General features: G+C 39.7%; 12 protein-coding genes and 2 long non-coding RNA genes across 26 annotated transcripts in view; 9 read left to right on the top strand and 5 right to left on the bottom strand.

Annotated features, from left to right (window-relative positions):
- Window positions 1-6,434: 6,434 nt before the first annotated feature.
- Window positions 6,435-10,612, top strand: c12h12orf43 (chromosome 12 C12orf43 homolog). Its single transcript, XM_039771696.1, has 6 exons — window positions 6,435-6,613; window positions 7,773-7,818; window positions 9,458-9,556; window positions 9,839-9,903; window positions 10,019-10,109; window positions 10,189-10,612. Exons 1-6 carry the CDS (start codon window positions 6,475-6,477, stop codon window positions 10,541-10,543), a joined length of 795 nt encoding a protein of 264 aa, XP_039627630.1. The 5' UTR covers window positions 6,435-6,474; the 3' UTR covers window positions 10,544-10,612.
- On the bottom strand, window positions 10,567-34,669 carry hnf1a (HNF1 homeobox a). 2 transcript variants are annotated; one of them, XM_039771693.1, is made up of 13 exons: window positions 34,563-34,669; window positions 25,218-25,277; window positions 24,805-25,051; window positions 24,520-24,675; window positions 14,629-14,828; window positions 14,360-14,543; window positions 13,807-14,027; window positions 13,574-13,725; window positions 12,295-12,451; window positions 11,929-12,183; window positions 11,551-11,669; window positions 11,291-11,417; window positions 10,567-11,212 (listed from the first exon to the last, which is right to left on the bottom strand). In XM_039771693.1, exons 5-13 carry the CDS (start codon window positions 14,786-14,788, stop codon window positions 11,100-11,102), a joined length of 1,488 nt encoding a protein of 495 aa, XP_039627627.1. In that variant the 5' UTR covers window positions 14,789-14,828; window positions 24,520-24,675; window positions 24,805-25,051; window positions 25,218-25,277; window positions 34,563-34,669; the 3' UTR covers window positions 10,567-11,099. The 2 variants fall into 2 exon arrangements, with proteins under 2 accessions (XP_039627627.1, XP_039627625.1); XM_039771691.1 differs by lacking the exons at window positions 24,520-24,675; window positions 24,805-25,051; window positions 25,218-25,277; window positions 34,563-34,669 and adding an exon at window positions 19,216-19,700.
- A 228-nt stretch (window positions 34,670-34,897) lies between these two features.
- On the top strand, window positions 34,898-91,698 carry sppl3 (signal peptide peptidase 3). Its single transcript, XM_039771695.1, has 11 exons — window positions 34,898-35,379; window positions 76,939-77,016; window positions 81,587-81,678; window positions 81,842-81,961; window positions 82,178-82,256; window positions 82,488-82,600; window positions 88,384-88,490; window positions 88,765-88,928; window positions 89,030-89,220; window positions 89,425-89,534; window positions 89,630-91,698. Exons 1-11 carry the CDS (start codon window positions 35,357-35,359, stop codon window positions 89,699-89,701), a joined length of 1,149 nt encoding a protein of 382 aa, XP_039627629.1. The 5' UTR covers window positions 34,898-35,356; the 3' UTR covers window positions 89,702-91,698.
- A 1,319-nt stretch (window positions 91,699-93,017) lies between these two features.
- On the bottom strand, window positions 93,018-99,251 carry acads (acyl-CoA dehydrogenase short chain). Its single transcript, XM_039771694.1, has 10 exons — window positions 99,130-99,251; window positions 97,992-98,155; window positions 97,618-97,767; window positions 97,407-97,518; window positions 96,953-97,104; window positions 95,314-95,484; window positions 94,958-95,095; window positions 94,786-94,881; window positions 93,548-93,604; window positions 93,018-93,463 (listed from the first exon to the last, which is right to left on the bottom strand). Exons 1-10 carry the CDS (start codon window positions 99,158-99,160, stop codon window positions 93,311-93,313), a joined length of 1,224 nt encoding a protein of 407 aa, XP_039627628.1. The 5' UTR covers window positions 99,161-99,251; the 3' UTR covers window positions 93,018-93,310.
- Window positions 99,252-100,371: 1,120 nt separating this feature from the next.
- On the bottom strand, window positions 100,372-111,683 carry rab36 (RAB36, member RAS oncogene family). The gene is made up of 11 exons (XM_039771935.1): window positions 111,327-111,683; window positions 111,111-111,215; window positions 108,005-108,096; window positions 107,360-107,425; window positions 107,153-107,254; window positions 106,768-106,832; window positions 106,626-106,677; window positions 105,535-105,616; window positions 104,906-104,996; window positions 102,010-102,129; window positions 100,372-101,752 (listed from the first exon to the last, which is right to left on the bottom strand). Exons 2-11 carry the CDS (start codon window positions 111,177-111,179, stop codon window positions 101,685-101,687), a joined length of 807 nt encoding a protein of 268 aa, XP_039627869.1. The 5' UTR covers window positions 111,180-111,215; window positions 111,327-111,683; the 3' UTR covers window positions 100,372-101,684.
- Window positions 111,684-116,741: 5,058 nt separating this feature from the next.
- On the top strand, window positions 116,742-249,909 carry rsph14 (radial spoke head 14 homolog). The gene is made up of 6 exons (XM_039771690.1): window positions 116,742-117,184; window positions 122,056-122,158; window positions 122,814-122,932; window positions 238,334-238,559; window positions 246,968-247,104; window positions 249,481-249,909. The coding sequence occupies exons 1-6, from the start codon at window positions 116,986-116,988 to the stop codon at window positions 249,717-249,719; spliced, it is 1,023 nt and encodes a 340-aa protein (XP_039627624.1). The 5' UTR covers window positions 116,742-116,985; the 3' UTR covers window positions 249,720-249,909.
- Window positions 139,519-222,977, bottom strand: gnaz (guanine nucleotide binding protein (G protein), alpha z polypeptide). Its single transcript, XM_039771689.1, has 3 exons — window positions 222,615-222,977; window positions 200,218-201,531; window positions 139,519-140,005 (listed from the first exon to the last, which is right to left on the bottom strand). The coding sequence occupies exons 2-3, from the start codon at window positions 200,938-200,940 to the stop codon at window positions 139,661-139,663; spliced, it is 1,068 nt and encodes a 355-aa protein (XP_039627623.1). The 5' UTR covers window positions 200,941-201,531; window positions 222,615-222,977; the 3' UTR covers window positions 139,519-139,660.
- Window positions 223,110-225,593, top strand: LOC120540702. The gene is made up of 3 exons (XR_005635840.1): window positions 223,110-223,179; window positions 223,312-223,489; window positions 225,467-225,593. It is a non-coding gene; the product is annotated as an uncharacterized LOC120540702 (long non-coding RNA).
- A 3,095-nt stretch (window positions 249,910-253,004) lies between the features above and the next one.
- Window positions 253,005-323,091, top strand: depdc5 (DEP domain containing 5, GATOR1 subcomplex subunit). Of its 6 annotated transcripts, none has more exons than XM_039771684.1 (45): window positions 253,008-253,264; window positions 259,761-259,846; window positions 261,243-261,368; window positions 265,709-265,796; window positions 268,947-268,993; window positions 269,079-269,164; window positions 269,378-269,461; window positions 270,673-270,722; window positions 273,785-273,841; window positions 274,852-274,921; window positions 275,141-275,219; window positions 276,725-276,786; window positions 276,876-276,945; window positions 278,159-278,231; window positions 278,547-278,650; window positions 279,065-279,139; window positions 279,234-279,368; window positions 279,707-279,768; window positions 280,180-280,253; window positions 280,371-280,440; window positions 286,157-286,193; window positions 286,484-286,604; window positions 286,820-287,037; window positions 288,077-288,277; window positions 288,663-288,798; window positions 289,020-289,114; window positions 289,191-289,250; window positions 294,875-295,031; window positions 295,410-295,570; window positions 297,337-297,457; window positions 297,661-297,828; window positions 299,247-299,466; window positions 301,027-301,160; window positions 301,366-301,465; window positions 301,818-301,880; window positions 302,290-302,465; window positions 304,937-305,020; window positions 305,161-305,293; window positions 307,128-307,236; window positions 307,487-307,714; window positions 310,897-311,066; window positions 313,443-313,614; window positions 314,266-314,326; window positions 314,847-314,929; window positions 321,689-323,091. In XM_039771684.1, exons 3-45 carry the CDS (start codon window positions 261,311-261,313, stop codon window positions 321,982-321,984), a joined length of 4,848 nt encoding a protein of 1,615 aa, XP_039627618.1. In that variant the 5' UTR covers window positions 253,008-253,264; window positions 259,761-259,846; window positions 261,243-261,310; the 3' UTR covers window positions 321,985-323,091. The 6 variants fall into 6 exon arrangements, with proteins under 6 accessions (XP_039627622.1, XP_039627618.1, XP_039627620.1 ...); XM_039771686.1 differs by having other exon boundaries at window positions 294,848-295,031; window positions 307,487-307,654; XM_039771682.1 differs by having other exon boundaries at window positions 253,009-253,264; window positions 294,848-295,031.
- Window positions 323,092-332,709: 9,618 nt separating this feature from the next.
- Window positions 332,710-336,352, top strand: LOC120540696 (14-3-3 protein eta). Its single transcript, XM_039771679.1, has 2 exons — window positions 332,710-333,055; window positions 335,162-336,352. Exons 1-2 carry the CDS (start codon window positions 332,969-332,971, stop codon window positions 335,816-335,818), a joined length of 744 nt encoding a protein of 247 aa, XP_039627613.1. The 5' UTR covers window positions 332,710-332,968; the 3' UTR covers window positions 335,819-336,352.
- Window positions 336,353-361,788: 25,436 nt separating this feature from the next.
- LOC120540820 (sodium/glucose cotransporter 1-like) lies at window positions 361,789-390,338 on the top strand. The gene is made up of 15 exons (XM_039771895.1): window positions 361,789-362,150; window positions 364,348-364,419; window positions 365,651-365,755; window positions 366,605-366,664; window positions 367,125-367,229; window positions 367,980-368,085; window positions 370,164-370,244; window positions 370,366-370,586; window positions 372,916-373,051; window positions 373,359-373,466; window positions 373,953-374,103; window positions 374,461-374,629; window positions 384,590-384,805; window positions 386,272-386,371; window positions 388,076-390,338. Exons 1-15 carry the CDS (start codon window positions 361,908-361,910, stop codon window positions 388,288-388,290), a joined length of 2,088 nt encoding a protein of 695 aa, XP_039627829.1. The 5' UTR covers window positions 361,789-361,907; the 3' UTR covers window positions 388,291-390,338.
- A 3,535-nt stretch (window positions 390,339-393,873) lies between these two features.
- LOC120541137 (sodium/glucose cotransporter 1-like) lies at window positions 393,874-415,176 on the top strand. Of its 3 annotated transcripts, none has more exons than XM_039772486.1 (17): window positions 393,874-393,902; window positions 394,374-394,729; window positions 396,912-398,065; window positions 399,993-400,064; window positions 400,461-400,565; window positions 401,652-401,711; window positions 403,225-403,329; window positions 404,531-404,636; window positions 405,632-405,712; window positions 405,837-406,057; window positions 406,503-406,638; window positions 406,891-406,998; window positions 408,190-408,340; window positions 410,282-410,450; window positions 410,821-411,036; window positions 413,262-413,373; window positions 414,700-415,176. In XM_039772486.1, the coding sequence occupies exons 3-17, from the start codon at window positions 397,919-397,921 to the stop codon at window positions 414,912-414,914; spliced, it is 2,004 nt and encodes a 667-aa protein (XP_039628420.1). In that variant the 5' UTR covers window positions 393,874-393,902; window positions 394,374-394,729; window positions 396,912-397,918; the 3' UTR covers window positions 414,915-415,176. The 3 variants fall into 3 exon arrangements, with proteins under 3 accessions (XP_039628420.1, XP_039628421.1, XP_039628422.1); XM_039772487.1 differs by lacking the exon at window positions 393,874-393,902 and having other exon boundaries at window positions 394,333-394,729; window positions 396,912-397,160; window positions 397,903-398,065; XM_039772488.1 differs by lacking the exon at window positions 393,874-393,902 and having other exon boundaries at window positions 394,701-394,729; window positions 397,905-398,065.
- Window positions 415,177-430,845: 15,669 nt separating this feature from the next.
- Window positions 430,846-434,565, bottom strand: LOC120540792. Of its 3 annotated transcripts, XR_005635868.1 has the most exons (6): window positions 434,460-434,565; window positions 432,058-432,229; window positions 431,587-431,638; window positions 431,441-431,494; window positions 430,989-431,049; window positions 430,846-430,898 (listed from the first exon to the last, which is right to left on the bottom strand). It is a non-coding gene; the product is annotated as an uncharacterized LOC120540792 (long non-coding RNA). The 3 variants fall into 3 exon arrangements; XR_005635866.1 differs by lacking the exon at window positions 432,058-432,229; XR_005635867.1 differs by lacking the exon at window positions 434,460-434,565 and having other exon boundaries at window positions 432,058-432,870.
- Window positions 434,566-461,841: 27,276 nt separating this feature from the next.
- The window catches only part of wu:fi75a02, a 21,776-nt gene continuing 10,602 nt past the window's right edge, over window positions 461,842-473,015 (top strand). The window contains exons 1-4 of one of the 3 annotated variants that reach the window (XM_039771674.1): window positions 461,842-461,992; window positions 463,378-463,797; window positions 468,438-468,510; window positions 468,959-472,667. In XM_039771674.1, the coding sequence (XP_039627608.1) occupies window positions 463,393-463,797; window positions 468,438-468,510; window positions 468,959-472,667 (4,187 nt within the window). In that variant the 5' untranslated portion in view covers window positions 461,842-461,992; window positions 463,378-463,392. Of the gene's footprint in view, window positions 461,993-463,377; window positions 463,903-468,437; window positions 468,511-468,958; window positions 472,668-473,015 lie in introns of those variants that run through there. The other 2 variants (XM_039771673.1, XM_039771675.1) reach the window with 2 other exon arrangements.

The following is a 473,015-nucleotide window of genomic DNA, read 5'->3' as shown; positions in this document are numbered from 1 at the left end:
ATCCGTACTCTGCTTTGAGGTATCTGTGTTTGTTGGGTCAGTGCCATCGTGTGCCGAGAACGACTAAATTGCAACACCTGTGCCTTTTGAAGTGGGAGGTAGATGTTTGGTAGACATTCGTGCTCTTGGAGCAAGTGCAGCAAAGTTCGGTGCAATATATTAATATATATATATATATATATTCAGTATATAGAAACATTCCATTGTTGTTACTTGTCCAGGTTAGCATTTTCTTTTTCCCTAGTGAATTGTGGTGTTAACACTGGCGGACTTCATGCTTGAATTATACTCATGTCAAAATAACTAACTATTAAAATATCCAGAATGACTGAAGGATGTTTATGGTTCTTGTGGCCAGACTTGTGTGGCTAAAAACTAAGAATAAAGTGTTTGTACCCCTTCAAAAGAAATACCTGGGTGGGCAGGCTCCTTTAGTAAACCGATTAAGGGCTGCAAGTTGAGGCTGCCCATCGTGCGGTGGTTCTGATGTTTAGCAGGCAGGGTGTGATGCACAGGAGCAAAGACATTCAGCCCCCAACTTTGAATATTTTACCATGCCCAAATATTTATTTGGTTTGGAACGTTTCCCCATCTATTGCCAATTGGCATTCTTCTCACTCTTGGTAACTCCTTATCCAGAAAGAAAACACTCGTATGCCATATCCAGAATGAACAACTGTCCATGTGTTTCGTCTGGGGGCTAGCAGCACTGGGTGAATGAATGGAGGATGTACTGTAAGATGGCAGCATTATGCAGGTAAAACTGCTGCAGCACTACTGGGGACATGGAAGTCACTGTTGAATGAGTACAGCCCTTCGACCCACTGCTTGCGTTCCTCCTGCGAGGTTTCCTTTAGTTGATGTTCCCTGGGCTGCTTTGTTCTGAGTGGATTTCAGGATTGTCATTTGGGATTTCCAGGGGATTATCAGACCAATCCCAGTCAAAACATAAAGTGCATTAACTTACATAAAGTTGGGTGTAACTAATGTGTTTTTGTAGGATGAATACAGGGTGGACTTGAAAGGTTTTCTCCCCCTCCCAATGTGTGTCTGAACAAAGTATATGTATATATTTTTTAACGGAATTTTTTTCTTTTTTCAAAAAATGACGTAGCATTAAATATCTATCATCTCTTTACAGCAGGTGATGTCTTATGTATTTTGTAAAATTCCTGCTGTCATGAAGTCCTAAAAATGAAGTTTTAGGTGTTTGTACAAAATGTTATTTTGTGACAAGAACTGTAATAAAGAGAAGTTTGATTTTTCACAGCTTGCTTGCGCTTTCGTCCATGTCAGTAATGGTTTTATGTTCTGATTGCAAATTAGAGGTTTGCCCGTAAATCACAGAAAGGTGCTCGATTGTGTGTGGTTTGTTTTTTGGCTTTTTTTTTTTTTTTTTTTTTCCTTAAAAAATATGCAGGCAAGGAATGAATAGTATTAAGTGTTTAAAAGGCATTCATAGCTGCAATTTACCAAGTGGACGCTACAAAAAAAAAAAAAAGGCCACTTCTGCATTGTCATAGAATATTTCTGAAAGAACACACACTACATTCCCAGTAACCCTGCGCATTTCTTTTAAAAGCTACTTTTATAAATCAATACACTCAGTTTAGATAAAAACAATTTTAGGAATTGGTCATCTACTGGACTCTTTATGTCGCAAGGTTTTATTAGCTTTTTGCTTTACTACAGTAAACATCAGTTGTGGAGATTTTAATTAGATGAAGCTTATACAAATAGAACATAAAATACCCTGGACAGACTAAATGGTTTCCAGCTGTTTGTGAAACTCCGTCAGCCATACAGCAAAAAGACAATGGTGATTAATTATAGGGTGCTCCAGATCGAATTATGCAATTTTCATTATGCTATAACATTATTACATAGAAAATCACCTGGAAAATCCTGGACCATCGAGAAGTGTGTGAACTGAAGACATGAAGAATCATCTTTGTGTCAAACTGGAATCGTCCCCACATAAATCAAAGTCGTCCAGACGATCTGGATCTGCAGAATTTGATCTGGACCACCCTGTATTTCTCCACATTGATCTTCTTTGAACCATTTAACACAATAGTACGTCTAATCGTTTTTGAGTGTGTCTGCATCACTTACGGTCAACACGTTACATTTGTCCATCTTGCAGCATATTCTGAATCTAGTAGTCCTGGTCTTGATTGACCTGAGCTGTTTGCAGGAAAAAAGGAGAATGAACAGAATGAGTTAGGTGTGACAGATTTGATTTTTTTGCTGGAAGGTTTCAGGCAATGAGAGCATAACTATATGGGAGTAACGAGTATATCTGGTAAGTCCATATATATTTTCTATTCGATGAGGTGAAGTTGTGTGTTTCTTCTTTTTAATACAGTCTTGTTAAGTATAACGCAGTATGGTAGCAGAGTGTTGTATGTTGGACATGCAAATTAAGAATTTCATTGTATTCTGCTCACATGACAACACAACAACCTACTACTAAACTTGTTACTCCATTTTGCAAAAAAAAATGTTAACCTAGGCCATGAGCAGTTACTGGGACATTGACACAGCCTTGTTCAGCCATTTCAAAGATGTGTTTGTTCCACTTAGTGATCTGGAGAATACTAAATGGAGCCTAGCTTTGTTCATTAGTGGGAATGTAAAGTGGTGCAACTGTGGCCCCATTTTGTGGCGGCTGGAGGACATGTGAGCACCATCAAAAGAAAGAGATCCAAAATCAAAACTGTGAAAATTGTGCAGGGCCTGTCTTCAGCTTTTATAGAATTGTATTTAGATGTCGTTTTATTCAGTCTTGCAAACTCATACGTAAGACGTGTATAGTTTACTGCATTGTTCTGATAAAGCCTTCATATGTTTCTACAGCAGCTAAGAAATAAAAATGGTTTACAGTGCGGAGTTGGTGCTGGGCCACTGCTCTTTTTTTATTATGCACCAATGATCTAGACAGCAATATAACCAACAAGATGGTGAAGTTGGCAGATGATACCAAACTAGGTAGAAGGGGAATAATATTGAATCAGCTAAATTGTTACAGAGGGACTTGGACAGATTTGTGGCAAATGAAATTTACCATAAGATAAATAATTTATAAATATAAAATCCTAAGCCTAAAAGTGCAACGGTGGTGTTTTTAGGTCAAGCTTTAAATTGGGCTTATTTTAAACTCTACATATATATATTTGGTAGCATTATTTTCAGAAATTTTCAAACATAAATGTGATGATGTTAGATGTTCAGATTCTCATTCCATTTTTAAATAATAAATTAAAAAATAGCAAGAACTTGCGTCTTTAGATTTAACCACGCCCGGGGCCAGCAAACAAACACCGAGAGTAGGGCAGATGCTGCACGGGCTTTTAAATGTTCAATGTGCCGCCCGAGATGCAGATTATGAGGCAAGCCAGCAGCTGACTGAGCAAAGAGGAGCTGAAAAAAAAAACTGTTTCCCATTGTATCACCGGGGGTGTCAGAGGAGCAACTGCATGTCCCTGGGGTGCGTTCAGCCCCCCTCTTCAAAACGTGAGCGGCAGTGATGTGAAGTGAGCAGGGGGGGAAACCCCTTAGTTTAATGTATAATCTCACATTTACAGGAACGTTGCATTGCCATCAGAAGGAAAGACCCATGGTGTCTGATTTACACACATGCAAGTTGCACCATACACTCATTTTACTGGGACATCGTAAAAGTAAAATTCAGGGTCAATACGAAGAGTGCCCGAGAGCTGGCTGAATCTTGGCTCTCTAATGAAAATGCCATTAACAGACACTTTGACTAGAACACAGCATATGCAGGCTTAAAAAGAAGATGGACAACCCTGTTAGGCTGCATGGCCTGTTAATGTCACAATTTTTCTAATGCTCTAATTTTCTCTATTAATGGCAGGGTATTTATTTGTAGGGAGCTGGTGTCTACCCTGATAACATTAAGTGAAAGCTTGAAAGCAACTCTGGATGGCCTGCCATTGCACTTACAGGGCACACCCTCACACATGGAGGCCCTATTTAGAGCGCCTTAATTTTGGTAGCTGACACATCACACACAGACCAAAGGTGAACGTGCAAACTCCAAAGCGACGACCAGCCGGCTCTCAGAGCTGCGAGGCAGAAGTGCTACCTGACTTGCTATTCACACAATGGAACTTATGTAATCCCCAAAATGTGCCTTTGTGCATTTCAGTTTGAATGTAAAATGTGTCTCAATAAACCAGAGCCTCGACCCAATGGATAAGTCGGGCACAATGAAAGAAATGTGCAATCAAAATTCTACACAATTTAGATAATTTTGTAAATGAAATGTCATAGGTAATCGCCCAAGTATACAAAATACCTTCAAATATGTAATTTAAATCCCTTACTGTTTAATGACATGCTGGCTTTCCACCAGTAGGCCTCAGGGCACATCGAATTCTTCTGCTGTCCCTGCCGCTAATGCTCCCGCTCTCCCTACTGTTGCCAGGGCCACAGTGGCAAATCTTTACGATCTGTAGTTGGCCAAACTTTGCAGGCTGTCACTGCCCTCGCCTACACACCCCCTCTTCAGCTGCCAAGCATTCCACATCTTTCTTTCTTCCACCTAAACATATCCTGTGTTCACTCATTCCTCTCTTTTTTTGAGTCTGAGGAACTTGTCCATGCTTTTATTACAGCCAAGACCAACTACTGTAACTCCCTTCAGCTGGTGACTCTTCCAATCTGTTATGACAGCTCCACTTGGTTCAAAACTCTTCTGCTAGAGTCCTTACACAAACCCACCTTAACAAGCACTTCGCATTCATCCTGCTCTGCCTTCACTGTGCCTTAGAGGACTGAATATACAATTCTGTTGTAATCTCCATCACTTACGCTGCTGTCCGCTACGGACCCTGACATTCTGAGCCTTCTTTCAGTTTACCTCTCTGTGCAGGTGCCACGGAGGATTTGCGTTTGTATCACAAATTTTGTTCAAGGTTTCATTTCATATCTTGTATCTTGTTGATAGGAATGACCTGTGAATGCTTTAAAATCACTTCAGGTCACTGGTATGAGAAAACCCCTGGTCAACTTGTCTTGATATCTAGTTATGCAAGACATTGAGCTTTATGGGGTTGCTCATATTTTTTGGCCCTCTAAACCCCAAAAACCCTTATTTTTAGGCCTGGACCATATTTGGTGCAGGAAATAACACCTTTATAATAAAAGGAAACCTATAGGTGTCTTCTTCACAAATGACCAGAAGAACTTCTTGTGCCTACCAATGAGCCAATCACAGGGGGTTCACCCCTGAATGGGATATGAGGGGTCAAACTTAATCCTTTGCACAAATCTCCAGTAAAGGGGAGATCACTAAAATAGGCACGTGGAGTGTTGTTTTCTGCTATTTCATGGTTGCTGATCACGATTATGGTAACATTTTTGATATGTGATTCTTTACCCGTGGTCCTAATCTACTAAGGTCTTCTCACTGAGGTTTAAAAATGACATGTTTCAAACATAAGCATGCGCACTATAGTTTTAGACTATTGCAAGGTCACTAATTATGAATAAAACATTATTTTTGATCCTTAACTAGGGATCTAGCCCTTTATGGACCTGTGTGAAAAATTACACATTTCAATTACTATTATGAATATTTTAGATTGAAGGACACATTTTAATATCTCAAATATTTGACATAATTATACTTTATTATATACAGTACTTGTACCTCACGAAGTATAAACTATGACATTTTTTAAGACCATCCCAAATTACTGCGGTTTACGGTAATTCAGATATTTTTACTCTAGTTTATGGTCTCTTGATCTAATTCTAACCTTTGCGTTTCTTGCATTTATAATGTGCATTAATCGTATCCGATGTAAATGCACCGTTGTTCATTTTTAATTTCTATGAGGTGCTTTCAGTATGGGAATGGCGCTATATAATAAATCAGTTATTATTATTAAATAACTTACAAATCACTACTATTGAATAGTGCGCCGCGTTTACAACAAAAGCACTTGCCAGTAGGGAGCAGCACTGTCCTTCATTTTTGTATTTAATTTGGGGAAGACGTAATCTGTCATGGGCTGGCCTTTCATCAATAGAGAAATGCAGGCTGGGATCTGCATTCCTGCAATTATAAATTGAGGTATAGTGTGCAAAAATACAGAGCTGAAAGATCGATTGCTTAATAAAGCGGCACGTTTCAATAATATCTGTATTTTACAAAAAATCTTCGAAGACAGTAGTCAATTCCACCAAAACGCTCAAGGGGTGAAAATTCCAGTGTACAGGGACAGTTACGAGAACTCGGAATATGACCTCTCCATTCGAACTTCTAAAGAAGACTAAATCATTGATCCGCGACTCCAAATCCAAGCGTACATTACGGGAAAGTTGTTGAACGACAACTTCTTGTATGCTGTTGAAGTATACATCCGGGTTGTCACTCCGGTTACGCTATGCTCACGCCAAACTACGTTTCCCAGAAGGCGTCGCGCTCGTGAGTGAGGAGTCATGGCGGCGTCTCGTGTGTCGAAGTGCACTGAAAGCGACGATCCCCGTAGCGGCTCCAGTAGCAGTTCAAGTAGTGAGGATGAGTTGGAACGGTTACGGGAGGCAACATGGAGTTTTAAAACCAGTGATTCTTCTGCAGGTACAGACGTAGGACCTGGTTACCTTAATGTTTTGCACTATTTATATGACATTTAATACACCTCGGCAGTAAATGCGTAAACGAATGAAGTCTGACTTGCAGTTTGGTTCGAAAACTCAAAACGTGAGCTCAGTTCTAGAAAAACAGTAACCTTGGAGCTTGCATGCCGTTAGTCAAATCTAAATTTGCTGGAAGACTGCGAGTAGGAAGTCTAGGCATGGATGGTTACTAGAGACGTGAAGATACCCCCATACCGCTTTAACTGGCAGAGATCACAGCGAAAAGTTGCGTCAAATACCTGCAATATTAAAATGTGTTTTAATTTTAACGTTTAAAGTGTACATATTCTCGCATGTATTAGTCATTTTTCACCCTAATAGAGGACCAGATCCCTTGTAAACGATCAAAATAATACGATATTCGTAATCAGTGACCTTGTATTAGTCTAAAACGATACTCCACATGCTTAAGTGCCTTGAGCATGGGAAAGGCGCTATATAAATAAAATGTATTATTATTATGTTTGAAACTTGTCATTTTAACCTTCTTTGAGTGTCCCTTAGAAGAATAGGAGCACCATTACAGAATCAAATAAAAATTCTATCATACGCCTTGTCAGCAACTATTAAAATAACATAAAATTACTCTCCACCAGCCTATATTGCTGATCCTGATTTTTTCTTTTTTTAAATCTTGTAAAAAGGAGTAGCTTTGACTCCTCGTATCCCATTATGGGGCAAACCTCAGGAGTCGGTTGATGTGGCATGTCCACCTTTACATTCTTTTGATCATTTTTGCTGTAAACACCTATTGATTTACTCTTTATCATAAGGGTGTAATTTCCTGTGCAACTTATGCAAAAATGACCTAAACATGAAGGTTTTTTCTATTCTATGGGGACCAAAATAGGGGAGAACCCCAAAAAAGCTTGACGCCTTGCATAAATGAACATCAAAACATGTCGAACAATGCATCATATGTATTTGTGGTTTTCTCATACCGGTTAGTCAGGAGACACGAGAAAAAATAAAAAAAAATGGAAGTGATTTTAATGCATTAATAAGTTATCCTTAGGAACACAATCACGGTACATAATGTTCCCAGCACCATATTTATGTGCCAGAAGTCTCACTTGTTACAATCTGACATCTCTCTTCAGGGAAGAATTCAGATGATGGGGCGTCTTCAGCAGGGCGCAGCTGTGGGTGAGTTTGATTCTACATTTCCCTCTCTCCACAGTATTCATTTCTCTGTTGTTTTACCGGTATGTCTGTATTTGATCAAATTCTTTCTTCCATATTTCCGTACATTTTCTGATTACACTTAATGCCACCTTAATGTAGGACCCTGGCCTGGACAGGGTTCCAGTGCTTCCTCTGGTACCGAGGAATATACTGTGCAATAAACTAGTTGTGTAGAATGATCTCGCTTAGGTCATGCATATCTTAAGATGATAAATCACATTTTACACGGATACACAGTCCACAAACAAAAGCCAAGCCACTTTATACTTCATGGGGAACAGGCACTTTCATAAGACATCCACACTTGGATGCAGTGCGTGCAGCACTGAAGTGGCCCATTTATTAAGAATTTGAAAGGAAATTGCTGCTGCAGCACCACCCTGCCACAGACCAAGGGCTTTGGCTGTTGTTGTTTTAGAGCATTGGAAGAGGAAGCACAATATTGTGAGTGTAAAGCAGCCCCCCAAATGCAGTACAGTATTATGAACACAGTCGGCGTGAATTGTCCAAATCACTTTTCTGCTATCCACCATCATATTCTTTATCATCTTCAATTTGATCTCTCTGATGAATGGCAGCTTTCAGTGATTATTTAAACTTGTTTTCTACCAGTCTCTACTCTCTTCAAAGAACTCACTTCGCTTCTCTGCTAGGTGGACAGCTTCCAGTCAAGCACTTAACCAGTAAAAAGCCCGGAGCGGTGTATTAAGTGTTTTTCATGCACAACAGGTTGGATTAATTAAACCGCAAAAAAGACCGGTGACCAATATGTGATCTTGAATTACATTGTGGAGAAAAGGGCAGTACATGAAGTCCATTGTTGGTACTTGTTACATTTTTCTAGTGGTCTCGGTCTGCTTTCTTAATGCCACTCGTGTTAAAACAACAGGTCAGTTTTAAGTTGTTTTTTTTTTATAATTGGCCTTACTGCTTTATGTTTATTGTGGCAGTTTTAATGTCTTCACAGGCACTGTATAGTAATAGCATTAGTATTAATGTTGTCACTTGTAGAGTATGGAGAAATATTCACAGGTCTGACCAACACGTGGCGTGATAAACAAGGATGTACGAAAAGAACTTCATTTTTATAAACAGAAGACCCAAAATGTCCACCCTGCTCCCCTGTCTCTGTATGTCCTACAGCTGGTTAACATGTGTATCACTCTGGTGGTCTCCAGAGTGGTCTCAATTTGTCCTTCTCTTGTTTACACCCCTCTGTCCATGTGGCTTTTCCTTCCACATTCCCAAAGATGTGAGTGTTAAGCTGTTTGGCAATTCTAAAATTATCCCCGTGTGTGTTGTGTATAGGCAAGTGGGCAGCTGCGATGGACTGGCACCACGTCCAGGGCTGTTTCCTACCTTGTACCCAGATACTACCAGGTCAGGCACCGACCTCTACGACTGTGAACTGGATTAAGTTGCTTTAAGTTTAAAGAAACAAGGGTGGGTTCACCCTCATGTTCAGTGTTTTTGTCTCTCTGCTTGCTGTCCATTCACGTGTTTGTGTGTGTGTGTGTTTGAGGTTCTCACTATTCACCTCCACCCTTATGGTTTGTTTCAAGATAATTCATGTTTCTCCCCTTCATTTTTCTTACCAAAGTAAAAGAAAAGAAGCTGAGGAGAACACTGTCAACGAGCTGCAGACAACTCCAGAATTCCGCTGTCATGTTGCCAAGAAGCTGGGTGCCATGTTAGACAGGTAGGCTCTTTTCATATGTTGGATTTTGTGCCAACTAGGCAACTGACACAAAACAATCATTTTGATTATAAGCTCAATTCCATACACCTAATTTCTCTACAGTGACATCCAGTAAAAGTGCTCAAAGTGCTTTTGTTTACCATTTATTCCACGTGTCTGCATTGTTGACTTGTGGAGGTGAGGGCAATGAGGTGGCAGCTTACCAGACACCTCTCTCCACGCCTAACTGAGTATCCTCTATGCCTACTAATGCAGTCTTTGCTTTGCTCTCCTCCATTCCAGTTGTATTGTTGTGACCAGCAATGCTGTGAAACAGACTCCTCTTCAAAGACCTGCCAGTGATGAAGGTTAGCCCAAGAAAAATTTTATGCCCTTGCTTTTAAAATGTAACATCTGGTACTCTCCACCCTGGCCATTCAGTGCAGGCAGATGTTTAATAAATGTCTTTTTTTATGGATTCAGGCTTCCGCTTGTTTTCCACCTCCGTTTCAGAAGATATCAAGGTTGCAAGTCATCCGCAGGAGGCCAGGCGCCGACCTGCTGTCAGCTCCAGGTGTGGTTGATGTTATCTGTTGTCTCTGGCACCATTGGAAGAGTCACTTAGTCCTGACAGTATGCTTTTTACCCCATAGTGATTCCGAAGGTGAATTAGAGAGCAGGCTGATAGAGGCAGCAGTCTCCGGACAGGACATTCTTAAGCACAGTGTCATCGAAAGGCAGAGGGCAACAACTAATGGAGGAGATGCTACAGCATCAGAAAGCAAGAAAAAGAAAAAAAAGAAGAAGAAAAAGAAACAGAGACAGGAGGAAATTGGGGCAGGGATTCACATGTGTGGCAAAGAAGATGAATGGGCCACTATGGAAAACTGCTACTACAGCGCAGACACATTTCACCAGAGAGATGTTACGAGTGACAGGCAGAATCCAAAGATGAAAAGCAAGAAGAAAAAGCTGAAAACGGTGCAGCAGGAGCATGTGGACTTGTGATGGGGACTCGGGCAGCTTGAATATAAATGTGTACAGGAAATTTAATAAAGAGGATATTTTGTACACCTCTGTGAAGCTCACCATTACACCTCCATTGTCGTGGTGTACCATTTCCTGCACCGGTCTTTCAGTCACTTTGTTGAGGTTTGGCATTTAGGAAACTGTGCTGTGGGAAAAGGGAAGTGTAAAAGTGAGCCCTGGCTCCACTGAGCAGCTCTGGTGTGGCCTGTAGCAGGTAAACACAAAGCAGACTGTCTGTCCAGAGATGCCATACAATTGGTTTTATTTACAGCTGTGGCCCATGGGAGCTGAGTTTTCCAGACGCACACCTCATCTCCCTGTGGGCTAGATAGACTGCCCAAGAGAAAAGGGCCTTGTCCTATTGGATGTTTAGTGTCCAATGATGTGGGGGGTTCAGGACCAGGATTCACCCTGGCCAGAGAAAAAAATGAGTTCCAGCAGCAGCTTCCTTAATCACCAGGGATCCGTGAGCCCTTGAGGAGTAGCACTGGCAGTGTGTTCCCAGCTGTGGTCAGTCCATACTGTTTAGACATGGCTACTGGGTGGGTGAAGCGATCTGTGTGGGGATGAAGGCACTAGGCGAGAGGAGATGCGGGTGGCTGTCGATGCTCTGTGAGGTCAGGTACATCACTAGGCTGCTGGATGGGGCTGTGAACAAGTAGAAACACTGCATCAGAAAGACCTTGACTGGCTTTTGGGCAGCAACGCAGTGAGGCACTAGATTACCTGACACTGATGAGCCACTGTCTAGGTGCTGTAGGGAGTCTGAACTGGACAACTGTCCCACTGGGGTCGGGGAATCTGGTGGCTGGATCGACATGGCAGTCTGGCTGTCAGAATCTGAAGGGAGAACCTGCAGAGCAGAAGAGTTACAAAGGGCACACAACCAACTGACTGCCACAACAGTTGTCTTAGACAGAGGTTGACCAGTAGGGCCAGGAAATGACACCCATTAGATGGTGAAATCTCATTTCACTTATCCTTACCTGTTTGACAGCAGTGAGGTTTGTGAAGGCACCAAGTTGTCCAGTCTCTGTGATGACCATTGTCTGTGTAAACAAGCTATTAGGGATATCTTGTGACAGCTCCGATTTGTGATTGTATACTGGAATGGCAAGGGGAGTCAAATTAGTCAAAAGTAAACTGATGCATAGCTCCATTCCTAAAACCTTGGGCTGGGCATAAGCACTTGATATATATATCAAGTTTGATTGGCAGTTGGACGACACAGTCACCATCCTGAAGTGGGGTGGATGGCTATTCTCTGGAATCATTTGAGGTTCACGCTATACCTAGGCCCTGCACCCACCATCCTTCCCAGTTCCAAGTCCTTTAACTCATTTCACATTTCTCGTGTGACTTACCATGAGCAGGCTTCAGGGGATGCACTGGAATACCACCAAACAGAACCGCACCCTTGCCCACCTCGGACCCTCCATGCGCAGGCTGAAGAGATGTCATGAAGGAGCCCTGTGTCATGTTACTCTGAAAAGGTGGTATGACTTGCTGCTGGTGTGCAGAGGTCAGGTGTTGCTGGAATGGCACTGGCTGTAAGGTTGTAAGGCTGCTGGCCACTGTGTTGATGACTGGCACATTCTGGGCCTGTGAAGATGCAAGACCTAGAAGAGAACAAAGATGCCAAGGAACAGAATTCACGGGTGATGAGTGCATCATGTATGTAAACCCCCCCACCCCCCAAATTCAGTATAACAAGGGACAAAACATGTTACCTATGACCAGAGAGGAGTCTCCAGGGCTGATTGTCATGATACTGGGCAAGGATGCCATGATGAGCCCGGGGGTCTGCGTCTGGGGCTGAGCAGTAGGTGAAGACAGGCCATGCAGGGCTGTCAGCGTGCTGACAGGAGGTAGTGAACCCAGAGTGACCTGACAGGACCCAAAAGTAAGAATAACATGGAGATATTAGTGTGGCTACAGGGCTGTCCCATATTCAGATCTGCAGTGGGCATATTCAACCAAATTCAGGCCACAGTCAGCTTCTGGGTCATTGTGGCTTATGCCTACAATAGTCTTCCTCAAACTCTCACTGACTAGTCGCATTCTAAGCAGCCGGGACAGATTAAACTACTGGGGATAACCACAGAAAAAGAGCAGCATTACTTGGATGTGTCAGTATATTGTTGTCCATCTTTGTGATGTGGTGAGAGGTCAGCCAATCACAGGTGACCCTATGGCTACAGCAATTGACAGACCCTAAGCAACCTCCTTATTTTCATTACTGGTTGGTAGATGACCAACGTGTTTATGACTAGTAGGTCCACTGAGATTAGTATTGCCTTGACTGGTCAGCTGATAAATTGTTTATGTCAATTAACTGGCCTGGTGTGGCTGTCAAACCTGAAAGTAAATAAAAACCCAAGTCAAATCTCATTATGAAACTAAGCCATGCTAGACAAGGTCAGTCTGTGGTTTATAGTGACTGGTCAGTAGGAAACCGCTGTCTTCACTAGTCAACCAGCAACAACCTCTCAGTCACAGAAGCCACTCACCAGGACAAATATAGTTTCTTGATTATAGTGAGTGGTCAATAGGACACCACATCTTAAGCTCAATTACGCAATCATCTTCCAGGTCCAAGTGACTATTCACTGGGCAAAAACCTCTGAGGGCCAATGAGTAATTAGCAAACTATAGGACCACAGCACTTGTCCAATAGGACAAGGATATTCTCCTGATAGCAATGACTATCTATTAAAGCTGGACATACTCTCAAGGTTGCACCAAATGGTCAGTAAGACTTGGTCAGACCCTGAATCACAGGTTTGTGAATAGAACGTAGGTGGCCTTTTGCATTAGACAGACTGGACAGATAGCCTTTACGGTTAGACAGATTGGTCAGCAACATACGTCAGTCTGTGCAGTGTATTGATTGGTCAATAAGATGCATTTAGTGCTAACATATGCACCTATAATGTATTTTGCAGTCTCACTGCGGTGTTAGCTAGGAAATCAATACAAATTGATTGGGCTTATGTGGATGACTCTTACCTCTTTGCTATCACTGACCATCAGAGTGTGGCTGGGTTGGAGGCCAGTGGGTGATGGGGACTGCACGATGACCTGAGTGGACTGGAGGCCACTCATATGGGCAGAGGTGGAGGTCAAGATGCTGCTACTGGACTGTTGGCTGTATCGGCCTCCTGTATGCAAAGCAGTAGACAGACAGGAAATGAGGAAAAACACAAAGGAGCTCCACTGGGTCCCCTCCCTGGCGTACTCACCGTGTGGGGGGCTGGCCTGCAGGTTGTGGCCACTGTGACCTGTCACCTGTGGGGTATTGTGGGCCGGCTGACCACTGTATGAGTCCATTGCAAGTTTGTGTCGGAATGCCTCCTCCTTCCGACGATTGGCAAACCAGTTGTAGACCCGCACCTCAGTAACCAGGTTTGAACCGAGCCCTTGTACCTGAGACGGGGAGACGCCACGCTGGATACACTCCGCCCTGCACAAAACAACAAGCAGCTGTACATGTGACAGTGTCGGCCACTGTGGAGTTGTACTACTACACATTACTGGGGTCAGAAACAAAACTGTCACTGCACATCCCACCTCTTTACTCTCATTTACCTCCTACACTACACCCCTTTACCCTCATTTTCCTCTTGTGCTGTGCCCCTTTTTATTTAGACCACTACTTTGTTATTTTGCTCAGTCCTTAACTTCTGCCTCCTCATTCTCTTACTCCTACCTAACTTATCACATCCTTCATTTTAACACGCTTTTTACTCTTGTCCCCTTCTTCTGCCCCGACATACATCTGACTTTGCCACACACCTGTTACAATCTTCCACCAGAACTTCTCGCTCTTCTTTGCTTGGGTTCTTCTGCCGCTCATAGGCTTGAAAGAGGATCTGCTGGGAGGCGGGACCCCACTTAAATCGGTTTCTTCTAGCCTTCTTGCTGGTCATATCGTCATTAGGCTCTTCCCCCAGGATTCCTCGGCTGGCATTGGTGAATTCTGAAAAAGGGACACAAAGCCAATATGAACACGGTGAGCCTGCACGCCATTGCTTGAAAGACAAGAAGCATAGGGGTGGACTTACGCTGGGTGATCTCTCCCTGTTTCCGCACATACCACGTGTACAGTGCTGCCCTCTTCTGATTTTTCATGGGAGTGCCCTTGTTCAGATGCTGTGATAAGTGAGACTGGTTCAAGCCTGTGGCATCAACCACCTCCCGCTGAGGGAGGTTGTGTTGCTGCATGTAGCTCTTGATCACTTTGGCAACATGCCATGGGTCCTCCCTGTCACGAGACACAACACTACTAAAAAGAGCAAGATGGACACAATAAAGTCTTTAATTTACAAAGTCAGCAATAGAAAAGGTGACTGTGCCCTGACCATCACCCCACAATGACACACTGGACTCCATTAGTCCATAGTAACTTGAGAAATGGTGACCCCTGTTCGATTAAGACAAAGACACAGCTGGCAAGTATATACAGGGAAACAATGGAAATCCATTAATCTAGGGAGACACATCAGGGACTACTGAAACATGAGACATGCCAAACTTCTGATCGACAATGACAATACACAGGGTATGGTGTCTAATTATATACCGGTAAACAGGACAAGAGACACTAGAATCCATTAATCTAGGGGTAAACACTCAAGTGTACCAGTCTACACTGAAACATCAACCAGGAACTGAAACCTCTAATCTGTTAGGACACATGGGACTAGAGGGACTGTCTTCAGCAAGAAATCACTCTAGCGAGGACTGCAAGGCTGCTTTGTAATTTTGCACCAGCAGGTGTGACAGACATCAGAAGCTGCTTGCGCAAGGTGGGAAGAGAAGTTCCGTTTGGCTCAGTTGGATAAGCCAATGCTTACTGACATGGAGGCCCCAGATTCATGGCCAGCCTATGATGTGAGGACACAAAATGAAGATGGACAAGACTCTGAGTGATAGGGACATTAGACTAAAACATTAGACACGGGCATGTTTAATCTATTAGGACAAAGTGCATGGCATGTAATTATATACTGGGAATCAGGACAAAGGACACAGTTGAGTTTAGAGGCACACACTGGAATGTAGTAAATTACGAGATATGGAGATGTGTAATCTATTAGAATAACAGTTGAGTTTAGAGGCACACACTGGAATGTAGTAAATTACGAGACATGGAGATGTGTAATCTATTAGAATAAAGGGCATCACCATGAAGTTACATATTGGGAAACAGAAGACACTCTAGTCTAGCACAACATGAGACCTGGAGATCTCTGCTCTGTTAGGACAAAGAGCATGGAGTCTGTGTGTATACTGGGAAAGAATATTTGGTGGAATCTACTAGTCTAAGGGAGCCATTTGAGTCCCTCAGTAGAGGGAACCACTAGGCACGACGACCCCTAACCTATCAGAACAAAGACCACTGAGGTCCAATACTTAGGACACAGAATCTACCAGGACAATTGAACAATCCATAGTCCATGATCCTGGAGGGACAATGAACTTGCAATCTGTTTTCCTCCATGGTCATGGAGTTCAACCTCTCACAAATGACAGTGCATGCTGATCTACTGGTGCACACTGGGACCCCTAAGCATAATGCCAACTCTGTTACTCTTCTCTTTTTCTACCCAGTGCTGTGATGTTTCCTAATTGCGGGACAAGGGATCTACAGGATGATGACAGATCTTCCAAGCACAGTGGAGTCCAAAGTGCAATAACGCAGGTGAGCTCTGACTCAGGGGCTCATTTTGGTCTTTGAGAGGGGGTGGGGGATTTCCAAGCATGGCGTCTGTCCAGTGTTTGTTGCAGATAACCAAGTCAATTGAACAAAGTCCAAGGCTAGAGGAGCCATAAATAGGTAAGTGACACACAAGTGGGGGTGGGACAGCAGTAAGATGCTGCCTGGGAAGAATAGTTTGGGGGGGATGGGGGGAGGGGAGATAGTTAAAATCTTATCAAATGCCTGTCTCTTTTACACATCAAAAAACAAATGAAGCCCAGAACAACCCAATGCAGAGTCTGAGTAGCTATGTGTCAAAAAGACAGGAGAGAGAGGAGAAGGAGGGAGACATCTTGAGAGTAGTCTATCCTTGAATGCCTATTAATTAATAACTGCAGCAGACACCTGCAGCTCCATGACCATAGAGATCAGGGAAAATGATCTGAGAATGCCTGCTGTCTATTACAAATTTACAGAAAAAGCCTCTCTAATAGCCACCTACTGGGTAATTAGTAACCTGGTGGAGAGATACTGTCTGTCCCTCAAATAAGACAGGATCAGGAACCACAGTCAGAAAGCAGACAAGAAGGCAATGGCAGAGAGCAGAACTCGGTGGGTACCACTGGTGTGGACGGAGAGAAGAGATGGGATACTGGGATATGCACAGGAGAGAGATTTTCTTAAAGGGGCTCTCACAGGACAGAGAAAGACTACAGGGGCACGGGGACATGAGCAGTACAGAGGAGAGTAAGGACAAAGGGACACAGGCAGGGCAGGAGAGAGGGCACCGTAGGACTATGGATAGGACAAATGGGACACTAGGTAGGGGTAGAAGAGAGATGGGAGTGAAGTGACACCGACAGGAAACGAACAAGTTTCAGTGTTGCTAGGGTTTGGACCAGAGGAAGAGTGGGGACTAAAAAGACATGCATGGGAAAAAAACATATGGACAAAAGACAGAAGGAATTGAAAGAACCCGAATGTGACACAAAGGAGTGCAGGGAGATGATGGCATGGGCAGGAAAGAGGGGACAAAGAGGACAGTGGGGGTGCTGGTGTGTAAACCATAAAGAGAGAGAACGTGATAGAACTGAAAAGATACAGGAATATGGGCTGAAGAGACAGGAGACAGTTCAAGGACTGGAGTATGAGCAGGTAGGAGGGGACTACAAGGACATGAGGGGGACACAAAGAGGAGAGTGGAGGGGCACAGAGCAAAAAAGAGAAAAGAAGGGACATGGACAGAACAGAGAGCAGACGGTAGACAGAATAAATAATAAACTAGAGCTGTACTGGCCAGCCACACAGAGGGATGGGCAGAGGATACAGACACAGCCACTCTTCTGGATTAGTGGAAGATGAGCAGCGGACTGGAAGTGTCCCAGTGGGTGCCCGAAGTGCATGGGTGGCGAAGGTAAATATTTCAGTAATCCTAACCTCCTTTCTCCAGCAGGTGTTGCTCATCACTTCTATCTGTTCCATGGCCTTATGGCCCCACATGGATTAGAGCCTACAAGACCTGTTCAGTGATCGCCAGAAAGAATACACTGCAAAACTATGCCAATGTCTTGTGCCACTAGTCTGGAATCTCAACCTGCTCTTTAACCACTGCACTAACGACTGGTACCAGTCTGAAGGCTCTGACAACTAATAAGCAGCCACCAGTCTCCTCCATTTCTACGTGATTCTAAGTGCTGATATGGCTGCACTTGCAGTTCTTGCCATGGCTGACTGTGTCCATATGTCTGATGCCAGCAGAATTTCCAAGTGCTCTTAGGCTGAAAATCAACTACACGCCAGTAAAACTGGGCAACTGTGCCATCTCTGGGGGTCTAAGCTCCTCCTACACTGCCTGCTGCAGTGGACAGCCGCTGAGGCAGGAGTTTCTAAATGTTGCATTCTGCTAGCAAAACCTTGGGACAAATTTACTACCAATCTGAAGTCTCTATTCTGCCTCTTAAATGATGCCCAGTCTGGAAGTTTTACCTGCTGTTCAGCTGCGAGTAGATATGTCCACTTTGAAGGTTCTAATTGCCTATACTCCAGGTGGTCAAAGACAGTTCAGAAGTTCAACTCTGCCCACTGTTTATATGCCCTGTACCCAGTCAACCTATTCCTCTACTACCAACTGCACCAGCTGATTATACTCCACCTGAGTGCCTAACTGCTACTCAGATCATGGATGTATGGCCAACAGAGTCCAGCCTAAAAGTGCATTGCCACATCCACCACACGACGAACCACCTCAGAATCCCAATTTAGGACCCGAGGGCAGCCGTGCAACAGAATGCTGCCATTTTAATATCCCTCTGATGACAGCCACACCAAAAAACGTAGCCTATTACTGTATTGACATAATGCAAGTTACACCAGGTAGTTGTGCCCATTCTGGAAGTCCTAGCTACTCCAATCAAGTTGATGGAAAAATTATTTTTTTTTATGATAGTTGCACCAGGTGAGTGTGCCCATGACTTCAGTAGTTGTGTCCCACTTTGTGATGAACTCCTTTGCTGTTGCCAGTTTGGAAAATCTACTCAATGCTGCATTGCCGCTTGTACTGTGCCCCCACCAAGAGGATCAAATTAGATGCCAGTTAAACAACCCTGGAGGTCTTTACTTTTTCAAGATACCAGTTACAACTGTGCCCCATTTTGCAATTTAAATTTACACATCAGATGCCACTCCTACCAATTAACTGAGCTCACTTTGAAGGTTCTAACTGCTCCTCTGGTGCCAGTCATACCAAGTAAATGTGCCCATGCTAGAAGCTCTGATTACTCCCATAACATTAGTTTTACCTGGTAGTTGTGCCCATTACCTACTAGTCCTGTGACATCAGTTACACTGAGCAGCCCATGCCCCATTTTTCAAGTTCCACCCACTCCTAAGCTGACAGTTGCACCCAGTAGCTGTGTGCAGGATGACTTTTGCCACTTAAGCGAGTGCTTACTGTAAGAGGTGATCCACCAGGGCCCGCTGCTGGGCAGCCTCTTCTGGGCACAAGGCCTCAAGCTCCTTGAATATAGGGGGTTCAAACTCCTCCCCATCCTCAGAGCTCTCCTCCTCCCCCATGCGTGGCTCCACTCCGTCCCCCTCCTCGCTTTCTCCCGGCTTGGCTCGGAATGCTTCGATCTCTCCCAGCGCCTCTAGTATGGTGTGCTTCTTGAGGCCCGAGCTGAGCAGCGCTCGGAGCAGTTCCTGTTGCAGGCACGTAAGCCTGGTCACCATGGCGGGGTCAGCCTATCTCCTCCACTTGCTGCCGCCTGGTAAATCCCATCGGAACAGAGGAACGTCTCCCCTGCCGCTCCCTCTCTGGGGCGCCGTGCGATAGGAGAGCAAGCAACTGCCTTGGCTGAAACAAAAAAAAAAGGCAGGCTTCGGCAGCCCCGAGTTCGAGATGGCTGTTTGTGTTGGAGCAGAGCGCATTAGCAAAGGTTCATTTGTATCTACGAGTTGCCAAGTGAACTTTGTACTCCTGCAGCTGAGCGCTGGACAAAGTCCAGAGAGGCAATGACAGTCAGCACACAGTAAACAGAGTGGCCACATGGTGTAAACAAGCCAGGTGTCGCCTGAACTGGAAGGGGACGAGGAAGGTGGGAGCAAAACTGGGTATGACACCCTGGGTGATGATCGAGGCAAGCAGATACACAACTAGAGTGAAAGATGGGCTGAATAACCTGGAAGGTGGATGGTGCGTGACGGGGGGAGGCACACAGGGGCACGAGTGGAGCACAATATAGTGGAAGGTGACAAAGCCGATGGGAACACAAATACAACAGTCGGAAGAAGGATTAGGACAGAAAAGATGGTAAGATGATGGGGCAGATAACAATATAACTAGGCTCCAGGCAGCTGGCAGCACAAATGGTGATCATGACTACAATAAATTGGAAGAAGATGAGGAAGATGACAACACAACTGGAGCAGAAAAGTGACAATGAAAGATAGGAACACAACTAAAGTGGAATAAATCAGAAGATAACTCGGGCAAATGGTAAGATAACTGGGAGCATGGCTAGGGCAGTACAGATTGGAAGGTGCTTGAGGCAGAAGGGAGTATGATTAAGGATAATGACCAGGCCACACGGCAGGGTAAATGGGTCTGGAAGGTGAATGGATTTTTAAAAAAGGCACAAATAAGGCAGAATATATTGTAAGGTAGTTGAGGTATATATGAGCATGACCAGGACCAAACAGACCAGAAGGCAGATGGTTGCACAACTTGGACAGTTTAGAGCAGGAGTAGGGATTGTATGTGACTAGGGCAGAGCACATCAAGATCAGAACTGACTGAAATATGTCTAGGGCAGGTGGGAGCACAATTAGTGAAGAATGACCAGGCCACATTGCAAAGGCAAGGTGAGTGGAATGGGGACGACTGAAATGGAAGGTGACTGGGATCTCTTGCACTTTGCAGTGGCAGGGTAAATTAACTGGAATGTGATGGGGGCAATAGAGAGCACCATTTAGGCAGAATATGCTAGAAGGTTGCTGGGTTTAGGGGTGACTGAAATTGGAGGGGGCAACATGACAAGTGGAGACTGGCACTCTTGGTTAGCAGACACTGAACCTGGAGGATATCAGGGGTAGAATGAATTGGTAGCACAACTTTCTTTGGGGCACATAAAATGGGCAAAGTGAACTTGGGGTTGAAAGAGTGGCTGGGACAGGGTCAGTCTGACCTGCAGGTGTCGCAGAGGTTGGATGTCAGTGCCTGATGATCTGAAGGGGCAGATTACAGAGGCAAATGGGGGTAGTAGCAAGAGGAAGTGGCAAGAAACTGAGAGTTGAACAAATAATTAGAGAAAAGGTGGAAGGGTACAGGTAGTTCTAAGCAAGAAGATAGACCCACTGTGTAGAGTGACCATCAGGTAGGTTTATTTGAGCAGTGCAAAACAGAGTAGGGTCAGTTCAAACATTCAGAATAACAACGGCCAAACAGCCCATTCTCCCTATCAAATGCACTTTACTGATGTTAGGATACAAATCCCAAAAATTCAGGCGAAGTGTGTGTGTTTCAGCACTTCTTTTTCTTAAATACTGACTACAGCTACAGTGATGGGCCTGGACATAATGACCAGACTCCTCTGGATCCTCTGGCAGGGAGGTGGGCCAGTGGTACCCCTTCTGTGAATTTTAGGCTATGCTTCATCCGTGGTTCCATCCATGCAGTTTATAAACCTTCCTTTTACATTCCGGCTTGTGAGGCTGAAACCACTGTAATAACAGCACAGAGTGGGAGGCAGCAACCGAACCCAGGATGGGATGCCAGTCCACTATTCACACTGGGCAAGTTTAAATTCTCCGATTAACATGACATGGATTGTCTTTGAGATGTTTGAATAAATGTGGAGAAATCCCCCACAGGCACTGAAAAAATGTAAACTCCACATTGATTAGACTTTGAACTTTCATTCTAACAGTATAGAGTATTGTTTTATAACCCTTATGTCTTGTCTAGTCAAAACACAAGGAATTGGGTGGTTGTGATTCTTGAAACGGGTGAGGTAGTGTAGGGTTCACAGAGTAAACACAGACCTTTTCCCGTGTCCTTTAGTGACTGATAGTACCTTAGCCTAGAATTGCCTCTCATTTTCCCCAGTCTAATCAGTGCTGAGGCAAGAGTGTGGTCAGGTTACCTATGCATTTCCTCTGAGTGCCACAAAGTAGATAAGAGCACCACAGTAAAGTAGTTTTGTGCCACTGACTTCATGCCAAGCCCTAGTGTTCAGAAGTCCAGAGTCCCTGGTTAGGTTAGGTTCACCAGGCTCTATTCCACATAAAGCTTTTCAAAGTGTTTGAGATCTCAGCAGTATATAACAGTGCCATGGCTCACACACAGGGGTCTCCAAGATCTGCTGCTGTCCTGTCGCATTTGGTAGCCCAAAACGAAAAATCCTTTCTTGCAGCAATGTGTGAATGAATATCCACTTCATTCTGTACATCTCCACTTTTCATTTTCCAGGAGCTGTCTCATGCTTACATGTAAATAAGCTTTGAAAAGTTGGCGATGGTGTATTTACAAAATCACCACATTGTATGAGACCGTAACTCAGTTCTACTTTTTTTTGGTTCATTGCCACCTTTTCTCATTACTCTAAGAAAGCGGGAGAATGTGATAGGAGGCACAATCCAACAGCTCACTGGCATGACTACACCAAGTGTCAGTAGAGGAGCAAGAGGTGATGAACATTTTATTTTATACTAGCCACTTAAACCTGAAAACAGGCAATCATTTAAATGTTAAAATATTTGACATCTCTTGATCTATATGTACCTTCAGCACTTTTACTATGTAGTCTGGTATATCTGAATTTCTCTTGACCAGTGCGCCCTCTGTTAAGTGCTTTCCCATAAAGCTAGCCTTTGATCTCTGTTGTTTTGTGCCATCTTGTTCACCTCCTGTCTGCGTTTTGTTCTTCCTATCAGTGGAGTAGACTCTCAGCTACACCTTTACTCAAACCTGTTTGCCAAACACTTGCACTTACTCTTTTGAGCACGTCACCAAAGCCAACCTTCCCACTTGGATTACTCCAAGGGACTGGACACACGCCCAGATATTAACATTTTAGTATTTATTACTAGCTTTGTACTCCCATGCTGTAAAAAGCCCAAGGTCCTAGAAACTATTGAAATCGTCAGAAAAAAAACTGCAATGTAGAGATGTCAGGTAATTGAAAGGAACTACTCTGGCCATCTCTCTCCTAGGAGGTTTCATTTTGCTGACGTGCTGGCCTCACTTGTGTATCATCGGAGGTGGAGCTCTTACCCCGACTCCACTTCTCACTTCCAGGCAAGACAGACACACACACACACACTTCCACATGTAGACATTTATATATAAGATAGTAGATAGGTAGTGCCTTCCACAGTGAACAGTTCAAAAAAGGAATGACACAATGTTATGAATACAACCAGAACAAAGGGGATACCTTAAATACAGAATAATAATTGTACACCGGAAAGTCTAGCGGTCAACTTTAAAATGCAAAAATGAAACGGAAGTACTTCAGGTTTGCATTTGAGTAAAAAAAGGAAAAAAGTGAAAAGTGAGCCAAGGATACCACCCATCTTATAGAGTGTTACCACAAATAAATGCCCCTTGAAGATGAACTAGGCTTAAATATAATGATGTCAATGCACCATTACAAAAGCCTCTCTGAGACTACAGCGGGGTCTCCATCTAGACCGAAAGGACAAGATGAAGCAGATACCTCTCCTGTCATTGGGGCACTGCTATAAAACATTCTTCCAACAGCTGTAGAGGGGTCTTATCCAATGTAAATGGTGCATGCTATGAAAACAATCCCCACACACCTTAGCCACTTTACAGAAAGTCTTCCAGAAATAGAATGAGAGGCAGCATCTGTTGAGGAAGGTTTCATTGTGAATACAAGAACCAACCGCAAAATCTGCAGGAGTATATTGCAAGAAAAAGCAAAAAAAAAAGAAGCTAACGATTGGACACTGGTCAAAAAAACAGCTTAGATAGAGGCGTCTCAAAATGAGAAAACCCCAGTCAATTATAGAGCTTCCCAACTGTGAAAAATCCCCCTTAGTACATGCCAATGGCCTCTGTTTACCACAACACTGTACCATATCTCCTGGAATAAATGCGCCCCAACCTTAACACATCTATTTTAAAACAATAAAACAACATGTCTGAATAAAATCAGATTTTTGAAATTTATTTCTCCTTCTGACAGCTATAAAAGCATATTTTAAGACCATCTTTTTAACTTTAAAAGCAATGCATTGGCATACTTTGTAGTTTACTTTCACACGGTACACTTGACATGCTAAACCCCTCCATCTGTATATTAAGTCGACAGAGCACAGTCAGTTTGGGCATTTTAATCACCCTGACATTTGAAACATACAGTATATTGTCATGGCTTAATTAAAACCAGTTAAGTATAATAAATGCGATTTCACCAAAAATGATATTTGATGCATCTTCCTATGATTAACAGACTTTGAAATGGAAGACATAACCTTCCAGTGGGGTGAAAAAGTAGGAAACCTAACTTCAATCAAACCTACTGGCTAAGGCATTGGACTGTAAAGCAGCAGGCTGCCAGTTCAGTCCCCACTCACCCAGTGTGGTCACACAGTAGAAATACCCAGCCTGTAAAGTATTTTATTGTATATGCTGTGCTTTATAATGGATAGTGTGGTCTAGAGACTGTAAATCACAAAGCTGCTGATTCTGTCCCCAGCACTGACTCCGTGTGTGATACAATGTCTAGCATACCTGGAGGAGAAGAAGAGGGTTTCATCAGGGGCTTCTTGACATAAACTTTTTATCTTAGTACACTGAAGTATTGATTTGTGTCTGTTTTTTTAATGGTACACCCATCCATGGTTGGATCCTTCCTTGCATTGGGCAGAGGCTCTGTCTTCCATGGCCCTAAACAGGATTAAATGGGTTAGGAAATTGATGGATGGAAGCTTTACTGATCAGCATTTCTTGCTTAGTGTGTTTAACAATGAATGCTATCCTAAAATCCATTATAGGCAGGTGCTTTGTTTCATTTACCTGCACTTTCTCATCTCCAAATTGCCACTATCCTTCCACAGTTTCTAGGAAGTCTTCTATGTGTGGGACATCCTGGCAGGTGGCTCATATTTAAACCATACCTGAGGTATAGGGCTGGCCTGGGCATCCTCCTATGGCCTCTCGTTCATTTGATATTTAAACACCTTACAGACAGACAGCTGAGGCAGCTCATTTTGTCTGCCTTCCCTTGTAGCAGTAGAACCCTCTTGTGATTTGCTGGTATCACCTAGTTGCTCCAAAAGCACAGTAGATGTATTAATATTGTTACATATACAGTGAAATTCTCACTTGCATGTCTCGCAAACACCTCTCTGTCACAAAGATAAACAAGAACCTTTTAAAATAAAATAAAGAACTTTGTTTTATTTAATAGAAAACATAAATCAACTTACCTGATCTTCTCCTTAGCCCTGTTTCTGTGCTCTCGTTACCTGAAACATTGTTGAAAAACCCTGAGGTAAAAAAAAAATATATATTTGTTCTGTGCAACAGGTTAAAGTTAGGCGTATGCTACTTTTGCAGTGTTATTTAACAAATGCCACACATTTTGCCTGGTGAAACTGTAACATATAAAGTAGTGATGTGGACCACACACACATACTTTTCATGGCAAAACTGTAATGATTTTGGAATGAATCATAACGACTGCAGCTGTGTCACAACAATGACACAAGGGGTTGGTTGAGTTCTGATTGGCTGAGATGCTTTTGGGAGAAATATTTATTTAAATTTGTATGCCCAGAGGATTGTAATTACTGTGACACATTGCATATTGATTAGTAAATGCAAGTATAAATTTCATTGTACTCTGTACACATGACAACAATGACCCCATAAACCTATCTGCTCATTACTTATTTTACACATTTTAAGTCTGGCAGCCCTTAACGCCCGACAGCACAAATTAGAAAATACAGCAATAACACCCCCTAGTGGTAAAAACAGGGTTTCTTCTTCCTAATCACATTCTTTCAACTGTTCCTCTTTTATGCGACTAGTTGATGGACCATATCGCATTTTCAATTGTGTGACAACCTTCCAGCACAGTTGTTCTTGCCCCTTCAACTGATAGTCAATGGCATGTTGCCTAACGGAGCCAGTGCTGAACGAAGGGTTAACAGATATGGCACAATCTTGGCCCCTTATTTTCTTTTTTCCATTAGGTCATGGTACATAAAACAGGAGGCATCAGACAGACAAGTGTTTCTACTGCTTGTGAGGTCTAAAGCCCTGGTATTCTATATTCCTAGTCACTGCATTGTATGAATTTATTTCTGGGAGTGCAATTATTGTTAGTTAGCTCTCACGCACACAGAAAATGCCCCTACGACTAAAGACAAAAAAAGTCGTGGTCTAATTGAACTGAGACTCTGAGTAAGTCTTGATTTCATATGACAGGCTTTACAGGGAGTCTCCTGCCCTCTAACTCAATGTAAGCTATGATGGAAAATCGTTGGAAAAGTTGTGTAATGTGACATGGCATTTAGGCAGGACAACCACTGAATGTCACACACGACTCCATACAGGGATTTGATCCTGTATCCTTGCTATTTCCATTCCATTTATATAACCACTGCACTATCCTACCTTTGAATACATATTTTAACATATTTAAAGAGATGCCCACAATTGGATAACAAGGTTGAAAAATGTATTGGTCCTCCAGAATTCTTGCACTTCCCTCAGTATAATATGGTCCCAACATTCACACAGCTCCATCAAGCCAGTTGGAAAATAGCCCAGCGGTCGACCTGACATGATTTTTCTCGGCCTCCAGCAGAGCAACCTGCCAGTAAGATGAAGAGCAGTGGAATAAAAACAGGATGCTTGCCACTTCAGAAAGTAATTGGTTGCTTCCCTAACACCAGAGCCAAGATACTCGAAACTAAAAATGATGGATTTTGTTTTGTCAAGTATCCTCACTTCAGCTTTCTGTGAGCAAACATTTCTACTGCAGGGATTACCAGCTTAGCTCCTGTCCTTGTGGCTCATGGCTCTCAGACTCTTATCCTCAAAAAGCTAGTGCAAAAAAATCATAAGCACCAATCTGGGCTTTCTGAAGATAGCGATTTCAGAACTAAGGCCCTAAACATCCGACACACTGGCTACTATCCTCAAAAGCCACTGCAGGATTTCACCCTCCAGTCCATGGGAGCCCTGTGAGTTTAAGGTCAAGTCATCATAATTAAGCCATGAAGGTATTCGGTTTTCACATACAGTAGTGATGGTCTTCCATGCTAGGTGGTCTTTGGGCTTCAACTGCACCAGAGAAAACTAAAATCTTACTGAATATGTCTACTTCAAAGCAGTACTATGCTTGTTCGGGAGGAGGTCCTCTTCAATTCACTTCGAACATTTGTGGAATGTTCTTTTCTGACCCCGGATTAGTACAATTCCCCATAGGTAACACTAAAAGGAGCATGTATGTCCAGACAACTGAGCTCTAAAGATCATTGCAGTGCACAAGCCTTACGCACCACTTCAAGGTCGCCATCCTGGGGGTTTTTAGATAGCCAAACTACTTTAAAATTCATCCTAATATAAAAGACCAGGATTTTTACATTACTTCAAAAATAAACTACATTGCATAAAAACGTGTGAGTGGACAATCAGCGGGTCTAGCTGGCACTCGTATTCAACACTCCTCCGAAGTGTACTTCAAGATCGCCACCACACACAAGAATGGCTGCTTACTAAGCAAAAACCCATCCTCAAGACATAAAATGCCTAGCATTGTGTCAATTAGTGTGACTGTTGAACACAGATTATGAATTTAGCAGCGGAACACGCAATATCCATGACAGAAAAATGCTGGCTGTCTGTGGTTGTTTAAAGCTGATGTTACATTATGTGACTTCTAGTCGTGGGGTATGTCAGACCTGCTAACCGGAGTTACTGATGTCGCTGCTGGTCCATGTCAATTTAAATGACTGAAAATTGCTGGCCAAGTCACACTTACTGATTGAGTGCTAAACTCCTAACACAGTCCTGCTCGCCCTGTTTCCTGACAGCAGAGCTAAAGCTATGCAAAGGGTTAACAGCTACAGAGAGTTCAGATGTGATCTCGGCCCCTTTTTCCATTCTGTTGCGGTGTGCAACACACTAGACATCAGACAGATGAGCTTATCTTCTGTATGTGAGGTCCAAAATGCCAGCGTTCCTTATTTGTTGTTGCTGCAATAGATGCATTTGTATTTCAGGATGGGCATTCACTGGTTGTCAGCTCTCATACACACAGTGCTGACTATGAATAAAGACAAAATGAAACCTGTTTGATTTTATTGCGGTGAGTCACTGGGTTTGTCACATTAGGTGACAGGTTCCAACTCCTAGGATTATATAAAAGAAGGCTACTAATAAAAATCGCTGAAAAAGTTGCCTAAGTTGACATAACTTTAAGTCGCTTTGTGATGTATGGTGTCAGAAATAAAATCAGTCATTATGCCAAAATCACAGGAAGGCAAAGTGTGATGTACAAAAACAAAAGGTAGGGAGAAAATCTAACATGCAAGGGTCCAAAATCAAGACCAGCTATAACTAATTAGGTTTTCACAATGGCAACATGATGGAAGTCTATGTTACTGTAGATTATACTGTATATTGTTTTTCACACTCTCATTGTTGTTCCCGGGCTTGCTTTGTATTTTAAGCCAGGGAATATATGACTAATATGAATGTACAGCTTAGCAGTTTCCGGCCCAACTAGCCTTGGAGATGGGTATGAAAAAATGTGCTTACAGATGCTATGGGCTGAAACAGAGGTCATCCACAGGGTTTATACTTCCTTGCCCAATATGGCCCTGAAAGGCATTACGTAAAAAGCTTGGACGCGTCAAACAGAGAGACACACTTAAATTGTGGCAGCATACCAGCTACAAATGGACAAGTTCATTTAACTGCCCTCCTAGTTGGGAGGGCTGATTGTGTACACTGTACCGACATTAGACATGCAGCACATTTCCTCTGAAGCAAACACTGGCAGAGTTGAAATTACTGCACACTCTCTCTCATGACCACATCAAACAGACAGGCTGGGCCTTCTTAGTTAGATGATGCACAAAAACATGAATTTACAGGCTGCTCTGCCCGTGATGATAATTTAATTATTGCATGCTGTCATTAAGATCATACTGTTAATGTAGCAAAAATGGAGTACTGCGTATTTAATGCACCATTCTCATGTTTTGTGTTTTATATAAAATTGCTTTCTTTTATTGGAGAAACCGTGAGTAAAAATTCAGACGACCATGTGACGTACTGCAGATTAATCAAAGTAAAATGCACAATGCACTGCACTGCAAGGCCACACTTCCTGTTAAAATACCCTCATCTTCATTAGGTGACGACCTGTTAGAAATTATAGTGGAATGTTTTGTTGGCTGGGTGATATATTTTTATTGTGCTTTTACATAGGCCTACAGTTTGGCATTAATTGATTATATTAACAATCTTTTTATTGACTGATTCTAGGGATGAACTAATATTGAAAGGTCAGTGCACACGAGCATAATGGCACAATGTAAGTTTCATTCCAGCTTTGATTTCTGTCCTGCAAAAATGTATTTACTCTCTTTTCTGAAAGACTAGACTTTACAGACTACAAATAAGCATAGACTTCTCCAAAATCTTTACCGTATAAAGACTGAGAGCTATACTTACGTCTCTGCTTCTTGTAGCAAAGAGAAAAGAAACGAAACTAACATAAGTCAGCACAGAGCTGGAGCAGGGAAGCAAAATGGTCAGCCCTTGCAGGCCCTTCACAGTGCCCTGTGAACCTGAAAGCCAGTATGTCATTCACAAATGTAATAGAATGTGGAAATAGGAAAGCAGTTGGCATAATTAAAATATACCAAACGTTTGAGGAGAAAGGGCAAATGTGCTCTCCTACTTTTTCAATCTGCATTCACTTAATGCATCCAGAATAATATCAAGTGGAGATCCGAAGATCCACCAAGTGCAATTTCCAACAACACTGTGAGGAAACTACACCCAGGCATCTACTGCATTCTCTCTCTCTCAGCATATTTTCTAACATTTGTGTGACATGCACTCTTACCCAGCTTCCATCTGTGCCACTGTGTCCTTCTTAAAGTTCTTAGGTTAAAGTAACAGCCAGAGCAAATTTGTCTAATTTCCTTATACTTTAGTAGTGACTCCTCTTAATCTTTTGTTACTTAATATGAAAATATTCATTGTCACTAATGATTCTGCATAGCTCACATTTTGGGAGTTTGTCTAGTAAGTTTTCTCTGAAAAGTTTTTAAGCAGGGTTATGTCCTTATAACATGGTGACCAAAGCTGCACACAGCTCTCCAGATGTAACCCTTCAAGTGTATTATACGGTCTATTTAAAACCTCCCTTGACTTACTGAACACATCATCCTACTAGCCTTTTTAATCCCTTGTTTATACTGTCTGGTTGTGGACAGCAGGGCACAGGCCTATTCTCAACTGTAATTTCTGCATTCAAACCTCCTATTAACATAAAGAATCTCATATCGAACTAGGTGAAAACTACAATTAAAGATACATAACATAAAATACCAGTATCAAACTTCCTTAGTCCAGTCCAGGTCTGGGGTGGGGGTGGCACTGGGCACAGGAAATAATTAAAAAATGAACAACAGGATCACTAAAGACTGAAGGTAAAGATCTCAGTAACATTCACTTAAATACTCATAATGCAAACCCAGGTCAGCACTAAACACCTTGTAATCGAAGATAGTCATGAAGAAGGAAACGGGAACGTTTGTTTAATGTAGAGCCAATTTGTATGGATATCACCATTAATATATATTCAAATAGATTATGTAAAATGAGTATGTTCTTAAAGTAACAATTACAAAAACTATGTAAGTATTAAGATGATTACAAATTCCTTCTACTTGCTCAATGTTACATACAGTAATTTCGTTTTGTGTTATAGTCACACAGTGATTAAATATGATCACCCAGCTCCTCAGGATTTAAAACCTACAACCTAACTGAATGTATTTTCTAAAAAAGTGCATGTCGCCATAATGAGAGAAAGGAAATGAGGTGTGCCTGTCTTGCTCTGACAATGTCTGCGACAAATCTGCAATTAAATACTACCAAATGTAATAAATACAATGACAAATTAGTGTATATATGCATCCATTTTCCTAATTTGCTTATTCAGGGCCGGCTGTCACAGGACAGCTGGATAGCAGGAGCAACACCTGGAAAAGGATGAACACAAGCACTAGGGCCAATTTAGCACCACTAATCCACCTAACCTGCACATCTTTGGTCTGTGGGAGGAAACCCAACACCCAGATGAAACCCACACAGACATGGGAAGAATATGCAAACTCCTAGCAGGATAGACCTGGGACATGAACTCTGGCCTCCTTGTTGTGAGGCAGCTGCACTACCACTGCTCCAGCATGCCTCCCTGCATTTATACATAAATATGTTTTATCATTTCACCAAAGAAGGTCTGATACTTGTATCAGACTGCTTCCCTTGCTATTATTGTTTCCAACAATATTATTACCCCTAAACGGTGGTTTTCATTACTAACTAAAAGCACATCTACTTTGCAATTCATGATGTATTGTGTATGGCATCTCGCCCAGGGTTGTGTTAAGTTTTGTGCCCGATTTTGCACAAATTTGCTACGACTCTCATGGCCTTTAATCAGATAAGTGGTAACAGAAAGTGAATAAACAGATGCCGTTTGGCTCAATTTATATTCTACAATTATAATTAAATATTGTCACTGCTGTTACAAAGAGAATAAGAAATAGTAACATCTCCAAAGTACCAATTCTATACAAGTGATAACAAATAAGGCATAAACTTTATAGACTATAAAACAAATGTTAAAAGAAATACCTTAAAAACTGATGGACAGATAGCACACTCACAGGCAGAGTCACTCACTTGTGACCAAGGTGTTGGGACTGTAAACAACAATTTTACAGGTTCAGTCCCACCAAATGACTATGTTACTACAACTAAGGCGTTTAACCTGACAGTGTTGTAATTATACTGTACAGTATACCCTGTAAACAGTATTATTAAAAAGTACAGTTCACTTATTAAAGTTGGCCTTATGGAACAGAGGTAGCCACAGTTGTAATAAAGTTCAGTTTTGGGAAGAAGGTAGATAATGAATAAATGAAAAAATGCATGCATGAATGAATGAATGGACAAACAAACAAACACATACAAAGCTAAGCTGCATTATAGAAGACAAGAGCAAACTCATTCAGAGTGGTGCATAATATATTATTTATGTTTGAGAGAGTACCATATGAAAAGTTGGGTATCAAACAAAAAGAAGTGAGAGTCCAGCTTATTGTGTAGATGGGTGAAGAATTGGCTAAACTTGGGAGTCAGAGGGTTATGATGCAAGGAAGCATATCAGAATTAAGTGATGTTACGAGCGATGTCCTTCATGGGTCAGTACTGGGGCTGCTGCTGTTTTAAATAGATATAATTTATCTGAAAAGGAATATAATCAACAAACTGGTTAAGTTTACAGATGGATTGACAGAAAATATATATAATCTGTTAAATCATTACAGAGGGACTTGGACAGCAAGTAACTGCAACTGACAAGTCAGATTTGATCTTTCTTTTAAATCATACTGATGTGTGTTCAGGGCATAGTGTGTGTATGTGTATTTTATTTATTTTTTATTAATAGGTTTCTGTAAAAAGCCAAATTTCTTTCTTGAGACAAATAAAGTTCCTATCTATATAACTATACAGGCTTAGGCAGATTTGTACCAGATTAAATTTAATGTCAGTAAATGTATGGTAATAAAAGTAGGAAGTAAAAATGTTAAGTCTGAATACAAATTGTGAGGTTTAAAATTTGCAAGTGAAGCTTATGAGATAGATTGGGGAGTCACAGAAGATTTGTCACTATATCCAGACAGTATACAAAAGTCATCAAGAAGGCTAAAAGAATGTCAGGTTACAGTATATGTATTGAGTATACGTCAATGGAGGCTATACTTAAGCATTATAATGCACTAGCTGTGCTACCCTTCAAAGACTGTTTCAAATTAAGTAATCAACGTAGACCTCATGTTTTATAGTATACTTGATACATGGGTTATCCAACTGGGGCTTTGGTTTCCCGTTGTTTTCACTCATCCTCTGCCCACCATACGTAGTTATCAGTCTTTAGCATTACAGCTACAAACCACATTCACTTGGCCTGAGCAGGTGTAAAAAAGTCATTACTATGCTGCTGTTGCTGTAGTATAACATCAGACAAAAAAAAGACTACATTTTCTTATTTTTAGGTTTTTACTTGTTATTCTTATTATCAATTTTGATTTTTTGCCCCTTCTTTTATGTTTTGCCAATTTTAAAATTCCTCTTCCTTACCCTAGCAACTGGAAGGACACAAAGATACATAAACATACACAGACACTTGTTCTTTTATTACAGTAGACTAGTGAAGTTGCACCTGGACATACTATGTGCAGTTTTAGTCTTCTGTGTACAGAAAAGACATATCAGAACTAGAAAAAGTCCAGTAAAGAGCAACTAGGCTGATCCCAGGACTGGAAGGGAAGAGTTTTGAGCAGAGATTTAAAAGGGTTGAACCAGGCCATTTTTGTTTTTCTTGTATGTGTTTTTATTTATTCATATTACAATGTTTAACTTGTATTCATTTTTATTACCATATGCACCAATAATTTATGTGCAATATATTTACATTTCACTTATTTACATTTTTAACAGACAACATAATGGCTGCTGTCACGCAGTAAGGAGACTGGGGTTCACAACCTGGGTACTCCCTGCGTGAGTGCCATGTGCTCCCACAGCCACAATACATGCTGGTTAGCTGGACTGGCATTACTAAATCGTCCCTAGTGAATGTGCGGTGTATGTTCCTGTCTGGTGCTCTGTGCTAGCTGGGATGGGCTCCAGCACGCCCTACGACCCTATTTAGGTTTAAGCTGGCTTAGAAAATGGTATGGTTTTAAAATTTCACAAAATTACAAAAATTATTTGTGTTTATATAGTTTTCTCTGTTGATCTTTCAAAACAGACATTCCACTAAAATAATGGTGATATATTTTACCCTGTTGGGACTATGGGAAGGATGAGTTGGAGGTCCACATGAATTTTTTTTGCCTTGGGACCCCAGAGTCTCCAGAATCGCTCGAGTGCCGTTGGAAATTTGTTAAGAGTAAATTTCACACAAACGTTAGGAGCCGTAGATACATTGAATAAGTTCCTGTGATAGACAGTGGGACTTTAGGGACCTTTAAAACTCGATCTGATGATATTTTACAGAAATTAAGTGCCATGGATTGGCAAGCTTTGTTGGTCGGAGTAGCTTGTTCTCGTTAAGATGTTTCTAATGTTCTAATCATTGTATATACGTCGATCATTATGAACCTAATGAAGATAATTTTACATACTGATATTTTCATGCGGTGTGTCTGAAGCTTTGATTCTTATGTCTCTCCTGCTGCGTGCATCTAAATAAATACTAAAGTTACCTAATCTTTTCCCAAGAGTTCAGAAAAGCGCGTTCTCAGAAAGGAAATCGTGTAATTTAACTACGCAAAATAAGGGCAACAAACAACTTTGAAGAGGCTGTCAGTCTACGCAGCTGAACGCTGAAGTAATGGAAGTCAGGGACGTTTTGAAAATGCCCAGCTCTACAGTAAACGACTTCAAACAGTATGCACATTTCAAGACACGGTTAGAACAAAAAGCCATTTCGGAAGTAAACTCACGCTTGTGGGCGATTATGAGTCTTGCGACTTCGAGGTTCTGCCAGGTTCGAAGAACGCCGAACCATACAAACCGTAAAAAGGTTGCAAGACAGTCGTAAAACTCAAATAACCATTTGATAAAACATATCGAATACATGTGGTTGATTTTTTTTTTCTTCCATTTTCTCGTTTTCAACGTGGTCACCGCTCTAAAGCACTCGGACTTTACCACTACCGACTAACTAAGAGGTGGGTCGCGGGAGCGCGCACGTTATCTGACTGCGTGCCTCACGTTCGGGTTCTTCCGATCGGCGCGGCGCGCACACACGCAGACGCTCCTAGCACCTCGCACGCACCAATACCAACAGCATAGTCCCCCACTGGATAGCGCGCCGCCTACAGCAGCACCACTTCACCGGCCATTGAAAACAAAGCTGCGCGGCTTTGCGGGATCCCGTACAAAACAACGATTAAACGGAGAAGAAAACACAGGAAAGACATGGATTTAAATCGACTGTAAGACGCCGAGAGTCCCGAGCTTCTCGTCGCGGATACTGCGACACGACGGGAGCCGAAGGGACGCAGAGAAAAAAAACAACAACAACAACAGCAGCAGACACAAGGGCTTTTTCCTCTTTTCTTCATTTTTTGTTTTTGCGAGCAGCAGCGCCATGTTGTTGTCGAAAAACTGGAATTAAATAACAGAATCTCGGTTAAAACGGGTTTATTTCCAAAGATACGTAAGAAAACCCCCTCCCTCCCTCCCTTGTACTCACACCCTGCCTGCAGCCGTAGAGCTCGTCTCCCTCGGTGACATGGCGGAGCAAACTTATTCCTGGTAAGCTCGTTTTTTATTATCATTTTAATTTACAGTCGCGGCTACTTTTCATCAATAAAAATCTCGCTCGGTACGACAGGAAAGTGCTTCTTGACTGAACTGGTCGGCCGGCCAGTTTGAGAGGAGAGTGCCAGGGCCCAGCGAAAGGTTGCATTGCTAAGGCTCGAATGTGAAGGTGAATGGGTTCACAACTTCGATGAAACGAAAGGCAGGCTGGAACTCGTATATGCAGTGCAATGGAAATGCCAAGGCGTGCTGACTGTGTCGCCCGGCCATGTATGTGGAAGGTTTGTCGTGGTAGCAGCGAAAAGATGGTGGCTTTGATAGTAGGTGGACAGGCTGCCGAAGGAAGGCCTCCACATCCCCGGCATTATGTTGGAGTTGAATGGCCGAGCAGAGGCGCCCCCTGCGACTATCCGAGGGAAAGGGTGACCCTGCATGGTGGCAGTTAGCAGGCTGCGACCAGTGTGATGAGAATGGTTAACGATTCTCATAGGGCCACCAGTTAGCGCTTACTGGACACATTTCAACCAGCCACGGCTTTATTTCCTGTAGTTTGATTGAACTCCCCTCAGTTTACTTATCGCCCCCAAGCGTGTTTCGTGTAGTATAAGGTTGTGTACCATATTATGTCATGAGTTCCTTTCTCTGTTTTGTCGTGCTTTCCAAACTTATTGAAACATTTGTTCCTAAAAATGCAAATTACTGCTTTTGTCAATGTACAAATTTTGTTATATTCTTAGGTGTGTTTTTTTAAATGTATATGATTATTCATTTTATTCCCATTATAGTTGTTTTGGCACGAAGGAAACATGCTTAAAATTTTCCACATGTTCCACTTCTAAGCAAATGTGTTACTGAAATTATTAATAATTCCAGCCGCATACTTTATTAAAACCCATCAACTTCCAGTGTCTGGGTTTAATGTTGTGTTAGAAAAGTAAATGGGGGTCTGTTAAACTAGTGCATCAAAACAGTATTGTTTGATGAAAGAAGGTTTAATCTTGTGGGCCTCTAAGCTGGCACAGTAGAAGAAAGTCCGAGTCAGCGCAAGATACCCTAATTTGAGGTGTTGATAAATTTAATGACTTGCCTCATGAAGTAGAAGTATAAAATAAATAATATTTGAAATATTAAAATGTGTGCTTCAATTTAAGTGAAGTATAAATATTCTCAGTTATAATAGAACTTTGTCAATTTTCACTGTCTGATAGAAGGCTAGATCCCTAGTAAAATGTCAAAACAACATATTCGTAACCAATAAATTAGAAGTGGTCTGAAACAATACCCCACATGTTTATATTTGAACCTTGCCATTTGCAACCTGAAAGTCGCCCTTAGAGGGCTATAGATGTGGGGAGCATGAGCTGATGCCACATTGCTGCACCCACTACACGACGAACCACCTGAATTGGGAACCAAATGTAGCGTGCAACACCTCAACACCACAATGGAACAGTGTGAGGTTTTTTATGGTGGCTGGAATGCCAATCCTGCCACCAAACTGAGCTCCAAGGGTCTGATATGGTATGCACACTGCCAAGTCCTTCTGATCATTTTTGTTAAAAGACATCTATTGGTTTGGTCTGTATCATAATGGTGTGATTTCCTCTGCAAAACATGGTCATAAATGGCCAATAAATTAAGCTTTTTTTGGTCAAGAGGACCAACATGTTTGAGAGAACCCCGAAAAACTCAAAAGCTTGCATAACTACATGTCAAGACCTGTGAAATTTTATATCATATGTGGGGGTGTTCTCATACTGGTGAGTCAGTGGTAGACAAAAAGCCAAAGTAATTTCAAAGTGTTCATAAATAATTCTTATCAACACAATTTAGTGTTAGTATCCAAAAAAATACAGCTAAAGCAGCACAAGAATGATTTGAAGTTAATCTTTTCAAGCTGAACTGGTCAATTTGAATCTTGTGTAATACTGTTGGAGTAGGCCTTTGGTGAACTTGATGCTTGTTGGTCACTTTTTTGGGTGATGAAGCACAATTACGTTAATGATAGTAGTCAAAACATATCCTGAAAGATTCATGGCGGCAAAGACATCTCTAGGAATATTGATGGATATTTCTTGGTGATTATCAACCTTTTATCTCTAATTCATTTGAAATGATGGAATTAGTTTCTTGTAAACATTATGAATCCAATTAAATAAGCTTTCTCTAGTTGTTATACAATTTAGTGTAATCAATATTTTTATTGCTGTAGTGCTTTCTCTGTGCAGAAATTTTTTTTTTCTAACTCTTGTGTAACCTTTTCTTCTTAATCGGTTGCCATTAGTATTGTCCTACTATTATTCAGTGTGGCATTGGACTTTAAACCATGAGGTTGTGGGATTTGCACCTACTATTGACATAGTGTGACCATAATCAAGTCACTTCACCTGCCTGTGCTACTATTGGAAGAGCAAATGTAACCGATTGCGTCTCTCGGATGTTGTATGTTACCTTGGGTAAAGGTATCAACCAAATAATGAATAATAAATTACAAAAAGTTATTTTAAATTATACAACCTTATTCCCTTCTATTTATTTACATTCTTGTATCATGTTTCTTGTACAGTTATTTTTATCTAGGCTAAAAGCAATATTTGTAGTTAGCCCCAGGCCTTTGTTTAAAATTAGCTTAAATTGCCATTTAGATAGGTTCCAAAGGCAGTGTTAGTCACATTAAGGTGTTGCTGATCAACCAGTTGATGCTATAGCAGAAACTAAACTTGTGATTCAAGTATGCATTAAAATAACGTTTCAACTTTGATTTCTAAAACTGGATAAAATGTACTTTATGGTGGGCTTTTCATTATCATTAGTGTGGGTGTAGTGTTGCCTTCAGTTTCAAAATTTAAGTACCTTCTCATTAAATGATGTTTGTGAATTGAAATGATGCAGTATTTGTACACATTCTGAAATGTATTGATATCCTGGTTTACTGCTTGTCTAGTGCTTTTTGCTGCAGGAATATACTTGGACTCTCCTTGATTTAAGGTTTTTTTTTATAATTTGAAGAAGCATGACATTTGCCACCTCTAAACTTTTGTGTTTCAGTTTTATATTAATCTGCCATTTTTGTGCAGTTGTGCAATAACCCTGGTTTCCTCCTAACCTACTTCCATGTCATTTAGTTTATCTGAACTTGTTGCCTTCTATGTGCAAATTAGTGCCCTTGGTATTCTGAGTATTAGTGGAAGGCAGATTCCAGCAGGCAATGAATATTAATCAACCCCCACAATCTGGAGAATGAATCTTCATTTTAAATGGGTTCATATGTCTCTTTGTCTCAAGTCTCTCTGAGTCTGTTTACGTTGTGTGCTGCAAGGATATAATGATTTTTGTAGGCAGTATATTTTGGTTCATTTGCTTTTCCAAAAGTTATTAAAATGTTTTTGTATAATGTATTGAATGATTCCCATAAGTATGTTTCAAAATTGCTTGTCTGTCAGCTTACTATTTTAAAGCCGTGTTAAACTTTTTTTTGTCATTTTATTAACTGAATGCTACAGCCTTTTGTTCTTTTGCACATAGGCTTACAAATTACGTGCCAAGTTAGGTTACGTTCTGATTCACTCCTTAAATACGCTTGTTAAAACTTGATTTTTGTACTCTCACAGTTTGGCACAGGATAGTTGGTAGTTAGCTAGCTTATAATTGGAAAATTATTTAGGCCTGTAGCACTGTTAAGTCCGTATGGCTTTTTTTTTCTTTTTGAAGAGTTTGAATTGTATGATTGTTAAATATTTGTTACATTGTTCGTAGGCATGCAACCAGGGTGACCATCGGAAGAAAAGCAGATTGAAAATGAAGTAAAGGCATATTGTGTTTTTTAATCTTTATTTTTATTGTTTTATATGCTCACTTTGTTTGCTTGTTATGTACTGTGTTGGGAGCCAGCATTTTTGCATTGGTACCATCCCAGTGTGCAGTTATCTTAACCTTACAATAGGTGATGTTTGTGCTTTTTGAAATGGGTGAATTTGTTTTTTTTAATGGAGAATGATAAATCTAGTTTGAATACTTCTCACTCACAGCATTTCTTCGTGCATTAGTTGATTGCAAGGACCTTTGAGCCTCCACCAGTGGCCCCTTTAAGATATTCATTTTTAGTCTTGTCACAATGTGTTGCTTTTTATTTTAATTAGGCTAAACTATAGTAATTAGAGTGGGGAAAAAGTTATTTTTATTGCTAAGTGGTGTTAGGTCTTGTGTAAAAACTTGAACCAGTAAAAAATACCATATATTGATTTATCAGCCCTGCTTACTTGTTCTCACGCATGTCAAAGGTACAATTCCACTTTCTGCCTGCCTCTGTTTATTTATCCTTTAAATACTCCTTGTTTGTCTGGACTGGCAGCATGATGTCAATTCATCTGGCATGCTCAAAAATCCTTTAGCCTTGTGCCGCCCAACCTTTATGCAGCACCTAATTGTAGATGGAGATGCAACAATTATGGTCCTGCTAGTATAAACTGTAATTTCATCTTCACAATCAATGCCTGAACTTGCATTTTTCTGCTAGGTACACCTTTTGTGTACTTATCCCATTCATTACTTTCTAGATCTTTTAGACCTTAATCAGAAAGTAGAGTGGTAAATAGTGAGTGTAGCATAAAGTAGGGGACAACATAGGAACTTCATATATAACTGTTATTTTTAAAATATGAATTAGCTCAATCTGGTAAACTAGTTATATTCTAGGCTTTTTAAAATTCTTCTTTAGTTTTTGCTTTGGTTTCGTGTAGTCTTTTGAAGGTGTCTTTTCAATTCTTCCTCATGTACCTAATTTTTATGTGCTGCCGTTCTTGGTAGGACAAAGATTCTGCTTGCACAGAAATATAATTTATGCTTGGAAAGAATTATTAAGCCATTTGGAGACAAATTTAGATTGATGTTCTTGAGTGGTAAATAACATTTAATTGAGAATTGTGCACAATCTTTATTATTATACCATCTTTTTTTTTGCAAATTTTAAAATTATTTTTTTTCCCTCATTAAATTTTTTTTTCTGGATTTCCTCTTTAGTTAATCTTTAGATAAAATTTATCACCTTCATTTGATGTTGCTGTGATATCACATTTTTAGAAGAAATATTGATAAGATTAAAAAAAAAATGCTGTTTGCATACAAAGTCGGTCTCTGGGCTTTGGATGCTCTGTGTTTACACAGTCAATGAACAGTTACTTAACAAGTACACAGTGGCCATACATGTGGAAAAGTGGTTTAAATTTATGTTGTAAATTTCAAGGTAGGCAGCACAATGGCGCAGTGGTAACGCTGCTGCCTCGCGGTTAGGAGATTCAGGTTTGCTTCCTGGGTCTTCCCTGCGTGGCGTTTGCATGTTCTCCCCGTGTCTGCGTGGGTTTCCTCCGGGTGCTCTGGTTTCCTCCCACAGTCCAAAGAAATGCAGGTTAGGTGCATTGGCGATCCTAAATTGTCCCTAGTGTGTGCTTGGTGTGTGAGAGTGTTTGTGTGTGCCCTGCGGTGGGCTGGCGCACTGCCTGGGGTTTGTTTCCTGCCTTGCACCCTGTGTTGGCTAGAATTGGCTCGAGTAGAGCCACGTGACCCTGTAGTTAAGATATAGTGGGTATGATGATGTAAATTGGGATGTATGTAAATTTCAAGACCATGAAAATGAAATGTAAAGAACATTCCAAAAAGGTTAGACAAAAAAATAATACATAAATTGGGAAAAGAATACAAAGCAATATTGACGTGTTTGGATAGGCCACAAGGCACTGTTGGTCCATTTCTCAGGAATTGGAGGCTATGTTAGACCCCACAGATCCTGTGTAGAAAAGGTCTTCACTTAAGTCTCCGTGCAAAGAAGCCATGAAGACAGCCATAAGGAGGCAAGCAGTCATTCTGAATGAGCTACAGAATACAATAGCTGAGACTGGAATAAAGGGGTTTCTAGTTAACCATATTTGGAGGTCTGCTTACTACTGGCTTGTATGAGAGGGTGGCACATAATAAGCCATTATTTGCCAAGAGCCACATCAAAGTATGTCTTGGGGGATTGCCAAGAAGCACACTGATGTATAATGTTAATGTAACACTGTCCATGCTTCAAAAACCACCTTATGGTATACTGTACATCTTATTTTAATAGAAGCAGTGATAGATGGTAGAAAATGCAAGCTAATACTACAAAAGAGTCAGTTGAAGTGTGGAACATGAAGAAAAACTTGGAGCTTTCAGCAAAAGTTAATATTCCAGCAGGCAAATCTTGAACACAAAGCCAAAGTAATTTTGTGGTGGCTTAAGAACAAAAATTGAATATTGTATAGTTTCCTACTGAAAGCCTCGATTCCATATTCCAATTGAGAATATATGGTCATCCAACTTACTTGAAGATCCTTGTGCCAATGTATCTGAAACAATGGGTCAAAATGACAGTGTGCAGACCTGGTGCAATTCTTTTAAGTTATTGCTACATTCTCTGGCTCTGTCAAATATTAATATGGAGCTGATTGCCAATAAAATGGCATATTTTTTCAAACATAAAGAAATGTTGCTTAAAAGTTTTGAGTTTGTGCTTGTAAAATATTATACAACACCACATTTCAGTGTAGGTTTTGTTATTCCATAAAAATAGAAAATTAGTCAAGCATATAAGTATTGTTTTATGTGAAATATCCATGTTCTTGAAGGACCTATTAATATGTAAGAATTGGAACTATCACGATCAAGTGTTTTAATTAGGAAATCTTCATACTTTATAGACTTGCTTTCATAACTTTTTGGAAATGTGTTACACCATTTGCTAATATACTGATAGAATGTGTGAAAGACACGTGCATGGACTGACTGGTGGGAAAGAGAGGATGTTATGGAGAGATGAACTGAGCAGACATGACTAAATGGTAAGAAATTCAGGTGTTTTTGTCATTTATCATTATTTAACCTTTCCATATTTCCTGTACTGTGAATGTGTTTGGCTTACATAGGAGTAAAATAGGTAATAATTAGCCAGACTGTCTCTGTTTACAGTTAATCGGGAACAAGAAAACAGAACTTGAGATACCCATGTCTTTATTTATGCAAGGGTTAAGTTCCTGGAAAATATATAAGAATTTCAGAAGCTTAAAAAAGTTTTCCTATTTGTTCATCAAGAAGCATGAAGCTAAGTTTGATATGGTGCGTTTTTGGACAGAATCACATCTGGGGAGGCCTCCGAGATTAGTGTGCAACCATGCAGATAAGATGACAATTTTGTCTAAAATTGAAATTATATGAGGGAACAAAGGAGAGCCATTTTCTCAAGTTTCAGGATTTCCTAATTGTTCTTAAAGATAACAGACTGACTTTAGTTAAGAGACAAACATAAACCAACAGTGATGCATGCCTAAATGTCCTTTATGCCAGTTGCTGAAAACCTATAGGGCACCTGAACAATTCTTTTGGATACAAGCCCTTTAATGAATGCAGATTTAGTAATCTTAATTTTTTTTTTGTTACATTCTGTAGTTTTATTATCTCTTGTATATTCACTCCTAATTGACCTTTTCAAGTACAGCTGTCAAAGGTTATCCCAGCAGTACTGAAAATATGGGGTGTTATGTATGTAGGTGTTTGTATTCATGGATATACAGGTGCCGGTCATAAAATTAGAATATCATGACAAAGTTGATTTATTTCATTAATTCCATTCAAAAAGTGAAACTTGTATATTAGATTCATTCATTACACACGGACTGATGTATTTCAAATGTTTATTTCTTTTAATTTTGATGATTATAACTGACAACTAATGAAAGTCCCAAATTCAGTATCTTGGAAAATTATATCAATTAAGACAAATGCAAAAAAAGGATTTTTAGAAATGTTGGACAACTGAAAGGTATGAACATGAAAAGTATGAGCATGTACAGCACTCAATATTTAGTTGGGGCTCCTTTGGCCTGGATTACTGCAGCAATGCGGCATGGCATGGAGTCGATCAGTCTGTGGCACTGCTCAGGTGTTATGAGAGCCCATGTTGCTCTGATAGTGGCCTTCAGCTCTTCTGAATTGTTGGGTCTGGCGTATTGCATCTTCCTCTTCACAATACCCATAGATTTTCTATGGGGTTAAGGTCAGGCAAGTTTGCTGGCCAATCAAGAACAGGGATACCATGGTCCTTAAACCAGGTACTGGTGGCTTTGGCACTGTGTGCAGGTGCCAGGTCCTGTTTGAAAATGAAATCTGCATCTTCATAAAGTTCGTTAGAAGCATGAAGTGCTCTAAAACTTCCTGGTAGACGGCTGCGTTGACCTTGGACCTTAGGAAACACTATGGACCAACACCAGCAGATGACATGGCACCCCAAACCATCACTGACTGTGGAAACTTTACACTGGACCTCACGCAACATGGATTCTGTGCCTCTCCTCTCTTCTTCCAGACTCTGGGACCTTGATTTCCAAAGGAAATGCAAAATTTACTTTCATCAGAGAACATAACTTTGGACCACTCAGCAGCAGTTTTGTCTTTAGCCCAGGCGAGACGCTTCTGATGCTAACTCTTGTTCAAGAGTGGCTTGACACAAGGAATGCGACAGCTGAAACCCATGTCTTGCATACGTCTGTGCGTGGTGGTTCTTGAAGCACTGACTCCAGCTGCAGTCCACTCTTTGTGAATCTCCCCCACAGTTTTAAATGGGTTTTGTTTCACAATCCTCTCCAGGGTGCGGTTATCCCTATTGCTTGTAAACTTTTTCTACCACATCTTGTCCTTCCCTTCGCCTCTCTATTAATGTGCTTGGACACAGAGCTCTGTGAACAGCCAGCCTCTTTAGCAATGACCTTTTGTGTCTTGCCCTCCTTGTGCAAGGTGTCAATGGTCGTCTTTTGGACAACTGTCAAGTCAGCAGTCTTCCCCATGATTGTGTAGCCTACAGAACTCGACTGAGAGACCATTTAAAGGCTTTTGCAGGTGTTTTGAGTTAATTAGCTGATTAGATTGTGGCACCAGGTGTCTTCAATATTGAACCTTTTCACAATATTCTAATTTTCCAAGATACTGAATTTGGGACTTTCATTAGTTGTCAGTTATAATCATCAAAATTAAAAGAAATAAACATTTGAAATACATCAGTCTGTGTGTAATGAATGAATCTAATATACAAGTTTCACTTTTTGAATGGAATTACTGAAATAAATCAACTTTGTCATGATATTCTAATTTTATGACCGGCACCTGTAGGTCATTTTTCATTCATCTTGGGTGCATAATTAATCTAATTGATCATTTTTAGCAATATACCATTTACTTAGAACACTGACATTTTAATTTCCTCTTTTTATTTTCAAACCAACAGTCTCCTGTGCCTAAAATTTATAACTCAGAGGTGTTATGGCAATAAATGTAAAGTAAAAAAATGCACATTATGTGACATTAGGTGTTGTCATGTATTTATTTATTTTTTATTATTATTCAGCACAATTTGAGTTTAAGTAAACAGATTTAGTAAATGTAATGGCAAAAAAAAAATCGGTTTGATGCTTGAGGTAAGCTTACAGTTAGGTCCATAAATATTTGGACAGAGACAACTTTTTTCTAATTTTGGTTCTGTACATTACCACAATGAATTTTAAATTATACAACTCGGATGCAGTTGAAGTGCAGACTTTCAGCTTCAACTCAGTGGGGTGAAAAAAACGATTGCATAAAAATGTGAGGCAACTAAAACATTTTTTAACACAATCCCTTCATTTCAGAGGCTCAAAAGTAATTGGACAATTGACTTAAAGGCTATTTCATGGGTAGGTGTGGGCAAGTCCGTCGTTATGTCATTATCATTTAAGCAGATAAAAGGCCTGGAGCTGATTTGAGGTGTGGTGCTTGCATGTGGAAGATTTTGCTGTGAACAGACAACATGCGGTCAAAGGAGCCATCCTTAAGCTGAAAAAACCCATCCGAGAAATTGCTACAATATTACAAGTGGCAAAATCTACAGTTTGGTACATCCTGAGAAAGAAAGCAAGCACTGGTGAACTCAGCAATGCAAAAAAAACCTGGACATCCACAGAAGATAACAGTGGTGGATGATCGCAGAATCATTTCCATGGTGAAGAGAAACCCCTTCACAACAGCCAACCAAGTGAACAACAGTCTCCAAGGGGTAGGCGTATCGATATCCAAGTCTACCTTAAAGAGAAGACTGCATTAAAGTAAATACAGAGGGTGCACAACCTCTACCAGAATGATGGCAAGAAAAAAGTATGGAGAAGGCGTGGAACAGCTCATTATCCAAAGCGTACCACATCATCTTTAAAACACGGTGGAGGCAGTGTGATGGCTTGGGCGTTTAAAAATTTTAAAAATAACGTAACATGATTCTCAATGTAATTGTTTTGTCACTGTTATGAGAGTTGCTGTCATCAAGGATTTGATTATCATTATTTCTTTCAATCAGGTTCGTATTTGGAGGATGTGTTGTGTTCAAGTTACATTCCGTTTTTGTCAACCGTTGTAAAGATAACGGGTTTCATTCATCGAAGTGTTCACTACCCAAATCGGTACTTGTGAATCTAAGATGTTTAACAGGCATTCCCGGTATTAAGTTATGGATCTGCCTGCAAATATTTAGCGGCAGCGTCTCTATTAACTTGTGGATTTGCCTGCGAGTAATTTGCGGCAGCGTCTCTATTAACCTGTGCGTCTGCCTGCAAGAATTTAGCGATTGCCTCTCTATGAACTTGTGGATTTCCCTGCAAGTATTTAGCAGCAGCGTCTCTATTAACCTGTGGATCTGCGTGCGAGTATTTAGCGGCAGTGTGTCTATTAACTTGTGGATTTTTCTGTGAGTATTTGGTGGCAGCGTCACGAAGTTGTTTCCGTCTGGCTGCATCAGAAAATGTACCACAACGTCTGACACGCCTCCTTTTTACTGTTTTCTCACAGTTTTAATTGCTGCTGTCATAATCGGTTTGAGTTTCATGGTTTGTTTCAATTACGTTAGTATTTGCAGGACTTGTGTTGAAGTGACATTCGGCATCTGTCAAGCGTTATAAGCATACAACCGGTTTCATCAATAACTTCACATCCAGCTTTTGAGAGTTGAAACCTTCATAAACATCAAAGTGTCCACTACTCAAATCATCACCTGTGAATCTAAGATGTTTTAAGAGGCATTGGCAGTTGTCCAAAGGTGTAAAATATTTGGCCATTTCAGTACACTTGAAAGCGACAACCGAACAATTCAGCGGCAGCCATCAACTCGCATGCAGAACCATAGGAAATGGGCTTAAGCAATTCATTCTTCTAGTGCTCCTGTGTAGTATAATTATCTCCTGTACCGTCATCAGTCCACACCTTGAACCTGTCGCAGTCATTCAATAAATAAGATACAGTGTTTCTCCGGATATCAAGAGTGAGCCTGATATGGTCGTGCAATATGTAACACAGAGAATGGAAAAGGCAGGTGGCATCTCTGGGCATGAAAACCACTTGGTAAGTTACAGTTCTTTAATTGATGGTGATCACCTTGATAGACATGTTAATGGGGGTACGGTTGGAATGGTAAAGGAAATGGATACCTGAACCGTAAACTAAGTCTAAAATACCTACACAATAACTATAATCGTAATAAACGAACAATAAAACAGCGGAGAAGACGTGGATTAAATAAAAAAGGCTGCAGTTACCAGCAGGGTGATATGAATACAGTGGTGAAGCAAGGAAGGGAATGAAAAGACTGGAGCGTCGGATGGCCTTATATGGGCAGGCAGCCAATTACTTTGGAGGCATGGGGATGATGGACGCAATATAGGCAGGCAGCCAACTACGTGGGAGGCGTGGGGATGGGGGACGCAACACCACCTCACATGGTGACCGAGCTGCAGGCTATGGACGTATATATGTACATAAGTAGGATTCAGTTATGACCTTTGCATGTAGAATTTCTAAATGAAACCTGCTTAACTTTTGTAAGTAACCTGTAAGGAATGAGCCTGCCAAATTTCAGCCTTCTACCTACACGGAAAGTTGGAGAATTAGTGACGAGTGAGTCAGTCAGTGAGGGCTTTGCCTTTTATTAGTATAGCTGTGACACAGGACAGAAGCAGCTGAATGAATTCTGAGGTGTTCAGAGACATATTGTCTGCTCAAATCCAGCTAAATGCAGTCGAATTGATTGAGCGGTGGGCGTTTCATGATACAGATGGACAATGACCCAAAACATACAGCCAAAGCAATCCAGGAGTTTATTAAAGCAAAGAAGTGGAAAATTCTTGAATGGCCCAGTCAGTCACCTAATCTTAACCCAGTTGAGCATGCATTTCACTTGTTGAAGACTAAACTTCGGACAGAAAGGCCCACAAACAAACAGCAACTGAAAGCCACTGCAGCAAAGGCCTGGCAGAGCATTAAAAAGGAGGAAACCCAGCATCTGGTGATGTCCAGGAGTTCAAGACTTAAGGCTTTCATTACCAGCAAAGGGTTTTCAACCAAGTATTAGAAATGAACATTTTATTTCCAGTTACTTAATTTGTCCAATTACTTTTGAGCCCCTGAAATAAAGGGATTGTGTTAAAAAAATGCTTTAGTTGCCTCACATTTTTATGCAATCTTTTTGTTCAACCCACTGAATTAAAGCTGAAAGTCTGCACTTCAACTGCATCTGAGTTGTTTCATTTAAAATTCATTGTGGTAATGTACAGAACCAAAATTAGAAAAAGTTGTCTCTGTCCAAATATTTATGGACCTGTGTGTCATATTACATGACTTTTCCTGTAATTTTTCAGTCATAGCTTTTATTTACATAATCTTTCTGAATTGGAGGCAGTCAGTAGTGCACACTCTTGAAGCCAATCACCTCATGTTACATGCAAGGGGCAAGCATGACATGACTGCACTGGAATATCAGTGCTTAGTCAGTAACTGTGACATGGGGTTCAATGGATAGTAATATATTTTGACATAGAGCAGTGACTGTGTATGTCTGCAAATCTTACATACCCCACAGGAAGAGGTTGCATAATGTGATATCAGCTTTAGCAAAATGTATGTGATACAGAGGAGTTAAAAAATTTATCTGAAGAAAATATCAAGTAAAGCATTTCATGGGTCAAGTCCTCCAGTTGACTGCTTCTGAACATTTGTTTTTTTCCCCCTCAGAGAGCTGTCCCTGGACTCTGTAATTTAATTGGGTGTGGGGAATAGCTTCCAGTTGCTGAATTTTCCTTTATTAAGTTAGTGTTAGTGGGATCAGCTTTCTTACTATTACACATCAAAGCATGGATAAGCAGCAGTGTGTTGTATAGTTTTGTAAAATTGTTGCAAATATGTGGTATGATCACTTTTTCTGGAAATATGTTTCATGTAAATTTCTTCATTTCATAATTCGATTTCTTTTGTTAGGTCTTCCATAAATATTTAACCATAGTCCCCTCTGTTTGAGTTTCTGCATATGGGCAGAGCTGTTTTACATGGCACCAGTGATCAGTTCAGAGAAACATAATGTATGCCAAATATAAATCTGTTTGCACAAAATTGAGTGTATGGGAATGCTGATTTGTCACCCTCATGATGTTTGACTTTGCAGTATAGTATTTTAAGCTAATGCATAAAACCTTCCTTGGTTGTGTCCATCATGATGATGTTTGGACTGTAATCACACTATAAACACTGAAGCAAATGCACACAGTAATAAAGACTTAATAGGATGGAGGTGTCTTGAGCTGCCCTGTCATACAAGTGGATGCCCATCTATTAAATTTAATGTTGTCATGTTATTGACTGTCTAGCCTAACATAGCTTTCTGTAGCTTGCCATGTGACTTGGTGTGGGAAGTTCAACTTCTGTTGTACATATCTTTATTCCATTGATCTGTAGGACCATTGCTTGCACTAGTCTTAAAAGTACACTTTTGGATACTAGTAGCATGGTTGGTCCTTGGCGGAAAAACATCAATATGTGTAAGTCGCACAAAGAACAAATTCCATCATGGAAATGAAGTTTGAATCTTTGAGGAGAAAGCTGACGTATACATTTGGTACCGAAAATCCTGACATGCAAATACCATTCTGTTTTAAAATTTGAGTTTTTCTGTAACTTTCTTTTACCAGTGTACTGCATAACCAACAGTCAATGGTTGCTTAGTATATAAAAAGGTGCTTTATAATTATCAATATTGGTGACTCATTTGTCTTAGTGATTGTCTGTTTGATTGGTTAACTGTTTATTCCTTTATATTGACTCTTGTTCAGGGGTGCGGAAATCCAACACCCGACTTGTCCGACACGGGTAAATTGACCGTCGGACAAGCGTGTTTTTCTGGTTTCAGTTGTCCGCAGACAAGTGCAACTTTCTGGAGAAAAAAGAATTATATGTGCTGTGCAGGCCGCATTTTACCACTTCTTTCAAATTTTAAACATTTGGGTACGTACTTCATGTGGAAACAGTCTACTTAGGCATGTTCTTCATGTCTCAAATTGTTATTCAATATTGTTTACATAATGATGGCTGATTTTTCAAAGGGGAATCACTCTTGTGGTCTTACATAAGTATTTTACCCTACTATTTACACGCTTGGAGATGCGGTCATTTTTTTTCATGCCAACATTACGATGTAATTTGATGATTTTTCATTATAATCGATAACTTTTATATATTATTGATAAAATTCATTTTTTCCACATAAAAATGCGGTCGTTTCACCTACAATGCAATTGTTTTCTCCACATAAAGCTTGTTAGGCAGTTAATCTTTCCTGAAATTTGCGATTTCGTGCAGGTTGTGATATATTGAGGAATTAAGAAATTTATTGCGTGACATCAATTTTGATGAGCTGTCTATAGATCGTTTTTGATTAGAGAATTTTTCATATAAAACAAGTTGGTTTCGCACTGTCAGTTTATTAAAAATAAAGAAGAAAACATTCTAACGGTTTCCAAATGTTATGAAATATCAATAAAAATCTTCACTTAGACGCGATTATTTTTTCTAGACAACATCGGTAATATTTACTCCTTTGGAAATGTACCATCTTACGGAATTTCAAATACGTCATTAGGAATTACCTGCGTAACCCATAATACACTGCAGTAAGCACGTTGTTCTCGCTATATGCATGTTGCTGAAACTGAAACAAGTAGCATCGCAGATGAGAAATGGCTTTTTCCTGGTTAAAACTGGGACAACAGGCCCTGAAAAACCTACGGGAGCGTATTAAGACCACGGTGAAAAAATATGGACACAGTGAAAACAAAAAAAAATGTAAATGTCAAGATTAAAAGTCGACATTTCCAGTTTAGGCCTATTCTCGTAGTTTATTTTATCAGTAGAATTTCGCAAACTAAATGTCATCTTAAAATGAATGTTTCATTTACTAGATTTTATCAAACCCCGTCATAAAGTAATGTAGCACATTAAATGCTTTATATTAAGTGTTTCCCGACCCAGCTTTTTAATCTCTGCGCGCTTCTTAAACTGACTTCCTCTTGCATTGAGGAAGCGCCGGCAGCAATTGCCGCACATTGACTTCATGATATTCCTACTCAATGAACATTCAGAATACTAAGATAAATACTTTATCTTTTTCACGATGAAATGCATTAAAGCATGTATTAGACATGGGTGGCTGGGGGCACGGTGGCGTGGCTGTAGTGCTGCTCCCTTGCATTAAGGGGTCCTCAGGTCTATGCTCAGTGACCTACATTCAGTGTAGAGAACTTTATGGCAGGTGTGACGAGGCTACAAAAAACTGGATATTTGAATGGGTATCGCACAGGTTTAACTCAAATATTATGTAAATGTTGGGTTCGTTATCTGGAGGTCGGAGACATGAACGCAGAATTCAAGGGATGTTTTTCTGAGCAGGCTTTCTTTATTGCATGTTTGCTGTGTCTATCTTACGTACTAAACTCCCAGTTTCTATCCTTTTTCTTTCTGCACATAACCAATCACCACACGATAAACGTCTTTGTGAAATTAAAACTAGTTATAAACCTAGATCTCAGAGTTTTCAGAACTTTAAAAAAATTTGTTATACATGTTTAATTATGCCACCCATTCAGAGGTCTAAGCTTATAACTAGTTTTAATTTCACAAATACGTTTATCGTGTGGTGATTGGTTATGTGCAGAAAGAAAAAGGATAGGAACTGGGGGTTTAGTATGTCAGATAAAGACATGAGTCTAAAAGTAAGAAAAAAGTTGGTTCAATTGAAAAAGCGTTTTATAAAGCTGAACGCTCGGAGGTTGAGCGTTACGCTATGCTGTTCAATACTGCTTCTTTAGAAGAGTTTGACCCACGACCAGCTGTGGAATTCTGGCTGTCACCTGGCAACCGGCACATCACTCAAAAAACCTGAAAAGTCATCAGCATCCACTTCTTCAGGACCATCAGTCCAGGAACCATGCAGTTAAGCTCAAGCAGAAATGAACAGCATTCAGCCCATGCTGTCTGAGATAGTAAAGATTCTTGGGGGAGAAGATGTTGCAAGACAAAAGCTGAAGAACATGGCAGAAAATGAATCAGGACAGTTTTCTGTTATGTAACTGTAATATTTGAAAAAAGAACTAGTGTAGCTATAATGAAGGCATTGTTTATTAGCCAGTTAAAATAAGGGAATCTTTTATATAATGTTCTAGAGCAAGGTGGCAAAATACTACTCCCTGAAAGAACTTTTTTCAGTTTTAAAATGGAAGGCAGTTTTGGTAACGATAAAAGAGATCAGAAAAAATAAACTATTTTTCACTGTTATTATTTGTTTATGGGAAAGTGAATTTAACTGGCGGACAAGTGTATTTTCTAAGTTTACTTGTCTGTGGACAAGTAGAAACAAATTTGATTTCCACACCCCTGTTGTTTATCTCTTTTTTTGTGTGAGCTACTAGCACATGTGATTGTTTTTTGTTTGTTCAGATCATTCTTTTTATACTTTGTATTGCCTGCCTGGTGTATTAAAAATGTATTTAAGTGTGACATTAATTGGAAGCTCAAACTTGACAGTGTGGTGGTTAAGTTTTTGCCGGTTGTGGGTTTAAATCCCGCTGCTGACACTGTGACCATGAGAAAGTTGCTTGTCATGACTGTGCTCCAATTGAAAAACCAGAAGAAATGTTGCCAATTGTATCATGAATGTCGTAAGCAGCCTTAGATAAAGGTGTCAGCCAAATAAGTAAATGTAAATTAATGTGTATGCATGAATCAACCATGTGATGTACAGTAATGTCAACATGACAACAGTATAAAGGTAGTACCTTTCTAAAATGTCTCTTAGTTGAATTTCTGCACTGTTGCAGCTGCACCAGTAAAATTCTAAAGGGCATTTTCGTGAAGTGGAAAAGGCCACAGTATAAATGTGATGTGGCAGCCCACAAAAACTTGAAAGAATAGGACAGCATTGTGCTGAAGCACATAGCATGTTAAAACTGTCAGGCCTCAGCTGAAACTATTACATTTCCTTAGTTCCAGACTGACCCAGGAACCAATTATTTGTCAAGAGCTAAACAACATAGATGCTCAAGCTTGTGATGACCATGTGTCGTGCCAAGTGTCAGCTAGCTAGCTTGTAAATCTTGCCACCTTTGGATACTGTAGCGGCAAAAATACACTCTCTTGAGTGATTGATAATGCATCACTTACTGGGAATTCATTGTACCAGTCTGGGTTTACTGGATGCCTGGGCAACACCAAGTATCTTTGTGTGTAATGCCAACTGTAGTGTGGTGGAGGATAAATAAAGATCTGGAATGATTTTCATGGCTTGGGTTAGGCACAGTAGTTCTTGTAATGTCAAAACTTAACAGTAGAACATAGTTGCTTCCAGCTTTGTGACAGTTGGGGGATTACCCTTTTCTTTTTGTAGAATGGCAGTCTCCTTATTTAAACAAAAAAAGAGATCCATGCAGAAATGGTTTCTAGAGAGCTGAGTGGAAGAACCCAAGTGGCTTGCAGAGTCCCAAAAACTATTTTTGATTAACTGGATTGTGGTTTACAAAACACACCTCCCTGATGAGGCCTGATCTTGTCAATAATATTGACTGAATGGAGTTAAATCTCCACAGTAATATTCCATTACATACTGAAAAACGTCTTCAAAGAACGTTGGGTGCCTTTATAGCTGGGAAAGTGGGGGCCACCTGAATATTAATAACCTTGATTTTAGAAGATAAGTATATGTCCAGATACTTTTGCACATATAGTGTATAATTACACTGCAGCATTTTTAGAATCCTGAATAACAGCTGTGAATTGATACATAATTATTCACATTATTGACTCATTAGAAGTTTGCACAGTGCTGCTTAATGACCTTGTAATTTTAAGAAGAGAGCATGTAGTATATTTCACACTTAAACTAGTTTAATGTATGCAAAGTGGTAGTTAAACACTGCTCTTTATACTGCTATAATCTAAAAGTGAGTAATGTTGACCTCATTATACAAATATATGAAAGCAACCAGCTTGCTTCTCTCTTGTTATTGTAGCTCTTACCATGGGCATTACTAACCACATCTCAAAGATGAGAGTTTTTCAGTTGATGGATTTCTCTAAATTACCCTTGTAGTATTATCCTGCTGAGGAATGACACCGTGTCCCGAACTAGTCTCCGACATACACCTAGTGTTGACTTATTTGGCCATACCCACTCACAAGATTCGATAGTAATTAGTACGGGTGTGATTCTTTTTTGACTGCTTCTCCATTGATGCTTACAACTCCATAATCAGAATTTTATATGAGCTTATAATGCAGCATTTCAGATAGTTTGAAGAAAATGATAAATAGAACAAGTAATAATATGTATCCTAAAAGTGAAATTGGAGCAGCAGACTACAGGAATAACAAGTAAACAAAATGTGTTTGTATGCGTGTGCTGAGTTGTCAGATCTTTTTTTGAGCTTCACTTAAATGATTATGCTTTTTATCATTTTGATTGATTAACTTCTCTTTATTATTAAAATGTACAGAAAGTTCCTTTCAAAAACATAGTGTTTTTCTTTTTGTTTTATCCTGCTCTTAAGCACTTTAAAACTGAAACTGTACTCTGGGCAGTTTTTCAAAACACTTCACCTGTATGCTAAAAGTATTGTTTTGCATCTGATTCCATCCCATCCACTGTTAAACCCAAGATCTCTGACAGTTTAATGCTTAGACCTCATTAAAGTAAATGGAAAATGGCAGTCACAATTTTGCTTTTCCTTTTATTGCAATGCTTTAAAACCCCAATTTCCAAGTGCCTTGTTAGCCAACATGCCGTGTTCCACAATTGCATGGCTGCTAACTTGACACACAATGCCTAAACAACTAATGATTACATAAAAATATTAAGGCCTACTTTAATAAAGTATTGCTGTGTCTCTAAAGGAGAAAAAAAAGTAGACAGATTGCAAGGACCCTAACTTGATACTGTGACTACCCCATAAGTGATACAGGAGCCGCTTTTCCACAGGTGCTAACTGGCTTTTTATTCTGAATGCCACAATATAAACAGTACCCTGCTGCTGCTGCCCATTGGACACCTCTAAAGTTATACAAGTCCGCCTTCAACCTGTCTGCCCTTCTATTTTGCTCACTATTCTCGCCCCGTCAATCTTAACTAACTAACCCATATTCCGCTTGATCTTAAACCACTCTGTCATTGCATGTTTGGCAACGAGACACGTCACAATACATTTGCACAGCAAGACTGCAGCTGAGTGTTTTAAGTGGGCCTCATACAACAGTGTTTGAAGTGCTTTTTGATTTGCAGTGGCTGCTTTAATGGCTTACTGTCCCAAGCAACTTTCAATGCTAGACTAATTTATTTTGTCAGTACTAGACAAACTTTATTTTTTTGCTGCTTTGACTGCCCCAGTATATGTGTGTGTATAATAGTGTATATTAGTGCTGGGAGGTATACCATTTCATACCGAAAACCATTTATTTCTGTTATGATACGGATTTTTCTTATACAGCAGTACCGGTTTAAATAGCCTAAACAATGTTCTGAACGTGGCGCAGCGAGAAACTGTTCAAGGGGGACCTTTTTCACTGCTACACTGCTAAACACGCATGCAACAGAGTACATATGTTAGTGGAGCTATTACGTGGTAAAAATGGACAGAGAACTTTCCGAAGCTGTAGGAGACAATAAAGTTGAACATGATGACACAGAAGAACTTTTGCTGAAAAAAGGAGCCGTGTCTGTTGTCTCGAGATATTTTGGCTTTAAAAGGTTGGATGTGGACCAAACAACTATTTACTGCTAATGCTGTTGAGCTAAAGTTGTCACCAGAGGCGGCATCACGAGCAATTTGCTGCACCACCTTAGCCGCAAACATGCTTTGGAGTACCATGAATGTATGGAAATACAAGATTGGCACCCTCCACGTCCTCAGGTAAAACTGAAAAAGCTAGAGGACAATCAAGTCAGACATTACTTGTAGACGCATTTGCTAGAGGACTGCCTATGACAAAAAACGCCATTACAATCCATATAGCTAACGTGTCAGTGGACAGACATTGTTTACTTTAACAAAGTGTGGTTGGTTTACAAAAAAACATTTACTGTGTATTCCTTTTCCAAGACATATTCAGTGCAATACAACTTTTGACAAGCACCTCTGGATATTTTACTAAGTCTAAATGCCTCTTTGGATGGTTTAAAATATGTTGTCAAAATTATAGTTTAAGTTGTTTGCAAAATTTGTTCAATAAAAAGGTTCTATATTTTAACTGCAGCTGTCATGCAGTGTGATTACTTATCTTCATTAGTGCCACCCCCTTGAAAACTATCACTTTATGTGGCCATGCAAACCTGTATTAATACTTGCGTGCACATTAAAATGTTTTTTTGTACAATGTACAATTCTCATGACAATGGAATAGGTTATTCTTAGCCAGTCTACTGCAGTAATTGCAGTGGAAAATGTGGTTAACATCCACTCATGCATGGGGAAAAAAGTACTGTCGAATACCATGAAACTGGTATAATTTTGAAAAATACCGTGATTATAGAATTTTGATCATACCTCCCAGCACTAGTGTATAGAATTTGTTTTGTGTTAACACTAGCCTAGTTTCAATTTGTATATTTCTTCTAAATTTTATAAATTTTTAACAGTACAAGATTACGGATCGAAATGTTACATTCAAATCAGATTGAAGCTACCATTTTTACAGGTGTTTCAGATATTATCAATGTCCATTTGACCCCAGTGGATGTGACTGCTGCACAACTCCTTAGCTGCTCAAACTGTAAAGATTTGTGTCTTTTATATACATTATTTTTTTATGACACATTTGTTTCTTTTTAAGGTAATGTGTAAGAATTATCAGACCTTGCTAAATGACATCTCTCAGTCCTGTATTTTCAGCTTTGTTTAGAGGTCTGCAGTTTGATGCAATTTATTTTGCAATGGAGAGCTGTGGTTAATGCTTAAGATTTTGTTTCATTTGTTGTCATGATTTGTGTATTTTTAGATTGTAGCCTGCTGTAGGTTTTGCTGTCTAAAAAACATTAAGAGTTTTTAAAAGTTGCATTGTGCATGTTTTACTCTTAAGGTACAAGCCAAGAACGTTTTACTCTTGTTATATTTAAGTTTGTGCACACCAAGTTTACAAGTATTAACAATTTTGTCCTTTGAACTAGCAGTTTTAAATCTGAAACATCCATCATTAATTTAGTCTTTCTTAGCCATTTTTTATTGGATTAGTTTAGATGCTCAAACTTTGCCAAGGCCCTGAAAATGTTGTACCATCAGGTCCGGGCCTATACTGATTTAAAATCATTGCAATGAGCATGATCCTTAGATCTTGGTTACTACTAAGATTAGTCACACTGCATGATTTTGTATAATAATAGACTAGTTGATCCAAACACTTAACTACAGCAGTCTATAGACACACGTGATTAACTGCCACATGGTATCTCTAGGTCAGGGGATTTCAGCCTTTTTTGTTGGCATAGCACCTTTTAGGAAGGAAAAAAGTATTTTTTGAATATTATATGAATATGAATGAATATTATTATTTTGAAGTATCTCAATTTTCTTTCAGTCTTAAAATTGTCAAGTACTAAACTCTTACTAAGCAAAACAAGAAGTGAGATTTCATAACTATTCCTGGCAATTTTCCATTTGGGGATTTTAACAAGCGATTACTGACAGTTTCTTGTGTAGGATTTTTTTTTTTTTTTTTGTCTTTTAGCTTTTCTTATGCACATCCAGTGCTTTTTTTAGTGCATCTTTCTGACATTGTGTGTATTGACGGATGTATGGTGAGCACTATTGCAGTTCTTAAAGCATCTTGGGACTACACAAGTTTCTATCCATCTGTGCTATTGATGTTCTGTTATACTGTTAGTTAATATCAAGGCCAGATGTAAAAGTTTTTATTCTCTGTTCCATCAGGAATCATATAAGGTATTTTTTTGATGATGGAAAACTAAAATGCTTGATTTTTATATGTTGATGAAAATAAATGCTGTTACTAAGTACAATGAAATGTTACAAATGTCATGTGTTAATTGAATAAGTATTGCAATCTTTTGTAAATTATATATGTTAAAAAAAAAAATTAAATACTCAGTAAAAAGAATATTTAAAAAAAAAAACTTCAGGCTAGTAACACACTTAAAAAAAAAAAAAAAGGCTTTGAATAAATGCAAAAAATGCACATTGCATTTTTGTGTAAATAAAACTGATGCAAGAAAGACTAGCATGCCAACATACTCTTCTGTGAGACCAAAGTGTGTTTTTTTTGGGTTTCAAATGAGCACTTACATACTAAATGCATACTCTGAAGCACAGCTGGAAGTATATCCTCACACGGAAGAGTAGGACCACTGACACAGAGTAAAACTGACCCATAGGTAAAAAAAAAAATAATTGCAGACCCGGTCAGAGTTTAGTGATTATAAAAAAAGTTTTAACGTCAAACACAGGTTTCAAGTTTTGCATTTATTAATACTTGAATAATTTAGAAATATGGTAGCTCCTATTTCTTTGTTTTAACTTGTGTGTAAATTCCTCAGCTGTTTAAAAAATTGGTTGGGTTATCCCCTTTATTTAGTTTTGTGTGGTAGCAGATCTTGCACGTGTCTTATGGTTTTCCTTACCCATTTGTTGCCAAACCCAAGTATTTCCAGATGCCATTCTTGCTGCCCTCTTTGTAAGTTAAGCATGCTGATGAAGGCTCCAGTACGACCGAATCTGCCATCTTAACACCTATGACCGTCTGGAAATTGGACTGTAAATCAGGCCATGCTGATTGTTGCCCTAAAAGGCTCAATAGGCTGTATGTACACAGTAGTGCAGACTTGCATCAATTGAAATCTCAGCCAGCTTAGTCATTTCCTTTGTCCGTATTGCAGTTGTGATTTTTGTTTAGTGGCGATCATATCAGAGAAAATGATGTTTAAGTTTCAACATACAGATACTTCTACATTGTTGTGTACTTCTATTTCAAGCTTCCAGTAAGTAAAACAAGGTACTTAGTTTTCGTACATTTCCCTCTGATGCAGAAACACGATCTAAATGGATTGCTGCTCTCCAGAGAGAGAAGCTTTACAGTTAGTCCCCATTCCCAAGTTTGTAGCCGGCAATTTCAAAAAAGAAAATTTTTGCAAGCCAGGTTTCGAGACAGGGATGTGATTTTTGAAGAAGAGAGCAGTCCTGCATTATTTGAGCCGATTAATTTTTCCATTCTGCTTTCAAGACTGGGGGTTTGGGAGAGGAGAAAGCAACCCACGGAGGATGACACACCGGGCGAGGAGGAGGAACCTGCAGTTGTTGACCTAGTGCTTGATGGAAACCTGTCACTTAGAGAGGGGATCTACCAGCTGAGGAAACAAATTGACACCCTTACAATGAAGCAGCAGTATGTACTGTCCAAGAACTGTGCAGTTTGTTTTGTATTTGACAGTATTTAAGCAGTTGCATTTTTTGAGAAAAGGAAAAGGCTCATTTTTTCTCACTGGGCAGAGGGTAATTTGTTTTATTGATGAAATTAGAAGCTATCAAACCAAAATTATTAGGGTTCTAATTCAAATGAGATTCCAATACAAACCAAGTGAGATATGAAGATTAAAATATGTAAGTTATATGGTAGCATCCCATGTGACACGAAGCTTAGCAGAAAGATACAAGATTTTGAAATCAGTTTTGAACTTTCCAACCATTTGACATCTGTGAATCGATTTGAATCTAGTATTTTCTAATAAAAAAAAAAAAATACTGCCAGCCATTTTGGCATATTAGTATTATGAAATGTAAATATAACAAATACAGGTTTGATGTATTCTGAAGCCATTACATTCAGGTCCTTACATTTTTGAACAGTGACACAGTTTTCATATTTATATGTATGCCACCACAATGATTTCAAAATAAAGCAATCATTGTGTAAATTTTGTTTTAATTTAAGGGGTTTACCACAAATATTGGATTTGCCATTGATGACAGACATTTTCTGCACAGTCACCCCCACATATCCAGTGGCTCGAAAATAAATATAGACATTTGACTGACGACCAGTCCATAGACAGGTGGGAGAAATTCCCTCATTATTTCATTAATTATGAAGCAGGTCGAAGGTCTGAAATTGATCCCAAGTGTGGAATTTGCATTTGAGCAGTCTATGCAAGTAAAAACAGTTCATCATTAGGTTGAGAAAACAAAATAAACCCATTAGAGAGAGAGAGCAGAAACGTGAGGAGTGCTCAAATCAACCATTTGGTACATTCTTTAAAAGAAGAACACACTGGTGTAACTAAGATTTATTTGCTTTTGTGTCTCGTGCTTCTTATCTGATCACAACAGAGACCTCTATTCGGGATTTTTCAGTAATCATTGAAAGAATAAATTGCATACATGGCTACTTCTCAAGCAGAGAGAATTTTTCTCTGCAAATAAGTTTATAATTTAGAGCGAGTGCCTATGGTGTTGTGTATATTTGGGAGCGTAATTCTAAATTAAGGTTGTTAGATGGTACTCTGTATATACTGTGTTTGTACTGTTCTGATGGTGTAGTGTCATGGGGAAGTGTATAGTATACATTTCTTTAATGTTTAACATCCACAGAAGTTACAGGGCTCTTTTAATTTGCATCCTAATACAGATGAGGCACCGCTATATTTTCATAACATTTAAAAAGTACTTGGCAGTAAAAAGATTAAACATGTTGCTTTGGGCATTTTGGTGATATTTAATTTAATGAAATGCTAATTTATAGGTTGTGGTAATGTCTTTCCTAGGATGTTGTGATCTCTTGTAAAAAAAATGCAAAAAGCAAATATATACCATACTTGTTTTTCCACTTTTATAATAGCACAAAGATGAGGGAAAGAAATACAGACGTTTCTGTTGCTCTTGGTGTGTTATTTATTTGAGTGCTAGAGCAGTATGAGTTAATGTTGTCTAATGTTCTGTGGGGATTTTCAGTAGGAAAAAGAGATTTTCTAAAATTTAATATCCCACATTAACTTTTCAAGACATTTAACCTAATGCAGCTTAAATAAGGATTTGAATGTATGTTGCATATCAGTCTACATTATGTAGTAGTTGTCATCCGTATATAATCAGCTTTCAGTGTATGTGTTATTCTTACTTATAGTGCATATATACATTTATACAATTTTTTCCATTCACTTTTTGTTACATTAGCCATAGCAGATTTTTGACACTTTTTTGATACTTTTTGATTGTAGTTGTAACTACATTTAAATGTTATGCTAGCTCTTTTTGTTGGTTTTATGTTTAAAGTAGACATGTATAGGTGAAGAATTTAATCTCCACACTTTTACATTTACTTTTGGATAAATTAATGCATGTTTAGCTATGTTTTGGTGCAATAATCTGTTTTGCCTCTGAGAATTTATATCTAAAAAAAAGAGTTGATGTAATTTCCAACACCACAGATGAAAGTAACTTAGTTAAATGATTACCAAAATCCTCAACCCTGTTGTAAGGCTCAGCTTGCAGCTTTTTAATATATGAAAACTCACTTTTGTGGCTGTCATTGACTGACTGTCCCCCTCATAATTTGAATGGGAATGATTGATTGTACTGGTTGATCTGACAGCTGCCTGTGGGGTTTATAAACATGTTGCCCTCATAGTTCAGTTGTCAGTTATTGAATGTGAACTTTTTTATTCTTTGAGATTCTCCTAAATAAATGGTTTTCTTTGCATCCCTTTTCCCCAAATATAACAAAAAATAAACTGAATTTGACATTCTTACAATTAACATTTGTAGTCTCTTGAGGTTTTTTGTGTGTCTGAATGTAATTTAAATACGGATGTGGTTGCTTCATAAATGTTTTAACAGTGTTATTAAATGTGGTATACTTTATATATATATATATATATATATATATATATATATATATATATATATATATAAAAAGTTTTGCAATACCCACATTGCTTGAGGTACTGAGCCACGGTGTTATTTAGTGCAACATTGTTTTCAGCCTTCTCTTTTCTGGTATATGTATAGATGTGTGTGTCTGCATGAGAGAGACGTACTGTAGATAATGTGATAATTTGTTCATGTTTTGGCCTTTGAAAATATTAGGCACACTCTCAAAGCAGTTATCACAGCATCTTTACAAAAAAAAGAAAAAATTATTAGCTAGTTAGACAAATTATTCATCTTTAATCGCAGACTAAAAAAAAAAGCAAACAACAAGGAACAAAACAGTACATTTATTTAATGTGGTATAGGTTAAATACAAAAGAACAGCAGCAATCTCAAAGCTCACATCTTTAAAGGAATAAATTATTTGTGGTATGTTTATTACATTATTACACAATGTGTTCTTTTGGATTACTGGAATTAATTTTACTTTTTCAGTGAATTGCTAGATCTGTTGCCCAGAGTTGAAAACTTGTAGACAGTATAGTTGGTATAGATACATCTCAATAAATTAGAATATCATCGGAAATGTCAGTAATTCAGTTAAAAAAGTGAAACTCATAGATTATGTAGATTCATTACACACAGTGTGATGTAAATCTATGAGTTTTACTTGTTGAATTGAATTGCTGAAATAAATTTAACTTTTCGATGATGATCTAATTTATTGAGATGCACCTGTATACTTGCAATGTGAAGCCAGTGCGCAGACTGCACCTCAAAGCACAGACGCAGTGAGCAATCGGAACGCATTTGTTCTTGTAGCCCGTTTGATCAGCACGTTGATATTCTCCTAGTCAAAAAGTTACATTTTTTTGGTCAATGTTACATAGCTGATTATGTTACAGTAGAGGATTTAGACACTGCTGATGGAAGAAGAGTTGTTCCTGCTATTATTGACTTTAAGAGGAAGAAAAGGTTAAGGTGGAGAGCCCTATTGATCAAAAGCCATGAAGGAAGGCCAAATATTATAATCTTGTGTGTGGGGGAACCTACATGATGAGCATATGCATTTCAAATGTTTTCCTTGCATTTTGATAACTTGTCAGATCCAGCCTCTCCTTGAAATTCACCATTTCGCCATGTAGTTGGAATTACTTCTCTGCACAGCAGTTGCAGCAAAAACACCACATGTGGTTCCATGTCTACAAATTTGACATCATTTTTGCCACTCTGCCATCATACAAATCGCAGACACACCAACAATAAACTAGGTTAAAGCAGGTCTTAAAACATGTTGTCCTAGATTGAGCATGGTCATAATAAAAATGTGCTTAGTGTTCTTGACTAGTGATGTCTTGTTTTTCATTCTGTTTTTTAAAGACTTGTTGCTGTCTTATTTTATTGAATGAAGTTCATACAATATGTATTTTTAATGCATTAAAATCATACAGGCACATTTAAGACATACTATGAATTGAAACTGAAAATCGGTAGGATCACAGAAGAACTGAAGATTTTTACTGCAGTAATATTCTCAAAAGCTGGATAAATCTTAAAGATTACCAGAAATGTACCACATCCTCCTTTTTCTCTGTGGCTTTGCCATGGTTGCCTCGGTCCATTAGTATCTTCAATTGTGAATGACTGTGTTGGTGAAGCAGCTGGTACATGACAGCCTTTGGTCATAATGAACTCGACAATCTCCACTTTTTCTTGCATGGAAAATGCAGGTAATTATCAAAAAGGGAACACTTGTCTGGAAAGGGGGGGATAAAATATGTAGAAAATATTGTGTTATGGTTATTATCTTGAATATAAATGGTGTAATACTCAGTTGCTCATTACATTGGATTGGAAGAAATCTAAGTAACTTTGAGAAATAACCAGATGTCACTAAAACTTCAAAATTGTGCACCTCAAACATAAGTTAGTTTTTTTTTTTTAAACAGTAGCAGTTTTGCAATAGTTAGAAAGAAATGCATTATCATCTAAAGAGATTTTTTTTTCCATTTTACTGATTTTATTTAAGAGAGAATTCAAATGTGTATAAATTTGAGATGCCAAAAAAATCAAACCCATAATTCTGTAATTTTAAAGTTCGGCAAAGAAGTTTCCTCAATCAGAATGTGTTAAGAACCCCTCAGACAGAGGATATTATTGTCAGGTTGTTGGACTTAAGTCCACTGTACCTAAGAATGCACTCTTGCAGTTGAAGTGGTGCAATGAGCACAAAAATAGAGGAAAAAATGTATTTTTTGTTTTCAGTTGAGTAACCATTCACCTGTTTCTTAGCATCTCAACGTGTGCTGCTGACCAAAAGACATCTGCTGGCTAATGAACTGTGTAGGTATTCATGTTAGAATTATTTTTATTTTTCCATTGTTCTCTGTGCCGATTTTGATTTCTAAGGAGTTTTTATGACATTGTCCTTGATAACTACTCTATGGTCTCAGGAATGCACCAAAACAAAAGCCTTAAAATCAAACAAAATTTTCTGTTTACCTGTTATGCTCTTTGTATAATAAATTAGAAGATGGAGTTATGTCTGTAATATGCAGACGGACAGTTATAGTTTTATTATATCTTGGAAGAAAAAATATAAATAAGTAAATAAATAAGACACTTAAATGTTAAAAAATATATACAGTTCTTCAAGGACAAAATCTGTGCTCTATGCCTGCATTCCTTAAAGACTGTTATACAAAAATGAATTTAAATTGAACTAAAAATTTACCTTCATTGAATTCTATTAGAATGTCTTCACCCTCAAATGATTTAAAAAAAAAAAAAATTGTACAAAAATGGGTCCCTGTTGTGTATTTCGCAATTAAAATGTTTTATAATAGAGAACATTCTTGAAGCTTTATTATTTTCCTTGTGTTGAGAAGCTGTAAATTTCCTTTTTTTAAATCTGGGAAAGGTCCTTCTGAAGAACAGTGACATCCTTTCATTACAGAATGCACAAGGTGCTGCTCTGAAACTTTTTGTTGCTTACATATTCAAAATTTGCACTTCTGTATACTTCCTACTTCCGTTTGTCACATAACATCTGATTATTATCTTGCGCCTCAGTGCCATAGCAAAGTTCTTCCAGTGCAGGTTACACACACACACCCACACACCTTTTTAGTGTGCGGGATTTAGAAATAACCTAAATGCAACTGACTTTAATGTGCACTTCTTTACAAGCAGACCTCCAGCTTCCTTAGCTTTTAAGTCATTAAGGTTCGCAATCCTAGAATCTAGGGTTTCTTCTGAATCTGGGTTATGCTCTGGCTTTTCTCAACCCAGAACTGATAAAGTATAACTGAGTAGAAGCAGTGACTGTAGTTGGTGCAGGCAGCAAAGAACTAAACTACATGTCCATTAGTGTTTTTGAGTAAATGAGCCTATCTTAGTACTAGCAAGGGCAAATTGAACCAACTGTGACTTGTGATGCAATCCACACTTAATTCATTGGTTGTTTTTGCTCAACAAGGAAACCTGTTTCTCATGGAAACCCACACAAATAGACAGAGTATGCAGACCTCATGATGAAAGCACACTCCAGCAGTGATTAAATGCAAGTTTGAGTAGATTAAAGCTAAAACATGAGGCTCTTCCACAGTGTTAACTGTTTAGTATATTTAAATCTTTGTTGATTTCTTTTTCTGTAGTTTTATTCCTAACTCTCAAACACCAATTCCCACCTGGATGCAAATTTCTTAACAGTTCTTTCTGGGTCTCTTCATTTGCTCTAGGGCATACTACTTGAGGGCAGATTATTGACCTCTCATTCACTATATTTTTAATACTGTAAATCTTTGCTAAGACTTATAAGTTAGAAATTGCTTTCAGGTTGTCATGTTTCCTCTGATATTTCTTTGGAAACCTTGCATGTATTTAACGTGTGGCTTTTTAAAATTCCTGTTGTGACTCCTAAGAGTTTTTATGAAAAGTGTTATTCATATGGAGCCATATATTTGAGATAATTTGAATGACTAGGCTTGAGTGTCATCACCCCCAAAGTCACCAAAAGCAAAAATTGAAACGTGGCCTTGTAGGACAATACGGTATTTACTCCTGTACCACGCGCACATTTTTTCCCGAAAATGAGCATTAGAAAATCAGGTGCGCGTCATACACGAGGAAATGGTGCGTCATACACGAGGAATACGGTAGAGTTTGGTGCTGTCATTCAGCATGGATAGCAGCAAGCGTTTACGCTCCTTCACGGCGGGAGAGAAACTAAAAGTGATTTTGGAAGCAGAGAAGATAGGAAATCGGGCAGCAGGTCGCATGTATGATGTTCCAGAGTCTTGTGTTCGAGATTGGCGAAAGAAGAAAGAAAAACTTTCGTCTTGCAACATAAACAGACAGGCATTTCGCGGAAAACGTGCCCAGTTCCCAGAAGTTGAAGTTGCACTCACTGATTACATTCAAGGCAGGCGTCAGCTTGGATATGCAGTGTCCGCGGAAATGATTCAGGTGAAAGCTCGTGATATAGCGAAAGAACGTGGAATACCAATCACTCAGTTCAAAGCAAGCCGCGGATGGGTAACGCGCTTCATGAGAAGGAATGGCTTATCAATAAGACGCCGCACGAGCATTTCGCAGCGTCTACCAGACGCATATGAAGAAAAGCTACTAGCTTTCCAAAAGTACGTTATTCAGTTGAGGCAGCAGAAAATGTATTTAATGGGGCAAATCGGTAATGCTGATCAAACACCAGTTTATTTTGAGAACCCTTCAAACACTACTGTTAATGCAGTCGGAGACAAGAGTGTCCCGCACGCACGGGAGGCAGAGAGAAGCAGCGGTGTACCGTGATGTTGACAATTCTTGCAGATGGAAAGAAACTACCTCCGTACGTAATATTTAAAAGGAAGACCTTGCCGAAAAATGAGAAGTTTCCTCCTGGGATCATTGTCAGAGCTCAACAAAAGGGTTGGATGGATAATGATCTCGTAATCGATTGGCTGAAATGTGTGTGGCAACGTCGCCCGGGCAGTCTCCTGAAAATGCCAAACATGTTAGTCATGGACAGCTTTCATGGCCATTTAACTAAAGGTGTTAAAGAAAAACTGAAAGATGGGAAAACAGATCAAGTGGTAATTCCTGGAGGCATGACTTCGCTCCTCCAACCTCTAGATGTCTGCATTAATCGACCGTTTAAGGCTCATGTATCTAGAATGTACACCGATTGGGCTGCAACAGCGGTACGAAACAACGCCAACTGGCAAAATGAAAGCCCCAACATTGGCGCAGATGTGTGGCTGGATCATCGCTGCTTGGAAGCTTATTCCAGAGGAATTGATTGTAAAAAGTGCAGCATATCCAACAGCATCGATGGAAGCGAAGACGACACCTTATGGGTAAGCGAAGACGACACCGTATGGGACATCAGTAGCAGTGGCGAATCCAGCAGCGAATCGGAAGATGATGATTAAACTGGATTCTGGTGAGCACAATAATTTTCCACTTGCCGTTACAGTCCTTTACCGATTGTCTCTATACAGTTCTTTCTTTTCTCATTTCACAGGGCTATTTGTGATTCCCACCTGTCGCAGCATGGTGTGACAAACACTGAACGTTCTGCAGTAGGGATACTGCTTACAGTTAGTACAATATACTGTATCATGTGCAGAAAGAATTAAATGAGACATAATTATTCTCCATTACAGTTATTTACGTCTGTGTCTTACTTCAACCTCACTCGCTTCCTATACAATCACAATGCGTGTCATACACGGGGCAAAAGATTTTTTCCCAATTTTCTTTGTAAAAATTAGCGTGCGCGTCTTACACGAGGGCGCGTGGTACAGGAGTAAATACGGTAGTTAAAAGCATTCCTGCTCTGCTCATCTCCAGGCTGTAATTGCAGCCACTTGTAGCTTATCATCATATGTTATTTATTGCTTTTTTTTTTTTTTTAACGCACTGTGTTTTAAAATACCTATTCCAGTATTATGAAGTCAAGAAACCGGTCAGTTTGTCTGTCTGGTTTGGTGGGGTAATACCTAAATTTAATCTTGTTAGCTCCTGAAAAACATTATGGCATCTGGTTGAGCAACTTAACAGCATTTTTCCAAACTGAGAAAAACCCCTTCATCGGTGGTGATGCAGAAGCAGTCTTCTGGTTTAGTTGGGAATATTTGATGAGCCCATTTGACAAGTAATTTACTATTTTTTATACATGTTTTGAGCTTTCCCTCAGTAACAGTACTATAAAACTCAAACAGATACAGAATTACAAAGGAATTCTGTATATTTAGTTTACTAAAGAAATTATTTTAATAAAATCTCTACTGTGAAGTTCAAATTCATTTATGATTTCCCCATCTTGCAACTTGGCTGTTAGAGAGTTTGGTTGTTATAACCATACTAAGAGCTCCACTGTTAATCATGTTCATAGGCCTGGATGTGGATGTTTCATGTCTGTTGGTTGTGTCAACTTTCAATAAACATTGTATTTTGTAAGGTCTGATCTCTCAGTCTTGGGGCGGCTTTTGTTGAAGGCCTCGTTAAGAAGGTTTCATTATGGTATTTATTGATTTTAATGTTAAGGTAGAGAACTAGTGTTCTATGTATTGAGCCTATCTAGTACCAGTTATTTCATTGTCATTCTGTTTGCACCTGTTGTTAGCTTACAGGCCCTGCTCTTTGAATTGTGAATCGTTTCCTGTCTGGCTGCCTTTTCAAGGTTATACAGTGAACCCTCGTTTATCACGGTTAATCCGTTCCAGACTCTACCGTGATAGATGAATTTTCACGAAGTAGGATTCTTTATTTATAAATCAAATATTTTCGCAGTTAAGAGTATAGAAAACCTGTTTACGACCTTCTAAATACGTTTTTTAACATTATTAGAGCCCTCTAGACATGAAATAACACCCTTTAGTCACCATTACACTCGTATTACCCAATATATTAGGCAAAATAAGAGAAAATAAGACATATTAGACGTTACAAATATATTACTAGGCGCACTCGCCTTTTAAGGCGACCGACTTTTATCCTCAATTTTTGTGCACTCCATGTGTACATCAGGCATGTAAGTGTAGAGAATGAGAACATCAAAGTGCCCATTCATGACATCTCTCGAAAACCTAAGTTTTTTTTTTTTTTTATCCCCTCAAGTGCCTGTCCAAAGTCGTACAATATTAGCCCGAATCTGTACCGCTAAAGACGGAGTTTCAGGCACTAAATAAGCTATAGATGAGAATAAGCAAGCACCATTTCCCCTGATATTTACTACGCGGTGAGGCATTTGTACTCTATCAACATTAATTATTTCCAGAGACATAATTTTGTCTATTTTTCCAGCGCATCACACACAAAAGCAAGGGAACGATGACAGCACCAGAACTCTGCTCACATCGCGTCGCACTCAAGCCGCAAGTAGTAAGTCTGTAATAAGCGGAATACCGCTACGCTTTGCACTCACGGGACGGAAGGACAATCCCGACTGCTTTTTTATGGTAGATTATTGTACTGTACATTTAATTGCACACAACCACTAACCTATGAAGGTACAACCTCAGTAGGAGAGTCTTCAGAGGTGGTGCAGTATCTTCAGCAGGTGTGTTGTTGTCTTCAGTGAAGGAGTACTAAGAGTAGGCAGTGGGTGTCTGGGTGCGCGGATGAAGAACTTCTTGATAGGCAGTTGCTGGCACTGTCTTTTCATATGCGTGAGAAGGCTTTTGTAGGGTATTGCCATTTTCACCTTCTCCTGGATAGTAAGCATCTTCCTCCGGAAGCTTAGTTTTATTGTCAGAAGGCTTAGAAAAAGCAGCATGTTTAGGAGCCATCGTAGGGCTTAGATAAGTTCTCAGAAAGTGCATGCGTAGTGACGTAAGCGTGTATGAGAAAAATATCGCGATCGAGTGAAGCCGCGAAAGTCGAAGCGTGATATAGCGAGGGATCACTGTACCTGGATTTCTCTCTCCCTCTCTCCCACTAATTGTATTGAAAAATGAAATTCAGCCATTCAGTTTTTTTTGGGTTGATGCGGACATCCTCATTATTAAATCATATGGTTAATTATTTAAATGTATCCTCCTTTTAGGCACACGGTTATGAGCCTACAAAGTTCGTAAGAGTTATGTAGGTGTGTAAAAAAACAGACTAATGCATTGATTTACAGCATGGAAGTTGTGTATTGATTAATTTCCCTTTTTAAAATCAAGACATACTGTTTAGCTTACATGTTCGTGTGTCTCCAACTGTAATTCCAAATTACAATCAAATGTATTTCATAAACAATAGGATATGTTTGTAATGCAATGCTAGCTTACTTTTGATATTTTTGACATTATTATTTCCATGGAAATGTCAAAAAGGTCCTGAAATTCAAACAATAATGATAAAGGAAGGAGGCATATACAGGTATTCGTTTAGGAGCCTCCCTGCTGCCATGCAATGACTAGGGGGAATTCCCAACCTACACTCTGTTATACATCCACATTCATATCGTAGTAGTAGTTAACTCCTGGGTTCACTCAATGTGGTGGTGTTGTCCCCATTGGTAATGGTATTCATCACTGGTAGTGTTAATTACTTACTTCTTATGGACATATTCTGTTTGTATGCTATGGGAGACCAGCCCAACTCCATTCCATTTGTTTGAACAAAGTTAAGGTATCAAGAAATTGGTGAAACTCTGCCATCATGACGTGTATACATAAAACAGTTCTGCAGATTTCATGTGGTGGTTCCGTTTGTGTCTGGTAATCCCAACTTAATATTGATTAAGATGAAGAGAACATGTCCATTCAGGCCCTGGGTGATTTTGAGCCTGAGAAGTGGCTTGTGAACATTTTTGCTCTTTTTATTAAAAGTGAATTTGGCTGTTCTTTGAAATGTGGAGTTGCAAGTTTCAAACTTCTGTTTTTTATATTTATGTCAGGCTGTGGTATCTATCAAAGCCAAGGTAATAGCACAGAGTTTTAAATATCCTATCTCTTGCCCTAAATGTACCATCAGCACCGTACCTTAACTATCTTGACTCTCTCTTAACTGAGGTTCTTTCTTTTGAGCGTGTTTCTGTAAAGCCTGATTCTCAGACCATGTCATTGTTTTCAAGGCAACTTTCTCACCTCCTGCGCCTAGTTTTTCTTCTCAGGACCTTTTAATGTCTTTGTACATGTCTATGTTTGGAGCCTGAAGACCATAACTGCACACAGGACTTCAGATGAGGCCTAATTAGTGCATTATAAAGTTTGAGCGTAAACTCCTTGGACTTGTACTCCACACATCGTGCTATATAACTTAACATTGTATTTGCCTTCTTAATGGCCTCTGAACACTGTCTGAGAGTTGATAGCACAGAGTCCACTTAGGGTTGGTTTATACTTCACGCTCAGAACACGCAGTGTGCTAAAAGGCTTAATGTGACGTCAGAGTCTCTGTTTACTATCTACATGTGACAGAAAGCCTCTATGCAGATCCTACGGGGATCGACGTGTGTGCTTCGCTGTTTGATGAATGGTTCGAAGTGCTGAAGCAAAATGCTGACATACAGATGGATTCTTGGTGCTTTTATATTCAATTTTTATATTCTGAGCCAATTCTACACCCATCTTAAAACATCACCCTGAACTCCCACTTATTTTAGTTTGATGCCCAGTCTCTCATGTGGTACCTTATCAAATGCTTTCTGAAAGTCAAGATAAGTAATATCATATGCTGTACTTTGATCGTATCCTTTTGTTGCTTCCTCAAAGAATTCAAGCATGTTAGGAAAACGTGACATCCTTCTGTACCCATGCTGACTGTTCAGAAAAACTCCTGTACGTGCCATGTGCACCTCAATCCTATGCTTAATAATTTCTTCCCTTAATTTTCCTGTGATGTATGTTAAGCTTACTGGCCTATAGTTGTTTCGGTCTGCCCAGTCACCCTTTTTGTAAAACAGGATAATATTTGATTTGTTTAATTTCAGCCTGTTTAATCTGAACAGTACTTCTCCCTCTGATTTCTAAATCACTCAGGACCTCCTTTAGTAGTCCTATTTACTGTTGGGAGGTTATCCACTTACTCACTTGCGAAGACCTCAAAAATGCAAGTTCAGGGCGTCCGCTATTTCACTGTCTTAATTCACCTTTACCATTCCTAAAGCACTTCACCTCATCCTTGACATTTAACATTATCAGCGGCATAATTCCTGATGAACTTTTTTCCTTCATGCATTTTTGTGACAATCTCATAATTTTGAAAAAGAGAGAAGCTTCAAATGCACTCTTTCCCATGTGGTTTATTCAGTGATTCCTTATTGGTGTACTTTTAATTCAGTTCCATTATATCCTTATCTGTGCCATAGTGTTGCTGCGTGAAGTAGTTCTTCAGCCTACTCGGTGCTTTCTCCAATGAAGTGCCTCCTGTCTTGGTGCATAGGGATATGATTTACCTGGTGGGCATAGATAACCCTCCACTGTATGAAATCTTTCTGTGTTTAAGCATCTTCTTCTTTTTTTCACCTTTGGAATTCAGTGAAAAGATTTTTCCTGTATTTTTAATTTACCCTGGTGTGTTTTTTTTTTTTTTGTTGCTGCTGCCAAACAAAAATAGGGGTAAAATGTGAGAATAAATTAGGTTACAAGTAAGCAACAATAATCATGTTTTTACAACTTTTAATCCATGTATGTTGAAATGTTATATCTTCAAGTTTAGAAAGCAGTGGAATGGAAGATGTTTTGTTTAGTACAAATAATTTTATTTCTTCATTAGAAAATCCTTACAAATAGTCCACCAACTTTGATATTTATAAAAAGGGGATTTTAAAAATGAGAAAATTACGCTCTTGATATCACATAAATTCAGTAGTGTGACAAGTGTGAAAGCTTTTTTTAGTAGGCTGAATGGTTTGGCTTGCTTTGTTAACTTAATGAGAAACTAAAGGAATGAGGAAGAATAACTCTTTGTTTTTGTCAATCTTGTTTATTTTTTTTTCTCTATAGTCTATGCAATTCCCGTTTTCCAAGATTATGTATTTTAAGGGCATGTGCAATATGTTTATTTCTTCTTATGTTCTTATTTTATTAATATACACAATTATTTAATTTGGTTAGAATGGTCCTTATTAAAGGAAACATCACAGTAGAACTACCCACAGTTAACATTTGAAATTGGCCTAACAGAAGCACCTAATCGGGATTCATTCTAAAAATTGTGTGTATGTATATATCTGCGTATGTGTGAGTTTGTGTATATCACTTCGCTCGCCAACACCCGTGTTTGTTTATCTGAATACACTTGAGTTTTTTTTTTTCTTTGAATTTTTGCTATTTCATTAGTTTCATTTTTATTTCAGAACTTCTGTAAAAACAATATTTGGAATCTTGTGAGTCCCAATATACTGAATCTTTTTAATGAGGTCAGTGAGACATGTGTTTAATGACTTTGTACCATAATTCAGAATAGGTTTCTCTGTTTAGAATTTCAACACAGAAAAAACGACCTACATCATCAGCAGTTAATAATTTTTTTTTTTTTTACAAAGTAACCAATCAAAGCATGTGCAGTAAACTCCATTTTTGAAATTCTCAAGATTATTTGTCACATGCAGTTATACAGGACAACACGCAGTTAGATGCATCCTGATCCGCTTATCAAAAGCTATGCAAAGTTAGAATAATATTAGATTAACAAAAATTAATAGATTGAAAGATAACAGTATAGTAGAACATAACTACTAAGTAAAATTATGTGAATAAAGTAGAATTAAGTGTTATGGTGCATTAGTTAAGTGTTTATTGTGCAAAGTCAAAGTTAGACAGGAGCATAGTTAAATGAGGCGGTTTGTTTGCGCTACTGTGGTCTTTACTTTCTTTTTTTTTTTATACTTTCTAATTTTCCTACTTTCATATCCTTTAACTTTCTCCACTTGTGTATCGCGCCGTCTTTACATTTAAAAAATTTTTTTTTTTGAGCCTTTCGAATTTCACTGCTTTCATAATCTCTAACCTGCACTTCATATGTTTAGCGCCAACATTTGTGAACGTCTTTATGAAGTTCTTTTGTCTTTTACTCTGTCTTTTAATTCTGAGCCGGATTGTACATGCTTTTTTTTTTTCAATTCCATTTGTTCCAGGCTGATAATTACTTTCCTTATTTTTTTGAATTTGCACCTAGATTATTCTTTTTCTTTTTTCCTCATTTTTCTCCCCAACGCTTTTGAGTCTGTTTTCTCCGCTCTTCTTTCTTCTTCACTTAGTCGTCAACGTTTCATTTATAACGTACTGTCCTTAAACGCTTTATATGCACTGAGAGCCCTGGATCTGTGTGCGCTCAAATCCTTTAGACGACTGAATGTTTTGCTGCCTCTTGGCTTATTTGATATTGATTATAAGTATGGCATGTCTTGCAAGAATCTCATGTTCCATGTCATCGTGAGACGGTCCTGGGTCAATCTCTTAGCACAAAGTCTCATGTTTAAGGTCACCGCGAGACGCTGTGTGGTCAATCTCTTTCATCTCGCAGTTTCTTTTAAATGTCTTCCGTTAACTTAACGTTAAGATCACGTCTCGATGCCCTTCTGTTTCTCTCCAGGATATTTTTATGATAGAGATATTGGAATCAAGAGCTAAAGATGGGTAGTAATATGAAACTTCTGTGAAATTTTTAATTCTGTCTTTAGACATTGTTTTTGTATGTACTGCATTTTCTGTTCATATTTTTTAAGAATAGTTTGTAGTTAAATGTAGCTTCTAACCAAACTGACTGCATCAAGGCGTTTTCTCCTTTATAAATCTATAATCTGTTTGGGGTGGAGAATACCTAACCACTGGAGCTTGGCATTAGGCCAGCACATTTGTACAGCGTGCCCTGGAAACCAGTGCAAAGGCAAAACTAATTGCATGTGTAAAAGAACCTTTTGGCAACTGAAATCTTTGACTCTCATAATTCCTCGTTTTTCTCCCATTCCACTCTGTTAGCTGTTGACAGAACAGTTTTTGGTCTTGTTCCACCCCAAACCAAATCTGTATTTTGCTAGTCTATACTGGAAAAAACCAAGATATGGAAACATAATTATGCTGTGTTGTGGAGGGTACAATTTTGATTTATATATACTCTTTAACAGTTTGAATGTATAAATGTTTTAGTAATATATCTCACTTTTGTGTGTACACTGTCACAAGTGGGCCATATTTGTGTTACATTTTGCAAAGTGACCATAATAATTACTCACATCTGTACATTCCCAGCAGTTTGTTTAGAGCATACTTACAATTTAAATATATGTATTCTTTTAGAAGTACTTATTATTTTAAAATATACAGTGCTACTTTACTGTTCTTGGGATGCATGGTTAGCTAGCTTGGGATCGTTTTTAGGTGTAGTTTGTATTTTGCCTTTGTGTTTGTTATGCTGAATGTTGTCTTCTGAAGAGTGTGTGAGTGTGTGTGTGTGTATAGTCCTGGCTGGTGTAGTTTGTATTTTGTCTTTGTGTGTGTTATGTTGAATGTTGTCTCCAAATGTGTATGTACAGTTGTGCTTAAAAGTTTGTGAACCCTTTAGAATTTTCTGTATTTCCGGATTAATATGACCTAAAACATCATCAGATTTTCACTCAAGTCCTAAAAGTAAATAAAGAGAAACCAGTTAAACAAATGAGAGAAAAATATTATACTTGGTCATTTATTTATTAATGAAAATGACCGAATATTACATATTTGTGAGTGGCAAAAGTATGTGAACCTTTGCTTTCAGTATCTGGTGTGACACACACCCCTTGGCAGCAATAACTGCAAATAAACGTTTCCGGTAACTTTTGATCATTCCTGCACACTGGTTTGGAGGAATTTTAGCCAATTTCTCCGTGCAGAACAGCTTCAACTCTGGGATGTTGGTGGCTTTCCTCGCATTAAATGCTCACTTCAGGTCCTTCCACAACATTTCGATTGGATTAAGGTCAGGACTTTGACTTGGCCATTCCAAAACATTAACTGTATTCTTCTTTAACCATTCTTTGGTAGAATGACTTGTGTGCTTAGGGTCATTGTCTTGCTGCATGACTCACCTTCTCTTGAGATTCAGGTCATGTACAGATGTCCTGACATTTTCCTTTAGAATTCTCTGATATAATTCAGAATTTATTGTTCCATCAATGAAGGTAAGCCGTCCAGGCCCAGATGCAGCAGAACAGGCTCAAACCATGATACTACCACCACCATGTTTCACAAATGGGATAAGGTTCTTAAGCTGGAATGCAGTGCTTTCCTTTCTCCAAACATAGAACTTTTTATAAATGAAAAGTTCTATTTTGGTCTCATCCATCCACAAAACATTCTTCCAATAGCCTTCTGGTTTGTCCACGTGATCTTTAGCAAACTGCAGACGAGCAGCAATGTTTTTTTTTTTTGAAGAGCAGTGGCTTTCTCCTTGCAAACCTGCCATGCACACCATTGTTGTTCAGTGTTCTCCTGAAGGTGAACTCATGAACATGAACATTAACCAATGTGAGCGAGGCCTTCAGTTGCTTAGAGGTTACCCTGTGGTCCTTTATGACCTCGCCGACTATTGCACACTTTGCTCTTGGAGTGATCTTTGTTGGTCAACCACTCCTGGGGAGGGTAACAATGGTCTTGAATTTCCTCCTTTTGTACACAATCTGTCTGACTGTGGATTGGTGGAGTCCAAACTCTTTAGAGATGGTTTTGTAACCTTTTCCAGCCTGATGAGCATCAACAACTCTTTTTGTGAGGTCCTCAGAAATCTCCTTTGTTCATGCCATTATGCACTTCCACAAATGTGTTGTGAAGAGCAGACTTTGATAGATCTGTGTTCTTTAAATAACACAGGGTGCCCACTCACACCTGATTGGCATCCCACTGATTGAAAACACCTGACACCTCACCTTCAAACTAACTGCTAATCCTAGAGGTTCACATACTTTTGCCACTCACAAATAAGTAATATTCGATCATTTTCCTCAATAAATAAATGACCAAGTATAATATATTTGTCTCATTTGTTTAACTGGTTTCTCTTTATCTACTTTTAGGACTTGAGTGAAAATCTGGTGATGTTTTAGGTCATATTTATGCAGAAATCTAGAAAATTCTAATGGGTTCACAAACTTTCAAGCACAACTAATTATGGCTGTTGCTATGTCAGTTAAACACCATGCATCCCCCATCCTTGTGTTCATTCCTGATGCTTATTGCTATCAGACACTGCCTCCATACTGACCCTAAAAGGAGAAATACTACACATTAGCAAAGGCATCAAAGTGAGTAGATGGGTTAATGAATAGGGCAATGAGTCATTATTACTGTGCCTAAACTTGTTTATCTTGTTTCTATAGGGCCTACTCCCTAGTGGACTCCAGTCAGGTCTCCACGTTCCTCATCTCTATTCTTCTTATTGTTTATGGCAGCTTCAGGTAAGAACACCACCAGTGGTTGACTTAGTAATATTTGTACTTTTCAGAGGAGGTAAAGGTCTTGGCAAAGCCTAATCGGTTTTATTTCATGAATTTAATTAGGTCTGTAGGATAATTTCTGACATTTTGAGTAATACTAAGTAAGGCGTGGCTTTTTTTTGTGCAGAGCGACCTTACTTATAGGATCTTCTGAATGATCTTCAGCTTTGTTTATACGATGTATAGTATGGATCATGTACTTATTAATATCACTGGGCTTGTCAGATATTTCTTAAAAACTTAAATTCTGTATGCTCTATTATTTATACATCTATTTTGAGGCAAGCATTAATTCAGTCTTTTATATCAGATTTTTTCCTTATAGTATCATTCAAAAAACAAGAACCCATCTTGGATGGGGTGCCAGAGCGTTTTCCATCATATTCATAAGCACACCCAAACTTAGAGTTGTCATTCACCATAACAGCATATCTTTGTGGTGTTAGCGTGAGCAAAATAGGAGTACCTATGGAAAACCCTGCACAGACATAAATGGGAGTGTGCAAACAAATGGTGACTAATCTGGGATTAAAAACTAGTGTCCTCTAGCTGTGAGACAGCAGTGCTACCTACTTGTACTGTTTGCTCCAGTTATATTATTAGTTGTCAGACTACAGCATTAATTGGCCCAATATGCTACAAGCTATAGTTTGTGCCTGGAGCCAGTGTCAAACTTGAATGCCACATTATGGACAGGAAGCACCTACAGTTTTTTTTTTTTTTTTCCCCCACTTGAATATGTTTATGATACTAATGCAGCAACAATTTGTAAGTTGTTTATGAACACAGATACATTACCCTTAATTGAAATCAGAAGATTTTTCATCTTAATATGCAATTGGCAAGCTATCAGTGGCCAACCATTTTTTAATTTATGACATAAAATATCAACCAAGCACTTGTTTTAACTTAAATGTTTCAATTTACTATGTGTATTTTATATGTCAGTTGAGCAGTTTAAGGAAGAAATCTTCTTTCAATTTAATTTCGTCAGCTTTTCTGACTAGGAGCAGACTATTAAAATTAAATTCTTCAGGCCCTGTCCACTATAGAGATGTTACGTGTTTTTCTTCAAATGTGTGCTGCTGGATAAAGTGACAAGCCTGGTCTGTAGCTCACGAAGTAGAAGCTTTTGTTTTTGGAGCCCTTTTATATTGTACATTGAAACTTCCTTTGTGCCCAATGCTGTCAGGATTGTTTTCCGCCACCTACAACCATAAATTGGATTCATTGAGTTTAGAAATTATATTTTTGAGTTTATGTTGGAGGAGATTTATGTACTTGTGCCATTTTTTTTTCATTAATTTGGATGAGCATATCGAATGTTGCTAACCACCATTCTTAATATAATTTAGGCAAACCACTGATATGTAACTGTGTATCAGGCTCATTGCCAATATTTAATCTTTGCTTCACTGTCACTTAAAACTGTTAATCAATCTCAGTGCCTGCAAGACAGTAATCTAAGAAGGCAGTTTATTAGTACTTTAAAACTGTTATTCAACAAACACTAGATCATGGTACATTGTCCGTTTTTAACTGGTAGCAACCCTGCTTAAAACCTCTGAGCTTTTAGTTTTGTCATAGTCAATCTTAAAAATCTCCTGGATTAATTGTGATATTGTGCCTGACATAACAGCAGTAAAGATATACTTAAAATTAAACCACAGCTCTAATGTCTGCCCTCAAAAAGTTGTTTTTTACAAAAATATTGAGAAGTTCTCATATTAATGTATCTCTTTTGATGTGTAATTTTGGTATTAATGGCATTGCTACTTGTTTCCAGATTTTGTTTTGCTCTCAGTGTTATACTGCTGAGTATGCAACAGTGCTGCCACAAGGGAGTGGGTCACTTGCTGTCAGCTTTCTTTAGCTTTACCCACCTCATGACCCCACGTAAAACTGCTATTTCATAAACTAATTACATGTTCTCAACAGAAAATACATTATCATGTTGATTCCTTTGAGATGCACACATTTCTATAGAACAGAATTTGTGTTTTGCCTTTGAGTGTTAGTGGCAGCACAATGAGGAAGGTGATCTGTGTGGGCTGTAAGCAGGAGATTTGGGTACATTCAGAAAAGGTATCAGGATTATAAGATTACTGAAAAAATGGATGACTGAATGCTTGGAATCACAATACAGTTAGACTCTTCATGGGTGATTCCTCAAAACTCTCCAAATCTATATTTATCACTATATAATCCTCATGGCAAACCCCTTTTACCAACTGATCTAAAAGAAGCAATTATAATCTACTGTTAAAAAAAAGACTATTAGAACTTCCCACACAAATCTAGTACCATGCAGTTCTGTTATACATTCATATTAAATCTTATTTCTGGTAGACAACAAAACAAAAAAAAATAATCAGAAAAAAATTTAACTACACTTGCAAAATAGTATCATATGAGTATATTACTAGCACCATTTTTAAACTGTCAAATCTAAAAATGTGATGGTGCTAATATTTTTTTTTTCTTTTATTGCTCATAATTTTCATTATGAAATATGTCTCTTTGTACCACAATTCAAAATCCAGTTTTGTTTTTTTTTGGTTTTTTTTTTTTAAATTGCCAAAGTTTTTTTTTTTTTTATGCCTTTCGCCTGCTGTTTTTTGCCTGACACTTGACTAGCATTACACCATTACACATTATTGAGGAGCTATTGTGGTCACACAACCACCAGGGTCTAATAGTTAAATATCAATGCCAGGGCTACTTTCAGAAAAGTATGTTCCAGTCTCCCTGTTTCAGGCAAGAGGTCTAACCAGAGGTTTCACTGGGATCATTTCTGAGTAAGGGTCTGTTTAGAATGAGTTAAACTTTCTCTTACAAAACAGCTTATACTGCATTTCTGGGGAGGAGAAGGGCATGAAATATAAATGGATTGGATCCAGACCTCCATATTGGAGGCGCATAGAAGTAGCCTTGGCCATAAGTTTGTTAGCACTTGTCATGGTGGTGGACATTTGATAAGGGAAGCTGACAAGCTGAAGATGATTTTCCTTGATAGTAGTATCTCCAGATTTGACTGATAGGTCTAAGGTTGGACACGTGTGACTTTGCCTATGCTTTACTTAGGAAGAGTAGGGAAATGTAGACCTCAGTGTTGTATATTATAATGAGGTGGAATGAGTACTTGGAAGAATGGTTGAACCTGGTGGATATGCCCTCATTACAGCAGGTAGCACTGAATACATCATGTGGGGTTTGGTCCATCTCTGGGACTGATCCTGCTGTAGACTGTTTAAAAAGCTCCTTAGTAGCTACAAATGTGGATGTGATACAGCTGGAAGTGTTAAATGCTTGTAGCAGTGTGTTTTTGCATGGGAGGCATGTACAGTACCTCTGCCCTGACAGACTAGTAATTGGTTTTCCAAAACTGGTGGCAAGAGGGTATACAAGGAATCGCGTATACCCTGAGAAAGCTTGTGCTAGTGTACTTGAACAGAGACTTCATCTAATAGTCATTCCTCACATCTTTACAAATTTATCTATGAAGAACAGTAAAGAGTTCCATTCTTCCCATGCAAGAGCTCTGTCTTTGTATGCATACTTGAGATATACAAAGTAATTTCCTGATCTTTTAAATATGTGATTTGTAGACTTGGAAGAAGCTTATGACCTTATACCCTATGGTATATTAAGAGGTCCCTCTAGAATACCAAGTTCCAAAAACACTCTTGAGTTATACTTCCATTCATTTTTGCTGTTGGACTCTACCAGGGGTGCATTTTTCCTATTCTTTTTGGGGTGTTGTCTTAGAATTTCTTGCTCTGGACATGGATAGCCACTAAAGGAATAAGATTGTTGGTACAAGTTCCTACAGAAAATTGACTTAAATCAGAGTATCTCAAAATCCCCTATGGGGACCCCAGAGGAAGCTGTTCAGGATAGAGTGGAGAAATAAAGATCCACCACTTTTATCTATCTTTATATCTGGACTTTTGATTTGCTGTTCCAAAGCTCTTAAACTGTACTTCACCCAGTCAAATTCACTTAACAATTTTAGGGCATTTTCTCATTTCCGTGTCAAATGGATAATTTCAAGTCTTTTTCATTTCAAGACAGTGAAATTAATTATGTACTTATTTTATGGCTAGAGCCACATCTAAAAAAAATGTCATTGTATTGTGAATGTGTAGGTTTTAATCACAGGAGTTAGGCCTTACCCTCGCCTTACAAAATTGTGCCTTAGAACTTTATCTTGATAGTAGTATCTCCAGATTTAACAGACAGTTCTAGGGTAGGACAGTTGTGACTTTGGCCAAACTTCACTTAGCAAGTGTAGGAAAATGTATATCTTAGTGTTAGATAGCATAATGAGATGGAATGAGTACTTCAAATGTAGTGCACCATCTGATAAAAGGTAAAGAAAACTGACATTCACTTGCTCTCATTTGTAACAAAAAAAGTGTACAACAAACATGCTTGTTACACAACTGTCTGGTAATTGAATAACAATAATGAGCAGATTTGTATAACTGGCAGCTCAGTCATGACCCTAATTTTACACTCTACACCACAGATCCTTAAACATGGACTTTGAAAACCAAGACAAAGATAAAGATGGAACTACCACATCATCAGGAGCATTCAACACAAACAATGCCAATAACAGTAAGTACTTGCACTGGTTTCTGTTGTTGGTATCCTTTCGTATCGTGTTGAAAGCTTATTTAATGTCATCATCATTATTTTTGTTAAAATTGTGTGGAAACTTTACCATGATATGTGAACTTGTCATTAAACTGTTTTTTTTTTTTTAAACTTCTTCATTCAGGTATTCAAACCATTGACTCAACCCAGGCTCTTTTTCTTCCAATTGGAGCCTCAGTTTCATTGCTTGTCATGTTCTTCTTTTTTGACTCTGTTCAGGTGGTCTTCACCATATGTACAGCAGGTAAGATGCGTTTAGAACCGAAAAGTAAATTGTACTGGAATAACAGCTATTAAGTGCAAGATAAAATAATTGCTCCAGATGATAAGGTGGAGTGAAATTGTTAAGGGCTGAAGAGTAAGGTGTGCAAGTAGATTTCTCAAATTCATTATTTTTAATACTCATTATGCGTTGGATCTTAGTGATACTTTTTTGTAAGCTAGTATTTCTTTTCTACAGTCCTTGCCACAATAGCCTTTGCCTTCCTACTTCTGCCGATGTGCCAGTACCTAACTAGACCCTGCTCTCCTCAAAACAAGTAAGAGTTTCTATGGTTATGCATGTGTTCTATTTGATTTTGCAAATCATGGACCTTTATATTCTGTTCCTTATTATCTGCCAAGACTCCTGAGGAAGCTTTCTTGGTCCAGTTTGAAACTCAATTGTCCTATCTCAGCAGTTAAGCCAAATGTACAAGTGAGCTTACACTTACGAAGCTAAATGTAAAACATTTTGCAGTAAATTGATTTATTTTTGGTTTGGTTTACAGGATCTCTTTTGGTTGCTGTGGTCGATTTACGGCTGCAGAACTCCTTTCTTTCTCACTGTCAGTTTTGCTGGTTCTTATCTGGGTATTGACTGGTCATTGGCTTCTCATGGATGGTAAGAGTGGACAGTTTACTTTTGTATAATGCCAAACACAAAAATGTGTATCAACCAGTTTTGATTTTATAATGAAATGGGTACAGCCAACGAAGAACATTGTTTAAATTAATTTGATTGTTAAACATGTATTTGTTTTTTTTTGTTTATCTATTTTTTTTATTTAGCCAAAAAAATGAGACCTGTCAATTTGTTTGTGTAAAAAAGAGAGCGCATAAAGAACTGAACTGGTGTAAATCAGTGATGAGGATTTCTTGGCATTAAAGGCATTTTTATTGTTCACGCAGAAAATGATTTAGGCTTTTTCTTCTAGTATGCATTAGTGCAGAGTTTCATGTTTGTTGCTGTAAGAAATGATGATGATTATTATTATACTGGCCTATTAATAAAAACACCAATTGAACCAGACAGTAATATACTTCTTTATAACATTTATGAAGGTTTTCACTGCCAGCCAAAATGTACTGTCTTGCTTGTGTGACCACTCTTCTATAGCTTACTTGACATCTTTGTCATTATCATGAAGTACTACTTTTGACTTTCATAGCCATGGAAATAGTGAAAGGTACTTTTGTGTTTCAAGCAGGGTTGTCTTTATTGGATTAAAAAGAAACTAAATGCAAGCAGACTTTTTTCTGCATGCATTATTTTAAATTCAAGGTGTTAAATGTTGTGTCATCAATATGTACACCTGTAACTGTGAACTGAAACATAAAATAACCAAGCTAGAAAAACAGAGAATCAAAAAAGCCAGCTGTAAAGTCCACATTCTCCAACCTTACGTGCCATTTCTGTTACTTAAGGTCAGTCAGTATTGGTTTGAATTATCCTAATCTGGCATTTGGAAAGTACATGTGTATCTCAATAAATTGGAATATTATCTAAAAGTTAATTTATTTCAGTAATTCAGTTCAATAACTGAAACTCGTATAGATTCATTACACACATAGTGATATATTTCAAGCATTTATTTCTCTTCATTTTGCTGATTATGGCTTTACAGGTAATGAAAACTCAAAATTCAGTATCTCAGAAAATTATATTACATAAGACCAATTAAAAAAAATATTTTTAATACACAAATGTTGGCCTAATGAAAAGTATGCCTATGTACGCACTCAGTACTTGGTCAGTGCTCCTTTTGCATGAGTTACTGCATCAGTGTGGCGTGGCATGGAGACAATCAGCCTGTGACACTGCTGAGGTGTTGTGGAAGCCCAGGATGCTTTGATAGCAGCCTTCAGTTTGTCTGCATTGTTGTCTAGTGTGTCTCATCTTTCTCTAGACAATACTCAATATTAGGTCAGGCAAGTTTGCTGGCCAGTCAAGCACAGTGATACCATGGTTATTAAACTAGGTATTGGTACTTTTGGCAGCTTGTCAGCAGAGGGAAGCATGAAGTGCTGTAAAATTTCCTGGTAGACGTTTGTGCTAACTTTGAGTTTGATAAAACACAGTAGACCAACACCAACAGATGACATGGCTCCCCAAGTCATCACTGAATGTGGACAGCTTCACTCCTTAGCCCAGGTAAGATGCTTCTGACGTCTCTGTTTCAGGAGTGGCCTGACACAAGGAATGCAACAGTTGTAGCCCATGTCCCGGATATGTCTATGTGTGGTGGCTCTTGACGCTTTCAGTTCAGCCGCAGTCCACTCCTTGTCAGTCTCTACCAGATTTCTTGAATGGGCTGTGCTTCACAGTCCTCTCAAGGCTGTAGTTATCCCTGTTGCACCTTTTTCAAGCCACATTTTTTCTTTCCAGTCAACTTTCCATTAATATGCTTGGATATATCACTCAGTGAACAGCCAGCCTGTTTAGCAATGACCTTTTGTGGCTTACTCTCCTTGTGGAAGGCATCAATGACTGTATTCTGGAAAACTGATTGTGTGACCTACTGAACCAGACTGAGACCATTTAAAGGCTCAGGACACCTTTCCAGGTGTTTTGGGTTGATTAGCTGAGTGGAGTGTGACACCATGAGTCTACAATATTGAACTTTATCCCAATATTCAAATTTTCTGAAATATGGAATTTTGGGTTTTCATTAGCAATAAGACAATCAGCAAAATGAAAAAAAAAAGAAATAAATGCTTGAAATACAGTATATCATTTTGTTCGTAATGAATCTATATAATGTGAGTTTCACTTTGAATTGCATTACTGAAATAAATTAACTTTTCAATGATAGTCTAATGTATTAAGATTCATCTGTATGTACTTCTCAGGTCAAGAAACTGTTGTGAACCTATGACATGCCGATCTACACATTATGGAAACATTTTTTTTAGGAAGGTTTGGCAAAGAACAGTCACAGTGAGTGTAGGAAAAACTTCTCTTGCCTTGCAACCTACACATCGCGAGAAAGCTTTACTAGCAGGGAACAGAATAAACATCTTTTCTTGGGTTAAATGGTCAACAGTGTCACGTAATTAAGTATTTGATGATTTGGCCTTTCCTAAATACTGTTTTCTTTTTTCTTTTCAAACCTTCCCTTTAGACATGATTAATCACTTTTAAATATTTCTGCCCAATAGTAAGTTATTGACTGCTTACTTGAGCATTTTTCACTCTACACTTCATTATTTTCCTTCTCAAGAGTGAAGTGCTTTTCTGTTTTTTTGTACTGCATGTGTGCTTCGCTAAACAAAACTAAAAACCTTAATCTTACTAATGATAATAGTAATACCTAGTCATATAGTCAGAATCATAGGCCCTTTTGCAGCGAGTGGTTCAATTATTGTGCTCAGGCCACTTCAGATTTATTTCAGAATGAGTCAATTTTGTTGATTCCTATGTTTGTTTGTGATGGATAATGTAATGTTAATTTCTAAAATTTATCAAGGCATAGATAGCATTTTTAATCAGTTTGTTACAGTACACTTTGAAATCCTCAAATACTAACCATAAAAGGAAATCATATATAGCACACTGTCATGTTGACATAGCATTCACTATCCTTGTTATAAACCGTCTCTAGGATAGTTTAAGCTAGAGTCTTAAATTAATTGGTTTTAAGTCTGGTTTTAGCACACAGAATCACATCACCAGTAACAGTAAGTGTTAGTGATATGGACAAAGTCATGGAGACAGTTAGTAATAAAGATCCTTTGCTGCATCCTAGCTGTATTCCTCAGTGAGAAAAAGAGATTACCTAATAAAAACTGAATTAATTTAATGAGGTTCAAGAGGTGATATACTTTACATATATGTAGTAGGTCAGTTTGGTCACCCCTTAAATGTTAGTATAACACATCATCACGCCATCTAAAGAAACCTTAACCAATATTGGAAAGGGTTTTAAAATGGTTTTATAATGTTTTTCAGTTTGGGGTGGATAAAACTATAGCAGAATATTTTGGAAATATGCACTCCTACAAATCTCAAGCATAATTTGGCAATAACGGCAACAAATATGGTAATCTTTTACAATTATCACACAAGAAAACTCAAGCATGTTGTCACAAAAACCTAAGGAACACATCTGTGCATCTCCTGATCAATTATGCTGGACACATTATAACTCTGCAGACAGGTGCAAGTTGTTTTCAAATTATATTCAGGGTGTGTATCCAAAAGACTTTTCCTTATGGTAACAAATTGCTATGTATATAGACAAACTGAGTATCTGAAAGATTTTTGCTTATTAAAACTAGTTGCTATGTATGTAGTCTCTTAAGTGGGTATGGCGTGAATCCAAGAATGTGTATAAGGAAAAGCACCTCATGTCCACTGTAAAGTATGGTGGAGGATATGTGGTTCTGTATGGCTGGTTTTGTTCCAAAGGCCCTGGGAACCTTGTTAGGGTGCATGGCATCATGATCTCCTTGAAATACCAGGACATTTTAAATCAAATTTTGGATGACTCTGTTGGAACGCTGAAGATAGGTCGTCACTGGGTCTTCGGGCACGATATTGACCCCAAACACATGGCAAAATCTACACAAAAATGGCTCAGCAGACACAAAATCAAGCACCTTCCATGGCCATCTCAGTCCCCAGACCTCAACCCCATTGAAAACCTGCAGGGTGAGCTGAAGAGGAGAGGACCCAGGACTCTGGACGATCTAGAAAGATTGTGCAAAGTGGAATGGTCAAAAATCCATGTCTCTGTATTGTCCAACCTTGTGAAATGTTATAGATGAAGATTAAGTCCTGTCTTGTTGACAAAAGGGGGTTGTACAAAATATTAACAGCAGGGGTGCCAATAATTGTGGCACACATGATTTCATTTAAAAAACGTATTTCTTAATGTGGGATTTATTTTCCCAATGAATAAATGTACTAAAGTTAAAGGTTGGATTTTTCTCTTTTTTGTGTTGTGAGCCTATATGTTTTGGGGGAAAAAAAGAATTTATTAGAATCCTAAGAACATATCTTAACCAGGGGTGCCAATAATTGTGGAGGGTGCTGTATATATATATATATGTGTGTGTGTGTGTGTGTGTATATGTGTGTGTATATGTGTGTGTGTGTATATATATATATATATATATATATATATATATATATATATATATATATATATATATATATATATATATATATATATATATATATATAATATAAAAATGTGTGTGTAGAGAGAGAGAGAGAGAGAGAGGTTATAGGAGCACGCACTGATACAGCTCATTGCCACACCCACCATTTGACAAATCAATTTAGAATCCCCAGATTAGGACCCAAGTGCAGCCATGCAGTGAGTGACACCTCAGCACCACACTAGTTCAGATGGAATGGAACGGAACAGTGTGAGGTTTTTTATGGTGGCTGGAGTGCCAATTCTGCTACCAACCCCCAGGTTTTTCTTTGCAGGTCGGAGGGCCTAATCTATATAAAATGTATTGGATGCAGTCAGGTTCACAAGTATTTGGACAATGACACATTTTTCATAATTTTGTCTCTTTATGCCACCACAATGGATTTGAAATAAAGCAATCAAGCAATCCTTCCTAAACAGCTCATACAATGTTTTTGGTAAACCCTTTAATTGAAAGCTGAAAGTCATCACTTAAGTCACATAATGATTGCTTTATTTCAAAACCATTGTGGTGGCTTACAGAGCCAAAATTATGAAAATTGTGTAACTGTCCAAATACTTAGATCAACCTGACTATATGTATTTATGTATGTATTATTTTTTTAAATCTCTGGACTTTCTATTTTTCCTCATTATGTAAAAATGGTACATATTCACATTAAAACAGTTTTCAGGAAAAGCAGTTGAATCCATGTTCTTTATCCCCGTTCAGCAGATTATGTTTTTGTGATGTTCATTAAAAATTAGGTAGCATAAATATAATTCAATCCTAGACCTAAATATAGGCCAGTAAGCAGCTCTAGTAGGGATCTTCTCTAATACAGTTAGTATACCAAGCAAGTCCAGCAAGATAAGAATATTAATGGATTAGATCTGTGGGCTGGCAATTCTTTCTAGTGCACACTAAAGGAGCACTGTGTGAATGGCAGGTGGACAGCAATGTTTCATCATTTTGAAAAGCCTTTTACTTAAGATAACCACATGTGAGGTTGTGAATAAAGAAACCAAGTGCTTTAGTTAACTATTTAACTGTCTGGTGCTTGTTTAAACAGAAGAGTTGTACATTTTTTCTCACTTATCAAATAACGATTAAAAAATAGTTGCTATAGTCTTAACGGATATGTCCGTATATTGTATATGGTACTTATATTTTTTGTTGAACTGTCATTTAATCAAACACTTGGTTCACAATAGCATTTGTCAAATTTTTCACTGAATTCTCTCATTTTCTTTTTGTCTCCAGCACTAGCCATGGGGCTGTGTGTGGCCATGATTGCCTTTGTCCGTTTGCCCAGCCTTAAAGTGTCCTGCTTGCTGTTGTCTGGCCTCCTGATATATGATGTTTTCTGGGTAAGTCTATTGTGGTACATTCCTATTCCTGTCGGAAGCTAAAGAAAAAAGGGCAAAAAAGAAGGGATTTAATAAGCCTGTCCCTATCTGCATTGCAAAGCAAGACCTTGTTAGTATTAAGGATGTAAACTAGTGGGTTGGTGTGAAATATTGCTAAAATATTAGAATTTCTGATAGGAGAATTTTTTTTTTTTTTTTTAATTTCTTCATCATTATCCAATTATATGTGCACAGGGAGGAATTCCAAGACTAACTTGCACATCTCCCGTTGCAGGTCTTCTTTTCTGCTTACATTTTCAACAGTAATGTGATGGTGAAAGTTGCCACACAGCCAGCTGACAATCCTCTAGATGTACTGTCACGCAAGCTGCACCTTGGCCCCAGTGTGGGTAGAGATGTACCCAGACTGTCCTTGCCAGGAAAACTGGTCTTCCCAAGGTAAGGTATCTGGTAAGGTTAAGGTATGCTGATAACTAAAATGGTTTGATCAATACAACCAGATTCAGGTGTAACATATGGTATCCTCTTGTCTCTTGCAGCTCTACCGGCAGCCACTTTTCTATGTTGGGAATAGGTGACATTGTAATGCCAGGTTTATTACTCTGCTTTGTCTTGCGTTATGACAACTACAAAAAACAAGCCAATGGGGAGGCATCCAGTACAGCCAACATCTCTGGGCGGATGCAGAAGGTTTCCTATTTTCACTGCACGCTTATTGGGTACTTTGTAGGTAAGTATAGGTATTTTTTGTTATTGTTAGAAAAACAAATTAATCTAAGATGTAACAAAGACCAATATGGAGAGGCTGTCCCCAATATTTCTTTGCTTCAGCTAGTCTCATAGCAAAGAAAAGACAAATTTTAAATGAGCTTTAGTCCTGCTGCCCCTCATGTAGATAAGCTTATATTTTCTCTCCCTAATTTTTCTTTTTAAGGATTACTGACTGCCACTGTCGCCTCTAGAATACATCGTGCTGCACAGCCTGCACTTCTGTACCTTGTTCCCTTCACATTACTGCCACTGCTGACCATGGCATACCTGAAGGTATTCTTTTTGTACAAGTTATCCTTGTAACTAGTGTGTATGGTCTTATGTTCTTGGCAGATGTGTGACAGGTATTATTACCTCCATCCTAATAGGGGGATCTGCGACGCATGTGGTCAGAGCCATTCCACTCCAAGGCAAGCAGCTCCCGGTTCCTGGAGGTATGATGGGACACAACCCCAAAACCAGCCAGCGATGGACTGGCACTAATAAGCTGCTGAGTGCCCAAGGTTTTGTGTCTTGTGGTTTTGTTTTCTCATCTCGCCCAAATGGATGCTGTCTGGCATTAATCAATAGGATTGCTTTACAACACCAAGAAGGAAGAAGGTACTGTGGGCAACTATTGCGTTTCCTTGTTGTGGAACTCTGTGCAGTTCAAAATCAATCCATCAGTTATCATGTCCTCAGGACTTGGAGTCAAAAATATACCGGGGGGCTTGTAACTGCACATTTTTTTAAGGAGAAAATAAAAAGACATAAGCTGAACATTTAATATGTGCACAAGGCTGCTGCACTGATGACAGTACCTGCAGAACTCTTGAGGGCAAAAAGGGACCAGAAACTCGTCTTGGAACTTCAGCACAGAAAGACAAGGCAGCCATATTTCTCTTCCTCCCTCTTTCCAATATTTTGATTTATTCTCCTATTTTTTGTGTGTCAATGTTTTATTTTGTTGTGTGTTTTTTTTTTTTTTTTTTTGCCTCCACATTTTGAGTGATCTGTCTTGGCAGTATATATTTGCTGTATTGGATTCCCTTTGCCACCTAATCTTGTGTTAAAATCAAAGAGATGAGGATGTATGCGTGTGTGCTTGGAACCACAGGGATGTGTGAAAAGTATATATAAATATGTATGTGTGTGTGTGTATAAATGTGTATGTGTGTGTGTATATGTACAGGCTAAAAAAAAAATACACACCTATACATACCACTCTGAAAAAAATCATACTGTGTACAAGGCATTAACTGCTGTAAATTCACGCATGTATAGCTATTAAATACAGCTTCATTGTATACAGCTTGTTCGCTGTCAGGCAGTCCCTGTTCACAAAAGTATCACACATTATTTTATATAAAAGACCGCAAAATGCATTCTTTGTATCATGGTGGGGGTAGGGTGGGAGTAATAGTATAAAGTCTGGCAGTAGTCCATGTCCAGGATGCAAATGGTTGCCATTTCTAAGTTATTGAATTGGACTATGCCTCTGTTTCTTTGTTGTTTTAAACATTTTACTGCCCGTAATTTGCTGAGCACAATCAAAGGCTCTGTATAAATTTAGTTTTCATGCTTGCAGCAGTTTGGTTACTATACTGTCAGCAGCCTGGGGTACAAGGGTGCTTTTGTAGGATGTTTGAAGCCACCTACACAACTTTTGCATCAAAACAATTATGCAGACATTTGAACTTTTTTTTTTTTTGCAACCACGTTCATATAAAATTTTTACTTTGTTATGGTTGAATTTTCCTTTTTATATATTTGTAAATTCTGACATGGCTGTTGACTGGCAGTGCACTGTCCAGTCATGACATCACTTGAGACTTTTGTAGTTAACAGCTTGAAGACCTCATCTGTCTTCAGCCTGCTTTCAGATATATAATCCATACTTGCTGTTTATTTTCTTATTAAAACAGGCATTATTTTGTTTTACTTAAATCTACCCAGGTCTGTGGGCACTGAGCTTGGTTAGGGTGGCATGACCTTGGTGGGTGGTATCAAGTTGTATTTGGCATTCCAGTGTCTAGTGGCACATTGGTTTGGATAGTTTAAACCATCTTCCCCTGAAACATTCTGTCTTTGCATGATCTCCAGCAGGCTACAGAATAACAGTGTTCATATGAGGCCTAGTCAAAGGTTTCAGTGCACAATGTACCCCACACCCTTCCCCCCGGGTCCTGTCTCTCCCCCAGCCCCTTTCAATTTGTGTTTATTTTTATGGAAGAGTGGTTTCTTTTGTCCCATTAACTGTATGGTTTTGTGCTGTAGATTAGAGGTTCCATTTTCTACATACCGACTCGAAAAGAGTTGCTCTATTCAGCAATGAAATGAGTGGACTCTGTAAACCATTGTGTAGTGAACATGGAATCCAAAGCTGAATTAAAAGAAAATCATCATTAACCTCATCAGTGAGGATTCCTTTGTAAATAAAGATTAAATCTAACTGTAACTCTTTGCCTTCTGTTTGATTATTTTTATTTGCAGTTGCATCCCATCTTTTTTTTTTTTATATAGATCAGACTTGTGATGGAAGTCTGTGGATGAATAACAGCAGACAGCAGTTGGAAAATTAACGTTTGGGAGTTAACTCAGTCTTTTGCTGTTGGCTGCTTTTAACTTATAAACATTTTCCTTCCTGTTTTAAAATGTTTATATGTAAATATTTTCTAAGCTACATTTTGGACATGTCCATTAGGCAAATGTTTCTTGTGTAAACATGACTAAGTAAAGCAACCTTGAACATACCTAAATCCCAGGGAATCGAAGTGCAAGTATATTTTACTCCACTGAAAATCAAAGGCCAAGGTTGGAATATGGCATCTCAGTCCTCAGTTTTCTTCTGTGGGCTCCTTAGTACTTTAACAGCCGCTTCTTTACTGGTACAAGTTCACTGGTGTAATTGGTATCACTTAGCATGCTGCCTACTTTATTCTTAACCAGCAGTCAATACATTTTTAAATACTGAGAGTCTTAAAGTAAACCAGTAGATGTGGATAATAATGTCTTTACCCTAACAAGTGTAAAAACAGTAATGTGTTTGAATTTCATAAAAATTCCTGCATTAAAATTGACTCTGTAGACTAACACCTAATGTAGGCTGTCTGATTAAAATGAAAGAGAGCTAACGGTGAGGATTGACCTTAAATGACAGAAAACCTGCAGCAGTCTAGGACATGTTAAGCTCTGAAACCTAAATTCCTGTGATGTGCAATGTTTACTGTCTGGGTGGAAACAAGAAAAACAAAGGGTGGGAGAGGTGTTTGTCAGACAGTTTTACTGAATGTGATTGACACTTGAATACATACATTCTAGCAAGGAACCCCGGAAACTCACAACGCATAATTTTATTGCAGGGGTTAGGATTGAGAAAAAGCTTTTAAAGCATGGGATTTCATGTCCACTGTTCAGCCCTCTATTCTAAAGCACCCTTTCAATGCTCTAATATAAAGTTGTGCTAATATTTTTACATACTCGTGGCAGAATTTGTAACATGTTATCCATTTTTGGAACTGTGATTGTGCAAACCTTTGAACAGGATCATATGTTCTTTATTGCTATGGTTTACTTAATGATTGTGCTATTCTGTGATGCATAATATTTTAAATCCAATAAAATAGAAATGTTTTCTAAAAAAAAAAAATATATATACCTTAGAAATCCTACTAGCATTATGTACATTTGAGCACCCTGTAGGCACCAAAACCAGACATTTTGTGGTACCTCACCCATCCATGTGTTACTAAAATAAAGAGGGATCTTTAATTTTAATAGAGTGGTCCAAAAAGTTTATTTTTAACAAATGCTGCCCTACAGCAAAATGTTTGCTTTGCAATTGGAAAAATAACAGCCCAAAATGGTAACTTTTCAGTAAATGCATGATTGGGAAGCTCATTCACAAAATACCCGTTTCAGTAAATGAACATATTTAGATACTGGCCATCTTCTGTGCAATCAGGCACTTTCCAAAAAATCATTTAATACAAACATGCATCAGATGTGTGCAGGATCTTCCTGTGCAGTATTTGCCAAATGTCACACAATATCCACACCGTCTCCAAGCCTTATCCTCTGTATTCTTTCAGGATCTGGCTAGAAATGACCAATCGCTGGATTTCACTCGTGCCTTCATAGATCTCGGTAATACGTGCATCTCTGTAATGTCTTTCAGCTGGCATATCCGTCACGTAACCCATTCCTCCCAAAATCTGAATGGACTGAGGAAAAAAAAAAAAAACTGGAACATTGTTACCAGGCCTGTAAAAACTAAGGGGGTTTGATGGCCCTGGTCTCTTGCTTACCTGATGAGAAATTAATGTTGCTGCCTCTGAAGCTGAGAGTTTTGCCATTGCTGCCTCCTACGAGGAAAATGATTGAATCTGGTTAACTGTACAGCTGCAAAAAGCAATGAAAAATATTTACCTTATACAGTCAACCTGCCCCATTCAGTAGCAAAAATAGTAAAGTGAATAGTTCGCCATACAGTGGTGAACAAACCAGCACTTGATATTAAAATTGTACAACTGCCTGTTGACAAACATGTTGTATAAACACACTAATACTTATGCATACAAGTTTTATCCTATTATTTAGCTACTGTAACTTTAAATCCAGCCCATTAGCACCTTATGGTGCCGTATCATTACCATAATTTTTTTTTTACTGCTTAAATGTGAAAAGTGCGCACACAAGCCCCTGCAAACAAACAGAATTGCCAATAATAAAATCTTACAGTATCCTAGAGCCAGAAATACAAGGGGCAGATGACCCAAAAGTCATAGGCTGTAGTTAATAGTATGCTGTGAGGTATGGTCTGCCTACAGTCTTGTTAATTAGTGTACCAAGTGGCAATCCGCAGAGTTGGAGTGTGAATTTCTGACATTAACATTTTGTGCATGTGACTTCTGATAAAAGCTGGGGGGGGGGTCACATAAGGAACAATGATTATGTTTTTGCAAATTGATAGATTTGTTAAACAGCTTGTCCCCGTGAACAAATAGTTATCAGCAACATTACACTGATCTACTGTGCCATCTGTGGGAAAGCATTAGCAGGAAAATAACATAGCATTTTATACCTGCATACACACACACACACACACACGTCAGGCAAAGAGTTTTTGACTAAAAACAATGTGGTTGCTGCTTTTCACCCCCCTAATTTGGCAAATCTCACTCGCTGTGACTTTTTTGTTCCCAAAAATAAGTATAGCAGGAGGCTCAAAACCGAGTACAAAAAGGAGTTTGTTTCCAGGAATGGAAGAAGTGCTGAGACAAGTGAATTGCATCTCAAGGGGAGTATTTTGACAGTGAGTAAAATGAAATTGCTTTACGTTGTCTGATGCTTTATTTTTTATTAATATTCCAAGAATTTTTATACGCCCCCCCCAATATGACCAAGAGATACAGGGAGACTTAAACAGTAAAACTTCTATCAGCCAGTCAATTGTGTTGCATTTATTTTCCTGCTTAACTTTAGGCATCAGTGTTTGTATTGTAATATAATCCAAATAGCAGATAGAAAAGCATAGCCACTTTACTTTTGTGAAAGGTGATTTGTTGTCTTTTAGCATGGCAGCTCTCCAGGTTAGAAGACGTGCACTTTCCAGGGCCAGGGCCATGTCAGCAATCTTAAACTGCAAGAAAATGTGAAATCAGTTAGCTGTAATGGATACTGAGCAAGTTTAGAAAAGTGGAGGCTAAGCGCTTTACCTGTATAGCTTGCATCTTAGAAATTGGTGCCCCAAATGCAGTCCTCTTCTCTGCATAATCAACAGCACAGTCCAGTGCAGCCTGACCGATACCCAGTGCCTGTGCTGCAATGCCAATGCGCCCACAGTCCAGAGTTTGCTGTTTAGAAACGATTGGCAGTTTATAACCATTAGTGATCACACCCATTCAAGGATAAAACAAATGTATACCACCAAGCTGACAGAACCCAATGTCCAGGCTCACGTGCATTATTTCACTTCTGGCTAAAGAGTGGCTACAACAAGAGTGTTTAACATCCATCCTTAGGCTATTGAGGTCAAGTTCCAATAAACTGGGTATTTCAGCCCGAGTATTACCATGGCAATCTTGAAGCCCATGCCAAGCTCTCCAAGCAAGTTGCTCTTGGGTACACGGCAGTCCTCAAAGATCAAGTTTGCAGTAGATGAAGCACGAATGCCGAGCTTATCTTCCTTCTTGCCCAGAGAGAGACCAGGGGTGGGTATGGGAACAACGAAGGCACTGATACCCTAGGTTAAGCAGAAAGATTTGCAAAGTGGACAAAAAAAAAACAGTAATAATTTGAAAGAATGTCCTCTGCCTACCCCACTAAGAGCTTAGAGCTGGGTTGTGTGTGTCCAGTGGGAAAGCAGAGCAGCACATTGGCTTGAGCACTGCCCGTGTCTAATGATCTGAAGAGAAGCTATGAGTATATTTAGAAATGGAGAACTAGCACATTTCTAAATCAACCAGTTTAGTGGAGCCAAGAGGTGCTATGAAACCAAGTTAATGTGATTTTTCTCCATCTTTTACAGCAAAAGGTTTGTAATGCTTAGATTCATTCTTAAACTGTGATGGTATGATGCCCAGATTGCCCAACACTAGCATCACCTGCTTGGACTCCAACAGCAATTATCACAACACAGAATGGCTAGGCAGTTAGGACACATGACAGATGTTAGTACAAATCGAAGTGCATTGTGCTTTTCATTTTGAACAGCTGTCCATAGCAACTAAGTGCAGTACAGTTTCTTTATTAAACAAATAACCAAATAAAAATAAGTGGGAAGAAACATTGTAAACAAGAATAAAAAAAAAAACCACAAAGAATTGGATACTAATTTCACTGTTCTCTTAGCCTGGGTGCCTCTCGGAGTCTTCTCCAACCCCACTGTCCCGTCGGGCCCAAGCCTGGCTCCACTGGCCCACCACCTTCACACAAGCAGTTATAGGATGGCCTTCCTGAAGCCTTTTGGTTGCTCCTATGCCCAGGATTGTCAGCAAAAGCAACCATACCCCCATGCACGCTATACCTCTCGCTCTCTGCCAAACCTCCTGCCCATTGCAACCGCTTGCTTACCCAATCACATTTGCTGTTTTTGATCAACTCCCTCATTGTCCTTTCATGCTCCTGTCTATCCTACTAAGGCTCCTTTTATACTTTAGCGAGTGCAGATACCTTGATTACAACCCACAGAGTCTCAAGGAGGAAACTGGCACGATTAGTCAATAACACGTTGTAGCTACACAACCACATGCATCCCCACCCAGTGTGTCTGAGCCACATTGTTTTAAATAAAACCAAACGCCCACCACCGCAGACCCCCTAACGTGCTTCACCACAGATGTGGAACAGCATTGGTTGCTGTTCATCTTTTAATTGTGGCGCCAAAATAAACAGACTACAATTTTCTGGTAAGACTGGTAGATGGGTAAACAGTGGCATTTGGCATAGATGTAAAAGTGGCACCTTCAGCATTAGACAATGTGTTAAGAGTCTTCCTCAGCCCAAGTAACACCAACCCTGCCTTTCATTTTATCATGTTGCCTCCTTTCACAGTGCCTCCTGTGCAGTTTCAACATTTTCACTTTTTTTGTTAAATATGGTTCAGAACTGGTTTGGGGAAAAAGTAAACTGAGCAATGCTGACTAACTGACCCTGCCGATTCCACTTCTTTTAACCAGTGTAGGTATGGGCTGCCAGTTCCAAGTGGTTACCTTGTGTTTGAGAGTCTTGTCAGTAGTGGCAAAGACAACCGCGGCAGAGGCATCCCAGGCATTTGTGATCCAGGCCTTTGTTCCATTTAGAACCCAGTGATCCCCCTCTAGGCGTGCGACTGTGGAAGCTGCTCCTGCATCACTGCCATTCCCTGAAAATGAGAAAAACCAGAAGCGAGTTATCATGAAATTGAAAAAGTCATGAGCAGAGAAAACGGCAACCAACAGAATTCTCTCCCAAGTTACAAGTTACACAAGTGCAAGATGCAAGTTACGCTCAGGTGTTGGGGGGTTAACCGTGGCACTGGATACATGACTTACAAAGCACATTTATGAAGGTAATGGATTTACTACCACCCTCCTTTAATTTGTGTCCATGCTCACGGTTGGATTTAAAACCCATTCTCAAGGAGTCATAGGACAAAGTCGTTATCCTTAGGATTGCATATCTTACCTGGTTCACTGAGTGCAAAGCAGCCCACCTTCTGTCCTGTAGTGAAAGGAGTGATCCATTTGTGCTTCTGTTCTTCCGTGCCAAACTTCAGGACTGGACCCAGGTACAGCGACTGACTCGACAGGGGAATCAGCAGTTAATGTACGGCCTGTCTACCCGTCAGCCAAACCCAACCGCATATTCTTAGACAAGAGACAGCACCATTGCTCACATTGTTAACACTTGTGATGACTCCAGTGGATGCACAACCTCTGCTGATCTCCTCCAGTCCAATAGCATAAGCCAGATAGTCCAGGCCGGCACCTCCAAACTGCTCTGGCACCTCCACAGCCATCAGCCCCATGGCTCCAAGTTTTTGAACCTATTTTTGGTAGAATACTTATGTGAATACACATTGATGTGGGAGTATAACATAATGATGTGGACAGCAAATGTGCAGAGTGCAGGTCTACACATTTTGAGATATTAACCCTACAAAGGGAACAAATAAATACTATACAAGCTATGAAGCGGGAAGTCTGTCTGATGGATGAATGTCAGGACAAGTGAAGGAACTGAAGCACTTGAGTCACGGAGTCTGTGTACCTGTTCGGCGGGAAACCGGTGCTCCTTATCCAGCTGCGAAGCTATGGGGGCAAGCTCCTTCTCTGCAAAGTCTCGGCACGTCTGACGCAGCATTTGGTGAGTTTCGGGCAGTTCAGCCATCTGGTAGACTGAGTGCAAACATCTCAGAGACCTTAGGGTTAGGGCTGGAAGGAGACAAAGTAGACTGTATAAATGTTAGGGATGCAATCCTGGGGGGTGGGTTGGGGATACTAGTGACTTTCTGGCACTGTGGTTATGACCTATTGGTTTTAAATCAGACAGGTTTTTTTTACTATTCATTTATCACTTGCTGGTATTATGTTGCGAGTGTTCTTTGCTCTGAAAGGCTAAGTGGAGGCTAAGACACTGCCGGTTTGATTCCCGTTACTGCCAAAGGGGATCTACTGTGTTGGGCCCTTGAGCAAGGCCCTTAACCCGTAATTGCGCCAGGGGCGCTGTACAATGTCGGACCTTGCACTCTGATCCCAAGTGGTATGCAAAAAAATTACATTCCTAATATTAAAATTGCATAAGGCAAATAAACATAAAAAAAAAAAAACGGTGAAAGGCACTATATAGAAATGCTCATTGTTGGTCGGCACTGTGCATCAACTGCATGTTAAGCTTCAAGTCTAATGTGCCTACACGGAGGAGAGCAAAGGTAAAAACTCAGTCGACATGTGGTTATTTAAAAGTGTACTTGCTTTATAAAAGAAAACGAGTAAATTCGATTGTTAAAAAAAAAAGGAGCGTGTCGGTCCTGACATGCATGGGGAATAACAAACATTGCAAAACTCGGTTAAAGGGCAACATCGGTCTAACATGAGATCAGAAAGAAAGATTTTTTTTTTTTTAAAAAAAAAAACGATTCTTTGCCCCGTCGTCCTATGCTTACATGGGATTACAAACGTGCCTTCTTAGTGCTACTCTGCTCCTTAGCTGGTGCGAGATGTTCAGACCCCTGACCCGCATCACTGATCAACAGTTTATCAACTCGCGCTCCAAATTTAATTCTGCACCAAATGGAATCCGTGATAGCAAGCGCGCAGGAGACTTTGGTCGGACCAAAAAATACTCTTTTAATGAATTAGCACAAAATGTACACTAAAACGTATTCAAGCTCAGATGGGACTCTGACCTTTTCTGGCTCTGCATAAAATAGCAGCCATCGTTTTTCCACTGGACTGGAGCGTCTGGGTCTAACCTCCGAGTAGTAACACCACTGCGTGTATAGGGTTCCGAGCGGAAGTTAGTAAGGAAGGAGGCGGTGCTTTATTTCTGTGGCAATGGCCGGCCGCGTCCCTCCCATCTCATTATTATAGAGTAATTAGATGTGCTTTTGTACACGGCATTTCCTCTTTTAGATGCCTAAAGTATCGATTTCGTATTGCTCTTAACATAGACTGGGTGGTAATATAAATGATCGTGTCAAGCAATGCTGGTAGACGTTTTGAACGTACACACAATGGAACCTGAAACAGACGTTGCTAGAAAACACGAAGAGGTTTGTTTACCGAAGATTATTTATGCCAACATTAAATACAATCTATATGTTAACTGTGTTATAATGCAATACATATACACGTGGTTTATTTCATTTTGGCACGGCTTTATCTAGTCATAATCAAGCGCATGTTCACTACAATATCATTCAGTTGATTGATTACTTTTCAGTACGGCACGCAATTTTCGCGTCTGTTTAAAATGCATTTGAAAAAATACATTGCACTTTAAATTATGTGCACAGATCACTTGTTTAAATGAAAAATACTAATGTATTGCATTTTACTTAGAGGATATATCGAGAGTCCCGGCCAAAACTCAGTGTAATCAAGTGACCAATCAGCATCAAAAGGGCGGGGCTAGGGGCGCTCCACTTCTAAACAGTTCTGTTATGGCCGCACGCATATATTTCATCTGTGTGGAATTAAAAAAACAAATGGTTAGAAGTTTTGTCTCACTGAAAACGTATACGTGTATGATAAGCTGTCTAAATAATGTGTTATCATAGCATATAGTTCCTTTTTTCTGAAGGTCCTGACAGATATGTAAATAAGTTTAGCAATACAGTATATCAAATCATTACAGAGTAAATGTGAATGGTTCTTTGCAATTTATTGGGCATCATATGGTCAGTGTTTTTCATGATATAAGCATGGTGCCACTATAAAATTTACATTGATTTATCACATTGTTCATTTTGTTTGATTGAATACATTAACTACTGTTAATTGCACAGCTACCAGATCTCACTACGCCAGTAAAGCATGTCTTTAATAGTTTAAACCACCACAGGCCTTGACTGGCGAGATCTTCACGGAGCTGTTGCAGCACTATGGATGTGTGCTATGAAGAAGATCATGAAAACATACACAGCAGGCAGAAAGACAAGTTTCTTTATTAAAATATACCATGGATCATGTAGGGTTTAGAGATCATAAAAAATAAAACACAGCAACAAGGCCTATGTCAGCTAGAGCTGCTGATTACAATGGAGACAGAACTGGACCTGATCCTTTGTATTGCTGTATTAATAAAGCAGCACGGCTGTTTCAGCCCCCAAAATGTGAGTTTGTCCCATTTCAGTTTTATAGGGCAGTGTCTAGTACAGCTCCCACTGTGTTACTTGAGAATGGTTGCTTGTAGATCATTTTAAACTCTGCATCTGAAAGAGGCAACGAGGTGAACGTCTCAGAGAAGCACTTGGGATCAGTGGCTGAACAGGCGCACATAAGCTAGGACAGACTGACGTGTAAGCACTGGCTGGTGAGGCCCCCTCTGAATGACAAGAATTGGAGGGCAAAAAACACACCGTACAAATGGGGAGTTAGCAAGTGGGATTAGATAAGAATCGGAAGATACTAGTGTTGAACCGCCAGAGCAAATGGCATCACGTTAATCACAAAAAGAGTAAAGGGGAATGAAAATAAAAACTTTAGAAACGAGTAAGTGACTTATGATAAGAATTAGGAAACCCTAATATCTAACCAAAGGACCGCATGGTACCCTCTGAATGATCTACTGGTGAGGAGACAGACGATCAGCACTGTAAGTTAGTAAATAAACTGGAATCTAAGTTGAGGGTACTGGTATCCAAAGACTGGGTCACACAATATCTTCAGAATTACACGTAATAGGGAGCGGACATAAGAAATATAAGGGAATGAGAATGTCCAGTGAACGATACTGCTAACCAGCTGCGGGTTCATGCGGCATTCTCAGATTGACATCTAATGGGGAAAAAGAGTCCACAAAAGTGTGTCGTTGGGGAACTAATTAAACTGGGATGTAATGGTATCAAACCACTAGCCAATAATATTGACTCCTCTCTGAATGTCAAAGTCACTGATCCGACCACCTCTTGTGAATGATGTACTGGGAGGAGGACTAAAGAAACTCTCCAACGGTAGTCTGAGTAATGCAAATGGGTTCTGAGCGCCGTGGGCTCCTTGCAGCAGCACCTGTCAGTGAGGGGACTCATCTCAAGGGTACACCCGGAGGCAGTGAATGTCGTAGCTGGGCTGTGAAGTGGGACGCTTCTCTCGGAGCCATGACGCCACTGCTGAAGAATACGAGCCGAGTATCTCAAGAGGAGTGGCTGACCCATGATGGAGGCGGTGGTTATGGCTGTCCATCGTCCACGCGTGCCTAAGGAGGCACATACAGGCAGAGTTTGTCTTCTGTACCAACAAGCTAGCAGCAACCCAGACCGGGCTCGGCTGTTCTCTTTGACTGTGGCGCTTCTGCATTTTCATCAATTCCTGGAGGTTCAAAATGAAATAAAAAGGGATAATCTGACTGGAAGGAAGCTGGATGTGTGTTTGTCCAACATGCAAATCTATACTATTGAGCCCCTCCCTGCCATATTTTGGAAGACCATAGAGTATCTTTTTTTTTTTTTTCTTCAAAATTCAGTTGGTGCCCACATCCTGGGCAGCACCAGGTACTTTCTAAAACTGGTAACTGTCTTCAAGTTAACCAGCAGAGCAATGGCAAGTCACCTCTCCCTCCCACTTACTTATCACTTTGGCCTCCCCAATCCTGGCAGTGGACAGACTAGAGTTTTCCAGTTCTCGAAGCATTGATTCTTCGAATGCTAAAGCCGCCATCCTGAAGAAGAACTCCTGCACATTTTGCCCTGGAGAGAGGAAAAATGAACAGATCCATGACCAGGTAGGAAGAAGTGGACCTTAATAACCATACCTGATGAAGATGTCTCCATCCTCTCTGTCTAACTGGGATGTTGGCTCTCAATAAGCTTTACTCTGAGTCCCTTTATTCCAGGTTATGTCTGTCTAGTAATTTTAAATAATAATTTTAAATAGTAATTTTAAATATCTCCTACTCATACAGACCACCTTATTGTCCACCATTCATGGCAATGTCCCATTCACACCTGTCTCGAGTGGATTTTTAATTTAGACACCGGCCTCCCAAATACCTCCATTTGGAAAGGTTCAGATGATTGTCTATTTATGTTGAACCCCCAATTTAGAAGCACCCCTCCAGTAGCCCAACATCATAAAGTCACCCCCATCATCTCTGCCACGGCTGAACCTCTGATTTAGATGCTGATGCCCATCACCCCTATTCAGACTTCCCCTTTTATAGTCCCTTTATCTCAATTTATATTGGTCCCCTAGATACTTTCCCTTAATATCCCCCACTCAGACAGCTCCCTTTAACAGCCACAGTTCCGACTGTGAAGGCAGACCCCTAATTTACACTGATTCTGCCCATATACACTAGACCCCCTGCAAAGTCGTGGTTTAGAATTCACAAATTTTTCCTTAGAACCTAACTAATAATTGTTATCGGAAACCGCAAATGTCCTCTGCAATTTTTATGGCTTTTTTTCGTGGCAATACTGTACTGTAGAGAGAACAGGAAGCAGCTGTTGAGAAACCCGCAACTTGGGATGGTAAAAGTAGCCAATAGAATTTGAAACTGCATCTCCCAGCAGTCCCTGCAGTGGCTCTGATTGGTCTTCTGCTGAGGGTGCTGCGGCTGTTGAGATCAAAGGATGTCAGTGCAGCTTTCAAAAAGGGGGCCGGTGACCAAAAGCAAAAAAAAATAATTTTTATAATTTATCTTTCAAGTTGGACGGCACGGTGGCGCAGTGGTAGCGCTGCTGCCTCGCAGTTAGGTGACCCGGGTTCGCTTCCTGGGTCCTCCCTGTGTGGAGTTTGCATGTTCTCCCCGTGTCTGCTTGGGTTTCCTCCCACAGTCCAAAGACTTGCAGGTTAGGTGGATTGGTGATCCTAAATTGGACCTAGTGTGTGCTTGGTGTGTTTGTGTGTGTCCTGCGGTGGGTTGGCACCCTGCCCAGGATTGGTTCCTGCCTTGTGCCCTGTGTTGGCTGGGATTGGCTCCAGCAGACCCCCATCACCCTGTGTTCGGATTCAGCAGGTTGGAAAATGGATGGATGGATGTTTCAAGTTCCTGTCTGTCTGCCTGCCTTCTGCTGGGTTACCTGTACTTATTCATTTTGTCCTGGATCATTTCGCGGTTGGCGTCTGGATTGTCTGCCCTCTGCCAGTGTACATGAGGACTGTAAGTGGATTCATGGCCATCCTGCAAAGAAAGGAGTGCTCCTGAACCCGTCCACCCGTCTTCACCATTTCAGGAACTACCGGTAGGGCTATCTGTAAATTGCTATTCCCATGGACAATCTATTTTTATCATTACATTTCATCCATTGCCGTTTTTCATGAACTTTTTCATGATTTACTGTGTGCGTTTTGTTTGTGCTTTGTTGTATTTAATGTGTAATTGCCGTAAGGGGAACAGGAATGGTATTGTTGTTTTCTTATTTCATTTGTTTTCGTTACATTCTTTATTTGCTGTTTGATTACCGGTTTGCTTTGTTTTTGTCTCTGTTTGTGAGTGCGTTCCTGGAATCTCTACCATAAAAATAAATAAATCACCGTCTTCTTGATTGCGGCTTCTCACGCGACGCTGCGCTTACTTAAAAGCCTGAACAGCACCTGTCCTTTTTCGCTGATTGCTTTGTTTCTCTCTCCTCCTGTTGGGGGTTGTGCTCCCCTATGATGTTTGTCTATTGTTTAATCGATAACTAACTGCATGCTGAGCTCCTTTTACTTCTAAAAGAGACATGTTTGTTTGTAGTGTTTGAATAAAGTTCCTGTCTCTACAATCTCATGGGTTTCTGTGCAATTCTGTGACCCAAGCTGCACTAAAACTAGCCTCCCAGCATCAGCGCTTACCACTGTGTGCTTGCGTGCAGCCAGTTCAACCGCAGTTGGCTCAGTGATTTACTGAGTTTCGTCCTTGGCATCAGTTGCACTTTATACATATTGTTCTAGTAGTTTTTAAAATAGTTTTTACAGTTCATTAGCAGTGTGTAAAATGATCAGTGTCGCAGTAATTGTAATGCTCTTTGCATAAAAAAAAATGTCTTCCATTAAAATATCACTTTTTCTTTGTTAATTGTGACATTTACTTAAAGTGCAGCAAAAAAAGTATTTGGCGTTCTATGATGCATTAACCCCCAAGTATGTGGCAGTTTAAGGGTTAAAGCCCCAAGATGTCGCCGAAACGCCCTGCACCATCGAAGGCTTCTGGCAATGAAAACGCTTTTGCATGAATTACAGTACATATAGCGGTAACATCGGTATTTTACATTCTAGCACTGTAGGAGATATAGCAGTACAGTATACAGGTTTACCTTTACATTCTTTATTTTTTAGTAATGTATTAAGCTGACTTTGAAATTAAAGTGTTTTGGTGGCATATTTAGGGTTTAAACTATGAAAATAGGCATTTTTTTAATCATATCCAAAATTTGCAGTTTTTCACAATTCGCGGGTACTCTAGGAACGTAACCCCGGCAAATTTTGGGGGTGTACTGTACTCGGCTCTTGCCAACACCCCTGTTGCCTGCTTCCACTGACCTGTTTTAGCAGAGACTGACCAATATTCGGCCTGCATTTCCGAGGCTATTCTGATGGCATCATTTTCAGTTCTTTCACATTCAGCTGGAGACTAAAAGGAAAGGAGAAGGTGGTCAGAGACCAGAAGTCAAACTAGGAGGCAGCAAACTCAGAGATGTCACACATGTCGTGTTGCCTGAGGATGAAGATGAAAGCAGAGGATAGGTTGATATTCGTGTCACATTCAGAGCATATTAAAAATGTTTTAGATTACACAACTCACATGCCTTGTTACACACGTCAGAGGCATAAAAGACCATTTTGAATAAGATTTAACATTTCTAGGTGATTATGTATGTTACCAAACTTGTGGACACCTGCTAATGGTAAATTCTGTCTGGGGATCACACAGAGCAGTTCAAAGAGTGCTCCACTAGAGGGCGCCTAAGCTTCATAAATCGAGAGGGCTTTTGAATTCAGTCAAGAACTTTGACTGCCTGTGAGAAACCACACAACAACCTGACTGAATCCTTTGATTTTGAATGATTTGTTATACTTGACCTCTTTTAAAAATGCACAAAAACTGCATTCTTCATGTGATTAATTACACTTCGAATCAACACTGAAAGAATTAAGCCAACACACCGTACCAAGAGATCTCTTTTGGTGCCCACCAGGAAGATAATTGGGGAAGAGGTTTCATTCTCCTTCAGAGCATCTTGTAGCCACTGCCTGAAATAAAGACAAGGGTTCAAGCAAATCAACGGGTCAATTAGAATACAGAGGTTAATAAAACCTGTGAGGGAGGCTTAAGGCCCAAGTGGACTTCAGTAATAGGAAAAATGTAACCAGGACGTACACTCATTTTCTCCTATCCTCAGAATTAATTCAAGAATCACAATCAATGAACCTAACCTTCAGGCACAAAGGGAATCAAACAAAATGAGAGGAAATAAATAGAACAGGAGCTTGTCAGGCCACCCTCCTTAACATGAGCAGCTAGTGGTATCACAGCCATGGTGGCAAGTCTTTGAAATCAATATAATATAATATAATAAGTGTAGTGGTACGTGTCTGTAGATCCTGTGCTGGACAGGCACCTGTCCAATGCTGTCAGACAGATTTTAGCTTGCATAGACTCCGCATGTTCTTCCTTTGTCTGTGTGGTTCCTCTCTGCCTAGTCTGGTTTGCCTCCCAAAGACCTGTGTGTGTGTGTCAATTTTAAATTGGTCCAGTGTGGCGATGTGTGCCTGATGATGGACTGTTGCCCTGTCTGAGATCCTTTTCCACCTTGTACCAAATGTTGTTAAGACAGCATCCAGCATTCATGATCCTAAATTGGACTAAGCAGGGTCTATAATATAATATAATAATACTGGTAATTTGTTCATGAATCATTTGAACTTGCTTACTCCAGACCACAGTCATACAAAGCTATAGACTATCCTGCTAGCATCACTTGCATACCAAGAAGAAACCCCTTAGGGATGCCAATCTCGGAGAGGGCACACTCATTCACCCCAGTTCAATCGCTACTCACAATATCCCAGTTGTTCCCAGTGTGGAATTTGCATGTAATGTAGCTTAGTAGCTCAGCAGATGATCTTGGTGCCCAACAGTACTTAGGACCCTAGTTCAAACTCTTTATAGAGTCTATACCTTCTTCTGGAGCTGGTGAGCAATTCCTTTAGGTATTCCAGTTTCTCTCCCCATTCCCATAATCCCACCACAGACACTCACCTGGTGTGCTCCAATGTCTTGATGTCGGCCAAGTCAAACACTGTAACGATGACTGAAAGAGATCAACAATTGATACCTAGTGAGTCTTGCCACCCACACCAGGTGAGCAACCATTAGACGCTCAGTGTGGCACCATACTGACCTTGTGCTCCTCGATAATAGGCAGATGCGATGCATTTGAACTTCTCCTGCCCTGCAGTGTCCCATCTGAAAGAGACAACAAGATATGAGAATAGGGAAGATGGGTGAGCGTGTGTTCACAACACATTTCCCCACTTTGCCTCACCACATATCTCTGCATTCTACAGGAAAGGAGATCTTCTAAAGGCTCCATTCAAAACTGACCTGACATACTATTACATGAATAAGGGTGCCTTTGAGCGAATCACCCAACCCCATGGATTTGTAGGCAGGAGGTCCTTTTGCACCATCTCCAGTATGCCATACACACATGGCTTCAGGACCTCCTAACCTGATTTATCTCCGTCTTGAAAGGTGACCTCCCACCACTCCTCAAGTTGACTTACATTTGGAGGGTGTGCGGTACTCCAGCTATTTCAAACCTCTCAATTTCAAAATCCACTCCGATTGTGGCCTTGTAGTCTCGATCAAAAACATCTTTACAAAACCTGGAGGATTTATTTAAAAAAACAAAAAACAAAAAGCAGGTTAGGAGTGACTACCAGATGGCGAACATTCTGAGTGGTGGCCGTCCTGACGGTGTTTCCCCTTACCTGTTAATGAGACATGTTTTGCCGACATAAAGATCGCCGACGACAACCACTTTTGAAATATTGAGCCTGAATCAGAAAAAAAAACCAAACAATGTGAGAAGTTTTGTGTTTCAAAGGCCGACCCTCCCCAGAGAGGCAGGACTTGAGAGTCGGTGACCAGCGGCTCCTCTCACACATCACGTGGAGGTGCCTAATAATGTTAGTGTGTCCTGAATAGGACCCTCTGTCTTGTCCTAATGTGAAACTGCAAACATCTCATGACCACCGTCTGACTGATTATTGAGCTCCAAACCTGAACTGCCATCCCACCACCTCCCCATCACCACCATCCTAGTGGGCCATAGTAGACTGTTTTTTTATTTCATCCAAGGCCTCAAAAGAGCCTTTTCTGAACCTCTAGTTAATTGTATAAATTATTAAACAAAATGATACAACATCTTTCCTGGAAACTCTACACCAACAAAATCACCAAAAGAAACACATACAGTACACGATGGTCTGGAAGTAGAGAAAGGAACACAATCATTCTAATGGAGTGAGGGGTCCAATCATGGAAGGATGTGGCCTCTGGCCAAGAGTTCACTTGGTATAAAAGCCCTAACTATGGCACTCTCCTTGGCGTAAAGTCACAAAAGCTGCACTTACCCTCCACTCCTGGTGTGCCGATTTTGACACGCTCCCTTCACTTTGCCGTGGAAGTCTTCTTTGAACTGTAAGCAAGACTCGGGCGTGTACCACTGTAAACACAAAGAGAGCGAACAAAATGGTCACACACTCACCGTCATGTCTTCTCTTTATTAAAACTCCTCTTTTGTTTATTGGTCTGGTCCTCCACGCTGAAGCTCAATAACAAGGGTCCAGCCTCAAAATGAACTCACAGAGCAATTCCTTGTTTGCTTCAACAGGTATGACTAGTAGCAGGAGACTCCGGAGTAGTGATAATATTGTCACGTGCACAGAGTACACTGCCGGTCTACTAAACATGAACACGCTACCACTCTCCAGCAAGAGCACAAAGCAACTAATTAGCCATTCCTGTGATTATAGAAGTCCTTAAGTGACTTGCAGTCCCCTGCAGGTGTAAAGGCCATCACTGTGTCACTTTCCAGGCCCATCCTACTGACGGCCCAGCAGCAGGTGGGAAGATTAAGCAGGAGGGAATCGCACAGGAAAAAGTTTAGTTGTCTGGTGAGGGAGAAAAAAAAACAACAACAACGTCCAGGCACAAAAAAAAAAGGATCTCATGGGAGTCACACCACAACCACTCTCATCATAAGACCACCTCGGAGTTCAAGCAAATCAGCTGCTGCTCCATTGGGAAGGAGGAAGGATAATCTGCACTGATCAAAGTCGTAACTGGATGGTACCGGCTGGCAGCATGGGCTAAACCTCCACCCCAATCCCCTTCACAACATAGAGCGCAATGATCTGGAGGTCAACGTGTGTTCAAGGTATGAAACTGCAAACTATACTGTGTACAGTAGATGAGCAAACGTCAGTACATCTGGATATGAACAGCATCTCTCTGAAAGCGTATTGCACGTCTGTTTGATTCTGGGATATAATCTGTTGGTATTTGTGCAGGTTTTATCTCAAAGTCAACAAGCATACTGGTAAATCTGAACTGGCCCACTATACACATGGCTTTGATTGTGGATCCATTACCATACACCAGCATACCCCAATGGCAGCCCAGAACTGGACCAAATGGCTTAGACAGGCACTATACAAGAGAGAGAGATAGATAATCCCAGACATTGATAACAATATGCACATCAGATCATATCCAAATTTACAAACAGAGGGACATTGTTCTGTTCTTCTGGTTCATTTAGGTGTCTCGATATCAAATTCAGATGGAATCCATTGGACTTGGTATTTTGTTCCAGACCCCCATGACACTTTATACAAAGGAAGGCTTCAGCTTTCTCTTGTGAATGCATTTTCCCTCGTTCTTCCTGCCATTCTTCACTAGGTGTGTGATTTGGTACCCAGCTTTGTGGCAAGTGTTACACCATAATATATTGGGTTTGAGATTTGACATGTTTCACCGGACATAATCAATTATCCATCCATTCATCCATTTTCTGGACTCGCATTGTACTTTTCAGAATCGTGGCACAGCACCCAAAACAAGGAAGGAACTGACCCTAAATGGGATTCAAGTAAAGTTGTTAACTTCTTTCTAATGGTTTCTGGGTAGTATGCCTAAGTAGTGTATAGCTCCAGCACCATACAATTTCAAGGACCTGAGCTGAAATGCAGGATTTGCCTGTGGCTTTTCTCCAGGTACACTCTTAAAAATAAAGTCACCCAAGCAGTTCTTCAGAGTGATAACAAAGTTTTGATTTCCAAAGGCCATCCCATACCATCCAAATGGAGGACCCAGAAGGAACCTTTATTTATTTAGCATGTGTAGATGATAAGAGATTTGAGAAATACCAGTGGGTTCTTGATTTTAAAAAGATTCTTGCTGCATACAATAACACAGGCTTAGTTCCTCCTTTCTTGCTGTGTTTGCATAATGCAAGGTAGCCTACCATACACTAAAGATTTCTGTTTTATCTACATATTAAGAATCTTTTCAATCCCCAACAAACCAACTACATATGCAAAGAGCCCCTCCAAGAATGAAATGCCTATTTGTTGCATTTAGGGCCATTTTTAAGAGTGTGCTAATGTTTTACCTTCACACCACAAAGACTTGTCTTTCCCGTAGCGATTAGCATGAAAAAATGTAGGTCTGATTGTGGATAACTGTGCCCTGCGTCCTACCCAGGGTGAGTTCCTGCTTTACACTTAATGCAGTCCAGTTAGGCTCCTTCTCCCACCAGCCCAGTATTAAACTAAGGAGTTAAGAAAATGGATGAATGAATCAAACAATGCATTTATTTATAGATTTATTGAGCATTATATATATATATATATATATATACTGTATACACATTTATTGAGTCACATTTGTGCTTCAATTAAAGGCGGGGAGGACTGTGAAAGAAATGTATAGCAAACAAGTGTTTTCCAGAATTTCATGCAGATGAATCATTAAATGCTGCCAACAATGACGCTTCCTATATAGACATATGGCAGGATCAGATCAAATCCAAGCAGAGATGACCAAAGCCTAAAAATGGGCACATGTACACGAGTGTACCAAGTGATGCACTGGTGCCTCGTCCTGGGCTTAGTGCAGCTCCGCTTGACCACGAGTAATGGACGGGTGTTTACTGGTGCGCTGATTAAAGACGCCAAGTCGTTTAACAGATTAAACATCAATATGAATTCCATAAGTGTGTTTGTTACGCTAACCACTAAGAAAGGCGTTAAATCCAGAAGTGATTAAAGAGTGAAGCCCCCACGCTAATGCTGTGGAGCAAAAGAACTTTGTGCGAAACTGACAATCAATTGTGTCAAAGGATGAAAGCAGACAGCAGATGAAAATGTTAAAGTTAAAAGAAATGATAGACGCAAACATTTAACAGTACGTGGTGACTTTTTCCCCCAACCTTCCTGCATTTCCAGTTTGACTCGCCTAATCTGTCTGACGGGTCGATTTCGCCGATCGGTTTTCTGCTCTGCTTATTTCTAATGTTTTTTTTTTCAATTCATTATAGCGCGGATCAACTTGTTTCAAACGACTTCTGGCGTTTTCACCCTGGCTCTTGGTGAAAGGTGTTAACTAAATCAGAAAACATGTAACTACTTTTTTTTTTTTTTTCATTTTTCACGACTCATCTTTTATATTTCATACCTTTGGAAGTTTGGAGATGACCCTGTTTCTGCTCACAGGTACTGATATGTGTAGTTTGCCGCTGTCCATCTTCCAGTTCGTCCTCTCCCTCCGGCGCTTCTAAAACTGCAAGGGAAGCGAAAACACCGTAAGAAAAAAAAAACAAAAAAAACAAAACGAAGGCCCCGCGCCCTCAGCGTTACAGTCAGACAGCGTAATAGGAAAAGGACTACAAACCTGAATTCTGAAAATCCAAATGTCCGCTGCCGGTCCGATCCACTCACCGCGCGCAACAGTTTCTCTCGGGCTTGGTTCAGATCCAGGGAGCCTAGGATCGCTGATATGCTGTGCCTCAGTTGCCATGGCAGCCGGCGTCCGCTCGACCAAGCGTCACGGGGCGTGGCTTGTGTGTAGAAGAAAGGGAGCACCCTGCGCGAGCGGCTCCCTTGCCCCTGACACAGCCTTGTTACTCGCATCTGCATGCCCCTCACGCTCGTCACTGTGTGAAGCTGCATACCTGTCCTTCTCATTGCGATGGGGGATATGCTTGAACGTCGTCTTGCGCAGCTCTGCATTTCCGCCTCCGCTCACCAATGACAGATACGCCTGTCGCTCTCCATCTCTAGGTAAAGAAGTGACAGTCCTTCAAGAACAGATATACAGAAGTCTGTCTCCCTGACTACCATAAAAAATTGTGTGCCTTTTATTTGCAGACCACAAGAGATAAGCATGTGTGTTTTTTGCAATTCTATATGTCTCTTCCTCTCACCATCATGAAGTGATGCTTGGATCAGGTGCTTGCATTTCATTCCTATTGACCATTATTGGGACAAGGTGAAAAAGGCTGTTGGCAGGAAGACTATACAGCAATCTACACATTGCAGTCATTTCGGCTTGGTACAAAATTCCTGAACAACTCATTGAGCATCTTAAAGAATCTATGACAAAAAGAATTTGTGGCGTTCAGATGGCCAAAGGCTGTGCAACACAAAGATGACCAAAATAAGGCGACATCTCCTTTAATTGCCCGTTTACTAAATAAAAGCATCCAAAGGTAGACGAGGGTGCAGTCCTTGGGTGTTTAGCTAGTGGCTACAAAACCCACAAAAACCTCTAAACGACTGAAAAATAAGTCAAATGTTTATTACATATACTATAAAGTTGCACTTTGTCAGCAAAATGGGGCAAAGTATGCAAGCAGTGGACTACTGAGCCATGGAACAAAATCATTGAGTCGGACGTGTCGTCATCCACTACCTTGTTCTCAGCAAGCAAATGAGTACCAGTGTGGAACACACAAGAATCGATCCATCTTGGAGGGCCGCATTGGCTGCAGGGTTACATTCGAGCCACTTTCTTAATTAGTGACCGGACACTGCTGCTAATTTTACATAATCTTCTCTTGCCTTCATTTTAATTGACTTGCCTAACAGTCTTTTTGTTTCTCTTTTTTTCCATTAATCAGCTGTCAAAAAATATACGAGATACAAATCAAGCAAAAGAAGACCAGTTATGACATGAGCTTGAGGGCCACCATTTTCACACCAACCAGCTGTTAATGACATTTAATTCTAATTGTTTGTGCTCTCATTATGTCACTCCATTCATTTCTAAAAATGATTGCCTGAGATCAGCATCCAAGTGCTTTGTGGAAGACAGCTGATCAATTTTTCTCTGAGTTTAACTTTTTTCTTTTCTGATATTTTACTGAGACAGATATTGTTTGTAAGCCTCATCATCTATTGGCTTGAATTACGTCTACTTACTGTTTGGCTACTGGTTAAAGAAAAAAATGAAACCATTACAATGTAAGTCAACTAACACATATTGCAATAGCATTAGTAATCGTCTAAAAATGAAGAATGTGCCCAGGATGAAAACCTGCAGCCGTCCAGCATCAGAGTTGGACACCTCTTATCTAACGTAACCCTAACATAGCATTCGCAATTCAACTAAGTCCAGTTCAGCTTTGCAGGGGCCAGTACCTGAGACTATAGACCCGAGTTATTGTCTCTCCCAGTTAAAGAGTTCCAGTAGCCCCTTTATGGTATGAGGTGCATGGCTTACATTCACTGACTTCCTTAAAAGGAAAAGGACAGTAAATGCATACAAATGTGGACAGATCACCTTCATGACAGTGATGATAGTAGATGACAATGTTCCCATGAACATGAATGAATAAACAATGAATGGTTTAAGATGCTCAACAATGCTGTAAGTCACCTTGGAAAAAAGGCAAATAATAAGTAAATAATATCAATGGTAACTGCTAGTCATTCTCAGATTTGGTGCCAGGGGTCCAGTAGGCTGCAGGTTTTCATGCCAAACAACTTCTGCTTTTAATTGGACTTCTACCTTAATTAAGCAAGCTATTATTTCCCAGTTTTTGTGTTTTGGTCCGAAACCACAAATTACAAAACTGGATTTTGACTATTTTTACGACAATCTAGCAAGCATTTCTGTACGTTGCATGGGGATAATCGTTTCATTGTCTTGGAATTTAAGAGTGCCATCATCATTATGATTTTCATTTCACATACTCAGGCAGTCAATTCCCAATAAGCTACATATTATCAATCGGTGTCATTTGTCCCAGTGTCTGCTCTGCTTGTCTTGCCTTCATTATTAGGAAACAATTCAGGGTGCAAACTGCACAGAAAAAGAAGAACTAGTAGTAAAAAGACAGTTAAGCACTTAAAGGTGAGCATGGCCCCCACATTCTAACGCGGGCCCCTAGGCCAGGGTCTCTTGCGGGCCCTTCACCAAGGGTTAAGGAAAACGTGATACCCAATAGGAATCTGAAACTTCTTTTGATATTGCTTTTAGTTTTCAAAATATTTTATGCTGAAGTTGACACTCAACGCTGTAGGATCAATTCTTGCTTTCTGTTCATACGTTTTGTTTGTGCATAATATCTACTCATCCCGCGCCAGGCCCCCTGGCTAGAGCCCTGTCAGCCCCTTTCCCTTGTGGGGGCCATGAAGGTGTGGCAAAAATACGAGGACATCAGTTTCTTACGAATATAATTCTGAATGTAACAAGTGAGAAATCTGCAAATTAAACAGTAAGATCAGCCAGAGGTAAGATTGTGAAATGGTTGGGCAGCCACAGAGAGCCCACAGGACTGAACTTGAGAACCACTGCTGTTGACTGGGCACATGGCTGCCCCGGTCATAAATGTCGGAGAAAACAGCTGAACCCTTACAGGAGATTCAGCCCGTCACATAATAAATGTTCTCACGGCAGATTGCCGTCACATCGAGAGTGCTCTGTCTTCTCCCTCCAACACTGCAATACAAAGACATCGTCTTTCTCTCGCTCCCTTTTTTGATGGTTCATCAGTAATAGTCATATTTTACTACAGGCAGAGTATTATTCTACGTTTTCACACATTTGGGCGTCAACGCATCCTTGCTTGTTTCTCCATTCAGGAAAATGAAATACTTAACATTTTCCCCTTCTTCGTTGCCCTTTACGTATCAGATTATCCAGGTTTTCTTTATATTGTCTCGAAGCTTAACTCTTACACGTTACTTTTTTTATGTTTTACAGTTTAAAGACGTCGTGGAATAAAAATATGCGCGCGAATACTTCGTGTGGAACCTTTACAAGCATAAAGCCACGCCCCTTCGCAGATTACCATATACACGCCCAGTATTATATATTAATTTAAGTAACGCCCGTCTGCTAAAATCAAACATGCACACTCTAGAAACTTCGCACCTCGAATTATTCTAGAAAACATGCAAGTAGATGTTATGTCACTGCACCAAACAAAGTAGATTTAAGTGCGTTTGTGACTCAAGTCAAGTCAGGTTGGGGAGCATGCACCGGTACTGTGTGTTGCCGCACTCACTACACAACGAAACAGCTCGGGATCTCGGGAAATGACTCTCTATCTGTCTCAGCTAGGTGTTACGTGGGCGACCCCTTGGCCTGGTCCAGCCACTCGGGTCCCCAACAATGAGGATCTTACGATCCTGATCACCTTTGGGGAAACGCGCCACATGGCCGTAGTGCCGTGACTGACATTCCCTCAGAATACAGGTCATGTGCCTCAATCGGGACTCCATGAGCAACACAAAGTCAAACCAGCGGTACCTAAGGATTTTCTGGAGAGACACAGTACCAAAGGAGTCCATTCTGCGTCTCAGGTCACTGGATAGCGTCCGTGCCTCATAACCATATAGCAAGACAGGAAGCACCAGGACTCTAAAGACTTGGACCTTCGTCCTTTTGCATAGATATCAGGAGAGCCACACACCCCTTTTCCAACGATCTCATGATCCCCCCATGCTCTCCCAATCCTCTGAAGTCTACTGACTTCATAGGAAGAGTCACCAGAGACTTGAATGTCACAGCCAAGGTAAGTAAACCTCTCAACGAGGTCGACACTCTCTCCGTAGACAGACACACTGCTGAAGGCCTGGATCTTGGTTTTTATCCAGGACACTCGCAAGCCCAGACACTCAGACTCCTCACTCAGTCTCTCGAGCACCCTGATCAGAGCCTTCATTGACTCCGCAAAGTCATGATCCGTGAATCTTTCTTTACCAACAGATGCCCCACAGCCGCTGGACCCCTCGACCTTGCCCAACACCCAGTCCATACAAGCATTGAACAGAGTAGGAGCAGAACACACCGCTGACGAACCCCAGAATCAACTGGGAAAAATGCAGAGGTCCTGCCTCCACTCTGCACAGCACTCACAGTACCAGTGTACAGGCCAGCCATGATATCCAGCAACCTCGAGGGGATCCCGCGAACCCTCAGGATGTCCCACAGGGCAGCTCGATCAACTGAGTCGAACGCTTTGCGAAAATCGACAAAGGCTGCAAAGAAACTACCGATATTCGTGTTTGCGGTCCATGAGAACCCTCAGTGCCAGGATGGGGTTGATGGTAGACTTCTTAGGCGTAAAACCAGGCTGTTCCGGTCGCTGGTAGGTCAGCAAGTGATCACGGATCCTATTGAGGACGACCCTAGCAAGGACCTTGCCCAGCACCGAGAGCAGTGTTATCCCCCTGTAGTTGCTGCAATCCAGGCGATCACCCTTCCCTTTTCAGATAGGGACAAGTCCCGTTTTCCAGTCAGTTGGGATGATGCCAGTCTCCCAAATGGAAGCAAAGATTGCTTGCAATGCCAGGAGGACAGCCTTACCACCAGCGTGGAGAAATTCACCCCGGATACCACAGACCCTTGCAGCCTTTCCCCACCTCAGCTGGTTCACCACCTGTGCAATCTCGGTGAGATTGGGTGGTTTACAGCTGATTGGAGGATCAGCCTCAAGAACCGAGAGATATCCAACGTCCTAGCTGGAGGATGAGCTTTGAACAACTGCTCAAAGTAGCCAGCCCAGTGGGTCACAACTGCAGTGTCATTAATAAGCACCGTTCCATCAGCCGCCCTGACTGCGACTCTTCGAGGAACGGATTCAGATGTGCGTAATGCTTTTACGTTTGTGACTGTAGCCTTATTATTTTCCGTCCAGTTTACTCTTTCTTCTCAATTTACATAGTTTATATTTTCTGCTACAGATCGTCACGCTTCTCGTTCTTCCGACACATCAAAAGAAAAGTAACTGACATATCTGAATAAGCGCTGTTAACCGCAGCCACTGGACACGTCCAAGACGCATGCGCCAGACAAAGGTGGCATTGTGGTTGCCTAGTAACTAGGGCACGCGCAGCTGAAGCCTTTACCTCCGTGCTGCGGGAGTTTTAAACTCGACAGCGATTGTATTCCAACTAATTTTTTAAAAAAATTGTTGTTTGTAATCTTTAAAATAACACAGGGTTAATACCACATCTTTTAAACAGTTTCTTGCACAGAACTAACTTCGGACACGACTGCCGGGCAGCTCCGCATTTCTCTTCGGCAGGCGACTTCGAGGCCCATGGCACATACGCGCATTTCGAACAAGATGCCTCCTCACATCGAGCCGGCCAGGGCACCGATAGCTTTCGGGAGGCGGGCCATCCCAAAACTCAACGAAGAGCTGGCCAGTGAGGACTTGGTAACCAGGCAGTGTGCCCTGACTTCTCTGTGCGACCTGGTGCACGACCCGGAGAGGGCATACGAGACCATTGAGACAGGTAAGGAGAGCCCGAGGGGGAAACTATAGAGAATGCTGACCACTGTCCACAACTTGTAACTAAAGGTTAAAAATAGCAAGTACTGTTTCTTATAAGGTATCAAAAACAAGCAAGACGCGGATGCATTTTTAAAACAGTACACATTCATTGTGTGACCCCATGTTCCCCTTAGATACTGGTAAAATGGCGTAGAAGAACTGAACAGCTATAGGACCCGAGTTCATTTCCAGAGCACGTCAATGGCCCAGTAGGTTCACCTTGTATTTGAGTGGCTACTCAATGCATACAACTTCCATGTATGGCGTTCTGTTTAGGTTAATTGGTGGCTTTAAACTTGGTGGCTTCAATGAATGAACAAATGAATGTGCTTTCTGATTATCTCTCATCCCATGAACAGTCAAAGCTTTTGGGATAAGATCAGGCACCCTACAACCCTGAAGCGAAGTTAACAGGATCAAAAAATGGTTCCTCCATAGATCCCTAGATGTGTCATGTGAACTAATGAACTTCAAAGTATAAGACTACTGTTGCATTTACAGTTTTTAAGTCCGAGCAAGTGAGTTCACCAGCATACATTGGCAGAGTCCGACATTTAGTGTTGGGGGCAGACAAACCATAAAACGTAGTTGCATGTTTGCAGCCACTACTGTACTGCTACATACTTACATCATATCACATGCCAAACATCATACATTGTTTTTAATATAAAGTTACCATATGAAGTGTCATTTACATTAAAAGGTTAAGATTGCAAACAAGTACACAAAATTTAAATGAAAGAAAAATGTGCTTACTTTGGCTTGTCTTCTTCTTCTTCTTTCGGCTGTTCCCGTTAGGGGTCGCCACAGCGGATCATCTTCCATATCTTTCTGTCCTCTACATCTTGATCTTTTACCCCCATCACCTGCATGTCCTCTGTAACCACATCCATAAACCTTCCCTTAGGCCTTTCTCTATTCCTCTTTATTTTCAGCTCTGTCCTTAGCATCCTTCTCCCAATATACCCAGCATCTCTCCTCTGCACATGTCCAAACCAATGCAATCTTGCCTCTCTGACTTTGTCTCCCAACCGTCTAACCTGAGCTGACCCTCTAATGTCTTCATTTCTAATCCTATCCATCCTCGTCACACCCAGTGCAAATCTTAGCATCTTTAACTCTGCCACCTCCAGCTCTGTCTCCTGCTTTCTGGTCAGTGCCACCATCTCCAACCCATATAACATAGCTGGTCTCATTACCATCCTGTAGACCTTCCCTTTCACTCTTGCTGATACCCATCTGTCACAAATCACTCCTGACACTTTTCTCCACCCATTCCACCCTGCCTGCACTCTCTTTTTCACCTCTCTTCCATAATCCCAATTACTCTGTACTGTTGATCCCAAGTATTTAAACTCATCTGCCTTCGGTCTACTCCTTGCATCCTCACCATTCCACTGACCTCCCTCTCATTTATACACATGTATTCTTTCTTGTTCCTACTGACCTTCATCCCTCTCCTCTCTAGAGCATATCTCCACCTCTCCAGGGTCTCCTCATCCTGCTCCCTACTATCGCTAAAGATCACAATGTCATCAGCAAACATCATAGTCCATGGGGACTCCTGTCTAATCTCGTCTGTCAACCTGCCCATCACCATTGCAAATAAGAAAGGGCTCAGAGCTGATCCCTGATGGAATTTCACCTCCATCTTAATGCATCTTTCACTGCTACCGCAGACCTCACCACTGTCACACTTCCCTCGTACATATCCTGTACAACTCTTACATACTTCTCTGCCACTCCTGACTTCTTCATACAACACCACAGCTCCTCTCTTGGCACCCTGTCATATGCTTTCTCCAGGTCCACAAAGACACAATAGAACTCCTTCTGGCCTTCTCTAAACTTCTCCATCAACACACTCAGAGGAAACATCACATCTGTGGCTTGTACTTGTGGCAAAAAAGCACTTGCTAAGAAAATGCACTCATGGAATAACATTCTGATGCATTCAGAGGCTAAGTTAACAGATTTTAAAGTTGAGGCGTTTTCAATTTTCTTCTGCAAGGAGACACATGTCACGTTTTTGTTTTTTAAATATGTTGTCACAGTGGTATGTCTGACATGTGATAGAGATTCATTCACCCAGACTGCCATGCTGCTGTTTCTACAGGCAGGCATAAATGCCACGCTTGTGCACACTACCATTTCAATCATTTTTGTTGACTACTAAGGAGTGGCTGGTGGATGTTTAAGAAAGTTAAATGGTCAAAAGAAAATATAAAGGCTGAAATAAATTCTTTCTCACTAGCTAAATCTGAAACACTAAACTAACCTGTAATAGAGAATTTCTCTGTCTCTTTAATGGCTAGGTAACATGCAAGAGAACGAGTTACATAGGACAGGATGGATAGAGTTTTCTATGACATATTCATTTTCAGGGCCGCTTGCAAGGGCAGGAACATGAGGCAGCTGGAACCTATTCCTATTTTATATGAACACATTTGAATAAGATAAATCATGCTTTTGTCTCTTGTGTTTGAAATACAAAACTTTATTTTATTAATTTAACACGTACAGAGTTTTTTCATCTAGTTTCCTCCAACATTTTATTTTATTTTTTTACAAAAGCTAATAGCTCCAAATGAACAGTCACAAGTGCAAATGATAATTTGTCAAATTTGGAGCAGCTAATAATACATTTCGGTTGCACCCCTCTGACAGCCTTTTGTAAAATATTAAAGCAACAGCCTTAATTCTGGCTATCACAAGATACCGCATACATCTGTGCCGGTAAGCATTCGTGACAAATTGTGCCCAAATATCTCGGAGATGCAATTAAGCACACCAAAGAGATATTTCTGAATCCTCAGACTTTGTGCAGAATTAATTAGACAAGAAACCCAGTTAAGCAAGTAATTCAGTTCAAAGAAGGAATAAGCATCTGGTACAGAGCCAGGACAAATTGAAACCAGCAGCCGGCGTCGTCATCATGATTTTCATTTTGGTTTTCTTTCAAATTGTCTTGGAGACCACGCTCTTTGTTGGTCTGACCAGGTCTCCCCAGTAACTTCTCTCCTTGATGAATACCCAGATGCTTTTCATACATGTAGGTATAATCCAGTGGACTGTACTTTGTATACCTTCCAAATGAGATATCCAGGGAGCATCCAGGTTATATGCCTAAGTTACCTCAATCAGCTCCTTTTGATCCTGACAAACAATGGTTCTAATCAAAGGTCTTCCTGCATTGCCAATCTCCTCTCTGCACAAGAATCTAATTTCTCCTGCTAATGCCTGCAATTTCATCTTTTTCAGTCCATATCCAGAGTGCGTAACCTTAGTTAAAGATGGAGATTTAGAGTACCAAACAGTTTCTGCACCAGTTCATTGGTTAATGTCATGAACTCCTCTGTCTAACTGGTGAATTGGACCCCAAGGTACTTGGACCCTAATGTCTTGAACGCCTCCGCTGGTTGCAACTCCTCACTCCTTACCTGTTTGTAACAAGCCACTTCTTTCTGGAAGAGAATCATGGCCTATGATCTGGAGGTGGTCTTTCTCATCCTAAGTGTTTTAAATTGTGCATTCAGAATCATGGTCTGATGAGACCAACATCATCTACAGACAGTAGTAATTAATCCTTTTGTCCCCAAACCAGATGCTGTCCAGTGTTGTGCTGTGTCTTTGTATGCTATCTATGAAATTCACATTCATGGCAGAGTCCAAACATAACTCTTGCTCAACAAAAATCAAAAAACAGGAACTGAGTAACATACAGCAGTAGTTTGAAGCACCTTCCACAAGATAACAAGGGGCACAAGATCATAAAAGTCCATAAAGCTTATGTGGACTGGATTGGAAGACCTCATCAACCTCTCTATTATTTATGCAAGAACAAAGAGTTGCACCACTATTCCATGGCAAGAATGAAACCCACATTGCTCCCCATGAATCTGAGGTTGAATTACGATTGGAGTCTCCATTCCAATATCGAGACCTGGGCTTTTTTGGGTAACCTAAATGGTATGATCTCTGGGTGATTGAAACATACACTTCTCTGTTTTTACAAAATTGGAAACACCACTTGAATCTACCAATACAGAGGTACTGTCCCTGCATTCTATGCAACACTGAAGAGGCACGTTATCTAAAAAAAACTTTGTAAGATCCAGTGGGTTCAGATATGGATCCAACCCACACAATACATCAAGAGTTCCTGCTGCTTCCAAGCCATATTCCGTGTCCAATGAACCAGTTTCCATTGCCAACGTCTCGAATGTGTTCATCTGTTCTACTCATGCCTCTGAGCTGACTCTTCTTGCACCTAAACCTCACCTTTTTTCTTATAAAGCTGCACAGTGGCTCTGCGCTACATCAGGGTCAAAATCCAAGGATTAGGTAAGCAAAAGAATTTGCAATCTTATTTTATTGATGGTCTGACCTGGCGGAAGGACTGTGCAAGCTAGGAGAGGTATTGGGGCACCCAGTTTAGCAGATATAACTGAAATAACAGAAAAGGTGCACATGGCACAAACTAAAGGTGGCTGTTATCTGCCTTGTATCTGTTAGAAAAAGTTGTCGCATGGGTCAATATGAGTCGCCACCTTCCTGAGAGAGCCTGCTTTTATGGTATCTGCAGCAGAAGGTGTGGAGTCTACTTTGAGCATGGCAAGGCATCTTCCTTGGGCGCATTCTCAGAGTGGTATCGTTTACTTCAGCAAAGCTAAGAAGATGATCCACAGGCATACATGTCTGACACTGGGAATTACCAGCTTCTTGTTTCATTCACTATCAATAACTCCATGTGTGAACTTGAATGATTTTGAATAATATATGACCTATATGACTTCAGAATAAACTCCATTTTTATATTTACAAAAATTTCAGGATGTCTGGAAAACTTGAAACGTCTCCTGAGAGATGAAGACAGCGTTGTTCGCCGCAAAACCACAGAGGTGCTTTACGAGCTGTCGGTGCACAATGTTGGCAGGTATGTATGACGAGTGAAGTTCCAAGTTCTTATCTGTCCTTTTTTAATATTCGGTTTAAACTTTCATCAAATTATAGTTGTACCATAGTTGCCTTCCTGTCTCCACAAACCACAACCATCTAGCAAATCAGCCTTCAGTCTTCGTAGTCAGTTGAGCCTTTTCCAACTGCTACCTTCCGATTACAAGTTCTCTGACCAAGGGAAAGGTAAGGGCACATCATCATTTCCAGATACATCCTTGGAAGTAGTTTTGGAGTCTTGGATTACGTCATAATCTCGAGTGTCGTACTTGTAATGCTCCATTAGACAATACCAGGTGTCCTGCAATTTTCTTGCACTTTAACCTGGTGAGCAGCAGACTGGCTCTTCACCCCAGTAGCCTCACAAGGTTATAAGGTTGCAGCATACCATCCCTTGGTGACTGAGGAACTAGAAGTACCTACTTGTTTCCAGGTCTGGAAAGAACCTGACACCTGATATTGGTTCTCCTGTCAGTCATGGCAGTGTTGATGCCTATATACCCCTAACAATCAGAAATGTACATGGAAGGCTTAACTGCTAAACCACCTTTAATATCAATTCAAAGGATATCAAAACAAGTATTTAATATTATTAGAATTATTTTAGCCCATTTTTCTTTTTCCTTTCCCTGTAGAGATGCCTTTCTGCAAAATGAAGTCATCCTTTCTCTGGCAGAGTTACTTGATGAACCAGTAGCTATCTGTCGTGTGAATATGCATAAGACATTGGAAATGCTGTCTGAATTTACACCAGGTAAGTCATCAATGTCAGTGTGAGGAGCTGAGAATTGCAAGTCGTGTTGTAAATATCTCCTTTGTCTTCATTTGTGATATCTGGTCCACTGCTGATATGTCAGCTGTAATATGGCTCAAAAAAGGCAAATGAGCCTTTACTTTTGTGTTTTTTTTAATTACTCATTGTTGCACTAGTCTGGATGGTGGCAGTGCAAGTTGAAAATGTGTTTTTGTGATGTAGGTTATTTAAGCTTGGCACAGATTGTAGATAATTTTCAGACAGGCCACTAATGTTAGTGGCCTTTTAACGGTGTGGAAGGCCTGCTGTTCTCCGTGTTATTTATCTGCACTGTAATAGTTGTATCATGGGAAATCCCCCAAAACCTCCACAGCCAGAATAATTATATCACACGGTGAAAGTTAACATAAGCTTTGTAGTTCTACTTTAAAAAAACACATGAAAATACAAAGTAGAGAATATGTAGTGTCATAGTACACAATAATTAAACAAAATGTTGCTTTTATTTAATTTTGACCTTGCCTGTCCAGTACAGTGGCCTCCCCATTTTCTCACCTTCTAGTACATCACTAAAATACTCTCCTTCACACTCTGCTTGGTTGCCTAGCCTCTGTTATCCATGACTGTGCTCCTGAGGGATTCTTGTAAGCTGCAACCCAGAAGGCATCACTTTTTTGGTAGCCTCTTAGATTTTTCATTCAGAAGAACCACTCATAGGAATTAGGCATGTGGCCAACCTCTAGTCACAATGAGTGTGTTTACAAGCAGACTCTTAACCAGGATAAGGTGAATAACTTGGTTAAGGCAGAAACCCGGTTTCCTAAAAATCAGTGTTTTTCCTATGCAAAAAATCTTCTGCAGTTACTCTTTGGCAAAATCTTCCAATGTCATTAAACTACGCAAACAATAGTTAAATTTCATCAATGGCCATCGTGAATCCAAAAACAAGCTCAAAGCCTGTACTAATTTTCTTGCATTTTATAAATGTTTAGTCCTTCATTTTCTCTGAAGTAATTCATGTTAATCCCCTTTTCTATATCCTTGATCTGAGCCCCTGAAGATTTTACCTATGAACCATGATTTCTGTGTCACCCTATCACACTGTTTCAGTGTATGTGTAGCAATTAACTGGTGTGTGTGTCCTGCGGTGGGTTGGCACCCTGCCCAGGATTGGTTCCTGCCTTGTGCCCTGTGTTGGCTGGGATTGGCTCCGGCAGACCCCCGTGACCCTGTATTCGGATTCAGCGGGTTAGAAAATGGATGGATGGATGGAAAACTAACCTGACACTTGATTCATATTTTCTGTTTTTGGATTGCATGCTGAACACTTTTTTCTGTTTGGCAAGATTGAGCTGTGCAAAGGAGTGGCGCACTGGCATGTGTGCTTCCTGCCTTACACCCAGTGCTGTTGGGATAATAATGCAGGTATTTCTCTTTCAATAAAATAAGTAGAGTGGTACCTCGGTATACGTCCTTAATCCGTTCCAAATCCTTTGACTTACCAAACAGGACGTATACCAAACAAATTTTTCCCATAAGAAATAAAGGGAAAATGATTAATCCATTCCCATGAAAATAAATCCTATTGTTATTGACATAATATACATTGATGGGGTTGTATAAAATAATTTAAACACTGCTTAATACTAAACTACATAAATACAAAAGCAATTAAATGAAAATTTAACCTCACTTTACTTTTTAATAACGTCTTTGATTTTCATAATCGTAGATACCGTCGTTCTCGGCATACGGTTTACAACAGCCAAGTCCCGGATACGCATGCCACCTTCATACTTTTCAACAATCAATTCAAATTTATGTGAAAAAACACAAAATCACGTGAAAATTCACAGAGTTGTAGCGTGTACTGATGCTCGTGGGCAGTCGTGGCTTTGTCTCGAGAGAGTTAAACAAGGGTAGCGCACGGTGTTCTAGCACACGGGTCATATTCCAAACAAAGGTCATATACCAAGCAAAATATTTTGCGTCCAAACAGGACGTATACCAAGTTGGACTTATTCCAAAGCGGACGTATATCAAGGTACCACTGTATTGTGACAGCCAGAGATTCTGCCGACTACGCCACTGAGAAAAGACCGACACAATGAGGCACAAGTAAAATAAATAAACTTTTTATTTTCTTCACCTGTGGCGCAGGTCTTCCCCATGTCCCACAGGCACAACACAGTCCCAAAAGACACACCAAACAAAACACCACCACAAAAACACTTCCTTTCCTCCACTCCTCTCGGCAGCTTCGTCTCCCTCCTCCTAACTCTGCCTCCTTGAGTGGTGGCTACAGGCTCCTCTTACAGCCCACCCAGAAGTGCTTCAGGTGGTAATTAGGCTAATTAGGCTGCACTTCCGAATGTGGCTGCATCACAGCCCAGACGGGCTCATTAAGTCATTCAGCTCCCCCTGGCAGTGGCCACGGAGCCCAAAAGGCATGAGCTCTGGTGTTCCACGATTGTGGCCCCATGATACTGCCCAGGGGGGCTGCCACCAAGTGTTCCAGGGAACATAATGAACCTCCCCTGGCAGCTTCCCTGGGTTCAGTGCCAAAGGGGTGTCCTAGCCGGGCATGGGCCTCAGCCATCCGTCACAGTATTGCATTAGGTTACTCATTACTTTAAAAAGTAATGGGACTACTTAACGCATATTACTTTTTACATATTACTCTACAGCTCTCAAGATTGTGCTGCTGAGCTTAGTATTGTACATTTAGCTCATCAACATAAATGGAGTGACTTCCAAAATACTGAGACAGATTATCTCAACTAGAGAAGGAATAATGCGATTGCCCGTGCATTTGCCTCATGAAATTGATCTTGTGGAAGCTTCCACCTGTTAGTGTTGTAAGCATGTGCAAAGCTACCACATGCACAGACAAACAGAGCACAATGGACATGCACCGGTCAGGTTAAGGGTTTACATGGCCAAATAACTGGGTTACTCGTTGATAAATCTATTTCCATTAACCTGGTCTCTCTAACTAAAATATGGGATAACATAAAATTTTAGAAACCAGGTATCTGTGAACAACCAAGTTATTAAAGTGCATGTAAAAGCACTGACTGGTATGTAAAGGTGCTCTGTTCTGCAGGCTACTTTTTGGCTTTTCCTTTGTTCTATGCCACCCAGGAAAATTCTCCTTCCCTGCAACCCTCTATAACTGAAAAAGAAACGTGGCTGGTATCAAAATAGAGTCATGCACTGTGAGTGGCGGACTCCTTTTTATATATGTATTCATTTTTTGTATTCTTACATTTAGCGTCCTGACTGAAAACCGTTCAGGCTTATAGAGCAATGCTGTGCCTTACAAATCAAGTAAATGTTGTTGAACCAAAATTGCTTAGGGCAAAAGAAGTTGACTTTGCAATTTGCTGGTATTCTAGTGTAGCAGTCTTTAGTTTTTTTATGACAAGTTCATTATGAAAATGTTACTTAATGACACTTGTTCAACCACAACTTGTGCTTTGTACTGCTTTTGTTGGAGGGGGACATTGTATGCAGACAATTTTGCTTTGTAAGGCACCTGTAGGAAAGGTGACATTACATTCCTGACTTGCAGTATGTGCTCAAGCCTCACTTCACCTTCAATGTGCCAGTTCAATTCGATTTTATACCACACTGAGTTCAACTGAGCAGGCTAATGACAGTGAATGAAGTTTTCCATTGTGGGGTTTGTTTTTTGGACAGCCGGTTTGAAGATCTATGCAAAGTAACAAGAGAAATGCAATTAAACATTCAATTAATGTTTGTAAAAATGAAATATATCCTGTGTGACGTATTCTGAATCAGTTGAATCTCATGATCTGTGAAAGAGGAAACTGAATGATACGAGTCATTCAATAAGAAGCACATGTAAAACAAATGTCATTCAAAGTCATTGTGATGATATGAGTTGTTAGGTCAGTTTTGTTTTCATTTTCAGCTTTTAGCAGCACCCCAGACAATTTGAGTGAAAAAAGCTTTTCTGATTTTCTGGTGCTGTCATTCACAGCAGTTGACATGTCTGAGTTTAGTGTGTTTTGTTAAACCTTTAACTGTTAGCTAGTCAGCTGCTACATGACAGTGTTTTTTAAGATATAGGTAGAAATAAAGTCATTTTGTAGTAGCTGGTTATCTGCTATTAACAAGCTGGTGAACCTAATAAAATAACTACTGGATGTATATGAAAAGTAGTCATTGTTCATGTACCAGTAGTCATTTTTTCCTGCACTTCATAGGCAGCATTTGAATCAGTCAAGAACATATCAATTTCCAGTTTACATGAGATGGCCAGAGGAAAAATATTTAACTTTGTGCAACAGCATAAATTACCTAACCATTTTGTTTAATGATTGAATTGCTGACTCGCTGAAAGACCTTGAGGAAGGTTCCTGATTGATGTCCTTCAGAGGAGATATGCAAACACGATTCTGCAGAGCATGGTTTAACTCCAGTCTGTACGCACGATTTCTGGCGGTATTGTGTCAGGATTATTTTTATAGAACGAGTCACGCTAGCTGCTGGTTTTACATACCCAATCCTGTTATATGTGCACACTAACTCAAATACATCGTGTATTTATTTTATATGTACAGTGTATAGTGTTATAGCAAACTGTGAGCGAGAGAGAAAGGGGGCTGGGTTCCATGACAGCAGAATTTTTGTGAACAAAAATACTTTGAGAGCGCGGTCACTTGAAACTGATAGTGACTATTATACTTTAGTTAGCTAAAGGGCCCAAAGCCTTTCTAAGTACAAGTCACACACTACTTCCTTGGAAAAAAAAAATACCCAAGGCTGAGATTTTTTACTCTTCTTACTCTTGTGGAGAGATTACAGTAGTTCAGGATCTTTATTTTCTGTGTTGCCCTTTAGTGTTCATGAATGGTCCATAATAACAGTACAATCCATCCATCCATCCATCCATTTTCTAACCCGCTGAATCCGAACACAGGGTCACGGGGGTCTGCTGGAGCCAATCCCAGCCAACACAGGGCACAAGGCAGGATCCAATCCCAGGCAGGGTGCCAACCCACCGCAGAACAGTACAATCCTTTACTCTGAAAATAACCCTTCTGCATATTGCATGTCTCTTTCATCAGCTAGGCTGGACTCCTCGTGGTACCCACAGAAAACTCACTTGTAGGTTTGTACGTAGTAGACGAACGCTCAGGGCTTTTGTTGGGGGTCATACCTATGGTAGTAGGACGTTTGCATTGGAGCTGAAGCTTAGCCCAACCTGACAGCAGATGAGAGAGCGTGAAGATTTGGGTGTCAATAGTCCAGCAGGTGATTTCTTACCTTTGAGCCCTTAGGTAGATAGATAGATACTTTATTAATCCCAAGGGGGAATTCACAACAACAAACTGCATTCTTTGTAGGTCCTGACATTTTTCACCAGCGCAGCCAGTTCGTCGATCTTATTTGGTAGTGAGTTCACATTTCCCAGGATCACAGAAGGCACCGAAAGGCTTATATTGCCACTTTCTCGCTAGCCTCTTAGCTTTTTGCTTAGCGCCGGCTCTGCTGCCATGACACGACCTTCTTACATCGTTGAGTAAACAGGGAACCATAGGGAATATGGTATGTGTAAGTCCAATGTTTTGGGTGCCATTAGACGCATAGGGTTGCCAATCAGTGTTTACAAAGTCGATTTTTTAGCTCCTATCCTCGCTGACTGAGCCAAGACAGATTTCTGTGAGGTTACATTGTACTAGCAGGAATGTATTCCTTTTATGATTAATACACTGTATCAAATGGAAAGAGAAACTATGGGGCTTGTCTTGCATACCAAGAAAGGCCTGCTCTACCAGTTCTACAACCTGTTTTTTTTAAATGCTGAAAGAATTCCCTTTGGCTGAGGTGAGGGTTAATGTTAAATTTATAGTCAAAAATTATGTAGCTATCAGGCCTGAAAGCTGAAGGGAATGTCTCGCTTGTATTGCTAAAGTAAAAGAGAGTAATGCCAACTACCTAATAACCTTAATTCACTATATTGCTGTTCTGAAGTTACATCAGGTGAGAATGATGTCCCATTTGCACTCTCGTCTGTCCCAATGGAGAAGTAGGACGACAGCCGTCCAGTTACAATCAGCAAAGACAGGTAGCCAATGAAGTGATCAACCCATGAATGGGAGTTATCAGCCCGTTGTCGGAGGATTTATTAACAATCCAAGGAGAGCAGATGGTAGAAAGAATCACCATTCATTTGTGGTGGTTTTCATGTTGTCCTTCTGGAAAGTTTCCAATGGATAAGAAAGCATTCTTGCATTCATCATTGCCTACATCCCTTCACTCTCACATCTATTCCAAAGTCACCACAATCTAACCTTGTTTGTGTTTCACTTTTTATACAGAGTGAAATGTGTGGCCCTCCAGTCATTTTCATGAGCATGATGGCTTTGCAGCAATAATCATTTGCGTACCTGTCCTACTGATCTCTCATGTACAGACACACAGGCTCTCGCATATGCATGAAATCATGTTTATCATATGTCGCATTTTATAGCCCAGTATATTTGGTGTAATGTTTCATTTGCAGTATTAAAAGTGCACACATGGGGGCGTCAGTTGCTCAGTTTGGACTCTTCCTGGGCCACTCCGCTCATAAATGTGATCTGAGGCCGCACAAAGACCTGTGTCGGATTTCTGTCAGTTAATAAATAATAATAAGAATAATTCATTATCTTTATATAGCGCTTTTCTCAGTCCGGCAGTTTCTGGGACTTGGGTGGGTGATTTATTTTTTCCAACTTCGCAAAGATTCTGATTTGTGAAGATAGTTAAAATGGATTGATTTTGAGATTTTTTTTTGTTGTTAGTTGCATCAACACATTCCAATTTTTATACCTCTATTTTTTTAGATTTTGTATTTTCTGAAATGTTGGAGGTTGATGCACTCTAATTGTCCGTATTTCTTATTCAGTTACCTATATCTGCAGAGAACACAGCATTTTTATGTCAGCGTGGTATTAATCATTTATATAATAATGTGAAAATTTTGCCATTTATCCACACGAAAATAAACCCTCTAAAAATCAAACAAAAAATTCTACAGATCCTTGCAAGTGAATAAAGAGAATATGAATGGTTTCCTAGATATTTGCCCCTCTTTTTTATTTAAAGCCTACAAGCTGCTGTGTTAAAATAGGGTGCTGTCATAAACTGAATGATGGGCGCACTAGACAGGGGGGACACTGAGAAGCTTATTGCACCTCTGAAGGATTACAGTCATAGGTTGACATCAGAGAAGGCGTCCATATGGCCTAAGTGAGCTTCATGTGGGAACATCAAAAGTCACCTCATATCTTGACTAGAATTTGTCAGAGGCCATGTGGGAGCTCTGAGGCCAATAGGAAGAAACTCTGTGCTCTCAAACGACCGACATTTGCCATTCTATAGCTAAGCGACGTATTCAGGGAAAGCATAACACCGCATTATTTAGTGACAGCATTATGTTATGAGGATCTTTCTGTGCCTCAAGACTTGGAAGTAAGGTACAAAGAAATCATCCAGGAAAATGTCCTGTCGTCTACGAAGCTGAATGTTGGAGTTCGTCAACAGTCCTATTTAATGGGAGCCCATACAATATTTAAGTAGAGTGGAGAGCGAGAGAGTACAGATTTTTAACTCAAATGGGCTGAATATTTTTGGAATAAATCATTTTATTTTTTTGTTCATGTAAATAATTAAATGGTTTAGAAGAATGTTGTTTTCAGTTGAACGGTAAAGAATATTTAAAGATCAGTAGCAGCAAATCCCTTCATATTATATAATAAACTCAAAGTCATGGGGAGGGGGGATAACAAAATAATATATTATGGCTCTTTCTCATCATGCATTCTTTTATTGTTTCTTTTTATACTCAACAATTTAAATCAGAAGAGTTAATGTGCACTGCTTCATTCAGACTTTCATATTTTACTGAATCTGAAATACAAAATAGAGCAATTTCCTTTCCATTCTATAGCCTGAAATAAATTTCAGTAAAGAAACAACCGGTATTTTATATATTGCCTTTCTGAGCGTGTTACGTCATTTTTAAAATTGTTTCTTAGCAGATTAAATGAGTTGCTGGAGTTGCTATGGGGCGACTGAACTGGATGCCTAGTACTGTAGTGTCCATTCCCATCACCTCACTCGAATGACATATTTTTGTATTGCTAAGCTCTGTTGAAGATAATCCTGTGAAAAACTCAGTTCCATTAATCGTTAGTTCAGTGTCGTTATATTTTACAGGACACTTACAAATATTACTTGCTAGTCTACATAATGATTCTGTGACCAGATATTTGAATTTATTGTGTTAGTGTTAGGCAGCACAGTGGCGCGGTGGGTAGCGCTGTTGCCTCGCAGTTAGAAGCCCCGGGTTCGCTGCGTGGAGTTTGCATGTTTTCCCCGTGTCTGCGTGGGTTTCCTCCCACAGTCCAAAGACATGCAGGTTAGGTGCATTGGCAGTCCTAAATTGTCCCTAGTGTGTGTGTGTCCTGCGGTGGGCTGGCGTCCTGCCTGGGATTTGTTCCTACCTTGTGCCCAGTGCCGACTGGGATTGGCTCCAGCAGACCCCCGTGACCCTGTAGCTGGGATATAGTGGGTTGGATAATGGATGGATGGATGGGTGTTAGTGTTAATTTAATACATTTGTACTTGCTTGTGGGGGATGAGCACACCAGGAGTATTTTACATCATCTGAGAATTACTTTGAACATATCTGCTGTTCAGCCCGGTAAGAGTTACATTTTGTCATTTGAAGAATTTCTTCCTGACTATTTTGGGAGTAAAGCTTAAAAACTCATCATCAACCTCTTTTTTTGCCCACTTGCATTGGATCTTTTATATGCATTGAGAAAAGTACATCCGTGGTTGTTCATATCTTTTGATTCTGCTGCATGTTTGTTTTTCAGTATGGCCTATGAGATTTCTCAATAGAGTCTACTTCTGAAGTGCACGACTGATAAATAAATGCTCAATTTATTTGATAACTTTTTGGCAAGCACAAGTGAAAGTGAAAAGAAGTTGTTATTTTGTGAAGTACATTAGTGTTAATTACAGTTCTTTGGTTGAAAGAAACTTTAACTTCATGTGAGCTGAATGATCCCTATTTGTGATATGTGTTCATGGTGCTCTTTACATGGTTCATTTCTTGACCAGGATGAAGGCACCTCATGTTTTAATTTTTCAGCCCCTATTATAAACTCAACCTCAAGTTTACATTTTTCACTAGCAGCCATCTATCCCGTAGCTTCTCCTTGTTGTTCCTTTGCTGGCTAATCTAATTCACTCGTAGACTGGTGCACTGGGTTCATACTGGTTGACGTCTCCATTTTGTGTGCCTTTAATGTGAAGGTTAAACAAATAATTAAAATGCATCGCAGTTTGTGCTAGTGCCACCATCACCTTGATAGTTATTGTATGTAACTGAAATATGAATGTAAACTACTGTGGCAGAGCGACGGGCACTAAGCAAACTCCTGTCAATCATGAAGAATCCACTGCATCCACTTAACAGGATCATCTCCAGGCAGAGGAGTAGCTTCAGTGACAGACTTTTGTCACTGTCCTGTTCCACTGACAGACTGAGGAGATCGTTCCTCCCCCACACTATGCGACTCTTCAATTCCACCCGGGGGAGTAAATGCGAACATTAATTTTATTTTAATTCTTTTCATTTTTATCACTCTTTAATTTAATATTTTTTTTTGTATCAGTATACTGCTGCTGGATTATGTGAATTTCCCCTTGGGATTAATAAAGTATCTATCTATCTATCTATCTATCTATCTATCTATCTATCTATCTATCTATCTATCTATCTATCTATCTATCTATCTATCTATCTATCTATCTATCTATCTATCTATCTATCTATCAAAGATGGGACAAAGATAGTCAGTTTTTATTTATATAAGTTATCTTTAGTTTTAATTTTTATGATTTTAAGCGGTGAATTATGAAAATTTGTGAAATTCCGCAAATTTAACTTAGGGGAGATTTTGCTTTGATTTAGGGAGGGGTTCACTGGTCCCCCAAAATCCCGATATTTTGCACTTCTTCATTTAGTTTCCATACATTTAAATGAACACAAAGATGTGCCATGTTTCCAGAGGATTTCTTTTCACTGTGTGAGATCCATCAGCCCTACATTTCAGATCGCTAATTGTGTGTATATCAGCATTCTGCCTTTTCATGATTACATTGTTTCTAAATGGGCTTATTACAGTAAAGTTTCAGATATGCTTTACTGTTAAATAGTTTGGATCTTCCCAAGATGTTGTATTTCTCTGGCTGTAGTTAGGACAAACACTACCATTTTCTTTTTATAACATTTTCTTTTTCTTCCTACCACGTAAACAAACCTGGACTCACTCAGTGCTTCAGATAAATTCTAAAGTGTTCTGCATCAAGTCCGTGTAGTCATTATTTTGTTGAACCCACTCGTCCCGGCTTCCTCCACTGAGAGTATCTCATCGGCCACAAACATTACGCCACACATAAATTGCCAGTCCTGCCAGGTACGCACAAGCCCAACCACAACCACCTTCTGGTCAGCCTGACTTCATGTCTTTGGACTGTAGTCAGGGTACTGGAATTCACATAAGATGCCCCCATCAACACAACACAAGAAGAGCAACCTGAAACATTATATATATATGGAATCGTTCCTGGAAGCCACAAATTAAAAGGCAATTGCTGTTCCATCATTTATCAGTTATTTTCTTTATAACCTAAACTTCTCCAACCCCTTTCATCCACTTCAGGGTCACATTTGGGCTGAAGTGTATTTTGTCTGACATGGAAAGGAAACTAAAGAAAATGTAGATGTACATTTGTAATGTTATAAAATAAAATGTATTCTTGAATTTGCAATAATCCTTAATGCTGTAAGTGCACTGTTTGAGGTCATTCCAGTTATGATATTACTGCTTAATGAACTGACTGACTCCTGTTTTAACTTTGCACTACACTGCTAACACGCCATCTTACTTTACTCAGCTGGAACAATGCTAATATATACAAGCTTTCACGTCAAGTTGTCTTTTATAAATCCCAATGTTTGTGTAGGAAGTTCAAGCCTCTTTGTGTGCGTATTCAAGCTTTATAAATGAGATCCCATCGATCTGATGTGGTTTGCATTAGTTGTTGTACCTTGTCCCTAATCGTAATAAAATCAATAAAACAAATTTCAAAATAAGTCTGTCAACAGTGCATGGAATGAAGAATTGGCTGAAAGGAATTGGTCAACCTACTTTAGTTAGCTGTAACATGGAGCCCTGAAACAGCTAGGATGTTGGCCTCAGACTTATAGCACCTTTCTTTCTCACTTCTTGGGTGTTTCTCATTTCTGTAAAGGGAATCTAATTAACACCTTGTCAGGGAAATGCTTAATAAACTAGCAAGGTATCAGATTGCCTGCAACATCATGGCAGCAGCAACAGCAGATGGGGTGCCTGTCTTGTGTCAGAATTAGTAACTTTATTGAGGCCAAGAGTACTAAATGTGTGGTGTTTTGGCACCATCACGTCATTATTGCTCAAACTTTTTTTTGAGTTTAGACTCTGACCAACACTCTTTTTTTAGGTTGACATCCCAGGTGGTGTGGTGGTTGGTGCTTCTGTCTCATGAACCCAGTTTTGAATCTTGTCCTTTGTTACTGCCTCTGTCAAGTATAAACTTTCTTTCCGTATCTTAATCGGTTTTACTTCAGGCAGTCTGGAATTCCCTCCCTCATCTCAAAGATGTTCACGTTAGGTTAACTGGAGATTCTAAACTGGTGTAAGTGAATGAGTGAGCATGGCAGTGCTGGACTGGTGGCTCCTCACTTTCTTCTATTGCTCCAGTTGAAGTATATATATATATATAAAGGAATGGGAGGAGCAGCCTGCCTGGAGCTGGTATGGATAAATATGTCTCACTAAAAGGCAGTGCTTTTAAAATGTAGTTCGCTAAAGACTGTATAGAGAACTGGTCACAAAGAGACACTAGAAGAAGGTGTTTCGAAAACCAAATAGCTGTTTAGATGGACAAATACATTTAAGTGTCACTTTTGAGAAGCACATAATAATGTCAGTGGTCAAGAACTGGTGCCTCCTGTTAGAAGATACACACTTTGTGGATCAGTCATTCACCCTTTGGAATTATATGAGTAGATTTAAAAACTCCTTCCAGAACCATCTACAGACTGCGGAAGGATGGAAAAAAGCTAACGGGCAAAGAAATGCTAGCCAGATGAGCAAACATAGTACTGGAAGGGAAGTTTATGAAAAGAGTTGTTCTCTTTGAGATGTTTTGCACCACCCTTGGTGGACAAATGTTTAACAAAACATAAAGATGTTGACTTTGTAGGCTCATTTTTCTGATTTGCTTAGGTTGTTGTACTGATTCAGCCCAATACTCCCCCTTTATAAGTGTATTGTCATACCTCTCTCTACTCATTTAAGAAGTTAAATATATATGGTGTATTAACCTCACTCAATGAGCCTGCCACTGTTTGTTTCAGCTGCTCCTTCAGTTGAGCTACTTCCTGATAGAGAATTGACTTAGTAAGTTGTTGAAAATATGGCACCAGTGTCGACTTTTGCAGCTGATGAGGATTTGAAGTCTGAATTGCTCATTCCTTCTCATCCTGTAAAATGGATTGAGATCTGTTGATAGTGATTGAGGTGGTCATTGCATTAAGATTAAATGGCTGATACCTGGATAGAACCATTCCAAGGTTTTCTTAGCCTTTTTGCATTGAATTTTCCTTCTTAAAAAAACCCATTCACAATTTGGTAATAACATTCAGCTGTTCCTTGGCATTTACACATTGTTGATTCAATGTGTGCCATTACAATGCACTTCACACTATTATATCACGACCGACACCTTTCATAATTGACACCTCACTTGGGGTCCCAAGACATATGATTTTCAACATATCCTAGTCTTTCCATCATAATCAGAATGAACTAGGCTTCATAAAACCATTTTTTCCAGTCCTCCATTGCGCACTGTCTCCGCTCACCTCAACCACATCACCTTGATCGAGCAGGAATTTTACTCTACGTCATTGTCTGTTGCACACCATCATTGGTAAGGTATGATGAGCTGTGAATTGTGATGTGCGTTGTTCAGCACCACTCAGCCTTTATTGAACCCTTTGGCTATAATCTATTTCTGATACCAGTGGTTAATTCTGATTGACCAGGTTCTTTTTGCATGGTAGTGACCCATTCTCATTGCACCTGTGACAGCTCCATCAGGATTGCTGTTTTGACACATTCATGCAGGTGCTTCTGGCATCTATTATCATGGGGGTTCAAAGCCATTTAAATATTTAGTCATGCACTTTTCTCCTCTTTAATTTTTCAGAAATTACCATGATCATCTGGTACCCACCTACCATGCTGTCACTAAATAATAAGTTAATTACATGAAGAGTAAATTGTAAGAAGTAGTCACACTGTACATTACATCTTCTGTGTAATTTAGTGATGGATCTTTCATCTTGATATTTGGAAAGTAACATGAGAGCTTGGACATTGGGACCACAAGGTCGGTCGGTCTATCTATCTATCTATCTATCTATCTATCTATCTATCTATCTATCTATCTATCTATCTATCTATCTATCTATCTATCACTGATCATATAGTAACTTTCACATCTATCTTTCATATAGTGCCTTATTGCTTTCCGTCGTGGCCCCCCCATTCCCCACAACCTATCGTCTATCAGAGAGGAGTGAAAGCTTTCGACCTCAGGTTTTTGATGGGTCTCGATGTTTTAGTGGCCCCTGATTCCAAAAACATCGATATCCAGATGATGGGTGTGTGTGTGTGTCTGTGTGTTTCTTGAGGATGGTCTAGTGCTGAAACATGGACAGTTCCTCTAGAGGAACCCAGAAATATCGTAATTCTGCAATTATTTATGAATTCTTCTCGTCTGGTGCTATCATAATGACCTATTTTATGATCAGAAAGATCACCATAAGAACGTTTAATAATTACTGAAATGTTAGAGAATAGTTTGGGTAACTTAATTCCTAGGTGCAGGGGTGCCTGAATTTTCTATCTATCTATCTATCTATCTATCTATCTATCTATCTATCTATCTATCTATCTATCTATCTATCTATCTATCCATCTATCCATCCATCTATCCATCTATCCATCTATCTATCTATCTATCTAGCCTTTCATATATTTCTAGAAGTGAATATATTTGGTCAGCTGCTGTAGGAGATTCTTTTCAGAAGTGCCTATTTGTATTGGGAGCATTTTAGATTTGTCAAGCATAGCCAGAAACCCTGTCCAGATATGTGTGAGATAAAATTAGATCTTTTATTAATGTGTTTTTGTGTAATCTGGAAAGCACTTTCATTATTTCATTCAGCTGACTGCCCAAATGGTAGTAATCGTACAGAGCGACTGAAAACTGTTGGAGCATCAGAACCCTTACTTACACAGGATTAACATATTTAAAACTTCTGCTGACTTTTGGAAATAGGACAGAAAATTGTGCTGAAATCTTTTTCGAATTGCAGATTAACACATGACTAATTCTCCAGGAATGTTATTTGCAGAATGCAGTGTTGGCTTGGGGAGCTCAATTAAAAGTGTTAATTAAACACGTCAGCATATTGTTAAGTTTGTGAGACTCCATTCCTCCTGCGAGTGAATCTTTCTCTGGACTAAGGAAAGTGCTATTATTCCACATTTCACTTGTGATATTCCTTCCATTTTAGAAGAAAAGTGTATTTTTTAACTATCCTTACAATTACAATATTTTTCAATTCTGCTACATTTTAAAATAAGCCTAGTGGTCTTTGGATTTGAGGATAACCATGAGACATCAATCCAGTGTTGGAATGATTACAGTGATTACCACCTATACAGCCTGACCTGTGCTTCTCAACTTTGTAGTTGTAGGCTTTTTGGAACATTATTATCATGTGAATATTGTACAGTTATAAGAGACATGCATTACAAGTGGCAGACTGCTGTATGGCATACCTGTATATTGATTTTAATTAGAAGAATCCTTTGGCTAGAACAGTTCATTGTCCTAGAGGTTGTAACTGACTGACATTATTGTACTTTTAATTGATAGGCTGTTGATATGATTAATTGTGTACATTTGTTGGTGTTTAAATAGAATTGACATAAAGTGATGAATTGCATCATAGTAAAAAAATATATGCAACAAACTGCTGTGCATTTAACAGTGGTGGAACTCGAGCCGTCCATGATTAAATCTAAATAATCCAGTTTGTGGTAGCGAGGTTATTACCCTATTGCTCCCACATTCAACACAAAGTAGAAATTAAACCTAAATTTGATGGGCTGCTAGACAATCACAGTGCACAGTCGCACACATCCATAATCATAATAATGGAATTGCTTTAAATATCATCTGACTACTCCCATATGAACTCACTGTGACTCTGTTGTGCACTTTAAGCCTCTTTTGCATTTCCTTTCTACTTACTGTCTGAACTCACCGATTTCACATTTTTTATTTATTTATCCCTGTTTGCCTAAAAGCGTTTTGCTTATTGGAAAGAGTTTGAATTTAAAATAATGACTTTTACACCAAAGACCTTCGCATAAATTGATTTATTTTTTAATATTCTTGACATGGACACTTTGAAGCCCTTAATCATATTTGTGAGGGGGGACCGTTCACTTAAAGAGTGTGCTTTATAGTTTTCATTTTATCTAATATATTATTTACACATTACTTTATAGCCATCACAATTTCCACTCAGATAACATTTAAAATTTGGAATTTAAAAGAAATAGGATTTTTGCCTTTCATAAATATAATTATATCTTTGTCTTTTCTCTCATCAAACCTGAGGCATTCTGTTGATAAACTATTATTTGAACAGAAAAACCATAATGTTACATGCCATACACTGTTTATTTTGCTTTTCCTTCTTTTTATTATCACTCACTTCAAAACTTTCCTTGTCTAAAAGTTGGTTTTTTTTTGTTTTTTTTTTTGTTTTTTTTTTTCCACAAAACATTTACACCACAGTTGCAGAAGGCGCTTGCTGTATTAGGATGTTGCACACCTTTAGGGAAGTGGGATATTAAAAATGTTCAAAAGTTCATGCACTTTTTTCTGATCTCACTTTTATATATACTGTATATATAATATATTATATATAATATATTATATATATTAATTAATGTTTATATATATATATTTTATATATATATATATATATATATATATATATATATATATATATATATATATATATATATATATATATATATATATAAACAAAAACAAGCCACTGGGTTTATATACAAGTACAGCTTTTATCCCCATATGCAGCTGTGCAGTTACTGCCACTCTAAGTGTGGATTATTACATATAAAACATTTCTTAAAATAATAGTAAAAGTAATATTCTGGTCCACTGCACAAAATATCTTAATTACTGAAAATTTAAAAATGGCTGTATTCTGGCAGTTTCATAGAAATCTCACTGTGATTGACATCCATTAATGGTAGTTAGGCTTGAGAAGCAGCGGCCATTGATGAGGCGTCCCCTTGCCTCACAGATCTTTAGCCACACCACATGTCTGAGAGCGGTTTCCCTTTTTTTTTTTTTGTTTTGTTTAATTTCCGCTGTCCTCTACACTGATCATTGCATATGTGGTAGCACTTGTTGGCTGGTGTCTGTGCAAACTGGCACACAAAACCCGTGATATATTTCTTGGAGGGAGCTGCATTCGTCATTCTAGCACAGCCCAATGTACTTCAGGTTATTCTGGATTATAACATCGGTGACCGCATCGAACACAAACTGAATGTTGCTAGTGTCCGTGGCACAGGTGAAGTGGGAGTAAATCTCCTTGGTCTCCTTGTTGCGATTTAGGTCCTCAAATTGTCTTTGAATGTAGACGGCCGCCTCCTCATAAGTGTTCTGACCCTTGTACTCAGGAAAGCAGACCGTCAATGGAATCCGTTTAATTTTTTCCGCCAGTAAGTCCTTCTTGTTCAAGAAGAGAATGAGAGAGGTATTGATGAACCAGTTGTTGTTGCAGATGGAGTCAAACAGCCGCAGGCTCTCTGCCATTCGACTCTGTAGAATGAAGCACAAAGAAAATAATGTCAGATCATTTTGAGCATTATGACACAACGAGAACTGGGGACACCACCTTGGTTCATGGCCTGCCTTTAATGCAGCGGTGTCAAGATCAGATCCTGAGGGGTTTCAGTAGCTGCTGTTGTTTGTTCCAGCCAGGCAGAACTATCTAACTTCTACAAATGGTGTTTTTGTTTCAAATGTACCCTCCCAGAGATAAATTAATTTATTTCAGGGCTGAAAATCTCAGAACTGACTGTAATATAAAGGACCCCCACCCCAAGTACACTGCCATCCTTTCCAGGGCTGCTTCCTTGGCTCTGGGTGTCTGTGCCCATATTATTTGCTTAATTGGGTTTAATAAATAAATGCCATGCGCTAAACTTAAAATTCACAGTACAGTGTTTTGTTTTTTTTTTCAAAAATAAATGGGGATATTTTACCATACCTCTGTTTTGCTTTAGGATACTGTTTAACACAGAAAAGTACTCGATAAAATAAACCCTTTTGCATTTGTTTGCAGTAACAGTAAACGCAAGTTAACTGATTTAATCAGACTGTAACCAACTATTCAGTGCAAGGACTGAACTGATATTATAATGGATTTCAATCCATCACCTTTGTTACCAGGGAGCTACATTGCCTGATGCAGAACCGGCTTTATTTCATCTGGTGCCTTTTCAACCCATGACACTTTATAAGTCCAGTAATACCATCTAACCTTTTTAACTTGCACATTCAATTAAACATGATAAGGATGAGGGTGGCACGGTGTAGCGCTGCTACCTCGCAGTAAGGAGACCCGGGTTCACTTCCCGGGTCCTCCCTGCGTGGAGTTTGCATGTTCTCCCCGTGTCTGCGTGGGTTTCCTCCCACAGTCCAAAGACATGCAGGTTAGGTGGATTGGCGATTCTGAATTGTCCCGTGTGTGTGCTTGGTGTGTGGGTGTGGGTGTGTATGCCTGCCGGGGATTGGTTCCTGCCTGGTGCCCTGTGTTGGCTGGGATTGGCTCCAGCAGACCCCCGTGACCCTGTGTTCGGGTTCAGCGGGTTGGAAAATGGATGGATGATAAGGATGCAATGCCCATCCCAGCAGTACTTGGACAATTTGAAGAAAATAATCCTGGCCAGTGTGCCAGTCCATTTTGGTCTAGGAATATACTTCTTTATATATTTTAAAATGTGGGCACCAATAGATGCAGTGAATCACTAGAATTTGCACAATAAGGCATTAGTGGTGATTAAAGAATCACCTTTTCCTTTACATGACCTACCATGCCTGCCTTCAAACTAATGCGCTTCAAATATTGGCATAGCCTGAATGTAGTAGCAGCTTACTTGCGTTTAAAAATATTTAAAATTAAAATGTAGCTTTGTGAGTTCTGTACATCAAATGCTGTAACTGAGGCAAATTAAAGTCATTTTATCTTTCAGATTGTATTTTTAGACTAACAAAGAATCAGGTTTATTTTTAGATATTCATCTCTAAACATTCAACTATATTTCTATTATTTTGGACCCTTGAGCTACCAAAAATATATATTGAAATGTTACGTTAATGGCAGACTATAATTACTGATGTGTTAAAGCAATAATTATGTTATAGATGTGTGTTTTCCAATGACAAACACTGGTCCTGTGTGAAAAGCACACTCCTGATTCCTGTTCTTTAGACCCACCCTGCACTTGCTATCTTCTGGATGCCATCTGATAATGTATTAACCTTCACATAATAAAGAGACTAACTTTGCCCACAGTATTCCATTATACGCCATAAGCAGATACTTTGTGGTTTTGTTCTACGTATACTGTGAGTTAAAATCTTTTATAATCTATTTAGCTTCTGGACAATGACAAGTTGGCCGTAGGTCTTTAAATCTTTTCCCTATGGCATGATTTCTTGTTCTAACACATCCACTATGTAATGATATGTAATTGTATAAATGAAATTAATAACTCTAAATAAATAAATATAAATCCTCTAGTTATACCCATGTGTAGAAAGGTGATTTGTTTGTATTTACTAAGGAGCAATGGTGACATACTGTATTAGTCGCCCTATTGCTCTCTGTATAGAGTTTGTACGTTCTCATCGTGTCTGTAGGAAATGTAAGAGGTCTTTATTTCACCTTATAGCTGAGACACCCAAAATATGAAGAGATGTAAACAATTTATGACTGAGGTTCAGAAACTGGCAAAAGTCTACATGAAATATGTTTACTTTCTTTTACTTTTTAGCAAACAACAAAAAATATGAAATTATGATAGCTTAATTGAGTTTTTTTTTAATCCTATAGAAAAAGGCACATGCCTTATGGAGTCTATCTCATGGCTTAGATAGATGTTTTTTCCACTTATAGAGAAAGTCACATAACTTATGAATTGTGATCTTTCAATTCATGTGGTCAAATTCTTCTGCTGGTTATTAAGTTCCTAGGGGCTACACTGTTAGGGTGGCATCAATTTACTCACAGCTCATCTGCACCAGCTTCTCCCCCCTTAAACACAATTTCTGTGTTTGATTGCATGGATGTGAGATGGTGCTGTTCGCTTTCATACTGGATTTATGAAGAAACTTTATAACAGCTGGACTTCTCTTTCACAAAGGTTATGTTCATTTACTGCTTGTTTTTATATACATTTTTATTTCTTTGTTCAGTAGCTCTTCTCCTTCTCTGCCTTGGTCACCACTCCTGGATGTGGGTGGTACTGCAGTTTTCTCTTTGAGGTTTTTACATACAATGTCCTTGGTTGCTTGCAAAGTTATGCCTGCTGGGCAGCTGGTGATCAGTCAGCTTCTGCCGTTAGCAAGATGAATGTGTAACGTCTCACTCTTGCTTGAGCACTTGTTTCCCTTAGCACAGTTTAGACTCCTGACCCCTTGTGTCCAACTCCAATACAGACGTGTCTTCCACTATACCAGTTTGATTTGAAATGGATTGCTCCAACCCTGGTTGCGACTGCACCATAGCCAGTGGAATACCTACTGTAGAAACCACAAGCTAAGGCCAGGTTCAGAGCAATGAGCTTGATAGAGTCAGCCAAGTGTTTTTGAAGAAAGGAATACATGTCTTGCCATTGGTTTCTTGGGTGCACTTACACCCATCCTTTTTGGTGGACTATTGGAGCAAAGCTTTGACCGTCAGGGTTGCCAGTGACTGAGTTGTAGTTCTTTGTCTCTGAGATGGTATCTCTCAGAGACATGTCTGGAGGGTCACTTGGCTTGTGGTTGATCATTTTATTGTTATTATTTTGACTGCCCAAAAGTATGTAAATTGTGACAATTTGAATGGTTTACAGTTTATAAGATAGTTTAAAAAATAATACTTGGCTCTGTATGTTAACTGCATATGTATGTAGAATTTACTGGGACTGTTTAAGTGCATTGGAAAATGAATTTGTGTATTTGAAGAAAATTGCAATTTTATTCTTTTTAGAAAAGGCTCCGTTTGCATTGTTTTCCAGTTTGCCCTGTGTGACCTTTAGATTGCATTGTGTTTTTAATAGCTGAACTCCTTTTTTAATGATCTAATTGTTTAAATAATTAAAAAGCTGCATCATGAATGATTTAAAGGCACAGTTATGTGTTCATCGCTTAGGAAGCTGTATAGAGTGGAGAAGCCCAATGTAAATTTCCAGAAGGAGGCTGACTTAACATTTCCGTGAGTTTAGATCTTTTTACTCTTTAACTGAATCTTTAAGCTGTAAGAGAAGTCAAAGGATGAGTGCATATACTGTAGACTAAACTCATAACCACCATGAATACCATACATGTAAAGAGTGCCTCTGCCTAGGTTGACCAGAGTCAATATGAAATGAATGGTCAACTGTAAAATGAAAAACATATAAAGTGCATGTTTGCCTGAGCAAAACCTGCTACAGTAGTATAAGGTACAAATAAAGAAGCCATTCAGGATGGCGATTGGGCAGTCGTTGGGTAATTTTTACACACAGCTCTATTAATTTACACCATTCTATAATTAGGGATAAACCTGACTTGGGATTGTGGGAGGAGGCTGGAGTGAAAATAGAGTGAAAACAGAAAATACATACGTCTGAGGCTTGAATTTGGGGTCAGTTGCTGTATAGAAGTGAACCTCTATGACAGTTTTTAGTGGGTAAAAAACTGGAAATTAAGTAACAGGTTTGCAACTTACAAAATTAATAGTTTTGCATTCTAAAGTTTGTTACCATATTTTTGTGTAAATTTTACATATTTGTTCATCCATCTTTGAATCTGCTAATTTCAGTTCGAGGTTGCAGTGGTACCATAACCAACCAGCCTTCAGCAGGGTACCAGGCCATCACAGAAATGACTCATACACTCAATTCAACTTCCAAGGTTCCAATTTAGTTTTATAACAAACCAAAACATGCACATTTTTGGGATGTGGGAAGAATACCATACCACCTGGTGACACGCCTGTACAAACACAAACACGGGGGAATGTGCAAATTCCACTCAGTGTAGTAGTTTTTCCCAGGATTCAGCTCTGGTACTGTGGAGTTGTGAAGCAGCAGTGATTTAGTAAATTACTGTCTGTGTCAAAGAGGACATCATAATGTTGTAGATTCTTTCAAATTTTGCCTTTTTATTATTTTTTATGTTCCTACCACATTGACACATATGTAGCATTGCCACATTACATCCGTTGAATCTTGGCAGATTGGTCCCTTCTGTTTAAACACATTCCTGTAACACTTCAACGAGATGGCTTGCCATTGCTAAAACTGGCCATGTACAAATAAGTGTAAGTGTTTGGTTAATTATGTCCTAGAGTGAACAGATTTAAATCCCATGGTCTGTACCTGTTTTGGTTCCTAATCTTTCTGGGGTTGACTCAGGCTACCTGTGATTATATACTGGAACAAGGGATCTCAGAAAATGGATGAATGGCATTTAGTAGTTTGTAAAGCAGCAGGTGGAATAAACCTGCTTGAGCCTTGAAATGTGGGTACATAATGAAAATGGGTCCCATAAACTGGTTTGCAAAGTGGTACTACAAAACTGATGGTGGGGCAGGGTGTAATGTGGCGCCATTTTCTGTTCCCACAACGTGGACGTCCGGACAGGTAGAGGACAAAACCACTTTGGTGTGAGAAAGATGAGTCAGGAAAACAAGGAGAGGTCTCTGGCAACTGGTCTGAATCAAATGGTTAGTCTTTGCTTCTGTGATTTAAGCCAGTGGTAATCCCATCTATTTTTTTTTTTTGTACTTAAAATACAATACCTAATGGTTGGCATGTTGGGAAACTGGTGAAAGGTCTAGTTATATTCGCCACCCCACTAGGTTCTAGCATTAATTAGAAGAGAAAGCAATGGACAATGACAGGCTGACCAAAATTGGACTTAAAGCAGGTGCCTGGCCCATGAATATAGCATCTTGAGTCATGGTTGCAGAGACTAGTAAACACCACAAAATGCTTCTATGTGGTGTTCATGTAGTTTTAAGGGGTTAATCCTGACGTTGAAATTGAGCCCCAGATGTTATTTAGAATATCCATCTTTCTCAGGACAATCTGACATGAGGACGACATCTTTCATATAGAAAGGATGGTAGACCATACACTGTAGACAAAAGAAAAAGGATAACTGAGAGTGGAGGAAATTTGTATACAGAATAGGAGAATGCATTGTAGTGTGGCCAAACGTAGGCTTGCATGTTTTAAGTATCCCCGAACAAGATGTGGCCATATTGACATTATGTCTGTTTATGTGTGTGTTTCTGTGGCTTGTGTAGGTCATGAACAGATGAACAGATCACAACCAAATCTGGCTGTCTTCTTACAATCCTAGGTCTCTAGGGTGCTATTGATTTTGTAAATGAATGTCTAATTTTCAGCTTACAGAAAAAAATTATACCTCAAGTGACCCTAATAGTTGCTTTTTTAAAGAATGTTTCAAATAAAAGACTATGAATTTCAGTAAAACATTTCTTGGTGGTTTCTAACTGTTTCTGGGGTGCCATCACTTGATTCTTTTTTCCCCTGGAGAAATGTTTGTTAGTCTGTTACCCTGGAAGTTGATTGATCAGTGAAATGTTTGAAGTGGTTGGGAATAAAAACATTTACATCATTTTTAGAGATTATCAACTGTTTATGAATGATCAAAAACATCATCAACTCGCCTTTAAGAAGAACTGACATATTAATTCAGTGTTACCTGAAAAATATTTTAAGCCATGTCCTCTTAACAGATGTTTGTAACATGTTTATGTCTGTTGTGCTGACTTTCTTAATTTTAAATTTATAACATAAAGTATACAAGAACGATCAGACCCTTGGAAAAGCTAATTGACCCCCTGGATGAGATTTTGTATGTTGTTCCTAAACAGTCAGGAGCTACCTGAAATGAGAATAATGCCCACAAACCAAGCCAGGCAGACATAATATGAATGGAAAGTGAAAATCTATATAAATAATTCACTAAGGCAAGACACCCATGGAAAGCACGCCGGAAGGGGAGTGGATTCACTAAGCCGCCGACAAGTAAGACGCGCATGGCGCATGCAGGAAGGAGCCGCGCCCACCAACTCTAAGACCATTGGATACGACGACAACTCGCAGAACCACGCCCACCAACTCGGACGTGATGACACAGCAAAAACGGCATCATTTATGTTCATCTGTCGTAGAGTCCACATGCAGCTCTGAGCCACGTTGACTGTTCATAGAGGCATGTTTCTCGCGGAAGTGAATCGCTATATGCAGCGTGTAAAATGTTTTGTGAGGGGTATCCCATGGGATCCTTAAAACAATCCTTTAAAACTGAGGTTAAAATACAATGAAGGAAGCAGTCTTTAAAAACCAATAAGCCCTGTGCCTCTGTTTCATTACCGTCTCACCTGCTTCACCAATGCAGGCCCTGCAACAGTCGAGACGCTCTCTCAGCAGCTGACCTTCTCTGTGCCTGACTGCTTCACACAGAGGCACCACATGACCAGGCGGTGTGTATGCTTCGAGAACGAGGGTGGACGCGGCAGGACTATCTTAGAAGAGGCATGCTTGTCACGGATGTAAATCGCTGTATGCGGGGTGTACAACAGTTTGTTTGTCGTGGATGTTAATCGTTGTATGCAGCGTGTAAAACAGTTTCTGAGGGGTTTCCCATGGTCTTAGACTCGGTGGCCGGGTCTCTGTCAGTTGTTCTTGCGACCGGGCACATGACCAGGCAGTGTGTATGCTTCGAGTGCAAGGGTGGACGTGACAGGACCATCTAAGAAAAATCATGTCGCGGATGTGAATCGCTGTATGCAGTGTGTAAAACAGTTTGTTTGTCGCCGATGTGAATCGCTGTATGCGGCGTGTAGAACAGTTTCTGAGGGGTATCCCATGGTCTTACAGTTGGTGGGCGGGTCTCTGTTAGTTGCTCTTGCGAGCAGGCACATGACCAGGCAGTGTGTGTGCTTCGAGAGCGTAGGTGGACGTGACAGCACCATCTAAGAAGATTCATATTTGTCGCGGCTTTAAGCACAAAGATAAAAGCTGAATATGTCCACAGAAATATGTTTTTCCCCGTTGATTTGATGTTCCTCACAATTTCAGCAGGTGTACTTGCCCTTTTATATTTACCTTTAAGTTGTTTTTTTGTTTCAGATTTGGGGGGGAGGGAGATGTTTCTGTTAATGGTTTCATAAATGTGTTGGACCAAAAAAATGCTGATTCTGCCGTGTCTCTAAAGTATGTTTATTGACATCTAAGATATTAAGACAGCGAAAGGTCTGGCCAATTTAATGTGAGATACGAATTTACAAAATACATTCCTGTGTGTATTAAATATGGCTTCCAACTTAATCAATTATTGCTATACTTTGAGCTGTGTTTATTTTAATTAATGTACAGTAAGCCACATGAATATGGGAACTATTACTCAGTCTTGGCCTTTGTAAAATCACCAAGTAGCATGAAATGAAACATTAACAAGAAACAAGGCCTTAAAAACACATCCGATATGTCAGAGGCCCTTAACTCAAAAGTGGGAAGTGGCGTTTCAACTGGAGTCCGTGCCCAGGCTTCATCAAAGTGAAGTGTGTGTCGTGAAGGTAGACATTTATCTGAGGTCTGTGTTTTCTAGAAGATATGCAAGTCTCTGGAAAAAGGATATGACACTAGAAGTGTGTTGTGTTTGTCTACTGATTTTTTGACATTGTATTTTGATTGTTTTCCATTTCTTTTATTCACAATATTTATAATTATTGCATTGCATATAGATGTTGTGCTTACTAGCAAACTATTAAACTGAAAAACAGAGGCTTAAGAAATCTTGGTGTTTGATTTGGGTGAGTGGACCAGAAAGAGAAAAGAGAGCCTGGAACACTTGAAATCAAGCTGCACGCTCATCAGTTCAGAAATGGATTCACAAATCATCTCAATGTGTACAGCATACAAGCCAGATAGTAATAAGCTTGGGCTTCATGTGCTAAATTGAAAACAATTATTATAGTGGCAGAGTTAGAAGAATGTAATTGCAGCCTAGTAAGATTATTGTAATAATAAAGTAAGAGTAATAAGTAGCAATTGTGTATACAGTACATGTTTCTACTTGGATTTAGATATTTATAATGTTGTATCACCTCTGTTTATATTATTGGATGCTGCTTTTGCTTTTCACTTTCAGCTCTCTTGCTGATATTGCTTGTGTACAAGGTCAGCTTACACTTTTTGATAATATTCTGCCTCACATCACCAACAATTTATTTCTTATATAGTCCAGACTAACACAAGGAATGCCTCAGAGGACTTTAACTGTCCCTGCTTTTTGACAGCCCCCCAGCCTTGACCCTCTAAGAAGAAAGGGAAAAATAATCCCAAAAAACACCTTATAGGGAAAAAGGAAAGAATTTTGGGAAGGGCAATTAAGAGAAAGAGAGAGAGGGGGAGAGAGACCCCCATCCAGGCAGGTCGGGCAAGCAATGGGTGTTATAAAAATGGGGTAAACACTATGCATAAAATAAATGACAAGTAATTCTCTTCACAGAGCTAAATGGGAAATCTATCATTACCACCACAGAAATACAATCTAATAGTATAAAATGTGTTGTTCTTTCCACAGTGCTCCTTACCAAAAGCAAAGCAAGGAAAACAAAGAACAGTTCTTTACTTGTATTGACGTTTCAATCTCTATTTCTATCTTGGGTCTTGGTTTTTATTGTTTTAGCTGTTAAGATATTTCAAAAATGAAAATAAAAATGAATAACACATAGAAAATGACTGAAAACTAAGCAGACTAATCCCAAACACATTACCAACAGCTGACTGAATTTATTTTTTTTCTGCCACAGGTAATAAATATGGGCAGTGCTTAAGGTATGATATCAGTGAAGACCAATTCAAAATAGACATCATGTGCTGAAAGTGAATGTTTTGGAGGACATTCTTATTGTTTCTCACTGTGTTTGGCTGTGCAAATACAAAAAGTTGTTGGGGAGATATCAGTGTGCTTGCCTGTTCGTGTGCTCATTCGGCAGCAGATGGTTGTGGACTATTGCAGTCTCTGTGCAGACACCACAGCACCAGCTGGCCCACCAGATCTCGATGTGCAAATAGTCAACGGGATGTGATCCCAGCAGGTAGAGGTAGGTGTGGGTACTGCTGGCGGGTTGAAGGGCTCACTGCAGGGCTCACTCAATAAGTCCATGGTGAGGATCGAACCTGTAACCACCAAATGCTTCAGCCAGGTTGCTTTTTAAGGCAAGAGACATACTGTATGCTCATTAATGAGAAGAATGGACAACCAAAGGAAAATAGGATGACAACTAGGCATAATCAGTGTCATTGAACAGACCTACAAAGTACATTTTGAAAATGTGACAAGGCATTGAATAGAAGCAGGGGGTTTTATACTTATTTTTGATCTTTTCATTTCTAGCGCTGCAGCACACAGCTCTCTGGCTTAAATGTATTCATGGATTTCGTGGAAAACATTTCCAGCTTGTTTCAAGAGAAATATAATAAATATTTATGTAGCAATTGCTGTCTATCTCAGGTGTAATAATTTTCTATTGCAGGCTTGAAGCTTTTTTAAAAAATAAAGAAGCAATTCTCAGTAGCTGCGGCTGATGGATGAGCCCAATATTCGGGAGTCATTACAGCCTAAGGAATGAGTGTGTAAACTTCAGTATCAGTGGTGAAATTGCTTTGGGGAATGTATGTTTTTTTATTGGGGTGGCATGTAGAAAGTAGAAGGAGTTGCAGATGTAGGAAGGTGTCTCGAGAGCTGCGTCCCTTTCTGATTTTTTTAAGAAGGCACACCATCATTGACGAGAATGTGTATACAAAGTTTTTGAGGAATTGTACGCTATGTGCGATTAAATCATAGCAGGCGAAGCAAAGTTTAAAAGGGCTGAGATGAGTTTGATCAGACAGGTGACAGAGTTTTACTGAGGGAGTAAAAGGAGTGTAGAGATGAGCAGAATGGAGGGACGTGTAGGTAAGTCACATGGTGAAGAGCAGCAGGCTGTGGGGTTTTGGACATCTGGAGCAAACATAATAGCTTAAGAGGTATCCTGTGATGGAGGTGTGGGAGATTAGGCTGACACAGGAGTAATGCGTCTCGCCCCTGAAGAGGGTGTCAAAGGTGACGATGCAAGTGTAGAGTCTGAGAAAACCCTGATGATGAACAATAAAATGATGATGGTTATGATAATAGTGGGTTATTACTACCGATAGCAGGGCCTCCAATTATGCTGATGGTTTTATATTATATTGCAAGTGACCAAGGTTTGTTTTATGACGCTTATTTTTGCACTCCTTTCCATTTCGCAGTTCTAATATTAATCTGTTATAAATATACAGCTCTTCACCAGGTTGTCCCTTACTTAGTTCCACCTACACGGAGATATTTTTTCACCCTTTCTAGAACAGCAGAGCCTTTCTCATCGCCTTTTCCCGTTTCCTACATTCCTCCACTAGCCCCATGTCTACGTCGCTTCTTATTTTAGGCACTTGCCTCATGTAGATACTTGATTTTTTTCAACAAAGATGAGTAATTTGGCTTGTAGTAATCTGGGGGTTCTGCATATGCTTTTGGTAGTGTCACACCATCTGCTCTACCCTGGCTACTGTGGTGCTGGCCAAGAAATCCAATGATATTTGAATTATAATTGTCAACCTCAAAGTAGTTAAGTACTGAATATGGAAACTAGTCTAACAGACAGCGGTTTTAAATTTGTCTACCTGTCTGTCTACTTTTTCTGTTATGAGGATCATGGGTGAATTCATTTACTGTATATATACAATAAATAAATATTTGACTTTATATGAGACAACTCTACAATAAAGGTGTGGGTGCGTACATGTATGTGCCCTGCGTTGTACTGGAGCTCTGTGCATGGCAGTCTTTGTCAGTACTGCTGGGATCAGCTCTACCCTCATGACTCTCAGTTGGATTATGTGTTTGGGTTTGAGAACGTGTGTATCAATGTGGATGTAGTCAGCTATGCTCATTCCAACTGCTGTAGTTTTTAAAGTTTTGTTTTTTTTAATTTATTCAAAAATAAATACAACAGCTGATATAACAACAAAATCAACACTCCCCAACTTTCCCAATCCCATCCAAACATTCTGACCAGAGGGAAAAGAGACAATTACACATTCACATGGTTACATTTACGGAAAAGAAATGATTCATCTTTAAGCCCTCTGAGGAAAAGCTAAAGATATAGTTGTTCCTATTTTGCTATGACAAATACCCTGTGCGATGTGTTAATCAGGGCGGCACGGTGGCACAGTGGTAGCGCTGCTGCCTCGCAGTTAGGGGACCCAGGTTCGCTTCCCGGGTCCTCCCTGCGTGGAGTTTGCATGTTTTCCCCGTGTCTGCGTGGGTTTCCTCCCACAGTCCAAAGACATGCCGGTTAGGTGGATTGGCGGTCCTACATTGGCCCTAGTGTGTGTTTGTGTGTGTCCTGCGGTGGGTTGGCACCCGGCCTGGGATTTTTTCCTGTGTTGGCTGGGATTGGCTCCAGCAGACCCCCGTGACCCTGTAGTTAGGATATAGTGGGTTGGAAAATGGATGGATGTGTTAATCAGCAGTACACCATAACTACAAAAGAGGATGAACTTCTAGATGGCTGTTTGCTTTTATGGAGGAAGCGGCTTGCATTCTGTTTCTGCTTTGTTCTGAAAAGATAAGCTTTCACATTTTTTAGAAATTACCAAGGTGCTTGTGGGGCAATCAAGAGTCCCAGATTTGAAAGATAGATACACTGTAACAACTTTCACAATTCTCAACATGATTCTGAGCTACACCCCATGATCAATTCACGTAAAGTCATGCCACTTTTGTTTCACGCATCTTCCAAAGTCAGCTTCTCAGTGAATGTTACCGCCACCGTATATGTCAGCCCACTATCGTACAGTGTCTGTTCTAGTCTTTTATTTAAAGTAATTGATGAACTTGCTTAGACAGTGCTAAGACCTTGGTGGATGCCATCATGGCAGGAGAGGATGAGTATGAAGTAAGGCTCCTTGATCCCTTAAAACTGGCTGAAATTTCAGCACAAAAACTGACAGTTTGCACTTGCTATTGCAGCTTCTATATTGGCAAAATGGACATGTGAACAGAGAGGCAACTTTACGATTTGAGCCCAAATGAGTCTTAAACCCACAGATAAAGTATTATAGGTAATAAATAATGAGTACATTTTGTTGCTTACATATGTGCCCTATTTTGATGTACGGTATTTATTCTATGCGCAGCTTACATTTATGCACATGTAGAAAAGTATTTAGCTTGAAATATGTTGAACTGTCAGCCTTCAGAGACGCAATTTTAAGCCAGATAAAGGTAAAAGTCAAGCACAACATCTTTCATATAATCAACAGCTCGCTAGAATGTTCTGGCTAAAGAGAGCAAAGCAAGGCAAAAAAGGGGCACACAGAGCATCTGCATTGGACTAATTCTGGGAACTATATTTTAACAAGATGACATGAAGAAGAAGAGCCATTACAAACCGCTGCAGTCTGAATGGAATCTACTTATAAGACCTCATAAACTGAGTCAAAACTACATGGTAGCTCTTGGTTTATTATTGCCGTCTCAAAGCGTCAGGTCCTTGGATTCACATTCTCCCCGTGTCCACATGGGATTACTCTGGGTGATCTAGTTTCTTCCACATCCTGAGCACATCCGTACTAAGAGCAACTCTAAATTGGAGTGAGCCCAGCATCCTGACCAGAGTTTGCTCCTGCCTTGTGATCTGCACTGCCTGCTCACTGTGTTCTTGTAATGGAAAACGCTGGCTCAGAAACTGGATGGACTGATAGATAATTCAAATGAAATTCTTGCCTGCTAATGTAATGAAACTTTTTAGCGTATGGCTGACTTGGAACTGTTGAAATTTGGACCACTGTCTGCATACTATATTTCTGCACATGCATGATATTTCTCTATTACTAGGGGGCTTCGCCTCCTGCTCGCTTCATTCGCCCCATCCCGTGTTTGGTTTACTGGATATACATATGCATTATTTTCACTTTTATTTTAAAACATTTTGTAAACACGATACTTGTCCTTTATTTCTGGCCCCGGGTGTGGTTAAATTTCTCTCTCGTGGGATGTATAATGCTGCTCGTGTAGTGGGGGGGGGCTGAACGCACACTAAGGATATGCCATCAGATCATCTGCTTTGTTTCTGCTGCTGGTGAGCTGCCTCTTCTGCTTGTCGCATGTCGTCGTTTTAAGAGCTGGGAGCACATGATGCGTGTCTGCCAAAAGCAATCCAACAACTGCTAGGTTAGATATCTATGGACTTGTTTTAAATGATGGCTCACTGCCTTGTCTCGTGTGACGTTGTAAAAACAATACAGTACTTGTCCTTTATTTCCGGCTTCGGGCGTGGTTATGTCTTTCTCGCAGGACGTATAATGCTGCTCGCGTTGTGAAGGGGGGCAGCGTCAATCATTTTAAAGCCTGTACAGCCGCTGTCATTTTTGCCACTTCGTGACTCTGCTGCTCGCGTTGTGATCGCTTCTCCATGATCATAAATATACACCTGACTGAATTGTGTTTTATTTGAAATTAAACTTGTAATTGCTTTAACTGTTGCGGGTCCACAGATTCTCATAGTGTATGGTCCATTATTGTGTAAATCTACATTTTGTGCATTGAATGATGCGAAGGTGAAAAGACTTTGTTTTCTGCTCTTTGCCTTTTATTTCTGACCTCGCTTTGTCTTTGTCCTGCTATTTTTTCAATTGCGCCTGGTCCTGATGATTAATTTTCTTTTGTTTGCACTAATGCGATCTTTACTATCTGTTTTTTGATACTGTAGCGACTGATGTATTAAGGTGTCACAAAAGTTTTACTTAAACAATCGCCGACATTGTAACCCCAAACACAACTTTCTAGCACCCTCTCCAACCTTTCATCCCCCAGGTTTTGCACCCCCTTACCGCATCAATCAATACCCCGCTATCAGTCTTCCGTGCTGTACTCCACCCTCCCTCAATCGGACCTAACAGTCACTTCAAACAAAAAAGGCTTCAACCTGGCTGGGACGCTACAATACTTTCGAATTTTACTGCTTTCATATTCTTTACCTTTCTCTGCATGTGTATCATGCCATTGTTTGTTTGAGCCTTTCGAATTCCACTGCTTTCATAAACTCTTATCTGCCCTTTTTTCACTCCAACGCTTTTGGGTCTCTCTTCTCCGCGCTGCTCTTTCTTCTTTGCTTAGTCGTTGACGTTTCATCTAGAACGTATTGTCCTTATACGCTTTATATGTGCTGAGAGCACAGGATCTGTGTGTGCTACGTGCCTTTTACATGACTGAGTGTTTGCTGGCAGTGCTCTCTCATTTGATATTGTTTGCGTCTTGCGAGTCTCTTCCAAGAACTTTCAAGAAGATCACGTCTCGTCGCCCTGCTTTTCCTTTCCAGGATTTTTTTTTATAATACTGAGATGTTGCAAAACTGGGTTTGGTGTTTGTGTTCCATTTCCTTTTTCAAAATATATTTTTTGTTATTGTATAGTGGTTAATATACATTGAATTAAACAGAATACTGTACTTAGATAAATACTGCAGAATGTTAAAACTCTGACAAATTTGTGCAGTAGTTAATCTAGTGGCCCATCTGGGATAAAGGCATTTTTATGTAGTACTTTTACGTCATTGTTCTCTTTCACATTTTTGGTTTCCCTATTAGAAGGATGAACTACTAGAATTTTATCCTTTTTTAGAGAAGTATGACTCATACCTTTTATTGTTTTTCAGTCTTTTTAACAGAAACAGTCAACAAGTATCTTTCTACTCTCCTCTCAGTCTTCTGCGCAGAGTTGCATTGGCTGCCCGTACCCGACTCCTTTTTTCTGTTTATATTTTTATCTTGACTTCCTCCTCACATTACATTTGCCACCTGCAAATAATCTGCCTGAAGACATATGTGATTTCTGTAGTGAGCGCCCAGTCTCAGAGAGCTGACACATTTTCATTAAATTCTGCATGTATCAATTTGCCTAATGATGCTGCTGCACCAAGTGCTCTCTGTCATGCGGTGAAACACAGTAAAGATCCTGACGTTTGCTATGTGCTGTTTAGAATGATCTATCACTCCATCTCTATTTTATATAGCTCCTGTCACAGATACACTAAATGAAGGCTCGTTAGAAATAAAACGTGCAGCAATATGATACGTCCACATCATAAACACATAGAAATTATTAGACACAAGTAAAAATCTGCAAAAGTTAAAAAGGAACTGAATGGACATTGGGCTAAGTAAGAAAAAGTTAATAGGCAAATCATTCAGCAAGTCTCCCATTGCCATGCATTAGCGACTGATGCAATTCACCTTGGAATATAAATGTGTATAAATAAATAAACGGGTAAAGCCAGAAAATGGGTAAACCTAGCTCACATTATCCAAAAGCTAAACCTAAGATTACCCGGGCAAAGTTAAAAAGTCATATTCTATTCCAGCTTTACCCAGGCCTCTTGGGTAATGCCAGGTTTACCCACTTTTCAGGCTTTACCTATAACATATACAATAAAGCAAGAAATACTGTACTTTGTAAGTGAAAGTAGGAATTGTTCATTGTAAGCACAAAAATGGTTATCTTGTGTACTTTATCTTGATGTGATGAAGGGACCTTGGCATGCCCCCAATACAGGAAACGCTTTGTTTTGAACTTCAGCCTTCATTTCTCTAAATTAAAGAAAACCTCATCATCATTCTCTGCAGTTAACCTTCACCAGAGAGAATTCATGTTTCTTCCCCCGCCTTTCATGGGTTATAATATGCAGTCATTTGCAAAAGATCTATTTTATTCCTGGTTTCCCATTTGGACTACTAATATGTTGTCAATTTTCTGTTTTATAAAGTTCCTGATGTGAAAGATGCTATATCATCTGAATATTGTCTGATTCTTTTACCTGGATAATGTGGTAGTTTAAACAGAACTGAAAAGCACAAGTTAATAATCTTCCTGTCATTATAATATACATTCTTTCTTGTTTGGTGCATTTTCTTGGTGACATTTGCTTAAAATGAAGAATAACAGCCATTTTCTGAACCTGCTTTCCTCAAAATAGTTTCATATGGAGTGGCATATCCTGCCAGTAACAGGTGTACAGTACAAAGACCCCTGGAGACCATGCACTCAAATCAAATCACACAGTGTGATTAACTTGACACCATTTCAATGCTTGTGAAGAGTATTCTCAAATATGGTTAAATCTGGCACATTCCACACAGAAGGCACCTTTAGGGCAATTAAAACAGGGTCCAAGCAATGTGGGATTGGCAACACTAACCAATGTCTCACTTTACCGCCATCTGTCAATTTATTAGCTTGTTTCTTTTTTTATCTTTGATTAAATTTATTAAAATCTTGTAACATTCCATGTAATCAAGACCACCTTAACAAAGCTAAATTCAATTCAACCCCACCCAGTGCTTGCCTGGTTGTTTTCCCTTATACTTCAGTTTTCTTCTTCTATCCCTAAACATTGGATGTGTCAACTTAACTGAAAAGTCTAAACTGGCCCTTTGTGTTTATGGCTGTAGGTGGTGCACAAGAAGGCCGTCTGAAGGACTGCAGTCCTGTTCATGGTTGACACCTGTCTTGGGCCTCATGCTGCTGGGATAAGCACCATCCACAATGCAGTTTGTTATTAGTATATGGTGGACATGACAGCTTACACTTGTTATAATGGGTGGAATTGGTTCAAGAAGCCTAACGTGAAAAATGAAAGGACCAAATAGTTTATTACGCACTACCTGTCGATCTTGCAGTTTCTCCCAGTGTTTGCCTGGAATTTCTTTCAGCTATTCCTGCTTTCCTCTCACATTCCACAGACACGCAGGTTAGGTTGATGGACTCTAAACGTCCTTGCAAAGAGTCGGAGTATGGGGGTGGGGGTGCTGCATACAAGTGATTGAGTAGCCCCCTGTTCAGGGTTGGTTCCTGCCCGCCACTCATTTCTGCTGGGATAGGCTCCAGTTCCCTGAATTACGACTGAGCGAAATGGAAGGCTTGATGTTTCCTCTAGGTTATCAATTCAAGTTCAAAATGTAGTTTGTATTGTAGCGCCCAGCCAGGCCCTTGATGTGCTGCTATTAGTGTGTTTAAGATTCTACCTTTGGAACGTTTACTTGATATAATAAAATCCATTCATTTATTATACAAAGCCTGGGAAAACCTATGTCAGATGCAATATTTACATTAAATTAAAAATATCAACATCGCTCATTTTATAAAGCACAGGCACTATTTAATCACACAGAAAATTTCACTGCTCATAAAGCAGGGGAGCGCAGTAGTTGTGCAGTGAACTCTCACTTTTGCTTTTAAAACCTCCCTTTTCTCGGCTATTTTTATTTCCTTAAAATGTTTCCCACCTTAGAATGTATGCATGGCGATTGAGGCAAAGCCAAATCATCTGTTTGGCTCAGCAGGTTCAGGGACTTTGTGATCCCTGTGGATGGTGGGATGCTGGGTGCTTAATTAACACAGCCCCCCTGGCTTCTTTCACTCTGCCTGGAACAGCTTGACATGTAGTTACCCATATCCACAGTGCCTGTCAATAAACCAGACCTGGCCCATTTACAAGAGATGAAATGACCTTCTTGCTTCAAGGCAAGGACGGATTATGGTGGAAGTTGGACTGATACAAATGTTATCTGCTCTGACACTAGTATAAAAATGCCCTTAAGCAAACTTCATTAAGCTGTATTTTACTGGAGACCTCGGTGGATGTGTTACCTCACTCAGAACAGCAGGTCCACCAGCCTCTTTGCATTATTTTATTTAGCTGGCACACGATACATTTGATGGACCATAGCTCCAGGGGACTGCGGTTCAGTTCTCTTCCACATTTCTTTTACATCTAGTTTAGGTTAATTGGCGTATCTGAATGGGCCCAGTTAAGGAGAGTATGAGTGTGTGTAAGTTGTCCCTGCGCTGGACTTCAGTCCTGTCCAGTGCTGGTTAATGCCTTATGAAAATGTGTCATGGATAGACTTTCTCTCCCAGTGACCGTGCTAATGGATTAAACAGGTTCAGTTTGTGGAGGGATGACTGGGTTTTTTATAAACCTTGAATTGAATAAATAAAGCTGACCGCGGTGGGCTGGCGCCCTGCCCGGGGTATGTTCCTGACTTGTACCCTGTGCTGACTGGGATTGGCTCCAGCAGACCCCCGTGACCCTGTAGTTGGGCTATAGCAGCTTGGATAAAAGATGGATGGAAATAAAGCTGATAACAGTTGTTACTTTAAGCCAGCTGTTCAAAGATGATTCCTGCCTTCCACCTGATGCTTCTCAGAGACTTTGCTTTGAACGAGGCTTGGCATCTTAACCTTTGAACTTGTGACAACTAGTGTGCGATTGCACCCACAGTAATTTTCGGCAATGAGTGGGTTAAATTGAAAAATGTGGTGCAACTGGCAGAGCAGCCCCCTTGTCTATTTTGGATTATATGGTTGGTGTAGTCATCCAAAGGCAATCTGTAGGTGGTATGTGAGAACAAAAGATTTACACATTGGTTTAGAGTGTATCTGAATGAATGTTCTTTTCTTTTAACATCCACCCATAATACACCTGCTTATTGAAATGGATACCATGCTGCCAGATTGTGAGAAAAAGAGGCTTTTTTTTGTACTGATATTTAGTTTTTTTCATGCAGTATTTTCATGGCTTTGTTCATTTTTAGGGTCAGAAGGTAGTATTTATTCTCCTTTAGGCTGATTAACATCAAGACATTATACATTGATATGAGATATTAACTCAACTGGCACATGATATTCCTAAAAGCTGTTAAATGCATTCTGTGTTAGCTCAGTTTATGAGATTGAACCTTTCTGATGAGAACTCATTAATATAAACTAAATTGGGCTCCAGTTGGAGTTTGGCAGCCACTGAACTCTAGAAATTACAGACATGATACTCTTCCTCATTCGCTGGTGGTCTTTGGTTCATTCAAAATAAATTCTCAAGCGTGGTCCCTACAGCATGTCTCTAGTCCTGTCTGGGTGGTTCTTCAGGAATTCAGGATTTTTCCCACATCCTGTATGTTAGGTTAACTGGAAAGTGGAAAGTCTCAGGTGATAATATGATTGTCAATTTGTGAATTTTTCTTCACTTCATCTGGGAGCAGTTTTTTAACATGAGAGGCTTTACTCATCCAAATAAAGAGTATAGTATTTGTGTTTAAAGAATATAACCTTTGGAAAATAGACAGCTTTCTTGTATTCTTGTTTCATTTGTAAATCACTTTTAGACCATGTGCTCTATAAATATTAAACAAAAACATACTGTGTTACATACATACACAGTGTTTCATTTTTTAAATTATTGTTGCAGATTCTAACCTTAGTCTGTGCATTAGAAGATGACATTTGAGACACAAAAACTGTCCTGTGCAGCACACCTACCTTTGAAATTGTACACATTTAGATTAGAAGAGGTCGAGCTCCTACAGTATATCTGCTGGCAAGCTAAGCAACTGCATCATTGAAGATGGCTTGGGTGAAGACAGAAAATCTATATCATTCAACTCATTATGCCTCCACCGCAAAGACAATGCATTCATTATAATAATTACAATTAATTACATTTTTTAATCCTCTTAGGCAAACAGAAATCTGTGTATGGCACCGGCAACTGTACGTGACTCAGTATAAGCAAAAGCTTGAATTTCTCAAGTTCCTCCTCCTTAGGATTTCCAGTGCTTAGAGCTGAAGCATTTTAAAAAAAGATTTGGCTACTTACTGACGCAAAAGACTCTCTTCTGTTTGTATTACTTTGAAGAAGCTGTGCTATTCATCACGATGGTCCTTATTTTTTTTTCTTTATGCCTAATCTGCTTTCAGAGTCTTGATTATGTTTGCATTATTTATTGGCAGAACCCACCAGACACCGCTAGACCCAGAATGAAATGCCAATCCAGCTTAGGCCACCGTTTACCCCAGTGAGCATTTCAGAAGTACTCGTATAAATGCTCAAAACAAAGTATTCACCTTCAACTTAAGATCTTGTAAGATTGCTCGGTACTGGCTAAAACTTTAAAATTCATCATTTGTCACTTGAGCCTTCCATCAAGCTGCCAGCGGCAGATGAGTCACCTAAAATGTATCCATTGCTGAAGCGATGAGGAAAGCACACGGTGATATTCCACCTAATCGACAGATACCTTGGTTTAATATTACATAGAAAGGGAGCCTTTGGTGGCAATTACCAATACATTACTTCTGTCTGTCTGTGTGTCTGTCTTTGTGTGTGTTTGTCTTTGTGTGTGTGTGTCTGTCTGTCTGTGTGCATGTGTGGGTGTGTGTTAGTCTGTCTGTCTGTGTGTGTGTGTGTCTGTCTGTCTGTGTGTGTGTGCGTGTGTGTGTGTGTGTTTGTCTGTGTCTTTGTGTGTGTGTCTGTTTGTCTGTGTGTGTGTTTGTCTGTCTGTCTGTGTCTTTGTGTGTGTGTTTGTCTGTCTGTCTCTGTGTGTGTGTTCTAGGTTTTACATGGGTGTAGTCACAGACCAGCAACTAAATGTAACTCTCCACATGTTAAGCAGGTGATTTGCCAGGCCTCCTGTTTCCCAATTGGCCTTCAGCTTTTCAGAACTGATAATTAACAGCTTCAAAACTCTTGCTTACTTAGGTTTCCATAGAGAATGCAAATAACTCTTTCATCGCAGGAAGCAGGCGGCTAAATGTCAACAGGTTAGAGAGAGATAACGCAGTTCTTTTATGTGATTTACAAAATACACAAAGGTTTAAGCAAGTGCCAGGAGAAATCTGGGATTGCTTTTGAGACGAGAGTCTCCCAGAGATGGAGGGAGAGCTCCATTTTTATTATTGCATGATTACCTTATTCCGTTTCAGAAAGGCATTGGTTGCTTACAGTAAAGGAACAACATGTCGGTTAGATGTTAGTTACTCTGTACCTGTATTTGTTATGCTTGTGAATTTTGGTGTTTGGTGTTTTAGACGTGGATCTAAAACTCATTCTATTCTGAACACCTTGTACTGTTCAGGCTGTAGCAACGATTGGGATATTGATTAGAACGTACAAGCAGGAATTTATATGTGCTGATAATTACTTGTATGGTTATAACCTGTATGGTTATAGTAATAGTATTGTCACATGTACACTGGAGTTCTGACTTGTATGGCTGACTGTGCCATGATAAACAATAATGTCAGTCAGTCATTATCCAACCCGTTATATCTTACCTACAGGGTCACGGGGGTCTGCTGGAGCCAATCTCAGCGCGCAAGGCAGGAAACAAACACCGGGCAGGATGCACACACACACACTAGGGACAATTTAGGATCGCCAATACACCTAACCTGCATTTCTTTGGACTGTGGGAGGAAACCCACGCAGACACGGGGAGAACATGCAAACTCCACGCAGGGAGGACCCGGGAAGCGAACCCGGGTCTCCTAACTGCGAGGCAGCAGCGCTACCACTGCGCCACCGTGCCACACTAAACAATAATGTATTAAGATAAATTAATTTTGCTAACAGGAACACAAATCAGCTTACCTGACGTACTCTTTAGGCCTGTTTCCTATTGCTGTGTTGTTTAGTTACCCTATCTATCTATCTATCTATTGTTTAAACTGTGTATTATGTGCATTGATAATAAACACTTGGGACAAAGATTGTGACTCCCAGCCTTATCCCATCTGTGTGGTCATTCTCACCATATGATTGGGTGGTCTCTGGGAGCTCTGGATTCATCCCACTGAAATGTACAGGTTAGTCTAAATGGTAATTCTGCATTTACCCAGGATGATCGAGTGTGTGTCTGTCACATGTCCTGAAACCTTTCCATTGTTCTTTGCCCTTTGTCTGTGGGTTGCTGTCTCAGTCAGAGTATCTGTTTGGATGTTGGTCTATTACAGGGCCCACTCAAGCACAAAACCATGATCATGCACAAACAAGCCAATTTAGAATCACCAGTAAGCCTAACAAGGAATACGGAAGGAACAGCAGAGTGACTGGAGAAATGAACAAAGAATGCAGACATTACAGATAATGAATCATGCATGGGATTCAAACCCATGGCACTGGATGCATGAGGTGGCAGTGCTAACCACTGTGCCACCATGCTAGATTTCTTTCATTGTGTCTCTGTTTAAAGTATATGTGGGTGTGTTAACTTCACTGTCTGCTCCATGGTTGGAAGAAACAATTTAATAACTGGCCATATTGTGTTCTCGGCATTGTGACCCCTAATGGTCAACTATTGCATTCTGTCATTATGCTGTAGTCAGTCTCTCTGGGACTCTGCTCATCTGTAACAGATGTAGGGTTTTTCTGCATTTGTTCATGTGAGCATTAATTCTAATTACTTCTTATTGTGTGCTTGCATGCTGTGTCAGTGGCGGGTTAAACTGGGGCATGCTGTTACAAATGGGAGAAGAGTAGGCAGTAGACAGCCTCGTCTTTGTGTCCACAACAAGGCAAAGTGAGTAAAATTTAAAAAGATGACAAAATACATCTGGACTTAACATGTTAGGAAGTAACATATTCATCAAGGCCCAAAGCTATGGAGAGCACCTCGGTTTTAGAGCCCAAGGGTCTCTTAGTATTGTTAGAAGCACATAGAAGCAGAACTGGGCACTGTGGAGTGCCATGTGTAATTCTGATTAGAGATTAACAAGGAGATAAGCCTGGCTGCTTTCATTTTCCACTCGAGTCACGTTCATTTCCAGTTGAACCCCTGTCAAGTCTGCTGGTGCACATGGGAACGCAGTTGGGATTTCTTCATCACTTTTTTTTTAACCAATCAGTGTAATTAGTACTCTGAATTATAAACATAGCATAGTTTAATTTCAGCCATGTCAGTGCTGTCTAATTATTCATCACAAGGGAACACTGTAGACCTGTCAAAGTCATTGATCATTTTCAGGTCATCTTCTACTGGCCGATTTCTCTCGGCCTACTGTTATTTCTTATACTACAAATAAAGCAAACTGATTTAACTTCTTAAGAATGTTTTTCATGATGCTTTAATGGCTCATGTAATACCAAGGCACTTCCTGTGAGCAACACAAAAGGTGTTTTAACAAAAATCCTCTGTTGAATTTGCAGCACAGGTGAGTTTACAGAGAAGAAGTGGTGTGCCCTGCTACATCTTACTGTGTACTCGGTATTACCTGACTGAAATGTAAAGTCATCTGATTCATTACAACCTTCTGTTAATGCTACTTCTGTCTGGCAGACTCATTAGGCTACCAGATATAAGAAGATTCTGACCCACCCGTACTGCGAGAAGTTTGAATTTAATATGCTGAGCTTAGGTTTGTTGAAATGCTTGAAAGTATCAATATGTCTAAATCTAATCTAATTACTGTTGCTCCTGGGATGTGTTAATTCTTTTGATATTTTATTGCTATGGGATTTATTACATCAAGCACTATGGCACTGTGTTATGGAAATAAAGTAAAGATATGTGTTCAGATTTGGAAAGTTTGCCAGTGTTCTGAATTCAGCTTGTCATTTCCAAATACACATGCCAAGTTCATTGGTAACCCCAAGTTGGCACAGGACTGTGCCATTAGATTGTTTCAGCTAATCTGGAGCACAGCAGCTTGTGAGGCTCATACATTACTCCCTTACTGAGTGCCCACTATTATCTACTATCTGTATCTCACCATCATTTGAAATGCATTGATGGCTTACTGGAGTGCCCTTTATGTCAGAAGTAAAGTGGCAGTGTAGCTTCTTCACAGGTTTTAGAAGTGATGTTCTATCGTCCGTTTTTGAAAAGATCGATGGCCTAACCCCTGAGGCCCATTGTCGTGACACCCTAAATGTAAATTTGTGTGATTTTTTCTAGGAAGCATGGACTGTAAACACATGTTTGTCTGTTCAGTTGCCACCCTGGACTTACTTGGTTATTCACTTTGGCAGCCATCTCTCACGTTATGTGACAAGAGTAATAATATATTTGCAAAAACATACCTAGGGATGGTGTTCAGTCTGAAAGTTGATAGATCAAGTTATAAATTTTCCAGTTTAATCTCCACCACAACCTTCCCGTGTGACCTTGAATAAATCACATCACCTGGTAGGGCTTTTAGTAGAGACATGTATTTTATCTTTTGTCAATTTGTAGTATACACTGAGCAGCTGGACTGTAGCACAGTGTCTGTGATTTAGTTCTTTTGTTAGCCAGTGGCCGCTCACTTTGCATTAGTGAGTCTGCTAAATTAATTAAGTGTTCATGCAGTGGTTGCGTTATGGTTTATTTCACTTTACCTATTGTGTGGAGAGCATTACCAGCTAAGAGCATACGGAGCCTTGCTTTAGTTTTAGGGGGGTTTGCCCCATTTATGGCACTCAAAGACAAAAATAGGCTACATTTATTTAAATAACAGTTTGTAATCTGTAATGTTTGTCATTTTATAACCCCCCTATTTTAGATGATTTAAACACATCTGTCGAATATTATAACTACGCTCTCTTTAAAGAGATATAACCTTATTTGTATTTTGTATATACAGTAAATAATATAGTATGAGTATATAGTATAGTATTGGGTTAAGATGAATGGCATGCTGTGTGCCACTGCATGTCCAAAGCATAGAAATAGCCACAGATTGAGACTGGATGTAAATTTTCTTTTAATTTAGCTGTTGTCAGTTCTGGCACGGTGGTGCAGTGGGTAGCAATGCTGCCTCGCAGTTAGGAGACCCGGGTTCGCTTCCCGGGTCCTCCCTGCGTGGAGTTTGCATGTTGTCTGCGTGGGATTCCTCTCACAGTCCAAAGACATGCAGGTTAGGTGCATTGGTGATCCTAAATTGTCCCTAGTGTGTGTGTGCCCTGCGGTGGACTGGCACCCTGCCCGTTGTTTATTTCCTGCCTTGTGCCCTTTGTTGGTTGGGATTGTCTCCAGCAGACCCTGTAGTTAGGATATAGCGGGCTGGATAATGGATGTTGTCAGTTCTAAATAATGGTAAATGATGTTTTTTCTTCCTCTATGCTGTACCCAATGATTGAATAAACATGTCATTAAAATGTTAATCAAAAAAGACTACTTGGTGGCGACCAAGGTGATTTAAGAAATGACAGCAATTATTGGTCTTTTTCTTGAGAAATATCATAGCGATAGATTCACTTGTGGGTAATAAGCATGTCTGATGCTGTTGTCTGCACAAATCCTACTGTCTCCCAGCTGTCTAATGTAGTGTATTTTGCAGACTCCCGGTTGTATATTTTAAAAGTAGGGATGGTTCAAGAGGAGGAACGATGCCTCAGTCAATCAAATGATCTTTAATTTGCAGTCAGTTTGACGCTGTTTCTTTGGTCACCCATTGTCTATCAGACTTGGGGTGTATAGTGACAGGGTGTCCTTTCCACCTTCACTGAGAAGCCTGGCACTTTTGTGTTTGTGATTATATGTACATTTTCACCGATGAGCATGGTGCTCTTTTACCTGCCTCTACCTCTTATTCCCTTAATTGCTCCTTAGCTTCATGCAGTAGCTAGCATGCAGCACTTCAGTAGCCTAATTAGACAAACAGCATCAAACAATTAAACAATAAACCAGATAGAGATATCTGCAACAAGCGGCTGTCAGTTTTTCACATCATGTGTCCTAGCATTGGCACCCAGAGTTTAGAAATGCTGTGCCATCTATTCCTGAAACACTATCCTCTTCAGAGTAGATCAGGTCGCAATTGGATGTCCAATAGCAGAAAGTGATGCTGCCGTGCACCTCCTGGTGGCAGTGAACTTACTGTAGATCTGACTTGGAGACTCTGATTTCATAGTCAGACACGTCAGCAGCAGCACTGGCCAAGCAAAACTGTCAGATGGTGTATGACAGGGCTAAATAATACAAGCATTATGGAAAGTGATGCTCAACAGTATTTTACATCATGAAAGACTGGTGCTGGAGAACCCATTCTCGATTTCTGTTGCAATGTCAGAGTAAATCCTAGCCAATGTTCCCATACAACACTTCATAATTTCAATTGCAGACATATGCATTATCAATGCAATAAATTAACAAACGTATTATGTAACCTCCTGAATGCTGCGCTTTTTAATGCCTGAGAGCCGGAGCCTAGCTTAGATCACAGTCAGATCTAGTCCTTTCGGAGTAGTTACATGGACTTTGGAGTATTTTTTTTATGTTGTTTCTTTTATTTATTCTTTTTTGTTATTTATATTCTTTTGTATTGCTTGGTGATAACATAAGTTTGTTTGAGCACACTTTGCATCTGTATTTATTTCTCCTGTTGCGTCAGTTTCTGATGTGACTAACACCAGATTATTTAAGACCAAAGAGTTGCACTAATGTCCGTTTAGAACTTTATCTATAAAGTAAAGACCCTTTGCAAAAACAAAATCGCTCATTTATGTTTTATTAAAAACTAGTTTATTGTCTGCTATATAAATGGTGATGAGTACTTAATTCAAAGTCAGTTAAACTTTCTGCTTGTGACTGTTGCTCAGTTTCTCTTTCGTGAGGGACATGAATAGAGTTATTTAAAAACACCAGCTGGGGCGGCACGGTGGCGCAGTGGGTAGCACTGCTGACTCGCAGTTAGGAGACATGCAGGTTAGGTGTATTGGTGGTCCTACATTGTCCATAGTGTGTGCTTGGTGTGTGCCCTGCGGTGGGCTGGTGCCCTGTCCGGGGTTTGTTTCCTGCCTTGCGCCCTGTGTTGGCTGGGATTGGCTCCAGCAGACTCCCGTGACCCTGTAGTTAGGATATAGCGGGTTGGATAATGGATGGATGGAAACACACCAGCTTTAAAAGGTGGGGATCCTTTTTATCCTTTTGAGCCTGCAGAGTCCGTGCTTTTTTGTGACATTACCCTGTACCTTTTTCATCAGCCATATTCTTCTCTCCATGAAGTCAGGACGGTGTGGCCACAATAATGAGATGATAAGTATCACCCACAATGAAGTCAAGAGCTATCACAGACTGCGGCCTGCACTTTTTGACATGTCTTCACTCCTGACCTGCATCTTATTTTGTGAGCCATTGGAAACATTTTGTGTCATGTGTACTGTTTCCTGTGCATGTGTACCACCCAAGTTAAGCAACAGCTTGAAGTGTGTTGGCTCCATTCTGAGTTGATCTTCTTCCATATCTGATTTGAACCTGGCCTGGAGCTCCAGCATGAAGGAGGCCTTAAATTCCAAGCTATAGCATTTCATTTATTTATGCTGTGGACTTCATACCACAAGAATCTGAAGTGCTCAGTAGCAGGGGACTTGGTCTGCCTGTGATGAAACTGTCAGAGTATGAGTTGTTATGTTTGTAGGAGTACATTGCTTTAGGGTATTGTTCACCATCCATGTAATAAATTTGTCTGGCAGACAGCTTGTCAAGAGACAGGCTCTGCTAGGTTAGAATCCAACTCTTTGCTGCCCAAAACTAAATGGATTGGTTTATAAAATAGATGAATGGCATTTATCTAGCCGCTAGAGTGCTGTAAAGTGTTCTTCGGGGGTGGCAATGCTTCTGTGCCAGCTGGTGCCTACAGAACAGCCTGCTGAACTGTACTTTGGATATCTGATTATTATTGTTGTACTTCTGTAACTGTGAATTTATATCTTTATTTGCTCAAGGTCTGTGTCAAACTGAGGAAATGTAGCTCATTGCCTTAAGGAAATCGGAAAGTTAAAAACTTGTCTCCTTCTGACAGGCTTTGTTTCCTAAATATTTCTGGAACAGTCTTGTCATCTGTTCTGTAGCCTGAAGCAAAGGTCAATGAATACGAGCTGCCAGGACAGTCCAGTCCACTAGCCTAAGTTTTGCATTTCTGACTATGGCAAAGGCTAGGCATTCTTGGTCCTGTGCGTTGAAGCCACTTTGAGGCACGCTGTGCAGACTTCTGTTTTCTTAATAATATGCTCTACCATTGAAATCTTTTTTTTCTTTCTTTCTTTAATTAATTTAATTGCAATCCATACAAATCAATCAAGTTTTAAAAAAAAAAAAAATTGAGTTAAGGACTGATCAATCCCCACCCCTGAGAGAGAGAGCAAGCCAAACAGCGTAAAATTTAAGGCTTGTAAACATACCTAAATTAATAAATTCTCTGTGCTTCATGACCTTATTTTAAAATGTTACTGATTAGATCCTGCCATGTTTTGAAAAAAATCCGTACAGATCCTCTAACTGAGTATTTGATTATTTCCAATTTCAAATAATATAACACATCGGTTTCCCACTGACTTAAAAGAGGAGAGTTAGGATTCTTCCAGTTTAGCAAAGCAAGTCTGCGTGCCAACAGTGTAGTGAATGCAATCACAGTTTGTTTGTCCTTCTCCACTTTAAACCCATCTGGAAGAACCCCAAACACAGCTGTTAATGGGTTAGGAGGGATTGTGACACCAAGGCTGTCTGAAAGGTAATTAAAAATTTTGGTCCAGAATGATGTTAATTTGGTGCAGGCCCAGAACATGTGACCCAGTGAGGGTGGGACTTGGTTGCAGTGTTCGCAGGTTGGATCTTGACCTGGAAACATTTTGGAGAGTTTTAGACGAGACAGATGTGCTCGATCTATAACTTGGAGTTGAATAATTGTATGCTTTGTGCATTTGGCGCTCGAGTGAATTCTCTGCATTGCTACTTTCCACTCCTTTTCTGATATATTGATTTTGAGATCTTTTTCCCAGTGTCTTCTTGTACCATTGAAATCTTAAACTCCACAATGGAGCTACCAGTCCACTGTACACTCAGGGATTTTGAGACAATGTTAGCTATCCAGCCAGATACCATTACTCAAAACAGCATCAGCTCTTTTTTTCATCCATGCACATTATCTGAATTAATTAGGATCATCTATTCCCAACCAAGTGAGCCACCTGGAGGGATGTTACGACAGAAAAAATGGTCATGTAACATTATCCATGATTCATTCCTCTAATGGTGTGTATGCAGTGCCTCTCTGCTACTGGGGGTTTAATTGTGTAGCATTTTTCTGGCAGCTAATTTAGATGAACACACCACGGAAGATCTAAAATAAATGGAAACACTAAATCTGGATTCTGTTGGTGTGCAGACTCACCTTTTTTGTTGTATTGGGCTCCTGAGGAGTACTGTAAGGCTAGCTGTAAGAACAGATAAAGCGAGGAGAGGCTGTACTGAGCAACACACTTTGGACCACCATGTAGTCAGGCAAATGCTTATAAAAACTGTTTCAAAAATCCAATCTGAGATTAGAATCTGTGATTTGGTCTTACTGTGTGCCTTGTGTGAATTGTTTAACCTGCCTATGCTCGTATACATTTAAATAGCCATCCATCCATCCAGTATCCAACCCACTATATCCTAACTGCAGGGTCACGGGGTCTGCTGGAGCCAATCCCAGCCAACACAGGGCACAAGGCAGGAATTAAACCCTGGGCAGGGCGCCAGCTCACCACAGACATTTAAACATACATTATTCAATGCACAATTATTCCGATGCTTTATTCATGTGTTCACTGTACAAAAGCCAGTATATTAAATAAAGTGTATTTGTTTGTTTTGCTCATACTGTTTGTGCAACACACATCAGTAGATGTTTTACCACCATCATCACAATCCCCTTTGGCTTTCATCCATTATAGTTAAAGAAAAACACTGTACAAGAACTGCAAATGGTGGATGGTTATTGATCTACAGTAATATCCAGTTTGACAAATCTTGAATTGCCTACTGCTCTGTGAGTAGTATTTATTTGTTTTTATATTGAACTCAAAGTAAGTGACAGACTGTTGTGTGAAGAATGTAAATGCCGTTCCTGAGTTACTTTCATCTCCTTTCGAGCAGGTTAGGCGTTTTAGGAAATGATTGGTTTAACTAAACCTAACAGTTCTAAGTAACCTGACTAACTACCTAACTGTTTATGAGTGAAGACCATTATGTTTTCTTCTTGACTGAACTTCTCCTCAGCCTTTACAAAATGTTCTTCATTTTACACCCAGTCGTAGCAAAAATCTTATGATATCTATCTATCTATCTATCTATCTATCTATCTATCTATCTATCTATCTATCTATCTATCTATCTATCTATCTATCTATCTATCTATCTATCCATCTATCTATCTATCTATCTATCTATCTATCTATCTATCTATCTATCTATCTATCTATCTATCTAAAATGTATTACAATTAGAATTAGAAAGCCTTTGTTCCCATTGTACCAGTACAATGAAATTGTAAATCTACACCTTTAAATGGTGCAAGTACAACAAACAGCAACAAACAAATCATATTGAAAGCACACATCCTATAAAAAATAAATACTGTACATAAATACATAAGGTACTGAAATTATTATCCACTAAAGCAGTCATAATACTTACTAGACAAAAACAATGTGTACATATTGTACATACCAGTAAAGTCTGGTGCAGCATGTTGCAACCTTAAATTGTATTACTTTGAGAATGTTGTGTTCTCTTCTACGGTTTGCTGAGCTCAGATGAGGATGCTTTTCCACTCCCCTTGTAGCATAGAGCAGTCGACCAGTTCAGTTTGGCCTTAGGGCTTTCCAGCATGCGGCCATCAACACAAGCTTGATAGATTCAAAACCCAGTATTGTGTCTCACTGCTGCTTGTAATCAGCAATATTGCTGTCAAGTGAGCAGCTTGGGATCAATGAAATGTGTTTATTTCTAGCAAGTCGAAATGAGTGCTGCCACTGGTGAAGCTCACATCATGTTCACACAGGGAAGGAAACCATACAGGTGGTAAGGTATTGTCAAAGTTTATGGTTTGAAAATGGTCATTTAAAATTCCTAACACGATCAGGATACTTTGAATGTTTTAAAAGCCTTTTCCATGATATGGGAATGGTGGAAAGAGGTCAACACTTATGAGAGTGACGATCATTATTGTGATAAACCTTTTGTGCTTTCTCAGCCAGAGGAGGAGTTTGGGACAGACAAAACCTTATGCTTGACCAAGATGCATTCAGACATTCCCCACCAAGCCAGATTCTGATAAGGGAAGAATATGTAGCTCTGTTTTGATTTTCTCATATTTGAAATATTTAAAATGAACAAAAATACTTAATTTGGGAGCATATGGTTATTGTGGGTAACGACCTCCTGAGAGCATGTCTGTGTAAATTGTATTTCTTTAAACACATACTGTTATTTGCTTTTACCAGGCTTCATGTCTCTCTGAGGAACTTTGTTTTAATGAGTTCTGAACAAGGTGACCATTAGACTTAAGTTTTTTGTGCCCTCCGCAGGCTCTCCTGACTCACCACCATAATAACTTTGTGATCCATTTGTGCATTCTCTGTCCAGGACTCACTGGTGCCCACATTATTTGGTATTTCATTCAGTCTGCACAAGTGCCTAAGTAGTAATTGGGACTATTTTGGCACCACTAAATGGATGGCTCATATGTATGGCAACATTACAGTCTAATTTGTGGGAATATAGTGCTTTGTAAACTTGTGTGGAGAAACATTTGACTCATCTTTGCTGCTTCTGATTGTTAAATACATGAAAGTACAACCCACCATCTGGGAGATGGTATATGATATGGCTTGATATGGCAAAGTTGAGGTCTTCACCTCTACTTGCCTACCAACTGTGAACAATGTAGAGGGAGCATGAGAAGGAAAAGCCTAAATTGGTTTTGTTGAAAGATAGCATAGGATTGGCTGCACAAGGGCACAAAAACATGGTCAGTATGCCAGCTGGATAGGAAAAAAAAACTATATGTAAACACAAAATCATAGTGGAGTTTCAAACCAAAGCATGCAAAAAGAGTTAAAACTGAACCTCAGGGAAAATAAACCAAATAAGCAAAAATATTAAAAATGAGGCTTAAAACACAAAGGAAATGAACACCTGGCACTTCCTTAAGGATACCAGTAATTAGAGTAAATTTGCCTAAGCATAAGCATGGCACATGCCCAAAAGGTGCTGCATTTTTGCCTACAAAGTGTTTTTGACAAAATTGAAACCATTTACTGATCTAACTTATCAATAAGTGGTAGAACCTTAAGAAAGCGAGTGGACAGACAAGCAAAGGAGGAAGCCTATTCCTCTATATTGATCTTTTATACCGTAATTTCATTACAGTTGGTCTGTAAGAGCTATCAATGGAATTAGTGAACAACAGCAATAAAAATAAAAAGGAATGCATAACAAAGAATGATTGATGTTTGAATTTAAACAAGAAAACAAGACTTCAGCACTTGCAGCTTTTCAATAAGTGTGGCTGAGACTCCTTTTCATAATGCAGCTGATCAACGGTCATTAAACAGCCAGGACATAACCATTGTTTAAACCTGACGAGTGTAGCTGAGGAAAATGAAGCCATTCCATTGGCAATGAGTCAGAAAGCTGTTACCATGCTGGTGTTGTTATCTCACAGCTTTAAAGTCCTGGGTTCAAATTCCTGCCCAGTCATATGTTGGTGAACTTGATGTGTTCTCATGTCCAAATGGGTTTCACCTGAAAGACCAGGTTTAACCCAGAACACGTAGGTTAGGTTGATTGATAGCTCTAAATTAGCACGTGTGAAGTGGACTGGTGTTGATGCCTGTCAGGATAGGCTCTGGTCACCTGCAGCCCTGAGGTAGAAGAAATGTGTGTGGAATATAACATAATACTCTCAAACTTACGTCACCGGAAGATGAATGAGTGAAAAAGACTGCAACTCACACAGAAGGTGGAGTTGCCTTTGAGCAGAAGTCAAGAGCAAAACATTCAACTCTCTCTGATTTCCTATTTATATGGTGTGCGTGTCTCCTACTGTACGTCTGCTACATTTACTGCAAAGTCAGCAAAAATGTAAATGCCATTCATAACTATGCAAAACCCTATTATAGTGGTTCACCTACATCCCAAAGCCCTGCACTTTAGGGTAATTGGTTCTAAATTCTCCATGGATGAGTGAGACTGGCTTTGTACACCTTCTACTTCCTGCCTATTGCTGTTAGAGTAGTCAACCCTAAAACTGGATTATGTCAGTACAAACAATAGATGGAAGTAACCATGTGTGCATTTAAAGACCTTAGGGACAGGATGTTCTGTGACAAGTCGATACATTAAATTAAAATTGATTTACAATAAGTATTTGACATGACTAGTTCGATAAACCTGCTTGCATAGTCTTAATGCAGTGCCTTATCTGATATTTTTCCCCCGGCGTTGTGCAATGGAGAACAGGATGGAAGAGTTGTTTTTTTTTTCTCTCTCTTTGCCTCCTGCAGAATCCCATTGTTAGCACTCTGTGTGTTTGTGATGTTCATCAAAAGGGTCCTGCCAAAAAAAACGAGTGTCTCGACGGCAAACCTTCTCAGAGTGCAGCCGTCATGCTGTTAGAGAATCCCTAATCTCATTGCCCTCAACAGATGTTGACATTTCCTGTACCTTTGTAGAGTGCCGAGCAGCCTCTTGAGTCCTGAGCTTTGCACTGCTACTCTCTCTCCCTCCACAAACCCAAGTATCTACACTCATTTGTTCCCTGTTGCCATTGCCTTACTTTACTTTGAATTCAGAACGGGACTGAGGTCTTTGACAGCTTTGTGCACTGATCTGAGCCTGAAGACGACTCTAAGGCCAAGTTTGGCCGCAGTCAGAGGAATGCTTTCTGATTTGACTGAAGCTAGAGACTGAATTGCTGAACTTTGATCCTGGTATTCAGTCTGATCTACACTATCTAGGCAACTCAAGTCAGTTGTTTCAGCAGACCTACTTTCTTTTAACAGCAGTCAAGATTTACTCCATGACTGCTGTGAAAGAACAACAAAAAGTTGGATTTTTGAGTAATGTAAATTAATTTAATTTAAAGTAATTTCCTCCCCCACACTATGCAACTCTTCAATTCCACCCGGGGGAGTAAATGCTAACATTATTCAAAGTTATTGTCTGCTTTTACATGCTTTTTTATTACTATTTAATTTAATATTGTTTTTTTTTTTTTGTATCAGTATACTGCTGCTGGATTATGTGAATTTCCCCTTAGGATTAATAAAGTATCTATCTATCTATCTATCTAATGGTAGTGGCGAGTGCCCTCTTCTACGCGGTGGTGTGCTGGGGTGGCAGCATAAAGATGAAAGACGCCTCACGCCTGGACAAACTTGTTAAGAAGGCAGGCTCCATTGTAGGATTAAAGTTGGACAGTTTAACATCTGTGGCAGAGCGACGGGCACTAAGCAAACTCCTGTCAGTCATGGAGAATTCACTGCATCCACTGAACAGTGTCATCTCCAGACAGAGGAGTAGCTTCAGTGACAGACTTTTGTCACTGTCCTGCTCCACTGACAGACTGAGGAGATCGTTCCTCCCCCACACTATGCGACTCTTCAATTCCACCCGGGGGAGTAAATGCGAACATTAATTTTATTTTAATTTTTTTTCATTTTTATTACTATTTAATTTAATATTGTTTCTTTGTATCAGTATACTGCTGCTGGATTATGTGAATTTCCCCTTGGGATTAATAAAGTATCTATCTATCTATCTATCTATCTATCTATCTATCTATCTATCTATCTATCTATCTATCTATCTATCTATCTATCTATCTATCTAATGCATAAAAATATTCTATTGCAAACAAGGACCTTATTTCTGTGGGATAGGTTATCCATTATGAGGATGAGGATGAGGTTAGGAGCCCACACTGATACAGTGCATTGCTGCACCCACCACACGACAAACCAACTCAGGATCCAGAATCAGAACCCGAGTGCAGCCATGCAACGGGTGATACCTCAGCACCACACTAGTTCAGATGGAATGGAACAGTGCGAGGTTTTTTATGGTGGCAGGAGTGCCAATTCTGCCACCAACCGCCAAGTTTTTCGAGAGATCTATATTTTTCTTTTAGTTAATATACAGTACGACAATCATTTAGTTCTAACCTGAATATTCAGTTTCATTATTATATAATTCTTTGGGCCTGAAGTTATATTTAGAATGGCTGTCAAAACAGTAAATAGTTTACAATTTGTTGAGTAGCTTTTGTTCATAGTGAACCCACCTGATGGATCCCCCCACATATCAAATAGGTCTATAAACCCACAGTCAAAGCCTGGACATCAGCCAAAAGTACCTAAACTCTGCCATCCCGTGAGCCTTGAGCAGCACACAGCAGGTTAGTACGATTCTGAATAAGCTGTCCAGGAATAGGCAGACCGAAATAGAGATTTGGAAAAGACAGAAGTGCATTGCAATATGGGCAATCGGAAAAAGCTGAAGTTCAGACAAACACGTGATGGATACTGCAGCCTCATGGGTCGTGTACCTGGTTGTTGTCAATGTGGAGTTTGCATGTGTCACGGTGTCTGTTTAGGTTTAAACTTGGATTCTCCCACATTTTCAAGTGTTAGGGTGATTTATGATTTTTGTTCCCAAAACAGAAATTCTGTGTTATAATATTTTTTGTGTAAATATTTATATCAATATTTTGATCATTATTAATTTGCTTTATGTATTATTGATATTAATTTACTTTACATTTAGATGTCCTCTTAATGTTGAACTTCAATTTTCCTGTCATATTACCAAAGACATACAGATTAGGTAATCAATTGTCAATTTCAAATTGGTGATGGTGTGATTGTGGCCCCTCGACAGTCATGAGTTAGACTAAGCAGGTCTGAGAATGTTATGTTACGTTAGCCTCAGATGACAAACCACTCATAACTGATTTTGCCTTGTCATTGTTTATTCAATAAAACCAACCCAACATACAGAAGCTGTGTCAAAAAAGAATGCACACCCTTCCTGCATCTTTCTTGTTTAAGAAGGTAAAGGTGCTGCTAATCAAATCATTTGATTACTCATAATTTGTAAGCGCTACTCCCTTGAAACAGAGATTAGCAAAGACAGGCTCCATGACTAATATTTAATATAAAAACACTGGAAACTTAATGCCTTTCACTTGACTTTTCAAATCGTTTCTTGCTAGTTTCTTGTTAATCCTTCCTTGGTAATGCTGCTACTTTTGGAAGATCTCGGTTTATACTGCCTGACTAGCCTTAGTACCTTGACTGTGTCTCCATGCCCTGAAATAAGAGTTTTCACCAATTTGCTTTCATCACAGTCATTTTATTGTGAAAAGTGTCAAAAGCAAATGTTTTAGCACAGCTGGGCCACTATACCCAATAAAACGTATAACTGATAGGTCATAGTTTTGTTAGCTATTAAAAAGCAGGTGCAGAACAGTGATAGAGGAATTCAGTTGCTTTAACGTACTAATTCCTTTTTTTCTGTAAAAAGAAGTTACATATTCCATAATCAAGAAATATAAAGGATGTTGGAAACACCACTTTTGCACCAAAAAGCCTTTAGGCTGTGTCTTTACTCAAGGGATGGAACTTTTTTCTAGTTTTGTTTTCTCTTCTTTGTGGTCTCTTCTTTCCTCAACCTTTGCATTCATTTTTATGAGTAAATGCTCAAATATTGGTTTATCTCTAAACACATCCATTCAAATACTTTCTGCTAGCTCTTATATGGTGGTTTCAGTGCATCGCCCAGTAACTTATATGTTTGGACACTGTCTTCATATGATCAATGAGGCAATTCTCAGATTTAGCTTCACTTGAATCTTATCTGTTCAGCTTCTCATGATCATAACTTTTGTGTTTGCTCCATCAATGTTACAGCTTTTTGACTCCAGCTTCACTTTCTGCCTGGTTCCTGTTTTTGATCTAATGGGACACAAAAACCTTTTTTCTGTTTCACTATATTTGGAGTAGCACCATATGAGATTCTGCTCAGTCATCATCACTGGCACAAAGAGTCAAAGCCTGCTTAATTCTAGACACCCAACAGATGGGTAAAAGTGACCACTCTTTGAATGCTTCTGCCAAATTTCAGCATCAGTGTATCCTCATTTTGATAGATGAAAAAAAACAAACAAAAGTAATTATCCGAAAGACACAAGCCCTTGTATTGTGTGATCTCCTAATAATATTTTACATGTACCCAGTAAAATACACTGTAATTATTATATACAAATATTGTGAATGGTTGTAAGTTTCAGGCTAGGTGGATTGGCGATTCTAAATTGGCCCTAGTGTGTGCTTGGTGTGTGGGTGTGTTTGTGTGTGTCTTGCGGTGGGTTGGCACCCTGCCCAGGATAGGTTCCTGCCTTGTGCCCTGTGTTGGCTGGGATTGGCTCCGGCAGACCCCCGTGACCCTGTGTTCGGATTCAGCGGGCTGCAAAATGGATGAATGGATGTAAGTTTCAGAAGCCCAGCTAGCAACAGAACAGAGAAAAATATAAAATCAACATTAAAAGTGAATGAATATATAGGATGCTACAATCTCTGTGGAAAGGTTAGGGTTAGGGTTAGGGTTAGGTAACCGGTCACTCAATCCTTCCTTTACAAGTCTGTTTTACAGCAGTGTGTGCAATAGTAGTTGTATCTGATGAGGGCTGGTGCTAGTGCTTGTGACACGTGAATTCATTATGAGATCCCATTTTAAAGGCCTTAAGAAGGCCAAAATAAAATCTCTTTTCCTTTAATTGTCTCATTGCGTATGCATGCCTTTTACAGGAATACAAAAACAAAGCACTTGCAACCCAAGTGCTGCTTCCACGGTCATTTTTCATTTTAAAAATGCCATAAAGTCACTGCCTGCCTGGGGGACCTTAACGATTTAAGGTATGCTGACTCTGAAATCCTGTCACACACCATTGGCCGCACACAAACAGCCACCAATCAGCTGATCGTGTGACTTGTTAAGACACTTTTGTATACTACACAACTTATTGCTAAAACCTTTTTCATCCCTTTATGTTCTTTTTTTCAGACTTAAAACACTACAGCATTCACTTTTTCACTAAATAAAAAGATTTAAAATGTTTTGAATTGAATTTTAATTCCACAATTCATTTTTAAAGTACTGTAAGTAGATTTTATTCCCCTCTACCAGATACTTTTATACTCAGAACAGGATACAAAATAAGGTGTATGCATAAAATCTTCAGCACAATTATTAGCCGGATATGACCTCATCAATTGTAACTTGCTCTGTACATTTGTCTCGTCCCCTTGGGCTGCCTGTATACTGAAAGAATTCAAGGTGGCACATATGAAAAGCTTGAATTAAGTGAGCAAAATAAACTATTAATTAGCCTAATGAAATGGGTGTTGGTAGAGATCTGGAAGCACTCCTTCCTGGGCTGGATAATTAGCTTTGGTGGGCATTGCATGTGAAGTTGTTTAATAAGCAGTATTCTCTAGAAAACTTTTAATTACATATACATATAGTTTGCACTTGCACATAAAGCATCGGGATTTTGTAGTGAAAGCACAAGATTACTTTCTCTGATTTGCTTAATCCAAGTCAGAGCTACAGTGATTGTATTCTATCCCAACAGCAAAAAGTGCAATTGAGGAACTAACCCTGGATTCAGCAGCAGGGATAACCACGGGGATAACCTTCGTTAAACGTTAGATCAGTAGGTGCTAAAACGCATGGCTCACTTCCTCCCAGTACTGCTTAGATATTGGCCTTAGATGTGACGCCAGTCCATCTCACTTCCACAAAATGATTATAGAATTATTTAGATATTCACTCTCATTTTGAACATAATCTAGTCATCACTTTCCTTGGTCTGCAGTAGTGTTTTATTTACAATCTCTGTATAAGTTGTGACTCTCATCCTTCACGTAAGGAATATGAAGTGTTACACAGTAGCTTCCCATCAAGGAGCGACTGCATGCAAAGACCTCTTCTAAACTCACTATTCAAAAACTGAGGTTCATTTGAAGAGTCCAGCTGTATCACAGTGGAAAGTTCTTTTCGAGGCGAGGCATTTTCTTCTGTTTGAAAGTGGTGTTGTTTCTGGTCCCATGCCTACAGTTAGAATGTTTGAAATCAGAAGTGGACTGGCATCAGCATGATGAGTATAATCCAAATGTAGAATCCATTTAAGCTGTTTTTTTTTTTGTTGCTAAAATATTTTAGTTTGCAAAGTGCATTTGGCTTTCAGATTGCCTACATTAAAAGTAATAAAGGCAATGGAAAGATCACAGCCTAAAAAGAAGAGAGTGTATGCCAACCTCTTGCCTGTTTTTTTTATATATATACAGTACTGGCAACAGCATAAAAATACCCATAAGCCCATGAAGGCCCTGCTTTTAGAAGACAGGCAAAGAAGATGATACCAATTATCCTTTAAGACTTAAGCAGATTTTATTATTTTTACACCCATTCATTATTTCTGCACCAATACCTTAATAGCAAAGACTTGCTGGGTTTGGTACACAAAAACTTGGATCGCTGTGACACAGCCATTAAGACTACAGGTTGCTCATTTTGTCAGCTTCTGGGGTTTCATGCTTCATCTGGTTGTCATGGTAACTTGAGGAATTTTTATTTTTCAATACGTTAGGTTTTTATATTAACATTACTTTGTAGTTTCAGCATCAGGGAACTGGCAAGAACATTTCCCCAGTATTTTACCAAACAACACTGATATAAGACTGGGGTGGACAGCTTTAGTCTCTAAGGGCTGCATGGGTTGCCTCCAGCCTTGTAATTACAACTGACTCTGAATTAATTTTTTAATTAATTTTTTCAACATCATTTTGCACTTATTATGTAAAAGAGGATTTTTTTGGAAATTGTTGTGTAAATTTGTATTGCTCTACAGAATTTTTGTGTATGTATTCATCATGATGTACCTGTTTTAACAAAATATTCGGAAAGAAACGGAAGAGAAAAAGTGAGGCACTGAGGATTACTAATCTTCTCCAGTTCACACATTATTTGTATGATATCCTCAGAAAAGAAATGACATAACGTGGAATGTGAAAGCCCTAACATGTTGTCAAATTAAATGATTTCTGCTAAGGATTGACTTCTTTATAAGTAATTTAGCAAACATTTTGTAGCCACTGCAGGGCTGAACCCCTACGTTAGAGTTAGATTCTGTTGACAGCCATGACACTACATATATTTTGTGTACTTTCATCAGTGCAGAGGTGGCTGTATTTTTTGGAGTCTTAGGTTGTACAACTATGCTGCATGTCTGCCATAAAATGCATAGCCCAAAACTGACTGAAGGCCTTATATGATTTATCGAACTATTTCATAAGATCAATTGTGTGTAATAAAATAACCAGGGACGCTTACGGGAGGTTCACAAAAATGGGCTTCGTATAATAATAATGTAACTTCCAATACAGTGTACCTAAACTTTATTTGGGAGTAAGTTATATGTGCATTTTACTCTTTTATTTGTCCTTAAAATGAATCAATTCCTTGCATTTATATAGCGCTTTTCTCTCACTACTCAAAGTGCTTTTCATAGTGAGTGGGGAGCCACTTTAACTACCACTAATGTGTACCATCAACCAGGGGGATGCCATTTTTGCGCCAGTACGCCCACCACATGTGAGCTGTTATATGGTGAAGTGGTGAAAGAGAGTTAGCCATTTGGAAACAGAGGATGATTAGGGGGTCAAAATGACTAGGCTGGGTGGGCAAGTTAGCTTGGACCTCAGGATACACCTCGTTCTTTACGAAGAATGCCCTGGGATCTTTTATGAGTACAGATAGTCAGAATCTTAGTATTACATCTCATCCGAAGGATGGTGCCATTTTTGTGGGAACAGTGTCCCTGTCACTGCAACGGGGCATTAGGGTCCACAGACAACAGGGTAAGCACCCCCTTCTGACCTGACGAACACCTCTTCCAGCAGCAACCCCAGATTTCCCTAGATGGTCTCCATTCCAAGTACAGGCCGGGCCCAGAGATGTTTAACTTCAGGTGGATGACCTGTTCTGAAGTGCATGTGGTATGGCTGCTGGTCATATCAAATGTCCTTAAAATGGCTTTTACTGTTCATAAATACATAAACTAGTTTAACGTGGCACAATATTGGGTTTGGACATGGATTTGACTCCTTGACCAGTCTCTGTGATTGTGTTTATCATTTTTGTCTTTGAGTATGTAGGTTTTATCCTAAGTGCCAAATACATGTATGCTTGGCTGATTCCTGACTCTAACTTTACCTGGTATGAGTAAATGTGTTTGTGCCTTGTGTCAGTCTAGGGTTTCCTCCTGCCTTGCCCAATATAACTGGTAGTATTAAATCTACATAGGATGTTGCAGAAATGCTTGTACTCCACATCAAATATTTTTATGCTGTGCCAATTCAACAGTGCAGCTTGCTCCCTTGTTTTCTTTCATGGTGTACCATATTTAAGTCATGAACGGTAGTGAAATTTGTGAATAGCAGTGGACTATCTGCTTATGGTGCAAACTTGAACTTTTCAATCCCAGTTCACTGTTCATCTGTGATGAGTGGACAACACGTAACTCTCATACAATGTTTCCAGCCTTCAGAGCCATTCCTTATGCCAGAGCTAAAGCGCTTACTTGGCTCAGTTTTCTTGCCTGCACTGCTCTGTCGTGTCAGATGCTGTTGGGGATCAGTGGTAACCATGAGCTCCATTTTTAATGTGTCACTGTCTATGCATTGAGCAATCCCACAAATTGTGGGGTCTTGTGTTGAAGAGTTCCCCTCTTTAAGAGGTGTGCATCTTTAACTCAGATATTCATTATAGTATATACTGTACAATACTTGGAAGGGTCATTCTTTGTTCCAGAATATGCCTTCAATGCCAACTGGGCTTCCCATGGGTGAATAATGATCAGGGAATTGTTTTAAACGCAGCTCTTGTCATAATGCAGCCATAGTGTAAACACACCTGTTGATAGTAATGGATATTTTATCTCCTTTGTACTTAGTGATTCATCAGGATTGTGAGAAGGTACTCCTTTTTTTTTGTTTTTAATCTTATCCCTACATTTAAATTTCGATACAACATGCTAATATGAAACGTACCAGACAACTGCCTTTGATTCTTCTCTTGCAGTCATTTGATTCTTTTCATTTTTCATTGGAGACATAATTCTTCTTAGAAGGTTTTTGAGCTCTGCGGGCCAAAGGGCTTGAAGAGCTTTTTTTATGAGCGCTTCGCTGAGTCAGAGCTGCTTACTGCTTTTGATGGCTCCTTTTCTCAGTCTCTCCGAATGTGTTGATTTGGTTTGACAGCCAGCTGTCTAGTGTTTTTATGTTACTGAGCTCCTCTGGAGAAACTACATTTTTTTGAATTTCTTTCTTCTTGGAAATACCACTAGTATAAAAAAGCAAATTAACTTGAGTTGTATTAACTGAATAGCATGAAAGGCATGGCAAATTAGTGAAGAACATGAAATGGCAGCAATTTGATGACTGAGTCTGGCCAATTTCTACACTTGCATGATCGACAAATATATTGCCTGGCAGTCTGGATGTCTGTTTGTTTGTCTCGTTTATTATTGGTCCTGTAAGTCCAACAAAAAGAACATCTGCTGCTGTTGATATTTCTGCACGCAGCTCCTTTAATTAGACACTTTACAAGTGAGTCACGCAACACTGTTGATCAGACAAGACATTGGTACTTAAGAATAAAAGCTTTTTCTATCTTGGTTTGTCACCAGTTCATAGGTGCTTATTTAAAAACATGCGTCTACAGGGTATCTGCAAACACTGGTGCTTGATAAGCCTGATTGTTGATGCATGTGTACAAATGCAGGAAATGTTTTGACTTGTCAATTTCGTTTTCAACATAATACCAAGCTGGAATTCAAAGGTGCCAACTATACCTCTTGATAGAATATCCCTTGTGTTCTTGGTTCTCTGAATGAAAAAATTAATAAGTTCACAACACTTGTGTAAAGTTTAACTCTAGTCTGACTTTCATCTCTTCCCCCTGCCTCTTCGATAAAGAATGTATTTTAAAGAAATAGCTGATATCAGCTTTATTTATTTAGCTCATCTGTTCATCCATTGTCAGACATTATGCACTCTGTCCAGTTTTAGGATTACAGAGATGTCAGAGGTTTTTCTAGTAGCTTGAGGCAGGAAAGGGTGCCAACTCTTCGAAGAGGGCATCCACACTCACTAATTCACCCACCCATTATCCAACCCGCTATATCCTAACTACACGGTCACGGGGGTCTTCTGGAGCCAGTCCCAGCCAACACAGGGCGCAAGGCAGGAAACAAACCCCGGGCAGGATGCCAGCCCACCGCAGACACTCACTAATACCAGGCCAAAACAGAGGCATCAGTTAGCACAAACATGTTAGGAATGTGGCTATGAAAGTAAAAGTACCAGACAGACAAATGATAATCCCTTCACCTGACCACGTAGAGTTTCTCCTGGTGTTTCCAGCCTTTTTATTGTTTTTGTGACCTTACATAGTGGCATGTTATAAAATTTACTTCACCACATTTTGCCATGTGTTTTCCTCATCTCAATTTGCTTTGGCTGAAAGATTCAACTCTTTCAGTCTTTTCTCCTTACACCCTGTAGTCTTAGAATTAGTCTAGCTGGTCTTTGCTGATTTCATTTAGCCATGCTGTGTCCTTCTTGTAATATGGAAGTCAAAGTTTCAGATGTGACCTTGTAAGTGCATTATATACTTAAGCATAACCTCCTTTAACTTAGCCCAGAATCCTATTAGGTAATTTAATTGATTCTGTACTCTGTTTATGGACTGTGCTAAAGAATTCTTTACTATGGCACACCAACATTCTTTTATTAGAATGATTATTTTTACTCCCTATTTGTGTAGAACACTTTACATTAAATTTAATTTGCCACTCAAATCTACATTTTTTCAAGTCCATCTATAGTGAATAACTGAGGCTCGATGATGTGCTAATGCATCTGGTTTAGTGTCATCTATAAATGTCTCTTTTTTTTATTTGAATGGTTTAAATAGATTTAAAAAGAATAGTGGCCCTCAGCACTGACTTCCTTTAATTTACAACCCTCCATCCACAACACATTGTTCTTTAAGTTTATTCCAGTACCACTGCTTGTAGCTTGGTGTGTAGTCAGTCATGAAATTCTTCATCAAAAGCTTTTTGGATATCAAGATGTATATTGTCAAATGTTCAGCTGCTATCATATGTTTTGTTATAAAATTTCAACATATTAGTAAAATGGATCTCCTCTGTTTGAACCTGTATGGGCTACCAGTTATTGCTATCTACTGGATAGCTCATTTTCTGTCATCGTCATTGATATTTTTTTCTTTCAGATACTTCCTTCACCAGCAGTACAGTGCCAACCTGTTAACCTAATGCTTCATAAACCTGTGTCCCACCTTAGGTCTTTTGATGTTTTCTACAAAGGTTGAATCTCCAAGAAGATCAAGTGACCCATGTTGGCACAGGTCCATCATTTTGCTAGTAGCTTGCTACCATCCTCTTGAAGGTAGTCTAACTGCTATCAGACAGACGGCACATTGTATAAAAGTTCTTATACTTTGTCTGATAGATGAATCCCTTCTTCCATTACTTCCTTCTTTCTGTTGATGGGATTAATTTTTTCCTCCTGGTTTTCCCCAGCCTTGCCTACTACATAAGAAATGTCAGAGTTATTTGTCATCTCCACAAGTAGCTTTAAGGATTTGGGCATCTCTTTATCTTGAGCTGATGCTTCAGTACAGTTTGTACTCCCTTAGCTCTCATCTGACAGTGATCCTCCGGCCTCTCTGGCCTAGTGTCCCTTCGTGCCTCTCGGTTGTGAGTACATTATCTCTCTGAAGCAAATTGGAAAAAATCTTCTAACTATATGTAGAAATTATTTCAATTCAGGCCATCCAACTCCTCAAATTTTACAGTGCCAAGAAGAGTGATGCACCCTAACATCTTAATGGAAGGCTTCTCCAATGAAGATAAACATTCTAAGTCTGATATTGGATTAGATTCATCATGAAGAATTTTTGGGGAGAAGACTTTGTCAAACAACAGTGGTGCGGCATAGATAATAGTGACAGGTTGTACAGAGAGAATAAAGAATCAGCTGGAAGTTAAAAGTCACACTCCTAGTTATAGCAAAGGCCAACAGAGCTTAAAGATGGATTATAGTTTGAAAGGAAATTAGCTATGACCAATACTATCAGGCAGTTGAGGTAGACAATTATCCACTCAGTTCACCCACTGAACCCAACAAGCCATGCCTCAAAAGAAGAAGTAGTAAAAAGAGCCTTAACTATAAGTTCCAAACTTATTGCTTTTAATACATAGCCTTGTATTACCAGTTATAAATGTATAAACAAAGAGATAAACCGTGGCTTCCCAGACAAATTTGGTCACCCAGATGAGAAGTCCAACCAAATCAATCTAACATGGACAATCACTGTGAATGAAGTCAACAACATATCCTGTCATAATCAATATTCATTTATTTACTTTCCAAAGCTTGATTAGAAAAATAAGAATAAAGTGGATCTGTAAATCACACTGGCATCAGGACCAAGGCCAGAACAAGCCCTGAACGCACACGTTCACACTCACACTTACTAACAGCAGGCCAGTTTATAGTCACTAATTAACCCACGGCACAAGTATGTCGAAGCAACACTGGACAACCCAGAGAAAAATCCACACTGAGGCGACAAATATTTCACGCATGCGCATGATACTATATTTGAGTGTTAAGATGATGATACATTTTAGATCTGTTTGGCCCAAACTGGTCGGGCAAACATTTCTACTAATATAACTAGAGGGCTCCACCCCCTGCTTGCTTCGCTCGCCCACCCCTGGGGTTGGTTTACCGGATATACAATTTAAAGAGATTGTTATTTTCATGGGAATTGTTACATATGCATTATTTTCACTTTTACTTTAAAACTTTTGTAAAAACAATACTGTACTTGTCCCTTATTTCCGGCCCCGGGCATGGTTAAATCTCTTTCTCACAGAACGTATAACTCTGTTCGCGTTGTGAAGGTTTTGGCTGAAGATACGCTAAGGAGAAGCGGTTGGATTATCTGCTGGCGAGCTGCTGCTGGCGAGCTGCGTGTTCTGCTTGTTGCTTGTCGTTGTTTTAAGAGCTGGAAGCACATGAAGCGTGTCTGCCAAAAGCATTCCAACAACTGCTAGGATAGATGTCCGTGAACTTGTTTTAAATGTTGTCTCACTGCCTTGTCTCGTGTGACATTAAAGTGTCTCTCGTGGGACGTCAAATTGTCTTCCAAGAAAATCTGAGAAGATCACGTCTCGTCTTCCTAGTCTCGGTTCCAAGATTTTTTTAATAACAGAGGGATGTGAAATGGATTATGTACTGTCATAAACATCCTGTCATTTTAACGCAGAGTTACTATGCACATTGTGTTACTATGTATATTTTATTAAAGATTTTTGTGTAGTAATTTTCCTTGTACATATTCAGTGATTGGAAAGAAATTAGTGAAATAGTTGGATCTTGCAACAGGCTAATGCTGTAGCTGGAATTGTAAAGAAGAAAAGAGACAAGTGCTCGCAAATAAAAAAATAACACTATACATTTCTGTGAAAGTCTGTCATTGTGAACTAGCAGTTTATTAGACGTTTTTGCAGCTTTGCAATGGTACCATTGAATTATTATGGTCAACTAAAGCAAGTGTCACACAGCATTATTTTTCAGCCATTTTTAGTCATAGGCTTCATTTGTATAATCCTAGTGCGTAGTGGACAGATGCCGTGCATAGTTGTGATAGTGCGACACATCATTGATTCAGTCATGCTGTTTTGTAATGAGTTACAACTTTGTGTTAAGTTGTATGAGTGTGATATTGTGTATGTGGGAGTTGATCTGTGAACTCAATGAACTCTCAGCTGAAAGTGCAATGCACACATTATGACTGCAAAGAAAACTGGGTGTTTTTGACTGCACAAACTGAAGAGAGAATTGTCTCCTCTTTATCATACCATGACAGGATGGAAAACAAAATTTGGATGTGTGCGTCAGTAGGCTTTGCGCTCGAGGAACCAAGTTACCCAAAATATTCATTAACGTTTTAGTAATTATTTACCGCTCTGAGGTTGATCTTTCTGATCATAAAATAGGCCATTATGATAGAAATTGATGGAAAGAATTCATAATTAATTACAGAATTATGGTATTTGTGGGTTTCTGTAGAGTGCCTCTTTTTCTTGCATGATTTGGCTCAAAAACTAATTGGCACATCGTCATCTCATAGCAGGCCTGAATTTTGAGTTTGATATTTTTCTGTCCAGCTGTTTTAGATCTAGACCATCCCCAAGAAACTGATACACACAAAAAGACACACAGACAGACAGACAGACACACCTATCATCGAGATATCTATGTTTTTGGTATTGATGACCCTAAAATGTCGAGATCTGTCGAAATTTTAGACGAATCTAAAACTTTCACTCCTTCCCCGTACACTATAGGTTACGATGGGGGACGGCACAAAGCAGGAGATACACTGGCCAAGTGTATAGCTAAAGTCACCTTACTTGGAAAACCTTCATACAGAAGCTGGAACTTTCAGAAAGCATATTAATTATCTATCAAATGTGGGAAGCACGTAATACTTTGGAAATTTGAAACTGATGTGAAAAATTGTCCTGTGATTCCTAGTCATATAACCTGGCATCATCAAGGCAGCAAGATTCACTAACTGCTGTTGTTAAGTGTGACATGCTGTGTGACTTGAGCCTGGGTGGGATGATGCCGGCCTAAGTGTGGCTTAGTGACACACTGGATAGCAATGGTGCCTCACAGCTTCAGGATATTGCATTTGTAGCTTGACCTGGGTATTCTTTGAGGAAAGAGTATTTACTTAATGCTGCACAATACAAATCAGAGAAAATTCTTTGTTTAAAATTCTTCACTTCCTAAAAATAAAATAATAAGTAATGTTGCAGAATAATTAATACCAACATTCGGGGAAGCACACAAGTTATGAATTCATCTTCATTTGAATGTAAGACTGGCACCTGATGGCTACAAAAGCTTTGCTTCCTTATATCCTGCACCACTGACTAAGATTAATAACTGGCATACACAGCTTGTTTGACTCCAAATCTTCAAAAGAAATTGATTTGTATCTCTGTAACAAGCTCTCTGCACTGTGTCTTAATTAGTGTGGATTGAACTGAGGTTCTGCTTTTCATTTCACCGCTAGTTCCTGTTTCTTTATTCGTTTTCAAAGATGTGTGGATAACAGCTAATTGCCTACCAATGTTGGTTTGCAGCAAGCCACTCATGATGATGATACTGCTCTGCTTAGGGGAGAGGGGTTCCTGGAACTGTTAGATATGTAGGTGTTCAAGGTCTAATCACAGAAGTCAAGATGAGAGAATTCTGAAGTATGGTCATAAGATGCAGAGAGCTTGGAGAGGGCAGTGTCAAGAGTGTTATGTCTTCTTTATAATTGGAATTAAATTAGGGGAAATGTTTAGTTAAGTTATGATGTAACAAAATAGCAGGCATAACAGTGAAATGAAATCTTTGTGGCCAGTTTTAATAACTGGAACAGGTATGGTACCTTAAAAGTCAAGTGTTCTCTCACAGGCTTTAACAAAGTTAAGAAACCTTTAATCCACATTGCCAAATAATGGAAAATAGCACATCTTGAACTGTGTACTGTATATATATTCCAGCCATTTCCCTACATCCTGCATGCCCCTGCCTATTCAAGAGGCATGTCTTTAGCCACTTTTAAGCAGTCAGTGGTCCTTGTTTTTGGCCTGTTTTTTTGTGGGGTGTCCTATATTGGCTTCAACTCCCACTTTGTGAAGAACCTTTACTTGATCTGCACTATTATATTTAGGTTGAGAGTTACACATGGTAGTACAGGATAAGTATTATTCTAAGTATAAGTGTGGTATTGTTACGCTGCAGAACTCTGGTTTGGAGCACAATAGTTTTGCATTAAAAGGGTTGACAGCAGCAGTAAAAGTATTTCAGCTCACACTGGTATCAAGCAGTTCTGGATGGCTCACTCAGATATAGCTGCCTAGAAAGGGTGTACACTTTCAGGCCTTTTTCATGTGTGAAATGGTATCTGTAATTGTTGGCTCATCTTATTAGTTTCTAAGGCACCCAAAATAAACTTTTCGTACTTGTAGTGGAGAGAAAAGATATGAAGATATGGTAAAAGTAGTTGTTTTGTAATTGAATTGTTTAAGGATAGTTTAGCTTTCCCAAATGATTATGCATACAGTACATCTATGTATGAAGGCAGCCACCAGATTTTCCAGTAGATACTGATATAGTCTTGTTATTAAAGTCGTTATCAGCGGGGGAATAAACGTGTCAGAAATAGGTACAAGTACTAAAATATTAACAATCTAAATGTCAGATTGTTTTATCACCATCTCTAGGAATCTATAGGAAGTAGGTCATGTTTAAATCCATAACCTTTAATTATCCTGTAAGCATATGTTGAAAACTCTTTATATGTTTTACTTTTCACTTCAGATCTACAGTACGTGGTTTTCTTATAATTTTCCCTGAGATTAAACACAAATTTAAAAATCTGTTCCTAGGACTCCTGCATTTAGAGATCTTTCCAAGCAGCAGCGCATTTGCAGTGTAGATGTCAACTGGAGCAGAGCGGCAGGGGGAAAACAAATAATGGAGTGAAGCTGGATGGAAAAGGTCAAGAAGGGCTAGCAAACATTACACTTAATCCAATCCTCTCACTCACTTTATTACTATTATATCTAAAATCACTATGTACTGTTATTAAAGTGAAGGATAATTGGCTAACTCCCCATCCATGGCTGGTTCTCTCATTCGTCCTGACGTTGACAGAATAGGCTCTATCAATCTGATCTCCACCTGCATTAAGCTGATTTAGGAAGTGGATGAAATATTATTTAACTGAAATTTTTAATTTTCCTTTTTTATGTAATTTACACCATGGACACTTTGTTAAACAGTGATTAGTCCAAACGATTACACATTATATGTCATCTTGTTGTCTACTTTCTGGTGAGAGTTTTAATTATTATATATTCGATTTCAAATGTTTTAATTAAGATAAAACGTTTTTGTATGTTCACATTCTACAGTGGATGCATATTATATTCCAGAGAAACTTTTAATTAATTTTTAATTCCTCATGAGAATTATCATTATTATTAGAGTAATATACTGTATTTCTCTTTCATTTGTTATGTTATTAAGGAGGACATACTTAAATATGATGTCAGAAAACAATGGATTTAAGAAAATCAGAGATCATAGCATATTTAAGGAAAAAGAATGTTGGATTTCTGTGGTGGGCTGGCGCCCTGCCCGGGGTTTGTTCCTACCTTGCTCCCTGTGTTGGCTAGGATTGGCTCCAGCAGACCCCCGTGACCCTGTATAGCAAGTTGGATAATGGATGGATGGATAATGTTGGATTTAGTGATGATATGTGCAGTAGTAAACAGCTTGAGAAGTACTTGTATAACTAGTAATGCTGAATTACAGTAAATGTTGAATTACTGTAATAACACCATGTTGTATGTTGAAATGCTAACACTAGATATATTTTAATAGGAGTGTTATCATCCTATTAGTTTGCACCATGTTAGACACACACTGCCACCGGTAGTAAATTGGTGTTGACATGTGTATTCATTACAATGGGTTGCTACAGTCAATACTGCAAGCTCTTTGGGTCAATATAACTTATTTTCATTTTCCAGCTAGCTTAAATGCCCTCATGTTTTATATTGGAGTCATTTCATATTTCTCCCAGTATTATTACAAACTGGTTATGGTGGCGGGGTGTAGTCAGAAGAGAAGTGTAACAAAGGAGGTCATCTTTACATAAATTAGTAAAAGGTGCGCTCAGCAAAGAGTGCTCTTTATCTGTTATTGAGGATTTCATTAAATGCTCAAGGATCTCATAGTGTTATGGTTGTGAGTTTGAAGATTTATAGCTGCATCTTGTTTTCTATTTACTACTGTTTTATAGGGCTTTTAAAATCTTGATTCAGCAGGGACATAGGTCTGCAATACATAATATCCTTATTTTTTATTGCATTTGTTTTCAGGTAGTAAAACGATTACTCTGTATCAGCTCGACGAGGGAGCTACCAGATTGTCTGTTTTCTCCCTTAGGACTCCTATTCTGTAGTCCATTTACACTGTAATACTGCATCTTCTGTTTTCTGTTGAAGGCTCACCTTTGTACTGTAAGTGGTTTTCACCTTTACTTGGATAAACCTAAGTCTGGACTTAATACAATATAGGCCGTGCCATTGCCTCCAGGTAAAGTTAGTTACATTGCTCTAACCTTTAGCATGCTTCTTGTTTAGTGAGCTCTTGGCAAATACTTTCATTTCAGCCTGGAAAAATGTTTGGTTTCAAAATCCCTGCTCTTATATTTACTTAATCCAGTCAGTACAAAAGCAGATTTATAGGATACATACTGTCCTAATTGTTTCACTTGAAATGGTATATTTTTTATATATTTAAGGCCAATACTATCAGGTAACGTTTAACAAGATTGCAAAACAATGCAATGTATTTTTCTGTGCAACTTCTCCATGAATTGCTCTACCATGAGTGTAAATTGTGAGAGGTTTTGGAACTGGAAGGTGTTAAGAAGCTGTAAGGAAGAGATGTTGGCATCACACATCAATAATACTAAAGGAACTTTTATTTTTGAGTAATGTACCTCCCTTAAAACCAAGGGGTAAAACCAGGGCGCCCAAGAAAATTGGTTGAGGTTGGCCCTATTTCTGAATAATGAATCTTAGATTAATGATAAGCAGCATTTAATTAAATGCGGTTGACACATTTGTTTAACATTTATTTAAAATGAAAGGACAAATTATTTCTTATATCAAGAAGCTAAGCTGGGCCACAGGCCACGTTATCTTTCATGTCCTATGCGTTTACTGTCTCCTAGCAAAACTTCCGTCATTTTCTGGTTTTAATTCCGAGAGGTACTAGAAGAATAACAGTCGTTATCTCTGTGCCCCTTTTTTTGTTTGTATTGCTGTGAGGTTCGTAAACATTTGATATCTTGTAAAACATGAGATATGGGGCAGTTAGCTTTCAAACAGTGACCTTCAATTTTATATTTTTTATGAGTGGCAGTCCAGGCTTCATCTGTTCACCTGCAAGATTCTGTGTAGATTGTTAGCTGGACTCTTTCTTATGTTTTACAGTGTTGTTCATTCCATCTCATTTTATAGCAGCTGATTTTTTTTTTTTTTTTGATTCTGCTTCTCTGGCCTATTCCAACCCCCAAATGCAGCTTACAGCTGGTGCGTAAAACTGCCTGCTGCTAATCGTGGGTGTTTTGTTATTTAACACTATGTTAGTGAAAAAAACTGAGATACTGCCCCATTACAGTTTTCATCTAGATCTACTGTCCCTCGACTTTTTGCTAGCGAACTAGTCACCTGCTGGTTACAGGAAATGAATGTGTCCATTTGTTTAATTATTTATGCAATGCCATCAGTCTTGTTCTCAGCTTGCAGTCAGCTGGCCAGATCTCCGTGAGTGAATGTAATTAAGTATGGCATTTATACACTGCCACAACAGCAATCTCTGGAATATAAAATCTGCCAACCAGAACGCTACATTACAGGAAATAATCCCTCTTAGTTCCAGTCTTGCTCAGGCAACTGAAAGAATAGCTTGTATTTTGTCCACAACAATCAGAGAAATGTTGATCGTATTTCCAAATGCACTAACAGTAGTGTGGATCCTTGTTAACAGATACTACTCTCATTGACTTGAAACCTTATTGTTGAGTTCTGTACAGTATATTCATGTAATGAACCAATTTGCTTTCACATACCCATTTCAATAGTTATAACTTATTTTAACTTAAGAGGCCAGTTGTGTCCAAAACAGAAACCCCACCCGTATTCATAAAACAGAGAAGTGACCAGTGGAGATACTACTAGAAAGTGAATATCCTTCTCTCACTCGTAAAGAATGCTATAAATTTGAAATGCATAAACCAGTCCTGAGGTGTATAGCCTCAGACAGGAAATGTATTGACCCTTTCTACATGTATATTCTATAATTGTAAATCGGATTGCTCCAAATGAACCAGAAATTGATAATCACTTGATGACATCTGTGTCCAGTTTTAAGTACATGATTTCAAAGTCAACTGCCCATTGTGAAATTTCAAAAGTGTTGCTTTTATGTTCAGCCCTGAGCATTTAGTATCTTTAAAGTACAGTACTTGCATGCTGTCTGCCATGCCTCTTTTCTATCTCCACATTGACCATCCATAAATTTTACAAGAAGAATAACATTCAGTTTATCAATTCAGTGTCTGTTGACAACATTAACAAAGTACCTTTTAAAAACTGTTTCTGTACCTTATACTTTTGGCTCGATTTGCAGTGTCACCGTAGCCATAAGATCTGATGTACACAAGATTGGTCTGTTGCTCCCTGAAACTCTGAATTTAGTTGCACTGACACAGATGGCAAAAGATTGACAAATATAAAGATGATACCCTTTCAAGTAAGAACAGAGCTTCAATGACAAAATGTAATCGAGCTTGAAGGTATCAAGCTGGGAAGTGCTGCTTCATGGCAGAGTGGATGATGAAGAACCGAAATATATCAACTGGCCATAGTTCAATAGTTAGTTAATGGACAGATATTGTTGGCTTCCATTAATATTAATTGGTTTCTATTTTGTTTTTTGTGTGTTTTAACAAGTTTCTATGTGTACTAATTCTCTGTAAATTCTATACTTGCATTTTACCGGAGAACTTGCCACAACGCTCTGAGACTGCAGTCAGTGAAGAACGCAATACAAAAATAAATTGAATTAAGTTGAATTGAATTGAAAATATGCAGAACAGTTTCATGACTGAATAACATCTGGCACACGCATGCAGCCCTAAATATTCCCTCCAATTAGAACCTTGAAATGTCACATGAGAGTGTTTTTACTGGGATGTAAGAAGCAAATTAGAATTGGCTCAAGATACTGATCACGGAAATGTTCACAGTACAGTAGGTTTGCTGTTGCTGTATTAGTCATGCTATGCATTAGCTGTATAGTTGTCCTCCTAAATAACTAGTCCAGCATCTTGTGAAAATGGTCACATGGTGTGATACTATATACTGTTTTGCACTGCACATACAGTATCGTAACCAAGCTCTTGAGTTTCCTTCGTCTTGATCTGTATGTTGAGAGGAGTTCATCCACCCCAACAGAAGTTGGTTTTGATTCATTCTGAACAAGGAGTACAGCAGCTCATCTCACCACCTTCTACAGCTTCAAAGCTCGACTCCTTGAATTGCTGCAGGAGCTCTTTAAAAACCCAGCTCTCAAACACTGGCATGTAGAACAACTCCTCTTTTACTTATTTTTTTTTCTTATATTTTTTGTTCAGAGTAACCCAGCAGCATGAAAAAGATTAGACTAAGCAATGCTGTCACCCCTGAGCTGTGGTTGACATTTTAGGCTACAGCAGTGCACGTTTGTATATTTTTCCAAGTGTTTTCCTTGTGAAGATGATTACTTGTTTTGAGTAATCTAGACAGAAATAAGAATATCCCTATCACGAGCCACAAGTGAAGATGTAAATCGTGCAAGCAGAGTACAGTGTCAATAGCACTTCAGTCCTGTCAGCAGTGAAATATTTTGGCATTTATTCAACAAGAAATGATCAGCCTGAAATTGAAGAGACTAGAATAATATTCTATGTTAAATAAAATAAAAAAAATCCGATTCATTACAACCTCACATACTTTTGTATCTAGGTATACTGTAGACATTTAAGCAAGGATTTCATCTGTAAGTATAACAGAGCCTTTTATTTAGAGTTTCAGTTTAATTAACACATTGCAGCAAATGAATTCCCATCCCCTTAAAGTTTACGTACACATGCTTCAAAATCCTTGTAAAGAGAAGGTCAACAGCAGATCTTCTTTGGAGTGAAATGATACAAGAGCAACTTAAATGAGAACATCTCTGAAAAATCTAAAACCATTTGGTTACTTCCTGCATACAGCATGGTGGACGGTCTCGGGCCATCCTCAGATCTGGTTAATCTAATTCAGGGTCACAGGCAGCAATCAGTTCAAGGTAGTAAAGAGCCCAGGACACGACAGCAGTCCATTGCACTTCCCCATGCTATTCCCAGACACCTTTGCACTTGGTTAATTTCCTGTTATTAAATCAACCCAACCGGCACATCTTTGGGGTTGTGAGAGTAAGAACTGGAGCCCCCACAAAACAAAGTACTTCTGCCATTATTAATTACTGACTCGGTGGTATAAAAATCTATAGGCTATAGTCTATACCAACAGAGATGGGCATCTCTGCTGTTATTCGGGCATTGTGGATGACCTGCTAAGGAAGCAGACACTAGATGCTGGACCAGAGGTAGAAAGTTGGTCTTAATCTCTTCCTGGGACTCTGAGGCTTATCTCCTAACTATACAAACGGTCAGATACTGTAGCTGTGTACTTGGAAAAATATTTGGAATGATGTTTATTAAAAAAAAAGCATACTAAATATTGTGCTAATTAATTAATGTGCTAATTAATATAACCTGCAGTAGATTGATTTTAATATTAATAATTATGCCTTTCACTTCTTTTAGTTTTTCTGCTCTATTAAGCTAGTATATAATAATATAATACAGTAAATATTTAGGTGAGCATAAATGTAACTTATACATTCTATGTCAGAAATTCAGTAATGACTTGGACTATGATGTTAGACAAAGAGCAAAAATGTATTTTTTTAATATAGCACTTAGAGCCCTATACATATTTACAAATACAACATAGTTAATTGACCTACAACATAATCTGGCCGTTATAAAAATTTAAGTAAAACATAATAATCCATCCATTAACAAACACATTTATCTGGTTGAGGGTTGCAGAGCCCAGACTCTGTCGTGGCAAAGGTGGGCACAAAGCTGATCTCAGTCCTTCGAGGGCATAGGGCACACATTCACACGATTTCACTGTCAGTGTAGAGTTGCCACTTAACCTAATATCTGCCATCCTTGGTATGTAGGATTAAACGCTGGCATTGGCAAAATGTGCAGATTCCATGCAGACAGTGACCAGATTGGTATATGGACCAAGGACTCGGCAACTGTGAAGTGCCAGCAATACATTCAATAAAAATAAAATAGCTTCCACTGCTTATCTTAAATTTGCATTCAACGTGACAGTAGGCCCAGAGCAAGTGACATCCATACAATAAAAAATCCATTGATAATGTAGCCCATTAGTACTCCATCCATCTATGTATGGCCGTGGAGAGTTGCAGCCCAACACATGCCAACACAACACAGGGAGGATGTGTAAACCTGCCCAGACAATGAAAGTGCGCGGATTTGATCTCAGGACTTTGGAGATTTGAGGCAGCCATGCTAATAACTGCATCACCATGCAGAAACCCTTACTTAATAATTAATGAATCAATATTATTAAAACCAGCAGTTTCCTTGAACCCTGTTTGAGTGAAAATACGTATACCTGGTCTACAGCCATACCTCTGATTTGCAAGGCCAAAATTGGCATTTAAAAGAGGACCATAAATTACTACAGCAAAATTATGACTAATCAGTTAATTTGAGAAGAAAGGAAATGTTATATAAAAATATAACATCAGGCGTCATCATAAATGGTTTATCTGTGAATTCCTTATATTTGTCCTTTGTAGAGATAGCGATGTTAAGAGTCCATATAGTGAGCCCACTCCAGCTGTTAAGAGCTTCACAGTACATTCAATGTGAGTCACATTGCTGCTGCTATGTAATTCAAATGAGATGCATTGTTTGGTCACAAGCAAATAAAATTGGGTCACAGGATTTTCTGCCTGGCTGCCTGTATGCTGAAAAAGGCATTAGAGGCTTTAGCTTTTGTCTTAGTTCAGAAATGGGAATGTTAAGCAAGCAGCAGCTTGTAAAATTGTACCTCAATCTCATGGAACCATGAACGATGTGACATGAGGGAAGTGGAGATTCTCAGGTTACATTGTACGGTTTCCTGCTCAAGTCTAAATTTCTCTGAGTTCCATGTTGAAGTCTTGAAATTTTGGTGACTTGTAGTAAAACACTAAAAATTACAGCACTAAAAATTCAAAATTATCAAGGAGTGAGAATATCTCTGTAATCTGTTTGTTATTCTGTGTGTTCAGTGTGGTACCTTACTTGACCTGTGCTCTATAAACCTGCTCATGACAATGTTGAGATTCATCTGCCACAACCCGGCTACGTACCGTCGATGATTCAACCTCTAATGCTATGAATCATTCACACTACATATGCCTGCGAGCACAACCTTCTAAACAATCGCTATAAGTAGGTGCAATCAGTGGTTACAGCATCTCTCGGTCACTTGTACATTTTTACTTTCTTAATGCGTCACCCGCAATATTAGTGCATTAAGGTCAGGGAACTGGGATTACAAAGCTGCTGGACTAGAGCTATGCAGCAGACTTGGTAAGGGCCCGATTTATAAATGGTTCTGCACATTAGATTTTGTGTGGCTTAACTTTGAGCTTCTTTGCCTCATGCCCCACATGCCAGTGTTTCACCTCGCTTGATGGAAAAGAATATCTGCCACCCCCTGGAGATTACTGAGACACGGGCCAGCCCACTTGAATGTCAGCCACAATCTGAAATCCCTTTCATCCAAATCTTTCTTTCAGCACAAATTGTGACATGGAGTGCTTAGGATTGCTCATTAGATTGGAGTGGGCGATAAAACAGAGGTACAGAGATCAGAACTGCAATATCCTCCCCTCCTCCTCCTCAGTTTGGATGATCAGCTTAAATATCTGTGAGCAATAATCCTGTTGGACCAGCCTGCTTGTGGAAAATCTTCACAGGTTTAAAATAAGCATAGATTATATGGCGCAGTGGTGCTCCCATCGTCACTTGTTCATCTTCAGTTAAAGGGGTGAGGAGGTTTTCTACTTTTATGAACGAGATGCAGAAATTTCTCTCTTAATTATTTGAGCGATTGCCTGGAGTGGCATCACTCAAGTGGATTTCTACCTTTCACAAAGCATGGTGTCTTGGAGACAGAGGTGCATCTTGTATGTTGTGGTGGGAAGAGTATTTCTGGTATGGCAGAGGGATGAACCGAATGTCTCTTGTTTACATGATTTAAGCCCTTTCCCATTCCAATTGATATCATTCATATCCAACTTGACCCTATAATGTTGAAGTCACAAAAAATCACTAGATGCATAAAGCAAAATGTTAAAACAAAAAAATGTACAGAACGTGTGCTCCCCAACTGTAAAGCCACACCCTTTTCTACATTACCGTGACGTGTCACTGCTTTTGACAACCCCATGCTGCAGTGCATTATCCAGTTAATGACATGTCTCTCTGTTGGTGTGGTCAGGCGATGTGGTATGGCTTTAGGGAAATGCCCTCCTCATTGTTCGTAAATAACAATTTAACCCTAAATGCATTGTCATTTAGATTCAAGCTATTATCACATTGTCACTCCACCCTTTTGCTGGATTGTACGTTATGGCCACATTTTGGTGCCTAAGCTTTAACATTATTTACTTCTCACCTTTCTTTAACACAACATTATGGTGGTTGCATTTTCTGTCTCTAAGACGCTATGTCTTAAATGTTATGTTTTCAAATACACTATATTTTTGGTGGCAATTGTCATCTTAACTTTTCCTATATTATCCTGGATAATATCCCTAAATAGCACAATAGCACAATTCTGGCAAACCACAGAATAGATCTGAGAGAATGGCATATTCAGGTCAACAAAGTATTACAAAGTATTACAAATTATGACCACTACAGATGTAGTAACACTTTCAAATGCTTGAGGAACCTGTTTGTAATTTTTTGCCATGGATTAAGGGAAGCCCACATTCACAAAGTGTGGAATGTTAAAGGGATTAAACGGAAAAAAAAAATCCAAATCATCAGGATCCTAGATTATGAAAACTGGAACACATGATGATCATTTTGCAAAATATTCATCATATTCACAGCAAATACAAAAATATGCGCAAAAAATATCCATTTAACAATACAGTGGGCATACTGCATCGATAACATTAAGTCAAAAAACAAATGCTGGATTTATAAAATGTATCAGAGTCTCTCTTAAATCTTATTGACTGTAAATATGGTAGTTTGTGCACTTTTACTGTGTTGAGGAAAGTGAATTTGTTGAAGTCTGACCATGAGGAACAGAAGGTAGCAGTACTGCCTCACAGCCCCTCAAAGCCGAGTTGAAATCCTGACCCTGTCTGTGTAATGTTTATATGTTCTCTCTCTATCTACATGGGCTTTCTCCTGGTATTTCACAAAAACATGTATATCTGGTTAATTACTAACTCTAAATTGGCCCTGTTTCCTGCAATGGCAGGAACCCTAAATATAGTAGGTGGTGTGCCAGACCTTGTGCCTGACGCTGGCCTTGGATTAATCATGTTCACAAATGAATGGATGTACTTAAAAGGTTGGGTCCTCCACATGTTGGTTATGTTTATGTAATGTAAGTCTGATTTAGAATAGTTTCCCCAAAAACTGCAGGAAAAGGATCTGATACCACATCCTGAAAATGTATGGATGGTTGTGGCTTATTCAAATGATCCTGATAAAGAAAATCCAAGCCACTGTTTATTAATACTGTTTTCATATTACACCCAGATCCAGTCTGAGCAAGCCTGAAATCTCCTTTCCTGAACTATACCACTTTCTAAATTGGAGTAATTAGATTTGGATTAATCAATCTGAGCTAAATGCGTACAACCTCGGTGTAAAGAAAATTTGATGCTTATCAGAAGCTTTTGCCTTGTGCATTATGTAGCATGCCAAAAAGTACCTGGGGAATCAGAAGTTCTAGTGTATCATGTAAAGTCAGGGAAAAAAATAGAAAACCCTGCCCCAAAGCTTTGCCACTGCGGGCCTCCACTAAATCTGCATTTACTGGAAATTTTGCTCTTCAAGCAGTCTAATTTTTGTCAGGGCAAAGTTGGTGAGACACCCAGGAAAAACAAATGAAAGCCATTGTACTTACCGTTTGATTATCTTCATACAGCTTAAGGTCATAGCCGCTGAGCTCCACACAGAATATTATTGCGGTGACCCCTTCAAAACAGTGAATCCATTTTTTTCGTTCCGAGCGCTGTCCTCCCACGTCTACCATTTTGAATGTCAGCTCTTTAAAGGTAAACTTGTTTTCTACGATCCCAGTTGTCATGTCTCGGGACCGGAGAATGTCTTCAACAGTGGGGATATAGTCAACTGCAGCGATGCGGTCAAGGTCATTAAGATAGTAAGCAGCGTTATCCTCCAAGTGATATTCATTGGAGCGACAGAAGCACTCTTGGACACCTGGGTCACCCCAGAGCCTCTTCATGACCCCCTGTAGCTCTGGTGTGATCTCCCCTTTGCTCTCGGCAGGACCAGTCAGTGCAAACAGCTGGACAGCATCATAGGCTCTGTCAGGGTTGTGAAACTCAATTTTGAGGGTTGCCAGGGCTCTTATGATTCTTGTCAGGGAGTCAATAGCATTGTAGATGATCAAGGGCTTGTACTCTTTGCAGGCCTCCAAGTTAAAGCCACCACTGTGGATAATCTTCATCTGCTTCACTATGGTGCTTTTTCCTGAATTGCTGGTGCCAAGGAGAAGAAGCTTGATCTCACGGCGTTGCCGCTGACTCTCAGAGCGCAGGTGTCGGTCGATTCTGCGAGAACGCCGAGCGGCCTCCTTTTCCTCCGAGCTTTGACGACATCCCATGTTCCTCCTGAGAGAGAGTTAGAGAAGGAGAGAGAGAGAGAGAGAGAGAGAGAGAGAGAGAGAGTATGCGTGAAGGAGGCTGATGAAGCAGGGACACGTTTAGCTCTGCTGTAGGTGAGTGGACAGCCTTGGTGACAGGTGCTGCTTCCCAGTCATATACAATGCACTGCTACTTCTGTCCTGTTCCTGACACACACAATGGCCTTCCAACTTGATCCTAGCACAAGGTTGCCAGACTGCAGAGCTGTCAGTTAGTGCTTCTTCTTTCGGCCAATGTCATAGCATTTTCACATCCACCAAGCAAACTGTAGCACATTCCTGTTAATGGAACGATTTGCCTCTCCTCTGCTGTTCCACTGGAAACAGAAAATCCCTCTCCCTCCACCTCTGCATGGTTACTTCATGTCCTCTGTTCCAAAGGTGAGGTGCACACGCTTATCCAGCTGGCTTCTGCTCGCCTCCCTGTTTTTAATTGTATTTTCCCTGTTGCCGTGGAGATGGGCTGTGTTAGGTGCAACAAGTAGTCGTTCTGATTGTGTCTTCTCCCTCTAGACCTCAGCAGCCTGTTGCACACGATCAGCACCTGTATGCCTGCAAGAGAGGGAAGTGGCCGTTAGCGCGGCGATCTGGTTGGTGTGGAGAGGTGAGAGACACTTGACGGAGGCAACTCGCATGCATAACAGCAGAGCAGGAAAAAGTGAAAGGAAAATAATCTGTAAATCTTAAAAAACATTGCTGGCGCCTTGCTTCTGGTGACCTTTTAGATAGATTTGTGCGTGACATAAATAAATAAATAATTAAAAGCCACCCCTTTCTGAAAGCCACACCACAAGGCAGCTAGGCCTAGAAATATGACATTTGAATAACTGAAGTTCAGCCATGTTGTTCTTTTATGCATATATATTTAGTGCCTGTCTTTTCAGAAACTAATGAAGCTAATTTCACAACTAGTCAATGAGCTGTGCCTTTTTTGTTGCATGAGTACAGCAACATACCCATCCCAGTCTGTGTATGGGATTAAAAGATTAACTCTCTTGTCACTACACCTCAAGAGATATGACACCTCTATTTGTAGTTTACAATCCTACAGTTGTCCCATTTAAGCTGGTTTTGAAATCTGTCTAATGCCATTTAGAACTGGGTACCAGGTAGACCAACGGTGGTAAAGATACTCAGCAGAATGTTTGTTAAAATGATGTTACTGTCAAGTAGAACAGTTATGAATGGGATTTGCAAGGGTGAGAAAAAGATTGTCTTTCACAAAATTGATGTCAGAATTGCATTGAGCAGGAAGCAGTCTCAAAAGAAATCTGAGAAGGGTAAATAAAAATGTGCGAGGCATCCCAATGTGGTAAAACAGGGGCCATCAGGTAATCACAGTACATGTCCTATTAGTGTGAATGAACTCCTGTAATTATATCCTCCAAAAGGATCAGTCTCCATCCTGGATTCTGCCAGAATAATAGATGGAAGCAGTTATGGAAGTATAACTTGTGGCTCCCTTCTGACTATTTAAATCTTCTGGGCCCAGTCTTCACATCATTAGGCCAGAGAATATCCTCCATCCTTACAGGTGGCAGTAGACAGATACCACAGGAGCGAGGTGCCATCATGTTATTCTAAATAAAGATATAACTTGGCTGAAGTCTGACCCCTTTTAAAGGGAATGTACTGTAGTACTTTAAGGGTGACATTGTCTTGTGGTGTCCATGGGAATCTCATTTCCTGGGAATTATTTTGGGGCTTGTCCAGGAGTCTCCCAAGATGGGATATAAAAGGCCAATTTCTGTCAGACCAAACCATTTAAGGGAGAGTCAGGGAAAGGTTCAATAATGGAAAGATGCAAAGCCAAGAAATATAGGAGAGGAAGAGGATTCAAAAAGAGCTGCACAACATGAGGAGTTGGGAAAGTGGGGTAGCTATCCCAGGAAAGAATCTCAAAATTAGACTTACTTGTACCCTCCAGGAATTCAAATGAAACTTTGACTAATACTGCTTAATTATTTAATTCCTGGATTGCTACTGTCCCCAATTCTGTTTTCTTGTAACTGATGCTCTTTTTCATTTTGCTGCAGTGGTCTGACTGTGGTCCATTTACCTTTCGGTTTTCTGACAATTGGGTTATCCTAAAATATTTACCTCTTGGCTCAGCCTGTGTTAAGGTGGCCTGAGTCATTTCCTTCTTATGGGTGTTTATCCTTACATTTCCTATTACGTTGTGTTTGATTTCATTAAAAAGAAATGAAAATGAGATTTTCTTTGCTTAGCTATAGCCTTTAATATTTTGTGTTTTCCCCCATTACCTCTTATTTGTGTGTGTAATCATTACTTGGGTTGTGGGGTCTGTTTATTCATATTTTATTTGTTCTTCTTATAAACATCTGTCTCTTTTGTGCATTAGTTAAATAAATGCACCACTATTGTTAAATCTATGTCCACAAGTTTATTTTGTATTCTAGCAAACCCCGGTAGTGCTTTCATTGACAAGTAACAGTCTCATCATTAGATTTTGTGAAGATGCCGCACTATCACACAGAATAACCAATATTGAGGTGGCAGCTTTGACAAAGCAGTGTCAAGGTAACCAGCTGGACCTGAATAGCACAGACAGTGTTGTTGAGAAGGGTCAGATCTTAATGTTGAACCCCCAAGGTTGCCAATTCAGTCCCCTGCCCCCTGACCTTTAGAGAGTCGGTTTACTTAAGTGTATGAAGAAGTCTATAACATGTGCTGAGCTTGTGAGTCACCTTGGGTAAAGGCGTCTCTCAAATATATACAGTAATAGCATTGAAAAAGTCATTATAGATTTGAGGAATCCAAGAAAGCTGCATTACATCAAGACCATGGCAGCAAAAGCTGTTTGCTGATTCAGATGCAGCCTGGCTTGAACCCAAGCCACAGAGGACACAAGAACATTCTCAACCTTGTGTGATTTTGGAGTTATAAACAAAGACCTTTGAATTTTTATTTCTGTGCCGCATCAAACATTCAAGCTGTTGGTGTCACCCATATGGTAAGACAGCCACACAGGACAGAAGGGCCATCCAGAGGTTTGCGGCATCTGCTCCAAAGTAATAGGATATGGTTTAACATCAGGGATAGAGATCCCTGCTGTGACATATTGCAGGATTCCAATGTTGTCTATATGGTCAAGCAGATGGTGCCACAGCTAAAATCCCAGACCAGAAGCTTCAAAAGCCATTTGTAAAGTGACTGCTAGTTTTTAACAATGACGTAGAATTATAAACTATACAATGGTGTGGGATTGACAATGTTATATATTTTTGTTTGACACAATTCTTTTGTATTGTGTGGCTGCAGTATTTACCCATCCATTCAATTGCTGGACCTGTGTAACCTAATTCACCTTTTTAGTACTAATTTCTCATTCATACAGGACTGAACTAATCCCCTGTGTTTGTTGGTCTAGTCCCCATTGCAGAGTTGACATTTCCTGCTTCCGTTTTTGTCCTGGCAGACCTTTTGCCTCATGGATGTGCTGGTCTGTGTATTTCACTGTCCTTATCTGATCTGATTTTTTTTTAGCATGGCACAGTAATGTAGAGCTTAGCTCTGCATGTTCACAGTTTCAAAGACCTGCATTAGTATCCTAGCCAAGCCACTATCTGTATGGGTTTTGCTTGACCCTCATGTGGGTTTTTACCTAGGAAGTCCTCATAAGTGTAAATTAGCCCAGTGCCTGAGCTTCTCCTATTCTGGGTGCAATGCTGTTGAATGTTTTTTATTTCCTTTCTTTATAGCACCCTTCACAAAGTACTCCCCTACAAATTGCTTAATAAAGCAAAACTTACAATGATGCAGAATTAGAATTTATGTTTTTGATAAGGTTAATAGTACAGGATGACAATTCAACACAATCAGGATCAGTTTAGTTGATACAGACATCTATTATTAAGTCTGCTTAATCCATTTGAGGGTTATGAAAGGCCATGGGACAAGACCCTGCAGAAGTCCTTCAAGGGCATATTCACACACATGGTGTCAGTTGAAAATTTTCAGTTAAATCCAAACAGAGAAGTGCCAGTGCTCAAATTTCACAGCGACAGTGACCATTGGAATTTGAATCCAGGATTCTGCTACCAGTGCCACTAATTTCCCTGCATTTGGGATAACAGACTTTAATTAGAGACTATGTTTATAGGTGTTCCTCTTCTGTATTACAATAAAGCCTACCATGTGTACTGTATATTTTAATCATTCCTATGTATGCTCTATATTTGACTGTTCTTGAGTATGTTTTTTCTCCGTATATTAATTGACAGTATTCTGAGTGCTATATAAAAATAAAATTGTAGTTACATTGTAAAGTTGACAGCATGGCGTCACAGTGGTTGGCTCTGCCGCGTCACTAATCATCATCCATTGTTCATGACTGAAATCCCATACCCTGATGTCTGTTGCATATTCTGCTGGTGTTTGCATGGGCTTTCTTTACAATTCCCCCAAGATCTGCAGGTTAGGTCAATTGCTGTCCGCAAATTGGCCTCAATTTTGAGAAGGTGTGTGTCCTGTAATAGACCGGAACCCTGTCCACAACTTGCTTCCTATTTCATGTCCAGGGCTCCCAGGTTAAACCCTTGTAGCCCCAAAATCCTGAATTAGATAAAACATGTCCGAGAATGTACTATAGATGTACACTCACCTAAAGGATTATTAGGACCACCATACTAATACGGTGTTTGACCCCCTTTCGCCTTCAGAACTGCCTTAATTCTATGTGGCATTGATTCAACAAGGTGCTGAAAGCATTCTTTAGAAATGTTGGCCCATATTGATAGGATAGCATCTTGCAGTTGATGGAGATTTGTGGGATGCACATCCAGGGCATGAAGCTCCACCACATCCCAAAGATGCTCTATTGGGTTGAGATCTGGTGACTGTGGGGGCCATTTTAGTACAGTGAATTCATTGTCATGTTCAAGAAACCAATTTGAAATGATTTGAGCTTTGTGACATGGTGCATTATCCTGCTGGAAGTAGCCATCAGAGCATGGGTACATGGTGGTCATGAAGGGATGGACATGGTCAGAAACAATGCTCAGGTAGCCCGTGGCATTTAAATGATGCCCAATTGGCACGAAGGGGCCTAAAGTGTGCCAAGAAAACATCCCCCACACCATTACACCACCACCACCAGCCTGCACAGTGGTAACAAGGCATGATGGATCCATGTTCTCATTCTGTTTACGCCAAATTCTGACTCTACCATTTGAATGACTCAACAGAAATTGAGACTCATCAGACCAGGCAACATTTTTCCAGTCTTCAACTGTCCAATTTTGGTGAGCTCATGCAAATTGTAGCCTCTTTTTCCTATTTGTAGTGGAGATGAGTGGTACCCGGTGGGGTCTTCTGCTGTTGTAGCCCATCCGCCTCAAGGTTGTGCGTGTTGTGGCTTCACAAATGCTTTGCTGCATACCTCGGTTGTAACGAGTGGTTATTTCAGTCAAAGTTGCTCTTCTATCAGCTTGAATCAGTCGGCCCATTCTCCTCTGACCTCTAGCATCAACAAGGCATTTTCGCCCACAGGACTGCCGCATACTGGATGTTTTTCCCTTTTCACACCATTCTTTGTAAACCGTAGAATTGGTTGTGCGTGAAAATCCCAGTAAAAGAGCAGATTGTGAAATACTCAGACCGGCCCGTCTGGCACCAACAACCATGCCACGCTCAAAATTGATTAAATCACCTCTCTTTCCTATTCTGCCATTCAGTTTGGAGTTCAGGAGATTGTCATGACCAGGACCACACCCCTAAATGCATTGAAGCAACTGCCATGTGATTGGTTGATTAGATAATTGCATTAATGAGAAATTGAACAGGTGTTCCTAATAATGCTTTAGGTGAGTGTATATATGTCTTTTAAAGTGAATTTCTGTACTAAGTGCAAAAAGGCAGTACTTACTATGTAATCAGTAGTATGTGACACATCTGAAGCAGTGTGATTATGTATCACTCTGTCTTTACTTATTTATGGTGATTCTTATATGCATACAGTGAAACCTCGGGTCATGAACGTCTCAGAACACGTACAAATCGGGTTACTACCAAAAAGTTCACCAAACTTTTGCATCTGTTCACGACCACACACTCGGTTGACAAACAAGTCAGTTTCCCTTCCGGTTTGTACGCGCTGATGATTTTCACCCGTCTTCAGTCTCTCCCTGTACGTTGTTCTCGGTCAGATGTGCGTTCATTCGCTGTTAACTCTTTGTGTTCTATTTCGTGTGCTTTTGCATTAATTTTGCAATTAACCATGGCCTCTAAGCAAGTGAAGAGTGGTAGTGTTGGTGAGAAGAAAGGTTAGAAGAAAATTGAAATCAAATTAAAGAAAAAAATTATTGAAAAGTATGAGCGTGGCATTCGTGTTACTGATCTTGCCGCCGAGTACAAGAAGTCAAAATCTACGATTTCGACTATTATAAAGCAGAAAGAGGCCATTAAAGCAGCTGATGTTGCAAAAGGAGTTACAGCGTTGGTTCTCAACCTGTGGGGTGGGCCCCCTAGGGGGGCGCGAAGATGTGAAAACAAGAATCAAAAATATGAAAAAAACATTTGTTAAAACCAAAACAAATTAACTTAAAACAACATTCTGATACTAGAACAATAAATATAGAGTTAGATAAATGTCGATAAAAGTTAAGTAGGTATAATAAAATATGCATCTACATTTCAAAAAAATGTTAGGGGGGGCGCAATTAAAACTGTTATGAAAACTTGGGTCGCAAATACTTAAAGGTTGAGAAATGCTGAGTTACAGTGTTAACCAAGCAGAGGCCTCAAGTGCTGGAAGAGGTGGAAAAACTGTTGCTAGTGTGGTTGAACAAAAAGCACCTAGCAGGGGATAGCGCGTGAACTCTTGCAATGTTAGTTTTCTCTGTTCAAGGTTTTCTCTGTGTTATTCAATGTTTTTACATTTAGTTTACTATTACGCTGTGCATTCTATGGTATAAATAACTATTTTTCTGCTTAAAAATCTTTAAAAAATATATTTACATACAGTTCGTACGGTCTGGAACGGATTAATTGTATTTACATACAATCCTATGGGGGAAATTTGTTCAGGTCACGACCAAATCGGGTTGCAACCAGAGTTTTGGAACGAATTACGGTCGTGACCCGAGGTTCCACTGTATATGAGATACTGCTTTGAGGAGTCTCCATGTGTTGGTATATTTTTATTTTCAGTCTGACGCTAATAACTTTCTTCTGATATGTACTACTTCTGTGAAGATATTATTTTTGTGATCCTTAATGTACATATAGGAAATACTCATAAAGTAATGTAACTTTTTAACTAATTTCTCCAGATGGAAAAGGTCAATTCTTGTAATAATTCACTAAACAGAACTTTATTCAAGGGCTGCTAAACGTGTCTGACTTATTCAAGCTAAGGGACGGGAGACCATGAAAACAAAAACTGAGTGCGCCTTACAAATAAGAGAGTCAACGTCTTCCTTTACACCACAGTATGTTATTGGGAATGGAGTGGTGAGTGCCCTGTTATATCTCGATTACTTCCAGTTTACCTCCTTTAACAGGCACATCTTACTTTCATTCACTTCACAACTTTAAATAATTAAATATGTCCCTTTAATGTCAGAGAAGCACACACTTAGAATTCAGAAGAAGTTCCTCAAACCTCTTTCAAACACAACCAGATAAGCCCATTCATATTCAACCTGTTAAGTAAATAGCAGAACTTTAATCTGTTTATTAAACAACTCCAATGACAGTATTTTCCAAACTTGCTAAGCTTGAATCCCACGTCCATATGTAGTTTCCACCTTCTTTCCATCATATGTGTGTTTTTTTTTTCAGGACTCAATCTGAGTGCTATCCACCGTGCCAACCTGTTTTGCTAATTTGTTCTTGTTAATGGTGTATATACCATATAAATTTCACCCTACTATTGTGATGTTCAGTCAATGAGGAGTGCTTTTATTTCGGCCTGTTCTATGTGGAGACATAGCCCTAAGCACTCAAAGGTCATATAATAACAGTGCTGTCCCCAGTTCAGCCTGGAGGCCTCAGTAGAGATGAAGGGTTAGTGAGGTGAGCCACGCCTCAGTTTCAGTCACATGTGCTTTCATCGGTTTCATGGAGCAGCTGCACCTGAGGCCTTGCGCTTGTTAATATGCATGGAAGCCCACTATGACCTTGTGAAAAATTTTCCACTGCAACTTTCCTGCCATCTTCTTAAAATGTTCTGCTCTATAATTTGTGTGTAATGACAAATAGCAGTAATTGGAATGGTGGGACTGAGCAGAGCACACTTGAGCTAACATGAACAGGATTATTACAATTTGCTAGACTTCCTTGTTGCCTAAAAAGGCATTTTTCTTTAAATTGGAGGTCTGTTGTGTCCTTATTGATTATTTTAGAAATGCAGAACACTAATCTAGATAGACTCTAAAAGGCATGTTTCTTACCAATGTTGTAACCTCTGACCCATGCTCTGACACCTTTGTGTGATCTATCTTCTGTCAGAGGTGGTCCGGATTTTCTAAAGTAGAGCTGTGATGATTATCAGTTGGGCTTTCCCCAAAGCTAATACTTTAGTTGCAATGCATAAATAAGTCTTTAATAAACAAAAATGCAGCATTGTATGTACATGCTCATCTGGCTATTGTACATACTGCTCACTCACAAAGATGGAAACAGGCATATTGTGCGTATTGAAATTTATTTTTCAAGCTGTTTAGAATTCAAATTGCTACTCTGATTTTTCTCCCACCTTTCCAGAAACATGCACCAAGTCATGTCCAGGCTGTACTTAACATTTGATATGATGTGATGCCTGGTCAGTAAGAGGTTGTTAGTTGGAAGGGAACCACACGGATGTAGCACAGCATCTAAAGAATATTTGTGACTGAAAGAGAAGAGTGCACTGGCAGTTGGAGGGGTCCAGGGACTTAACAGTTCAGCAGAAAGGTATGCCAGTACAGAAGAAAGTGACATATTTGGGATAGGAATATATAATGTTTCCCAAGGACACTTGAGGGCTCGTGACCCAGCCGGTCTCATGGATACATAATCTTCTGCTAGCAGATAGGTACAGAAGACAGACAGAATGGGATGGCAATAGGCTGCAAGGCATTGTGTCTAATATGTGGCAGCAAGGTGGCACTATCTTGAGCAGCTGGATACAGAATCCTCTTGTCTAACAGATAGGGTGCAGTATTGGTGCCCAGAGTTAGAGGACTGTGTTGCTTCTTTTTTAAAAGAGAGGCTGTATTAGGAACACATCTACTTACCGAAAACTAAAATATCAAAGATGCGGTGGTACCTGGGGCAATAAAGACATTTCTGGGTGTCTGTGTCTCTGGGAAAACTAGAACTACCTCTAAACCCAGAACTGGTTCTGCAACTGTCCCCAGGGGAGATATGCAACGGGGGGTTTAAAACCACCTATAGTATAGTCTGGAGTTGAAAAGAGAGTTCAGGGTGAGAGAAAACAGCCCGGGTCACGAGAGATACGTACAATAGTAGTGCAGCTTACCTCACCCCACTAGTTATAAGAGACTTCAAGAGCTGATGAGGAAGGATCAGGGTGGCAGAGGGTTTTTGTTGTAATCTGTCCTTTTGTTTTCCTTCTCGTTTTCCTTCATTTTCCCCTGCTGCTATGATTAATTGTGAATAAGCACACCATTTAAATACTTCTAGATATGGACTGCTGCTATAAGAGCAACCTTTCCTGTTAGATGGAATAGAATAGTGGATCATATTGATACAAGGTATTTTGTACCATAAAGATATATATAAGCACTCTCTCTGTGATGTGGCCTAGTGATGGGAGGAAGAATGGAAAACAGTTCCCTCATCTACATATTTTAATCCCCACTTAATGTAGTTCATTCATTTCTTAACTCACTTAATTTAGTTCAGGAATGCAGTGACCTAGTGATGGAACAGAACACAATTTTGTGCAAGTTTCTCCAAGAAACGTTCTTCTGAATCCAAAGAGAAAATTGAAGCAAGTTTGATTTAGCAAGCAGTTCATTTACACATGTAAACATGCAAATGATTATGAGACTGCTTGCAATGAAAAGCAGGGGTCGCCCATGACCCTTTATAATGGAGACTCGCTCACTCAGTCTCAAGTCCTAGACTATGTACAGTACATCAGGATTATACAATGGTGCATAGAGGTGTAGCAACGACGAGAGGGAGTGAAACTTGTGTGGAGCCCCTGTAGACTTAGTGAAGCCGAGGATGGCCATTCTACTCTGCTCTTTTAAAGGAAGACACTGGTTCAGCTTTTTCAAACCACCTGTCTGTTGTGTTTTGCTGCACTGTCTGTTTTTCCTTGAGTGTGATCTGATCCTGTTTCACTGTAATTCTTCAAGGCCATTTAGCACTGTGCTATCTGCTGGCAGGTGCTTTCTGTGGCATGCTTAATCAATCTCATATTTTTCAGATATTATCGTTGTTTTTGCTTTTTGGAAAAAAGGGGGTGTTTTCAGGATGAACATTTGTACTATTGAAAGGCTAATTGAATTTCACCAGCGGGCAGGACGCCGACGCAGGTTCAAGCCAGCTCTGTCTGTGTATACGCACTGTTTGCATATGCACTCTTTATTTACTTGTTGTGTTGCTTTTTATAAATTATTTCACCCACATTCACTTTGCAAGGTTTTCTAGTGCTTAGAATTTGGTCTTCCGTGGCCAGACATTGAGAAAAGAGAGAAGCACTCACTTCACAGGCTGTATTGGCCACTTATGCAGTAATGTAGGAAGCAAAAAAATAAAAACAACTTTTGTTATTTGCTCTTGTTTGAGTCTGTACGTACATGAGATGTAGAGCCTCCTGCTGAGTTACACATACACGACTGCAGTCAGCTTATATACTCTTTAGAAAATCAGCAGGTTTGTTATGTATTTTGTGGTCTATTTTCCAGCTAGCTTTAAATACTAAGCACTACTATCCAGCCCGCTTTGTTGTATTTACTGGGACATAGTGTTCATATTGTTCCACTTTGTTGTAATAAACTAAAGATATTCTCACCATTCAGTTTTCATTTCTGTTTCTTATGTGTTAAGATATACATTTATTTTATTTTATTGTCTGTAAGCATAGTACATGTTTTTATTTCCTGCATATAACCTGCTTTGTTTTCATGTCTTTAGAAAAAAAATCAGTTGCCAAATGTGAGCTTTAATTGCAAATTTTGGTAAGTTTGGCAAAGTTATTAGTATTGTAAAATGTTAGAAGCGCATTGATTCTGAGCAGAATGTCTTCATTACACTGTAGCCCTGTGCTGGATTAACATTAGTGGATGAATAAATACAATCAGATAATTTCAAATTAGAAGACCCTTGTCCTCTTGTTCACTTACTATGTTATTGCCACATCTTGGCCCTCTTAATATATCTGGCATTCAAAGGGTTTGGATTTTACCAGAACAGTACAAGTATACACAAACTTGCATTACCATCCCAGTTCTTCCCACTAAACTTTTGCTATCTGATTATTCTATTATGTTGCCTCTTTATCTTGCAAACTGCAACCACTTTGATGGCTCTGTGGGAGGGAGAAATAATTAGTTGCTGAGCATAAGCTTCTAAACAGGATATCACATCTAGAGGACAATATGAGGCCTCTGCGTGTTCTGGAAAAACATCCTCTGAAGTACTTTTCACCATTCTATCAAAGCGCCTTGCCCAGTGGTACTGTCTCTGTAAATCCGAATCAACAGTAATATTTCTACTTTTCAGCCAGCTGTGTGTTTGTCTGATGGGAGTGTGTGCCAGTCAAACCCATTGCAGAAATGGGAATCATCAGGGTTAAATCCCAGAAAAGGGGATGCCACAGAAGAACACCAAATGCTATCCCAGTTTGATTTGCTGTTCTAACCCAGTATCATAGCGTGAAACTTAGAGGAACATCATATCCTATATTTTAAAACTGTGTGACCCAGAAGAACCTCACAGTTTTGTATATGGCAAATGACATTTTGTACATACATTTGTAAACATGAAATTTTGGCCATATCAGAATACTTTTACATAAAGTTACTGTGTGCTGTGTAATACACCTGATTTATAGATAGTTATTTCTGTGGACACAATCACTAAACTTCTACCATTTTACAGTGCTAATAACTGTGCCAAGTTTCATTTGGATTCATAAATATATTTTTGAGGTATCCTGTCCACAGGCCCCGACCCCACAGACAGACAGACATTCTGAGAGTGATTGTGTTCAGGTATGTATAAAACGTGTCAATTAGTTTAAAAAAACCCTTAAAATACTGTTCTTTTATATATGTAGGAAGGAAAATAGTCTGTCCCAAAGGAATATGTGTAATATTAAATCTTCCATCCATTATCCAACCCGCTGAATCCGAACACAGGGTCACGGGGGTCTGCTGGAGCCAATCCCAGCCAACACAGGAACAAATCCCAGGCAGGGTGCCAACCCACCGCAGGACACACACACACTTAAGACAATTTACAATCGCCAATCCACCTAACCTGCATGTCTTTGGACCGTGGAAGGAAACCCACACAGACACGGGGAGAACATGCAAACTCCACACAGGGAGGACCCGGGAAGCGAACCCAGGTCTCCCAACTTCAAGGCAGCAGCGCTACCACTGCGCCACTGTGCCACCCCTATTCAATCTTCTAACCTTATATTATTAAAAGGGATGTGGCACATCAGGGCAGTATCCTACTCTGGGCAGTTATTATCCTGGAGTAATTCAATACTATATTAAGATGATGTCCAGTTTTGATCACTATGGTAGTGTGAGGCCAGTATTTCATCTAGGCCAGCTACTTTATACATTATACAAGTGAAAAAGCCTGGATCCATTAGGCTTGTATCCAATTTTTGACCAGTTATTCTAACTTAATTCAAGTAATGGTGTGCAGCTTTTGAAGAACATCAGGTTCTCTGTCCCAGTACATTTATTGTATCCTAATTTCAGTAAAAAAAATATGACTCAGAGTAACATCAAGAAATTACTTTAACCCCAGTAATGTTGTTCAACATTTGAGACATTTTCCAGTTTGTGTAACTATCCAATCCTGATCTCAGTGTAACTCATATGGAAATCTGAGTCATTTCTGAGTCTGACCAGTTCTTCTAACCTAAAATGGACTCATAAGGGCCATGTGGGAGTTTAGTAATTATAGTCTCATTACAGTAATTGTGTATATCATTCAAGAACTTCAGACACAGTGTTCCAATTTGAACAAACCTTAATTTCTTAGTGCCATTCCATGACAACATCCAAGGAAATAGCAGGGTCTGTTTCCAGTTTGGCCAGTTATTCCAATCTAACTTGAGTAAAAAGGCTGTAAACCACATGACAATGGGGTACTGTACTTCACTGTAGCTTCTACTTCATTCCGAATGAAAGAGTGTGAACAAAGTAAACTAGGAGCATTACTTCCAGTCTTGACTGATTTGATCAAGTGAGCAGGTCTCAACAAAAGGTCACATTGATATTAGATTATATCAATCCAGAATATGTGTGTTAGTTTTAGTTTACAACAGTGTAGCTCTCTTTTATGTTGTACATCTTCTCTTCTACCTAACTTTATACTGTACACCATTCGATGTTAGTTTTTATTTTATATTTTGAATCCCATTTGCATCATCAAATTCAAACTTGCAGTGACTTGGAAATTCCATTAATTACCATCCCTCCATTTCATAATCTGCTCATCCAATCTGTTTAATGTGCCACTTGTATTTTAGGGTAATGATTCAGTAAATATTTTCAAGTCGTGGTCCATCATTAAGTAAAAGCAACATGTGAGCCTTTAAGCAAATTAAAAAAAAAAACACAAAATGCATGTTGGAAGTCTCACCCAAAGGTTGTGCCAAGATTGTGTCAAAGCTTTAATAAAAGCCACTTTGTTCCAAAAATCTTCAGTGGGGGCACTGCAGTTTTTTCTCTGGACATTTTTCTTTTAAAGCAGAGGGTTAAGGTTTTTTTTTCATCTCAGGGTCGCGTTGTAAATCAACTCAAGTGCATTAATTAGACTTGCCTCTATGTCATTGTATTGTCCCATGCTATGATCTACATGAAAGTATAAGGTGATGGCTCCAGGCTGACTTGACATCTGTCTGAGTACCATGGTTGCCCCATCACCCACCCCACTTAGTGTTCATGAAGTTACAAACATAATTCAGGAAAATCCAAGTTTTTTCAACAAGGGGGAGCTTTGGAAATAATTATACTTATCACATTGACCACAACATTGCTGGGTCACTACTCCTCACTTCATGTATTGCACATGAGGAGGCCTTTTCACAGGCATGGTGTGATACATTAATACGTAGGTAAGCAGACTGGCAATTCATCAGACTTACGAGTGAGCTGGCACAGACTTTGAGGTGAAAATTTTGCAGTTAATTAAGAGAGAGGTAGTCTGGCAAAGGCTGAGCAGAGAAACAAATTTAAATTTTACAGTTAGTGTTGACTGGCAGAAGAGTTATTATAGTTGGATAGATGGCAATAATTCAGAGATGTGCAGATTGGCAAGCTGGGCAAATTCTAAATAATGGAGTGAAAAGTAGATGATTGTGTGAGTAATGAAAAGAGACCAAGATGAGGCAAGATCTTCAGTGGAATAACATGGTAAATAAGTACAAGTTGAAAATATTGTATTTCTCATAGTTTAGAGAGCTAATTTATTAATATCAATATTTTTGTCCATTTCTTTGTTTTTTTTTTTTTGTTTTTTTTTTCAGCAAACCCTTTATAAAAAAAAAGTATCAAACAGATCCCTGTGATGCATTTGTTTCCATTTTTATGTCGTTGTCTTTCTGGTGGGTAAAGGGACTTGCTCAATGCAATAGCATGAGAAGATAGTGGGGACTAAGCTAGCATCATTTCATTTCAACATCAACGCCACATTAAGAGTGAGTGAACATTCAGTAGTTAATAAAAATATAAGGGTTGAGGGTGGCTGGAGATTCAAGTGAGTTGAATGGACTCAGATGTGCACTATAGAATAAGCCAATGTGTGAAACAGTGTTAGGGTCACACCTCAGAGCTTAAAATGCCTGTACTCCAAATGTAGTAAAAATAATATATATATATATATATGATATAAACCAAATAAATTATGTATCTGTGCATGAAATGTGCCTTGGGATGGTGTTCACAACAGAAAGGTGCCATACAAATAAAGTTTACGCATTTGTAGCACTTTTCCTCCCAGGTTTTTTTCTGTCCATGATTACTGATAGCTCATTATTTATGTTAAATCCATATTTACAATTGAAACCATAAAGGAAGTGTGAAAGAATAGCACTTTATATCACCATTGCCAGGTTTTTTTAGTCGTTGTTGGTTATTATTCTCCAGTTACAATTCACACTATGAAGCATTTTTTAACTGTTTTACTTATTATATTGTTTGTCCTTATAGTAAAGGCAGTCAGATGCAGGAGTTAATCACTTAAGTCAGGGTTATTTAAAGTCAGTTGTTAATCATAATATCAAGTCTTTAGACCAGGGTAACAAGTGGAAGCTTTCAAAATCATTGGTAGAACATGCAGGCTTAACAGGCTAAACAGGGAGCAGACCAGGAGCAAACCACAAAGCCTCATGCAGTAACAACCTGATGCCCAGTGTTTATATTTTTAAATTATTATTTTCTGTTGTAATTAGTATATCAAATTAATTTTTCTCTGCTTAGTAGCTGTATATTTCTAATTGAATATAGATATTATAAAAGTGGATAAAACATGTACTGCAGATCACCGAGCTCTCAGTACAATTCCTTCTGGTGTCTCTCCTTCTGTGTGGCCCTCTTCTAGTCACTGAACCTGCCTGTGCTGTTAGTTATTCTGTGCTGTCGATTGTGATAAAGTATCCCAATGACTTACGTCACCTCAAACAACGGTGACAACCATACAGACCATAATCATAAAAATGTAAGCAATACACTTGTCCCCCATGAACCAGATGAAGTGAGTCTGATAATGTCATGCTATGTTAATGTAAAACATACACAAGCTTGGTCCCTAATGAAACAGATATGTGTATTTCCACTAGCAGCCACAAAGCAGCACAGTAGATGATTATAAAACTACAGCCCCAGTATTTCCTGTCCTATTAAAAATTAGTTTTAATAGCATGGGAGGGGACTGAAGGCACCTTTAGCAAATGCTGTCATACGTGTTTTGTGTTTACCTAATTTTTTCCTTTAAGATGCCCTTTTCACACCTGGTAAAGTCTCGTAAGACGCGTTTAGCATCCCCTTCATCCTATCCATTACTGAATCCATTTTAGGTGCCAGTGTGGGGACTTTCACATCCTCAAATAAAGTTCCTATTTTGAGACATCCAGTGGCAGGAGTGTCAATGCAACAGCTGTTGTTTCTGCACTCGCCTTACTCAGCATGGTGTCAGCAGATGTGTGGCTAATAGGCCTTTCATTGCCAATTAGTACTTTACACTTGCATCTCTTTTTCTTCTCTTATGGAGTTTTTGGAAATGGTTTTCAATTTAAGAGTGAAACTAAAAACTTTTTTTCTTTTGTTGTGCTTTCTTCATCCATGCATCAGACCAGCAAGGTTAAAGGTTGCCTATTATATTCTGAGGGAGGCATCAAGCTCAAAAAGTGTTTTGCTGTGACTTCTATATTGGATCTGCATTGCTGTCTTGTGGACAAAGCCTTGGCACTTGTCCCTGTGAACCATAACTAACAAGCACCACCGTTAATCTTCAGTCCATTTCCAAACTTGATTTACAGAGTGCCACAAGGTCAGACTGCTGTCAAAGCTGTGATTCTTTTTTTTCTTCTTTCTCATTGACACATGTGGCCTTTTTGTCTACCAGTTTGCTGTTAGTTTTATGAGATGGTAATGTAACATCAGTGACCTCTGCACCCTTACCTTATTCCTCTCTGTTTTATGTACTCCTTGAATGTCCAGTATCGATCAACACGGTCAGTCTCTATCAATCATCACGGTGCACTGACCCACTCAAAGTCATTTCTTCAAAGTCACTGTCTTCCCTGTTCAGCACATCCACTCACCTCAATTCTGTGGTGTTTGCAATTCTGAACATTTGTCTGCTGCCCTAACTCTGCTCTAATCTTGTCTGAATGGTCTGTGGCTATTTGTTTTGGTGGCACTTGCAATATTTTATAGTCTCACTGCACACTTATCTCCTTTGTTTCAATCTGATTTGTACATCTAACTGACAATTCAGTTCTTATATGTGCATCTGCTTCTGTTTAGACACTGGGTCCTACAGTATGTCTTGTTATGTGTAGGCTCTCAGTGCTTCACCTGGTCATGTGCTGGTATTATGTACTGTACATTTGATTAAATTCAGAGACTGGTGTTCATGTGTGCTTACACTAAGACACTACCCTCTGTGTCTGTCTTTTTTAGGTGCTGGCCTTATTCTTCTTCTTCTGTAACCTGTATGTGTGTGTGCTAGACCATCAATTATGTTTTCTGTTAGGCTTTCTCTGAATTTACTGTCTTAATCTTCTTTATTTATTTATTTGGTTTGTACAATGCTATATACTGTATACCCTGCCGTTCTTCCTAAACTCTGTGAAGTGCCCTGAGCTTGGGAAAGGCGCTATATAAATAAAATGTATTAGTATTATTATTATTCTTACATTTAGGCCCGATTACTTCTAAACATTGGTCTTTGTGTCTAGTTATTTTCAGGTCCTCACTTCTATGTCTGGATATATTTAGGTACCAGTCACTGTATCTGGTTATGTGCACACCGTCATCTCTATGCCTGATGGTGCTCTGTCTGTGGCCACTGTGTCTGGTGTGGACTTTAGGAGGTACTTGTGAACTGACCCTGAAACCAAACCAGACACAGCAGATGAACATGTTTAAAAGTATTTTTTTTTTAATATAAGTAGGAATAACTGCAGTAAAAACACAAGGAAAGCTACACTGATGGATCAAAACAACATTATTTAAACTTTATAGCCTTGTACAGTTAATTATCCCGTGGGCCAGATGTTTCACATATCCACTGAAATCTACAATCTACAATACCTTCCTCCTCACAATTCAAAACAAGCCGCTCTCCTTCTCCTACTTTGACCTTACTTCCTCCCACTAGTTGAACCCTGGTCTCCTACTTCCTTCCAACTGAAAGACCCAAGTCCTCTGGCTGGGGGAGTCTTTAAGGTCCTGGGCCTGTCCATGCCAGGCTCCCAGGTGTTTCCTGCCTGTTCCCCGTACCATAGAGTTGTACACATGTGGACTAGATGGGCTTGGTGAAAGATCGACACTATATATATGTATTTTATTTGTTTAGTCTGGGTCTTGGCTCACCCAGATCTACTCTGGTGACAGCCCCTTTGGTTATAATAGATATCACTACCCGGGTTTTTTCACACTGGTTACTTTTTTAGAATTGGTATTTGTGTCTTCTTTTGTTTAAGCACTGCTGTCCGTGTTTGGTTATACTTAGAAATAGGCCTGGACGATATTGGAGTTGGGGGTGTTGTGTGGGGTTCATTTATGGTGGTTACATAGATTGAAATATAGCATAAATGATTCATTTATCCTCCCTGAAATAAATTCTTGGCTACACCCATGTCACTGAGTTTCTCATCTGTTCACCTGATGGCATTTAGATATTGGTCTTCTGTTCTGGTCACTTTGTCTCATTATTTAGATAGATGCCACTTTATTGACACCCAAGGGTGGGCCCTCATTTATGTGTCTGATAACATTCAGCTACCACTGTCCATATCTGGTATTACGTAGCTGTTGGTCTCTGGGTTTAATTCTATTTAGACCCTTGTCTACATCTGATCACACAGAGATTACCTTAGGTTTTAAGTTTGCTTTTGTTTAGGAACAGATGTTTTGATCATTTACATCTGGTTAGGGTGTCATTCTTTCTATAAACCCTGGATGAGGCTTTCATTTCAGTGTCTGGCTTATAATGTGGTGCTACTTTATGTGTCAGATTAAATATGGATTGTAGTTTTTTTGTGGCTACCTGCTCCAAAATTTGACCAAAATGAGGTACTTGGAGAGGACAACGCGTACCATGTCCTAAATACAGTATATGAGCAAAAAATGTACATAATTCTTCCTGTGGTGTTGATGTAAGCATTAAACTGCAAGCACATCATTATGGCTACAAAATTAACATTATAATGATGGCAGTAAATGTTCAATAGTGTGGTGTGCTGAAGTATGAGGTGTTTCAGGGTGTCATCTTACAGTCCATTATTCTAAAAGCTGAACCCTGCTGCTACTCCACACATGTCTCAAATCCATCTAGGCCTACCTCTGTCAAGTCGCATGATAGACCTTCTACAGTATTCCATTGATTTATATCCTATTTTTGGCCACCTTGTCTCAAGTGGGCCAACATTTACTGCCCGCTTCCCACGTTAAAGCCAAGTCCTTGATAACATGTTTCATCACACTCATTCTCTTTTGTGATCTTCTTACCATTTTTCATGTAGATGAACTGTAGTGCAGATTCTACACTAGTGCATATTTGATTCCATTCCATTCTAGTAACTGTTTTAATGTATTGACGGGTGTCACTTGTGTGGATGTCACTTTTGAGCTGATTGTGTGTGACGGTGCATCTGTGCTTTTTTAATTGGTTACTTCAATGTGTGGTAAAGCATCTGCATGTTAATAGAGAAAAGTATACTAAAAGAAAAAAGGGCTTTATTGATTGTGCACATTGAGTTGCACCATTTTGATTAACAATACATTGTCCATATATTTCACATTGGCAGTTACCTGTAATTAATGTGTTTAAGAGTGTTAGGGTGTTGTACCGTGTTAGGCATTATGAATGTAGAGAAAAGCCAAGCAAAATGACACCTTTTACTGGCAAACTAAAAAGATTACAATATGCAAGCTTTCGAGGCAACTCAGGCCCCTTCTTCAGGCACGATGTAATCTTGGTTATTCTTGCTTCAGCACTTGTGCTGTTCAAAATCTGACATACCATCTGTTCTCTCGCCCCAGACTGCCCCTTTCTACTCGTACCTCTGTTTATGGTATATTTATACATCTATCCACTGGACCATATTATTTACTACGGGCTTCCAGCCATCCATTCCTACATTTTCTTGATCTGCTTTGTCTAGTAGGGAGAGTCAGTCTCTTCCAACAGTGTAAGGTGCCATGAATCAACTGTGAATGAACAACTCATCCATTACGGGCTCTACTCCTGCCTTTGTACAATGTGCCATTTTAGAGTCACCAATCCAGTTAACAAAAGAGGTCTGTATCAAACCTCCACTCAGCTAATCCAAAATTTCAGCCTCTGAAGGTCTGAGGCATTTTGCAGACCACTGTATCATCATGCCACCCTAACACTCTTAAAATGTGTGTTTGTATATATGAAAAGATACCTTAGCCTAATGGAGTTTGGTTTTGTTTATGTCAATTTGTTCGATTTATAAGGTCCATTGGGGATGGTGGGTGATGAGCACGCCTCTAATCTGCTTTGCACCAACTACAGTTACACTCCTGGCAGCCTTAGAAGAGAATCTGTCTCATATTTTTAGGTTCTTCAGCCATCTCGGCTACAAATATAAGACCATATCCCAGGCGTGTAGCAGCTTGCACCCTAAGCCTAATGCCACTTTGTTCAGTGTATGCAGTTAATGTGTTGCTTATTAAATAATCAGCTGGCTGATGCATTTTTGGCATCTGATCTCCTTGTGCTCCCTGTTGTCAGCACGACAGCCAGCTTTCTGCCCCATTTTCCCACTCGGCTCTCACCTGTGTTCACAGTGGGTCACTAGTTCAGGCATGGGTGCTGGAAAGGCGGCTCCAGGCAAGCAACAGAGGGTCAGGTGCATGAGAACACGTGACTGGGAGTTGTAGTGTCCCGAGAGTCACCAGAATCATGATGACTGATTGCAGCTGAATGTTTGCTCTGAGAGTCTGGAGTGAGCAGCACGTTGTCTGCAGCTGCAGCGTATCACTAGACCTCACTGTGGGTGTGTGGTGTTCAGAGCTTTAACAAAGTGGGCCACGCAGCCTTCTGAAAGGCACTGTAAAAAGCAAAGCCTGGCTAACAGATAACCAAGCCCAAGGATGCCTAATAACATAGCATACTAAAAAGGACCTGATGTTCTCCTAACCATCAAGGCAACACTGCAGGAGGATTTCCAGCCGCACAAGAGTTTTCATTCTAGGGGTCAGCCAAACTTCAGAATTCAGAGGTCGACCTCCTAGTTATGTAACTTCCCTGTTCTAAATGTCCGATTGTTTTGACAGAAAGATCAGATTGTCTACGTTTTCTTGCGAAGCGCTCTTTGGAGTGCTCCTCCCTCCAATCCCTCTGTCCAAACCGAGCCTGCATCCATCACTGTGCTTTAACAATGAGTGGTGCAGGGGGTCAGAGCACAAGGTGAACCTCTTGGGGAAAAGAAATGCTAAGATGAGAAGCTGAGCAGCAGTGCCGGGTGACGCGTAGTAAAATCCTCTGGCACGGTCCCTGCAATAGGGATGGGTGATGCCTCTTTCCTACGTTTTGTGAAACTGCACTCTAGCACAATGGCTTGCTGCTGTCCCCCTCCCAGCATTACTGCGATTTACAACCCCGTTGGCTCCCCTCTCGGTCGGATAAAGACCACGTTTAACACTCCAGGCCAGCAAACAGCACAGATGTGCAAGGCAAAAAATAAATAAATAAATAAAAAATAATGCACTCACCATGTCATCTCCACTTCCCTGCGCTGTTCAGCTGGCCCCCTCCCTCTTCACAGCTCCATCCTCCTCCTCCTCCTCCTCCTTCTACCTTCCTTGGGCACTGGAGCTGCCTGAAATGATGCAGGGTCACCAGGGCAGGATGCGGATGTAGCAGGAACGAAAAGGCAGAAAAATGCACAATTCTTTCTGATAGTCAAAGAGGATAGCATGGAAATGTGAGGCAGAGAGAACGAGGGGAGAGGGAGAGAGAGAGAGAGAGAGAGAGCTATAGAGACAGAGGGTGCGGGGAGGGGGGGTTGGGTGGTCTTGCGCTTGTTTCCTAGCCGACCAGCTCACTTCACACAGCAAGAAGGACCACTCAGAGCACAGATGCCTGTGTTTGAGGTACCCGCTCACTCGGCAGAGACACTCTGAATCTCCATTAGCTGCTGAGCCTGATGGATGCCTCTTGCAGCCAATGGCTGCTGTAGGAAGGAAGACCATGTTTGCAGCACTGTTGTTTAGGGAGGCAGGGAGAAGGCTAAGGAAGCGTTGCAGTTTGTGGACTGTGCTGTTTGGCCATATCGGTGTATGCAACTTATTAAGTATTTCTCCAAATGCTGACAGTCAGCTTCCTTGTGTGCTACTGGCTCACAGAGTAGTAGTGTTTGCTTTTTAAATGTTGATTCGATTTTGACTAAATTTTCTTTGATATTTCCAGGGGGACCTGGGCCTGTTTCAGTTTCTACTTGTAAAAGAGGACTCTGACACTAAGGAAGGAGGGTGGCATGGTAGTGTAGCTTCAGAGCTTCGGCTCCTGGCTTGGCCATCATGTGTGTGGAGTTTGAATGTTCTTCCCATTTCTTTGTGGTGCTTCCCCAGGTGCTGTATACGTCCAGGTAAGGTTGTCTGACTATTCTAAATTGTCCCAGTGTGAATGTGCTGCATGCAAGGTTGTACCCATCACTGTTTGGAAGGACTCAAGCCCCTATAGTGGAAATTGAAAGTGAATTCAATCAATATGTTTATCAGCATGTTTATGTCCATCTCTGTGTTTAGATGTTCTTGGCTGGCTAGGACCTGTTTTGTGAGGGCTGAAGGAATTTTCTTATTATGCCTAAGTGTTTTCTTCCATGTGACCACATGCGTCTTTTTGGTTGATTCATTAAATGGGGTGGATTCTTGTTACTGGTAACAAGACTGTTAAACCTGACCTGCAGTTTAGTACTGTTGTCCAAAGACATAACCAGTACATGTAGCTGAATAACATCCTTTATATGAAAGCATAGCTAATTCAGGAGAGGGGAGACTTGTTAGTCATTTTAATCGCCTTCCATACATATTGTGGCATCCGACCGGGGCTGGACACCGGCCGGGATGCCCATGAGGACTGGAGGAGGGCTTGTACCTCCTCCAGACCGCGAGGGGGCGTCCGCCCTGGTTATGTTGGCAGCCACGGGTAAAGGGCTTGGAAACCCAGCCCTGCAGGGACCCGTGGCCACCGCCAGGCGGTGCCCCAGTGCCTTGACAACCCTGGAGTCCAGCACTTCCGCCACACCAGGAATTGCTGGGGGGGAAGACGACAGGGGACACCCGGACGGGTTCCGGGTGCGCAGCCGGCACTTCCGCCACACTGGGGCGTGTCTGCGGAGGTGTGCCGGGGAGCAGCTGGAGCCCATCCAGGTTCCTATTTAAGGGGCCGCCTCCCTTCAGTCGAGAGCGGAAGTCGGGTGGAAGTGGACAGAGCTGGAGAGAGGACTGGAGGCGACCAAGAGAGAGGCACGAAGGACTGTGTGGCATGGATTGAGGGGGATCGGTGATGGAGGCAATGGGGTTTGTTGTGCACGTAAATTGTAAATATTAGTGTAAATAAACAGTGTGTGGTGGAGCCAACGATGTCCGTCTGTCTGTGTCCTGGCCAGCGTTCACAATATATATATGTATATGTATATTGTAGGGTGGCACAGTGGGTAGTGCTGCTGCCTCGCAGTTAGGAGACTTGGGTTCGCTTCCCGGGTCCTCCATGCGTGGAGTTTGCATGTTCTCCCCGTGTCTGCGTGGGTTTCCTCCCACAGTCCAAAGACATGCAGGTTAGGTGCATTGGCGATTCTAAATTGTCCCAAGTGTGTGTATGCCCTGCGGTGGGTTGGCGCCCTACCTGGGGTTTGGTTCCTGCCTTGCGCCTTGTGTTGGCCGGGATTGGCTCCAGCAGACTGCCATGACCCCGTAGTTAGGATATAGCAGGTTGGATGATGGATGGATGTATATTATACAGGGACTGATCCTCCACTCTATCTTGTGTAGAAGATTGAGTTTGTGTCAGAATTCACAAATACGTTGTATAACATTTTCAAACCTGCTTAATCCAGTTCAGGGACAAAGCAGGCCAGACCGTATTCCAGTAGCATTGGGCAGTTGTGCATCTCTTGGCCTCTGATTGTAACACCCACATTCACACAGGGCCAATTTAGAATCACCTAGTAACTTAACATGAATGTCTTTGGAAATGTGGAAGGAATACTGGAGTACCTGGAGGAAGAAGGGACAATGGGCCAACTCCAGATGGTCAGTGTGTGATTCAAACCACAGATGCTGGATTCATGATGCTGTCATGATAACCATTGTACCAACCGTCCCCTCTCTCTTTAAAAACATTACACCCGCAATTATTTTTTTAGCAAGTGCCTTTTTTTTAAAAGTGAATTCAGCATTCCACATGAAGAAATAGAAAGGGAAACTGGGAAAGGAGAGAAAAAAAACACAAGTAAAACTAAATATTTGATTACAAAAATAAACCACAAATACATTAAATCACATCACAGTAAATACAGAGGTTGAAGTTCAGAATCAGGTAATCCCATGATTCTATTTTGCAGGTGTTACAAAGTCAATGTTTTATAGAGGGAACACAGGCCAAAGTGGTGGGCCTTCAGTCAAGGCTGGATTGGCCATTCTGATTGTGATGGATAGAACTTCCTCCATTGGGAGGCCAGGGCTGGACCTTTTCATGCCAGGAAGGATTTTTGCCAAGAACATGTGTGTGATTAAGAGATGTTCACATATGGATGCTGGTGAAAGTCAACATTGGAATGGATCTCTACAGGTAAGAACAGAAATGGATGTGTCTCACAGACTGAAGAGTCCTGCATTAGAATGAAACTAGCATTTAATTTAAAATGTGATGATTCACTGTGCCTGACATATCATGGTAAAGTCATTGTTCATCACAATGACCGACTGAGCAGGAGTGCATTTTGCGTACATGTTGATCCAAAAGCAAATTTTAACCATAATGGTACAACTCCCCCTTCTTGCAAATCAACAGATATAATGCTAGCTAGGAGACGTGTAACCCTGATGGCATGCATTTCTCTGTCTTGTTGTTGAACCATTATGATGAATAAGTTGCTTTTGGAACAACATATCGGCTAGGTACATGTAAACATATGCTGGTACCTGGCAGGCACTAAGGTTCAATTCATGTGCTGTCAGACAGATAGGTAATTGGAGTTTCACAGTCGACAATGTCATGTGAACATCCACAAATAGGAAACTCCAAGTTGAACAATTCAGAGAAAACAATGCTACCGAAATTGTCCAAGTTGTATCATAACTCTTTTCTTTTACATCAGAAAAATATCCTGGTCAACCAGAAACTTCATTTTTGTGGCCACATTGTATTGAGAGTGACATTACAGTTTTAATATGTTTACGTTTATTATTTTATATTCACATAAAATGAAGCTTAATGCTTTTTGTGTGAACATAACTGAACATTCTCAAACCTACTTGATCCAACTCAGGGTCACTGGGGCAGAGGGAACAGTTCTGGACAGGACGCTAGTCCACTACAGGGTCTGGTCAGCAGTTCACCTGACAAGCCTATTTTGGAAATGTGGGAGAAAAACAGAAGTACACCCATAAAAACAGAGAGAGAATGTATTCAATCATCATTTTTTTTTGGTACCTACGAATTGCATTTCACATTTGTGGTGGGCCTATCTGAATGTCACTGATTTCAAGGTAGGAATCAGTCCTGGTAAGGTTGCCAGTTTATTGTAGAAACTCTTCCACCCTACGCACACACACACACACCATACTGTAGTCAACAACTAAATTACTTTTCCCACTTAGGAATGTGGGTGGGAAGAGGAGTGTTTGGTGAACAACCTACACAGATACAGGGAGAACATCCAAATTGCATACAGAAAATGTCTCAGTGGTTGCCTCAGTTGCATCACAACTCCACATTAAGATTTGCACCCTCTGTTCTCTTCATGTACAGATCCCTCCCTTATGCATTGCTAACCTGGTTTTAACTGTGTGGTTGACACAAATCACCATTTGTAATCCACTCATTGTTAAAATGCTTACAATTTGCACTCCAATGCAGTTCTTTCCACAAATATCCTTGTAATGGGCAGTTCCATTGAGGACGATTATTGGATGTTGAGCATAAATCCTTGTGGATTCCATTTCTACTGATCTGCTTCTGTGATACCTGCATTGAGCAAGGAAGTAATTTGCCTTGAATATGTCTTGTGACTTGGCAAGTGGGCCCAAACTGTGCGTATTTTAGAGTATTTTTATGGGTATTGCTCTATACAGTATATGTTTCAGTGTGCTTAATGAGCAAACAATACAGAGTGATGGGCTCAACAGCACCTCCCTACAGATCTGATGTTAGCTCCCAGACCTTGAGTGAGCAGTGTTTCAGGGTTTTGTTCCAACCTATTTGCTTAATTAGAAGCCAACTCTTGCCAATAACAGACATTAATTAATTTCATGACTTGTTAGTGTTTTAATGTTGCCATATCAGGCAATTCTTATATTATCATATTTTTATCCTTTCCAAGGATATCATCCATATGATTTGAAGCCTAAAATGAATGAATAATTCTCAGTCCTTCACTTTTTTCCCTTCAGTTTCCTTCGAAATATTTCATTCGATTCAATTTGATAAATATTTATCCCCAAAGGGAAATTTAGATGCATACAACAGCAGAAAACAAAAATTAAATTAATTCAAATGGAAATGGAAACAAGTTAGATGGAGAACTGCTGGTTCTATTGTCATTTCATTTACATCAAATTACTAATAAAGAGCAATTAAAACAGTGAATGCAGTTGTTTAAAACTAAAATAAGCAATTAAGGGTGAAGAACCTTAACAAGTGAGTCAACTGAAATGAAGTATTTATGCAATAAGTACTTTATCAGCCATAATTGACTTCTTATTAAGAAACTGGGTTGAATCAAAGTCCTACAGCCACTGCGGCCTTGCAGGACTGATGTTGCTCACCCCGCTCCAGACTAAGTGCTAGCCTTTAAGTCAGTGAGTGAATCACGTAACCTTCTTGTGAAAATGCCACACAAATAACTGTAATGTGAAGTGTCTTACTATAGATGGGCACTATATAAAGTGTGGTGCGTTTGTGTCCCTGCCAGCCTTAGTAGCATGTGTTCACTCCCTCTGCTTGTCACACAGCCTTTGTGTACAGCTCTCCCTGTGGATGCTTTCTGAGAGCTCTCTCATGGCTCCAGAGAAGCCTCAGTGCCACACTTAGTACAGTGTTATGGCTTCACACCATGTGGTGTCGCCAAGCCTGAGTGAGAATGTGGGTTAGTTTAAAATAGGACAGCCTTGGGATTGTTCGTCTCATTGACATTTCCATTTTGAGCGCTAGTGTGCGACATTAGGGAGTAACTGAAGCTTGCCTTTTATTGTTATTATCATTAGCTCTCTCATTAGCATCGCTTTCAGTTGTTAGACACATTACTGTTCAAATGTGTTTTAGATATACATGGATGAAAAAAAAAGCTTACAAGGCAGCATACAAGACAAACCTGAGCACAGGAATGAAGATGGCAAATCTCTGCCTCTTGGTAGGCCAGGCATCCCTCCCGGCTCTACGAAAATGAGCATTAAAAAGAGACTGGGCAGAGCACATCAGACTGGGAATGACTGCTGTATCTTTGACCAGAAGAGGGCAGACTTGAGCACATAAAACTGGGAATGACAGGTACTGTATATGTGAATGTTAGATTGGGGATCAATTGTGTGAGCATTCATAAAGAATGGTCAGCTACTTATATTGGATTATAGTTTAGTCTGTTTTTTTTTTTGTTAATTTTGTTAATCATTTGTTTCTATTATTATTAATAAACACATTGACTGTACATGTGATTGTGTGTCTATTAGGCTGTTCAGTGCTATTGAATGAAACTGAACAAGATTTCAGTTTAGGACACTAGGATGTTATCTGTTCATTGAATGTTAGAAACAGCTACTGGATTTATCACAGCGTCTGTAATATATTAGTGGCTTTCATTACCTTTGTCTATCACAAGGCCATCCGTATGTATTTGTCTATCTATCTATTTAATTCCTTTCATCTATCTATCTATCTATCTATCTATCTATCTATCTATCTATCTATCTATCTATCTATCTATCTATCTATCTATCAATGATAGCAATTTTAGTATCTCCCTCTCTTTCTTTATATTAATCCAGACTGGTGCAGAATTAATCACACCAAAAATCTGAATCACAGGTCCTTCCCGTTCAGGAACCACAGGGACGGGTGACTGTTTAACTCTAATTGTTTGCACATTTGAAGTGCTGACAGCAGTGCTCTTCTCATTAAGTCCAAATGACAGCATTAAAGTAAATATTACTTGATAGAACTTTGTTTGCTGAAATTATCAGAAGTTACACTCTTTGCAAACATGAACTACCCAGCGCTCGTGGCTTTTTAATTTAGATAGCGGTTATGCTGAACAGTGTTTACTACTGTAGATCAAGCAATGATTTTCATGTGCAGTACCCAAGTATTCCACAAGGTGGTAGTACATGGCTCATTTCAACCTTGACTAAGAGTTTGAATTTTTGCCTTGTGTAAGCTCAACAGCAGTAAATCTTTTCTGTACTTAAATGCTGATGCCATCACCATGGGCTGTACTTTACAGAAATAAGAATGCACAATTTGTTTTAACCAAGACGTGTACCTCCTTAAGTAAAGTGAACATTGGGCAGAGTGATTAGCCCATTGTTAAACCGGAATGCTTAAGTTAGTCACTTGGAGTAGCAGATTTTCCTGTTATTGAATGCAGATTATAAACACTATTCCACAGCATCTTTTACAGTTTTTGATAAAATACATGGAGAATCTTTTTTCAATTTTAATTGATTTCATTTTTAATTCGCCTTTTCTGTTAAACAATAACCATTAACTGTTGTTTCTTTCACATTAAGCACCATTACAGGTATTTTTTATATAGGTTCACATGGTAAATTCTTTTTAAAAGTGCCTTTTTTAAATGTCATTCTCCAGAAATGATTAGCACTGCTGCCTTTCAGCTCTAGAGACACACTTTGTATGGAGCCTCCTCGTGCTTTTGCTCCCTGTGCCTCTTTGTTGTGGCCTATCACAGACTGGTAGCTGGTCCAGAATTAGCTCCAGACTATTCCCTGGTCACTACTGTCCCTAATTTGGTAGGCTAGTTATACTTAAGCTCTTTTTCCACCACATAGTCAGTAGGAGATAGCAGGGTCTTGTGCATGTCACATTCAGCCATTCGTCTCTCTTCATTTGCACATAAATCAACTGCTTTAGAGGGAGATCTGTTTGTATAAGTTGACTCCTATCTTAGTGCTTTCCAAGCCCAGCTCGTTGAGCCACCCAGTGAAAGGACGGAGTAGCTCACTAATCCCCTTTTCATTTGACAGGCAGGCCTCTATTGAATCAGTCAAGTAAAGGCTCTTGTGAGCGGTCACCACTCTTTCCACACCTGTCTCCAATCACCAGTGCATTTCCAAATTTGCATGAAAGTAAAGGTGGTCACTTCTGCTTCTAAATGCCAACAACATAATCAAATACAGCTAATCCAGTCTGGCACAAGACTGGAGTATCCTCAGCCATCTATGACTTACAGGGTGGACATAAACACCATATGCCATTTATTTTTTGCTAGGATTTTGACAGCTAAAATGACTGGGCGATGTCTGCTGATGCCAACCCTTCACTTTAGTACTGGGAATTATCTCTGACTAGTCGAATGGCATGATGAAACATCCAAGGCTGGATACACATGGCACCTCTCACTCTCACTGTTCTGTGTCTCCTGGTCACTTCTTTCTCAGTTATACAACTGAGGTTCACTTTCCTGATCTTAGGCTTTCAATGTATAAGGATTCATTTTGTGTCCATCTTAACATTTGAGCATCTCTTGTGTAGTAGATATTTTATGTTATTCTGGCATTCTTAATATCCATCCTGTACTACGTTGTTTAGGTTTCTGAACATCCATTTTTATGTAGCCCCAACCCCTACTATTTTCAGCTGTATAGTGCCTTTCATACTGTCTGTAATGGGGAAAATGCTTTTTACATCAGCCTTCATTTTATTTAATACCTCTCACAATGGCCAATTTTTTTTATATTATTTTATTATAGCTCCTTTCATAGTGGGTGCAAAGTGTTTTTCCCCATTACAACGTGTAGCATCTTTCATATTGTGGATAATGCGCCTGCAAGGCAGGAACCAGCCTTGGATGGGATGAGGGCGGATTAGTATTTTAGAATGTTACATCGTGCTACATTTACAGAACCTTTTTAAAGTTTGGTCACTGGGCCTTTGATTCACTTTAGAAGATGCATCAGTTTAAGATGTGATTACCAGTGCAATACCATGAGAAGGCTTTTGTTGTGTTGATCCAAAAAGAACCTGGAGGATGATGGGAACACTGCTGGCTGGGGTTCAGGACGGCTTACGTCAGGTGGCGTCTGTTCACACATCCCCCGCACCGTTTGGCGCAGTTCTTGTGAAGAGAGTTTGCCTGCCAGGAAGAAGAGGAGCGCCGCTGAGAGAAAAGGCCAGCTGTTCACACGATTCAGAGTCCTGCTCCAGACAACCTGCGCAGATGGCGCCTAGACGTTCAGAGCCAAACAAGTAGCTTGATGTTTATTATGTAAGGTCATGTATCTGGGATTCAGATATTATATAGGGTGGTCCAGATCTAATTATGCAATTTTCATTATGCTATAACTTATTAAGTTTATTACATAGAGAATTCACAAAAATTATTTTTGTTGCCAATAGATGGCAGCACCTGCCCTGCATTCCAAAGTGGCGAGGAGATGGTTGTCAGTCGAACAGCGGGTGTGATGTGTTCGCCTTTTCATAATTGCATAATTAGATCTGGACCACCCTGTATAGTGCCTTTCATAGCTAGCAATCTTATTTAGTGTGTTTTATATCTATTCATATTTCAGTCTTTTATAGTGCCTTTATCTATCTATCTATCTATCTATCTATCTATCTATCTATCTATATATCTATCTATCTATCTATCTATCATAGTGCCATTCATATCCCTCTACCTTATATAGTCCCTGTCCTATTTGTTTAGTTATCTATTGTAGGTGGTTTTATACTCTTATAAATAAATAAATAAATAAATAAATAAATATTAAAAAAAAAAAAGAAAGAAAATTGTAAATCCTGATTTCCCTTCTATAACTTTGGTGTATATTTTTAAAAGTATAAACAGTGTCACTGTGAGCAAAGGCACCTGCAAAATCATAAACACTGCATTCAATCTCTAAATCAGAGTTTATAAATTATGAACAATTTATACTGAACAGACTCAGGTTCAGTTGCTCATGCCAATGAATGAGTGGCATCTCGGCAAGGACTAGCTACATCTCTCCGTTTGGTTTGTTAAAATATAGTTGCATGTGCAAGACCATTAAGATTCTTATGTGCCCCATTAATTTTTTGTCTCTGATTTCTGAGGAACCAGTAATAGTGAGACTGTAGCAGTGAGCTTTATTAAAGATCTCCTTATGATAAAAGACACTGGAAATAACACCAGCCAACACTGCTGCTTGAAGTACAGTGGACTTTCTTGTGCGACCTGATATTGGTTTAATGTCGCTGTAAGGGAGGGCACATTGAATCTTTATGGATCCAGGGTTCTGGGTTTGAATCCCACTCCTGGACTGTTGTCTGGGTGGGAATTGCATGTTCTCCCCTGTCTCTTTCCCATGCCACCAAAATTATTTGCATTAGGTTAACTGATGATTGCTAATGGGAAATTTGTGGGTGTGTACAGGAGTTGGCCCAACAATGGACTAGCACACTGTACTGGGTTGGTTGTTCCCTTGGGTTTGACTCTACCATGGTAGCCTGCAGCCCTCTGCCACACTGGATTGAATTAAGTAGGATCTGTGAACGTTACTTATATGATGCTATGTTTCACACCCTATTGTAAAATCTTACAACAGTGTAACATTTCCGTCCACTGTTTCACAGATGTCACACAATTCTAACAGTAAACGTTGAATAACGTTGCACATTGTGCTTCCTTTCCACTCCTGTAGATATCTCCCACATACCAACACCTTGTGTGTTGGATTAATCAGTGACTTTAAATTTGTAGTTGTGTGTATAGATAGATAGATAGATACCTTATTAATCCCAAGGGGAAATTCACATACTCCAGCAGCAGCATACTGATAAAAAAACAATATTGAATTAAAGAGTGATAAAAATGCAGTTATAACAGACAATAATTTTGTATAATGTTAACGTTTACCCCCCGGGTGGAACTGAAGAGTCGCATAGTGTGGGGTCTCCTCAGTGTGACAGTGGAGCAGGACTGTGGCAGCAGTCTGTCGCTGAAGCTGCTCCTCTGCCTGGAGATGATCCTGTTCAGTGGATTCTCCATGATTGACAGGAACCTGCTCAGCGCCTGTTGCTCTGCCATGGATGTCAAACTTTCCAGCTCCATGCCTGCAATACAGCCTGCCTTCCTCACCAGTTTGTCCAGGCGTGAGGCGTCCCTCTTCTTTATGCTGCCTTCCCAACACACCACCAAGTAGAAGAGGGCGCTCGCCACAACCGTCTGATAGAACATCTGCAGCATCTTATTGCAAATGTTGAAGGATGCCAGCCTTCTAAGGAAGTATAGTCGGCTATAGTGTATGATGAACTTGTTCCACAGCTTTTTCCTGTTTTGCACCCAGCACTGCCAGGATAGGCCGGTTCAGAAAATTAAGGGATGACTAGGATAAGCAGGTTGAGGAATTAAAAAAATTAATGAAATAAACAATGTAATATACTGAAGCAAAAAAAAGGTTGTTTGGGAATATAAAATGTATTTATTTCATTATCTATTTCTTTTGATTGTCATTGAAAGTATCTGGTTTTACAGCGAGCAGGTAACCTATTCCAGCATTATTATGGTACACGTGAGGAATCAAGCATGGACAGAACACACTCCAACACATGCACACATATCACAGGTAGGTTCATGTAACCAGGTGCATTTTAATTGGGCAGTGTCCTCTACCCAGCAGACCCCAACAGGGCTGCCAGGATGCAAACTCAGATATGCATCCCACATGGAATATGGAAAGCAACCGTCTTTTCCAATTCATCCAAAATAGAGTTGTGTCTACTCAAGTGACAAATCTGGTGTGGGACTGCCAGAATGTTCCTTCTCCACAGTGCGTTCATCCCATTTGAGCCCTTCTACACTAACATGGTCATCTTTGGGATCCGGGTGGAATCCTTGTGGAAAACATGCAAACTCTGCACTGATGGGGGCTAACTCTGCAAAGCAAAAGTAAAATGTAGCTTTCACACAACAAGTCTTTTTACAAATTTGGTTCTTCACCTTGTCTAGAATAATCCACAGTAAACTGCTGTGTCATTTGATCCCAGTGACTCCTTGCTAATACTAATCCAGGTCCAAAATTCCTGGTGGCCGTTATTTGCTGTAACGTGACAGTGAGTCATTTAGATGGAAGAGGAGAGCAGCTGTACCTGCTGTTTGGTCTTCTTTTGGAGTGTCTGAATTGAATAAAAAGGCATGTGGCGTGGTTTCTCTCAGTGTGACCTACTTTAAAACTTGTTCTTCAGCACTGGGACTGAAAATGGTTTGCTGTTCAGCCAGATGACCTTGATTCCAGCAGGCAGACGCCTAATGCACTTCATGAGTTGTGAGTTGTGACCGTTGTGAAAATGTCACCGAGAAACCAACAAGCACATGTTAATGTGCCATCCACTGAAATGATATGTGACTGAGTGCATGCATGCAGTAGCTGGGGCCCAGTCTCATTATGACATTGTATGGTCCATGACCCTCTAAGTAAGTATTGTGACGTATGGTGCACAATGCAGCCTGTCATGTGTAGTATACACTCTGAAATGTCACTGAATCAATTGTATCACACCCTTTGGACCCCTGTATGTGTACTGTGAGCATGATCTAGTAGTGGTGCACAGGCATGTGCTCTTTCGGAAATACAATCTGAAACATGGCAGTCTGTGTATATTGTGTGCACTCTGGAACGTAACCTGATAGCATATCATACTGTATTACACAAAATGATATTGATGCTGTGCATGTGTAGTACACACCCTGTCACTGGCACTGTACACATGACCTGCTTGTGTCACTACATGTGCATAGGGCTCATGCTGGCATATATCCTTTTCATGTCACTGGGTACACTGCGACCATAAGCCATATCCTTTTGCTTTACTATTCTCTGAAACACAAATCGCACACGTTCTGCAGTGGAATATGTTGTTTTACCATACTTTTAAAAACAGTCTGAACGTCTGGGGATTCTTTAGAATGTGACTCGATAGTGTGAGTGAATATACACATTCAAAAAGGGTATGATCTGAAAGTGTCACTGTAAATGTATTGATTCACAAGCTGATAATGTACTGTGCATTTCATCCTGTGACACATGGTCTGATAGCACTGGTGTGTAGGCCACCTTGGAAATAACCTGATATTACAAATGTGAATATACACACAACAGAAAGAAGATGGGGGGGAAACGTGTCCGAAGGCAGGAGGACAGGAGGAACGTAAAGAGAGTAGAACTGAGGGTAGGAACTTTGAATGTTGGCAGTACGATTATCAGCAAGAGTAAAAGGGAATGCCTACAGGACGGTAGTGAGACCAGCTATGTTATATGGGTTGGAGACGGTGGCACTGACCAGAAAGCAGGAGACAGAGCTGGAGGTGGCAGAGTTAAAGATGCTAAGATTTGCACTGGGTGTGACGAGGATGGATAGGATTAGTAATGAGGACATTAGAGGGTCAGCTCAAGTTGGGAGACAAAGTCAGAGAGGCGAGATTGTGTTGGTTTGGACATGTGCAGAGGAGAGATGCTGAGTATATTGGGAGAAGGATGCTAAAAATAGAGCAGCCAGGGAAGATGAAAAGAGGAAGGCCTAAGCGAAGGTTTATGGATGTGGTGAGAGAGGACATGCAGGTGATGGGTGTAACAGATCAAGATACAGAGGACAGAAAGATATGGAAGAAGATGATCTGCTGTGGCAACCCCTAATGGGAGCAGTCGAAAGAAGAAGAAGAACATGATCTGAAAGTGTTACAGTGGTGCACACCTTGTGTTATTAACTGACATTAAATTGTACATTTATACATGATCTGAAAAATGATGTGATTTTGTCACTGTACATGCATTTGTATGGCGTGGTACAAACTAAAAACATTATGGGGTAGAGTAACTTTGGATATGCACATAATCTGGGCAACTGTAAAATCAAATATTTCCTGATTGTGTCATTGTGTGTATATCCTGGTGTTAAACTGTATGCATACAAACTATGCAACATGTCACTGTTTGCATAAACAGTAGTATACACTCTGCGCATAGCCTGGTGGAATAACTGTGTATACAGACTCCATGACATGATCAAATAGTGTCATCGTACTGATATACGCAGGTACAAACAAAGGAATGTAACTTAATATAAAAAGTTATCTCTCTATTATAAAAAAAAATCCTGGGAGGGAAAGTCTAGGGAGAAGAGACGTGATCTTCCCGAGAAGATCACAGAAGACACTTAAAAGACCTGCGAGATGAAAGAGATTGGCCATGGAGACTTTGTGCCAAGAGATTGACCCAGGACCGTCTCACAGGGACGTAGAACATGAGATTCTTGCAAGACACACCCTACAATCAATATCAAATAAGACCACAGGCAGCAAAACACTTAGTCGTGTTTTGGATTTGAGCACACACAGATCCAGGGCTCTCAGCGCATATAAAGCGTATAAGGACAATATGTTATAGATGAAACGTGGACGACTAAGTGAAGAAGAAAGCAGCGCGAGGAAAAGAGACTCAAAAGTGTTGGTGAGGAAAAAAAAATGCAAAAAAGAAAAAGAATAATCTAGATGCAAATTCAGAAAATATGGAAAGTAATTATCAGCCCGGAACAAGTGGAATTGAAAAAAAGCATGTCCAATCTGGCTCAGAATTAAAAGACAGAGTAAAAGACAAAGTAGAACTTCATAAAGATGTTCACAAACGTTGGCACTATACATATGCAGAGCAGGTTAGAGATAATGAAAACAGTGGAATTCAAAAGACAAAAAAAAACCGTAGGCGCGAAACACATGCAGAGCAAGATACAGAATATGAAAGCAGAAAAAACGAAAGTGTCAAAAAAAAAGAAAGTAAAGATCGCATTAGCGCAAACAAAGAGAAATTATTACTCAGAGAAATAACGAAAAGGCGACTAGAGATCGAATATATGGACATGGGTGATATGTCAGAAGTATCTAAATATTGTAAGGCTTTGAAGTTTAAGTCAAAGATTTCAAAAACGTGGCTTACCTCACATGCATTTATTGGTTTCTTTGCAAAAAAAATTAACTGCTGATGATGAAGATTGTTTTGTCTGTGCTGAAACTGAGAAACCTATCCTGAATTATGGTACAAAGTCATTAAACACATGTCTCGATAACCTAATTTAAAAGATTCAGCATTTTGGGACTTGAAAGATTCCAAATATTGTTTTTACATAAGTTCTGAAATAAAAGGGAAACTAATGAAATAGCAACAATTCAAAGAAAAAAAAATCTTAAAAATGTGTATCCGGAAAACCAAACATGGGGGTTGGCGAGTGAAGCCCCCTAGTATTATAAAACATAATTTTTCTGTGCCACTAGACATACATACACTTTAAGATTTGAACTATGGCATAGTTCATTACATTCTGTGGAGATTAACGTGATAGGTGCGTATTATGTGTGTATGTGGTCTCAATTGTATAACTGTGCACTTCCTTCTTTGTTGCTTAGCCTGATGGCGTCATCAATGATGAACCACTAACGCAGTAAGCACTTTGGAGCATCATTTAACAGTGTGTGTGATGTTATCATGACTCTGTGTATGCCGTCATTTAATTTGTTAGACAGGAACATTTTCTGCAATTTACTCTAAAAATGTCGTATTGTGTGGCCAGTCAATGGATGTTGATGTTTCATACTCAGCCATGCCCAAAATGGGGTCTTCATTTCAGCTTCATTTTTATGTATCTTCAGCAGCACCCTACTATTAGCCTGAAAGTTAGGAAGTGTGCCGTAGTGATTAAGGCCTTGGAATTTAATCCTTGGGGTTATGGGTTTAAATCCCGCTACTGATACTGTATAACCATGATAACGTCACTTCACCTGCTTGTGCTCCAATTGGAAAAGAAACAAAAGAAATGTAACTAATTGTATCTCAAGAAATAAAACAAAAATTGTAAGTCATCTTGGATAAAGGTCTCAGACAAATAGTAAGTAATAAAATATGAGATCTTCCAGAATATTCTATAAAGATCTTTATCATGACAGTTTTACTGGCAGGGCACTCAATTTTTCCCCAGTGCCCCACAGTTCAAATGTGACTTTCTCTTCCAGGTGCAGCTGGGATTGTTGATGCTGGCCTTGTTCCTCAGCTGGTTTTGAAGTTGCCATCAGAGCTGGTGGAAATTCAGGAGATCATTTTGGACACCTTACACTTCTGCCTGAGGGTGAATGTCTCGCAAGCCCTGGCCAGTGGTGCCATCAGCATTCTGAAGGAGAAGCTCTTGCACGACTCTGTCGCCATTCGCAGCAAGGCAGCCCAAGCATTAATGGGGATCTGGTAAGGAATTGAAAACTACACTTTAATGGGCTCAATAACTGAGACCAATTCCACTCCTCTCAGTGACATTCCACCACATTCTAACTGACAGGGTTCCAAAGAGCACTCCATTTTTTCCCATGTTCATATTCACTGAGTGAGGTCAGTGCCTGGTGAAGTTCAAAGGCTTTTAATTAACTGTATTGGTCAGGAACTGAGTTATTTATATAGCTGTATACATTCGCTATTTTACATGCATAATGTCTTTATTTTTGACAGTCCATTCCTAACCTAAATAAGTGGATTAAAAATTGGATGGATGGACAATGAGATATCTACTGACATTTGGCTAATTTTATCTTTACATTGTTCTTCATGTGCAGCTTGGTTTGCAAGGAAAATGCCAATAATATGCTTAGGAACATTTGTACTCCACCAACGTTGAGTTTTGTGCAAGAACTGTATTATAGGAATATTCTATTATTATTCTTCAGCATTATTATACAGCAATCCATTGTATGCGCCATTTTATTCTATTTAATAGTTGCAGGGAGCTAGAGGCTGTCTTAGCACCATCAGGCATGGAGGTAGGAACCAACACTGGGAAGGGTGCTAGTCTTTCTCACACACCTTCACAGTCATCTAAAGGTGTCAATCAGAGTCATTTTGTTATGTGCTCAATATTTTTCATTTCATTTCTTTGGGTTAAATGGCTAGTATTTTAAAAATGTGAATAATCAAACCTCCTGTACAAAACTTGATATCAACATAATAAAGCAACCCCCTGTTGTGTACATTTCCTTGCCTATGGAAGCACAATAGCAATAGCCATTACTTAGCTTGGACTTTTTTTTATAAAAGAACCGTCACATTTTTCCCAATTGATTCTGGGGTTTGTCAGGGGTGTGCTCTGCTCCTACTCTGTTTAATACTTGCATGGGTTGGGTGTTGAGCAAGGTTGTGGGGTCCAGTGTCTGTGAGGCATCTGTTGGTGAAGAAAGATTCACTGATCTTGACTTTGCTGATGATGCTATGATCTTCACTGAGTCAATGGAGGCTCTGGTCGGGGCTCTTGAGACACTGAATGAGAGTCTGAGTGTCTGGGCTTGCAAGTGTCCTGGATAAAAACCAAGATCCAGGCCTTTAATGACCTCTTAGGCACAACCATTAATGACCTCTTAGGCACAACCATCAGCAGCATGTCTGTCTGTGAAGAGAGTGTCAACCTTGTCAAGAGGTTTTCTTACCTCAGCAGTAACATTCCTGGCTCAGGTGACTCTTCCTATGAAGTCAGTAGACAGATTGGGAAAGCATGGGAGGTTATGAGGTCGCTGGAAAGTGGTGTGTGGTGCTCCCAATATCTATGCAAAAGGACAAAGGTCCAAGTCTTTAGTGTCCTGGAGCTTCCTGTCTTGCTATATGGTTGTGAGACATGGACGCTATCCAGTGACCTATGATAAAGACTGAACTCCTTCTGTACTGTGTCTCTTTCGAGAATCTTTGGGTACCGCTGGTGTGTCTCATGAGTGGTTGTTCAAGGTGTCCCAAATGAGGCACATTATCTGCATTTTGAGGGAGCGTCAGTTACGGCACTAAGGCCATGTGGTGCAATTCCCTGAGGGTGAACCTGTGCATGCTCCCCAACCTGACCTGACCTGACTGGAAATGCTTTCCAAACCAGAACTAGAATAAATGAGCTTGGTAGCAGATGCGTGGGTGTGCTAGTAATGGCATTAGAGAGTAATCGAAAGGGGTTAATGCATACATTACCATACATATATTCATTGTTTCTGCCAGTGTAAATTGAGACTAAGGGTGTTTCCTTTGGTGGACCTTGTTGTGACTTAACTTCCTTGGCTGTTCAACATGGGATAGGAATAGTCAGGAGGGAGAAAAACATTATTGTATTATTATACCTGTGCTGTAAAATAATACATAGTGCACATGGAAAAACTGGACAGTCACTTGGCCGACCAGGTCAGCTAGATGTAAATAATTTTTACATTTGCCATGGACTCTGAGCCTCCTGAACATTCACTTCAGCATCAGTTGAAATTTATTTTTTTGTCTGTTCCATTTTAAGGTGTTGTAGACTTTACTCAATATTACTTTACCACTATAAGAAACTGTTAGAATCCTAATGACTGTATAAAATGTAAATATGAATATTGTTTGGGTGTATATATATATATATATATATATATATATATATATAGTAGGTGCCACACGGGCTGGACGGACATCCTCGCCAGAAAAGGAAGCAGACCTGGAAGGAAGAAATGGACGGACAGCCCCTATAAAAGCAGAGAGATCACTCGGGAGCTGTTATTCTCCCAGCATGCTAGATGGCAGCAGTCCTGGATATCTCCACCCAGTGGGAAGCCAGCAGGACATGCTGGGAAATGTAGTCTGGCAGGGCAGCCCTGATGGGGTCGCATGGTTCCGTAAGAGAGTGTTCTAGGGAAACAAGCTCCCTATACAAAAAATGGACTTCCGTGTGACCCGGAAGTACTTCCAGTTTTGCAATTAAAGGGACCACACTCCCTTACTCAGGCGAGTCGGAGGTGGGTGGTAGAGAGGCAACACTTGACTGGAGGAGGGCAGTGCAGTGGAGAGAGAAAGACCAGTTTTTGTGATACTTTTGGAGGTACTTTAAATAAAACCTTTTTTTATTTTGATCAAGGACTGAGTTTTGTGATCGTGTTGGGGTTTGGGGCTCACTGACGCCTGGGGTTTATCACAATATATATATATTGTGGTGTAGTGTACCAGCACCTTGGCTGTGACAACTGGTCATAGCATCTACTAAATATTAAATGATTTTAAAATCAATTGTGTGCTGTCCAAATTTGTATATTTTATCTGTCACTGTGTGTTCTACATCAACTGGTTTCAGTATGTACTACATTAATCCAGATTGCACTATCCTTTCTTAATATTTCCATGATGACGTCGCCACACCACCATTGTTTATGTTGTGGTGCTGTCAACAGTCATTTTCTGATGAGCACTGTCTCCGCACTTCTCTTCATATGATTGATTGGCTCTTCACTCACATGCCTCGATCCTGCAGGATATGTTAATTCATAGCTGTTACAAGGACCACAATCAGCCATTGACAATCAAAGCAAAGAACAAATTAAGGGGATTGTATTTAATGAAAAATGCAAAAAGTTTGGAATTTTCTTTTAAACTCAAATCAAATTAAGTATTAATTGCTTTGTGGGATTACATAACTTTTTTGTAGAAGGTAGAGCTTAGTATTAAAATGCGGTTGATATCCTTTGATTTTGGAATTTCCTGTGTTTGTAATTTTATTATGTCAAGCACAATATTCTGCATTATGGTACACATAATATCAAATTTTAAACGTTATGTTTCACCAAATAAACAAAACATGTAGTACTAGCAGTCTTGGCCTTTATATACTTTCAAAGTACCTCAACCTTGGTCCAGATGCAATGTATGTGTACTGCCACCTTTTTGTTCACAATAAAAGCACTATATATATATATATATATATATATATATATATATATATATATATATATATATAGTGTGAGTAAATGGATACTAGATGGTACTGTTGCCCACCTTTTTCCCAAAAGACAGTACACAGGACACGGGATAAAATCACCAAGAAGTATTTTAATTTCTTTTGCCTCCTTGTAATGTGCCTTCAACGTACCATAGCCACAATAAATACAATTAAATCAAAACAAAAACACAATTCTTCTTCTACACTACACCACCCAGCAAGCTCCTTTATATAGTTCTTGACCTGTAAGTGCTCCTTCTCTTCTTCCCACGTGACTTGCCAGCACTTCCAGATCAGATGGAGAATCACAAGTCTTTAATCAGCCTGGAAGTACTGTGGGGCTTCTGTCCTCATGACTCCCCAGGTCCTTTAATAGCTCCCCCTGGTGGCACCAACGGCACCCAACAGGGCTGAGAAACTGGACTCCAAGTCACAGGATGGCCTTCGGGAATCCAGGGAGCTGCCATCTAATGTTTTGGGGGAGGCAGTGTCCTAAAAAAGCTGCCTTCCCCCATCCTTCCACTTCAGGGGCATCCTGGCTGGGTTGAGCTGCCGGCTGTCATTCGATTAAATATATATATATAAGTATATATGTATGTATGTATGTAAGTTTGTTTGTGTGTGTGTGTGTACGTGTGTGACAACTGAAGTGTTTTTTTTGGCCTGCAATTGTCTAATAATAAGGCAGCTATAGAACATTAATTTTAATGTTATAAAATGGTATAGAACATTTTAATCAAAATGGGCTCATGACATAAGGTCTCACAATCTGAAAGTGCTTCTCTCGGGTATCTTTGGAAGTTGCCTTTAAAATAAATGTCTGAGGGAACTGTGGAAGAAATCTTCCTTGCCCATCATGTATGGCCACTGTGATGGTGAAAAAACACAGGAAATGAAGTGATTTTAGAGATGAGAATAAAGTCTCATATGTCCATATTTGCTTCCTTGGTATTGTTGTCACTAATTGCTGAATCTGCTTAACAATGTAGTTGCCTGGCAGTCCATTTGGCAAGTGAGGGGCCGGCTTCTGGTTGTTATGGAAACAGAAAGTCAGGTCACAGTTTTGAAGGACATGCAGACATAACTGCAGAAGAGCAGCATGCAGATGGACTAGATAATGTATTCATCATGATTGTCAGAAATATTTTGGCAATGCATTTGTTTTTCTTTAGTAGTCTACTAAGTCATATAAAATCCTATGTCACCTGGTCAAAGTGAACTCGAGGCTCAATTTAAACTTTTAAATGAGGGATTTATTTTGTTGTCAAGAAGCAAAGGCAAAACTCACTCCTACTTGATTGCTTTATTTGAAGACTAAAGAGTATTTCCTAACAACATCACATCTCATGAAAGTTATCCTGACAAGTGCTCTGAAGTGCAAAATGAGCAGTGGGCCTTCAAAGCGAGTCATGAGCGGAAAAGCTTAAAAAGAGAAATTCTCTTTCAGACACATGGATGGCAACAACAGGAGAGACACATTTTAAGAGGTTTTACTTGACAACTAGCCAAACACAATCCTCAAGGTGAGAATCTACTGCTAGGGTGGTGATGTAATGGGGGGAGTTACACAGGGAATTATTGGATAAAACATTAGTCTTCATCACATCTTGACCCAGCAATAAAGGGCTGTCCTTTACAGCTGGCCAATTTTGGTCTTTAAGGAAGCCTTGTAATTTGAGATTAACCAATCTCAGCCCCAAGAGGAGACATTATATGGTCTGATCTAGTAGATGACTTGCAGTCTTTGAGAACACACTTGTAAAACTAGGGTTCAATTTAATGTGATGATCATTTTTCTTGAAGAGGTGATGTAATATTAATGCCTGACCTAGTGGGCAAGTCAAATTTGCCGAGATATTGGAAATACTTGTCACATTTCTTGATATCTGACATTTAATTTTAAGGTTTACTGAAATAACTTCCACTGTTTTTCAGGATATCTACAGTTTGTATTGAGATCTCAGATATGTATTTCATCCATCAATCCATTATCCAACCCGCTATATCCTAACTACAGGGGGTTTGTTGGAACCAATCCCAGCCAACACAGGGCGCAAGGCAGGAAACAAACCCTGGGCAGGGTGCCAGTCCACCGCAGGGCACCCACACACTAGGGACAATTTAGGATCGCCAGTACACCTAGTCTGTATGTCTTTGGATTGTGGGAGGAAACCCACTGCAGACACGGGGAGAACATGCAAACTCCACGCAGAGAGGACCCGGGAAGCGAACCTGGGTCTCCTAACTGCGAGGCAGCAGCGCTACCCACTGCACCACCGTGCCACCCTTATGTATTTTATTTTATCTTAAAACCATCTCACAATAGGCATGTTTTCTCTTTGTGGCTCTCTAGTAAAATGTATCATAAGATATTTTAATGTAGACAAAGAATAGTGGTTAACACTGCTGTCTTACATCTCCAGAGTCCCTGGTTCAATACCAAGCTCGGTCATGCTCTGTGAGGAGTTAGCATGCTCTTCTAGTGTCTATTTGGGCTATTCTCCAAGTCCTCCAGTTTACACAGGTTAGATTGTCTTGAGACTATGGCATGCTACTGTGTATACGAGACTGTGCTCTGTGATGGACTGACCTCTTGTCCTGGGTTGTCTTCCTGTACCTCTTAAATCGGATAAGGGAATTTAGATAATGATTTCCTCTAATAGGAAGGAAATTGTGTTGAGGTATCTTGAAAAATCAGTTAAAATCAATAAAAGCACACTATACAATGGTTATAAATATGAATGAAAAATGTATATGAAGCTTGAATATAGAAACAACTTGGATACAGTAGTTCTAAGACTCCCCACACCACTGCTATCCTTGTTCATAGCCTTGTCACTTCTTGTCTGGATTATTGCAATTTCCTTTTCTTTGGTCTTTCTCGCAAATCTCTTTATAAGCTTCAACTGGTCCAGAATTCAGCGGCGTGGATTATTACTAGAACCTCCTCTATTCACCATATCACTCCCGTTTTGCAGCAGCTTCACTGGCTTCCACTTGAGTTATGCATTCAATTCAAAATTCTTCTGTTAACTTTTAAGGCTATCCACAACCTTGCCCCTCCATATCTGTCTGACCTCCTCCATGTTCCCATTCCCTCCCATAAGCTTAGATCCTCTTCCTTCATCTACTTGACTGTCCCCTTCATCCGTCTTACCACCATGGGGAGCAGTGCATTCAGTTGCTCTCATATGACAACAATTATGTTTGGATAGAAGGCATCTAACACTATGTCTGTCATTTCTGACTATGTACAGCAGGTGCCACCACAAATGCAGAAAAGTGAAAATAAAAACAGAAAAATGTTAGTGATGGCAAGAGTAGAATAACTACTACAGTTAATTTAGTAAATTTGACAGCCTTAGCAGCAGCTCTAGCAGGACTACACCATGCTAACATAATGAGTCTTCAGCCTTGACTTAAATTCTGAGACAAATGGGACCTCTCTAATATTTGTGGGTAGGTGTTTTGTCTTGGTAGAGTAATATTTTACTCTACTTTCCCCTTTTGTAATTTTTTATTATGTAGCATGCATGTAGAATGCCTCAAATCTCACAGACTTACCACTGTTTATAAGGTATTGTACCATAAAACTTCTCCCCACGTTCCCTTCTAAATTTATAACCTCAGGCAATTAGGTGTAGTAAAAAACAAGCAGGAGTGAAGTTACACTTTAAATAATGTATTATTGATAATATTCATAAGTAATAACAATAAGCAAAGTACATTTGAATACTGGCAACCATACAACCTAATAAATGCTGATGTGTAGTTTCAGGCTGCACACAGACTTGTTAGTTACTTAAAATGTCTCAAGTTAAGTCCTCATTTTGTGGTCAGCTTTCTTCGGAACAGGCTGCATGCCTGTCTCAATATGGCTGCCGAGCTGTGCTCTTCATTGTCTTATCCTTTTCAGTTCATGGTGTGTGAGATTCTCTTTCAGCAGATGTTTGTATCAGAGAGAAAGAGATAGGTAGGGGTAAAGCAAGCAAATGTATAGATTCTCTATCCAAACCCTAGAGCCAATAGGGTGTAATGGTACTTACAGGCTACTGATACAAGCCAATTGCAATCAGCCATACTTTATACCAATGGGGCACAGAATACCTTCACACCTGACCCCAAAACCATTTGTTGAGCTAATGTTTGCCAGCTAGGCATTCTGGCTTTCCTGTGGGGGTTGATTGAGAGAGTCCTGCAGAGAATCACTTGCAAAACTGGTTTGAGGCACATTCCCCCAAAACCTGTCATAAAAGTGTAAAGAGACTCAGTCCTAAAAGGGGGTGATGGTACTTAACCATACAAATAAAGACATATAAAATATTTATCAACTTGTATGCAAAATTTCACACCACAACAGTAGGCCATTCCAGATTCGGGTGCCCTATAGCTGAAGGCTCTGTGTGCCATTCTAGTTTGATTTATTCTTGAAATCTGAATGCATTTTTATATCTTAAAATGCATTAGGGCATCTTAAAATAGACCTGCTTTTTGAGAGATCTCAAAATAGATGTTTACTCTGAACTATCTGAAATTCTTTTATAGTTTCACAGTGCAAAACAGGTGTGGATTTGTGCATGTGTGTGCCTTGTACTAAACTGGCATTCCATCCAGAACTGGCTCAGCCTTTCATCTGATACTGACTGCAATATCAAACTTGGGTTCAGAATATAGACAAAGAGATCAACTACACTTCAGGATAAATGTGAAATATGTTTCTGTCCTTTTTAAGGAATCTAGGAATAGACAAGACATCGGAAGATTTTCAGAGATAGTTATTTTGAAATACGGCAAACCACTTTGCAGATAAAATTTAAATGGGTGAAGTAAGCCAATTAAGGAGGGAGAATACTATTAATATTTGATCTTGTGGTTGTTTCTTTATTTTCAGTGTTCCTTTGGAGGGCAAAAATGAGGTGTGTAAGCAGAACATCATTCCTATCCTGGTTCGGCTCCTAAAAGACAAGCACCCAGAGGTGGCAGCCAAAGCTGCAGGCTCTTTGATGATTGCCACCATCACAACACAAGGTAAGACATAATTTTAATTCTGTTTAATTGTGTGCTGTCCAAAGATATTACTCACTTTGCAATCTCTATTCTCAGTTCTTTTTGCCCTTTCACAATCCATGCAGAAGTAAAACTGAAATGGCTTGTAAAGATTCAAAAATGAAGATTTCTATTGTAAAGAATACTAAACTGTGTAGATGTCATTTTAAATCCAACGATTACATTCTGTTAAGTACACGAAATCTTGAAAAGCTCACAATAGGATGTATTTTCACTTACCTTACCCAGAATTTATGTATCATCCATGAGTTTGCTGCAAACAGTTGTGCTGCTGGCTAGCCACAGAATCTAAAATTGTAACTATTGTGACAGACGACCAGGGACCTTGCCCCACCGGGACGCCTAGAGCAGGGAAAGACCAGGAGAGGAACAATATCTCCCCTGGGCACAAGAGGGCAGCCCCGTGGTTTCCATCAAGGAAAATTGATATGGAGCTAGGATGCTAAACCCCGTGGGGGTCCGTGGCCACCCTCAGGGGGCGCCTGGATGGATCCTGAGCCTTGGAGGACAGCACTTCCGCCACACCAGGAAGTGCGGCCGCTCCAGGAACTGTGTGCTTCCAGGTGCAAGGGCACACCAGGAAGTGCTGCCGGAAGACCATCTCAGAGCATAGACATAGAATTACTAGACGCCGCATGACCAGCAGCATCGTACGTGAACGTCGCTGCCATATTGCGAGTGGCACTGCTGTGGAATGAAGTAATGAATAATGTGCTGCTTGGGATTGTTGTATGCTTATTATTATTATATAATTGCCATTATTAGTGCATAAATGGATATAAATAATTGCATGTAAACGATTTGCCAAAATCTGTTGTATGTAAACGATACTGTTTTAAACGTCATTGTTTTTTCATCAGAAAACCCAGCACTTTTGCCACTCGCAATAGGGCGGACATGCTGACGTATTGTGTTGACTGGACAACACAGTGAATGTGGCGTCTATCTATATATGTCTATGTCTCAGAGCACCTGGAGCACATCTGTGGTGTTATTAAAGGGACCGCCTCATTCCATTCGAGGAGCCAGAGTCGGGAGGAGGAAGACGGAGCTTGCGAGGGAGGAGCGGAGGCAGCCAAAGAGAGGAAAAGGACAGAGTAGTCGTGTGTGAGTTGGTGGAACCAAACTGTAAATAAGTCTAAATAAACACGTGTGTTGTGGACATTGGTGTCGTGTCTGTCTGTGACCAGGCTATCTTTTACACTATGTTGGATGTCAGCACCAGCCTTAAAGAGTTTGACTCCTACTTTGTGAAAAGTGATTCAAACACTATGAAAATGTTCTGAAATGGTTCATTTTCAGTCAAAGCTCACTATAAAAATTTTGATGGCTCCAATATTTTATTTCCTTACAGTATGTTAGTCACCTGGTTGCTTATAGCTTCATACGCTCTTTATAAGAGTGCTTAGCAGAGTTTAAGGTCCAGTTTTCATGTTCACAGCCCCACTATGACACAAACTCATAATACATCATATCTGGCACAGCAGTGATCAATCTGCCATGATTTCTGGTCATTTAAGGAACATTCATCTTTAAAGACGAGTGCCTGCATTTCAGCTTTGGGCTAGTTTTGTATCATTAAAGCTCTTGGCATCCTTTTCATCTTTGGCACACAGTTTTTTTTTTATGTTTATTTTGACCACTGCCTTTGTTTAATCCTTCCAGATTAGTTCTTGCCTGATAATAAAGTGGTATTGCTAATTGTACCAGACCTTTGGTGAGCTGTTCTTCACTACTGCATACACAAAGATCTGATGTTAACCTTGATATTGAGGCTCATGATGAGTCATTCCTAACATCAGACGAATACACATCTAAAGACAATTCATCACAACAGGGCTGATCTTAATTTTCAATGGCAAACAGCATCAATTAGTTCGATCCGTTTGGAAACAATCTGTGATTTTATGTCTGCATTCAGTTTGGCCTGGAAACTGTCACAGAGCTCACTGGTATCAAGAGCATTCTATCTGTTTTATAAAATATAATGAGACAGATCAGTGTTGGTGTGTACTTAGTACTCTGATATATAATGGGGCATTCATGGTATGTTCAGAGTTCTGCTCAGCAGTTTGGTAGGTGGAGTCCTTTTGTTTCTTGTAAGTGAAAACTTGAAGGATGCCCTTAGCATTTATTTTTTAACAGTCCTGCTGCTTGTCAAGTAATGGAAAGTAAAATTTGGGTCTGGGTGGTTTGTTCTTTAAGAGCAACTTGTTAAATAATAGATGGAAAACTCTGTGATTTTAACTCTCTGTATCAATCCAGTGAGGCAGTCATTTCTGCAGCAAAACCTGCACTGTTTTCTCATTGCCTGTTTTTATTTGTTTATTTACACAGGGAAGTATGCAGCCTTGAAAGCAACAGCTATCCCACCATTGCTGCAGCTGGTTTCCAGTCCTGTTACTGAGGTCAGTCTCAATGCCATTAAAGCCATCACCACGCTGGCAGAAGCCCCCGAGGGCCGCCGGGAGCTGCTGAAGCACGTCACTGTTCTGGAAAGCAAGCAGAATCACTCCAGCGAGATCATCAGAAGGGCAGCAGGCACAGCTGTTCGGGTCATAACATGGAAGCCATAATTACTTTTATATTTTACTAGAGCGCCGTTGGGTTGTTTGGTACTTAAAGTACTTTAGGTCTGTCCTTGTGCTCATCCTTTTAATTTGGTATTTGGTACACTGTAATGAATCAAACATGGGACTCGAACAGGTGCTTGAACATGTATCTTCTATACAACTGCTTGGGATAAATAAAGTACTATCTATTCTATATATTGTCTTGAAGAAGACATTAAGGTGACTCTTTGATGTGGGATATTTTGGGCTTTTTTTAAATATATGAATTATTGTCAAATCTGAACTGCATGGCCCCTCATCAGAGTTCCTTACACATTTCTAGTGATCAGACACTAGAATATTGTCACTGATGGTGTCAAATGGTGAGGATTTATAACATAGATTAAAATAAGTGAGGCTTATTCGATAATTTGTTTGTCACTGTGTAAATTAAGAAGACTAAACTTCTGTGATGGTGGATGTTAAGAGAAGATATGACAGTAAAGGTGGATATGGAGCAGAGAATATATTTTCAGTGAAGAATAAATTTGAAGAAAGACGACGAGGATGATGGGCAAAGTAAATATTGTGAAAAATTTGTCCAAATAAATTTTTGCTTTCTTATCTTTCATGGTTTTAAAAAATATAAAATTAAAAGTTAACTTTTGTGCACATTCCTATCTTGCATGCATGGCATTCTTTAGACATACCAAATACATGTGTCAGTTTAAGTGGCATCTTTATACTGGCCTTGTGTGAGTGGTGGTGGTTGCATAGGTGTAGACTGCGATGCACTGGTGCCTCATCCAGGATTTCCTCACAGCTTGTACCTGATGCTACAAGCCATTGATTTATCACAACTCTGGATAAGAAAATGGATGAGCAAATCTAAATAAAACTTTAAATAAAGTCCCTTTTCCATCAACACTGATGATCCTGATGACGCATCCTTTAAAGGTAGAAGGGTGAAGGTAGAGACAGTTGGAGCTCTCCTATGAGCACTTTATCGTTAGTATGCATGTACCAGGGGTTGATTCTGTATGCATACTGTATACATGCAAGTGCCCACCACACGATAACACAAAGCATTTCATGCGCTACATAGTTTATGACGGGGTTTGAGAAAATCTAGTAGATTAAATATTCATTTTAGATGAAGTTTAGTTTAGTTTACGATGTTCTACTTTAATGACAAACTACAAGAATAAAGTCAACATGTCGACTTTAATCTCGAGATAAACGGCGAGAATAAAGTGGAAATGTCAACTTCATTCTCGACATAAGCTTAGCAGCACTACACAGACTGCACAGACAGACACTGAGAACAAAGATTGTCACTTCCTGATGCCCTCTTTCTGATATCTGATAGGCTGGTTCTATGAGTATTTTTTTTTATTTTATCAGTCCTCCTCTCGCCTGCCCACCTCTCCATATTCCTTGCTACTGTAATTAAACTGCTCCGCCCCTGCTATTACCATGTACACCCCCCACTTGAAAGCCAACCTCCTCATACTCTTTTCTTGTGAACTACGCTCCGCCTCGTCCCTGCTATTAGCTTTAGCACCTAGGCAACTTGCGATCCTACCTCTAAAATATTTGCCCAACTGCCCGCTCGTCCCTTACCATCTCTGCAGATCATTAGATCTACGGCTGTCATCTCACAAGCTCATGCGAGATGACAGCCGGGCGCTCAACTAAATTAGCCGGGCGTAGCACCCGGCTAAAAGACGCTAGGGAGAACACTGCAGCTGAGATGTGATATGATAAATATTAAATAAATTGGGTTGTGCACTGACTTACAAATTTCTGGCAGTTAATGAAAGTCTTCATGGCAGCTTTTGGCCTGCAAATCTGTATGAAATCTCAAGATCACTTCATAAATCAGCTGGCTGCTGCTCTCATACCCAGAAATGTATGATTTAAAGAACTGTGATAAAAAATTAAAACTTTCAATTTTACTGTGTTTTAAGAATGAACCACCTGCTTTATCCTAACACTCTGAAAGTGTCTTAAAATTGACCATGTTGATATGCATCAATATCAGCTTTATTACGGGTATGAAATGGCTCTGAAACATTAAGATTCTACTTAATTATTGAAAAAGGAAGACCAAAATGAACCTGCAAGAAGTAGAACTGGACATTAGAGCATCAGGGAAAGCCCAGTCACTTGAATCTGAACTTGGCCATGACATAAACTCTGTCCAGGGTTTATGAAAGCACAGTGTATTAAGTGAGTTGGACAACAAATGACAAGACTGGACAAACTCAGTTCTGAACTTTCCTGCATGTTTAAACATTTTAAAATAAGGTATTGTTACACATAAATAAAATAAAAACTGTTAACATACTGCGTATGTCTCCATTACAGGGATATTTTTTGCTTAAGATTTCAGAATGTTTTACAATTTATCTTTGTGTTTATTGCTAATTCTGTATTTTTATTTTTATATTTCTGCTGACTTTTTCTGAGTAAATGATGAGTGTACTGGCTTCCATTCAGCCAGGGAAAGACCCTCACCACAATATCTCTTATGCTGTTCCTTGTAACTTGAATTTAGTGAATTTAAGAAACCGGAAGTACAGTACTCTAAAAGCAGATTAATGTCCCGCATGAATAACATGTTAGACAAGATAGATAGATTGATACTTTATTAATAAGCTATAATGCTCAAGTAAAAGAGTGACGCTTTTATTATGCTGCGGTATACAGCAATGATGGGTTAAGGGGCTGTTTTCTAGAACCGCTTCCACAGCTTTTATTTATGAATCCATGTCTTCCATTCCATGTCGCCGATGAGAACGCTCCTTTGTCATCATCCACAGTAGTGTACTACCGTAAGCACGTGGTTTTTGCATTATGGAAAACTCCTTTACGTGCACATTTGAAGAGATGGAATGTATCATTTAAAGGGTCCATTGAATGAGAATTTAGGGTTTTGCGAGTCTTTAGAACACCCTGGTCTGCGCTTGCCACGAATCGCATGAATGTATTGTTCACTGTAATATCCGTTACCCAAAAAGCAAACAACAAAAAAGCGCACTACATTTCCCATAGTCCACATCGCGCGGGGCTGCTTTTTTCTTGTGTAAGTAGATTCTTCTTCGTATCCTCGCGTTTGATTTTATTCACTTGGAGAATAGTTTTCAAACTTTTTTTTATATCTAGACTCGTTACAATGTACACCATTTACCTCTTGGCTTGCCGATCTCTATCTCTCTACGAACGGTCTACCCGGTCCTCGTTTTTTGTTACACCAGTTCGCCGGAAATTACACCAGTCGCGAAGCTTCACACGCCTGCGTAGTGTGACCTCCTTGCTAGTCAGTGCAGTAAGGAACTGCTGTTAGTAAACAAGCTACAGGAGAAGGAAGGGTTTGTTGAAAATGTAGGACAATGTCTGTTTTGACTGCTTTCCTGTACGCATCATGAAACTTTCAGATAATGCTGTGTCGGGCATATCTTCGTTCAAGTTCTAGCACTTTGTCGGCGGGTATTTGGAGCAAATTGAGGAAAAACAAAACTCATCAAAACGTATAGTCGTTTGTCCCGACAGGTCCGTCAGTCGAGGTGGGTGGCATGTTTACTAAAGCGACCGTTATAGTAAATGAAGGCTCTTTGTGATACACCTTCTAGTTTAAAATATGTTCAGGGACTTTGCTTTTACTTCTGCTAAATGTGAAAAAGCGAGGAGGAGAAAGAGTATTAATTTAACTTTATATCTGTGGCTGTTTTAGGCTATTGTTGATTTGAACTCGGCTCTAACGCATTAAAACGGACATGGTGTTTAACGACACAAAACTTTGAATGCTGGTGTGGAATGAAAGCGTCGAGTCCACTACCTGGTCGGGATTTCCACTGTTTCACCTGAAGGCTGCGTTGTGAGCACGACCTTCTGCACCTTTGCAACCTGCTTTTTTAGTATCGAGGGTGTTCGCTACATATAGGAGTCAGTCCACGTGAAATCAACAGAAGCTTCCCGACCAACCGTCTCCGATTTGCTTCATGCTTACTGAAAAAAATGTCCTTGTACCCACAAACGAATGCGTGACAAACGTGTATTTTCATAATTTTTTGAGAAATTGAGGCTTTAAAAAAGGGAATTTTTGTCCCAATTTATTGAAAAGCGAGTGCCACTTGACAAATGACAATGTTCCATAGGTCATGACTTTTGAACTGTTAATACCTTGTAAGTGAAGTATTCTCGTGTTGTTTCTCTTTACTGTCTTTAACATCCAAATAATTGGTTAATAGTTGCTAATTTATGGCTTGCTGAAAATTTTGTAAAACTTTCTTTTGTGCCTTTGAGATATAGGCGTGAATTTGTTTTTTCACTTTTAATCTCTCATAAATCAGATGGGCACCTAGTTGTTAAAGAGGAACTGGCCATCAAAATCTGAAAGATCTAATGTGGTTTAGTGTAGAGCTACAGAAGGCCACTCTGAAGCATACATTCATTTTATTAATAATACAGCCTTCAGCAAGCCATAAATTAGAAACTGTGAACCAATTATTTTAGATGCTAAAGGCAGCAAGAACAATTTGAGAAAACGTCATGCATTTAGCATTAAAAGTTCAAAAGTTTTATTTTATGGAATATTGCCATTTGTTTAATAGCACTCACTTTCAAGAAAATAAGGACTAAAATCCCCTTATAAAGTCTCCATATCTCAGAAACTGAGCATAGAAAAATGATCATTTTGCATGCTAGTTATTGGATACAGTGACATATTTGGCAAATGTGAAATAAGTTGGAGATGGTCAGTCAGGAACTTTTACTAAACTGTATTGGTTTGACATGTGCTAAGTCATATGGCATCAGGCTTTATTGTGTGAGGTGTTATTTCTGAGCTCTAGTCAGAGCATTGCTGTTAATACAGTACAGTGCTCTTGTAATGGAATACTCCACCCAAATGCTGTATACAATGCAAGTTAATGAAAAAAGTCCATTAAAAAAAAGGAGTAAAAATCTTGTAAAACATGTATCACATTATCCACATGTCAATTATCCAGTCATAAGCTAAACCTGTACAGAATGTATGCATTTGTCGGGTAAAATATTGTTTAATGGTTTCTTTCATTGAACATCATAAATAGCAATGTAATTTCCTCTTTATGATATGTGAAGTAACCATTAAATAATATTTTTGAAAAAATGTGTTTTGCATGTTTTGGGCATACGACTTGAGAAATGACATGTGATTGCTTTTTACATCTTTTTCATTTTATGACATTGTCGCCATTGGCTTCTTTTATTTACATATACAGTCAAAGTAAAAAGTATGTGAACCCTTTTGGATTATCTGGTTTACTGCATGAATTGGTCATAAAAAGTGATCTGATCTTCATCTAGATGATATACTTTATTAATCCCAAGGGGAAATTCACATAATCCAGCAGCAATATACTGATACAAAAAAACAATATTAAATTAAAGAGTAATAAAAATGCAGGTAAAAACAGACAATAACTTTGTATAATGTTAACGTTTACCCCGCCGGGTGGAATTGAAGAGTCGCATAGTGTGGGGTCTCCTCGGTCTGTCAGCGGAGCAGGATGGTGACGGCACTCTGTCACTGAAGCTGCTCCTCTGCCTGGAGATGACACTGTTCAGTGGATGCAGTGGATTCTCCATGATTGACAGGAGCCTGCTCAGCGCCCGTCACTCAGCCACAGATGTCAAACTGTCCAGCTCCGTGCCTACAATAGAGCCTGCCTTCCTCACCAGTTTGTCCAGGTGTGTGGCGTCTTTCATCTTTATGCTGCCTCCCCATCACACCACCGCGTAGAAGAGGGCACTCGCCACAACCATCTGGTAGAACATCTGCAGCATCTTATTGCAGCTGTTGAAGGACACCAGCCTTCTAAGGAAGTATTGTCGGCTCTGATCTTTCTTACACAGAGCATCGGTATTGGCAGTCCAGTCCAATTTATCATCCAGCTGCACTCCCAGGTATATATATGTCTGTACCCTCTGCACACAGTCTCCTCTGATAATCACAGGGTCCATGAGGGGCCTGGTCCTCCTAAAATCCACCACCAGTTCCTTGGTCTTGCTGGCGTTCAGGTGTAAATGGTTTGAGTCACACCATTTAACAAAGTCTTTGATTTGCTTCCTATACTCCTCCTCCTGCCCACTCCTGATGCAGCCCACAATAGCAGTGTCGTCAGTGAACTTTTGCACATGGCAGGACTCCAAATCGTATTGGAAGTCTGATGTATGTTGGCTGAACAGGACCGGAGAAAGTACAGTCCTCTGCGGCGCTCCTGTGCTGCTGACCACAATGTCAGACCTGCAGTTCCCGAGACACACATACTGAGGTCTGTCAGTAAGATACTCAATGAGCCATGCCACCAGGTGTGAATCTACTCCCATCTCAGTCAGCTTGTCCCTAAGGAGCAGAGGCGGGATGGTGTTGAAGGCGCTAGAGAAGTCCAAAAACATAATTCTTACAGCACCACTGCCTCTGTCCAAGTGGGAGAGGGATCGGTGTAGCATATAGATGATGGCATCCTCCGCTCCCACCTTCTCTTGGTATGCGAACTGCAGAGGATCGAGGGCATGGCGCACCTGTGGCCTCAGGTGGTGAAGCAGCAGCTGCTCCATGGTCTTCATCACATGTGACGTCAGAGCAACAGGCCGGAAGTCATTCATCTCACTAGGACGTGATAACTTTGGGACTGTGGTGATACAAGATGTTTTCCAAAGCCTCGGGACTCTCCCCTGTTCCAGGCTCAGGTTGAAGATGCGCTGTAGAGGACTCCCCAGTTCCAGCGCACAGACCTTCAGCAGTCATGGCGATACTCCATCTTCGCTGGCACGAAGTCTCCTCAGCTCTCTGTTCACCTGCACTGCTGTAATTGTGGGTGGGGATGTCTCACCTATGCTGGTATCAGCAGAAGGATAGGTGGAGGGTGCAGTACTCCGTGGTGAGAGTGGGTTAGGGTGGTCAAACCTGTTAAAGAAGTTGTTCATTTGGTTTGCTCTCTCCACGCTCTCTCGACGGTGGCACCCCGCTTCGAGCTGCAGCCAGTGATGATCTTCATCCCATCCCACACTTCCTTCATGCTGTTATTCTGCAACATCTGCTCCAGCTCTCTCCTGTACTGCTCTTTCGCCGCCCTGAGATGGACTCGGAGTTCCTTCTGCACGCGGTTGAGCTCATGCTGATCACTACCTTTAAAAGCCCTTTTCTTCTGGTTCAAAATGCCCTCGATGTCACTTGTAAACCATGGCTTGTTGTTAGAATAGCAGCGTACTGTTCTTACTGGAACTACAATGTCCATACAGAAGTTGATGTAATTAGTTGTGCAGTCAACAGCCTCTTCAATGTTCTCACTATGTGACCCCTGCAGTATATCCCAGTCGGTAGTTCCAAAGCAGTCTTTTAAGAGCCTGCTCTGCCTCAGGGGACCACTTCCTTAATGAGCGTGTAGTTGTAGGTAGCGCCTTCACTCTTGGTTTGTAGTGAGGCTGAAGCAGATTCAGGTTATGATCTGCTTTCCCAAGCGCTGGCAGCGGGGTGGCGCTGTATGCGTCTTTAACGTTTGCATACAGCAGGTCAATAGTCCTGTTTCCCCGGGTGTTACAGTCCACATACCGGGAGAAGGCAAGCAGGTAATGTTTTGTCCAGCGTCACTTGGTTAACGTCTCCAGCGATTATCACAAACGCCTTGGGGTGCTGCATTTATAACTTATTAACTGCGGAATGGATGACGTCACTGGCTATCTCTGCGTTTGCTCAAGGGGGGATGTAAACAATAACAACAATGACGTGTCCAAATTCTCTGGGCAAGTAATAGGGATGCAAACTTACGGCCAACGGTTCGATGTCCCTGCAGCCAGTGGAGATTTTAACGTTTACATGTCCAGAGTTGCACCATCTTGTATTGACATAGAGAGCGACACACCCTCCTTTCTTCTTAGCACTGGTATTTGCGTCTCTGTCTGCTCTGTGCTAAACCCGGGTAGCTCCACGTTAGCATCTGGGATGGTAGTTGTTAGCCACGTTTCACTAAAACACAGCAAACTGCATTCTGTGTAGATCCTGACATTTTTCACCAGCGTGGCTAGTTCGTCGATCTTATTTGGTAGTGAGTTCACATTTCCCAGGATCACAGAAGGCACCGAAGGCTTGTAGCACCACTTTCTTGGTAGTCGCTTGGCTTTTATTTTAGCACCGGCTCTGCTGCCCCCGATAGCACATTCTTAGCTTGTCAGGTAAATAGGGAACCACACCGGCACGGGCATTCTTCTCAGCGCTTGAAGTTGACTACTTGAATAGACGAGTCTTGGTGTGTAAAAATCCATCTCTCAAGTAGTAAAAAGTGTTCAAGGAACGAGTCCACATAAAAGAAAGTGGTAGGAGTTAACAGTAAAATAAAGAAAAATGGAGAAAAAGGTAGAAAGATAAAAGACTTTAAAGATAAAGTCATACACAGAGCTCCTGGAAAGGCTGCCACTTGCGTCGGCGCTTGAGTCAGTCTAAGTCACAGGTACTGATATACACAATGAGCTTAAGCCAATGACACACAATAAATTCTACTCTTTGATGTCTTTATTTTAAAAACGCATTCCACGTTCACAGTGGTAGTAGAAAAAGTAAGTGAACCTTGGGATTTAATAACTGGTTGACCCTCCTTTGGCAGCAATGACCTCAACCAGGCGCTTCCTGTAACTGCAGATCAGACCTGCACATCATGCAGGGGGAATTTGAGCCCATTCTTCCCTACAGAACTGCCTTAACTCTTCCGTATTGTGGCTCTCTTCAACTCATTCCACAACATCTCAATAGGATTGAGATCTGGGCTCTGACTGGGCCACTCCAAAAGGCGCAGTTTGTTCTTCTGAAGCCATTGTGCTGTGGATTTGCAGCAATATTTGAGGTCATTGTCCTGTTGCATCACCCAGCCTCTTCTGAGCTTAAGTTGATGTTGATGGACAGACACCCTCACATTATCCTGTAGAATTTGTTGATAAACCTGTGAATTCATTTTCCCCTCAATGATGGCAAGCTGCCCAGGCCTTGATGCAGCAAAGCAGGCCCAACTCATGATGTTTCCTCCACCATACTTTACTGTAGGGATGATGTTTTGATGTTGATATGCAGTGTCCGTTTCACGCCAAATGAAGTTCTGCTTGTTCCTCCCACATGTTTCAATTTTGGTTTCATCACTCCACAAAACATTTTCCCAGTACCGTTGTGTTGTGTCCCAAGGGCTCTTTCACAAACTTCAGGCGTTCAGCAATGTTCTTTTTTGATAGCAGCGGCTTCCTTCTTGGTGTCCTGCCATGGACTCCTTTCTTGTTCCCTGTTTTGCGTATAGTTGACTATGAACAGAGATGTTAGCCAGTTCTAATGACTTCTTCAAGTCCTTTGCTGTCACCCTAGGGTTCTTCTTTACCTCATTGCTGACTTTGCGTTGTGCTCTTGGGGTCATCTTGGCAGGGCGTCCACTTCTAGGCAGAGTAGCCAAAATACCAGATTGTCTCCATTTATAGACAACTTGCCTAACAGTAGACTGATGAATATCTAAAATCTTTGAGATGACTTTGTAACCCTTTCCAGCCTTATGTAGATGAACAATTCTCGATCATAGCTCTTCAGACAGCTCTTTGGTGCGAGGCGTGATTCCTATCTGGATATGCTTCTTGTCAAAAGCTCAAACTCAAACTTTATAGTGTTTTTGATCAATGAAAGCAGGTGTGCTAAATTCTGACTGCAATAAGCTTTTTTAAAAGTCATTAGCTTAGGGTTCATTTACTTTTTCCAACCTTCAGTTTCACAGTTTGAATGATTTATTCAATATGGTCAAAAATTCTTTGAAAATCTGTTTATCTTTAGTTATGTTCTGTGTTTGTTCATTATTGTGACTGACATGAAGATACAACCAGGTTTTATATGGGAATTAGACATAAATATAGATAATTCCTAGGGTTCACATACTTTTTACTTTGACTGTATACATATGGCCATAGAGTACATGAACAGGACATGGATGAATAATACAAGAATACCTTTACAGTACAAGTCATTATCAGTGGAACCTTTTCTTATGTCTTTAGGAGTGGATTAATAAGAGTTATGCTTAAGAAGAACTTGCAACTTAACTGTGAGGATTTTGGGGAAAGCCGAAGAGCTTCTGCCTCAGGTGAGTTATGCTTAAAATGTGCAATGGCCAAATTTGAAATCTTGAGACAGTGAACCATTCTGCTAAGAACATACAGGATGCATCTACTGAAGATGGGTGATCCTTATTTTACAAGAAGAGTACAATGTTGCTAGAGAGCTGAGAGAAGAGCCACTCTTTGTTATACTGTAGTATTTGAACTGTGAGGAAACAGGTTGATCTTTATTTATGTGATGGCACATACTTGCAGACTAGACCTTGCAGTGTTAAATATGGCTTCTGGTAAACCCCATAAAAAAAGTTGTACTCTCACATACCAGGGGAAACTAGCAAATTCACATTTTAGAAGACAGAAATAGGTGACTGTTTTCATGTGAAGTCATTTTAAGATGGGACGTGAGAGAAATGTTTAAAATTACTAGAGGGGAATGCCCCCCTGCTGTGAAAATGATCTGCTCAGCAAAAACACAAGGGCACAGGTTGAAGCCGATTAAGGGTAAACTAGCACCATATTGCGTCATGGTCAGACAAGAATTTCAGTGTAATCTGGACATGTGACAATATTACTGCTGCTAACCTTTAACCCAGAGTTGACTGCTGCTAATTTGTCAGTCGAAATGCAAATCAAAAGCATATGCAGCGCAACTATGGATAAAACCTGTGTCCTTCCCTCAAATCAAAAATGTATATCCTGGCCTATGGTGTTGCCATTCCTTCAGTCCTTTGCAGTTTAACCTGCTAGGTGACCTAAAAAATCAATTGGATCCTATTTCCCCTTACCTTTTAGCGTGCAGGAAAATTTTTTGGGAGAGCCCTCTCAGAATGTCCTCAACAGGGTAAAATATTCTAGAATGGGAAGTCATTTAAAAGGTTGGCAGATTGTGATAGCGCTTCTGTATCTGTGATGGTCTGTGAGGGTTTGGCAAATAATAGAAATAAAGTGGAGAGCAATCAGTTGCAGCAGACACAGATTTCATAGCTTTGACAAGTGTGGTGACCAATGGCCAGTGAAGCAGGACACTAGTGAAACTAAGAGATCCGCTAGTACAGACTCATCTGTTCTGCTCTGAAGACTGCAAGGAAACAGTTGGCTGATGCTGACTGAATTTTAGTAGCTGACCTCCAGACTGACAAAATTCCACTAGTCCAGTTCTCAAAAGAGCTACAAAAAAAAGCCCAATCTCAGCAAACAGTTCACCTTGTCCACTTCATAATGTATAGGGGGTCTTGTGAGTTTTCTATGCCCTCAATGGATGAGGCTTTACCAGTTTTTATGGAAAATTTCAACAAGTACCAAGCCAATTGGCTCTGAACCTCACTGACCTACCATGCTCGCATGGTATGAGCTGAGTAAGGATGTAATGTATATATGCAAGAAGTTGCACTTTCATTTCTTTTTATTGCTGCACTCTTACAGGTGTTGAAATTCCAGTGGCCTTCATGGAGTGGCACATGTAGGGCTTTTCAAGACTTTCAGCTATCATCATGAGGACCAACAAAGTGTATAAACTTGTCATCCACAAGAAAGGGTTTGGGGGAAGCGGTGAGTTAAAGCTAATCTTAGTGATTTGTGTCCTTGAAATGTTGCTGCCTGATAATAAATGACCTAAATTGGGGTCCCTGGAGGGCTTCAGTGGCTGCATTGTTTTTTATAGTTTGAAGTTTGTAAAAAAAAAAAAAAAAATTGATTTCATTCTGTTAAGATCAGGTCTTTCTTGCATTGTCTTTTTTTCCCTTCCAAAGATGTTGTCAATTGGTTTGTGGTTAAAAAAAGATCTGATATATTTAGTCCTTCATTTTTATTAAAATAGAATGTTTTTGATGAACGCAGACACAATTAAATGAGATACTTTAGATAGTGACCTGCTGTCTCTTTTTTGTCTTACTGCTAACAAAACCACATTGGAGTTAAGGCTAAAAATCATGTATGGGTTGGAAAGCTTAACAAGTTTGAGTTCATGAAAATGTTGCTTGAGCAGTAACTGATTCGGCAGCGATAATTGGCTTCTCATTAAGAAACTGGGTTAGAGCAAAAACCTGCAGCCACTGTGCGCCTTCAGGACCAAATCTGGGGGTCCCTCCGCTAAGCTCTGGCCTTTGATGGTGTAGTCTTTCTACTGTTTATTATAGACTATGTGCTGTAGTAGGTACGTTTACCCAGCATTATAAGCTTATCTTGTTGGGCTCATTGGAAAGGGTCTTCATACATGATTGACTACAGTATACCATAACCTGAGCCTTTCCTCTGCTGCATGCAAATTTAGTAATGCTAATCTTTTGCCACTTATTGTTTACTTACTAAAATAGGTCTATGTATACTCATAATAAAATTACTGTTCCTCTTTTATTTGCATGACTAAAATCACAAGATCATTCCAGATCCTTTAACTTTCCTCTGTGTGAGGTCTTAATCTTAGCTTATCCAGTCTTTCATTATTAGTAATTTGTGTTTTCACAGACAGAAAGCAGCCTTGTCATTAAGGCAGGTACAAGTCACACAATGTCATCCCTGATTTTCCTGTTGCACACACATTTTTTGTGATATTTGCTAATCAATTATATGAGTAGTTAGGAGGTGCATTCTTTGAGTTGTTGCAGGCACCTCAACATCTTTAAGCACGTGTGAAGTTATTGTCATAAATCCTTGCAGTGTGAGGAGATTTATTGAACAGTCATGAGCAACACCTAGCAATAGCATGAGAGGAAATCCAAAGGACAAGCTTGAGGCAACTGCAGTAACAACATCTGACATGAAAGTAATTGCACTCTGACAAGAGCAGGAATGGCTGTATGATGTCTCATCTGAAGTTGATTACATCCATCTCTTGTGGTGCCATTTTGGCAAAGTCACACGAAGAACAGTCACTTTTTGGGTGTTTTTGTGAGATGGGCATCACATTTGTGAACCTTGTCTGCATTTGATTGTGCAGTGTACATACCACAAATGTTGGTAAGAAAACTGAATGCAAGAAAGAATGCCAAATCATATAAGCATCAAAGTACTTTTTGGTATTTTGAAACTGGTGTAGTTTGATGTTGTATATTATCTAAAATTGGAAATAAAATCAAATTCTCAGAGGATCTGTACAAAAAATTTTCAAAACATGGCAGCATCTGATCAATAACATTTTGGAATAAGCATTTAAAATAAGGAAGTGGATTCTATCCCCTCTTTTTTATTTCTATTTATTTTTATTCATTTATTTACTTACATATGTTTACTATTATTAAAGGATTAGTCTACTGACCTAGCTCTCTTTTTCATGGGTGGCGGTCGATTTCTTTCGAACCTAGTTTTGTTAAGCTTGACTTGCACGTATGGAATGTAATCTGATTTTGATACAATTAATAAAATGTTATATTAAAAAAGAAGAAAGAAAGAAATTGGTGTAGTTTGAACACACACTTGCCCGACACTAATTTGATATATATCATCTGGTTTCCATCAGTATTTTGCTTTATTGAAAGTATTTAATTTGGCAGCCATGTAACGTTAGCCATTCCAAACACAACCACATCATGGATATGCATGGAAAACACAGTGCATTTCTTAGGGTGTTGTGTACAGCCGCCTCCTAAACACAGCAACTGTTAGGCAGTAAGGGAAAGGGGAAGACGTTTACAAGGACACTATGTGCTGTCAGTGTTTCATCAAATGATGTAACATTTTTCTATGAAAAGGGATGTGGCGGATTGAGGCCACCAATTTCAAAAGGTACTAATTTCATCTCATTTTTCTGTTTTGTATTTATAACCTTTTATCAGCCACATAAAAAGCAGCTGTTGGAAATTTGGCTTTTTACAGAAACTCAATAAATAAACAGTAATATAATGAAAGATAACAAGCCCCACCCAACACCCGAGTGAATAAAAAGAAATTAAAAGAAAAAGATACTGAGATTAACCACAAGGTATCATTGTCCAGAAAGATTTTTAATAACTGGTTTATCCAAGATTAGCAAAGCTTTAGACAACTGATTGTCCAAGTGACCAAAAGTTTTACTGTGAGCTGGATTCAGTTGAATCCTCCTAGCCACCATCTCTGACGCTGGCATCACTGAGGTGGCCCTCGGGAGGCCTGAGTCCTACCTATTGGGTAGATCCTACCGTGTGTCTTGGCATGGAGAAATGTCAGGAGTGCATGAAATGAGTATAGGGGTGCCCCAAGCATTGGTACTGGACCCTCTCTTCTTCTTCTTCATATATATCTCTTTGATACACCCTATCCTACAGTCCCATTGTTTCTCTTATCAGGTCTATGCTGATGATACACATTTATGCCTGTTGTTCCTGCCAGTGGACTGCATGGCATTAGCTAGAATCTCTGTATGTCTCTCTGATATTGCATTCTGGATGAAGGAACACCATCTCCAGCTCAACCTGACAAAGATGGACCCTTTTGTAAATGATTGGCAGAATTGCCAATTCTGCAATGTACTTTTTGACCAACAGATGTCTTCATTGATTCTGACATGTTAATCCTTGAAACAGTTGCTGAATACTACAAAGGAGAGAGTTTAATATAACGTTTTGCTATTAATGCATTTACAAAGGAGAGAGTTTAATATAACGTTTTGCTATTAATGCATTTACATGTCTGAGAAGCAGCAATGTTTGATCAGACAAGGTGTCTGGTCTGATTATAGAGATAATAAACCCTTTAATGCTAAGTTCTTTTAAGGTTGGATTGGTGGTGTCAATAGTGTGTTTACCTTAGACAAATAAACAAAAAAAAATGTACAAATGGTAGACCGTTATACCACCATTGTCCAGTAGCAATGGAGGTTATTATTGTTATGGTATTGTTTTCCCTCATTTTAAACTATGTTGTAAATACATTTTAATTTCAAAAAGTATCATTTGTTTCCAACAGTGGCCTTTAAAATATACAGAAATGTGTTATCTTTTTCCATGTAAACAACCAATTTAGCACCTTTTTTTATTTGAATGGCAGAAATTTACATTCAAACATACAGTTTAAATCATTAAATAACAAATAAATGCAAAGCTACAAGTTGTATAACTGCCTGTCAAAAATAATATGCAACAGAACAGTACAATAGACGTTTTAAAATCCTAACTCCTGTCTCAGGATGACCTGCATGATTATTTAATCTGGCTTTAATGCAGTTTGCTCTGTAATGGCAGCGTACCCAGCTGTAGTGAACCCGTGATTAGAGGGAATGCTAGTGGCGCAGACTGTTTTTTATATAATTTGACAGCTCATTACTTATACATGCTCCTTACGTCACTGCAGTAGAACTCTGGGGTACTCTTTTCAGAAGCATGCAGACTATCAACTTTTTGGTCGGAGATTGCATTGTCAGCGCAGCTGAGGTTGTCTTTATGTTGCTCAAAATAGTACCCATTTTCAGTGTCACTCCGCTTAATTATTGTTATCTAAGGTTACTAAAGGGGCGGCATCCTTTTTTCCCCCCCAAGGCATTTGTTGCAAGAAATATTAACTGTAAGTAAGGGCAAAACCTCTCCAGAAATTCTTCAGAAGAACTTTATTCAATTATGTTAATTATAGGTTCTTTACAGAGTTGCACAGTGTAGTTGCAACAATATTGGTTCCAATTGGTCTGTCCAAGTCCATCTTTTTTTGATACTTAAAGTTTTACTTGTTACTGCTTGATTGCCTTTTATCAGTGCAGGGTGCTCCTTTTTCAAGTGTTACCAAAAAAAAAAAAACACGACACAGGCCCTGGTAGGATCAGCAGTTAGGAAATATGTGAAAAGCAATTCCGCTCATACTGTGCTTTGTGTGTTAAATACATTTGTTATATTGACCATCTACGCTTCTTTGGACAGAAGTCCTTGCCACATGTCTGTTTGTTGTTGCTTAACTACATTATATGGGTATTTTTTTTGCTTCTGCAGATGATGAATTAATGGTAAACCCCAAGGTATTTCCTCAGATCATTCTTGGAGATATTGTTGAGATTGCCCACCCTAATGATGAATACAGGTAGGTGATGAATATATGCTGTTGCGAATTAGTACTGTAACAGTCAGCCATGTTTGTACTAATTGAAGCATTTTTTTTTAATATTTTGTATGAAATTGATCCACTGATTGCTACACTCACTTCAGCTAAAGTGCCTGCAGAGCCTGGGCAAAAACATTATTTTCAGCTATGCTTTTCTACTTCACTCAACATGAAAGTAAGATGCACAAGATGCCAGTGGCTCATGAATCAGTAACATACAGCAGAAAACAACTCAATTTAGATGTAGTTTAGAGAGATATGTGGTAAAGTAAAGCTAGCTTTAGTAGCCTTTTTTTTCCAGCATGCACTGATTACCAATTTATTACATACAAAAAATACACATTGCCTATTACTGTACTTGTCCCCTGTTCATACAGTTATCAAAAATGTGAATGTGTTGCTTAAATATTGCAGATCAGTAGATATTAGATCTGTACTCTGACTTGCTTGCTCCATCTCATTCTACAGAAGCTTGACTAAATTGGGAGACCACTATCTGAAAGTGAACTCCCGGCCATTGTCCTGAAGCTATTGTATGAGCTTCTGATTCTTGGGGCATAAAGTTGTCATGGTAAAAAAAAAAAAAAAATTGCTTATAAATAGGTGGGCTATTCTAGGAAGGGATATACCAGAACAATGTTCATATAGCACATTGATTTGATATATTACATTCTGATATACCACTTTTACTACCACAGTTGTACAGGGAATCCCTTTATGCAATATTAATAAGGGTCAAGAAAGGTCAACATATAATGGTTCTTGAAACATGCATGTCAATAGTTACTGTGTTTTTTGTGACAGAATGCCAAACAACTGAATATTTCATAAAAAAAGGTGTCAAGTACTATCTTGAGAAAAGAGGGCAAACTGGATCAAACCAGGGTAGAGAAAGAAGGGGAACACCCAGATGCATAACTGCATGAGAGGAAAAGGACATCAGTGTGTAGTTTGGCTACTTCATTAAATTCAAGCCAAATACCAGTGTAATCTTTAACACAGAACAATAGCTAACAATAGGCTGTTTTCACAAAAAACAATACCCATGAATAAGTGTCTGTCTGTTTAATTTTTCATCTTATAATAATATACAAGTACATTCCGAATGCTTGATATTCTGTTTGACACATTTTGGGGCATTGTTGTTAGCTCACAGCATGTGTTTTTTAGCTAGATGCATCTACACTTCCATGAGACGCTGCGAGTTTATGACTTGGTGTTGGATTACTAATGGTATTTAACATCATCTGTAAAGTACTTTATGAAGGAAAGAAAATGTCAAATTGATACATCCCTTTGATTTATCTATTTATATATTGCTTATTTCTCATAGTTTGCAGTTTACAGAAGTAAGCATAACAAAGATACAGAACAAATCTATCAATTGTGTTATGAAATGTTTTTAAGTACTCTCTTCCAAATCTTTTAAACTGAAAAAGACCTTTTGATATTTATGCTGTTACTGGCTTCAAGTAACATTTCGACATGCATCATTTCCTATTTCCTTTAATGCAATTTTAATCAACCAATTATTGTATGTCCCCTTATAAAATAGCACAACATGTACCCAACTCCTGTCTCAGACTAGCCTTGCCTTAATTTAGGTCTTGACTTTCAGTCAGTTATCGAATTAAGAAACTTTAGCCACTTCAATAAGGCAGCACTAGCATGTGAGACAGGAGGGGTTAACTTCTGGAATTAAAAATGTTACCACTTGCAGGCACCTTTGTGCCGTGAAGATTTAAAACCACAGATTGTCCACTGGGTTTTTAGGCTTTCTGGCCAATAAGGAATTGCACATTCCTGGTAGTCACTTGCATCCAGATTAGTGTGTCTTATTTAAAACTAGCAAAATACCCGTGCTTCGCAGCGGCGAAATACTGCCTTAAAATTTTTATTAACAACAACATTTATTTATATAGCACATTTTCATACAAAAAATGTAGCTCAAAGTGCTTTACAAAATGAAGAATAGAACAATAGAAGACACAATAAAAAATAAACATAAGTCAACATTAATTAACATAGAATAAGTAAGGACCGATGGCCAGGGTGGACAGAAAAAAAAAAAAAAACTCCAAAGGCTGGAGAAAAAATAAAATCTGTAGGGATTCCAGACCAAGAGACCGCCCAGTCCCCTCTGGGCAATCTACCTAACATAAATCAAACAGTCATCTTTGTATTTAGGGTTTTCATGGAAGGACTTGATGATGATGGTCACGTAGACTTCTGGCTTTCAGTCCATCAATGTTGGTGCATCATGATGCTTTGAGTAGGTGGTGGTGGCGCAGGCCAAAGAAACCGGAAAAAGAAACAGAAGAGAGAGTAGGGGTCAGTACAGCCTATTGTATATGTATTTATAAATGGAAAACAAAATTGATGTAACCCAAAAGAACCTACTCGAGCACACTCCCATTTTGTGGGATTTAATCACTCAGCATTTAGGCCAAAGATGAAGAAATCCTGCACAGCTTAATTTTCTTCATTCTTTTTGATTGACATACATATCCTTACCCTTTTGCATTCTTCTAAAGAGTTCACACTTAGGTTTGGCACGCACAAAGGGAAAAAAAGACATTTCAGTACAGCGAAAGTACTTCTTGGAAAACACCACTCTTCTGGAGTGGTATTTGTCAGAGAAGACAGTTGGAGCCAAGGAGCAGTGATAGTTTACGTAGTCCTGCATCATTTTGGTATGAAAACCTGGATGAGGATTTCATCTCTTTGAAAAACTGTTAAGTGTCTTTATTCTGGTCTTGTTAAGTAATTGAGAAAGATTGATTTATTCAGTGAATTTAAAGTAAGCAATCACTGCATTGCCTAACATTCAAGCTGCCCAATGTCTGCCAAGATCTGTTTTTTTTCCCCCATCTCTCCATGTTTTACTATGCTTGACATTGATGCCCTTGAGAGTGTCTGCCTGATATATGTGCAGTGTTAATATGCACATGGTGTTACTTGAGTGAATAACCAAATGTTTTATGACACTATCTTTGATTAGCTATTTAACTGTCTTACATGAACTACTGTGGTGTATGAAGTTGATAGTGCTTTAAGTGGTTGTTTTAGATATAGGTGGCTACTCTCTGCCTTGGATGATTTTTCTAAATATGGTCTTAATGTTTTTAGCCCTCTTCTGCTGCAGGTCAAGTCCCTTAAAGAAGACCTCCAGAAGGGTATGAGTCTCCTTTTGTTTACTTTCTGATTTGTGTTTGCTTCTTTTTGCCAACTGCTTGCTAACTGGAACCTCTCTGCTTTTAGAAACAATAAGTGTGGATCAGACTGTGGCTCAGGTGTTCAAATTGAGAGCATATCAAGATGTTTATGTCAATATTGTTGACCCAAAGGTGAGTGACACCCAAAGACTTTTTAAAAGTGTTTAGCCTTCTGATACTTAATGTATAATTAAAGAAAGAAGAAATAAAAACAACCTTCTTTACTAAATAGGAATATGGTTTGTCAAATAAGACATTTTATTCGTTGTCTGTCTCCAGTTGTTTAAACATTTTTATTGTAATTTAACTCTAAATTGTAAATTTGTTGTTTGTTTTTTTTCTCAGGATGTAACTCTTGATCTTGTGGAACTAACGTTCAAAGACCAGTACATTGGCAGGGGGGATATGTGGCGGCTGAAAAGAAGCCTGGTGAGAGTTGGGGTGGGGTGAGTGTGAAAGGAAGCTCTATAAAAAGAAATCCTGTGTGATGTGAAAAGAAACCTAGTAAACCTATTAGTAAGCGAATTCATATCCTGTAGGCAACCGTTGTAAGAGAATGACTGATTTAGAAACACGTTATCAGTCAATACTTTTATTAATTTATTTTTGCATATGGCACAGGACATAATACTGCTTTTTTTATGATTTGTGAAAATACATTGAATACTGCTAGGGTAGGGATGGGCGTTAGGATTAGATATGCACAAATTAAATTTTTCATTATGTAGTATCCTCATAAAGAAAGTGAACATTTGAAATTGAACAACATAATAACATCAAGACACAAAATCATGCAATATTCTTCATAGATACAGTACAAAAGGGTGCTGAAGTTTGTGAACCCTTACTTGTTATTAAGAGAACGACAAGATTCATTGGTTTAATTAATATGACAAGTATAAATGTGTGTAAGAGAGTCAACCTCAAGAACACAGTTTATGAGGTCCAGTATTACACGAAAGTATGAAGCCTGACCATTTTTGTTATGCCCATTCAGATTGGTTAAATATATTGCACCTTGGCATGATTTTAAGGGACTTCATGAAAGACAGTTACACATATGGAATGGTCTGTCTAAACAGCTGTAAATGGTAAAAAAAAAATGTTTTGGAATGTGTTTTACATAAAACAAGTGGTCTTCACAGTGTAAATGTGAAATACCCTCAACATCACTCCACACAATAACAAGAAAAGTCACACAAATGTTTAAAACAACTCCTGCAGATTCCCATAACTTCTATGTGTAGCTGACCTCCCCATTCACTTCTCAACAGTTTAATGCAATCTAAATAGCTGTGCCAGTTATGGGAGAGTAGCCAGGCGAAAATATTTGGTTACATTTGTTTGCTGCCAAAGCTGCTAAAGCATGCATCATAGCTGATTGAATCAAAAGGTACACTTATTTTCATAATCAAGAATAATGTATTTAAGTTCCCATTAAATAAATATGCATTATTTAATGCATTTTGGAATTGCACTGCATATATTTATAATATAATAATATTTATTTAGTATCAGAGTAATTAATCTTCATTAACTGTACGTTTTAAAGTATTTTTCACAATACAAAGAATGAAGTGTTTGATTTTTTTATTTTCAGTGCTGTATATTTTTTCTCTCTCTCATATCTTTATTTGCAGGTCAGCACATGTGCCTATGTTACTCAGAAGGTTGAGTTTGCTGGCATTAGGTAATTCATATTGATTGAATTGTAGTTGTAATGATTCATTGGCATTCGTCATTATTTTACCATAAATTCTGTTTTTTGTGATGTTTTTTGGAGTACAGTATCTCAAGTTAAAATTCTACCACTTATCCTGGTCAAGGTGCTTACCTCTCCTGTGTGTACATTTTATACATTTAATATAAAATTGTATCAAACATGTTGTGCCTTCGGTGATAGTTTTCTAGGGTTTTGTGGGAAAAAGAAAATTCTTATTAACTCTGTCTTTTAGAAAACCTTGTGACTTTCAGTGTTACTAGATGTATATTGAAGGAATAACCATGTGACAAAAAATATTAGCATCCATAAACTTGCATTGCATAGTTTTCAAAAAAGAAATAAGACTCTATGGTTTTAAAAATAGAAATGCTTGATGAAAAGTAAAATGCATCTTTAACTTAACAATTCAGATTACCTATCAGTGTAGCAAAGAAAAACAATAGTAGCCTCTTGCTTTCTATAACCCCAGTCAGCTCCATTAAACATAAAGTCATGTGAAAAAGTAACCTGAAAAGAAAGAAATTGAGGGTTCCATAATGGCCAAGTGAAAGCCCAGATCTGAATCCCATCAAGATGCAGTTGTGGGATTTGAAATGGTCTGGATAAGCAAGGCATCCCTCAAATGTCACACAGCTGAATACATTCTACATGGATAAGTGGGAAAACATTCTGACAGTTGATGTCAGAGAATGCTACTCAGTTTTAGGAGACCTCTCCTTGGAGGGTGTCTGTTAGAACAAAGGGTGTATGTACTTTATCCACAGATGTAAATGGTATACCTGTTAATTTCGTTTTAATTATTGCAAAGTCAAATTTTAATTTTTCTTTTCTTTTTAATTGCATCACCTTCATTTAAAGATACTGTTTAAGTAAAGATTACATCTTGATATGTCCACAAAACATTTCATGGTGTGTACTTACTTTTTCACTTGAATATATTTCTGCCTCAGTCTCATGACAGGTACAGTTGTTTGTTCATTAGGGATTGCTTTCCTTGTTTAAACTGAAACATTTATCACACTTCTCAAAAGGTTTTACAGGAATTAAGTGTAGGTGTAATTTGATATTTTGAATTGAGTTGGCAATAGCAAGTGGGGTAATGTGATTTTGTAAAATTAATATTCAGTTAAAAGTCCTGCTCAATACTATGCAAAGTTTATAAAAAAAAATACAAAGCTTGAGAAACAATAGTACACCATTGACTCAGCTGCACTAATTGACATGAAAGTGCATAACACACATCCCCACATCTTAGCCATGAACTCAAAGCAAAGCTTTGTTGAGAAAAAAGCAGCAATAAAAGCCTGGAATCTCACCTCTGGATACAAACTTGGACAACTTTTTAAAGCTCTCCTTTGCTGTTACTTATTCTTGCCATTGTAAGACAATAGTGCTGTACACTGCTGCCTCCTCTAGAGTACAGCACGTGACATGATGATGGTATTTAGAATGCACACAGACAGAGTTACAAGTGACTATAAGCATTAAGAGGTGTCGTATTTAACAGGGAAACTATGAGAGAGGATTCATATATCATTAATATTCACTAATTCATTTCACTCATACAAACAGTGGGTATTTAATCATTTATTATATTATTATTTACTAGGAGGCTTCGCCCACCTCCCCTGTGTTTGGTTAATTGGATATACAATTTGAATTTTTTTTTTCTTTGGAATTGTTTCAATTTCATTATTTACACTTTTACTTTAAAGCTTCATTAAAAACAATATTTTTTGCAGACACATTGTGACAATGCAACGTATAAATGCCCGTGAGTGAATATTGTTTCTGTTTCTCTAATAATCTGACTTTTTCTAATGTTTGTCCCTGTGATTTATTGATTGTTATAGCAAAAGCTATTCTCACAGTAAACTAAACATTTTAATATGAATGGCATATCACGATCTCCTTTGGTGTGTAATATTCGCGGAATATATACGTTACCTTTCTTTTTGCCTTTTAAAATTTGCATCACTTCCCTGAATTGTGTATTCTTTGTAATTCAACTTGTCGTTGCTTTAACTGTTGCAGGACCACAGATTTTCAAAGCATATGGTCTGTTATTGTGTAAATCCACGTTTTGTGCATAAGAATGATGCATTGCGAACTCTACTCATTGCCTTTTATTTCTGACCTCGATTTGTCCTGCTCTTTTTTCAATTACACCTGGTTCTGATGATTAATCACCTTTTGTTTTGCAGTAATGCAATCTTTTCTATCTTTTCTTTGATACTGTAGCGACTCACATGTTAAAGTGTCACAAAAGTTTTACTTGAACAAACGCTGACTTCATAATCCCAAACACAACTTTCTAGCACCCTCTCCAATCCCTCATCTCCCGCGCCTCTCCCCCCTTAACGCATCAATCAATACCCCGCTATCAGTCTTCCGTGCTGTACTCCACCCTCCCTCAATCGGACCAAACAGTCCCTTAAAACCAAAAAGGCCGCAACCTGGCTGGGACGCTGCCATACTTTAGAATGTTACTGGTTTCATCTCTTATCTGCCTTTTTATTTTTCTCCAGCGCCTTTGGGTGTCTATTCTCCGTATTGTCCTTATACGCTTTATATGTGTTGAGAGCACAGGATGTGTGTGCACTACGTGCTTTTACACGACTGACTGTTTTTTGATGGATGTCCTCTTACATGATATCTGTTGTAAGTAGGGCATGTCTTGCAAGAATGTCATGTTCCACGTCCCCGCAAGACGGCCCTGGGACAGTCTCTTGGCACCAAGTCTCATGTTTACTGTCCCAGCGAGACGCTCTGTGGCATGTCTCTTTTGTCTGACAGGTCTTTTAAATGTCTCTTGAGAACTTCCGAGAAGATCATGTATCGTCGCCTTGCTTTTGCTTTCCAGAATTTATTTTTATAATAGAAAGACTTGTATTTAGATAAAATACTTAGTCAAGATCAGCGGTAACTGCCAGGTAAACATCTCTGATTTTGCTTAAAAAATTGCTGTCAAAGTTATATAATGATGATTTATATCTCATTCATTAATTAGTCAATATCCCATATTTTAGAAAACAATTCCTGTTGAGTGCCAGCTTGAGGTACTTCACAACGCAAAGTAAAGCTAAGTAAGTTTGTGTTGCCCGGTCTTTGCTTAAAGGGTGCATTTTCTTGGTACATTTGGATTTATAATTTTCCAAAGTAAAGTTGCCACATCTTTACAACTTATAAGGCATTTGAAATAAATAAGTTAGACGGGAAAACCAAGGATCTTGTCAACTCAAACTATTCCTTTGAAGTACAATATATACATTTACATTATACATTATTCTAATTGAGTTTGATTAAATCAGTTGCAAATTGATAACACACTACTAATCTGTGGCTTTTATTCAAGCCTATGTCATTTCACCGACTGTGAACTCTGCAGCTACGGTTGACCATTAGGAACAGGGTTTGTGTATCTTTAAAGTAGATTACATCCTCTACAAAATGTTAGCAGTTTTTGCAGTAAAATGTACCATGTCATACCATTTTCCAAGCCTACTTAATCCATACCATGTATGTGGATGTGCCAGAGCCTATGCCAGAAAATGCCAGGCAGGAGCAATCCCGTGGACAAGGTGCCAGCCCAGCGCAGGGGAACGCACTGTCACACATGCACATACCAAATTCACACTAGGGCTAATTTGGTTTTGCCATTCCACCTCACCTGCATGTTTTTGCACTGTGGGAGGAATCCTGGTGTTGTTTTATGTGTTCATGCTATCTTAGAATAGTTCCCCTGACTTTGTATGATTTCTGTATATGGCAGTGGTTGACCATTTACAGAGTATGCAGTCTATGGCAAGTAAACTTGCCAATGTTCTCTTCTGAATATACAGTAATTCAGAGACCCTACATTTCCCTAATCAATCTTGATTGCCGTCCAGTGGCTTTTTTCTTACAGACTGGCATCCTGTCACAACCTGCTGGTCCAGTTCTTTATACAGGCAATCATTTTAGAAGGTTTAATTTCTGAAAAGTATCCCATTCATGTTCTCCAGACATAAATGGCAAGTGATACGACTTTTTCAGTGTTCCTTCAATGTCTCATTATTAAAGCTGAATCACGTTATTATTCTCATTTTCTGTTCAGAGCACAAGCCAGTGAGCTATGGGTTCGAGGTGAAAAGGTGACTTGTGGATACATCAGTGAAGACACCAGGGTAAGCACTCCTTTTCAAAGGTCTTTTGCGTTACACTTAAATTGGCTCAGTGTTGGCAGTCATGTTTGCTGTTGTATCTGATTCTGTCACTCTTACATGGTATCTATATTCCAAGGTTAGCGAAATTTAGCATTTTCAAGACACAATTCTACTTTAATTTTGTCATTAAAAATGCCACAATCAGAAATGTTCACTGTAGCTTCACATATGTTCTCCCAGGTGGTGTTCCGCTCCACATCTGCCATGGTTTATATCTTTATTCAGATGAGCTGTGAGATGTGGGACTTTGATATTTATGGTAAGACTCCTCCTTTAATTACAAACATAAAACATTTTCTTTTGCACCCTGTTGCCTTTGCTTGAGTTTCATGCTTCTCATGACAGCAAGAATACTTAAATATAAAGGTCTGGGGATAGATTAAAAAATTTAACTAATCAATCACGATTAATCACATCTAATGTAACTACGTAAGTCATGAAGTAAATGCACACTGAGTCACAAATTTAATGTAGAATCAACACAAAGAAATTAAAAAAATATAATGGCATAGTTTAATCTTAAACAATGAACTTGAACCTGAACTTAAAACAAAACACTACTTGAGCAAGTATAACCTGACTTTAAATGCCGTCCTAAAAGGCTAGTTGAAAAGAAGGTAAAAAGAAAACAAGGCCAATGTATTAATTATCAAATTAGTACAGCTTATGAGACACAGACGTGTCAAAAAGTAAAGATTAAACGGGTGAAACATCTTTGACCTTTGAATGCACTGCTAAAGACTGATTTAATTGAAATAATACTAACCTCTTAAATGGGCATACATTATAACTTGTGTTAAACGCCTGTAAATACTATCCTCAATTCTTCATCACCATCAACAACTTGATAATTATACTCCCCGCAAATGTTTTTCAACTGGTGCACCATGGAAATAACATTGTAGTACCCCTGCGCCCTGACCAGAGAGAGAGAGAGACACTCCTCAGGTGGTCTAAACCTGTTTGAGGGGGATGAGTGACTACTTGGAGAAGCTGACATAAAAGAAGCTCTGTGATAGTCTTTAATCACACTCGGACTCATCTAACCTCTCTATACTGTCTTCTGCTTCGGTGTTACAGCCCAGAAGCATGCCACTATTTCAGTCTTGCAACCCTCTACTCACTTGTTCACTCTGTGCTGTTTGCTCACACCACGCAGCTCCTTCTCATCATCATCCGTGCTGCAGCCGCCCCGTGTGACTGTTGTGCTCAGCCACAAACGCTGAGCAAAAGCACGTCCATTCCAGCCACTTCCACACTCAAACCCGTGTCTTGCACTCCTTCCACCCTTTTTCCCAGGGCTTCCTCTTCTCACTCATTTGTTTCTTTTGTATAATGCACTGCACCTTCTGAACACACAGTGTTCTGAAGCTGTCCAGCCACATGGCCCTCTGCATCTCCAGCCTGATCAGTACAGTATTATTGTTTTGTAAACACACATGAAAATGCTGCCCTGACAAAAGCACTGCCTGAGGCATTTGCTTTGTTGCCGGCCCTGGATGCGACAACATTTTTTAACACCTTAAATAGGCCACATTAATCTCAAAAATAAATTTGTTAACTTTCCCAGGTCTAATATATATGTATACATTTCTCATTTGACACCGTTAATTCAAGAGTTACATAAATCAATAAGTTAGAATTTGTATTATCTTTTAGCAGTTGATAGCATTTTTGATTTTTTTTTTGTTTAATGAAATAAAATTTGTTACCAATGTGTCTGTTCTACAGTTCTGAGTCCATGGTGAATAAAATATTTTACAGGTGATCTGTATTTTGAAAAGGCTGTGAATGGTTTCCTCTCTGACCTTTTTGCCAAATGGAAGGTAGGATGAGGCTGAACACTTTCATGTCATTACGCTTCTTTTGAAGAAGGTTGTGTCATTCCCTGAATTTGCCCATATCTCTCCCACAGGAAAAAAACTGCAGCCATGAGGTGACAGTTGTCCTTTTCTCCAGAACCTTTTATGAAGCAAAAACTTTAGGTGAGCTCAGTGCTCAAACACTTTTGCATGTAATGTGGCAAGTTTATTCAGCGGTTGGAAGGTGCATGAAATATCCTTCTTGATCAGTCTGACTTTATTTATTTGGATACATTTCAAGTAATCATTTTACATCCCTGAAATTATTCTCATGTATGCTGTTCTTAAAAGAATGTTTTTAATCATGTCTTCAGACTTGTTTCCATCGCAGCATTCTTTAATTAAGAGTTTATTTAGTATTTCTGTAGAATCCTTATGATGTTGTTCAGTTACATTATCAATGCAACCTTCTTTTTTTAAATAGCTGTACTAATATTAGGCCACATAAATGTATTCTCTTAACATATTATGGTATGGATGGAGTCACCCATATAAGTGAGTTTGTGTATACTTATTATTTTATACATAATAAAACTTTGTTGGGAAAGTTATGTGCTGAACAGATCATGTTTTAATCAGTACTTCAACTATACTGTAGTCTTTTGACTTGTAGGAAATTTTTACATGTTGACTATTTCCATCTATGAAAAGTAAAACAAACTCTGAGTATATTTAAATTCACATATACATTCAGAAATGGTAAAAGAAGAAACAAAACTAATCTAGGTGTTTGAATTAACTTTCTGGATTTTTGGCTTGAGCTGAGCCATGTCATTCAGTAAGACTGCTGTTCTATTAAAACCATTCTGAATTATTTTCTGAGAAAATAACTTTGCAAAGCGTAGTGAATTAGTACCTGTGAATCATTAAGAAGTGTTTTTCTTTCTCATTTCTTTTGAATGTTTTATTTTATCTGATATGTAAATGATGATCAAACTATACTTCAGTGTCACTATTGATTCATAGCTGGTTAAAAAAGAAACAAGAACTTAGAATCTTGATAAGCACATGAACTAAAACAAAGTAAGATGTACAGGGTCTAAGTGAACTCTCGTGCGGTTATATGCAAGTCTTTCTTTGTGAAGTAGGAGTAACTTTGCACAAGTAAAAACATCAGAAATGGAGGCAATGAGTAGGTCATTAAGGGATATACTTTTTTGTTATACTCTTGCATATTTCTGTAAATACAGATGCTTTATATCCAATGAATAACCACTCAACCTGCTTTTTTGTATGTTTCTTCTTAGGGTTTTAAGAATTAATCTTGGATGATTATATATATATATATATATATATATAAATATTTTTATTTATTTATTTATTTATTACTATCTAGATGATTTCCCAGAAACCAACCGTTCTTCTATCCGCCAGGACCATGAAGGAAGATTCTATGAAGATTTCTATAGGTACAATATAGGATTTAGTGTTATGCCAACTGAGGCTTTTGAAGTTTGGTTTCTGAAGCCTGAAACCTTGCTCCCTTACAAAGCTAAATGTAATTGTACCATTGTTTATATCTACAGTATATTTGTCATGTAAAAGCAAAGATATTTGTTGTCAAGCTTAACATTGAACAAGAAAAGAAATAAAACATGGTCATTAGGGAAAATGTAGTTTTATGATTTTTTTTTTTTTTGCATGTTGTGAGTTTATGTTATGTATTACAAGGAACCTTCACAGTGTAAACCAGGTTGCTCCTGATGTTTTATGTATTGTTGTAGAGTTGTAGCTCAGAACGAGAGACGAGAGGAATGGACAACTTTGCTGGTGACAATTAAAAAGCTCTTCATCCAGTATCCAGTTTTGGTGCGACTACAGGGAGCAGGTATGTTCTATCCTGCTGATGCTTCCAATTCTTCAGCTTTTAGTTCATAAATTTATAAAGAAATTTTTTAAACATTCAACCACTTTTTATACTATCTTTGGAGATGTGACAACTTCTTTTCATAAAGAATTTTTAGCTTTTTTTCTATTGATAACTTTTGCATTTCAGCCTTTTAAGGACTCTGAACCAGTTGTACTGGCAGATCAACTGTTTTTATGATTTAGATTTTTCTAGAAGGCTGCCTTACAAGGTTGTCATGTGTAAAGTTAAGAGTGTAACTTGTAAAATCATTTGTTTCTCTTTAAAGATTGCACATTAGAGATACAATTGCTTAAGTTCAAATTTAATAAGATAGGATTCAGTGGAGACTTGAAATAAGAATGTTTGTCCTCAACAAGACCTTCTGTTTTATAGATGGGTTCCCCAGTGCCCATAACTCTACAGCAGCACAGGGAAACTACCTGGAGGCCATCAACCTTTCCTTCAATGGTGAGTTGGAATTGTTACTTCTTAAAGATATTGGTATCCTCACTATTGAGCACTTCTACAATTGGTTGTCTTTTTTTTCTTTTTGTCCCATCAGTATTTGACAAGCACTATGTCAATCGAAACTTTGATCGTACTGGCCAGATGTCGGTAGTAATCACTCCAGGAGTTGGGGTATTTGAAGTGGATCGGTTGCTTATGATTCTTACAAAACAGCGCATGATTGACAATGGTGAGCTATCCTTACTGCACTACAGCCTGGCCTTCTCATGAGTGACTCTGAGAAAATGCAGTATGGTAGAAGTTAAACTGGTCACTGAGGTTATCATTGCCTCTGAAAGTAATCTTCATTTTTCAGACGTGGAAGGGTTGCTGAAACATTTGATGGTTATCACAAATGCATCACTATTTTTTTGTTTTGACATGAAACAAGATGTCTGCCTTAGTGATTTATAACCTTGCTCTGCTATAAAAAAAATTTCAAAATTAAAAACATTTGATATTTCTGTGGAAATATGGTGTAATTTTGGAGAACAAGTGAAAACTTTGAAGTGTTTCTTATGTTTACAGGCATCGGTGTTGACCTTGTTTGCATGGGAGAACAGCCATTGCATGCTGTTCCACTTTTTAAGGTGCGGTAAGCAATTTTGAATCTCCCTGTTTTTTTCTAGAATTGAACAAAAAGTCAATTGTATTTTTCTGTGGTGCTCTTTTTTTTTCCCCTGCCTCATTCCATTTTTTGGTTGATTCTAATATAGCATATGTGTTCTAAGTCTAAAGCAAGGCTTACTATACAGTATGTGTGGAATCCTCTCTGTTACATCTTATGTTTTATGATCTCCTCTCATCAGCACAGAGTGCTTCATTTTAATTATACATTTAAAAATGAATAATTTAGCTTTCCTTTGGTTATAATTTTTATGCACTGCAGCACGCACCCCAAGTTAGCTAAAATGTTTTCAAAATTGTGATTGCTGTTTAGGGACTCTAGTGCCATGTACATAGCACAAGCCATTGTCATCCTTTTTTCTTTTTTTTAATAGTTGCATAACTGGACCACTGCTGGAGACTCTCGTTTGGGAGATGATTACAACTTACCCCACTGGATCAATCACAGGTCAGCATTCAGATCATTAATGCATCCTGTCAAGCAGTAAACCACCCCTTGAAAGTAAAAGTAAATCATTGATCAGCAGAAAAAATTATACAAAAATATTTTGCTTTGCTCTTTTAGCTTTTATCCGTCTAAGAGTCAGCAGACCTGCAATTACTTCACACCAAGAATTAAGCTTGCTGGGAAGAAGGTACCATCTTTGTTTTTCATGAAAGTGGAGGTTGATGAAGGAAGGATATTGTACAGCTCCATATGTAAAAGCTGTGTGTGTCACATATCAGCTGGTCTTGTTGCTTGTTATTCAGTGTTGGAGCAGCTCAGGCTTATGTTGGCTAAACAAGTATTTCTCAGCTATATTAGAGTTGATGACATTTCACAAAGTGCAATTTTTCTCTCAACAAAAAAGCAGGTACCACATATGTACGAGGTGTGGCAGAAAAGTAATGAGGCTGATTTTTTATTTACCAAAGTTTTTATTTTTTTCAAATATCAATGTTATCCCCTTCAAAGTAGTTCCCTTGGGCAGCTACACACCGATGGAGACGTTGTTCCCACTGTTGGTAGCAGCGCTGGAAGTCTTCAACCGGTGTGGTCTTCAGCATGTTCATTACACTCTTTTGGATGTTTTCTAAAGTCCCGAAATGACGTCCTTTGAGGACATTTTTCAGTTTAGGAAAAAGGAAAAAGTCACACGGACTGAGGTCAGGTGAATAAGGGGGCTGGGGAACCACAGGAATGCATTTTGAGGTCAAAAATTCTGTTATGGAGAGGGCAGTGTGACATGGGGCGTTGTCATGATGGAGCATCCATTTGTCTGCAATGTCTGGTCTCACGCAAATGACCCTTTTTCTGAGCCTTTCAAGGACGTCTTTATAAAAAAACTTGGTTGACAGTTTGTCCTAGAGGAACAAATTCTTTGTGGACGATTCCCTTTTTGTCAAAAAAACAAATCAGCATTGATTTGATCTTCGATTTGTTCATTCGAGAGTTTGCAGTGTGCCACTCCTGACTTTGCCTCTTGGTCTCAGGATCGTATTCAAAAATCCATGATTCATCATCTGTGATCACACTACTAAAGAAATCTTGCTCATTAGCGATTCTGTCAAGAAGATCAAGACACTTGTTTTTGCGATTGTCCTTCTGCTCAATTGTGAGGTTTTTCGGCACCATTTTGGCACAGACCTTTCGCATGTGCAAATGTTCAGTCAAAATTTGATGAACAGTAAATCTGTTCAAATTTAATTGTTCACTCAACATTCTTAATGTTAAACGACGGTCTGGTCTCACAAGAGTGTTCACACGTTCGATGTTTTAATTGATTTTCGAAGTTGAAGGCCTCCCTGAACGGTGTTCATCTTCAACGTGTTTTCTGCCTTCCAAAAATGATTTGTGCCAGCGAAAAACTTGAGCTTGGGATAAAGAATGTTCCCCATAGGCCTGTTTTAACTTTTCAAACGTCACACTTGCTGATTCTCCAAGCTTAACACAAAATTTAATGGCACAACGATGCTCCAAATTCCGCTTTTCCATTTTGCGTGACGCATAACCAAAAACACAACTTCGCTAATAGCAGTCACAAAAATCACGTAGTTAACGGAAGGAGTTGAAACTCACACTGAGCTATGAGAGGGTACTGATACACGTGCTCTATCAAGGACAACAGTGCAGCGTTGCCAGATCGCTTGCAGTGTTGCCAGTCTCATTACTTTTCTGCCACACCTCGTATACTGTATCTATGTTTTGTTTTATTTAAACAACCTGCTACCACAACTTTTTACATCTTTTTAAGGAGTATGTATTTTGAATGGATAATTTTTCACTGTTTTCTACCTTCGTACATTGTCTTTCACTTACATGGTTTGATTGCAGGTTTCTCACGTGTTACAGTTACAGTGCAATGCCAAGGTGAAAAAGTTTGTCATTCTGTTTTATGTAGATAGTCAGCTAGTCATTGAGCATAAAGATCTATACAGTGAGCTACAGTACAGATAAGTGTAAAAGCAGCCTGCTAAAAGTTATCTGAAGAGGCAAAAGCAGAATGACTGAATATTCCATGTTTTTCTTGATTTGTGGTAGATATTATAAAATAGCTTATTATATGAAATAGTACAATACGATTATGCCTAACTTTTGGCTGCAACATAATGTTCCATTTCCTATTAATTTTTCCCAAAATGTAGTTGTGGTGGGAGATTAACTTAAGTATACTTCTCTGTATGTATTGCCACCAAAGTGAAGACTTTGAATCTTTGTAGTAGTTGCAAGCACACTTTGACCTTTCTGTAATCTGGAGAGCAATAGCAAACCCAATATTTCAGTCATATCTTTGCAAAAAAACAACTTTTATTGGGCAGTGTACCTTGGCTTTGCTTAATGAAGACCATCCTGAGGCATTTAACTTGTGCACATACATACTATAATGGAGTGTATGTGGATTTTCTGTGTTTTGTTTTTTTATTTCTTTATATTTACTTCCTCTCATTTTTTTGTATTAACCTCATCAAACCTATTTGCAAGTTTCATCATAAGATATACAAATGAAAGGGACTGTTTGGCTGTTATACAAAAAAAAGTTCAGTTTCCAGATTTCATTCTGTATATATTTGAGGATAAAAGGTGCATATGTTGTGTAGTTTCAGTAACAGTTTGTGTAGTTTTTATTTGTATTCTTCATTTGTTTTGAGTTTGTTACAATAGACTGGATAGTTGGCAACTGCAATAGTTATGCTTAGTAGCTATCAGCATACAGACATACAAAAACACTCGCTCAATTACACATACTCTAAGCAATTTAACAGCAAGCCCTTTATGACCATACAATACCTTTTGTTAGTAAATCCACACATTGTCTGCATGATTAATTAGTGGCTTACGTTTGTAGTGCAGCCTTAACACGTGGTTGTTTCAGTTGATTGTTTAATTTTTTGACAAACTTGGAATCTTCTTTAGTAAGACACTTTAAAGCTTAGTGATCAAAAGTTACACACGCACACACATATATATAGTGAACAGGACTCTGTATAGCGCCTGACCCAGCACAGACACACTCGGGCATGTGTAAAACACACAAGACTTTTATTTCTCTTCACCTGTGGGACACGTCTTCCCCATTAACCCCACAGGCTATACACAGTCCCAAAAGCACTTAACACAAACAACCTTTCTTCTGGCACCACCACTCCTCCCAGGCAACCTTGTCCTCTTCCTCCCGATTCTGGCCCTGAGTGGTGGTTGCCATTCCTTTTTATAACCCAGCGGGAAGTGTTTCAGGTGCTTGACCACCTGTTTCCAATTGCACTTCCGGGTGGGACTGAAGAGTTGTCCAGCTGGGCTGTGGAATCCATGCAGCATCCCCTGGCGACCACCCCAGCTCCCAACCGGGCTGTTAAGGACTCCATCTCCCATGGAGCCCTCCGGGAGGTTGAGGCATCACCGCCGGCTAAGGAGGCTGCCACCAAGCATCCTGGGGAAGGTATTGAGTTGCCCATGGTTGCTCCCCTGGAACATATGCAGAAGGGGTGTCCCGCCACAATTAAATATATGTATTTATATATATAAATTCAATTTTGTAATCAAATGTACACTTTCTAATAGGCACACCTACCTAATAGAGAGAAAGTTCTTTAATTTGCCTGTGTAATCGCCTAAATGTATTTGGACATTAACTAGACAAGATGATTAGTGTGGCAGTGGGTAGCTGGCATATGTTGACACTAATATGGCTTGTTGTTCCAAATCATCTAGAAGTGGACATGTTCTCTGAATAGGTTGTTTCATCTCATAAATACTAAACTAAATTGGGAAGGCTACAGCTTTAGGTTGATGATCCTGGAATCATTCCAGGAATCTCTTAGCCATCTGGTGTGGAGAACTATCTTCTGGATCAGCCCATTTGCAGATCAGTTCACCCTTGCCTTTAAGGGATGCACTTGTTCAGCAACATTCTTCATGCGTTTTCTGGAGCCGAAACATCTGTCTGTACTTATTTATGGAAAAAAGTTTGTAGAGCAAACATCCTTCTCTGTTAGGGCATCTCCAGCAGCATGCCTTTTTTTTTCTTTTTAACATGGGACTGCCTTTTTCAGTCTCCCAGTGTAGCCTTCTGTAATTTGACATTGTTTTTATAGGGATGCTCCAGTTGATTAGCCGCCAATCTAAATCCATCCGCCATTTTTTTCACTGTAAAAGACACAATTTGCGATCGGTAAATTGTCTGATCTGTTACCTGTTCAGCACCTGCTTTTCTAAGTTATATGGTAATTTAGTTGCAGTACTTCTTTACACAAAGTATTGTGATAGTTTTTTTTTTTTTTTTCTTCTACCCAGACAGCAAACATTCTATATATCCGAAACAAAGCGCAGCAAATGGAGGCTTGTTTTTGCAAGAGAGTTTAGCCTTTACATTAAAGAAAGTGGATGAATAAATTGAGAAAATGGAACTGGAGGGGTTGTCCTGTGCAATTAGGCAAATTGCAAGAAATGCTGCTTTAATGAATTTAGACCCTTTTATTTTGTCATTTAAATTAAAATAGACAATATTTGAGTTTGGACATCAAGCTTTTTTAACTGAGGCACCTTACATTTTTAATTGGAAAGAGAAAAGATAAAGACACATTTAAAATTGCTGCATAGTAAACAGTAGTCTTTGTTAGCTTAACAGCAAAATGTATCTCTTAGTTATAAACTTGTTAAGTATACTAATTTGGTGTCTTCTTGATAAACAACTTATGAACATTAGGTACTTTTGCAGCTTTTTTAAAGGTTTGCTTTGTTTATTATTTGCTGCTGTGTGTCATTGCTAAAAAAGCAAGTACTACATTATTAAAAATGTAATCCTTATTTATAATTACACCTCAAGAATTATGAATGTCTAGTTCATACTTTGAAGACATAAAACGCACACACCTGTATAAATATTGTAAATGTATATTTTAACAGCATAAAGCTGTTGTGCAATTAATGATTTAAAATTAAAACCTACATGTGCTTGTTAATTTATATTTAAGCTGTGTTTAATTGCCAATATCAACAAATTGTGTATGTGTGTGTGTGTATGTGTATATATATATATATATATATATATATATATATATATATATATATATATATATATATATAATTTTTTTTTGTTCAAAAATGTTGAAAAAATTAAGCCTTGTTTCAGATAGGTACATTACAAAAAAATTAAACAATATGACAGCTTGTAATTATGAGAAACATTTTGTTTTCTTTTATTCCATATGGATACATATTTTTATCAGTTAAAGTATATATTTTAAAGAAATGTTATTTACTTTAGTATTTTTATGGTCACTGAACAATAAACCTTCCAGAATTTCATTGCTAATAGAAAATGAACAGTTTAACACCTGTAATCTGTAGTTTAATTATAAAAATACATTTTGATGCAGGACATAATGCTTCTGTATATCTGCGTATGTAAAACGTTTTTAAAAGGATAAAGGGAAAAAAAAATTGGAGTCCCCTCATTAACCCAAGAACCTGATTGGAGCATCCCTATTTTTAGATCATAGAAGTGGTTTCAGCTAAATAGGCAGCCGCCGTAGCTTATCTAGTTCTTAGCTGTATGACTGCCACTTAACACACTTGATGTAGGAAGTGTTGACTTTTCAAACAAGACTGAAAATTTCATCATTAATACTTTAGGTGTTTGTGAACTTCTATGGCTTTTTAAAAAATGGTATTGAACTTAGTACAATAGTTAGTGCAAGAACAACTGAAGGAGCAGCTTTTAAGGTGATCCCACTCGTGACTTGCATCAGAGTTTGGCAATGAAAGGTTTTGTGCTATCTCCCACTGAAAACCAATTAAATTTAAAAAGTTGATATGAGTTTGGAATTTGAAAAACCTAACGCAGTATCATTTGGTTTTGTGTCTTATTTTAGATTCCTACTGAGAAAAGCAGGAGCAACAGGGAGCAAGGTGAGTGTTCAAAAATTTGACATGCTGTATCTGTTGTGCCTTTTTTGTGTATAGGTCTGCATTATTTGATTGGATTCTGTCCTACACGCCAAATTCTGTAACATTGAGTGAGAGAGCAGGCAAAAGGCCTGAGCGTCTGATACAAGGCAGCAACCTGCTGTCTTATGTTAGGATATCCAAATTAGCGCACAGTCATTTTTTGTCACTTAGTCAAACTTTACATCTTGAATCATTGCTTTACTTTCATACCTACTTCTTTCAACTTAAATCTTTTGTTGTTTCTCATCCAGCTATAGGTGCACCAAAAGAGTCGGAGAACAGTCTTCCCATCCAGGTAGATTATGAAGCATATGATGCTCAGGTCTTTCGGCTGCCTGGGCCTTCACGGGCTCAGAGAAGCACGAATTTTAGGTGAGAAGCTCTGCTATCACTTTAAGATGTAGATACAGAGATATTCTTTTAGTATGCGACACAGAATACTCAACAGAGCTATGATAATACTAACAAAAAACAATATATTTAGACAGAAATTTTTGTTTTGTATTTAAAATAAGTTAGTGTTCTGTACAATGTGTGGTCAGACATGTAGGGTTTTTTGACTAGTGCTGACTATGGTTGCGTTTCAGGGTTGTGAGAGAGCGCGAGTCCAGTGTCAGAAAAAGTTCAAGCTCCTGTGATGCATCGAGCAGCCCACCTCAACAGTGCCGTGGCCTGCCACTGGAGGAAGTGCGAAGCCAGGCCTCTGATGACAGTATTGGAAGGTCCTCTCACATTCTGCTTATTCCTCGCATGCATCAACATCAGTATGAAGTGAGCAGTTCACTTGGTTACACCAGCACAAGAGGTGAGTGCATTCTCATCTCTCACAAAGAGGTTGAAGTAGAGATGAATGTGGTAGTGAAGTTGTCTGTGAGGTGAGTAGAACAGGGTATGTTTAGAAAGTATTGCCCTAGATGTTTTTGCTAAGATTTTTATGTAATGATATTTGGTCATATGAAACATGACATATGGTACAAAAAAACAAGTTAATGTTTTAAATGACACAGCAGACCAGTTTTTTTCTTGTGATTTCAATTTAAAGACTTGATTTTATATTTGTGTTTTTCATGGTAGTTTTTCTTCATTGTCAAGCAGATAAACTGGCATACATAAAGTTGGGGGTTCCAGTTCTGTTAAACTCAACAGATGTTACCTGCACTACTTAATATCTTAAACCAAAAAAAAAGGTCAACTGACATATCTTTATAAAGCCATGTCTCTGCCTTAATTGTTGGTAAACTTTAAAGATAATGTTGCAATGTAATACAATTTTCTGTATATTCAGATATCGTCAGTAATGGATCCTGATGTTTGCAACACCCACAGCCTTGTTATTATTTGCTAATGTTAGTGCTATGGTTTAAATGAGCCTTCTTCATGTAATGTATGTGCTAGATCAGGAATTATTTACCTCCATCTTACTGCAATCCAACTTCTTAGTATTTATCCAGTTGAACATGTGTGGATGTGTTTGGGTGATAGGCACCAAAATTACCAATTGTTCTCTGCTATTTGAGTTGACTCTGATTCCAAATGTATCTCTGTAATGGAGAAAACATTTTCAGAAATGATCTGCATATAATCTAACATTAATGTTAGTTTTCATTCCCATATAGCCCACCATCAAAAAGACAAGCTAATAATTGCACTTTTTTGATTAAACAATTATTTTAAGGAAGAAAAACAATTACAGTCCTAGTGTGCCTGCATCTTCTAAATGATGTAATCTGTGTGTGGGCTGCTACTTGTACCTTATCTGCATTTATTTGTGTAGAGTAGCATGATTGAAATTTTTGTATCTGTGACCCTAGTGTGGATAGTTACATTTTGTTCCTTTGTCATAGAGCTTCTAGAGAAAATGATGGACTCTCAGAGGGATTCTAGTGCTCCTGGCCGTTTCCATGTGGGTAGTGCCGAGTCAATGCTGCACATCCGCCCTGGAGGCTACACACCTCAGAGGGCCCTCATTAACCCATTTGCACCCTCACGCATGCCCATGAAGCTGACCTCTAACCGGAGACGCTGGATGCACACCTTCCCAGTAGGTAATGACTTGACAAAGGTAGCTTTCAAATATGTTGTAATTAATCTGTACATTGACACCTTTGGTACCTGCTCTCACAATAGAAGTCCTGCTTCCTGTCACAGCGTAACTAATTGTGGGTTTTTTGTTTCAAGTGCTTGACTGTGGTGGATATTTGTATTTTTACTTTCACTGTATATCTTGTTGGTTTACATGTATAAGAATGTATGTAGATATGCATAAAGAGGTCAGAAGAAATACTTGTATTATCAAGCTGATACCAATATTGTGGTTTTTTCATTCTTTAGATTCAATAAACTCATCTTCTTCAGTATACCTTAACTGAAAAAATAGTTATGTTTAGCAGAAAAAAAATACTCTGTAATTTGACATCTCTTTTTCTTTAGGACCTTCTGGAGAAGCAATCCAGATTCATCACCAGACGAGACAGAACATGGCTGAGCTGCAGGGCAGCAGTCTGAGGGATACCACCCATTCATCTGCTGAACTTCTAGAGTTGGCCTACCATGAAGCAACTGGAAGGTTTGTTTCCCTTCCTTCTTTACTTAGTTCTTTCTCGTAGATACTACAAAGCTGGCTGGTGATGATAGTGGTTTCTAAATAAGCTGTCAACAAAGTTAAAATAAAAAAAATGTTAACACATTATTTGCCTGCTGCTCTTGCTAGGTTTTTTTGGGTGTATGGCCCAGGATAGCCTTCATCATGTTGACAGTATTCTTTTCATCTTCATTTCACTTGACCAGAAAGACCATGGCCCGCCAACAGGAGAATGGGGCACACTTGGCCTGTAATGGAACAGATGATTTTGCTACTAGCCCAGCCAGCAGTATCAGCACAGGTAAGTGGGTTTTGCAGTGGACATTTTAGTTCAGACCTTGGTAGGCCTCATCAGTTAGATTTGTCTTCTACCACAGGCACCCCAGTAAACAAAGGCTCTACATTTGAAGACTCTACGACAAGCAACCCTGATCCAAGTAAGTTCTCTAACGCAGCTTTTCATATCTCATGTAACATATACAGACTTACAGAATTGGAGAAACGTTGGTTATATTCCAAATGCACCAAACTGTGTTTGTGTTTGTTTTTAGCTTATTAAGAATCATATGTGAATCATGTGCCAGAGGAAAAATGCCTTCAACAATCTTTTTTTTTTTTTTTTCCCCCAAAGCCATAAAGAATACTGCAGAATATTTACAATTCATAAAGAAAACATTGCCATGCTTATGTGACATGCCTTTATGTAAATGCTGGTCTCTCCTTTCAGGCTTTTTTCACATTAAGTTCGTGATCCCTATTATATGATTCCTTCATTTGCTTACTAAAGCACTCTTCCGTCCATCCATCCTTTATCCAATCCACTATATCCTAACACTGGGTCACGCTGGAGCCAATCCTAGTCAACACAGGGTGCAAGGCAGGAACAAATCCTGGGCAGGGCGCCAGCCCACCGCTGGTCACACACACACACACACACCAAGCACACACTAGGGATAATTTAGGATCGCCAATGCACCTAGCCTGCATGTCTTTGGACTGTGGGAGGAAACCCACGCAGACACGGGGAGAACATGCAAACTCCAGCAGGGAGAACCCGGGAAATGAACCCGGGTCTACTTACTGCAAGGCCAGCAGCACTACCACTGCGCGACTGTGCCACCCTACTAAAACACACTTACACAATAAATGTCTTGCAACATGTCATATGAAATCCTTAAATAACACTTTTTTTTATCTTTCTGAGGAATTTTATTATGAAAAAGTTAAATTTTTAACAGGAGATTTGGTACGCTTGTGGAATAACACCATAGAAGCCATAGCATAGAAGCACTTATTATAAAAGTGATAATAAATGAAGGGCACAGAATACAAAGCACAAAAGAAGCAAATCTGGACCTTGCTACACTGCCAGTTGTCAGTAAATTGGCTCACTTACTTGCCTACCTTCCAAGTAAAACTATAATGCATTCTCTCTTTACCCTGGCCTCTTTCTGTTTTCTTTACTATCATCTTCCTTCTGTCGGTATGTCTTTGCCCCAGTTTTCCTCTTGACTATAAAATTAACAAACCTCTCTGTGAGTCAGCTTTAAACCTCATCCCAGTTTTACTTCTGGCCTTGCCCTGTAATCACTTCACGGAAATATAGGCAGCTCCTCTTTGGGTATAGCACCCTCTAGCATCCCAACATTCATTCACCACTGTAAAGGGTCAGGTCTTCCATGCACACTCAGTGTGGCTTGTTGTCTTCTCCTTTGTGCTACCTGCAATCCTGGAATCGCCTTTTTGCAAGCCTCGCATGGCACCTGTTTGACTTCAAATAGAGAGAGCTCAGTATCTCCTAGATTACTTGTTTTCTAGAGCAGTAAGGGAACATCTTCTGTTTCCTCCCAAAACACCCCCATTCTATACCCCTATAGTGTCCCTTCCCAGTAGACTTTAGCAGTGCCACACAGCTCCTGTGTGTACACAGTGGCATACTGAACTGCTTTTACCCATTTTGTGCTGTTGTAGAACTTTTGTGCAAGGCTTTGTTAGTGTCTTCTGATAATCACCTACAATGGACAGTCCGTCCACTCCCATTGGCATCTTGTTTGAGAAGAAATGTTTTTTAGGCAACATAAAAATACAAAAAACTTGCTTTCTGTTTTCGTATTGTCAGTTGTTGTTAGAATGATAACACGCTTCCCTACATAAGTAACTAAATATTTTTCAGCAGTACTGGACAAATAAAATTAAAACTATGCAATGGTAAACTTACATCTGCTCATTTTTCCATAGTACTTGGTAAACTCTTAAGCAAAAAAAAGGTCAGAACATAATTTGATATAGAAATAAGATGATTTTGATAAGTCTACAGAATTATAATAAATGGTTGTAGAGATAACCTGGAGGGAGTTGTTCTCGGCTTTCTCTTCTAAATGATTCCTTTGGTTTAATTTAAGATTCAGTAAAGGAACTGTGCAAATATTGTGTTTATTAACATACAGAATTGTTCAGCAACTGTGACTGTTTGGCATTTCAGCTTCAGTATGTTAACCTTGGGCAGTATTAAAATTCTTACATTTTCTTGTGCATTGTTGCCAAGACTGGATGCTGCATCACACACATTGTACTCAGTTTTTTTGGTCTTCTTTTTGTTATGTCAAGAAATAAGTGTGTAAAGTTTTGGGGAAAATTTTAGTTTACCAGATTTGTGTAATTCTCTTTGGTAACAATCAGTCACTCTGTCTTCTAACCTTGTTTGTCCTGGACAGGGTCGCAGAAGTTTGCTGGAGTCAATCCTAGGTAGTAGCATAGGGTACAAGGCAGGAAAAAAACCCTGAACAGGTCACCGGTTCATCACAGGGCACACACTCATTCACACACGCCAAGTACACACAAGAGACAGTTTTTAAGATTGCCAGTTCACCTAACCTGCATGTCTTTGGAGTAAATCCATGCAGACACTGGGGAAGCATGCTAGCTCCACGCAGGGAGCACCTGGGATGTGAACCTTAATCTCCTAACTGTGAGGCAGCAGCACATTTCTAATGCACAACTAATGCCTTCTGTGGGTGCTACTGTGCAGAGCATGGGTTTAGATTGTTATTTTAAGCCAGTCCAAACTGTTACTTATTCCATTAAATCAAAAGCAAAAATGTAAAGTTCTGCACTCCTATGTAAGCAGTTAGTGGAGGCTAAGTGTCTTGAGGCTGATGAGTCTTATTTTGTATTTGAGACTTCTTAGAGCAAAACTCTAGCAGTTTCACCAAAAACATGTGACACTGCAATGTTCTAAAAACAAGAAGCATTTTAAGTGTTTCTCGGTTCTATTTTATGAAGTATCTGAAACTAAAAAGTACAATCCACTTTCAGGAAGTAGTGAGGTAAGGTTTCAAAAGGAAATTAGAGAGAAAAAAGATGTCATTCCAGCGAGTCTTTTATATCAAAAAAGTCATGGTGCAAATAATAAGAGGATTAGAATTTTATACTGTGTTTTAACAAACTCATGCAATTAACTTTGAGCTCAAGAAATAGCATTTCACTAAGAAAACAAATGACTGTTACCATGAAATTATAATCTCATGATTTATAAATGGCAGATACAAGCCAATCCTTTTATAATTAAAATTTTGTCCTTAAGGAGTTGAAATCCCAGAATACTTTTACTTTCTGCAACAGGTGAAGGGGAAACAATGAATTATTATTGTAAAGTTCAGTAAAATTAATAAAAGGCTACAGGATGTGTTAAAGGTTTTTAGAAGATTAGCATGTATTGATGTTTCTCCCCTTAGACCACTGTTAAAAGTTTGCAACTTATACTCTGACGTGCAAATCTGATATGGCCACAATGAGATTAATAGTTTTTATTATTCATTCATTAATTTTTGGTAATATTGTATTCCAGTTGAGAGTAATGGAGAAGCCAGAGGAAGTATATTTTAATAATAATTCTTTTTAAGCCCAAGTTTTATAATTATAACTCGTAATACACTTTTGACTAGTTTATCCATATAGCTCTTTATAACAAAAACTAAAAATATCATAAAAGAAAGCAGGCAGTTTACAAAAAACAAAGTGTCATAATGCACAATAAATAGAACTTTCTTTTCATGCTGGCTACAGGTGGCATTAGAAAGTTGGAATAAAGACCAAACACTTGATGATTTCCAGGGGAAAACAGAGCCTGCTGAGCTGGGGGAAATTTCCTGTAGCCCAGGAAGCTGGGATGTCTGTCTTTCCGGGTCTAAGGTCGTGATTTTATTACATCTTTTGTGGTAACAGATTAACTCAGTTACACCATAAATAATTTATAGGATGCCTTTTTTATGGGCCATGTGATGTTATATTTGCTTGTTTTTACTCAAGTATGTGCAATAAGAACATATGAAACGTGACGAGAGAGTTGACCATTCAGTCCATGAAGCTTGTTTGTTTAGGTCAGGGATTCCCAAACTCTGTCCTGGGGACCCACTGTGGCCGAAGGTTTTTTTTCCAACCTGATTCATAATTAGTGACAACGACTGATAACACTGATAAAATTTAATTGGTTGGTATTTTTCCCCTTATCTTATTCTACATTCAGGAAAGCACAACACCATGATTTTCACATTTATAAGACATTTAGAAATATTTTTATTTTTGCTATAGATTTAAAGGCTTAACTCTCTTTTGTTGATTTCATTATACTTCAGCCTTTCTCTGTGCAGTTTGCTCCCTTCATTGTGTGTTAATAATGACAATTTAAAACGAGCAGAGCAGACACCCAGGCAAACAACACTGACTGTCAGCCCCACTAATTAGTAAATAATGAATTAAACAATTGGAACATCTGGAAAAGTAGACAGACAATCAAGATGAAAATGTTAAAAAGAAAGAAAAAAAAAATCTCCCATATACCTGCTTAGTACATTTTAATGTACTTTTTTTTGCCCCCCCCAAAGTTTTTTAACTTCTATATTGTACCCAAAACATTGAATCTGGGAAATAATAGTTAACTTAATTAGCCCAGGAGTCCAATTAAAAACAGAAGCTGGTTGGAACAAAAAACCTGCAGCCATAGCAGGTCCCCAGGACCGAGTTTGTGAATCCTTGGTTTAGGTAATAGAAAAGCTGTCCAAGTATCTCATCCAGGTGGTACTTAAAGGTTTTCAAAGTTTCTGTGTCAACTACAGGTCTTGGTATTTTGTTCCTGACTCTCACAACTCTTTGTGGAAAGAATTGCTTCCTGGCTTCAGTTCTAAATTAATCTCCCCTTAAAAAGTTGCCAGAAACATGAGTGAACCTCCAAGTTGTACAGATTGCTAGACGTGTTATAACTACTGTATTACACGATGCTCAAACTGAACCCTTGCTGCACTATATATTGTAAGTACCTGATATGAAAGCTGTTTCTTAGCCTTTGTTAATTGTGTGTTGCATTACAGAGCTTATGTCCAAAGCAAGCACACAAGGCATCCTTGCAAGCCTGCTGCCAACATTTTTGGAAATTATCAGTTTGTAGACAAGTGAGAATATGGTTTCCAGCCTGCAAAAAAGATGTTAATTTTCAGACCTTGTTTTTGCACCTTTGTGTTTTCTTCACCAGTGTAATGTTAGATTGATAGTCACAGTGTGTTCTTGAAACAGTCTTTGTTGCGACTGATGTCTTCAGTCTCCTCCTCTATTAAAGCTGGTTCTCCTTTATTTCTCTGCACCCTCGCCCCCTTCTTTACCTCCTTGGCTACAATTTGGCACTCCTGCTGTTGGCTGCTTCATGAAATGCAGAGATCATGTTGAATAATCTGATGTAATCTTCTCGTAATCTTTCACCGCCCCATTGTTTAATGCATGCTGGACTGATTAATGCTGTAGTTTGATTGACGTTCACTTTTTTGTAATTAAGCGCATGTTTAATGTTTGATAGCGCATGTTTAGGAGGAATGGCATTGCCATAGCATCTAATTTAACCATCTAATGACACGGCTTTCCCCTTCTCTTTCTCTGTCTTGCCTCTATCCTTTTGAAACCTCCCAATTTTTTGCCCACGTTTTTACCTGATCTTTGCCTGTCTCCTGCTCTGGAACATCCATCTCACCGTGCCTTACCTCTGAAGTTTTGACGCTGTCTGCTCCCCCCATAGTGCCAAGTTTCTGTTGCACAGTGGGAGTGGACTGGAAGTCCCTTACTACTCCAGCCTGTCTTCCGCTGACTACCGATTACTTCCCAGATAAACAAAGCTTGCAGAATGATTACACAGAGGGCAACTACAACCTTCTGCCAGAAGCAGACTTGGACAGGTATGTTTTGTATACCAGCTTATTTTTTATTCCGCTCTGAGGAATACTGCTCAGGAACTGGCAGTCTGATTCATGTGAAGATTTAGATGCTGAAAATAAAAATTGCATTTTAAGTATTTTTTATTCCCTGTGCTTAACTTGTGATGAGCTCTAAGTCTGCACAGTGTACTGTGTTCTGAATGTAAAAAAATTGATATTTCTTGCTTTTTGTGCCCTTATTTCTTCATTCTTGGTGTATATACAGAATTTAATCCTAACTGGTGATTGATTGCTTTCCTCTTCCCAAAAACCCTTGTCTGGAGAAAGTGAAGCCACTGGCAGCATTGCAAGGTGTAATTAGTCACATACTGCTTAATAATCTTTGTTTGGGTTTTACAGGAGGGATGAAGAAGGAGCTCAGATGACAGCTCAGCAAGTCTTTGAGGAGTTTATTTGCCAGCGTCTCATGCAAGGTTATCAGATTATTGTGCAGCCAAAGAACAAGAAGTCAGTGCTTTCTGGGCAGCCACCCTTGAGTAGCAGCCCACTTTACTCTCGAGGTATTCTTCACTATTCTATAAATCATTTCATTTACTTGTCCTTGGAACAGTACTTTTGTAATTTTTGGATCTTCCATTTTACTGGAAAGCGATAAGATATAGATTAAACAGCTTAGTGCTACACCCCAGGAAATAAAAATGATATATATACTGTGGCTGTTTGTTTCTGTAGGGGATTTTAAATCACCAGTAGCTCGCAAACTGTTTAAACTATTGACCTGAAATTTGGTACACATGTACTACGTGACGTCTACCACCCACTTCCGGGGTGGTGAATGACCTCCAAGGTTATTCCTCTTTTTATTTTTATTTTATTGTAGAATCAACTCTCAGCAGCGGCCATGTGGCGCATGCATACAGGTGCCATTCTCATCCCTACCACCTTCGCCATCACTTCCACTACCACTTCAAATCTTAAATCATTCTTGAGGCAGATTGAAGACTTAAGTGCCAGCTAAAGTGAAAAATTAAAGAAAATGTACTAAGTAATTGCAACACAAACACTGACTTAATCAGTTTTAACGCAGAAAGATCCCTACGAAAGAAGAGAAGAAGCGGGCTACTAGGGTGGAGAATAGAGGAAGCAGCAAGCACCTCAACATCAGAGCAAATGAATGCTAAACGTACAGAGAAAATATAAAAACTATGAATGCTCAAGTCAAGTATATTCACTGCAGGTTATCTTGCAGTGCGCGTTATAATGAATACCAAAGTAATACAATTTTCAAAATAATTAATGCTTTTTGTGGGCCCAGGCAAATGTTCCTAGAACATCATGTTAAACAAATCTTGTTTTAACAAAATATAAATCTTAGTGTAGCAAACGTTTTTTCAATGGAGAATATCCACCGAAGATGATAATGCGATGTAAAGAATACTTAATGCCGCTCCTACACTTTCCCACTTTCCATGCTGGGTCTCGGGAACGTTGAAACAAGCTGTCTCAAAGAGGGAGACAGAGAGTCTGTTGCGAAATTTCCGGTCTCAGACAGGCTTGGTGAGAGTGTAGATGCAGCATTGTACATGTACAGTATAGCCACATTGGGGTGTTGTGTGTAGAATTCTGAGGAAAAAAATGAATTTAATCCATTTTGGAATAAGGCTGTAACATAACAAAATGTGGAAAAAGTGATGCACTGTGAATACTTTCTGGATGCACTGTATATTATATGACTTAATGAACTGGATAATACAAACAGGACACACTCTGTCAAATCTGCTTAACCCAATTCTTGGAAGCCAAACCCTATCCTCCTAGCACTGGGCCAAGGTAGAGATTCATCTTTCCCAGCCTTCAACAGGTTTTTTTTAACAGCAAACCAGTCTCTACTGTAGTATTTCTCTTAATGTGTTCCTTCTAATTTTCCTTAATCAAATATTGCCCTGTCCCTTCAGGTGAGAAGCATCTTCATTGGAGGATGCTGCCTTTTCACGGCCTACCATTTATAGTGCTCTGAATTTTGGCCATGTTCTTACTGGTAAAACTGCAGATGGGCCAATGTTATGCAAAACTCCTGATAAACTTTACAGATGCACAGTTGCTATATTCTCAGCCTCTTTCAATATGAAGTATATTTTGTGAATGAATTGTTTCTGTCATTCAAGTGGTAACATAATTTTGACTCGACCTTTCAATATATCTTTTTTGTTCCCCCTCAATTGTGTACAGATGTATGATGTAGTAACCAGATCTGTATTGTCTCTGACTAGATTTTGCTATTTTTGCACTGCATGTAATCCTATCAATGCCCTCATTTTCTATTCAGGGCTGGTTTCCAGGAACAAACCTGAAGAAGATGAAGATCAGTACTGGCTAAGTATGGGACGCACATTCCATAAGGTCTGTCTGAAGGACAAGATCATCACTGTCACTCGTTACCTTCCAAAGTGAGTTTAGAGACTATCTTCTTTGCTTAGACTCTGGAATAAATACCAGTCTGATAAGACACCTCATTCCAAAATTCTCTGCTTAGGGCAGACATTAATTCCTTATAAGATTTCTAACCTTACCTTTGAAAGTTATATTATCACAGGTGTACTCGGAACAAGGAGGAGGCTCATTTTCTTCATAATCTTTTTTTATTCTTTAGATATCCATATGAGTCTGCTCAGATTCAGTATAGCTACAGTCTTTGTCCATCACATGTGAATGCTGAATTTCTTTCCTGCTGGGTAGAGTTTTCACATGAGCGTCTGGAAGATTATAAATGGAACTACCTGGACCAGTATATCTGCTCTGCTGGCTCTGAGGATTTCAGGTGAGGATTTAGTAGTCCAGAATGCCAGTGGGGCAGGTTTTACATTGAATTACATAACTGGCCATGAGATGACGTCTTCATAGGGCTGGCCATCAGACTGATAAAGTGAAGAAAGTGGAGTTTGAAACATTGGTATAATTGAATATTACAATATTGTTTCATCACAATATATCATTGATATCCTGAATACGAGTTTCTAGATTTTTCTTTGTTAATTTTTGTGCCACATATACATATGGGAATTTGTCTGCTACAGTGTTAATATTTATAGTTGCCATATATTGGTCATACAGCTACTACTACATATTAGCGTTTTTTTTCCTTTCTCAAAGAAGGCATAACACAAATGTTAGCTCTCCTACAGGGTTTTCCATACTGAATGTTCTGTGCATGTTTATTTTGATTTTCACAGTGTTACCGCAAGAAGTCAGGCAAAATGACACCTTTCATTGCCTAACTGAAAAGATTACAATATGCAAGCTCTCGAGGCAACATAGGCCCCATCTTCGATGATTACAAGTTGCCTGAAGAAGGAGCCTTCGCTGCCTTGAGAGCTTGCATATTGTAATCTTTTCAGTTAGCCAATGAAAGGTGTAATTTTACCTAACTTCTGAACACATCCATTATGGCTAACATGGTACAGCATCCTTCTACTACAGTGTTACCACAAACAAGATCTTAATATAAGATATGCAGTATACCAGCATTATTGTATTAAATTCAAGTATACTAGTACACTGTTAGGCCTGTTGTAGTAACAAATGAATTTGAAGGCTAATCGGTAAGGAATGTAGAATTTAAAAAAATATATATATATCAAAAATGAAGACAGTGAAGCAAGAAACCTCAGGTGAAACTGTTCCACACAGATTTCTTTACGTCATGATTAAGTAAAGCAGCACTTTTTACTTAGTATTTCAGAAACAAAAAGTATTCAGTGTCTTTTGCTTGTATGAAAATCAAATAATTTATTAAGAAAACAGCAATTTAATTGTGTGTGTGTGTGCATATCTTATGGTGACCAAAGTATATGTAGCTCAATGAATTTTAAATGTACATTTGTATGCATATTTGTATACATATGTATAAAAACACTGTTTTGAATATGAAGTATTGTAATGTCAGTTATTCTGCGCTATCTGCATCCTTACAGTCTTAATGTCTCAGCATGAATTTTGTTTTAGCTTTAACATTGAATCTTGCATTTTAATTCATTGCAGTTTTACCTCATTGTCTTTATTTTAGTTTTTATTTGCTGAGGTGTGTTGATTGTCACTCTGTACCTGAGGCTAAAATGATTAAATGTACTGTCTGCTGACTGTCTAAGGATGTGGGCTGGGCTCGTAAGTGGCCTCCCAGCTAAATGGGGGCTGCGGAACTGTCTAATGTCTCCTAACTAACACATCTTTCGTTTACAGCCTTATCGATTCTCTGAAGTTTTGGCGAACTCGTTTCCTACTACTGCCTGCCTGTATCACTGCCACTAAGAGAATCATGGAGGGTGAGGCACACTGTGACATATATGGTGAAAAGATGCGCAGTGATGAAGAAGAGTGGCAGTTGCTTGATGGCTTCATTCGCTTTGTAGAAGGCCTGAATCGCATTCGCAGACGCCATCGTTCTGACAGGATGATCCGAGTGAGTCTAGAAATTAACGAAAAGAACACCATACTATTTTTATGTTTTGCTGTATGATATTTATTCTTCATTTTCAGCTACAAATGTTACTACATGGTCAAACTGAAAACTATTTTGTATTAAATATATAAATATCTTCATTATTGCTCCAGCTATGTTAGGGTTCAACATTTAGACTGATCTATATTAACGTATTGAGGCACATAACAATCAAAACTTAACCTGTAGGTAATAGTAGATAGTAATAGTAATTCTTGCTAAACCAAATCAATGAATTAACAACCACAATTGGATTTGACTCTACATATTTTCATTAGCATTTTTTTTTTTTAATAAATATGATTCACATTTCATCTCGTACACAGTAATTTCATTAACAAGTTCACACATTGAACTGACCAGCTTAATTAAAGAGTAGAACAACTCATATATTTGTTAACTGGCTCTTATTACTTATCACTTGTTGGTATAATAGTTCATTGTGTATCATACTTCATGTAACACACTTTACAGGAAAAAAAAAGAGTACTGGTTGACTTATCCTACCTTCATGTATTAACACAGACTCTGTCATAAATTGTGCTTTTTTAATTTAATTGTTGAACTGTAATCAATATTAATATTTCTCTTTAATGAAGATGTGTCTCACAGTTGAACAGTTTATTTTACTTTTCACACAGCTTAATATATGGTTTTCTTTGACTGCTTTTTACCACTAAGATGGTTTCGGAAGATATAAAGAGTTTGGATAGTACCATTGCTCTGGTATCTGTTCCTGTCTGCCTTGAATTATAATATCATTGCCTATCGTTTGAATTACTGGTTAAAGTATTTAGTAAAAAGGTGTTTGTGGCTTTTAACTTCAGCTTATCCAGATTTGCATCTCATCATAGGTTCATGCTGCCAGCTCGTTTACCGAGTTGTGTGGTGCTGTGTTCTTCGGGCTTGGCTTTTTTGCACAACCAATTAACACATTTTTGTACAGGACCCAAACCAAAAATAACAAAGGCTGCAATTCATATATTTTAATCATGTTTTCTGGTAATATGTATAGGATGATGAATCCAATGCATGATGTTAGCTTTTGAGAGGGTGGTCCTTTTAGGAAAGTGGTGAGTGCTCAAATGGGGAGAAGGTTTTATAAAAAGCAAAGTGATGGGATTCTGTGGCATGACGCATAGGTAATTCTGCTCTACTGTAACGTGGCTGGCTAGGGTTAAATACACCTTTTATCAGTCATTTTGTATGCCCATTAACATGATTGTGTTAAACTGATTTCCTGTTGTCTCCTTTTATCGTGCATGCATGCTAGTCTTAAAAGCGGTGAACCTGGATGGGGAAACCACTGACCTTTTTTTTAATGAAACAGCATCCAATTGATCCTTCAGTTGTGTCAGTTTTATTCATGCAGAGGTGGTGTTTTACTCTTTAATCACAGTATAGGCATACTTGGCTGTGGACAGTTTTTATTTTGCCATAAAATGCTGCTCCTTCACTACGAGTATTTGTGAGAGTGTGCTTCTCCCTACAATTATGATCATAGAGGCATATTGTTTCCAGAAAGGAGGTCCGGTCAAAGGGCTACAGGTCACAGGCTCAATTTCTTCATACCCTTCTGAGCCCACTGGTCCTCCCCTTGCAAAAAAGGGTACATCTGCTTTGTCTGCGCTGCTGGAAATGGAGGCCAATCAGAAGTAAGTTATTCTGCTTCTTTTCTGTGCTATGTACTATTTTAAAGAATATGATTATTCAATTTGAAATACTTAAGGTCTAAGAGTAGACTGTGATATTATTGGCTAAGATGGGCATTGTTTTATTAAGAGTATTTTTTTGGTGGACTATTTCTATCATTAAGGAATGGAGCTCAGATATGATATTTGCCTATTTTACTCTGCTTAGAAACCTGGAAGAACAGCAGGCCACAGTCCAGGCTGTGAAGAATGCATCCCAACTTAGTGGTGAGGCCATGACCCCCGTTTACATGGACAGCCCTAGGAAGGTAACCATGGGTCTTAGTTTATACTCCACTTATCCTGGGGCTGTGGTATTTTCTTTAAATTAACTTCTACATTTTGTTAAAATTTGTGTGTGCTAATTCTGCACCCTACTGTTTTTCTCAGTCAAATAATTTCTTGGCTTCCAGACATGTTAGAACATTGGTTCCCGGAGTTTCATTGCCTTGATATGTTGTATTTAGTCATGTGCTTTTTCTTCACATGCTCATGTTGGTTCTGCTGCTCCCATCTGTGGTCCTCATGCATTGGTTGTGGCCCATCCCTGGTGGCAAATGTCCTTGCTCTTGTTATTGTGCTCTGACTCTGTTTCTGCTCCTGCTGCAATGCACCACTCAGGATGGGGCTGTCTTTCTGGAGTTTGTCCGCAGTCCTCGCAGTTCGTCTCTCTACCATCCTCAGGTTAGTCCACATGGGACGGTGTTTTCCCCCCTCCTTTATTTTCTGCTTTGCATTCCCTGTTTGTTGGTCTTCCTGATGGTCAGCTGTCAGTGTTGTCTTGATATGTTCTTGCCATCTTAATATGTGGGTTGAATGTTATTTATCTCAATGTTACACTTATATGATGAAGGGATCTGTGGCTCTTCCTTTAAAAATGGCAGATGGCCAAAGTGCCTCTACAGCAAATGGAGTTCGACTTGGAATCATGCTGTTTCATTGATCAGATGTTATGTTTCATAGCTGTCAACTCTTTTTCCTCCCTTCATAAAAAGGGGAAGAAGTTGGGTTCTTCATAGGGGTGTTACTAACTACGTTCAAGAACTATCAACGATTTTGCATGTATACTAGAAAGCTAGTATTCTCGCTACAGATCCCTATGGAGCAGCCTGCAACAGTTCTTGCCCTGGAGAGTGGAACTATGGATCGAGGAGGTCAAGTCCCTTCTGGGGAGAGGAACAATGTGCTAATGGCCCAACCATCTGCCTCAGTCATCTCACAGAACACTGCAGAACCAGCTTCAACATGGTCATCCATCTCAGATGCCAGGTAGATAAATAAATATTTGTTGTTTAGGTTAGACGTCTGCATTGTTTTCAGGACTTTAGTGTTTTGGTTTCATTTAAATTGGTTATACCAACATTAGCTTTGTTACAGATGCTAGAAGGTTTTCTTCAAGAAATTCCACTTTTTCTTGCTTTCCTAACAATACAGTGATTTGGCATTTCAGAATTGTGTTGTACTGGTATAGCACTAGAGACTTCCCAAAACCCCAAGATTTAAAGCTGGAACTGGAGCACACCAAAACCTCTAATAGTGCCTACTGCCGTAAGCAAAAAAGTGTCCAAGTGTTACAACCTAAAATTAAGCCAAGACTAAGAATTCCTTTACTCTTCAAATTTGTGTTTGAAACTTTTCAAATGTAACTTTTTCTTATATCAACAAATGTCTAGGGTTGACAAAAAAGCACAGTTTTCTATTTGTACTTGATTGTTTTATAAATGAACAACAAGGCTGTACTAATGCAATGCACATCTCTGTACAATTACATTGGAATTTTGAAATCTGCAGACAATGTCTTCAAAGCTGAGTTATTCAGAATGTATGCCTATGCAAATTAATAATACTGTACACTAATAAGTATAAATCTGTTTTGAATGTTAAACGAACTATGATATATTCTTTTTAGGTGGTTGGGGGATCTGGCTCATAGTTGGAGTTAGTGTGCATTTACTTTGATCTTCACATCCCTCCAGTACGACATAACATTTACTTTTTTTATTTTTCCTCACAATGTTATTGGTAAATTCCACACCTGAGGCCATCCAAGGCCCTTGATATCTTAATGTCAGTTGGTACCCCATCTTTGAAGTGGTGGCCCATTCTTTTTGGTAGTTACTCGCATTAAAGTGATCTGCACTTTATATAATGCTGATATATAATATTTCTTCTAGCACAGAGACCAAAATTACCATATAAAATATTCTAGATGAGGTCTCACAAGTTTATTTACTTTTCAAAACCACATCACATGAAAAAGGAGAAAATTCCATACGGGCCGTTTGTTGGGTTGTGATCCATTCCCAGTACTATGAAGCTGCTTATCACTTTACCATTATAAAGCTTTGTAAATTGTTGTTTGGTTGGGGGAAAAAAGCAGATGTAGTATTTTGTGAGCAGACAAAGTAATGTCTTTTGTTTTTTTAATTTTTAAGAAGATTTTAGTAAAGTTTGCACTATGAAGTAAACTTGCCTTGCAAAATAAAATCTTACTTCTTTAATACATTGCTTGTCAACCATGGATGTTCATGAGTTAATCGCATTCTCACTGAGAACAGACCACCAAGACTTAGTAGTTGAGGAATGTTTCTGTGATGTAAACATGGAATGCTTTTTTTCTATTAAATACATTGTTTTTTTCTTTCTGCTTAACAGTTTTTTTAATGGGTATTCTAATGGGTATTTGGGCGGAGTGGTGGCTCTGAGGGTAGGCATCTGCACTGGCCATGAGATAGTTGCTGGGTCAAATCCTGTAAATGACAGAAGTGATTCCATTCCTTTGGGCCCTTGAACAAAGCCCTTAACCTGCAATTGCTCCACCCTGGGTATGACATTAACCTGCATCTAGCCCTGCAAGTAGTCCCTCCAACCTGCAGGGAAAACTTGGGGGTTAGTGGCAGGATTGGCTCTCTAGCCACCATAAAAAAAAACCTCACACTGATTCCATTCCATTTGAACTAGTGTGGTGCTGCTGCAGTGTCACTTGTTGTGTGGCTGTACTTGGGTACTATATCTGGGACCCTGAGGTGGTGGGTGTGGCAACGTGCTGTATCAGTGCAGGCTCCTAAACTCTCCTCTCTATTCCAAAAGCTTCATCATATGATCAAATCTAGTCTGTATATAAAAAAAAAACACCTTTGTCTATTGACATTTGCATATGCAGTGCAAAAATAAATAACACACAATATACATGGATATATATTTTTTACAGTCTAATGTAATATTTCCACCAGTTTCATCTTGTCAAACACAGCAAAATAAGAAAAGAAAATATATTTTTTTTTTACTCTAATTATTTGCCAAAGTATAACTTTTTTTGCATTTACCCGCAACTTTTGAAGACTGAATTGGATAAGTGTTCATTTTGAAGGAGAGAATAATTCAGCACACTGCTGTTGGACAGCTCCCACTAACTGAAATTGCCATGTGACTATAAGGAATGCAACTCATTTCCTACTGTTTGCAGATCATTTTGGGCATCAGCTGAATGAATATTTTTTCTTGTTGCCAATATTGCCATTGGTATTGACATTCATAATTCCCTAGTTTTGTATTAATATATACTTTATGTTGCAGCTTATAAGAGCTGATTATTTCTAATGTGTGTGTGTGCAAGGTTTGCGTTTGTATGATTTAAAAATTAGATACGTAAACACATGTATTGACCATTCACAAATGATGAAAAAGAATGTTGGCTTGTGTGTTTACCAAAGTAGGTAAAAATGATTTTATATTTACAGTGCTCTGCAGTCTTCAGGCTCATCCAGCTTACTCACATCCTCTTCTTCTCTTGCGGAGATCCTCGAAGCCATGAAGCACCCAAAGTAAGTACAATTTAAGTTGCTGTGTAAGCTTGATGAGCACCTTCTAGTGTATGTAAATAGTGTAGCTATATACTATATGTTTCTATAATAGTTTATATGCAGAGAAATTTGTTTACATTTTATACCATTTGTGCTTTCAGCACTGGAGTCCAGTTGCTCCCTGAACAGAAGGGTCTACCTTCCAACTGTTTCATCAGTGCAGAGGTTGTCCACTGGCTGGTCAATAGTGTGGAGGGTATTCATACTCAGGCCATGGCGGTTGACATCATGCAGGTGCCATGTTCCTTATTCTTATTTTAGCTAGTGTACATCTCTGTGATTGCACTTAATTTTTAAAGAAGAATTAGGTATGGTTTAATATGGAGGTGTTTTTGTACTTCATACTCTTCTTAGAGAGCTGTGCCAGGAACACCCCTGCCAGAAAACGTATAAGGATAACCAAACAACTGTAACTGGCTTTTCTTTGTTTCTGAGGTGCTGATTTTTTTTTCCAAAAATCTGTTTTCTGATAAGCACAAAAAGCAAAGGTTTTGCACATAAAATGTCTGTCGCTGCACTTGTTTTGGCATCTCTGCCAGCAGCAGCGGCTGTGTGGGGCAGCTTGATGGCCAGCAGGAATCTGCGGCAGGCCAGCTTGGCTGTCTTTGCACAGCGGTGGCAGTCGCAGTGTGACACAATCTGGTTTGTACCTCTTGTCATCGTAAGTGGCGGTCCTCCCAGGTGCATCAGCGACACAAGCGTGTTCATCACTGCCATCAGTTGATGCTGGTACCTCACTTTTGTTTTCGATCTCCAGATCACTTGCAGCAAAATCGGTGTCTGATTCAGTGATAATACACAAAAGATCATCCACAGAGTATTTCGCTTTGCACGTTCATTTTAGTCTCTCACCAGATCTTGATGCCACTTTAGGGGTTACTGGCTCTTCACTATTCACTAACACACATAGAATTGAGGTCAAATCAATGAAAACGAACTTTTCTTCTAGCAAAGAGAGTCGAACTAAAACGTAACATCGAGTTTTGTCTCAGCTACTTTACAGCTGATTACCCTCCTCTTCCCCCGAATTTCGACAAAAGTCGACATCCGCCTTGAAAGAGTTAAACAGATTTGTCTCTTTCCTAAGGGTGAACATATTTTTATTCCACAAGTACCAGAACCAGATTGTCCACAACAGCAGTCCTGAGTCAAAGTTATATATATTCTTCAGGTTTACCAATAACATACAAAAAAGATAAACAGGAATGACAAACTTGCTCTTCCCTTGAAATATTTGTACAAGCGCAAATAGTTGGTCTGCTGTTCACCTATTTGGGGACAGAGTAGATAAACCATTCTGTTGATTAAGTCACATACTTCAAGGAATTATCCAGGAGGACAAAAAAAATCTTATAGGAGATATAAGCACTGAACCCAGCAGCAAGGGTCACTTCCAGATTCCACCTTTTTCCTTTAAAGGTGGTGATCCTGGCAGCTGCTTGTGACTTCTTTGGGCATCTGTAGTTCTTTCAGCTATCTGTCTCTTACTGGCTAACACTACTCCTAGTCCAGGCTTTAGGATTGGATCCCAGTATCTTTGTTCCAGGCTAAGCTCATACAGTATATGTTTATTGAGAACTATTATGTCAGTCGAAATTTGCATTTCTTTTCCAGTCCCTACCTTAGAACAGCTTGCGAAAAGATATTTCTAGCAATTACACAAGAGTTGCAGTGACATAACTCTAAGAATGATTGTTACACAAACCTTTTCACCACACACCATGCTAAAGTCATGCTGCTAAAGAAGCGTGTAATATAAAAATGTGCCACCAAGTCTGCTTGAGATATATAACCCAGCAGAACATGAGCCTGATATGAGCTCTTGATTTGGAAATCTATTTGACCACAGTGTGATCTGTTTGCGCTCACTGATTCATGCTTATATTGGAGCAAGTTATTCTCTTAACTATATGAATATTTATAACCAAGAAGGTCAAATGTAAAGGAACATCAAAGCTGCCATCTTAGGTGGATTCAATGTCTGAGGGCTCCTAATATAATATATAGAGAAAGCATGCAAGTAGCAGTGCCAAACCACAACTTAACATATCATTTGTACTTTCATCAGAAAATGCTGGATGAGCAGTTGATAGTTCATGCATCTGGAGAGGCCATGAGGATCTTTGTCTATGGGTTTTACTTCTACCGCATTGCTGGAGATCGGGATCTTGACCGAGGTGGGCAGTGCCAGAAAGCACGCAAACTAATATATAGTAGTGTCTTTTTGGATATCTATTCAAATTATAGTATGGACTCTTCTTGCAAGAATGTTTCATGATTCTGTATTTTAATGTAAGAGTTTTGGGGAATGAATCATTTTACAGACTAGTTATGTTTTAGGCTTGCCTTTCCTGTCTTCCCAAATATTTTTATATACATCACAGTTGTGGCATTTTCTTAACCCTGTTGTGCTCTTGGTTGCTTCAGGTCAAGGAAGCCAACAGCCACCAATCTGGCATACAACTGCCGTAGAAGACTTTGGTCTGTTTCAGCGGAAGTGGTTTGAGGTGGCTTTTGTCATGGAGGAGCGACCGCACTCGGATATTCCTGTCTTCTTCCTACCCTGGCTACCAAGCCGGCCAGCGTCCTATGCAAGTAGGCACAGCTCGTTCAGTCGCAGTTTCGGAGGACGGAGCCAAGCTGCAGCTTTATTAGGTAGACACGTGAAGTGGGCCTGGCCGGGCCCGCGAGGGGTCTGGTGAACAAGAGGATGGTCTCACATGGGCATTATGCATAACACATATGCCTGCCCCTTTCTTCTTGCCACAGCTTTTTTTGTTTTGAGAAAGCTGTGGGGTTCAATCAGAGGCTTGCCTCACAATGTAGCAGTGTGCTACACTAATAGACTTCTACTTCTACTAAGTACTGCCTGAGTTTTTATTGCCAACTCATATCCTGCAACAAGGAGTCTGAATAGTTGCCAGAGGCATTATAATACGTTTTTTTTGTGTACAGATATTCAGCCTTTCATGATTATGGCTCTTTGACCTGAAGGAGATGTTGTTAATGATTATTGTTGTAGATAATAATTGTACCCTTCACATTTCATCTCTTTACTTGGAATTATACATTTTTCCTGTGACTCAGGAATTGAGGATACAATAATGGAAGCCTAGCATTTTTATTTTTAGGGGTTAGTCTGAAGCTTCCTTGTAATATTTTGTTATTAAGATACATTATGGAGAGCTCCCTTTCTTTTTATAACAATTGTCACTTTCTATAAACCAGAGCAGAACTCCCATTAAGCCCTCTCATATTTTTCCTTTAACCAGACATGATCTTTTTCATCTTAGTCTCATCTCAGAGCTTAACTCTAAACCATTTTCCTTTGCCTTGCTGAATTCTTCTACTTGCTCATAATATTATATATAACCTTTCATTGAACACAAAGAGGCAGTAAAATCGTAGAATCATTAGGGCTTTTTACCACATGCAAGCTTGTGGCAGTAAACAGTTTGAGACCAGGACTTTAATTAACAAAGACTGGCAAGGCAGAGTGTAAAGAATATAGTAAACAGCAGTGGTGGAGTGGTGTTGATCAGAGCAGACTTTAAGCTTAAATGAATGCTAGACTATGCAGTTAAACTCGCCACTTGAATGTATCAAATGTTTGTTCTCTCCACTTAATAAGTTAAGATTTTTGTTATTATATAAATTGCATAGTTTACCTGTAGAAGTTTTCATATACAGTGCAGAAGACACTACCTGTTTTTTTTCCAAACTGAAGGTATGTAACTTGAGCTTAGAAGGCTGGTGTAGTACTGTATATGAGTCCAGCTGATATCAGAGAACAATGTTTTATTACAAAAGGTAATGGTTCAGGGTCTGCCCCAGGGATTTGGCACACATCTTGTCTTTACATGTGGCTACATTGAGTTATGTACAGTATATGTTCAGATTATGGTTATAGTCCAAATAAAGCATCCTTCACAATGTTAAGAAAATTTCAAGGGGCCTAGACTGTAAATTGATTGAAGGGAAGCAGACATTCTATCAGCATACTGTATACAAAATTATATAAGCCTGTGGAAATGTTCCACATTGGCAATAACAAAAAAATGCCAGGAATGAGTTTGTATCCTGCAGGCAGGCAGCAGGGCAGAGTGCCCCTTACTCAGAGCTTTTCCTAACCTAATTCCATTTTTGCAGTTCATGTGTCACCATCTCCTCTATCTCTTGCTTGGGCCACCCCCCTCGCAGCCCAGCAACACCCTGTGATGTCCTGCATGCAGCGCTAGAATATGAAAGATTCCTTAGAAAATTCTCCTCCATTCTAATTGTAACCACATAGATCTGCATGCCTTGTTTCAGTGGAGCTGGTAATGGTATCCTGTCCTTTTGCTTTACTTAATACCCTTCTGTTGAATGTTTTGGTGGGTGTGTATGTTTGTGCTTATAATTGAATTGTGGTGAGGATTTTACGCTCTTATGCACCGACCTGGAGAGTGGTTGCAGCATGGGCTAATGGTAAAATTATCGGACAGGAGAACAGTGCACACAGCAAATTGGACAAAAGGTGGGTCCGAGCTCCTTAAGTTGTTCACCTTTATTGCTATTGGAGATGAAGATAAATAAGGGTTATCTGATACCAAATAGCAAAGAGTGTGTATGAACATTCAGAAACAACACATAATGTTAAATATGGTGATGAAACATAATTTTCATCAGTAAAAAAGAATACTATTTGATGTACCCCCAATATGACCTATTTTTCAAAACTAGACTGAAATTCTGAACGAAAGTTACTTAAAATATTTCAGCTGGGACAGATAAGGAGCTAATGACTCTTTAATGATTCAAGGACTGTATTTAAATTTAGGTAGTCTTTTTCCTAAATTTTCTACAATTTTATGGGGTGAAATGAAATTTTAAGTTGACTCAATACTGAAGCTAGAAACACATTTGTGTTTAATGGTGTAGAATTGAGTGACATCACAGTACATCCAAGGCCTTTCATACTTGTGATGTGCATAAGTGAGAGTTGCTTCGGTTTCTAGTGCTTGTATACGTGCATATGGTAGCATGGACTCTTCTTGCCGTTAAGGACAGTTAACAGTGCACTAAATGAAACTTAATTTGCTGAAACAAAAAATAGTCACTTTAAACTTTGTACATATTCTCTGTCATTAATTCTTTACAAGCCTGGATGGATGGATAATTCATTACATTGCTTAACTTAACTGACAAACTTGGATTTGTAGATGCTGCTTCATTTTTGCACCATTTAATTTACTATATGAGATAGATGGACTATCTTTTTAAACGTTTCAGACCTAGTTTATGTAATACTGAAATAACAGACATATGCAGTGAAAATGTAGACTTGTTTTGCCCATAGACAATTCCCAAGGTAACAAAAATACTTTTGAACATTTGGATGAACTTTTCCTTTAAAAGCCACTAGCCATAACAGACTAAAAGCGTAGATATGTGCTTCACCTTTCCCAATTTCTTAGAGAGCTGAAGTTGAATTACGGGAGGTTACTGTATGAACTGTGGTGTTCATACATTCTCTCTGTGCCCATGTTAATTTTCTCCAAACTCTTCAACTTCCTTCCACAAGTAGGTGATGTGCATGTAATATTCATTGGTGATTCTGATTTGGCATGGTATATTAGTGCATGTGGGTTTATGTGTGAATATGCCTGGTGATTAGCTCGGGTCCCAACTGGGGTGAATTACAGCCTTTGTTAAAGTGCTGCAGTCGTAGACACCTACCACCAGCAAATCTGCAGTAAAAAAATATGGTTTCAGAAAATGGCTGGCTAGATGAGCATTGATTTCTAAGCCCAGCACTGTAGTGGGTCTAAATTGTTGTCTTTGTTTTTGTTCTCCAGCTGCTACAGTGCCCGACCAGAAGACAGTGACTTTGGATGTTGATGTGAATAATCGCAGTGATCGGGTGGAGTGGTGCAGCTGCTATTATCATGGCAACTTCTCTCTGACAGCAGCCTTTGAGATTAAGCTGCACTGGATGGCTGTCACTGCTGCTGTCCTGTTTGAAATGGTAGGTAAGAGGCAGGCATTGATTTAATTGTGTAAATGCATTAATGAAGAATTAAGAGAAAGTGGTTGAGAAGAGAGGTCCATCATTTTGTATTTGAAGGTGTAAGAGACAACTGAGCTACTGCTGCAGGACACTTACTAACAATCACAGTCTATGGCACAGATATAAAAAAAAAAAAAAAGAAAACAGAGATTTGAGTAGCTCCATCAAAAGCACACTGTACGAGTCTTAAGACTTAATCGAATTATGAAATAGTTTTAAGGCCCTATACCTTAACCAATGTTTAATTTTAATAAAGTTTAATTTATGTGACATATTTTAAAGAACTCTGCATCATGTGTATTGTGTGAAATATAGACAATTTATAAGTTTAATAAGGTGAAGGTTGATAGACTATTAACAACATTGTATGGCAAAAGAAAAATTTTACAACCAGCTCTAATCTTAGGAAGCCAAAGCATTAATTTAAAAACTGCATTTATAAAGTTGATGTTCTTATGTGTTCATGAACTTTTCTGTGTAGCGAACCATTTTTTCTCAATTAATAAACAATATTTTCTATATTCTGCTTATTAACAAGCCTCACTGATGTGCATGTTTTTTCTTAACTAGACAATTGTGGTGTTAGTGTGTGGTAAATGTTTAACTGTGTGTGTGCATTTTCATGGGGATAGTGTAACTATCCAAGTTAATTATGGGTTGGCTTACTCTCACACTCTAAGCTTACAAACACAAATCTGATTGAGTCGCTAGTTTCAGCTTAAACCATACCCCTTGGATATAACCAAGACATAAAGGCTGGCACATTTTCATAATGTACCAGGATATAATCTAGATCTACAGACTGTGACATGCTTTGGTCCTCAAGAATAACCTAGACACACTGAAGCTGATGCACTTTGGGCAATACCACTTACCAACCAATGATGTGTAAATCCCAATGTATAGTCCTGTTTTAGGATGACTCCCTCAGCCTCCTATTAATGTAGATAGTATTGAAACAAAATATGCAGAGAACTTAAAAAATCTAAAAACATAGAATTAAAACAGTTTAACTTATAGCATTACTATTCTAAATGTTTTACACCATTATTCTGTTTAAGACCATCATCACAGTTCGTCTGAGCACAATCTTGTAAGTGAGACAGATGGCATCATGCTTCATATATAGTGCCTACAGTCACAAAATTGATAATTGTCCACTCCCTAACAGTATGGGAAATCGGTGTCAAGTCAAGTTGGGGAGCGTGCACTGGTACAGTGCTTTGCCACACTCACTACACAATGATACAACTCAAAATCCCAGTTTGTAACCCCCCCAGGCAGACACGAAATCTAGTCCCACCCCCCTGGAAATGACCCTTTATCTGCTGCAGCCAGGTGTTACGAGGGGCGACCCCTTGGCCTGGTCCAGCCACTCGGGTTTCCAACAATGAGGATCCTACAAGCCAGATCACCCTCGGGGAAGTGCGCCAAATTACCGTAGTGCCGTAACTGACGCTCCCTGACAATGCAGGTAATGTGCCTCATTCGGAACTCCATGAGCAACCGCTCATTAGACACAAAGTCAAACCAACGGTACCCAAGGATTTTCTGTAGAGACACAGTACCAGAGGAGTCCAGTCTTCGTCTTGGGTCACTGGATAGCGTCCATGTCTCGCAACCATATAGCAAGACAGGAAGTACCAGGACTCTAAATACTTGGACCGTCGTCCTTTTGCATAGATATCGGGAGCGCCATACACCCCTTTCCAGCGACCTCATAACCTTCCGTGTTCTCCCAATCTGTCTGCTGACTTTATAGGAAGAGTCACCAGAGACATGAATGTCACTGCCAAGGGTAAGTAAAGCTTTTATTTCAAGGAAAGCTGTTAATTTTACCAGTTAAAAGTTAAGGCCCCTAAAGGCCAGATAGGTGTATGGTCTCCCCATTTGTAGGATAAACATAAACCCAAATAATGTGATATTTTTTGCAGAATTAAAGACGCTTTTCACTTGTTTGCTATTTTAACTTCACTAAAGCAGCTAGATAATGACATATCTGAATTATCATATTGGTTAGTCCAGCTGAAACCTTCTTGATAGCTTTATATAAATCCTTAATATGTTAATGTATCTTAGCTGCTTTGCAGAGTTTGTTTAATTTACCTGCATATATTTTATGCACTTAATGTTTTTTTTATGTTTTGTGGTTTGTTTTATGCTTTCTTAAATGTTTATTGCCCTTTGCACTTCTAAGTGAAAGTCAAAATGAATTTAAATTGATTAAGTGAGGATGTTAGTGTAATAATCAGGATCTTAAAAAAATCAAATTTCTGAGCTCAATAAAGAATTTATACCACAAAGTTTAAATTTAAAGTTTTTGTTCATTTACAGGTCCAGGGCTGGCACCGCAAGGCCACATCGTGTGGGTTCCTCCTGGCCCCTGTTTTAGAAGTGCCTTTCGCCTTGCCTAGCTATCTGTATGGAGACCCACTGAGAGCACAACTCTTCATCCCTCTCAATATTACCTGCTTACTGAAGGAGGGCAGTGAACACCTTTTTGACAGTAAGAACCTATGGAAGCCTCAGGACTGCTACACACATTAAATCACATCAGACATCTGTCTTTGACTCTCCTTAACATTTTTTTAAGTTGTCAACTTTCCTTAAAATACATTTGAACCATTTTTGAAACAACATTGCAAGAAACTTAGCATTTCATATATCCACTTCCATGGGGTTTCTCCATGAGATGATGATGAAGTTAGGGAGCAAGATTTCTGTAGGGAACGGTTGGTGCAAGAGGAAGAATTTCTAGGGAGACTGCAATTGTTTAGAGACTCTGTATAGTGCAGTTGTGAGAGAATGAGATGGGTAGAAAGGCTACAGTTTTGAGGGCAGTGTCTCTAAGAGACTTCAAACTTTTTTGTACAATTTCTTCTGAAGCCCACAAGTGTATTTTGGAGAGCATGGTCTCTGGGGACTTTTGGTTATCAACTTTACTAGATGCGTCAGTTACAATATCTGAATGATGCAGTATTGGAGAGAAATTGTGGACAATTTGGTTTTTGAAGAGCTGGAGTTTCAAAGAGATCCAGAAATTGCTGGGGGAGCAACATCTTTAAACTGAACACTTTTGGGGAAAATCAATATATTCCTGTAAATGGGAGTGAATCTGAGATGCTTTTTATTCATTTATTTTTTTTCCCTTTTGCAGATTTTGACCCGGAGTCGTATCTTGACAGAATGCAGCTTTTTCAGGAGGCAATTCTCAACAGGTAACAATAAGATTTTACATTTTTGTTCTTTCTTCTGGGGGTTTGACATGTTAGAAGATTATGCCTGCAAATTGGGAGATGGAGGGTTGAAAGGGTGTTGTCACTCTCTTTATGAAGTGGCTGTCTGCTTTGAATGCTAATGCTGTTTTTGGAGACAGGCCAACGCCCTGCTGCTTGCTAGTGCGTGAAGCAAGCAGAGTGTCTGCTCTGTATAGCAGCAGTAGAGATGCAGTGGAAACATTGCCTATCTAATGGCAAGAATAACGGAGTGCTTGCCATCTGTCTGGTTGAGGTAAACTCCCTAGCAGTAATTTTTAAAGATGTTTAGCATAGTCCTGGAGCAAGCTGTGCTCGCACTGTGTAACTGATTTGACTTACAAGTGTTCCTTTAAAATAATGTAAACAAGATTATATAAACACATAGGTTTATCACATCAAAGATCCTGACAGCTCACATGTTCGAGAATAACTAGCTTCCACATAATATCTTCTGATTGTTATGGTTTTTTTTTTTTTTCAGGTTTGGGTTCATTCAGGACAAATATTCTGCCTCTACTTTTAACTTCCCCTCTGAGAACAAGCCTCAGTACATCCATGTCACAGGTGGGTTATTGGCCAACTATGTGAACCTTATAATTGGGTGTGATGTAAGGATATGACAATTTATGAAGTGTTGTGTAGAGTGAGTGAACAGCGTGGTTAGATATAGATATACAGTATATTCAGTTATAATGAAGAACTGAATAATTCCACCTTGCTTGTATCCCATTACATTGTCCAATAAATCTCAGTCTGTTGGTAGTGTGAAGCACATGTTTGTTTGAAAATTGAGAATTGTAGGAATGCCAGAAAACATCAAAAGAGTGAGACACTTTGTAGCGGTGGAGCCCTCGGCATTCAGCACAGGTTTAGTTAGTAACATTAAAAATTTAGGGGCATAAACTGCATTGTTTTATTTTTTTACTACTTAATTTCTCTCCTAACTCAGTCCAGCCATTCATTCTATCCTTTTAAAAATTGTCACATGCTTGTGCTGCACTCATTAAAAAAAACTACCAGATCTAAAATTATTTGCCTTCAAGATGCAGACTTAACTACTATGTCTCGCTATTATAAAAGAAAATCTTACGACGAGACGTGATGTACTGAAGAGAGGCAGACACACTTTAACTTCTCGCGACACGGTCAAGTCATGTCATACTGTCATCCATTGGAAGCATGTTCCCGTGAGATGTTAACATAGGCAAGGAAAGTAAGAATCAGCCCGGAACAAGTGGAATTAAAAACCTTGCAAATCCAAATGGGGTCAGAAATAAAAGACAAAGAGTAAAAGACAGTACAAACTTCATAAAGACGTTCAAAAATGTTGCCGTGATACACATGCAGAGCAGGTTACAGATTATGAAAGCAGTGGAATTCAAAAGGCTCAAAAAAAAAACTTCACGCCATACACATGCAGAGCAAGTTCAAAAAATATGACAGTACTAAAATTCGAAAGTGTCAAAAAAAAAGAGAATACAGATCACATTCACGCAAACGGAAATTATTACTAGGTGAAATAACCGAACAGCAAAAACAGATCAAATATATATGGACAAGGTGATATGTCAGAAGTATATAGATATTATAAGGCTTTAAAGTTTTAAGTTGGAGACTTTTAGATTGTCTAATTTGTGCTGTCATCAGGGAAAACTACTGCTGCTTCCCAGTGAGGAGGTGTTTCCGCAGGAATTCAAAGATTTGTTGTTTGATGAAAGTGAAATCCACAAACACTACAGGCAAAATATATGTGTCTACAATAATCTTTTCACGTTGGCATCATTCAGTGCACAAAAAAGTTGATTTACACGATAATGGACCATACGCTATGAGAATCTGTGTTCCCATAAGAATTGCAGCCATGACAAATTTAATTTCGACAAAAAACACAATTTGGTCAGGTGTTTTACTTATGATCCAACGTACAATCGAAAGAGTTAAATGATGTGACGTAATAGAAATTATACAGACAATAATGGATACACATCCATACATCCAAAGTATTGCATTTTACATGGAATTTATCAGCAAAACATGGACAAAGAAATTTTCTTGTATTTCTATATGAATCTACAAGATCACAATCACATTTATAATAAACCTACATATGACAAATTATCAGTAATAATAATTGCAAAAGACAGAGATATCAAAGACAGAGTAGATATTTGTGTATATCCAAAAGCAAAGCATGATTCGTCATTTATGTCAAATACATTGCCGACCCTTTACACTTTCCTTTGCTTTTCCCAGATGGCGAAACAGGATGGTCGTACAATATGAAACAAACTCATTCAGAAAAACAAATAAAACCCACACAGTATTTCAGGTCAAAAGTGGCGATATGCTCCCATGTATTTAACCCACTTCTATCATTTCAACGTCTATCGCAACATTACATTATTAATGCGTATGTAAAAGTCACAGCTAATCGTCTCTTCTTTATTAAATCAAATCAAGCTAAACTTAGAACAGAACATATGCAAGGTCTCATTAACACTAGAATTACCAGAGCCTACGAAAAAACTTGTAATTCCGTCCCACCTTAAATTGCTTCTTAAATCCCTTCACACCTCTCCGCCAGCGTCCTTTGTCCTCTAAATGTGCTGATAAAGAGAAGCTAGGAGCAGCCGGCTATTCCATCCCCCCACCAATTTAGAACGTGCACGAACTTCTCTCAGCTCATGCCTTGATTGAGTATCTGGGAGTGAAGTGGAGTTTTAGAGTGGAAATAATAGATCGTTATTTGAAACACACGCATTTCATGTCTGTTCCGTTTCTACAGTAATCTGTGTTAAACACATTTTTAAAACAGAAACGTTTTTTATATTCTAGTAGTAGATGACAAAATGTAGGCATAAACTATATAATGTATGAAGCCTGAAGTCCGAATATCAAAGAAACATTTTCACAAGAATAACACAACAATTGCGCTTTTATTCAAAAATATAACTGCAGAAACAAAAAGCTCCCTTAACATGCGACATTGACAGCCGTTTATTGTAACTGCCTCCTTGGTTCAATAGAATCAGTTCCCGCTTGGGAATCAAAAGGTCCCGAGTTCGATTCTGCACCACTCCGTTTTGAGAAGTAAACTGCTCTTAGTCTTACTATTTTAGAATAAAAGCATACATTTGATTTCAGTCTGTGACAGCCGGTGCAATTTATGATCCTTGTAAAGGTTAGCTTTTTTTTTTTTTAATTCACTTTTCATTCCCTCAGTCGCGTTCAGAATCAATCCATACAACCCCATCTGACACGGCTGTTTTCACATAAAGACGCGCTATAGCTCTGCAGTGTACCACAATGCATACTAAAGCTCCCCCCCAGGTTGCTGACACACAACGCTGGCGAAGCTGCCTTCTTCGTATCTCACCGTCACTTGATTTTCTTTTTATTCAGTTTTATTGAGTGTTCCTGCCAGTCCCCGCATGTTGCTGTATGCTGTTTCTTTTGTACTCCAGGACATGCAGAGGAGAGAATGGTAAAGAGCAGTAACTTCGGCGCTATATGCAATAATCAGACACTCCCCATCTGCCCGTTGTTTTGTTATACTTTTACACCAACATATGTTCCTATGTTTGAGCATTCTCAAAAAATACACGTGTAATGCCACGAAAAGTAACTAATGCAATATTATTTGAAAACGAACAGCGTCAGATCGGGTGTGAATTTATGCAGGAACTGGAAATTCTCTGATGTGGGACCTTCCCCCAGGGCAGAAAGTACAGTGTCAGGTGCTCATTCAGTGTAATAGGAACCATAGCACAGAGAGGTGTGTGTACTGCAACAAGTACACATGTCGTAAATGTAGGAAGGACGGTCCTTGGGTGTGTGGGAACTGTTAATATTTGAATGTGATGATTTTATATAGCACAAAATGAAAATCGGCACTTCTTAGCATTGCACCATGCAAGCTGTCGTATCAATCGCCTACTGTAACTTGCTTTCTTTTTTCTTCGGTTATACAGGTAGTCTTGAATAAAAGTGCACTTGTTTTGTTTGCGAAATGAAGTGTCTGCGTGCACTTTTCGTGGCATTACACGTGTATTTTTTGAGCATGCTCAAACACAGGAACATATGTTGGTGTAAAAGTATAACAAAACAACGGGCAGATGGGGAGTGTCTGATTATTGCATATAGCGCCGAAGTTACTGCTCTTTACCATTCTCTCCTCTGCATGTCCTGGAGTACAAAAGAATCCGCATACAGCAATATGCGGGGACTGGCAAGAAAACACTCAATAAAAAGAAAATCAAGTGACGGTGAGATGCGAAGAAGGCAGCTTCGCCAGCGTTTGTGTGTCAGCAACCTAGGGGGCTTTAGTATGCATCGTGGTACACTGCAGAGCTATAGCGCGTCTTTATGTGAAAATAGCTGTGTCAGATGGGGTTGTATGGATTGATTTTGAACGCGACTGAGAGAATGAAAAGTGAATAAAAAAAAAAAAAGCTAACCTTTACAAGGATCATAAATTGCACCGGCTGTTACAGACCGAAATCAAATGTATGCTTATATTCTAAAATAGTAAGACTAAGAACAGTTTACTTCTCAAAACGGAGTGGCGCAGAATCAAAATCGTGACCTTTTGATTCCCAAGCGGGAACTGATTCTATTGATCCACGGAGGCAGTTACAATAAACGGCTGTCAATGTCACGTTAAGGCGGCTTTTTGTTTCTGCAGTTATATTTTTGAATAAAAGCGCAATTGTTGTGTTATTCTTGTGAAAATGTTTCTTTGATATTCGGACTTCAGGCTTCATACATTATATAGTTTATGCCTACATTTTGTCATCTACTACTAGAATATAAAAAGCGTTTCTGTTTTAACAATGTGTTGACACAGATTACTGTAGAAACGGAACAGACATAATATGTTTGCGTTCCAAATAACGATCTATTATTTCCACTCTAAAACTCCACTTCACTCCCAGATACTCAATCAAGGCATGAGCTGAGAGAAGTTTGTGCACGTTCTAAATTGGTGGGGGGATGGAATAGCCGGCTGCTCCTAGCTTCTCTTTATCAGCACATTTAAAAGACAAAGGACACTAGCGGAGAGGTGTGAAGAGATTTAAGAAGCGATTTAAGGTGGGACGGAATTACGAGTTTTTTCGTAGGCTCTGGTAATTCTAGTGTTAATCATGTTCAAAATTCAAATATCAATAGTTTAGACAAATTCAAAATAGGTAAAGCAGTAATATTACCATCATCATATCAAGGTAGTCCAAGAGCATTGCAACAGTTATATCATAATGCAATGGCAATATCCAGAACTATCAGTCGGCCAGATTTATTTCTTACAATGACATGCAATCCACAATGGCCAGAAATCCGCAGCTTCTTGAGAACAATACCACCGTCTACATCAGCTCTGGATATTCCCACTTCCGTAAGTAGATTGTTTTATCAGAAAGTCTTATTTTAATGGAATGAACTCAAAACGGTGTATGGGCAGAAATGAGATCTTGATATGCCATTTGTATTAAAATGTTTACAGTTTCCCGTGAGAATAACTTTTGCAATGAGAATTAACAAATCACAAGGACAGACATTTGAAAAAGTTGGTTTATTTATAAGAGACAAAGAAACGATATTCACTGATGGCCAGTTATACATTGCATTGTCACGCTGTAAGACCAAACAAGGAATTAAAATTCAATGCAAACTTGAAGAAAAGTTCATTTCAAATATTGTTTTTACCGAAGTTTTAAAAGGAAAAGTGAACATAATGCATATGTAACAATTCCAATGAAAAAAAAACACTTTAAATTGTATTTCAACAGGACCTGGGGTTTGGCGACCCAACCTGGTATTGTATAATATCAAGCTTTAAAAAATTATAGCTGCAGGACTTTGAAAGCAGACAACATTCGGCATGAAAAGAATTTGAAAATGCAGAATAGCAAGATGCAATCTCAGAGATAGTAGAGCCAGTGGGTATTAAATTAGGATTGAAGTAATCACTAGTCAAAAAGCTAGGAAAAAAAATATTAGTTTATTAATGATATTAAAGGATCACACTCCAAGTTGGCTGGCTAGCAAAGCACTACATTGATACAAAGGGGCTAGACTCTCAGGAGATAAACTACATAATAATGAAGTCCAGCAGGGTAAGTGCCCAACCATTCCTGCATGACTGGATCAGCATACTAAAATGTTAAGCTGTACAATGCTGAAATGTAATTAGAATAATTGCAAATGCTGTAGGAGTTCAGTTAAATGTGGCAGATTCTGTAATTATCATCAGCACATTTATATCTGACAGGGTCAGACATATGACAGGTAAAAAATGACAGAGGATAGAGGAGAATCATATTATTGAAATCTGAATGGAGTAATCATTATTGAGCATGGAATCTGGCATGTTAACAATAATATTCCACTGAGGTGAAATTATATTAAAGTGAGACAATATTTAGCAAATCCAGTTACTAAGACAGAATTTGGCTTAAGGATGTTGATGCCTGATCAGTTTTGCTTCAAAATTAATATCAGGGTTTGAAAGTATGAATCTGAATCCTTGGAGATAATCCAACAGGATTGTCAACTCTGACAAGATTAGTCTAAGTATTCTTATCTGGCAGAATCTCGTTTCCAAAAAGTGAGGCTACAGAAAGTTGAGATTTGGCTGGTTTGGTATGTCTTAAAGACAGAAATCTGGTAAGGGCAGATTCCCAAGAGGTGAAGCTGTGAAATACTCTGTTCTGAATGGTTTGATAATTAAGGACAGAGAACTTCAAAAGATTGAAATCTGATAGGATGAGTCACCAAGGAAACAACGCTGCAACGTTATGAATTCTTTTAACATTGTTCTTTAAATAAATGAACTGCAGTATATTGATATTTGAAAGGATCTGGCCCCTAGTGTGTGGTTGTGTGTGTGTACCTTGTGATGGACTGCCTCTCTCTCCAGGGTTTGTTCCTTGCCATCTATCCCAGCTAAGTTGGGATAGGCTTCAGTGGGACAAACCGGGTTCGAAATTGACTGACTGTTTCAAGAGGCACATCTGCATGATACTGAGATCAGATGGGATCTGACACTATAATGTAACTGTGCCAGAAAACCAGATCTGATTAAACCAGATCATAAGCTGGCAAGGCAGCAGCCTTTAAAAACCTTGGCAGAATTTGTCTGCAGGGGTGCTGTGGCTGCAAAATGCTAAATTCTGATTGGAACGGTCTCCTGAGGGTAGCTTCAGAGTACTTATATAAAATCTACAAGAGTTGTAAGGGTTGTTAAACATAAACATAGCGCAATGTTCTAAACTGGTTCTTGCTGTGTCATGCTATTCAGTTGGTTGTTGTATGCTTTGTCCATAGGCACAGTTTTCCTGCAGCTTCCCTACTCCAAGCGAAAGTTCTCTACAGGACAGCAGAGACGCAGGCGCAACTCCACCAGCTCTTCTACTCAAAGCCTCTTTGGGGAGGAGAAGATTGGCTATAACTGGGCATATAACACAATGCTGACTAAGGTGTGGCGCTCTAGCGCCACGGGTGATGAGAAGTTTGCTGACCGCCTGTTGAAGGACTTTACTGAGTTCTGCAGCAACAAGGACAATAGGCTAGTGTTGTACTGGGAAAACTGTCTTGACAAAATGACTTCCAGTGCTCCATGATGAAGCAAGCTGGGCCACTTTAAGAAACTGAATGCTGTGTGTTAGCTAGTATGCTTCTTCAGGTGAGAAGGAGCCCCAAAAAATACCTCTTTAAAGGTAGTGAGTTTGAAGAAATAGAACAATTAGTTGTGTGGCTCCATAACCAGCTTTAATGGCCAATTTAATTTACACAACTACTGTGGGTTTGGCTGAACGATCTTAATATTGCGTGGCTTTGTGCCCTTTTGGGACACATTCTCTGGCTGGAGCACCATTTGGTGGACCCTGCTCACTACAGCGATGCTAGACAGTGGTGGGATTTATTTATATAAATTTTTACCCGTTATGAGTGACAACCCAGAAACTTTGGCTCTTTTCCAGTGTCTTGTGCACATACCCTAAATGAGTAGGAACTCAACAATTTTATCAAAAAGAAAAAAATGGTACAACTTTTTTTTTTCTTATTTTTCTTCTCACCGCCCCCAGTACCACCTGTCACACCTCACACACACCCCAACTTTACTTCTGGGCATCGTAAGCTAAATCACTAACAGGTACTTAAAACATTTGACTGTGAGCAGATGTAAGCCACCTTGTCTACTTACAGCGTGGTGAGTGTTCTTACAGATCTAGCTGGTGGTTTGGGAATAAGGACGTTTGGTGGTCCTGGAGTTGTAAAGCTTTGTGTAGTTCCAGTTTGAATGCAACAACCGAACTGGCTTTGTACTGGTATAGGGCTGGGGTGGTACCTGGAGTCCTGCCTGTATGTTCCATCCTCAAAGCTTTACATGTGAATGATGTGTCAAGAAAAATATATATTTGTTGAACAGAAGAGTGGAAAGTATTTTTTTTTCCTTCTGGTCATTTACTATCTTGTAAATAACATTTTGAAGACCTTAACATGTTAAACGAGTATTTTGAAAAGCAGGTGGGGGTGGAGTTCTACAGCACTATTGTTCACTCAGTGTTAATTACTGTTTTTTTCTTTTTGTGTTTACTCTTCTTGTTAAATAAGCATACCATAACATTGTGAAACGTGCTTAATCCAATTGTGGGTCATGAGGGTTAAACAAGCAGCAAAAACAAAAAGCATGCTATCCCAAAACTGCCCTTCCCACCACACCCCAGTCACAATCTCTGTATCCCTTGGCTTCCGTGACTCACTCATGACTCGGTGCTTGTTCTTGTTCTCCCCACAGACAAAGCACTTCTGTGGCAGCTATTAAGTGGAAGTGCTGGCTGCACGTGGGAAATACCATTTCTGAAGTGGTCTGTGCACCTTAGAGTAGCTCAGCTGTTTTAGTGTTCTGCAGCAGAGAATGTGTATGCCCCAACAGGAGGGTAACCACTTTACACATAGCACTACTCAGTTACTGATACAGTTCACTTTGGGAATTCACATTCCCTCAAGCATTTATGATGTCATTTTTTTTTTTTTTTGTGTTTGATTAATAGGAGTGACACCACAGTCGATCTCTCTCATTGCAGGACTAAAGGGCACTAGGTGTGGTTTTAGTGTACAGCCTTGGGATAACTCAGGTGGAGGAAAAATGTTTGGTGTTTGTGCCTTTACTGTTGCTTTTCCTCATTTAGGACTCAAAAACCCTCTTTTCTAAACCCATTGACAACCTCTCCTTTTTTCTTTTTTTAGGCTACATAACTGCCTAACTCGGTATTGCTTAGGTTAAAGACAATTGGTCATATTTAGAGTTATCTTGGTGTGTCACCACGGCATCTGTGTTTTGACCTCCTTAGTCATATTTCAGGATTGTATCAAGCATGTCCAGCGGCATTTGGCTCTAGTGAGGAACCATTGAGTAGTGAGGAAAGTGGTATATATTGTAAATGTAAAGACTATTATTATTATTACTAGGAGGCTCCGCCCCCTGCTCACTTCGCTCGCCAACCCCTGTGTTTGGTTAATCAAATATACAATTTTAAAAGCTTTTGTTTTTCTTCGGAATCATTGCTTTAACTGGTGCGGGACCACAGATTCCCATAGCGTATGGTCCATTATTGTGTAAATCCACGTTTTGTGCATTGAATGATGAAAAGACTTTGTTTTCCACTCTTTGCCTTTTATTTCTGACCTTCAAATTGTCCTGCTATTTTTTCAGTTACACCTGGTTCTGATAATTAATTACCTTTTGTTTGCGCTAATGCGATCTGTACTTTTTTTTTTGTTTTTTTTTTTTTTTTGATACTGTAGCGACTGACGTAATAAAGTGTCACAAAAGTTCTACTTGAACAATCACCGACTTTGTAACCCCAAACACAACTTTCTAGCACCCTCTCCAACCCCTCCTCCCCCGGGTCTCGCACCCCCTTACTGTATCAATTAATACCCCGCTATCAGTCTTCCGTGCTGTACTCCGCCCTCCCTCAATCTGACCTAACAGTCACTTTAAACAAAAAAGTCTTCAGCTTGCTTTGGACGCTACAATACTTTCGAAGTTTACTGCTTTTACTTTAAAGCCTCATTAAAAACAATATTTGGAATTACCTTCTCTTCAAGATCGCATTGAATTTTGATTCCATCTTTGGAGACACATTGTGACAATGCAACGTATAACTGCCCATGAGTGAATATTGTTTTTTCTAATAAATAATCCTACTTTTTCTAATGTTTGTCCCTGTGATTTGTTAATTGTCCTAGCAAAAGCTACTCTCACGGTAAACTGTAAGCATTTTAATACGAATGGCTTATCACGATCTCCTTTGGTGTCTAATGTTATTTACGGAATATATACATTACCTTTCTTGTTGCCTGTTAAAATTTACATTGCTTGTCTGTGATGATAAATATACACCTGACCGAATTGTGTATTCTTTGAAATTAAACATGTCATTGCTTTGACTGGTGCGGGACCACAGATCCTCATAGCGTATTCCACTGCTTTCATAATCTCTTATCTGCCTTTTTTTGTCTCCAATGCTTTTGGGTCTCTTTTCTCCGCTCTGCCCTTTCTTCTTTGCTGAGAGCACAGGATCTGTGTGCGCTTCGTGCCTTTACATGAATTGAGTGTTTTGCTGGGTGCTCTTATTTGATAAGAAGGGCGTGTCTTGCAAGAATCTCATCTTCCATGTCCCTGTGAGACGGCCCTGGGACAATCTCTTGGCACCAAGTCTCTGAGACGCTCCGTGGCCAGACTTTTTTGTCTCACGGGTCTTTTAAATGTCTTCCAAGAACTTGTGAGAAGATCACATCTTGTCACCCTGCTTTTCCTTTCCAGGATTTTTTTTTTTAATGATAGATTACTATTATTACTACCCCTGCAAAGATCCCTAATCTGTCACAGGTCACACTCATGCACATTTATGCGTTTGGTCACACAGAGTTAATGTAAAGTTGCCAAATCGCCTAAACAGCATGCATTTTGACATGGAGGCCCTCACGGAGAAAAAGGAAGAATATGCTAACTCCATATAGCAACCAGGCTGGGATGTGAATACTGCAAACTTGACTATGGATAAGTGTATTGATGTTTATAGGATAGTTCTTGTAGTGAGAGGACCATCAGAAAACCTAGCTAATACAGGTTTATAGGGGCATTACTACTCTTTAATGTATGAGGTAATCAACATGCAACAGGTCTCTACTCTCCAGTGCCATGATTAGTGAGTAGAAGTACTGTATGTTGAAATGGTTGTCTTCCTTACCAAAAATAATGTCAGATTTTTATTAAGGTTTTTTGATTTTATTAATACAGTACTTCAGAAGCAATTGTGTTGCTCAGATATGACCTAAATTGGTTGCAAGAACTGATAGCCTAGTAGAGTCATGTCTTGTGTTTACACCCTAGAATATAGTGATGTGTCACCAAGGTCTCTGAAAGGTTTTATTGGATGGTTCTGGGTATTTTGGCTGTACTGAATGGAGATTGCAAGGCTTCAGTAACATTAGTGGTTATTACTGAGCAATCAGAATTGATTTTAAACAGTTGGGAGAAAAAACGGCCAGCTTTGATTTGTTTGAGCAACAGGTGATCACAGGCTGCCCAGCAATTCACAGACATTCAATTTTTCAACCTTTTTGCTAGCTCCCTGTGGAGCAACCACTGCAGATGGTGACCTCGTAAGACACTGTGGCAAAGTGGGAAATCTTGATTTACTTAATATGTTTAGGCACACTAATAGAAAAAATGTCAAACCTTTAAGTGGGCAAATGTCTGATGCAGAAGATTGCCAAATGCCTCTTTAAATCTATGGACATGTCTGTTACTATACTTTGCTTGCTTACGATTTTGTGAAGATTTAGGTGGTCAGCTTTTTAAGCTGAGCTGTAATGAGAAAGCATTTGCACAATAGTGAAAACCTGATGTAATATAACTTGTTTAATTTGGGGTTAAGGACATTAACACTAATTTATTTTTAAATAAAATTAAGTAAATAGTTATGTATATTTTATGCTTCCAGGTTGGTTACATTAATGTCTGTTTTGACCTGAAGGGACAATTCCAATGGTCACAGAATTCATTTTTAATCCAGGTGTACATCAGTTGAACCTGGTCCTCCCAGTCATTACTTGCCCTAAACTATTCATCAGTCTTGTTGTTCTTTCTACAACCTACTTCGTCTACTTCAAGATTATGGATGGCAGCATCTGGCACAAGACCTGAATGGACCTTTAGTGGAGTACCAGTCAGTCATAGAGCCCTCACACACACGCCTATACTCAGTCACGTACAGCCAAATTCGAGTCCTCTTTTAACTCTAACCTTACCTTCATAGACAAAGGCAGCTGACTGATTTTTATATGAACCCAGGGCTCTGAAGCTGATAAGGTGAACAACTCCGTTACCGAAATAATACATGTGTGGGTATTATATATATATTGTAATAAGAATGAGTCGGAGACATCATAAAGATTTGGGGCAGCCACCCGTATAATTGAATCGGCTGCAAAAAGTAGTTTTAAATAGCACGATGTGCTTAGTTTAGAGTCCAGAACAGAACTGCCTGTACTGTGGCAAGATTGCAGTTTTAAAGGGCTGTAAGGGAAATGACATCATCTATGCCAGAACTGGGAGTGGTGTCCTTATGCCCGGAAGTGACGTCATCCTTTGGGCCGGCAACAGGCGGGATTTCCCAGAAAAGGTCTGCAAGGGACTGAGAGAGATAGTCATCACACTCCGCCATTCCCTGGCCTGGCGTAGAATTACTAGTGTTTAGGCCCTTCATCTGATTCCCATGCGCACATGTGTGTATATATATATACATACACACAATTGTTACAAAAAATCCCAATTTAGAGTATGAAATAGTTTTAGTTCTGAAAGAATTTTGCCATTTAATAAGGAACACAGGGACTGAGAGACCTTAGACAGTAGAGATATTAAAATGCCACTGCTAATGTACTCTTTCTGGTTGGTAATGGCACTGATTGTGTGTATAACTACAAAGATTTTAAATGGATAAGATGTAGTCTGGAGAGGTATGACCAAACTTAACAGAACAAGATGCAGAGGACAGAAAGATATGGAAGAAGATGGTCCGCTATGGCAACCCCTAACGGGAGTAGCCGAAAAAAGAAGGTATGATCAAACTTTACTATTCTTAAAAGTCATCCAAATGAGCAGGGAATCACAGGAGACTGAGCAGTCTCACGAACATCTAATAAACTTATTATAGAATGGATTAACACAGCTGACTTACAGCTCCAGGAGAACAGGTTTGAATCCTGGCCCTATTACTGTTTTGAGTTTGCATGTTCCCCTTGTGTATCTAACCTTTCTTGTAAGTTTCATCCCATATTTCAAAGATGCACACATACTTTAAATGGTGATTTTAGAGTGGCCAGACATGGTACCCCTCAAGTGTTGCTTCCTGCATTGAGCCCATTGTTGCTAGGATTTCCTTGAGATGCCCTGTGACCTGAAATGGATTAAGTGGGCACACATACTAGTGTATCGGTGTAGTAGATAATTCTGCAGCCCCACATCTCTTGGGTCTGTGTGGTTCTCTTTCTCTAGTAGTATGTGTCCTTAAGATGTTCCTGCTCTGTATTTATTGACTTTACACTGATCCCAGTATAGTGAGCATGCCCTTTGATATAATAGTATCCTGTGTACCCGATGCAGCCTCAGTGACCCAGTAAGAGGATTAAGGTGGATAAGTCACTGGATGGAATGGATAAATAGTATGATATAAATTTGGTTATTCAGATTACTTCTCTTTCCTTGTTCTGTTCAGTTGCTTTGCTAGTATCTTATGGTCGGTGATAAGTGCTTTATATATGTAAGCTGTCATATTGATTTTAGCCATTTAGCTGAGGAGTATTGGTAGCAGTAGGGGAGATAGGCCTGGGCTGCTAATTAGCCTTCTGCTCTCTATTGCTTGTCTTCATGGTAGGTTTTGATTCTGGCTACATGTCTTTTAGAAGCTGGTCTCTCATTCAACTTAAGGTTAATCCATTCTCTAGTGTGTTATCAACATGTCTGTAAAAAACATAACTGAAGATTTTGATGTAGAAACATCTAAAAAAATTAAGTGGGGTCCTTGGCAAGCACTGTTTTATATACAGTACTTTAGGTTAGTAGTGAGATTTCACTTTCCAGCATGAAATTCAATCATTGCAGGCAGGTTGCTGAACGCTGCTTGTTACTAGGCAGATATCGGTCAGCTTTGGTGTTCACTTTTCTTCAATGTCAAAGGTCAGGCACTCCTATTTGCTGTAGTGACTTGGACCTTGCAGTAGCAGTTTGGCTACACACTCTGCCCTCATTCATATACATGGAGTTGCCAAATTATTTGGTACAACTATTTAGTGGTGTGTTGGGCCTACTCTGGCCTTTGGGACAACATGTATTTAACTGAAGATGCTGGATATACTGTTCAGGAATGCTGTACCATGCAGAAGTGGTTGTGCTGCATTGGTCCACCCAGTTTCTTATCAGTCAATTTGTGATGCTTCTGAGCCCACTGGATTCACATTTTCTAGTGGAAAAAAAAATCAGTACCCAACATGGTCCAGAGATGTAACCCTTTCAAGACAAAGTCAGTCTGATAGCATTCTAACATCAACGCCAAATTGACATGATTTGTATGGCAGTTGCCCATCGGCTTGCTGATCCTGTTCTTTCCGTTCTCCTTTGAACTCTCTGATTCACAAGCCGTTTTCAGCGATAGTATTGCTTGTCACTGGCATTTTTTTTTTTGCAACATGCTCTGTAAACCCTAAAGAAAAAGGTTGTGCATGAAAATCCCTTGGTGACATCTGCTTGGGAGATGATAGACCTAATGTGCCTTGTGCCAACTATCATGCCATATTTCAAAGTCACTGAGGTCACTTCTTTTGGCCATTTCAGTGCTCATTTGAACACTGGCAGTAGAAACACTGGTCTACCTGATTTATATCACACATTGGTATCGTGACATATGATGTATTATTATATAGATTTTGTTAGAAGGAAGCAATACAGTGTATAAGCCAGTGAAAGTAGGAGTTCCCAGTGAACTAAATCATATTCTAAAACTGACGTGCTGCTGTCCTTGGGCTACCTTGTGGATTGCTGCTACACTCGAAGGCTATCCTGCAGTCATCTTATTATTACAATGGGAACAAGTAAGCACCGCCAGACTTCACTCACCTGTCATCCTCCTGTACAAAAGCAGGTACCCTTTGTTTAGCTATTTAAATAGTAACCACATTTAGACCAGAACAGGATAATGAATCAACCAAAGGCATGTGTGTTGTCCAGAGGCATGGTGCAGGTTCTGTGTGCACCTTTGAAAGCAGTGAGCTAATCGTCTCGGCTGCTAAAATCTCCTGGCTTCCTGTGGTGTGTGAAGGATTATGCTGTGTGCTGTTTCAGTCCCAGCCACAGATCTTCACGCTGGTAAGACTGGATATGATCAGAAAGAGACAGAACAGGAACAGGCAGATACCAAGATGAAGATGAATCGGGGGAGTATGCCTCACCAGAAGAGTATTATGCTGGCATTTCGTAATCACATCCCTGGCATTTGCAGGAGCATCTGCTACAGGTTTATCAGAGTATTTGTTATCCAGGCCTGGGTTCTGGTGACATCTTTTAGTAAGATTGCCTGCTTTTACTTCTTGCCTCACTGTGCCCCCTCTCTTCTCTATTCCTCTTGTCCAGCCCTTTATCACATTATTACATATAAAAGTGGAATGTTTTGAGCTCTATGTATGTAAAATCCCTCCACATCAACACTATTAAGGCTTTTTTTTGGCTCAGGTGTTCAGAGACCCTTTCTGCCCTATTGCACTCCAATAATGTAAGCTCCCATAATCCATCTATTCTCTTACAGGTAGAACATTTTTGTGGATGCTTTCTGAAAAGAGACAGGGTTCATTCCGGCACTGCTTTCTCTTCTACACTTAACAGTCCTGCCGAAGAGCCCCAGGGGGAGTTTGGGTTAAGCCGCATCTTTTTAACTAATGCTTGCGCTGTAATGTTCTGCTTTTTTTTCCTGCCATGTCCTGCTTTTTGGGTGTGGCTCAGGGTACATTTCTGCATGTAGGGGAGCACCTGAGATTTGACAAATCCCAACTGCACTCAAAGCTATGATTCCTCTTTCTCCGCTGTACAACTAATGTCAAAATCTACCTACCCTGCTCTCATCCCAGTGTCCAAGAAATAGGAATAAATTGTTTGGGGTAATATTGTTTTAACAATAATTGGTATTGTTTAATTGTTTTGTAAAATGAGAGTCTAGATTTTCCATACTTAAATAGAAAAAGGGCAGAAGTTGTCAGTGATCAAAATGAAAAGGAGTGTGTCCTGCAGATGTTTTCTCATGAAATCACTGAAGCAGAATAGATGAGATTTAAGTAGGTCAAGCTAAGTGAGTGTTTGTGCCAGACATACCCACCAAGGTTCATATGGCTGTTTTAAAAACTTGATAGGGGTCAAAGACTTTGCCATGGTGGTGCCTCCTGCTTAGTAAATTGTGACTTTGAAAGTGATTGAAGCAGCCACATGAACATCTGTGATCATATGACCTGACTGTCAATCCCATGACTGAAAGAAGCATTCATTTTAATATGTTTATCTTTAATATTTTGCATTGAGACCATTGATAGAGAAGTACTGAAAACATTTTTACAAAGGTTTGCATGTTTTTTTTATTTTTTATTAATTTGGAGAAGGTTTATGGTAGAATGCCACAGCAAGTGGTCTGGAGTTGCAGGATGGAGAAAGAACTACAGAAGGTACTTACTGTATGTGAGGATTGTCCCATAAATGCTTGGGGGAAGTAGAGAGGACTTGGGTGAAAAGCATTGTTGGGGTAACAGAAAAGATCCCTGTTTGAGTAGGTTTGCACCAGGGATCTTCTCCAAGTCCTTACCTCTTTGTTCTAGTTATGGATGTGTTAATAAGAATATATGAGGTTAAATGATTAAAGATCCAGACGTTAGTCTGCAAGGAGAGCTATTAAAAACAGTTTAAATATTATTTAAACTCATATTTAAATGATGAAACAATTGGAAGTTGGTATCAGGAGTACTGTGGAATCGAAGAATCAATGCAATGGTTAAAGTTAAGGTTTTTTAAGAGTACCAGAAATGATGAATGGAGCTAAGACATGCAAGGCAAGGGAGTGCAGGACAAGTTGTTGGATGTGGCAGAAATTAGAATTTTAACATGGATGTGTGTGGAGTTACGAAAAGGACAGAATAAGTAATGAGACAATCAGAGGTGCAATGAAAGTGGGAGAGATATGTAAGGAAGTACAGGAAAGTAGGTTTGAGTGTATGCATGTGTGATGAGTAGAGACAATGAACATGTGGGGGGAAAAAAGTGATGGAAATGGAAGTGCAGGAGAAGAGAAAGTCAGAAGGTTCAAAAGTGGAGGTGGATGGAGGAAGTAAAAAAAGATTTGAAGCAAGAAGGGTTTGCCTGGTGAGAAGGTGCAGGACCAAGCTGGGTGGATATGGCTGATTAGGCACGTTGACTCCAAATAAAAGGGTTCTGCCTGCATCTTTTTCTTTAATGAAGTCCGCTCAGCAATAAGGTGAGCGGGTGTGCTTCATAGTTATAGTAACCTGGCCTCCTGGGTTTCACTGTGTGGATTCATTTCAGTGACTTCAGTTTTCCTGCTTTTCCTAACGGCTTTCATCATGGCCTAATGGAGTCTGCTTCTGTCTTGTGTCTGTTGCCTACTGTGTATGCTGTGCCATAAGAGGAAGGAGCAAAAGTTAATTGGCATATTAACAACAGTAAATGGGCCTTTTATCCATGAGGGAGACTCCTGCCTGAGCAGGCATCTACCTTGCGCTGCTTGCTGCTGGGATATGCTCCATCACACGTGCATGGACACTGAATTCCTACAAACGGCTAGAAGAAGAGAAGACTGACAACTGTAAGTATAATTAAGACAGAATGACACTAAGTGTTCCTCAAACGTAAGGGAGTCTGATCTACACAATGAATGGCTAGTTGACCACATCGTTCAACCATGCCACTACTGCAGCCTCTGTGACAGTCACACCTCCCTCCTGCGGAGAGACAGAGCCGGGATGAAGCAGCCAGCAGGATGGTGGGTGTCAGAGTCGTTTCACCTTTTTATGTCTAGTGCAATCAATCAGCAAGCTGCACAAAATGCAGTCTTTACTCCAAACATGCACCGCCTTCTACTGCAGCGACAAAATGCAGCATTTCCAGGGCGCAGGCGCGGCGCTTGGGCTTCACTGCTATTTATAGTAACTGACGTCACCCTGAAATATTTCCTCTCCCCTCCCCCCTTCTTGGTGGAGACCCTGTGTGCGCTTGCGCGACTGCGGCAGTGTGTGTGAGGCGCCGTGGGAAGCAGGATCGCGAGGCAGAGCGAGTGTGAGCGGCTCGTGCGTTTTGTTACCTTCGAGGTGCGGTCGGAGGAGAAAAATAAAATTCTTCATATATTTTAAACAAGAACAGTCCGCTCTGTGGCTCTGAAAGAGCGCTTCACAAAAGCACTCCCTTCCGGCAGTCCGTTTGGCGAGTCCAGTCTCGTGTGAAGCCGCTTTTGTGAGCCCTGCGGAAAATCACGCTGAGCAACAATGGTGGACCGAGAGCAGCTGGTGCAGAGAGCGAGGCTGGCCGAGCAGGCGGAGCGGTACGACGACATGGCCTCTGCCATGAAAGCGGTAAGGATGAGGAAGAGATCGGTAGACTGCTGCGTGACCGGCTGACAGGCCTGCCTGCTCTTTGAGGACAAGCGTCTCGCCAAAGGGGGGACGCGGCACAAAGGGAGCGGTAAAGGCGCGCAGCCGAGGACGAGCGAGGGGGTGGGACTAACGAGTAGGAAAGGCGCGCAGACAGATACACCGTTGGCGGGGTGCGCGCAGGGGAGGGCAGGGGGTGTGTGGGTCTGGGGAGTATGAAGGGGAATCTAGACAAAAATGAACCGGGCGTCTGGCGTACAACGGTAACCAGGTGGAGGGTGTGGTTCGGGTAGCGGAAAGGGAGTGCAGCAGTGGCCAAGAGCAGGGTGGGGCTTCGGGAGCGGCACGAACGCTACGGCGGGCGGAGGACAGTGGGGCTGGGGCGCAGCCCGAAGTCTGGGGGTGGGGTGGTCGTGGTTTGGGAGACGGGCATGATGAGGACACCAGAGCTAGTGTGCGGGCCATTTGAGCACTACTGGGGATGGGTGCAGTGCGTGATTAGAAAAATATCAGCTGCAGTGATCCATGGTTCTGCACATGGTCCAAATCCATCAGACGGGACTACTACCAGCAGATTGGGCACGGTGTGGTCAAGTCCCCGGGGTCCAAGAATAAAATGATGTTCGTGACAGACCAGCTTGAATTTCATTGGAAAGAGTTAGGGGAGGAGTCACAAAGCCACGTGTAATTTGGATTTAACGTATTCGGAAGGTCAGTAGGGGTAGCCTGCTCTGGGCCCTTGGACAAGGGGTTATTGGCAGTATTCCCTCGTGGAATTATTCCAGTCCATGGGTTTTGCAGGTACCGAGTATCACTTAGGAGAATAGGAGCTGTTCAGAAGGGATATGAGACAAATGGTCCAAGATGAGTGTGACGGGATGCTCCAGCCTTGGCAAATTTGCCTGGAATATTTGTCTGCTTTTTTAATGAATTGATCAGTTGTATTGGAGGATGGGCTTTGTCCATCTCATGGTGATATTTTGCCTACTTAGTTCTGAAATTTTGATCTTTTTTGTTGCTATACATGTTTATAAATTATACTCTAAATGGATATCAATATAACTGTGGTTAGCAGTGGATAGATATGGGTGTGGTTCTGTTTAACATTGACAAGAGTGCCAGTGGACAAAAGGAAACCATCAGTGCTTTCTTTGTTTCCAAGGCAGGATGATGGGGGAGGGTGCGTTCTGGTGGTGTAATTGTTGGCAGCACTATTAAATGGGCAGACTGGCAAATTTAACTCTCTGCTTCCTGATTATTAATTTGTAGAATAATTGCATGGGAATGTTTTGGGGGGGTTTGTCCAAATTTAACCTGTTGTGGTTTGGTTTTACCTAGAGAATTGCTTCCACTGAGATGTATTGTGACTTTTTGAAGGGGGTGTCATGTTTGAGGTCAGAGTGGAGATGTAGAGCCACAGCAAGGCTACTGCTTAGCCTTGCTTATATTTATTCTTCTTTTTAATTGTGACATCTATTGTATTGATTTTACAATGGTTGGGCGTTAACTGCGGTAAATCACAATCCTTCTGCTTGGTTGCTAATTTAATAATAAAATGCAGTTTTCATGTTCCTGTATTCAAATTCATAATCTGTTTGCCACCATCTGGATCAGTGTTTGTATTTCTTTGGTTTGGTCTTAATTTGGTACAATATTTGCAAGGGTTATTTGTAATTTTGGACAGCAGTTAAGTTATTCTGCACATGTACTTTTATTTTTAGTCTTGCAGCATGTTCCGAATAAAGACAATGTTTTCCCTTAGTGGGCTGTCCTTATCTAAAATTATTAATTGCCCAATTGACCTGGTTATCTGAAATAATTTCATTTTTTTCTTCTGTGGAATAATCAGTGCGGTTCTTGCAGGTTAGTCATTTCCAGGTCGTGTTCTCTGGCAACACACAAACCCCACTTCACCCCACCCCAAGCCTGGCTGATTTATTTGTATGTAGGAGCCATACTGCTGTTGGGCAGATCTGCTTGTTACAGAGTGCTACCTCTTTATTTCACATGTTACATTTTGTATAGTCCTTTTTCTTTAGGAGATGTTATTATGAAAATAGGGTTAAAAGTTTTTTTTTGCCCCTACAGGTGACTGAACTAAATGAGCCCCTCTCTAATGAAGATAGGAATCTTTTGTCTGTTGCTTACAAAAATGTAGTGGGTGCCAGGAGGTCTTCATGGAGAGTGATAAGCAGCATTGAACAAAAGACCTCCGCAGATGGCAATGAGAAAAAGTTGGAGATGGTGCGAGCATACCGTGAGAAGATTGAGAAGGAGCTGGAGACAGTGTGCCAGGACGTCTTGACCCTTTTGGATAAATTTCTCATCAAAAACTGTAACGACTCACAGTATGAGAGCAAAGTCTTCTACCTGAAAATGAAAGGCGACTACTACCGCTACCTGGCTGAGGTGGCCACAGGAGAGAAGAGGTCATCAGTGGTGACATCCTCTGAGGAGTCATACAAGGAGGCCTTTGAAATCAGCAAGGAGCACATGCAGCCCACTCACCCCATCCGACTGGGCCTGGCTCTCAACTTCTCGGTCTTCTACTATGAAATCCAAAACGTCCCTGAGCATGCATGCCTTCTAGCCAAGCAAGCATTTGATGATGCCATTGCTGAGCTGGACACTTTAAATGAGGATTCCTACAAGGACTCCACTCTCATCATGCAGTTGCTACGAGATAACCTGACCCTCTGGACAAGTGACCAGCAGGATGATGAAGCAGGAGAAGGCAACAACTGAAGAGCTTGTAGCGCCTCAGATCACCACCATCACCATCCCATTCATAGTCATTTTCGTCTCCCCATCTCAGGTCACCCCACCCCACTGTCACACTGCGTAACTTGATTCTGCTCATGCCTGCTGTTGGCACAGCTGTTTTTATCTGCTGTCTCCCCATCCAAGTACAATCATTTATCTAAAATAATGTCTTCATTGGCAGTGTTGGGTTTGTGTTGGCATTTAAAGCCCCTTTGCTGTAGTCACAATTGAATTGTGCCAATTATTAAAGTTTGCAAGTGAGGCATATCATTTTACAGGCCAATTTAAAATAAAGATTGAGAATATTGATCTTCATTCAGTACTAGTGATGGTAGAATTATTTAATGACAAGTATAGAATCCAGTTGGAAAATAGCTCTGTAATGGATGGGATGCTGGGCAGATATATCTGGTAATATGCCTTGTGCATGCAAAACAAAACTTGATTAAAATAACAAATCAAAAATAATAAAGATCATGTTTATTGAACCTATTGAAGAGGGACAGAACTGTCACAGAAATTGCGTCACTGTGTCTTATGTCAACGGGTTTGAAATCCATGGTGTGTTTAGGGAAGGGTTTTTTTTTTTTTTTGTTTTTTTTTTATTTTGACATGTTGTAATTTATGTGATGCTATATGATGTGCACACTTACGTTTTAATGCATTACATACTTAAAATGTTTTGATATGTGCAAATGAGAAATTTTATCAGTTTTTTTATGATGGTGTCTTTTTTTTTTTTTTTTTTTTTCGTCGTTTCATTTCCTCTTCTTCAAACCTTTTGCCTCAGTCAGCTCTTCAGTGTTCCTGGCCTGACCAGACTGTCTTTAGTCTGCTTTCCAATGCACTTGGGATGGAATGCCAAACTGAAAAATTTAAATGTTTTGGGTTGAATGGATTAAAATAAATGCTGCTTAAGGTATATAATACTGAATGGCCATGTACCTCATTCTCTGGGAGTATAAGCGCATACAATTTCCTGAGTGTTTTAAATGCCTTGGCAGTTTTGCCTAGCAACAGCATAAACCTCCATACTTGCCTGTACACTTTGAAGATGTAAAGGGTATACAATCAAAATGTCTGGTTTAGCCTTGCACTGCACACAAGGAGAACTAGTAGTTTTGAGTTTTAACTTTTGGAGCTTATTTACTCAAAAGTCTGGTAAGGTAGTAGTCTGAGATTATATGCAATTTAAGAATTTTTAAAGCTGCAGCACTTGTATTGAGCCCCAGTGTGTTAATGTCCGAGGTAATAAAGCAACACACATTGTTTAGATTGAAAACCCGAAGGTACTGAAGTTCCTGGATACAGACATTTCGGTGGCTGACATAAGCAAAATTATACTATTACCTGTGCATGAATATTTTGGTTGTTTAATCGTATAGACCCTGATACCATGGCTGTTAAGTGTGTAAAAATAAATTAAGGCTACTAGGGACATTAATTTGTGGGTTTCTACTCAATTGGGGACATTTCTTAATTCAGCCTAATTTTCTTTTTTTTTTTTTTTTTTTGAGCTTGAACATTATTTCTGTCATCTGTTGAGAATGCAAATGTGACTTTTCATTCCCACCCCCAGCAAACTGTTTAACTCTGCCTATTACAACATGGCTTTAAAATTATAATCGAGATTTCTCTGCGTCTGGGTCTCCACGGTTGTATTCTCATTTGAAACTGAACTATTGCCACACTGCAGTAGAAGTCTCTTTAACTGTTCTGCTTTTATGGTTAAGGGTTATGTTTTGGGAAGTTTATTTTCATTTTCCTTTTTTAAATCACGGCAAAAAAGCTGCATTGTTGAAGGGGATAAAGGGTGCTTTAAAATGGTTATAATTACCCAAAGGTAAAATGTTCATTGTTGTGACTTTTTTTTTCCCCCACTTTAAATGGGTGAAGTTGGTTGAAGTTGGCATTCCGTTGACGATGAGATGTGCATTCCATGAATTTAGAGTTGCTTGTTTTTAGATTGCTAAATGATGAATAAGTTGGTAATAGATGTGAGGTCTTCAACAAAGCTGATGTTTTGTTTTTTAAGTGATGGTTAATACTTGTTTCTATATATATAATATATATAAATAAATGCATATACAGAGAGTATGGGCAAACTCTGTATAGGTTGTGCGTGGGGCCTGGATTTGAACAAGATTTATAAATCATTCACCCATTTTCCTGAATTTAATTACATTTAGTAGATGTTGTTAGTTATTCTAAAAGGCACATACCGAGCAAAGAAGTGTTTGTCATTTTTAGAAAATTGTATATTGAGTGCATGATTTTGTTTGTATCCTTTAGAAGATTTCCTCATTTGGTATCATTCTAAGAGCCCACACTGGCCTAGTGTAATTGTATTGCCTCTGCAATACTCTGTATTATTAATAGGCTAACCTTGTACTGTAGTGGCAACGATAAGGCATAATTAGGCTATGTCTGCTCTACTCTCTTCTTTGAAGGTTTTCAACTAGTGCACTCGTCTTTTAAAGTAAAATTCACACCATGAAACTATGGATCTAGCCTTCCGTTTTGTTTCCATTTGTTTTTTATACTTTGGTGGATTTTTGTTCTCATCTGTCCGCTTTCTTCTCCCCCAGGTGAATGGCATGGAAACTGATGTCACTCCCAACCTTTATTGTCAATTTTAAGCAGAGGGAGATAAAAACAGGTTTACTCTGTAGTGCTGGATATCTGAAAGAAACCAGACATTGGATCTTACAATCCCTGGTTAACACCTTGTTTTCAGGTAGGGTGTGGTAGATTGTCTACAGCACAAGGAAACTGCTTTGAGTCAGTCAACATTTGTGAGAAAGCAGGCAAGTCAAACCAATAAGACCCTTGTTAAGATTTCAGTAACCTGTAGTGCTAAAATTGGATGTGATTTCACAGTATGCAGGAGAATGTCTTGGGAAGTTGACTTTTTCATTGCATATCAGGACAGCGTTAGTGTGGTTGAAGTACGAGACACACTTCTAAATGAGAGCTTAAGAGTGCAGTCAGGTGACATTGGATATTTTTCATTTTTTGTTTGTGTTCTTTCCGTTTTAGTTACCTTAAATGACATCCTATGCAACTTGGTAATTCTGCTGTTCTGCAGTTGGAATATGCCATATGTTCTGCACATATAATGGCTCCAGTTTAGATTTCCAAAGCACAAGTCTACTGTTTTCAGGATGGAAGAGACAGCGGTTGAATAGCTGCTTCACTTTATTTTGCTCTAATATTGTATGTTATGAAATGGCTACTTAAAGTGGACATTTCAGAATTCAAAGAAGCTCCTGAAACTAATCTCCACTAATTTTGTAGGCCCTGTGTTGTCTTTTGTAAGCACAGGAATGTTGATATAAAAAGAAATAAACTGAAGTGTCTCGTTAGGATTATTAGATGGGTTCATTACATCTCTCCGAAATCTGGACATATAGGGGAACGTTGATAATTTGAAGTAATCCAGTTTATAGGCTTTGCTACAGAATTGTCTGGTCCTTCCTTGCAGTTCTGTTAATTTATGGTTCATGTTTGAGGCATCTTGCAGTTTACAAATTGCCAGCAATATCCCTAAATGGCCTAGTTTTATCCTCATTAAATTCTTCCTGGACTCTTTATTGAGGGAATGTGTAGCCTGGATAGTGTTGGGAATGAATGTAATACCACATCTTCAATACATGCACTCTTCATCTACTAATTTGTTAGGCAAATTTATATAGTGTCCCCAATTGTGGTGAACAATAGCCAGAAAGTGTGAGTACACCTCAGAATACTCCCACTTGAACTTTTTTTTTTTTTGCCTTCAGAGCATCAGTAATATTACTTACTGGACAATAAACATTGTAAAAGGTAACAACACTTATTGGTGGGAAATGAGTACTTAGTTTTATATGACACCCATCTTTCTTTCTAGAGATAGAAGAGGTAATGTACAAGTTGCATATAATGACTTTAAGTGTACTTCCAGTGCAGTTAAACTGCCAACTTTAAAATGCAGTATTCTCAATAAGTTTTAGTGCTTTGTAAGATTTATACTTCTAGGTCATTGGAAGTGTGGTAACAGCTTTTCAATACAGGAAATGCAGAGCACTGTGGTGCCCAGTAGATGAACTGCTGCTTCCCTGCTTTTTTGTATTCTCGGCAATGACGATGACTTTTTATATTTTGTGTGTGTATTTATGTACAATGTATATTTACATGTATAAAATACTTTTTTTTATTTTAAGAATGCATTGGATGTAGTAAAAAGTTGTTGGGATTGCTTATCCTTGTACCTGATGTTTGTAAGACAGGCTATATCTCACCGCCACTCAAACTGATCAGTCTCTTTGGACTGTTCATGTCTTTGAAAAGGTAATTTCCAAAGAAAGGTATTTGATGGTTATTTATAAATTTTTATTTTACATTGGCATTTATAAGAGCAGTACGTATTAGTGATGTATGTGTGGTTTGGAGGGTGTGGAAGGGAGTAATGTTCCTGTTTAGACGTATCTGTCTTTTCGAGTGCCTTAAAGAGAGGGAGCATGGAGAGCTAGTTTTATACTTCGTCGGACACTGTTATTCTCAGTGTTTCAGCCCTTGTTCTTCCCAAGAAGAAAATGAAAATTAACAGTTAAAAATATGCACATCTCAGCAAAGTAAGGATCTTGTCCTGTGTGACCTTCAGAAAAATATGAATCTTATACCACAGATCCCAGATATCAAGGTGTGGATTGTTTCCTTGACCTTCATATTATTAGAGTTTTAGTCCAGGGGAGGAGCAGGGATTGCAGAGTCACCCTGTGCCTGGCTGATTAGAGAAAGACAGCTGACTTCATAGGTATGCTATTGGTTGTCATCATCAATCTTTTGTCATCAGCCGGCACCCCTCGAAGTTCTTGTTTTCTTTGCGATTAAAACTGCCATTAAACAGGAATGAATGATAGTAGAACAACAGGTAGTCGCAAACCTGGGTGATTTGTGGGAGACTGGCATCATGTTTTCTGATGTCAGCACCAGAGGGTGTCTCTAGCCGTTTACATTCGTATGAGAAATTGGCGACCTTATAACGTGTTTGTGCAATTAGAGATCTCTGCGTGACTTTGTTGCAAAGGTTTGTAGAACTGGAACAGTGAAAGCAGACTGCTGTGCTCTGATGTAATTACATTGAGGGAACGTTGCCAGGACAACAGCATGATGTCGTCTCCAACAGTTTTTCTGTGAATACAGAATTATGTCACTGTGGTCTGTTGCTATGGTGATGTGCTTGCCTGGGTGATATGAATAAGGGGGTTGGTAAGCGGTGATAGGAACTGCTGCATCGGGGGCTTTAAGCGTCTCAACATTGGCATTGTCAGTACGTACGTACGGTTGTTGCTGCCTTCAGTTTTTATTTACAATTACATTTGTTACTTGTCAGGGAAGCCTGATTTTTTTAGTATGTTTATTTTATAATCAGTAGAACTGGACACAGCTGGTGATTGGGATCCGGTGAGGTGTAACATAGCTTTCTGGAGATTGGAATTTTAATATCAGAAGAAGGAGCAAGATGCTGCAAGTTAAATTGGCAGTGGAATATTCTGGAATTTAAAATGCAATATTCATTTGCCCAGCACCTATCAAGCTAAAAGATTAAAGAACACAAAATCCTGTCCAAAAACAGTGATTGGTGACCATAGTCTGATCTTTAAAAGTGATTGCTATATAAAAAGCTTCACATTCGCAGTCCATAAGCTGTGTAGTCAGTCCTTGTGACTTGGGAGCCAAGTACCACAATGCCTGGATTAGATGTTTTTGCGAACATCAAGAATTTAGCACAGGGAAGTTATAAATTATATTAGGCTAAATGTGAATCTGAGTGCTTACTAATTTTCTGCTTTGCATGAAGGGTAACAGGTAGCTCTTTTCCTTAAGGGAAAAAATTACTCTGATCTAGAAGGAAAATGGATTTGGAGGCCTATTCTTTTGTATTGATTTTGTTGGTGCTGTCAGCATCCGCACTATGGTAGAAGCAATGCACCACGTTACTAATCCTTTTTTTTTTTTTTTGCGTGCTGCAAGTGATTTGGATGGTGCTTATGATGGGCATTATACCAAAAAATGGGGTTCAGGATTGTGCTTTACATATGATATCAGCCTTCCAGTTTGTACAGTGATGGAGTTGAAGAATTACACTGTATGTTCAAGAGAAGTCCCTTGGGTAGCTTGACAGAAGTCCCAATATTCTGCTAAAATTTGCACTGTTTGGTTTTGACAAACTGCAGCAATTTGAAGTGTCTGGTAAAGTGAATTCTGTACAACAATTAATGGGAATGACTCGAGGTTAGGAAGAGAATGACACTGCTACTTTGAAAGCGATAATTACTAGGGTGTGCTGTTTTCATTTGATATTACAGTCAAACATGAGCAGTTTTCGTTCTCATCACCCCTACTTCTGTCTGACACATCTTGGAACTGATCACTACTTGCTTGAGTGGCTGCCCAATTTCATGGACACTTGGAATGGAGAGAAGCAAGAAATTGTTGTGCAGACATAATTGGTGGTGGAATTTTGCACTTTGAAATTTAGAGGGATACACCTTTTAATGTTCAAATTAAAAGTTGAATACAATTCTAGTACAATTAATCAGTGTACCTTGCAATGAGATGGCACCCTTGTTCGGGTTTCTTACAAGCACTTCATGCTACAACAATAAGGTTTGTCATCCTTCGTTTGCGGAAATTGGTCAAACAGATCACAAAATGAATGGAAACTCGAGAATAAAGTGAGTGAAACGGTTCACACCAAGTAGTGACTGCCAAGGATTGTTAGTAATGAAATGGAGCTGGAAAGCCTTTGATTTTAAAATCGCTTAAAGAGGTTTTGTGTCTATACAAAGCCAATTGCCTTTCTGTTCATTTCTCTGGGAGATGAAGTCACACTATTCTAAAACATGGAGAACATATTTAGTGCTTAGCAATTTCCAGTAGTGTTTCCAAAGATAGTCCATCCCACCTTATAAATGTCTTGGTTTGTTATTGGACCTCTGGGAGGGCCCTTCGCTTTTTTTTTTGGGTGTCCTAACATTGCTCATTTCCTAAAGAGGAAAAAAAACTTTTGTTTGTTTGCTCTGAAGACAGGATTACGTTGTCTCTGATGTATACAAAACCCCCATCTAAGATTGATTCCTGCTTTACTCTAGTACTGCCAGGACAGTCATCAGTTCACTGCTCTCCTTTGGTTATGTTACTCCATTTTCTACAATACACACCTTTGTTGTACAAAAGCAGTTTGTCATATTTTTTTCAGGCACAGCAGAGTGAAATAGTCCTCTACTGTTTTTCATTCATCCTTTATGATGACCAAACTGGCAGCTGAGGAATGAGACTGTATTTTTTAGGTTTGATTTCCTGTAGTGTTTAAAATCTGTTTACTGAAGTCTTCAAAGTTTTACTTATCATTGAATGTAGCGAAAAGTCAAGCAAAATGGCACCTTTTATTAGCTAACTAAAAATATTGTAATATGCAGGCTTTTGAGGCAACTCGGGCCCCTTCTTCAGGCAAGATGTAAATGGCTAACACGGTACAACACCCTAGTACTACTTCTCATTGAAGAAATTTAACCACATCACTTAAAAAAAAATGTGCTAGTTTTTGTCAGTGTAAACTAACATTAGACACCATACTACTCCAATTTGCAATTGCCATTTACCTAACACAACTCTAGAATCTTTGAGGGAACCAGAGATGGAGCAGAACATACAAACTCAATAGATGAGGAATGGGCATCAGCTTGGAACTCTGAACATGGTACTCTTGAGATCGCGCCACTAACCAGAGTTTCATAAAATACAATTTCAAAGTGAGATCAAATGCCTGTACAAAGTCTGCTACAACTCTTACACATGTTCTTAGACTGTTTCTCAATGTTCACCATCTGTATTAGGCTTGAACTGTGCCATTTCTTTATAACCTCTTGTACTTCTTAGACAAGATCTGAAAGCTGTGTGCATATGGGGGAACTAAGACATGGATGTTCTGGATATATCCATTGTAGTACAAGCATGATATAAATAAAGAAAATATTGGAAATATGATATCTTTTTGACATGAAAATGCTACTGGTTCAGTTATGTTTAAGGTGCACTAAAGGTTGCACTTCAGTCTATAATTAAATGTTGAACTTTTTTGTACAGTTCCTTGATTTTTAAAGAATGTCTTACAGTGAGTAAATTGGAACGTGGTGTTATGTGTAGTACTGCATTTTATTCAAGTCATATGAGAGAACTGCTTTCCTAACCACCTACCTAAAGGGGTTTGGGACAAAAGGGTTAATATGAAGTAAACCCGCTAAGATAAAATATCCAAAAGGGTAGCAGATATTCAACCCTTCCAGGTAAGTAATGACAACATTAATAAAAGTCTACTGGATTCTAAAAGATGGTCAGACTGTTGCTCATAAAGTGACTATGTTTTTAATCTTAAAAAAGGAACTGCTTTTTCTTTGTGTTTATAATGGTTAATTAGGCTTCTGCCGTCTGAGTAAAATACAAAGTGTCCTAACAGTTGGTGTTGTTATTCCAATATTTTTGTCAATTAAGCAGTAGCAAAATATTTTCTTTTCATTACCAACTCCCTGCATTTCTTAGGTAGGCAGTGTGGTGTAAAGGCAAAACCAATGGACTGTAAACTAAAAGGTTACAAGTTCAGTTCCTATCTCACAGTGTGACCCCAATCTTGTACACTACCTTGGGAAGTGGGAATGATAGTAGTCGTAACCATTCTATAATGTTTGGCATTTTGCAAGTGTCTTTGTGTTTGGTGGTCTGTAGGCACATCAGACCTGGAAGTAATTATTTCTACATAGTGCCAGGTGTGAACTGAAATCTTGGCAGTGTGGCTGCAGTCTGAAGAGTTGTATGTGTGTGTGTGTGTATATAATTAAATACATCTATTGTAGAGTGACAAGTCAACAGTTCACGTTCTACTTGAGAAAATCTGACTAGACCGATACTGCTATGCTTATTTAGTCAGTCATAAGAAACAAAGTGTAAAAAGTAGTAAATCAGCCTATAGACCAGGGTCACTCAACACCAAATGCTGGATGACCGAAGTGGCTGCTGGCTTTTGCTTTAATCAAATTCTTAATTGGAACCTATATATTTACTATTAAAGCAATATGTTTTTGGGCTTAGTTTTAACTAACTCATTTGTTACAATTCAGATGCATTAATTGCCTGTTTTAGTTTTAAACTGTTCCATCAAGGTTTTAATTGTTGCCTGTTGTCTTAACCAGACATCCGTTAATAATAAGGTGCGAATGGCCCAGGACCCACCAGCTCTCCAGCTGATGTGCTTCTGTTTAAACCTGTGCCCAAGCATCATGACGTATCTGTGTTAATACAGTGTTATGAACTAAATGAGAGAGAAAGGAACGACCGAGAAGTACAGATCTGTTCTAGACGACAGAAAATATGAATAATGCTCTCAAAAAATGAAAAATCTACAATGATAATGATTTGTAGTGGAAGAATTGAAGTACTAATGGGTCATCTAATTAAATACGAAGTTGCATTATCTTCTAAGGGCTGGTTTCTAATTCCGAAACTGGTTAGAATAAAAACTTGCACCTACTGTGGACCTCCAGGGCTGGAGTTGACTACCTCTGTTTATAGACCTTGGAAAGTTCATAAGTAAGCTACACCATCTTTTAGGTAAGACTAAAAAGTTCTTTGTTTTAAAATAGCAATATTTACTGTATGTATGAGTATACAAATGTTTAAAATTGATTATAGTACAAAATTCATAAAAATGTATTTCCTTCACCCAGATTTAATTAACTAGCTTTCTTAGTAACCATCCACACTTTTATGTTTTACTTTAGAAATGCAGACATTTTCATCTTCTCTCCATGATATCCCAGCATTTTCAATCCACAAAAATGAACACACATGAATCCGACTCTGAAAAGCATTTTCCATAAACTCTCCGTTTAAGCCTGGATGGGCAAAAACAAAGATAACTGAAAATGCTGACTCCGTTGTGCTCTGGTTGGTTCATTCTTACTACATGGATCTTCACTGATTGGATTCTGCACAATACAATGTCTCAATCCCTGATTGGTCACCCTTCAGAAAAGAAAAACATATTCCAACATAGTGGGCATAGAGGAGCTGCTTTCCATTGTGCATGTTGTGTTGCTTACCTGTATGCTTATAAAAATCTCTTTTATACCAGTCACTTACTACAGTTTTGCCGTAAATCCTGTGGGCAATGGCATTACCATTGGAGTGAAAAATTAAGAGCTCCTTGAAAACCTGATTGTAACATTCACATGTGACAGCCTCTTATCAATGTTTATTACTTTCTCTTGATCCATTAATTAAGGATGGGTGCTTTTCCCAGCAAAGTTAATGACACGGCACTTAACAAAATTTCTGCAGAATACAGACGATCTTGCATGAATACAGGGGAAAGACTCAAAAGCATGATGCAGTAAAGTGAAGCTAAAGAAACACACACATGCATGCATTTGTTTTCTTTATTGAGTTAGTTTTACAAATAACTGTTTGGTTCAAGATGCACCCCAATAGCTAGGGACTGCTTATAATCAATCCTTTTGCAAGTGAACATAATGCTGGTCACTTTAAATGTCGGTTTAACATTTGTGGTGATTTTATTTAATGACCAACTACTATCGCCAGTTCTGAAGATCACTACATTAATGTGATATTAGGGGGTCAATTTACTGCTGCTCCTTAAAGAAATTCTCTTTCTATGCCCTGTACACACCATCCCTGTGCATGTTGATACTTTCAAAGTGCATAAAGTACAAGGGACTTTGATTCTCATGGGGCTCTGAATTTTTATATATATATATATATATATAATTTGGATCACTTTTACTTGGAGTTAGTTAAAAGTTCAGGACACATCTTATTCCTTTTTTTTTTAACTGTAACATAAGTAAGTAAGATGATTTTCTCAGTCATTCAGCGAGTCAAAGGTTTAAGGCCCAATGTCTTATCCAGCATTTCAGACAGGAAAATGGACTTCCTGTAAAATGTGGCTCTTTTCCTTTTTCTTAGTGTGGCTAAGCCATTTGGAGTTTAAACTCGCAGTTAACTTTTATTTATTTCCCCTCTGGGATTAATAAAGTGTATCAAATCAAAAAAATGTAATACATTTTGTGACCCTTAGAAAATCACTTTGCCCATCTGTGCTCTAATTTATAAATAAATCCAGTGTAGCCTATATTGGTTATGTTACGTTTCTTTGCATACAGCTGTCCCCCGAAATATGCAATTTTGATAAAAATGAAAATGGGTGTAATCACTTTCAGACACCCTTTGTTTAAAATGATTCCAGCTCTTTGCTTTCCAGAACTTTTTTCATTATACAGTTCTGTGTTATTGGTATATTTTACTAGGTAATTCTATTATAAGGTTTTTTTTAACTGAAACCTAAAACTTACCTTTTTCACAAGTCTTTGTATGGTTCAGGTGTCTCCCCTTTGTCTCTCACCCAGTGGCAGGGATATGTAATGGGGCAAGAAACACACCATAGATAAGTATTGAATTGCATAAAGTTGATACAACTTTCTAAGATGAGGTGTCCTTTTGGTTTATTCTGTAAGATCACTTAGTAAGTGCTTCTTACTAGCAAGCAATGAGAGAAGAGACCTCAATTTTGCCAATCCTAACACCTGTCTATCTGTCATCGTCAGGACTCTCTATATCAGTGCAATGAATGAACTGCCCTTTAGTGTCCTTCTCTGACTGCTGTTAACATGGTCGTCCTTTAAACTGAGTTTGCTCATAACTCTGCTGTGAGAGTTTAATTCTAGACTATCCATCTTTCAAGCCTGTTTTATTTATTTTTTTTTTGTGGTGCTATGGTTAGCACTACCACCTCACAGCATTAGACAGTAGTGTTCGGGTTATGCTCAGTCACCGTCCATACAGACTTCTCACATTCTTAAACTTGTTTGCTTAGGTTTTTGCAGGAGATCCAGAACCCAAATATGGATAAAATAGGTTTATTGGTCTGGTATTGTTGATTGTTTCCTGTGCAGAAATGTATCCTCCCTTCCAGAGTTGGTTCAACAGTATTAGAGGAAACAGGTTTTTAAAACTGGATAGTTTGAAGATGTACTACAGGAATGTACATTTACTTTTTCTGTTTTGTATGCCTATGTAAACTTAGCAAGTTCTCTCCATGACCTTGTGTTTACCTAAGAGTGCTCTTCTTTTACTCCTACAAGACAAAGATGTGTGTTTTTGGTTCATTGAGTAAGTGAGTGAGTGAGTGTAGGTGGGTGTGCGTGTGACTGCCTCGTCCAGAGATAGTTTTTAGTACGTTATGCCAATTTATTTACCGGAGAGTATACACTACCAAAGTGAAAACCAACCATTCCTCTTTCTTGTCCTCCTCCTCCTGATTATCATGACAGGGTCATTACTGTCACTGAAAAGGACACCTTCTTCATATCTGAGCTAAATTTCTGTAGTAATAACTCAGGCAAACAAACATCTCTATTTTATTTTATTGGACTTTTTCACAGTGGCCACTATTCCCAAGTGTTTTACAATTCCAATTGGAGCTCTGGTCCGATATGGAGCTTGTGCAGGATCACATACTGAAGGAAATGTAGAAACTGATCTAGTAACCATATTTTTAGGCTCCAATTCCTTTAGCCACACTACCTGTATAAGGAGAGGGAAAAGCTACTACTAAATTTGAGAGAGAAACAGAGAATTTCTTTTACCAGTAGGACACACTGCCTGCTATATAGAATGGGAAAATGTACTATACATTTCCAAAGTTTAGTAGAAATGCAGTGGTTTGAGCAGGCCTGCACAAGTGGAAACCAGTGTCATCCACATGTGATGTGTTAAATTAAGGTCTGGTGGCTTTTGGGAATAAGTCGGGAGATTTAACTGAACTCGGTCACAAGTTGCCCTCTAGTGGTTAGACATCAGCATGAAAAGCAAGGGGCCTCTCACCTGCTGTAGCTGTGGTCTTGTATGCATGACAGAGACAGAAATAATGTTGGTAAAAAAAAAAAAGAAAACATTGTCCCATTTCATGAGCTACCTGAATCAGAAAAGTTAGGCAGATGAGACTTTTCCTATGGTACTTTAGAAATCATGATGTGTTATGGATGAGAGGTCATTGCTTACTACAGTTTTGCATGACAGTAGTCAACAGTCATGCTGATTATAGGTCACATATTTGTGCTCTTCTTCAGGCATAGGGCCTGGAAGAGGTGTGTTTTAGAGAGCATGAAGCCCCCTTCAGTGTTAGTTAGTTAGTTAGTGTTCAGTGTTAATGAAGTCCTATTTTCGGAGTATACAGGTTACACAGTGGATTCCACCGTATTGTTCCATGGTCCTTAATACCATTCCAGCTATGCCAATTTAAAATGAACAGACTGTTAAAAGAGGACAGCATGTGTAGGGTACTGGTGGCCTCTTACTGCTCACATTAGGGAGCACTTAACCACAACTTGCACAGATTTCTTGAAATGCTTCATTTCAGGGTCCTGCCAGTCCCACATGTAGCAAGCATTGCCATAGAAACTAGCGCTTTTATGTATGCAAATGAGTAGCACCCACACACAGTCCCACGCACAAGCACAGTATGATACAGGCTGACACAGAAATTCAGAAAGAGAGAGACACACACACACACACAACCAGACAAAAACACTATAGAAGAAGATTACAATAAAATGCACATGAACTGAAATACTGAAAAAAAACATGGACCAGACAAAATACATAAGACTGATGAAACCAAGAGCTAAATGAACAATTTGAACTTTGATAAAACACATCAAAATGATGGCGAAAATGCTTGCTGAGTGCAATGCAGATAAGTGAGTGAGAACCAAAGAAACCACTCGCACTGAAATCTAAAGAAGTTTGAAGAGCGTGAGATTCAAGACAAACAAATCGTCAGCCAAGTTCTCGGATTTTAATTTTGGGTTAGGTTTCATATTAACTTCAGTTATGACTGGAGCCCCTGGCTTTTAGAATGGCAAGTATGCTTAGAAGTAGCTTCCTTGAATGTGTTTCAAGAAGCAAGGAATTTATTCCTCCTTACAAGAGAGGGATTAAAGAAGGAGTAGCAAGTGTGGGTGTGCATTAAGTGTGCCCTGTGATGGAAGCCTGGCATGGTCCTACCCTTTAATCCAGTGCTGCCAGGACCCAGAATTAGGTTATGTGACTTAAGAAAGACAAGTGGCTGCAATGAAAGGTGCTCTGGTATTCACCTCACCTCGCTTGAAGGCAATAGATTTGCATCATTTTAATAAAATAGCAGGTTTCTGATAATGTTATTGTATGTTTTTCCTTTTGTTGAGTCTATAAAAAGAATTTTTTTTTTTTCTCTTTAAAAAAATTTCAGGAACTTGAGTTTGCACTTTGACTTCCACGTAAATGAAAGTTTAAGGAAGGGGTCTTGCTGTCAAGTTAAATCTAGATTTTGATTCTATGGTGTTCAAAACATTAGGTAAATTTGACTTGAGCATGGTGTCTGTGGAAGCATAATGTACAACGATAAGTGAACAAATGGACCTATCCTTTTCAAACAAGTTTCATCATGTCTGTCATGTTACAGGCTCCAGGCTTATTGTTTTTGGTGCAGTTTGGTACAGAACTTCTCTCAATAGCCTTCAAAAATTTTTTGACCTATATCCAACAGTAACTACTGTAGATATCCATCCATCCATCCATCCATTTTCCAACCCGCTGAATCCGAACACAGGGTCACGGGAGTCTGCTGGAGCCAATCCCAGCCAACACAGGGCACAAGGCAGGAACCAATCCCGGGCAGGGTGCCAACCCACCGCAGGACACACACAAACACACCCACACACCAAGCATACACTAGGGCCAATTTAGAATTGCCAATCCACCTAACCGGCATGTCTTTGGACTGTGGGAGGAAATCCACGCAGACACGGGGAGAACTTGCAAACTCCACGCAGGGAGGACCCGGGAAGTGAACCCGGGTCTCCTAATTTAAGAAAGATTTTTCCAGTTTGCTCCATTTAGTCATAGGACCAGGCCTATTAATTTGAAAAATTCTTGCACTGGTAGTTTCTGAGATACTAAATTTATTTAAATATTCATACACATGCACTCAAAGAAATGTACCGTGGTGCCTTGGTTTGCGAGCATAATTTGTTCCAGAAATGTGCTTGTAATCCAAAGCACTTGTATATCAAAGCGAATTTCCCTGTAAGAAATAATGGAAACTTGGATGATTCGTTTCACAACCCCAAAATATTCATATAAAAATGATAAATACATAATGTAAAGTAAAAATACATAAATTAACTTGCACTTTACCTTTGAAAGGAATCGTGGCTGTTGTGAGTGAGACGAGAGAGAGGAGGAGGAGGGTTATTGTGTAGGACGACTTTCACTCTAACTAACGGAATCACTGCTATCTGTTGGCTCACTGGAGTCTTTTTTTTTTTTTTTTTTTATGCGACTTCAACAAGGAACCAATCCAATGACAGTTGCTTTTGCCTCCTTTTGAGGATTTCACGGAAATGTGACATTGCATTGTCGTTAAACAGAGTCATCACTTGCACTGCGGCAGCCTTATTCGGGTGGTGGTTTTCTACAAAATTTTGCACTCTTTACCACATTTTACATATCTCCCTATTCTAGTACAGTTACTGAAGAACGGTCACTACACTTGGACACAAAATTAAAAAAATCTTTATGCACACACACGTGGTCACAATGCTATTGTAAACAGTACACGGTCGTACGGATATCGACTATATGAGTGAGGCATGCTGACTGAGACCAAGCATTGGAGACGATTTCCCACAATCCCGCAGCAAGAGAGAGAGAGAGAACCACCATCGGCTCAGTGGTGATCATGTGACGCTCGGCAGACAAAGCGTATTGCAAGACCTCGCTCATTTATCAAGTTACAATTTATTAAAAAAATGTGCTTCTTTTGCAGAAAACACTTGCAGACCAAGTTACTCGCAATCCAATGTTTTACTGTATAAGTGAAGACTGCTTGTTTGCTGTACCAGAGCACTTTCCATATCACGAAGACACATACACGCCACAGTAGGTCTTTTAAGGGTCGATGCACACAGAGGGTTGAAGCCGGCCCTGTGCCAGTCAGTCAGTACTACTACGATCACACTCATTTCAGAATTCATTGTTGTTTTTTTCAAGCACATACCTGCAGCTGCGAATAGCTTCAGTGTTAAATGGGGATTTTCTTATTAATATGGGGATGAATTGATCCATTTTGCCCAAGAGTCCCACCTCCCCTTTTGTTATACAGAAATGGTTTTTCAACTGCTTTGGAAATGTTTAGCACTTTGGTACTTTGTTCAATTGTGTGTGTGGGTTTTTAATATTTTTTACTTTTAAATGTCACTGTTGGTTGCCTGGTGATGTAGTTTTAGTTTGAGTGGTGCCAGTGTGACTCCATAAGTGGTACTTTCATCACAGGAATGTTCTGTACCAGGTGCCCAGTGATGCAAGCTTGAATTTCCATTCCATTTATCACACTTTTCTTACAATGTGAAGCAACTTTGGAAATCACCAAATACAAGTGCGAAATTACCATCCCTTGAAATACAAGGCAGAACAAGTACCTTACCTTAAAACAGACACAGCCGCTGATAGAGAAAGGTGAAGACTCGCGTTTAACAGCAATTGGGAAGAAACAGAGGTGTTAAGAACGGGGTAAAATTGAAGTTTCAAGGAAAGGTAAGGAGATTAAAGCTCAAAGAGAAAACACTTGCACTTTTCATTTTCTACTTCCAGCTGTTTTATTACTGATCTGTTCCTTTTCTGACTCCTAGTTATGCACATTTTTTTACTTTTCTGTGGCTGTCAGTCTGTCTTATAGCACCTTTCCTATCCAATCCATTCAATTATTTTCTTATCATTTTATTATTACATTGCTTTTCTTTCAATCCAGGCGTCTCATCTTTGTCCTAAAATCAGAGCATTTTATATGATGTGATGTTCAAAAAGTATTTTTTTTTTGAAAGTGTGAAGCATAGAATGAGCCAGGCTGGAAACATTCTTCAGGTGTACATAACTCTTAGCACAGTGGGAATCAAAGAACCCTGAATGTGAAATAATCAATAGCTGTGAATAAAAGCAAACGCGGCAAGTGGGAGAGTGAGGCAAAAGTACTAAAGTTTTTAAGAAAGATATGAAATGAGTGAGAGTGACATCAGTGACAGTCATTCAGTTTTATGGAGACTTGTCATTCATGGCCTCAGTTCACTAGGGAGACTGCATTTGTCATAAACAATCGGACATGCTTATCTATTTGAGAAAGGCTGGGGGCCATCATCTTTTTCTAATTTAGTGGAGGCCTTCCCCAGATTTGCCTGTACTTCTGTTTCAAGTTTATTGTTGTGTACATTAATAGAATGAAATTCAATGTTGCGTGTCTCACACAGATTAGTGATATTAATACAGCAAAAAAAAAAGATAATTAGTGAATCATCATGATAAATTGAGGGCAAACCTCGGGTAGGTAGACACATGCATACGGTATACTTGTATATAAAAGAAGGGAGTCGCACATTTCTCGGTATGAGTAGTTTTGTTTGAGTAACTTCATTACATGTGGCTAAAACTGTTTCTTAATGTAGAGGGTTTGAGTGCCAGTGCTCCTGTACTTTTTACCAGAAGAGAAGAGTGGGAAAAGCAACCACAGTACGGCAGAGGTCTTAAACAATGCACTGTTAGGCTGCATGAGTACTACTACTACCCTCTGTAGTGTTTTGGAGGCTTGAACTGAGCAGGTGCTGTACCAGGTAGCCAGTGAAGATGTTGGTGAGCATAGCTGGAGATACTGGAGCTTTCCTCAGACCTCTAAAAGAACTAAAGTCTTTAGTGATCGTTCTTATAGTTTATGATGTTCTCTGCGAACTTCATCACTGATGCTAATTCTAAGAAGTTTAAAACTGCTTGCCTTTTTGGCAGCAACCCTTTTGATGTAGAATTAATTTTAATCTGCCTCTTTCTGCAAGTTTATAGCCAGCTTTTTGGCTTTCCTGGCATTAACTGAGAGAATGTTGCCGTACGCGTCTGTATCAGAGGGTCTCTTCACTTTTAGTGAAGTGTCATCCGTAGGAAAGCAAAAGTTCATCTTGGCCGCCGCTAGTAGATGAAAATAAAATGTAGGAAAGTGAGTGATTTTAACTTGGTTAATTTTAAGTTTTGCCTTTGATAATTCTAGTAATTAATTAAATAATTCGGTAGGGCTCTTACATTATTTTCGTTACCCTTTCTCTGTAGGAGGTGTTTCTCCAGCAATTATATATCAAGGTAACTGAGTGACACTCATTTAAAGAAACAAAGTAATATAATTTATTGATAAACACAAGGATTATAGAAATGTGATTGCTTCCTGTATATCAACATATAGTAGAAGAGTGGACGCAAGACAGAAGAGACAGAGGAGTTCTAATTTGTCTTCACACAGATGAACAGTTTTTTGATAACAGGTCTTTAAGATTGATGCTAGTTGCAATGTAGGGTTGTTGTTGCTCCAAGTTAAAGTCTTCTTGAAGTAAAAGCTGCTTCTCAGTCTCCTTAGACTGGGCTCAGTCACTGGCACACAATCTCTGCTTTCAGGTCACCTAGAGATTGCCAGCTTTCAGCTCCCAAAGGAGGACACTGCTCATCCACTTCTAGGTTTCAGAGAGCACAAACAGATTTTTCCCAAGTAAGACGAGTGCAGCTAGTTTTTGAAGGCAAGTGTAACCTCTCATGATTTGAATTAAAGTCGCATCAACTTAGAAACTAGTGCCTGCTCATAGGTTGCTTTGTCACTTGTTTTTTGGTTGAACTTGGATGTCCATTTCTGGGCCTCTGCATAAATGACAGTTCAACTCTGATTTACACCTTTGTTATCATATGACATACAGGGCTGAGACTGATATGGACTGCAGTTCATCATCTTCATTTGGAATGCAGGTGGGGTTTGTTTGATACTGCTGGGTTTCTGCATCCCTGTTAAATCTCAGCAACTCTACGTTTTGTCAAGCCACACAGTCACCGGTGAGTAAGGAGTACAGCAAAAGGAGTTTAGCACACATTATTGTGGGTCGCTTGTGTTGAGGATAATTTTGGAAGAAATTATGCCAATGTTTGGGTCTGCCAGTTAGGGAGTAGAAATCCAGCTCTGAGATTGACTCCAAGGATACTATGCTGGCATAGCAGTTTGTGTTATCCACATGTGCTGCAACTGAATGAAGCAGAAGGGAAGTGACATCCTTTTTGAGCTGTTTCTAAAGATATCCCAACTGTAAGTAATATTTTGTGTCCCTGCACCTACAAGCCAAAGCATTTCATCACAGTGGTTGCAGGTGCCACTCTTCCCTAGCCATTGTGATTGTTCACTTTTGTTTTCTTTTGGGTACAGGGATAATAGTTGACATTTCATTTATTTTATTATAGATTTTATTTGATGAAAATAATGTTCATTATGTTCACTCGGGGTGGAGTGGTGGCTCTGAGGCTGAGAATGTGTGCTGGTATCCAGAAGGTTGCCGATTTGAATCCCTGTCACTGCCAAAGCGAGATCTTACTCTGCTGGGCCCTTGAGCAAGACCCTTAACCTTCAATTGCTCCAGGGGTGCTGTACAACGGCTGACCCTGTGCTCTGACCCCAAGGGGTATGCGAAAACTAACAAATTCCTAATACAAGAAATGGTATAAGGCGAAATAAAGAACAATAAAAGAAAAAAGTCTTACTTTTACAACAAAGAAAGTAACATTACGTTGACGTTTTAAAGCAGGTGGTTACTATATCATAAGCTGACTTTGAATCCATTGCTGTATCACTGATAAAGAGAGTAGGACAACTTATAGACAAGAATACATGGAGAACTTTTTATCCGTACAGATTCAGTAATGTTTTTGTTTATCTGTAAACCTCCAGAAGGTAATGCCCACAAAGAGGCCAAATCCACAAAGTACGGGTGAACCTTTAGTTCTATACTTGATCTTCATCCATCCATCCATTCTTTCGCTCACTTATCTCGTCTCAGGGAGCTGGAGCCTTTCCTGAGGCCCCTGGGTCAAGTTCAGAATGTTCAGGGTCCAAGTTAATCTGCTCCAGTCATGGCATTTTGGGGTGATGTGGCAAGGCAGGTACCATTCAGCTTTTAGTGAACTCTTTTGATTTGACCCTTAGATTCAGGCTGAAACCCAGACTGTTGGTGTAAAGCTGCTCCAAAAGAGGAGTCCCCAAAGGTTAATTGAATCGAAGTCCTCTGTGATACACTATAAACATTAGGAATCAGTGAAGCCCATAAACTTGTTAAATAAATCTGCAGACCTAATGGTTTGCTAGGCGCAAATATGTAGATGGAATGAAATGGGTCACTTTAGAAAACAGGTCAGCAATTGAGGGGAGGCCTATTTTTTATTGCATTTTCAAGCTTTCTCGAGAACCGAATGTTCCAAATCTGTGAAACCAGGCGGTGGTATTTCCAGCAGTCAAAAACAGACATCCAAAAAACCTTAAATGCCCTCCGACTAGTGGCCTGTTTGATCCACTGACTTTATTCAGTCAAGCTAATAGTTGGACAAAGGATGATGATGATATTCTTTTATTTCACTTCTGGTTTACTCACATCTCAGGGTGGTGTTACATACCATCCAGTACCATCGACTTTGGATTTTAACTTTCTGTTACAGCTCGAGGTAGCACAACAGGGCAGTGGTGAAACAGAGTCCTTACTTGGACAGCGTTTGTTTGGAGTTAGCATGTTTTCCTACAGTCTGTGTGAAATATTATCTGATATATATTATTGGAGCTTGTAAACTAGCTTGGTGTGAGTATGCCCTGTAATTGGTTACCATTCTTGCTCCCATTGCTTCCCGGATGGTCTTGGATACTCTGTGATCTTGAACTGGGGAAGTGAGTTAAACGGATGGATGGCGGCGATCATGAGTCTCTCTTATAGATATTTATTTAATGTGTTTTAACTAATTTACTAAAGGCTTGATAACAAAAACTAAAAGTAACAGTAAAAGTAAAAGTCTGGAGTAACAGAACCTTCTCAGACCTGCTTAGTCCAGTCCAGGGTCTTGGGTGGCTGGCGCTTATCCTGGCAGGAAAGTTGCACATATATTCATTTTCGGTTTCACATGGACACAATCTGGAGTTGCCAGGTAATCTAACATGTGAGCCTTTAGACACAGCAGAAATCTCAGGCCTCAGCGGCCTAATCTGTTGCTGTTCTTTAGTAAACAAGTATTGCAGAAAGTGAAGTGTATTGTTTATGTCTGCACGTACTCTCACTACACTTTGACTTCCAGCTTTTACAATAAGTCCAAAGGTTAATGATCACAAGGATAAAAAGTAACTGGTTCAAATTTACATTCATGCCGTAAATTGTTAACCTTTTCAGTTAGGTTTATGTTAGGAGACAACTGCAGTTCAGAGTTATCGGTATACTGTAACTGTCCTCCCTGATAATGTGCAATTTTTATACTGTGCTTATTTTAATTGTATACAAAACATGTTATTTAATACTGTATGAGAAAATGTGTGATGCATAGCTGTATTAATCCCAATGGCAAGCCAAATTTCCTTCTGTAGACAATATAAAATTGAATAATATTAAATTACCAAAAATGTGCTACTGACCTGAAAGAGAGGTAAAGTAAATAAAATTGGACCAAGGTGTTCTGGGTATGGCCGAGTGTTATCAAAGACCATCTGGTCACCTCTTAATGCTTTTTGATGTGATTACAGGTTTTACAAGCCTTCACTTGCTGTTCTCTTTCCTCAGATTTTGTAGGTCACCAGAAATGTACTTTGAAAACATCTTAAAAGCATTTTATAATTGAATGTTCTACATTTGGTAAATCATGGACCCAATTAAAGACTGGGACCTAATCAGCCCAAGGTACAGATAGGAGACCAGAAGGAAGTGTTATCAGGGTTCAAAACCTTGAAGACAAAAACGACAGGACCATGACTTGCTTGACACAGATAATTCACTTTTATCATTTATTAGTTCTTCCAGGCACATAAAAACATTTTTAATCATTTAAAGAATTTCAGTCATGTAACCTGCCAGGTATTTACTTGGTTAACTATCTCTAAACAAGACTGCTCTTAATGGTTCACAAAAACAATAAATATACCGTATACACTCGTGGATAAGTTCTTCCACGGATAAGTCGGGGCTTGATTTTACCGTTTAATTTCTGGTATTTTAGAATGTCGGGCATATAAGCCGAATACAGAAAACTCACATTATTGGTCCAAGAGATTATGATATGCTAACAGCCACCTGAGAGAGTAGCCACGGAGCACACAGCCTTTGTTTTCCTATGTATTGTGCCTACGTGACCACACGGTAATACCCAAACTATTCTGAAACGACGTTTGCACTGATTTGTGTTTTTTGTATCTCATACCCTAATATACCTTTATCATAGGAGCATCCCTTATTTACGATGGAGTGTTCGATCTGAAGAAAATATGAAGCTGGTTTTAAATTAAATGCAGTTGAAGTGGTGAAAGAAATTGGTAATTGCGCTGCAGCAACAAAATTCGATGTATCTGAGAAACTGATGCGAGATTGGAGGCAAGAAGATTTAAAAAAATATACATATATATATATATATAGGTAAGTGTCACATTTTTGAACGGGCGTATAAGTCGGGGTCTGATTTTATGATCGACTTTTTTGGGGTTTCAAGATCCAACTTATACGTAAGTATATATGGTAATTGATAAAAGTTCCCTGAAAACCTCCACCCCACCCGAGTACCATTGCTTATGTGGAAATCTGTAGTATAAATGTATTCCACAGAGGAAAGTTTGTGAGAAGAAATGACCAGGGTTGTAATTCACTTGTCCATACCAATTTTTAAGGTCATGCCCTTTAAACTTAAGCATCTGATGTGTTGACTTCAACCTCCATGGAAAAAGGTGGGGATCTAAATATCCATTGAAACGAGCATTTTCCTTTTTTTGTTGGAAGGATTGAGAAGGGAAATTATGTTGTTAAAACTTTCTGCTGAGATTTTGTAAAACTGAAGTGTGAATCAACTATGCTCTTTCTTATAAATCGTCTTATAAATTCTGCGAGCCTAGTTTAAAGTAACTGGAAGCACTTAATTTGTGCTTACAAGATCGTTACTAGGCTTTGGTGAGATGTCCTAAATAGTACATGTTTAGTTTACTGTATGGCAGTTATTTCTCCTACTACCAGCAGATTCTAGATTTGCTTCAATTATCATTTCTTTCTTAATCTACCTTGATCAAATACATTGTACTACTGATCTATTTTGATCAAATGGGCAGGCATTACAATTTAGGGTCACATGAAGGACCAGTCAGTTACTAAACTCCCAATGTCAGAACAGTGTACCTGGTGTCAGACATAGAGAAACACAAATCAAGGAGTGGAGAAGCCACTGACAAAATGCATGTGGCCAGAGGCTTCAAAAAATCTGCACACCCACTGAGTTTTGCAGACAATTTGTACAGTGACATTCATAAATAAACATATTACATTTTCGTATACATGTACATTTGCACAGTGACAAGGAGAGAATATGCTTGTTTTAATTCAGAAAACAAAGTCCCATGCAGTATGCTGAAACTTCAAACTTTCTTTCCCTGCTGTGCCACTTTGTTATACTGACCTGATGTTCTGTCTCGTAGTCACATTTGCTATTTCCAGAGTAAGAACTGGATTTCTGCTAAAATGAAATATTATTATATTATACATTCTCCAAGGATAGCAAATGGTCAGAGTGCAATAATCTTTATATACTTAGAATGCCAATGTTTTTAACAGGGCAATGTGGTGTCACCATGTTGGGATATGGGGGTGAGGGAGAGTGAAAGCTCAGTTAATATGGGGTGAAGTGCCATGCGCATTCATGAGCTACCAGTACTCGTAAGGCAGGAACGGCCCACTTCAGGCATTGACTAGTACTAGCAGATTCATTGAGGACTCCAATCGTAATATGTCATGCAAAAACAAAAAAATAATGCAGTGACGTGCAGCTCGGGTCAGCTGGAGATGCTGGATGTGATCTAAATAAACGTCCAAGGAATTAGCCATTGAATGGATTATGTCCTTCCTAAACTGATGACGAAATCCACTCTTCCCCCTATTCTTTATCTTTTGTGATTATAACTTCTCGTATACAAACTGTGTTATTTGTTCTGTGGCTTTCTTCTTTATTCCTGTTTATTTTTCTTAATCTAATTCAGAACTTTGACTTTCATGCTCTTATCTGTTGTTTGTTTTTTTTTTTTTACTTTTGATATTAGTTTTTGTCCTGTGACATTAGTGTTATTTTTGCATTGATTGCTAATGTATTCCTTTAAATATTTATGAAGTGGTCTGACCCTGGGAAAGGTGCTATATAAACGTATTTTTGTTTTTTTTATTCTGATCATTAAAAGTACAAGTGAATTTGGCCAGGGTTCATGCAGTGTTGCGCAATGAGCAGTGCATAAATACTGGGGAATGTTATGTATTTAAATAAGTTGTAGGATAAGTCATATTTTATTATAGTTACAAAATCTATTTACATTTCAAATTCTTATTGGATACAAACTTACTTATTGACCACATATAAGGTATTCCCAGATCAAAGAAGTATTTCATTTACTTCTACATATTTTTATTAACCAAAATTGCCTCATTGCTTAAATATGAACATGTGTGGATTAAAATCTGTACTGTGTTGGTTCCTGCCCTTCCCCTAACGCCGCCAACACAGGCGCCTCGACTGCTGCCCTCAGTCCAGACGATGGATATATATCTTAATGCTATTTGCTCAAGTTGTTTGTTTCTTGACTTTATAATGTTTAAATTGTGGTGCTTGATTAGAACTTTATGTTGCGATGGTAGTTGCATGCTGTGGCCCAATAGGCGTGCATTTGAGCAAAATGTCCCCAAATAAAACAACCAGAGTTAAAGTCAAGGAGAGCAAGGTTAAAACGAGTTGCACATTGTATTACACAACAGAATATCAGCCTCTTTAGGCCAACACGCACAGGGGTCTGAGCAGGTGGGGTGGGTGGCTGGCCCACTTACCAGCCAAAGTGCTACTCTTTATAATCGTGTTCTACCTGCTCCTTCGCTCCTTCCTCTGGGCCTTCTTTCTCCCCACTCTTGCCTCGATCTGCTCTCCCAGACTCCATACTTGGTGGCCTCGGGCGTACACAGTGGGTCAATCTAGAATCAGCAGTTCACCAAACATGCCTGTCTTTGGAATGTGGGACACAGTGAGAGCTTGTACATTATATACACACACACACACACACACAGAGTTTGAACCCAGGACACCATGCTAGCTAGACTACCAATCAGTCAAACTTTTTTTTTATATACTGTAACCACCATGGCAAGGCAGTATACGGATCACATGAAAAAACAGTTCAGATCAACTCAAGTGCAGTGGTTTGAACTATCGATGTCCTTATTCATGGGATTACTCTGCAACATAGTCCTCTGTATACAAAATGAAAAGAGAAAATTGAAGATAACCACAATGAGAGATACTAGTAAAGCGGTATTAAGCTACAAAGGAATGAAAAACATGCTAATGAAATTTATTTAAAGGCATAAGTGCCAAAATCTGAGATCATACACATACGGCAGGAGAAATTCCAAATGCGATAACCTACAACATATGAACGTGCACTGAAAAGTGAGCACCTTAGTCTGGCTCCCGAAGACACTGGCTTGTGTAATCATTACTTCCCTACCAGCGTGAACTTTGAGGCACAAGGGCCTCTTTAAAATGCTATTAGCAAGTCTAATTTGGTGTGTAAACGTCCCGACAGGCACAGTCTAACACCTCACAGAGGAGACCTTGACTACTGCTTGGCAAATTGCAGAAGACTTTGATACCAACTGTATGTGACCCACCAGTCAGCCGCAGCCCCTCCTTCACGTTGCTGTGTAGCCCCCCTTAATAGTCTGCCCTGACTATTCTCCTGGCAGTGTGGCTTGTCATTTTTGACTGAGTGATGGTGACCTGAGCTCAGGAGGGCTGCCTTTTAGGGAGGCAGTGGAACAAGGAAGAGAGAACCAAATTTAATGTGTATGCGATTGCACCAGTGAGTTGATTATTAATGATTTGTGTATCCAAGCCCTGGTTAGCATTTATAAAGAAAAGCAAAGAACTCTGCACTTCATTTTGGAAAGAGGCACCAGACTCCAATGCCAGCATGACAGACGCCAGTCTTACAGGGTCGGCAAGAAGCTGGACGTCCACTCCCTCTCCGTCAACTGATGACAGCATGGCCATCAACAATGCGGCTGATATTTCAGTGATTGTGGTCTACTTCATCCTGGTTTTGGCCATTGGCATATGGGTAAGTATTTTTTTTTTTTTCCCTATTTTCTTTCTGATACCTTATGAGAGAGTGTGGGTGTTTGCATGAGGGTATACTTTCCAGGGTTTGTTCCCTCCATGCTGCTCCAGTCCCATGCAGTAGAGAAATAGATTAGGCAGGTCTAATGATTGGCGAACAGTGGGGTGGCATTTGTATTGGTTAAGGGTACAGTGTGGGGCAGCATGAGGAGGTACAAGTGTAGAAAAGTTGTCAGCCAGTACCCCAGTTTAGAGCTGTAGGCAGGCAGACTTCTAAAAGAAGAAGAGTCAGCACTTCAGTTTGCCACATAATTTCTCTGAGCAATCCAAGCACTGTGGTAGGCTCATTCAGCGAACATCAGAATCGGCGTACTGTTCATTCCCCACCAGTGAGCCTTCACTGTACAGTTTCTTCCAATCTAGTCCCGGCATCACAAATTAAGTTAATCGACTACCCAAGTCCCTAAGTGGCGGGAACATGTGCGTAAATAAAGGTATTTCCTGGTTTACCTTTGAAGGAACGCACAGAGTAAATAGTTGCCATTCTAAAAACAAAGGTCCTTTGAAGTCGAGTGTGTTTAAATTACAGGGAGTTTTACTGTCTCACATTTTCAAGGCTCTTTCACCTCCCACGTAGTCCAGATTTTTCCTACCATATTCATATAGCAGAGGTTGGTGGGCTCAATGAAACATGAAACCTAAAAATGTGCATACCACCTGTAGATATTAACCTGTACTGACTAACTAAGAGGGTTAAAAGTTAGCAGGTTTCTTGCAGTAGTCCAGCTCTTCTGTTTGTCTCAATCAGAGTCAGGAAGAGAGAGAAGATCTTTCAAGGGTTAGGGTTTTAAAAATCAAGAATTTCCAATGAGAAAGAGATTTGAGAGTTGGCGAGGGAAAAAAGGCCAAGTCCTCCTCAAGTGAGCTGTTGGACTTGAACTGTTGTGGTCAGTCAGGTCTCTCTGCCAAGGTTTCTGTTTTGCAGCTGCCTCTCTCTATTTCAGCATGACTACAGTTGCCCCTCATGGAGTCCCAAAAGTGACAGCGCTTGGTCAGAGAGTGAACCTTTTGTCACTTCATGTTGACACAGAAACAAATGCGAAGTGTAGCTTGAATTTTTATGGTTCAGAGATTTGTAGATGTGAACAGAAAGCTCAAATTAAATTTTACGACTGACATTGAGGCAGCAGTGGGATGTACAGAAATCAGTATACAAGTGTTCATCTTATGGCCACATTCTTGTCTGTAATGCACACAATTATAAAAAAAAATGACAGAGCACTTTATGAATGAATAAAGTACATCTTCCATTCATTGTTGGAATCCAATGTTTCTAATACACTAATGCAGGAAGTAGCATTAGGGTGCAGGATTCTTGTCGGTCAAAGGACACAATGTTTGCAATCAGATTACCTTGCATTTGAATTTCAGCAATCCACATAACCACAGGGAGAAACGTCTATCTACAGGCAAAATGGGACACTGGTGCAGCGTGGCAGCAACGCTAGCAGCTTCACCATTATATGACTTGCAAGTTGTACAAATGGTGACTTTTTATAGTGTCTTTCTTAATGAACGTGACCTGCATAACCGTTCACAAACGTCCAATCAAAGAATTATAAAGTGATCCGAGTTTGAGCAGAGGCAAAGCAGTGTTCGGCTCGACCTGTGTCACTTTCTGTGGTGACCTTTGTAGTTAGCGAGCTTTGTCAGATGCTTGACATTTGAGCCAGTGATGCCTTTATTGCACCATTGTCAAGCTAAATCTTTTTTACGTTGATTCATTCCTTGGCCTTAACTGCGAGTGAAACACTTTAATTGCTTTTTCTCTCCTCTTCCTGTAAATTGCTACTGTAATCAGGGATTGTCAACAAGGGACGTCTCCCTCCTCTCTACTCTGAAGTCAGGGAAGTTGGATGAGTTGCACGGTGCTATACAATGCACCTTTGTGGCCTTCGATTTTTTTTAAACCTGCTCTGTGAGGCAGCAGGAGTCAGCACTGAATTGGATGCCAGTGTTGCTTTAATTTTAATCTTATCTGTATTTCTAGACGTTGAATAGAGGTGTAGACGAACCTGATTAGGTATGATAAGATGAGAAAACAGAACTCCACCTTTGGGCTTTTTCTTTTTAAGCAAAATGCTTTACCCTAATACCCCATGATCAAATTGATAATTGACTTTTTTTTTGTTTTTAAGGCAATGATACGCAGCAACCGAGGCACTGTGGGAGGATTTTTTCTGGCAGGGCGCAGCATGGTTTGGTGGCCAGTAAGTATCTGTGTAACAGTGCAAACCACAACTGTTGAGATCATGGAGTGGCTGCTCACGATGACAGATGGAATAGCAAACAATGGGGCATTTGAGTAGAAAGAAGCAGCAAACACTAATAAGAGAGAGATCTCTTGTTGTTTTATACATTTCTGTCATTTGTGTTGGTTGGAGGCCCAATATCAGTTCTCACAGTCTCATTTCATGTGCACTTGTAAGTTCAGCTAACTACACATTATTCCAAACTTAATCCAAAATTTACTGAAGGTAAATTACTGAACACAACAATACTGAGCCATACAGTATGCACATCAACACATCAGTCTTGGGAAGAAGCCCTGGTCAGGGCAGAAGTCCAGTGCATAGTGTATTGTCACCCAAGACCAGATTAGAGTCAACAATTAACCTAACACATGCTGTATGTCTTTGGGGAGGTGGCAAAAAGCCCACCCACTCATGGTAAGAACATGCATACTCTATAAACAAAAACTAGAACCAGGAGTGGAATTCAGATCTTGGATCCATGAAGCAGCAGCTCTTGCCACCTCACTGTCCTTTATAGTCATATAAATGCATTCAGAGGCAGTTAAAAGGTTATAGATAGATAGACCAGTCTCTCTACGTTTTTCATTGAATTAAGTGGTTAAAAGATTAATGTAGATAAGAGGATCTTCCCTGATCCCTCCTGCATTGGCCTTTGTCCTTCTACTGAGATGAACTTGATAAGGTGAGAAGAACCAGTGCTCCAGACACCCGTACAAGTGTCATTGCTTGCTCACTCTCTCTGGACATCCTTACTGTAACTCGGGTAAAACATTTGGTAGCCTCTTTTATGAAGCACACTGGTATGGTTCTTTTATTACCAGGGTAAACACAAAAAAAAAACAAAACACAGCAATGGAACCTTTGCTTGATGGCCCATTAACGTTTTGTGTCAAAAGTACCGTATATATATACTTACATATAAGTCGGGTCTTGATACCCGAAATACTGGCATACTATGAGAGGATATTCTTCTAGTGATGTCAGATTAAACTGTGGATTTCAAAACCCAGGCAGAAGAATACCTCTGTTCAAAACAAGCATCTTTTCCTTCCTTCCTAACCTTAACCCAGGAAAAATTAGTTATTGGCTATAAGTTAAGGTCTCCATAGCTCTCTGTTCTCCTTCAACCAAGCTTCCAAGCCTAATTCCTAGATTATAAGCTCTACTATGGTTTGCTTGATTTCAGATCGGTGCCTCTCTGTTTGCCAGTAATATTGGCAGCGGTCACTTTGTCGGCTTGGCTGGGACAGGAGCAGCGGCTGGGATTGCAATTGGAGGCTTTGAATGGAACGTGAGTATCTGCAACTCTCCTTTTCTGCTCTTCAGTGAAACACGAGGTTAGATATTCTAGGCTGACACATAGGAGTAAAGTGAACAGAAGAGTACTATGCTCAAGATCTCAAGCTCTTTATCACTAAGATGATGCCCACGGTCAGACACACTGTTTATTGATTATATTTCGGATGTTGTAAATCTATTCGTTGATGTAAATGTTGACCTTTACAATTGTAAAAACACTTGCTTGATTCTCTGTATCAGAATGTTAATATAAAACAGGGGTGCCCAATGCATTGATCGCGGTCAACCGGTAGATCGCAAAGGTAGTGCAGGTAGATCACGTTACGTTCAAAACATTTTTTTAAAAGTTAGTCTATCATATATCCTCCCTATGGCATTTGCCACTTGATTGACATACAGGGCGGCCAGTCTGAGATCTTTCTTCTGACACACTGGTCATCCCACACACATGATAAAACCCGCAAGCTATTGCAAAACTCCGCCTATGATCTAGTTAGCCTTCCAATTTATATCGAGTAAAGAAGGGATTTAAAAAAAAAAAATTGTTTGGGGAGGGTAGTATATATATAATCATTTTTAATGTAGGTAGATCATTTTGACCTAGTCATTTTAAAAGTAGCTCACAAGCCGAAAAAGTGTGGGCACCCCTGATATAAAACATAAAGCTAAATACGTGTTTGCATGTATAACAAGCATTCCTTCCATTTGTGTGCAATGTAAACTCCTCAGTTAGTGTGATGTCCGTTTCTTTGACTATTGACCTCTTGGTCTGTCACCTCAACACAAATGTAATGGCGCTGGTTCATGTTGCTAACCACTGCAATGTTTTCTCTATTTTTAGGCATTGGTGATGGTTCTTCTGCTTGGATGGCTGTTCGTGCCGATCTACATTAAAGCTGGGGTGAGTTCTACTAGTTATCCATTCACGGAGCAGTGTTTGGAGAGTCTACATGCCTCATACAATTTCAGGAGACTCATATTAAACAAAATAAGGGGGTATGTCTATCTGTTGCATTTAGAAACATGGACTTCCATGTGGAGAATAGAACTTCTTCAGCACCAAGCAGTCGTCATTTAAACAGTCAGCTGTCAAAGTCACCGTCCTGCACTTTCAGCAAGTTTCTGTGGGCACCAGTAGTTGAACTCGTGAAACTGTGTAAAACACAACCATTTTAATTGTGGCATAGAGTAAATGGATTTCTCAACCTCTCTATTTATTATGGTTTCATATTATTATTTAGCATCTTTTTTTTTCTTTTTCCCATCTTCCACACGACAGGTTGACTGCCAAATGCAAGGATGTCCCATGAATTTGTGTACTGAAACTTCTCAAGTCATTTTTTTTTTTTTTATTGTTGTAGGTGGTGACCATGCCTGAATATTTAAAGAAGCGATTTGGGGGCCAGCGTATCCGCATCTACCTGTCTATCCTCTCCCTACTCCTGTACGTCTTCACCAAGATCTCGGTATGTCTAGAGGGGTGTGTGACCTCAGGGAGGTGCTACTTCAGGAGTGTCAAGTTTATATACTGGAGGGCCACAGTAGCTGCTATCTGGAATAACAAAAGCAGACATTTTTCAACCTGAGTGATGCCTGATTGATAGCTTTTTCTCCCACACTGTTAACAGAACAAATCCTTGCTATACTGCCTGTTCATTACCTTTATTTATAACACACTTGTCCATTACTGAAGTGTGTATACAGTTCTGATACCATTATGTTTATGCAGAAGGCCAGCATGAAAGGTGAGGGTGGAAGGTTGTGGTATGGAAGCCCTCTGATCAATGTTAAAACTGCTTCTTCTATCTTCCCTTTCATGATTAGCTGGAGATTCACTAAAGCAATAGTTGTGCATGTTTACTAATATAATATTTAAGGTCAGGTTAGGTCACCTTTTGTTTATTTGGCATAAATAAAGGAGTCATAAAAAGGGTAGATGGAGCTGCATAACCCTGTTCTCTCATCATGAAGAAAAGCCTGAGAGCCTCTAGTCTGCTATGCCTGTCAAGTCAGTCAGTCAGTCAGTCAGTCTGCTGGAGCCAATCCCAGCCAACACAGGGCGCAAGGCAGGAAACAAACCCTGGGCAGGGCGCCAGTCCACCGCAGTGCCTGTAAAGTGGCATGTCTACTGTATTTCAGGGCCAGGAAGACATAGACAGGGCATGACTTGCACAATGATTGAGTGGCTTACTCACATACAGTATGTCTCTTGGCAGGCGGACATGTTCTCTGGTGCTATCTTCATCCAGCAGGCTTTGGGTCTGGATATTTACCTGGCTGTCTTCATCTTGCTGTTGATTACTGCATTATACACTGTAACAGGTTGGTGACATTGCTATGCATCATGGTGTTAATCAAAACCCCTCTGACCATGGCTTATTGCAGCTATGAAATAAATGGGTCACAGAGAAGCATCAGGGCTTGTTCGTTGTTAACTAACAGCTGTGTAAAGTATTGATACAACGGTGTTTAGAGGTTCAGTCCCAGAAAAATAAAATGATTGTATATACTCACATATAAGTCGGGTCTTGAAACCCGAAAAATCGATCATTTTTTTTTTTTTTACATCTTCTTGTCTCCACCAATCTCACATCAGTTTCTCAGACACATTGAATTTTGTTGCAGCAGTGCAGTTACCAATTTCTTTCGGTTTAATTTAAAACCACCTTCATATTTTCTTCTGATTGAACGCTCCATCATAGATAAGGTATGCTCTTACAATAAAGGTGTATGAGATACAAAAAACACAAATCAGTGCAAACGTCGCTTCAGAATCGTTCAGGTATTACCGTGTGGTCATGTAGGCACAATACATAGGAAAAAAAAAAAGGCTGTGTGCTCCATGGTTACTCTCCCAGGTGAGTGTTAGCATATCATAATCTCTTGGACCAATAGTGTGAGTTTTCCGCATTCGACTTATACAACTAACATTATAAAACACCAGAAATCATACTGTAAAATCAAGCCCCGACTTATCTGCGAGAGAACTTATCTGCAAGTATATACGGTAACTGAATTATGATTGGAGTTAACTGGCAAAAAATATTCACATTATTGAGAGTGACAATCAGCCAAAGATTTGCAGAAAAGTCTTTGAGAGTCGTAGTCAAAGACCTGTTTTTATAATGAGATAATAAAACACTAGTCTTCATATTTGAATCTGGGAACCTCAAATTCCAGCCATTTTTTTCAGCAAGAGGCAAGGTAAGAACAATTAGTTTGAAAACAAGAATGTAGCACATGTATGTCACTAATCATGTGGCTTCTACACTGCACGCCATCCAAAGGTGTTGAGGGTGTGGCATCATACAATATTGGAGGATACCGCACTTTTATAAAGACAATTATGAATTAATTACTGCCCAGTGATATTGGTGAGGGGTTGAGAGCTCTCTTATAAAATAACTTTGTGAAAGAATGGATGCCTGCCAGTCACAACCATCTAGTTAAATGGCGTGTGTGAAAACAGAGTAGCTTTATCACATTTAAAAATGACCTCTGGCTAAAAACGTGTTGCTCATTGCTAAACAAATACATTTCTTCATTCATACGTCTAATATTGAACCTGCTTATCATGCTTCAGAGTATCTCGATAGTTTTGTGCATGCAGGGAAACCACAAAAACAACAACGATAATGTTGGAAGTCTAAAGATAGCAAAAAATTTAAGGAAAAACATAAAATTGATAGCAGCAATCAAAAGTATGTAGCCTTCTTCACAGAGCCCAGTGGCTGATGGTACATGGTAGTACTTCAGGTGAATGGCGCGTGGTGAGCCAGTGGGCTGAATAGCCTGCCCTTGTCCAGATTGTTCTTATATTCTTGTAGTTTGCACATGTGCAGCTGGCTGGAGTCATTTGAAGTTGGACATCAATTTCTTTTTATTTTCTGCCACCATGCAGTAGAGTATCTTATCTTAATGGCAGGCCCTATCCACAGGTTTTTTTTAGAGTGTTTCACTCCTGAATTCTTCTTTTCTTTTATGCTGAGACTATAGTTGGTAGACACCACATCTACAAAGCCCATTGTTAGGTGTTTTTTACAGCAGCTCTTCGCACTGAAAATCTGAACTAATATAAAAAAAATGTCATACCCTGGTGTTTCAGAAATAAGATATTTTTTTTAATGGGTCTTTTAGTGGAGTTACATTTTATATTGGATTTTCTCTTTTACACATTTATATAAAATGTGAAATTGTAGATCATTTACTGTTTACGCCCATGATTTGTGACATAATTAATCAGTGTTGCCTGCAATGCCGAAGCCCACTGTTGATAACAGTAATGTAATAATCTCACAAATTTCCTTTACATTGTAACATTAATTTTTTAAAAATCTTCCATGCTTCTACTATCATCTATCCCAGGACCTTTCAGGTCATTTTGCTCTCTGTCTTCCTAGGGGGTCTGGCCGCTGTCATTTATACCGACACTCTGCAGTCCTTCATTATGGTTGTTGGTGCCTTTATTCTAATGGGCTTTGGTAAGTCCTCCTTTTCCTTTAACATTCAAATCAAGCTTCATGGACCTTCTATTAAAAATATTTAACTGCTGGCACAGATCTGTAGTAGCTGAATCTGTTCTTTTTCAAAATACTCCCACAGCCTTCCATGAAGTTGGAGGTTATAATGCTTTCATTGAGAAATACATGGAGGCCATTCCCAGGATCACCACTGAAGCCGGCTACAACATCAGTGCCTCCTGCTATACTCCTCGACCGGACTCCTTTCACATTTTCAGAAACGCTGTCACTGGAGACCTCCCATGGCCAGGGCTTGTATTTGGATTGTCCATCTTGGGCATATGGTACTGGTGCACTGATCAGGTATGTGAGGGTAGAGGTAGGTAGACATCATGGAAAATTGCTCTGCATCTCCAGCGGTGACCACATTGGGTTGACTAATGGTTGTAAAGAGATACTGAATGACTTTGACATCTAATATGCTCAGGCCTGCTGCTGGAGATCTGACTAACTAATGATAGACAATGCTCAGTGTGTCTTTTTTTGGTAACTATAGGGTATTAAAAAAAAACAATGAAGAACCTTGAACAGTTAGTGGGATTCCAAGACATTATTCATTACTGAACGTTCAATCAACATTTTAAAAATAATGCAGAGGCTTTCTTATCCTGAAACTGCAGGATAACTACAAGAAATGATTTATACATAGGAGTGTTATCAAGATAAAGAAAAAACTTAAAATCTCAAAAATTGGTAAAAAGCACCAAGACCACTATCCATGGATATTCTGCTAACTAATGAATGATCATAATGAAGCCTCGAAGAAAAGAAAGGGACAGAACACATACCAGCCTCAACCCCACCAAAGGCAGTTGTCCGATCTTCTAATGACCACTTTAGTAGATGGTGCAGATCCATGCCTTGTTTTTGGTGACTGGTGTGATATCACTGAACACTTGACTGACTTGCTCACTCAGTCATTTTGCATCTATTTTGCCATTTGAGGGTCATGGTAGAAATAGGCTGAACAGCCCAGACCATACTTAGCCAAATCCCTAGTAACAGTCCAAATCTTCTGTTGGATTTCCAGCCCTTCAGAGACCCATAATTTGTCCAGTGAGTCTTCCCTGGTATACCTCCAGGGTCATCCTCAATAGATTCCTATTCTATATCATTGTACATCTGTCTGTCTGTCTGTCTGGAGTTGCTCAACTCTACTCCGTGGTCCTCCTAGTGGAACCCTGGGTAGAAATCTCATTTTGGCTACCTGCTCATGTGACATCACACTTTCAGTTACTAACCAAAGATTACATGTGAGAGTGGGATAGAGATTAAATGAGGTTCTATCTCCAGTTCCAAAATCACCCATCTAATACAAATCAAACAATAACCGCACCAACGGACCAATATGTCACTCATTTGTGAACAAGAACCCAACACATATGAAATCTTCAGCAAGCTCTAACCGCTTGTTGCTTGCTTATAAAACACAAGCTGCTCTTTTCCTGGAGAGGACCTTGAGCCTGGATGCTTAGGTGATTATTCTCTTTCCATCTGCTTCACATTCAGTAGTGAACCACAGCAGAATGCACTGGAGGTAACAGCTGATACCAAGAACACAACATCCTGTGCAAACAGTAGAGATGCAACTTTTATGACGTCAAAATGGAACACCCGTACTTTAAAGGGGATCCAATTCTTTGCAGTCCTTGGATATCCCAAAAATGAGAAGACAATAAATAGACTTGTTGGAGCCTTGAACCTACTTTAAATAGACTTGAAACCTGTCACTGTCCAAGAACAGATTCCTCTACCTTTTTTGCATTTGAGTTGTTAAACTTTTTTGGGGGTCTACAAAGTGTGTGTGAAATTTGCATAGGATTAGAAAATTTCCAAGGCCCTTCACATTTCTATGCTAGGAAAATAGATGTAGAATTTGGTTACTTGGTCAGGCCAGAACCCATTTTGGTCTAATGAAGCTGAGATTTGACTGATGTTTGGACCCTCGTGTTCTATACCTTGGCATGTGATTTCCCAAGGAGACTGAGGAATGCAGTTATTTGGTAGCTCTTTTGCCCCCATCCAAGTTTTATTTTTGAAGCAGTTACCACCACCTCAGTCTTCTAACCTGTAGTTCCCCATTAACTGCAATACATCTATGCAACTCTTCCAGCATTATCTGCTGGACCTCATCCACCCTGGCGGCATTGCCAATGCAGAGTCTTCAATAAACTCAACGACCTCGGCCACAAACATAGATCCAGTCTCACTAAATGCCTCCCATTCTGCATTTTCCAAAGCCAGCACATACAACAAAGGTTTTTCTGCGTGCATCTTCTACTGCTAAACAACATATTCAGTCAAAGGCAATATTTCTTTCACAGAAAAAAAACCTGCCCAAAGTCACTGAATAATTTGTTAAAGCCTCTGTGAAGCTTTATGAGAGTCATCGATCATGGCCTCCCCAGACGACTGCTGCACATGGAGATTTTGCTTTGGCCTCTGCTGCCATCTTCTTGATGCACCAAAACCTCTCCATCAGTCCCAGAGAACTGACAATTAATTTGAAAGCATCCTTCCTTATTGGTGTTATCCGACAGGTCATAGTTCTTCTGCCTTGGTGGTGCTCCTCTTTTAAATTTGAAAAGTGTTCTCATATCGTCACTCACAACACCTTTCTCTCTGTCACCAGGTAATTGTTCAGCGTTGTCTCTCTGCCAAAAACATGTCTCATGTGAAAGCTGGCTGCATTCTGTGTGGCTATCTCAAATTGCTGCCCATGTTTCTGATGGTGTTCCCAGGGATGATCAGCAGGATTTTGTACACAGGTGAGTGTGTTGTAAAAGCTGATGGGATGGGAATGTGCAGATGGGTTCTGTAAATGATTCAAAATAATTCCAAGAGGAACTATGAATGTAATAAGGTTGGCATAGTTGTATTTTGGATTCCCTGCACCTTTTTTTCTGCTAGTCATGGGTGAAATTGAAAACACGGCTATGACTGTCATGTATTTTGTAATGAAGTGGTCTAATTATAGGACCTGAATGGCAGAATGAGACCTGCTTGGACTGGGGTGACAGTCAATGGTCACAGTGGGACCGGAAGCAACAGCTAAACATGTTATTCTCATTGCAGATGTGGTCGCTTGTGCAACCCCAGCTCAGTGTGAGGCCAGCTGTAAAGTGAGTGTAGGTTGCAGTAACATCGCTTATCCCAGGCTGGTGGTCAAATTGATGCCAAATGGTAAGTGTCTAAACACATGACACCCACTAACTCTGACGGTCACCAGGTTACTCAATGTGCCGGTGAATCCCCTGAGTTAGATCTTCTCTCTAGCTGGTGTCTCTTTGTGGAAAGATTGCAACCCTGAAGATAAATTTTATTATAACCTTTGACTTAAAAATCTATTTTAGATTCTGGCCATTTTTTTAGATCTCCTGTTTTGTGGTTTAGAGGTTGATTTTTGATGTAATTTATGTAAAGGTGTGACGTCTTCAGCCTTTGGCGCTGCTTTTCAAATGTCACTGGGTAATGTACTCACTAGTTTGGGTAAGCTGTTCACTGCAAGTGCCTGACATATTTATTTTCTGGCCTTGGCATGCGTACTATGTCAGTGAAGCTAATTACTATGTGTGTCTGAGGCAGGCTTCATCCAACTCTTAAGTATTTTGACCGTTAGCGTTCATTGTAAGGAATGACTAGATTAAATGTGCTTTTCTCCCCTTGCAGGCTTGCGAGGTCTAATGCTGTCTGTGATGTTGGCATCTCTCATGAGCTCCCTGACTTCCATCTTTAACAGTGCCAGTACTTTGTTTACCATGGACATTTATGCCAGAATCCGAAAGCGTGCAACAGAAAAGGAGCTTATGTTGGCTGGAAGGTATGACCTCCTTGAAAAGCTTTTTTTAAATGAAATGTCTCGGGGCTTCTTGGTAAAGGAGTCTGTTTCCACCGTAATGCAGGCATCACCTGTTAATAAAATTGATCACATGGAATCGTGGAGTGGGGAGTGAAGATCTGGTCAAAGGGGTTCCTGACAAGTCATAGGTCACTTTTGTAAAAATTGGGTTTTTCAGTTTTTTATTGTGCAAATAATAATTAAATAATGAAAAAATAAATACCAAAACAAGAATGTGCCTCCCTGATATCAAGACATTTTTTCCCAAATGTCTCTATAGCCACCTCTCGCCAGTTTCACACCACTCTCTGACCTGTCCTTCTCCTTTGTGTATTTTAGGGTTTTTATCCTCTTCCTCATTGGTATCAGCATTGCCTGGATCCCGATTGTCCAGGCAGCTCAGGGAGGGCAGCTATTTGACTACATTCAGTCCATCACCAGCTACCTGGGCCCTCCAATTGCTTCTGTCTTCATATTGGCAATCTTCTGCAAACGTGTCAATGAGCAGGTAAGTGGCAGGCGGTGGCCTGTTTTTTCTAGCAACTTGTATGTTTGTGTCAGGAGAATTGCTGCTGTGCCTTTTTCTGACAACAGTTTTGTTTGAACATGAGGAGCAGAAGAGCAATGACAAGCTGAAATAGAAGTCAGCAGATCATAGACTAGTGCTATTTTGATTTTCATTTTGTCTTGTTTTATTCTTCTCCTTCTGCCATGTTCAGATTGCAACTGTGAAGCTCATGACTTAAAGCTAACAGAAAAAATAAAATGTGTGGTAGGCTGTCCATTTGTATGTTTCATTACTTAGAGCTCCTGCAGGTAATTACTTCTTAGTGGCTCACTGTTATTTGACTATAGATAGTTTATAGTTAGTTCCACTAGAGGTGCACAAAGAAATTCCTGCTGATTTAGTGGTTAACACATGTCTGCATTGTCAACTGTAAGGTAGTGATCATCTACGTATTAAGGAAAAAATCCATCATAATGTGTTTTTGGCACAGAGTGTTATAGTATTATAAGCTTGTCATGAAATGCATTTTAAACTTCAATTGTGACTCTAGTTTGTAAATTTCTGCAGTCCATGTAATTCATATGTACAGTTAAAAATCAACAGAAAACCTTTCAGTAGTCCAACCATTCAGCTTAATGGACCCATTGTTGTGGTAGCATGCCCAGCCCACAGAAGAATGGCCATGTTTAGTTTTATACTGCCCAGTGTGCAGCGTCAGTTGTCCTGCACTAATGCCGCTATAGACCTACTGTATTTATTCTCATTTCTCCTACTATTTCCTCTTTTTTTTTTTTTTTTACTTCCTGTTTTTGCATTGCACTGCATTAGTCCAAATAAACATTTAGGCGGACCTCTCATAGAGTTGATAAACCTAGAATGATGCCAAGGAGAGCAGAATATTTATTGGGCAATACAATATATGCATGGGGGAAATTAAATAAAGTACAGCACAAAATAGAAAACTGTGGCCTATTCCAGGCCAGCCTTTAAATGGAGGCTTCTGTCTACTGAGTGGGGTGGTATGTCCAGTTGCCCAAAACTATTCCACAATAATGCACTCTTAAAATCCCCTGACTCACTCTCTCTATTTCTCTCTCTTTCAGCTCTGGCCTCTTTATCTTTAGTCTTTTTGAACATTTGTTCCAAATTCTCCTTCTGACTTCACTTTCATTAGTAGGGAATTGCCTTTAGACCCCAAACAATGGTCAGAACAGTCAGGTACACTTGTTGGAATTTCAGTGGCACTTTCCTAGATTTCCATGCGACATCTTCAAAATGCTCACATCGCATTGTATAAAAACTAAATTTGGTGTAAAGCCATGCACATTCTCACACCAGCTCAAACCATTACGTATGCACATTTTTGGCTCAGTTATGCACACTGGTGGCACCCAACGTCAAAGCAGTGCTACTGTTCCTGTGTGTTTCCCTTTATTTTTAAGATTCATATCCCTGACGCGGCTTTATCAAATACACTGATAACCTCATATCGGTTTTTAGTTTAAGGCATCTGATTGTAATCAACCTATAATAATATAATGATGCACGGAATGGCCAAGCTATTCCAAATACCATAGCTGGTTTAGCATTGTTACTCTCAGTGCACCACTCAGAGTATTTTAACCCACTGTATCTGAGTGCTGTACAGCAGATTGTGTTGAGAGCGGAGATCATTATCGGGATACAGCATCAAGCACACATTGCCTCAGCGATATGCACAGTCTATTTGAACCTCTTCCATACTGTAAACGCTTCAGAGCCTTTCCTGTAGGGACCTCGCAGGTCAGAAGCAGTTTCATCCCAAGAGCTCTAAACACACTCAATCAATTCATCAAGTGCTCCCGGTAGAAACGTTTGTACTGATAAGTAAGATAATAAGTATCTCACTGTAAACTTGCACTTCAGTTATAATATTGCACAACCTGAGCCACTTCTGCTTTCATATTGTATGTTTTTCATTGTTTTTATTGTATTATTATTACTGTTATTTTATCATTTTATAGGAAAATAAGTTCTAAGGCAATTTAAATTTCCAAGATCTATCTTCATGGAGTTCTAGATATCATTTTTAAAATGAAATGCATTAAAGTATATATATTACATTATACAGATACATTTTTAACTTCATTTAAATAATGTATACTGTTAATAATTAAATGTGTGGATATGGTAGACAGTGGTAGCAATAAGCTGGTGTCCCATTCACGGATAGTTCCTGCCTCGTGCTATATGCTTGCTGGGACTGGCGTGACCCTAGATGAATAGATGGTTTGGATAATTAAACATATACTACGAAGCTATTTTACTGTTCCTTAAAAGTTTTGAAGAATCAGCGTTCTAAGCTTGGAGATGATTTTGCATTTATTAAAGAACTTATTGTGGTGATTGGAATCGGGGGTTAGTACTTTTGAAAGGGACAGTACTGTTGCAATAAATTATTTCATTGAGGGTCATGCAGCAAGCATCTAGCGGGAGGCAGGAACAATCTCTTGACGGGGCACCAGCTCATTGTTACTTCTGCGCCACCGTGCCTTCATGTTTTATACATGCTTTAATTCCTGTCATCATGATATATCAAGTATACATCTTAGTATTTAATTAGTTTGAGATCTGTAACATCATGAATGTTAATGTATTCTGTGCCAGGTCGAGCGTAAGAGAAAGCCCATTTAAGTAGCACAAGTACATAGAAGAACACACAGAGTACAAAGCATTTAATGTGCTATTTTAGTTACGATGGAATTTGAGAAACTAGTAAATTAAATGATTTTAGGATGGCGTTTATAACGTTCTACTTTAATGACAAAATAAACTACGTGATTAAAGTGGAACTTTTGAGATTAAAGTTGACATTTCAAGTTTTTTTTTTCTTTTTCTTTCAACTGTTCCCCTATTTTTTTTCTTTTCTCTGTATCCTAATAAGCTTCCATAAGACACTCAGACAGTTGGCTACAACTCTCCTTTTCATGGCGACTTTAATATCTGACCACTTCTATTTAATTGCATGTACTGTGCGACTTTCTGAACTTTCGATCAACTTCCTTTTGTTGTTTATATAACTGCTTAAACCAACAAATAGTATGTTTTCCATTGCTTCCACTTGGCATTTGCTGAAATTCTTCTTTTTTCCCTGTGCTTTGCCATTGTCTTTTCACACAATGCTAAACTTAAAGGAATATTTATATTGATTTGCATATTCAAAGAGGTGTAATTCTGGGAGGAGTCTGGGAGGGGCGGCAGGCACGTGCACGAGTGTTACATTTCACGCAGACCGGGATTTATGTAGTGGAATTGCACTGAAGTTGGCTTACGCATGGTTTTCTGCATCTGAAGTTTTTTGTGCGTACGCACATTTCGACTTTTGTCTGTATGCCGCATTTTAATGTCAGTTCTACGCACTATGTTATGCATGAGGCCTCTGATCTCCAGCTCCCGTTTTAAGGGCCAGGTCTCTCTGACAGGCCATGGATAGCCTACCCTGCATTATACAGCAGCACTGATCCCAATCTACTATGTTAAACCATCTTGTTGTCCCCTAATGACCTGAAGGACGACTTTTAATCACAGCCCCGACATTGAAAGTGTCTAGCTTCTGACTCCATAAATTAATTGCGAATGATGTAGCCATTCCCTGCCAGGTGTGTAGGAGCAGCCTTGTTGATACCTTGTGCAAGCCTCTAGTTTGCACATTCAGCACAACCACCTGTGTCCAGCTTGTACACTGTTAACTTAAAGAATGGCAGATTCAATATTTTAGATAAGTTGCACTGTTTGATAGATTAAAAGCAATTCATTTCCAGATAAGTTCTGATTGAAAAAGTGAAGAGTTCAGCTTCTTTCACTTTCACAATACAAAAGTGCTTGTCGGCTGAGCGCCTTTCTTTGGCCTACTTCCTTATTTTGTGAACTCGGTTCCTTTTTCAAAAACTGCAAGCGTGTAATTTCAGACATGTCATTTTTGTATATCCCTATCACATTTTCTGAATTTTCAAGCAACACTGCTCTTCAAGTTGATCATCTGTGCTGCAAAAAGCAGAGAAAAATTCCAAGAAATGTTTGTGTTCTTTCTTATGCACTTTCACTAGCTGTCCTTGTATAGATGACTCATTCCAGATAGGTAGAAGAGCTGCCGCTTTTTCCTAAACCTAAATAAGTCAAGCCAAGTGGCTTTATTGTCATACCATTAATATGCAGTATTGCAGCATATAGTGCACGAAATAGTGTTTCTCAGGGCCATGGGGCAACATAAACATAAACACAGGACAAGTGCAAGACGAACAAATAATAGGTAAGTGAGAAGATAGTATGCATAGTAATAAAAAATAACAATATCAATTGATAATGAAAAACAACAGTAGTGTAACAAATGTGTGTAACATGTATATTCACATACATAATCTCACATCTCCAAAACCGCTGTTATGTCTGTGCATTATGTGAATGTTTTTTCGTCACCTTAACTCTTTACATCTGTTCATCTATTCTATTGGATTATACATATATTCTGTTTGTCATGCTACCTATTATGTCTGTCTGTTGTTGTATAACGTGCACTTGTCTTTATTTTTGTGTTCGTACTTTGAGCCTGGAGAAACGCAATTATCGCTCAGCTGTGCACTCCTTGTTGTATGATCTGAATGACAATAAAGTAAATCCATCCACCCATCCAAATATATTGCATATAAATAAGCTACTAGGAGCAAATCTGAGGGCACGGGGGCAGCACCAAGCGCAATCACCTCTCCTAAATTCAATTTGACCCCCTGTCTTGAATTTGCACCTTAAGACCAACACAGAATCGTTAATATGTGTAACCCTTTGTGGGAAATAGTCATTTATTGCAAATATCTATAAACTGAAAATGACCTACATAAGTGATATGCTTAAGCAGTCTTCTTCACACAGAATCAATTAACTGCCTATAGGATAAGCAACAAAAAGACCCGAACCCTGTAGACTTGTACTACCATATATTAAGATATAAAGAGTATGCATGAGAAAATGCATGGGGCCAACACTGCATTCAGAGAGGAACTGAAGGTCAATAATAATATAATTATGTATATTGTGTGTGTGTGTGTGTACATATGGAATTAGGAGGTGAGTGACGGCAATAGTTTCACTGGCTTTATAAGGAAGAATGGCCAGGGTGGTGAAATAAAGTGAGAGGAGAACTGTTGGTGATGATTATAAGTGGGCATGTGCTTCAGACACCCCAGCAGACATACAGGGCTACCAACGTTTATTGGGTCAGTCAGGATTTGATTCTGTTTGTTGTTATTTGCTTCTTGTTTATATATCCTTCCCTTTTTATTTTGGTAATAAGACACTCATTTTTAATAGCCTTGGTCTCATTTATTTTGCATTTAAGGACAGTTTACGAGCATCCACAAGTGGAACAAGTCGAGTGCCTAATGAGGGAGCGTGATATGCAAGACGAAGCGACTCACAGGATGTTAGTTTTCAGAGCTGTTAATAGTATCAGTGCTACACAATAGAATGATAGAGCCTTGCTTCTGCATTAGATAGATAGAGATAGATAGATAGATAGATACTTTATTAATCCCAAGGGGAAATTCACATTAAAACACTGCAGAGATGTCAGTTTTGTGTTTTCCCAGTCACAAAGCTTAAAAATGCCCATTTATGTTCTGTTAAAACAAAACGTTTTAACTACAGGATTCTAAAATTATACTTGTTAATTTTTTTCAGTGCCACCATTATTATTCCTAATGGATGTGTCCATGTGTCTGTACTTGAACATAACACATCAGTGAATACATACATCATCATACATCATGTCTATTGTCTCATCAGTGTTAAATTCAGAGGAACAAATGGGCACGCTTCAGTTATTCCAAATATTACTAGCTTTTTAAAATGTTATTTTTTTGCTACTGTTCTGTGATAATCTGACCTTAATCTCAGTCTGAAATATATATATGATTTTGAATAGTTTTACTGTCAAATACTGCAAAGAGTATGCGACATGTGTTTTGCCCTAATTCTGGGCTCATCAGGCGTACACACTCACTGCAACCTTTCTCTGGGAATCGAACTTCGGACGGCCTATGATCTGCTTCTCGCAACTGAAAGAGGACACCGTGGTAGATGTTTGCCGACTTGCAGACCAACCACAAGCGTAGGTAACCACCCATACGATCAGATTGTGATTCAGACTACAAATGCCATGAATATATATATATAAAATACTGTGTGCACAATTATTAGGCAAATGAGTATTTTGACCATATCATCATTTTTAATGCGTATATTCCAACTCCAAGCTGTATTAACTTGAATGCTTATTGGATTTAAGCATGTCAGGTGATGTGTATTTGTGTAATGAGGGAAGGTGTGACCTAAGGAGATCAACACCCTACATCAAGGTGTGTATAATTATTAGGCAGCTTCTTTTCCTCAAGCAAAATGGGCCAAAAAAGTGATTTAACTGACTCTGAAAAGTCTAAAATTATAAAAAGTCTTTCAGAGGGATGCAGCACTTTCCAAATTGCTAAGATATTGGGGTGTGATCACAGAACCATCAAGCATTTTGTTGCAAATAGTCAACAGGGTCGAAAGAAACGTGTTGAGAAATAAAGACGCAAATTAACTGCCACAGATTTGAGAAGAATCAAACGTGAAGCAACCAAGAAACCATTATCCTCCAGTGCTGTCATATTCCAGAACTGCAACCTACCTGGAGTGCCGAGAAGGACAAGGTGTTCAGTGCTCAAAGACATGGCCAAGGTAAGGAGGGCTGAAACCCGACAACCACTGAACAAGACATATAAACGGAAACGGCAAGACTGGGCCAAGGAGTATCTGAAGACAGATTTTTCAAAGTTTTTATGGACTGATGAGATGAGAGTGACACTTGATGGACCAGATGGATGGTCCTGTGGCTGGATAAGTAACGGGCACAGAGCTCCACTTTGACTCAGACGCCAGCAAGGTGGAGGTGGGGTACTGGATATGGGTTGGTATTATTAAAGATGAGCTAGTTGGACCTTTTTGCATTGAAGATGAACTCAAAATCAACTCCCAAACCTACTGCCAGTTTTTCAAAGACACTTTCTTCAAACAGTGATACAGGAAAAAGACCATGATTTTTATGCAGGCCAATGCTCCATCACTTGCATCGAAGTTCTCCACTGCGTGGCTAGCCAGTAAAGGCCTTAATGATGACAGAATAGTGACACGGCTCCCTTCCTCACCTGACCTAAACCCTATTGAGAACGTGTGAGCCCTTCTTCAACATGAGATTTACAGGGAAGGAAAACAGTCCACCCCTCTGAACAGTGTCTGGGAGGCTGTGGTTGCTGCTGCACAAAAAGTTGATCGACAACAGAAACTGACATTCCATGAATGGAAGGCTTATTGCTGTTATTGAAAAGAAGGGGCGCTATATTGGTCACTGATTTTTTTTTTTTTCCATGTCAGAAATGTTTATTTGGAAATTATGTGTTGTTTGTTTATTATTCTCACTTTAACAGATGAAAATAAACAAAGGAGACTGGGAAAATGTAAGTTTTTGATTTAGTTGCATAATAATTCTCCACACTAATAGTTGCCTAATAATTGTGCACACACGTGTATTCCCCTGATGATGTTCACACTCACATTTCCTTTGCGTAACATTCAGGTTTCAGGTTCAATAACATTTTGGATTAACTGATGGCACTTTATTTGTTTCATATTAAAATTAATCCCAAAAATACAACTTGCCTAATAATTGTGCACACATAAATTTTTATTTATTTTTCATTTAATAGTTTGCTTTTCTGATTTCCCTTCAGATGATTCCCAAGTATACTAGGGGGTCTGCTCCCCCGGGGTTGGTTTACCAGATATACAATTTAAAGAGATTGTTATTTTCATGGGAATTGTTACATATGCATTATTTTCACTTTTACTTTAAAACTTTTGCAGAAACAATACTGTACTTGTCCTTTATTTCTGGTCCCGGGCATGGTTAAATCTCTTTCTCGCAGGACGTATAACGCTGCTCGCATTGTGAAGGGGGGCGGCTGAACCTACACTAAGGAGAAGCGGTTGGATCATCTACTGGCTTGTTGCTGCTGCTGCTGCTGGCAAGCTGCGTTTTCTGCATGTTGCTCTGCGCGTTGATCATTTCAAAGCCTGTACAGCAGCTGTTCTTTTTGCCACTTCGTATCTCTGTCGCTCGCGTTGTGAAGGGGGGGGGGTCTTAGGGTGGCTGAACGCATGCTAAAGAGAAGCAGTCGGATCATCTGCTGGCTTGCTGCTGCTGGCGAGCTGCATCTTCTGCTTGTTGCTTGTCGTTGTTTTAAGAGCTGTGAGCACATGATGCGTGTCTGCCAAAAGCATTCCAGCAACTGCTAGGTTAGATGTCCGTGAACTGGTTTTAAATGTTATCTGACTGCCTTCTTTCGCGGGACGTCAAATTGTCTTCCGAGAAGATCATGTCTCGTCTCCCTAGTCTCCCGTCCAAGATTTTTATATATGTATACATTTTTTTATTTTTTTTTAATAGTTTGTTTTTCTGATTTCCCCTCAGATAATTCCCATGTGAACTCCGATGGGATCCGTCGGGTTTAGGAAGATAGGTGGATGATTTGTGTTTCTACTGTCGTTTCCTCTGATTTAATTCTAACTTTCATTAAGCTGATTTAATGTTGTATGCATTCTATATTTTTCTGTTTCTAATCTTGCATCTCCTTTGTTTAAAAACCCTGTACTCTAAATTGCTTTATATTTTAGTTTAAGTGACTTCTAATTTTTATCTGAAGCCCCTTTCTATCCTTGTACTCTTTTAACATGGTTAATCAACATTTTAATAAATGAAGTTATATTGTGCAGAGGACACTCTCGCCCCAATGTTGTGATTTGAAAAGACAGATGTCCCGTCTCTGTGTGTTCTACCAAAAAGCAAGATGAAAACTGAATTGTAGTCAGTCAGCAATGAAGCAGCATACCTGGTCAACATAGGACATGGCACTCCACCAGTCCCAAAATGTCACTAAGAATGTACCATACTAAATTGTAAACACACTTTGCTGCTGTTTTTTCTTTTCTCACACATTTTTGGATTCTAGAAGTTAATGTTGCACAATGCATAATGACTTAAGTGTTGCCTTTTCAGTATTTAATTATTAAAAGATTTTTTTATTGCCCAGAGTCTGCTGTTTGCTTTTGCTGTCGTGTCGAAGCAGATCACAGTAAAGCCATCTTCTCCTCCAACATTCTGTCTGTTGTGAACGGAATGGCAACGCTGCTCATAAAATCGCCACCAAAGCAATACCAGCAAAATGACAACACGGCACATCCATCTTTTCACCAAACTAGATCAGCACTTGCTTATTGTGCTTACAGACAGTTACCACATTCTTAGGAACTGGGACAAAGACGCAAATCATTTGCATTATGTAGGACAATTGTTCAGCAGTTTGAGTAAGACCTGTAATGATAACTTCATGAATTTCTCTTTTAGGAAGAAATTCAATAAACGAGTCAATTAACAACCATTTTGCCAAAATCTCAACAGGCTCCAGTTTTCACATCTTTGTGTGAGAACAGAACAAAATGTGATCCTGGTTCCTGTGAGGCTTTTACATTATAAGCAGTGTTGTATTTCATGCTGCCACATCCTAAATAAGCACTTGAAGGGGAAATGCCAGTCTCAAAACAGAATATTCAAAGCCTAGAAAAATGAGTTTCTCACTCCAGATCTTTTAGGTATTAAATCTGCCTGGCTTTTTTTTTTTTTTTTATTCGGAGTCTTGTATTCTCCTGTGCTGTGCTAGTAATACATTATTGATGCTTTCTCCAGCCTTATGCCCTGATTCACAGCTGCTTGCACATTTCTAGAATTTTATTTTTTGCGTTGATCCAGCGATTATGTTTAACCTCTTCTTATTCTGAGTTTTTTTTAAGTATTCCTTCATTGACTTTTAACAATTCAATTTTTCCTTTTCACAGGGTGCCTTTTATGGCCTGGTCATTGGCCTGTTGATTGGGCTGTCACGAATGATAGCTGAATTTGCCTTTGGCACAGGCAGCTGTGTGAAGCCCAGCCAGTGCCCTTACATCATCTGTGGTATTCACTATCTCTACTTTGCCCTCATTCTCTTTGGAATCACCTGCATCATTGTGGTCTCTGTCTCTTTGATGACCAAGCCTATTGATGACAAGCATGTAAGTTGTCCACAAACACTGGCATGCCCCTTTACTATCAAAACCTTATCCACAAAGTTTATTTTAACAGTTAATGCATTACTGGGGGGCACAGTGGAACAGTGGTTTGGTCACGTCTGTGTTGAGTTTGAATGTTCTCTCCTTTTTTGATCAGGTTTTTCTTGAGATACTACAATTTTCCTCCAGCATACCAAAGACAGGCATGTTAGCTTAACTGGCAACTTTAAACAAGCCCCCTAATAATGAGTATGCCCTGCAGTGGTTTGGCTTGTCTTGGGTGTGACGCGGTCAGGATAGGCTCTGACCTTTGTGACTTTAAATGAGATAAAGCAGGTATGGATACTAAAAGAATGATGGACTGCTCAGATGCGTGAAAATGAACAGAACTCGAAAGATGGGTGCTTTACCTTATTTTTCATAGTGGCAAATGTCTAGTTTTTTTATTGTGTTACATTGCCCTCTGCTGTTCAAGCTAGGAAGCACCACCTGATCTGGCAAACCTGCATCCATCTGTCTTATATCTACTGTGCATCTGAGGAATGTGAATACATAAAAAATGCTGAAAATGTTAGTATATGAGGGACTGCAAAAAGCTGCTCAAAGTAAGTTTTAGAGTCATTTGTGGAGAGTTCTGTTGTGAGTTATAAAATCTGAATTATAAGTTATTGGGCAAAGATGTTTTATGGGACACACCTTGGAGCCCACTCGTACTGGGTCAGTTTAGAACCAGCATTTGCTATAAAACAGGCATCTTTAGGCATGTCATAAGACACCAAAGTGCAAGTGTGCAAAATCGTGCAGACAAGAGGAGAATAAGGAGACTCAACATGGACAACGTCTTGGGGGGGCGATTTGAAACCAGAACCGCTGCATTGTCATTGTACTCCATTAGGATTCATGCTGAACTTATTGTGATGGTACTTAACTGTCTGGCCAGAAGGTGTTCTAAAGGCTCTCTTATGTCCTCAATTATGTATCTTTCTGTTTAAAATGGTGCCAAATTGTCTCTGCTTTACTGTAATATGTTACCATTACATTACCTAAAAAAAATAATCATTCTGTGAAGAAAGCCAAATTACTTGGTGAGATGAGTGGAACTGCGATTTCTAATGAAATTCACAACAGAGAATTCTCTTCTTGTCATTTTGAATGCCAGCACTTCTCGAAGATCAGCTGTCTTTATTACAACTTTAGACTGGTAACAAGATGTCTTAAGGTGGTCTGGCTAATTAGATATTATTTTCAATTCTAGAAATACTTACAAAATGGCCCAACTTATTAGTCCGAACAGCCCAAACTAATGTCCCCATCAGTGCTAACACACACTAACGAACACGTTTTGAACATCATGCGTGCCTCATATCACAGGGCTTCCAGCTTTCATTTGCTGATTGGTGTTCTTGAAATCTTGTGCCATTTACAGATGTCTCAACTGTTGTCTGAAATGCGTCTTCTTTACCTTTCAGCTGTACCGCCTTTGCTGGAGTTTGCGCAACAGTGTAGAGGAGCGAGTGGACTTGGAGTCTGACAACCTTGAGGTTCAGGAGCAACCAAACGAGGACCAAGGTATATTGCATGCAGTTAGACAGAGCATAGAAAAGAAACCATTCATCCTTTTAACGGTGCAGAAGGATTAAAGGCCACCCTGGTTTATTATTTGACTAGCACACAGTTTAGATATTCTGCTTAGATATGTGGCAAATATTATACATGAGTGCAAACTGACAGGAGGATATCCTTCTTAGAAAAGTGTTGGTAAACAGAAAGCCACTGGAGTGTACCACTGGTTCCTAACATGGGAGCCTAATCCTACTTATGATGTCCATTGTTGCACTTGTTGTGACCCTTTAACCCAAAATAAAGGCCAGGAGGTGTAGAATTAAAAGAATTAATCCAAACAAAAATAATACAGAAAGGTCTAGGTTATCTAGAGACTACGGAACACAATAAACCTACAAGGCCCGTCTGGGAACGCTTGAACAACAGCACAAGCTCTGCCTTTCTGAGACGGTAGTCATTCTAGCTGCTGCCTACCGGAGGAGAGCCGCCTTCTAGTACCCGCCTACTTGCTCCCGCCATTTGGCCAACTTCTGATGGTCTTTCTTCTTCCTGCCACTTGAGCCCTTGCTAACACTAGTTCCCATGGGCGGGGGAAGAAAATGAAAGATGATCTTTTATGGTATTTTATAGTGATCAGGCAGCAAATCAACACTGACCTTGTATTTCTGCGAAGATGCAACATCACAAATGGCAAGTCCAAAAATTCTTATGGCCTGTGAATGCAGCAATTGTCTTGAAGATTTGTTTAGTATCTTCATGATGTTATTCATAGTTTTGGATCTTAACGTGGATTTGAAGTCAATCAATCCATCTTTATCTTGTCTAACACCATTCACAGTGTACAACTTTGGAAGGTGCTCAATACAGCAAATAAGCCTACATTTCATTATAAACTTTTATATTCAAGACTAAAGTGTCTATAAGTAAGGAACCACATAATAATACGGATGCGTATCCAGAGAGAACAGTATATTAGTGTTAGGATTAGACCAGTTGTAACACACAGTGGTATAAGAGCACAATTATGGCTCCGGGAGAGTTATTACTCAAAACATAAGATGGTCAGGAAGTGTTAAGTCTGTCTGTGATGATAAACTCAAGATAAAAATTCAAATGACTAATTAAAAATATGACACACCATTGACTGAGCTGTGTGTGTGATCCCAAGGAGACCATTGAATGGCTGCTGTTGGAATATGTGTGGTACGTTCACATAAACTGGCCCCACTTATGGGCTGCAGTTAAATATTTGCCAAAAGAGCAGCTACTCCACCCCAAGCTAGCTTGCTTTTTTGCCCTTATGGTAGCCTGGCCTGAACATTCATGCTTGTACGTCAAGTAAGGGCTTACTGCAAATGAAGGTGTAGCCTCATTAAAATGGCATAGGAAAAATGAGAATACAGTAGATGTTCGCTGTGCCTCAGGTTTGTGTGCTTATATACCAGTAGTTGGTGTTTTAGACCATATTTGTGATTTGCAGTAACAGGTGGGTTCAATCCCTGTGCCCAGTGAGGCTGGCATATGTAATGGCTCCTAGTGATACCGACCTGAATAAGCAGGTTAGAAAGTGATTGGCAGGGTGTTTTATTCTGGTTCTACTTCTTCATGGTGCTCTGCATTTTGCATTTTTATAACATTTTACTGGAACTGAAGGCCCCGAGCAGAGTAGAGTCGGCATTTGACTCATCTTGTTTTGTGTCTCCTTTTCAGGTCCAGTGGAGCCCCCTGGCTGCCTCAAAAAATTTTACAATTGGTTTTGTGGATTCAGCCAAGATCCAACGCCCACACTCAGCCCAGAAGAAAAGAAGGCAATGGAAAAGAAGCTGACTGATACCAGTGAGGCGCCACTCTGGAGAAACGTAGTCAATGTGAACGGTATCATCTTGCTGACAGTGGCTGTGTTTTTCCACGGCTTCTATGGCTGAATGCTCTATTGTATGTAGAAAGCTGTGTTCATTCTTGGTTGTCTTGACTGACACCCAATAGATTTTATAAACTTTTTAGCTAAAAGATCTTCACATTCATTCCTTGCAACAAGGAATATATTATTTACATGACTTGAATGAATTCTTTGAAAATTAAACAAACAAATTTTTGAAAATCAGCGTAAAGTAATTTGGCAAAGACGTAAATGAATTTGAACATGGAAAGAGGAGAATAAACAATGAGAAAAATGATTGAAACTTTAGAGCAGGGGGACTGATAGATAGTCATGTTAATACTAGCAGAGGTGTGTAAGCCTGGCCCATATAAACTACAGCACATTATAAAAGTCAGAAAATGTCAAAACACTTCTCATGTTGCCTAGATGCAGCTTATCTTCAGTTCCACATCACTGAGGATCATCAGCTGTGATTCAAATCGAACAACTCCTCCATTCGGTGTGCTTTTGAGTGTCTCATCATCAAATTCTCAGTAAAAGCTCATAAGGAGGCTTTTAGGAGTTTGTATTTACCTTTCATTTGTTTTAAAAGAACGGAACCTGCTTTGAGTCAACTTCACTTTGTGCCACACTTTGGCTGTCAACCAAGTAAGATGGCTTCCCTTAAACTATACCTAATTATGGATGGACTGCAAAAACCTTTTCATCTTCATGTGTCACCTCCCTTCTATGTGATGCATTTCTAAACCTTCTACCTTTCCACTAAATCTGTCTGCAGGGAGCCACACATTGTTCATGAACGCCTCTTCTGTGTTATTTGTAATTAAATTTGGTATAATAAAGTGGGCAGTAGAGCGATGTTGTGGTTAACACTGCCACCTCACAAATCCAGGGTTCACTCTGTCCCTGCATTCCAAATCTCATATTAAAGATTCGCTCTTGATAACTCAATCAGTGTGGCCTTCTGGCAGTGGTGCTGGACTAAAAGACACAGGATTACTGTTTAATTTTGCCTTTTTTTCCCCCGATATTTCTGTGACAACAGAAACAAGCCTTGATCCAGCTTGCATGAAGACTGACATGGTGACTTGGTGTCTTTAAAACAGCTGTTGCTGGGCAGGGTTTGATCATGGTGACATCCTTACAGTTGTCAAGAGAGTTTAATATGCTCTGAGAGAAACTGTAATCAGTCCAGCATGTCGAGGTATATCAGGGATGATGCTCGCAATGGTTTTTGCAGAAGGGTTCTCCATGCCATCAGGAAAGATCTGGGAGGCACAAGGGAACAACACCACGGAAAGACCAGCGGATTGTGTAGCAGATTCTTTCCTCCATTCCTTTTACCGCCAACAGATGTTGAGCACCTTCTGTGGATCAGCAAGTGTAAGGCATCCAGACCACTCATTTGTGGTGAAATTTGATTCCTGAAATCCACTGACATCCAGATCTGAAGTCCCCTCAGTTTTAAGCCCGCTGAACTGAAGTTGGCTAGCATCTTCAAAGATGATTCCAGCTTCTTCCTGGAGAATTCATTGTTAATGGTGTAGTCTACCAAAGAATCTCGAACAGCATTCTTGCCGTTTAGAGAAAACATTGAAAACAAATCAGTAATATGACAGAAGCACATGTGATCACCTAACATAAAAATATACTATAAAATTTTATCAGTGGGAACAATACAGACCTGTCCATTTTAAGTCTGTTATTTTTGTGTGTTGTTTTTAAGATAAAATGTAGCTGTAATGTTTTATACCTATTTCATTTGTGAACCAATCATTGCAAAATTTGTATTCAGTTGTGATCTGATTATTTCTTCCTAATAGGCTGCTGTCGCCTTTCAGCATTAATCTTAAATGAAACTGATTGCTTGGATTTTTTTTTTTAATCCTAAACCTCCTTTTACCACAAATCGGATGATTCTGTGAAAGATTTGATGTGTAGCCTTTCACCACGGAGAATGTCTTTTCAGTTTCACTGTATTATTTATGGTTTAACAAAAAGTCAGTAATTATTTCAGTAGGATAAGTTGGGGTCAACAATCGGACCAATATTCATAATTGGGCATAAACTGTAATTGTCATGAGTGGTTTATCATGAACCAGATATTCTTAGAAAAAAACATTTTATATATATATAATTTTTTTTTAATTTATTTATTTATTTATTTACTTACTTAAATACAATTTGATTTATCACAACCTGTTGTTAAATAGAAAGAAATACAGGTAGAACTTTATTTATTTTTGGGGGAAATTTAGCTTTTTACAGAAGCTTAATAATAAATAAATATTATTTGACTATTCATAAATACGATAGATTCTGACATATCATCAGTTGACACATACAACAGGATCTCTGTCCTTAAATAAAAAACAGTGAAGTCATCAAACAGTAAGAAAATTAATGTGAACCATAGAGAATGAATTTTCAAGTTAACACAATTACAAAATTGTCACAAAAGAATGAAAATGCTGTAAATTTAAGTCCTAAAATATTAACATATTAATCTGCTGTACAATGATCTTTTTTTTTTCCCCAGATCTGTATTCATAGTGGATAGTTAATGTTTGAAATGAGGAGCCTTAAGTTTTTCTTTTCTAGAAAGATACAGAAACTTTAAATTAATGCATATGTTTGCTATAATCAGGATAGTATCTGCATTGTACATGTTTGCTAAAAATCTTCACTTTTAAATAACAGTAGGGGGCTTTGCCTCCTGCTTGCTTGCCCCCCACCGTCCCTGGGCCTGCACTACACACCAGCCACTTTGCGTCTCTGCCACTTGCGTATGTGGATTTCACTTTCACCAAGCAACAAATCTTTTAATTGACGTGGATACGCCTCTTCAATGGGAAGAAACACTACTTTTCCCTGATGGCAACATGAATTACATGATCTACAAGTCTCCAACTTAAAGTTTATATTCAGTCTCTTTTTGCTCTTACGTCATTTCACATAGTAATAATTTCCAGTTGTTTGTTATAATGCGATCTTTAGTATCATTTTTTGAGATGTTTGAATTTTAGTACTTTCATTATCTCTAACCTGCTCTGCATGTTTATTGCGACAACAATTTTGAATTCTTTACAGCGGTCTACTTTGTCATCTACTCTTTGTCTTTTATTTCCAGCCCCAGGCGTGGTTAAATCTCGAGACAAAGTCTCATCTCAGGGGACATGAAAATATCTCTCTGAAAAAGTTACGTCTCGTCCCAGGATTTTTTATTGTAATAGAGAGATTTGTTTCAATTCTGAGTGCTTGGTAATTCATTGTGGAAGCCTCGCTGAGTGCCTGTGACATGTGCAGGATGTGCTGTTGCCTCCTCCCATTCGGCTGCAGTTGCACATTCTCCTTGCTAACATTTCACTACAAATATACTTGGAATAGTTCTCTTGCATTGTTCTTCGTGTATATAGTTCTATTATTAAAAATCTAAAATGTTGTGCAGTATTTCAGAATATACATTTGCATAATTGTGCACTCAGTTTGTTTCATGAGGAAATTTTTAATGAACGAGAAGTTTATTGTCTTATGTTAAACATTAAATAAATCACATAAACAAGAGTACTGTTTTAGACTATATAAAAATAATTCTTCTGAATTCAGTAAGAGTCAATATTTACGTTGGCATCAGGTAACTACAAGATGAGCTGGTTTTTTTTTTTTTTTGCTCAGACTGCATGTTTTGCTTGCAGTCTCCTGATATGTCCAATAAATTAAGCAACGGAGCAATTAGATTGAGTTTTGCAGTTGTTGTAGTGATCTTAAATATGCACTTTGTTGACAAGACAAATGCTTTAAAACCGAAAAGTATTCCCAAAAGCAGGTAACTCCTATAATTACAGGTCTAAACGTTACAATGGCGACTCTGACTATAAACTGCTTTAATAACCTTTACCCTTGTTCCTCACAAATTGCACAATCTTGTGAATCTTTAGAGATAAGAACTTTTTTTTTTTTCATGTTTTTCATCAACACTTCCACCCACTTCACATTCAGCCCCCCTCCATTACCACCCTAGAGGGTTTTTCATTTAGCCGTGTTTTCCCCACACCCAGATCACTTTAGTCACTTGCTGCTCACTATTTGAGTTTTTGCCTTTTTATGTCACATCTTGGTGATTGTTTTTATTTTGGAAATTTTCACGTAACAGTAATCATGTAAGTCTGTATTGTGCTTAGAATAAATATTTGAATTGGGCTTTGGAACTATTTCATGCAAAAGTGTAAAACAGTAAATACAGTATGTCATTTTGTAAGTGATTGCAAACAACAGTGGAATTGATAAATTGTGGGTTTCGTAATAGTTTCAGATAATGCAAATGATATATTCTAGAGAAGGAGTGGGCAGTCCTGGTCCTGGAGGGAGGAAGTGGCTACAAGACCATTCTTAAGCTGAATCCCTTTGATTTTCTGTTTGTTACCTTTACTTTAACGTCATAGGAAAATGAACAAAATGGATTGGGAGGGGAGGTTGGGAGCAATCACTGATACAGAGGAAAGTTGAAAAATGATCCCTCGAGCTTTTTTTCCCCTAAGTTATTTCAATAAAAACTGCTACCTAATTATACATAGGCCTAAATGATTTAGGTAGCGGTTGAAGCGTATCACATTTTAAATTATGTCCATAGATAACGAACGGCAAAGGAATTGCTTTGCAGTTCACTTAGCAGCTGCTCCAGGTGTGTTGCATTTCAATTCATGATGACACGTTAATCCTGCCAAAATTAAATGTAATCAAATCACCAATCAGCATTAAAACAAGGTGGGCCAAGGAGCGTCAATGGTTGGGGTGAGAGGCATTCCACCTGTAAACGTTTGTGTGTTCTGGCGGTGTGAATGGAGGAGTGATTAATGTCCAAGTGCTGTCTATTAGAAGTCTTCAAGCTATCCCGCCTGTGAAGGACCAGGGGGTGCTATCGAGCCCCAAACTCCAGACAGAACTGTAATGCACACAATTTCAGGTTCAAATAACAGATTTTATTCTTCCAAATACCTTCTAAACAATACAGAATGTAAATTAACAGTGAATCTGTCCTTTATCCTCTTCTCCTCCCAACTCATCTTCCTCCTGCAAGTGTTGTCCTCCGCCTCCCAACTCTAACTTCCTTGAGGTGAAGCAGAGCGGTCCTTTTTAAACCGGATTCTGAGAGTACTTCTTGTGTCTGCCCACAATCCGATGGCAGTACTGTGCTTCTGGGTCAGATGGAAGTCTCTAGAAGCCAGGGGTAGTCCCTACCTGCGGCTCCCATTGGCTGTAGTCATGGTATACCACAGGGCTGTAGCATGGGACCACACTTCCCAGCATGCCTATGGGCTGAAAAGCAGGGGCAGCAGCATAAGAATGGTGCACTGCATTGTATTGGGGGATTACTGGAGCCAGGAAGGCCAACTCCTTGGATCCCATCATTCTGGCCTTAGTTCCTGGCAAGGGACCTTGACCTAGTCGGGATTTCCAGATGATCTCTGATGACGTTTACAAGCCTTTACAGGCATTTTATCAAAATCAAGCTTCCTGGACATTGCTGGAGGGCAAAGACCTCAGTCACACATAGCAAGCATGCCTTGTTCCTGTCATACCAGACTCTTGCTTTAAGATACTGGCGTGCTACTTTGAGAGCAGTTTCAAGGAGTTAAGTCAGCCCTAAATGTCAAGGTAAGAGCCATTTTCTTGTATCATTTGATTCTCGTGTCCTTGACCGCCTGTTTTTTTTTTTTTCCGGTTGGTGATTTCTTTGGACTAGCATGAGGCTGCAAGATTGATTGAACCGCTTTCTTCAGAGTGCATGTGTTGGGAATTATTTTCATGATATTACAATGTTCTGCCAGCTAACTAACCATGGTAATGTAATGTTAGGTTTATGTCTAGTAGAATACTGTAGTTCAGTTTAAAAATCTTTTTTCATTTGAGAAATAGTTTATTTTTATCATTATTTTCCCAATAACGTTCCACAAACCCATTTTGTGTGGTCTGTTTCTAGGATGCATTTCCCAGTTACCAGGGGCATAGTTTCATGTGCTCCTTTCACTCAACAGGATTAGAACAACCTTTTACTTAAAACAAACCTTTGCTTTGTGCATTGATATTTGCTTCTCTGATTCTGAAATTCTGTCTTTACCTTTTCAGCTGCAGGTTTTATTTCAGTTCTGGTTTTGCTCTTTGGTTTCTTTTGTCTCTTGCAAGATAAAGTGAGGGCACTCCAGTCTAACGTTTCTGTAGCACCCCCATCCAAACCCCCCTTCACTAGGAAGGTGACATCTGTGAAAGGTCACCCAGGAAAAGGTTGCATTACTTTGGATTGGTGCAGAGAGGCTTACATGGAGAGAGCCAGCTGTAAAGAGGAGACCTCACCTTCACAGTGCTTCTTTAGGTGGGCTGGCTAAGATGTCCGCACCATACACTCTGAATCCAGCAGGTCTGAGTGAGGACGTGGCGCCGCTGCCTGAGCAGATCTTACACTGGTGAACTGGGTAGCAGCTCAGGTAAGTAGGGTCATCTCTATAATTCTTTTTATTTTCAGTGTTGTTGGGGTCTCAGTAGAGAATGTCTTCATTCATTTGGTTTGTTTGCCATCTAACTGATGTTATCTCCCTTGCTGTGTATCAGAATCTGGTTTGAGAAAGTCCTAATTTTGTTTTGCTTAATTTTTGGAATGATTACTGTTTTGTTGAAACAAAGTAAAAAAAAAAAAATGTATATATATGTCACATTCAGGCCATAAATCTTGTTCTTCATGTATTTTATGTTCATTTTTAAAAATGTTAACCATATTTCTCTTATTATCAGGGCAATTACAGCACTGCTTCTCGTGTTAACCAGGAGGATATTTTTGTATGAAATGGCATTACTAAAAAATGATTTAACTCAGAATTTATGGAGCACTTGGAGAAATGGAATATATAATTGTTGTTATCATAATTGAATTACAAGCCTTGCTAAATGACTTTGGGGGAGGTCATGGCTGGGTCTCAGTCTTGCCAGTGGACATTCTCGTTTGCTGTGCTCTTGCTTGGCAACTGTAATTACTTCAGCATTGTCATTTTATCTATTGCTCCTAAGAAAGGCCAGCTCAGAATGTGTACACACAGCGGCAACAAGGAATAAAACGCTATGCAATGTTTGGGGAGAAAAAAAATAGTTTGCACCCATCTCTGTAAATCATTGTTAGTATTTGTACTGCTCCTTACACTTCTAGCTACTCTTTTATGGGTAGGTAGTCCGAATGACCAAAGCAGAATATAGTCCAGGAAGTGCAGTACGGTGGTTTGGAACTTCAGTATCTTAATGCAACATGAAACGTTCAAATGTAGGAGTGTTTCATCGTCAACATGCAGGTCTTAGAACGTTTGTTGGCTCTGTTATGTAAAATGAGAAACAATGGTGTATATGAGTATGGGATTGTCAGTTTCTTTTCTGTCTAGTGAATGCTGTCTGTTTCCCATTGCAATGTTAGAAAAATAATTTTTTAATCGTATTTTTTGTTGTGAATGCATGACATGACTTCATTGTAGTAATTTACTTGGCTGTAAATTCATTTTGCTCACTCACAATGAGTGACTTTTCTTGTACACACAAAACCAGGATAAGGCAAGTAACTCGTTAAGATAGAAGCATTACTTCTTAAAAATCTCAGTTTACACGCTTGAGTTCATTTATAAAATTCTTCTTTGGAATAATCGCTGGTACAAGGTGTTTCAGACAGCAAACTTCAGTGAGGTTCCTGCCAAGCCTTAGACTTTGTTTTGTATAGCCAATGGTTAATAGCCGATAGACCACAAATTTGTATCGCAGACTGGCAATCTGTCCCAGCACCTGATAAGTGTGAGAGAATAATAGAACAAAAAGCACAGACACAGCTCGAAAAGTAAAGTGAAATCAGAACCTTCACCATCAGCAAAGAAAATGAATAACTGAGTGAGGAAGAGAGGCTGTGGTTCAGAAAAATATCATGGAATGGGGGACAGTGGATGTGCCAAGCAATGGTGCAGTTTCACCGATGAATTATTATATATAACAATAAACTGTTCCAGGATAACATTTAGCTTGCCAAGGAAATAAACAGAATCAATACGTACAGAGTCTTAGCTAAAGAATAATTAACATACTGAGACTCAATCAGACTCTGTCTTCTGAATTAGACTTCAAAATACAAAAGTCTCTGACACTGTAAGGCTGATTTTGAATTTCACAGAGATGCCAAGCCTACATTGCTGTTCAGCTCCCTGATTGCCAACAGAAAGCTGGATCAGGAGTTTAGTTAACTTCTGATATTAAAAAGAAAATGGTCAGAACAAAAACCAATGGGCACAAAGACCAGGCTGTCCCAGAGGATTACGAAGTGAGTAGGCAACTCACTTTCTAGGAGTGTTTTAAATTGCGCAAAAGCTGGCTCAAACAACTGATCACCGATGGTGAACTGAGCCTCATCCTATGTGATATGGGAGACACTTTTCTCATACACCTTATCCCAGACACTGTCACATTGTGTCATTTCCCCATGTTTTGCCTTTATGAAATGTTTTTAGAAAAAACAGCAGGAGATGAAGATTTAAAGAGTCGGGATTCAGATTAGAGAAGACCTGAAGGAGTTCACCTCCAGGATGGATGATCAGGTGCTCACCAGTGTCCTTTGCACAATAAATGCAGCTGTCAATTGTTTTACAGATACACCATCTGCATGGGGAATTCAAACTGGAGGTGAAAGCATTAAAGAAGATGTCTTCCAGATCTGCAGATTCCTGACCGTCGGTCACCTCTGCTGAACACCATCTGCTCCCCTAGTACTACACCATACCCCAATAAAGCTGATCTGTATTTTCAACTGAGTTCTCCATCGAGCCGTGGAAATTACCATGAGGTCTGAATGCACTAGGATTGCTAGATAGAGGATCAGAAAACTGGTTTAAAACAAAGGTAAACCTGATGTCTGACTAGATAAGGTCAAGCACAAAATCAGAACATAAAGCTGAAGTTGAGCATTTTTTAATGAAATATCGCAGGGAACATCACAAAATCAGTTGTACGTGACTAAAAGGAAATTACTGTGCAAAACGATCAGAAAATGTATGCGAACTCTGCGATCACTAGGAATGCCCAGTGAGTAACTGATGATGGGATGCCACCCCATAAATGAACTGTACAATCCACCCCATAGCAGTTACCTTTTGGAGCAGCACATGATGGTATTTCCAGGGTCTTAATAACACCGCCCAAATTAGATGCACAGCCCCCTCAATTCAGAAAATGTGCACCCCTGGAGAAGGCATACAGTTTGATGTAACTCCGTTGCGCAAGTCCGCACATTGAAATATTAGTGAAGTGCACATGTGCTCATAAATTATAAACCCCCTGAAATGCAAAGTGAACGTGCACACCCAGGGTGACACCTGCAGAGAGAGTTAGAGAGAAACATGACGGCTTCGAGCTCTCTTGTAATCATTACTCTCCCCATCTCACTGAACTTTGTCACGCCTTTAGAGAATTGAATGTAGCGTGTAAACTTCCTGGCACATTCAGTCCAGTGTTTCACCTCAGAGGCTTCACACGTCTGCTGCTGAGGTATAAGTGGATATTCAGGCTTCAGCAGATGCTGGCACCTTGGAGACAGAGTGCCTGAACTCTCCCTCTCTTTTCTGGTTCACTTTATTTCTACAAGAGACTCGGAAGCCAAAATGGCAGATGCCAGTGCCACCGTGGTAATGGGAAACCAGGGCGCCACTCCTCCTCCACCATCTGCAGACACCATGGCCATCAACAATGCAGCTGATATTTCTGTGATCGTGATCTACTTCATCCTGGTTTTGGCCATTGGCATTTGGGTAAGTGCTTTTTATTTGGAGGGATGTTGATGACTGAGGTGGGGTTATTCCTTTAATTGGTGTTGTATAGTTTTGGGCGCCATCAGGAGACAGTGAAAGGCAGGGCCCCAGTTTGCATTGTGGTCAGGTCGGATCTGCAGCCATGGATTCACCCATGGTAGCAATTCTAGTGCCCCTCCAGGTAACGCTTCTTCTATCATTTAAGCAGCAAATTGGGCACCCTGGTGAACGCTTTATTTGACATTCTGGTCAGCATCAAAGTCATCGATCCATTTAGATGTGTGGTTTTACTGGCCAAATACATATTAGCGCACACAGGAACGTTAGGGTAGAGCATGGGGAAGTAAGGATCCTGCCTGCTGAACTAGCACTGAATGAATCATGGAGTTTCAGTCAGGGCTGGCTTTACCTCATGTTGTCTCTTGACTGAGCTGGTGCCACTGGCTGTGCAGAGCCATCTTACTCTTATGTTGTTTCACTTTCTCAGTCGGCTTCATCTTGGAAAGAGTTTTAGTCACCTTCATTCTCAGTGTCCTTTTACCCTGGCTTATCAGAAAATAATGCTTGAGAAACTAGGGGAGTTCACTAATATGAAATTGCCCGCTCAAAGGGCACAGAACTCCCCCCTCATGCCCACAGCATTCACTTGTTCTGCGGGAACAATAGCCAGACTTTCCATGTAACTGTGGGTCAACGTCAGACACTCGTCGATAAGAAAGCCAATCTGGAATGAGGAAAGTGCTGACAGACCTTTGTCATATCAGTTTATGGCACATTACTTAAAGCAGGAGTGATGACTGTGTGGTGATTAGAATGACGTCTTTTAAGTTGTTTTTATTAATCAGAAGATGCACCCTTCTGAAGAAGTGCAGATCGGGTATCAGGCCAGTATGAGTAAGACTAGACTAGACTGACGTCACCTGAGGCATTGACTGCACAAATCCGACATCCATATTTCTCACCTAGCCCAACAGTACTGAGCGTAAAGCAGGAACACCATCGTGATGGGACAGGACGCTATCGCAGGGTACCTACACTCTGATTAGAATCATTAATGAATTTGACACGTACAGTATACTTTTGGGATGTGGAAGTAAAATCTGAGTATCGGAAGAAAAAAAGTTTGCCTAGGGCACACTTGCTTAGTAACATATCGCGCCACTTTCTAGTAAACCTCACATCTTGTGTGGGTGAACAGTGCCCCTGTGAGAGACCAAACAATGCAGACAGAGGACATACTGTAATGTGTTACAAGCAAGAAAAGTGCTAGGGCACCACCTGGGTAAGGTTTCACTCTCCACCGTATATTGAACAGCAAATCCTCAATAACCAATTATAGCAGATCAAAGAGGTGGCCAGCCGGACTGTATGTTTATCTTGGACCAGCCAGAAGAAGCAACACCAAACTGCATAAAAAAGGAAACAAAGCAATTTGTAAACAGACTGTAAGATATATAATTATAACTGTAGTGATGACCAATCACAATGCTGCTGCTGCTGCTACTGCTGCACATCCTTTCATTTGTTTTCTCACCTGCCTTTCCAGTTAGATGTCATGTCCTTTTGCATTGGGTTTACAGAAAGAGTTTTGAATGAGTCACATTTTAACTTAAATCCATTCAATTCAATTACTTGATGCTCTAATGTACATTTTCTACATATATATATATATATATATATATATTGGTGAACCAATATAACTGAATGGTCAAGAACCAGCATGGTGGGACTAGTTGTTAATAATAATACATTTTATTTATATAGCGCCTTTCCCATGCACAAGGCCAATCTTTGGTTATTATCATAATGTGCCAGGCCATAGACAGGCATGCTGAGGAGAATTAGTGCCCAAGAATAGGAAGTTTCATAAATAACAGTTAAATACTACAATAGTTGTTTTTTAAAACGGACCTTGGCTTTCTTTCAGGCAATGGTACGGACCAACCGCGGTACCGTGGGTGGATTTTTCCTGGCGGGACGAAGCATGGTTTGGTGGCCGGTAAGTACCTCTTCTGTGGTCCAAAGGACACCTGATAAGGGGGCAGAATAGTGAGTTGTGGTGGAACTAATGGTGGAGATTAGGGTGGGGAAAGAAGCAAAATAGAAACTCATATGGTAGGGCACGTTGTGAGATGAAAAACCTTGTCAGATATTTGATTTCTATCACATGTCTTGCTGTTGTTGAAACTTTTGTGTTGAATGTGGACACAAGAGAATATTATTCCTGGGTGACAGCACTGGACCCCCTAGCTTCCAAAACGTGCTGAGCATCTCTCCTTGGCCCTCCTGACGATTCTTCATAGTGCTTCTCCTTTGGACCTCCCTAACTCACTATCTGGAAATGGCCAGCTTCCTTCTTAGATTTAAAAATCTGTTGTACTTCACTTAATTTCAGATCGGTGCCTCTCTGTTTGCCAGTAATATTGGCAGCGGTCACTTTGTTGGTTTGGCTGGGACAGGAGCAGCGGCTGGGATTGCAATTGGAGGCTTTGAGTGGAACGTGAGTATCTGCAGCTTTCGTCTCCTTGATGGTGCAGAGGTCTCTGACTTGACACTCCTGACAAATATAAGGAGAGTTACATCTCTAATGCTGTACTAGTATGATGGCTCCCAGACTTCAGAGTCAAGCCAGCTTCAATAAGAATATTGTGGAGACACATTTGCTTCTACTAACATTGCTGCTTTTTAAGTTGTCTAAGTGTAATCACTTTTTTTTTTTTTTAGTGGTGGACATCATGAGCTTCAGTTTTATCAATATAAAACACTCTTCTTGAGTATAACACACATTAGATAATAACCTTTATCACAGTCTCTTCAAATGCAGACACCATGGGCCACTGCCCTGCACAATTTGAACAGCCATGCCCTTGACCGCTTGAGCACACAGCCAGACTGTGCCATTGTAATGACCTGACCTTTTAGTCATGGACCTAATGGGATGCTGCTCTGTACTGGTGTAATGATCTTTTCATCAGTCATGCATACACTAAGTCATACCTCTGTACTATTAAAGTAACCACCTTCTTTTAATCTTTCCCATTTGTGTTTATTTTTGCTCACACTGCAATTCTGTTTCACTTTACTGACCATTTCCTCAACCATGGATACTTACCGGGTTGTCTGCCTCTTTTGCTGGCATGCTGCTCTGTAACACATTAACAGTTCTGTCTTGCACAATTTAGGCTGCAGTTAGTTCTTCCTTCATTCATGCATACTGGATTCTTTCCCATAACCAGTACACCATCCTTTTCCTTTGGCAACATTCACACTAAGCTATACCAACATAAAATGAAGTACCCATTTGTATTGCACACTGAGCTGCTATTCTTTGCTGTTTCAGCAAGCAGTTATGGACAAACAAGGTTACATCTTTTGTATAGGTTTTATCTTCAATTTTAGACGTTACTGATCCAATTTAACATCCTGTTCTTCAGTCATGACCACACTGGACTGTCACACTGTTCCAGAGTAAATTCAGTTTCATATCTCAGTTGTAGTTCCTTTGTTCCTCCACAAGCCAGACTTCTGTCATGTCCTAGTCTAGTGCCCTACAATGACCACTGTTATTGTGTTCTCTCTCTTTTAGGCCCTGATGATGGTTCTTTTCCTCGGATGGATGTTTGTTCCCATTTACATTAAAGCTGGGGTGAGTTCCAGGGGTCCTCCACAAGGAGTGTTTGGGTTGTTGAAATGCCAGTTTCCATGTAATGCCCACATTCATGTTAGATAAGCACTATGGCTGTGTCAAAGGCTTTCTCTCCCTCTGCGTCAGAAAAGTGGAAATTCAAGAGATTGTTTTGAGTCACTCTGTCAGAAAGCATTTGTGGCTACCGGTATCCTAAAAAAGTCATAGCAGTGTGGGTGGAGAGTCTGCTGAAGGGATTACCTGAGAAGAAGAAGCAGTGAAGAAGCAAGTCTGAAAAGGATAGAAGATTGTATGAAGTGCTCTACTTGATGCAGTGTGACCGGGTGCAGTCAGCCCCTCTAAACCCGAGGGACTCCGGAGAGGTAGTACATGTATAGGATAGAACAGAGATCAAGACTAGGAGTCCATCTATTCGCTCACACTGTAAAGAGATTGCTTCTGAGCCAGACATTTTGGGGTCATGGCTAATTACTGGCAGTTCATCACAGTGCAGATTTGCAAGCGGAGATGCTTTGTGGTGTGAATCTGAGTCTGTCCTTGAAACTCTGTGTACAGGGCAGGGTCCAATCCTTGACAGGGCATGAGTTAATCACAGAATCACCCTCACCCACTCTCCAGGGGGCAGTTTTGCGTTGCTAATAAATGTAATATGCATGTTTTTGGGATGTGAGAGGAACACCGTATTAACCCTAAAAAAAATGTAGAACCCTAAAGAGAAGATGCCAGTCCACACAGGAGCTGAGGCTAGGGCACTGGAACTATGAGACGAGGAGCTAAACGCAGCACCACAGAGCCTGCCCGGTATGGTATGCCCATCTAAGTGTCAAATTGTCATTATTTTACTGACTTTACCCTACGCTGATGTATAGTATGTTTAATTCTAGTTTAGATTAGCCTGATGTTTAATGATAGGAAAGCCCAGGTAAGCTGAATGGCGTGAAAGCACAGTGAAATCCTGAGGTGCAGACTCACGACATACAGCACATGGAGTAACATTGTGTCCCTGTTGATCTTTAATCCTTTGTCATCATACTGTAAAGCAATAAAGTGATTTATTTTCTGATAAATGGTTGAGATTAACAGTATCTTTGATAGAGGGTGGAGGGTGGACTTCTTAATCTATAATGGCATGGTATTCATTTACTGCTTATTATTATGATTTGACTGCCTATTTCTATTGAATGTCATTTATTTTTAATGACATGGATTGTTTTAAATCACTTTATATGTAGAATTTCCCAGTTCTCCCCTGTGTCTTTGAGTATTCCCCTCCACCGGCACTCTTGATTTTCATCCAGCATTCCAAATGTGTCGGTTGAGTTGATTGGAAAGTCTAAATTGGCTCTCTATGAGAGAATATATATGATTTTGTCTTTTTCCACATTGTGATCTTCTACAGAATAAGAAAAGTGAAGGATCACCAAAAAATGGACAGTCTTGTTTCTTCCATTTGCTATAACCTCCCAAATCTTCACTTTAGCCTTTCACTTATACCACTTTTTATTTATTGCAGGTGGTGACCATGCCTGAATACTTAAAGAAGCGATTTGGTGGTCAGCGCATTCGAATCTACCTCTCCATCCTGTCCCTAATGCTGTATGTCTTCACCAAGATCTCGGTACGTGTAGAAGACCTCGACAGGGAACTCGTCACCCCAGCCTTGTCCATTCCTTGTGAATATGGGGGCCGTTGGCGATAGATTAGTATAACTGAAGTGCATTTTTATAATTCAGTGCCATATGACTAACGACATAACATTACACTAAATGGTCAAGGGAATTCTCTCATCTGGGGGAGATGGGCCACCCTTCATTCTTATCTGGCACTTCATGTTTGTTATGGTAGGGTCCTAGTGAATTCTAATGGATTCAGAATCTTGGCTGAAAGTTTTGCAATGTGGTGAATTGCTGGTGGCCAGCCGTGAACCCACACTATCTGAACACTGTTAGCGGTGTGCTACCTGGCTAATCTCCCTCAGCAGATCTGCCTCCGTGACAGCCCCAACACTTTTCTGTGCAGCATCACCTCTACACTCTAAACTTGCACCGGGCAAATCCCATCCTTGTCGCCAGGTGAATTATCGTGGACTTGCGACACAAAGCATCTCATTTCAAACATTTGCTCTGTGTTAAACTGCTGGTTGCCAGTCGCAAACCCACACCATTTGGCTCGGAAGCAATCTCCTTGCAGTGTGAGCTAAGTGGAGAACTTGTGAGCCAGATGGTGTAGGTTTGCACTGACCACTGACAGTTCAGCAAAGTGCAAACGTTCAAGCTAAGTTGTTTTTTTTTTTCAAGCTAAGTTGTTTTTTTTTTTCAAGCTAAGTTGTTTTTTTGTTGCGAATCCATGGCAGTTTACTTGGCGATAAGAATGGGATTTGGGGCATTTTGTTCAGGTCTGTGTAATTAAGAGTATATGGGGGAATATGGTCACCCTTGGACCCTACCATGACAAAACAGTTCACCACTGAAGAAAATGAATTTTTATTGAACTGAATCATTTATTAACTTCTGCTTCTTCTTTGTTCTCATCCGTTATTCATAAGCCACATTAGCCCACGCATGTAAACGATATGATTAGATAGCTGTATATTTCTCTCCCATTGAGGATTTTTTTTATCTATTGGCTTATCGAAAAAAAGTCTTACATTAAAAGAGACCAGTGATACCACATATCCCCAACTCTTTATTAAGTATACATGTCGGATTTGTTGTACCTTCTTGAAAAATCCCAATACCACCTCAGAAGGACACACGACAGGGCAGGGTTTGTACTTGGCTGGAGTGTCTTATTCACATACGTCATACACTTCTTTACAGGCGGACATGTTTTCTGGCGCCATCTTCATCCAGCAGGCTTTGGGTCTGGACATTTACCTGGCTGTCTTCCTCCTGCTGCTGATTACTGCCTTGTACACTGTAACAGGTTTGTGATGATCAATAGTTGTCTGCTTGGGCTTCACTTTGGGGGTCATGTGTGTTTCCCACAGGCAACAGTGACTGACATGGCACATTCAGTGACATATTTTAGTCAAACTGTATACAGTGGGTGGCTGTGTATAATACGGATAGTCCTGCCAAAAGTGGTCTCTTTACCCATGGTGTTGTACAGGTTGTAGTGTAACGGTAATATGGATATGAACAATTATTATGTATCTTGATCTTGTTAAGCATGATGACCATGAGGAAGATGTTCTATAAACAAAATGTGTCATTTCTGATTGACTCTATCACCATACTGTGGTGGTCCATGACTGGAACCAAGTGCTGCCTGAGATAAACTCACTGGTATCTATCATCCAAAATAGATGGATGATGGGATTAATGATTGACAGAAAACATTTCACTGGAGTAAGAGTGACTAATAGTATGGTAGCAAGGAGGGACAGGAGGGTAGTGGGTAGAAAGGAGTTGCAGACAGGGATAAGAATACTTTGTCAATTTCAGGGTCGAGTCTGAGTCTGAGTCTGAGTTCACAGGCCTTTTGACTGAACGTCAGCAGTTGTGACTGATGGGTAGGTTGAAGCTGACACAGTAATGAAAGGAGGCTAACAAATGTAGTGGAGCAAGAGGCAAATGTGAAAGGTACTGACAGGAGAATTGCCTTTCCGGATGACCAAGTAATTGACAGTAATGAAGCAATTGAGTGGCTGGTTTAAAAGGAGTGGGTATGAGGCAGGGGTGGCTGGTGCACCTCTCTTACCTTTGTTTATGAGTGCCCTTATAAGTTTCTGAAATGTCCAACTTTCCTTTCTGAATTTTTAATAAAAGTTTAAATTTTTGTACAATTCTAAATGCACTAATAGTGAGATACCATCCGTGATGGAAAATGTGTGGCTAAATCATGTAGCTTGTAAACCTGGGACCACCTCGGTTCCCAATCAGCACTTCATCAGGCCATGCTCTGCTTTGTCTCTCTAGGAGGTCTGGCTGCTGTCATCTACACTGACACTCTGCAGTCCATCATTATGGTTGGGGGTGCCTTCGTTCTACTGGGCTTTGGTAAGTTCCATTTAATCCATCGCCTCCAGGTTAATTGCAGTGCAGAGTTGTGCAACAGATTCTCTGTCAGGAATGAAGAGTATGTGTTGACTGTATTTTTTTCCCCCTCTTACAATCCTCACAGCCTTCAATGAAGTTGGAGGGTATGATGCCTTCACTACAAAGTACATGGAGGCCATTCCCAGTATCACCACTGAAGTCGGCATCAACATTAGCGAAAAGTGCTATACACCACGACCTGACTCTTTCCACATTTTCCGAAACGCTGTTACTGGAGACCTCCCATGGCCGGGACTCATCTTTGGGCTGTCCATCATTGGTATATGGTACTGGTGTACTGACCAGGTACGTGACATACAGATAATCAGACATATTGTGAAACCAATATCTGCCACTGCAACTGAAACAGCATTGAGTAAGCTGAGATCAGAGGGTGGATAATGGACAACCCATGGACATCTGGAAGTGTTATGAAATCTAGGGCTGAGTGCTGGTGACTGACAGTGTACAACTACAGACAACACTAGCTGCTTGATAGTTTATGGAGCCCTAATGTTCACAATGAGTAATGGGCTGACGGTACTGAATGATGGGTGATGATACTCACTGTTGGTCATTCTCAGGCAGCTTAACGCTTGACGACGCAGAGCTCTTCTGCTTGATGAGCTAATGCTCATTGCTCAATGTGATGAAACTTCTGTTCAGATGATGAAAGTGGACACGGGACATGAGCTACAAAAAATTCTCTATTCAGTTTTAATGGTGCTTTCCTTTTTGTCCTTGTCACCAGGTAATTGTTCAACGATGTCTCTCTGCCAAAAACATGTCCCACGTGAAAGCTGGCTGTATTCTGTGTGGCTATCTCAAACTGTTGCCCATGTTCCTCATGGTCTTTCCGGGGATGATCAGTAGGATTTTGTACCCAGGTGAGTCCATTGCTTAAGATATTAGAAAAATTGACAAGTGGTTCCTTCAGCCTTGGGATTATTCAGGAATTCCTGATACCGATTTAGGATGAAACTGGGCAGTCCAACAACTCGTGGAGGAGACTGAGGTATAAAATGTTCTTTTCAAAAGTGTGCATTAAATTTAGGCACCAGGTGGCCTTTTGGGGTCCCAGGTGGTGACAGAAGTTATAGCAGGCAGTGAACTAAACAAACCTTTTATTCTTTTTGCAGATGTGGTTGCTTGTGTAGCTCCAGAACAGTGTAAGGCCATCTGTAACGTACCTGTCGGCTGCAGTAACATTGCATATCCCAGACTGGTCATCAAACTAATGCCAGATGGTGAGCGTCCAACTCATTTTTAGGGTTCATGTACCAGGGATGCTGCTTCAAATTGCAATTGCTATGCGCAGTTAGACATTTTATATTCTTTTATATTCTGTAGTTGAGGATCACTTTTTTCTCATTTCTGGACGCTTTTTATGTAAATGCTTTTTAGGAATTTTGCAGTTCCACTGCTTCTTGGTACATAACCTGCATATTTTTTAGGCATTTTAAAAATACACCCTGTCATGGCCTAGCATTGTTTCCAGGGTTTGCTCCTGCCTTGTGCCTGAAGCTAGCTGAGATAGGCTCCAGCCCCCCCGTGTGACCCTGTTCAGGACTGACTTTATACATTTGTGACATGTTACTTAATTGTTATGCTCATGGAGGAAGCTGCAGCACATGTTTACAGGATACAGTGCCTCACTTGGTGTGCACGAGATTATGGAACAAGCAGTTGTTGGGCGTGAATGGTCTTCAGGAGACAGTGTCAGGATCACGCTGGAGTTTGTTTTATTTGCAATGCATTTTTCTTTCAATCAGTTTGTATTTAAGTGTACAGGTATAAATTTTTTTTATTCAAGTCTTGGATGTGTTTCTTTTTGTTGATTCTTTTTACAATTACTTGTTTTTTTTTTTGTACTTGCCTGCTATTATTTAACTGTCTCATACATTTGATTATTAATGTGAAGCGTAATGTGGTTGGAGCCCTTAATTATGCAGGTTTACTGCTGCTCTCCGAAGATGGAGGCTTGGGGGCTCTAAAGTATCAGTTATCCTTTTCTTGTACTGATATTATTATGTGTGTCCAAAAAGCCACATTCTGTGCAGTTGGCATTGGTATAGCACGAAAGTAGTAACAGAAATAGTCAAAGGTATGAAATATGGAGTCCCCAGTTCCACCTTAAATGCCACCTTGTTGTGTTCCTGAGCCAAATCACTTCTCTTTCTTGTGCCTTTAGGGGCTGGCTGTGTAATACAGTTGGTCAAAGTTCCTAAATCTTGAGCTTTCTGGCATCCTTTGCCACCAAATCTATTTTCTGAAAGTGCCAGCTCTGTTTTTTCTTGCTTTCTGAAGCTTCCAATTGTGAATGGCTGCTGTGCTGCTCATGATGTCTATCAGTTTTTGTACAGCTCTTCTGTATTAGGATCACAATTCTAAGGACTGCTCCTCTTGGGTTCATTAAGTGTGTTTTGTTCCCTTTGCAGGGTTGCGAGGTCTGATGCTGTCTGTGATGTTGGCGTCTCTCATGAGCTCCCTGACCTCCATCTTCAACAGTGCCAGTACTCTGTTTACCATGGACATTTACGCCAGGATTCGAAAGCAGGCTTCTGAGAAGGAGCTCATGTTGGCCGGAAGGTATGGCCTCCTTGATAGCACCTTACATGCTTCTTGGAAAAGGATAGGAGGGTGGTGGGGGTCACCAGTAAAGCAATCAAAGCTGCCATAGACCAGGAATTAAAAAGAAAAAAAAACCCAGGTCACCAGCAACAATTAAGAAAACACAGACAAAAAAGTTTAGTTTTTACAGCCATTTTCCATCCTGGGCTACAATAGCTATCTTTATTTTTTTTATTTATACATATTTCAAGACACGCCCTCCTCTCAACCATATTCAAACACGCACACAGTCCACTCACATCTCATTCGTCTGAATGCTTTTGACAGACACATTTTCTGCTCTCTCAGCTCTTATAAATTTTTACGTTTTCCTCACTTTAAGTTCGCAGTTAAAAAAGACGTATTATGTCCAAATCTTATTGAAGAATTTCATCTCAAAGGGATATCAACAGAAGAAATGAGTACACAAGCAATCCTAGCACAGAGAAACGATGAAGTCAAACGAGTTAACATGAAAATTGTCGATTGGTTACATGGAAGATTTGTTTAATGCGTATTAATAGACTGTGTTGAAATAGTTGGTGGTGATCGAGCGGAAGATGAAAACTTCAGCTTACAATATTCCGAAGAATAACTAACAACCGTTAGCACCATCTGGTCTTTCACTGCCTTAATTACTGATGAAAAAAGGATGTATCCAGTAAGGTAATGTAGTACATCTTCCGAGGATAACATTAGACAACTAAGGAGATCTTGAAATGCCATTCGTATTAAAACGTTAACAGTTTCCCGTTAGAATAGCTTTTGCAAAGACAATCAACAAATCTCAAAGACAAACATTTGAAGAAGTCAGTTTATTTATTAGAGAGAAAGAAATGAAATTCTCTCATGGGCAATTATACGTTGCGTTGTCACGATGTAAGTCTAAACACAGAATCAAAATTCAATGCGATATTGAGGAAAATTTAATTCAAAAAATTGTTTTTACTAAAGATTAATAATAAAAGTGTAAGTTTAAAAAATATTTGCGTGTTAATTTCAAAGCCAAACAGAACGAAATCGTATAATGCAACGAAAAATCAAACGCAACATGAAACATAATTTACTTTCAAAATATTACGTTTTACTGTGTTTTAATATGGTTAATTACCCGCTGTAATGTAAAATAGTTAGTTGTATTATGCATGTGTAACAATTCTTATGAAAATAACAATCCGTTTAAATTGTAGATCCACATCCCCATACGCAAGCGGCAGAAATGCAAAGTGGCTAGCACATGGTGCCAGACTGGGGGGTTGGTGAGCGAAGTGAGCAGGGGGCAAAGCCCCCTAGTGTGTGTGTGTGTATATACATGTATGTATATGTGTATATATATATATATATATATATATATATATATATATATATATATATATATATATATGTGTATGTATGTATGTATGTATATATGTAACCCTCAGGCTTGAGCCTGCACCACCACCACCTACTCAAAACTTCATGATGCTCCAACAATGATGGACGGATGAAAAGGCAGAAGTCTACGTGACCATCATCATCATCATCAAGCCCTTCCGTGAGAATCCTAAATCCAAAGAGGACTGTTTCATTTATGTTAGGTAGAATGCCCAGAGGAGACTGGGCGGTCTCATGGTCTGGAATCCCGTCAGATTTTATTATTTTTTCTCCAGCCATCTGGAGTTTTTTTGTTTTTTCTGTCCCCCCTGGCCATTGAACCTTACTCTTATTCGATGTTAATTAATGTTGATTTATTTTATTTTATAATTGTATCTTTCATCTTTCTATTCTTTAATATGTAAAGCACTTTGAGCTATTGTTTGTATGAAAATGTGCTGTATAAATAAATGTTGTTGTTGTTGTTGTTATGGCAGAAATCTAATCAGCCACCCACAACTCTGTACAGGGAATAAAAAAAAAATCTCTCTTTCGTATGTCTTTCAGGATTTTTATCCTCTTCCTCATTGGTATCAGCATTGCCTGGATCCCAATCGTTCAGGCAGCTCAGGGGGGGCAGCTGTTTGACTACATTCAGTCCATCACCAGCTACCTGGGCCCTCCGATCGCCTCAGTCTTCTTATTGGCGATCTTCTGCAAACGTGTCAATGAGCAGGTAAGTGTGTTTATTTGTTTGAGTATTCATTATACGACCATGAGCTGTGCAGAAGCCTAAATGGGCCTGCTGTGGGTGAATATGACCAAGTGTATGAGTGATTGTGCCTTCATATAGACTGGAATCCCATCCAGGACTGTCTCCTGCTTTAATCCTGATGCTGCTGGGATGGTCACAGCTGTCCTCAAGTCATCACTGAGTCTCATTTGGATGTTTCTAATTGATGCCTCCACTGCCTACAAGGCTTTCCTCTTTTGTTTTGATGTGTCACTTAGTGTAGTAAATGTATTGGCACTTACTTGTTTTGGTGCTAGTGACACTTTGTTGATTTATTTTCAAAAATCCCCTCTTGTCATTTTCCCTCTTCCAGGGTGCCTTTTACGGCCTGATCATCGGCCTGCTGATCGGACTTTCGCGGATGATAGCCGAGTTTTCCTTTGGCACGGGAAGTTGTGTGCAGCCCAGCCAGTGCCCCTACATCATCTGTGGTATTCACTACCTCTATTTTGCCCTCATCCTCTTTGGAGTCTCCTGCATCATTGTGATCTCTGTCTCCCTGATGACCAAACCTATTGATGACAAGCATGTGAGTTATTTGAAAGTTTATATACAGTAAGCAAGTAGCAGTGAAAGCTTTACGGTCATTAGTCTGAGCAGCAGAGATTTTTTATACTTAGGTTAATTGGCATGATATATGTGAGTGAGTATGTCCTGCTGTGGACTGGCACCCATCAAGACCCATCTAGAGTCTGTTCCCAGTTTGTGCCCAGTACTTCCAGCATAAACATCAGCTGTCCACAACACCAAACTGGATAAGCTCATAAGAAAATGGATTGCTGTGGCACTTTGGAGTTTAGACCAAGAAGTACTAATCTACTTTGAAAATCTATCCTGCTATTTAGGTTTATAGGTCCATAGTGTCAATATTGTCATTTTGTCATGTACTAATCAACATGCAACACGTTTCCACTCTTTGCTAACCAAGATTAGTGAGCAGAGTTGCCTTACTTCAAAACCTCTGCCTTCTTTACCTAAAAAATCTCACTTACAACACAATCTTTCATTAGAGGACTCAAGTTTCATTCAGATGCTGAAGACGCTAAGCTGTATATGTGTGTATATTTATTAGAAACTAGGGGGCATTGCCCCCTGCTCACTTCACTCGCCAACCCCCTGGCCAGGGCTATACACTAGCCTCTTTGCGGTTGTGCCGCTCACGTATGGGGATGTGAATGTACAATTTAAACAGCTTTTACTTCTCATGTGAAGTGTTACATTTGCATCCATGCAAATGGACGTATAACTGCCCGTGACTGAATTTCATTTCTTTTTCTCTATTAAATAAAATGACTTTTTCGAATGTTTAGCTCTAAGATTTGTTAATCGACTTTGCACTACCTATTCTAATGGGAAACTGTTAACGTTTTATTATGAATGGCATATCAAGGTCTCTTTTGTTGTCCTATGTTATCTGCGGAAGATGTACTACATTGCCTTTCTTGGATACATCCTTCTTTCAACAGTAATTAGTGTGGTGGAAGACCAGACGGTGTTGACGGTTGTAGATATTCTTTGTAATATCGTTAGTTGTTGTTTTCATCTTCTGCACCATCACCACCAACTGCTTCAGCATTGTCTATTGATACACATTTAACCATATTGGCATAAATTCATTTGACTAGGGTTGCCCGTGTATTCATCTCTTCTGTTGATAACACTTCATGATTTTTTAATAAGATTTGGACATAATACGTCTTCTTTAATTGCGAACATAAAGTGAGGAAAACATAAACATTTTTAAGAGCTGAGAGCACAGGAAGTGTGTCTGACAAAAGCATTTACAAGACTGAGAGGCGAGAGAACTGTGGTCTTGATTGAAAATGGTTGCTAGCAGGGTGTGACTTGGCATGGCAATATTCTCATCTTGCGGGACTTGGAAAAAATCTTTTCCAAAAAGACTTGTCTCCTAAAAAGTCTTGTCGTGTAGAAAGATTTTTTTTAGTAGTGTTTATAATAAAGATGTCCTATTTCAAAATTGCTTTATTATCCTTCAATTTTAAAATATAACTTTGAGCAGGTTGTTGTCAGCAGTATGCACAGTATCTATATTCTGAATATTTTTTTATTCCTTTCAAAGAAACATGAGCTATATTTTGTAATAAACAGCTAGAGACACACCACTGTCTACTGTTTCATGATCACACCTGTGGAAGTTGGGGTTTCCATGGCTATAAGTCTGTCTCCCTTTAAGCATACAAGTGCCTCACATTACATAACCTGTATGAAAAGCTGCTGTGTGTAAGGCTCTTACCAGGCAGGATACCACACCTACATAACATTCTTAAGTCTACTTAATCTAGTTCAGGGTTGCATGTCGGGCATTACTTATCCTCAAAGGAACCAAATGCAGATGGGTTGTTATTCCAATTTTTGGCCCATCCACTCACACAGTCCAGTTTAGAATCACCAATTAACTGGACCTCCGCTTTGAGGATATGGAAGACCTATGCAGGGTGTCAGAGACTGGGTAGATACTGTGCAAGGTTACTTGGTCCAAAAGACAGCAGCACCGACTACTACATCACCATGCTGCATACTAATACCTATACTGTGTTTGCAATATCCATGTGCTGTTTCCACTGACGTCACTCTTAAACTTTGTAAACAGCACCAGATTTTTACTCTTGGACTCTTTGTGGGCTTACATGTCTCAGGCCATCAGTGTTAATTTGACTTTCTTTTTTTCATGGTCGTCATGGCACACACAGGCAGGTTGGAAGTAATCTGAAATGTTTTCTCTTTAAATTTCAGTTGTACCGCTTGTGTTGGAGTTTGAGAAACAGAACAGAGGAACGAGTGGACTTGGAATGTGACATCCTTGAAGCTCAAGAGGAACCTCCACAAATGAACACTGAAGAAAACGGTAAATTTGATAGGTGCAAGGATTAGTACACTGGGTCTTCCCAGAATGCACGTGCAGAGTTTGTCTCTGGTGAGTTCCGCAGATATGGTGTGCAGTGTGGGTGACCCATGGATTTTTCATGTAAGGAAGACAGACGTTTTGAGGTGAGATAGTGACCAAACCCATATTCCTTCACAGGGCCTGACTTATCAAGGTGGGGTCCAAAGCAGTGAGGCTGACCCACATGGCTACCAAACAAAATGCTGTTCAGATCAGTCCCTTATTTCCCTACTCTTCTTCCTTTTTTCTCCTCTTCACTCTTTCCACTCTTGCAATGCTACCTCCCTGCCAGTTCAGTCCTTGTCCAAACTCACCCACCTTCTACTTGTGCCCTGCCACCAATCTCTACCGACCCCAGCTTGAAGTTGTTAGAATCCTGAAGTACTGATCCATGTAGAACTGTTTTGCCTAAATATTAGCATTTCTTCTTTTGTTTTATCCATTTTTTCACCATTCAGTTAATGGCTCTGGCTTACAGTCACTGCTGTTTGTTTTTTTTTTGTGTGCCCACAGCCCTGTTTTTATTAAAGACAGCTGGCACATGAAGTATGGTGTCAGAGTGCTATACAGATATTTAGGAGTCGGAGTTTGTGAATAAATAATAAAAGCGAATTGTTGTACTGGTTCTTGTTTTGTTCTGTGACTTTGATTTTTTTTAATGTTTTTTTGCCTTGTCAGTTTGACCTTTCAGTAATGAACCCCCTGCCTCTTTCTGACCTCAATTCTTATTTCGTCTCCTGGACCTTTTAATCCTTGACATTGGGTTGCCATTTCTACCTCAGGTATAACACAAGCTTAGTGTGACACTGGTAGAACACCACCCTGTGAGTTACATCTGGCACAACTAATATATTCTTGGATGCATGTCTATGTGTCCTCCCAGAGTCCAAACACGAGTAGGTGTGACTGTTGATGATTCTTACTTGCTCTGTATTGGATTAGGATGCCCTGAATTTCAATTTCATTCCTCCCAAGCTGATTTCTACCTTGCCCCCACTGGAGCAGGCTCTGGCTTCTCACAACCCTCACTAGCAAGAATTGAGTTTGAAAACGAAAACAAGTGTTGATGTTGCTAATAAGCATGCTGGAGTTTGCTTGGAAAGAGAGGCACTTGAGCTGTGCTTTTCTACCAGGGAGACTTGAAGATGCTGGAATGTACCATTGATCATCACGAATATAAGATTGATAATTTTGTGTCAAATAGAAGGAAATATTAATGTGCTTGCTTGACGTCTCCCAACCGCTGAAGAAGGTGGTGTATTATCATGTTTTCTGTTTGTTTTTCAGCTCCGGCAGAACCCCCTGGCTGCTTCAGAAAGTTCTACAACTGGTTCTGTGGATTCAATCAAGGTCCAGCTCCTACACTGACCCAAGAGGAGAAGGAGGCCATGGAGAAGAAGCTCACCGATACCAGTGAGGTACCATTCTGGAGAAGTGTGGTCAATGTGAATGCTGTCATCCTGCTAGCTGTGGCTGTGTTCTTCCATGGCTTCTATGGTTGATTTTCTGTCATCTGATATTAAAGTGCTCAACCTTTTTGAGCCAATCAGCAGGTGTTGGGGATAGGCACCATGGACTTGGAAGCTGCAAGCACCTTAGAACAATTTAACAACGGGGGCTAATTTATTAGTAGTACAGTACAGGTTTTAATGTAAAGTCATCATTACAGGTTTGATTGAATGTATGAACCATACATAATAATATTTGTTACATGAGTTAATGTAATACAAATAATGAATATATGCAAATTTTAACAAATAATAAAGCGACAGATCTTTGTAAAATTGTTGAAGTATTCAGATTTCTATGAAAACCCTTTCCACTCAGTTGTATTTTGAATGTCCCCCTGAGTATCACTTGAACACAACTCATTCAGTATACATATCTCAGCGCATCTCACTTTCATAAAATGGTCATAGGATGATGAAATGTTTTACAATTAAAATAGAGCAACATTTGCAAAAATGTTCTGAAGTCACATCAGAAATGTGTATCTATATTTTAATGTTGTTTGGTGTAAGCTTCCATATACCACAAATTTAAAATGTCAAAAGCAACAAGAAAATGGGTTAAATGTCAACAAGTGAGAAGGAGGAGGAGGTTTTATGTTTCAGACATTGGAGTATAAATTCCAGTTCTCGGTCGTGGGGCCAACAGCGGTGGGTGCAGAATAGTGAAGTGAGCGATTGAAATTCTAGGTAAGTTCATTTGAAATGTAAGGAATGAACTGAAGAGACTCCAAAGAAAGAGATCGAATGAAATGAATACGTGAGTAAAAACAGGTTTGGTAGTATAACGAATGAATGAATTTATGTGGAAATGCAGTTTGTAGATGAATTGCTAAATGGTTGGATGGAATTTCAGGAAATGGAAAAATATTGACCTAAAAAAACTCCACAGAAAATTGATTTAATAAATGAAAACAGTAATTCGAGGAAAAGAGGAGTGGTAGAATAAGAAAACGAATGAAAGAACTTAGCCAAAGTGTGGGGAAATGCAGTTTGTAAATCAACAAATGAATAAAACTCCCAGCAAAACGCCATTAGGGAAATATGGGAGAGAAACCAGTTTGGGGAAAAATAATGAATGAATTGCACTCCAGCGAAGACCAATAAGTAAAATTAACAAAAGGATAAATCTCCGGGATATGGCACTCTGGAAAGAAATGAATGAAATTCTGGGGTAGGGAAAAGCACTTAAGTCATGCCTGAATAAAAACTGTGGACAGAGAGGTTTCAAATGAGGGTCCTGTCCTCACTCCATTTAGTGCAGTTTACATTGGAGTTCTTCTTGAATAACTTGATCTTATTCCAAGAGTACTTAATAATAAATTCCAAGGAAACGTATTTAGAAGTTGTGTGAATGAATCGGTGCAATCTATTGGGCGATGCATGAATAACACAGAGCGTAGTTGGAACCTGGCAGATTAAAAACTCCAGGGAAAAGCAAAGTGAAAATGAATGAATGAAACTCCGAACATCCTGGGGTTGCATCGCTTCATAACAGTCCACAGTGCTGAAGATGAGTGACGGTCTCCTTTGAACCTTTTGCTCATATCTAAGATGCACCTTGTGGCTTGCAGGTACGTTCCTGACCGACTCTACCACGTTTCACTTTTCCGCTCGCTGCGCGTATTTATAAGGCGGCTCATACGCCTTCCATGTAGCACGTAAAACTTGTCGACTTGTTTGACTTGGCTGGCCTCTGTGCCACCCTGGGCTACCAACAAAGCATTAGGCCCTTGTTCATTTCTTCCTAGTCATTCATAGACAGCAGCTTAATGTGTGACTTTTCTCTTTTATGAGGCTGTTAATCAAACCCTTCACTATTCACTTAAGTGTACAGATAAAGATTTGCGTCCTAGTTCCTTATTTTGGTGCCCAGGCATATTTCATTTCTGTTACAAGCAGATGGACAGTCAACTTCGAGGTTGGTGGCATTCAGTGTTGACAGCTGTGAGCTGCGTTTGAGTGGGTTAATGGTGGAGGATCAAAGGGATCATCTCAGTTAGGTCAGTCGGAGGCTTCATGTTTGGGAGTTCGAATCTCTTCTACAGTGCATGGAAGGTCTTGGAGTAAGAAGGGAGCACAGGATCTCAGAATGTGGTGAATCAAAAAGAGGAGTGACATGTGTCAGCCTTGGGGGCTTGGACACCAGACATACTGTTGAATTTTGAATCATCTGAAATGGCTTGGTGACACACACCAGTACTCCTGCTAGCAGAGTGTTGCTGTAGTCCAGACGTGACGAGACCAAAGCCTGAACCAAGAGTGGTGCTGCATACTCATGTCAGATCTTGCAGGTGTTGTATAGACAGAATCTACATGACCTTGAGACCATAGCCACATTGTCAGTAAAGTGGTCATCAATCACCACCTCAAAGTTGCTTGCAGACTTGGCAGGTGCTTACACTAATGAATCAAACTGAACAGAGATGTGATGCTAAACAGATGGACGAGCAGTGATAACAGCCCGTCTTTGCCAGCCTAGGCTGGACATGGTGTTTCTTCATCCAGGTATCCATTGGATTCATATGAACTTTATAATATGAGGCTCCAGTCCTCACCTGGGGATTCTGAACAGTTTGCATTGGGGTCTTCCTGATCTTGAAGGGCACCCTTCATTAGTCTGACCAACGTAAATGGCTTTCCTGTCCTTACCAGGACAAAGTTTTCTTTGTTCAAAAATTGTTACCATTGACTTCCTCCTAAAGTTGTGGGGGTCTTTGAACAGAGGGTGGCCCAAACAACGGCAGGGATTTTTACATAGGTTTTCTCACTTGGGGGCATTGTGGCCTCTTTTTGCTTGAATGTTCCCTAAACTGTAATCTCCTCACAGTGATAGAGACCATGTATCAGTTGCTGGAGATTGGTTGATTATAGGCCCTGGTTTATTGTAATCTGTGGCTCAGTTTCAGAATAACAGACATGCAGTGCAATGAAATTGAAGTAGTCCCACTTTCACATCTAGTAAAATGTTCCAGAAAGTTCCAAGACTCAAGTCTGAGTCTCCCAAAACAAGAACTCACTCAATGATGTTGTGCCACCTGCTGGTCATACTCATGAAGCGCAGTGTTAAATACTGGTTATGGAAAAAAGTGGAAATTCTGCAGGGATGCAGCTATCTTTGCTAGAGCTATGGAGGATGTGCCCACTTTGCAAAAAAAATATTTCATGGCCACCTAATTTTTCTCTTTTGTTTTAAATATGTTTTATGCATAGCAACACGTCTCTTTACATTTTAGAAGCTTCCCAGTAGCATGTGAATTCTCTTCGGTCGCCTCTGCTTGTGCAATGCTGTTCAACTAAAAAACACACTAAACTTAAATTATCCAAATGAATTGAAAGTGACATTCGAGGTGTTTCAAAAATTCTTCATGCAACTAGATGTACAGAAAAAGTCGTGTAGAGTCAGACAGACTTCATACACCAAGCTACTGTACTTCACGGTGAATGAGATCATGGTGAATAACAACAACCACATTTATTTCTATAGCGCATTTTCATACAAAAAAGTAGCTCAAAGTGCTTTACATAATGGAGGAAAATAAAAAAGAAATTAAAGACAACATTAGTTAACATAGAATAAGAGTAAAGTCCGATGGCCAGGGAGGACAGAAAATACAAAAAAAAAAAAAAACTACAGACGGCCGGAGAGAAAAAAATAAAATCTGCAGGGGTACTGAGGCCACGAGACCACCCAGTCCCCTCCGGTGTGTGTGTGTGTCTTCTATCATTCATCGAGTCTTTGGGGTTTTTCAACTATTAATAGGCCTGTACTCTCCAGATTAAAAAAAAATAAAAGGAGTTGCGTTTGCATGAATCGGAAGTATTCTCTGTAAATACATAGAATTAGTGTTTGAAGGAACACGTTGCAGTTTCTGATTCAAGATTCTTTATGTGTCACGTGCATAGTTATACAGGACAACACGCAGTGAAATGCATCCTGATCCGCTTATCAAAAACTGTGCAAAGTTACAAGAATATCAGTTAGATTAACAAAAAGTCATAGATTGAAAGATAACAGTATAGGAGAACATAATACATAAGTAGAATTAAGTGTTAAGGTGCAATAGTGCAGTGATTATTGTGCAAAAACCAAATTGAGACGGGTGCACAGTTAAATGGCAGACCAATTCCAAAACAAGGTAAGGGTAGACGGCATAAAACAACTTCAAGTCCAGTCTAAGCATGTGGAGTATACGAAGTATGGATGATTTAACAGTCTTACAGTACGGCTTGAGGATAGAAACGTCTTCTGAGTCTCACCGTCCTGGCCAGGATGCTGATTTTAACAGATGATAACCCTGAGAGCTCTGGTCCTGCAGTGATGGTAGAGCTGACCTGCAGCAGCGTTCACTCTCTGTAGGGCTTTACGCTCCCGGACACATGCAGGATGTAATGTCCTGTGTCAGGATACTTTCCACAGCGCCAGAGGAGAAAGTCTTGAGAATCCCTGAAGAGACCCCCAAACTTCCTAAGCTGTCTGAGATGGTAGAGTCCTCGCTTTGGCCTTTTGGTCTGAACCTGGATGTGTTCAGACCATGTCAGGTCCTCAGAGATATTTAACACTGTTCACCCTTTCTGATGCAGCCTCGTTGTGTCAGTGGTTGCTCGATGGCCGCTTGTGTTTTTAGGCACTAATCAACAACTGAACTCCACTTAAGAGAACTTGGCGTGTTATGTAGCTCAGGCTGTTTAAACCTCAATCAAGCACAATGCCTTTTAATATTTTAGGTTTTCATTTAAAACACTTTTAACAGATAATTAAAGAATGCATGGGCCGCATCCTCAGTGTCACAGACGGCCTTTTGTCACGACGGCCTATCAAAGTTTGATTTGTCTCTGAAAATGGGGTTACTTCTACGCTTTGTGACTTTCTCTTCACATTTCTTTGGAATGTCATTTTACTGACGTGTGAACAGGGTCAGAACTTAAAGTAGCCTGTAGAAAGCACAAGTTCACACATAAAGTTTTTTCTTTGTATTGATAGCCATAATTGTCGGTGAAAGAAATGTGCAGAATCTCCGTAGCTGCTTCAGTAACCTTCTCCACCATTAGATCAGTTTAGATGGTCACAATCCACTGTGATCGGCGTCCTTCAGTGTTGATATTCCAGTGTGTTTCTGATCGTAAATCAACACCAATGGTGTCTGTGTTAAAATTCACAAATAAAAACACAAGGCATGTAAAACGTTAATGTGCAATTATGCCAATAACCAGAAAGCCCACAAGACATTACAAAGAATAGAATTGATGGACTGACTAGAATTGCTTGTGCGTATTCAAAATGTTGTTTGTATCGTGTCTTACGTTGCATAGGGTAAGGGTCTTCACAGCCTTAACATCCCACATACTGTAGCACAGAATATCCTCCCCAATTACAGCCATGAATGATGTTCCTTGATTGGCCCTTATTGTGGTTCTGCAGGCCCGTCCATGAACCACATAAGAATATTCAAAAAGAAAACAGCATAGGTCATGTATTTGGGTGGTTGTAGCCAAGACGGTAAAGGAGCTGAGTAGGAATCGGGTGGTCCTGCTTGTAAAATGAGATCAAGGATTTTCCTTCTGAACATTTTTTTTGTGGTCTGGCTGCTGCCTGTCCCTCCTGTGGTTCAAATACAAAATGGGCGAGCAGGGCCACAGTAACTAATTACTGGCTATGGGGCTGTCATTCCTTTCTGTAACATGACCCAGATAGGAGATAATATGTGCGGTGCTGTTCGCATGTTGTACTGTTTGGTCGTCTTTGACTCTTTGCTTATGTATGGATATTGTTCTTCTTGTTTCATATAATGTTAATACTGTTAGTACTCGGAGATCTTTTGTTGCCTTACCCTGATGAAGGATGACAATTGAATTCGAGTTTTTAAAGAGTACCGAGCCGCCCTGAAGGGGGCGCCTGTGAGCCGAGCAGGTGTCCGTTGCGCTGAGGCGCCGCCAGTAAGTTCGCGACATCAGGAAGTCAAGCGCACCGCGGCGGGCCGTTTAGGTTTACTTTTTGTTCCGACTGACTGACAAAGTGGAAGATTACATATCTAAGCTTAAAAATTGTTCAAAACTGGACTTTCAGTCAAAACAGGAAGTGATAAATAACGGAAAACAAACACCGGAGCTAAAAGGTTTGCAGCAAACTAAGGAACAGCTAAAATTTGACCTTGAATAAAATATTCTTTTAGTTTTCTAGTTATTCAAATTGTTTAAAGCATCAGAATTAAAAGCTTTTAAAAACAACTAAATATTTCGATTAAGGTCAACATTGAAATCCGTTTTTTTTTTTTTTTGTACACCACTCTATAATTTGCATTTAATGGGTAAGAATTGTGATTTTATAACGGCACATTTCGAGCACATGGAGGGACATGTCTGTCTCAGCTTATTTTTATTGGACTCTCTCGGCCTGTTAAGATCTGACAAAAGAAGGTCAAAATGAAGACAGGTTTCAGTGACGAAGGTGGACCGAAATCCAAAGCTAAATGTTCATTCAGAAGTTCAGTGATTTCTTAAGCAGCTTCTTTTTAAAGCTCTGACTGTTAAACTTGACTTGCTTGTATGAAATGCTATTGGATTTTAATACAATTAAGAAAATGTAAAAAATAATAATAAAATAAAGTTCTGATTCGAGTTTCTTTTTAATGTTTCCTCATTTTCAGACTGATCTGCCCTCTAGTGGACACTGTTGATATAGCTTTGATAAAAGAAACTGCTTCAATTTCTGAAAAGAGTTGTTTGCACTCTTTGTTTGTAGATCTAATTAACACACTTAATAAATAAATGATTGTACTGAATGTGCCCTTTGTTCCACTTATGAAATATATATTTTTACCTTTTAGTGTGTAATAATACATTTAAACAGTCGACATCAGCCTGCATCTGACTTGATCACTACGGACTATGAAAAATTCCTTCACTTTTTCCGTGATAAAATTATCCATCCATCCATCCTTTGATTTTCTGCAGCGAATCTGGTCTGGGTCATTGGGGCAGAAGTCTAAGCAAAGACGCCGAGAATTCGCTTTTCTCTGCCTCCTGCTCCAAATCCCCCAGGGGGACACCGACTCATTCCCACCCAGCCTTGGTCTTCCTCGATGTCCCCACCCGGTTGGACAGGCCTGAAACATCTCCTCGGGCTGAAGTCTAAAGCAGTGTGAAGCTCAGGTGCACGATACGGCCCACCACAAGCAGAGCTTGAGGAGACACGCGAAGCAATGGATTGTGTTCAACATGAAAGACGCGATATGAAACAATAACAAAGAAAGAACTTCTTCATCAAAAGAAGAGCTGCTTTGCGTCCTTTTTGGAAAAACAGACATCAACTGCTTACTTTTAATAAAATAGATGAAAACGAGCTATTCTGCATTTTTAAAGGGAAGCAAATGCTAAGAATTACACAAATGTAATAAGAAGAATACATTTTATTTGTATAGTGCCTTTCCCATGCTCAAAGTGCTTTACAAAAGAAACAACAGGAAGTATATAACATGGGATACAAAACAACAGCCACACAAAACACAAAATAAACATAAATATAAGAAACATAAAGATGAACAACTAATTATAAAAGACCGCCCGGCCTGCTACTCCTCAATCAGTTCTTTCTCTTTTACACAATCATTAAAGTCGGTCAGCTCAATTATTAATATTCTTTCTTTCAGGTGCAGCACAGGCAGTTGAATGAAGTCGCTCAGGGTCGCACCGGGGGTCTGCGCTCCTACAGCCTCAGAGATTGAACATCAAAGTGGGCCTCTGTCTGTAAGCACAACACCGCATCGGCCGTGTTATTAGTTCTTATTTGGCGGACGCCTTTATCCAAGGAGACTTTTACAGACGCCTTTCTAAGAAAGCAAAACGCTAGGACCTGAAAAATGGTTACGTCGGTCTGCTGTCGGTATTCAGTGCTTTACTTGAGCAGATTGTAACGACCGCGTCGCCTACCGAGTCCCCTTTGAGTCGTCCGGTGTCGCACATCACTTGAGGATCTCTAGAGGATCGGACCAGGGTTCAAGACCCCCTTCCCACCGCGTAGGATTTACTTCAAATTATTTAATTGCCAGTTTTCATACAGTATCCTCCATCTTTCAACAACATTCAAGACTTGCTGCACTCGGCAGGAGAGGATTAGCTCACCCCGATAAACGGACCAGTTCACTTCACCCGCTATAATGCCCCCTGTCCAGTCGTAGGACGGAACGATTTTATTTAAGGGGTCCGCTGAGCCGTCGCTGGTATAAAGCACGACTGGGGAGTGAGAGGCGTCAGCTGCGGTGGCTCAACCGGGTAAACCATCGCTGTTATTCCCTCACTGCACGGTATGTGCGAGTTCGAGTCCCATCATGGGTATTAAAATCTAAGGTAGTCTCTTTATGTCATGGGGTTGACGACTACAATCATTTAAAGACTACACCTACAGAGCCTAACTCTGAAACAGACTGACCACCGCGGTCAAAGGGGCCCTGAACTCAAGCCCATCATCCATATGGCATACAAGTGTCCGTTTATTTGCAGCGAACCTCCATTCTGTCAATGATATAAAAGATTTCTCGAAAATTTCAATCAGAGGAGTAGCTCACCTAGTTAGACAAGCTGCTTCAATCCACCCGGTAAAGAGTAGAGGTGTGGGGTTCGAACCCAGCACACTGCAGCCGTGTGAAGAGAACCACCCATTTCTTTAAGCGGTCCACAGACCTGTCGCTAACATTAAATGCGTCTGTTCGCCGAAATAAACAGACAAACTCGGTAGCTCAACTGGGTGGACCACTCATTCAGCCGAGGAGAGTGCGGGTTCGAGTCTACCTATAAGTCATAAAGGCAAGGTCTTTATTTACTGTAGCCATCGAAGACTTAACGGTATAAATGATTTCTAGACTCTTCTCCTAAAGGGGACCCCTCGGTGGCATAGCGAAACAAGCAATCGACCCCGGCATCGAAAACCGAGTCGGTCCCGCGATCGAGACCAGCAGCTGGGATCAGACATCCCGGGCGACCCCCGAAGAAAAGGCGCACCCGAGTCGCAGAGGGCCAAGAATGACGACTAAAAAAAACTCTTTCTTTTATGTGATGTATCAACTTTTATGTGATGTATCAGTTGTCAAAAGTGCTGAAGCTCAACGTTGATCAAGATCCAAAGAGTAGCTCAACAGGATAAACACCTCCAAACCCACCAGCCAAGATGGAGTCGGCAGGGGGTTCGAATCCTCCTCTTACCAACATCAGAAGGAAATCTGACCTGTAAAGGCAGGGAAAACAGAAACCAACACTTACTTTAAAAATGCATAATGCTCAGTTTGCTTATTAAACGTCAAAAGTAAGAAATATAAAAATAGCACATTTTAATTATATTGCGCTGCTCAAAGATCGTTAAAGGAATTCAGTAAAAGCAACTGGGAATATAAAATATTGGATACAAAATTATATCCACATAAAACACTAAACAAAGATAAAAACTGAAAAACAAGATATTAGTTAAACAAACGGGCCTGATTGACTGAGTGTTCTCCTCTCGTTTGTCAAATCTCTTGTGCTTATCTTTGAGTAGTGAGAAACGCGCTATATAAATGCAAAGAATTATTATTAATATCTTCTATATAATTAATTAGCAAAACAGGAGAACCGGCCCGCCGCTTCTCAATCAGCTCATCCCTTACTCGTTACAATATGATTTTTGTAAAATGAATATCAAGAGCAGGCCGATTAAACATTTTTCAAATCCTAGCGCTTTTAACAGCAAAAGGCCGGTTGCGGCAGACAGCGTTTGATCGACAACCAAACCAAGCAGGGCAGCAACGCCCTTTAGTCCAACATCCAATAGAATTTAGAAGCGGAGAGAAAGGACCGCCTATTACTCGATTCTCCAATAGGTTTCGACAATGAGCGTGCAGAAACGCCCCTTTCTGCTCCAAAATCCAATTAAAACTTTGAAACAGAAACGCCCCCTGCTGAAATAACACTTAGAAGAGAAACAAGTGAAGCCAAAATCAGAGAGGGATTAGAGCATTAAATGTTAATGTGCTCTTACGTTTTCCGGGTCAATGCCTTGCCTTGCGTTGCGTTACAGGTTACTGAGGTGCCTTCACGCATTCCATAGCACGTTGTATACTGTACACCCGTAATGGCGTAGGACACTCATTATAATACATAGCAGCCATTACGTAAGTGCAGTTACCGTTGTTAACACATTTTTCTTCTTCTGAATTTAAACAGCATTACACCAAAATATGTATCGCACTACTTGTTCGCTTATTCCAAGTGCCTGTGGCTCTCTGTGTAGAGAAAAGCTTCCTGATGTTTGTGCAAATTTCACCCTTAAGTTTCCAACTGTCCCCCCGTGTTCTTGATGAACTCATTTTAAAATAACAGTTTCGATTCACTGTACTAGTTCCCTTCATAATTTTAAACGCTTCAATCATGTCACCTCTTAATCTTCTTTTGTTGAAAATGTATAGGCTCAGCTTGTTGAATCTTTCCTCATAACTCATCCCCTGTAGCTCTCTAATCAGCCCAGTCGCTCTTCTCTGGACATTTTCTAGCGCTGCTATGTCCTTTTTGTAGCCTGGAGACCAAAACTGCACACAGCACTCAAGATGAGGCCTCACCAGTGCATTATAAAGATTGAACAGAACCTCCTAAGACTATATTCCATCGTGCTATATTTCCTAACATTTTGTTAGCCTTCTTAATGGCTTCTGAACACTGTCGGGAAGTTGATAGCTTAGAGTCCATTATGACTCCTAAATCCATCTCTTAAGGTGTACTCTCGATTTTCAGACCACCCATTGTGTGTTCAAACCTAACATTTTTACATCCTATGTGTAATACTTTACATTTACTGACATTAAATTTCATCTGCCACAAATCTGCACAAGCCTGTCTGCTGTTCAAATCCTTCTGTAATGATTAACAGATTCCCAATTATCTACCAATCCACCTATCTTGGTACCAGCTTGATACTTCCTATCTAAATTATTTATATGTATATTAAAATAGCAGTGGCCCTAACCCACCTTATATAACTGAGACACTGATGTTGTATATTATTGGAAACTGGGGGGAAAAAATTCAAATTCTTGCGTGGAGGGCTTCTGGAACCCTCTTTATTTTTTTGATTTTGTCTTGTGTCCTGTTTAATTGCAAACATTACGTATTGTGACGTTCAGAAGATGAACAACAAGAAAAAGGGTTACGTGTTAACAACGGCAGCTGCACTTGCGTTTTCATTAATGCCTCCTGGCTATTGGAATGAGCGTGCTGTGCCATTTAGGGGGACTATACTGCCCCACAGCCCGGAGTGCTATAAAGTGCGCGAAGGCACCTCAGTTACCGGTAATGCAAGGAGAGGCATTGGCCCGTAGAACCGAAACACCGCACTGTGAGCGCGCACTGCTGTCCCGTGTCACTGTCTCGTGCGCGCGCGTGCTTGTCACAGTACAGTACAATTAATGCTCAAACTACTGCTGCAAAATCACCTAAATCACAATTATTTCGCTCTGCTACAGGAAAACAAAGGCACTGGAGCTTGAAAAGGGGACTATAAAACTGTATTTTATTTTAATAGCGGTTAAACAAGAACGGGCTGCATTATAAACATTGTTTCCCATCCGTGAGACCCATTCAACTAAAAACCGTCATTTCGACATATTTACATTTAAACAGTCCCGTTATTTAAAGGCTCCTAACGCGGTGTGGGATCTCAAAACAGGAGATGTTGCATGTCGATTGGATTCCTACCTTGTGACAATAAATGAACTGCAATTTTCAAGTAAGGGACCGACATCTGCCTTCATATGCCAAATTGTGAACATTGGGTAGAAAGCCACCTTAAGTGTCTCTTACAGCAGACACGGGGTTTACTTGAATCTGTAAAGATCACTTCAAAAACACAACTCGAGATCTAATAGCTCGTCCTGTCCACTGACACACACCTGTCTTATGGGCAGCGCCATCACAATTATAACTCAAAATGTAACACCGCTACCTAAGCTTTGTTGCCAAAAACAAATTAGACTTCCTTAGTTACACAATGAATAAGCAGATACCTCACTTCAAAACTAAACCTCATGCCTGCCTTGCACATCACATACGTCCAAGTAACTAAAACAACGCGTGCCAGTAGGAAGACTCGACATCTGTCCGTTTGTTCCAGTTTTATATTGTTATGCTCAGTTACTGCTCTGGGTGGGCTGTCACCTATATTCTGTGCTGACGGCTCATTCGGATGAGTCGCTTCTTTTAGCTTCAACAACCACAGTAGCGCAGGCGATGATGCAGAATTCCATCTGACTAACTTACTGTAATAATACAAAATAATAATAATAATAACAACACTTACCTGTTTCGCGTTGCTGACGTGAACCGAATTCTTCTTGCTTCTGGCTTAGGTTTAAAAATTAGGAAAGTAAGCAGGGCCCAGCTGTCTCTCCTCAACTAAACTTTTAATTATTTTACAAAACTACTAACATACATAGCAAAAACATTAAAATAACTCCTAGCATTTCGTATAACCTGCGACTGTGTAAGGCCTAAGGCGACGCCCCCTCGTACAGCTGAGACCGTTTTCCACTAATTTTCAACTGCGTCTGACTGTAACCAATGGGCGAAGAGGGTGCGGGACTGCGCCGCCCAGCAGTAGAATCCGATAGGCTGCTAAGACTATCCAATAGGATTTAGAAGAGGTGGAGAAAGCCAATATATCATCATCCACTTGCAGAGCCACAGCACCATACGTCACCGCAGTTTCAGACCCGCAGTTGTAGACCCGGAAGTGACGTTTCAGGACTGACTTCGTAACATTACTTTCGGAAGGTTTCGGCAGGTCTCGGCAAGTAAGTCTTCGCCAAGTCAAAACTGACGTCACCGCAGTTTGAGAACGGAGAATCGGAAGATAACTTTTGGAAGGTTTCGGCAGGTCTCTTTAACATGTCGACAAAATTAAAATCGTTAAGATCTGTGTTATTTGAAAATAGTTTTTCGTTTACATTCATGAAACGAAATATACAGTATAATTACAATGTTTGCACCACGTTAGATTTTAGTAAAACGTTAATAATAAAAGTGATTACATTTTTTAAAGAATAAACATTTTAGCCAATCTAATATTTTTAAACATGTATGTGAAGAAAAACGGCAATACGTTATACACTGAATTATGCTATATATTAATTGCCTTACATTGAACTTCTCTAGTTTTTATCACTTATTATTATAAGCCACCAAAAAAATATTATTAATAACCCTAATGTATTTATATAGCACCCTTCCTATGCCCAAAATTCAGAAAGAACAACAAGACCTATATAACATTGGCTACAAATATCTCCACTAAATAAAGATAAATACAGGATATACAAAACATTCAAATAGAATAAAAACAATAATCCAGACTAATATACAACATATAATACTACAACAAATTTTTGAACAAATAACATAATTTGTGATAAGGCAAACCCGAGTACTTGGACAGATAGAGGGGGTAAACTGAAAGGGCAGAATGTCAGGTCTGTTTAATGTCTTCCTAAACGAATGAGTTAAAAACAAATGAATGGAGTCAGCTGATGTCATTAATTTTGGGAGGTCATTCTACAGTCAGGGCGCTATATACAGCTGAAAGGCCCTGCTGTCACCCACAGAGTGCAGGTTAGTGGGGGGCACAGAATGAGAGGACCTCAGTGGGCAGGTCAATAACAGAATTTGATATTCAATCCTGTAAGACACAGGGAGCAGTGAAGCTGCAGGATGGCTGTGATGTGCTCGCCGTTGCCAGTCCCTGTCAGGACTCTTGCAGTTGAGTTTTGAATCAGCTGGAGCTGTGATATACAGTAAGATTAGAAGTGGCACCTGCCAGTAGTGACTTACAATAATCAATGCTGGATGTGATAACAGCAGGGACAAGATTTTCACCATTAGAAAAGGACGGGAATGAGCAAACATAAGAAATGTGACACAGGTGGTAGTTTCTTAATGTGGCTTACATGGCTGAAATAAGAAAAGGAGGAATCAAAGTGACACCGAGATTCTTTGCAGTAAAAGAAGGTCTGATGAGACCATCACCCAGAATGGCTGAAGAGGAGCTTGTTTTCTTAAGTTCTTAAGTTGCACTTTAGTGCCGCTTTGCAGGAGATAAGTTATGTTGCAATTTAATTTTAAAGAGTTTTGCTCTGTTCAGGTTTTAATTTTAATTTAATTTCACTGAAGCAAATTGTGAGCTGAGAAGGCTGTGATGAAGTGTCACTTTTAACATTGAAACAGATCTAAACATCATCTGCATAAAAATGATAAGCCAGTCCAAAGCTACAAATAACTTGCTCAAGGGGAAGCACAGAGGATGTCATTTCATTAACAAGGGGAAGTCAGATGGAGGAACTCCTGTGAGAAATTAAGGCATGAGGCTTACCCTGGACATGACATAAGCTGCATGGCCACAACGCCATATGCAATAACTTTTACTTTTACACAAACTGGGACAGGAGCTCCTCAAGATGAAGGTAACAATGCTTAGCTCAATAAGGAAAAATAAGCCAGAGCTCCCATCTCAACTGCTGGCCACACAGAATAGGCCAGTGAAGACCTTCACGTTTGTATAAACAAATGACACATCCTTGGTGCACAATGTGACCTGCACAGAGAGAGGAGATTCCATGGCCAGAAATGATAATGGACGCTAATTCTACAAAAGAGGAGTGGAGAATTTAGACAAAACATTACGCTGGATGCTGGCCACAGACAATTTTTCAACGTATTGAACATCTCATAAAAATACTTTTGTCATCTGGGCAACCTTGAACCGAGGCTGGAACAGGGAGAAGACAGAGCCATCTTGAGGAGCAGAGTAAACCATTGGTGACACCTCACATGCTACTGGGATGACATGTGCCAAAGACCCCAGCATGTACAGCCATTGTGTCGATTCAACAGTCCAATCCACAGAGGAACCAATGATGGTACCTGTAGTGTGTATGCATAGTGAGTGTGTTTGTGTTTCTCACTGTGTGAACTGTACAGTTATTACAGTATTGTGTAGAAAATGAAAATATTAAATTCTGCTTGATAAACACATAGAATGTGATCTGAGAGTAAACAGGTTATTTACATTGCTTGTTAAACTAAAGTGACCTTCTGATTTAAAAAAAAAGTCCCAATAGTACATACGTAGAAAAAATGTAATCATAAATTGAGATTCAACACAATTCTTTCATGCTTCTCAAAGAGAAATTAAAATATGAGGTTTGTAAACTACTGTATTTGTGAAGGACTGAAGTGTGAGGCTATCTAAAACTACCATTGAGTGTACTTCAGTAATGTGTTAGTGACTTAGAAAACCACAATATTACATTATTGCACATCAGCATCTTCATAATGTCCAAGACCTCAAATCTTTCACTGCTGTACCAAAATAATGTTCTGTCCTCCAAGGAAACCCTCAAAAACACTACATTATCTCCAAAAGGAGACATTTTTACTAATTTTCGTGTTTGTTCTGTGATGAACTATTTTTAAAAATATTTTAAAGGAGCCTTTAGATAGCACTAAGTGGGCTTTAAATGAGCAATAGACCCAAAAAGACTTGCAGTTAAATTGTTTATTTTCAAAACTACCCACCATCAAAGGAAAACAGAAAAATCAAAGTATTATAAACTGAAATCAACAGAGTATTAATGCACAATAAAATACAAGTAACAATCAATGTAGCAACAGACAATAATTATACTGATTCATTAAATATGCAGTTTACTTTAAGTTTCATTTTATCCCGACATTCCCGAGTGAAAAGTTCCATATCATCCCTAAACTGAAAAATAAATATAAAGGGTTCTTTTGCCAAAATTAAATCTTCAGTTTCAACTGCATCGATGATGTCCTGGAGAGCTCGGCTTTGGTCCTCCTCCTCCATCTCCAGAAAATGGGGCTCAGACACGGCACCTCTGAACAACTGTCTATGTTGGGCAACCATTTTACTGCAGTGTGGAGGTCCCTTTTTATTAGTGGTTCCTTTAGATAAAGACCACAAAGAGAATTAAACAAAACATGTATTTCTACATGCCTATTTAAATAATATTAGATATTACATACAGTATATACCTCCTCACTGCTCTGGGTCTCATTCACACTCTCCAGTGCCCCTTTAGTGAACGCCTTTGTCCTGTAAGAAATATTCACACGTTAGCCAGAGAGAGAGAGAGAGAGAGAGAGATACCTTTCAACAGCAAAATTCTCCAACAGAATGAAGCACCACCACCTCCTGATCAAGGGTAAATCACACTGCCATGCAGATGGAAAAAACAAAGTACATTAAAACCAGTAACAGATATTAACAAATAATCAGAGACATAAGTGAAAGCTTACAGCTGTGAAGTCAAATGGCGATCCAAGACAAGGTGCAGAGCATACTGTGGAGCACACAAAAGAATTATCTTAAATTAATATTTAATCTATTTGCATACAGTACAGTGCACACTCTACTTATTGCAATTTATTTATAGTGATTCTAAAGAATTCCCAACCTAAAAAATAAGTTTCTTTGATTTTCTCACCATCAACATGAATACTCCACAATCCACTGACCCAACCAACTGCTGTGGAAGATTCTGAAATTGAAATGGATTCATATCACCTACTGCAAGTTACAAAAGAATGTCCATTACTTGTAGTCCTCTCAATGACATTCCTATAAACTAACCTTGTTTTTAATTAGTATCCATGTGCCTGAAGATATTCGTTTTGTCATGTTACTGTAACAAAACAAACAAACAAGTCTTACACATACAAATGTAAATATCCAATATGTGCTGATATTTAGGTAGAGTAAGAAAATCTTGATGTAAGCAGAATATAAGCACAACTTCTTAAAGTAGGCATGTGTTATCAATATTAGTGTGACGGCATTTTGCATATACGGGTTGGAAAATGGATGGATGGATGGATAACTTAAATATTTATAATATACACTTGAATTAAATAAAATATTGTAGTCTGGCAGTAGGGGCAGTGATAATGCTGTGATGGTCTGCAGTCTAAACCACATCTGTGGATGGCAAAACCTAAAATGTGTAACAGTATAAATTGTTATAATGTAGAATACCGAGTTAAAAGTATACAGTATGTACCAGTACTGGACATACATTAAAAATAAACTCTCAAATGAATTTACCTTCATGGAGAACTGCCTTCTTGAAATGACTCTTCAAATGCTTTTTTAATTTTTCCAGTTTGGAGGGCTTAAAAACATTACCACTACAAAAAGGACAATGGAACAAGGTGCAACATCTGTTGCATTGAGTCAGCAGTGGTACTGACACTCCCAATTGAATAGTTATGTGTTTCTATAAAAATGACAAAAAAGCAGGATAGCTTTAGCAAGTTTAAATTCTGTATCTACAGTAATCACTCACAATACTAAATAACTGTTTTAATCAAGCAATCAAATTTGAATTATTTTGTGCATTTTACAATTAGTATTGTCACAAAGCAGCTTTAACTATTTCCAGGCCATAAACCTGGAGACAAAAATCTTGGTGTCAGTACCAGATTATAATTGAACAAAATAAAAAATGGTCTGTTTTGTTTTACACAAATTAAAAATAACATAGCAAGTTTAAAAAGAAAAGACAAAGGACAAATAGGAATGCAGATTCATTGTAAATTTTACTTATTGGACTGACTAAGCAAATATATTTTTATCCTAGATTTGAAGGCTGACAGACTGTCAGAATCTCAAACCACTTTGGCAGGGTTGTTCCTAAAACAGTGTGCTTTACAAACTACTGTTTTATTTCCAGCTACAGCTTTTTTTATTCTAGAGACAACAAGATATTCCACTTCCTGTAAGAGTGATTGTAAGGAATTAAAAGGTAACTCAAATATTGAGATCCTTAACTATGCAAAGTGATACATGTGATCACCAGTACCTAATAATTCAATACAAAATACAAAATTTGCAGAAAGAAAATGTAAAGAAAGCAAAACAGGGTGATATATACTGTTCATATTTCCTGGCTCTTGTAAGCTCTTCAGCCGCTGTATTTTGAACTAAATTAAGTCTGTTATCAGCCACAAAGCCTTATAGTGATCCATGTAGAAGTAATAAAAGCACGGATAAGTTATTCAGCATCATGGAATGCTAACATAATCTAAGTTTTGCAATATTTCTTAAGTAAAATGAAGACTACTCTAGATACATGTTTAGTATGTGTATCAAATGAAAGATCATCATTTTCATTGTAGATATATCCAAGTTTAGAATTAGTGCATTGTGAGTGATAGGGGTGCCATCAACAGACATGTTACATTCAGACTGACATTTTAGCAGCTTTCAACCAATGACTAGCACTTCTGTTTTTAGAATTCAACAAATGAAAATTTCAAGGAATCTACTTTCTAACAGGTAAACCTCTATTTTAGAACACTGAGATGGTTCATGTAGTTGATCAGATGAATATCATGGTCTATAGTATCAAATGTGGCACTTACTGTAGATGTAATACTATGGGCCTAAAATGCAACCTTCGTCAGTGGAGTGCAAATCATTGAATACTTTGACTAAAGCAGTACCTGGGTGAAAATGTTACAAGAGATTACTTTTATTTGCAAAAATATAGAGAACCACTTACCTACACCTTTCTCTAAATTTCAGAAATACAAGAAAGATTAGAAAATTGGTCTATAATTTGATAGATCACAGTTAAAAAGATTTCTTTTTTTACATTAAGAAGAGGTTATTAGCCAGTATAAATAATGTAGGTACACATCCAAGATTTAAAAACTAATTTATAATACTTAAATGTGGCTTACCAAAGAGAAAGAAAAAGATCTTTCACAAATGTAGTAAGAAAATGAAGGAAGATTTAGACTTGTTAACTAATGCACCAAATTCTGAACATTCAATTTGGGCAAAGGATTTTAATTTCTCAGCTTTCTTAAAAGCAACATCATTTGACACTACTTCACTGGCTAAATAAGAAAACATAATTTATTATAAAGTGGTGTAGAATTTTGAAGCTTATACCTAGATTACTTTCTCATTTGAAGACTTAATGTTCACTTCTTAACCGAATAGGAATATGTTTGTTTCATTTTCATTAAAAAGTCGCGCCCACCCCCCAAAAAAGAAAATAATTAAAAGTTAAATAAACACTACGTTAACATTCGTTAGGAAATGAATGGATGGATGAATACAATTTATAAAATATATTACAAACAACAAAACGAAACTTAAAAGATCTTAATTTAGGTTAAATATCGTCTTAAAGTATTGGGAATTTTCCGTTCATCAAGAACATAGACTGAACTTTGAGCAAAATGCATTTTTATCGTATTTTGCTGACAATGCAACATTAAGTGTCGATTTCTCCAGTTTTTACGAGGCAAACCACCGTAACCAGTGTTGCAGTCATTAACAATTAGCTCGCCAGCCAAAGATTACATACATGTAAACGTAAAGTTAACTTTTCAAACTGTTCTGAAAAACGTTTTGCAAAATGTACAGGTTTATAATTATATTAAGAATAACAGTAGTAATAATAATAATAATAATAACAACAACAACAATAATACCGTGCTGTTTTCTGTCATATTTTGTTCGTGCTCAAAAATGCTGCGCTCGTGCTAAAAACTAAGACTTGTGTTCGATAAATGGAGGCGTTGTTTTCGCCTTGCCTAGAAATAGTAACGTCACTTCCGGGTCTAAAACTGCGGGTCTACAACTGCGGGTCTGAAACTGCGGTGACGTATGGTGCTGTGGCTCTGCAAGTGGATGCTTCTCGAGAAAGCAGTCTGTCATCTTCCGCTGCTGTTGTCAACGGATACGTATATGGGAAGCCTGTTCAGTCATAAGTTCAGTGATTTGTTAAGCAACAGCTACTTCTTAAAGTTGTGACTGTTAAACTTGACTGGCTTGTATGGAATGCTATTGGATTTTAATAAAATTAATAAAATGCAAAAACTAATAATAATAAAATAAAGTTCTGACACGAGTTTCTTGTCAAACCTTTAATGTTTCCTCATTTTCAGACTGATCTGCCCTCTAGTGGACACAGTTGATATAGCTTTGTTAAAAGAAACGGCTTCAATTTCTCAAAGTAGTTTGCACTCTTTGTTTGTAGATCTAATTAACATACTTAATAAATAAATGATTGTATTGAAATGTCTCTTTTGTTCCACCTATCAAATATATATATTTACAACTTAGTGTGTAATAATACATTTAAACAGACTACATCAGCCTGCATCTGACTTGATCACTACGGACTATGAAAAATTCCTTCACTTTTTCCGTGATAAAATTATCTAGCCATCCTTTGATTTTCTGCAGCGAATCGAATCTGGTCTGGGTCACTGGGGCAGAAGTCTAAGCAAAGATGCCAAGAAATCTCTTTTCTCTGCCTCCTGCTCCAAATCCCCAAGAGGGACACCGAGTCATTCCCACCCAGCCATGGTCTTCCACGAGGTGCCCTCCCGGTTGGACATGCCTGAAACATTTCTTCGGGCTGAAGTCTAAAGCAGTGTGAAGCTCAGGTGCACGATACGGCCCACCACAAGCAGAGCTTGAGGAGACACGCGAAGCAATGGATCAGCCAGGACCTTGGAGATGATAAATAACGAAAGGTAAAGTTGACGTCTTGTCGCCCTCTTGTGGTTGATATACACAATTGCAGCACATAAATAACTTGGTTTTTTTTTAAGATGCGCTTCAGTTAATATATTGAAAAAAAGAAACTCATGAAGAATGATTAAACACTCTTTTCGTGTTATATAATGGTATCCAGTGCGACAGGCGCTACATGAACAAAAGAAATATGGAAGTTATTTAGAAATCCATAATAGTGTCCAACATAAAAGACGCGATATGAAACAATAACAAATAAAGAACTACTAGACATGAATTAAGTAGTATATACAGTAATATTGTCCTCAATGAAAGGTGCTATGTGAATTAAAAAAGACAAAGTACGAAAGAAACGAGAGTAACGGTAAATGATGATGATAAACAAAAGGCAAAAAAATGCCGTTTTGTCGCCCTCTTGTGGTAGATATACAAAATGGCAGCAAATAAATAACTTGCATTTTTGAAGATGCGCCTGCGTTGGTCTTTGACTTGGCGTACCTGTAACAGATATTCAGTCTTTTATGTACCTGCTATGGCTGTAGAAATGCAGAGTGGAAGAACTGTCATCTGTATTTTTTCTATTGTTGTCATTCACGGTTCGAGTAGTGACTTCAGCAGTGTTTAAAAAAATAAGCAAAGCAAGAAGTCCTGAAAAAATCAACAGTAACACGTCACAAAGAGTCACAACGCTCTTTTTGGAACCCTGCATGGGCTCGTTAAAAGAAGATGGTCCTGGGGGCCCACGTGAAGTGACACCCCCTGCAGACCCTCAATGCATCATCAAAACGGAGATCGGAATTTAGCGGCGCGGAGTCCTTAAGCGGCTTTAGCTCTGCAGGTCTGGTGGGGTGGGGGTTAAGGCTTTGACAGAACGACCCCCGACAAAGAGCCAGCCCGACTCGAAGGAGGTCCAGAAGAATGATGGTAAGCATTACTCTCTCTTTTATTTGCACCGTCAACAGACATATTGGTTCTTAAAAGTGCTGCAGCTCCTGTGTAACGGGGTCCAAGGAGCAGCTCTGCACCAGACCACCAGCCAGGACCGAAGAGGCACTGGCTTCAAATCTCGCCTCATCAAAAGAAGAGCTGCTTTGCGTCCTTTTTAGAAGAACAAACACCAACTGCTTACTTTTAATAATAAAGATGAAAACGGGCTATTCTGCATTTTTGTCAAAATTGAAACCCCGTTTTTCAATCAGATCTGATCAAAGAAGGTCAAAATGAAGACAGGTTTCAGTGACGATAGTGGACCGAAATTCAAAGCTAAATATTTGGTCATAAGTTCAGTGATTTCTTAAGCAGCTCATTTTTAAAGTTCTGACTGTTAAACTTGACTTGCTTGTATGAAATGCTATTGGATTTTAATAAAATCAATAAAATATAAAAAATAATAAAATAATAAAGTTCTGACTCGAGTTTCTTTCAAGCTTTTAATGTTTCCTCATTTTCAGACTGATCTGCCCTCTAGTGGACAGTTGATATAGGTTTGATAAAAGAAACGGCTTCAATTTCTGAAAGGAGTTGTTTGCACTCTTTGTTTGTAGATCTAATTAACACACTTAATAAATAAATGATTGTATTGAATGTGCCCTTTGTTCCACTTATCAAATATATATTTTTACCTTTTAGTGTGTAATAATACATTTAAACAGTCGACATCAGCATGCATCTGACTTGATCAAAACAGACTATGAAAAATTCCTTCACTTTTTTCCGTCAAAAAATTATCCATCCATCCTTTGATTTTCTGCAGCGAATCTGGTCTGGGTCATTGGGGCAGAAATCTAAGCAAAGACGCCGAGAATTTTCTTTCCTCTGCCACCTACTCCAAATCCCCCAAGGGGACAACGACTCATTCCCACCCAGCCTTGGTCTTCCTCGATGTCACCACCCGGTTGGACAGGCCTGAAAAATCTCCTCGGGCTGAAGTCTAAAGCAGTGTGAAGCTCAAGTGCATGATACGGCCGACCACAAGCAGAGCTTGAGGAGACTCGCGAAGCAATGGATCAGCCAGGACCTTGGAGATGATAAATAACGAAAGGTAAAGTTGACGTCTTGTCGCCCTCTTGTGGTAGATTTGCAAAATTGCAGCACATAAATAACATTTTTTTGAAGATGCGCTTCAGGTCAAGAAACATACCTCTGTCATATTAAACATAACTGCATGGGATACAAGTGCCATATATTAGTGTCCACACTGACAGGTAATATATTGAAAAAAAGAAACTCATGAAGAATGATTAAACACTCTTTACGTGTTATATAATGGTATCCAGTGCGACAGGCGCTACATGAACAAAAGAAATATGGAAGTTATTTAGAAATCCATAATAGTGTCCAACATAAAAGACGCGATATGAAACAATAACAAATAAAGAACTACTAGACATAAATTAAGTAGTATATACAGTAATATTGTCCTCAATGAAAGGTGCTATGTGAATTAAAAAAGACAAAGTACGAAAGAAACGAGAGTAACGGTAAATGATGATGATAAACAAAAGGCAAAAAAATGCCGTTTTGTCGCCCTCTTGTGGTAGATATACAAAATGGCAGCACATAAATTACGTTTATTTGAAGATGCGCCTACATTGGTCTTTGACTTGGCGCACCTGTAACAGATGTTCAGTATTGTATGTACCTGCTGTGGCTGTAGAAATGCAGGGTTGAAAAACTGTCATCTTTATTTCTTCTGTTGTTTTTAACACAGTTCGAGTAGTGACTTCAGCACCGTTTAAAAAATAAGCAAAGCAAGAAGTCCTGAAAAAATACACTCTTAAAGTTTCAGAATGTCTACATCAGGAGATATCAAAATAAATCTAAAATAAGAGCTTAATTTGTATCGAATGAGTATGAATTGTGCAATTGCAACGGCATATTTCGAATACATGGAGGATGAGGTGCAAATGCGCTCTGTCCACTCTCTCTGTCTGTCTCCGCTATAAATGTAACGCTCTTTCTTAGCCAAATATGCACCTTACCTGTGCGTGTGTAAAGAATGCTGTTGAGATATGAAACATAACCAGTAGTCAATGTGTAGGCTGCTAGTGAATGAGCTACTCTTTGGGGTTTATATATTTGTAAATCTCACTCTGAAGGAGTCACCAGCCACGAACCTCACCACACGTCACTGCTCCGCTGTCCACAATGGCCACACTTATTTTTATTGAACTCTCCTGGCCTGTTAAGTCGAAATTGAAACCCCGTTTTTCATGCAGATCTGACCAAAGAAGGTCAAAATGAAGACAGATTTCAGTGACGATAGTGGACCGAAATTCAAAATTAAATGTTCAGTCATAAGTTCAGTGATTTCTTAAGCAGCTCCTTTTTAAAGTTCTGACTGTTAAACTTGGCTTGCTTGTATGAAATGTCATTGGATTTAATAAAATGTAAAAAATAATAATAAAATAAAGTTCTGATTCGAGTTTCTTTTTAATGTTTCCTCATTTTCAGACTGATCTGCCCTCTAGTGGACACTGTTGATATAGCTAATAAAAGAAACTGCTTCAATTTCTGAAAGGAGTTGTTTGCACTCTTTGTTTGTAGATCTAATTAACACACTTAATAAATAAATTATTGTATTGAAATGTCTCCTTTGTTCCACTTATCAAATATATATTTTTACCTCTTAGTGTGCAGTAATACATTTAAACAGAAGGCAACACTACAGCTGACTTTGTTGGCATCCTTCATTGGATGTTATTTTTTTTTTAATTTATTTTGATAATTTGGTCCAGGGTGGCACGATGCTTTGTCAGGTAGCACTGCTGCCTCCTAGATCAAGGATTATGTGTGAGAATCCTTTCTCTGTGTTGAGTTTTCATGTTGTTTTCTCCAAGAATTCCCATTGCCTTCCATATCATGGATCCATTAGCACTGTCTTGAAATGTGTGGCACACACTGCTGCCAGTTTAAGCCCTAGCCTTTTGTGACATTCATTTGGATGGATGGATGGATGGATGGATTAATGGACACATAATCTGTCTTGTCTTATTCATACTTTCTTTATTGAAGACTGCATTCCCACTTTAGCATGAGCTACCATCTTAGCACTTAGGTCATAATCTGCACACCAAAGAACCTCATTATTAGTGGACATGCTGCAAGTGACCCCATCAGTAGGAGTGACTGATCAGTGTACACCTGACAGAGTCACACTACAAATATCCTTCTGTCTTATACGTGGGCCAAACTGAGGAAAACAGCACCCCGACATATCCCTTTCCTGATCTAAGCTGTCTATGATGTGCAATCAAGCCAAATCAGAGGATAGATAGATAGATAGATAGATAGATAGATAGATAGATAGATAGATAGATAGATAGATAGATAGATAGAGATAGGCAGTATATAATAGATAGATATATAGATAGATACTTTATTAACCCCCAAGGGGAATTCATATACTCCAGCAGCAGCATAATGATAAAAACAATATTAATTAAATAGTGATAAAAAAAGCACCGCAAGTTAAAAAATGCAAGGTGGAGAGTGTGAGGCATGTATAACAATCTATAATCTTGTGTCATGTTAACGTTTAGACAAACCCACCCCCGGGCAGAATTGAAGAGTGGCATAGTGTGGGGTCTCCTCAGTCTGTCAGTGGAGCAGGATGGTGACAACAGTCTGTCGCTGAAGCTGCCCCTCTGTCTGGAGATGATCCTGTTCAGTGGATGGAGTGGATTCTCATTGATTGACAGGAGCCTGCTCAGCACCCGTCGCTCTGCCACAGATGTCAAACTGTCCAGCTCCGTGCCTACAATAGAGCCTGCCTTCCTCACCAGTTTGTCCAGGTGTGAGGTGTCCCTCTACTTTAAGCTGCCTCCCCAGTACACAACCATGTAGAAGAGGGAGCTCGCCACAACCGTCTGATAGAACATCTGCAGCATCTTATTGCAGCTGTTGAAGCCTTCTAAGGAAGCATAGTCGGCTCTGATCTTTCTTACACAGAGCATCAGTATTGGCAGTCCAGTCCAGTTTATCATCCAGCTGCACTCCCAGGTATTTATAGGTCTGTACCCTCTGCACAGTCACCTCTGATGATCACAGGGTCCATGAGGGGCCTGGGCCTCCTAAAATCCACCACCAGCTCCTTGGTTTTGCTGGTGTTCGGTTGTTAAGACTGATAATTAAGGAAACAACGTAAAGAATTACACTTAAGAAATGAACTTGTGCCATTTTAAGGCGAAGATAAACCTTATTTATACAATATCATTTATGGATTTGAAATAAGACTGGAGGCCTAGCTGACCAATACTGTAAAAGTTGAGTGCTGGCTGGTATTCCTAGCAGGGTGGATAGTTCTTTACCTGTCCAGGAAGCATTGATGATGGAAGGGTGGAAGGAGACCACCTCTCGGGGCCATGTGTTCCCCCAGTATGGCAAGTGGCAGCAGCTCTTTGGTTTTCTCACTACCCATATTTTACTCTGTTTTGCGACACACACAGTATTCTCATTTACTACCATCTATCATTAAAATTCATACTTATTGTAAAAAAAGGAAAGGAAATTCAGGCGAGATAAAGAAGGAATCCACTTTGTACTGTTGGAGCTTCTATGCAGCTTCCCAGCCTAAACTTTCAAAACTTTAGTTAAATAAAAAAAGAATTATAGTTTATTTTTTAAATATATTTTATATACCGTACTTTCTTACTATTTACAATTTTACCATACTGTACACATTTAATATTACATAAATAAAGAAAAGGTAATGGTAAAACACAACATACCTTAAATATATCCATATAAATGCAATCAATGTACCTACTGGTAAAGATTTTTTTTTTATTAGGTTCTTTGAGGCCTCTAATGGTATCAATGGTTATGAACTTGAGAGTCCCAAAGCACAAAAGTCCCAAATAATGGCTCTAAAATGCCTGCTGGAAGGAATGACTGTCAAACCCCAGTTTGAAATAAAAAGATCAATGCAGAATTTTCATTAAATAAAAAGATTTACTTTACAAATATGCTCTGTAGCAGAAAACAGAGGCTCAGTGGAGCACAAGGCACAGGTGCCAATGCCTTTAGAATTAGGCAACCTGAACATCAATCTCAGCCCTGAGAGGAAATTCAAAAGGCAAAGTCCTGGAGTGCACCTCAATGCCACATCATGCATGTCAACAAGGTGCAATTTGTATTTATGTTGATTACAATGTGAACATTCCACTTATTTTGCATTTTATCTTCTTTTTTACTTATTTACATTTTTTCACATTTACTGTACTCTATTGTTTTTCTATACGTATTGTCACACACACATGTTTAGAAGACAACTAAAGGGCCTGAACAGATGTAATTCCACGCCGGACCAAGGGGTGGCAAAGTGTACTAATTCTCTCTCTCAATCCCTTGCAGACCATTCTAAAAAAATTATATGGGTGGCTGCTCCAAACCTTCTCAATGTCTTTTGGTCGGTTGTTTGACAATATGTTGTTTTTATTGTGTTGTTTTACTTATATAATCTGTTTTCCATAAAATAAAAATAAAGGATTTGTGTTTATCGATTCCAGCAGCAACATTTCCTTTGTTGATCTCCAGTATGTACTGCCACAACAGTGGATGAAAGTAAAGACCAGTATAACCTGTGTACACGGAGATGTCCGATTCTATAAATCTGCCTGATGTTTCATCAGCTAGGGAGGATCACCGTATCAGTCCTCCCAAATCCACCTTTCGCTGTGATTTTAGGGCGGGACTGGTCTGATAATAAAAGCAGTGAAAAACTGGCCACCCCCAAACTTAATTTAGGCCTAGTAACAGACAGGAATAATCCGTTGCAGGTTGTCTCCACACCATGTACTCGGCCGGTGGAGAGAGATATGGGAGGTTAAGAGGAGGATGGGGAAGTTCCCGGATGGTCACAGACCATTGCATCATCAGTCCACGTCTCGGTGGAGCAGGATGACTCCCCACCCCTTGAGGTCAAACCGGACCCTCTGTCAGAATTAAGTTTTCAGTTGAGACAAACACTTGCCTTGTTTAAAAGGGAAAAATGGAATGATGATTCCTTAAAATTTTCAAAGAATGCAGTCATTCTAGTCAACGTTCAAGACACCCATCAGCCCATGCTACAGGTCTGTTATTGAACTCGTACTCTTTGCCTACAGGGATGTCCCCCAAGCCTCGACGGGGTTCTCACTATTTGAATTATTATATGGATGACAACCCCGGGGTATATTGGACAAGGTTGGGAAGAAGATTGGGAAGGAGAGGCTATTCCCTCAGCTAATGTTTTGGAATATAATGCTCAGTTACACAATAGATTTGAGAAAAGTCGACCTATACTAAAAAGTCACATGGAGGAGGCACAAGCAGCACAGGCCTGCTATTATGACCGTGGCACGATGCTTCAGGAGTTCCAACCGGAATATCGGATCATAGTGTTGTTTCCCACTTTCCATTCTAAACTACTTGTCCATTGGTAGAGACCATATGAAGTTAAGGAGAGGAAAGGGCTCTTGGGTGAAACAGCCCAATCGTCGGTCGAGCGAGTGGATATATCATATGAATCTGCTGAAACAATGGAAGGAAAGGGACCCCGATCCCACCTCTGGCCAGCCCCGCTCACTCTTTGCTCAGACCAACACACTTAACTTCAGCTCTAGCTTAAACCCCTGACAGAGACGAGAGCTCGAAGCAGTTATCTCGTCCATCTCGGAGGTGGTAGACAAAAAACCCAGAAGGACCTCTCTAATTGCCCACGACATTGTGACCGAACCCGGGGTTATAGTCTGAGACCACCCCTATTGCATTCCCAAGGCAAAGAAGGCTGAAGTGGAGCTTGAAATCAAGTGCATGCTGGACTTAGGAGTCACAGAGGAAAGTTATAGTCCCTATTCCAGTCCAATAGTCTTGGTTTCTAAGCCCAACGGAAGTTGGTTTTGCAATGACTTCCGTCGACTTAATTAGGTCTCCCAATTTGATGTTTATCCTATGCCTTGCGTGGAAAACCTCCTTGAAAGGCCTTAAAAGGCAGAATACTTGACCACACTTGACATGACCAAGGGGTACTGGCAGGTTCCTTTAACGGACTCCACAAAGGTTAAGACTTTGTCTAGCACCCCTATTGGGCACTGGCAGTATCATGTCCTTCCATTTGGGTTACATGGGGCTGCTGCAACTTTCCAGCATCTGGTGGACAAAGTGCTCCACCCCCATAACACATATAGTGCTGCCTACCTAGATGACACCGTCATCTATTCCAGGACCTGGAAGGAACACCTACAGCATGTCCGAACAGTATTAAAGACGCTAGGTGAGGCCGGTCTTCAGATCAATCGAAAAAAATGTTTTTTTGGGTTGAAAGAAGCCAAAAATTTGGGCTACCTGGTGGGTCGTGGCACTGTGAAGCCACTGTGGTCTAAAGTAGATGCCATTTTGAAACGGCCCCATCCGCAAACCAAGAGGCATGTCCAAGCATTTCTCGGTTTACCGCCAGTTTGTACCACGGTTTTCGGAGAGAGCTGAGCTCTTGAGTGATTTAACAAAGAAGAGGGCTCCCAACATTGTGGTACGGACCAATAAGCCAGAAACTGCATTCAGTGACTTAAAAAGGGCCCTGAGGTCGGCACCTGTTTTGAAAGCACCTGACTTTTCGCTTCCTTTTATCCTCCAGACAGACGCCTCACACACAGGCTTAGGAGTAGTGCTAAGTCAGAGCATCGATGGTGCTGAACACCGGAGCTGGAAACTGCTGGATCGGGAGACCAGGTATGTGGTGGTGGAAAGAGTGGCTCTTGTGCTCAAGTGGGTGATTACACAGTTGATGTACTACCTCCTGGGTCGGGAGTTTACACTTCTCACGGACCATGCAACTTTACAGTGGATGGCCCTACACAAGGTTGATCAACAACCATATAAGTTCTCGCTCGTTCATCAGAAGGGCTCTCTCCGTACCAACGCCAATGCTCTCTCTCACATTCACAACCTCAGTGCAGGTTGCCCGACCCAACAGGACTGGGCTGAGGGGGGGGTCCTGTCACACAAGCGTGTTTAGGGGACAGCTAAAGGGCCTGAATAGATGAAATTCCACGCTGGACCAGGGGGTGGTGATGTGTACTAATTCTCTCTCTCAATCCCTTGTTGACCATTCTCAGGAAATCTCGCCTGGTTCTGGGGCAGCCAACGACGTCATTTCCGATTCCGGCAATGATGACATCACTTCCTCTACTGGCCTTTAAAGCTGCCATCTTGCTCCCAGTTAATTAGTTCTGTTTTGGACTTAGTCGTGTCTGTTCTTATTAATCAGTTTTGCAGCCGGGAAAAATTATATGGGTGGCTGCCCCAAACTTTCCCAATGTCTTTTCATCGTTTTTGTGACAATATGTTGTATTTATTGTGTTGTTTTACTTATATAATCTGTTTTCTATACAATAAAAATAAAGGACTTGTGTTTATGAAATTCTTCTGGTTGACTGTACACTAAAAGAATGTTTATATACTTGACCATTTCAGGACTCTAGGGAAAGTGAGTTGGGAGGTCCCATGGAGTATATTTGCTAAGGGCCCCCAGAGTTTATACAATTGCCTCTGGTTCTGAGTGCTACAAATAACATTTCTTGTACTTAAGTATATGTGGAGTGGAACACATGTATGTTCATGTCCCAGGGTCATCATTGTCAGACAGTATAGAAAAGAAAACGTCACTGCAATTGAAGCAGATGCATTCGTTGACAACTTTTATATACAGTGCATCCGGAAAGTATTCACAGCGCATCACTTTTTCCACATTTTGTTATGTAACAGTCTTATTCCAAAATGGGTTAAATTCATTTTTTTCCTCAGAATTCTACACACAACACCCCATAATGACAACGTGAAAAAAGTTTACTTGAGATTTTTGCAAATTTATTAAAAATAAAAAAATTGAGAAAGCATATGTACATAAGTATTCAAAGCCTTTGCCATTAAGGTCAAAATTGTGCTCAGGTCCATCTTGTTTCCCCTGATCATCCTTGAGATGTTTCTGCAGCTTAATTGGACCACCTGTGGAAAATTCAGTTGATTGGACATGGTTTGGAAAGGCACACACCTGTCTATAGAAGGTCCCACAGTTGGCAGTTCATGTCAGAGCACAAACCAAGCATGAAGTCAAAGGAATTGTCTGTAGACCTACGACACAGGATTGTCTCGAGGCACAAATCTGGGGAAAGTTACAGAAAAATTTCGGCTGCTTTGAAGGTCCCAATGAGCACAGTGGCCTCCATCATCCCTAAGTGGAAGAAGTTCGAAACCACCAGGACTCTTCCTAGAGCTGGCCAGCCATCTAAACTGAGCGATCGGGGGAGAAGAGCCTTAGTCAGGGAGGTGACCAAGAACCCGATGGTCACTCTGTCAGAGCTCCAGAGGTCCTCTGTGGAGAGAGGAGAACCTTCCAGAAGGACAACCATCTCTGCAGCAATCCACCAATCAGGCCTGCATAGTAGAGTGGCCAGACGGAAGCCACTCCTTAGTAAAAGGCACATGGCAGCCCGCCTGGAGTTTGCCAAAAGGTACCTGAAGGACTCTCCGACCACGAGAAACAAAATTCTCTGGTCTGATGAGACAAAGATTGAACTCTTTGGTGTGAATGCCAGGCATCACGTTTGGAGGAAACCAGGCACCGCTCATCACCAGGCCAATACCATCCCTACAGTGAAGCATGGTGGTGGCAGCATCATGCTGTGGGGATGTTTTTCAGCAGCAGGAACTGGGAAACTAGTCTGTATAAAGGGAAAGATGACTGCAGCAATGTACAGAGACATCCTGGATGAAAACCTGCTCTAGAGCGCTCTTGACCTCAGACTGGGGCGACGGTTCATCTTTCAGCCGAACAACGACCCTAATCACACAGCCAAGCTATCAAAGGAGTGGCTTCAGGACAACTCTGTGAAAGTCCTTGAGTGGCCCAGCCAGAGCCCAGACTTGAATCCGATTGAACATCTCTGGAGAGATCTTAAAATGGGTGTGCACCAACGCGTCCCATCCAACCTGATGGAGTTTGAGAGGTGCTGCAAAGAGGAATGGGCGAAATTGGCCAAGGATAGGTGTGCCAAGCTTGTGGCATCACATTCAAAAAGACTTGAGGCTGTAATTGCTGCCAAAGGTGCATCGACAAAGTATTGAGTAAAGGCTGTGAATACTTGTGTACATGTGATTTCTCAGTTTTTTTATTTTTAATAAATTTGCAAAAACCTCAAGTAGACTTTTTTCACGTTGTCATTATGGGGTGTTGTGTGTAGAATTCTGAGGAAAAAAATGAATTTAATCCATTTTCAAATAAGGCTCTAACATAACAAAATGTGGGAAAAAGTGATGTGCTGTAAATACTTTATGGATGCACTGTATGTAATAAGTAGTACTAAGGTGTTGTACCATGTTGGTCATTATGGATGTAGCGAGAAGTTAAGCAAAATGACACATTTGATTGGCTAACTAGAAAGATTACAACATGCAAGCTTTCAAAAGTGGGGCTGCAGATAGCAACTGCATCTCTGTGACAGGCTGGTCAGTGTGACTTAATAAGAGTGGGAGTCAAAGGTTTGGGATACTTGGATCTACATGCCAGGTCCTTGGGGGGGACAGGTCACCATCAGACCCTTACATGATCAAATGAGTGTTCAACCATGTGCCCCTGGCTTTATTAGTTAATCCACTGGCATTATAAGGACACTTCTCAAGGAGAGGGAGGGCGCCCATTTTATACAGGGCCCTTGAAAGAAATCCAACATCACGTTCTTCCTACGTTTGCGTGGTTCTTCTAAGGGTAATCAAGATTCTCTCTTAAATGTGGCCACATCAACTTTTGGGGGTTATGTGTGCCCTATGAACGGCTGGTGCCCCGTCTAGGGGTGATTCTTGCTTTGTGCCCCCGTGCCGTCTGGATAGGCTCCTGCCCATACTGTTCTTGAATTTTCTGAAAAAGTTTTGTTACTTCAAGAAAAAACAATTGTAGTAATTGTTCTAATTTTTGTATTAAAATTGCAGCTGTGAAGAAAACTTGCAGGAGCAGCAGGCATGATGAACACTAAACTAAATCAGAAGCCAAAGATGCAAGTCAATGGAAGCATTCAGGTTTCAAAATCTTGGGAGAGGACAAACGAGATAGAACAGTTTCAGGATTTATGGGCCAGAAAGAGAGAGCCACACATGAGAGGGCATTTCCAAATTGAGGCTTATTATTAACCAGAGAGGAGTGAAGTGAACTGGCTGCCATTTAAGATGAGGAAGAGAAGGAGGAGGAGGTGGCCAAGGTCTGACACTTTGAACATGTAAAGTCTCTGAGGTGCTGCTGTCATGACCATCTTGTCCGTGATTAAACAGATAGATAACGAGAGGAGAAAGTGAGCAGTGGAGATTTAAAGGGCAAACCGAGAGAACCATCAGGCATAGCCTGGCTCAAAATGGCAAATGTCTCAGATCAATGGTGTATTATTGTGACATTTGGGAGATTTAGCAGGAATGTTTATTGAGTTCATCTGCTCTCATCTTTGAAGATTAACAAACACACACAGCAACCCTAGTCTCGCTGAAGCCATTTCTAGTCCTTTGTAGGCTTGGTCGCCATGATTTACTGCACTGTTCATGAAGGCGAGAGCTGTTTAGAATGTCAATGTGGCTCCCAGCAGTGTCTTTCCTGCTATTGTTCTCCTCTTCCTTTCTTAGAGCAGTTTTACCATAACCAGTAGATCTGGACTTCAAAGGCCAATACGCAAGGTCTGGTTGGGCAGGTCAAGTGTCCACCTATAGTCTATCTTTTTTTTTATGAGACTACAGGTGTCACCAAGAGTCTAGACACAACTAACATTTTGTTACACACTGGGCACAAGGCAAGAGTCACTGCTCAGTGTGATAGGCAGTCTAAGGGAACTCACAAGCATTCAGTTCTGTGTGAAACGTAACATACCCTGAAAGTGTTAGGGCAGCGAATAGACATCATGGAGAGAGAAAGAAAGACTGGACTTGGGATCTGTGAGGCAGCAGTATCAACCACTGTAGCACCATGCTGCCCTACCAACACATTCTGGAAATTCAATCAGCTAATCCTTGTTTTCTGTGTGCCATCAGCAGCATGCACTGCCGTGAAGGCAATTTAAGCCAATGTCATATTATATGACTTCTAGGCACAGGGGATGTAAAACATGACAACTGCTGCTGCAGCCAATCTCATTACCTGAGGATGTCATATTAAAAATCACCAGAGGGGAAAGGGGGTGACAAACTGCACGACTCCATGATGTCTTGTGTCAGCTAGAATTGTTATGACTGGACACACACACAGACCTTAGCGCTTTATTATTACTAACTATTATTATAATAAGTTTATTTAATTTTCTCCAAAATATTTTTCCCTAAAGCACAGCTCAATCAAATAAAAATAACACAGTGGCTGCACCAGTTCCAAAGACACAATACAGAAAAGCCCCCACCTGTCTTCAGGCTCCTCAATGGTCACTGCTCTCCTCCTGAGGTTTTCCTTTCTTCTGACACACAAAGCTGGTTACAGAAAGCGGTTCACAAAGTGGATGTGCATCTTTGTGCCACAATACAATCACAGTAGCACAGACAACAAGGACCTTTCTGTCTCATTACTCATCAAAAAAATGCCATTGAAATAGTGAGGGCTCTTGACAGTTTGTCATATTTTTAATTGCCGACACACTCACTGGCACTTCCTTTCAAGGGTCAGCTGCCGCAGAAAATTCAATCAAGAAGTCGAGTTTCTGACACGACCCAGTCTGCAGTAAACCACAGTCGGGATATCAAGGCCCTGGTTTGGCTTTCTAACTGCCACTCGTCGTGTTAAACCGGCAGCACAAAGTTTCCTCTTCACAATAGAAGCCGACATTCGCTTTTTTCGACCTGCGTTGTTGAGCTGTGCTGTGAGGCGCCTGTGATCACGCAAGCTGGGGCCCCCAGAAACATGTCTTCTGATTGGCTTGTAGCTTTGGATCTGCCGCTCTCTTCCTAGCAGAGTTAATTCCAGTTTCTAATTGCCTTTGGATTGGGTAGGACATCACTGGACACTCAGTGGTGGCGGGGGTCTCCAGTAAAGCAATCAAAGCTGCCATAGACTGGGAATAAATAAATAAAAAAAAAAATTCCAGGTCACCAGCCTGACAAAAAAAGTTTAGAAGCACATTCTATCCTGGGCCTCAATAGCTATCTTTATTTTTTTATATTTATACATATTTCAAGACACGCCCTCCTCTCAACCATATTCAAACACGCTCACGGTCCACTCACATCTCATTCGTGTGAATGCTTTTGACAGACCCATTTTCTGCTCTCTCAGCTCTTATAATTTTTTATGTTTTCCTCACTTTAAGTTCGCAGTTAAAAAAGACGTATTATGTCCAAATCCTATTGATGAATTTCATCCCGAAGGGATACCAACAGAAGAAATGAGTACACAAACAATCCTAGCACAGAGAAACGATGAAGTCAAACAAATTAACGCGAAAATTGTCGATCAGTTGCATGACAAATGTGTTAAATGTGTATCAATAGACTGTGTTGAAACAGTTGGTGGTGATTGTGCGGAAGATGAAAACATCAACTTACAATATCCCGCAGAATAACTACAACCGTTAATATCGTCCGATCTTCCACCACACGAATTATGGTTGAAAGAAGGATGTATCCAAGAAAGGCAATGTAGTACATCTTCAGGGGATAACATTAGACCACAAAGGAGATCTTGAAATGCCGTTCGTATTAAAACGTTAACAGTTTCCCGTTAGAATAGCTTTTGCAAAGACAATCAACAAATCTCAAAGACAAACATTTGAAGAAGTCAGTTTATTTATTAGAGAGAAAGAAATGAAATTCTCTCATGGGCAATTATACGTTGCGTTGTCACGATGTAAGTCTAAACACAGAATCAAAATTCAATGCGATATTGACGAAAATTTAATTCGAAAAATTGTTTTTACTGAAGTTTTACAGTAAAGTTTAAAAAATATTTGCGTGTTAATTTCAAAGCCAAACAGAACGAAATCATATAACGCAACGAAAAACTCAAACGCAACATGAAACATAAAGTACTTTCAAATTATTACGTTTTACTATTTTTTAACATGAAAATAACAATCTGTTCAAATTGTACATCCGCATCCCCATACGCAAGCGGCAGAAATGCAAAGTGGCTTGCATGCCGGGCCGGGCAAAGCTCCCTATTGTATATATTATATTTATATGTGTGTGTGTGTGTGTGTTTGTATGTATGTGTGTATGTATGTATGTGTGTTTGTGTTATGTTACAGCCTTATTCCAAAATGGATTAATTTTTTCCTCAGAATTCTACACACAACACCCCATAACGACAACGTGAAAAAAGTTTTAGTTGAGTTTTTTGCAAATTTATTAAAAATAAAAAAACTGAGAAAGCACATGTACATAAGTATTCACAGCCTTTGCCATGAAGCTCAAAACTGAGCACCAGTGTGCGTGAGAGAGACACAGACAGAATGTTATTAAAATAAACAGATCTTAATTAAAAACAAGGTGATACCAAATATTTCACAGAGCTATGGATTGAACTTTCAGCATTCCGACTCACAGGACAACACATTAACCACTAGATCATACTGCATGTAGGGATAGAAATGTATCGCTACAGTGGCTAAAGATTATGATGTCAGTTTGAACAGGTTATGGGTCAAAATCCGGGTAGGAAGAGCTATACTCATGGAGGCTGCCAAGAGGCCTGAGATTCACAGCTATAAAGTAAGGAACTAATTCCTTCAAAAAGCCATTTCTAATCAATTCTCACCATGGATCTTTACTATAGTTTGCTAGTAGTCATTTGGATGGCTCTTAAGATGAAGTGAAATAAAATGCTATGTTCTGATGAGACTAAAATGGCCTTTCATGCCTCAGGGTTAAGACGTAGGGTTTGTAAAAGTGTAACACAGCACATTTTCCAAAGGACACCATCAATACTGCGAAACAAGGAGGTCAGACATTTACGATGTGATGTGTATCTCTATATCAAGGCCTAGAAGGTTTGCAAACATACAAGGCACCATAGATGGAGTGAAGTGCACAGAAATTGTGATTGAATTCTGACTGCATTCTGTACCAAATATTGGACTAGGGAAGAGGTTATTTCTTTTAATGTTATTTTTGCTGCATCACATGATACCATACTGGTTAATGCTTAGGACATATGCTGTATGGTCCTGGGTTCAAATTCTAGGCCTGGGTCATGCTTGTGTTTATTTTGCACACCTTCTCTGTGTCCTGGTGGGTTTCCTCTAGGCACCATGGTTTTCCTGAACATTCCAAAGACAAGCAGGTTAGGTTAACTGGCAGCCCTAAAGTCTCCACAGGTGAGTGAGCATCCTGTCGATTCTTTGTTTGCAACTTGCTGCTCTGCCTCCCTGCTAGCCTTAACTGGATAAACAGTTCAGCAAATGAATGGAGGGATGGGTGATTTTCTGCTTTAACTGACCTGGAAATGAGGGGGTAGCAGTCCCTGCTCCCTTACTTATCATGTATCACCATGATATGTGTGAGTGAGCATGTCCTGCTGTGGACTGGCACCCATCAAGACTCATCTAGAGTCTGTTCCCAGTTTGTGCCCAGTACTGCCAGCATAAACATAAGCTGTCCACAACACCAAACTGGATAAGCTTGTAAGAAAATGGACTGCTGCGGCACTTTGGAATTTAGACCAAGAAGTACTAATCTACTTTGAAAATCTGTCCTGCTATTTAGGTTTATAGGTCCATAGTGTCAATATTGTCATTTTTACTAACTACAGCGACATTTTTACTTGCATGTAGTAATCAACATGCAACACATTTCCACTCTTTGCTAACCAAGATTAGTGAGCAGAGTTGCCTTACTTCAAAACCTCTGCCTTCTTTACCTAAAAAATCTCACTTACAACACAATCTTTCATTAGAGGACTCAAGTTTCATTCAGATGCTGAAGACGCTAAGCTGTATATGTGTGTATATTTATTAGAAACTAGGGGGCATTGCCCCCTGCTCGCTTCGCTTGCCAACCCCCTGGCCAGGGCTATACACTAGCCTCTTTGCGGTTGTGCCGCTCACGTATGGGGATGTGAATGTACAATTTAAACAGATTTTACTTCTCATGTGAAGTGTTACATTTGCATCCATGCAAATGGACGTATAACTGCCCGTGACTGAATTTCATTTCTTTTTCTCTATTAAATAAAATGACTTTTTCGAATGTTTGGCTCTGAGATTTGTTAATTATTTTTGCAAAGGCAATTCTAATGGGAAACTGTGAACGTTTTATTATGAATGGCATATCAAGGTCTCCTTTGTTGCCTAATGTTATCTGTGGAAGATGTACTACATTGCCTTTCTTGGATACATCCTTCTTTCAACAGTAATTCATGCAGTGGGAGACCGGATGGTGTTGACGGTTGTAGATATTCTTTGTAATATCGTTAGTTGTTGTTTTCATCTTCCGTATGATCACCACCAACTGTTTCAGCATTTTCTATTGATACACATTTAACCAATTTGCCGTGTTACCGATCGACATTTTTGGCGTGAATTCTTTTGCTAGGATTGCACGTGTACTCACCCTTCATGATGAAATTTTTCAATAAGATTTGGACATAATACGTCTTCTTTAATTGCGAACATAAAGTGAGGAAAACATAAACATTTTTAAGAGCTGAGAGCACAGGAAGTGTGTCTGACAAAAGCATTTACAAGACTGAGAGGCGAGAGAACTGTGGTCTTGATTGAAAATGGTTGCTAGCAGGGTGTGACTTGGCATGGCAATATTCTCATCTTGCGGGACTTGGAAAAAATCTTTTCCAAAAAGACTTGTCTCCTAAAAAGTCTTGTCGTGTAGAAAGATTTTTTTTAGTAGTGTTTATAATAAAGATGTCCTATTTCAAAATTGCTTTATTATCCTTCAATTTTAAAATATAACTTTGAGCAGGTTGTTGTCAGCAGTATGCACAGTATCTATATTCTGAATATTTTTTTATTCCTTTCAAAGAAACATGAGCTATATTTTGTAATAAACAGCTAGAGACACACCACTGTCTACTGTTTCATGATCACACCTGTGGAAGTTGGGGTTTCCATGGCTATAAGTCTGTCTCCCTTTAAGCATACAAGTGCCTCACATTACATAACCTGTATGAAAAGCTGCTGTGTGTAAGGCTCTTACCAGGCAGGATACCACACCTACATAACATTCTTAAGTCTACTTAATCTAGTTCAGGGTTGCATGTCGGGCATTACTTATCCTCAAAGGAACCAAATGCAGATGGGTTGTTATTCCAATTTTTGGCCCATCCACTCACACAGTCCAGTTTAGAATCACCAATTAACTGGACCTCCGCTTTGAGGATATGGAAGACCTATGCAGGGTGTCAGAGACTGGGTAGATACTGTGCAAGGTTACTTGGTCCAAAAGACAGCAGCACCGACTACTACATCACCATGCTGCATACTAATACCTATACTGTGTTTGCAATATCCATGTGCTGTTTCCACTGACGTCACTCTTAAACTTTGTAAACAGCACCAGATTTTTACTCTTGGACTCTTTGTGGGCTTACATGTCTCAGGCCATCAGTGTTAATTTGACTTTCTTTTTTTCATGGTCGTCATGGCACACACAGGCAGGTTGGAAGTAATCTGAAATGTTTTCTCTTTAAATTTCAGTTGTACCGCTTGTGTTGGAGTTTGAGAAACAGAACAGAGGAACGAGTGGACTTGGAATGTGACATCCTTGAAGCTCAAGAGGAACCTCCACAAATGAACACTGAAGAAAACGGTAAATTTGATAGGTGCAAGGATTAGTACACTGGGTCTTCCCAGAATGCACGTGCAGAGTTTGTCTCTGGTGAGTTCCGCAGATATGGTGTGCAGTGTGGGTGACCCATGGATTTTTCATGTAAGGAATACAGATGTTTTGAGGTGAGATAGTGATACTCACTGATCTTGGTGCTGGAGATTGGCAACATGTTGTATATGCGTGTAAAAATAATGACCCTAACACCCATTTAAACTATAAATGCATTAAACTTTATGGTGCAATTCATTTTTTCTTTAAAAACTGGCAGGCATGGGGTACTATGACATATTTACTAATGTTTATAGTTTAAAGAAAAGAACACGGAATAGCCTAATGTGATAAGGGCAACTCTACAGAAATGAGTTCCAAAGTTAATAATTAAGTTTCAAGGATACACCAAGGAACAACGATCAAAGGGAAAACCTGCTCTGCTGCAATAATTAAAGGAGAAACCAAACCCATATTCCTTCACAGGGCCTGACTTATCAAGGTGGGGTCCAAAGCAGTGAGGCTGACCCACATTGCTGCCAAATAAAACGCTTTTCAGTTCAGTCCCTAATTTCCCTACTCTTCTTCCTTTTTTCTCCTCCGCACTCTTTCCACTACTACTACTACTATTCCAATGCTACCTCCCTGCCAGTTCAGTCCTTGTCCAAACTCACCCACTTTCTACTTGTGCCCTGCTACCAATCTCTACCAACCCCAGCTTGAAGTTGTTAGAATCCTGAAGTATTGATCCATGTAGAACTGTTTTGCCTAAATATTAGCATTTCTTCTTTTTTTTCATCCATTTTTTTCACCATTGTGTTAATGACTTTGGCTTACAGTCACTGCTGTTTGTTTTTTTGTGTGTGTGTGGCTACAGCCATGTTTTATTGAAGATGATTTGTGGCCACTGGCTCATGAAGTATGGTAAAAGTGTGCTATACAGATTTTTAGGATGGTGGCGTGTGAACATAGGAGTCGGAGTTTGTGAATAAATAATTTAAGCAAATTGTTGTACTGGTTCTCATTTTTATTCTGTGACTGTTGATGATTCTTACTTGCTCTGTATTGGATTAGGATGCCCTGAACTTCAATTTCATTCCTCCCAAGCTGATTTCTACCTTGCCCCCACTGGAGCAGGCTCTGGCTTCTCACAACCCTCACTAGCAGGAATTGAGTTTGAAAACGAAAACAAGTGTTGATGTTGCTAATAAGCATGCTGGAGTTTGCTTGGAAAGAGAGGCACTTGAGCTGTGCTTTTCTACCAGGGAGACTTGAAGATGCTGGAATGTACCATTGATCATCACGAATATAAGATTGATAATTTTGTGTCAAATAGTAGAAAATATTAATGTGCTTGCTTGACATCTCTCAACCACTGAAGAATGTGGTGTATTATCATGTTTTCTGTTTGTTTTTCAGCTCCGGCAGAGCACACTAGCTGCTTCAGAAAGTTCTACAACTGGTTCTGTGGATTCAGTCAAGGTCCAGCTCCTATACTGAGCCAAGAGGAGAAGGAGGTCATAGAGAAGAAGCTCACCAATACCAGTGAGGTACCATTCTGGAGAAGTGTGGTCAATGTGAATGCTGCCATCCTGCTAGTTGTGGCTGTGTTCTTCCATGGCTTCTATGGTTGATTTTTTGTCATCTGATATTAAAGTGCTCAACCTTTTTGAGCCAATCAGCAGGTGTTGGGGATAGGCACCATGGACTTGGAAGCTGCAAGCACCTTAGAACAATTTAACAACGGGGGCTAATTTATTAGTAGTACAGTACAGGTTTTAATGTAATGTCATCATTACAGATTTGATTGAATTTATGAACCATTCTTCTTCTTCTTCCTCTTTTGGCTGCTCCCGTTAGGGGTTGCCACAGCGGATCATCTTCTTCCATATCTTTCTGTCCTCTGCATCTTATTCTGTTACACCTTTCGCCTGCATGTCCTTTCTCACCACATCCATAAACCTTCTCTTAGGCCTTCCTCTTTTTCTCTTGCCTGGCAGCTCTTTCCTTAGCATTCTTCTCCCAATATACCCAGCATCTCTCTTCTGCACATGTCTAAACCAACACAATCTCACCTCTCTGACTTTGTCTCCCAACCGTCCAACTTGAGCTGACCCTCTGTACTCATTTCTAATCCTGTCCATCCTTGTCACACCCAATGCAAATCTTAGCATCTTTAACTCTGCCACCTCCAGCTCTGTCTCCTGCTTTCTGGTCAGTGCCACCGTCTCCAACTCATATAACATAGCTGGTCTCACTACCGTCCTGTAGACCTACCCTTTCACTCTTCCTGATATCTGTCTGTCACAAATCACTCCTGCCCTCTTCTCCACCCATTCCACCCTCCCTGCACTCTCTTTATCACCTCTCTTCCACAATTCCCATTACTCTGTACTGTTGATCCCAAGTGTTTAAACTCATCCACCTTCGTCAACTCTACTCCTTGCATCCACACCATTCTTCTGACCTCCCTCTCATTTACACGCATGTATTCTGTCTTGTTCCTACTGGCCTTCCTTCCTCTCCTCTCTAGAGCAAATCTCCACCTCTCTAGGGTCTCCTCAACCTGTTTCCTACTATCGCTACAGATCACAATGTCATCAGCAAACATCATTGTCCACGGGGACTCCTGTCTAATCTCGTCTGTCAACCTGTCTATCACCATTGCAAATAAGAAAGGACTCAGAGCCGACCCCGATGTAATCCCACCTCCATCTTGAATGCATCTGTCTCTCCTACTGCAGACCTCACCACGGTCACACTTCCCTTGTACATATCCTGTACAACTCTTACATACTTCTCTGCCACTCCCGACTTCCTCAGACAATACCACAACTCCTCTCGAGGCACCCTGTCATATGCTTTCTCCAGGTCCACAAAGACACAATACAACTCCTTCTGGCCTTCTCTATACTTCTTCATCAACACCCTCAGAGCAAACATTGCATCTGTGGTGCTCTTTCTTGGTATGAATCCATACTGCTGCTCACTAATTATCACCTCCCTTCGTAATCTAGCTTCCACCACTCTTTCCCATAACTTCATGCTGTGGCTCATCAATTTTATCCCCCTGTAGTTACTACAGTCCTGCACATCCCCCTTATTCTTAAATATCGGCACCAGTGAGGGATCTTCTCACTTTCCAATATTCCATTAAACAATTTGGTTAAAAACTCCACTGCCATCTCTCCTAAACACCTCCATGCTTCCACAGGTATGTCATCTGGACCAACGGCTTTTCCATTCTTCATCTGCTTCATAGCTCTCCTTACTTCCTCCTCGCTAATCTGTTGCACTTCCTGATTCACTATCTCCATATCATCCAACCTCTTCTCTTTCTCATTCTCTTCATTAATCAGCCTCTCAAAGTACTCTTTCCATCTGCCCAACACACTCTCCTCATTTGTGAGTATGTTTCCATCTATATCCTTTATTAACCTAATCTGCTGTACATCTTTCCCAGCTCGGTCCCTCTGTCTAGCCCACCGGTCCTTTTCCCCCTCCTTAGTGTTGAACTTCTCATACAACTCATCATATGCCTTTTTTTAGCCTTCGGCACCTCTCTCTTCACCTTGTGCCTTATCCCCTTGTACTCTTGTCAACTTTCTGCATCTCTCTGACTATCCCACTTCTTCTTTGCCATCCTCTTCCTCTGTATACTCTCTGTATATTCCACCACCAGGTTTCCTTTTCCTACTTTCTCTGTCCAGATGTCACGCCAAGCACCCTTCTTGCTGTCACCCTTACTACATCTGCTGTAGTTTACCAACTGTTTTTGGTAATTCTTCACTAGCACCCAGTGCCTGTCTCACCTTCTACCTAAACTCAACCTTGCAGTCTTCCTTTTTCAACTTCCACCATTTGATCCTTGACTCTGCCCTCACTCTCTTCTTCTTCTTGATCTCCAAAGTCATCCTACAGACCACCATCCTATGCTGCTTAACTACACTTTTCCCTGACACCACTTTGCAGTCTTCAATCTCCTTTAGACTGACTCTTCTGCATAGGATATAATCTACCTGTGTGCATCTTCTTCCACTCTTGTACGTAACCTCTACTCCATTTCTCCTTCTATCCACATCATGATAGAACATTTGAATCCACCTCCGATCCACCTGGTCTAGCTCCCCTTCCATTTACTCTCTTGCACGCACAATATATCAACCTTCCTTCTCTCCATCATAACTGCTAACTGATGAATTCATGAACCATACATAGTAACATTTGTTACATGAGGAAATGTAATACAAATATTGAATAATATGCACATTTGAACAAATAATAAAGTGACAGATCTTTGTAAAATTGTTAAAGTATTCAGATTTATATGAAAACCTATTACACTCAGTTGTATTTTGAATGTCCCCCTGAGTATCACTTGAATACAACTCATTCAGTATACATATCTCAGCGCATCTTACTTTCATAAAATGGTCATAGGATCTGAAGTGTTTTGCAATTAAAATAAAGCAAAATTTGCAAAAATGTTCTGTAAAAGTGGGTTAATGGTGGAGGATCAAAGGGATCAACTCAGTTAGGTCAGTCGGAGGCTTCATGTTTGGGAGTTCGAATCTCTTCTACAGTGCATGGAAGGTCTTGGAGTAAGAAGGGAGCACAGGATCTTAGAATGTGGTGAATCAAAAAGAGGAGTGACATGTGTCAGCCTTGGGCGCTTGGACACCAGACATACTGTTGAATTTTGAATCATCTGAAATGGCTTGGTGACACACACCAGTACTCCTGCTAGCAGAGTGTTGCTGTAGTCCAGACGTGACGAGACCAAAGCCTGAACCAAGAGTGGTGCTGCATACTCATGTCAGATCTTGCAGGTGTTGTATAGACAGAATCTACATGACCTTGAGACCATAGCCACATTGTCAGTAAAGTGGTCATCAATCACCACCTCAAAGTTGCTTGCAGACTTGGCAGGTGCTTACACTAATGAATCAAACTGAACAGAGATGTGATGCTAAACAGATGGACGAGCAGTGATAACAGCCCGTCTTTGCCAGCCTAGGCTGGACATGGTGTTTCTTCATCCAGGTATCCATTGGATTCATATGAACTTTATAATATGAGGCTCCAGTCCTCACCTGGGGATTCTGAACAGTTTGCATTGGGGTCTTCCTGATCTTGAAGGGCACCCTTCATTAGTCTGACCAACGTAAATGGCTTTCCTGTCCTTACCAGGACAAAGTTTTCTTTGTTCAAAAATTGTTACCATTGACTTCCTCCTAAAGTTGTGGGGGTCTTTGAACAGAGGGTGGCCCAAACAACGGCAGGTATTTTTACATAGGTTTTCTCACTTGGGGGCATTGTGGCCTCTTTTTGCTTGAATGTTCCCTAAACTGTAATCTCCTCATAGTGATAGAGACCATGTATCAGTTGCTGGAGATTGGTTGATTATAGGCCCTGGTTTATTGTAATCTGTGGCTCAGTTTCAGAATAACAGATATGCAGTGCAATGAAATTGAAGTAGTCCCACTTTCACATCTAGTAAAATGTTCCAGAAAGTTCCAAGACTCAAGTCTGAGTCTCCCAAAACAAGAACTCACTCAATGATGTTGTGCCACCTGCTGGTCATACTCATGAAGCGCAGTGTTAAATACTGGTTATGGAAAAAAGTGGAAATTCTGCAGGGATGCAGCTATCTTTGCTAGAGCTATGGAGGATGTGCCCACTTTGCAAAAAAAATATTTCATGGCCACCTAATTTTTCTCTTTTGTTTTAAATATGTTTTATGCATAGCAACACGTCTCTTTACATTTTAGAAGCTTCCCAGAGTTACGCTCCAATTGTGTAAAGTGACACCCCATCCCCTGCCCCCACTGACACTGGAACAGGGGGGAAACCCCTTAAACATGGACCTTAATTTCCTACCTGGCTGTAGGTCTGTTCATGCAGTCTGCTTCAGCCTGAATATCGGGATCTGTGCACGGATTTAGCAGTCAGAATGTCATGTTAAAACTTGTGTGCCTCAGAAGACTTGTTCTCATATAGTAACTTTATGAGAGTAAATCACAAAGAACACTGGGACCTAATTTTGATTTACTTAAAACGTGATAAAGAAAATTCTTAGGCACCTTGCTGCAGGTGCTATAAACATAAGAAAAAGGGCTTCTGTGTGGCATAAATCACAGATGATTAATTAATTAAGCAAGCTGTGGTGTCTAGGAGGCACAGTGTAAGTGGACTGGCATAATGCAAGTCTAAGGTAAAAAGTGAAGGTGCTGGTAGTCATTACAAAAGGGAGATGGGCGGACAGCTCTGTGCTGACAGATTCATTCGCCTTTTGGTGTGGCCCTGGAGCCATGCTAAGGCACACAGCTAAACGGTCCTTTTAGAGCAAAAGCCATCCCGGTCCCTTTGAGAGCACAGCCCCTCTGCAAGTTCCTCACTCTTTACCTAATGCCATGCAGCTACAATACAAAAAAGAAAAAAATGAGTATTTATTGCCAGCAAAGGGCAGGCAAAAATGTGTTGTCTATTTAGCAACTAAAACTAATAAAGCTAAAACACTGCTTTAATAACTGCAATATTCTTTCAAGTAGATTGCACAGTGGGTTACCTTTGCTACCTCACAGATCTGATGTCCTGTCAGACTGTTGTCCAAGGGCCCTCTGTCCCGGTCTCTTCTCACATCACCAATGACGTCCAGGTTAGGTTAACTGGCAGTTCCAGTGTGAGTGGCTTCTGTAATGAACTGGACCTGGCCAGGGTTATTATCTGCCGTGTGACAAATGTTGCCGGGATGGGCTCCAGTTTGCCTGACTGTGAATTTTACTAATAGGGATTCAGAATGTTGTTACCTATTTAACTGATTTTTTTGCCTGAATAAATATGCACCTACTTACGTGTCAGGTTCCTTTATCCATGGTGAGTTTGAACATTTAAGATACAATTGCTTACAATTCTTTTGTTGAAAACTGAAGTGACTTGGTCATGGTCATACAATGGCTGTAGCAGAATTTGGTCCCATGATCTCAGAGTTTGACTTTTTGCCATAACCTCTGTGTCACACATAATTGCTTTATTTCCTGTTCCCCAGTCCTGTCTTAGACCAGATGTTATGTATTGCCAACTGGAACACCTCACATTAAAAATGGGAACCAGCCAGCCAACCCCAAGTATGGCATGTCACTCATGTTGACATATGGCCTGTGCGCTGGTCCAATCTCTCCCAACAGTGACGCTCCACAAATCATATGTCCGGTCCAGGCAAGGACATCTGCTCTTCTGGAGGTGATTACTCTTGCTTGGCATGCCATCTGGTTCTGCAGAGACCAGCCCGCAGCATCCTGTGTGTGTTCATCTATATGTTGAAATAAGACTCCTTCAGTTTGATACCCTCTCTCCATCATTAGCAGGTGCCACCTGCCCCGCCCAGGTCTGCCGATGCCACCACTCTCAACGGTTCTTCAGCAAAAGACTTTGCAAGTCAGCTGGACAGGTCACGTGCCTGTCATAGGAGGCGGGCTCTCCGTCCCCGAGTCTTCCCGCCCCTATGAGACGGACTGGCCAATGAGCGCGCGGGCCGCGTCCGCGTGGCGGTAGTAGTGAGCGCAGTACCGGAAGCGGGGGCTCTAACGACCCGGAGTGTCAGGGTTCTGATGATGAGAGGATGGATCGCGGATTGTAGGAGAGTAGAGAGCACAGCCAGTCGGCACCCGGCTCAGGCAGACTGGAGCGAAGCAGACTGCAGCGGCGCGTACGTGAGGTAAGCGGGATGAGCGGGCGGCGAACGCGGGGCGGGGGAGGGGGATGAGTGAGCGAGGGAAGAACGGGAGGGGCCAGAGCGAGCGGGCCCGTTCCGTTACGGGAGCCGTCCGAGCCCCGCGCGGGCTAGAGCGTGCCGAGTTTTGAAGAGCCCACGGTGGCTCGGAGCGCACCGATTAGACGGGAGAGAGAGGAGACGAGAAGAAACGCCGCGCGTCGCTCTTTCTGTCCGCGATCCCCAACACCCCGATAAGAGTTTTTTGGGGGAAATTTGCGTTTCACGTCGGTGAAACGTGGAGTTGCCTCGTTAAGGAAGCTCGGGGCGTGAGGATTTTACCGGCGTTTCTGAAACAATTTGTAATTCTTTTCTCTCTTTGTAATTTCACGATCGTCATACTTCAAGTGGTCAGTGTAACTGATACTTGCGTTATTTAAACGGACAAATTATAAATCGTCTCTTTCAAAATCTATCTGCACTCAAGCTTGTTAGCATCTCCGTTTTCATTTCTCGCAACGAGTAAATATAAACACACTGTTCATTAATTTATAATTCGAAAAGGAAAAAAAAGGCACTTTTTAAGTGTAGATTGTGTTCATGTCAACCAGGAAATAGTTAGGCTTATCAATCGGTCTTTATAGCGCCTTTTGCAGTGACCGACTTTCCATAATTACGAGCCAGCATTATAAGCGTTAAAAAGTGCATTACAGTTTCTTCATACAACTTTAACAAAGGACCCCATGACTGCCACCAGCAGCAAACATACATAAAGGGGCTTTGAAAAAAACAAAATAACAAAAAAGCAGATAGTCTTTTGTAATCAAGTTGTGCGCAGAAACTAGAGAAAACACGCAAGAAAAATGTGCAGAATCGAAGCTGGCACTCGAATGCTGTATGGCAGAGATTGTTTTTTGTGCCATTCCCTTTTTTTTGTGTTTCTGCTGTTTCCAGTGCTTTGGCATGTTGTGTTGGAGCCTGTTGTGGCAGCAAAGTGATGACCAACCCTACATATGTTGTTGCTTTTTAATGACAGTCACATAATATATATATATATATATATATATATATATATATATATATATATATATATATATATATATATATATATATATATATATATTCTTTATGGAAATTGTCCCAATGCCTATTTAATTAGCCTCCCCCATTGTAAAATTAATAATGGTACTCTCCTTCAGGGCACGATAAGAGCCTGTGCTTCCATCTCTCCCTCTTTACTGTAGATTAGGTTGGTACTTCTAATACCTCTGCTGGTTGTTAAGCTATTGCCATTACCCCCACCCCACCCCCCAATGGTGAGGGGGGCAGCCTCTGAAGGAATGAAGGGTTTAATGTCAAATAATAACACTCCTATTTATTTTTTTGTACAGGGCCGCATGTGAGTCATGAGGCTGCAAAGCAGGAGTGGGGAACTTGCAGCTGGTCAGCCATTAACATTCATGTCCACACCTGCTGTCTCTAATATTGGTTGTAGCATCTACCCTGACCTAGAAGGTGGGACGGTCTCCTTGCTGCCGGATAAATCGGTGCTTAGTCCCAGCAACCTTGAACCTGATTATTTGGAAAAGTCAGAAGGTCTTCCTCAGGACAGCAGTTTTTCAGTTGAGACCTGCACATTGTCACCCCAGTCGGCTGTGACAGCCGCAGTCACATTTTGTCAGCAGCCAGCCTCCTTGACTGAACCTTTTTGTAATGTGGCGGAAGAGACGGCGCTGGAGATCATGCATGTGGATCTGAACTGGAAAGGCGAACGCAGTCCTACCTCTTTGTTGCTGCCCGATGACATGGAGGCAAGTAGCCGAGGCAGCAGCATCAGGTCAAACCTGGAATATGGGAATGGGGATTCTGAGAGCCCGACTACGCCGTGCCATCTGGCTGAACAGACAACTGAACCGGTGGGGTCTAGTCTCGTCTCTCTTTAACAAATAGACAGCTAGTGTATTTTGGCTTTTTTCCCTGCTTATTGACAGTGAGGTTTGCAAATAACTTTATTTAGCGGGTTGCCTTTTGAATTTTCAATTTCTGTTTGATACTTTAAATATTTCCTGTGTTAAGCCCATAAAACATAACCAGATAATTGTTTTTTCTTTTGCCCAGGTATATTGCAGCAGGTTATTGGCTTATAGCCGATCATTAAACTGTTTGTAATTATTAATGTGGCCTTATAATATGTTAAAGGAATGTGAAAAAGTCTGCTTCTCTATAAATGGTGACACAGATACCTTGTATTCAGATATTCAAAATAATTTGTCATCATATTTATGTTCTTACATTTAATTGTACCAAACTGGTCTGTTTAATAACTGCAGTCTTTAGGACTTGCGTTTCAAGTTTGTGTTTAGAAAACGTGACTGATTGTAGTGGCCAGCAGTCTGCAGCTAAACATTTATGTCTTCTCTCTTCTCCTTTCTTTGACTCCTTCTGTTTACAGTTTTGCTTTTCTTGATGTTTTGCTGATTTTGAAGCGTGAATGCAAGTAAATTGTGGGTGACGGGTCCTACAGCTTGTGCTTTTTGGGGTTACATGGTTATCTTTTTCAGCCCCATTGGGCACTTTTTCCAGTTAAGTAGAACATTGCTTTGTCATCTCCTATAATGCAGTACCAAGTTGGCCTTGAAAAACACCCAGCCATATGTGGGTATCACTATGGACAGGAGCCTCGCCTATCTGAAAAGTCAGAAGAGTTAAAGCAAGTGTAAATTTACCTGTTGTGATAAAATGAGCAGGAACTATAAGAGTATCAGTTGTTTAGATTCCACATGGTTTTCGACAGTTGGAGGAATGGCTCATTTTTAACACTGTCTTTAAAGGCATGAGCATCGTTTAATTTTGGCAGGAATTCATCTCCTTGAGATCTAAAAGAAAAGCTTCACTTCCAGTCTAGGCAGGCAGGCAGACAGGCCACCAAACTGTCGATCAGTATGTGTAAAAAACGTGATGGTGCCATACCAATGTTCAGAGTGCTCTTGAATAACTGGTGCAGAAGCAAACTACCTGTAATGGGTGGTGACTCAGGGTGTCATGATACCAGAATTTTTGCATTCAATTCCAGTTAAATTTCATGATACTCGATACCCATTTGATAAATCGGCATAAACAGAAATCTCATTCAATGTCTGTTTATTTAAAGTACATCTTTTAGTCAAGTGAACAATATTGCACACGTTCTTTAATAGATTATAAAATATATAAATACTGATAGTAACAGCAGCTTTAAAATAGTGGTATAATCCATCAAATAGCAACCCAACTATCATTTAAATAAAGGAGTATTGTCATTCATAAATATCAGATTACTAGGCTGGGTTGAATTTTAATGTGTAATAAATGCGGGGATTTCCCTAGTGTGACTAGGGGGTCCATACATATCATAATGGACTCCCTGATTTATGTGCGCGTTGTACTTTTATCCTCTTGACATTTTCTATCAAATAGCTAAAAATACAGCTTAAAATAATTCTGTACTGTTGATACAGTGAATTCCAAGATGATTCAGGATATTCATTTAAACAAACTCTTTAGGATGTTTTTTTTAACATCTTTTGTCAGAGAATTCCTCTGTTAGGTTTCTAGTGTAACATTTATATTTTCATCATTAGCTAGTTAGGCAACTTCCCAAGGAGCAATGGATGAGTGAAATTGATTCAGTTTTCAAAGATCACAAAATCCTAGTGCTGTTTTTTTTGCATTTGTCTAAACTTGAATGTTTTCTGTGTGAAGTCAAGCTTATTATTTCAGAACTCTTGATTAACGGCGTCTGTTGTGCCATTTTCAAGGTGTCTTACATTGGTGATCAAACTTTGTTATTGCTTAGCCTGTGTACAAATCCAGAATTGGACTACTAAGTGGACTTGAGGTGTACAATGTGTGGTTTCACTACATTTGTCACATTTGAGGGATTTCACTTGGGAGCATTGGATTGCCTTCAAAAACCAAACAACTGATACAACTTGAGCATTTGCATATTCATATTTCCCAATAAAATATGTTTATTTGCTCATCCTTCTAACTGGCTTAATTGTGGAGCTTTCTACTTGGAAGCACTAAATAAATTTTACTGTATTCTGGTATTAACACATGGAGCAGCTCCTTTTATTGCTGGTGTACACCAGCCAAGTAGCCACTTCATTTAAAACTTGCTTTGAGTTTTACTTAAACTGTAGTGTGCAGTTTCCTCCCACATCACACAATGTTGTGTACGCAGTTGTGGGAGTTTGCAAGGTTCCACCATGACTCTGAATTGTATAAATTTGTAGGAAAATGGATAGACGGCCATCTGTAGACGTACGTAATGCAATCAGAGAATGGAGGCAAAGGCTGTTCCTGTATAAATAATTATCGTGTCTATAGGACGCTGTATTGAATTTATCTTTGTTTCGTCTTACACATTTGTGACACTACAAAGTGAGCAATTACAGCATGCATCTGATTGGTCCTATCATTTCACGATCAGAAAAGTGATGATAACGTCGGCTTGTGTGTCTGCGTTTTTTGGCTTTTTTTTTTGTTTTTTAAATAATCAACAATTATCTCAAACATAAAGCATTTCCAGACATGACTCCTGGTGTCATTCTTTTTGACGTGTTGATGCGTCTCCCCGCTGTGAGCTATTTTCATACGTAGTTTTTACTCCAGTGTTTCTCACACATATTGCAGTTGTGCATGAGTGCAGTACTGACATTTACTTTGTACTACCAATTATGTAATAATGCCTGCACCATTATGTTTTTAGGATTTTGGTATTGACCTGGTGCTGACGTATGCAGTAGGTTCTTGTGACATCCTTACTGGTGGCTATACTGAGGGCCGTTACGGTTGTTGGTTCATTTCACCCTACTGGCTCACCATGTAATGTGGCGCACACCCCTATTTGTTAGCCACTGCACTAAAGTTTTGTATCTGTAAAGTGCTTTGGGCTTTTGTGAAAGTAGACTAGCAATAGGACAACAAAGAAGGGGCAAAGCAGTGTGTAATTTTGTGCTTAAAGACATCATCAGCCTGTTTACACGCACCACTGTGAGGCTACACTAAAAACTGAGCTATTTTATTGTACCGTCCTGAGATTTCCAGATTTCTTTATTTATCAAATCATCCACTTTACTGAAAAAGCCTCTGCTCATATGTAAAAAAAATCCCTCAGGTTGCATTTATAGCTGAATTAGTAATGGGGTGTGTTACATCCTGCCAACTTTGATTCAAATTTAAGGTTCTTTTTTGAGTAAGAATTGACACTATTGATTCAAAGATTGGACGGTGGCGCCGTTGTTGTGGGTATTGAATTTAGTTTCTTTTGTGATTGCAGAAAACCTACTTGGGACACTCCGCATAAAGGTGTATTTTTTGGATCTGCCATTTAACTGTTTCTTTAATGTTCTATGTACACAAAATATAAAGGCATTGTATATACTGTGTGAGAAGAAGAGACAAGAGACATGGCAAGGGTTGGAGCAGCCACCCGTTTAATTCGGTATCCTGGCTGCAAAAGCAAACGATTCATGATAGAGTCAAGTTTACACGACAGAGTCCTAAACAGAACTGCCTCCCAGGGAAAAGGTGTGAGGCTTTATAGGACGTTTGGGGGGAACTGATGTCGTCTTCGGGACCGGGACCGGAAATGATGTGTCCTGAGTCAAGGTGGTGGCTCCTGGTGGGATTTCCCGGGAAAGGCCTGCAGGGAACTTCGAAAGAGCATCAGTGTAACCCCGATCCAAAAGGGGGCAGATGTATTATCAGTCATCTCTAAGCCCTTCAGCTGCCTCCTATGCACACGTGTGTGACAACTGCCAGGTGTTTAGCAGCACACCAAGCTTCCTTTGGATTTTTCATAATTCATGATTATAACCATATTTATAATAGCCAGCTTATCAATATTAGGAGCATTATCCATTTATTTTCTCATGCCAGATGTGTGTGCTGCACTGGTTCAATGGCTTGCATCTCAAAACAGTGTTTGTGGATAAATGGCTATGACATTTTTCCACTATGTCAATTGGATTTTTAAATTTTATTTATTTATATTTTTAACACTTGGGTTGGAAAATATTTTGACTTCAGGCTAGATTTTCTCTCTTGTTAGTTACACACGTTGCAAGCAAGCTGCCACACTGGGCCGCTCCATAACTTAGACATTCTGCCTCATTCAGATTTGACTGTGTAGTGTGTTTGTAGGAGTCTGAGGTGAATTTCTTCTTTTTGCTCAAATGCTTACCATATTTATTCCAGTAAAGTGCTACAGTAGGAAGTCGGGAATAGGAGCTGCCCTGTAGCCCTTCTTGTGATCTTGAGAAAGCTGAAAGCACTTTGTTTTTCTCTTTTCTGCCTTCTATTTTATACCTTTGTCTTTGAGGCCTCAGCTTTTGTAGAGGGGATAAGTTGGTCCTGGGCGTTTTGCCTTGTGAGAGAGCTCAATTTTCTGAAATTCTGTTTTCAGGAAAATTCTGAAGCAAAACAGCACATGACAAGTAAAGATGTAGAAAAAATGTGTCTCAGGGACAGCATCACAGGTATGGCTCAACATTTTTTTGTACTTGGTTAAAAAATATGCTGGTTTGCTGGCTATCTCTTAACATTGAGTTTTGTATTAAGGAAAAAAATAATAGTGTTGTTGTAATTTAATGGGACAACAGATAAACATCATAGCTTCAGCCATCAGATTTAACTCCTTTGTTCACTTCACAACCTTACTTTTTATATTTGACTTTGTGGTGTCATTGTTGCTGAAACTTTATTATTTCAACTCAAATTTATTTCAAATGAGCCAATAGAACAAACTTTTATTTTACACTGCGTTTCAACTTCCTTCCCAGGAAGACCATGTTTCTTTAAGATGAATACAGGCATAACTGTTAATAAAGCATTGAACTTTCTGTTTATAGTCAAGGTTAAAACTGGTCATTGGAGTATTAAGTCCAGTTTAAATTTCACACATAACACCTTTTTTTTTGTTTATAGATATAGGAATGGAGCCACAGCTGTCACAACTGGAATCTGTTTTGGATGTAAATAACACACAGTTTAGCCTCATTGAAGAGAAAGGCCTGGAAGCACCTGTAGACTTGGAACTAAAAAGTGTATCCGTTCCTTCAAATGACAGTGTTAAAAACTGTTCCTGTAAGGCTGTTTCAAGTTGCTCCAACACTTTAATTTGCGGGCCTTGTAGTTCCAACTTTGCAAATGATGGCACCAGTCAAACTCCTGAAAATCTGACTGTTAAAAATGAAAGTACACAGTCATTCTCAAGTAATGAAATATTGGAGGAAATAAAAACCATTACAGACCCCACAGATGCACCCAAAACGGGTAATGAGATGTCGAGTGATCTGGTCAATTGCTGTGTATCCTTATGCCCTGGAGAGGCAGCGGTACAGTTGAGCACTGATAGTTTGCATCCCACGATCATTGAACCTTCTCCGGATGTGAAGTCCTTTCAAGCTGATACCTTAAGTAGCACCTATGGACAAACATCAGCTGATGATAGCTGTTCAGCTGTGGTAAAAGACGCTGTAGACTCTGACAACAGTGATCTTTCGGGACAAGTATGTCTTCACAGTAATCAAGTCCACCAGGATCAAGATTTCTCTTTTCCTTTGATTCAGCATGCAGGCATTTTATGTGGTGAGGTTCCAGGGTCTTCTAATCTGCCCTTCAATTCCAATTTGGCTGCAGAGACTGAAAGGTTGGACTTAAGTGCACCTCTGAGTTCTGATGGTAGCACAGCACAGGAGGTAGAAAGCTCTTCAGAAAGGCTTGATTTGAAAGATGCTGAGAGCTTGCGCCTTGACCATACTTACTGTTTACAATGCAATTTAAATATTAGGGTGCCTTCGGATACAAGTGTTCCAGTGGGCTTGTCAGGTACATTTTGTCCTCTTCAGTCAGATCAGCATGGCAGACCTCTGGAGCCCGCTCTGCCTTCTGGTGAGCATAGTATGGTCTGCAGTGCAAGTACTTTTGAATCTTCTCGCCAGATGGACGAGGAGGAAATGACAACATTTTCATGTGCAGCGGATAATCTTTCAAAGCTCCAAGAGGAAAGCACAGATTTGGCCTTACCTGGGCCGTCACTTCTTAGTGAAGAGGTTATATTTGAAGAAATGTGTGAAGTACCACTGGAAAGCTGTCAGGAGGTTGTGTATCTTGAGGAAGGGAACCTATTGAACAGTACACAGCTATCTTGCCAAGCAGATGGGACTCCTTTTCAACAACCTACAGAGATGGAAACATGCTTCACATGTGAGAGTGAGTTCTCTGATGAAAGCAGTGATGGGCTTGCAGTTGACAATTTGGGTAGTGCTGAAATGGAAGAGCAAGAGATGCTGGAGGTTCTTATCCAGAATGAGATGAATGAAGACGTGTGTGTCGTAATATCAGAGGATGGGGAGCTGTACAAAGAGCTGCTGTCCTTCTGCAAAGAGACCCCACACCAGGACACGTCTGTTAAAGAGGAGGTGGACCAGTTCACCCTTGATTGTGATCCTTCGCAAGATTTGCAGTATTCACAGGAGATGGATCAAGAATTGCTACCATCTTTTGATACGGCCTCCCTGTTTGAACATAGCAGTGACACTTCTAGAAAGGTGGAATCCATTTTAGAACACAAGTTACCTTTTCAGCATGAACATCCAGATGGGAGTGTCAATTCTGAAGAAGAGATTTGTCAAACGTTTGCGGATTCAGAGTGTGATAGGCTGGTTATGCCTGTTCAAAATGCTTGTTCATTAGAAGAGCCCATTATTTTGTCTCCAACTATGGAAAAGAGCTCTGCCTCCACTGAAGATAAGATGGATATAGTGCTTGGTGACAAAGGTTATGTTGGAAGTGTCAACTGCAGCATGGAACAGTTAACAGTCTCTGGGGTGGCTTTTGAGCACTTAAAGATGGGTGTGGAAGAAGTGGAAAAGCACACTGTTGTTGAGGAAAACCACCAATCCTCAGAAGTGTGTTCTGTCTCCTGTAGTGAAAGAGAGGCAGCTTTAAGAGGAGCTGAGCTGGTTCAGGATTTAGTGTTTTCTGATGGTATATGTCAAGCAGTTCCGGATGATGCCTCTAGCTCTAATTCTGTTGTGCCTTCCAGGGAAAGTGTGCAGCAGCATTCAGGATGTTTAGAAAGGTCTGCTGCGTTTTTAGAGTCTGTGTCTGAAACACCTGCATCGGGCCACAACCTTTCTGATGATCCAAGATTGGCTGAAGCAACTTTATGTGAATCAGGTACTGCTTTGCCACAAACATTCCCAGATACACATTTGAAACTGCCATGTAAAATGGACTGTGGTTCAATGCCAAAGTACTGTCCATCAGTTTTTGACCCTTTACAGAATGCACGGTTTTTCTCCCCATTGAAGCACCCCAAACTGCTGCCACCATCCACTGGGGATGTTAAACATAAACAAACCCGGGGCCAAATAAGGAAAAAGTGTCCTGTGGAGCTCAGAGTGCAACCAAAAAGAAGGTGCAAGGCTGGAATGCAAGCTGTAGATCCATTAAAAGATCTTCAGAGGCTGAACAATGTGAAAACTGCAGGCTTTACAAGGGGTCCTTTTGAAAACCTGCCTCAATTATATCCAAGCAAAACAAAAAGCACTTTCAAGGCAAGGACTGTTTTTAATGCAAAACCATCAATGTCATTAGAGCAGACTGTTTCTTCTTTCCAGAACACAGGATCCATCTCACAACTGACCTGTCTAACTGTGTTCAGTAAACAGAGGTGTAGAACTCTTAAGGAGCCCCTGCTAATGAGACTGTCCAAGGTAGCTAGCAGTCTAGTCCCTGTAGATGGCCCTAAACATGTTGCTAGGCTCTGTAGATGGTCATCAAAGGCTGCTCCTTACAAGGGCGTCAGAAGCCTTAACTGCAGAGCAGCTGATCTATTGCCTTGCTCAAGCAAGGAGTTACAACAATACTGGGACAATCAATTTTGTCAGGTGACCCCTTTTTTACGTAGAAGTTCTCGAAGCCTCAAGATGAGGCATTCTCTAGTTAGCAACACGTCTGACTTCTCACAGATGTCCTTGTCTAAGCCTGGTCTTTGGAAGCCTGCAGGGGCCTTCACAACTCCTGTTTTCCCCTTTTCATTGCATTTCAAGGTAGAATGTTTGTCCTCGTTGTTGTCCTTTGAAGCTGTCCCTCTGCAGGAAAAGTCCTTGATGCTTAAAGATGGGACATCCCGGTCGCCTTCCCTATCATCATCTTCAGAGTGGACCATTTCTGTTCTTATCCCTGACATTAATGCAGTCTTCTGCTCTGGAGATGTTCCTGCATCAAAGAGAACACTCTCTCCAGTTTCGTTTACATACGTAGAAAGCAGTGAAGTGGAAAAGGAGAAACTCAGCTGTGTTATACCTACAAGAACTCAGTGGACAAGTAATTCACCATTCTCCAGATTTGGACTACATACCATTCTAGCTCTGTTTTCTCCTGCATGTTATCGTATTTGGACTAGGCAGCGGTGTGTGGGGAGCCAACAACTGGCTCTACAAAAACACTCCTTCCCTCGTTTTGAGGAGAGGACCAGAGCATTTGCTCCAAGGGCCCATTCCCATCAGAGTCCAGTTCTCCCTTTGCGCAGCGCATTGGCCAGGATCATAGCTGCCTGGAGTAGTCGACCACTAAGATCTTCCCCAGCTGAATCCTCCATTGTGATTAGTCTAGATCCTGACTACAGGTATGTTTTCAAAAATAAATCCTGCTTTTTTAAAGAGGTACAATTGTTTTACTTTGGGTAATACCTTAGTTTCTTCAATTTTTTTTTTTTTGTTCATTATCCTTATATATACAAATATCTGATAATACTATGGAACCCTTTAGAGTTGTGGCCTTCATTAGAAAACCTGAAAAGTTCTAAATAATTGTTTTTGTGTCAGTATTCTTCAACACAATGTGAGGTTTTGATGTAATAGCCATTGAAATGTCAAAACGTGAAACAAGTATTTTATGATCATTAGAGATGTAACGGTGCCAAAATCTTGGTTTGGAGTTCATAACACAATGTTTTCAGTATCGTTGACTGTTA

This window comes from Polypterus senegalus, chromosome 12, assembly GCF_016835505.1.
Source record: "Polypterus senegalus isolate Bchr_013 chromosome 12, ASM1683550v1, whole genome shotgun sequence".
Lineage (NCBI taxonomy): Eukaryota > Metazoa > Chordata > Cladistia > Polypteriformes > Polypteridae > Polypterus > Polypterus senegalus.
The sequence above is the reverse complement of the archived record's forward strand: the minus strand, read 5'-3'. Positions and strand labels throughout refer to the sequence as shown.

What these genes read in the sequence shown, in the direction of transcription:
- LOC120541137 (XM_039772486.1), top strand. Translation starts at nt 397,919, where the DNA reads ATGGCAGATGCCAGTGCCACCGTGGTAATGGGAAACCAGGGCGCCACT. An exon ending in TTTTGGCCATTGGCATTTGG is followed by an intron (nt 398,066 to 399,992) that starts GTAAGTGCTTTT and finishes GCTTTCTTTCAG; the next exon opens with GCAATGGTACGGACCAACCG. An exon ending in CAGTAGGATTTTGTACCCAG is followed by an intron (nt 406,639 to 406,890) that starts GTGAGTCCATTG and finishes TTCTTTTTGCAG; the next exon opens with ATGTGGTTGCTTGTGTAGCT.
- rab36 (XM_039771935.1), bottom strand. Translation starts at nt 111,179, where the DNA reads ATGGACAGCGGCAAACTACACATATCAGTACCTGTGAGCAGAAACAGG. An exon ending in CGGCACACCAGGAGTGGAGG is followed by an intron (nt 107,426 to 108,004) that starts GTAAGTGCAGCT and finishes TTTCTGATTCAG; the next exon opens with GCTCAATATTTCAAAAGTGG. An exon ending in TGGGGAGGCCAAAGTGATAA is followed by an intron (nt 101,753 to 102,009) that starts GTAAGTGGGAGG and finishes TTGAACCTCCAG; the next exon opens with GAATTGATGAAAATGCAGAA.
- acads (XM_039771694.1), bottom strand. Translation starts at nt 99,160, where the DNA reads ATGGCTGCTATTTTATGCAGAGCCAGAAAAG. An exon ending in TCATCACAAGTGTTAACAAT is followed by an intron (nt 97,519 to 97,617) that starts GTGAGCAATGGT and finishes CTGTCGAGTCAG; the next exon opens with TCGCTGTACCTGGGTCCAGT. An exon ending in TGGGCTTCAAGATTGCCATG is followed by an intron (nt 95,096 to 95,313) that starts GTAATACTCGGG and finishes GTTTCTAAACAG; the next exon opens with CAAACTCTGGACTGTGGGCG.
- gnaz (XM_039771689.1), bottom strand. Translation starts at nt 200,940, where the DNA reads ATGGGATGTCGTCAAAGCTCGGAGGAAAAGGAGGCCGCTCGGCGTTCT. An exon ending in TGTATGAAGATAATCAAACG is followed by an intron (nt 140,006 to 200,217) that starts GTAAGTACAATG and finishes TTCATTCTACAG; the next exon opens with AGTCGAATGGCAGAGAGCCT.
- hnf1a (XM_039771691.1), bottom strand. Translation starts at nt 19,493, where the DNA reads ATGGTGACCAGGCTTACGTGCCTGCAACAGGAACTGCTCCGAGCGCTG. An exon ending in GCAGGCCAGCCCCCCACACG is followed by an intron (nt 13,726 to 13,806) that starts GTGAGTACGCCA and finishes CTTTGCATACAG; the next exon opens with GAGGCCGATACAGCCAACAG. An exon ending in ACCTCACTGCTGTCAAACAG is followed by an intron (nt 11,418 to 11,550) that starts GTAAGGATAAGT and finishes TCTGCTCTGCAG; the next exon opens with GTTCTCCCTTCAGATTCTGA.
- LOC120540820 (XM_039771895.1), top strand. Translation starts at nt 361,908, where the DNA reads ATGATTTGTGTATCCAAGCCCTGGTTAGCATTTATAAAGAAAAGCAAA. An exon ending in CTTTATTCTAATGGGCTTTG is followed by an intron (nt 370,245 to 370,365) that starts GTAAGTCCTCCT and finishes ATACTCCCACAG; the next exon opens with CCTTCCATGAAGTTGGAGGT. An exon ending in GGTCAAATTGATGCCAAATG is followed by an intron (nt 373,467 to 373,952) that starts GTAAGTGTCTAA and finishes CTCCCCTTGCAG; the next exon opens with GCTTGCGAGGTCTAATGCTG.
- sppl3 (XM_039771695.1), top strand. Translation starts at nt 35,357, where the DNA reads ATGGCGGAGCAAACTTATTCCTG. An exon ending in GGAAAACTGGTCTTCCCAAG is followed by an intron (nt 88,929 to 89,029) that starts GTAAGGTATCTG and finishes TGTCTCTTGCAG; the next exon opens with CTCTACCGGCAGCCACTTTT. An exon ending in TGACCATGGCATACCTGAAG is followed by an intron (nt 89,535 to 89,629) that starts GTATTCTTTTTG and finishes CCATCCTAATAG; the next exon opens with GGGGATCTGCGACGCATGTG.
- rsph14 (XM_039771690.1), top strand. Translation starts at nt 116,986, where the DNA reads ATGGCACATACGCGCATTTCGAACAAGATGCCTCCTCACATCGAGCCG. An exon ending in ATACGAGACCATTGAGACAG is followed by an intron (nt 117,185 to 122,055) that starts GTAAGGAGAGCC and finishes CAAAAATTTCAG; the next exon opens with GATGTCTGGAAAACTTGAAA. An exon ending in TCGGTGCACAATGTTGGCAG is followed by an intron (nt 122,159 to 122,813) that starts GTATGTATGACG and finishes CTTTCCCTGTAG; the next exon opens with AGATGCCTTTCTGCAAAATG.
- depdc5 (XM_039771682.1), top strand. Translation starts at nt 261,311, where the DNA reads ATGAGGACCAACAAAGTGTATAAACTTGTCATCCACAAGAAAGGGTTT. An exon ending in ATGCTGTTCCACTTTTTAAG is followed by an intron (nt 279,769 to 280,179) that starts GTGCGGTAAGCA and finishes TTTTTTTAATAG; the next exon opens with TTGCATAACTGGACCACTGC. An exon ending in CGTCTCTCTACCATCCTCAG is followed by an intron (nt 301,881 to 302,289) that starts GTTAGTCCACAT and finishes TTCTCGCTACAG; the next exon opens with ATCCCTATGGAGCAGCCTGC.
- LOC120540696 (XM_039771679.1), top strand. Translation starts at nt 332,969, where the DNA reads ATGGTGGACCGAGAGCAGCTGGTGCAGAGAGCGAGGCTGGCCGAGCAG. An exon ending in TGGCCTCTGCCATGAAAGCG is followed by an intron (nt 333,056 to 335,161) that starts GTAAGGATGAGG and finishes TTGCCCCTACAG; the next exon opens with GTGACTGAACTAAATGAGCC.
- c12h12orf43 (XM_039771696.1), top strand. Translation starts at nt 6,475, where the DNA reads ATGGCGGCGTCTCGTGTGTCGAAGTGCACTGAAAGCGACGATCCCCGT. An exon ending in TCAGCAGGGCGCAGCTGTGG is followed by an intron (nt 7,819 to 9,457) that starts GTGAGTTTGATT and finishes TTCTTACCAAAG; the next exon opens with TAAAAGAAAAGAAGCTGAGG. An exon ending in AAGACCTGCCAGTGATGAAG is followed by an intron (nt 9,904 to 10,018) that starts GTTAGCCCAAGA and finishes TTATGGATTCAG; the next exon opens with GCTTCCGCTTGTTTTCCACC.